The following is a 576,716-nucleotide window of genomic DNA, read 5'->3' on the forward strand; positions in this document are numbered from 1 at the left end:
CTGTGAAGAAGAGCACGATCTTCTGCTGAGTCATGTTATTCATGAAGATCTTTTTCATATTGGCTAAAAAGCAGCCTTTGGAAGGACTGTGTGTTCATTCTACAAGCTCCCAAGCTGCTACCACTGCACTAGCATGCAGATTTCCTGTCAAAGACCTCTGCCAGGCAGCTACATGGGGGTTCCTCCCTACGTTTACAAAGCACTATTGTCTGGACAGTCAGGTTCGCCGAGAAGGACATTTTGCTCGCTTGGTCCTGCAGAACTCTCCGGTTTGAGTCCCTTCACAGACCCACCTCCAAAAACATACTGCTTTGGCATCTATTCTAAAGGTGGGAAATCTACAGTTTGAAGTCTCTATCAGAAGAACAAGTTGCTTACCTTTGGTAATGCTCTTTCTGGTAGAGGCTCTGTCTAGCCACAGATTCCTCACCAACCCTCCCATCTACGCCGTACTGTAATTGGCCTCTGTCCATTAGTAAGCTCCCACGTCTAGGAATCTGAACACTGGTCACACTGATTTGGTTTTGGGGCTCTGATCTGGCGGCACGGAAAGTCTCGAAAGCAACTGATTATAGCACGTGTGAGGGGCGCCTAGCTATGCTCCGCGCATCGTTTCCGGAGTGGAATGGCATCAGTGAAGAGCTGCACTGCTTCATGTACCCCGCATGCAGCATTGCTGCTGAAAGGGTTCTGGATCCAGTCCGATGCCTGGGGAATATTCAAAAGTTGACTTTTCTGTGGCTAGATAGAGTCTCTACCGGACAATGTTACTGAATGTAAGTAACTTGTTCTTTTGTACCGTACGTATGTGTTCCAGAATCCTTTGCTGCCTACATACTTTAAACCGCATTCACATTCCAGAAAGTATACGACAAAATGAGAATCCAGTTATTCTCTTTTTGATGTTAACTGTACTGTTGTGTGGTGTTATTGACAATTTTTCAGGCTTTGCATGTGTTACACTTTGTGTAGCCTGTTCGTGACTTGTAAAGCCAATTTGACATAGGTTTCTCAGAAAAGTGACTCTTAAAGTGACTCCTAACCATTTTATCTTTTAAGGACTGGGCTTTCCTGCAAGCGATAATCTGCCTTGACCCTAGCATATGGCCAATGTCTGGAACTTGGTTAATGATTTTCCAATATTTATTGAATACTTTTTTTATCTCTCTTTTTTCACTGTATGTGAGGATTAATCGTATCTCATCCATGTCTGATCTTTTAGTACTTTTTTGATTGCTGGTTACAAGAGTATCCAATCTGAACTCTTCGGCTCATTCCAAACCTTTCTTGATATCTCTCCAATGGTAACTTCTTCTTTTGAATCCTCATTGCAGTCTTGCAATTCTTTTTCATTAGAACAATTTTGTTTCATGTGTAGTATTTACCCATATGGCGTTCTTCTGATCAGTGCTTTGGGGAGAAAGCTTGTGACATTTTAGATGCTCATAGTGGCAGTTGATTTACTAAATACAGTAGTTTCAATCATGTCATCATTGATGTATAGTGATATGTCCAGAAATGTCACTTGTGCAGTGCTGATTGTTTATTAAGATTCGAGTTCATTAAAATATGTCTTGAACTCTTTGTGTATTCTATTTCCAATAATAAAAATATTGTTCATGTGTCTCAGCCATAGAATGATCTTTTCCAGATGTTTCTCATTTGTCTCACCCACAGACTACTTCTTTCTCCCACCATCACATGGTGAGATTAGCATAGCTTGGAGAAAAGGAAATTCCAATGGTGGTGCCACATTATTGTTGATACAGCTCATGATTGAATATAAACACACTATCGGTGAGGCACGTCTCTAGCATGCCTAAGAGCAGGCGTAAATGTCCCAATTTCCCTATGTTACTTTATTTTTAATAGTATTCACATGCTTGTATTTCTTTGTCATGTCTTATTGATGGACACAATGACAGGACAGCTATAGTAACCATTAGATAACCCTTTTGCCTGATGGTATTGGCCAAAAGCATTGGAAAATCTCCTGTATCACTGATATACAAGATCAAACTTTTCACAGCTGGGGCTAAAAAGTAGTTCACATGTATTGAAAATCCGAATAAAAAGCATTTTTGCATGTGTAAAAGTAAAAGGTGACATTTACATATGCGTAAATGTACCAACAAAAACAAATTCACTTAATTTTTTTGTTTTTTTACACTGTAGAGGATTGTTTTTCCTACAGAGAAACCTAAACCCAACTTCTCCACCGGCTTTGGGGTGAGTTTCCTTACTATTCCTAACCGCAATATAGCTTTACACCTGCCTTTCACATGAGGAAATCTCCAAATATATCTAGGGTAGGAATGTACCTACCAAAATCTTGCGAATACACACAAAGTCACAAATGCATATGTCTGGACCTCCTTAGGCAGGCTCCCTGAAAATGCCCACAAGCCCCCTATGTAGGTAGTTGTTCTAAAATCTGCATATGTCGTGTCCAGTGAAGCTACCAGGGGCCATATTATACAAGCGGCACATTTTCCTTGTTTGCGCCGGGTGCACCTTTTTAAAAAAAATGGTGCGGCTGCTTTGAGGCCGCTCCGTGTTTCACAGTGCAGGCGGCAACCCGAACTCGCCCTGGGATGCAGAGCATTCAGGTGAAAAATAGAGGGGCTTTGAAGCAGCCGCTCAGTATTTCACTGTGCAGCGGCAACCCACCTGAACTTTTGAAGGGGATGTGTGGGGGGTTCATAGGACCCCCTTTCCCCAATGCAGAGGGCTGTTATCAGGGGGTGCACAGACAGTGCACCACCTTTTAGGTGGCGTACTGTCATTGCACCCCTTTACAGCTTCTTTGCCTCTGCACCCGCCCCTATAATATGGTGCAGAGGCAAAGGGATTCCCTCATTTGCATGGGGCCAAGCCTCATGCAAATGAGGGAATGACCTATGATGATAGCTTATGTGCACCAGCGCTATCGGCATTACAGAAGGGGGCTCACAAGCATCCGCTGCCCTTCTGTAATATCAAAGTGCCCCGGGGCGTGCAAAGAGGGCGCAAACACCCCTTGCGCCCCCGGGGCACTTCCGTAATAAGGTCCCCGATGGTATATTTGTTGTGGATATGTAGTATTCATTTTCCTAAACTATTAAAGTGTGTCTAAAGGTTGGTTTGATTCTTTTTTCTATTTAATTTTCGATGCATCTCTCTCACTTTTAATCGCATAAACTCACTGAGGGAAACTGACAGACAAACATGTGCAGAAATGCTCTCCTACAAAATATAAGACCACAAAATGTTAGACTTGTGACATGATCATCGTCTTTAAGGGTATATTACGATTTAGATTAATGCTACCAGTGTGAGGTTTAAATCCAAACATACAGTCGTTTCTTTCATGTTTAAGAGGCAGGCCTCAGGGTTTCAATAAATGCCTGATAACCCTGGTATTTTCATGGTGTTCCTGTTTAGAACAGGGCGAGGGTTAAAGGCCATAATACAATATCAGTATTCAGTATTTTTAATAATAAATTCCTACCCATCATTTATTTTACCTGTGTACATGTTGTGATGCTGTCTGTACACGAATGGCCCTTCATGAGGGCATTTCAATTGTATCTCTAGACAAAAACAAATGCGTTCTTCATCATCTCCAATGGCAAAATATGTCTGGACATCACATTCGCTTGCCATCCTGGATATTGTATACTGGGTGGTAGAACTTTTTCCATGTCACCAATATTTACTACTGGGGAGTATTCTCCCCTAGCGGGGAAATGCAGTACAGTCTCATCCTCTGTTAAGTGTGTGTGCCTGTAACCACCTGCTCTTTCTACATGCTTTTACTTGCAGCTAGTTTCCTTCACTACTGGTATTTACTTGTATTTATTTAGGTTCTTGATATAGCACGTCAAGATCTGTGCACAGGGTGGCCAAGCGCTTTCCAGAGCATGGCACAGAAACAACAGTGAACAGGCAAAGATGCATACCATGAGAGCAGATGAAGATTTTGCGATGAGTATTCAGTTCATGTTAGTTCATATTACTCGCCTTGTAGGTTAGGCATGCCGTCTTAAATGCAGGGCGATGGTCCACGATAAGCCAAGCTAGTGATGAAAGGACCAGTCTGATGCGCTGAGATCTGTTTGTATTTGAGACAAGATGTGCTGCTGAATAGAGAACTTCTTGAGGAGAGCTAGATATAGTTTAGGCAGTCAGTAGTGCGTTTCCATAGTCTATCTATAAAATTACTGGGGCTTGGAGAGCCAATTTAAGATACTATTTTCGGAAGTTTTAGCTGGAATCTGGTATTTTTGACCATATCTTTTACAACTAGATCAAGGCTGAGCAGTTGATCAAGCTTGAAGCCAAAGGATTTTGCAGGGGTGATCCTTTTTAGTGTGAGGGCCATGTCCTTGAGTAAATAATGCAAATGTTCACAAAACATGAATTCTGATGTATAACAATAAAGAAAGATTAAGATAAGTTATTTTGTAGTCCTATTTCTATATCTAATTAGACCTTTATTTATGTTGTCACTTCTTGTACTATGTTGGTTTGACAAAGACTGATTGCATGGAAGGTTCCGGGCCCCTTCGCGAAGCCCTTCCAGGCACCCATCATCGCTCTTGAAGTCGTAAGGTAAGTCATAAACGTCAGAGAAGTCCAAAAAGTTGAAGCACTCTTCAGCTTCACCGCCTGGTCCAAGTCATCGGAGGATGCGCGGTAACCACGCCACCACTCTAGGCCCTGCTTCCATGTGTCAGCCGAGGAGCCTGCCTCCATTGGACTTCTCCCAGCAGGTCTGTCCTTGGCACCAGTCAGGTCACCGAGGCCTCCCAGTCTTGCTCTCCAGTATTTTGGTCCTGTTATCAGGCAGATGGAGGTGGAGCGAAGCCGTCTGGAAGGGATGTGTTTTTTTAAACATATTGAAGATATAAGAGGACCGTGATACTGGATAGAAGGCCTAGTGACACATACACAGGGCCTTAAACCAACATCTCTTATGAACAGGGACCCAATACAGCTGTCCATGTAGGGACTAAATGCTATTAAACAAGTTCATCACAAAAATCAGTCTGGTCACCGCATTCTGGACCAGTTGTAATCTCTTTATAAGGGAAGCCAGCAGTCCATCATAAAGAGCATTATAATAGTCCAGTCTGTTTAAGATCAGTGCTTGCACCGGCAACTGTCTAGTGTTGAGGAATACAAGGTAGGATGTTTTAAAATTGTTTCATTAACAGAAAGCACGTAGACAGCAGCTTATTGATATGATGCTCAAACAAAAGCATGCTGTCAAATAGAATGCCCAAATTAAGGGCACTGGATGCTGGTTCTGGATACTCTCCTAACTATTTGGGCCACCACATAGAGGACCATATAGAAGCATTACCATATATGAGACCCTCCTTTTTATCTGAATTTAACCAGAGAGAATTAGCATTCATCCACTTAGCTACCTTGATTAACCAACCTTTAAATTGCTCCTGGGGTTGAGAAATATTACCCTCCATGCGGATTATTATTTGAGTATCGTCTGCATAGTTGTGAAATTGAAAGCCAAAAGAGGCAATCAGGTCCACCGAAGAAGCATTATGTTGACTTTTGAACCACCTTTCTTTTTTCCAAAAAAGATTCAAACCAGCTGAGCAAATTGCCTCTCCGACCAATTGCATATAAACTTTTCAATAAAATAGCATGAGAGACCGTCTCAAAGGATGCTTATGGATCAAGGAGGATGGGAGCCGCCAAGGTCCCTCCATCCAAGATCATGCAAATGTCATTAGTAGCCGCCATAAGTGCGGTTGCCGTGCTAAAGCGGGATCTGAACCCAGATTGGTGTTTACCCCTTTTTCTTCACTGTACGAAACTGGCTGCCTATTCTCCCAGCTCTCTAAAATGATTCCAGAACAAGGAAGGAGAGAGATGGGTCGATAATTCAAAGAGATGCTATTATCTAATATCTCCTTTATAACAGACACAACATCTCTTGCTAAAGAGTTGTTACACTTAGAAGTTATCAAAGTGGAGGAAACGTTGGCTAGCTCTTTGAAAATCCTGATAGGGCAGGGATCAAGGGGAGCGCCAGAAATGATTATTGAAAGCTTAGATATCAGCTACTCCTCTGTGATAGGTCTAAAGTCTGACCAACAAATAGAGTGCTGAGCAACTTGATACGATCTTTCCACCGCTGCCGCTGTTGAGGTATTTGGTGGCAGGATAACTGAGATCTTAGTCTGGAAAAATCCTGCCATTTCCAAACACAGCATTTGCATGGGAGGGGGAGGGGGGTTGGTGAGTAGTTTGTGCATTTTGTCAAAGAGTTATAGACACCAAAAAGTTCTCTGGGAGAGTAATTTGCATAAATAGTTTTATTGTGATAATAATTACACCTATTGGATTTCACAAGCTATTTATATAATCTGAGTTCTGATTTATAAACGTATTTCCCTGTCGCAGAGAAATCCTGTCTCCAGACCCCCTCTCGCCTTTAACTTTTTCTTTTGGCCAAAGTCAGTTTTAATGGGTAACACCTCATCTAGGGTCCTTACAATACAATCCTGGTATTAAACTGATTAATAACATCCTCAACACAGGTAGGTATTTGGCTTGGAACTTTCTAAACAATCCTCTAGTCGTATCTAGTTTTAACCAGGCACGATAACGTGTTTTCATGGGTGGTTTACTGGGTGGTCTGCTTCCTACCATGTGTAGGCGAAAACAAATCCCTTTATAGTCAGACCACAAAACTTCCTCAAAATCGTCCACAGTGATCAGCCCAACTCTGTTATAAATGTGGTCCAATATATGGCCTGCCTGGTTGGTTGACTGTTGGACAAACTATTGCAGCTCCAGACTGAAATGTTGGCTAAGAGAGAGGTGTTAGTGCTCAGGATATTGTCACAATGAATATTTAGATCGTCCAAAACTACTAGAAAATCATTCTTCAGAAATTCAATAGAAAATGCCTCTCCGAATGAACTAGTTATGTTCTTTGCACGACCTGCTGGTCTATAAATCAACAAAAACTTCACTGATCACTTATGATTTATTGTTAATCATATAGCAAGTGATTCAGTGTCTTGCAAATGTGGTATAGGCCAAGGGGAGCATCTAAATTTCTCTTTGCGAATTAGGACTCCCCTCATAACTCGACCGTCTGTGGTAGTTGGTTATTTGATTGTTTCAACTATCTAACATCTCATTCACCCATTTCATGTATGCTGTCTTAAAAGTTATGCTTGTTATTTTATGCATCCTATGTTATGCTACACTATGCTATTTCTTTTATGTAAAGCTCTCTGATACCCTCGGGTCTAATTAGTGCTATTTAGAACTTATAAAGTGCTACACCCCACCTGTCGTTATTGACTGGTTATCATTATGCGTAACATAGCTCATAGGTACAGCAAAATCTACATAGGGGCAAAAGTCCTCCCTGACCCAGCTTTCTGTTATAAACACACAGTCTAGCTTCTTTTCCTCTAGCAGCATGCGGACATCAGCTATATGCATTACCTTTGATCACTCATTAATTAAGGTGCATTTAATGTTATACATTGAATTGATCTCAGTTCATTCAGTATAGTGTTTACAGGGAGAGGCCGTCGCATGATTCACTAGTTGTTTCCCCTCACTGATGTTTGGCCAGATTTGAAATGTGCTCACACCATCACCAATAACATATGGCTGAAAACATTGTAAGGAGAGATTAAGGTTTCGATGGACCACAGGACAGATGGTGCTTAGCGGTGAGAACCTTACAGATAAAAGTAACTCACAAGTACATTTTCCTTGGTCGCCCTCTGTAGCAAATTGCAGTGGTGGCTGATGAACCACGATTGGATCAGCAGCAGATCCCTCGTCCTAGACTCAACGATTGTAATAATCTCCACGCAGGGTCTTTGAAACCAGTTCTCCACAAACTCCAGTTGGTGCAACATGCAGACCCCAGACTTGTGCTGAAACTCCCCAGATGGAGTTTTGCCTCCATAGCTCTAAAAACTTTATGCTGGTTACCAGTACACAAAAGGATCCTGTTTAAGATCCATATACTGGTCTTTGGAGCATTCAAAGCCATCACACCCAAAATACTTGAATGCAAGTCTTCCGCATCAAAATACTTTGATATACTCTTTAATGATGGTCTAAAGGATATTTTAGACAAGAATCGTTTTTGGTGTTTCGTTTGTTTTTCCTGTAGACGACTCTATCTGAATAGTCAGCTGAATAAAGTCTTGTCACGAAGTTGGTCTAGTTACTCCGCAGGTTGGTCCTTTAGTTTTTCTTTTAGCTTCTTTTGAAATAGGGCAAAGAGGGTGGAGTCCATCAAGCCAGTTTCCCTAGCTAGACTTTTGAATTTGGAAACATTGACTATGAAGGTGAATGGCATCTTGACTGCGAACCAAAATTTCTTCTGGAGCAGTCAACCTAAAGTCTTGATGATCCAACATCTTTTTACATTCTGTGAGAAAAACTAAAAAATTGTCCATAAGTGGACAGACATCCAAAACTAAGGGCGTAGCCAAAGCAGAAGTGTTTCCAGCTGTATTGCTGACAATGAAGCCCGCCTTAGATCTATTGAAGGCATAAATGTGTGGCTTTAACTGTAAAACGAACCTGACAGGTGTCCAAAACGTTTTCAGTTTATTTGGGTTGCCATCAAACTTCAACTCTGCCAAGCCAGCCAGGCGAGGATCCAAAGAGCCTTGTTCTAAGACTGCAAGGTACTGATGTAACGGGGCATTCTCAAATTTTGGACCTGCAGAATTAAGTGGTTTATCATCAGTAAATTTTGGACCAGACCCATTTCTTGGTCCTGATCCATTTCATGTACCTGATCCATTTCTTGAACCTGCGGCATCACAACCAGTCAAAAGCTGGTCTTCTATGCGATGCTTGGAGAGTCTTCTTGGTAGTAGATGCAGCCTTATATTTCCAGAAGTAATTCCAGAGGCCAAGTTGTAATTGGGAGGTTTGCCATACTCCATAAAATAATTCCAGGAGGAAGGAAAAAACTGGAGGCCAGATAAACTTTTCAGCTGACCAGGCCAAGCAGCAAGGTGAAGGGCAGGAGAAAACAACAGGAAAACAACAGGAACTGGAGAAGACCATTAAGTTCAGTGAACGAGCAATGGTACAGAAACAATTGTGATGCAACTGGACTCACTATGGGATCCCTTTATATAGGGCCAATTAGGATGTGAGGTAATTCATGATGTGCTTCCGCCATCTTGAATTGAGATTTACAATTATAGTTAAACTTCATAAAATAAATAATGGTCATAAAGCTATAAGATCAGAGGTTTTTGAAATAATCAATGTGAGCAGCTAATAACCATAATGTGGTCTGGCATTTAAAAAAACTACTGTAAATGTTACAAGTCCTCTTCATGCAGCGTATTTGGGGCCTGCATGCATAGAAGAGAATTGATCCAAAATGCTTAGTAGAGTCTTAAACAAGCTCCAGGCACATTGAACAAGAAGGATGCTGGCTCATCGATGAAGACCAAGGTGCAGGTGGGAGCCTGCCAGGAAGACAAGTTGCCACAGACGCTGTGCCCGAAAGCCGATTGCAAATCCCAAGCAGGAGTCTGAGATGCAGACAGGAGCCCATGAGGGAGAAATGCTGCCATGGACGCTGTGCCCGAAAGATCAGGGTAAAACCCTTAAAATAGGTCTAGCTCTCAAAAAGTATTTATATGCTTTCATTCCTAAGACGTGGCTAAACCTCGTATACAGGAAACTAACATCAATAGTAGTCAATATGAGGAGCCTAGCGCGCAACCAAGATGGCCGCGTAGGTGCGAGGCTCCCGAGGACCTCCGCGACCTCCTACGTTTATCCTGTCTTCATCCTGCATCGGTTGAGGGGACTGTGTCGGTGCGCCTGAGCCGCGGTGGTACCCGTTTCCCGTTCTCGAATCGGACCTCGGGTGCCGGAGTGAGCACCGATTAAAGTTTGCGGCCTCCTTCGCTCCAGACCCCGGACTCGCGTTTGGGGGCGACCCGGTGGCAAAGTGAACAACAACGGCGGGCTGGGCCTGGCGAGTCGCGTACCCCGCACTTTCACTTTCGCGCCCCCTTGCCGTCTTTGCAAGTGGGATCGCGGCGCTCTTGGTGTTGGGGTGGCCTCGCTGGGTGACCCAGCCTGCCTGCCTGCTGTGGCCCGCTCTGCCGTCCTGGGGTGACCCCCCCGGACCCCGTGGCCTAGATTGCTTGCCCTTTACTGCGTGGCTGGTGAGGGGGTGAGACCCGCGACGATGGCCACGAAACAAGATGGCGATCGGTCGAAGGCCAAGTCGACCCGGCGTGGCACCGCACATCAGGCCAACATCATGGACCGCTACACCCTCCCGAAGGGATCTCCCGGTGGACCGCACAAGTCCTCTGAGTGCCCTCCGGATGCCCCGGATTTGCCCACAGAGTTGACTCTGCAAGACGTCATGGGCGCCATTGCTGAGATGAAGGCCTTGGTGGGCCAGCAGTTTGACACCTTAGCCCACAAAATCGACGCGGTCCTAGTGGATGTCAACCTGGTGAGGGCTGATCTCTCCAAAACCAACGACCGGGTCGATTCTTTGGCCCACACCGCGTCGGGCCTTACGACTGAGGTGGCGGCCCTCCAAACGGAGGTGCGCCGACTTCGTCAGGCGAGTGTGCTTATGGATCGGCGCCTGGAAGATTCCGAGAGTCGGGCCCGGAGGAATAACATCCGCATCATCGGAGTACCAGAGGGACGGGAGGAAGCGGCGGCGGATCTTTTTGTGGAGGACCTGATCGTTACCCATCTCCAGCCTAGGGGACTGAGTAAATTCTTTGCAGTGGAGAGGGCCCACAGAGTTCCCGGGGGAAGGCCGAAGGTCGGAGCCCCTCCGCGGCCTCTCATTGCCCGGATTTTTAACTTTCGGGACAGGGACGCGATCTTGCAAGCCTCCAGACTGCAAGGGCCGATGAAGCTGGAAAATATGGAGGTGAACTTTTATCCCGATTTCACTCAAGCGGTCCAGAAACAGAGACTGAGTTTCCTGGGTGTTAAGCGCCGGCTCCGGGATATGAAATTAAAATACGCCATGCTCTTCCCGGCCAAGCTGCGGGTAGAGGTGGATGGTCGCACGCACTTTTTTGATCGTCCCGAGGCGGCCGGGGACTGGCTGGACACTCTGTCTGGGGGTAGTGCTCGGGGCGGTGGGGGGGGCGGCGTAAGGAGACGGCCCACTGGATCGGGACTGAGGGGTGTATATTGGACCTCACTCTGGACGATTATGATGCCACTTTCGACCAAAGCTTCTGTCTTTGTTCTTTCCCCTCTTTTGGAGGTTGTGTGGGGTCTAGAAGGGGTGCTCTTTCCTCCTCTAGGGGGTCTAGTTAGTTTTACTATATAGGGGCGACAGGCACACTGCAAGTTGGGGGGGCTGTCTGGGCTCATGCAGGGGTGCAGGGAGGGGGGAGTTTTGTTGGGGTGGGTGGGTTGGGGTGGGGTGTTGTTCGTTTCTACCACAAGGCAAAAACATAGTTGTATTATTTCTAAAGTGCTCTCTGGGGGACGAGTGATGGCTTCTGTTTATGATGGGGGGTAGGGGACTGAGCTTGTTGTCCTGGAATGTTAATGGATTGGGGGACAGGATAAAACGAGGTGTGGTCCTGCAGTTCTTGAAGCGAATCTCGCCCGATATAGTTTTTCTGCAGGAGACACACCTCATTGGCAACTCCTTTTGTGCCATGAATAGACGGGGCTACCGCCTTGTGGCCCATTCGGGCTTCACGTCTGGTTCAAGGGGTGTGGGCATTATGGTTAAGAACTCGCTCCCGTTGGAGATTGATGAGGTGCACCATGACGACAGGGGACGTTACACGGTTTTGGTGGGTAGAATGGAGGGCAGAGTGGTCGTTTTTGTGTCTGTCTATGTCCCGCCGGGGCTGCAGACGACCACCTTTGCGGATCTGGGGCGCCTTCTCCTTGGCCTTCCGGAGGGGATTCTAGTGGTGGGGGGGGACTTTAATGCTGTGGTTTCCGGAACTGTGGATCGTCACCCCCCTAGGGATCTCCCCCGTGCCCAGGCCTGGTTGTCTGGCCTCTTGGATACCTTGGGGCTGGTGGATTGTTGGCGTTTGAAACATCCCACGCAGCTGCAGTACACCTTCCATTCAGGGGCTCATGGTAGTCTCTCACGGCTAGATTATGTCCTGGTTCCGGCGGCACACGTTGGGAGGATAGGGGAGGTGCGCCATTTGGCACGGGGTATTTCGGACCACTCTCCACTCTTGTTGCACTTTGATATTCTTTCGAGGGGAGAGGGTAGGGTGGTCCCGATTAATCCCTGGTACCTGCGTGACCCCACCATTCGCGCAGAGCTGGTTAAATCCCTTAAGCGTTACTTTGACGAGAATGTGGGGTCTGTGTCATCAGCGATCTCATTGTGGGAGGCGTTCAAGACGGTCCTCAGGGGAGAGGCCTTGTCCCTTATTTCCCATTCCCGGAGGCGCGAGCGGGAGGAGGTGACTCGTATTGAAGCGGAGATAACCGAGTTGGAGGGTGATCTAGAATATGGGGTGACGGATGACAAATTACATGTTCTTCGACTCAAGCAATCGGCTTATAAGGCCCTTGTCACAGAGGCGGCCAGGGGCCTCAGTAGAGAGCAACAGGGGAGATTGTATGATGTGGGTGATAAGGCTGGTAAATTGATTGCATGGTTGGACAAAAAGGAGAGAGCGAGTCGAGTTGTCCCGTTGATTGAGAAACAGAATGGTGTCTGTGTCACTGAACCAGAAGAAATTGTCGCCTGCTTTGCAGACTATTTCCGTGGGGTGTATTCCCCAGTGTCCTCCCGCTCTGAAGAGGATTCCCACGCCCTGCTCAGGGATATCGCGCTGCCTTCCCTTTCGGAGGAGGACAGAGTGTCGTTGGACACTGCTCCAACTTCCGAAGAAATTGCCCTCGCCATACGATCGGTCGCTTCCGGCAAGGCCATGGGCCCTAATGGTCTTCCCATCGAGTTGTATAAGTTGCGACCGGATACGCTGGCGCCACATCTCCGTGCTATGTTCCTCGCGGCCCACTCGGCGGGTTCCCTCCCGCTAGACCAGCGTCTAGCTACTATCGTGGTTATCCATAAGGAGGGGAGGCCACGGGACCGGGTCACATCCTATCGGCCTATTTCGTTATTGAATGCAGAGCCCAAAATCCTTGCCAAGGTGTTGGCTAATCGGCTGGTCGGCGTAGTGTGTGACTTGATTCACCAGGATCAGTCCTGCTTCATCCCTCATCGCAATACAGCGCTTAACCTGCGGCGTTTGCATGGGGTGCTTGCACGTGTCCCGTTCATACGAGAGCCGGCCATCTTGGCGTCCTTGGACGCCACTATGGCGTTTGACACGCTTGAATGGCCCTATATTTGGGCGACGCTCGCGAAGTTTGGGTTTGGCCCAGGATTCATCAGTTGGGTAAAATTGTTGTACTCGGGTCCGCTGGCGCAGGTCGTGGTCAACGGTAGAGTGTCGGCCTCGTTCGAGCTGGGCAGGGGCACGCGGCAGGGCTGCCCGTTATCACTGCTCCTTTTCGCGCTCGCTTTGGAGCCCCTGGCGGAGTGGCTGCGGTGGGAACCTTCTATTCGTGGTCTCCGCTGGACCCCCGAGTATGAGGACCGCGTATCTCTATATGCTGACGATATCCTCCTGTACCTGGCTTCCCCACGTAAATCACTGATAGTGCTGGTTGATGTACTGAATTCATTTGGCCTTAACTCCGGCCTTATCATCAACTGGGCTAAATCGTGCGTCTATGTTCTCTCTGGGGAGGACCCTATCCTTCCGCGGGGCTGTCCTATCCAGATCGCCCCGCAGGGATTTCGGTACCTAGGTGTCTTCATTACCCTGGACGCGGAGGCCCGATATAGTCAGAACTTGCTCCCCCCCCTCCAGCGCCTGAAGGAGGATGTTGCGCGTTGGAGGCGCTTGCCGCTCTCGCCGCTCGGCCGGGCGGCATTGTTTAAGATGATGTCGCTGCCGCGTTTCTTGTACGCTCTGCAGAACACAATGGACGTCGTCCCGGCGCGCTACTTTCGCGAGGTGGAGAGTTTGCAGCGCCGACTGCTCTGGGAGGGTAGACCGCGTATCGCCTTGGCGAAGCTGACGCTCCCGTGGTATGACGGGGGGATCGCCCTCCCGGATATCAAACGGTATTATTGGGCCTCCCAGCTGGCTGCGATTAATCACGGCCTGTATGGGCCCGCTCTAAACCCGGCTTTTGAAATGGATAAGATTTTACTGCCGGGTGGTGATTATAACCGAGCGCTGTACTCCGGCTCGCTTGACGCACGTTTGACGGGCCCCACTCGTGTCATGGTACGAGTGTGGCACGCGGCTAATGTGGCTCTGGGGTGGAAAGGTCGTCTGACCCGGGCGTCGCCACTATACGCATCTGAGCAGTTGGGCTCCCTGTGGACCTCGAAGGGCTTTGAAAAGTGGGACATGATAGGCATCAGCAGGGTGGGTGATCTCTGGACGAGGGGGGATTCAAAACATTCGAGATGCTACGGACAGAATTCCAGTTGCAGGACAGGGAGTACTTTCGGTATATGCAGATCCATCATGCGCTATGCTCTGTATTCCCGGACGTTGCCTCCATCCCGGAGTATTCCCCTCTGGAGGATAGAGTGCTAGATGGAGATGTACCGGACAGCACGATTTCATTGATCTATAAAAAACTTATCAATGACCGCTCGGGACTGCTGACTAACCTTCGTGAGTCATGGGTGGCCGATGGATTGGAGCTGGATGACGAGGACTGGGTATCGGCGGTGGCCTCCCCGAAAGAGGTGGCCATACCGGCCCGCCTTCGCTTCGTCCAGCTCAAGGTACTCCATAGGGTCTATGTCACGGGGCCAAGGCTACTGCGTATGGGATATGCTGTGGACGGGCTGTGTAAGCGTGGGTGTGGTTCTTTGGGGACCTTTTTCCATATTTTGTGGGAATGCCCGGAGGTGGAGCGATTCTGGCGTGGTGTGCATGAGGTCCTGCGGGTGGTTACGCGTGTGTCGCTGCTGCCCGAAGCGAGGAGATGCCTGTTGAACGTGTGGGAGCCAACCGATTATTCGGTACCACAGACGCGGTGGGTGACTCTGGGATATATGGTGGCCAAACGCGACATAGCTCAACTGTGGGGTTCCCAGAGGTCCCCGACTGTCTCGGCATGGAAGGACAACATGGATTGGTGCATGTTTCGGGAAAAAGTTGTGTATGTTGCGAGAGGTAAGCCTGGGACGTGGGTGAACGTATGGGGCCCCTGGAACGCCTACCGCGGGGGAATCTGTACCCCGCCGTTATTGCCCGATCCGTCACCGGCCCCATCCCCTTAACCAGTCTATCTCCCCGGTCCCGGGCACTGAGTCCACCTAATCCCAGTCTTGCCCTTTTTCCCCCCCTTGCTACTCCTATGGATTGGTAGGGTCCCCCCCGCTAGGGGAGCACATGCTGCTGTTTCCGATTGTGGGTTGCCTTGTGGATTTGTTTTTGTGTTGTTATTTATATTAAAATGAAACCGTTATGTGTGCTCGGATGGTGTGGCTACCACCGCTTTTACCTCCTGTGCATTTCCCTTCGCCGCAGCATGGGCGCTATTGTTTGTATCCAATGCTTCTCTTGCTTGCTAGCGGCCGGCCTGAAGGTTGTAGGCCCATCTCTGTATATTTTTTTAATTTTGTAATAAACGGTTTCAAAAAAAAAAAAAAAAAATAGTAGTCAATATCTCAAACGTGACAGATCTCCCACCTGCTGTATTACAAGTGTATTATATCCAATGGCACTTTTAATACATTGGAAGGAATATCCGTCATGTTTGTGATGGGGTATCCTGTCCTCTGAAATATAAATCAGGCCTAAAGTTTAGTAGTTTTGCCTATACTTTCCGATGGGGAGATCAGAAAAAGGTGAAAGGTTATACTAAAAAATTCATTTGTAGGAGGCTCCACCCCCTGACTCCAGGGAAGCAAGGTGTATGTCTCTCAGAATTGATGAACAGCAAAAAAGTGGGTAGATTTACCTAGATGTAGGCGTAGATCTGCATCTGAGTAAATCTACAAATGAATATTTACCTTTGTGAATTAAATCCTTTGAGAGCAAATAGAAGCTCCTGACCATACTCCTAGACACTGTGACCTAGATTTATTAAGCACTTGAGTTATCCTTGCATCACGCAAGGCAACACAATTGCTTAGCTGCCATTTACAAAGCCACGCTAATTGTTATTTGTAGGGCCTTGAGTCACTTTTCACCTACAAATTAATGCAAGGCAGCACCTTGCACTGCCTTGTATTATCCTGTGTCGGGGACGTACTACCCATATATTTGGATGGAAACTCAAATTTACTGAAGTCAGTAAATCTGGGTTTGCTCCAAAATGGTACACCTAATCGAACTTAGCTTAACAATGGAAATGTCTTTAGCTATCCTTGTTACTTTCTCTTTGCATGTGTGCCATGGTGCAAGGATGCTAGCATTGGCGCTAGGCAGCCACCAGTGCGCCGGAGCATGGAGAGCTAAGCAGCACCATATCTTTGTAAATGTGGAACAGTTCATCTCTGTACCATTTACATCCTTCGTTGCATGAAAGATATGTAAATATGGGCCTCAAGGCGTACTGTGTGGAGTAAGAGCAAAATGTATGCACAGGGACATCATTGGGTAAACTGAAGAGGAAATTCCCAAGGCACATCAGCAGCCCTGATGCTGGGCATTTGATAGAGCGCCATGTGGTTCTGAGATTTGTAGGGGTGCACCATATTCACTGTTAGTCGGCACCCGCATATAATCAATGTATATTTAGAAGCGTTATAGAAATGTATTTGCTATAATCATGTAACATAGAAGTGTTAGAATGTAATAACGTTTTGTGAAGTTTAACGTTGCAAGTTATCGTGAATGTATTCATTATAGCGTAGCTGATTAGGTTTCACAATCAATGTAATACGAATTAAATGTGTGTCATGCTAGAATTAAAATGGTAGGTTGCTTATTCACATGATGGAAATGTTGACTTAATGCCTAGAATGTGAGTTTGTAGTGTGTTTAATTTCGTAAGGCCCAACCGCATATGTAGAAGAGAAGGCCTGTTTATTTCTTATTTTATCTATGTTGTAGGCCTGCAGGGTTTTCTTGGTTAAGGTTTGAGTTGCAGGGAAGTGTAAAACTTCAAGATGCGAAGAGTTTTTCTTTTTCGGTCCCATGTTTCTGTTGCAGGTGCAAGGACATTTAGCTCGTTAGTGAGAATAAGTCTTTGTTTTAGGATTTGAGATACGGTGTGGAGCCAACAGGGGAGTGCATTGGAATGTGCAACTGTAACTTTTGGGATGGAAGGTGCCTGGGACCCAAGGACGAGCTAACGGACGATGGAAGATGGACAGCTGTGGATGGAAATTTACCGGAGGAAGACCTGGTTGAAGAGGGGTGTCAAAGGGCGTGTTCTGAATTATTGGGGTTTTGTATTAGGGACAGTGCCCCGTGGGGGGAGCAGATGAGGCTTAGATGGGAAGCTAGAAGGAGCATCGAAGAACGAGCTCTCACTAAGTGAAGACTTCTTAGGGAGTTTCACTTCTGACACCTTTTTCTAGTGATTCTCTTGCATGGGAGGGAATGCTAAGTAGGGATGCCACTTTAGAATAGAGTAGGGACAGAAAGTCTTAGACTGATGATTCCCGGTATTGACATCAGTATTTCAATTTTCTATCTAATGCTTTCAGAATCGGTAATTCTTTTTATTTTTAGTCGAATGCAAATTCTTCGTCGGCTAGCTTTTGTGTTAGTGCCCATTTATCTTTTGTGCCTTGTACTAAGGTGCCTTTATGTTCAGATGTTTTTGCTCATAATAAAAGCTCAAAAATTTTAGATTATGAGTCCTTAGTCTTTTTAATGATGTCAACCTGTGGTAGTTATCTGTTGATAATTGTGTTTATTCCCTCTACGCTATTTGGCAAGTAAAAAGATCCTGGTGAACTGAAAGGGTTCTTGTAGATAATTGGGTAGACAAGAATCCAGCCCTATCACATTCAAGAAGGGACCAGTGCCAGTGTACACAGTTACCCTGCTCTCTAAATCCAAAAGGTATAAACATATACGTCAGGAGACATTTTCAGGTGGGTGAACGTGGGGCTGATCCTGATAAACACCCAGTAGGTGGTCTACACTGCCCTTCTAGGGTAGAGATTTGTTGAGAACTAAGTTGTACAACTTGCCTATAGGATAAACATATACCTATAGATGAGATCAATCTTGTAATATAGATTTCAACCAGTTATATAATATGCATTAGTCATATATATATATACGGATCTTTTTTATGTTGATTGTTAAAGCAGTTGAATAATCAAAAAAGAAAAACAGACAAAAGGTGTGTGAGAAACGAAATTCATTTATATCAGCAAATGGTAATAAGGGTACCTAAAATTGAGACAGTTATATAACAAAAGGGAGGAGGTTCTACATTCAATGATTACTCCACTTCACAATGTATCGAACACTTTTTCAGAGATATTTAAACATTTATCTAGAAAGAAGTGTGACTGTCGACGTTTCGGTCTTTAAATGCAATTTTGTAAGACCATCTTCAGGACTGGTGATAAAACGTTGACCCCTACAAGTTAAAAAATACAATGAATATATAGAATATATAACAAACACACCTAAGCAAATCAACATAGTAGTATCAATTAACAAATTAATTTATCATAAGTTTTTAAAGTACAGACGAAGATTCAATTTATCATTTGAACAATGCTGAATCAGTCATTTGGGCATTCAATGATTGTTGTAAATGCCTCGAACGGTGCATGAATCAAAAATACAATAAAAGAATCATTTCCAATTTCAGTCTAACTGGTGGAATCATTCACCATGGTATTTATAAAGGTCATTCCTGTTATTAATTCCTATCGTTTCTTTTCATATACGGAGACCAATGTGTACTTTTTATGTCTTTTAACCAATAAAGACATTGCTAAACTGAGCATTTGATAGAGGTGATTTAAACAATTTTACCTCGTAATATATAAATCAATTGGAATTGTGACTTCCGTGTTTGCAAGAAGAGCCACAGATATCTTGCTTCCTGATTTAAGCTGTTCTTTTGTATTTGGGTTGGATCACAGCGTCTCGATTGAAAATGGACACTATGGGAAAGCCATAAAGTGAAAGATGAATAATTACAAACAACTTAAAATGTGAGCTGAACCTAGTAATGGAGTATGTCGCATTACCTTTTAATTGAAGACTCATGAACAGTCAATTACATCCGTATTGACAGTACTGTGTAAATACACAACCGGCTTACGGCCTTCGGGCGTTACGAACTACCACTGGAGATTACTGCAAAGGGAGAGTGAGGACAGATTTATTTGTATGACCGATCTGATTAACCGTGGTCTCAATTCAACATCTGAATGGCACACTTTAGCGTGTCTGTAGACTATAGATATAATCTGATGAAACTATAGCATATACAGACCCTTGTACAGAATCTGACATACACCTAGTAATACTAACCTCGAGAGATTTTCAACATGATTTAACTGTATGTATTTCGATTGCCAATGTTAATGCTGTTGATTGAGGTGGTATTGAGTACAATATGTATATACTGTACAGACATGAAGACATATAATTGAAGTGTGTTAAAAATGTATACTGCCTAGTTTTCTGTTAAACAAACTGTGTAATAGTCGAAATGTCTTGTTATAGAAACTAAAGTACCTGTCTATTCATGTTGAACTCTCAACATCTTGTGATGAATGTAATCCATCTTTGACATGCACTGTATGCCACAGTTTCATTCATGTTTCTTTTAGAGGTAACATTTTTGGAATATTTTTGTTTAGCCTCCTTTTGTGTCACATGACTCTACACAGCTTACGTCATTTAGACACAAACAGTAGATCAGACTCGAGTTTGTCGATCTAAAATTGGAGACCAATTTTATCTTTCATCTTTGAATACTCGTTTCAATCGGCAAAGACGTTATGAAGTTGGCTCAGTGTAAATATACTGTATAACGAGACGTTTATAGACCATTCCAATATGGCCGCCTCGTACATATTCGCACACATGCCTTGTGATTGAAGCTACAGTCCCCTTTCTATATTGCCGTAACACGTATATTTAAAACAAACTGAACCTGGTATTCTCAGTGCTACACGCCGCGACTCAACTGAGGAGACTGCTGTACTTATGCCAGGTCAGTTGATATCGTCCGTTCGGTATCTGCCTTCACCGTCGTTTAAGTAGAATATTTATACTAAATATCACAACTTTCCCTTTGCAGCAACTATCGAGGGAAGCAAGTAAAACGCCCTTCGTAACTGCCTTTGACTCACCCGAGTTAACAGATGTATCACTGCTAGGTCAGTTTATATCGTTCATACTCAATTTGCATGCATTTATTAGGAAGTAGGATTAAATAGACTAAATGTCCTCACTCTCCCTTTGCAGTAATCTCCAGTGGTAGTTCGTAACGCCCGAAGGCCGTAAGCCGGTTGTGTATTTACACAGTACTGTCAATACGGATGTAATTGACTGTTCATGAGTCTTCAATTAAAAGATAATGCGACATACTCCATTACTAGGTTCAGCTCACATTTTAAGTTGTTTGTAATTATTCATCTTTCACTTTATGGCTTTCCCATAGTGTCCATTTTCAATCGAGACGCTGTGATCCAACCCAAATACAAAAGAACAGCTTAAATCAGGAAGCAAGATATCTGTGGCTCTTCTTGCAAACACGGAAGTCACAATTCCAATTGATTTATATATTACGAGGTAAAATTGTTTAAATCACCTCTATCAAATGCTCAGTTTAGCAATGTCTTTATTGGTTAAAAGACATAAAAAGTACACATTGGTCTCCGTATATGAAAAGAAACGATAGGAATTAATAACAGGAATGACCTTTATAAATACCATGGTGAATGATTCCACCAGTTAGACTGAAATTGGAAATGATTCTTTTATTGTATTTTTGATTCATGCACCGTTCGAGGCATTTACAACAATCATTGAATGCCCAAATGACTGATTCAGCATTGTTCAAACGATAAATTGAATCTTCGTCTGTACTTTAAAAACTTATGATAAATTAATTTGTTAATTGATACTACTATGTTGATTTGCTTAGGTGTGTTTGTTATATATTCTATATATTCATTGTATTTTTTAACTTGTAGGGGTCAACGTTTTATCACCAGTCCTGAAGATGGTCTTACAAAATTGCATTTAAAGACCGAAACGTCGACAGTCACACTTCTTTCTAGATAAATGTTTAAATATCTCTGAAAAAGTGTTCGATACATTGTGAAGTGGAGTAATCATTGAATGTAGAACCTCCTCCCTTTTGTTATATAACTGTCTCAATTTTAGGTACCCTTATTACCATTTGCTGATATAAATGAATTTCGTTTCTCACACACCTTTTGTCTGTTTTTCTTTTTTGATTATTCAACTGCTTTAACAATCAACATAAAAAAGATCCGTATATATATATATGACTAATGCATATTATATAACTGGTTGAAATCTATATTACAAGATTGATCTCATCTATAGGTATATGTTTATCCTATAGGCAAGTTGTACAACTTAGTTCTCAACAAATCGCTTGAAGGCACAACTTACCCATACATATTATCTGCCCAAGCCCTCAAGGGTATATTGGGTCATCCATTACACAGATCGTCCTTCTAGGGTAGAGGCTGCTTAATGGGCCACAACACTGTCACACAGGATGGTAAACAACACCTTTACGTGTTGAGGCAACTTTTTCCTAGGACAGAGGCTGAAGTGTGTGCAACCGAGCCAGCTTCATGACTCACCAAGCAAGATGGTGCCAGAAGCTTGCAACTGGCTTCGTGGGAGTGGGAGGGAAGAGCAACCCACCCCTCACCCCTCTCTTGCACTGCCCCTGTGTGTAAAACCTGAAGACTTTGAGCTAGATCTGAAGTCCAGTCCAGTGTGTACCGCCTTTGGTTGCATATTTCACTTTTATCTATAAATGGAAGTCTGTTGACACACATCGCAGCCCGGGAAAGTCTTAGGCTCGACGAGTAGCTTAAGCGATTGGGTGTAGAAGACACCCGAGGTAGATTTTGTTGACCACCCTAAGGAGATCGTGAGGCGCCATCGATCACCTGGACCGAGATAGGGGGAGCGAGTGTGTGAGTGCATGACAAGCCGACGCTGGTCGTGGGTTGTTGTATGTGGATTTGAGTATTTGTAACCTATCAGAGGCGATCTGTCTGGCCGGACGGGGACAGACAGTTGCCAACCGAGGTCGACAACTTCGAGAGACTGTGGACATACAGAGAGGAATAACTTGTTTGGGACAAACAGTTATTTCAGCGTATGAATGGGACGAATGCAAGAGTGAGACGTGAGTTGAGAAGGAGGGGAGCTGCTGCGAGTGGAGGAAAAAGTGACGTCAGAGGGTGTCGCGCTGCGAAAGGTCGGTTGGTGTGAGCCGCGTTGTCATTGGTGGATTAATACCAGGAAGTAAACGAAAAAATTGTGTGTATTCAAAATTTGGTCATAATGAAGTGCTTTAAAGTGTTCCGAGAGTTGTGTAGAGGTGACAAACATGTGGTTATTCGTGGGGGAGAAGAAGCCCCTCCCGAGGATACTCCGGCACATTACATGGCAAGAAATGTGGGGTTGCATACTATAATTTGGCTTGAAAATTGGCATAAAGTTACCCAAGGAGAAGGAGAATTAGCTTTCCCGAGATATGGTTCATTCAAGTTGGACGTGTTGTACCAGTTGAAGTCCGTTATGGCGGCTTTACGACCTCTGCTGAGGCCAACACAATTTGAGGCATTGCATGCATGGATTAGAGCAGTGCATGACAGGAAAAGAGATAGAAGCCAGGAAAGGGTGAAAAAGTCAATTAAGGCGTTCCAGGATGCCAGATGGGATGCAGAAGAGAAAAGATGGAGAGTACAGGCAATAGAAGGACACAGATTGTATCCTTAATTGGTAAAGACTGATGGGTTGAAAGTGAAGGCAGCGGACGATGAGGATGACAGCGATACTGATGATAGCCTACTAGAGAGGTTATTGTCTGAGAGACCACCTCCATACAACCCAGATGCCCCGGAAGGGAGGTCAGCCCCGATGGAAGGGACTGGGGGAGTACCAACTCAGTCAGAGGTGAGAGTAGAAGGAAAGATCTCGACAGGAGCTGAGGATACTAGAAATCAGTCTGTAGCTAGCGCGGAGGTTGGGAGAGGTGCAAGGTTGCCTGATGCTCTGAGGGTACCGGTCACTATTGGACCCATCGTTTCTGTTTACGACCCAGATCAAGAGAAGGTTGGAAGCTCAGTACAGTCAGCTGTTGGTGTGAGGAGTGTGACCGAGGGAAGCGGGTCAGTGAGTGGGATGGAGCAGACTCCAAAGCCTATAGAATGGAGTATGCCATTGCCAGCCACAGCAGACTCCTCGAGGGGACAGGGAGAGCCGAGACCAGTGAGACCAAGGTCTTTGGCCGAGTCAAAATCAGATTTGAGAATGTGGACACCATCAGTGAGAAACCAGAGCCAGAGTGTGATAACAGCAGAGAGCGAACGAGGCACAACAGTGAATCGTTCTGGTCCTATGAGTATGTCAGAAGAGAGTAGGTCATCGGAACGGGAATGTAGGTATGACGAAAGGGATGGCGTGGTTTGTCGAGAAGTACTGAAGGGAGCCCTGAAAGGGAGGATGTTAGATGTTGTAAGATTGAAGGCAGAGGTGGACGAGATAATAAGTGGGAATTTACCTCTTGAGAGAATCTTAATGTACGAACAAGATGAATTGCTTTTTTGTAACGAAGGATGTGACTCGCAAAGCACGAACCGCTCATGAGAAATTGTCAGATTTGGCCAAGCGGTATGAGGTGTATTTGTCTAAAGCTAAATCATTGCAGGGAAGCCATAGGTTGCAGTACAGTGATCAGGAACTTGAAGAGAAAAGAATTGTGGGATTGAGAACCCACATCAAGGATCTCATCATAGCAATGCGTGCATGGGTTATGCTTCACAAGTGGAAGGAAAGATGGTCCAAGAAGAAAAGCTCTAAGAGAACAATTGGAGAGACACCACCTCCGGGTGGAGGGGTGACGGAGATAGGGAATTACCCTTTACGGGAGGTGCAGAATGGAGGATACGTCCATGTACCTTGGAGTAGGGGTGATTTGGCTGCCTTCACAAATGACTTTCCCCGACTTAGGGAGAAACCTGTGGAGTGGTATAAGCAAGTTGATCGCTTTGTCAAAATTTCAAAAGTACTGTGGATTGATTTGAACACTTTGTTTGACATTGTAGTTCCGGGTGATTTGTGGTCGGCATGTAAAATTGCTGTTGAGTGGCCGACTTCGGAGCCTGACAGGGATCCGGTTTCGAATGGTCCGTCGCCTATAGTGATGAAAAAGTTTGAGCAGGTGATTACATGGTTGAAGTCGAAGATCTCACCTCAGGACATCGACTGGGTGAAGATAGATAGGACCGTGCAAGAGCCTAAGGAGACTGTGCATGCATTTTATGAGAGACTTTTGCAGGCTTTTAAACAGTACAGTGGTCTAGATGTGTTGGATACGAAAGACATGGGACAGTTTGTCTCTAAGTTTGTGCTGGGACTGAGGCCAGAGGTTAGTCTCATGATACAGCAGCATCTGATTTGTTGGCAGAACAAGCCTGTGGATGAGATTTTACGGTATGCTAGACACTGTAGTGATGAGATAGGATACAAGCACAGGAAGTTGAAGGATTGATGCTTGTGCAGATGCAAACAGCCCAGGCACAGCCTAATGGGGGAACGTTGGGAAGGAGACAGGGAAATAATCAAGGAGGAGGGCAGAATGCCCAAGGTCAGGGAAGGCCAAAGTCCATAGACCCTAAGACAGGAATGGATGTGGCGACATTGAAAAAGACTACCGCATGTCATCTGTGTCACCAGATTGGACACTGGAGACGCGAGTGTTCTCTGAACCCGTTGAACCAGATACAGCAGGAAGGAGAGTTAGACCAGGTTCCGGTGGCGGACGTGGTCCCCACAGTGACTCGACCTAAGATGGTCAAAGGGGGGACGGGTGTTCCACAGATGCAGATTCCCCAACCACCCAAGATACAGAACATGCAACTGGGAGCTCGGACATATTTGCAGATGCCTATGTTTGAGGGGAGTGAGGAAAATGATCTAGACCAATTAGCACGACCCTGCTCAAGAGGGGAAGAGGATTGCGCGCTTGGAGCTGTCCTAGAGGTAGATCAGAGGGGACCCTTTGTGGAAGCAGATATTGACGGTCACCCTACGACCTTTTTGGTTGATACGGGCGCTACACAATCGACTATAAGATCTGCAGCGGTCCCAGACCTACCCCTTTCTGGACAATCTATCCAAGTTGTTGGCGTGGCAAATAAGAGACTGACTAATCCATTGACAGAGCCAATACCAGTCAAGATAGGGAATTTTAGACATCAACACCAGTTTGTGGTATGTGATTCTAGTCCAGTTTGCCTGTTGGGTAGATACCTATTGTGCAAGCTCAACTGCACTATCTACTGTACCCCGAAGGGAGTGGAAGTACAGACGAGGGATGATGATGCGACCTTTAAGGTTGCAAATCAGCGTGTGTGTGTGGAAATGTATCCAGCATTGACGGTGGAGGAACTTCCACTTGATCTGAGGGACTCCGTGTCAATTGATGTATGGGACCTCAGTGGAGAGGAGATTGGATTAGTTAATTGAGTAGACCCAGTGAAAATCCAGATTAAGCCCAATGTAGAGTACCCTAGGACACCTCAGTGCAATTTGTCACCGGAAACAATTGCAGGGATTAAGCCTGTAATTGAGTCTATGATCAGGCAAGGAATTCTGAAGGAAATCATGGGTAGCCCATGTAATTCGCCTATTATGGGACTACAGAAACCGAGTGGGAAGTTCCGGATCATACAAGACCTGCGAAAAGTTAATGAGATAGTTGTTCCATGTTGTCCAGTGGTACCGAATCCGTGATTCTGTTTCAGATCCCATGTGAAGTTGAATGGTTCACAGTGATCAACTTGTGTCAAGCCTTTTTCTCGATTCCTCTACATGAGGAGAGCCAATTTATTTTTGCTTTTCGGCTGGAGAACCGTGTGTTAACGTGGTGTCATATCCCACAGGGGTATACAGAAAGCCCGTCTATCTTTAAACAGATCCTGAAGAAGAATCTCGAAGGTCTTGTGCTGCCACAGAACTCTGTTCTCGTGCAGTATATTGATGACCTGCTTGTTGCGTCAAAAACTGAAGACGCCTGCAGGATAGATACCGTAGCTCTGTTGAATTACCTGGCGGAGAATGGGCACAAAGTATCTCCAAATAAGCTGCAGTACTATTTGAGCGAAGTGCAGTATTTGGGTCACAGAATTGAGAAAGGCAAGAGAAAGGTGTCACCAGATCGCATTGAGGCTATTCTGAAAATGCCTGTTCCTACTACTCAGAGGGCAGTTCGAATGTTTTTGGGAATGGTTGGTTATTGTCGCCAATGGATCCCAAACTTTTCCTTTGAAGCAAAGCCTTTACAGCGGCTGACACATAAAGATGTGAGTGATCCGGTACCATGGGACGAAGACTGTTTAAGGTCATTTTTGAGGCTGAGAGAAGCCTTGTGTGGCGCTCCAGCGTTGGGAATGCCAAACTACAACAAGGCATTTGCCTTATTCTGCTGTGAGAGAGAGGGTTGTGCATTGGCAGTTTTAACCCAGGTTCATGGAAATGTCCGTAGACCAGTGGCCTATTTTTCAGCTACTTTAGATCCAGTAGCTTCTGTGTTGCCCGGATGTCTCAAATCAGTTGCTGCAACAGGTGTCAGTATCGAAAGATGTGAGAGCATTGTAATGGGTCACCCGCTTACTGTTTATGTACCACATTATGTCGAACTGTTGATGACCAGGACTAAAACACAGCACATCACGAATAATAGGTTGACGCGTTATGAATAGGTCATCCTTGCTGCAGAGAATGTGACGCTGAAGAGGTGTTCTGTTTTAAATCCTGATACACTGTTGCATATTCCAAATGTAGATGATGAAGATTGTGAGGACCATGATTGTCTCGATGTGACTCAATTGTGCACCAAACCGAGACCTGACATTGTCGATGAGCCGCTTCCAGTCTCAGATGAGACTTTCTTTGTGGACGGCTCCTGCTTAAGAGATAGTGCTGGGCGACTGAAAGCAGCGTTTGCTGTATGTACCATCACTCGAGTGGTTAAAGCTGCTTGTTTAGAAGGAGTATACTCCGCACAGGTGGCTGAACTTATTGCGTTGACCCGTGCCTGTTTGGCTGCTGACAAAATCCGTATAACGATTTATACTGATAGTCAGTATGGGTTTGGTGTCGTTCACGACTTCGGACAGCTATGGTCACAGAGAGGGTTTATGACATCTTCTGGTTCACCCATTAGAAATGGGGATTATGTGAGGCAGTTGTTAGAAACGTTGCAATGTCCAGAGGAAATCGCAGTTGTTAAGTGTTCAGCACACACAAAGGGAAATGATTTTGTGTCATTGGGTAATAATTATGCAGATGAAGTTGCTCAATTTTGTGCAGAGCAGGGATGCACATTCACTGAAAGGCATATTGAGGAGAGCCAAGAAAGAACCGATTTCAACGTGATGCTAGCCATGGCTGGTACCTGGGAAGAACTGAAACGGTTGCAAGATGAGGTTTCTGACCAAGAACGGGATAGTTGGATGCGAGCTGGATGTGAGAAGGGAGACGTGGATGTGTGGGTTTCGAATGATGGAAGAGCTGTGTTACCGGAATATCTGTTGAACCCAATGGCAAGACTGATACATGGTGCTGTGCATCTTGGCAAAGATGCGATGGTGCGAGTGTTTCGCCAAACATGGTACAATCCAAAGTTTCGTACAGTAGCTGAAGCTGTGTGTCAGAGATGTGTTACGTGTCAACAAATGAATGTAGGGAAAAGGACAGCGGTGACTCTGAGTCATATTGGGAGGTCAGGTGGGCCTTTCAACAGGATGCAGTTGGATTTCATTGAGATGCCTAGATGCAATGGGTTGAGGTACATATTAGTTGTAGTTTGTGTTTTTTCTAGATGGGTGGAGGCTTACCCAACTCGCAGATGTGATACACTCACTGCAGCCAAATTACTACTGAGAGAGCTTATTCCAAGGTTCGGTTTCCCGACCTCTTTTGAATCAGACAGAGGAACGCATTTCCATAGTGAGGTTATGAAATTGCTTTGTGCAGCCTTGAATGTGGACCAAAGGTTGCATTGCAGTTATCGACCAGAGGCTTCTGGAATTGTGGAACAAGTTAATGGGACTTTGAAAGCCCGAATGGCTAAAGTGTGTTCCTCGACCTCTTTGAAATGGCCAGACGCATTACCATTGGTTCTCATGAGTCTCCGTAGTGTGCCTGATAGGAGGACTGGATTGTCGCCCCATGTGATACTCATGGGGAGAGTGATGCGCTTGCCAGCGATACCTGCCACTGCTTTGATTAACATAACTGATGATTCGATTCTCGACTACTGTAAAGGCCTGGCTGACGTAGTCCGTTCTGTGTCTCAGCAGGTGAAAGCAGCAGCTGTTCCAGCCGCAAGTGACCTGTGCCACGACTTGTGCCCAGGGGATTGGGTACTTGTGCGTAAACACGTGAGGAAGAGTTGCCTGGATGCTCGTTGGCGTGGGCCATACCAGATAATCCTGGTAACTAATACAGCAGTGAAGTGTGGGGGATTGCCGAACTGGGTGCATGCCTCCCATACCCATAGAGTTCCAGCATCCTTGGAAGATACAGCCCCTCTCGTGAATGAAAATCCAGCTGAGGGGGCAGAGCCATCTCGGAGGGCAAGTCAAGCTGTAAGGGCTGCTGATGCAGTTGGTTGTGCACTAGACCGAGCTGAAAGGAGAAGTGCAAGTCGAAGCCCCGAATCTGACTCAGACGAAGAAGGTGTTGCTGTGGGTGGAGTAGAGTCAAACTCTGCCGAATAAGATATTAGTGCACAGGGTATTCGAAAAATTGGGACTAAATTTTTTTTTTTGGGTTGGATTTTGTGGTGATAATATATCACCAAAGGGGGGATTGCTGGAGCAGGGTTTTCTATTGAAAATTTATTGAGATTTAAACTCCAGTTTATGTTATATGTCATGATTAAAATTACTGATAATTAATTAATAATTAGTAATTTTGTTAATGTCTCTGACCAATCAACATTACTAATGAGAGAAGTTACACGCGGGAATGCATATATGTTGCTTTATTAATACGTGAACTAAATTGGTGAGCAAATTAATTAAATAAGTGTCATAAAAGTGCTATTTGTTTCGTGTTTGCACTTTTAAATAACGTGCTCTAATGCTTCTTTGTGTTGCAGACGGCTAGATAATTACATACACATAAGGGTATTAGTGGGTATTAACACTGTATAATCATTACGATGTGGTAACGTTGTTTTGTATATCTTTTAATTAAGATGGTCCGTTTTGGCCTAATCCAAGATGGCCGCTATTCACAGCCTGCACTCGAGTGATTGAATTTTGACAAGAGGCCTCGCTGAACATGGTTGGAAGTCACCTGACCACAGCCTCTGTCTGAATTAAAAGTTTCCGTGAGGACAGCAGCTCCAGGCTTGCTGCCAATTGCCCTTGGAAAAGAATAAAGCCACAATGAACTCTGATAAACTTGCGGTGGCTTCACTATGGTTCCAAGGAAAAGCATTCATGAATGTATCGTTTTCCAGCTTGAGTTTCCTTCTTCCGTGTTTTTATTTTTGTGATTTTTCTGAGCGGAGGTTTTTCTAAATGTTGCCAGTCAACATCCTTTCCTGCTCGCTCTGCTCAGCGGCTCAACGGACGTTTAGAGTTTGTTTGTTACTTTTATTTTGTAAGTTCCACTATAAATAATGTTAGACTAGAGAGGGTCTAAGACCACTTCTTCCCGAACCTATGCTCGAGAGGATCGATGCTGATCAAGAGGACGGCGACTCGGGAGACTTTACTGAGAGACCTGTCTTGACCCATTTAGCTAGAATAGGTAACTATGAGAATAATGATTTTGCTATTGATTGACTTTCATTTGAACTAATTTAGATAAAAAAATAACCTTTGTTTGAATTCCAGTGTCGGGTGGTTATTTCTTTGTCAATTATTGAGTTCCGAATGTATTTCCTGTGTTTAAAATCATGAATCAAGACATGTCTTTATGGTCACATTGACCTCGCACTGGATGCAGATTGGTTTAAGCTTCTCTCATATACTCAGTGTGGATAGAGTAATAGTTATGAATGTTAGTATGATGGGCCCTAGCTTGTGATGAGTGTATGTGCGTGCGACTGTGGATTTACTCTGTCCGTGGAAGTAGGGAGAATTTATATGCTCCGATCTGCAGCAGTTTCCTGGTAGCAGTATGATGGTTTTAGATTATTGTCTTGATCTGATAGATTGCTTGTACATAGGCTTTTGATTCATTGATTTATTGGTTGATGTTGATACATGTACTAATACTATATGTTGAGGTCGTCGTATTGAGTTATATGTAGTGTGTACGGCTTCTGGAACGTGGGGAGCTGGTGACAGTTCCGTAGTAGGGCAGAGGGAAGTGAGTGCTGCTCTCGGGAAAGACGGGATTGTTGGCCCTGTACGTATGCGGGGAAAAACGTGTGACAATTGAAGTTGCTCGTCACATTGTCTGGGTTCGGAATCAGTGACATCGTCGTGTGTTACTATTAGGGACATATTTTCAGTATAAAAGGAGTGCGTATGGTAGCGAAGGTGGATGTATGTCGTTACAACGCACACTTTTACAACGCATGCACTTACAATGCATTTTTTACAACGCAACATCCATTACAACGCATTCCATTACATAGCATGACACTACAACGCATTTTTAAAAACTACCTTTACAACGCATTCCATTACATCGCATACTACCTTTACAACGCATACCATTACAACGCATAATATTAAATTGCATTTAAGGTAAGTATTAGATAGTATAGGGGTAAAAATTACTTTTGTAACTCCAGGGGGTGCAACAGTAGGGTAAGTGTTGGATAGTATAGGGGTAAAAATTACTATTCTAACTCCAGAGGGTGCAACAGTAGGGTAAGTGTTGGATAGTATAGGGGTGAAAATTACTATTCTAACTCCAGGGGGTGCAACAGTAGGGTAAGTGTTGGATAGTATAGGGGTAAAAAATGCTATTCTAACTCCAGGGGGTGCAACAGTAGGGTAAGTGTTGGATAGTATAGGGGTAAAAATTACTATTCTAACTCCAGGGGGTGCAACAGTAGGGAAAGTGTTGGATAGTATAGGGGTAAAAATTACTATTCTAACTCCAGGGGGTGCAACAGTAGGGTAAGTGTTGGATAGTATAGGGGTAAAAATTAATATTCTAACTCCAGGGGGTGCAACAGTAGGGTAAGTGTTGGATAGTATAGGGATAAAAATTACTATTCTAACTCCAGGGGGTGCAACAGTAGGGTAAGTGTTGGATAGTATAGGGGTAAAAATTACTATTCTAACTCCAGGGGGTGCAACAGTAGGGTAAGTGTTGGATAGTATAGGGGTAAAAATTACTATTCTAACTCCAGGGGGTGCAACAGTAGGGTAAGTGTTGGATAGTGTAGTGTAATATTATGCGTTGTAATGGTATGCGTTGTAAAGGTAGTATGCGATGTAATGGAATGCGTTGAAAAGGTAGTTTTTAAAAATGCGTTGTAGTGTCATGCTATGTAATGGAATGCGTTGTAGTGGATGTTGCGTTGTAAAAAATGCGTTGTAAGTGTAGTGCGTTGTAAAAGTTGCGTTGTAAATGTTGTTCCCCAGCGAAGGTTATCTGTGAAACTCTGGTCTTAAGTCCCAGGGATCCGTAAGGTTTGCCGTTAAAGCTTACTGCTGGAGAAGTAATATGTATTTTCTGAGCTTGTCTGAAGGACTGGGCAGAGGTAAGCGCTGCTTGGTTAACGTGTGTTATAATTCTGTAGTAGGACAGACTGTTCGCTGTTCTCGGGAAAGGCAGGATTCTGTGTGGTTGTGTTACAATTTTCTGGTGTGAAAGTGCGTGAATGTATGAGCATTTAGTTGATTGTCAGACTCTTTGGAGCAGTCCTAGAGGAAGCAGTTAATGGATGCATGTTAGAAGGGCAGAGTAGAGGGATGTGCTACTGTGTCAACGGGAGTAATTATTCCGTGGTAGAGCAGAGGTAAGCGCTGTTCTAGAGAGAAGCGGGATTCTTGTGAGAAAGGATTTTCTTTACTATTCTGTGGTTAGCGAAACAGACAATGGAGATGTTTATATGTTGTAACTAATAGATTTTGTAGAATTTGAAACGAAGTCTACTGAGAAGGCTTTGTAAAGGAGGGGTAGACGAGTGACAGGAGACAGAGCAGAAGTGACTGCAGCGACTACTGACGTCATACAAACCGCGCTGTGATTGGGCAGTGGATTAGGACAGTGCTCGCGCTGGGATTGGTGCGTTGGTGTGAGCCGCGCAGGGATTGGAAGGAGTACAGGGTGACGTAGACGCTCCAGGATTGGTGCGTTATTGTGAGTCGAGCTGTTATTGGACAAGAGATCGTACAGTTGCGGAAGGAACTAGAGAATAGTGGTAAACGCTAAAATGTATTATCAACCGGAGGAAAAGAAAAAGAAATCCTTGTTCGGTAAAATTAAAAGATGGTTTGACAAGGATAAAAACATAATAACTAGAGAAAGTGAATTGCTACCTCCGACGAGAACCCCTGCATCCTTCATGGTTGCGAAATATGGGTATCATACCTGTATATGGTTAGATAACTGGGCTAAGTACACTAAGGAGGATGGTGTTTTAGCGTTCCCGGAACATGGTTCATTTAATCTGGCTGTGTTGAGAAATTTACGGGAAAAAATGATGTGTCTAGAGCCTAGACCAAGGCCGACACAGTTCGAGGCGTTGGTGGAATGGGAAGATGAGGTGCATGAGCGAGAAAAGCAGAGGAGTGGAGGCAATTATAGGTATATGTTCGGGAGAAAATATGACCGTGAAACTCATCATGATCGAATGAGGAGATGGCGAGATGCTAGTATGTCAGAGGGATTATATCCTATGAGGACAGTTGAAGAGAAGGAAGAGAGGAAGGGTACAGAAAAGGTGCCTGATGCAGAAGTGAGAAGGTATGGGGCTAATGATTATGAGGATGAGGTCTTGGATGACATGATTTACAAGAGACCACCTCCATATAGACCAGAACCAGAAGAAAGAACGCCAGTTGCTACTCCAATAAGAGATACTTTGCGAATTATTAAAACTGAGGTTGTGACACCTGATCTGAAAAGTGGTAGCTCTTTCACGGAAAGGGAGAGAGAGAGAGAGAGCGAGATAGAGAATCGAATCAGTGATGAGAAAACAAGAGAATTAGCTAGAACAACATCTGAGCTGACTGAGAAAATTAGAGAGCTGACGAAAAATCTAGAAGCTGTTACAGTGCCAGTAACCATAGGTCCGGTTGTGCCTATTTTTGATAAACAAAGAATGGGTGAGAATGGTTTGACAGTTCCCTATGTTGGAAATGGTTTGGTTGGTTCTTGTATTTTGGAGGAATCAAGAATGAGGACAGGAGAAAATAATTTGAGACAGCTGAGACATGACACATGTAGTGGAGGATCAGATGTACAGCCTAATTCAGGATTGAATACTGGTTGTTTGGGAGGAACGATTTTGGAACCACAGAGGATGGCAGAACAAGTGGGTGCAGTGAAAAAATCTACTGAAATAACAGCTGAGGATTTGAATGATTGGTTGAAAGTTCTTCAAAAGAAGGATAAAGATTCACAGGCAATTGATGTAGCCAGGTTGCGCATAGAATTGGAGGAGCTTATTGCAGGAACAATTCCTACAGATATACAGAAAAATCATCATGATGGAGAGTTGTTATTTATGTGCAAGAGTATCACCTGGAGGGCTAAGAGTACACATGACAGGTTAAAAGCAATAGCGAGTGAACAAGGAGTTGACATGGATAAGGTGAAAGCTTTGCAGAAGCCTTATAGGGTGGATTTCTCCGACAAGGACATTGAAAATTTAAATGGTGTTGACAGAACAGGGCAAATTAAGGAAATGATTTCCTTATTGCGAAAATGGGGTGATGTGGAAAAATGGAAGGATAGGTGGTACAAGAAAAGGGAAGATTCAGTGGATAGGACTTACTCAGCTTTTCCTATGAGAGAAAAAGAGAAAACAGTGGATGCTTATCCTATGAGAGAGATTCCTGGAGGAGGATATGTACATGTCCCATGGACTAGACAGGATATTTTGTCATTTACGAATGATTTCCCTCGACTGAGAGAAAAGCCCGTCGAGTGGTATAGGCAGGTAGACAGGTTTGTGAAATTGTCAAAAGTGCTGTGGATTGACCTGAATAGTCTGTTTGATATAATTGTTCCAGCAGACTTGTGGGCAGAGTGTAAAATAGTTGTAGATTGGCCTGCTAAGGAGTATCCATGAGATCCGAAAACAGGAGCAGCAGACCCAGAGGTTATGAGGAAGTACGAACAGGTTATTGTGTTCCTGAAAAATAAGGTACCCCCGAAAGAGACAGACTGGGTTAAAATAGATCGAACACATCAAGAAGCGAAAGAATCAGTTCATGCTTTTTATGAAAGGCTGATACTGGCTTTTAAACAGTTCAGTGGAGATGAACACTTGGGTGATAAGGATTTGAGTCATTTTGTATACAGATTTGTATATGGCTGGAGACCTGAAATCAGTGAAAGAATACATGAACACACAGTTGATTGGCAGAGTAAAAAGATTGATGAAATCTTGAGACATGCAAAATACTTCAGTGATGAGATTGAGACAAAACAGAGAAAGTTGAAAGAGAAAGTAATGTGGGCACAGGTGAAGGTTGCTGAAAGAAAAGAAGCACAGTTGGTGGAACAAGCAAATAATCCAGGAAATAGACCCTGATATGCAGGAAAAGGGAAGGGGAATCTAGAAGAAGCAAAGAAAAAGTTCCCTTGTCACAACTGTGGACAATTGGGGCATTGGAGATCCGAGTGTACCAATCCACCATTAGTGAGTAATGAGAATAAATCCTTGAATCAACAGGTGCAGAACGAGGGGTGTAATCATCAGCAACAACAGCAGAAGGTTGTCAGACAGCAGAGCCAAGAGCCAAAACCGCCCTTGCCGCAGAATAGAGGGTCCCAAAGTATAACCAGGACTCAGGATTCTGCAATGATGAGCAGGTAAACAAACCGAGACGTTCAAACCCGGTACAGCAGTACTGGTTAAAGAATGAGGGGAGTGAGTCTGAAGGGGACTATTGACGGTGCCGAAGAGAGGAGGAAGAGTGCATACTTGGTGCAACTCTAGAAATAGACCAGGCAGGACCATTTGTAGATGGGAAAATAAATGGGGAGAGTGTTACTTTTTTGGTAGACACAGGAGCGACAAGATCAACTGTCAGGTCAGCAGATATAAGAAATCTTCCTCTCTCGGACGAAGCAATCCAAGTGGTTGGTGTAGCCAATACACAGATTAAGACTCGTTTTACCGAACCAGTAAGGGTAAGAATAGGGAAATTTTCAGACATGCACAGATTTGTAGTCTGTGACACTAGTCCAGTGAACTTGTTAGGTAGGGACCTATTGTGTAAGATGAACTGCACAATTTTCTGTACTCCGGATGGAATAGCTTTTGAGACACCAGATGAGGATGTTTTGTACAGGATGACTCTAGATAACAGAGAGAGTGAGATTGTTGGTACATATGCTGTGTTTAATCCAGATGAGTTGCCTCAAGAGTTGAGACACACAGTAAAAACAGCGGTTTGGGATTTTACTGGAGAAAATGTGGGATTGATGAATAATGTAGATCCAGTGAAGATTTCAGTGAAAGAGGGGATTGTTTATCCTAATATCCCACAGTACAGATTGACACCAGAAATAATTGAGGGAATAACTCCTATAATTGACAAGATGATTCAACAGGGTGTTTTGAGAGAGTTACTGAGTAGCCCGTGTAATTCACCGATAATGGGGCTGAAGAAACCTAATGGAAAGTTCAGGATTGTACAGGATTTGAGAAAAGTTAACAAAATTGTGGTGGCATGTTGTCCCATTGTGCCAAATCCGTCAGTGATTTTGTACTAGATTCCTCATGATGCTGAGTGGTACACAGTAATTGATTTGTGTCATGCTTTCTTTTCAATTCCATTGCATCATGATAGCCAGCCGATTTTTGCATTTCGGTTTGGACAGCGTATTTTAGCATGGTGTCGTATCCCACAGGGGTATACAGAGAGTCCTTCGATATTTAATCAGTTATTGAAAAAATCATTGGAGAGTTTGATCATGCCTGAAAGCTCAGTACTAGTGCAGTACATCGATGACCTACTTGTGGCATCGAAGACACGTGAAGCTTGTGAAGTAGATACCATAGCTTTACTGAATCATCTGGCAGATGGAGGATTAAAGGTATCTCCAGCCAAATTGCAATTTTGCAAGAAAGAGGTGCATTATCTTGGACACAATATTGAAAAGGGTCTGAGAAAGGTGACTGATGACAGGATCAAAATTATCAGAGGAATGAGAGCCCCGATGACCCAGAGAGAAGTGAGGATGTTTCTGGGGATGGTGGGTTATTGTCGTCAGTGGATAAGTAATTTCTCCCTGATAGCAAAGCCATTGATTAAGTTGACTAAAAGTGAGGTGAGAGACCCATTGGAATTGGATGCAGAACAAATGGCAGCATTTGAAGAATTAAAGAGCAGAATGTGTGAAGCTCCTGCTTTGGGAATGCCAGACTATGAGAAAGAGTTTGAGTTGTACTGTAGTGAAAGAAATGGATGTGCACTCTCAGTGTTAATTCAGAAGCATGGACAACTGAGAAGGCCAATTGCGTACTTCTCATCAACACTTGACCCCGTAGCTGTGGGTTTGACAGGTTGCCTGAAAGCAGTAGCTGCTACATGCAGAAGCTTGGAACAGAGTGAGGGTATAATAATGGGATATCCTGTACGGGTGTTCGTACCTCATGATGTGGCGATTCTTTTGACAAGAAGCAGAACTCAATATATGTCACATAGTCGGCTGACTAAATATGAGAAAATCATTCTGGGAGCATCAAATGTGACTCTTGAGAGATGTGTAAATGTGAATCCAGCAACTTTGTTGCCAGATGCTGAAAATGTGAATGTGGGAGATGATGTTGATCATGATTGTTTGGATGTGCTTGATTACTGCACAAAACCCAGACCAGACATAAGAGATTTGCCATTACCTGAGAGTGATCATGTGCTGTTTGTAGATGGATCATGTTTGAGAACTGATGATGGTGTGCTGAGTGCAGCATATGCGGTGTGCAAGGTTTCAGAAGTTATGGAAGCCTCGTCTTTGAAAGGAGTGAGATCTGCTCAAGTAGCTGAATTGGTGGCATTGACGAAAGCTTGCAAGATTGGTAAAAATCTGAGAGTGACTGTGATGACTGATAGTCAGTATGGATTTGGAGTGGTTCATGATTTTGGCCAGCTTTGGCTACAGAGAGGTTTCTTGACGTCGAGTGGGACTCCAATAAAGAATGCTGAGGTGATTGGAAAGTTGCTTGAGGCGATACAGCTGCCTAAAGAATTAGCAGTTGTGAAGTGTGCTGCTCATGGACAAGGAGATGACTTTGTTACTCTTGGTAATCGTTTTGCAAATTACATAGCACAGTATTGTGCAAAGAACAATCATTCGATTAACAGGGGACGAGAAAGGGAGATGTCTTTTTGTTCTGTGATGTTTACTAATGTCCTGGAAACGTGGGATGAAGTGATACAGTTGCAGGATGAAGCAGGAGATGAGGAAATGAGAGATTGGATTAAGGCAGGTTGTGCCCCAAGAGAGACAGATCATGTTTGGATCTATAGAGATGGAAGACCAGTCATGCCAAATAGCATGTTGTCAACGATGGCAAGAATGTATCATGGCCAGGGACATCTGGGGAGGGACGCTATGATTAGGTCCTTTAAACAAACCTGGTACAATGCAAAGTTCAGGCTGATTGCAGAGAGCATCTGTCAGAGATGTTTGATTTGTCAGCAGTTCAATACTGGAAAGAAAACAGTGGTGAGCCTATTAACAATAGGCAGAGAAGGAGGTCCTTTTACCAGAATGCAAATAGATTTCATTGAAATGCCCCAAGTGAACAGATTGAGGTATGTTCTAGTGGTAGTCTGTTTGTTCTCAAGATGGGTGGAGGCCTATCCGACTAGGAGGAATGATGGAATAACAGTGGCAAAGGTACTGTTAAGAGAGTTGATTCCTAGATACGGGTTCCCAGTGACAATTGAGTCAGACAGAGGTGGACACTTCTACAATGAGCTCATGGGTTTAATTTGTGAAGCATTGAGCATACAGCAGAAGCTACCTTGTGCATACAGACCAGAGGCTTCTGGTGTTGTTGAACAGATGAACGGCACAATCAAAAACCGAATTGGTAAGATGTGTTTAGCCACTGGAATGAAATGGCCTGATGTCTTGCCTCTAGTGCTAATGACTATTAGGTCTACTCCAGATAGAACCACAGGGTTGAGTCCACATGAAATATTGATGGGACGTGCGATGAGACATGCTTTCGTGCCTGTCAACAAGTCGATGACAATAACTGATGACATGATTTTGGATTACTGTAAAGGCCTGGCTGACGCAGTTCATTCTGTGTTTCACCAGGTTGGAGAAGACGCTACAACACTTGAAAAGAAGCAAGCCCATGATCTGAGTCCAGGGGACTGGGTGAGGATTGAAGTACACAGAAGAAGAAATTGCTTGGTTCCAAGGTGGGGAAGGCCAAGACAAGTTATTCTGACTACGACAACTGCAGTGAAGTGTGCTGGTGTGAAGAACTGGGTTCATGCGAGTCATACTCTGAGAGTTCCAAATCCAAAGGATGGGACTGGTAAAGAGTATTTTGAAGAGTCAGATTCCAGTGATGATGCAGACACTGAACCAGTGAGAAGAAAAAAGAATCCTGAAAGGGGGGAAGGAGAAAGAGAGTCAGGTGATTCTTTTTTCTTTCCGAGAGAGGCTTCAAGAGAGACATTGAGGGTCTCAGAGGAGAGATCGGATTCTGTAAGAGTGCCTGAAGTTCCAACAAGCAGTGGAGAAGAAAGAGGAGAAAAGAGCAATTCCACAGAGACTACACCTGAATCAGATGAGGAGGTTGAAAATCCACCAGAAATTACACCTGAAGAAGCAGGGTCAGTAGAAGATAGAGAGGGACAGATTGCGGAAGACCCCCGAGGAGGTGTAGGGAACATTCTTGATAAGCTAGGTGAAGGGACAAGCAGACAGCAAGAAGATTGCGTGTCGGAGACCCGAGGAGGGACAGTAGCAGGGAAATCTCAATCGGTGGGAAAGAAGTTTGTGGAGCAAAAGAGAATTGTTGAAGAACAAGAGGCAAATGAAACAGAATCAGATGAAAGTGAGAATGAGAAATCAGAGGGTCGAGTTCTGAGAAAGAGAACTTGGATCAGAGAAAGAAATAATAAAGAAGTGAGACCAAAAAGGGTTGTAAGAGGAGATCTTTGGCCTAACAGGATAAAGAGACTGAGGTACAGACTGACACGAGCAAATTCATCAAAAGCTGAACAGGTGAACGAGGTGTTGAGTCAGAATCAAGCAAAGGGTGATAAACAAAAGGTCTCAAAAGAACCAGAAGAGATTAAGAGAATCAGAAAACCTAACCAGAAGTATAGGTCACCGGAATGGACCTACGTGGCACCCTCTGAAGGTGAAGAGGCAGAGAGTCAAGGAAATCCAGAGGGGACCGTAAGAGAAGTGGTTGAGGAGGAGAAAACTGTTGGAATCCTGAAAGTTATCCTGACTGACATTGGAGAAGAGTCGGATGCTCAGGATGTTGTTGAAGATCTGATACAATTTGATGTTGCTGAAGAAGAAGTGAAAAGTGATGAAAATCCAAATTGAGTGAACTAAAGGAGTCACTTGGAGAAAAGTGAAAAGAAGAGAGTCTGAAATTAGCTGTTTGAAATAATATAGGGTTCTAGAAATTCAGTAGTGGAGTAGTAGAGGCTAAGTCAAAAGACACTGCCAAAGTAGTAAAATGGCTAACACAGAGAATATTCAAAGTAGATGTGCCTTTTTGAAAAGATGGTGTAGAATGTGCTGCTGCTGTACTGGACTATTAATGCTACTATGGGGTGTACTTGCTTTACTAGTTACTTTTAGAGTTACAATAGATACTTTAGGAATACATACTGAAAATGTGACTAACATAGAGAAGAGTTCACAGAAAGTAGTTCCAACTAGAATTAGTAACATTTACATACATAAGGATAGGTCAATTAATGATTTTTCTAGCAATGTTTTTTCAAAGTTGTTGTACGAATACGTAAAGACAATGGAAGTTAGGGATTGCTACGTTTGTATGCAATTGCCTGCATCCGTTTCAGAGGGTGTTACTTATCACCATCTTCCAGCTACGTATGGGATTTCATGTAGTGTGTTAAGTAGTGTTTTTTATTTGTTAGGGAAAATAGATTATGAGATGTCTAACAGAGATAACATTTTTGGGCAATTACCTATGAATGCGAAGCTGAATCCAGCTAAAGGAGCTAACATTTTTGGTGAGATTTTTATTGAGACAGAAGAATTAACATTAGATTACATTTTTAGAAACAATTCAACTTGCAGTTTGAAAGAAGAATAAAAGGCTTTCCTAGACATGGTAGAGAAAAGGAGAGTGAGCATGCATGAGAAGGCAGGGAAATATAAAATGAGTGAGACAATATGGGATATTGAGATGGGAAAAGAGTTGAGTAATGGGGCCAGTCCAACTTTGGCTTTAGATGCACCACAGAAGGGTAAACTATGCATTACCAGAAGGAAATCCCAATATGATAATTACTTTGTTGGGACTAGTGAGTGTCATGATACATACTTTATTGCAACAGGATGGGGTTTTAAAGGTGGAGAAGATCCAGTTTTCCCGGGAGTGTATTATATTTGTGGGAACAAGGCTTATTACAGGTTGCCTGATCATTGGTATGGCACGTGTTATGTGGGCCTGGTCTTTCCAAAGATTTTCCATATAGATAAGATAGAGGATGTAGAACACATTAATCTATTAACACGTTTTAAGAGAGAAACTTGGTCAGAAATTGTAGGTGATATTTTTGGAGCTTTAATTCCAGCAGTGGGAATTTCTTTAAATGCATATGGAATTCGGAAACTGTCAACAGTGGTGGATCGCTTATCGACAAGTACCGCTGGAGGGTTTCTTTTGGTAAATACGGAGATGATTGCCGTACGTGCCATGTCTATGCAAAATCGACTTGCCCTTGATATTCTATTGGCCAAGGAGGGTGGAGTCTGTGGAATGCTGAAAGTTCAACATTGTTGCACTTACATTCCTGACGAAAGTAAAGATCTAAAGGTCTATATCAAAAATATTACTGATTTGCATGAAGAATTAGTACCACTGGAAGCTGAAAGTATCTGGACTAAAATAGCTAATAAGATAGTTGCTGTTAAGAGTTTTATTGCTAAGATAGGTAGTACCATTGTTGGTAAAATATTATTTCCTTTGACATGCGTGATTGTTGCTTTATTGATACTAAGATTGGTGTGTTTGTGTTGTAAAAACAGGGGAGGGAAAAAGAGAATAATTAGAGGAAATACTGCAAAGAAACAAAAGAGGTCAAAAAGAGATCCACAAGAAATAGAATTAGAAGAATTGAGGGAGAGTGTTTACTTGGAGTCGAAAAGGGATGATGAGAGGGAGTCTGGTGTGTAGTGTTGTAATGAAAAAAGACATTTCAATTTCTCCTAAAAATTGGGACTAAATTTTTTTTTTTGGGTTGGATTTTGTGGTGATAATATATCACCAAAGGGGGGATTGCTGGAGCAGGGTTTTCTATTGAAAATTTATTGAGATTTAAACTCCAGTTTCTGTTATATGTCATGATTAAAATTACTGATAATTAATTAATAATTATTAATTTTGTTAATGTTTCTGACCAATCAACATTACTAATGAGAGAAGTTACACGCGGGAATGCATATATGTTGCTTTATTAATACGTGAACTAAATTGGTGAGCAAATTAATTAAATAAGTGTCATAAAAGTGCTATTTGTTTCGTGTTTGCGCTTTTAAATAACGTGCTCTAATGCTTCTTTGTGTTGCAGACGGCTAGATAATTACATACACATAAGGGTATTAGTGGGTATTAACACTGTATAATCATTACGATGTGGTAACGTTGTTTTGTATTTCTTTTAATTAAGATGGTCCGTTTTGGCCTAATCCAAGATGGCCGCTATTCACAGCCTGCACTCGAGTGATTGAATTTTGACAAGAAGCCTCGCTGAACATGGTTGGAAGTCACCTGACCACAGCCTCTGTCTGAATTAAAAGTTTCCGTGAGGACAGCAGCTCCAGGCTTGCTGCCAATTGCCCTTGGAAAAGAATAAAGCCACAATGAACTCTGATAAACTTGCGGTGGCTTCACTATGGTTCCGAGGAAAAGCATTCATGAATGTATCGTTTTCCAGCTTGAGTTTCCTTCTTCCGTGTTTTTATTTTTGTGATTTTTCTGAGCGGAGGTTTTTCTAAATGTTGCCAGTCAACATCCTTTCCTGCTCGCTCTGCTCAGCGGCTCAACGGACGTTTAGAGTTTGTTTGTTACTTTTATTTTGTAAGTTCCACTATAAATAATGTTAGACTAGAGAGGGTCTAAGGCCACTTCTTCCCGAACCTATGCTCGAGAGGATCGATGCTGATCAAGAGGACGGCGACTCGGGAGACTTTACTGAGAGACCTGTCTTGACCCATTTAGCTAGAATAGGTAACTATGAGAATAATGATTTTGCTATTGATTGACTTTCATTTGAACTAATTTAGATAAAAAAATAACCTTTGTTTGAATTCCAGTGTCGGGTGGTTATTTCTTTGTCAATTATTGAGTTCCGAATGTATTTCCTGTGTTTAAAATCATGAATCAAGACATGTCTTTATGGTCACATTGACCTCGCACTGGATGCAGATTGGTTTAAGCTTCTCTCATATACTCAGTGTGGATAGAGTAATAGTTATGAATGTTAGTATGATGGGCCCTAGCGTGTGATGAGTGTATGTGCGTGCGACTGTGGATTTACTCTGTCCGTGGAAGTAGGGAGAATTTATATGCTCCGATCTGCAGCAGTGTCACAGAAGCCGAAAGAGTTTGGCCCCATGGGTCAGAGACGGGTAAACTTGTGAGTGGCACCGGGAAGAGATCTTGCCCCAGTTTCTGAAACGTCCGAATCGGAGGAGGCTGACGAAGAGCAAGCTCAAGGTGGCCTGAGAAAGTCGAGGAGAGAAAGAGTGCCGTGTAGAAGGTACGCCTCGTCAGAGTGGACATACGTTGTGACTGATGCCAGGCATACCGAGCACGGGGAGGCTGAAATCCTTGACGCTGGTCAGCAGTTCTCCGAATCTGAGGGTAGAAGTGTTGCTGAAAATTCCAGGACTGGAGATCGACGGGATATTGACCCTCAATATTCCGAGTCCACCGCTTCTGAGTAAAATTCGAGAACTGATTTTGGAAACCTTAGCCTTTCCGACTTTTGTGGTCATACCAGCACCTCAGGAGTTGATGACACTTCGAATTGAAATTCTGAAGGGGGTCCTGGAGCTTTTGGGACCGTATATTGTTATGGACTGATGGTGAACTTTTTTGTATATAAGTCTGAAAGAAGATAACCTAGACCCGAGTGGAAGAAGAACAAATTAGGGACTTTCCGTTAGATAAAAAGAGAGAAGGCTAGGGAAGTCTTTTCTCCTGGACTGTGTAAATAAGGAACTGAAAATTGCTAGGGGTCTTCCAGCTTCAGGGTGTGGTGATTGAAATGATCTGACAAGAGACACTCGAATGAGAAAGAGACTTTTATCTGTTGTCATCGAAGTGGATTCTGAGAACTTTTCGAAAATGGCAGAAGCTGGAAATACTCACCGTAGGGCTAAATTAGTGATAGGTACGCTTTTAGGGGTAGTGATAGCTGTTATAGTTGCGGTAGTTGTAGCCTCATATGCAGTGTCACACGAGCAGGAGGGAGAGGTACAGGGGACACCTACACCTACCACTTCCAGCCAAAAAGGGGTTACTGTAGGAGCTCAAAAAGCTTTGACACTTGAAGAAAGTCATAGATTTCATGTAGACTTATCTAGGGGAGATTTCAAACTTAATGCTTATGCGAAGCTGTTGTATGAGTATGTTGATGCGATGGATGCGAAGGATTGCTATGTGTGTATGCAGTTGCCTTCTTCTGTAGATGAGGGTATTAGATACCACCACCTTCCACTAACATATTGGATTTCTTGCAGCTTATTGCTTAGCCTGTTTTATGAAAAGAAACAGTTCGAGTATTTCTTTTCCAATTATGATGCAGTACTTCCTGAAGTTCCGGCATTTAAGCATCTGAATAAGTATGATTATTATAAGTCAGAAGATAGACTTCGGACTTATTTCATACCGACTACGAGTTTAGACACAGCTTATGCTCATAGACATAATTTGACTTGCTTGTTGTCCGAAACTGAAAAGAAGTTTATTGGCCAGATTGAGGATAGATATAGAAAATTAACCCAGACACGAAATGCAGGAGAGAGTCCAGTAGATTGGACGGAGGAGGAGAGATTACATAGATCCAAGGGAAGTTATGGACCTATAGCATTAGATCAAGTGCAGAAGGGAAATTTGTGTGTGGGACGTCCTCAGACCTATTATGATAAGGTTTCAGTGGGACATAGTACGTGTGATCATACCTTTACCATGGAAGATTCCGCTAAGAACTTTTTGCAAGGCCCGGTACAAGTGATTCCAACGGTGTATTTTGTATGCGGAAAGAATGCATATGTGAGACTGCCTGCGAATTGGTATGGTACATGCTACTTGGATATCATTTTCCCGAAGATTTACCATACAGAGGATTTAAACTTGTTGGAGACAGGACATCATTCAATAGTACGAAGGGCTGCAAGTGCAGGTGCAGTGATTGGTGATATCTTTGGAGCAATGATACCAGGTTTGGGTGTGATCTTGAACGATGTGAAGATCAGAAAGTTGGCGACTGTGGTTGATGAATTGTCAATGAACACTGCGAGATCATTGTTGTTGGTTGATGGGGAGATGTTATCGATAAGGACGATGGTTTCGCAAAATCGTCTTGCTTTGGACGTGTTACTGGCAAAAGAGGGCGGAGTCTGTAAATTGTTGAAGGTTCAGGAATGTTGTACGTATATTCCAGACAATAGCAAGGATCTGGAGGGATATATAGATAAAATCACGACCATTCATCAAGAGATTACGGAGTTGACTGAAGAGAATGTGTGGGAGAAGATCGGTAAAGGATTTGGTCGTATTGGAGGTTGGTTTGCAGACTTGGGGAAGTGATTCCTCGGATTTGTACTGAAGCCACTAGTTATTGCTGTGGTTTGTGTGATCTGCTTATGGGGACTCGTAACGGCCTATAAGTGGTACAGGGGAAACAAGGTTGAGAGAGCTCTCAGGGCTAATGAGAGACGCATGGCGAGACTGCAGGACAGTCAATATCAGAACCTTAAGAGGATGGAAGGGTTCCGACAGAGTAGAATGGCTACTACCACTGTTTAGGGTGGTTCTTTCTCCAAATGGAAAGAGGTTGAGATGGTGTGATGACAATTTGTCATCAAAGGGGGGAACTGATAGAGCGCCATGTGGTTCTGAGATTTGTAGGGGTGCACCATATTCACTGTTAGTCGGCACCCGCATATAATCAATGTATATTTAGAAGCGTTATAGAAATGTATTTGCTATAATCATGTAACATAGAAGTGTTAGAATGTAATAACGTTTTGTGAAGTTTAACGTTGCAAGTTATCGTGAATGTATTCATTATAGCGTAGCTGATTAGGTTTCACAATCAATGTAATACGAATTAAATGTGTGTCATGCTAGAATTAAAATGGTAGGTTGCTTATTCACATGATGGAAATGTTGACTTAATGCCTAGAATGTGAGTTTGTAGTGTGTTTAATTTCGTAAGGCCCAACCGCATATGTAGAAGAGAAGGCCTGTTTATTTCTTATTTTATCTATGTTGTAGACCTGCAGGGTTTTCTTGGTTAAGGTTTGAGTTGCAGGGAAGTGTAAAACTTCAAGATGCGAAGAGTTTTTCTTTTACGGTCCCATGTTTCTGTTGCAGGTGCAAGGACATTTAGCTCGTTAGTGAGAATAAGTCTTTGTTTTAGGATTTGAGATACGGTGTGGAGCCAACAGGGGAGTGCATTGGAATGTGCAACTGTAACTTTTGGGATGGAAGGTGCCTGGGACCCAAGGACGAGCTAACGGACGATGGAAGATGGACAGCTGTGGATGGAAATTTACCGGAGGAAGACCTGGTTGAAGAGGGGTGTCAAAGGGCGTGTTCTGAATTATTGGGGTTTTGTATTAGGGACAGTGCCCCGTGGGGGGAGCAGATGAGGCTTAGATGGGAAGCTAGAAGGAGCATCGAAGAACGAGCTCTCACTAAGTGAAGACTTCTTAGGGAGTTTCACTTCTGACACCTTTTTCTAGTGATTCTCTTGCATGGGAGGGAATGCTAAGTAGGGATGCCACTTTAGAATAGAGTAGGGACAGAAAGTCTTAGACTGATGATTCCCGGTATTGACATCAGTATTTCAATTTTCTATCTAATGCTTTCAGAATCGGTAATTCTTTTTATTTTTAGTCGAATGCAAATTCTTCGTCGGCTAGCTTTTGTGTTAGTGCCCATTTATCTTTTGTGCCTTGTACTAAGGTGCCTTTATGTTCAGATGTTTTTGCTCATACTAAAAGCTCGGAAATTTTAGATTTTGAGTCCTTAGTCTTTTTAATGATGTCAACCTGTGGTAGTTATCTGTTGATAATTGTGTTTATTCCCTCTACGCTATTTGGCAAGTAAAAAGATCCTGGCGACCTGAAAGTGTTCTTGTAGATAATTGTGTAGACAAGAATCCGGCCCTATCACATTCAAGAAGGGACCAGTGCCAGTGTACACAGTTACCCTGCTCTCTAAATCCAAAAGGTATAAACATATACGTCAGGAGACATTTTCAGGTGGGTGAACGTGGGGCTGATCCTGATAAACACCCAGTAGGTGGTCTACACTGCTCTTCCAGGGTAGAGGCTGCTTAATGGGCCACAACACTGTCACACAGGATGGTAAACAACACCTTTACGTGTTGCGGCAACTTTTTCCTAGGACAGAGGCTGAAGTGTGTGCAACCGAGCCAGCTTCATGACTCACCAAGCAAGATGGTGTCAGAAGCTTGCAACTGGCTTCGTGGGAGTGGGAGGAAAGAGCGACCCACCCCTCACCCCTCTCTTGCACTGCCCCTGTGTGTAAAACCTGAAGACTTTGAGCTAGATCTGAAGTCCAGTCCAGTGTGTACCGCCTTTGGTTGCATATTTCACTTTTATCTATAAATGGAAGTCTGTTGACACACATCCCCTGTGCTTCTGCTGCAGCACATCTGTTTGAGGTGTCCGAGCAGAGGAACAAGGGGTTCCTTCTCTAAAACCCACAGGAATCCAGCGCCCAGGCTGCGGCATGAGCTGAGCACTTCCTCTGGGCAGCTTCTCAGCTTTCATTCAAGGGAGCTGTGCTGGACAAGCAGAGTAAGCGAAATGTATGAAAAGCTTTACAGTGATTACAGTATATCTAATTCACAGAGACTGCCAGCAAGAGAATTATCGAAAAAGCAGTATCACGAGTATGGTGTCATTTCATTCACAAAAAAATACAAGGAGCAGACTAAATTATTTGCCATAAATATGCTCATTTTGATGCTTAATTCTGATGAATTGCTTTCAAAGGACTGCCCATGTTTATTCGTATCTTATTTCTTAAATATCTGATTATTTTTCTGTGTGTCCTTGCACAGTGCACAGCTAGATAGTCTAATCTGCCACAATTGCTGATGGCATTTCCTCACGCCAGCACGACGCTCCGAAAAAATATCATTTTCCGTGTGATTTAACAGGTGTTGGTTAACGGAAAACCAGACGCCAACTAAATGACCTCCTCTTGGTTGGTGAATTGTTTCCATTTCCTTCAAATAAAAGGTGAGAGAAATGAGTAAGCGGGTCAGAGATGTGCACTACTAATGTAAAGCGAGCAATTGATATTAAAAACATTACATGACATACATTGCGAAAAAACAGATACAAATGTGGATACTAGGACTGCGCATAATTTAATGAACTGCATACAGGAAGCAGGCTTAGATGAATGCAAAGAACAGCTTGCTCATTTATATCATGGTAATGCTTGGCCTTAATTTGTACAAAATGATGATCCCTCACATCAACAATCTGGGAAAGATATTTGACTTTAAGAAGTAGAGCTGATGCGGCTTCAGAGACCACATTTTTACAGAAACATGGCAGTTTCATGTTTTAGCACAATACTGATGAAATCGAGAATTTTTTTCGAGGGGGTGGTTATAGCGACACGTACGAATACTCAACCAATCTTTGCTAAAGTGCAGCTCATCTCCCCTGAGGGTATCCGAGTAATGAGGTTTTGCTTGTCTCAGTCAAAAAGACAGGTCTTGAGTCCCCTTCTGAAATCCGCAAGGCAAGGTGGTGTTCGTAGGTAGAGGGGTAGTTCGTTCCAGGCCTTGGCAGCGAGGTAGGAGAAGGAACGACCTCCGATGCAGCTTTGGCAGATGTGGCTGTATGTGTGAGGGCCAGGCTGGCAGAGCATAGGTGTCTGGTGTGTTGGTGGAATCTCAGACGGTGTTATGCTGGTCCATAGTTGTGTAGGGACTTGTAGGCATGTATCATAATATTGAACTGTCATCTCTTCTGGACGGGGAACCAATGGAGTTTCCTGAAGTGGGGGTGAGGTGGGTCGCTTTGGAGAGGTTGAGGACGAGACATGCTGCTGCGTTCTGTATAGTCTGGAGTCTCTTGAGGAGCTGGGTGTTGATGATTGTGTAGAGCGCATTTCCGTAGTCCAGTCGGCTGGTGATGAGGGCCTGGGTGGAGGTCTGTCTGGTTTTGATGGGTGTCCATCTAAAGATTTTCTGAAGCGTGCGGAGGGTATGGAAGCAGGAGGAGCTGACTGTGTTGACTCGGTGCTTCATGGTAAATTTTCTGTCAAGGATGAAGCCGAAGTTGTGGACGTGGTATGTCGGTGTGGGCCCGAGCTCCTAGGGCCACCAACAGCTGTCCCACTGGATGTGTTGTTCCCGAAGATCAGCAACTCTGTCTTGTTGGTGGTGAGTTTCAGGCAGTAGGTCCGCATCCAGTCGGCAACCATGTTCATAGCGTCGTGGAAGTTTGTTCTGGTGGTGGAAGGGTCTTGGGTGAACGAGAGAATGAGTTGGGTATCTTCAGCGTAGGAAATGATATTGAGCCTGTGGGTTCTGACGATGTCAGCGATGGGTGTCATGAAGGTGTAGAACAGGGTGGGACTGAGGGACGATCCTTGGGGTATGCCGCATATGATGCTTTTGGGTTCCGAAGTGAAGGTTGGTAGATGGATTCTCTGATTTCATCCTGTGAGGAACGATGTGATCCATTTGAGGGAATACTCCCATGACGCCGATGCGGTTGGGTCTGTCAGTGAGGGTGTGGTGTGATACGGCATTGAATGCAGCTGAAAGGTCAAGGAGGATCAGGGCTGCTGTTTCACCTTTGTCGAGTATCTAGCTGATGTCGGTGGCAGCTATCAGGGCGGTCTTAGTGCTGTGGTTGGAGCTGAAGCCGGATTGGGAGGCATCTAGGTGTTCGGTGAGCTGGTGGTTGATGGCCTTCCTGAGAACTTTGGCTGGGAACTGGAGCAGTGAAATGAGGCATTAATTTTTGAATTCACTGGAGTCTGCAGTTGGTTTCTTCGGTAGAAGTCTTTTCATTTGTTGGGGAAGGCCGCAGTGTTGAAGGAGGCATTGAGGATGTCAGTGAGTTCTGCGTTGATCCCGAGGGTGAATAAACGGTGGGGGCAGGGGTCCGAAGGTTCTCTGGAGTGAATGGAGGACATTATAGCTGCAGTGGTCTGTGTGGTGAATGTGGTCTAAGCTGTGATTAGATGGCTGGTGTTAGTTGGAGGGCGGAGGTTGTTGAGGCTGGTGGGTTGAGGGTTGAAGTTGTAGCTGATGGCTATTTTGCTGTGGAAGTAGTCTGACAAGGAGTCGCAGAGTTCTTGGGAAGGGTGGACCGTGTTCTCAGTGGCAGCCGGGCAGGAGAATTCTCTGACGATTTTGAAGGGTTCCTTAGTGTGGTTAGTGCTTCTTTCGATGCGGTCTGTGAGGGAGTCTCGTTTTGTATCTTTGATGCATTGGTGGTACTCATTGAGGGCTGATTTGAAGGCAGTTCAGTCGGCGGGGTCTTTGGTGGTGTGCCATTAATTTTCCAGACATTTGCAGATATGGTTGATGGTTTTGAACTCTGAAGTGTACCAGCTGGCTTGTTTGGAGGGTCTGTTGGTTTTTGTTGGCTTCAAGGGGGTGACTTTGTTGGCCCATTTGGTGATCCAGTCGGAGAAGTTCTGGATGGCCTGTTCCAGGTTTGATGGGTCATCTGGCTGGCTGGTGTTGAGTGCCTCTGTCCACCTGGTCCCGGTCACTTTGTTCCGGCTGCAGTGGGAGGAGCTTGGGGTCATGGTGGTGGCGTGCACGTAGCCTTCAATGGTGAAGTGGACGATGGCATGGTCGGTCCATACTATGTTTTTGTTGTGAAAAGGTATCATTCATTGAAGCAAGAAAAATTCCACAAATAGCTGTTAATACAATTTCCAACTTTTGAATTCATTAAACTTGTATATCATTTGAAGTTTACCTTATTTCCAACTTTACACTTAAATAAATAATGCCGTCTCCTCCACTGATTTTTGGAAATCAATTTGGTTTAACGCTCCTTTATTCTAGGTCACTCCCTGTTGATTCGTCATGAATTGTATGTCATAATTCCGATCAATACAAGACAGTAACTAGCAAGAAATCGTTACTTTAAACCATGCTTCTCCATCTAGTAGCTCGTGGCCTACTGGTAACTCTCCATCTACATATAAATAGCTGTTCTGAGAGTGGCCCAGCCGACTAAATTAGAAGCTTTTGTTGGGATGAAATAAGATATGTATACCCAAATTTAAAAGCACGTATTCAAGAAGAAAATGTGTGTATTTTCAGAACGTATAACCTGATGTTTAGAGAAAATGTCTGAATTTCCAAAATATATTTAAAGCTGATATTTCAGTGGTAAATCGTGCAGCACTTGGGATTCATAGTACTAAATGTATTGCCTTGGAGCAGGGGCAATGCAGCTTATGGCTGTTATGTTTACCCACATAGAGGCATTCCACATTGACCAAGACTTTTTAACATCGCTGCTGGCAATTCTGCCTGATGCAAACAAAAGGAGATGATGGGTGGAGCGCTGAAACTTTTCAGACACGACCCCCAGTCACAGATTTGGGTTGAATCCTCCTTCGTTCTTTATCTCACTTCGCCACCCCATTTCATACCCAGCTATTTGCAAAGCAGTCTTGACCCTGTGCCTCATGGGAACAGTCCAACCCGAACTGCCAAGCCTGGTCTGCCCTGCACTGGAAACAAGCATTCTGGGACCAGTTTTGGGGTAACACCCCTCATCAGCCAAGCTAGCTTGAAGTGACAAAGTGAGCAAGGGACCCACGTCTGGCCATACCCTGCCAACTTAGGGCAAACAAAGCAAACAGAAGAAGATGATGGAAAGAACGCTGAAACTTTTCAGACACTCGCCCCCAGTCGCAGATCTGGGTTGAATCCATCATCATTCTTTAGCTCAGTTCACCACACCAGTTCTGCCTGATGTATCAAGGTGATCTCTGGTGGTAATCTTGTGCACGGTGGCCAGAAATGTAATCTCTGAAGTGGTCACTATTACAACACTAATAATATTAGTAGTTTAGGATGATTTTCATTGAACATAATAAGCTCTTATTACAGAAAATGTTGTAGACCCCTGCTGGAACCCAGCAATTCCACACTGCAACGCATCTCAGGTATTGTGAAAGCATGCCTTGAAGAATGTAGTGGAAAAGGATTGCTTTAAAATCTTGCATTCTCTTTCAGAACCTTTAAAAATGCATACATTGTCTTCAAATCGCCATTATGATACGCATTATTTAATCCTGTTGCTTGTATCCTTCTTGGTCAACATTCTAGTGCACTTAATGGGCGCATACGCCACAAATATCTTGCCAAAAACAAAACCTCAGCCAATTTTGTGGTCATACTTGGATGCACTGCTCTCTTGCTATCAAAACAACCATCCACAAATTGAGCCGAAGTACAAATGGGAAAATCTCCAGGAATGTGATACTGTGCCATCTTTTCTACCACAATTAGGATGACCATTCACCATTCCAGCATAGAATGACACCATTCGAGACCATCACATCCAGCTGTACTTCGCATTGCCATTCTCTGACTTTCTCATCTAGCAACAGATATTTCCTACTGAAATCATCCAGAAAGTTTCTCAAGACCTTCAAATCATCTGTCGTTGACATAGACATTCAAATGCAGTGGTAGATGTTGCTTCATACCACATGTAGTGGCCATCACTAGCCTGATTTGAAAAATTCTAGCCAGTATTAATGCTCTACACACAAATCGGAGGTATCTCAAAAGGTACAGAATTCCCTGAGTTCACATTTTATCACGCTTCTCTTAATAAACAAACACTTTCAACTTTTGAGGTTTGTATGTATACATATGGAATTTTTTATAGCGCTAACCTAGCCAAAAGGCAATGGAGCGCTGTAGAGGGTCAAAGAAAAAGATAAAGTCAATTAATGATAGGAAAGGTAGCTGGGTTTTGAACGCTTATTACATTGTGATGTAGTGTTGGGGCGGTCCTGATGGATACAGGGATGTTGTTCCAGATCATGGGTGCATAGATGGAAAAGGCCTGCTATCTTGTTTATTCATTTTTATACTACTTAGTCTGCAATCTGATGGTGCAGGTGTGCCTAGAACCACCAGAGATAGTGAAGTTATCTGCAAGATAAGCAAGGGTCCTGGTCATGATGACTTTGTAAATTATGCAACTAGGCTTGACGATGGTGCGGGCCAGCAAGAGGAGACAATGGAGTTCCATCGGGATAGGGGTAATATGATCATATTTCTTCTAGCCCTAGATGAGACTTGCTGCGGTGTGTAGGATGCTCTTAAGAAGTTCCAGTGGAGTCTGGGATGCCTTGGAGTAGGGTATTTCCACCATCCAGACTGCAGAGATAAAGGGCATGAACAGAAGTTCTGAAGTCAGTTTTAGAATTAAATTATTTTACTTTCTTTCAACACTACATAATTCCAATTAAAGACAGGACGCCAGCAAAGACAATACAATTATCAATGCAACCACGGGCGGCCAAAAAGTGCAGAATTATCCATAATGGCAGTAGATTCCACAGTACGAGGAGCTGAGCTTACGAGAGTGCGAGAGCACTACACTTCACTAACCATACATGAGCTTGAGGTTCTGAGCAGCATGTTCACACAGAGGCAGGCACAGCTTACTTTGTCTCCACACTGGTTCTAAAACACCCAAATAGATATAGCATCAGAAGTTCATGCAGCGGTGTTGCAGAGAATTTATAATATTTGATAAATATGGATTCACTCTGCTTAGATGCTTTGGTTTCGTTAAAAAAATGTAGGCTCAAGCGCTTGCATTGTTCGAATCCTGCATTGGAGTCATCCACTGTCCAGTCCACCCAACTACTTCCAGGAAGTTCCCCAAGGATGACATAAAGTGTTGTCAGAGGGAACCGAAACTAGACACAGAAGAAGGATGAGGAGACATGCCTTCTGCTGCACTTTAGCACCAATAGACCATTAAAAAAAGCAAGTAACGTGGCAGGACGAGTGACGGATGGGACAGGAGCACCAGGCATAAGGGAGGAGGTGGGAGGAACGAATGCACATTAAAATGCAAGCAGCATTGGTCATCGAGCTGAACACAGGCAAACAGTAACACCAGCAGGAAAGGAGAAAAAATAGTCCCCAAACTACAGATAAACAACCAAAGTGTAATAATACAGTACTTAGTCCCTGCTCCTGAAAGACAAAAAGGAGGGACAAAGAGAAGGTTTGACTACTAGCAAGCAAGGATTTTTAAAGGACACTGAAACAAACAAATTAAAATCAGCTAAGCCCACAAAGAAGTATATACTAAAGTATATACAAGAGGTCTCGAATGCTCAACCTAAAAAATAGACTAAGGACCTGATATAGATCTTGGTGGGACTCCTGTTGTCCCTCAGTGGCGGCAGTTACAAGTACTCCATTGAGCTGACAGATTCCTGCCTGCCGTATTTAGATGCAGACAGTCTGAACCGCCGTCTGTGTCAACAGACTGTTTTCCGTCACATAAGCGGCTCACCGCCTTTGACGCGGCGGACTAATCCGCTGGCTAACATTACTCCGTCGCCATCAGGGTGGCGGGATTGAGCAGAGCCTATTTAGATTTCTCAGTTTTGCTGGCGCTGTCATAGCAGAAGATTCCTGACAGAGTGAGTCTGTCAGGGGACGCATCCTACATTGTACTATTGCTGTGGCTTTTGGATGGATGTTAGCATCACACACATGACGTGTTTGTGCTGATTGTTGTCACCTGCAAACCTCCAGGTATCACCAGGAAGCCCAGAGGACTGTTGGTGGTACTCCCAGCCCCCCTTACCACAATATGCCTGGGAGGAGAAAGCCTTGCTGATCCTACATAATGAAGCCATGACAGGAATCCCTGGTGGAGTGGAGACAGGTAAGTAACAATTTAATATGTCACTAAACATGCTAAACATACAGGTAGTGTTTGTTTTGAATTCGCTGTTGCTAATGTGTTTAGCATTATGTTAACATATAGCATAGCAGCCTCCTCACTCACCTCACCAAAACAAACACACTGTAATGAAAGAGCCACTCTTGTGAATGAGCACCCTGTGATGACCTTCGACTACCACCATTTTAACTGACTTTAGTGTGTTATTTTATCCTAGCCTGGATATATGAGACGGTCCTGCATATGCCTGCTGCTCTTCTTTCTTGTAACCTTGCTGTCTTTCAGTGGGAGCTGTCACTGAGTAGAATAGTCTTGCCAAGAATACAAGGTGTGGGATGTGCATTTGAAAGCGTGAGAGGGAGAGAGAGGTGTGGAATGTACTTTTTGGTCTCAAAGTGCAGTGTTGTGAGTGGTGGTGCACACATGTGCTTGGTGTTGCACATTGGTGAGAATTATGAGCTCTTACTATTGGCTTTGAAATGGCCTCATGTCATCTTGTTTTCTGACTTTGACTATTGGCTTTGACACGGCCTCATGTCTGGCTTTGCCTTGCTACTCGTACGTAGCTTTAAAGTGGGGAGGGCAGGTTTCTGCTCTTCACTTTTTTTTCGCTCCTCACGGACCAGAGTGAACTGGAATATGTTGTGGGAAGTGTCTGTGGAATGTACAACTCTGCCTCAGAGTCAAAATACAGGAGCTTGGCCAGACTCCGTCTTGGCCTTGACGCAAACGGGTACAGCCAGCTCGGTTTTTTCTAATGAAAAGGGGGAGAGGTTTTCTAGAAGCTTTGCCTCTTGTTGAGTAATGGTATTAAAGCTGGGAGCCTTCGGGGGCCAGGTGGAAGTTCACCACAGAATAGACGTATTGCTGTGGAGGTGATGGAACTTGAGTCCTGATTGAAACTCCTTCCTGGGCTTTTGATGGGCTTCCCAAGCTTGAGTTGGCAAGGATGATGCAAATTCAATTGGTGAGGTGTTCCTAACCATTTTGTATATATTTTCTACTCTTTGCTACCTGTACATACTGCATTTTATTCTAATTGTTCATTGTAGTTAATTGATACTTGGGAATCTGCATTTATTGATATATTTGGCCTACCTTTTTAAACATTGCATCAATAAACTTGTGTGTGTTATTTCAAATGCACCAGAATTTATTTTCTTGCCTTACCTAAAGGGAGTGCTGTGTCCTTTCCTCGTCTTTAGGAAGTGCTGCTCAAAGTGTATTATTTAAAGGTGCAGTGGTAAATTTGCATCCCAGGTGGGAGTGCAGGGTTTGGGTGTGTCCTTTTAGAGAAAAGCACACTCATTACATGCTCAAAATGTATATTATTTAAAGGTGCAGTGGTATATTTGTCTCCAAAGTGGGAGTGCAGGGTTTGGGTGTGTCCTTTTAGAGAAAAACACACTCATTGCATGCTCGAAAGTGTATTTTATTTAAAGGTGCAGTGGTATATTTGCCTCCAAAGTGGAAGTGCAGGGTGTGGGTGTGTCGTTTTAGAGAAAATCACACTCATTACATGCTCAAAAGTGTATATTCTTTAAAGGTGCAGTGGTATATTTGCCTCCAGAATGGGAGCGCAGGGTTTGGGTGTGTCCTTTTAGAGAAAAACACACTCATTACATGCTCAAAAGTGTATATAATGGTGCAGTGGTATATTTGCCTCCAAAGTGGGAGTGCAGGGTTTGGGTGTGTCCTTTTAGTGAAAAGCTCATTCATTACAAACACACACTCACCAGATTATCAAACACCAGCCAAAAATACACATGCAAACCTACACAACATACACCAGACCCACATGCAACTGCCAAACATTCAGACACAAGAACATCACCCACTCCAGCTTCCTCTACCTTCAAAAGCCACTACTCTACCACCCCTCCACCCATTACAGACAGAATTATCTCACTTTGTTTTACATATTCTTTACTTTACAATTGCATTTTTTTAAAGTGTTTTTACAGGTGTGTTTATTTTACCTTAATAAGTTGTAAAATAAACACTTATCCATTAAACATAAGAAAAAAATTGCATGTAAAAGCAATGTAAAAATGTACAAGTCCAGGGCAAATGTAAACACACGATTCATAGAAAATCAAGTAAAAAAGAAGCTTACCTTTGTTCCCGGCAATGACAGAGCTGATTTGCTCCATGGTCAAGTAGCAGCAGCAAAGAAAGGACTTCGACAATTGGGTTCAAGATGGAAATGCAAGTGGAAAACAGAAAAAAAGGTACGTCTCTACCTCATATGCATTTGATTCCGCCAACTCAAGTTTTGAGGTTTACCCCCCACAGTTTGCTCGACGTATAGGCACATAGTAATTGGCCCAGCAGTAATATTCGCTGAGGTTCCTCTAACAGCCATTTTTGCCTATGACACCGTCGACGTGGGAGGAACAATCTGGGGGAGATGGCGGCACTCGACAGACTATCGCCCATAGACCCACCAACACCTAAATTGAACGGGCGGACCGCCAAGTAGTCGGGCGCAGAAACCATCGAAAAAGTGATGGCAGGACCAGATCCCCCAAGATCTAAATCAGGCCCTAACTTTTAATGAACAAACCGAGACCAAAACGACAAAAACCTAATTAGTAGAACCAGAGATATGGAATTTTAAAGATTTCAGTGAAAATAGCACCAAAAAGCACCAATCGCCAACTGTGAGTATTTGATCAAACCGGACCGGGACAAAATCACATGTTCAGGCTGACCACAATGGAGCACATGTCGGCTACAGGGACCAAGTTAGGCCCTCTGAACAAAGTACCTTAAATCCTGGTTTGTGGAGCTTTGCAGGGATCCACATTGAAGATGTGTTGTGCAGACGATGCGATACGTCGGTTCTGAGGTGTGGCGAGGCTGTGATGTAAGGTCCTGCATCGCTGTCAAGGATTCCATCGACAAGGGCTTGCAATGCGACGTCTGACATTGAGGATGTGTCATGCAGCTGCAGTTCTAAGGTGGTAGTGGGCTGCAGAGGCGGTGCGGTCCTTGCTTCGGGTTCGATCCATGCATCAGCGGCGATCCATCAGTTCTGCTCAGGGTTGCGCCGCGCAGCAGACATGTGTCAGTTTTGCTGGTCCACAGAGAGAAATAAAGCACCTTAGGACTGCTCCAAAGGGTCCAGGACTGGGGTGGCACCACTTGGCAAGATAGGCGGCAGGATAGACTCACAGAGTCCAGGTTTGTTGGAAGCCTGTTAAACATGTTTTATAAAAGCTTATAGGTACATGACCCGCCCCTGCCCCGGGGATACCGTAGGGGAGGTTTTAGAGGTCCTGCAAAAATAGTGTAGATACTCACTCCACAGTGCACCTAGCATCAAAGTCGATTTTGGGAAGCACTTTGCTACAAGGCAGGAAGTGAAATGTGCAATTTCTCTATCCCCAGGGCATATAAAACCTCTTTTATAAGGGCCCTTCTTATAAGTACATGCCCTCTGGCCCCCTCGGACACCTATGAGAGACCCTGGGGGTACCTGAAATGGCAAAGATTGTCACTTTTTATGTGCCCCTACCACCAAAGTCGAGTTTAGGCACAATTTACATTTAAAAGCAGTGCTGCAACACAGGGCTACTTTTAAAATGAACTCAGGCTCTCAGCAGTACACGCATACAATTGCAGAAAGGGCTGCTGGCCTCTAGACTGCCATGCCCTATTATATACTAGGGACTTATAGGTAGTTTTAATCGCCCTTCATTATTATGTTCTAGGCACTTATAGGGTAGGTCACGCCAATTATAAGTACACCCTACTATATAGTGTACCCTCATGTATGTGTGTGTTTTCACTGTGTTTTCACCATAGCACTGGCCCTGGGCCTGGTCAGGCAGAGCCCAGAGACATTCAGAGTCAGTTACCCCCAGTACCAGTCAGCAAAAAATGGGGATACCCAGGGCACAGGATGACTTTGTAACATGCCTGAATTACTTATTGGTAATTGCATGACTCTGAACCCTAAACCCTTGAGTATTAATTCGTAGACCCTCCTTGCCCTCTCAGACTGGAACAACTGAATTATTTTTCTATGGTATGAGCTTTTGAATCTACAAGAGCTGCAGAGGGTTGGAGGGGCTTTTATCCTATTATGGGTCTCGCGATTGGTGTGGAAAGAGGCAAGGATTGCCCCACTTGTAATGAATTAAGGGCAGGGAGTAGTACTTGGAGTAATACAATTACCGGTAAGTAATTAGTAGTAAATGGCTTTGCTTACATGTAATTTTACAACAATAGGGGGAGGAGCCTAGCGCGCATCCAAGATGGTCGCGTGAGCACAGGGCTCCCCGGACCCTCTCTGCTCCTCGGAATTTATCCTGAGAATATCCTGACGTGGCTTATGGAATCTGGGAGATAAAGACCAGCTGAGCGTATATCTCTTTTCAAAACTCAAATCGGACCTGGGAATCCTGAGTTGTCGTCGTCGGAACTTTTGGGACCCACCCGACGGAGGTGACCGGGGTGAAGGTGACCCGAGGGACCGGGCTGCAATTGAACAACAGCGGCTTCAGCGTGGTGCCAGCTGCCGATCCACCACTTTCGGTTTCGGTTTTGCACTTCAGGAGACCGGCAGGGAGGTGCGCTCGGGGTGGAGAGGTGCTTCCTGGGCCTCTGCATGAGGTTTTCTTTCATCTGCCACTAGAGCGCCTATCGCCTCGGACCCCCTATACCGACATTTTGTGGTCTTCTTGCTGGTGCCTTACACCTCTTGATTGGAGGTCCCCTCGGGTGACCGTGTTCACATGGGGGGCAAAGGGGGTCCCGAGGGCCGCAAGACCAAGGCTTCCCTCCGCGGGGGGGCAGTCCAGAGCAATAACATGGACCGCTACACCCAGGGCAGGGGGCCCTCTGGCGCTGCTAGCCTCCCCTCGGATACTGCGGAAGGAGGCGCGACCGCCACGACGGAACTATCCTTGCAGGACATTATGGGCGCCATTGATGGCATCAGGGAAACCATCGCGACGCAATATGAGGCCCTGGCCCGTAAGATTGACACTGTCGCGATCGATGTCACCCTGATCCGGGCCGACCTCTCCAAAACTAACGAGAAGGTCCAGGCTCTCGACGCACGGACCTCCACCCTCGGTGCGGAGGTGTCGGATCTGCGGGCCGCGCTTGGAGACATCAGGGTGGTTAACGACCATATGGCCCGGCGGCTTGAGGACTTCGAGGGACGGGCCCGACGCAACAACATCCGCGTCATAGGTGTACCGGAGTCCTCTGACGGCCGCCCGGTTGACCTCGTGGTCGAGGAACTTATCCTGAAACAGTTGTCCTCGGCTGGCCTAAGTAAGTTCTTTGCCGTGGAGCGGGCCCATCGAGTTCCGGGCGGTCGGCCACGGCCGGGGGCCCCCCCGAGGCCTATCGTGGCCAAACTGTTCTACTACAGGGACCGCGACGCTATTCTGCAGGCCTCACGGACCCACGGCCCGGTTCGTCATGAGAACTCGACCATCAATTTTTACCCGGACTTCACGCAACTGGTCCAGAAACAACGGATGGGATTCCAAGGGGTGAAGCGTCGTCTCCGTGAGCTGGGCCTAAAGTATTCGATGCTCTACCCTGCAAAACTCCGAGTGGAACATGGGGATCGGACAGCCTTTTTTGACTCTCCTGTGGCTGCAAGTGACTGGCTGGACTCTCTGCCGGACGGAGGTGGCCGTCCCGGACCCTCTGCGGGCACCGCAGGTGATGGGTCCCCTTTAGAATGACTTTTGGTCCTTGATTTTGCCTTTTTGCACTGTACAGTCGGGTCTTATTTCATTTGCATATTGTGTGTTACCAGGACCAGTGAGGGGGGCGGGCGGGGACGGGTCCCTTACCTCCTCTGGGTTCTTTTCGTAGAATGGGGTTAGTGGGGCGACAGGCACACTGCAAGTTGGGGGGGGTTTTTGGCCCGCAGGGGTGCAGGGTGGGGGGAGTTGGTCCTGGGGGGGGGTTGGGGGGGAGGAGGGTTTGTTTTGCTGTGTGTTTTTTGTTTACAGGGCGAGGTACTGATTTTTGTCCACATTTGGGAAATGTGCTGCAGGCTGGGGGACCCTTGATCTATTGGGGGGGATGGGGGGGGACGGGTTGAGGCTTATGTCATGGAACGTCAATGGGTTGGGGGACCGTATCAAACGGGGTGTAGTACTGCAATATTTGCGTCGTTTGACTCCTGATGTGGTGTTTCTCCAGGAGACGCATCTGGTTGGCAATGTTTGTCATGCAATGAACAGGGGGGGATACCGCCTCGTGGCCCATTCTGGTTTCACAACTGGTTCCAGGGGGGTGGGCATTCTGCTGCGAACCTCACTTCCGGTGGAGATCACTAAGATAGTCTCGGACGACAGAGGGCGCTATGTGTGTTTGATTGGGAGGTGGGAGGGGCAGCCCCTTGCCCTGGTTTCAGTTTACGTCCCCCCGGGCCTCCAGAGCTCCACCTTCACTGACTTGGGTCGAATGCTGCTTGACCTTCCGGACAGCCTCCTGCTCATGGGCGGGGACTTTAATTCTGTGGTTTCGGGTGAACTGGATCGTCACCCACCAAGGACCCTCCCCGCTGCCCAGGCATGGCTGGGTGGGATGCTGGAGACCTTCGGCCTGGTGGATAGTTGGAGATTAATGCATCCGACCCAATGTCAATTCACCTTTCACTCGGGGGCGCATGGGAGTCTCTCTAGGTTAGACTACTTCCTTATGCCCGCGGCGCAGACTGGTCGGATTCGAGAGGTCAGGCACCTGGCGCGGGGTATCTCCGACCATTCTCCGCTGTGGCTTGTTTTTGACACCGGGCCGCGGTCTGCAGGGCGGATCGCTCCCATTAACCCATGGTACCTGCGAGACCCTACGACTCGTGACAGCCTGGTTAAGGCTATGGACCAATACTTCCTGGATAACGAGGGGTCGGTGTCTTCTGCAATGTCCCTGTGGGAAGCCTTTAAAACCGTGATCCGCGGACAAGCCCTTTCCCAGATAGTGGTGGCTAAGAGGGTCAAGAGTGAGGCAGTGGTGAGGCTGGAGACTGACATCTTGGGGCTGGAGTCGGCCTTGGAGGCGAATGTTACTCCGGACGGGCTCCATGCCCTCAGCCTGAAACAGTTTGAATATAGGTCCCTCGTCACTGACGCGGCCAAAACTATGTATAGGGAGCAGCAGGGTCGACTGTACGATGCCGGGGACAAGGCGGGAAAGTTGATCGCGTGGCTGGACAGGAAGGAGAGAGTGAATCGTGTGGTCCCGGAGTTGCGTGCTGCGGATGGTGTGTGTGTGACGGAGCCTGACGAGATTGTGGAATGTTTTGCCGACCACCTCCGGGCTGTGTACTCCCCAGTGACTGACAGGGATGAGGACGACTCTCGCCTTCTACTGAGGGATATCGCCTTGCCCTGCCTGTCCGTTGAGGACCGTGAGCGGCTGGACGCCCCCTTGTCGGTGGATGAAATAGCGACCGCGATCCGCTCCCTTCGCTCGGGCAAGGCTATGGGTCCCAACGGTCTGCCCATTGAGCTATATAAATTGCGCCCTGACAAGCTTGCCCCCTTCCTCAGTCGCATGTTCCGTGAGTCTCTGGCGGCGGGTTCCCTCCCGGCCGATCAGCGTTTGGCCACGATAGTCGTTATCCCCAAGGAGGACAAGCCGCGAGATCGCTGTACTTCTTACCGGCCTATTTCACTGCTAAATGCGGAGCCTAAGATCCTGGCGAAAGTCCTTGCTAATCGTCTGTTGAGCGTCGTGTGCGATCTGATTCATCCGGACCAATGCGGATTCATCCCGCATCGTAACACCGCTCTTAACTTGCGGCGTCTTCATGGCGCCCTTGCCAGGGCGGAGCTCCTCTCCGAACCGGCCGTGCTGGTTTCTTTGGATGCCACGATGGCTTTTGACACCATCGAGTGGCCATTCCTCTGGGCTGTCTTGGCTAAATTTGGCTTTGGGGAAGGATTTATTGGCTGGGTGAAGCTTCTGTACACGGGACCCATGGCTCAGGTGGGGGTGAACGGGCGGGTCTCTTGGCCCTTTGCCCTCGGCAGGGGCACGAGGCAGGGATGCCCGTTGTCCCCTTTGCTCTTCGCTCTCGCCCTGGAGCCACTCGCGGCTTGGCTCCGCTGGGAGCCCTCGCTTCGAGGGATCCGGTGGGCCCCGGGCTTTGAAGATCGGGTTTCGCTGTATGCGGACGATATTCTCCTATATCTCACCTCACCGCGGCAGTCGCTCAACGTCCTCTTTGACGTTCTGACTTCCTTTGGGAATAATTCGGGTCTCACGATCAATTGGTCTAAATCCTGCGTCTATCCGATCTCCGGTGGTCCTCCACTCCTACCGCCTCGGCTTCCGATCCAGGTATCACTGAGCGGCTTTAAGTACCTGGGGATATACGTTTCGCTGGACCCGGTGGCTCGCTATGAGCTGAATCTCCTGCGTCCGCTTCGGCGATTGCGAGAGGATACGGCCCGGTGGTGCAGGCTGCCCCTGTCCCCGCTGGGTCGGGCCGCGCTGTTCAAAATGATGTCCCTTCCCAGGTTCCTCTATGCACTCCAGAATTCCTTCGACGTCATCCCAGTGGCCTACTTTCGGGAGGTAGAGAGCCTGCAGAGGAGACTGGTGTGGGACGGGCGGGCGCGCATTGCTCTTGCTAAGCTTACTCTCCCCTGGTATGACGGGGGCATCGCGCTTCCCGACATTCGCAGGTATTATTGGGCCGCGCAGCTTTCGGCCATCAACCATGCCACGTATGCGCCTGGCCTGAACCCGGCGTATGAGATGGACAAGTTCCTGCTTCCCGGCGGGGACTATAACAGGGCGCTGTACTCCCGCTCGGCTGGCCGGACCCTTACGGGTCCTACTAAGATTGCTGTGCGGACCTGGAGGGCCGCCACTGCGGCCACGGGCTGGGGTGAGCGACTGACATGTGCTACTCCTTTGTTTGCCTCCGATCGCCTGGGGAGCCTCTGGACTACGAAGGGGTTTGACCAGTGGGACACGATTGGTATCAGCAAAGTAGGAGACCTGTGGCATAAGGGCGCGGTTAAGACTTTCGCGGCTCTTCAGGCCGAATATGAGCTTACGGACAGGGAGTTCTTCCGCTATGCCCAGGTTCGACACGCCCTGCTCTCGGTCTTTGGAGAGGGGACCACGATCCCGGTTTCCTCGCCCCTCGAGGACCGCATACTTGACGGACATGTCCCGGACAGCACTATTTCTTTAATTTATAAGAAACTGATTAATCATCGGGCTGACCTCTTGGTGCGCCATCGGGAGGCTTGGACGGGGGATGGAGTGGAATTGGACGACGAGGACTGGCAGTCTGCACTGTCGTCCCCCAAAGAGGTAGCCATTCCAGCCCGTCTCCGGTTGGTACAGCTTAAGATTCTTCACCGGGTGTATGTGACGGGTCCTCGCTTGGTCTCGATGGGATATTCCGACGATGGGCTCTGTAGGCGGGGTTGTGGGCTCAGTGCCACCTTTCTCCATATCCTGTGGGAGTGCCGCGAGGTGGCGGACTACTGGCGCCGGGTACATACGGTTATGGGACAGGTCACTGGGGTTGTGCTGCTGCCGGAGGTGCGTCGCTGTGTCCTGAATGTGTGGGAGCCCAATGATTATAGCGCGGCTCAGACTCGGTGGGCGGCCCTGGGGAACATGATTGCCAAGAGAGATATAGCGCAGCTTTGGGGTGCCCAGCGGCCGCCCACCGTGTCAGTATGGAAGGAGAATATGGACTGGTGTATGTTCAGGGAGAAGACTGTGTACGTTGCCCGTGGTAAGCCGGGGGCATGGGGCAGAATCTGGGGGCAATGGAATGCTTATCGCGGGGGTATCTGTACGCCCCCCCTGGTGGACACCGATATCGCCATGTCCCCCTGACCCTTGACGGTTCCGGGCACCTTTTGGAATGACTACATATGGACGTTCAGTTCCCTTGGCCCCCCCCCCCCCGTCCCCAGCCTCCCGGTACTCCTTCCTTTCGTGTGCTGCTTAATGGTCTGACCTGGAGTTCCCCGGAGGAAGCCTGACCTGCGCCGTTTGTCTTTATGCCTCGCCTTTTGTTTTTCTTTTAGTTTTCTGTGTTTGTTTGATCTAAGTCTCCTGTGCCTCTAGAACTATCCGGACTCACTACGGGGCCGACCCCCGGGAACCGACTGCAGCTTTGATAAATGTATATTTCATTCTGTACTTAGCGGCCGGCCCTGGTGGTTGTAGGCCTGTGCTTGTAATCGAATTATTGTTCAATAAAAACTTTTAAAAACAAAAAAAAAAAATAAAAAAAAAAAATAAATTTTACAACAATATGGTCTGATGTTACGTTTTACCATATGGTCTGTAAACAGCGGTCCGTATGTCCCAGTGCAGGAAGCCTTACTGGGTAGGTAAAAGAAAGTTAATATGTGCAAATATGCTAGGGACCATATCATGATGAGTTGTGCTGAAAGAGGGCAAGTTCTGTTCTGCTTTTTGCACCTACAATGTATAGAGTGAATTCATTTAACCTGGTATTACCCTGAGTTAGTGCTTTATTTTCAGATAGTACAGCTGAGAAACAGTGTGCATGGTTTGCCTCTTTCTGTTTTTGGGCTGTGCTGTTTACAAATAAGGCACTAACTCACAGAAATATCAGAGTAAATGAATTCACTGTACGCCACGCAGGTGCATAAAACAGGCACTCGACTCTGTGCTGCGGGAATAGAACCCATCATAATACAGCACTTGCACATTAGATTTACACATGCGCAAATGTACCCCCCTTTTTTGCAGTTTATTTTTCATATAGCGTGAACTTGGACACTGAATCGTTAAATTTACACATGCGCAAATACAACCCCTTCTTTTCATTTGCAGTTTTTTTTATATAGCACAAACTGGACCCAAGGACATTACAGCACTTTACTTGCCAGGGGCCGTATTACACATGTACGGCTGATTTTTGCACCGCTTTCCCCCCAGGGCACTATAGTATTACAGAAGGGGATGCAGATGCGTGTGCGGGCCCTTCCGTAATAGTGATAGCACTGGTGCATGTGAATCATCAGCTCTATCTTCAGAAGGTATTTTCTTATTTGCATAGACATGTGGCCCCATGCAAATGAGGGAATCACTTTGCCCCATGCCGTATTACTGACACAGAGGAAAACATACCCTTAGGTGGCGCAGTTCCAGTCCCCCTCCTGAGGAGAGTCTTGTAGATGGCAGGAAAGGGGGTTTCACGGACCCCAAGACATCTCCCTGTAAATGATTGCAGTCACTCACTGCGTCTGACTACATGGGGGGGTCTCTGCCCCATCTTTAGAGGTGAGTTGCCTCCTCCACAGAGAAACATGGATTAGCTTGGAAGCAGTCACTCCATATTTCACTGAATACACTACCCCTAGGGCATGTGCAGGTTCATGTTTGCCCTGAGGGGCAGCAACCTAATTTTAACAGGACACACTGTCATTGTATGCGCTTATGCTCTTGCTTAAAGGTGCGTTGTGGCACAAACAAGGGCAGGGCGCCCTATATGTAATCGGGCCCAGATTACATTACACAAGATCAGATTCTTTTTTTTTTTTAGGCACAGAGAACAAATGATTTGCCCAGAAACATGGGGGCAGATTTACAAGCCCCCTGCGCCACCACTATGTCACTTTTCGTGAAAGTACTGGTGGCACAGGGGGCTCCTCTATATTTACAAGGAGAGGAAAAGCCACCCTACGTTACTTTTCCTCTCCTCGTAAATATGGCCCCTTCACACGCAGCACTGTGTGTTGAAGGGGCGTTCCATAGGTGTTGCTGTGGGTGTTCCCACGCAACACCCATGGAACAAGACACATCTCCAGATTTACGAGAAATCGTAAATCTGGAGATGCGTGTGAATGCTTCGCCTCCCAGGGGAAGCGTAGAGAGGCGCATCGAGGAGAAATTTTTCATTTCTCCTTGTTTTTTCCTCTTTCAATGCGTGCTGCATTCTACGGCGCTCATTGAAAGAGGAAAAAACCTCTTGTGATTGTTTCTTGTGCAGGAAGGTGTCCCTTCCTGCACAAAAACAATCTCCCGACGATGCAGGCATCCTTGCACCATGGTGCAAGGGTGCCTGCTGCAGTTTGTGCACCAGCGCAGGAGAAGCATGGAGATGCGACATATTCTTGTAAATATGCCGCATCTCTGTGCTTTCCAAACTAACGCAGCGCGGCGCAGCAAAATGACTTGCTGCACCGTGCTGCGTTAATTTGTTGTAAATCTGCCCCATAGGATCTTGGGCCAACGCCAAGACTGGAGCATGGTTCCCCAGTTTCTAAGTCGACCTCTCTGCATGCGAAAATTCTTTCATTGGAAATACAATGAAATTTCCTAAGAATTCCAGAAACACAGTTCAATGTACAACAGTCGGAGCATCCATGGAGTACTGCTGTGAAAATACAAAATTATCGGAAATGTATTCCTAATATAAGTGTAAATCTACAGGAGTGAATTTCAGTTTTTGGGGGGAGTTGGGACCGTTGGGAATTTTTTAAAAGCTCGTTTCCCTGACCTGAGAGCGTACAGTAAAATAAGTAGGCAATAAAAGAAATGTATTGATGGCTTGAGTGGGAAAGTATAAACTGTTAGAAATTTGAAACGTTGTTTAAAGTTCCTAAAGAAAACATCTAGAACTTCTAAGGGATGCGCTGACTTAAAGCAGGCCACCGCGAAGGGTTGCTTTAGGACTTAACAAGGATCTTGGGCGCGCCTCTGTAAATATTTAGTCGATGGCGTATTCTTCAGAACTTTGTTTCAGAGGAACAGTGGTGAGGCAATGCAGAATAGAGAGGCCCTGCTTGAAGCAGTTAAACCAGCTCTCCGACCCACGCTCTCGCAGAGCACGTGGCCTCCAATGTCCCAGGTGTTCCGGTCAGGAAACGCCATGTTATGATGTCACAGACACAACATCCTGCATGCTAGTACTGCCTAGTAAAGGTCAGTGGCTGGCAATGCAGCGGGGTGGCTCCCCGCCATGCTTCCAAGTGTCCAGCCTCTGTTGACTTCAGCACACCCTGACTGACATTGCTGAGAGTTAGATTTTGGCTTCATTGTCAGGACAGGGAGCACTACACCCTCCTGTGGCAACATGTGCCCACTGCTAGCTGCCCATATCTAGCTGTCGCTTGCACCCATCACTTTTGGAGCACTGAAGTGCTGGATTTGTTCTGCTCCTTGTTGTGTTGTGGGCCCTAGGCCCACATGCTACTAATAATGACACAGACACTGTAGGTACGGTTGCTAAACTGGCCACCAGCACGTGCACCTGGGCTCTTTTATTGGCAGGGTAACGTCACTCGTGACGCCTGTGGTGGATGGGTGTGGGGTGCAAGTGTGTCCAGCCCTCGAGGGAGTGTCTGGCAATCCAAGTGCCTGCTGAGACACTAGAACGTGTCTAGCACGATAGTATTGATAGTTGTGGCTTAATGTTGATAGTTGTGGCCTGTGACAAACTGCAAACGCAGCCATGGCCATCGACTCATGCAGCAGTAACCTGCTTTGTCATGCTAAAGGGGCAGGTGAATAAAAAGATGATCACACATTCGGATCAGGAGTCCATAAAGTGTTCCTCAGGCCTCATACGTGACATGGACAAAGAAAGTAACTCACATTTCTCCAAGCATCTGGTGACCATGCCGGTGGATCCCTTGATGGCTCTGCCTTTGTTGCTGCTGACATCAGCTATGGCTCTGCTGTGGAATCTGGGGGTGGCCGGCCTACCAAACTATATTAAGGCCACCAAGGAGACTGACTCGAAGCCCAAACCAGTATATCCTTCCCTCCCCTGATGGTGTGGGGTGCACAAGCTCACCCTGTTGCTACCCAACATGAGGAGAGGTTATTTGGGACGTGGCAGCCGCAGCTTTCGTGCACAGTGTCAGCTCAAGCTCAACAAAGACTACAAGCACTTCCTTTTACAGCATGTAAATCAGGTGGCAAGTAGCTCGATCGACTGGTTGAATGTGCAACTTCAAGAATGGGTGAGGATCCGCACCTTGGCTGTCGAGAAGGTAGTGGTGCAGCTATGTTGCTGCAGTTGTGTCACATAATCTGGTTTGACCATGTCATGTCTTTGAAGGTTATCCTAGACACCATGATGTCCTTTGATCTGTCACATGCAAGGGTGTTGCTGTTGTGTGATGTCTTTGGTGAGAACCAATTTCTGGTTGTGATACACCCAAAAATATGGATAGACACATTATTCATCAAGAGGAATTGTTAAACTGGAAGAGGGTCAAATGTTACAGGCTACAGTTCTCTCTAATAAAAAAAAGGGATCCATTGTATTCCAGTTTTGAGATGAACATTTTAATTTGTATGTACCTGGACATCCATTCAGGGAGGATGTCCGTTCGAGCTGGACCATTCCCATTGGATCAGGGTCAAGACTGATTGTTATATTGCTGGGTCCAAACTGGGGTGGCATTGTGTGCAAAATAATAATGAAATTGGATGTGTCCTGAGTAATTACCAGTGACTGAGATTAATTCAGCCATTCCATCCATCACTTTTTGTATACTTGTGTAGACATCCATTCAATGCAATCACTGATTAAAATCTCTTGTACTGATATTTCAACTGATCCACTACTTAAAAAATATCAATTAGAGGTGGCAAACTAGCTTGGGAAGTATAATTTTGCTGACAGTTAATACAATCCTGACGTGCCACCAGGGTAGAAGGTGGAAGCACTTGCCATGGAGAATCATGCGAGAGTGGTCATCAAATGTTAATGCCGAAAGAGCTTAAATAAGATATCATCACCTAAACCACAGTACACAAATGATACCTCCATATCGTCATGCCATCAGAAAGATAGGACAGAACCCGAACTTCGCAATACTAATATTTGTCAATTGTGTTTTAAGGTGTTTCAATTGTAACATCAGTCAATTCCTTCTAGTCTATTTATCTTTTACAAGTGCAGACCGTGGCCCAGCACAGGAGTGGTCTCAGTTTTTACCTGGTAGTCCACCCTCTCATTTGTGGAGTACCCCACATTTATTATACAGTGTAATCTGTTCCTCAGTATAATACATTTTTTGGGTATCTTCCTACCTGGAACAGTTACTTTACCCATCTCCAGTAGTTTCTCATCTCTTCCCTATCCCACAATAAGAGGGAAGAACACGTCTAATTATGAAACATTACCAAAGACCAAACCTCTTCCTGTCGATGTGGTTCTATGTGAGAGGGAGGATGTGTTTTGCAGCTACTGCGAGTATGAAGCAACAACTTGGTGTAAAGAACATTACCAGTAAGTAATCCGGGCACCTCATCTCTCATTTTTGTTAAGTGCTTATTATAAGGACATAGCAGCATGAAAGATAATTTAATCTTTTGAATCAAGAGGAAAGGAAGGTCCATACAGCCATCGACTTGAAAGACCAGCTGCCCTGAATCTGCATAACTAGACATGATATGCAATCCCAGCGGCACTCGCCACCTGAACCACACAGCAAACCTTGCACAGGTACATAACTTCTCTTCTATAATGAATCATAATGTATCAACATGGCAGGATGAAAATGGAAAGAGAGGTCCTTTCCGGACCACCCATCCAGATAGGCTGTCCATGGAGAGACACATCATTGCAGAGACCACTTCTGCTGACTGCAGATCTGCCTAAGCACACAGGGGAATCAAATAAATGTATTTACAACTAAGAGCCCCAATTGGACCAGGCCTGACCCAGCAAGCTGGTGATCCGTGGAAATAAGAGTATTCTGATTCCACCTACCTCCATAAGATACTGAGACAATTTGGGTTTGGACTTAAGCTCTGCAAATTGGTAACCTTGCTATATAAAAACCCTATGGCAGAAGTGACAGTGAATGGAGTGACATCAGAAAGATTTCAGTTGAAAAGAGGCATGAGTCAGGGGTGACCGCTCTCCCCGCAATTGTTTGTGCTACGCCTGGAACCCCTGGTGAGCAGGATAAGGTGTAGGGCTGATGTAACTGGATTCCAGGAGGTTATGGGTGTGCCAGAGAAAATACAGTTCTGCGTAGATGACGTATGCTTTATCTCACCGATCTAGAGATGGAGGTCCTGGCAGTCCTCTTGATTTTTCCAACAACTGGGAGGAGTCCACCATGTATCAAATGGGAGGCTGGGAGGATTTTAGGGGAGTGACGGGAGAGTTGTGGGTAGTAAAAGAGGGGTTAAAATACTTGAGTATTGAGATTACTTCAGACAAGGAACGATGCCTGGGAAGGAACTTGGGTAGAGAACTAGAGGAGTAGATGCCAATAGGTGGAGTACACTGCAGTTAGCGATATTGGGAAGAGCCTCCCTATATAAAATAATCAACTTGCAGAAATTGCTATATATGCTGCAAAATACCCCATTTGCAATACCCGAAATGTACTTTATTACATTTTATGACATTATGAGAAGGCTCCTCTAGAACAATGCCCCTAGGGTAGCCTTAAGAACCCTATACAGGTCCTTTTATAATGAAGGGATCACCTTGCTAGACCTTAGGACATATTATAGAGCCTCCCAGCTACAGGTTATGTTATCAGCGACTGGGGTTCACCTTCCACACTGTGCTGGTGAGTCTAGTCGAGAGGGAACAACTGGCGCCAGCTACCTATGTCCACTACCTATATGGAAGGAAGGGGAGGAGGTACCTGCCCATGCCAACCATGGCGACCCTGACAGGGTGGGATAAGGCACTCAGGGCCATTGGTTGGCGGGGAAAGGTCACACTGACCACTCCGTTATGGAACGCTATGACCCTAAAAGAGTTCCATAAATTGATGGGTTTCAAGACATGGAAACTAGTGGGTATAGAGACACTAGGAGATATTTTCCACAAGGGGGAAATGAAACCCTTTGAAAACCTGCAGCAAGAGTACCTGCCTCTAGTCAACAATACCAAAACATAAAACTAACACATGCGATCTGGGGGAGCAGGCACTTAGGGCAGAAATTCCGGAACATTCTCTCTTGGAAAACTAGGTACTACAGTAGGAAACACCCCAGAAGGTAGTATCTCAGCTCTATCGCACCCTGATTTATCATGCCACAGACAATCTTCAAAACCTACCGGCCAGATGGAGGCAGACATTGGAGACATGGAAGACATAGACTGGGAGGTGGCCCTCATGCACCCAAGGCAGATGGCAATCAAGTCCTGAATAAGGCTAATACAGCTGAAAATACCGCACCAGATTTATTACAACTGGAGTAAACTGCTTAGAATGGGTAGGGCTCCTAGCCCGAGCTGCCGGAAGTGCATAGCTGAGGAAGGAATCTTTTCTACATAGCATATGGGGATGCGCCAAAATTGGACGATACTGAAGAGAGGTCATACAGGAGATCGAAGAATGGGCCTGGAGATACCGAGAACACCCTTTTAATAATTTCGGGAATCCCAAATAACGTGGATATTCCATGCTGCCTGCCGGGGCTTTGTATGTTGGGGATCACAGTGGCCAAACAAGAATTGGCTAAGTTGTCGGCCAGACACAAGCAGCAACTGTAGTAGTAAAGAGGGAGAGTATGAGTGAGTATGTGCATGTGTGTGAAAGCAGAAAGAGAAGTCTTTGAAAACAGGGGGTGCCCCAAGAAGCCTGAAAAAGTATGGGGAATGTGGAGTACCTACCATGGGCTTTAGGTACGATGCAGCGGTGCAGGGAACGACAATAATTTGGACTGAAGCCGCATCCCTAACCCTGACGGGGAGAAGAGGGGGGAGATCAGAAGGGAAGGTGGGGGAATCCTCTCTTGTACAATCTCACCACCTCCCTATCCGTCTGTAATGTATACTTGATTAAAATCAATAAAAGGAGTCGCCGTTTAAAAAAAAAAAAGAATATTCCACTCCCACAAAGACTAGGTATAACAACCTGGAAGGGGAGATGAACCATTTACCTTTGAAAGGGACCAGCAACACACTTGCACTTTCTCCTGTCTGATCCTTCAGAGAGAAAAGGGAAGGCCTTCTGATGTCTCTAAGCCAATCATAAAATCATAAAATGAGAGATCACCTGCTATTCCTGGGAATCATCTCTGGTGATGGCATATTTGTAACAGCAGGCTTCTCTAATGACCCACGTGCACTGAGCCAGAGCAACTGACCCAAACATTCACTGGAAACTTTTCACACACAGAAAGAACTCTGATAAAAAGCACAACAGGTGTTCATTGTCCTCACCTGGCACTGTAACTAGAATTCCAGCCGGCTCTACATACTCTCGCACTAACATTATCCAGCTCCTGGATCTACTAAAGAATATAGAACGTGATATTACTAAAAACCAGTGGCGGCTCGCATAGGGGGTGCTGCGGGGCGGTGGGGCAAGGGAGGGGTAAGGTGGGGGTAGTAAACTCGGACATACGACAGAACGGAGGAACGTAATAATTACTTTCCTCCGTTCTGTCGTGTGTCCTAGTGTACTACCCCCCATCCTGCCCCTTCCCCGCCCCACCCCGCAGCACACCCTATGCAAGCCGCCTCTGCTAAAAACTGGTGGAAACACACACGCTTCCAGCACTGGTAATCAACGCTGACAAAGATGTCATGAGCCGAAAGTGATGTCCCAGAGCACATACTAAATCAAGGTAAGTGCTCCCTCACAGCACTCCCAAATGGCAGCAAATGTTTGCTCAGACAGCCAACCATCAGGGTTATTGCAGCTTGTTGTTGGTAATCGTAATATGTACATGAAGAGTGGCTATTACTAGCACTGTCCTCCTATCATATTATGATTGGATCTGTACAATGCTTCACACCTATATACCACTTAAACCCATTCATCGTATGCTACTGGAGCATTGTAATTTAGTGCCCCACCCCTTTATATGCAATTTATACACTTAACATGAGTTAACTATATTAATCCGCGCACATTGTTATTTGTAGAGAGTGGCTATATATTCATCTGGATGAGAGACACCCGTATATTTAGCTGAAATATAATAAATGTATTTGCTATAAAAAGGAAATGCATACCTTTCTAAAATGCACTCGATATATTCACCTATGCTAACTGTATTCGCCTAAAACGTATTCTGAATCTAATTTTGGCCTAAGTCATAATTGTTTTTACTCTTCTCTGCAGGTGTCTTATCATGTGCTTCGTTAAGTTAGAATATGCATATTGTTTATTGTATTAGACTAGTACACTATTGAACCTTTTCATTATAAGTTGGCCTTGGATACGAAAACTGAGTCAGCGGGAGAGATCTTTCTGTACCAGGCAGACTAGACTGTTGTTATAATCAAGGTCGTCCAGATTATTGCTCCTTTCTGGAAAGTTAGGAAGTCTACCTGCTCCCAGAGAGCATTTTCTTCAAATTGGTTAACTTAGCGGAAACCGACATGGAAAAGCCTTCTAGAATCTTCTGTCATGCTTTAATTGTGTGACCTTTAGAACAGTTAGGAAGAGCTTGTCCTAACTTCACCAGGAGAAGACTTCTTCTCGACACTGTTGATTTCCCCTGCCCTGTGTGTCGAGCTTCATGCTTGAGCACTTATACTTTCCCATCCAACCTTAAACTGGTTCATCTGATGCTGACACCTTCCTATAGAAATTCCTCTTGCCGCTTTCGATACTTTATTTAGAATAGGGAAATTCTTATATGGAACCTGCTTGCCAATAAAATCCTTAAGGTTTGGACACCATCTTCTCTGTTATTCTTGTGGAGCCAAATTGGTTTCACTGTACTTAAAATATGTTGCCAATGTTAGCTCCTTTCTTACACTTCAAGTCGACAATCAAGGGTCCATGCGACCACTGGGGGATTCTCTTTGATGATTTTACTAAGAGATTAAGGTTCAAGAAACTCTGCTCTATCCCTACTTCTTCTGCCTGACCCTAGGTTTTCTGCTACTTTAATAGATGCCAAGAAACACTTCCAACAATTGAAGCAAAAATGGCATGAGTACTAGGCTTCCCTAGACAAAGCCAGCTATTTCCAAGACCTACACGACTATAAATGATGCATTCACATTGAACACATTCAAGACTATGGTAGCCATATTCATATGTGTATAATAATTCAAAAGAAACTTTAACATTGTCTTTAGCCTCTCTTTCTCAGACATTGGAAAACCATCTTGCTTTTCAAGGACATTGTTCAAAGTCCTCAATTGGGAAAGTTAGACCTTGACATTTCTACTTTTAGTATTTGCCAATCTGCAATTAAATTATTTCTTTGTCCTCCGGCTCCCCCTTTTGACTCCGGCCCAGTCAAAACTTTCACACTTCAGGCCAGGACATCACCCCCTATCTCATAAACCTGTTGAATAGCACTTTTGCTCAAGGAGCTTTAACTCTATGCTGGAAACAAACCCTAGTACCCACTCATTTAAAAAACTACGCTGATTCCACAGTTCTCTCTAATTATTTTGCTGTCTCATTTCTTCCAGCGCTTTCCAAAATGCTTGGGACCTTGGACAACATTCAGCTATTCTCCTGCCCAAAAAAAACTTCAAGCTTCAACCATCAACAATCCTGGTTTAGTTCTCATCTAATAGAATAATGTCAGCTCCAGCAGCAGCCGGTGCCGGTAAGCACGGTGGGGCGGGTGAGGCGGGCAGGGGAGGATGTCGATAGATGGTGGAATAGAGAAAATTAAATAAATCTGATTCTGTCGTCTGTCGGCATCTCCCCGCCCACCATGCTTACCTGCAGCGGCCACTGCTGGTCAGCTCTTAATGACATGCTTATGAAAGAGGATGCTGGGAACACTGTGTCCCTCATCCTACTTCATCTGTCAGCTGCCTTTGACACCGTCTGCCACCCCATACTGATTGATCACTTAATGAACATAAGAGTGGGAGGCAAGGCTCTTGACTGACTCAAATCCTTTCTGACTGAGCCACCCCCTTATCACTCACATTTCAAACCTCCTGCGGGTGGAGTGCCTCAAGGAAACATCACTCAGCCCCACCCCATTAAATCTGTATAGGACCCCTTTGGCTTATTTGATTAGGTCCTTTGTTTTGTTTTACTTTTGCATGTATGATTCACAACACATACCGAAATTAGGAGGCAACACTTTCTTTCTGCAGTGCCAGTTTAAACAGGGCATGGTTGCCATTGCCAACTGTTTGAATTCTAACCAGCTTAATTCTTATAATATGCTCACTTATGGTTCGCCTTCATTTTGGAACTGATCGGTGGCCTGCAGAATAGAGTGAAGACCCCTACGTGCTTCCAGAGCAAGAAACTTTGGGGTCATTTTTTATTCCAATCTCTCATTCGAGCTTCGTGTGTCGAAGCTTACTCCATCTTGTGTCTTCTGCTTGACAGCACTGAAAAGATTCTACCCTGCCTTCTTTTTTGAACATCGGAAAATGGTCGTTCATGAAACCATTATGGAAAGATTTGACTACTGTGGGGGCATATTATCAAGGATGGCGTTACAATTACCACCGCTTTAGCGGCAGAAAAATGCCGCTAAAAGCGTCGATAATGGGCTTGATAATATGCCACAGAGAATTCCTGGTGTCAGCATGGGCTTCTGTTGGAATTCTCTGCGGCATATTATCAAGCCCATTATCGCCGCTTTAGCGATAATTGTAACTCCTTCCTTGATAATATGCCCCTTACTTCCTTACTTATCAGCATCCCTACGTTTCGCCTCAAGTGGCTCTGGATTGTCTATTATACAGCGGCATATCTCATTCTGAACTTTAGAAAAAATTGTAACATCTTACCTTATCTGGCTTCTCTTCACTGGCTCCCCTTAAAAAACACTGTATGTTCATAGCTCTATGTTTGTGTCACAGGGCTATTCATCAATCTGGCCTTGTGTATCTGTGAAATATCTTTGCTAAATATGTCCATGCAAGGGCCTTGCATTGTGCTTCTGCCAATCTCTGAGTCTTACCATGCATCTCATGAGCAAGAAAGGATGGCTGCTCTTTTCAGATCCTCACAGCCAAAATTTGGAATCATCTTTCACCTTCCCTCTGTGCTTCGGACTGGGATGATGCATTCAGAACACATCTTAAGACTCACGTATTAACACTGCAGTCTCTTTCTCTTCCTTCATCGTTTACTTCTGTATTTTGATGTCATTAGCACCGGGACACCCACGGCTGAATAGCACTGCTCTCTACAAATACACAATTCATTCATTCATTCATTCATCATACCTGCTACTGAACAAGACGTTCACCCATTCACCTCCTCTTCTTGCTGCCAATGAGGAAATTACATCCCAAACGTGTGTTACTGTAAGGCTTGTAAAACAGTGCCTAACACTAAAGAGGTGGGTGATTGAAATGAGGACATTCACTCAGGAGAACAGGATTCTTGAAAGGAGTTTATTCTGATAAAACAAGTGCCATGGAGACAGGCGCCTGTGCTTGTGCAGGAGCAACTACCACAGCTCATTTGTAACACAGTCACCATACATAGTGCCCTAATTAACATATAGAAGTATAGCAGGGTAACAGGGAGTTTATGGGATGTTTTTCTCTGAGAGTTTCGGAGTGACATCGACTAGACAATGAGAGAGGAGCTCGAGGCGTCTATGATGTCACTCCAAACCCCGAGGTTGAATCAGAGACGTTTATTGGAATTAACAAGAAGAGAAGACGTAGCCGATGGGCTAGGGTAATAAAGTAAGTTCTTCGTCTGGACTCGAGGGTCAAGGCACCGCGGAACAAGGATGAGGTTCCGGAGTGATTATGATACTGCACCAAACCCACGATGCGGGAGCAGGATTCCGACAATACGGCTGCTCCGTATTGTCGGAATCCTGCTCCAATAAACATCTCTGATTCAACCGCGGCTGCGGTTATTCAGGTTATATCATACAGGCATTACTGTCCTTGTCCTGATGATGATCCTTGCATTTGTTCAGTAGGATCGAAACGCCGTCGACACTTACAAATACCCGATATGTTGAAAAAAACGTGATTTTGACACATAAGGGTGTTGTTTAAAATGTTTGTTTCTCAATTATTTTTGATACTTATAAGCAAACTATGTTTTTATGCCTGAACCTCTTTGTCTCTTTGACCTAATGTATGTACTGGACGCAGGCTTGTGTCCCACTTTATGAATCTTCTTAAATTTTGGTTATTTTTGTATATCAGTAAAATTCATGACCTCTGTCTGGCTGGACAAGTCTTCCTCAATATAAGTACTGATTGGGTCCTTATTTATTACTAACTTTATTCTTCCTTTATTACTGACAACATTTAATACTACGTCAAATGTGTTGGGGACTTTTAAATCTATATTGCTCATTTAAAAAAAAAAAAAAAACAGCAGGGCACATTCAAGACGCCCTGAGATGCCTTTTATGCTGTAGTTATCCTTTGGGGGCCAGGGCTCACAGAACATCTGCCCTTGGCTATTTACCTGTCCCACAGACAGAATGATTCCACTGAATGAGTTCCCTGCCCAGCTCTCCTGACCGCTAGCAGTAGGTACTTCCCCTCTGTAGCATTCTACTCTTTCTGTAAAATGTCCTCAAATGCATTAACCCGCAGTATTTCAAATGTGTCCTCTTAACCCTAGGTTCTGTAAAGAGCAAAAAGAAAACAAAATATGGTGCCACGGATCATAAGAGGAGGCTAGTTGTGCAGTCAAGCTTCAACAGTTATATTTCAAGCTTTCTGGAATGCAATGTAGGATTGAGGACAGAGCAAGTAAAATGCAGAGCATTTCCTTTCCCCAGGCTCATCTGTATGAAATGATTCACAAAGTTGGAAGCATGACCAATGCATTAATAAAGCCAAGAAACACACCCGAAAGACATTAGTGTGTTGGAGCGCACGACCAATTATGGCTTTGTCTATTGCACAAACATGTATGTATGTCTTAAAAATATATAATGATGCAGCAGGCAAGGTATTCAGGGAGAAGCCGCTGCAGATCTCTAAATTTCTGACTCACAGGTTTACAGAAACGAGTAGAGCAGAGTGGAGAAACCTTACATGCCAGATCTATATTCGAGCCCACGTGCGGATATGGCCTGTTATACCATGTATGGTGCAACAGTAATAAAATCAGTCTAGCTGACAGTGGTGCCCGGGGCCCAGGCTTATGCGCTCTATATACAAGTGCATTGGATTTTTTAAATATCCCGCCATCTTGGAGTCGAACAATCGTACAAGCCATTTACAATCAACGACCTATTTCTCAACCCAGCAGTTACCACTGATCGCTTTGTTGCATTCAACGTGAACCTGTATGCTATGTTTCTTCTAAGAAAACCCCTTCTCTGCTCCAATGATACACAGCTTGTAAAATTATCTCTGACAGGATTCCATAAAGGTTGTTCCAAAGAAGATAACATGAAGGTGATATCCCTGCTTGTAAACAAAGTTAAAACTAAACAATTTTCCGGGTTGTGTTTGTAGTACATTGATTATCGCACAGCTCTTGATAGAGTTGACTGGCACAACTGGGTGAACTTATAATGCTGGAGCACAATATCACTTTGCTGTCCCTCATAGCCGAATTACATTCGCAGACGTGGGTCTAGATTCAGGTGGGAAAGGGCAATGGTTATCAACATGAACGTCAATTCACCCAAATGCCTGGGGTAGCGAAAGTGACATCTCACACCATTCGACCTTTATTTTGACTCACACACACATACTAACACATTCACGCACTCTCGTGCACATAAACGCACTCCCCCCGCAAGCATGCATACAGCATACATTTAACAGCATTTTTGCCTACCTTCGCTTTCAGATAGATTCATATTCCAGCTATTGTACTCTATTTTTTATTAGTGAATAATATTATTATATATTTATATAATAGAAAGACAGCCAGAAGCCAGGAGCTCCAACCAGTGTCTATTAGGAAGAGCTGCCGCTGTGTTCCAGGCACTGATTTTGCCACCTCTGAGATCAGGGGTCGCAAAAGCAGTGCCAGGGATAGCAATGGGCAAGCCAGGGGTCACAGATGAGACCCCTGGCGACCACTAAATGACGTCCATGGTTATCAACAAAAAAGCATACAACAGTCTAAAATAAGGGTCCATGCTTGTTATTCTCCCATCATATGGCCGACCTACCAGCTGTCATGATGTCAGTCAAGAGTCTTATTCCTGAGCAGGGACTGACAGAATACCACATCTAGCATACGCAGGTGACTTGCTTATGATGTCTAGAACCCCAATTGGGTTATAAATACCCCTACAGTTTTTTAAATAAATATAATTATTAAAAGTAAATTTACCAAAAACTAAAGCGATGCAGTTTATCCCAAATTAAGGTCAAAATCTACATGGCCGTTTGACCATTTAAAAAATTGAACATGCATAGCAGCACCCATGTTGAGGAGTAATTATTAACAAAAATAAACAGGAATGTTCACATACTACAATGCATCTGTGCCCAGGATGTTGTCAATTAGTGGCAGTGATGCTGGCAAACTCTTGACTGTCAAATACAAAATTAACCCGACACAAATATATGGGTCAGGTCCATTCGGTGTGATCTCAATGTAAGACTTTGCCCCAATTATAAGTGAGCGGAATTTAGGTGTGGGGATAACCTGTGGTTGAAAATAATGATTCTGTCTTGTATCCCTATAGATATTCAGATATTCTCACTTTTTGTCCCCAGAATGGGGAATAACATGCAAACCCAGAATTAATGGGGCCAAATACATATGCAGAATCCCCATGCCAAGAACAAATCCGCTCGCAGTTACCACTTGATGTTGGATTTTCCAGTCATTATAATCAGTCCTGCACCCAGGCACTCGCGCTGCGGGATCGTCATTCCTCAAATGATCAGACAAATCAGCATTCCACCAAACGATAGCGCTCTGCCAACAAGTAATCGGGCCCTTGATAGTATATGTATAAAATGTGTTAATAAATTGTTTAAGGCCCTCAACTTCTCACGTTTGTATACGGTTGGATTTGGGTCTTTATTCTATTTCTTCACTGGTTTACTCGCACTGTATCTAATATTTATTTTCTTGCTGTAGGATATTGAAGTATTAGTTGAGGGAGGTGAGAACCCACCACAAATAATAATCACAATCCTTGTCAGGGTGAACCACAAAAGTCACAAAATAAAACTGTGCTTAACCCTCTGGTAGCTTGGCAAAAAAGCAGTCATCCTCAACTTTGATGAAATATGCTAATTATTTATGCAGAATTAAAACAGCAAGTGAAAACACAACAAAAAATCTCAAATCTATTTAGAAAAATATTATAAAATGACACAAAAACAACAAAAATCCAATCAGTAGAACCAGAGATATGAGTTTTTAACGTTTTAGGTAAAAATAGTGGCAAAAGGCACGAAGTGCAACTGCGGATATCCGGTCACACCAGACCAGGACAAAGGCACAAGTTCAGGCCGGCTATGTTGAAGCGCGGGCCAGTTAGAGGACTAAGTTCGTCCCACTGGAAGTTTTACCTTCTGACTTCGATATGAGTATGGTGCAGCACAGCTCTGCCGGGTTTTGTGTCAGATCTAGTGAAGCATTCATTCGGGAGCTCTGGGTCTCTGCATTGTTAGGTGCTGGATCCCGCGGAGCCTTCAGCGAGGAGTTGTGTCGAATCCTCTCAAACCTTCAGGTAAGCAGGGAAAAGTACACGCTGACTCCAGCCAAGGGACCAGGACCTAGAGGACAGCACTTGTGGGTCAGGACTCACTCCCACAGAGGCCAGGAGAGGGGGATCAAGCCAGGTCCAGTTGTGTCTGGTCAGCTGGGAAGCAGGAAAGGTTGCTAGAACTTGTTGTATCTCTGTAGTTGTGTCCCTGTAATTCATAAATGAGGTCGGCCAACTTACCCTTTGAGTCACTTCTAGGGTCCTGGTTTCAAGGAAAGCAGGTCCAGTCTTCTTTCAGCCTTCAGACAGCAGGCCAGTCCTTCTTCTGAGTCTTCACAGATTCAGGTGTTTTTTTATTTCAGATTCTGGTGATGATACTTTCTATGCCCAGCGCCAGCCTGTGGGTGGGGGACAGCCATTTGTCTTAACACTAAAATGGTTTCTGGTCAGTTTCTACCTTTCCTTTGGTTTTGGCTCCTGCCTGGCTAGTGAAACATAGGCAGGAGCAACCCTTGTCCTGTGTGGGCCAGGGTAGGCCCCTCTAAAGTGAAATCAGGACAGGGGCTAACCAGCTCTCCTGCTCCTTCCAAGCCATGCTGTCAGGAAGACCCTCACCTCTTCATAGCCAGGCCTATTGTCCACTGTCTGGAAGGAATTCACATAACACCACAGAAGAGTCAGTAACAGCCGCCTGACCCTAGCCTCTGGCAGAAAGACGCATTTGGCTTAGGCAGGAAATTGGCAACTATCTAAAAGTGGCTTTCCCAAAATAATCATTTAAGATCCGACTTGACCATTAAGTTGGATTTTAAATTCTATACTCAAGTGAATCCTTGGTTCGTTTTTCTGGCTAGCCCAGAGTGGAAGTTATGCATTTTAATGTAAACCAGTGCATTTCTATTTAAGAGCTGCCCTTGCTGCAGTGAAAAATATCTTTGGAGGTTTTTCACTGCCTGCCAGGACTTGTAAAACTTAAATACACATGTCCTATTTTTTAAATACCATGCACCCTGCTCTATGGGCATTTAGGACCTACTTTAGCTGTGAACTTATCAGTGTTAAAAAACAAGGTTCAAAGTGCTTACATCCTACACACTGCAGCCGTAGGACAACCTGCAACAAATAAAGAAACATCAAACTAATTCTAGTCCACTGTTAGAGAAGGTTCCCTGATTTGGGATCATTTGAACGAGCAAATTATCTGCGCTCTGAATGCACAATAGTTATATACAGTTTTCAAAGGTACTTTGACTTAGACACCAACTTGAATGCGACCACCCAGAAACAATCCTTAGGGTTCCACCGCATCACTTCTTCAGTGTGAAGGGGCAAGGAAGAGCATAGGGAGGGAAGACAGGCGCTGTGGCCTGTGCAAGAGCATCTGGAAGCACTCAGCACACACTGTGGCTCTGCCCAAGCCTGCCACACCTTCCAATAAGATATCCACGTCTATTTTTAGAGCAGCAGGCAACAGACCAGTTGAAACAGAGTCATTTACTCTTTAGAGGGCAGTCGAGTAAAGTCACAGGCCGCACTATGAAGCTAACAAACATGGGCTCTGATTGCTTGCGGCGGAGAGTGATGGGACATTACATGGAGTCGATGCGTCAAGTAGTTGCCTTATGTTGCACTCCAGAGCGGACTAAGTGGTTCGTTCTCATCTATAAAGATGAAACAGGATCAGCATCCTTTTTGGTCATTCGTGACTAACAAATCCTGCCTTTCTGAAGCCAGATAGCATGGGATGTTTGCTACGGGCACAGAAGGCCTGCAGCTACCCCTTCTATCCAGTTATTACCGCTCCATGAAAACATATACACTGAGCTATTTACATGAGGTATTTTCGAGGGCCACCTACCTTCCGGCCAGTCACATGATTCTTTCTTTACCATTAACGGCGTTTGTATCCTCATCTCCAAAAGAGAGCCCGAAGCTCACCCTCAACTAAAGGGCGGAACAAGTGTTGGCTGAACCTCTACAGCCTTTGAAAAAGTGTTTTTATGGACTGTATATGTACAACTTTAAACAACGAGCATCGATTGATTTATACATATAATGCACACTAAATAGAAAATCTATATGTAAAATTGGAGAACAAACAATGCATTTTTGCTTTACTATTCAGATATGAACTTCTTGAGGAACTACATTAACTATTAATTTGTAATATTTGTTATATATCTGTATCTTGCCTGTTTCTAGTTTGCAGATATATCTAGGTTTATGGGCTTTAATCTAGTCAGATGTATTAACAATCAATGGTGAACTGTAATCATTTGACAGGCTATTTTTGGGTTTTCCTATTTTCTTTACTCTAATTTCTTTAATGATACCTGTTGTTGTAATTTGTGTGAAATAATTCTAAATGATTTTTATCAATGCAATAAAAATAGTAAATAGTAAACCAAATGCATCCTGTCTGCAGCGGCTACTCCTCCACTATGTTGGAGGAGCGTCGCCCCACCTGCCAGCAGCCAAAAAAATGAAAAATAATGACAGGCTGGTGGAGGAGTGGTTGCACTGCTAGTCAGTGTGCCTAACAATCTGGCCGGCTGTCTCAGGACGACCAAACGGTCATGCGCACTGGAGCTCCCTCCAACCCGAGCTGCGCTGCCGTGTCGGAGAGAGAAGGCGCAGTCTCCCAGTCTGACTGGGAGCGCAAGTCATGGGCGCTCAGGCCAATCCTGATGCTCTTTTCAGCAGCATGAAAGCCGTGTCTGGATTGGCCACAGTGGACTTTGGGAGTGAGTGCCTGCAGTGCAGAGGGAGAAACAACAACAGCTCTCAACTGGTATCATTCGACCAAGACAAATGATCTGCATGTAAAAAACATTACAAAGGAGATAAGGGAGACTCAAGAGGAGAATGATTTGAGAAAAAACATACTGTATTAAGTTATGAAAAAATTACTTACATAAAAACATGTATAAATTTGAATAGTCCAAAAAAATGAAGCAGTAATAACAGCACTGTACATACAGTTAATATACCATAAAGACAACCCGGACTTGTACTTGGTGCTTAAAGTGTATGTGACACGAAGACGGTGACGCAAGTGACAAGGTGAGATCAGCAAGGGACGGCGCAACGTGAAGTGAAAGTGAATAATGGAACAATAATTACAAGGTTCTGAATTCAATTTTCGACATTACAGAATTATTTATACATCAATTTAAGGAACCATAAAGCCATCAGTTAAGCTGAAAAGGTCGACGGGGTTTCGATCCTGCTTAAATTGGGATCATCGTCAGGACAGGGTTGAATTATTCATCACAGTGCTATGCAAGAAAAAGGAAAACAGTATGATTGAAGGATAAAGAAATATAAATTGTAAAAGGAACGAAGAGCTGGTCTTGCCATATAATCAAGGCGTGCTGAAGTGACGATGAAAAAAGCAAGGTAGGTGATGAAGTGGGGGAGGGGGGGGAAACAAAAGAGCGGGGGAAGGGGAGAGTGGAAAGAAGAAGGAGAAAAGGAATTAATTACCTAAATGGATGAAGGTTCAAGGTTAAGGAACAGTGGAGAGAAAGGGTCCAATGTAATTCTGTGAGGAGAGAGAGATTGGGTATATAAGTAATAAGGGCGATGTCGAGATAGAGGGAAAAGTCCGATGCTTGCCAGAACCAATTACCTGGGATTGGGTGACAGGGGGCGAGGGGCTGAATCCCGAGGGGCAATCAAGGTCAGCAGATTGAACTCGTGGCCGTAAAGGCGTAATGACTTGTCAGGTGTCACCAATTCTGGGGGGAGGAAGGAAGTCAGAATTAACATTACAGACAAACTGATGTGTGGTGCTAAGACTAATGGGCACACAGAAAACGTGATAACTTACAATGAATTTGTATTCGTTTCACATACAACAGCAGGGGGCTTGAAACGGAAAGTTGTAGGTCACGTGGGATCCATGATCAAGATTAACTAGATCGGGAAGGAAGGTGGAGAATCCGAGGGAGGGGGAGGCGGCCAGGACAACCTGATTGGGAAATAAATTAATAATAAAACCACGGAGTTGTCCATTGATGTTATCAATGGGAGGGAAAGGGGCGGGAAAACTGGAGCCAAGAGAGGGCGCTTACCTAATGTATACGGTGTCCGGAGGGAGTTAGAGATTCCGGGGGACGGGGGCGGACAGGACTGCCTGGAATCGGAGAAAAATACATGGACTTAACAATTAACGCCATCAATGGGAAGGAAGGTGCGGGACTGGTGAACCCGGGACGGCACGCTTACCTAATGAATACGACGTCCGGGGGGTGTCTCAGTCACCAGGATTTCAGCAAAAAGTAATTACTTCGCGGGAATACGTAGGGAAGCAATGCTGTACAAATAAGCAAGCTGGGGGTGTGGTTATGACGTAAGAGTACGTCCGGTTGAGAGGTCGATGGCAATGGAGATAGAAGAAAGTGTGCTGGAGAGAGCAAGGAGAGCAGGGAAGGTGGGGGAAAAAATGTCAGAAGGACACATGACAATTTAATATTTTATTACAACTACCACGGAGAACATGTGGTGTAATCAAAAAAGGGCTGTAGATTAAATTGGGGCTGTAAATACCAATTATAGGCTGAAGGGAACAGAGACATATTATAAAGGACGTATATTGTATATCCTAGACGACTAATTATAAAGGGGTCAATGGGAGTCATGAAATTGACAAGGGGCCAGCCGGTGAAGAAGGAGGGAGGAGGGTTAATGACGGGCAGGGTAAAGAGAAGGGGGTGGGGGGAAAAAAGGGAGGGTAGGGGAAGGAAAAAGGCGAAAAACAAAGGAGGAAAAATAACAGTTAGTCAATCGATTCTATGCAAATTAAAGAATCAAGGGTATATTGAAATTAATTTCATGAGGATACACGTATATGAGGGGGGGGGTTGGAAGGGAGGGCAAACATCAAGGAGTTAATAAATTCTATACAGTTTTACGAATCATGGGCGGAGAGAAAATAAATTCCAAGGGAACATATGTGTAGAGAGAGACTTCAGAGCAATATCGTACTGTTCCATTCATCAATGGTATTTAAGCCAGCGTTCACGGAGTCACAAATGGTCATCCATTTGGACTCACTTTTGTTCAACAGTAGTTTAATATTACCCCCTCTGAGGGGTAATGTGGGTTGTTCAATCACTTGCCAAACAAAATCTGTGGAGTTGTGGCCCTTTTCCAGGAAATGGTTCACCAATGGAGCAGTCAATGTTTTACAGTGTATTCGGCTTTTGTGTTGTATGATACGCTGTTTAATCATTTGGGTTGTTTGTCCAATATACGTAAGGTCACAGGGGCATCTGATTGCATACACCACATTAAGAGACCTGCAGTTAGTCATGGTTTTAAGTATGTAGCTTCTGGCGCCTGTTTTGAACTCCTTGGTATTTTGTGTTAAATCACACACTGAACAGTTCTGACATTTATAATGGCCATTGATAGGGGGGAGGCCCCACGCTGCAGTAATGGTATTGGTTTCAGGTGTGTTGGAGGGCCAGGTTATAGCATGGACCAAATGTGTCGCAAGATTTTTACCTCGTTGATATGAAAACAGGGGAGGTTCCTTGAAAGAGTCAAGCTGTCTGAGTACAGACCAGTTACGTTTGATGATTTTGGAGACCAAATTGCTACAAGGGCTAAATTTGGAAACAAAGGGAATTCGTGACATGTTTTGTTTGGGTTGTGGTGTCAAAAGTACTTCCCGTGGACAGTACCAGGCTCTCTTCCGTGCTCTAGACAGAAGGCGTTTAGGATAACCTCTGTCTGATAACTTTTGCATTAGGACATCTGATTCAGAGAAATAATCTTTACGCCACTTACAATTCCTACGGATACGTAGGAATTGGCCATAGGGGAGACCATCTCGCAAAGCTCGGGGGTGATAACTAGAGTAATGGAGAAGGGTGTTTCTCTCCGTCGGTTTTCGAAAGAGGCGAGTACCAATCACACCTTCCTCGGCGTGTATAGTGACATCAAGGAAGGGTAAATCATTGGATTTAGCTTCACATGTGAAATTTAGATGTTGCTGTGACTGGTTGAGCCAAACCATAAACAAATCAAGTGTCTCTGAAGTACCTTTCCAAAGGACCAGGATGTCGTCAATATAGCGACGCCAGAGGGAGATACAATCAAGAAAGGGATTGATGCCCGTGAGGATGTGGGTTTTCTCCAAGTTATGTACGTACAGAATGGCAAAATTTGGGGCAAAACATACACCCATAGATACTCCTTTAACTTGTAGGTAAAAGGAATCACGGTATAGAAAGTAATTGTTCTCTAACGCAACTTGGAATAAATCCATTACAAATTCTGTAGGGATCAAAAAGGGGCGTGGTCTAGAATCTAGGAGATCTCTTATAACTCGAAGTCCATCCGAGTGGGGGATGTTTGTATAAAGAGATTCGATATCTAAGCCTGCCATGATTTCAGAGTTATTATCGAATGGTCTGTTCTCAATTGTCACAATGAGATCCATGGTGTCTTTAATGTAAGTATCCGTGTGGGGTACGAATTCTTTGATAATTCCGTCAATATACTTGCCCAAAGGTTCCAAAATGGAACCACAACCGGACACGATGGGACGGCCCGGAGGATTTGTGGGGTTCTTATGAATTTTGGGAAGTATATACAGTACTGGTGTCCGAGGGAACTGGTTATTTAGAAAATTAAACTCCTTTGCGGATATAATATTGAGGGCTTTTGCTTTTGCAGTCAATGCCAATATTTTATCCCTAAGAGCAGGTAAAGGGTCTTTGGTCAATTGTAAATAGTGTTTTTTATTCGAAAGTTGTCTTCTTATTTCCAAATCATATTTGTGATTGTCCATGAGTACTATACCGCCGCCCTTATCCGCTGGTTTGATGGTCAGTTCTGGATTATTTGCAAGGTTTTTGAGAGCCAGTTTTTCAGATAGCGGTATGTTATAAGGAACATATTCAAAACGTGTTCCTAAGTCAGCTACTTCTTGTAGGACTAGGCGTTCAAATGTTAGAATCTCAGTAGGCATGGCCATGGAAGGGGGGTTGAATCTAGAGGGGGGATGAAAACGGGGAGTCAAAACATTAAGGTCACAGGGTTTGTCAGAGAAAAATTGTTTCAATCTTATACGACGAAAGAATGTCAAAAGGTTAGATTGTAAGTCAAGGAAATTGGTACGTTCCGTAGGTACAAAACTTAGTCCTTTACTGAGTATCTGAGTCTCATGTACAGAGAGAATGTAGTTAGACAAATTAAAAATAGGTATAGTCGATGAATCGTTAACAGGGGTAATTGAGGTCATTGGGGAGGTCCCCATTGGTAATACCTGTTGCGGGTTTGTCTCTCCCCTGGGTATTGGTGTTGGTACTGGCGATTGTTGCGTGGTCTGGATTGTGATCGGCCGCGTCCGCGGCTGGGCCCTAAAAAACCAGGTGGTAAAAGAGGTTGAGGTCTTTGGGCCAATCCACTTGTGCTAGAAGTACTAGCTCCGTCTGAGTCCTCCAGGGAGGTGTTGGAGGAATCTGAGAAAGTAACGCGCTGGTTGTTACGTGATCTACCCCAAGTGTGTGTCCTAAGTGGGGTAAATGGAGTGTTGTAAAACTCTTCTCTAAGATAAGGATAAGTATTATCAACACTATAAAATTTGATATCCTTCTGTATTTTAGTGACTTTTTTATTTTGTTCGAAGGTATTGAAAGTTAGAATAGTTGCACTAATTTTATCAAGAAGGTTTTTGGCCTCTGTACAACTAGTGTCTGCTAGAATCAATTTCTCCAATTCAGCAATTTCTTCTAGTTCAAGTCGACTATGTTCTATTGCGGTATCAATCCCCAACACCATCCAGTGGCGAGAGCAAGTGGTGGCAAGGTGGCTGAAATTTAACCGGAATTTAGGGTCTTGGGTAAAGATGGCCGGTATATTTCTAATTTGTAGGCCTAGTGCAGAGGAGCGCGTTGCGGCAGGTAGTGTTTCTTTACATTTTTTTATTTGTTTCGTCATTCGTCCGGCCATTTCTCCAGCCCCCCACCACCCGCCGCTCTATTGACACACCGGCTGTAACTGCCTGTCTGTAATGTACTTTTGATCACAAATGTGATAGAATGAATAGTTGTCCCAGATGTACAAAATTTTGCACGGGAACTTGTTCGTAATAAAGGAATAAAACGACAGCAGAAACAAAAATTTGCATGCAAAAAGGATTTTTGCCCCGGAAACTGATGTAAGTGCCATGCTGAAACAGCATAATATATTCAAAGTGGACCTAACAGGAAAGGAACAGCGCAAACACCGCTACAGTTTCACGAAAGACCAAACCAAATAATGTCACGCAAAGAAGAGCAACTTGGCTTCCCTTGGAATGCTAACACCAAATGAAAACAGTTATGAACAACGGTCAAAAGGTAGATTACATGATATTTCCATGTGCAATCCATGTTAACTCATGTAAAATTACACATATTATGTGATTTATCCTTGGTGAAGAGATTTTTCCTGTAGAATGTGTCTCGAATATAAAAGTCACACAAAACACTGCTATCGCACTTGGGCATCATGATGCAACAATACATCATGTTTAGCATTGCACAAACAAGGTATTTTAACACATGCATGATGGATCATGACTGGTATAAGCCTTCTGCTCCAACATTCCAATGTTTGTTTTTCAGTTTCTATATTTTTAATTTAGAACATTCTATCCTCAGAAGATGGAAAGTTCTAATAGCCCCATAGCCCTTCTGCCTCGGCTCTACAGGTTGTTAAAGGTCTGCTCCCTCGTTATGGTCCTGAGCCACAGACTCAAGCTGATCACTCGGATTTAGGGCCTTTAACAATTGGTTTAGCGGGCTATAAAGCGATAGCAGAAACTGACTTTAGGGTTCACCGCTAGAGTATCACAATCTTCAGTGTAGCGCTGGCTTAACCATACATCCTTGCCCAAATTAGAGAGAGAGAGATGCACCAGCATGTGTAGAAAAAGAAAATCAAAAACACATTAAAGGTCAGCCACAACCTAGGCCTTCTTGGGTAAGCATCCAAAGAGATGATATGTTTGAGACGACATAGGGTGAGATCTTAGATTGTACCTCTGAACAATCAGGGATTGAGATGGCCATAAGTTTCACATGTCCTATGAGGACTTTCAGAGTCAGGACAATAGGGCCTTTCAGCTGGCAATAATATACATAGGGAACTATATTAGGCATATTCACATCAGGACACTCAGGAAAGAACAATAATGAGGATAGCTTCCGAAGACTCTGGGAGATGTGCCCATTACAAGCATGCTCGGCTTGATAGTTTCTCCATTCAATTCCAATGGGTCCATGGAACCTTTTGAAGAATGGAATGTTACTGGTGACGATGCTCTTACCTCTTTGAGGTGTTACTGGAGTCCATTTGATGTCTGACACTGTTTATGGTTGAGGTTCAAATGGGAGTCTGAGCTTGCTCCCTTGGTGCCTGTTTTTCACAAGTACTTGATTTCCAGGATTAATGTCAGAGACTGTGGCATGACAGCTGATACTGGTGAGGTCATTGTTACTGCAAAGAAGTGCCATGATGGCCTTGTTGTCAGGAGGTGTAGAAACCTAGGTGAGGTGGTGTGGTATGGTATCTGCAATTGTCCTGAAACAGGAGGGTGAACTGTGGTTAAGCGAAGAGTATTTTGGTATTTCCTCGAGAACAAATTCAGAGCCGATTTAGAGTTGTGTATAGATGCATGTGAATGACCTTGTTGAGAGTGCTCATGAATCTTTTGGCTTCATTTTGGCTTTTGGCCATTGATAAGTGATACAGATTTGCAGCATCTTGAATGATCTGAGGTAGTTTTTGAATTCTTGGCTCTGAGTAATAATAGTTCTTTCAACAGCAGGGAATTTCTCAAGATTTTGGATGACTTCTTTTGCAAACATAGGTCATGCTACTTCAACTGCTGGATACTTGGAATAATTGTCAATGCTAACTGGGACATGTCACCCATGTGGAAAACAGACCGAATCTACACTACCTAGGATCGAGATATAAGAGGGGATATTTTCTGTGATGACGGGATCTGGTATGACTGGTGGCCTGGAACACCATGCACTCTCTGACCATGGCAAACCATGCACTCTCTGACGGTGGCACACCATGCATTCTCTGACCGTGGCACACCATGCACTCTCTGACCATGGCACATCATGCATTCTCTGACCATGGTGTCAAGCATGATATCTAGATAAGGAAATTTGATCTTGTTTCTCAATCTTGCTTGATCATTAGTGTGGGATAGCTCAAATAAATTATGGATTTAGGCAACGATCGCTGCACTGGGGGTGAATGTTTGACATTGTTCAACATTCTGTCCATCAATTGTTCTTTTTGAATTTGTTGGGGTAAGTGGGACCGGTATGCCGAGACGTGGGTCCCATGCTCTCTATGCCACTGGAGTCAAGCTAGCCTGGCTGATGAGGGGTCATACCACGAAACCAGTCCCAGGATGCTTGTTTCCAGTCCGGTAGGACGTGGCCTAGCAGTTCGGGCTGGACTGTTCCCATTGGGGGCAGGGTCAAGACTGATATGCATGTGGCTGGGTCCAAACTGGAATGGCATGATGAGCAAAACAATTATGGATTTAGGCCCAGATCTCTGTACTGGGAATTAATGTTTGACATTGTTCAGCATTTCGTCCATCAATTGTTCTTTTGACCATGATGCCAAGCATGATATCTAGATAAGGAAATTTGATCTTGTTTCTCAATCTTGCTTGATCATCAGTGTGGGATAGCTGAAATTCTAGGTCTGAGATACAAGTTTAACAGAATGACAATAAGATTTACCCTCAGGAGTAGCCCATTATGAGTACCTGGTTGTTCATTTCAGACTTGGTGTAAGGGTGTCAATCTCTGCAAAACATTAGCAGTGTGGAATGTTTGGCTGTGGATGAGTGCTTCCCAGGTGACATGATGAGTTTCTTGAACTGTGAGCCCAATGCTGCCATCGGCTGCGATAGCTAATTGGATGGCAGATTATGTTATTGATAGCGATTGCAATGCCTCTTCCATCAAGTGGACTTTTTCCTCTGCTTTTTCAACAGCGAGGATTTGGTGATAGACTGAGGGTGTCGAGATAGTCTGTCACATTTTGCAACACTGGGTGATAGGCAATGGTGATGAAAAACTTAGAGCTGCAGGACCCATTTTGTGACCAAACCTTGGAAGAGGGGTAGTGGTTGGTTGATTCTTGGAAGATGTGTCCTTACAGGTATGGGTGGAAATGAGGAAGTGCCTCTACTACCAGTGGAAAGCAATGGCTTCTCCCTTATTTGTGAGAACCTCTGTTGATTATAAAAGAGTGCCCGGGCTGCCGTAGACTATTGGGGCTCCTTCGCCAGATGCTTGAATTCAAAGGACAACAGACCCTAATCCTGTTGTGCTGCCATCCATGGCCAGTTTGTTAGTACCAAAGTATTGAAGCTTAAAAGGCTTGCTGATGCTCACCCATTTACTCCCAGGCCGTTGTGAGTTTTTGCCCGAATGGTTTGGTACGATACATGAGAATAAGGATAAACAAAGGTATGTGATCATGGCCAGAAATCTGCGTACTTCTAGTACAGAGGATAGTGGCCACAGTACCAGAGGCATTGCACAATGACCCTAAAATAGGAGGTGAGTTCCACAATGGCCTTGTTGTGAATAAGGATGTCTTCACTGACACTGATGACTCTACATAGTCTGAGAGGACCGCTCTGATACAGTTTTGGAAAACTTAAGCAGCACTAAAGATTCAAAGTTTAGTCCCTTGTTCCTTTGAAGTCGAATGTGTGTTAAGAAGGTGATGCATTGTGACTCAGGGTCAACCAGCAATTGATGATGCATTGAGTTGAATTGTTTTTTGATATCCATCAAGCTCTATTTATCTCTGGAACCAAATCATTGACTCTACGTGGCCTTCATGATTTCTGGCCATGGTAGGAAGGCACATTTCCATGCTTGGTTTTAATAGTCACTGTGATTGGAGAGACCACTAGGGTGGGTGCTTCGGCTATTTCTATGGTGCCAGCATGCTTTAATGTTGCCAGTTTGATTCCACTGGAGGTTGCATGTGGAATGTGACGCCTCAATGATGAGATCTTCAGCCAACACCATGTACCCGTAAGACATCCTATGCCCTTGAAAATGTTGTAAAGTCTTAAAAAATGTTGCCCAATTCACAGGTGCTGACACCTGGAGCACATTTATTATGACAAAACTTGTCTGCAGTTCGACAACTCATCAAGGTGCCATACCCAAATTTGTGTTTGAACATTTTGGCATGAACAATGTAATCTGCGTGACCAACATAAATAACAAAGACCCCTCAAAGTGGTGGGAGTGCAGTGTTCTCAAATGCTAAGGTGCTAACTGCTAGTGAATGAAAGGTTAGTGGTGGTTAGAGCAAGGCCTACTTTGATCTCAACATTATATTGATGCCCTGTGTCTCATTGAGGACACTGACAGGCTGTACCAGACGTTTCAGTTCCTCCGATGATCTTTACACATGCCGTTTGCATGCACCACTTATACAATGCCTTCTCTCACCTCGTTCTCTTCCATATCTTTCGGTTCTGGTTGAAAGGGTGTGGATATGACAGATTGGATCTTCTGATTTGGAGAGGAGTCTGTGATCTGGCATTATGATGAATCGTCCAGCAAGCTGAGCAATCTTTACCATGTGTTGGGGAACCTTTCAGATTAAGGGAAGATACTTGTAGCATGGGCACAGGTAGACCTTAAGAAGAAAGTGAAGAAAGTGTCAGATTGGTTGTTCGGTCCTGAGCTTCGTTCACAGATTCAGTCTTTATAGTATAACCCTTTAGATTGGTTTTGATGTGCGAGTCCCTGGTAGTCCAGACTTTACGTTTTAAGTGAGCCGCCAAGATTAAGCATTGTTGGACAGTGACATGCCTTGTTTTTTTAGGATGAGGTGTCTAGGTTTGGCTGATACACACCCTTGAATGATCTGTGCTTAAATCTCTTTGGCTACATCATCTATCATACATGTGCTTACCAAGTCTTTGAGGTATGAATGAACGTTATCAGTTGATTCCAAGATTGATTAGCTTGTCGTACTAGGAAACATTTTTGGTCTGTGTTGTCCAATGGCATAAAGTGAGTGTTCAGAGAGGCATTTACCAAATTGTATATACAAAGTGGGCCATTTCTCAGTAGCGTTTGTGATAGTTTAAAGACATATTTGCCTGCTAGATGAAAGAATATCTAAGTCTTTACGTCATCTTAAAACTTCATGCCTTAAAAGTGCATTTCTAGGCATGCTACCCATAGGCATTATTTCAGAGCTTTAGATGATGGCATACCAGCAATTTCATAGGTTTTGCAGCCTGAATACTAGATATAGATGTGTAGCACTACTTGGTGGTTGAATGAGATGATCAAAATGGCACAAGACTGGCTGATGCATACTGACATTGGCACCTCAAAGCTTCTTGAGTGCACTTCAGCACTCCAGGGGCTACGTCCTCTCTTAGACCTTTGGTTTGATGCAGTACCACTGCTCTAAGCCTTCTTCTGCAAAGAACCTCAAGAGCCCCCACTGGAGGCAAACAGATGAGCAACAGAACATGCCACCTTCCAACTCAAAGAAGACGACGGAAGAAGACCTGGCTGTGGGGCATTGAGGAGCCATGGTGGAGTGGCACCAGTGGATAGGCAGAATGCGGGAGAACAAAGATCTCAGAGAGAAAGCCACACTCAAGAAGGCAGATGTCGATGATGGTGGGCGAGTTACAGGTGTGCCAGAAATATGTCTGTACCTTGTTGGCAGTGCTGTGATCCCCAGCATGGACTTTTGTTACATCACAAATAAATAACTCAGAGGCGCAGTGTTAGTATGGTCTCCATGTGCCAAGTGCTCGGCATGTGGTGGAGTCTTTAATTTCATGAACGTAACATGTTATAGGAGAAATCATCAACAGGGGCCCTGCAGAGTTTTCCACCTTCAGTGTAGCTCATGTGCAACACTGCAGATCACATCAACAGAGTGTTGTGCAACATAAGGGTGCAGGTTTCGTTGCTGCGTTGCATGGCGTGTATCAAAGTAACTCTGGGCCGCTATTGGTTCTTGGATGGGGAGCTATAAGGTTCTTGCATGCGTCCAGCTTGGGATCCACGCCTGGCTTTAAGTATATCGTTGTAGGATGAATGCCTACAGTGATTCTAAATGGAAAGCATTTACATAGCAAGTGGTCAATCTTGAAAATTTGTCTTGTCCGGCTCTTTGTAGAGGAATGCCCGAGACCTCTGTCCTAACCTATGTCGTCTTTGAACTGGCAGAAGCTATACCTGTGACCTAGAAATAGTGGCGCCACCTTCTGATCACATAATGTATATTTCAGGGTAGCCAAGTAAAGAGTACCTCCTTCAGAGGCATGCACACCTTGCCAAATTTCAGTTGTTATGACTTCTATATACACAAATTATGTTTTCAGAAAAGCTTGAATTTTACCGACTTCGAGCAATGAAAGCTTTTATTTATCCAGTTGCCAAGTAAAGTAGATAAGACTCTTTCTCAGTGTTTGGCTGCCTGGCTACCGAGCAAGTAACAGTGAAAACAAATTGCTCATTGTATTTGCACTTGTCACATTTCCCCTTTCCACAGTTTGCTCATGCTTAGCAACGTTGAGAAAAATAAATGTTCAGAAATCACCTAGTTTCCAAAACAGCTTTGAGGACTTACAGCCTGTTGTACACATCAATCTTGTGGTTCTAAAACCTGTGATTCATAAATAACAGGGTATGCAACCACAAAAGGGCATTTTAGCATGTACTCAAGTTTTTCTACCAGTTAGGGAAGTCTTTCAGCCTCGTAAGAGGGCTTGTGACCCGTTCTGATTTGCAAACGTGGGTAAAAGTGGTGTCCAGCACCTATTTGTGATTTGAAAATATATGAATCAATGGTTTTTTACCAGAATTGGAGTTGCGACCCGATAATTGTAAATTGCATTTATATAGCGCTTCCTACCTCTGAAGAAGCATTATAGTGCTTTCCGGCAAGTAGCATGCTACTCCAGAACCCAATATTAGAGTTAAATAGTTAGTAGATAAGTAGTTTGGGGCATATTATCAACGGCCAGCGATAATTATCGCTGGCCGTGCTTAGCGATAAATTTCTTATCGCAGGCTATCTCTGGAATTTATCGCCCTGGTAGCGCGTTATTAACAACGCGTTTCTCCAGGGCGATAAAAATTCCAGAGATAGCGAGGTTATCGCCATTTTGCGGGGAACATCGCTGGCTTTCCAGCAATGTTAGAGTGAAACCCCCTCCTACCGGGAAAGGACGAACTCACTGTAGCACTCTGTGAATAGCGTTGAATACGCGTCAAATGTGTAAATTAAAGTACTCAAAAAATTCAAGCAATTATGTCCATGTGAATTTATATTTGAAAATGTAATAGATAATTTTCATTCTCAATATTATTCCTTCATATGATGCTCCTCATATGGTAAGACACTTCGTCATCATGAAGTAAACAGAATATTTAACCCCTCTGATCGATAAGGTGAAGAGAGACCTGGAGAGGATGAACAATTTACATCTCTCTCTTATGGGGTGTACTAACGTGATTAAAATGTTGATCTTGCCCAAATTTTTATATTTCTTTCGCTCTATCCCTTTGGTTTTTGAAGTTAAGTGGTTTAATCTGCTAGAGAGAGTACTGAACAGGTTTATCTGAGCGCATGGAAAAACCAGGCGGGCCTACAGGTATATGACTCTCCCAAGAGAAAGAGGGGGATGGGGGGCCCCTGATTTTAGGCTATATCAAATGGCTGCAGCATTACAGTATATGCAGGGGCTAATTGGGGGTGGGGGACTTGACACAGGGGTTACGACCATGTCCACGGAAGTCTACTCTATAGTATTGGGGGCAGAGGCAGAAAATAACTTCTTAAACAGAGTTGAGTTTGGATACCATAAAAGGACCAGATTCAAGACTGTAGTGGCAGCATATAGGATTTGGAATGCCTTCCTAAAAAAATGGGACTGGGAAGATATAATAGATATGTCAGGCTTTATAAGAATAAATCCTTCCCTGCAGAAGTATTTGCTGATTCGACAATGGCGAGATGGACTCAAAAAGGGATAGCACAGATTGGAGATTTAATGGACGAGGAGGGGATAGTCTAGTTTGTAGACCTCACCCTCAAGTATGGTATTGAGAGAAAGGACTTCCTTAAATACCTACAGGTAAGGAGTTTTCTTTGTCGTAAGCAGGGTGGTAGCGTGGGGTTTAACAGTAATGAAGTACTGGAGGAAATAAAAATAGGAGGGAACTGTACAATTAGATCCTTCTATGCATGTCTAGCAAAAGGGAAGATAGATGATATGGAAAAAGTTAGTAATAAGTGGGTTGAAAAACTGGGGGTGGAGCCTGGAAGCTTTCAAGAATCCTTGGACATGGGTTGTAATATTTTGTGTTCGGGTCCCCTGCAATCGCAGCACTACAAGACTCTATTTTCATTGTATCACACCCCCGCTAGAATAGCTAAGTGGGGAGGCTCCACTGGCACCACCTGCCCCCGATGTAATGCAGGGGATGCAGATATAATTCATATGTTTGCTACCTGCCCCCAGCTGTATACCTTGATTAAAAATGTAGAAGGTTTTCTCGGTAATACACTTGGTATACGAATAAAATTGTCACCTATGAGGATTCTGTTCGGGAGAGACAATCAGGACGGACCTGAACACAAGGAATTTATGTTTATGGCCACCGCAGTTTTGAGACTGACAATAGCAAGAGCATGGTTAGATAAGATACCCCCGGAAATGCAAATATGGCTGGCAAATTTATTAGCTAGCTACAACCTTGAGAAAGCAATATATGCACGTAAGGGGAAAAGGGGAAGAAGGCTAGGGTTTAAAATTTGTGAACCAATAGCGAAATGGAAAGAGAGTATGGCATTGCAGGATAATGTAATATAATATGAAATATAGGTTCTATCAAATTCCTTTTTTTTCTTTGTGCTTTATGTTATTTTTGTATTGTTTAAATCTCAAACCAGACAATGTAAAATTATGGATGTTAAAAAAATTGATTGGAAAATGTACAAATGGACAAATGTATGATATGTAATACAATGTGTATATTGAGAAAAAGGGGTAAAACAAAAAAAGAATTTAAAAAAAAAAAAAAATGAAGTAAACAGAATACCGAATCACATTGATTCCCCGATGCATTTCGGGTCTAAACCCTTCGTCAGGGGGAATTCCCTAGAAAGAACAAGAACATATATTGTCCCAGGAGCTTAAGGATGCATCACTGCTTACAATAATCAGAAATCGTACGTGAAAAAATCATCAAATCTCATGTGTAAAAAATGTTATGCTACTAGTAAAATAGATAAATTAAGGAATTAGAATTCCTAAGCAATCATACATACTCAATAAACTCAAATTAGTAACAGACTGCGTGTGTATACCCAAAGAAGAAAGTATTCTCAGGCTATATCCTGAATAAAGTAACAATGAAATCTTAAATAGTAAAGTAAATCAACACCCGAAAGCGTGAAGATGTGTAAACGCGATAAAGGTGAATTACAATTGTAAGTAAAGTCGGATTCACATACGCGTTCACATTCATGATACACGCGGTAGGACGGTAACCGAACCAGGTATGCTTTTTCACAAGTTTTAATTTGAACTTTCACGCCTGATTTTTGACCGGCTTCACTCGCATCTCGTGCACACTAAACGCTTGATAATGCGTGACACGGAATGAAGCTTACCGACTTTACTTACAATTGTAATTCACAAGCAGTGCATGGTGGACATACCCCCTTGCGTACGTTTTGGGCACTAGAATGCCTCCTGGCGAGTTTTCTCAACACGGGTGGTCATGGCAGGTCGCAACTGTTCCCTTTGAGAAAGCTGCTGCTTCAGTAGAAAATCTACTCGAGTGGAAGAAAGGAATAGCGCCCTCTGGTGTGCCGCCTGGTGCCATTTGCACAGGTTTGACAGTACGGAACAAGCTCTGGACGCTAAAAGTCCATGTGAGCACTGCAACATGTCAAATTCCCCCTTCTCGTGGAACTCCACGGAATCTCGTAGACTTTTTATGTAACTCCGAGTAAAACTCCACGAGTTCCGGTCACCCCTAGCATTTATTAGTAGTCACTTACAAGAATGTTTTTGGAGGTGGTATGAGTTTGTGCGGGAGGAGAGTGAGTATTGTCCTTTGAAGTTGTAGGTGGTCTGATATTGGTGATGGTTTTTACTGTTGCAGGACAAGGAAAGTGTTGTCTTTGTTTAGTACTATCCCCCTCCGAAAGGCTTTGAAGATATTTTGTTGGGTCTGTTTGTGTGGTTGGTGGTGGGACTGGTTGGAATTGAGAAGATGGCCTTTAGATTTGTGTCTGAAATGTAGGCTTGTTGGGCAATAGAAAAGGCGATGTGAAGTTATAAAGAGTGTTGTGGAGTTGTTTTCTTTTGCGTATGTTGAATGTGGAAGTTGTATGGGTGAGGGTTGGTGGTGTGGCACGAGGATCATGTTTTATGACTGACTTCTGCAATGTATGATAAACGAGCGAATGAGTTTTGTTGTGTGTTTGTTGATTGGACGGTTAGTGTCTTTGTTGCTTGGAAAGTGTGAGGTAGAGATGGGTTTGAATGTGTTCTATTTATGCTGGCTTTCAGAGCAGAGTGGAAGCATGTAGATGTTTGAGGATGGTTGGGTGTTTTTGAATGTGTGAGATTTCTTTCAAATACATTTTGTATATTTGCTTTGGTAGGTTGGTATGATCTGATATTTTGGTAGTGACTTGAGGAGAAGATTTGAATGTGAAGGTCCGATGAGTTGTGGGTGTTGAAGGAGAAGGTTTGTGGCATTGGTTGTGAGAAGAAGAAAGTAAACAGAGGTTTGGAGGGATGGTTGTAGGCCGAGTAAGGGGACGATTTTGCCTTATTGGTGGAGGCAGGTGTTGAAAATATTTATGTCATTGGTTTTGTGTGACACAAAGAAGAGGGTTGTGTGGTGAAGTGGTAAGATAGAGGGTTGAAGAAAGGGTTGAGATGGGAGGTAAGGGCAATTTTAAAAGTAGGTCTAGGGTGCTGGAAGGATTTTGTTTGGCAAGGGTGGGTGTTTGTGAAATTGAAAGTATGTGCTTTGTTTGTTATTGGTATATTAGCAAAATGTGTTTTTATTGTTTTGTAATACAGAGTTATGGTTTGTGTAGGAATGTGTGGATGTGTGGGTAGAAGGGTATGTAAGAGTGTATTATGAGTGGATAGAGTTTGGTGAGAGGAGTGACCTTATTTATTGGGAGAGAGGGGTCTGTGCTTATTTGTCGCTCAAATATGAATTCACCTTGAAAAAATTAAAGACGAGACATTTGGCAAAACAGGAACAGATGGTTTAATTAAACGCAGCGACCAGGAGAGCAGCCAACAGAGTCAGAGTCTGAAGACTGTCTCAAAGTACATTGGTTTTGGCCGTCATTTTATACATTTCACGAAGTGTAATAAAACAATTTGTACATTCTTTTAGAACAGGAATCTTGGGCCTGGTCACTGAGACATAATTCGGGTAATTTGCTAAGAAGCGCATATGGGTCTCAACCCTGTGTGGACACAATGCGGAGCTATTGGGTTTTTTGTCCAGATGTCCGACATGGGGAGCGTGTGATTACTGCATGTAGTGTGCATGCTGTGTTCAGATTGGCTGAGTGTTCCTAACTTAGGGGGTTATTACGATTGCGGAAGGACCGCCACTGCCTGCCATGCGGTGGCGGTCCTTCTGCCATCGGACCGCTAATTTCTCCCCGCCACATTACGATGGCAGGGGGATTTCCAACTGCCACGGAACCGCCCCAGGCAATCAGACCGATTGCCTGGCGGAGCGGTCTGCATGCATAAAATGGTGGCGGTGCCTAGCAGGCACCGTTCACCACATTATGATGCAGGCTGTGAGCCAGCCTTTCCATGACGGCGACACTGTCATGAAAAGGCTGGTGGAGATCCTGTTTGGGGGCCCGTTGCAGGCCCCCAATGGGGGGGTGTATGTTCACTGGGGGTACCCATGGTACCCCCCTACATTTCAGTACACTAAGTGGCAGGCACTGTGTGGTGCCTGCCACGAACTGCACTGTAATGCACAACATACCTTTTCAACATTGCGGCGGGTGCTGCTGTTAGCAGCACCCACCGCAATCTTAAAAAAGCAAGATGCGACCGCCATGGTGGCAGTCGCATCCTAATGTGGTGTGAAGAACCGCAGCATGTGTTGCGGGCGGTCCCGGTCATCACCACGATGGCGGACGGACTCCAGTCCGTCTGCCAACATGATCGGCCCCTTAGTGTGGCATCTGACTTTATGGTGTTTTGGGAACTCGTCCTCTCCGGTCAAATGTGTTTTATTGAGGCCAATCCCCTGAAACCATTGCAGTATCGTCGTCTATCTGTGAGATTGATCTGGGTTTGCCTGTTAGCACGTTTGCCTAAGGGTTACGTGTCCCCACAGCTGTGATCTGTCAATCAGTTGCTGAAGGCCTAGGTTGCAGGGCCTGCTTGACCATGTATTTCTGACTTGGGGTTGAAAGGGAGGTCATATCAGGTGAATTCAACAACGGAGATACAAGTTTGTTATTATACGTACATAAATCATGGTGTATATTGACATCGTATTTATCAATATTAACATGTGCATGGCTGTTTTTATATCCTGGTGAGAATGTGTAGAATGTGAAACAGGCAGCATCTTTGGCCCATAGCCAACCGGCAATTGCCCTTAGCCTTGAAGCCAGGGCTGACATGCTGTAGGGGGAGGGTTTGCAAAGGCTCGTGGTGAGTTCACATGACTCTCTTAGCCTGTTAGGCTCAACTGCAGGTCCAACCAAGTGGCTGCCCAGTAACCACCAAATGAGTGCACCTGAAGGAAGGGTGTGTGTCAGCTTTCCAGATCAGTTAATCAGTTTCCAACACCAGAGTTGACATCTTCCTCTTTTGGGATCATGTCAGACACCCTTGGGAAGATCAGGCAGTGATCTCCTGGACCACTGCCTGCTCCACTGACGTTTTCCCAAATGGGAAACATTTTTTTAAGTAAAAGCAGTTCCTGTACCTAATGGGCATAGGCTACTTTAAATACAGGGATATATATCTCCTAACCTTTGCTAGCCTCACTCGCTGCATTTACAGCCTCTTACACTGGGGCTCAGAAATTGAACCCTCTTACTTAATATGTGTTAGGCTTTGCACCCCTGCCGGTGAATAGACGATTTGCGATGCAATATATTAGTACATTGGGAGCATCTTAAACTGCATCTGTACTCACAAACCAGTCCTTGAACAAACTGTGCTGCCCTAGTTTACAAACAGGGTTTGCACATCAGGCCCATAATATTTTATGAAGTGTGGGTGCACAGTATGTCTATTCATTCACTAATGCATCCATGTTCGAGTGTCCGATTTAGATTTAGGGTTGTTTTTGACATATATCCCATAGTTTTTCGCACTGTAGGATAAAAGAAAACACCATGGCTCTGAGTGCCCTTTTTAACAGAGGATTCTCTGTCAGGAGAATTACAATTGCCATGTTCCACCGAAGGAATTACCACTGCGACGTTGTAGCACACCAATAGTACCTACCCAGAATGAGAATCCTCCAGTGAAAATTCCTCTATGGAGGAAATTACTTTATTACAGTTTTTCAAAGGATTATTTTACCTCCCTTCTGCAAATCTAGCCATCAGTATTTTAGATATCCGGAGATTATACTATCACCAGTCTTCTAAATCTCTTCGTATTTCAAATATTGGTGGACTGCTTTACCATAGTGTTTGGCCGACAGACCATTTAGTTATCAGCTCCTCAGAGAAACATACAGGGCCTCATTTATGAAAAGTGTTGCATCGCTGCGGGGAAACATCGATGCAACACTTTTCATAACGCCATCCTTGTGACATCATGGATGCGCCATATTTACTGTACGGCGCTCCATGTCGCAATGATTTACAGATGTGTCAGTAATCCTGACGTATCTGTAGGCGCAGAAATGGCGCATTGCTGGAGTGTGTCTAAAAATATGGGCAACTCCAGCAATGTGTCATTTCGCATGAGACAAGCCCCGTGTGAAAGGCACTGCATCACCCCATACTCCAGCTTCAAGCATGAGTAAGGATTTGACGCACTGACGCCGTAGAAGTCCCTTCTACGTGGCTCTCCTGCATCAGAACGCCCATCCTGCATACTTTATACCTGTCACAGGTATAATGTAGCTCAGGGGTTTACAAAGTGACACATCTGCATTGATGCATCACTTTGTAAATATAGCGCAGCATGGCACATTTTTTACGCCACCGCAGCATCACAAAAAATGACACAACGGCGGCGTAAGGGCCTCATAAATAAGGCCCACAGTTTGATCCCAAAGAGGCCTATCAAAATTTCCTATTCTCAGCCTGCGCTTGAAGCACTCAAGCCCATGGTACATTGAGACTATTGTAGCCAGATGCTTAATGGCACCACTAAAAAGGCCATAGAGTTTGAGGAAGAAAGGGAGCACCCTAACTGCAAAATCTCACTTTGTCTCGGGTTGTGAAAATCCTTGCAGCAGAATTGGAAGCATAGATCCCAGATGATAACTAGTGCTCCCCCTAAGATGCGCGCCTACGAGGCTCAGAGCGAGCGCACATAAAAATAAATCAGAAGTTGTATTTATTTTTTCGTTTTTTCTCAGGGGAAAGCTCACACTTTGTTGAGTGCAGTTTATAAATTATGACATGCTGCTTCACCTTTTAACCCTGTGATTCTGAGCTGTCTGATTACATGTTCTACTGGTGAGAGTCTGCAGCTGTTGAATTAGGTAGCACAAAGCATCTCATAAATCAATGTGTGATACATGTGGCAAATATGTAGAGAAGCTTTGCTGAAAAAGAACTTCAGAACTGAATGTGCTTATTTATTGATGCAACCCATCTTTGACAAACCACTTTGTAGAAACTGGACAATGTGCAAAGTCTATCTGAAAAGAATGAACAGTTTTTTAAATTTAACTTTTATTTGTTCTTCTGATAAAATGGCTTGGGTAGAAATAAGTGTCCAAGATGCAAGATCTAATATAAATAACTGACACAGAGACAAATAGCACTATGTTTGTGATTTCCCTCCAAACAAAATAAACCTTATAAAATAGTGCTGTGAGAATTGGGTGGTTCCCACTGCGTTAACAGGCTATGCTCCTGCCATTTCAGCTATTTTTTCCAGTTTACATTTTGCGTGTTTTACTTCATCTTGTATCCCATAGGAGTACTTGCTTTTCCAGATGCACTTCTGTACTTTCTTAATGCAGCATGCAGCTCTTGTGTAGTGCATACTGTGCCTATATTGCCTTGGTGAGCTCAACATGTCGAGGAGGCCCATGACTGGGCACAATTGAGAGACCTGTAGTTGAGGCTGAATGATGTGCGAGTTTCTCACAGGGCCTGTCGGTGGGTTGTGGTGCTCACACTACATGATCATCCAATCTTTGGCCTCTTTGTAGAACATATATAAACAAAACAAGAGTGTATCCGTTCGAATTTAACAAGTGCTGAGATGTTCAGAAAAGCACAGGGGTGAATCACTTTGTTTTTAGAAGAACCCTCACTCACCAGCCTAGCTGGTGACATGCTTCATCATTGGGTTCCCACCGGAGAGACCGAATGTCTCCCGGTGTGCTGCGACGCCTGATTTACAGCGGAGCTGGTTTTTTTGTGTGTGTAAGGATAGTGCAATCCGTGATTGTGCTGTTTAAAATGTGTCGCAATTTAAACCAATAAACAACTTTAATAGTGGTCAACTGGACACCGTTAAAAATAATGTGGTGGACGTGAAAACTCTGGTAATAAATGGACCAGCTACGTCCTAAGAAAGGTGCAGTGTGAATAAGATGGTCAACATGTTTCTGCTTCTCACGATATTACATGAAGCATTCTTCAGGACCTAATGGTGGACCACCACGGCGGTATACGCTCGCTAAGGCGTACCCTAACCTGTGGGGTCCAGAACCGCTAGAACTTACGGTTGTAGTAAAATAACCCTTCAGGATTTCTGAGAGCTTTCAGTTCTGTTGGAACAAAGAAGAAGTAAAATAGAAAACAAAACAAACAGTGATTCACAACATACATACATATATTCACAAGGAACAGACCATGGACACTCAAACAGATTTGTGAATGAACATCATGCTCATGAACGGTGAATTTTGAAAGAACCTGAAACACCGGGAGTTGACATTCGTATCAGCCCGAGCCGGTATAGTGAATTTCTCGTGATGCTAAATAGCACTAGACAATTGTGCCAAAGAGTGCTGTGCCCTAGTGATAAGTAATTGCAACAAGGGTAAACTTTCACGTGAAGTGCACTCTAGGTACAAGAGCTTCTTGCCCTCACACTATTAATCAGCGTTAAACTCTGGCTGACTACGGGAGGCAGAAGAAAATAAAAATAAATATAAAAACGCTTGGCTTTATGAATGGAGACGCGAGGTATTGTCAAACTGATTGGTAAACACCCACACGGAGCCACAGAGATGTAGAAATAGCAGCTTACGTGATGTTGGATTCAACGTCACTGCATGAGTCCGGGTGGGGGGCGGGACTTATAGTCACACGCTAAACAAAAAATAATAAATAATAAAAGCGTAAGTAACTTACGAGGTAGAAGTGGAGCGGGATTGAGCAAATCAGGACCTCTACTTACTACGCCAAAGTCGCCAGCCCACGGAGAACCTATTTGGTCCACCTTCGAACTCGAATGTTAGCGTCCGGGCCGGGAGGGGTACTGAAATAGAAGGCGTTCGTCCCGTGGAGGAACGTAGCGTCATCACGCACAGCACGTGATTCTGTTGGTACGAAGATAGAAGACTAGACTGCTGCCCTCAGTAGAGGGACATAGCGTCATCACGCAGATCACGTGATGCGGGAGGGGAGGGTTAGATTGCTGCGCTCGCCTCCTGTGTAAAGAGTAATACGCGGCTACAACGGTTTCCAAGGAAACCAATAAACACCAAGAGGTCCATTTGTGACGTATTTATTTGGGTGAAGTCGGTTATCGGAACGACACGCAGGGGAATGAGCATAGTGATGTTAATGTTCATTTCACTGGTAAATTGTATACAAATAAAGTTATATGATTCAAATAAACCAGTAAACACCAGGAGGTCTGTTGTTGACGTAATCAAGTGGGTAATGTCGATTGTTGGAATGACATGCCGGGGAATGAGCATAGTGGTGTTACTGTTCATTTTACTAATGAATTGTATGATACAAATGATGTAATATAATGTAATGTAATGTTTAACGTTTTAGCACTGTGCCCCAAGGAATATTATCATTGAATCCCATAGTGTGACTTGAAAGGCGATAGATCCAGCGTTGTTCTTTTTCAAAAAGGATATTCGCAGACCTATTCCCTGGTCTAATGTTCAATGATTGTCCATTTCAGGTCGTCAGGAGTATGTTTGACAAGTGCATAGTGTTCTGTCATTTTAGTGATGTTTTTCCCACAGCGGATGTTGCTTCTGTGTTCGACAATACGCTGTTTTATTTTACGTGTGGTCATACCAACGTATCTGATGCCACACAGGCATGTTAGTAAATAGATAACGTTGGATGAGTTGCAATTCGTGTGTTCCCGCTGGGTCCACACTTTGTCCTGTTCAAGATCTAGGGTCTTACTGGCTTTCGTAAGATGGCAAACACTGCACTGACCACAAGGGAAATGGCCTGTCACTTTTGGGAGCCCCCAAGCCTGTAGTACAGAAGGAGTATTGTCAGATGATGTCTGCCTTGGTCTCGTGTGTACAAGGGCATCCTTGATGCTTCTTGCCTTTTTGAATGAAAAAAGAGGTTTCTGCCATTTCAGATTATTACTTACAAGGATGCCCCAATGTTTACGAATGGACTTAGTCACTGCATTGGAAGCCGTGCTGTAAGTCGTCACACATGTCAAGGGGATTTCTTCCGCTGGTTTTTCTGAATCCTCAAGGAGGGCTTGTCTCTGTTGGTTTCTTGCCCTCTTGTAACTGCGATTAAGAATTTTGTCTGGATACCCTTGTCTCTTCAGTTTTGTGTGTAGACTATTAGATTGAGAACGATAGTCTTCCACGCGACTGCAGTTGCGTCTGATACGCAAAAATTGACCGAAAGGAAGATTTTCTCTCAGGGGGCGCGGGTGGAAACTAGAAAAAGCTAAGAGATTATTTTTCGCAGTGGGTTTATAATGGGTTTTAGTTTGCAATTTCCCTTCCCATTTGGTAATGACCAAGTCAAGAAATATCAATTCATTCTGATCATAAGTGTTGGTGAACTTCAGGCTAGGATCGCAGGTGTTGATCCAGTCAAAAAAGTTCACAAGTTGATTTTCAGGTCCTTTCCAGATCATCAAGATATCGTCTATATATCTTTTCCAAAAAGATATATAAGACGAAAAAGGATTGTTCGTAGTCAAAATGTGTTTCCGTTCAAAATTGTGAACATAAAGACCTGCCACACTAGGGGCAAAGGTACTCCCCATCGAAGTACCGGTGGATTGGAGAAAAAGGGTCCCCTTGTATTCGAAAAAATTATTTTCCAAAGCAAGGGTGGCACAGTCTACAACGAACTGTTTTGATGTCTGGAAATCCCAGGGGGTACCTTCCAAAATTTCACTGACAACCCTGATCGTATCTTCCTGGGGTATGCTGGTATATAGACTTTCTATGTCTAGAGAGACCAGGAAGGTCGGATCATCTGTCAGAGTTATATCTTGTAAAAGTACCAGCAAACTTTTGGTATCTTTTAGGTAGGTTGGTGTAGCCTGGATCAAGGGTTTTAAGAAAAAATCACAGTAGATAGAAAGAGGCTCTAACAGAGATCCAATGCCTGCGACAATTGGTCGACCAGGCGGTGGGATCTTGTTTTTATGAGTTTTTGGTAGCGTATAAAAATAGGGAACAATGCCCTCACTCTTAGTAAGAAAATCGGCCTCATGTCTGCTTATGTATCCATCGGATTCGGCTTCTTCCACTAGATCAAGGATCATTGCTCTCAGTGTGAGTGATAGGTCAGTGGTTAGCGGAGTGTAGCTGACCCTGTCAGCAAGGAGGCGTCTACATTCTGTATCATAAGCCAAGGCATCCTGGATTACAAGGCCTCCACCCTTGTCAGCTGGTTTTATGACAATAGAAGAATTTGACTGAAGGGTTTGCAGTGCCAGGAACTCGGAGGCACTCATGTTCTTAAAAGCGCCGGTGTCCTCATACGCCTCGATGTCATTAAACACTGCCTGCTCAAAGGCAATTAGTTCTGCTGGGACAGTGTGGGGCGGAGGTGTAAAAGTGGATTTTAATCGTAGTCCTGTGTCACTTTCTGATGTGGAAGGACTAACAGATTGTTGTTGTTCGAAGAAATGTTTAAGTTTAAGTTTTCTAAAAAAATCCGCTAGTTCACAATGTAGGCGGAAGCGATCAAGGCGAGCTGTAGGTACAAAACCTAGTCCCTTCTCTAAGACTTGTTGCTCAGTGTCTGAGAGTACAAGGGAAGACAGGTTGGTCACTAAGGTCTCTGGTTGCTCGGCCCTGCTTGTTGTGCTCCTGATTTGCTCCTCGTATTGATTCCCATTTCCTCGTCTGGTCCCCAGTGTACCTGACTTCTTCTCTTTCCCCGGCCCCTTCGGCCCCTCTCTAAAAAAGGGGGGCGATACATGTTGGGAGTGTAAGGGGGAATTGGCATAAAAGCTGGATTCCAACCCATCATAGGAAATTGTTGGGGTTGGTGGTATTGGTTGGGGAAGTTTCCACCTTGATTGGGAAAGGTAGGCCAATGTTGTTGATAATGTTGGTACCTACCCCTTCCTCTGCCTCTTTGTCTATTCTTAAAACTACCACCGCTTGAGCCACTGGTGGTAGATGTGTCGTCATCAGACGTGTTGTCAGAATAGCTTGAGTTACGGTGAGGTGGTGTATAGTTAGGTTCAGCGTAGGGGTAAACTTTTGTAAAGGCAAAACGTTTAAGATCTTTCTGAAATTTCTGTGCCTTGGATTGGGTGAGATTTTCCTTGTACTCGTTCATTTCTTTATTTAATTCTTCAAGTTTTTTCTTGTACCCTGTTAAAGTGGTTTTGAAATGGGTCTCGGTTAGTTGGATCTCGACCATTAGGGCTTCAGACAGCCGAAGGGCCATCTTAATGATCAGGACCAACCAATCGCGGGTACAGTGCCATGCTATTTGAGCCCATTCCTTTCTAAAGATTGAATCTTCCAGGAAAATACGCGGGGCATTGGTCACTAATAAGCCTCTTGGTGCTATGTTGTTCCGCAAATACTCAGTCAGAATAGTGCCGTGCAGAATGGTACGAATACGGTCACGTTTTTGCTCAGATAACTTATCCCATTCAGTAGTTTGAGAGATAGTCTGGGCAATGGAAGGATCCGAGAATAGTGAGGGGTCAGCCAAAAGGGCGTCCACCTCCTCATCAGTGTAAGATGAACCAGGGTTCTCCATGGTAAAGCCAAGCGTTGAAATAAACTCCTAAATATGGAGAGAAATTGAAGGAATTGGAATCTAGAAAAAGACTCTCACAGCTGTGCGCTGCCAAAATATAATTTAACAAGAGAGAGAGGGAATTTTATTGGAGCCACTCTTAGTCCCCCGGGGCTAGTATATATAAACAAAAAAAGAGTGTATCAGTTAGGATTTAACAAGTGCTGAGATGTTCAGAATAGCACAGGGGTGAATCACTTTGTTTTTAGAAGAACCCTCACTCACCAGCCTAGCTGGTGACATGCTTCATCATTGGGTTCCCACCGGAGAGACCGAATGTCTCCCCGGTGTGCTGCGACGCCTGATTTACAGCGGAGCTGGGTTTTTTGTGTGTGTAAGGATAGTGCAATCCGTGATTGTGCTGTTTAAAATGTGTCGCAATTTAAACCAATAAACAACTTTAATAGTGGTCAACTGGACACCGTTAAAAATAATGTGGTGGACGTGAAAACTCTGGTAATAAATGGACCAGCTACGTCCTAAGAAAGGTGCAGTGTGAATAAGATGGTCAACATGTTTCTGCTTCTCACGATATTACATGAAGCATTCTTCAGGACCTAATGGTGGACCACCACGGCGGTATAAGCTCGCTAAGGCGTACCCTAACCTGTGGGGTCCAGAACCGCTAGAACTTACGGTTGTAGTAAAATAACCCTTCAGGATTTCTGAGAGCTTTCAGTTCTGTTGAACAAAGGAGAAGTAAAATAGAAAACAAAACAAACAGTGATTCACAACATACATATATATATTCACAAGGAACAGACCATGGACACTCAAGCAGATTTGTGAATGAACTTCATGCTCATGAACGGTGAATTTTGAAAGAACCTGAAACACCGGGAGTTGACATTCGTATCAGCCCGAGCCGGTATAGTGAATTTCTCGTGATGCTAAATAGCACTAGACAATTGTGCCAAAGAGTGCTGTGCCCTAGTGATAAGTAATTGCAACAAGGGTAAACTTTCACGTGAAGTGCACTCTAGGTACAAGAGCTTCTTGCCCTCACACTATTAATCAGCGTTAAACTCTGGCTGACTACGGGAGGCAGAAGAAAATAAAAATAAATATAAAAACGCTTGGCTTTATGAATGGAGACGCGAGGTATTATCAAACTGATTGGTAAACACCCACACGGAGCCACAGAGATGTAGAAATAGCAGCTTACGTGATGTTGGATTCAACGTCACTGCATGAGTCCGGGTGGGGGGCGGGACTTATAGTCACACGCTAAACAAAAAATAATAAATAATAAAGGCGTAAGTAACTTACGAGGTAGAAGTGGAGTGGGATTGAGCAAATCAGGACCTCTACTTACTACGCCAAAGTCGCCAGCCCACGGAGAACCTATTTGGACCACCTTCGAACTCGAATGTTAGCGTCTGGGCCGGGAGGGGTACTGAAATAGAAGGCGTTCGTCCCGTGGAGGAACGTAGCGTCATCACGCACAACACGTGATTCTGTTGGTGCGAAGATAGAAGACTAGACTGCTACACTCAGTAGAGGGACATAGCGTCATCACGCAGATCACGTGATGCGGGAGGGGAGGGTTAGATTGCTGCGCTTGCCTCCTGTGTAAATAGTAATACGCGGCCACAACGGTTTCCAAGGAAACCAATAAACACCAAGAGGTCCATTTGTGACGTATTTATTTGGGTGAAGTCGGTTATCGGAACGACACGCAGGGGAATGAGCATAGTGATTTTAATGTTCATTTCACTGGTAAATTGTATACAAATAAAGTTATATGATTCAAATAAACCAGTAACCACCAGGAGGTCTGTTGTTGACGTAATCAAGTGGGTAATGTCGATTGTTGGAATGACATGCCGGGGAATGAGCATAGTGGTGTTACTGTTCATTTTACTAATGAATTGTATGATACAAATGATGTAATATAATGTAATGTAATGTTTAACGTTTTAGCACTGTGCCCCAAGGAATATTATCATTGAATCCCATAGTGTGACTTGAAAGGCGATAGATCCAGCGTTGTTCTTTTTCAAAAAGGATATTCGCAGACCTATTCCCTGGTCTAATCTGTTCAATGATTGTCCATTTCAGGTCGTCAGGAGTATGTTTGACAAGTGCATAGTGTTCTGTCATTTTAGTGATGTTTTTCCCACAGCGGATGTTGCTTCTGTGTTCGACAATACGCTGTTTTATTCTACGTGTGGTCATACTAACGTATCTGATGCCACACGGGCATGTTAGTAAATAGATAACGTTGGATGAGTTGCAATTCGTGTGTGCCCGCTGGGTCCACACTTTGTCCTGTTCAAGATCTAGGGTCTTACTGGCTTTCGTTAGATGGCAAACACTGCACTGACCACAAGGGAAATGGCCTGTCACTTTTGGGAGCCCCCAAGCCTGTAGTACAGAAGGAGTATTGTCAGATGATGTCTGCCTTGGTCTCGTGTGTACAAGGGCATCCTTGATGCTTCTTGCCTTTTTGGATGAAAAAAGAGGTTTCTACCATTTCAGATTATTACTTACAAGGATGCCCCAATGTTTACAAATGGACTTAGTCACTGCATTGGAAGCCGTGCTGTAAGTCGTCACACATGTCAAGGGGATTTCTTCCGCTGGTTTTTCTGAATCCTCAAGGAGGGCTTGTCTATGTTGGTTTCTTGCCCTCTTGTAACTGCGATTAAGAATTTTGTCTGGATACCCTCGTCTCTTCAGTTTTGTGTGTAGACTATTAGATTGAGAACGATAGTCTTCCACGCGACTGCAGTTGCGTCTGATACGCAAAAATTGACCGAAAGGAAGATTTTCTCTCAGGGGTCGCGGGTGGAAACTAGAAAAAGCTAAGAGATTATTTTTCGCAGTGGGTTTATAATGGGTTTTAGTTTGCAATTTCCCTTCCCATTTGGTAATGACCAAGTCAAGAAATATCAATTCATTCTGATCATAAGTGTTGGTGAACTTCAGGCTAGGATCGCAGGTGTTGATCAAGTCAAAAAAGTTCACAAGTTGATTTTCAGGTCCTTTCCAGATCATCAAGATATCGTCTATATATCTTTTCCAAAAAGATATATAAGACGAAAAAGGATTGTTCGTAGTCAAAATGTGTTTCCGTTCAAAATCGTGAACATAAAGACCTGCCACACTAGGGGCAAAGGTACTCCCCATCGAAGTACCGGTGGATTGGAGAAAAAGGGTCCCCTTGTATTCAAAAAAATTCTTTTCCAAAGCAAGGGTGGCACAGTCTACAACGAACTGTTTTGATGTCTGGAAATCCCAGGGGGTACCTTCCAAAATTTCACTGATAACCCTGATTGTATCTTCCTGGGGTATGCTGGTATATAGACTTTCTATGTCTAGAGAGACCAGGAAGGTCGGATCATCTGTCAGAGTTATATCTTGTAAAAGTACCAGCAAACTTTTGGTATCTTTTAGGTAGGTTGGTGTAGCCTGGATCAAGGGTTTTAAGAAAAAATCACAGTAGATAGAAAGAGGCTCTAACAGAGATCCAATGCCTGAGACAATTGGTCGACCAGGCGGTGGGATCTTGTTTTTATGAGTTTTTGGTAGCGTATAAAAATAGGGAACAATGCCCTCACTCTTAGTAAGAAAATCGGCCTCATGTCTGCTTATGTATCCATCGGATTCGGCTTCTTCCACTAGATCAAGGATCATTGCTCTCAGTGTGAGTGATGGGTCAGTGGTTAGCGGAGTGTAGCTGACCCTGTCAGCAAGGAGGCGTCTACATTCTGTGTCATAAGCCAAGGCATCCTGGATTACAAGGCCTCCACCCTTGTCAGCTGGTTTTATGACAATAGAAGAATTTGACTGAAGGGTTTGCAGTGCCAGGAACTCGGAGGCACTCATGTTCTTAAAAGCGCCGGTGTCCTCATACGCCTCGATGTCATTAAACACTGCCTGCTCAAAGGCAATTAGTTCTGCTGGGACAGTGTGGGGCGGAGGTGTAAAAGTGGATTTTAATCGTAGTCCTGTGTCACTTTCTGATGTGGAAGGACTAACAGATTGTTGTTGATCGAAGAAATGTTTAAGTTTAAGTTTTCTAAAAAAATCCGCTCGTTCACAATGTAGGCGGATACGATCAAGGCGAGCTGTAGGTACAAAACCTAGTCCCTTCTCTAAGACTTGTTGCTCAGTGTCTGAGAGTACAAGGGAAGACAGGTTGGTCACTAAGGTCTCTGGTTGCTCGGCCCTGCTTGTTGTGCTCCTGATTTGCTCCTCGTATTGATTCCCATTTGCTCGTCTGGTCCCCAGTGTACCTGACTTCTTCTCTTTCCCCGGCCCCTTCGGCCCCTCTCTAAAAAAGGGGGGCGATACATGTTGGGAGTGTAAGGGGGAATTGGCATAAAAGCTGGATTCCAACCCATGCTAGGAAATTGTTGGGGTTGGTGGTATTGGTTGGGGAAGTTTCCACCTTGATTGGGAAAGGTAGGCCAATGTTGTTGATAATGTTGGTACCTACCCCTTACTCTGCCTCTTTGTCTATTCTTAAAACTACCACCGCTTGAGCCACTGGTGGTAGATGTGTCGTCATCAGACGTGTTGTCAGAATAGTTTGAGTTACGCTGAGGTGGTGTATAGTTAGGTTCAGCGAAGGGGTAAACTTTACCATGGAGAACCCTGGTTTATCATACACTGATGAGGAGGTGGACGCCCTTTTGGCTGACCCCTCACTATTCTCGGATCCTTCCATTGCCCAGACTATCTCTCAAACTACTGAATGGGATAAGTTATCTGAGCAAAAACGTGACCGTATTCGTACCATTCTGCACGGCACTATTCTGACTGAGTATTTGCGGAACAACATAGCACCAAGAGGCTTATTAGTGACCAATGCCCCGCGTATTTTCCTGGAAGATTCAATCTTTAGAAAGGAATGGGCTCAAATAGCATGGCACTGTACCCGCGATTGGTTGGTCCTGATCATTAAGACGGCCCTTCGGCTGTCTGAAGCCCTAATGGTCGAGATCCAACTAACCGAGACCCATTTCAGAACAACTTTAACAGGGTATAAGAAAAAACTTGAAGAATTAAATAAAGAAATGAACGAGTACAAGGAAAATCTCACCCAATCCAAGGCACAGAAATTTCTGAAAGATCTTAAACGTTTTGCCTTTACAAAAGTTTACCCCTACGCTGAACCTAACTATACACCACCTCAGCGTAACTCAAACTATTCTGACAACACGTCTGATGACGACACATCTACCACCAGTGGCTCAAGCGGTGGTAGTTTTAAGAATAGACAAAGAGGCAGAGGAAGGGGTAGGTACCAACATTATCAACAACATTGGCCTACCTTTCCCAATCAAGGTGGAAACTTCCCCAACCAATACCACCAACCCCAACAATTTCCTATGATGGGTTGGAATCCAGCTTTTATGCCAATTCCCCCTTACACTCCCAACATGTATCGCCCCCCTTTTTTAGAGAGGGGCCGAAGGGGCCGGGGAAAGAGAAGAAGTCAGGTACACTGGGGACCAGACGAGGAAATGGGAAACAATACGAGGAGCAAATCAGGAGCACAACAAGCAGGGCCGAGCAACCAGAGACCTTAGTGACCAACCTGTCTTCCCTTGTACTCTCAGACACTGAGCAACAAGTCTTAGAGAAGGGACTAGGTTTTGTACCTACAGCTCGCCTTGATCGCTTCCGCCTACATTGTGAACTAGCGGATTTTTTTAGAAAACTTAAACTTAAACATTTCTTCGAACAACAACAATCTGTTAGTCCTTCCACATCAGAAAGTGACACAGGACTACGATTAAAATCCACTTTTACACCTCCGCCCCACACTGTCCCAGCAGAACTAATTGCCTTTGAGAAGGCAGTGTTTAATGACATCGAGGCGTGTGAGGACACCGGCGCTTTTAAGAACATGAGTGCCTCCGAGTTCCTGGCACTGCAAACCCTTCAGTCAAATTCTTCTATTGTTATAAAACCAGCTGACAAGGGTGGAGGCCTTGTAATCCAGGATGCCTTGGCTTATGATACAGAATGTAGACGCCTCCTTGCTGACAGGGTCAGCTACACTCCGCTAACCACTGACCCATCACTCACACTGAGAGAAATGATCCTTGATCTAGTGGAAGAAGCCGAATCCGATGGATACATAAACAGACATGAGGCCGATTTTCTTACTAAGAGTGAGGGCATTGTTCCCTATTTTTATACGCTACCAAAAACTCATAAAAACAAGATCCCACCGCCTGGTCGACCAATTGTCTCAGGCATTGGATCTCTGTTAGAGCCTCTTTCTATCTACTGTGATTTTTTCTTAAGACCCTTGATCCAGGCTAGACCAACCTACCTAAAAGATACCAAAAGTTTGCTGGTACTTTTACAAGATATAACTCTGACAGATGATCCGACCTTCCTGGTCTCTCTAGACATAGAAAGTCTATATACCAGCATACCCCAGGAAGATACGATCAGGGTTATCAGTGAAATTTTGGAAGGTACCCCCTGGGATTTCCAGACATCAAAACAGTTCGTTGTAGACTGTGCCACCCTTGCTTTGGAAAATAATTTTTTCGAATACAAGGGGACCCTTTTTCTCCAATCCACCGGTACTTCGATGGGGAGTACCTTTGCCCCTAGTGTGGCAGGTCTTTATGTTCACGATTTTGAACGGAAACACATTTTGACTACGAACAATCCTTTTTCGTCTTATATATCTTTTTGGAAAAGATATATAGACGATATCTTGATGATCTGGAAAGGACCTGAAAATCAACTTGTGAACTTTTTTGACTGGATCAACACCTGCCATCCTAGCCTGAAGTTCACCAACACTTATGATCAGAATGAATTGATATTTCTTGACTTGATCATTACCAAATGGGAAGGGAAATTGCAAACTAAAACCCATTATAAACCCACTGCGAAAAATAATCTCTTAGCTTTTTCTAGTTTCCACCCGCGACCCCTGAGAGAAAATCTTCCTTTCGGTCAATTTTTGCGTATCAGACGCAACTGCAATCGCGTGGAAGACTATCGTACTCAATCTAATAGTCTACACACAAAACTGAAGAGACGAGGGTATCCAGACAAAATTCTTAATCGCAGTTACAAGAGGGCAAGAAACCAACAGAGACAAGCCCTCCTTGAGGATTCAGAAAAACCAGCGGAAGAAATCCCCTTGACATGTGTGACGACTTACAGCACGGCTTCCAATGCAGTGACTAAGTCCATTCGTAAACATTGGGGCATCCTTGTAAGTAATAATCTGAAATGGCAGAAACCTCTTTTTTCATTCAAAAAGGCAAGAAGCATCAAGGATGCCCTTGTACACACGAGACCAAGGCAGACATCATCTGACAATACTCCTTCTGTACTACAGGCTTGGGGGCTCCCAAAAGTGACAGGCCATTTCCCTTGTGGTCAGTGCAGTGTTTGCCATCTTACGAAAGCCAGTAAGACCCTAGATCTTGAACAGGACAAAGTGTGGACCCAGCGGGCACACACGAATTGCAACTCATCCAACGTTATCTATTTACTAACATGCCCGTGTGGCATCAGATACGTTGGTATGACCACACGGAAAATAAAACAGCGTATTGTCGAACACAGAAGCAACATCCGCTGTGGGAAAAACATCACTAAAATGACAGAACACTATGCACTTGTCAAACATACTCCTGATGACCTGAAATGGACAATCATTGAACAGATTAGACCAGGGAATAGGTCTGCGAATATCCTTTTTGAAAAAGAACAACGCTGGATCTATCGCCTTTCAAGTCACACTATGGGATTCAATGATAATATTCCTTGGGGCACAGTGCTAAAACGTTAAACATTACATTACATTATATTACATCATTTGTATCATACAATTCATTAGTAAAATGAACAGTAACACCACTATGCTCATTCCCCGGCATGTCATTCCAACAATCGACATTACCCACTTGATTACGTCAACAACAGACCTCCTGGTGTTTACTGGTTTATTTGAATCATATAACTTTATTTGTATACAATTTACCAGTGAAATGAACATTAACATCACTATGCTCATTCCCCTGCGTGTCGTTCCGATAACCGACTTCACCCAAATAAATACGTCACAAATGGACCTCTTGGTGTTTATTGGTTTCCTTGGAAACCGTTGTGGCCGCGTATTACTCTTTACACAGGAGGCGAGCGCAGCAATCTAACCCTCCCCTCCCGCATCACGTGATCTGCGTGATGACGCTATGTCCCTCTACTGAGTGTAGCAGTCTAGTCTTCTATCTTCGCACCAACAGAATCACGTGTTGTGCGTGATGACGCTACGTTCCTCCACTGGACGGACGCCTTCTATTTCAGTACCCCTCCCGGCCCAGACGCTAACATTCGAGTTTGAAGGTGGACCAAATAGGTTCTCCGTGGGCTGGCGACTTTGGCGTAGTAAGTAGAGGTCCTGATTTGCTCAATCCCGCTCCACTTCTACCTCGTAAGTTACTTACGCCTTTATTATTTATTATTTTTTGTTTAGCGTGTGACTATAAGTCCCGCCCCCCACCCGGACTCATGCAGTGACGTTGAATCCAACATCACGTAAGCTGCTATTTCTACATCTCTGTGGCTCCGTGTGGGTGTTTACCAATCAGTTTGACAATACCTCGCGTCTCGATACATAAAGCCAAGCGTTTTTATATTTATTTTTATTTTCTTCTGCCTCCCGTAGTCAGCCAGAGTTTAACGCTGATTAATAGTGTGAGGGCAAGAAGCTCTTGTACCTAGAGTGCACTTCACGTGAAAGTGTACCCTTGTTGCAATTACTTATCACCAGGGCACAGCACTCTTTGCCACAATTGTCTAGTGCTATTTAGCATCACGAGAAATTCACTATACCGGCTCGGGCTGATACGAATGTCAACTCCCGGTGTTTCAGGTTCTTTCAAAATTCACCGTTCATGAGCATGAAGTTCATTCACAAATCTGTTTGAGTGTCCATGGTCTGTTCCTTGTGAATATATATATGTATGTTGTGAATCACTGTTTGTTTTGTTTTCTATTTTACTTCTTCTTTGTTCCAACAGAACTGAAAGCTCTCAGAAATCCTGAAGGGTTATTTTACTACAACCGTAAGTTGTAGCGGTTCTGGACCCCACAGGTTAGGGTACGCCTTAGCGAGCGTATACCTCCGTGGTGGTCCACCATTAGGTCCTGAAGAATGCTTCATGTAATATCGTGAGAAGCAGAAACATGTTGACCATCTTATTCACACTGCACCTTTCTTAGGACGTAGCTGGTCCATTTATTACCAGAGTTTTCGCGTCCACCACATTATTTTTAACGGTGTCCAGTTGACCACTATTAAAGTTGTTTATTGGTTTAAATTGCGACACATTTTAAACAGCACAATCACGGATTGCACTATCCTTACACACACAAAAAAACCAGCTCCGCTGTAAATCAGGCGTCGCAGCACACCGGGGAGACATTCGGTCTCTCCGGTGGGAACCCAATGTTGAAGCATGTCACCAGCTAGGCTGGTGAGTGAGGGTTCTTCTAAAAACAAAGTGATTCACCCCTGTGCTTTTCTGAACATCTCAGCACTTGTTAAATCCTAATGGATACACTCTTTTTTTGTTTATATATACTAGCCCCGGGGGACTAAGAGTGGCTCCAATAAAATTCCCTCTCTCTCTTCTTGTTAAATTATACTCTTTGTAGAGTACACAGGTCAATGGTCACATAATTGGCTATTGTAATTTCCATTTTATGAGAAAGACTAACAGACATGGAGACTATAGAGGAAAGCAGTGTGGAAGGAAGAACAGGAGTGAACAAGACACTGCGAAGACCACTACCCCCTCCACAGACATGAGTAATGTTTAGTTCAGTCTAAAATCTTCAGAATTGAAATATTTTATTCTAATTATATACACAAAAAATGATTGTTGCTGTTACTCATTTAACAGATGCCGTTAACAAGCATTGGCTATAGTTCTGGCTTGCTCTAGGTGTACGTTGTTGTGTGATAAATCTGGATGCAATAACAGAAGCCTCAGTGGCACCCACATACTGGCACAATGTCCGAAGCACAGGGTTTTACTTTACATGTTTTAGCCCACATCCTTAATTATAGCGGCCATCCATCTTGGAAAGTATTCCTACATATGATGTTTGGTAGCATCCCTTTACAGTCCTCCCCATTACCACACACATTTTATTTCATCCCACTTAAAGCTCTGGTGGTTATGCTGCCTGATGCCTCTGAGCTAAACACATCAAATGGAAATCTTAAAGCCCTGCCCATTGGGAGTAACACTATTCAATGTAAACGAGTCATTCCCTGCAACTGATTTTACTAATATATATCACTGATCTCTTGCCTAATGGGGGGTGACAGTGCAGAAGACATTTGTAAATCTACCTGTTTTTTGGGATTATAGTCCCCATTGCCACTTTTGCCCTTTACTTTGAAACACAGCTCTTAAAGTTTAAAACAAAAAGGTTATAATATCATCACAACCAAAATCAATAATGAATCATCCCAGGCGATTAAAAATCAATGCAAAAATATTTGTATTCCTTCATTTCAATGAAACTTTGTGTGGCCATATTGAAAAGTAGGATTACTATAAAAGGCATGCATACTGTGAAAACGCATTTAAGGTTAGTATTTTTGGGTAAAGCACTATATTTCTGCATTTGGCAAACCACATTAAGAGGTCACCCGCTCCTACCCTGCTTGCATGTCCCCTCTCCCCTGGTGCAGCCTGACTGTCGCTAAAGAATGAGTCACACAAAGGATGGCGGATGTCCTCCTAAAGACTTGCTTACTCCTCCTGCAGTTCTGTCTCTCAACATGACTTCAACAAGGTATCCTGGTACTGTATTTCGGTTTTCACCAAAACTAAACAAAGAGGCACTACAGAATGAACCCTAACTAGATCATGGCTCTTTGATGGGCTTTGAGGCACGTTGCCTGTAAAGGTGAATAAGCTCAGCTCACCTCCTCCACAGTAGACCTGTATAGAGTGGAGATTACATGTGGTGGGACCTCACATGCGTCTGATTAAAAAACACAGATTCTCATTCCATTTAACTTTCTCCATCCAATCTCAGGGGTTCGGAATGACAGCCTAACACATGAACCCAGTCTGAGACTTTTCACACTTTTCTCCTTCATCTACTTATGAGCGTTCCCTGGTAACAGGGCACGGCACGGCATCATCTGCTCACTTGGATTAGCGCTCTTTGCAGGCTTGTGAAATCTAGAATCCTGATGAGATGTGATGCTCCATCTGGGACCCCATTACCTTTAGTTGATTTTAGAAGTTAGTTCCATTAAAGAGGGCTTAACCAATTTCCTGATAATTTGATTGACCCAAGAAATCACTTTTAGGGCCAGATATGTAGCAAACTCTCCAAATTAATCACGTTTTGACATCTATTACTACTTTATCACACTGTGTTAAAGCATAAATAATAATTAATTTCAGTTTATATTGAATTGTTTAAATATGCATTTTCCTTCTTATTATCTCTAAATAACCATTCGCTGGGTGAAAGCATGGCATCATAAATAAAAATCAATTTTAAACCTATTGCGGTAGCTCAGTAAGATAAGCGTGCTGTACCGAAGTCTGAATTTAGTATACAAGCAACAGGGCCAACCCCTGCCAAGGCTCACTCACGCCTTCATTTATTCAAGTTGATAAAATCACCACCACTGAATTGGATCATTTTCTGAGGTGTTATTAATAGATCAACAAAAACGTGAAACAGTGGTAGCAAGTAATAATGCAAAAACACGTTTTTTTAATTGTATCCAGAACTTTCAGCATAACAGCACAGAACAGTATGAATGGATTGTCCCCTCAATGAAACAAGATGCCTCACTCACTACCATTTGACACTTGCCGCTCCTTGCACCCTTTCAATGCCACGTATCTGAGATAAGCGCTCGCTTGCATTATGATCTGGTGCACAAAGCCTTGAATGCAGTGCACAGAGACCCTTCATTGCTGCACACAGAGGAACACAATTAGAGGGGACATTGATGATGCCACTGCAAAACCATTTGCAGTTGTTGCCTCAGCTAACACCTTTGAAACTGTAAAGTTTGATGAATATGGATTTTGAACCAGTTGTATAGCAAACAAGCATTTGCAATGCAATAGGTCTCGCATTACTGACAATTTGAGCTATTGGCGTTGTGTTAAAGGGGAATCTCTTTGTCACTTTCGTAGACCTTAGCTCCGCATTTGACTGCGTCAATCACGAGCTTCTCTGGGAATCCCTTGTCGAGATTGGTATTGAGCCCCCTATCCTTGCTTTTATTAAGGAGCTCTATAGGGGAGCATCAGCACGAGTAAGATATGGCAGACAGGGAGAGTGTTCAGATAGATTTTATATAAAAAGAGGCGTTAGGCAGGGATGTATTTTAGCCCCCTTACTCTTCACTCTCTACATAAACTCTGTAGGATCGTATCTTAACAGTAACTATCACGACTACCCCACTATAAATGGGAAACCCATACCCATTTTACTTTATGCAGATGACGCAGCAATTATGTCACAGACCCGTATGGGCCTTCAAAGAGCAGTAAATGATTTCAATGAGTTCATGTCACAGCGAGGCTTAAAAATCAATGCGTCAAAAACGTTTACCATGTCCTGTGGCCTAGGAATAGGGAAAAGACAATGCTCCATTATTATAAATGGTAATAAGCTTGAAAGTGTCGATAGGTTCCCCTACCTGGGCATTACTTTTGAGAAGAAGGGCTGCTGGCGGGCTGCTGCCCAAAGCTATAGGAGCCCTGATTAATTTCTCAAAAAAACTGGGGGGACGCCCGATCAACCCTCTATCACAGATTTATCGTGCTAAGTGTGTTTCGACTGGAACATACGGATCTGGGATTTGGGGAATTGATCCGGCAGTTCATATACAGCGCTCTGAGAATTAATTTTTGCGCTACCTCCTGGCCACCCCACGTGGTACTTCTGTTTTTGTAATGCACAAGGAACTTGGTTTGACATATATTACTGACACTATAAAATCAGCCCCCATCATTTTATGGCATAAAATATGGACCACCCCTGAAACACACTTTAACAGGGAAATTATCATGGACTGTCTCAGCTTAAGTGAGGCTGACAGCCTCAAATGGTTGAATTACATCAGAAATTTGTCAGTAGACATAGGGCACCCAGAATTTTTTAATGATCCCTCTACCCTAAATAATATCCCTAGAGTAACTTTAAAACGATTAGTCGCTACCCATTTGGCTAATCGTCGTTGGCTCACTGAAAATTCTAAGCATACCGTGTTGGAGTACCAACTCTCCACCACTGTTGAAGGGATGCAACAATATCTATCTTTAATTCCTTCCCCATTTTCCCGTATGCTTGTGACCCGCTTTCGTATGGATACCTTTTTTAGACTGTTGACCTTCCCTGACCAGAATAGCTGGTCAAGAAACTTGGAGAAATGCCCTTGTGATGGTTTGTCAGCGCAATCTAACATCCATTGCATTTTATTTTGTAAGTTCTACCAATGGCAAAGGGTTATTTATTTGAAACCATTGCTTAAATCTTGGGGATTACGCTCCTGCAGGGCAGCTTATTTTAAAATGAAAGCATTAGATAGCCCATTAACTATTGCAGTGGTCTCCCTTTATCTGAAAAAGATTGTAATAACAAGAGCCTCTATGCAGAGATAGACGATGAACGCTCTTTTCTATGTCATGTATCTTTTCCCCCCACTGAATGAATTTCGTAAGGATTGTTTCAACACTAAAATTATGTTTTACATATTATTATCACTTTTAAATTTTTATGTCATTTATGATGTTTTAATATGACTTTACTGTACTTTTATGATAATGTTTTTACATTTCGAATAAAGAATATTGACTTGACTTGCGTTGTGTTATTATTTTCAACGCCAATAGGTCAAACTTACAGTAATGTGAGACCTATTGCATTGAAAATGCTTGTTTCTTTTCTGACAGGAGGAAGGGAGGGATGAGGGGCAAGGTTCAGGTCTCTGTTTGCCGAGTTTAAGTTTGTCTTTTTGCGAGTTTGACTGCCCGTATGTGTAGCTATTTGTAGAATGGCTCTTATTCTGCACGCATTCCCACTTTTCCCTTTTCCTTGCAGCATTTTACATTGTCCATCTGCGCACCTCTCATTGTATTCAGTAGGGTTGCGGCTAATTAGGTTAGTCACAAGTTTTCCTAAAAAAATGTAGCAAATTAGAGCGTGTGATTTCGCAATACGATTATTTTCGTTAGCCTAGCCCATATTTGGGTGCTAGTTCAATCTTGAAAAACGTGCATTAGACTATAAAATGATAGGGAAGATAATAGTTTGCAAAAATGTTGGTATTAAAAAACACGGTGCTTTTCCTCTGGCACAAATGATATATACCGGCGTTGGTTTGAAGAGGTATCTTCTTGTGAATCCTTTCCTGCAGTGCCATTGCAGAGTGTGCATATTATGATTCAACCTTTGAATATATCTCATGCATTTTGGTCTCTCACAAGGGAACAGATCTTGAAAAATATTTTTTAATTAGTAGCAACTTGAAAGCATGTATCATTAAAATATCAACACTGGCACTAATTTGGGCTGGTCATACTGCTATTGGTGGTTATGGGGAGCTCTTCCACCGATGGTGAGCATGATGGGTCTGGGTAGTTAAAGTGACTGGAAGTAGGGCTACTAATGGTGACTGTTGGGGCCCTGGCACTGATGGTGACTGGGCGTACTGGAAGTAATGATGCCTGAAAGCATTGGAACTGATGGTGAATGGAAGGCACAAAGAGTGATGGTGACTGGAGGCAGGACAGCTGATGGTGACTGGGAGGCACAGAGTGATGGTTACTGGGGCACCGGATCTGATGGGGACTGGAGGCAGTGCAGGTGATGGTGAATGGGGTCACTGGAATTGGTGGTGACTGAAGGCAGTGCTGCTGACTGTGACTGACTGGGAGGCACAGAGAGTGAAGGTGACTGGGGGAACCGGAAATTATGATGTCTGAAGGCAGTGGTACTGATGGCGACTGGTGGCAATGGAATTGATGGGAAATGGGAAAGCGGTAGTGATGTTGGGTGTGGACCTTGTAGTGATAGAGACTGTAGAATAGTGGCGTTGTTGTAACTGGGGGCACTTATGAGGATTATGGGGGAAGTGGTACAGAATGTGATTAGATGCACTGACCATGATGGTGACTGGGAGGAGGGGCACTGAGAGTGACTGTAGGCATTGCTGCTGTGAATGGTTAGGGACACTGGCAGTGAGGTAACTGGAGGCACCGATGGTAGTGACGTGGCACTGACAATGACCGAGTATAACTGGTGATGGTGTTGAAGAACTATCACTGATGTTGACTGGTGTCCCTGATAGTGATGGTGAGTAGGGATACAGGTTCTGATAGTGACACCAGTTGCGACGGTGTCTGGGGACCATTGTGATTGTGATGACAGGTGACAGAGGTACTAATGGAGACTGAGGCAGGCACGTCAATGGTGACTTGGGGTAATGGCACTGATAGCGACACTGGTCCTCATCGTGACTGCGGACACTGGAATGAATGGTGACTTGAGGTAATGGCACTGATAGCGACACTGGTCATCATCGTGACTGCGGACACTGGAATGAATGGTGACTTGAGGTAATGGCACTGATAGCGACCCCGGTCATCATCGTGACTGCGGACACTGGAATTAATGGTGACTTGAGGTAATGGCACTGATAGCGACCCCGGTCATCATCGTGACTGCGGGCACTGGAATTAATGGTGGCTGGGGATAGTGGGACTGATAGCGACCCCGGTCATCATCGTGACTGCGGACACTGGAATTAATGGTGACTTGAGGTAATGGCACTGATAGCGACCCCGGTCATCATCGTGACTGCGGACACTGGAATGAATGGTGACTGGGGATAGTGGGACTGAGGAGCACTGCGGGCTGTGGTACTGACGAAGACTAGTGGCCGTGGCACTGATTGAGACTGGGGGCATTAGTACTGATGATAATTATGGGTACTCATATGATAATGACACCGGTACTGATTATGAATGGGGACTCAGGTTGCTGGGGGTACTGGCGAGTTAAAAACATGGACTTCTTCAACTACATTAAGCAAGAGCAATACATTTATTTATGCATTTTTATGTAGTGCAAACTTTACCCAGAGGTGTCAGATCACTTTACAAGAGGGCGAAGTAAGTTATATAAGGAATGAGAGTACATGCAAGTAGGTAAAACTACTGATAGGTACTCGTGGTGAAAGTTACATATTGACTAGTTATGGCCCCTGGTTTTGAGACAAAGACATTCTACTCGTTTTTCCATGGCACTAACTCCAGTGTGCGTTCGTTTTTGGGACATTAAGTTGTTGAATGCCGTCAACTACTCGGAAATGTTTCTGCCATTTGTTTTTGTTCCGGCTGGCTGCACCGCGGCCATAAAGCGGCAGGGACTACGGCAAGGAGTGAGGCAGTGGAAAAGAGAGAAAGAGGGGCAAAGCAGAAAACAAGTCTATAAAACAAACAGTACTGACGTGGGTAACGAGGCACTTTTTCATACAGTGCTAAGAAGGAGCAAGGCTCTGGAATGAAGCGCTGTATAACTGATAAGTTGCACCATAATGAAGTGTTTCTTAAAACTCATTCATCAGTTTTACCTGGCTTGAGCGGTAAGAAACCTGGTGGGTTCCTGTACCTACTGCTGAGCTCTTGACACAACCAGTGAGCTGCAGGTTCGATTAATGGCACGGTGGATTCCGCTTTCAGCTCTTACGATTTCAGGGCGGAAATCAATGGGTACAGATGGATAACCACCATATACACCATTTACTGAGCTTCGAGCCGACACCCTGTGGTTAGTTAGTGATCTCAAATTCTACGTCGGTGCCTGGAATGTTTCAAATGTGGTCATGTTTCTGTGCCCAAGACTGTCTGCACTTTAATGCCTCTGCAGGGGAGGTGACCCTTAGAATGATGAGTGCGTTTAAACAAGGACACTTACTCTCTGTGCTGGCCTAGGCAGGTTGCTCTCGGGTGCTGTTCTCGAAGGTAGTGTCTTGCTGTCACACGAGGATGAGCTACAGAGATGTTTATATTCCCAGTAGAGGCGGGGGGATTGAAGACCAAGGAAGTGGGGTGGCTTCGAGACACTAATTAACTTAATGAGGCCTCGGTATCGGATAATTTACAGTGACTGCAACCTGAGACCCACCCAGAGCCAGTGGCGGCTGGTGACATTTGAAAGTGGTATGGGCGTAAAATTATTGTCCTAATGCAGCGCAACGAGCGAGCGTAGCGAGCGAGCCGGAACAACCTACGCAGAAAAAAGAGTGGACAAATGGTGCATTTTCAAGCAAATTTGAGAAAGCAGGAAGGTTAATAAAGCAATTGTGAAAGTGCAGTTATTACATTAATAAAGAGATGTCATATAACATAGGTGGCTGCTTATTCAGTATATGTGTCTTTGCTCTCCCTGTGCCCTTACATATCACTCATCTGTATCTTTGCTCCCCCTGTGCCCTTACATCTCACTCCTGTGTGTCTTTCCTTTGTCCGCGTCCTTACATATCTCTCATCTGTGCCTTTGCCTCTCCATGTGCCCTTACATATCACTACTGTGTGTTTTTTCTCTCTCTCCCCGTGTCACTACATATCACTCCTCTGTTTGTTTTCCTCTTCTTGTGCCCTTGCATATCACTCCTGTCTGTCTCTGCTCTCCCAGACCCCTTACATATCACTCCTTAGTGTCTTTGCTCTCCCTGTGCTCTTACATATCACTCCTCGGTGTCTTTGCTCTCCCTGTGCTCTTACATATCACTCCTCTGTTTGTTTTCCTCTTCTTGTGCCCTTGCATATCACTCCTGTCTGTCTCTGCTCTCCCAGACCCCTTACATATCACTCCTCAGTGTGTTTGCTCTCCCTGTGCTCTTACATATCACTCCTCGGTGTCTTTGCTCTCCATTTGCCCTTATACATCACACCTCTGTGTCTTTGCCTCTCCACGTGCCCTTACGGATCACTCCTCTGTACATTTTCTCTTCCCTGTGCCCATCCCCCCTAACCCCCTTTGCCTTTATCCACCACTCCTAGATCCTTTGCTCTCTGTGCCCTTTCTGCATCAGTCGCTGTGTCTTTCCTTCTCCTGTTTCACTTTTGCCTTTAACTTTATCTCGTATCCATCGCTCTGTCCCGTGCTCTACTTGGGACCTTATAATAATCTGTTCGTCTCCATCCTCTCCCTGTGCACTCATGCACCTCTCCAGAAAACTTAAATAAAACCATCATACTAAGGGGCTGCTAACCGTATCTACCTGCCAAAAATGCACCCATATCCCACAGCACTCTATCTTCAACCACCTCCTTCATCGCACTCTACGTCCTGCGACGCGTCCTCAGGCCCCTCTGATCTGTCACAAATGACAAAAAAACTCTCCCCCACACAAGATCCCAACAATACACCCTGCCTACCACTCATTCCCCACTGTGCAGCCTGCTACCCGCTATGTGTAGAAAACATGCATCAGTTTCCAAGAGAGATTTCTCTGAGTGAGGGTCGTGCAATACTTTTGATGGGAGAGTGCCAGCACTTCTCAATCACACAAAGACACTCTTGGTCACTGAGTACCTACACACCTTTGTATTTCCCTTTCATTCACTGTCCATTACTGAAGTGTGCTGTTTAATAAAAGACTTTGCCACACGTGCAGTGGACTTGGAGCACGGAGAGTAGACGAGCCAGCCACACATCTCCCCTTGCTGTGATTTACCCGCTACGACAAATGCTCGTGACCAGGGACACAACAAATGGCCTGCGGTGCTCTTGGTATCTGTTAGACTCAGCAAGAACAATTGTCACAGTTGAAATACAATTTACACCAGGGAGTCTAAAATCATACGTAAATGGTATTATTGCTGGTATTAATCTTTTACATCACACATAACAACAAATAGCATTGTATCTCGGTGCTTCATCGTCGTACCTGATATACACACACAATGGTCTAAAACGAAGACGGCAGAGCCAGGGAACCAACGTTCAGCCTTCGTCTCCCCGGGTGACAAGAACTGTGTGATCTTGGACATGCCACCTCGTTTTGCGCCCTTTCTTTAAATTTCCTCCTCACCTGAAAAACTCGACCCGTTAATTAGTAATAGCTTCGCCACTGCTTTAATAACTTTATTAAAGCACAGGTTGTGACTGGAATTTTAAATGAGCAACAGTTGAAAGATCAGGCACTGGAGGGAAGGACCTGGGACATGGGATCCCCTTTTCCCTAGGATTGGCATCTCCGACTGTAAACAAGACAGCGCTTGGAGGACTATGACCACGCTCTAGGCGCTCTAAATATGGCATGAACACACACAGCGTTCAAAACATCATCTTTCGCTACTCAGCCAATTGTCAACTGAAGTGTGTCGAATAATTACGCAACACAAGGGTGGGCAAAAATCAGATGCACAAAATACCTCGTCACCCAACCCCCTTTGAAATGTGTTTCGCCTCTTTGCGTTGCTCCACCTCTCTCCCTCCCTTCCTGCGCCCGAGAGAAGCGCCTGTGAGTCAAATTGCATATCTCTCATTTGTCTCCTCCCTGCCCTCACGAAAATGTATACATTAAACTACTGGTATTCAAACATTAAGTAATTGACATGTAAACATTATATAAACTGAAGATGAAAAATTACGAAATTTAAGTTAATATATATGTATATTATTGCAACGGGTAAGAGCTCAATGCTTCCAAACCCAATCTATTGCTTTTTATGTAAAATGCTCATGTGGCAATGACAACACATCAACCGCACTTCCTCCATCTGTGCATCCGTCAAAGCCCAGGGGTGCTAACATTACAGCACTCCGAAGATACACATGCATGTCTCATGGACCGACATATGTCTGACCCTCTCGTTGACCAATAATGCTTGAAAAATATACTGCGCGCAGTCTATTGATTACATTATCAAGCCTGCCACCGGGGTCGGATCTCGGCTTTTCTACTTGACCAAATTGCGTCACCATTGCCAAGTCACTATTTCCCTTTCACTCGGCAACTTTAGCTACAACATGTTTATAGGTTTAAAATGGTGATCTCGGGGCGGAGCTAGGTGTGCGTATCTTTATGTTTATGAAGATAATCTTAGCTTTGTAGCAACAACCTGACTTTTGTAATTTTATTACACACTTTTAAGGTCTAACTATCCCCTTCTCGTAAAGTAAATTCACTTGTCCTTCTCTCCTGGCTCGCCCAAACCGAACGAAGAAGCTTATCTTTGCAAAGCACCAAGTCTTCCTGAACTAGGGAGACCCCCTTGACCAGTTAACAATATCCGACATACACCCCAAATATTTCTGAAATTAAAACAACCTACATATTATACGTCTGCGGCTACCATTAACGTTGCAGAGACATAATATCTTGCAAAAGATTTACAATTTAACCAGACCGGCGCATCCATAGAGGCTTGAAAGTGTCTGGCTCTGCTGAGAAGTTTGGGGCTAAAACAGACTGTGTGCGGCGGTCTAACAACACCCATCATGATGCCAGTCGCAGCTCGCGGGGGGGGGGGGGGGGGTCGCGCACGGGGGAGAAGGAAATATTTTTTCAAAAACTTACCTCACAGCCGGTCCACGCCACCTCTCAGACCTCTGCTCCCCTGGGCGCCTTCACGAACGGCACTGGAGGGGCCTGCCAACCCCTCTCAGCCAATCCTGGTGCTGCCAGCAGCGCTAGGATTGGCTGAGGGCACAGCTTACGCTACGCCCGCCGCCTGCCCATTAGGAGACCGAGGGGCTCCTAATGGGCATGCGCAAGCCAGTGCAAACACAAGTGCGCATGACTGGGCACGGGTGAAAATTCGCTCACCTTCCCCACTCATGCGCACTTGTGCTGCTGCCTGTTGCCCCATGTCTGACAATCATGTCAGTCAACATGACGCCGGACCGCCCACCCCCTTCAAACTCTGAAGGGGGTGGGCGGTCCGACGTCATGCTGACTGACATGATTGTCAGTTGGTTCTCCCTCGCCGTCTTTGAACTTAAGTAAACTGATTCAGTTTACTTAAGTTTAGAAACGCCGAGGGAGCTACGGAGCTACGGGCGGGGGGGCTACGCCCCAATGCCCCCAATGGACGCACCGCCACTGCCCAGAGCAAGTCAGAGGCACCTCTGATGCACTCTCACAGACCAGCGGTATGCTTGCAGTCAGCCATGGCCACTCCCTGCTCACAGCAACAGAGCGCCTTACAGAGAACATTTCATGGCAGCAACAGAAGTGTCTTGGATGCTAGATAATTAGTTACAATAAGGCAAGAATGTAACAAGCATTTGCAATGCAATAGGTCTCGCATTCATGCGGGTTTGAGCTATTGGCATTGTAAATGACAATGTTTTTTTATATATGTGTTGCTTTTCAAAACCCAAATAAAAGGCATTGTCATTTATAATGCCAATAGCTTACACTCGCGCAAATGCAAGACCTCTTGCATTGCAAATGCTTGTTAAGGCCTGTCATTACACTGACTTTGTGGCATAGGTAGCCTGGGAGGTTCTGCAGCTCTCTTTGAACGTTACACTGTGTGGTAGCTTCATGGTCTCGGACTTAAACACACACCCTGAGAAGGAAGGAGCTGCTATTTAGCAAGAACATTTGCGCTAAATTTAGATGACCTTTTTGGTAGTGGACGCGAATGAATGTGAAATGTTTACTAGCAATAAAGGCATACTAGTTTAGGGCTCTAGCCGTTGAATCAACTTTTAGGGGGGAGTTTGTATAGGGTGACCAGACATCCTTGTAAAATCGAGAAAGCTCTATGTTTACTTGAACTGTGTTGATGGAAAAGTTCCAGAGGCTATATCCTAAAAAATGTTCGGTTTGTGACAGATAGAGACATGTTTTCAGCTCGTTAATCTCTCATCGGTCCTTCCTGCTTGATAGCGCCTCCTACTGGAAGTGTACTTCGGTTTATTTGTTCTGGAACAACAGTTTAAATATAGTGTAATAAAGAACACGACGCTTTACTTTTGGGACTGACTCTAAATGTCAAAACGAAGTGTAATCCATATAATTCGATCTATCCCTCTTTATGAACGTGGTGGAATTACACCAAGCCAGAAGGGTCCTGCTTGTTATGATATTTGTATTGTCTGCAGATGGGTGTGCTGCCTTAGCACACTGGTATTCATGGCTTCATTGGCACCTTGACTTTTCTTTGCCTTCATAGGACATCTGGATGATGATGAACTAAACAAGCGATTTGTGACACACAGTGTTGTCCTTTGGGAGTTCAAGCGACTCTTTGGTGGAAAGCAGGGTTCAGGATCATTGTATTGCATGTTTTATATAGTGCATGACAACAATATTAGCACCACTACAGCACTAATTGCTAAAGCGCCAAATAGACGTGAGGTGAAGAATAGTAGTACTTACCGTAACAATGTGTGTGTAAGTAAGCGATAGTAGAGGCCTCGATTTAGTGACTTACAAACGATTAAAACAAGACAAGCCCTGCTTCTAAAGTGGTCCGGACGCGAGCGAGCGCCCGCCGCGTGAAAGTGAAAGCAAATTTGTCACGGCGAGACGCGGCGGAGCATGGCGCGCGCGCTTGGCGGGGGCGGGGGAGGCATTCCAGGCGGGGGAGCGAACACTTTGAAGTATGATGCCGAGGGCGCCAGTGGGCTGAAGCGCTTCCCCAAACGGATTGCATGGCGGCACGATGCACGTGATTGTGCGCGTGCTCGCCATGCAATCCACTTTTGGGAGCACTTTGAAATGCCCCTCTTACTAGAGTCTCACATAGCGATTGCGTAAACGCAATAGCTAGGCGAGACCTAAAAACTAGAAACAGGAGCGGGGGGGGGGGGGTAGCTGCAGCCCCAGAGGAGTGAAGAGCAGCTGTTCACAATAAAAACAAGCTGGGAGGTGCTGGGGCTGTTGTTCTAGGAAGGCAGAGGAGATTCAGAGAACTGGGAGCAGCAGCGAGGACAGAGCAAAAGACAAAGTAGTGCACTGAAGGAAAACATATGGCCCATAGTGAAAGGATTCATGCAGCAGGATCAGTCTCCAGGGCGAAACAAAACAACCCAAAGGCGGTAGAAATGTATGCAATTGACCAACGAAAACAAGGATATTTTTAAAGGCAGAGGAAAGAACCAATGTAAAGTGCTGGGGGTGTTTAAAAGCCCATAGACAGAATACCACAAGTCTCGAAGAGACTGTGCTGCCTATGCGAGACCTAAAAAGCTGAACAAGCACTGCCCACAATCACCAAAAAACACCTCTGGACTTCTGGCATCATGCGTGGAGATGGAATGGAGGGGGAGATATATTAACAAGTGAGGCACCATTGTGGCATGGAACTTGGATCTTTAAGGTTGCTAAATTTGAGGGCTTCAAGCTTGGGACCCGACTGGGATTTCAAATCACAGGGACATGTGTTATGTTAAGGTTATTTATATTGTGCTTGACTCACTACCAAAAAGGTATCTTGGTGCAGAAGCCTTCCGACAACAGGTAGCAGTCGCCAAAAACAATCCCTAAAGGAGTTCAGTTTTGAGTAATTTCCTAAATTAAGATGATCCATGCAGAATCGTATGTGAAATGGGAGGGCATTCCAATAAAGAGGGGCCAGATAAGAAAACGCTCTACCCCCTGCACGAGACGTTTTTAATCCAAGGGATTGTGAGCAGCCTTTTGTCTGGAGATGGTAGAGCCTTTCCAGGACTGCAAAGGGTGAGCTTTGTGTCTAAATATCAAGGACCCTTCCCCCTTAGGGTTTTATGAGTAATGCAACAAATTTTAAAGACAATCCTCTAGCGAACCTGTGAAAAGCTGGCTTAGTATATGGTGAACACTTATGTAAGTGGACACCCTGCACCAATCCATACAACCCGTATGGTGATTTTAGTGGTCTTAGACAACCTTAGAAAGCTTTCTAAGTGGTAGCTGTGGAGAGCAGCCTTCCGGCTTAGTCCAAAAGGAGTGTAAAGCAGCTTGTTTTACCAGAGCATAATCTTATAGGTATAGATTAAGTTAAAAAGAACCACACAGTGTATTTATAAAAATATGTATTTATTATAAGACAGGGGTTAGGTTCCTGCGGTTCCGACGAGGAATACTGGCCTCAAGCTTGGTGAGAGTACAGGGCAGTCCTCAAGGGATATGAAGAACCACCACCTGTGTTGCTGAGCCTTTCGGAGTCCATGGGAGCCCAGGATCCGCAGACCGGTCAGGTTAGTTGGGGTGCCTGCAGATGCAGGGAAGTGACTCCTTCACTTCAAGGGAGATTCCTTCAGGTGTCTTGGATGTCCACAGGCCTTGGAAGGTTCATGTATGGAGCACAGGCATGGACATTACAGCAGACGAGCAAGGCGACGAGACCAGGAGCAGCAGGAGTCTTCCCAGTTGCAGTCTTGATGCCCAAAACAAAGTCCAGCGAAGTCCAGAGTGTCCAGACGGTCGAAGACGAAGTGGTGTCTTGAAATGAATCTTGTCCCATGACAAATTTGGGGACCCACCCTCTGGTAAGCCCTTAAGTACCCTAAGGAAAGGGTTGGGATGATTCAGGGTTCCTTCCCAGGGGAGGGGTCAGACAGTGGGGAGGATACTCCCAAGTCCTTTGTCCAGTTTCGCACCAGAGTGGGAGCCAACGGCTCCCTGAGCTGGTTTGAACTGGACTATGCAAGGAGGGCTCCAAGTTTGCCCTTCAAGCAGACTGAGTGGTGCTGGCAAGCGCTCTCACCCGGCCCCAGCACACTAAACCCTGTCTAGGAGGTGGTCACACCTCCCTGTGGCAGGATGCCTATTGTTCTGCCTTCCCCTGCTCGAGCTTGGCTCAGCAGCAGGAGGGCTGAATCGTGCCTCTGGTTGGCAGGAGCCATGTTGTGCTGTCTGGGTCTCGAAGACTGGTACCAGGAGCACTGAGGGCCTCCCGGAGGAGCTTTACAGTGCATGGAATCATACCTCCTGCATCATTTATGGTGTGGGGGTATGATTCCAACATGTGTGATACCAAACATGACAGGGTTCATTACAGCCAGTTTAGAGATGGTCATCGCATAATGATGCATGGCCACTCTATGTATCATAATGGCCTATGCACTTACAACCCAGGAGAATGGACTCTGAAGGTTGTAGGGGCATTCTGCTCATGCAGGGGCACCCTCACACTTTGAACCGAGCACCCTGCCTTCAGGATTGAAAGGTCTGCTTTAGGGGTGACTTATAGGCTTTAAGTGCAGTGACCTTAAAAATAGGGAACCTCTATCTTTCGTGAGTGGTGCTAGCACCAGCCTATAGTTACAGTTTGAGTGGTCTCCCATGTGTGGCATAATACATGCTCCAGCCCATGGGGGACTGTTAGTGTACCTATGCCCAGGGTACCATATACTAGGGACTGGTAAGGTCACACCAGTATCCAATCTGGGTTGTACCTAAGTACTTAACCTAACCAATTTAGGGAAGAAAGCACAGAGACTGGGGTCCTGGTTAGCAGGATCCCAGTCAGACTAGTCAGAAACAGCATTGCACCAGGCAAAACGTGCGGGTAACCATAAAAGCAGATCCTACTTTCCTACACAACTGGTAACCAATCTAGCGAGCGTAGAAGAGGAGCAGATGGAGACCTCGCAGGAGCATTACAAATAAGGCAAGCTACCGTATTTTGCACCACCTGTAGTCTTGTCAACAAGGACTTGTTAATGGAGGCAAATAAAGCATTGCCATAATCTAAGCAACTCACCACTAAGGCTTGGACTAGTGTCTTCCTTGTTTACGAAGGAAGAAATGGAAAGGCCTGTCTTAACAGACGTAACATATGGAAACAGAGCCCCACAGTATTACTGACTTGATCTTTCATAGACAGAGGTTGTTCCAGGTACACTCCAAGATTTTTAACCATTTTAGGGGTTGTGGCTATACCAAATTCTTCTGGCCACCAATCAGATGCCCATATGTTAAGGGCCTTTCCGAATAACATAATTTTGGTTTTACCCGCATTCAGTTTAAGAAGATTCTCTGTCATCCAGACTGCTAAGGCTCTCAGACCATCTGCAAAACTTTCTTTTATTATTCTGGACTCACAGTCAAAAGAAATCAAAAGCTGTGTGTCATCCGCATAAGAATACAATTCCAATCCATGACTTCACAATCCTGGCCCGGGGAGCCACATAGATATTAAATAACATAGGGCTCAAACGAGAACCCTGAAGAACACCCTTTTCCAACGGTACCATGCTGGATCGAAAAGAACCCAGAGTAATGGTCTGAGTTCTATTAGTAAGAAAGTCTGTTTACCATCCCAGAGCTGGACAACAAATACCACACTTCCTAAGCCTCTGTAGCAGGCGAGAGTGTGACAACGTGTCGAAAGCGGCAGATAAATCAAGTAATACCATCATAATGGGTTTGTTACAGGCACTGCCGGAACAGTTAAGAGCAGTGGGGTGGGGGGGGGGCGGGAGCAAGATTACAGACGACGGGATAGGTAAAATTAAATAAAAAATTAAGAAAACCACTTAACTTGAGCTCGCTGCACCGCCGAGTCGGCGATGTGGTGAGCGCAAGGGAAGTGGTTTTATTTATTTTGTATTTCATTTTACCTATCCTATCGTCTGTCGACTGTGCTCAAAACTAAATGTACACCTGATGTTGAAACTATCGAAAACCGAATCCTCAGCAGTCCCAGACTTTCCATGTGAAAAGGTCTCATAGATCTTGTTAATTTTTTTCTTCAAAGTGATTAGCTAACGAATTGCATAAGGCATGAGATGCCTGTGTGCTTTGAGTGCAAGCTAAAGGGTTAGTACAAGACTTTAGAACTTTGTAGAGGTCTTTTGAGGAATTGCCAGCAGTAATAATTTCATTAGACATATAAGGCTTTGTCGCTCTTTTTAGATTATGGCGATAGCTGGCCAAAGCCGTCCTATAAAGTTCTTTGGAAGCTGAGTTTTTTTTTTGTTTGACGCAATCCTCTTTCCCGCTGTTTACATAGGGTTTTTTTGGCACACAGTTCCAATGTAAGCCACTGGGCATAAGTGCCATGTGGTTTTTTTTACACAAGATTTAAGGGGTGCTAATTTGCCCATAGCAAGCATTAATGCATTCTCATATTCAGGCAACCCTACCTCTATGTTAGTCATCTTGGCCAAAGAAGGAGGATTATACATCTCTGCAACAGAATTAGGCAAAATCTTCCTCACATAAGGGTGTCCAATCACATAACATTCTTTGGACAACTAACAGCACTTCACATCATAACACGCAAATACTTTCTGTTTACAGCTGTGACACGCACTGGAAAATTAAAAAAAGTGTGTTGGACACTATTCCAGAATATAACCTCCTGGATTCTAAATTAATCACAGAGGAGCGGGCAAAGAATGGCATCTCAGGGCTCTACAGAGCTCTGGGGGCAAGCAGGAACAGGATCTTGGTGAACTGGAGGACAAGGATTGGAAGGAAGCAAAAACAGCAGCCAGACAACTGGTAGTATCATATAGACTCCATGTTATCCAGTTTAAATACTGAAATAGAGTGTAGTATACATCGCAGAGGTTATGGAGGATGGATAGTGGATCAGGCCCTACTTGTCTTAGATGAAAAGCGGCCACAGGCACCTTCTTCCATACCGTATGGAAATGTCCAATTATACCGACCGACCATATACTTTCCAGTCTAGGAACATTATTTGGAATATCAGTTGCCAAAAACCCAAAACAGCAATATTAGGAATAATGGATTGTGAGGCCCAATTGCTGTTAACAACAGGATTAATAACTGCAAAGAGAGACAATGCCCATCACTGGTCTTTAATGGCTCCTCCCATTGGCATTGCTGAATGGTTTACAGGTGTGGATTAATGTGCTAGGACTGAGGAAGCAGTATAAAAAGCAGGGGGATGCCCAAAAAAACATAACATGTTTGGGCAAACGATGGGACCATTGCCACTGCACAACTTCCTGCGATATGAGTATCAAGATCTTGGCAGTGAGAACTAATGACCTGGATGTAATCTGAATCCATCTTTCAGTTTCCTGTAAGCATAGTGAACCTGATATACCAAAGGAAGTTGTGTCCGTCTGCGCTGCATAGGTATTATGCTATGACAATAAGAAAAAATTAATATACAAATAAAAAAGAAATTATTAAGTGTGTAGAACTGGTTCTTAGAGGTGTTATTACTTCAAAAAAGTGCCCCTCATCTCATTCATCAGGGTATGTCTACAGCAGTTCTTCCTTAATCCTAACACATAGGACCATTCATGGCCAGAACACTTGCACCTTCTTTAAAGGACATCTATTGCATGTATTACAGAAGATCTCATGGAAACCACTAGTTGACAATGCTGTCTAACAAATGTGGGGCAGATCAAGGAATGTAAACAATAGCAAGCTGCTGAGTCAAAATAAACATTCTTTCATCCAAGCCGTGGGATGGATTTGGTATAGCAGTAATATCTTCATTGTTCGGGCTCAACTCACAAACTTTTCTGTATGAGTAATTGTATCTTACGTCTGTCTTAAATGTGCATTCTATATCAAGCATCATAGAATATCTGGACATCAACCACACCCTCAAGGAGCACATATCCAAAAATACAGAGACAATCTAGTATAAGCTCTCTCTTCCTAAGAACGTGAACTTGTTTCTTCCCAAAAGGAACTCCAGAATTACTGTTTGAGTTACTGTTCTTGCCCATGTGATCTTGGATCTAGATGGTGGTAACGTCGTGCTTCATGGCCTCCCAGACCTCATAATGTCACTCCTTAAGGGCATCTTATATTTTGCAGCACGTCTCAATCACAGCCTTAAGAAATATGGCCACATCAACCCCCATCCTGATGGAACTCCTTTGGCTTCCCTTACCCGCCCACGCCATTTTCAAAACCAGCTGCTTTATTTACAAAGCCTTTACCACTGATGCTTATCTTGCAGACAAGTTCACCATCTCTGGGGGTTCTTGGCACACTGGCAGCCAGGACACCATCGGACTGCAGACTAGGAAGTGCAAATACAGAAAAACCACGGTAGCAGGCCATTCCCATCTATGAAACTAGGATTTGGAAAAATATACCTGTCTCTATCAGGACCACCTCAACCCTGCTCCAATTTACCAAAGAGGTGAACACCACACCTGTAACCAACACTAAATTAGAATGTATTAACTGAGCACAACCAGCTACCTTTCCTATCCACTCATTGACTTTATGCTTTTCTTTGACCCTGTGCAGTGCTCCACTGCCTTTTGGCTCTGTTAGTGCTATAAAGATACCATATTCATTCATACATACATACATACATATATACATACATACATACATATATACATACATATATACTGATATATACATACAGTATGTCAAAACAATCCATAACATCACTTTCAGTTTGCCTCTCTTCCTCTTTGGTTTGCTGTTCATGGAAGCAATAGATGCACATTTCTTTTTGCTCAGGGTGGTCCTGTTTGTAAAGTTATGTTATGTTAACCGAACTTACTGAAACACATGTTCACCAATGGTTTCTTGGAGCTGGAAAGGCTAAGAAAGCAAGAAGCTAATATGGTAACCTAAGGATCTGACTAACACGAGTAAGTCTGTCCAAAAAGACAGGTTTTTTCTAAAAGTTTCGAAATTCTAAATTTCAAAAATGTTCCTAAACTTTTAAAACTCACTTTCCAATCTCAGATGGTCTGGAAGAAAATTCTAAAGGGCTGTGCCTTGACAGAAAAACGTCACCCGGCATACATTTTTTCCTGGATCTAGGAACCCCAAAAATGTTGGCGCCAGAGGATCTTAACATACGCAGAGGTATATATATTGTGATTTAATTTACTATAAATCGAGGAGCCTGGTCTTTAATAGCTTTAAAAGTTGAGCATCAGATTTTAAACTGTATTCTATGCTTAACACCCAACCAGTGTAGCTGTTTTAGTACAGACGTTGCATGAGAATTACTAGATAGTTTAAGGATGAGACGAGCCACATCATTTTGAACAACCTGAAACCTAAACACCTCATTGTTAGCGAGGCCAATGTACATAGACTTGGCATTGTCCAGCTGTGAGACAGCCGTGGCCATAATTGCCATTTTCAGGTTCCTTGGGGAGGATAGTGGGTACCTGGGACCTGAACTTCCACCTCGAGAACAACAACAACACCAACTCCGCCACCCTGATCGACAACCTCGCCAACCTCGGACTCAGACAGCTCGTGACAACACCCACCCACGCCGCCGGCCACACGCTTGACCCCATCTTCTCCGCAAGCTCCCATGTCTCCTTCAACCACACCACTGAACTCCACTGGACCGACCATCACTGCATCCACTTCGCCTTCAGGAAGCCCACCACGCACCACCGCACCCAACAGATGCCTCGCCGCTGCTGGAGCAAAGTCACCGAAAACCAGCTAACCACCACCCTCGCCCAGAGCCCACCCGCCGACCCCACCAACCCCGACACCGCCGCCCGCAACTTCAGACAGTGGATCGACGACTGCACCAACACCCTCGCCCCGCTCAAAAAACCCTCCAACAGCCACACGAGCAAGAAAGCCACCTGGTTCACCAAAGACCTCCAGGCCTCCAAACGAACATGCCGAAAACTGGAGAAGAACTGGATCCGCGAACGAACACCGGACATCTACGCAGCCCACAAGAACGCCACCCGCAGACACCATCACCTCATCAGATCCTCCAAAAGAGCCTCACCCAAAGACTGCCTAGATAACAACGCACACAACAGCAAAGAGCTCTTCAACATCGTGAAGGAACTCTCCAACCCCAACTCCAACACCAACGACATCCCACCTTCGCAAGACCTGTGCGACTTACTGGCCACCTTCTTCCACCGCAAGATCACCGACATCCACGACAGCTTCAACGCCACGACTGCCCCGACAACCACTGAGACCTCCGCCCCCACGACCACCACCCGCACCAACCGCCTGCTCTCCTGGACCAACATCAACGACGAGGACACCAGCAAGACTATGAACACCATCCACTCCGGATCACCATTAGACCCATGCCCACACCACATCTTCAACAAAGCCAGCACAGCCATCGCACCCCATATCCGGAAAGTAATCAACATCTCCTTCGAGACAGCAACCTTCCCGGAAAGCTGGAAGCACGCCGAGATCATCGCCCTACTCAAGAAACCCAAGGCGGACCCCAAAGACCTCAAGAACTTCCGGCCCATCTCCCTGCTCCCGTTCCCGGCGAAGGTCATCGAGAAGACCGTCAACAAACAACTGACCCGCTACCTCGAGGAGAACAGCATCCTGGACCCGTCCCAGTCTGCCCTCATCGCCGCCACCGATGACATCAGGACCCTGCTAGACAACGGAGAAACAGCGGCCCTCATCCTCCTGGACCTGTCAGCCGCCTTCGACACAGTCTGCCACCGCACACTACGAACACGCCTACACGACTCCGGGATCCAAGAGAAAGCCCTGGACTGGACCACATCCTTCCTCTCCGGCAGAACACAGAGCGTCCGCCTCCCCCCCTTCCGCTCCAATGCCACCGAGATCATCTGTGGCGTATCCCAGGGCTCATCCCTCAGCCCAACGCTGTTCAACATCTACAGGGCACCTCTCGCCCACGTCGCCTGACAGCACGACCTCAACATCATCTCCTACGCCGATGACACCCAGCTGATCCTCTCCCTCACCAAAGACTCTCACACCGCCAAAACCAACCTCCACGAAGGAATGAAGGCCGTTGCCGAATGGATGAGGAACAGCCGACTGAAGTTGAACTCGGACAAGACGGAGGTCCTCATCCTCGGTTCCACCCCTTTGGCCTGGGACGACTCCTGGTGGCCGACCACACTGGGATCAGCTCCTACACCCACCGACCACGCATGCAACCTAGGAGTCATCCTCGACTCCACCCTCTCCATGACTAATCAATCAATCAATCAATACATTTGTAGAGTGCGCTACTCACCCGTAAGGGTGTCAAGGTGTGGGGGGGTGCCGCTACTGCTCGAAGAGCCAGGTCTTGAGGTGTTTCCTGAATGTGAGGTGGTCCTGGGTCAGTTGTAGGTGGGCGGGGAGGGAGTTCCATGTCTTGGCCGCCATGTAGGAGAATGATCTTCCTCCGGCGGTGGTTCTGCGGATCTGTGGGACGGTGGCGAGGGCGAGGCTGGCGGAGCGGAGTTTGCATGTTGGAGTGTAGAATGTGAGGTGGTTGTTGAGGTATTCGGGACCTATGTCGTGGAGTGCTTTGTGTGCGTGGGTGAGGAGCCTGAACGTGATCCTTTTGATGACGGGGAGCCAGTGCAGGTCTCTCAGGTGGGCTGATATGTGGCGGGGGATGTCGAGGATGAGTCGTGCGGATGCGGTCTGTATACGTTGGAGTCTTTCCTGAAGTTTGACTGTGGTTCCTGCGTATAGGGTGTTCCCGTAGTCTAGTCGGCTGGTGACGAGGGCCTGGGTGACTGTCTTTCTAGTTCCGGTAGGGATCCACCGGAAGATCTTACGGAGCATGCGCAGGGTGTAGAAGCATGAGGATGAGATGGCGTTGACTTGCTTGGTCATCGTGAGAGAGGAATCCAGGATGAATCCCAGGTTGCGTGCGTGGTCAGTGGGTGTCGGTGCGGTGCCCAGTGCTGTAGGCCACCAGGAGTCGTCCCAGGCGGATGGGGATGATCCGAGGATGAGGACCTCCATCTTGTCTGAGTTCAGTTTCAGACCGCTGATTTTCATCCATTCTGCGCCGTTTTTCATTCCTTCCTGGAGGTTGAGTTTGGCGGTGGCTGGGTCTTTGGTGAGGGAGAGTATCAGCTGGGTGTCGTCGGCGTATGAGATGATGTTGAGGTTGTGTTTGCATGCGATGGTGGTGAGGGGGCTCATGTAGATATTGAAGAGGGTTGGGCTGAGCGATGAGCCTTGGGGTACGCCGCAGATGATCTTGGTGGCCGCGGAGCGGAAGGGAGGGAGGCGGACTCTCTGGGTTCTGTCGGAGAGGAAGGAGGTGATCCAATCCAGGGCTTTACCTTGGATCCCGGCGTTGTGGAGGCGGGTTATTAGGGTACGATGGCAGACTGTATCAAAGGCGACTGAGAGGTCTAGGAGGATGAGGGCGGTTGTTTCCCCGTTGTCAAGCAGGGTCCTGATGTCGTCGGTGGCTGCGATGAAGGTGGTCTCGGTGCTGTGGTTGGCTCGAAATCCAGACTGGGATGGGTCGAGGGATCCATTGGCCTTGAGGAATGCAGTCAGCTGTTTATTGACGATCTTCTCGGTAACTTTTGCAGGGAAGGGAAGAAGAGAGATGGGGTGGAAGTTTTTGAGGTCTTTAGGGTCCGCTGTGGGTTTCTTCAGTAGGGCGTTGATCTCTGCGTGCTTCCAGCTCTCTAGGAAGGTGGCGGACGCGAGGGAGTTGTTTATGACGTTCCGTAGGTGGGGAGCGATGATGGTGTCGGCTTTGTTGAAGATGTGGTGAGGGCATGGGTCGGAAGGAGAGCCGGAGTGGATGGTGTTCATAGCGTGGGCGTTGTCTTCGGTGCTGATGGGAGTCCAAGCGCTGAGGGTGGTTGTAGGGGGCGTTGGTTCGGTGGCTGGGGGTGGAGTCTGGGTGCCGAAGCTGTCATGGATATCGGCGATCTTGCGGTGAAAGAACGTGGTGAGGGAGTTGCAGAGGTTTTGCGACGGTGTGATGTCGTTGCTGCTGGCGCTGGGATTGGAGAGCTCTTTTACGATGCTGAAGAGTTCCTTGCTGTTGTGTGTGTTGTTGTCCAGCCGTTCTTTGAACGATGTCTTTTTGGTGGTGTGGATCAGCTGGTGGTGTTTGCGGGTGGCGTTCTTGAGGTCTGTCATGTTTTCTGTCATCTGTTCGCGGCGCCTGGTTTTCTCGAGGGTTCGACAGGATTACTTCGATTCTTTGAGGTCGTCGGTGAACCATGTTGTTTTCCTGTTGCCGGGCTTGCCTGGAAGGTTCTTCAGTGGTGCAAGGGCATCGGCGCAGTTGACGATCCACTGTGGGAGTTTGCGGGCTGCGTCAATGGTGTTAGTAGTGTTGATTGGTGGGTTCTGGCTCAGTGATGTGGTTAGCTGGTCTGCGGTGACTCTGCTCCAGCATCTACGGGGGATCTGTTGCGGGCGATGGTGGGATGTGGTCTTCTTAAAGGTGAAGTGGATGCAGCTGTGGTCGGTCCAGTGTAGTCCGATGGAGTGGCTGAAGGCAACGTGGCTGCTGGCAGAGAAGATGGGGTCGAGCGTGTGGCCAGCGTAGTGGGTGGGGGTGTTCACCAGTTGCTTGAGTCCGAGGTTGTCGAGGTTGTCGAGCAGGGTGGTGGTGTTGTTGTCATTGTTGTTCTCCAGGTGGAAGTTCAGGTCCCCTAGGAGGATGTAGTCTGATGAGGCGTGAGCATGTGGGCTGATGAAGTCGGCGATGGCTTCACTGAATTGTGTGTGTGGGCCCGGGGGTCTGTAGATGAGGGTTCCTCTGAGGGTGGCCTTGGGGTCGGTGTGGATCTGGAAGTGTAGGTGTTCGGCAGTGGTGAGGGCATCTTCGGAGTTGGTTGTGACGCCGATGGTGTTCCTGTAGATGATGGCGATTCCTCCTCCGGTTTGGTTGACGCGGTCCTTTCGGGTGATCTTGTAGCCGTCCGGGATGGCTATGGCGATGTCGGGGGCTGAGGAGGCGTTCATCGAAGTTTCTGTGAGGAAGGCGACGTCTGGTGCTGTTGTGTCGAGGAGGTCCCAGAGTTCGACGGCGTGCTTGTGGACGGAGCGGGTGTTGAGCAGGATGCACTTGAGGTGTTTGTTGTTGTTGCCTGGTCCGGGTGGTGGGGTGCAGGTGCGGACGCAGGTGAATTTGCAGATTTGGCATGAGAAGGGTCCGTGGGTGCGCTTCGGAGTGGCTTGGTAGCAGGCAGATGGTTGGCCGGTGTTGAGTGCGTAGAGGGGGGTGGGGTCGTATCTCTGTCGGGTTTCTTGGTTTCGGCGGGGGCAAGGGGTTCTGGCGCTGGGCGCGGTCCAGGCGCGGACGGGCGCAGACGGGCTTGCCTTTGGTGCGCCAGCTGCGCGCCCACTGTGCGGCCTCCATTTGAGGGGCTGTGGGAGGGAGCTGTGGGAGGGAGGAGCAGCTGGGAGGCGGGAGCGGGGCGGCGAATGGGGCACCAGGGGGGCGGGGCCGCAGGGGAGACAGCGGCGGGAAGCGCGAAGGAGGGGAGCGGGAGGGGGGGTGGTACAGAAGGAAAGACAGGGGGCAGGGGGTGATACAGAAGGAAAAACAGGGGGCAGGGGAGGAGAGGGCACAAAGGGCACTAGAGGGTGAAAAGGAAAACAACAGTAACAAAAACAGTCAATCAAACCGTGGATATACAGTACAGGCCGGACTCAGGTAGTAAGCAGATCCTGGTCTCAGCGGGTAGCGGCAGCGGGACAGCGGCACAGGAGGACCGTGTGGCGGCTGAGGGGGGCGACCTACCTGGTGACAGGGTCAAGGGTCGCTCCCTTCACCACCGCGCGGCCTCCATATCAGGGGCAGTGGGAGGGAGGAGCACCTGGGAGGCGGGAGCGGGGCGGCGAATGGGACACCCGGGGGGCCGGCCGCAGGGGAGGCAGCGGTGGGAAGCGCAAGAGAGGGGAGCGGGAGGGGGGTGGTACAGAAGGAAAAACAGGGGGTAGGGGGTGATACAGAAGGAAGAACAGGGGGCAGGGGGGGAGAGGGCACAAAGGGCACTAGAGGGTGAAAAAGAAAACAACAGTAACAAAAACAGTCAATCAAACCGTGGAAATACAGTGCAGGTCGGACTCAGGTAGCAAGCAGATCCTGGTCACAGCGGGTAGCAGCAGCGGGACAGCGGCACAGGAGGACCGTGTGGCGGCTGAGGGTACAACCTACCTAGTGACTGGGTCAAGGGTCGCTAAGCAGGTCAACGCCGTCGCCTCCTCCTGCTTCAACACCCTCCGCATGCTCTGAAGGATCTACAGGTGGATCCCCACCGAAACGAGAAGAACGGTCACCCAGGCCCTCGTCAGCAGCAGGTTGAACTACGGAAACGCCCTCTACGCAGGAACTTCGGCCAAACTCCTGAGACGACAGCAACGCATCCAGAACGCCTCTGCACGTCTGATCCTCGACATCCCCCACCGCAGCCACATCACACCCCACCCGAGAGACCTGCACTGGCTCCCCGTCAACAAGAGGATAACCTTCAAGCTCCTCACCCACGCACACAAAGCACTCCACAACACCGGATCAGCATACCTCAACAACGACTCAGCTTCTACACCCCCACCCGCCAGCTCCGCTCCACCGGCCTCGCCCTTCACCGCAGTCCCCCGCATCAAAAGAACGACTGCCGGCGGCAGATCTTTCTCTCACCTTGCCGCCAAGACTTGGAACACCCTCCCCACCCACCTACGGCAGACCCAAGACCTACTGACCTTCAGAAGACTCCTCAAGACCTTGCTCTTCAAGCAGTAGCAGCACCCCCCCCACCCACAGCGCCTTGAGATCCTCACGGGTAAGTAGTGCGCTTTACAAGTGATATGATTGATTGATTGATTTCCTTATCAGGGTGACAACTGCTTCAATATGAGATGATACAGTCAGTCCACTATCCATCAGTACCCAAAGGCTTTAACCAATGTCTTAGGCCAAAGTTGATCTCCCATCGTAGCTGGCCAATAGTGGCTATTCTATTCTATAACGTTAATGTTTAGAATCACAGTCTTGAGCCTTGTTTCCTTCAATTGGCTGACTAAAATATTTTGGTCGGCCGTATAAAAGGCGTGGATAGGTCCAATAGCAAAAAAGCTGAGGTCTGTCCATTATCCGCATAGAGCATGAGATCATCCATTACGGCCATGATCACAGATTTGGTGCTTCGGCCAGAGCAAAAACCTCTTGCTACAGGACCAAATATTCTGAATTCTGTAAATGGTCACAATGTTCAGGGGCCACATGTGCCTCAGCAATGTTTGCTGAATATGGTAGCAAGGATACGATACAGTAGTTTACAAGTGGAATCACTCTTGCATTTTTAAAGGTTTTCGGAACACAACCTTGCATGATAGATTTATTCACTAAATTTAAAAATTGAAGCTCTGTGGCTTTTACTATATTTCTCATCACACGAGGAGGGCAAAGGTCTGTTAGAGTACCTGACTTTATCTTTCCCATTAATTCATTGAGAGGACTTTCATCCAAAAAATTGAAGGCGGAGTAAAGATGAGGGTTATAATTGGCCTCTTCCTATATGTGCAAATCCATGTTGCTTTTGATAAGGTAAGCTCTAATTAACTCTGTTTTAATTATAAACAAACATTGGCATAGCCAATAGGTCTCGCCTTTGGGACCTTATAAGTGTTTAGCCATGCAACAGTTGCATAACTAAATACTTATAAGATCCCAAAAGCGAGACCTATTGGCTATGCCAAGCTGCCGTGCGGCCGCGAAAATCGCGATCAAACATCAAAGCGGCCGCGAAAGTGAAAGTAATCGCGGTCAAGCGCGGCGCGCGCGCCCGCGCACATGCACTGTAGCTCTAGGCTGGCCTGGTAGCACTTTTTGGAGCCCTCTCAAAAAGTCTCGCCAGACCAGCGCATGCGCTGGGTCAGGCGAGACCTAAAAAAAGTACTCAAAGTGTCACAAAAGTCTTGAGAAGGCTCCATGGAAGGTGTGGCTCTATTTGAGAGGATACTGCGTTCATTATTTTACAAATCTCCTTATGTTTACCCGAGGACTCACATTTTATTAAAATAATAGGCAGACTAAGATGTAAGGAATACACTTCTATTTTCTGCCTTTCCAAGTTTTTCAGATGGTTTTAACTTTTGTAGTCTATACGTCAAAGGCATTTTAGACGATGCAGATAGAGTTTGGCAACCATTAGCCCGGGAGGGAACAAAGGAGCTGGTTTAGAGCGAATTATGGCTCTTCAGCTTAGCATGAAGATTGACAGCCTCTTGTAACCATGCTGGAAATTCAAAATCAGCATCATCAGTCAGCAGACTAAGCTCCGGGTCAGTGGCCTTTAAGGTATTACACACAGCGCCTAAATTAACCCGTTGCCACTTACGGGTGATTTTATGTTCTATGTGGCTCACGCTTTTATTACTTGAGATGGGTACGTTGAATTTAATAAGATTTAATAAGATTATGGCCTGACCATAGACCCAGGGAAACATTGAGATTAATAATCTTAACATTCATGGTCCAAACCAGAGACAGGCTATGCCCTTTGACACGCGTGTGGTCCAGTATACGTTACTGGAGATTATGGGGCATATGTATCAAAAACCGTATTTGCGATTCTCAAATAGCGATTTTTTGAGAATCGCTATTTGAGAATTGCAAAACGGGATGTATTTAAAAATTCGCACATATTTTGCGAATTCTTAATATTCCTTAATTGTGATTAGCAAATTGCGAAATCGCCATTAAGGAATACCTTCCCATTCATTCCTATGGGCGATTCGCTATTTGCTAATCGCAAATTGAGAATAATTTCAAAGGTGCAAGGGTGTCATGATGACACCCTGATGCACCCCTGAAATGAGCATGTGTGCGCATATGGAGCACATACATGCCCTAAGGGCATGTATGTGCGCCACATGGTACTTTGAAAAATGCCAAAAAGTGCATTTTTCAAAGAAATCGCAAATTACCACCAACTTGAAGTTGGTGCTAATTTGCGATTTCTTAAGGAGAAATCGCACAACTTGGGTGCGTGTTACATAACATTTAAGGAATCGCAAATTGCGATTCCTTAAATGCTTACGCAAAAAATTGCAAAATTAGCAATTCCTTAATAATGCGACGCAAAAATGGCTCATACATTTCATTTTGCGATTTTGTATTCGCAAATGCTGTTTTTTTGCGAATCGCAGCGTTTGCGAATACAAAATCGTTTGATACATATGCCCCTTAGTGATAACATGAACTCAAAGAACTCCTGGTCTTTAGAACCAGGTTTAGATTTCTTTATCTAGTAGTTACAACCCCAGTCACCAGCAGTTGGGATTAATTAATCATAAGAGAGCATGTTAGTTCATAGAAACCACTGGGGAATGAAGGAATATATTGGGAAGGGTCAGAAATGATCTAAGTCACAGAAATGCTATTCGCAGCATTTTTTGTGTTAAAATATTGCTTATTAGTTATTTGTATATTCAAACACATGAGGCAGAGTGATAAAACAAAGGAACAGTTTAATAAAGATATATTTGTATTACTTTTTTAATACAGCACAATACACTATACCATACAATAACTGCCAGCGGGCAAGGCATGGAGGAAAGGGAAACATGCTGTTTAAATAGGAAAGGTAAAATAATGGGTTACAACAGTGACAACATGCCAATCAGGAAAGAGGCAGAAAAGTAGGGAGGGCATAGAGGCCCTCAATAACATGATTCTTGTGCAACAGCGGTGGTCCATCGCCGCTACATTCCCATCTTCATAAGCCAACCGGGCACGTCCTCAACAATCACAACACCCACAGCAGGGGAAACGATCAGAGCAAGAATACAGAAAGACCCAGAGGCTTCTAAGGGGAGCTTCTCAAAGTCAGGCTTGTTACCCAAGCCTCTGTGACTGGGGAGGACCCACGTGAAGGGGACTCGCCTAAAATCACAAGGCACCCACGGTATACACGCCAGCATTATAGTATCCCATGCAGGTAAAATCAGCACTTTCTTCACCCCCTAGCCTCCTCCTTGTAAATAGGCTCCCTTTGACAATCCGCCTATTTAACCAACTCTAACCACCATTGGTATACATCAGGCACACAGATGGATTTCCAACTCCTAGTCAGATATCTGTGGGCAAGGATCAAAGCTGAATCCAAAAACCTTTCAGTAGTTTTCCTAGCCAACATACGTTTATGGAGGCCTAGTAGGCATAGCTGGGGACTGAGGGGAAAGTCTCTGTCTGTGGCCCCCGGAAACACATGGAGAATCGTCGTCCAGTAGGGTAGTAAAGGAGGGCAGGACCAGACCATGTGGAAGAAGTCTGTATCCTTAGTAGTACACCGGTGGCATTCCGAGGTCGCAGCCAGAAACATGGCGTATATGCACCGGGGGGGTCGCATGGGCCTGCTGAAGATAAAAGAACTAAATAAGTTTGAAGTGGGTGTTTCTGAACACTTTAGAGTCAGACTCCAGTACCCTCTGCCAGGATGAATCATTTATAGCCACCCCCAGATCCTCCTCCCAATGCAACTGGAGGGCCATGCGAGGCTGACTCGCAGGGGGCGTGGCATGCAGGGGCAACATGGCGGACGCGTTCAAACTTCACTCCACCATCCATCCCCTTAATCCGGCATATTTATCCGGCATCGTCACTGTTTTTAGCCATAGGGCTAAGCCTGAAGACCCTGTGAGCCCCCGGGGGCCCGTAGAGGCGCTGTTCGTGCATCACCAGCGAGTGTGTGGCCATCGAGGCGGAGCGACGGAGAGTGGCCAGAGGGCCGCAGGCAGAATCCAGCAGGCGAGGCACTTGCAACTGGGCCCCGCCAAAGCGGTTCACGGAGCACAACTCCCGTGGACGCCTCGTTCCAGCGAGCAGGTGGGGAGCAGGCCGGGAGCAGAGGTGCTGATCCCCGGGATATCGGAGTCGTCTGGTGATGCTCGCCACGTGGATCCTGGGAACATCGCAGGCGAGTGAGACGCACGGGACAGGTGGGGTCCCGCAGCACAGACAGCAGCGGTTGCTGAAAGGGGCTGACCGGCAGACGGAGGAAGACTGCCAGGTGCGGATGCTCTGGTGGCCAACGGGAGGCCGGAACGGAGTAGAAGGAACTTGGAAGCGGCCTGCTGTGGAGGAAGACTGGTGGATCAATTTGGGGAGCGGACCCCAGCTGAGAAGGCATCAGGCGTCCCGGACCGAGGTCGGGTGAGGTGGTGTGTGACGGCGCTGGCCCAAAATGAAGACAGGGACCGGCTGATGCTGGGTGCAGTCCCTGCGGAGGAAGCGGCAGTGCACTGGCCTGCCATGCCTGGGCACAGGTGAGATAATCAATGGGCTGGGAGAGCTGCGTGGCGCCCCGATGCTCCTTTGGTCATAGGGGAGCGATACAGGCCAGAACTGCTGACTTCAGGGGCGATGAGCGGTGGAAGGCAGAGCACGGCTCACATTTGCGGACACGTGTACAGACAGGCGAAGAGTGAGATCGATGGGGGTCAGTAGGCTCTGGGAGCCGCGTGGAGGCTTCTGACTCGAGGGGTTATCAGCGCTCTCCCCACAGATGGTAGAAGTACGCTTGGGACCTGTGCCACATGATTGACTGGCACCACAGAGACCCTGTGAGCATTTATATGGGACACCGAGGAATATCAGCCGAATATTGGGGTGTTTGGCTTATGCACGTAGCGAGTTGCAGCAAGGCAGAAAGTTTACGCCACAGGTTGTGCGCTGGTTGCACCTCTGCAGACCTGTAGCCAGACGATGGCCGAGACCACTTGTGTCTGCACTCCCGCACATTGTACAAAAGAGACGATTCACACGCTCAAAATAGCCACTGACCTGCCTCGCTTGCTGGTCCAAGACTCTGGTAGCAATTTGGGTGAGGTTGGGGAGAAATATTGGGCTCACCAGAGGAGCTGGATCGAAGGCCTCCTCGCAGGCTGCAGGTACAAATGAGGCAATCAACCGCAGCAGGTGGAGGGGCAGAAGGCCTCTGATGATCACCAGGACGCTATCCTAAATGCAATTGAGCACTCCTGCAAATCCATGGAAGCCAAGATGGATAAAGTGGCCTTGGACCTCAAATTGCTGAACACCGATCATCAGAAATTAAAAAAACGGGTCACTGAAGTAGAACAAGAAGTGGCAGAACTGAAGCCGGCCACAGAATTTCAAGAGAAGCAACAAAATGCTCACGAGGTCAGGATCAGATACCTTGAGGAGCAGGTGAAGGATGCGGAAGGCCGCTCCAGGAGGAATAATGTTCGGCTGATTGGACTGCCGGAAGGAGTGGAAGGACAGGATACAGTCCCCTTTATGGAGCAATGGCATAAGACCATACTGCCACATACGGAGTTCTCCCCGTTCTTCACCATTAAGAGGGCGCATCGTGTCCCGGGCAGGAAGCCAGCCCCGGGTGACAGAGCATGACCCCTCATCTTTAGAATGTTACATTTTAAGGATCGCAATGTGATCCTGCTGCAGACAAGGAGGCTGGACGAGGTCAAATTTGAGAACACTAAGGTGTTGTTTTTCACAGACTACACACAATGAAAGTTCAACGCCAACGTGGGTCTTTCTTGCCTGCTAAGCAAAAGTTCCGGCAGCTGAATATCTCTTACTCTTTTTTTTTTTTTTTTTTAATTGGCAATTATTAAGGTACAAATCCTTAGAACAACATAACAGGCCAGTCCGTTGAAACATCAAGATGGAATATTGCTCGGTTACATATTATATATGTCAAAATGCAAAGCCGTAGTTTATCTCGTCGTGCATGCATCACTAATACACAGAAGTACTAATCTCCGATGCTAAGACCTTCTTTGACAATAATCTGCAAATCTATCTATGCAGTCTACACAGAGCAGTATATGGCCACACAGGTATCATACAATACAACTCAAAACTTACATAGCTTACAGCCTGTACCCAAGGGTGATATAGTATAGGTTTGCACCCAAAACTTTGTGGTCCTTAGTCTGTGCCAGATCTATTGCGCAGCCTGCGCAACCTCAACATGTTCGACACCTGCTAGTTCACTCTGTCCCCTGAGCCACGTCAAAAAGGGTTCCCAAATGTCCCGAGGGCGTGAGGTGGGTGGTACCAGTTCCCAGAATGTACTCAGCTGTGTGTTGCCATAGGTGACGTCAGCAAGCCACCCCTTAATCAATGGCGCCCTCCTCCTCCCCCAATGTGCCGCAATCTGCCGTTTCACATAAAGTAAAAGCAGGGCGTGTAATTTGCGCAGTTTGGGCGGGGTATCTTTGACATAGCCGAGTAAACCCAGAGTGGGCGACGGAGCATCCGGTACCCCAACAATTTGGCCGACCGAGGTGAAAACTTGAGACCAATATTCTGCGATCACCGGGCAGTCCCAAGCCACATGCAAAAACGTGGCAGGGGAGTACTTGCAGCACCAGCAGCTATCATCCTCCCTCAACCCCATGCAATGCAGGCTGATGGGTGTTCTGTAAAATCTGTTTGGATATTTAAAGTGGATCAGTCGGAGCCTGTAATTGGGAGATAGATCTTTCAGTTGCCCACAGCAAAAGTCCCACTGTGCTTCGGTCAGTGGAATTGGAAGATCTTCATTCCAATACTGGAAGGTTTTGGGCTTCACCACCGCTTCTGTATTTTGCATGTGTATATATAGTCGTGTGACTAGCTTGCGGGGGAAGAGGGTTTCAGTAGGTTCTCCAGTGCATGAAGCGTTGGAGTGGCTGCCGGGAAGTCCCCGGACAGGGCACGACACGTGGCGCATATCTCATGATATAGGAATAGTTCAGAGAAAGGTACCTCTTGGCCTTCCTCTGCTGACGGAGGCGGCCTAAATTCATTTCCAGGAAATAAATCTTCAAAGGTACGTAGTTGTAGTTTCTGCACCAGTGATTTACTAATCCCGTCTTCAAGACAAGGTAACATTGGATTTTGTGCTAATGGGATCGAGGGAGCATACAGCAATGGGATATTCGCCCTTTTCCGCAGCTCATCCCAGGCCCACCACAGCGTGCCGGCAGTGTCAATGTCTCCATGTGGGCACCGCGTAGGCTTATAGATAGCTACTTGTAGCGGGACAGGTGCAACAGCGTCAATTTCCACAGCGACATGGGGTTGGAAGGGCGTGGGGTGTACCCAAAAGTGTAGAAACTGGGCCTGGGCGCATAGTGCATACAGCTGCATGTCCGGGGCTCCAAGCCCGCCCAACGTAACAGGAGTGTTAGCATGTCCCAAGATGTCCTCGCTTGCCCACCCGCCCATGCCAGGGAAATTAGGTGCGATTTGCGAGTGTTAAGAAAATGCATTGTGAGCAGGGTTGGAATATTTACAAATAAATACAAAAATTTGGGCAGGATGACCATTTTGGCCAGAGCTATCCTCCCAGCTAAGGATAGTGGCAATTTAGACCAGATCTTAACGTTTTCTTCCAGCCATTCAACAGCCCGACCATAATTGAGGTTCCAAACTGCCTGTGTGTCGCGACTGATCCACATGCCCAAGTATTTGACCTCTTCAGCTTCCCATTTAAGGGGTACTCAGAATTCACCTGTGGCGTGCCCTCTGTTAGAGGAAATATCACTGATTTTGCCCAGTTAATGGAAATCCCAGAGAGGCCACCATATCTTATGAACTCCCAAAACTGGGTCTAAGTTTACCTCCGGGCTCAGTAAATATAGAGTAACAACATCCGCATACAGTGATATCAGTAGGCTCCTGGAGCTAAGCCCTATTTCCCGTGCGGTGTGGTGTTGCCGGATACGGGCGGCCAGGGGCTCCATCGCTATCGCATATAGCAGTGGGGATAGAGGGCATCCCTGCCCTGTGCCTCGTGATATAGAGAAGGGCTCAGATAATAGTCCATTCACCCTAATGTGGGCCTTGGGCAAGGTGTATAATAACCGAATCCAATTAATTAGTGGCGGGCTAAATTCCATCCAGCCCAGTATGGCAAATAAATATGGCCACTCAAGCGTGTCAAAGGCATTTGTGGCATCTAAGAAGACCACTACGGCGTGAACATCAGGGTGTAGATAGTGCAAGATTGTAGATGTAGATCTCCCAGGAATAAATCCTGATTGATCCGGAAGTGCTACCATGGGGAGCAGTGGTTGTAGTCGATTGGCAATCAGTTTGGCTAATATTTTGACATCGACATTTATCAACGACAAAGGCTGATATGAATGTAATTCCGTATCTGGTTTCCCCGGCTTTAATAAAGTGATAATTATGGCTTCCCTCATGGAAGCGGGCAGTACCCCTTCCTCCAGAGCATCCTCATAGACCGCCAGTAATTTAGGTGCTATTTCCCCAATGTACGTCTTATAAAAAGATGTGGTTAGGCCATCGGGGCCGGGGGCTTTGTCAAGTGGCAGACTTTTTATAACCTGTGCAACATCGTCTGTGGTGAATGGGAGGTCCATATATTGTCTGTGGAAATTATTAAACCAGACCAGGGCAATCGAATCCATAAAGGACTGCATCCCCTCAGGACATGTGTCTTGGGTGACATTATAGAGTCCAGAATAAAAATCAAAGAAAACATTTAAAATGTCTGCTTGGCCTCTAATCACTGTGTCTGGTGCAGTGTGTATTTTGTGGATAAAAGTAGTGGACCGTGGCGGCCTAATCATACCAGCTTGCGTGTGCCCCGGCCTATCGCCCTCCCCGTATCTTCTCGCCTCTGCGTATTTTCCAAGGAATTTAACCTCCCGTTGTGCTTCTTCAGAGAAGTCAAGTAACTTAGCCTTCAAAAGACCGACAGTGCACTGGTCCTCAGTGGAAAAGAATCACCCCTCAAGGTCTCTAATTTGGGCCTCTAAGGAGGTGAGCGTTTCCCTAATAGCCTTTATCACTCCCGCTTGCCTGGCAATACATTTACCTCTGATAACAACTTTGAATGCTTCCCAGAGTGAGGCCATAGTGTCTACAGACCCAGTGTTCAAATCAAAGTATTCATTAATATCTGACCTTATCTCCTCTTTAAATGCTTCGTCAAGCAGCGCGTGTGGAGGGAGACGCCAGGTGAAGGCACGCAGGGGCGAGCCAGGAAGTGATAGTTTCAACAAGCATGGGGCGTGATCCGACAGGCTGCGCGGCATGTGCAATACCTCCGATGTCCAAAAGGCAACATCACGAGACACTAGCCAGAAGTCCAAGCGGGACCATGCACTGTGGTGATCAGAAATGCAGGTGCCCTCCCTAAGAAGTGGATGTCTACCACGCCATATATCAACCAGGTCTCCGTCCGAAATTATAGCCTTCAGGGCAGCGCCAGCCATGGGATGCAAAGAGCGTGAGGCACCTCGCCTATCCAGATCCTCATTTAGAATGGCATTGAAATCCCCACCCCACAATATTGTGCTGCATCCCATAGCTCTTACCTTCATCCAAACGTCATTAAAAAATTCAGGGGAGTCCCCATTAGGACCGTATACGGCCACAATGACCATGGAGATCCCACATAGCGTTCCAAGTAGAAGGGTATATCATTCCTCTGGGTCATTTAGCACCCTTCCCTCCCTCCAATCCAGCCCTCGCCTGATCAACACAGCCACACCGCGTGCATAGTTGGAATATACAGAGGAGTAAACACTGCCCCACCGCCCATGTCGGAGTCTATTTGAGGGTGTAATATTTAGGTGTGTCTCCTGCAACAAGCAAATATCTATATTATGTCCAGACAGGTAGGCATGGACTAATCTTGATTTCCTACCATCGTTTAGGCCGCGAATATTCCAAGTAATGCAATTTAGTACATCAGGAAGGTCGCATGTAATATACATCCATAAGCATCAAATGAGCAGCATGGACGGGTACACATCCAGCCATAAATTCCTAGGGTCATCCAATATGCAACATTCGGACCGGCAAGAACCATTAAAACAACACTCACCCTCCCACCCCCTCCCACTCCAACCCCCCAATCAGGTTGCAGAATACCCACCCTAGAACAGCAAAACCACAAGCGTGTGCATTTCAAAACAGGGAAATCTCCCATGGGGGAGCAGTGGCACCGGCAAACTACCTCGTATTTTCAAGGTGGCCAGGAGTACTGCGGATGAAGTTACATGCCCAGCGCACGGCAACAGATTAAAAGAATGGTCGCTTCATAACTGGGAACACCAAATCACATAAAACCTACTTAAACATCATATCTCGGAGTCCATATCGTCATTCTCCAGAGTAAGAATCCAGCCAAACATACAATACCCATATCAGTCATTGTCACTTAGGCGGTCTCCTGAAGCTTGAGCGGTCTTGCGGGCTCCCTTGTTTTTCTTGCTCCCTATGTGTTTGGCAAATTTAAAGCATATTTCGAGTCAGTGAAAAAGTGGGCAGTTCCATCGAAGGACACTTTCAATTTGGCTAGATACAACAGGGAATACGGAATTTGTGCCTGTAAAAGTATACGTTTGGCTGGGAGGAATTCCCGCCGTGCTGCCTGCACCACCGGGGTGAAGTCAGGGTAGAACGAGATGTCGTTGCCTTTGTGTTGTATCTTCCCCTTTTCTATAGCCAACTTGAGGATAAGGTCTCTATTTTGGTAATTTAAGAGTTTTGCTATTATGGGTCTTGGTGGTGCGCCAACCGGGGGCTTCTGCCCCAACGAACGATGAGCCCTTTCCACAATGAAAACAGAGGACAAATTAGGGTCAAATAGTTCATGGAGTAGGTCAGTGATGAAGGTCTCCATCTTGGATTTGGCGGTTGTCTCGGGAATTCCAGTTATTCGAAGGTTATTGCATCGCCTCCAAATCATCGTTCTTGGCCCTGATGACCACTAGTAACTTGTCCATGTGAAGCAACTGTTCTTTTGTCTCCACCTGAAATTCGTGAAATTCAGTTTGCCGATTCTCCAGTACATCAAGGCATGTCTCGTGCGCCGATACCTGTGATTTCATGGAGTCTAGCTGCGCCGTAAGCGTGTCAAGTTCGTGTCGATGTTGCGAAGGCTGGACCTCATCTCCAGCATAGGGGACCGCAGATCTTCTCCCTGATCCTCCGCCTGCGTGTCGTGTTGGCCATCAGTTTGCACCTCATGTTCCAGCTCCGTATGTCTCGTGGAGCGCTGATTTTCAAAATGTATCTACGGCTGCTTGGCATCTGACTTACCCATGGTTAGGGAGGCATAGAGTGCACAGTGAAGAGTCTTCAAATAGGGACACCCCGGTCAGGCACACCCGGCGACTAACTCCACTCCTCTGTGTAGTACCGGGGCAAATCCGCACCACAATGCACCACCTTGTGGTCCGCAAATCACAGATGCCCCACGCAGCTTGTGCAGAGCCCAATCAAACTCGGTCCGGTCCGCGCCGCCAATGTGGACGGCTTCGCTCCAGGCACTGTGCAATGTCGAAGGGTTCACAACAGCTTATAGCATGTGGGCTGGTATTGTTGCATATGGCGAGGCATCAACAGTGAGCGTGATGGTTAATCGACAACAGTCTTAAATTAAGGTCCACTTTCTCACCCGGGTCTTAAATGTGACCGTGGGGGCGCACCAGCACAACAGGCGTCACAGAGCAGATCCTCAGTGGCACTGCACTTACGCAGCTATAGAGTCTGGCCCCAACATTGCCTACTTGTCAATCACGCCGCAGGGGCACACACAGGGCTTCATTCTGTACCTCCAACGCAGTGTCGCAGGGTCTACAATCAATGCCTTCGCAGCAGTGAAGTACCTTCAACCCCCAGAGCAAGCAGGTCTGCACAGAATCACATCTGCAGTATGAGCACCAGAGCAATCAGTTACAGGGGCAAGGTTTGATGGCAGCTATCTTGCTCAGCACTCCGCAGGGGCCCAGGGTACCACTCAACGCCGTCCAACTGGCAGTACCAGCAACGACTCCCCAACAGTAGCGACAGTACTCCCAGCGGTGCTAGCGGTTGCCGCAAAATGGCGGATCAGGAGTGGTGCGCCGATTGCCGTGTCTTCATTCTTCCCCTGCCTGTCCAAACACAATGAGCGATGTAGGAGGCCACCAGCAGGCATCCACGGCTCGCCGCCACCCCAGTGCGCGTCGTACCTTAGCTCCGCCGTTAAAAGGCGATCAGTCAACTCCGGGGAGCAGCAGCGCGGCCCACTTTCGGTCCGGAGCCGCGGGCTCGATTTTCGGGGCGTTCCGCAAGCCCAACAGTCGCGGCGTCAGCAGGCCCCAGCCTCTCTGTCTCCATGCAAATAGAGCAGCCACAGGGGATATGGGGAGCACTGGAACACTCCCCCCGGATCAGCAGGTGTTCAGCGATCCGTTACCAGCCGCAGGGCTGCCCAACTTGCATCCGATGTGCAGGATTTAAAAAATGATTTTGTCCCAGCCGGCGGAGCACGCTTAGAAAGCGGCCATTCCGCTGCGCAGCAGACCACACTCCCTCGAATATCTCTTACTCATTGATGTTTCCGGCTCGACTCTGTGTAGTCTTTAATGGGAAGTCAAGGTTTTTGGCTAAACCTCAGGGTGCTTGGGATTGGCTTGAGACGTCGGGTCAGTACTCGAGCCCATGGCCTACGGGCACCACAACTGCATGGTCGGAGGGAGCAGGTGGAAAGGGGCACCGACGATGACGGCCTAGGGGGCGATTCCCTGCCTTATCGACAGAACCCGGTCCAGACCAGATTCGAAGGGAGCGACAGGCGGTGGTTCGCATTGTGGAACAAAGCTGACACTTCCCTTCCTTCCTCAGGGGGTGGGGTTTCATCTGTGGTGGAATCATCGGACAAGATCTCGCTAAGAATGCCAGATGTCACGCCTCAGATGGCAGATGGTATTGTATGAAAGAGACTGGGCCTGACACTCATTATAAGTACTGCCACTTGAACTGCTATGGGTGAGATAACTGCATATTGTTACCTGCATAAGATACATTTTGAATATGGGGTGGTGCGTTGGTTGCTCCTCCATGTTCCTTGGGGCTGTTCTTCATTACATGTTATGGCGATGTTTAATTAGATGATAGTGGGGGATTCGTAATGGTACATCCTGCATGGTTACAAACCCCTCTGCTTTTCCCGTATATTGGGAACCAGTAGGACACATGGTTGTGCTGCTGTATATCAAGTTTGGGTGACACCTCAAGGTTGTGAGGGTTACTCTTACAGTGTGGTTCCTTCACCTTGTTGGTTTGTCCCTTTTCCCTTTTGTAGCAAGAGTTTCTCTGGGGGATACAGGAGATGTTGCTGTGCATACCTGACTGCTACTCAATTGTGTGTGGGAGGTTCAAGAAAACATTTATTGCTTGCTTAACTTAGCTCCAGAATGGGTCACATGATAATTACCTGGAATGTGAGGGGTCTCCGAACTCCATCCTGCAGAGATGCGGTTTATGCCTATCTTAAACGACATAATGTGCGTATAGCACTCTTACAGGAGACGCATTTAAATGCGGTAGAGACTGCCAAGCTGCAACGTAGATGGAGGGGTAATATATATACCACAGATTACTCTCTATTTGCTAGAGGCCGTCCTTATTTGGATACGTATGGGGACGCCTTTTGCAATGGATGAGATTCTTATTGATAGAGAGGGCAGGTATGTGCTTATAAAGGGCAGATTGGACGGACGACACATACTTTTAGGAAACATGTATGCCCCTAATGTGGATCAAGGTCAGTCCTTCAGTCAGCTGTCCCTTGCAATGCAAAAATTGTGTGAGGTCCCGTGGTTACTGGGCGGGGACTTTAATACCATCCTAGACACTGGAGTAGATAGATCCTTCCCCCACTTCGGGATACGGCTGCCACGACCAACTCTATTGTGCTGAATGGTTGGGCGTATGGATGGGTTTAATTGACGTCTGGAGACATCGTAATCCTACTTTTTAGTACCCTATAATCTACATGTTCGCTTAGATAGGTTTTTCGGATCTCCCTCTTTACTTCTCTACATTTCAGGCTTGAGTATTGGGGACGCACACACTCTGATCACAATCCACACTGTGTCACATGGGCCTGGGAGGGTGGAGTTACCAGGGTTCCTACTTGGAGGTTGCAGCCGGCAATGCTTGAGGACTCAGTATTTCGGGAGGCGGTTGGGGAGGCTATAGGGATATACTTTACGCTTAACTCTGGGACTGCTTTATCTTCTTTAGAGTAATGGGCAGCCATGAAGGTCACTTTGTGAGGGAAGTGTCTGGGACTGTGTTGCGGGCTGCGAAAGCAGGTAGAATCAGATCTACTTGACGTAGAAAGGGAGCTGCTGACGCTAGAATCTCGAGCGATTGAACATGCCGTGGAAATGACCTCCCTGTTAGCAGCACACAACAAGCATGCAGAACTGTTAGACCGACAATGTTGTCTCAACTTTGCGGCGCATTCAGCATCTGTGCATGCTAAAGTGGATCGGTCGGGCCCCTTTTGGCCTGGTTGATTCAACAGGAACAGTCGGTTGGACCCATTACCGCTCTCCGATCTCAAGATGGGAGGCTCAAACTCACACAGCACGAAATACATGATGAGCTGTCCACACATTTTACACAATTATACAGGTCTGCCCAGAAGGTCCCTGAGATAGCGATACAGGAGTTTCTAGACAGTCTCTCTTTTCCGGCCCTAACGCTGGAGCTGTAAACAGAACTGGATGCCCCGCTCACGCTAGAGGAGGTTAGAGATACGATGAGGTCCCTGCCATCTGTAAAAGTGCCGGGACCCAATGGGTTCCCCCACAAATTTTACAAGTCGTACCCTGACCCCTTAAGCCCGCAACTTCTTAAAGTATATGCGGAAGCGCTAGAAATCCTCTCCCTCCCAACCTCAATGACAGAAGTCACTCTGATTACGCTTCCCAAGCCGGGCAGAGGCCCTACTTCTACGGGTGCATACCGCCCCTTGGTGTTACTTAACTGAGACTATAAGATTTTGGCGGGCATACTAGCAAACAGACTTGCGCCTGTTATCCCGCAATTGGTCCATCAGGACCAACATGGGTATGTGCCGGTCCGGAACACATCGCTCAACATCCGCAGGCTGTTCCAGGTAATGCACTGTGCTGCAGTAGACTGGCCTACAGCTGGCTATGTCGTGTTAGACCTGGAGAAGGCGTTCGACACGGTCGAGTGGCTATTTATGTTTGCAGTACTCCATTGCTTTGGGTTTGGGCCATACATACTAAGCCTTATTAAGTTATTATATGGTACTCCGACAGTTCGGGTGCAGTTGGGGACTCTGTTCTCCGAACCTATATTGATAGAAAGGGGACCCTGCCAGAGTTGCTCCCTCTCCCCATTGATTTTTTTCCCTGGCCATAGCATCACTAGCGATGGCGCTATGGAACTCGGCGCCGGAATGGGGCATACACCTTGGGGACGGCCTGCATGCAGTTTTGCTTTATGCGGGCAACATCCTACCTTATGTCAAAGATCTCCAGGCGATCCCGTGGGTCATCCCAGACATGCTAAGATCATTCGCTTCATTTTCTGGACTGGGGGTGCACTGGGGCAAATCTTGTTTATTCCCCTTTACCCCTGGAACGGATGATCCTCATCTGGAGGTGGATGGGACAGTAGTTAATTGGCAACCGGTGGCGTTCTGATACCTAGGTATTCGCATTTATCATAATGACCAGGATCTCATGGATGGCAATATCACTAGAGCAGTAACGGCGCTTAAATCCCAAATCGAATTCTGGAAGACACTCAACCTCTCAGTTAGAGGCGGGGTGGAGCTGATAATGTTGCCCTGTCTTCTTTACTATTTCACTAATCTTCCGCTTTACCTGCCTGCTTCCTTCTTTCGCTCCTTGGAAGGGGCCCTAAGGGATTTTATTTGGGATAACACACGGTGCAGGGTAGCATTGAAGAAGCTGTATCTACCACAGTGGCAGGGTGGGCTGGCTTTACCCAATTTAGAACACTACTTTCTGGTGTCTCAGATGCTATGGGTGGCAAAATGGGTGGAGGAACTACACCTGACAGATTCGGTTGAACGGGAAATCCCGTATTCCCTGGACAGGATTCTCTTCTTATTCCATCCCTGTAACAGATTGCATGAATCACTTTCACTTCTAGTCCAGATTGCGCAGAAATGTTTCCGCAGGGCACTACGCCTTACTAGGCACGTCACACCGTATGCGCCCATTATGCCTTCATTAGGCATGCCGACAGGGAGAGGACGAGTCCAGGTTACAGATCTAACAGAATGGTCGGGGGCAGACATAACTACACATGGAGACCTGTATGGAGAGGGCGCATTGCAGCTGTTCCTCGCCCTAACGGAGGAGGATGGAGTTCCCCCAGGCCAATTCCTGAATCATGCGTCCTGGACAGCCACAATGAGGCGATGGTGGGGCAACATTTCGCAGGAACCCCCAACGCATCTCCTAATTCAATATGTGCACGTAATGGGCACGGGGTGCCATCTTGTGAAATGGTTCGCGGAGTCGATCCAAGAACACACCCTGGTGGACTTAACACCCCTACTAGCCAAATCGGAAGCGGACTGGACATGACCATACTGAGATAAAGAGTAGTCTATAGTTTTGGAGAGCCCCAGACTGATCCCTAGAAATGCATGTTTCAGACTGATTCAATTTGACGTTGTTCACAGGGCATACCTATCTGCAGATAAGATAAACAGGTATTTTATTAAGTTACATGCTTGGTGTCCTCGCTGCCAATTATTGAATGCGGATCTGTTACATATGCTCTGGACCTGCCCCGAATTGCAATCGTACTGGGAGGGGGTGATCCGTGTGCTGGCCGCTAGTACAGATAGGGAGTTGCCGCGGACGTGGGAGGCATGTATAACAGGTATATTTCCAAGAAGTAAAAAGCACAAGACCTCTTCTAGGTTCTTAGATCTGGGCCTCGTTGTGGCCAAGCGGCTCATTACACTCCAGTGGAAAGCAGAAGAACGCCCACCAATGAAAGCATGGTTTCACTCAATGTTAAATTGGGTTAAGGCCGAGGCGGTCTCATTAATAAGGGAAGACACGTTGGGGCTTCGCAAATTTCCCATTTCAATGGCTTGGAATGCAATGTTGTATGCACTGCAAGGGATGCTGACTCTGGATGACCCACCAGACATTCCTACTACTAATTAATATTGTTTAATACATGTATTGTAATGTGGCCCGAACGGTGAGCTGGATAGTAAGGTGTGTTCCATATTTCCCAAACTTACATTTATTAATTCCAAGTAGTCAAAAAAATATGCAAATGTGTGATTATAGAAATGGCACTTTCCTGCACTGATCAATGATAATGTCTTCACCCGCCCTTATGAGAATCCTGCTCTCTTCCCTTACCCCTCTCATTGGTTGTGTTATTGATTTAATGTTATCAATAAGAACGTTTGATTGAAAAACTAATTGACATGACATGGTCGAGTGAAGCCAAATGAGATGTATATATTTACTTAATATGTACACGTAAAGTATGTTTATTCTGTATTGCAATCAGGAAAAACTGTTGCGCTGAAAGATTCCTAATTATATGAGAAGCCTGGGGTAGGACATCTGTGGTTAATAAGGAAGCATCTAAGACGGTTATGTCTTCATGTTACTGTGATGCTCTGTTAAGAATTTTATCTCGTAGATCACCTACTGGTTCTATATGGAAATATGCATGCTTGTCAACTGTACTATTCCATGTATAATATTTAATAAACAAATCAAACAAAAAAATGGGAGCCTGACTCGCTCCTTCTAGCAAAGCCCTATAAAGTAACGTGACCACTTTCATTCGCCCCGTAAGAAGGAAAAAGTGGTGTAAACACACTTGCTGAGGGGGTTCCACAACACCAGAGCCCCACCTCTCACATATTTTGCGAGTCACCATCAAGTATAAAATGGCCCACCGGGAGATCATAGGTTTCCCAGAGGTTCAAAAAAGGACACAATTCCTACCCCCTCCTTACCCCCCAGAAAAAGATCACTCAGGACAGCAATCCCAGTCGCCGGCCTCTCACAGAGTGCCGACCACCCCCCAGCTGACCCCAACGTTGGATCCCCAAAAGAGGAAGATCTCAGGTATATGTGGCGTACTAATCAGGATGTTTGAGGTTCGTGCCCTGGAAGCAGGTGTCGGATTCAGTAGGATACCGAGTAGTGAATCTTTAGATGGAGAGCCACTCTCACTAGTTCCACACCATTCCACAGATAGGACTGCCAGCGAGACACCCACTGGAGTTGGGCTGCTAAATAATAAAGCTCCAGATCGGACGCCACCAGACCTCCCTCGGCCACTATAGACGCCGTTTTCAAAGGGCAACACAACAAAGCAAAGTTATTGTTATTGTTATTGTTAATTTGGATTTGTTGAGCGCTTAATACCAAAAAGGTCTCTAAGCGCTGTAGAAGAAGAGTAGCGTAGACTCTTAGCAGAGCACTGATCGTTATGTTAAGCCCAGGCTTCTATAAACAAGATGGTTTTCAATTGTTTCCTAAAAGGGAGAAGGTGGTCTTCAGCTCGAAGTTGGCTGGGAAGCTTGTTCCAAAGAGTGGGAATAACGGAGGAGAAGGCCCTTCCTCCTTTGGAGACATAGTTGAAACTGGGACAGTAAAGCAGACTTCCTGTGGAGGACCTGAGTACGCGCCCTGGGACGTATTTTGTGAGGCGCTGTTGGATATATGAGGGAGCTTGGCCATAAATGGCTTTATGGGCGATGCATAGGCCCTTGAATTTAGCCCTTTGTTTCACAGGGAGCCAATGAAGGCGTTGGAGAAGAGTCGAGGCTCGAGTGTGTCTTGGTAATTTGAAAATGAGCCTAGCAGCGTCATTCATTGCTATCTGCAGTTTTTTAACCAAGAAGTCAGGAAGTCCAATATACAGGGAGTTGGCATAGTCGAGACGGGCCAAGATAATGGCAGATACAATAGTTCTCATGGTGGAAAATGAGAAAATGGGGGAGAGCCTCCTTAGCAGTCGAAGAAGTCCCACACAGGTGCCAAAGACCGTGGAAACTTGATTGGCCAGGGTGAGTTTGTCATCTATTTTGATGCCCAGGCTTTTAACCACCGCGATCGGGACAGGGGCCTCACCCAGCTCCTGGGGCCAGTACAGGGAGTTCCACGGATTGTGGTCATCTGACATTGTCAGGACTTCAGTTTTGTCAGGGTTAATTTTAAGTGAATTGGCCGTCATCCAATTGACCGTAAAGCTTAAAATCTCTTTTGCCCTGGATTGTGCATGGGGAGAGTTCTCAATGTGGAGAATGAGCTGAGTGGCATCTGCATAGTTAAAAATCTGGCAGTCCATAGCTGACAAAGCCTTGATTAAAGGGCTGAGATAAATATTGAACAGAAGGGGTGAAAGTGCGGATCCTTGCGGGACTCCACAGGTGATAGGGCCTTTCTCCGAGACCCAATCACCCATCTGGATTCTTTGGGTGCGATCTGTCAGAAAAGAGGTGACACATTGTAAGACAGATCCCCCCAATCCCAATGAACGTAATCTTTTCAGAAGAGTAGCGTGGTTGACCGTGTCGAACGCTGCCGACAGGTCAAGAAGGACCAGCACGCAAGGCATCTTATTGTCGACATTTAATCTGATGTCGTCGAGGACCGATAGCATTACCAATTCGGTGCTATGGTGAGCACGAAAGCCTGCTTGCCTGTCCCCCAAAAGATGGTGATCTTCAAGGAACCTGGAGAGATTCTGCAGCACATGCTGATCAAGTATTTTAGCGAGGAAGGGAAGTTGGGAGATGGGGCGGTAATTCTTCATATTGGATATATCCGCACCGGGTTTTTTTAGGAGGGGGATAATTCTAGCTTCCTTGAAGCAGCTAGGAACCTTCCCTAAGCGTAGGGAGGCGTTGAGAAGGGCCAGGATGTCGTGCTCAATTTCTGGAAATGCAAGGTTGAAGATACTAGGCGGGCAGGGGTCGGCTGGGGAGCCAGATTTAGTCTTTTTGGCCAGACCTCGAAGGACATCCATTCCGAGGAGTGAGAAGGAGGAAAGGGAATCGGCCGTAATGACCTGCGAGTCATCCACTATTTTGGGTAAAGGTGTGCAGGGAGAGTTGCCGATCTCCATCAGGATGTCCTGAATTTTCTTTGAAAAGTATGTGAGGAAGTTATTACATTGTTCCTTGCTGGGTGGGGTGGTCTGTGATTGTTTTTGACTAAGTTCCTTCAGGATTCTAAACGTTTCTTTTTGTTTATTGGGGGCAGACAGTATCCTGTTTTCATAGAAGACTGCCTTGCTACGCAGCAGCGCTTTTTTATATGAGGCTAGTTCTCTTCTGTAATCAGCCAAGGCCTGAGGATTGTAGTTTTTTCGCCAAAGTCGTTCATGCTGGCGTAGAACTCGTTTGGAAGTCCTAAGTTCTTCCGTAAACCACGGGGCCCCTTTGCCTTTAATGCAAATTTTTATTTTATTTTCCGGGGCCACTGTATTGATTGCTGCACAGAGTCGATCAGAGAAGGCAACGGCCCCACCTTCTATATCGTCCTCACATTCTATGTCAGCTGACACCCATTTTGTGGAAGGGAGATCGCGGAGGGCGTTTAGCAGCGTCTGGCCTTCTATTTTGGACCAGGTGCGCACGAGTTTCCAGGTCGCGGTGGGTGGCATTGTGTGTTCAGTAAGGGGGAGTATCAAATGAATACAAGAGTGGTCTGACCAGGGACATGGGGTGACTTCTTTAAGTAATAAAGAAGGAATAGTGGACCAAACCAAGTCCAGAGTGTGTCCGTGCACATGAGTGGGAGTGGTAATTAGTTGGGAGAAGCCGAGATCGGTGAGGGTCTCTTCTAGTTGGCGAGCCTGAGCCTCCCTGGGTTGTTGATCCCAATGAAAGTTAAAATCTCCCATTACCAGGAGGTGTTGAAAGCGAGAGCGGAGGTTGGTGATAGATTCGATTAGGAGGTTGGTAGAGTTGGGGGGGCATTTCGGGGGGCGGTAGAGCATGGAGATCGTGATGCTCGAGGAGTGATGACAGAGCTTAATTGTCAGCATGTCAGCCCCTGCCAGAGTTTCACCAGAAACTTTCTCTATCCTTAGATGTTTTTTGAAAAGGAACGCTACCCCTCCTCCTCTTTTACCAACGGGGCGGTTGTGCCAAAATGTGTCATAACCAACTGGGAGCGCCGCCAGTATAGTGGGTCCAGATTCTTCATCCAACCAAGTTTCCGACAAGGCCAGAATATCTGGGGCCTCATTTTGTAGAAACGTGAACATTTCTATAGTGTGCTTTTGGAGGGAAAGTGCCCCAGTATAGCGACAGCAGCAAAACACCCAACTCCCGAAAGAATTTCAATGGCGGCTCCAAAGGGGGGGGGGGTTGACAAACAAATATTGAGATGGGTCAGTATAATCATCTTTGAAGCATCCACACAGCCACTCACAAATGTTATGTAATGTAGTCAAGAAGGCAATCGAGCGTCACAATCCAGCAATCGCCCACCTGAAGTTTCCCTCATACAACGATTCTGTAGACCAGTGATATCGAACTGTATGATGATCCATCATAATGTCAGAGTCGTGGGATCAGGACTGTGCTGAGACACATGATTTTTCCCAATTGACATCCAGTCCTGCATGAACACTGAACTCCGACAATGCTGCCACTGCCTTCTGAGGTCAGTATCCTGTCTGTGTACAGAGAGTGATACGTGCAATCAGGTTTAAGGTACAATCCTTGGTAATGAAGACCCCAGTGGGTCATGCAAGCAAATGGTTCCATGGCTAACGCAAACTACAGCGGTGATAAGGGCCAACTCAGTCAAATGCCTTCCTAATATCCACCGAGATGATCAGCGCCTCTGCGGGCAACTGTTCCCGACGGTCTAATGCCAGGAACAATTGCTGAATATTAGGCATAGTGCTACGCATGGGAATGAAGCCAGTCGGATCAGGATGAACTAGAGGGCCATATGCAGAAGCAAACGAGTCGCCAATATCTTACTCAAGATCTTGTAGTCAGCATTGAGCATGGAAAGGGGGTGGTAAGAATCGAGAAAGAGAGTGTCCTTATCCTTCTTCAGAAGTGATACAATAGCAGCCTCCACCAGCAAGGACGCAAACTCACCCCGTTGCCGAGAATCATTGAACAGTACCACAAATCTAGAGACGAGGTCCGAAGCGAATGCTGCGTAAAATTCAATCGGCAAACCAACAAGGCCAGGCACCTTACCCCTCGCCATATCCTTAATCGCCCCATACCTCCTGCTGGGTAATATCTGCACCCAGTTGATCCGCCACTACCGACTCAAGTGACACTGGGGAAGTATCTGCAATATAATTCAGCATTTTCACCTTACTACTCACTGCCTCCAAGGAGCACAGATCACGATAGTGCTGTAGAAAGACCTCCTTGATCTCCTCTTGCGTAAATACATCTCGGCCCAAGGGGGTCGCCCAGTTGAAGTATAGTGTGATCACCCTCGACGTTCCGCAAAAGAATGCACGTTTTATCTGTCTCAGCATTGGCTCTGGCTACATGCGCCTTATAATCAAAGCGACGAATGAGATCGACCGACTCAACAGCTTCTCCCGCTCCTCCGTCAGGTGCCCCTCCTATCCGGAGTCCCCTCCAGCCCACAAGATAGACCATTCAACACAGCCTCCTGCTGCAGGATATCCAAAAGTAGCTGGATACATACTCCACTCTTCTGGAAGATACAATATTCATGAATCATTACCTTCATGGCCTCCCATTCCACCTTCCACAGTAAAAGCCTTTCCCAATTTCTGGAAACCAACCGGGGACTGGAAGACGTGCAAATTGGTTTTCGACCTGGCCATGGGACAGAGACAGCTCTAGTAGTCGTCTTAGATGAACTTAGAATGCGGGCAGACAATGGCCAGTCGACCGTCCTGATCCTCTTAGATATGTCTGTCGCATTCGACACGGTCAACCATAGAATATTACTGAGATGGCTTGCTGACCTTGGGCTGCAGGGTCTGGCCTTTAACTGGCTTCAGTCTTACCTGGAAAACAGGCAACAAGCTGTGGCCCTCCCCCCTTTTCGTTCTGAATTCTAAACGGTCCAGCATGGGGTTCCTCAAGGCTCGTCTATCAGCCCGATCCTTTTTAATATCTATTTGAGACCATTGATTACCATTAATAAATCATACAACATCAAGGTGGTGAATTATGCAGATGACACGCATCTTATCCTGTCTCTAAAAGGCAGAGAGTTCACATCACTCACTAGCTTTCATGAATGCATGCAGAAGACTGCTAGATGGCTATCGGGCAACTCTCTGCAGTTTCATGGTGGGAAAACAGACATTTTACACTGCACTGTGAAGAAAATCCCTCGTCTGCTTCCAGACAATTTCTGGCCCATTCAGGCAGATACGGCTCCCACACCAGCGGTAGCAATGCGCAACTTGGGGGTAGTTTTTGACGACAAGCTGACCCTGGAGAAACATGTAAATAAGACAGTTGGGACTTGTTTCTCACTCATGAAGGCTCTGCGGAAAATCCTCCCCATGCTCCCTTTGGCTGCTAGGGCTCTAGTAGTTAGAAATGTTATTCTAAGCTGGCTGGACTACTGTAATGCTCTGCTCCTCGGTTCAGCCAACTTCCTTATTCTGAAATTACAAAGAATACAGACAATTGCTGCTAAGTTGGCTTTAAAGAGGACCCGAGGCGATTCTGCATCTGCGGCTCTTAGTGATCTTCACTGGCTCTCTCTAGATCAGAGAATACAGTTTAAATCACTATGTATTGTTTTTAAGGCCCTTTATGGACTTGGACCCCTGCCATTGCAGAAAACGTTTGCCTGACATGCCCCATCACAAAATCTTCGTTCTTTTACTGCCCACCTGGTCTGTTCCGCCAGAATGAGAACCTCTAAGATTTGGGGGAGAGCCTTCAGCTGGGTGGCTGCCCGTCTGTGGAACAATCTTCTGCCTGATATCAGACAAATAGGAGAATACCTTCAGTTTAGGAAAAACTTTAAACATATCTCTTCCCTAGGAGGTAGTGCAGGCTGTACATCCGGTGGGTAAATATGTGCATGTAAAGGAACTGCTGCCATTCAGCGCCAGGATACCCGTGGGGTGATAGTGCGCTTTAGAAATTGTTATTACATTACATTACACCATGACCGACGATGCTGAGCCAGCATTATCACGCAAGTATTGCAAGATGTGCTCCCCTAATAAAACCCCAAAAGCTAGGTCATCCAGTTGTGTTGGATCAGAGTGCCAGGTAGGTATGCTAGGCCTAGTTGAGGACCATTGGAATGTACCCAACACAGGCGCATGATCAGAGTACGTTTTCGCTAAATACTCCACCCCCACTACCCTGCCGTAGAGCACCCTGCATGCATATAGTCTATCAAGCCGAACCTCGAGATCGTGCAGGCCAGAGTGGTATGAGTACACACGAACCTCCGGGTGTCTCAGCCGCGAACAGCCTATCAAATCCCACTGTCCAACTCCCGAGCGGGCAGCCGCTGCCAGCCGGCCTGCAGGTACACCACGTAAGGGCAGGTGTTACCTATCCAGGCTCAAATGCACAGCACAGTTAAAGCTGCCCTCCACTTTCCAGTGAGGGACCATGAGCGATAGCAGGGGTGCCAAGCTGGTGAGGAGCAATTGTTGATCCACGTGCTATGTATGTCCCTGTCATCCAGGCACCACAACCCCAAGACATAGACTACCTCAGGGTCTTTATCTGCCCTGTGCAATCGTGAGGGGACCCCAGGTCTGATCCAAATGAGAGCGCCCCATGAAAAGGCAGAGTAAGAAATAGGTTGGAGCTGGCTGCTGAATGCAAGGATCAACAAACTTTTTCCAAATGTGACTATAATTATTCATGGAGTCACGTCCAAATCATGTATATTTAAACGTGCCAGATTCAGCCTAAGTATTGCAATATAAAACACTCTCTAAAGTTTGACCGGCTCAATACAATGCTATCATTTGTATCTGGCGTCCGCGTGAGCAAACCCGCTTTATAAAGGAATGTGAAGCTTCTCGAGCTGGTCACCAAGTGGCCGCCCTTATGAAGAGTGCCCGAGTCAAAAGTGCGGAAGCATCATGATTGAAAACTACCCACAGAAACTTACCGGCTCCCAACCGTTATGTCTCGTGTTCGAAATGTACTGTGTGTGCCTGTTTGCCACTCAGTCTATGTTCTAATGTTCACGAACAAGGAAAAATATTCTGAACCACTACGTATGGTTGATATTCAAAGCCTGAATAATAGGTCAATTTACTTACCCAATATTTTCCCACCATGGTGGTGGGCATCTCACGCCGTCTTAGAGAGCTGCTTTTGGGCAAGAATCAATGGAGCTTAGCTAGAACCTCCAAGCCTGCCTCCAAGGATTCCTCGTGCTGTGTGCAATGCTTTTCTGCAAGCAATCCTGGCCAATCCAGGTGCTGCTCTCTTGCTGAGAGCAGGGCCAGGATTGGATTGGGCAGGTAAACCCAGCGCTCATTGTTAGTGCAGGGGAGTGCAGCTACCCAAGCCTCCCCCTCACTATGGAGGGGTGATGGGAAGCCTCTAATGTGCATGTCAGGCTGGGCACAGAAAGGCAGAAGGCCAACCTGACATTCACCCCGTGAAGTGTGCTTGTGGACATGACAACCAGAAGGCAAGACTGTATCATATCTCAGCCCTACCCACTCATCACTTAGCAACCCAGCTCGTGTCGTGCCCAATTAAAAACAATTCACAAAAGGCACTGCGCCACAGCCATAAAAACTGTAGATGTATTTATATTAAAATCGGGGGTTTAGGGGGTGACACATATAGGGGGGCAACGCCACGGAGCTCTAATAAAGGAGTTGCCGCTGGGGAAGAAAGAGAGGCCCTGCACATTCCAGGTAAGCAACCTAACTTGTGTGGTCATGAATAACAGGCCAAGAGGAGGAAGGGACACCCGGGTATCCCACCATTGTTTGTTCCTTCTAAACCAAAAGGGCCCTACTGTACCAGACACACAACACCACAATTTCATACGCTTCACGGCCAGCAAACAAAAAAATACACAACAAAACGTAATGCAACAAAAAATCCCCCAACACCCCCGCCAAGGATAGAGACATACAACCATCCTGCCCAAAGAACACACCACACAGGGACCAACTAGGAGCCAACTAAGTGCCAAAAGGCTAACTGGATCCATAACAGAAGACAATACGTGAGGAAGGAGCCACCAGCTAGAGGTGGAGAGGCAACACTCAAGAAATGTAACAGTTAAATAGGATGTTTCCCACAAGCCTCCCCCCCCCCCACTGCCCGAACCCCCTCAGGACCACCAAAACATGAGTTAAGAAATCAAACATAAGCAATCAGCCATATGACCAACCCGCCCTCATAATACAGTAGAAGAACAATACAAAACACCAATCGAATGCCCTGGCAGGCCCCTCATACTAAATCATCCATGGACCCCGGAGTGACCCCGGCAAAGTGTTTTCAAGCTCAGGGGTAATAGAGTCCTCCGAGTTCAAAATGTAGGTGTGGCTTTCCGGGGATGGGTGCCGCAAGGAGTCCCCACTAGCCCTAAGAGAGGCAGCAGTTTCAACCACCCTTGAGTGCTCCAGTGCCACTTGCCTCTTAGTAGGGTAAGTCGCCCCCCGGCATCGAGATTGTAGGCGCTTGGAGCACCAAGGGCATTTCAATCAGGCATCTTAGTCAGCAGGGGCGGCTCCTCCATTAGGGCGGATGAGCGTCAGCGAGAAGCAAAAACATAAAATGGTAAAACTACTATTTTGTTTCTGATTCTCGCACTGCGAGAAAGCAGAAGGGTATGTCTGGTTGAGTGCGGGTGGGTGGGTTGGGTAGGAGTGGCTTGCCCAATGTTGTGGGCCCTGACTGTATTGTCGGCCCTCTGGGGCCGACCAAACCAGTCATGCGCACTCTCCCTTTTCTCCATGTAGGCGGCATGCAGCCTACATGGAGTAAATGGTCTCCCCATAGGCGCCCAGCTGTGCACTGTCCCCACCAATCACAACGCTGACATTGCAGAGTTGTGATTGGCTGTGGGGAGGGGAGGGAGGCAGCCTGCTTCCTGTCCAGCAGGAAAGCAGGAAAACGGAATGTCGCAGGGGCCCTGGAAGGTAAGTTTCTTTTTCAAATATTATTTAAACCCCACCCGCTCCTCTCCCCGTGCAAACCCTCCACCCGCAGTCATGCCGGCCGCGACTGTTAGTCAGTGCTCTTGCAAAGAGTTCAATCCAGTCCCATGCCTCAGACGGATCAGTGAAGAAATACATGCAGACTGGACAAGCACATGAGAAAAAGCAGAGTACAGCAGACCCAAGTTGCGGAGCTTCTTCTTCTCCACCAGGAATGACACCCTCTGTGTTTGTACCTGGAGGGGGAAGTCAGGGTACAGAGATACCTTAGCATTTTCTACTGCAAATGGGCCATGTGCACAGGCCTATTGCAGGAGATGATCCCAGTCCCAGAAATGTAGGAGGCGGGCCACCACGGGACAAGGTGGGACCCCAGAGTGAGACACCGTGCTGGCATCCTGTGCACACGCTCCAATGCATAGAATCTGGAGAGGCCCTCCAGAACCACAACCTTCTGGAATCAAGTCTCCAGGTAAGCCAACTGAGAGTCACCCTAAGCATGCTCGGGCAGCCCCACAATGCGAACGTTATTGCAATGGGCCCACCCCTCCTGATCATCTAAGCGATCAGCCAGGCATTAAGTCTTTTCCTCAAGAGCAATGATGTGATGGTCTGCTGACTGAACAGCTGGCATCAGAGTCTGCACTGTGTTCTCTAGGGTAGCGACCATCTCTGAGGCCTTCCATGAATCCTCTCAAATAAGGTCCAGCTCCACTGAAAGAGAGTCAATCTTGCCCTCCAAGCGTTCCCTGGAAGTGTCAATGACGGCTTAAAGCTTTTCAAACTTGTAATCCATGTACGCCATATCTCCACCGCCAGTGCCCTGCTTGATCCCCTGCTGAGAGACGCTCACGGTTGCATCATTCTTTATGCATTGAGTGCACCCTATGATCACACCAAGAGGGCCCAGGGAGTGTCAGGGCCGCCACACACCACTATCGATCTGCAAGTGCAATCAGATGTGCCCCCGGCGATGACACAACACCCATGGGCTGGCTATCTGATGTCTTTATGGGCTAGGAGTGTGTAAGTGACCGTGCACAGGGCAACAAACCTCACAATGCAGGTCACAGAATGTACAAGTGCGAGCAACTGGCCAAATCACTATGGTGTAAACTTGCATGGGTACTCACAAACTTTCTCTCGGGGGCCAAATTTACAGTGTGGTTTGTGGCTGAGGGCCGCACCGGTGGGGGCGGGGGCAGTGGGGGAGGAGGCGGGGCTAGAGCAAAAAAAAAACTATGACCATGAGGTTGAACACAGGCCCCTGCAGCGGACGCCTTCGTCCACTGAGCCACCAGACCCGGCATTCACACATCTTTATCTATCTATCTATCTATCTATCTATCTATCTATCTATCTATCTATCTATCTATCTCTCGCTCCGTCTCCCTCCCTCTCTCTCTCTCTGTCTTCCTCACTGTGTCTCCCTCTCTGTGTCTCCCTCTCTCTGTCTCCCTCCCTCTCTCTCCGTCTCCCTCCCTGTCACCCTCCCTCTCTCTGTCTCCCTCCCTCTCCCTCTCTCTGTCTCCCTCCCTCTCCCTCCCTCTGTCTGTCTCCCTCCCTCTGTCTCCCTCTTGTCTGTCTCAGTCTGTCTCCCTACCTCTCCCTCCCTCCCTCCCTCCCTCCCTCTCTCCCTCCCCCCCTCTATCTCTCTCTCTCTCTCCCTCCCTCTGTCTCCCTCTCTGTGTGTGTCTCCCTTTCTCTGTCTCCCTCCCTCCCTCTCTCTCTCTGTCTGTCTCCCTCCCTCCCTCTCTCTCTCTCCCTCCCTCTCTCTCTCTCTCTCTCCCTCTCTCTCTCTCTCCCTCTCTCTCTGCCTCCCTCCCTCCCTATCCCTTCCCGTCTCCCTCTGTCTCCGTCTCCCTATGTCTCCCTCCCTATGTGTCCCTGTCTCCTTCTCTATCTCTCTCACCGTCTGTCTCCCTCCCTCTCTCCATCTCCCTCCCTCTGTCTCCCTCTGTCTCACTCCTTCCCTCTGTCTCCCTCTCTCCGTCTCCCTCCATCTGTCTCACTCTGTCTCACTCACTCTGTCTCCCTTTCTCTCTGTCTCCCTCTCTCTCTCCGTCTCCCTCCCTCTCTCTCTCCGTCTCCCTCCCTCTCTCTCTCCGTCTCCCTCCCTCTCTCTATCACTCTCTCTCTCCCCCTCTGTCTCACTCACTCTGTTTGTCTCCCTTTCTCTGTCTCCCTCTCTGTCTCCCTGTCTCCTTCTCTCTCTCTCTCTCTCCGTCTGTCTCCCTCCCTCTCTCCATCTTTCTCCCTCCCTCTGTCTCCCTCCCTCTCCCTCTCTGTTTCCCTCCCTCTCTCTGTCTCCCTCCCTCTGTCTCCCTCTCTCTCTCCGTCTCCCTCCCTCTCTCTCTCTCTCTGAATCACTGTTTGTCTCCCTTTCGCTCTCCCTCCCTCCCCCTCTGTCTCCCTCCCTCTCCCTCTGTCTCCCTGTCTCCCTATCTGTCTCCCTCTGTCTTCCCCCTCTCCCTCTCCGTCTTCCTCCGTCTGCGCACTCTGTCTTCCTCCCCCTGTCACCTCACCTGCTGCTCTCACTCCCTGCTGCCCTCCGTCACCTCACCCTGCTGTCCTCCTCACCCTTTGACACCTCACCCGCGCTGAGACAGCTTCCGAGAACACACACAGCCCCCGCCGCACCCAAGTACTTAACAGGTGTTTTAAAAACCATTCACTTGTTAATGAGGCTTTATTGTATTTCACCTCTTCTTAGGCCCCTGCATCAGGGGCGCTAAGAAGAGGTGAAATTCAACAAAGCCTCATTTACAAGTTAATGGTCTTTAAAAGAAATCGCCCGGGCCCCAGAAGCTCCACGCTGCTGCAACCGGCGATGTAAAAAACACACAGGTATGATGTCTGTAAGGTCCGCGGGCCGCCACGGAAAGCTTGCCGGGCCGCCGCCGGCCCGCGGACCGTACTATGAATACCCGTGGTGTAAAGCATAACAAGAGCTCTGCCTCCCCAGGACCTCTTTGAAAGGCCCCAGCCACCAAGTGTCCAGGGGTCCAGCGTAGTCACCTGCATAATCCCCCACTGTAAAGAGAAGCCAGTAATACTACAAATACTCCCCGAGTGGTGCAAAGGGAGACATGCTAACATAGGACAGGGACCTGTGTGCAAGGTGAAGTAGATGATGAGTCAATAGTGTCAGGCCACTGCGCCAAGAGCAAGGCAATGAGGAGGGCATCTTGAGACAGTCCAGGTGCCTGAACCCACGCCTTGACCCCACATCCAGCCAGCCCCTTTAAGAGCAAGGATGTGAGGCCTCCAGACCACAGACAGAACACAGAAACCACTGCAGCAAGCTCTGCCCCCTCAATAAAAATCCAGCATAGTCCCTCGTCTGTATATCAGCTTCAGGGCTCAAGCGCCCCAAACCCAACTCATCTCCACAGCCAGAGAGGGAGAGGGGGCACTAACAGCATGCCGTCGCACAGGGCCACATGAGTTGCTATTTTAAGGTGGTTTGGGGCAAAGAATAGTAGCATCAAGTGAGTCTCAAATAAGTCTGCTGGGAGAACGCTAAGTGTGAGTTATAAGGAGATATTGTCTGCTCCTCAGAGGAACGTGAGTCAATCTCGCCACATGTGGAAGGACACAATGCTAGTGTTCTTCCAAGTAGAGAGAATCAGTTTACAAGCTATAACATTTTTTTTTTCATAAGTCAACATGAGGGATGGGTTCAAGTGAGATTAGGGAAATGTGAAGATGTTGCCGTACTATAGCAGCAACACCACAGTATCTTCTATCAGAAGGTCACAATATGGTAAGGAGCATGGAGGGGCCCCCTCCGGACTCAATCAGGAGCTCTCCTGCCCGAGTACTTTTCTGAGGAGGCCCCCTGGAGCTTGTCCCACCTCCCCCCCCGCACTGCGAGGGCTGTAGGTGCCTGTGTTACGCCACTGGAGAAAGCATGTTTAAAAGTATGTTACATGGAGTGAGTCTACTGATCTCGGTGTTGTTACACACCCCTCGGGTGTGGGTGTCACACCCAGTGTTATCCCGGGAGCGGAGCCTTTGAGGTGCATTGAGTGATATGAGGAGAATAAAGATCATTATTTCAAAGGATCCTATCAAGTTCAGGGCATGTGCGGGTACTCACCGATCTCCTGACCAGCAATTCTGTCACATGTACGATAAAAGTCCACCATAGTCCCTCCCTCCTGGTCCAGTTTGGATGCAGATGAGCACAGATGCGGCTGCCTTTGCTGTGCCCAGGTGCACCCCAAGCCTCTGTAATTGTTAATTCATTTTCCCAGGTTACTGCTTTCCTTCTCTAACCTACTTCTTATTCCACTGGGACTCAAGGGTCATCTTCAGTTAATGGTCTGGAGGACTTCTGCTAATTACTATCATGTTTGTTCCTTCTGGGATGGCTGCTGTGTGAGAAACCATACTAATCCTGTTTCTGCTTGTCTGGTAGTGAATTTCTAAGTTTCTCCTCTCTGATAGTAAAGCTTATCGGGCAATCAGTACATATAGATCTGACATTTCAGCTGATCGTATATTGGTCAAGGGAGAGCTAGTTGGTTGGCAGATACTGTTGAGGAGAGCTTTGCGTTCAATGCAGCTGAAGGTTCCTCCTATCTTGATGTATTTCCTACTAGTGGGTGCTACAATAGCGTTTAATTTCATTTTGAAATGGGCCTCACAATGAAGATCTTTAGTTGAAACAGTTGTCTGCTAAGTTGACTATGCTTTTATGCTTACTTTTCTTCAGGATAGTATAAAATGTTTACATTTTAGTTCTTCATAATATATCTTTCCCTGTGCAAGGGTTCTTTTTTATATGATCCAAGGTACAAAGTGACCGTCATTTGCTGTTTTATAACCAAGCTTTTCTGCCTGTGCCAAGTTATGTGTTGTTCAATCCCTCAGATGTTATCAAGCACAGACTGCTGTTTTCGGACACGCCTTCTACTTCCCAGCTGTTGATTTATTTCAACATGCCCTTTAATCCTTTTCCGTCTCCTACTGAGATGAGTGAGGCACTTAATGACTGAAGCAGGAATAGATCTTTCTGTTTTGGGGACTCGTTTGGCAAGGGGGGCTATAGCATCTAAACTGTTTTTGGCATCTGGGAGTTTTTAAGATATCATGGCGCGTCAGGCTGATCTTATGAATGTACTTTCTTAATGTTGTATTACAAGGCGCGACTGGTGTCTATGCACTAGTCTTCCACGGTGAAAAGGAGTCAAGAAGGTCTTAGAGAAATCAATAGGCGTCTATGATGTAGGGTTCATAAAGATAAGAGTCTGATTTTTTATTCATTATGAGGGTCCACTGGTGAGATCATTGGTTCTGTCCAAGACTCATACCCTAGTGGTCTGGAGGGTGGGGCTCAGAGCCCTGTCAAGGAGCAGAAGGAGAGGGTAACAGAGGCAGGTAGGTTCGAACATATGAAGGACACGTCTTAGGCTGCAGGGGTGTCATAAGCAGAGGTGACTCTTTCTAAGCACAGACCCAACGGGTCGGCAGCAGTTGGGTAAGGAACAGACAACCAGACATCAGGCTGCCACGTCCGGGGCAGATTAAGTAGAAGCAGCGGGAAGAGACAGATGCTGCCCAACTTTCTATGATTGTATGTTTACCGCTGCTGAAAGTTCTCGTTTACTGTTGGTGTCCCTGCACTTTGTTGTTTTTTGTCTCTTTCCCCTGATTCGCCTTTACCTTCTGTGCCCTGCTGAAGAAACCAACTGCAGGCCCCTCCGACCTCAAGAACTACCGCCCCATCTCGCTCCTCCCGGTTCCTGCCAAAGTCATCGAGAAGACCGTCAACAGACAGCTAGCCGCCTTCCTCGAGACCAACGGATCCCTCGACCACTCGCAATCCGGCTTCCGAGCCAACCACAGCACGGAGACCGCCCTCATCGCAGCCACAGACGACATCAGATCCCTAATGGACAACGGGGAAACTGCGGCCCTCATCCTCCTGGACCTCTCCGCAGCGTTCGACACTGTCTGCCACCGCACCCTGGTACAGCGCCTGAACAACACCGGCATCCAGGAGAAGGCCCTGGAGTGGATCACCTCATTCCTCGCCGGAAGAACCCAGAGAGTCCGCCTCCCCCGTTCCGGTCAGCGGCCACCGAAGTCATCTGCGGCGTTCCACAAGGGTCATCGCTCAGCCCCACCCTCTTCAACGTCTACATGAGCCCCCTCGCAACCATCGCACGTCAACACAACCTCAAGATCATCACCTACGCCGACGACACCCAGCTGATCCTCTCCCTCACCAGCGACCCGGACGCCGCCAGAGCCAGCCTACACGAAGGGATGAAAGACGTCGCCGAATGGATGAAGAACAGCCGCCTGAAACTGAACTCAGACAAGACAGAGGTCCTCATCCTGGGATCATCACCCTCCGCCTGGGACGACTCCTGGTGGCCCCCCGCCCTGGGAGCCACCCCCAAGCCAATGGACCACGCACGCAACCTAGGCTTCATCCTGGACTCCTCCCTCTCGATGACCAGACAAGTCAACGCCGTCTCGTCTTCATGCTTCAACACCCTGTGCATGCTTCAAAAGATCTTCCGGTGGATCCCCACCGAGACCAGGAAGACGGTCACCCAGGCCCTCGTCACCAGTCGGCTGGACTACGGGAACGCCCTCTACGCCGGCACCGCCACCAAACTCCAGAAGAAACTCCAACGGATCCAGAACGCCTCAGCACGACTCATCCTGGACATCCCCCGACACAGCCACATCTCCGGACACCTGAGAGACCTGCACTGGCTCCCCGTCAACAAAAGAATCACGTTCCGACTCCTCACCCACGCACACAAGGCCCTCCACGACCTGGGCCTCAAGTTCCTGAACAGCCGCCTGACCTTCCACAAGCCCACCCGCCAGCTCCGCTCCGCCAGCCTCGCTCTCGCCACCGTCCCCCGCTTCCGCAGAGCCACCGCCGGAGGAAGATCCTTCTCCTACCTGGCAGCCAAGACATGGAACTCCCTCCCCATCCACCTCCGGACAACGCAAGACCATCTCGCCTTCAGGAAGCAACTCAAGACCTGGCTGTTCGAGCAGTAGCGTTCCCCCCCCCCCCCCCCCCAGCGCCTTGAGACCCTCCGGGTGAGCAGTGCGCTATACAAATGCCTATGATTGATTGATTGATTGATTGATTGTGATGCTGCCACCTCCCGTAAAACTTTCTTCTCGATGAGCCATTTCTTCCCTTGTTGGTCAGATGCTGCTGGTTACAACTGGTGCTTCCCGGTCCCAGAGTGGGATTCCTGGTACATTCTGAGTTCCCTCAATAGTCAGTAGACTGGATTATTGGGTGAAAGTATTTCCTAAAACAATTCAGTCCTTTCCTCAGATCCTCCGCTTTTTTCACGTTTCTATATACCTATACTTTTGTTTATGTGCATTACATTTAACGTTATGCAGGCTACATTTACTATCACCATCACCTGGGCCACCCTCTGTGGATCCAGCACACATGAGGCTGAGGATAGACAATACCAACATTCTCCTGCATCATCTGATGGCTCTCCGGAGAGATTAGCTGCACCACTACAGCCTCCTGCACTTACTTCAGTCTTTCTCTCACACCCCTTTCTCCATTTTTCTCTGGTGGAGTTGCACTTTATTTATATGGAAGTCGACATGTTTCGCTACTTGTGATAAGTCCTTGCAAAATCATCAGGACCAAGTATTAAAAACCAAACTCACAGACTATCTCAATGTATAGGCTTCCTGCTCCCAAGTGAGTAATGGTGCTGCAAATTCATCGTTAGTGTTTGTCTCGGAGATGTACAGCCATCATCCAGTGTAGCTATTTCCTGGTCCGCCAATCCCACAGTCCGGGGATTGGTGAATTAGTATCTGGCCTCAACACCGCCCAGTCTGAGAGCCCTGAAAGCAGACTCCTAGAGGCTTCAGGTAATATGGCGTAATGCCACAAGCCCCAGAATCTTAATCTAGGTAAACAAGATATTTGGTTGTTGAAGGGATCTGAGGTTTTGCAAGGGACGTATAGGGGCAGCCCAGGATAGCTGTGAAGAGATTTTGGATGTTTGATGATAATTATGTACCGACTGCAAGCGTACTAGGACCTGGATTCAGGTGGACTTTAGGTTGACTATATAGTAGAAGCTCCTAAGGCAATTGCATAGTAAGTGGTGATCATAAAAAAACATGCACAGCAAAATATTGCATACAATTTTTCTTTATACTAAGGAGTGGTATTTTCTCTGTAGCTTTAACAACATCTATTTGCATGGACAAAAAAACTGCAAATCAAAGATAATGGTATCATGAAAGCAAAGTAAGACAAATAAACATGTGTGGCAATTAGTTCATAAGACTGTTCTTTTTATAACAAGATTAGGAATCCAAACAGCATGAACAAAGCCATAACCCAGTAATTAAAATGTTCTTGGTTCAGCAAAGTAAATACATCAAAGAGCCCACTCTTGCTGGAGTCTAACAATAGGGTTACTTGATTCCCCATCTTCAAAACCTAATGTGAACACAAATGGGACAATGTAATCATCCACAAAGTGCCATGGCCTCAACGGGCAGCCCATCAAAGCAATGGCAAACCATGAAAGCCACATGAAAGACAATGACTGAAGGGGGTTTACACTAATCCCTCTGTCTGTCCTTCGTTATTGTACTTGGCAGTAGGTCATCCATAAAACCTGGTGTGTCTACAGGTAGACCTAACAATCACAACCTTCAACAGAACGTAGTCACACACACACACACACACACACACACACGCAATGCAGATACAGAGAGGCCATATGGTTAAAGCTCACTGAACTCACGCGGGAACTCCACACTTGATCAAACAAAATACCACTCTAAGACAACACCTAATACACCAACACCCATCCAACAACACACAGATCCTCTGGTTTAAAGGGATAAAACAGACCCTTACCAAAGCACTATACTCTCTAACACCACTTACTTCAAGTCAAATAATTCTCATCAATCCTCCCAAATGGCATGTGCATGGTCTGTCAATGACTATAGACCAGACACCCAATCCACTAACTACTGTAACACACAACCTACTAAACATGTACACAAAAATAACATATTAACTACAACTCTAATTATCCAACATAAAGAGCCAGAAATCAGACTCCCGTCTGTGACTTAATCCTCAAGACCAGAATGTGAAGATACCTGTACCCCTAAAGTGCTCTTAGGTCATACTAATGGCGTACAGTGCTATACAAACCTCTGTGACATAACTTTCCTGCGCGCTCGCTAAGATGAAAAGAGGCGCAGTAGTGGATCAAAACCACCTTGCACTATCCTGATGGTTTCCTGGTGCCTGAGATCCAGGGTTGAAAATATCCCTCAAGGGCAGTGTAAATGCCTGATATTAGAAATAGTTAAATTGAACTACGGTGGCCATTTTTGAGGACGGATACAACATTCGATCTACAGGTGGTAATTTCCTGTGGGAGTAGTCCTATCAAAGCTCAGTGTGCCCCAATGATGGGAGAGGCTATAACTGCTGAGAGGATGGGGGTGACCTTGACTAGAGGGGTCTACTGAATATTCTGGTTACCCCCATCCCAAGGCTCTAGAGATTGTTTTGCATATTGGCGGTGTTATGCCTAGCAATTATCACATTCTTCATCCTCTGAAGTACAAGAAAAGAAGTAGAACGTAAAAAATACAGTGATGAGAAGTGCAGGCTTGCGCTTGCTCTGTTGCAAATAAAAGCTACTTTGGACCATACATGCCATAACACCCGGTTCAGGCGGTAGACTCCCGATTTAGTTGAAATAATGGTTTCATGGTGCATTTCTCCCGCCTACAATTACCCCTCCTCTTTCAATGCAAGTCAGTGAGCAAAGTACATCTTTCGTCATGGGCATCTTTTCTGCTTCCAGATGTTGGCATGTATGCTTTGAGAAGACAACCCATTCGTCTTGTCGACTGCATTGTAAAGGAGAGCTGAGCCTGGACCACCAAGCCACCTTTATTGGGCCCCTTCTGAGGGGACGAGGAGGCTGGAAGGACAGCGCGCGCTCCTCTAAGCGCAGGTGTGGGAGGCGCGCGCCCAGCACGCAGTGTGTACCGTTTACTTTCTCTCCAGTCTCACTCAGGCCCAGCCTCGGCGTCCGCGTGCGCACGCAGTGTCTCCGAGCGCGCGCTCTCGGTTTCCCTGGTCTTCCCTGCAGTTCATGGTCGCGCTCAGTGCATCCTCCTCCAGGGCAGCGGCAGCAGCGCTCGAGCGCCAGAGCCCGCTCCCAGACCTGCAGCCTCAGGTAAGACGCTTCTCTTTCTTCTGCAAGCTGGAGGCGCAGACCACCCCCGCCGTCCCCGGGGGCTCTGCAGACTACCTGGAAACTTTGAGGATGATCAGAAAACTTTGGGCTCCTCGTTTCTGGAGCGAGGCTGCTTATTTGCGGTATGTGGGGACACCACACGCTCCTTCCCTGGTACGCGCTGCATTTTTTAGAGCATTTTTGTGATTGGTGAGAGTAACAGCTGTCGCCGCAGGCAGGCTCCTCTGCTGGTTTGCCCTTCAGTTCTAAAGTGAGGGGTTCTGCCTTTCAAGGAGCTATAATTACCATGCTACTACTATTTACAGTAAAAAAAAAAAACACCAACAAATGTGCGTTTCATACTGTGTCCCTTCAAAGAGTTTCTCCTGTCATGGAGGTCAATGTCAGAAGACCCTTTTGTGTGTTTTTAAAAGTAACGTTGAGGGCTTTAGCCCTAATTGCATGTATTTTTTAGTGGAGGGCAGAACGTGTCTGTGCTGGGGACGGGGTTCTGGGACCCTCCTTCGCTTTTCGGAGATGCACATTACAGCTCGTGCCGCAAAGCCGTTGAAGGTTCTTTTCCTCTTTGACTAAAACCGACCACTTTCGAGCCCTCGCTTGCCCCACCTCTCCAGCGCACTGAATACACGCCGAGTTCCCTTAGCAATGGCACACCTTTGTCATTTGATTCTAACTTTATTCAGAGCTGCCGCCTCATTTTCACCCATGATTAAGTCCATCGTGTTAAAAATTAATCGAATTTTCTTCCAGTATTCTGTAGCTCTCAAACACAACAAACATAGCTTGACATTGGTGCCTTCGACAATAAATACGAAAGGGGTGTTCTTGGAAGTCCCTTAAGAGAGAGCTATGCGCTAACAGGTCTCGTGTGAGTGCCTAAGGAACTCTTGCAAACATTGCTGTGCCTAAGTGAGGTATTTCAACCTTTGGAACACACGAGAAAGGAGAACAAAACTCTGCAAGACCAGTTTTTATTTTTATTGATCTCATCATTGCCGCGCTGCGTGTTTGTAAGCTTGAGGCCCGGATTTACTAAGAAATTACGCAGCACAGTCAGCAAGTAAAGTTGCTGCGCTGCGTGAATGGGCGAGAGCAGAACAGTGCCATAGCCACTGCGATGTGGCGCTGCTGTGCCCTCTCCCGGCGCTGATGCATTTTATGCTGCCCTGCGTCAGTGCAGACCCTTACGCCATAGTGCACAAATCTCCGTGCTTGCTGCTGGTGTTATTGGAATAAAGCAGGTGAGTGTTGCACCAGGCCATAGGTCTACACATGCGCGAACCTAGAGCGAGCTAATTTCACATGCCTCTGTCGAATTTACACAACGGGAAAGACTGCTGAAATGCTCATCACTCAACTTTTCAAATGTGAAAGATGCACTTAGGTTAGAGCAAAATTGGTTAGCACTACGCCTTACTATGCATGTAGCAACAATCGTGCAACATCAGTTTGGTATTTTTTTTGTTGCAATAAAGGTTATTTCAAATGTAAAATGACTACTATTTATGTAGCAGGAGCGTGCCATGCCCCTTAATTTGTTCCCTGTAAATTTTGGGCTATATTTACAAAGGGATAGCACCACCAGAACGTATTTTCTGTGAGGTTCTGATGACGCTATGCCCTTCTCTATATTTACAAAGCAGCGTTAAGCCACTTTTTGTGGCTTAATGCTGCCTTGTAAATACAGCCCTTTTACATGCATCACTGCGTGAAAGGGGTGTGCAATGGGTGTTGCTGTGGGCGTTTCACTGCAACACCCATTGTTTTTTTACGCTGCCCCAGAATTACAAGTATGTATAAATCTGAGGCAACGCCAAAAACTAACGCCTTGCAAGAGCAGGTGTTAGAGTGGCGCAATGAGGAGAACTTGGTTTTCCTTTTCTATGTGTACTGCAGCACACATAGAAAGAGGAAAACGCCATTAATGATTGTTTATGTGTAGAAAGGTGTCCCTTCCTGCACATAAACAATTATTTCCTGCCAGTTTCACATTTTAATTAACGCGAACACACTCGGGCGGCCTCAAGATCTGGGAGGTAAACAATGCTAAATCCACAAGCCAAGGAGCCATTTTTACAGTAAGCTAACTAAGGATGGGTCAAACCACGACTCCGTGGTTTGAAAGTTTCGCTGCGTTTCTCAGTAGATGCTTGTAATCAGCTTTCAAGATAGGAGAGCTTTCTTTCACATTCCTGAAGTTGATAGCTTCCTTTTCATTTGCCTATATATCCCTCTCTCTTCTACCCCTCTACCTCTACTCTACCTCTCTTCTACCCCTCTATCTCTCTTCTACCCCTCTACCTCTACCCCACTCTCTCACAGACACTCTCTCACAGACTCTCACAGACACTCTCTCACAGACTCTCACAGACACTCTCTCAGACTCTCACAGAAACTCTCTCACAGACTCTCACAGACACTCTCTCACAGACTCTCTTTCACAGACTCTCTCTCACAGACTCTCTCTCACAGACTCTCTCTCACAGACTCTCTCACAGACACTCTCACAGACTCTCTCTCACAGACTCTCTCACAGACACTCTCTCACACTCTCACAGACACTCTCTCACAGACTCTCTCATACACTCTCTCACAAACTCTCACAGACACGCTCTCAGACTCTCACAGACACTCTCTCACAGACTCACAGTCACTCTCTCACAGACTCTCACAGACACTCTCTCACAGACACTCTCTCACAGACACTCTCTCACAGACACTCTCTCACAGACACTCTCTCACAGACACTTTCTCACAGACTCTCTCACAGACTCTCTCACAGACATTCTCTCACAGACACTCTCTCACAGTCTCTCAAAGACACTCTCTCACAGACACTCTCACACTCTCTCCCCGACTCTCACAGACACTCTCTCCCAGACTCTCACAGACATTCTCTCACAGACTCTCACAGACTCTCACAGACACTCTCTCAGACTCTCACAGAAACTCTCTCACAGACTCTCACAGACACTCTCTCACAGACTCTCTCTCACAGACTCTCTCTCACAGACTCTCTCTCACAGACACTCTCTCACAGACACTCTCACAGACTCTCTCTCACAGACTCTCTCACAGACACTCTCTCACACTCTCACAGACACTCTCTCACAGACTCTCTCATACACTCTCTCACAAACTCTCACAGACACGCTCTCAGACTCTCACAGACACTCTCTCACAGACTCACAGTCACTCTCTCACAGACACTCTCTCACAGACACTCTCTCACAGACACTCTCACAGACACTCTCACAGACACTCTCTCACAGACACTCTCTCACAGACACTCTCTCACAGACACTTTCTCACAGACTCTCTCACAGACTCTCTCACAGACTCTCTCACAGACTCTCTCACAGACATTCTCTCACAGACACTCTCTCACACTCTCTCACAGACACTCTCTCACAGACACTCTCACACTCTCTCCCAGACTCTCACAGACACTCTCTCCCAGACTCTCACAGACACTCTCTCACAGACTCTCACAGACACTCTCTCACAGACACTCTCTCACAGACACTCTCTTACAGACTCTCACAGACACTCTCTTAGAGACTCTCACAGACACTCTCTCACAGACACTCTCAGGCACTCTCTCACAGACACTCTCTCACAGACGCTCTCTCACAGACTCTCTCACAGACTCTCACAGATACTCTATCACATACTCTCACAGACTCTGACACTCTCTCACAGACTCCTCACAGACACTCTCTCACAGACACTCTCTCACAGACACTCTCTCAGACAGACTCTCACAGACACTCATGCACACTCTCTCACCGACTCTCACACGCACTCTCTCACAGACACTCTCTCTCACAGACACTCTCTCACAGACTCTCACAGACACTCTCTCACAGACACTCTCTCACAGACACTCTCTCACAGACACTCTCTCACAGACTCTCTCTCACAGACATTCTCTCACAGACGCTCTCTCACAGACTCTCTCACAGACTCTCTCTCACAGACTCTCACAGACTCTGACACTCTCTCACAGACTCTCACAGACTCTCTCACAGACTCTCTCACAGACACTCTCTCACAGACACTCTCTCACAGACACTTTCTCACAGACTCTCACAGACTCTCTCACAGACTCTCTCACAGACACTCTCTCACAGACACTCTCTCACAGTCTCTCACAGACACTCTCTCACAGACACTCTCACACTCTCTGACAGACTCTCACAGACTCTCTCACAGACTCTCTCACAGACACTCTCTCACAGACACTCTCTCACAGACACTTTCTCACAGACTCTCTCACAGACTCTCTCACAGACTCTCTCACAGACACTCTCTCACAGACACTCTCTCACAGTCTCTCACAGACACTCTCTCACAGACACTCTCACACTCTCTGACAGACTCTCACAAACACTCTCCCAGACTCTCACAGACACTCTCTCACAGACTCTCACAGACACTCTCTCACAGACTCTCACAGACACTCTCTTAGACTCTCACAGACACTCTCTTAGACTCTCACAGACACTCTCTTACAGACTCTCACAGACACTCTCTCACAGACACTCTCAGACACTCTCTCACAGACACTCTCTCACAGACGCTCTCTCACAGACTCTCTCACAGACTCTCTCACAGACACTCTCTCACAGACTCTCACAGAGTCTGACACTCTCTCACAGACTCTCTCTCACAGACTCTCTCTCACAGACACTCTCTCACAGACACTCTCTCACAGACACTCTCTCAGACAGACTCTCACAGACACGCATGCACACTCTCTCACCGACTATCACACACACTCTCTCACAGACACTCTCTCTCACAGACACTCTCTCGCAGACTCTCACAGTCACTCTCTCACAGACACTCTCTCCCAGACACTCTCTCACAGACTCTCTCTCACAGACACTCTCTCACAGACGCTCTCTCACAGACGCTCTCTCACAGACGCTCTCTCACAGACGCTCTCTCACAGACTCTCTCACAGACTCTCTCACAGACACTCTCTCACAGACTCTCTCACAGACACTCTCTCACAGAGTCTGACACTCTCTCACAGACTCTCTCTCACAGACACTCTCTCACAGACACTCTCTCACAGACACTCTCTCAGACAGACTCTCACAGACACGCATGCACACTCTCTCACCGACTATCACACACACTCTCTCACAGACACTCTCTCTCACAGACACTCTCTCGCAGACTCTCACAGTCACTCTCTCACAGTCACTCTCTCACAGTCACTCTCTCACAGACACTCTCTCCCAGACACTCTCTCCCAGACGCTCTCTCACAGACGCTCTCTCACAGACTCTCTCACAGACACTCTCTCACAGACACTCTCTCACAGACACTCTCTCACAGACACTCTCTCACAGACACTCTCTCAGAAAGACTCTCACAGACACTCATGCACACTCTCTCACCGACTCTCACACGCACTCTCTCACAGACACTCTCTCTCACAGACACTCTCTCACAGACTCTCACAGACACTCTCTCACAGACACTCTCTCACAGACTCTCTCTCACAGACACTCTCTCACAGACTCTCTCTCACAGACACTCTCTCACAGACGCTCTCTCACAGACTCTCTCACAGACTCTCTCTCACAGACTCTCACAGACTGACACTCTCTCACAGACTCTCACAGACTCTCTCACAGACACTCTCCCACAGACACTTTCTCACAGACACTTTCTCACAGACTCTCTCACAGACTCTCTCACAGACACTCTCTCACAGACACTCTCTCACAGTCTCTCACAGACACTCTCTCACAGTCTCTCACAGACACTCTCTCACAGACACTCTCACACTCTCTGACAGACTCTCACAAACACTCTCCCAGACTCTCACAGACACTCTCTCACAGACTCTCACAGACACTCTCTCACAGACTCTCACAGACACTCTCTTAGACTCTCACAGACACTCTCTTACAGACTCTCACAGACACTCTCTCACAGACACTCTCAGACACTCTCTCACAGACACTCTCTCACAGACGCTCTCTCACAGACTCTCTCACAGACTCTCTCACAGACACTCTCTCACAGACTCTCACAGAGTCTGACACTCTCTCACAGACACTCTCTCACAGACTCTCTCTCACAGATACTCTCTCACAGACACTCTCTCACAGACACTCTCTCAGACAGACTCTCACAGACACGCATGCACACTCTCTCACCGACTATCACACACACTCTCTCACAGACACTCTCTCTCACAGACACTCTCTCGCAGACTCTCACAGTCACTCTCTCACAGACACTCTCTCCCAGACACTCTCTCACAGACGCTCTCTCACAGACACTCTCTCACAGACGCTCTCTCACAGACTCTCTCACAGACTCTCTCGCAAACACTCTCTCACAGACTCTCACAGACTCTGACACTCTCTCACAGACTCTCTCACAGACTCTCTCACAGACACTCTCTCACAGACACTCTCTCACAGACACTCTCTCAGACAGACTCTCACAGACACTCATGCACACGCTCTCAGTGACTCTCACACACACTCTCTCACAGACACTCTCTCTCACAGACACTCTCTCACAGACTCTCACAGACACTGTCTCACAGACACTCTCTCACAGACTCTCTCTCACAGACACTCCCTCACAGACACTCTCTCACAGACTCTCACAGAAACTCTCTCACTCCCTCTCACAGATTCCCTCTCACAGATTCCCTCTCACAGACTCCCTCCCACAGACTCCCTCTCCCACTCACTCTCACTGACTGACTCACTCTCACTGACTGACTCACTCTCTCTCTCTCTCACTGACTGACTCACTCTCTCTCACTGGTGACTCACTCTCTCTCACTGACTGACTTACTCTCTCTCTCTCACTGACTGACTCACTCTCTCTCTTTCACTGACTGACTCACTCTCTCTCACTGACTGACTCTCTCTCACTGATTCTCTCTCACTGACTCTCTCTCACTGACTCAGCGCCACCACAGCATCACTCAGCAACACCAGAGCATCACTCAGCAACACCAGAGCATCACTCAGCAACACCACAGCATCACTCAACACCAACACAGCATCACTCAGCACCACCACAGCATCACTCAGCACCACCACAGCAGCGTCTCAGCACCAGTCACCACCACCACCACCACCTCAACATCACTCAACACCACCTCTGCCTGCTCTTGGAATCTGCCACCTGTTGATTCTCCCCTAGCATCTGGCCGCTGCTAGTGTTATAATACAGGTACTAGTTCACAACCTTCAACCTCCAATTGTTAATGTCCCCTCAAAAAAAAACTTTAACAAGCATTGCAAGAACAAAAGAAAAATGAGGAAATGTTTTATTGTACATACATTTTTTAATATGGTTGTTCTGTTGGACATAATGCCTGCTTGGTCATATATAAGGTAACAAAAATGCTTCTGGCACTTTTTTATTACAACTTTTCAGCATGCTGCACAGCAGCCACACTTCTCTACAGCAAAGCTTAAACACATTGGCAAAGTCAATAGCTCTGCCTAAACACTTATAAGGCCCCAAAGGCAAGACCTTTTGGCTATGGCAATGCCTGTTAAGCTTGGAACAGGTGCCTCTTGAAGCGCCAGGTCTGATGACCCGGCCCGCTACAACCTCTGACTTACCTGGATGTGACTTAGGAAAATCGTGTTTTCTGTCTTGGTTTCTAGGTCGCCTGGTTTGAAGACCCTGGAAGTACAGCAGCTTTTCAGGCACACCTCCATGCACTGAGCATCTTATGCATACATTGTGCGGCTTTAGTATTAAGAACGCATCCTGTGAAGGCGGCCTTCACAGGATGCGTGTTCAAGGAATTCACGATGGCATTGAATGGCTCAGTGTTTTTTAACAGGGTTCACGACAATGAGCTTGATAGACAAACTAATATGATTTTTTGTATTAATGGAAATAATAAACAAATAGATGGGACTGAAGGGATTCTCAACACTGACCGTTTCAAGTTCGCTTTTGACCTTTTCAAGTTCGCTTTTGACCTTTTCAAGTTCGCTTTTGAGAACAAACTCCTTTCCATATCGTGTATCCTTATTTCCAGATTACGAATCTCGAATGGCCTCTTGTTGCTTCTGTATCTTTGCATGTTAATTGTGGGAACCTAATGTGCTCTTGATGCCGGGGCTGCGCTGTATCTGCAGTGGTGCTGGGCCAGCTTTCAGAGTGGGGTGCTGCCGTCACAGGGGTTGTAAAACTCCAAGTGTTACACAGTGTTGCACATGAGCCAGGCCCGTTCGGCCGAAGAATGGGTAGCGAATACTGTACCATCAGTAGTGCACTTCGGAGCACATTGCTTTAAATAAATGGATAAAACATGGCATGCAAGGTAGGGTCCTGCCTTTTACAAAGAGCACATTTCCATTGAAATTTCCTCTTGAACTGCTCACTAAATTTGCATGTCATGCAGTTTTACTACTAAACCTTTATAGCGTACAAACAATAACATTGTGCATTACACAAATAAAGTATCTTGCTTTTTAAAAGCTTTGTTTCCATCAACTCAGAATGAAAAAATGTGTGCTTCCTTCAAGGTTTATTTTTTACCTCTGATACAGTTTCAAAATGTTGTACATCTCATTTGCCAGGTTTAGCTGCTGTGTGTTAGAAATTCGCTACCCTGCAGCCTTTCCCTTCATACTTCTAAACCCCAGCAAGATTGCTACTTAGTTCAAATTATTAAATCTCCTCACTCTGCAGTCAATGAAAGGAAAAGTAAACACCAATCTTATTAATAAGCAGTAGTTTGTCAGAAGACATTGCATGACATTTGACCTCTGTCTCTGAATTCATAGCAAATGCAACAAGATAAAATCTAAACTTAAAGGTCTCTTTATTGTCCTTTCCTTTACTGAGCGTCTGCAAGGTTATGTTGACACCCCCTCCCCCCCCCCCCCACCCCCGTTTCAAGTGCCTCTCTATATCTGCAGTAAATACATTGCAATACAGTTTGCCTGATCACACCTGGCAATCTGGGACTACTGTAGGCAAATTAAAAGCCTCTGTCCTTGGGTATTGCCGCATGTGACCTCTGCTGTTCCATGGCCATTACTAGGCCACAACGATAGGATCCCAAGCTGCTCTCAGCATTTGCCTTGTCGCAAGTGTGCTATGAGAGCCCTGATGCAAGGAAGTAACAAAGGCACCTCTTCGCCAAAATTGAATAATTCGATCGCCGCAACTGAGATGCAATATTCTGCTCACAGTTCTGTGTCCCAGTGCCACTGCGCTTGCTGCACTACTGACAGCTCCACCTGTGTTAAGCAGTATGCACTAGAATTCAGAAACATTATCCAAAGAACTGCAAGGGCAACACGGGCATACACCTTGCTTTTCTGGACTCCAGCGACCTTTAGAGGTAAACTGTGGATAACAAATCCATCTCTTCAAAGTGTTGCATGAAGTCACAATACTTCATCCTAAAGAAAATGTAAAATATGAAGCCAAAGCAGTCAGCTCTATAGGACATAGATACATTTTAACGATGGCATCTTGGGTGTTCAAAAACTGTTGCCCATAAAGCACGCTGCAGTTCTGCTAAGATGGCCGTCTGTTTGTCCATTAAAAAGAAAGTAGTGTTGGTATCCTGAATCCACAAGTCTATATCAGTCGAATGTTGATTGCCCAGATACCCCCTCACCCCTTTCACTGTTTGCTTTCCCACTACAGAACGCATTTGGACTCCTTGGGCACACAGTTTGAGAGTAAGCCATGCATCTGAAAACGTGCCACCTTCCTCACTGTTATATCATCCCTGCTGGGAGGTGAGAGGGACACCATTATGAAGGACTGTGCTGGTTAACAATAAATTAACCAGTCTTGGGAGGCAGTAAAATAATTAAATACAATAAAATTAGGGATATCAATTGTTATTCAGTTCATTAGCAGGTATCAGGTTGAAACACTGAATCGCGACAACCTATAATGGACCACTTAGATATTTATGTACAATTTCTTTCACAACACATATGGGCAGTTTCTGGAATTCAGTAGCTCTTTACAATTGTTGTGATAGGCCAGTTTATTTAATACAAGTTTTTCTAGAAATTGCTCTTTCTCAGAGGTGCTTGAGTATGTTAACCCAAGTGGATCGCATGAAAAGGAAAAAGGAGAAATGAGAAGACAACAATGGAGTGGTGGATGATCTTGTGTTAATGACCAAATCTTATTTTACTCCGATTTGTTATGAGTCATGTACAAGGGAAATAGTTGTCACTTACTCGCCCTGTTGGCTCTGATAGCTGCCTTGCCATTCATAGTGTTGTCTGCAAGTTTTTGATTTCTGTATAGCAGGTGCCCGCAGAGGGGTTGGGGCTTGCGACCTTACCTAACCCTTGTGTATGACTGGTCAGTGGGCCGAGTCTTTAGTACACATTTGTTTGCTAGTTTTCTGTGTCCTATGGATATAGCCCTGTAGTTGGATTAGGTTTGCAACCTTCACCAACATCAGTAGGCGGTTGGTCAGTGTGTCTAATCTGAGGCTGAGACTGAAGTCTGCTATTTATGGCTTTACTAATGATGGAAATTCCATGAAGTTATTTATCTTCTTACCTCCCAAACACTGGTCTACAGGTGGTCAATTGGCCTTGTCTTCAGTTGTCTTGTCTGTATTCCCAGTAGGGACCCTCAGGGGATTCGATCTTGCAATGTTACCCATCAATTGGACATGTGAGGCTGATGGTTGCGTGGTGGAGGTTATAGGTGCATGGGGGTGATGAGGGCATGAATGATGGGCATGTGTATTGTGTGGCATTAATGTGATAGGTGAAGTGGAGTCCGTGGGCTGGGGTAAGAGTAGTGCTGTGAGTTGGCACGACTGGGGGTTGGTGATTTTCGATGTGGGCATTTTGAGTTTTGCTGCGTAAGCGGTTGTCAGGAATGGGAGAGCTGAGAAAAAAGTGAATGGATGTGAGGGGCTAAGTGTTGATTTGTGTCATTTGTTCTACTTGGATGTGTTAATAGCTCAATAGAGGGCAACAATTCCAGTGATAAAAATAAACCCAAATTTAAAGTGAACCCTTATTGAGGTGAGGTTATGGGTTACTAGATCATTTAATGGTGCACTTTGTCATTGATCATCTTAGGTGGCATGATGGGAAGGGCTGGTCTTGAAACCAAAATGAGCCTTGACAAAATGTTCAACCTAACTCCACACTACTACAACTTGAATGGTACCACAGCGCCATGGTTGGGTCATAGCAACCCATCCTGCTCTGAAAATAGCCCCTGATCCCTGCAGTTCACTGGGAAAATTCCAGAGGAGCAGTATGGCCAGTCCAGTCCTGATGAGAAAGATGTATGTAAGTGTATTCTCACAGGTAGTGGCAAATAGGCACATACGGACATAAAAGAATGTCCAACCATTTAATCACATTACGCCGCTGCAGAGATCCAAGTTTCAAAGTCTGAAACTATTTAGGGCTTATTCCAACAGCACATATTTCATATTCGAAAACTATTGTCATCATTTTCCATCTTTGACTCATATACAACACTTGTGAAAGCTTAGTATTTCACATGTGGTTAGTATAAACTTTTACCAAATAAGGCTTTTAAAATACTCAGCTTTTCCAGCAGAAATTCCACATCGCTCACTTATGAGAGACAGAAAATAAAGAAACAAATAAATGTGACTGCTGCTTTCCAAACCCCACATTCCTAAATCTGATGTCATCTCAAGGCTTTTTAAATGGTTTATATCTTCTTTTCATGATAACCCAGAGCAGTAGCTCTAGTAGGTAAGCGTTAGCAGCAGCTACTGGATGTATGAATGATGATGAGAGGGGAAGGAACGAGAAGTGACTTATGGGCTGTGGGTTGGATGTGCCCGCAGCATGGCCCCATTGCACTCTTCTGCCCCCGTGTGTGGATTCTGAGTCAGCTGTACTTTTTTCATGCCCTCAGGTCACAGTACTAATCCCCCTACGGTTGCTTATATTTTTGTTGAATATTCTTTCTCCAGCATAGACTGTTTAGTGTAGGTTAGGCAAGATAGACAAACTCCATACGGAAACATCTGCAGCAGCCCCTCTTGCCCCCCCCCCCCCCTCCTCTTGACAATGGCCTGGATGAAAGAAGACAGTTTATACACAATACCTTGTCAGTGGGCAAATGGATGTATAGTTTAAATACACACTTGACCAAGTTCTCTCCCGTTGTTTTCATTTGGGAAAAGTCCTGAAACAGATGCATTTCAAAATGCCAAAAGGGTCGCTCTAAGTAAAAGGACCATAGCCTTTAGGATTGGACCAGAAACTCCCCTTCAGCTGTCCTAAACTTTTGATCAACAATTCTGCCTTGGTAATGGCACCATTTTGCTCCAGGGAATATGTCTTGGCACTAACTAGCACCCAGCCAAAAACACCTTTATGTGACCTTGAGTGGAGCATTGGTTTATCCCAATTTCAATGAATATGTTGACTACCACACAGTCATGGCTCACGGGTGGGGGGGTCGCGCGGGGAGTTTTTTTTAAATTTAATAATAAATAATAAAAAAGTACCTTTTTTCTCCAGCCGGGTCCCGTGTTTTCTTGGCTCCTGCTCTCCTCCAGGAGACAGGCAGCCAGGCTCCCTCCCCTAAGCCAATCACAATTGTGATTGGTGGGGATGCCGCCCAGCCAGGTCCTTACGGGGAGGCCATGTTCTCCATGCATGCAGCCTGCATGGAGAAGAGCAATGTGCGCATAACTCGTTTGGGCAGCCCCAGAGGGCCGTCCAAACAGTCTTTGCGCACTCAGGAGTGGGCACACCACTCCTTCCCTGCCCTGCCTGCTCGCAGAGCAGCCCGGCCCATCCACCGGCCCGCAACCAAACACAAAATGTTAATAACAGCAAGTTATTACCATTTTATGTTTATGCTTCTCGCACTGCGAGAAAGCAGTGGGGCGACGCCTCTCCGACCTAGTGGAGGAGCCGCCCCTAACGTTGTCATGGGTTCACTACGCCCTAATATGGAGACGGTCAGTCCTAATATTGCCATGGTGCTCGTTAAGTGTGAATATGGAGTCCACCAGACATAGTTTTGCCATGGGCTCAGTGGGCATGTATGTGGAGGGCACTAGACCTGATATTGCCATGGGCTCACTGAGGACTTATATTGAGACCACCATACCTAAGATTACTCAGGGCTTTCTGAATGCATATATGGAAACCACCAGACCTACAACTGCCATGGATTCACAGAGCATGTATAGAAAACCACAAGATTGCCATGGGCTCACTGAGCACATGCATGGAGACCACCAGGCCTAACATTATCATAGGTGTAGATGGAGACCACCTTGTCTAACGTTGCCATGGGCACACTCATGACATACTTTTTTGTTTTGCAGATTTATATAGCTTGAACTCGACCCAAAGGTATTGGAGCTCTTTACGTGAGCACCAGTTACATTACAGAAGGACACATTCATTTTTGTCAGGCTTGCCCAGAATCTCAAGATGCTGAGCTGATGCCGAGGCTCGAACCTGGTTCCTCAGCTTCAAAGTCGACAGCTCTAGCCGTGAGGCCACATCCTCTCCCCAATATACGGAGAGTATCTCCTCTTGAGATTTTGCCCAACAAAGTGGATTGAGCATGACTCTAGGCTAGGACATGCTCATAGAGGGCTTCTCCCTCCTGTAGGGTAAAGACCTCTGATGAGGAGGAAAAGCATAAAACTTTGGTTAGAGGCAAGTCACTGTCTGCAATGTTCAGAATCTGGTTATACGACGCACCGCTCTCTTTTCACCACTCATATATTAACCCCTCCCCCAGGCATCATGTACACTGATTCTACAAGGGACATAATAACAGAGTTCACCTGGGTGTGTTCCAGGGAACTACTTCCAGTCTAGAAACGTTTTTTTCACCTTCTGCCACCTCAACTTCCTTACAAAACATTAAGCTGCACTCACTCACACAGACTCATATTGAAAAATCCACACACTGCTACTGCAAATACCTGAGTAATCTAAACTATAGGTTACCACGATTTGACCCTAAAACTTTGAAATGGCTAGACTCCTTGACCAGTGCACAAGAATGATAGCCAGGACTTTCTAGACATTGAGTCCTCTATTCTTCACCCAGAAGAGATCTATATCTCTATATATGCGAGGGTGGTACAACGACGAGGCAACTGAGAGATATATACACTTGTAGTGAGCAGCAGCCAATGGTCGAAGTGGGGGGGGATCTGAGGGGCACGACGTCCCATACTTTTCTTAATTTAAGAAAAATAGTTCCCCTACTTTCTGTTAAAAGGCGACCGTAACAAGATGTTTAATTCTGACAGTGAACTGCTTCAGCTGAATTGGAAGGCAGGGAGTCTCCTGTGTTGTCAAACCGAGAGAGGGGCAGACAGCTAAACAAGCCTTCTTGCCAGGGTGCCTGCTTGCCTGAAACAAATGTAATTTTGCACTACCAGTTAATCTGCAAATGTAAAGGGTAATTGGAAGCCAGTATTGAGTTTAATTGATGGAATCACTGGAAGCTTCTTAATGACACAGATTTATTCATTTTGAGTAGTATTGCAAGGGAGTTACCAGCTGAGCAGTGAAATGTGTGCTTTTAAAGGACAGTTATAAAATAAATTGCACTACATACAGACTGGGTATTACTAAAATCTATATTTTGCAATAACTTTTATATCTTAAATATTTTGCAAATTTTTTAGCAGCCTATCTTATACTGTGTGATGCAAATTTAAAATAATGACTTACATAATCACAGTGCTTTCTGCCCAAGACTAGAACCTCATAACACTTAACATACTCAAGTCACTATTCTCCACTGCACCAAAAATAATGACATTCTTTGGCTTTCTGGTTACAGGTACAGACCTCTGCAGTGCGTTAACTAGTAGAGGTTTCATAATGTACAAATGTGCATTTCCCCCTGATTAATAAACTGTGCGTTATTTTTAATGTAGTGACCTGAAGGCGAACCACTGTAAAAAGTTACATTATTTATTGTTTTTTATCCACGCATTTGACCCAGATCCCCAGGCTCCCTCACTCCACCCCGATTGCCCGCAGTATTACAGTTTCTATATTTTTTTTTAATGCACTTTGACTACTGGCAGAAGTACAATAAGACATCATGTAGCCGCTATATGCATCAGTGACGAAGTACAATTAAAAGACACATGTAGCCAGTATTTACTTAAGTAGCAGGGCAACACTAAGGAACATAAAGGAGATATGTATTTTTAGTGTCAGGTTGAACAGTAGTTAGGCATGGAAGGATTTCTTTAAAAGTGGACAATGGAAATAGGGATATGTTAGGGATAAGATATGAAGAAGTGGAAAATATAGAAGGATAAACTGGGTACAGAATTCAGTGTATGACACAGCCATGACACAATTAGCAATATTTGCACGTTCATATTTGTCAGTCTCAACTGTCACTTTGTTTTTAAATTTTATCAATTAGATCCTATTTGCTTTAAGTGCTTGAATCTTTGTTCATTTTGCTCATTTCATCACTGATATACTTTCATTTAAAACTATTGTGTTGATATAGGTAACTCTTCTCGTTTATTTGTCTAACGAGTTGACTCCACTTTGAGAGCCATATAAAATTTGCCTATGTATGGCCGGTTCAGACTTATTAAAGACCAGACATTGGGCGGCCTTGCCAGCAGACTGCCAAAGACTAGCCCATGTTCACCATCCCGCACCCACAATGCCCCCATTTAAGGCAATGTTGTTCAGTCAAGGAAGTAATTAATGGCAAATGCCCCTTTATGTATGGCCCAAATTCATTGCTTTCCCTATTTTTATGATCCTACATACTAGAACCACTAAGTATCAAGGCACCGAAAGCAGGAAAACGCATGTCATTCCATTGCACTCCATAATGTCAAACGCTCTTGTAATGTACCTTCTGTTGGTCATCAACGAACGAAAATCAGACCTCTCCAGTGTTTTATCGCATATGTCCTTGAACATTGTCTCAGCATTAAACAAACTGCAACTCAGGAAGGGACTTAGGGCCAGATCTATAAAGATTTTTTGTGTGCGCAAATGGGTTTTAGAGCCGTTTGCACCCGCAAAAAACCTGTGGCCCATGTACTAATCCTATTTTGTGAGTCGCAAATCAATTTGCGACTCACAAAATAGGATTAGCAACTCGCTATTAGGAAAGGGTGTTCCAAGGGCATCACTTCCTAATAGCGACTCTTTAGCCATGTAAGAATGTTTTGCGACCGCAATTGCGGTCGTAAAACACTTGGTTTACCACCTGTGAGAAGTTGGCCTGATATGTAGTGCTCACTATTCTAGTGATCACTGTGTATCATTCCAAACGACCCTTATTGATGATTGGTTGTAAGTCAACCTTTTTGACCAGCTATCCTAGTAGCGTGGATACGAGCAGTCTTTAGGCTAAACTCTAGAGGGCGTGTTAAGCCAGCTGTTTACCATCACATATACCCCTTGAACACCAAGTGAAAGGACACCACACAAGTTGTTATGAAAATAAAAGGATATTTATTTATAACAAGACTACCCTGGCTCTTTATGAGTCAGGGAGCTAAGCACACTACAAAACTCTTAGGAAAATACTTCAGTTGCACAATTTACACAAATGCCCGAGGGGCACGAGAAACCATCTACACTAACAGTGAAATGCGAATGGTTAGAGTCTGGAGATACTGATTCCGGAGTGATCCGATCAGTGGGACTAAACGAAAAAGGAACTGGACACTTGTAGAGCGAACCTGCGATGGAGCACCGAGATGCTCGAGTTACCTAGCCCGGAGGCTGCGGCTGCGTGAAGTTCGGCAAGATGTCGGGAGTCCTCGTGTAGTCTCAGGAGCCTGAAAGAAGAAGTTGCTGGCAGGCGACCAGTGACGATGTTCAGAGCGATCCAAGCCTGGATCGGTGGTGAAGGAAAACCTGAAAGCAGAGGGGACTCAGTTCTCAACCGCTAGCCAGCGATCGTGTGGGTACCAGGAGGGTACCGGCTGAAGTCACCTCGACCAGGTGAGTGGGTGACGTCGGACTCGGCTGTTCCTCGGACCAGGAGGCGCGGCGGCGACCAGGATGGAGGGCGAGCTGTCCCACGAAGGTGTCTGCTGTCGATGATGCTGGGCCCAGGAAGGGGCAGCGGATCTTGGCAGTGGCCACCCAAGCGGGGAAGTCAAGATGGCGTCGGGAGTGGACCAGGAGGGTCCGTGGTACTCCTCTGTTGAAGGGGAGCAAGAGCCAGTCTGGAGCAACCAGACTAGTGATGAAACAATCTTGGTGCGTCGTGAAGAGGGCCACAAGCCGGTCGGCAAGTGGTCGAACAACGCGGTGAACAACAAGGAGCGGAAGGGCCCCCACGCAGATCTCGGGGATGCTGGGGAGGCAGACTTCGATGCTGGAGCTGCTCAGGGTTAGGGCTTCTCAAACCCTAGGTGTACTCACTCGAGGGTCCCTCGGTGGGCGTGCTAGATAAGCGTCGTGCAGGTTCTGAAGATAGCCGGTCCCGCAGGTCTCGTCACACCTACGACTCTCAGCTGAGCTGATGAGGGAGGTAAAAGGTCAGAGATGGCAGGGAACTCGGGTCTCGTCGAGCTGGGCAGTTGATCCGTAGGAGAGACTTACAGCAAACCGCAAGCGCTTAGATGGTGCCTGCTGGTGCAGGGTGGCTACTCCTTAGCCACAAGGGAGAGTCTTCAGAAATAGTCAAGAGTTCCTTTCGTGGAAAGTAGTTCGTGATTCGGAGTTATCCGATTATCTGATTATCCAATTTGGGAAGGGGACTCGCTCCTACCTTTATTCTAAGAAAAAGGGGCTGGCCCGTGACTAGGTTCTACCTATGGGTGGAGCCAGGAGGGGGGTGGTTACACCCCTATCCTTTGTCCGGCTTCGCGCCAGCTCAGGGGCTGGTGTGCCCCCGAAACTGGTTTGAGCCGGGCTATGCACAGTGAGCACCGGGGTGCCACTGGCAATCACCTTCCTTTCAGCCCTGCCTACCTGGGATACACAAACCCTGTCTGGGATGGTGCTAACACCGCCCTCGACAGGAAACCCTTTGTCCAAGCTCCCTTCGCTGGAAGGTCTCCCAGCAGCAGGAGGTCAGACTTGTGTCTGGTGGCAGCATCCATTTTGTGATGCTGAGGCTTGAGTCAACTTTAACCGGGGTTCAAGGTTACTTCCATGTCGTGTCCCTCTAAAAGGGGGGAATGCTAACCCCGTCACCAGGACTGGCGAGGGGTTCGTATTCCCATTCGTATGACACCCTACTCGACATGTATAGGTGATGCGATGCCAAAGTTAGCAAATAACCGCAAGGATTATAATGCATTAAAAGTAGTTGGCCCGCGTCACCATGGAACGGCTATTAGGACTTGGTTCCGCAAGCCGTCGACGGGCTCAGCTCGCGCCAGAGCACCGTCCCACATGATTCCCTGCACTCTGCCTTCAGGATTGTTAAGGCCTGCTATAGGAGTGACTGATAGGAATCCATGTGTCCATTTTAGGGTTTAGGTGTAGGAATACTACACCTACAGCAACGGGTGATTACACCACGTGGCCCCAGCTGTCGTGCAGCCAGTTGTGTCAGATTTGGGCGGCCATTCCGGGGGTGGCATAATACATGCTTCAGCCCCTGGTAGGCCCTGGGTACACCGATGCCCTGGATACCTGTGGTATGCTGAGACAGGGACTGACAAGGCGGCCCAGTTCCAATTAGTGGATGCACCTAATGTACATGTGTGTTAATTTCGAGAGAGAACAGCTAGGCTGTGGGTCTGATTGGCAGGCCCACAGCCGGAGAAAGTCGTAAACCAATGAAGCAAAAGCAAAAAAATCTGGGTGATCATAGGATTGCAGACCCTACTCTCCTACATGACCCCCCCCCAAACTTTGGGACAATAAGCTAACCTTGACCAGGTGAGTCTTCTTGCTCTAAGTGGAAATACCTGGAGAGCCCATCTGCATTGCCATGATCAGTGCCAGGTCTATGCTCCACTGTGAAGTCCATCCCCTGTAGGGAAATGGACCACCTAAGTAGTTTGGGGTTTTCACCCTTCATTTGATTTAGCCACAAGAGGGGCTTATGGTCGGTCTGAATCTTGAAGTGAGTGCCAAACAAGTATGGCCTCAACTTCTTCAGGGCCCAAACCACAGCAAAGGCCTCCCTCTCAATAGCTGACCAATTCTTCTCTCTGGGGGTCAGCCTCCTGCTAATAAAAGCTATGGGCTGGTCATGACCATCAAAATTCAGTTGCGATAGAACAGCTCCCACACCCAGCTCCGAAGCGTCTGTTTGGACAATGAATGGTTTGGAGTAGTCTGGACTCTTTAGGATAGGTGCTGTGCACATGGCCTGCTTTAGGTCATCGAATGCCTTCTGACAGCTTGCTGTCCACTGAACTTTTTTTGGCATCTTTTTACTTGTCAGGTCGTTTAGCGGGGTCACAATGGATCCATAATTTCTGACAAATTTCCGGTAATAACCAGTCAGGCCCAAGAAAGCTCGAACCTGAGTCTGGGTGGTTGGAGGAGCCCAGTCCTGGATGGCCTGTATTTTGCTCTCCAATGGTTGAACCTGGCCTCCACCTACAAGGTGGCCCAGGTATACAACCTGTGTCTGCCCTATCTGGCACTTGGTGGCCTTGATAGTGAGGCCTGCCTTCTGCAGGGCCTCTAACACTTTCCTCAGGTGGACCAGGTGATCCTCCCAGGTGGAGCTAAAGACAGCGATATCGTCCAGATACGCCGCACAGAAGTCGTCCAACCCAGTGAGAACTCGATTCACCAGCCTTTGGAAGGTGGCAGGTGCATTTTTCAAACCAAAGGGCATTACCACGAACTGATAATGCCCACCCGGGGTAGAAAATGCTGTTTTGGGCTTGGCCTCCTCAGCTAACCTGATTTGCCAATACCCAGCTGTCAGGTCAAACGTACTTAAGTAGTTGGCCGAGGCCAACCGGTCGATAAGTTCGTCTGCTCTTGGTATCGGGTGGGCGTCGGTCTTAGTGACCGCATTGAGACCTCTGTAGTCCACGCAAAACCTCATCTTTCTTACCGCCCTGGGTGTGAGGTTTCGGCACGAGCACTACGGGACTAGCCCAGGGGCTGTCCGAGGGTTCAATGACTCCCAGCTCCAACATTTTCTGCACCTCTGTCTTGATGCAGTCTCTGACATGATCAGGTTGCCGATAGATTTTACTCTTTACGGGCAGACTGTCCCCAGTGTCGACCTCGTGGGTACACCACTTGGTCTGACTGGGTGTCAGAGAGAACATATGTCGAAAGGATTGAAGAACCTGTTTACAATCCTCTTGTTGATGTCCAGAGAGGCTGCCACAAAAGACAACACCATCTACTGATCCATCGTCAGGGTTCTGAGAGAGCAGGTCTGGGAGAGGGTCACTCTCCTCCTCCTGTCCCTCATCTGTGGCCATGAGCAAGCCCATGCCCTCCCTGTCGATATATGCCTTGAGCCTGTTTACATGGAGCACCCTGTGGGGGCTCCGGGGAGTTCCCAGGTCTACCAAGTAGGTGACCTCTCCCTTTTGCTCAATGATCGTGTGGGGCCCAGACCATTTGTCTTTGAGTGCTGCTGGGGCCACTGGCTCCAGCACCCACACCTTCTGTCCAGGCTGATACACAGTTAGGACAGCCTTTTGGTCGTGCCAAGCTTTCTGTAATTCTTGGCTCGCCTCAAGGTTTTTAGACGCCTTCTCCATGTACTCCGCCATCCGCGAGCGGAGACCGAGCACATAGTCCACAATGTTTGATGCCGGCTTTCTGAGAGGTCTCTCCCATCCTTCCTTTACCAAACAAAGGGGTCCCCTTACAGGATGTCCGAACAGAAGCTCAAAAGGGCTGTAGCCAACCCCCTTCTGCGGGACCTCTCTGTAGGCGAACAAGAGGCAGGGTATCAGGACATCCCATCTCCGCCGAAGCTTTTCAGGTAGTCCGTGAATCATCCCTTTTAGGGTCCGGTTGAATCGCTCAACCAGCCCATTGCATTGTGGGTGATAGGGTGTGGTGAACTTGTAGTTGACACCACATTCCTTCCACATAGCAGTCAGATATCCCGACATGAAGTTTGCACCTCTGTCTGAGACGACCTCCTTAGGGAAGCCCACTCTGGAGAACACTCCAAGTAGGGCCCGTGCCACCACAGGTGCTGTAGTGGTCCTAAGGGGAATAGCTTCAGGATACCTGGTGGCGTGGTCCACCACCACCAGTATAAACTTGTGCCCTGATGCTGTCTGGGGTTCCATTGGTCCGACAATGTCGATCCCCACTCGTTCAAAGGGTACCCCCACCACTGGTAGTGGTATGAGGGGGGCCTTTGTCGTGCCACCTGACTTACCACTGGCTTGGCAAGTGACACAGGAGCGGCAAAACTCCTTCGTATCTTCGGACATGTGGGGCCAGTGAAAGTGTGGAACAATTCTGTCCCAAGTCTTATTCTGGCCTAAGTGACCTGCAAGGGGAATCTCGTGGGCCAAGGTGAGAAGGAAACCTCTCAGAGACAAGGGGATGACCAGCCTCCTGGTCGCACCAGGTTTGGGGTCTCTTGCCTCAGAGTACAGGAGTCCATCGTCCCAGTACACTTTGTGGGTACCTGTGGCGTTCCCTGCAGCCTCAGCAGCGGCCTGCTGTCTGAGGGGTTCAAGTGAGGGGCAGTCTAACTGTGCCTTCCCCAGGTCTTCCCTGGAGGGTCCCCCTGAGCCCAGAAACTCAACCTGACCAGGTTCAAGCTCTTGCGGCTCAGTTTCCCTCAGTTCTTTAAGGTCAGCCTCCTCGGAGACTTGATCCACGACCTGGGGCAAGGGGGAAGGCGAAGCCTTACCCTCACTGCTCCTTTTCTTGGAAGGTGTCTGGTCCGTTCTTCCAGGATCCAGCACCTGTTCAGTGGGGCATCTTTTGGCCTGTGACCTGGTCACAGCAAGGACATGTGCTGGCAAACCTAACATTTCCATGTGAGTCCTCTGCTCCACTTCTGACCATTGTGACGTTTCCAAATCATTGCCCAACAGACATTCTACGGGGAGGTCTGAACTAACCACAACCTTTTTCGGGCCACTTACCCCTCCCCAGGAGAAATCAACAACTGCCATACTGTGATTGGTAGTGACGTTGCTGGCATTGGTCACTAGGTAACTGGTACCTAGCATGATCTGTCCAGGGTCCACGAAGTTAGGCGTCACCATGGTGACACTGGCACACGTGTCCCTGTAGGCCTGAGCCACTTTTCCATTTATCAAAGGTGTCTGCCTGTATTTGCCCAAAGTATTGGGACTGGCATCAGGGGACATATCCATATCCCCTGTACAGACAAGGACGGCCTGAGTGAGCGTGCCGACTAAGTCGTCACTCCCCTCGGTTCCCAAAGTTAACCCAACTAATGCCTTGGGAGGCGCACTACCACTGCTGACTGTACTAGGGGGCGCAGGTGCCTTAGGGGCTGCAGTGGTAGGAGTTTGCCCTCCTTTCTTGGTGCACTCACTAAACCAGTGAGTCTTACTTTTACAGTATTGGCACCACCTTTTTGACTGGCCTTCTTGAGTCTTCTTCTTCTGTGAAGCCTGACCCCCACCCTCTTTGGTTTGTTGGGGACCTGTCGAAGACTTCTGGTCATTTTGTTCGTTCTTGTTACCCTTTTGGTCTGCTTTCTTCTGACCACCCTGGTTCTGATTCTGGTTCTGCTTGACCCTTGTTCTGACCCATCTGTCTGCCTTCTTTCCCAATTCTTGGGGAGAGGTCAGATCCGAGTCGACAAGGTGCTGATGCAACAATTGGTTCTGACAGTTGTTTAAAATCTGTTCTCGCATGATAAGATTGTACAATCCTGTGTAATCAGTAACCTTGCTACCCAGCAACCAGCCTTCCAAAGCCTTAGTGGCACAATCGACAAAGTCAGCCCAATCCTGAGACTGAATTTTCTGGGTGTCCCGGAACAGCACCCGGTACTGTTCCGTGGTTAAGCCGAACCCATCAATCAGTGTGTTCTTCAGGACTTGGTAGTTGTTAGCATCCTCAGCTCTTGTAGTGAGGAGCTTGTCCCTTCCTTTACCTTCAAAGGAAAGCCACAGTATAGCTGCCCACTGACTTGGGGGGACGCACTGGACAGTGCAGGCCCTCTCCAAGGCAGTTATCCACTTGTGGATGTCGTCCCCTTGTTTAAAGGGGGGCACGATTTTACTCAGGTGTCTAGTGTCTATACCCCTGTCTTTCTCTCTATTGAGAATGCTGCCACCAGTGGGATCTAACCCACTTAATTTCTGCTCTCGGGCTAAGGCAAGTCTTTCTTTGGCGAGGGCAAGTTCTTCCCACTCGATCCTCAGATTGACCTCCCGCATCTTCGCTTCATGCTCCCTCCTCTGAGGGGAAGTCATTCCTCTCTGAGAAGGTGCCTGAGAGACATGTGTATGAACCGATCTGCCAGAGCCTCTGGAGAGAGACCTAGCTCGTCCGTTCCCAAGGTTAAGCCTGCTTGAGCGTGGGCCCGGGGCTCCCCCAGTTCCATTCTCATGCCTGCTTAAGTTGGTCCTTGTAAGCCTGCCGACTACCACTGGACCTTTGTCTGCCTCGTCTCCCGATAACTCGTCCTCGTCCTCCTCCTCTGTGTGGAGGTCGAGGTCTGGGTCACCGAGGGTTCCCTCTAAGGGAGGCATGTTCCCATCTGCACTGGGGGGACCTGGGTTAGAGGACCTCCTAGCATCGTACGCCTCTAAGAGACCTATCAGTATTGCGATGGTAGGGTTAGAACCCTGGTTTAGCTTCCTGGAGGCACACAGTTGTCGCATCTCCTTGAAGCTAAGAGTTGCATATCGTGACACGACCTGTGGAGGGTCACTGACCACTAAGGGAGTCCCTGCAGACTCTCCGTGGACCGACATGCTTTTCTAGTGAGGTGTAAGTGTTGCACCTACCTACACTATGGGTTTACCTACTGATCCCTTGCTAAGAGTTGTAGTCAGGGTGTGCTAAGCCCTGTTACACTACAACAGCCGGTTCAGTAGAACTCGGAGTATTCTAAGTTAAGTTATATGTACCTGGGTACTTATGTGATCTTTCACTGCGATATTCTTAGGATACGTGTGTGGTAAAACAACAGCAAGCTCAAATCCCAACCGCTGCTCACCAATGTGAGAAGTTGGCCTGATATGTAGTGCTCACTATTCTAGTGATCACTGTGTATCATTCCAAACGACCCTTATTGATGATTGGTTGTAAGTCAACCTTTTTGACCAGCTATCCTAGTAGCGTGGATACGAGCAGTCTTTAGGCTAAACTCTAGAGGGCGTGTTAAGCCAGCTGTTTACCATCACATATACCCCTTGAACACCAAGTGAAAGGACACCACACAAGTTTTTATGAAAATAAAAGGATATTTATTTATAACAAGACTACCCTGGCTCTTTATGAGTCAGGGAGCTAAGCACACTACAAAACTCTTAGGAAAATACTTCAGTTGCACAATTTACACAAATGCCCGAGGGGCACGAGAAACCATCTACACTAACAGTGAAATGCGAATGGTTAGAGTCTGGAGATACTGATTCCGGAGTGATCCGATCAGTGGGACTAAACGAAAAAGGAACTGGACACTTGTAGAGCGAACCTGCGATGGAGCACCGAGATGCTCGAGTTACCTAGCCCGGAGGCTGCGGCTGCGTGAAGTTCGGCAAGATGTCGGGAGTCCTCGTGTAGTCTCAGGAGCCTGAAAGAAGAAGTTGCTGGCAGGCGACCAGTGACGATGTTCAGAGCGATCCAAGCCTGGATCGGTGGTGAAGGAAAACCTGAAAGCAGAGGGGACTCAGTTCTCAACCGCTAGCCAGCGATCGTGTGGGTACCAGGAGGGTACCGGCTGAAGTCACCTCGACCAGGTGAGTGGGTGACGTCGGACTCGGCTGTTCCTCGGACCAGGAGGCGCGGCGGCGACCAGGATGGAGGGCGAGCTGTCCCACGAAGGTGTCTGCTGTCGATGATGCTGGGCCCAGGAAGGGGCAGCGGATCTTGGCAGTGGCCACCCAAGCGGGGGAGTCAAGATGGCGTCGGGAGTGGACCAGGAGGGTCCGTGGTACTCCTCTGTTGAAGGGGAGCAAGAGCCAGTCTGGAGCAACCAGACTAGTGATGAAACAATCTTGGTGCGTCGTGAAGAGGGCCACAAGCCGGTCGGCAAGTGGTCGAACAACGCGGTGAACAACAAGGAGTGGAAGGGCCCCCACGCAGATCTCGGGGATGCTGGGGAGGCAGACTTCGATGCTGGAGCTGCTCAGGGTTAGGGCTTCTCAAACCCTAGGTGTACTCACTCGAGGGTCCCTCGGTGGGCGTGCTAGATAAGCGTCGTGCAGGTTCTGAAGATAGCCGGTCCCGCAGGTCTCGTCACACCTACGACTCTCAGCTGAGCTGATGAGGGAGGTAAAAGGTCAGAGATGGCAGGGAACTCGGGTCTCGTCGAGCTGGGCAGTCTTGATCCGTAGGAGAGACTTACAGCAAACCGCAAGCGCTTAGATGGTGCCTGCTGGTGCAGGGTGGCTACTCCTTAGCCACAAGGGAGAGTCTTCAGAAATAGTCAAGAGTTCCTTTCGTGGAAAGTAGTTCGTGATTCGGAGTTATCCGATTATCTGATTATCCAATTTGGGAAGGGGACTCGCTCCTACCTTTATTCTAAGAAAAAGGGGCTGGCCCGTGACTAGGTTCTACCTATGGGTGGAGCCAGGAGGGGGGTGGTTACACCCCTATCCTTTGTCCGGCTTCGCGCCAGCTCAGGGGCTGGTGTGCCCCCGAAACTGGTTTGAGCCGGGCTATGCACAGTGAGCACCGGGGTGCCACTGGCAATCACCTTCCTTTCAGCCCTGCCTACCTGGGATACACAAACCCTGTCTGGGATGGTGCTAACACCGCCCTCGACAGGAAACCCTTTGTCCAAGCTCCCTTCGCTGGAAGGTCTCCCAGCAGCAGGAGGTCAGACTTGTGTCTGGTGGCAGCATCCATTTTGTGATGCTGAGGCTTGAGTCAACTTTAACCGGGGTTCAAGGTTACTTCCATGTCGTGTCCCTCTAAAAGGGGGGAATGCTAACCCCGTCACCAGGACTGGCGAGGGGTTCGTATTCCCATTCGTATGACACCCTACTCGACATGTATAGGTGATGCGATGCCAAAGTTAGCAAATAACCGCAAGGATTATAATGCATTAAAAGTAGTTGGCCCGCGTCACCATGGAACGGCTATTAGGACTTGGTTCCGCAAGCCGTCGACGGGCTCAGCTCGCGCCAGAGCACCGTCCCACATGATTCCCTGCACTCTGCCTTCAGGATTGTTAAGGCCTGCTATAGGAGTGACTGATAGGAATCCATGTGTCCATTTTAGGGTTTAGGTGTAGGAATACTACACCTACAGCAACGGGTGATTACACCACGTGGCCCCAGCTGTCGTGCAGCCAGTTGTGTCAGATTTGGGCGGCCATTCCGGGGGTGGCATAATACATGCTTCAGCCCCTGGTAGGCCCTGGGTACACCGATGCCCTGGATACCTGTGGTATGCTGAGACAGGGACTGACAAGGCGGCCCAGTTCCAATTAGTGGATGCACCTAATGTACATGTGTGTTAATTTCGAGAGAGAACAGCTAGGCTGTGGGTCTGATTGGCAGGCCCACAGCCGGAGAAAGTCGTAAACCAATGAAGCAAAAGCAAAAAAATCTGGGTGATCATAGGATTGCAGACCCTACTCTCCTACACCACCCTTCTCAGAATGCTGAAAAAATGACAGAAACAGCCGACACGTGTTTCGCACCGCAGAGACTTACAGACGTACGGGATACGCTCCATGTTATTACTTTTGTTTCAAATTAATTATAAATACTTCCATCCAACTAAGAACACCTTGCCTTGAAAAAGCCCTGGCCTGCTGGCCCCTGGGCGAAACATGTGTCGGCTGTTTCTGTCATTTCTTCAGCATGTCTATGCATGATCACAATTAAATATAAAAGAACAACTACCTCAATCTCTTAAACACATTCAGGAATAAGAGGTTACATACCTCCACTCACTATCCACTTTTTTTAAAAGCTGTCCCAGACATGGAGGTCTGCTGACCCCAGCAGGCCACTATCCCTGGGAGTGCCAGCCATTCCCAATGGGGTTGCAAATTGCGACAGCCTCATTAATATGCATGAGGCATGAAATTTGCAACCCCATTGGGAATTGCAAACAGTGTCTCAGACACTGTTGTGCATCTCAATTAGCGAGTCGCAAATTGCGAGTCACAAATGCGACACAATTTGCGACTCACTAATTGGCGGGTCGTACATCTGTCCCTTAATTTCTTGATATGGTCTTGATATACATTGTCTTAGTGAGACAAGACTAAGAGAAGATTGTGGCCTAGCATTAAGGTTTCTTGTTTCAAATAATTGTGAGGGCTTTAATGGACATTGCCCTGGCAGCGGAATATCATGTGAAAACCATAATCACTGGCTCTAAACAGCATAAATCTCAGGAGACATTATCTGTTGAAATAACAGCGTCATCTTCGTGTTCATGGAGCTAGGTTATCGCCCCCACAATTCACATCTATAGTGTTGATTTGTTAACCAACCATCTATACATGTCTGTGCTTGAAATCTTGCTTACTGTAATAATGTGTGACTTAAATATTCACTTTGATAAACCTAAATTATTAATGCCATTGGTATTTCTTGAAATGTTTGCAATAAGTTGTTGGTTCAAACTCTACTACCTTCTCCACAAATTTCCTGTGGCTTTCCTGTGGACTGATTATAGTGATAATCCATCTGAATGGCATTGCGATTCTTCAGCTGCTCGGAGTGCTGCTGGCGGTGCCTTAAAAGCCATTGGAACTGGAAGAATATTTCAATAGAGGCTTTATCTTCTGCTCCATAGAGTCAATTTGTTTCCCCGATCAATCTTGCTCCTCAAGTAGAGATCCGCACTTATTGTTAAAGGACTGTACTGGGTGTTTGAAGGAGATGCTTGATTCAATTGCTTCTCTAAAACAAGCTTGATTCAGTGCGAAAAAAGAGGGACAATCTGTGATATATGCAAGATCCTAGTGAGATGAAGAAACAGTGTGGCCTCCTTCAACATCATTGGTGCAAGGATTACAGTTCATCTCTCAAAATACCATGGCAGCCACAAAGCCAGAATTTCAAGTTTAAGATTAGATTCACCAAATCTTCGTAATGCACTCAAAAAATGTTCACTACCCCGAACAATTACAATTCCGACAGAATATGTTCACCATGAAAAGAGATTAGAGAGCCTAAGAAATCATTGACTATAAGCGGTTGGATGGAAAAACGCAATCCATTTGCTGACTGGTTCCTGGAAAAAATCCTTGTCTACTCTCTAACCCCAATTTTGCCGCCTGTCCTGGGAAATGCAGCGATAGTGCCAGGTAGAGGTGGTGCATAAGACAAACAGCTATTCTATATCATATCTAGGCCATTCAGTTCAGGTTCTCCAGTAGGGATTAGAACAATTCCACCTTGGTTCACAATCAGTAAATAAACAGGTGTGTTCAGGGTGCTGGAGGAAAATGGTTGCTTGTGCGTCTGACTCAAATTGTGTCTGGTCATGCCCCCTTTAATTCTGTGCCACTCAGCCGAGATTTGCATGACCGAGGATATTAGTTGGCGTAATTGTCATTTTTTAATTGTTCTGTGGTGCAAATGCCTCTAACAAATTGCCCACTAAAGGGGAAAATCGACAGGAATCTGTGCAAAATTACTGTGCTTCGATATGTAACCTAGCCCTCGTTCTTCTCCGCAGCATGCTACAGCCTTCAAGGTCCTTGAGAATCTGTTGCACACTTCATGGCGCTTCGCCCCAGTGAGGCAGAATGTTAGGCGGCAGAAACCTCTTTCAGAAACAGAAAACCAAGACTGGCTCTGGATTTTCCTTGTAAGGGCACTGAATCAAAAGCGAGGATATATTCTGCCAAAATTAAAGAACCCACGAAATCTTATTCCTCAGAGCTTGCCAGTTTCATGACTCACTTTAATTGTCAGTGCCTGAAATGTAGCCCTCAATACTCCCAAAGAGAAACATTGAGCAGTAAAACTGCCTTTTCCTGTAAAAGGTTACTTCAGGCATCTCTTATTTCAGAACCCAGCAGCAGTGATCCTCTCGCCCTCTGATTCAGACAGCTCCGAGGGTGCTCTGTATTCTGAAGGGTCTCTGCGCCTTAAATGCTGCAAATGGTGATGGCTAATAGTGCAGATGTTTGTATACCTGAGCACTGATGATGACTCCATCAGTTGGATACCATGGAGTCTGCATACATTTATAATTCTCAGTACAATTTACTTGCTGTCCCCTGTATCTTCAAGTTTCTTAAAAGTAGTCAACATAGGCTTCTGAAGATAATTGCTGCCATGAGGCCTCATGTAGTCACAATTCAGAATCCACAGTGAGCTCCACCTAGGGAGAGTAGCCGGGCCACCCTTTGACAACTTCGTAATCTCCCCTCTGGGTGTGGTACCCAAGAAGGAGGACGGGAAGTATCTCCCCATCCACCATTTGTCATACCCACCGGGCGAGTCGGTAAAAAAATGGACTGGAATCAGACAGTTCTGTATCCTACGCGTCCTTAGATGAGGCGGTGGATCTGATCAAAGTGGTAGGTAAAGGGGCACTGTTAGCGAAGACAGACATATAGTTTGCCTTTCTCCTCCTGCCGGTTCATCTGGATAACTACCCCTGAAGGGTTTTCAGCTGGGCAGCGCCTATTACTATGGAAAATGCCTGGCCAAGGGCTTCACAATCTCCTTCACTTATTTTGAGATCTTCAGCAGCTTTCTGGAGTGGGATTTAGGTGCGCGGCACCCAGAGGGAGGACGGATACGCTACCTCAATAACTTCCTATTTATTGGCAAACCAGGCACCACAGAGTGCGCAGACATGCTGTGCCACTGTGTGGAATTGGTGGAAGAGGTAGGGGTACTGCTGGTGAGCAGAAAGACAGAAGGCCCGGTCCCAAAGTTGTCTTTCCTAGGGATTGAAGTAGACACTTTGGTGGGAGTATGCAGGCTATCTGGAGCCAAAGTGGCTGAGCTGCAACTCATAATGGAGTGGCTGTTCGCAAAAACGAAGACTACCCTGGGCGAGCTTCAGCAGCTGCTGGGTAAGCTCAATTTTGCCTACCGCATGATCCCAGCAGGAAGGCCATTTGCCAAATGCCTTGCCTGGTTGATAAAAGGCCTCACAAAGAAACATCAGAGTGCAGCTCCCACAGGGGATGGGGGAGGACCTAGAGCAAAGGGTAGGCTTCTTAGCCAACTTCAATGGGACACTCATATGGTGGGAACTATGGGTGCCTGCCAGCCAGCTGGAACTATTGGCGGACGCTGCCGGAAGCAAAGGATTAGAGGTCATCCTGGGCACAGCATGGACGGGTTCCCACTGGCCGAACGCTTGGCACACGTAGGGGAATCACCAAAAACATTGCGCTGCTGGAGCTCTTCCCCATCATTGCAGCATTCAACATATGGGTATGCCGGCTCAGCAACAGGCAGATCACGCAATGGGCCAACGACCAAGCAGTGGAGCAAGCATTAAGTTTAGGAATAGCGCGGTGCCCAGCAGTGGTGCGATTACTACGCCACCTAGCCAGCTGACAGCCAACATAGTGATTAGAGCCAGACACATTTCAGGCTGCGATAACTCAGTAGCTGATAAGTTATGTCCTTTTCAGTGGCAGAGATTCAGAAAGCTGCCTCACATGCAGAGCAGGCCATGATGCCGGTTCCCGAGTGCCTGTGGGCCCTGGCAGACCCATCCTATCGATGTTGGTGGCCAGTGCGCTGGCACCCAAGACAGTAGACAAATACCATAAGTGCTGGGAATTATTTCGCTGCATGACTGGTGCAGCAAGTCCAGGTGAGATCACAACTGAGGATACAGCAGGCATTATTTTATTGAATTTTGTTGAATACAGATTACAGTCAATATGCAGCAATACATTCTATAGAATAATTTTTCTTGGTTGGCATATCATTACAGCTGAATATCATAGATATAGTGAATAATCCTTAATTCAAAAAGGACTGCAAACTAAAACAAAAATTCGGACAATGCAGAACTAATACAGTGCAGTGCAACTATACAAATTACATCCAAAATTACCAGCTGTCGTGTATGACATATTAATAAAGCAATATGCTCAGTGCAGAGTTGCCAGCCCTTAATCTAGAAAATTATACCAAATCTGGGTTTTCCAACAAGTAGCATTTAAGCGGGGCCCAAAAATCTTGTGGCCTGGAAGCCTCAGGAAGATCTTCTGCATATGTGGCAAATCGTTCCTTGCAGTAGACAAGTTCTTTCAATCACTGTCTCACCTTTGGCACCATTTTTCCAGCCCAGTATTTAGCAACCATACGCTTCGCCAATAATCTGGTAACAGCAACTATTCGCCTGTTGCTGGGCTTTAATTTCTTTTACCAAACCTAATAAACATATCTCAGGCAAGCATTCTACCATTTCCTGTATAATCAACGTGAGTGTATGGGTCGCCACCCCCAGGAAAATCATAGTTCTCTGGTGCGTGAGATTATACGGTTTGGTGGCTACTTAGGCATACAGGTCAACTGGAACAAGTCAATCCTCTTTCGTCTAACGGACGCCACCACTTCCTTCACCTCGGACTACCCTTTCGTGTGGGGGTCGGGCCCCACTCGCTATTTAGGAGTCTGGCTGAGCAGGGACGTGGACGAACTTTGGAGGGCCAATTTCGATCGCGCGGTGGACTGGCTTGAATCGAAAGTTCTGCCCTGGAGCCAGCTGCCCCTGTCTATAGCCGGTCGAATAGCAATCTCCAAGATAGTAGTCCTCCCCAAATTCCTATATTTGTTCCTGAATATACCTGTTCCCCACACCGCCCATTTTTTTCGCCGGGTCTGCTCGTTGATCATCTCTCTTATCTGGGCAGGCAGGCAACCCAGATTCGCATACGACATTCTCACTCTTCCGATGGTGTGCGGTGGCCTCAGTGCCCCAGACTTCAAACTTCACGCAATGTGTGTTCTGGCAAGTTTCTTGCACTTTTGGTTTCACCCAACTCCTTTTCAGCCACACGTGGCGGTTGAGGCGGATCTTGCTGCCCCATGGCCGCTCACCACTGCCCTGTTTGCCCCAGCTAAACTCCCACGTACTGAACTAGACACGGTCGAGACCTTGCGATGGGCCTGGGAGGGACTTCGCTGCTTCTCAGGTGCCCCTATGCTCTCAGCCAATTCAATGCCGATAGTTCGCCACCCGGCTTTTCCTCCTCTCCAACCCTCCGGTATGGTTAAACCAGTGCTTAATTTGTAAAATATTAAGTGCAGGTGCTCAATTTTATTTAGGAGACCACACCCACTTCCTATAATGGCCCCACCCACTTCCCCAACTGGCCCCACCCACTGAGCCTAACAAAACACACAGACAGCCTCAACTAAAGCAAAATGGAGATCACCCAAAAATGTGAGTGAGCTGGAATCTGCTCTAAGAGATCCACCCAACGCCATCATTTGGCAGCTGTGTTTACTGTTTAAGCAGACACCTTGCACTTTGATTGGATCTGGCATATCCCCTGTGCCTAGAGCCCACATTCTCATCACCTTACAGAATTTGGGTAAGCAGGAAATGTTTTTCACCTTCTGTACAACGAAGGAAAGGTGCATACAAAGCTAGGCTGTAGTACCTGCAAGTAAACTCCTTCAGAATATGGCCCAAAGCAGGTGATCCCCAAATATCCCTGAATACATTTTCATGTCTACCAAGCAGCAGACACAAAACCGGGCCTCCCTGAAGCTGCTGCCTCTAGAGGAGATGTGACCCAGAGCACATGGACCTAAGTTGGACATCCCTGGCTTACAGACCTGCAGAATGACTAGCCCCTTTCCTCTTCTAGATGCTGTCATGACCCCAGCATGGACCCAGGGCACATAGACCTAAGTTGGACACCCTTGGCTTACAGACCTGCAGAATGACTAGCCCAATTCTTCTCCTTGCTGCTGTCATAGGCCTAGCATGGAGACAGTGCACATGGACCTAAGTTGGACACCCCTGGATTACAGACCCGCAGACTGACTAGCCCCTTACATCTACATTCTGTTGCCATAGGCACTTGGAAGAAGCTGTCCTGCAATGGTACACCAAAAACAAGGGTGGTTTTGAGAAACAGATTTCGCACATGCCAGTCCCTTTGATCACCTGGTCTCTAGGGCTATAAAATGAGATGTAATTGTCTAAAACGGCATGGCCAGACCCCTGAAGGCATACCTCCTCATTACCATATGAGTGAACACCTTCAGTCTCTTCACTGTTTCCCAGTGCAAAAGCACTCAGTGCATAGAGCTCTCTGTATGAGTCACCAGTCACTTTTAGGGAAAGGACCTGCAGACATCAGGTCTCACTTCATTCCTGACAGTCCGGCACGGAAAAAGATTATGACTTGGTTATTCTAGTACAGTTGTCTCTCCCTTCTTACCTTTACGGTATAGAGCGACAGGACGGCCTTTCAGGGTAGCTGTGGCACTATACAAGTACATTGTGATCATTCTTGGGTGCTTTGTTTGGGTTTCATAGCACTTTCTCTCCCATGTTTGGGAGTCTCTCTACCAGGGGCGGCTGGTGACATTTGAAATTAGTGGGGCGTAAAGGTTTGGGATGAGTGGCTGTTGGTTTGATCGCACGGCGAGCAAGCCCGACCGTCATAAGGTAGAACCCCCCCCAATTTTGGGGGGTAAAAATAGTGTGCAAATGGTGCATTGTCGAGGATATTTACTATGGATTTTTTAATTGGCACTGCCAGGGTACTGTCATGATGACTGTGTTTGCACAAATGCACACAATAGTGCGAATATGATTGACAGCACAGGGCCTGAATGGACCCTGCTCTGTCAAACACAGCGTGATGGTGAGTATGCAGACATTATTCAAATACTACACAGAGTCTAAGAAATTGGGCAGTTCTTGAAATTAGATTGTTATGGTGTAGATTGAGGGGATGGAGAGTGTAAAGAATAAATGCCTAAAACAAGGAAAGGGAACCGTGGCCAGCAGGGGAATGAAGCAGACCTGAGAATCGACTGCTCTGCTCCATCCCTTTCAATGTCACCTTGCATGGGTGCAGCAGGTGCAGTCGCACTAGGGAATTGAAAGGGCCATTAAACCCTAGTAATTGCTGGATTTAATCGCTCCAACAGCAAAGGGGCCATTTCCCCTGCTTACACTTGAGCCTATGGCATCCTTGCTACTCTACTGCTTGCTCAACACCCCACTGTAGTCCCTGGGTAGGAACAGTATGAGTACTTCCCTAGAACTCCATCAAGGTACAAAAAAACAGGGATATTGTTCAGGACAGGTGATTGAAATCCAGGTAACGGAGCACTGGAAGAGTCACGAGGTACACACTAGCCAGCTTAGTTTGCAAAAACTAGAGGAGCACGGAATGCCCAATTGCCAGAAGGGACTGGAGCACTGTCTCCATTGAAGGTGTGCCGGCTAAAAAAACATGAAGCGGTAGGAGCCCAGGAGTAAACCAATTACCAAAGACATCCAAGGCGACATTGATAAGTGAAGAAACACCGGAGAGCTATTGCAGCCCAAGAGGCAAAAGGCCCTCTGCCAAGATCGAACTTAGGCCCTGGCAGCAATGCAGAGCAAAGGCAGTCTTAAAAATGGAGGCCGACATTACTAGTACCAGCAAAACTGCAAGCAAGCCCACCACTGCCGAGGCGCCAACCCGGCCAGAATATCCAGCCAAACCTGACCAACCCCAACCCAGCCAAACCACCCTAAAATTAAAAAACACTTACCTGACCGGTGACTGCCTCTTCTCCTGGCCCGCGTTGGCGCCTCTCTGCCCCTTCAAACGGTCCGGAACACCACGTCCACGTGACGCAAGTGACTGGCAACCCGGCCCTCAGCCAATCCTGGCACTGCAGCAGCGCCAGGATTGGCTGACGGCACAGCCTACTCCTCGCCCGCCGCCTGCCCATTAGGAGACCGAGGGGCTCCTAATGGGCATCCGCAAGGCAGCAAAAACACAAGTACGCATGACTGGGCACGGAGTAAAAAATTAAGCTCCATGCCCACTCATGCGCACTTGTGCTGCCTTTCCCAAAGGCGTCTGACAATGATGTCAGTCAACATGACGCCGGACCGCCCACGGTCTGACGTCATGCTGACTGACATTCACAGAGGAGGGAGCTGCAGACATTCACAGAGGAGGGAGCTGCGGGCGCGGGCGGGGGGGCTACGCCCCCACGCCCCAATGGACGCACCGTGCCTGCTCTCTACCCTCTGTATTTTAAGTGAAGGAAAAAAAAGGGTTAACAAAAGGTGGGGGTCGCTTGCTGTTGCCATCTCTCCTGCGCACAGAAGAATCTAAAAAACGAAGGATCAGTTTAATACAAAAACAATGCATCTACCACTGCACTGCCAACTACTGCCCTTTATAAAAACAATGGGCAATGCAGTTTTACATCTTTTACACTCTTACGGTTCAAGAAGCAATCAAACAGGAACGTTGAATAGACCATATGCCCTCCACTAACTCTCTTCAACGAGACTGTGAGAATGGCTGATTTGCAAGCAACTGACACCGTCAGTCATATCACTTTAGACAACTCTTTTCAAAGAGTGCTGCAGCTAGGTTATAAAACTGTACAAATTTGAGTGCATTTGGAAATCGAAGGGTGTCTTTTCTAAACTGCGGCTGCCCTCACCTTTTCATTAAAGCAGGCGCGGTGTGTCCATTGGGGTGTGGGGGCGTAGCCCCCCCGCCCACGCCCGCAGCTCCCTCCTCTGTGAATGTCAGTCAGCATGACCGCGGACCGTGGGCGGTCCGGCGTCATGTTGACTGACATCATTGTCAGACGCCTTTGGGAAAGGCAGCACAAGTGCGCATGAGTGGGCATGGAGCTTAATTTTTTACTCCGTGCCCAGTCATGCGTACTTGTGTTTTTGCTGCCTTGCGCATGCCCATTAAGAGCCCCTCGGTCTCCTAATGGGCAGGCGGCGGGCGAGGAGTAGGCTGTGCCGTCAGCCAATCCTGGCGCTGCTGCAGCACCAGGATTGGCTGAGGGTCGGGTTGCCAGTCACTTGCGTCACGTGGACGTGGTGTTCCGGACCGTTTGAAGGGGCAGAGAGGCGCCAACGCGGGCCAGGAGAAGAGGCGGTCACCGGTCAGGTAAGTGTTTTTTAATTTTAGGGTGGTTTGGCTGGGTTGGGGTTGGTCAGGTTTGGCTGGATAATCTGGCCGGGTTGGCGCCTCGGCAGTGCTGGGCTTGCTTGCAGTTTTGCTGGTACTAGTAATGTCGGCCTCCATGTTTAAGACTGTCTTTGCTCTGCATTGCTGCCAGGGCCTAAGTTCGATCTTGGCAGAGGGCCTTTTGCCTCTTGGGCTGCAATAGCTCTCCGGTGTTTCTTCACTTATCAATGTCGCCTTGGATGTCTTTGGTAATTGGTTTACTCCTGGGCTCCTACCGCTTCATGTTTTTTTAGCCGGCACACCTTCAATGGAGACAGTGCTCCAGTCCCTTCTGGCAATTGGGCATTCCGTGCTCCTCTAGTTTTTGCAAACTAAGCTGGCTAGTGTGTACCTCGTGACTCTTCCAGTGCTCCGTTACCTGGATTTCAATCACCTGTCCTGAACAATATCCCTGTTTTTTTGTACCTTGATGGAGTTCTAGGGAAGTACTCATACTGTTCCTACCCAGGGACTACAGTGGGGTGTTGAGCAAGCAGTAGAGTAGCAAGGATGCCATAGGCTCAAGTGTAAGCAGGGGAAATGGCCCCTTTGCTGTTGGAGCGATTAAATCCAGCAATTACTAGGGTTTAATGGCCCTTTCAATTCCCTAGTGCGACTGCACCTGCTGCACCCATGCAAGGTGACATTGAAAGGGATGGAGCAGAGCAGTCGATTCTCAGGTCTGCTTCATTCCCCTGCTGGCCACGGTTCCCTTTCCTTGTTTTAGGCATTTATTCTTTACACTCTCCATCCCCTCAATCTACACCATAACAATCTAATTTCAAGAACTGCCCAATTTCTTAGACTCTGTGTAGTATTTGAATAATGTCTGCATACTCACCATCACGCTGTGTTTGACAGAGCAGGGTCCATTCAGGCCCTGTGCTGTCAATCATATTCGCACTATTGTGTGCATTTGTGCAAACACAGTCATCATGACAGTACCCTGGCAGTGCCAATTAAAAAATCCATGGTAAATATCCTCAACAATGCACCATTTGCACACTATTTTTACCCCCCAAAATTGGGGGGGTTCTACCTTATGACGGTCGGGCTTGCTCGCCGTGCGAGCACACCAACAGCCACTCATCCCAAACCTTTACGCCCCACTAATTTCAAATGTCACCAGCCGCCCCTGCATTAAAGCATATTTGAGATGAAAAGCAGGAGGCGCCTGTTGCGAGCTCTTGGAGTAAGCAGCGCTAGGTTTTTTATTTGACAGTTGGTATCTTTTCTGGGAGTACATGATGGGCTAAAAATAACTAACTGCTGATTTTACTAAAGGAGGCTGCGATCAGCTGGGCAAAGGTGCCAGTATGCACGTTTTCTGGGAAAGTCAGCGAAGCAAGGCTTGGATATACAGGAAAAGTGTATGAGTACAGAAATTCGTTTTGGTGCGCTCATATTTATGAATCTTCATGCTCTCACCTCACCAGTTCTTGCATGTTCGTCCGACTTCCATAATCATTCGCATTAAAACTTTAGTTTTTGGGAACTGCATCAAACTCACCTTTTGTGCCTGCAGCTGCTTGAATTCAATTCCTGGATAGGGAATTATTAATCCCCTGGCATTGTTTTTGCTGCTATCGCTGTTAAAAGGCTCTAACAGCAGCAAAGCATTACATTCCTCCTCAGTGCGAGCCTGCTATCTGCTAACAGGTTACAAGCGCCCCGGAGAGTTCATTGAAAAACTGAAAACGCGGTTTGTTACGTGCAGCCTCAGCTGGGCCTCTGGACAGTTGCATGGCCAAAAGTAATCTAACAGGCCTCAGCGGTACGTCCTGAACTTTCCGAGCTTGCCTTGCCCCCACATCACCATCAGCCCGCCCTCAGCTACAATAATCCAAACGGAAGGAGCATGACGACGCTCTGTGGTGAAAGGCATGTGTGACTGCTGACATCACTAACGTGATGCAGTCATCATGCCTGGACCTGGGTGGGCCGTTCTCTGCTGACATACCAGGCCTGCATCCAAACAGAATTGGAAACAGGACAGGTACGTGCATTTAAAAAAAAAAATTCTGGGCCAGGGGGGGATAAAAATTCAATAGACCCGGCCCTGAAATATAAGTGCCGGTGCTAAGCACCGGAAAGCACCAGCACAAATTAAGCACTGGTGTCGCCGCCGCAGCAGTTGTGGTCGCATCGCTGAAGAAGCGTGCCATCGCATCGCTGGTGAAGCGTGTCACATCACCGGAGAAGCATGCCGCCGCTGCAGAAGTCGCTGTCGCATCACCGGAGAAGCGTGTTGCAGGGCCTGTAGCGGCTCCAAAGTTCATCGATTTCGCCGCATGGCTGTCGGGGGTGCACACATCGCATCCACGTTGTAGCATCACATTACATCAAAGACGCCATTTTGTCGCATCGCACTGGATCGTCGCATTGCATCGAGGCGCCATCTTGTCGCATCGCACCGGATCACAGTAAGAAACCGATGCATCACCTCCTCTCCGGTAAGGAACCGACGCATCACCTCCCCTGCGCTGCAGTAAGGAACCGACGCATCACCTCCCACGAAACAAGGAACCGACGCATCACCTACCCTGCAACCCTTTTGTTTGTTTTGTGTACAAGGTACTTTGAAAGTAAAGTGTTGCATTTACCATCTACATTGAACAAAGCTATTTCTACCATTTTAAAGACATATTTTTATTACAGTATTGTGCATTTTTGTCGTTTGGTCTTGTGTTAAGTCTAGTAAAGATTACTTATTTTTCTAAACTGGTGTGGTGTCCATTTGTAGTGTTGTCACTGTATTACTGTATGTGTTAACAAATGCTTTACACACTGCCTCTGAGATAAGCCTGTCTGCTCGTGCCAAGCTACCAAGGGGGTGAGCAGGGGTTATTCAGGAGTGTATCCCGTTTTCCATGACTAGAAGCAAGGGTCCCTATTCAGACAAAGGTGTATACCATTGCCAACTACAGACCCCCAGTTCTAACATATAGCATGCACGATCTAACCTGTACCATGTGCCCCGTCGCACCGCTTCCCAGGCATCGTGTGCAGTCAGTGGAGTCTGGAAAATGTGCAGACTTACGCACAGACCATCCCACTCGGCACAAGCACTGCACACCCAGCAGAGATCAGGCGGCCGCCCCACACGGGGGCATGCAGATGACGGGAGATAAGGCCTATCTTCATCACCAATTGTTGTGTTGGGACCTCAGATTGCCAGCGGGCTAGTGGGGCTCTGGGGGGCCCAGTGATAGGCTATCAGCATGTGGCAGGCCCTAGAACAAATGATGCTGAGGCAGTATCTATAATGTTATTTGTCCTGGCTTATGTGGTCTTGGGGGCCGAGCCCACCTGGCCACACCTTTTTTTAACTGAGCCCCACGTAACACGGGGCTCTACCATTTACAACCGCTAGCGGGCTACAAAATTGCAACACCCCCACGGTCGCACTCCGCAGGCTATTAACTAGCGCACCAGTTTCGTCACTGGGCGCGACACTACACCCTCTTACCTCCATCCCTGCTTCCTTCACTTCTCATCTTGAAAACCCTGTAGTTCCAGATGAGACATTCACTCAGTTGTGGCCGCGGAGCACTGCTACGAGACGTGAATACAAATATAGCCTGCACTTTAATCCAGCACTACATGGCTTCTTGCAGTTCAAATACTCTCCCAATGCACCTCGATCCCGGCATGGAGTGAACTGAGCACTTGAACTCAGGCACAGCTCTTGCAGTGCTCTTTAAAAACAGAGTTTCCGCACTTGCTTTTCTAAGCCTGTGCTCTAGTCACTGCTCGGACACGTCAACTCATTCTTGAGGCAGAGATTGCCTTACTATTCTGGCACTGGGACCCGTGAACATGTAGTTTGATGCACCTGAATCCTGACCTACGGCTTTAATGTGCATAACATTTCCTGCCAATCCAGTGCTAGGATTCACGTACAGCTCTGCCTATCTACCTCTGACCTAACCTGAAGCCACCTGCAGTATTGTACCATATTGACACCCATGTACAGCTCTGCCAATTTCCGCTGCTCTAACCTGAAGCTTTTTGCAGTGCTGTACCATACTGAAACCCAAGTACAGCTCTGCCAATCTACCTCGGCCCTAACCTGAAGCTTTCTGCAGTGCTGTACCATACTGACACCCATGTACAGCTCTGCCGATCTTCTTCTCTGCCGACCTGACTGACAACCATATACAGCTCTGCTGAACTACCTCTGCCCTGACCTGACTGACACCCATGTGCAGCTCAGCCGATCTACCTCTGTCCTAACCTGAAGCCTCCCGCAGTGCTGTACCATACTGACTGCCAAATATATCTCTGCTGACCTACCTCTGCCCTGACCTGCCTGACACCCATGTGCTGCTCTGTCGATCTACCTCTGTACTGACCTGCCTGACACCCAAAGCATTACATTCCTCCTGAGTGCGAGCCTGCTATTTGCTAACAGGTTACAAGCGCCCCGGAGAGTTCATTGAAAACTGGAAACACGGTTTGTTCCGTGCAGCCTAAGCTGGGCCTCTGGACAGTTGCATGGCCAAAAGTAATCTAACAGGCCTCAGCGGCACGTCCTGAACTTTCCCAGCTTGCCTTGCCCCCAGATCACTATCAGCCCGCCCTCAGCTACAATCATCCAAACGGAAGGAGCATGACGACGCTCTGTGGTGAAAGGCATGTGTGACTGCTGACATCACTAACGTGATGCAGTCATCATGCCTGGACCTGGGTGAGCCGTTCTCTGCTGACATACCAGGCCGGCATCCAAACGGAATTGGAAACAGGACAGGTACGTACATTTTTTAAAAATAATTACTGTGCCCAGGGAAGAAAAATTCAATAGATCCGGCCCTGAAATATAAGTGCCGGTGCTAAGCACCGGAAAGCACCGGCACAAATTAAGCACTGGGTTAAACATGCCACCCACCTGGGGCAGAACACGGTAGCATATCTCTATCCGGGAAACACATTCTACTCCCTTGCTGATGACTCCGGCCCCATGGACACTTTGCTCTTTTATCAGCTACGGGCTATTTGCAGGGAACTACATTCTACGTTCCCTCTGCCTCCTCCCTCGATGACCACTCTTGAGTTCCTATATTCGTCTTCCTCTCCTCGGAAATTAGTAACCAAACGTTACGCCCTCACGCTGGCTGCCACCTCTCTCTCCACTGATCGCACCCGCGTGGCGTGGGGCGTGGATTTGGTATAGAGATCTACCAAGCAGATTGGCTTTATTGCTTCAAACAGACTAGGCGATTGTCCGCTAACTATCGCCTGTGCCTTATTCATTTTAAGTATCGCCATAGGCTCTATCCCACTCCCATTCAGTTGCACAAGCTGGGACTTATTCCCGGTGACAGATGCCTGCGCTGTTCTGCTCCTGCAGCGGACTTCTCTCATCTTGCCTGGTTGTGCCCCAAGGTCTCCGCTTACTGGTGCGAGGTCTGTTCTGCTATTTCAGAGATCACTTCCTCGCCGGTTCAACCCGATCGCCCGCTCTGCCTCTTCGGCTTTGTTAAATTCTGCCTGGACGCTTCCCGCCGCCTAATTGCCATGCCGCTTGTCCTCACACGGCCCAGGGTCTCCATGTGTTGGGGTCGCAAACCTGCACCTAAATTCGCTCAATGGCCCAAGGATGCCAGACCCTATTGTCTGAATTCTGGGACCTTATGCCAGCTAGATCTCACCCACACGACATATGGGGGCCCCTTGTGTCATACCTCCTTGCTCGTTCCCCCCAGCGCCTGGCTTCCTCTCCCGTGCTCCCTGCCTGCGGCGGCCGCCGGTGTGGGATAGTAATTGGCCTCCCCTCCTGTCCCTTCTCCTTCTCGGCAGGGCTCACCCCTCCCTCCGTGACTCATACCAATGACTGCTTATTGTCCAAATGTGCCTGTATAACATCTGCTATTATGTCACTATATGATGTTTTGAGCTAATGGTTCTTTGCGATTTCAAATTATACTCATGTGCATGGTGCTTTGACTCAGTACAAGAATGTAAATTGATTATACAACTTTGTCAATAAAGGTTTTTTGAAAAAAAAAAAGTGAGTGTATGGGTAACATTTACGCAGAATTCTTTGATGGGGCTGCATTTCCAGGCCAGGTGCACAAAATCTGCCCCATCAACACCTCATCTCACACACTTCGCATCTTCATGCAAGCCGTATCGCTTCAATCTCATTGATGTATAATGCATTTGATGCAGAAACTTGAAGTGGATGATACGGAGATTGCAATTTGCAGTTAGGCGATCAGTGAGTGCACAGCACCCCACCCAATCCTCCCAGACCATCGGCACATCCCGCAACTCATTCCATTTATCAAGAGATGTAGAACTTCGCACCTCTCTCTTCCCTTGGGAGGCATTAAATAGCCGAGTGATGAGCCCTGTCGAGTCCCCCACTTTTAATGCAATTTGTAGTGCTTTTAATGTTTTTGGCTCTTCCGAGAATCCTAGATCAAGCACCCTAACAGCCATGCGCAATCTGGTATAAACAAAACTCTGCATTGCGTTGCATTGGGTCCCTGTCGTAAAGTCAGTTAGGGATAAGAACCTACCATTGGGATACAGGTCCCCAATTTTAGTAATACCCGCACCCGTCAGTATGCTCATTGCCCCCTTCTCATGCCTGACTGAGATATTCGGGTGCGCAGCAATTGGCATAGCTAGCGCATAAAGGTTTTCATGTCCTGCACGCTTATCCAGGGCCCTCCACTCTCCAACAGAGCACCCAACTGTGTTGAATTCTTTCTTAATTCTTAGTGTTTTGTGTTGCAGTACTATGGCCGTCAGTGGAGTTGGATACGCATAATCAGCCTCTACTGCAAGATGAGGAAGATAGCGTTGGGGAAAATAACAGTAATGCACAAATTTTGCTTGTGCACAAAGGTAGTATAGACGCAAATCTGGGGCCTCAAATCCCCTCTTTTCAAATGGACACCGCTAGTGTTTCCCAACTACATCTTGGTGTTTTTCCTGCCCATACCAGCCCCAGTAGGCATGACTGCATGGCCTGAAAAGTGGCTCTTTTAAGTGACAGGGGAATATTCACGAATAAATACAACAATTTAGGGAGAATTGTCATTTTGGTGACTGCAATCCTGTCGACAAGGGAAGGCAGGTCCATCCAGCGACAGGTTCTCCTAACTTAGCAATCACACGGCCATAGTTCATACTGATTACAATTTTAGGGTCTCTGTGCATCCAGACTCCGAAATAGCGCACGGTTTCTTGCAACCATCCCAGCTGAAACTCCACTTCCACCTCCTTGGTGCATTCTGTAAAGGGAAACACTGTAGACTTACTCCAATTTATGCCAAGGCCTGAGAGTCGCTCAAAACAAACATATCCCCTCAGCAGGGTCGCCAAGTGCAACGCAGGGTCCCTAACATACAGCATCATGTCATCTGCATATATTGATATTGCTAGCGAACGCTGCCTGAAGTCCAGTGCCGCATCAGCATGCCCCTGCCTTATCCTACATGCCAAGGGCTCCAATGCCAAAGAGAAAATATCGGGGACAGGGGGCATCCTTGCCTAGTACCTCTACAGATGGCTATTGGATCGGAGACCACCCCGTTAATGCGCACCCTGGCTACAGGGCCATTATACAATAGGCGTATCCATTTCAGGAAGAACGGCGGCATCCCCATACGCTGTAAAACCACAAACATATAATCCCATCGCAGGGAGTCAAAGGGTTTAGCCGCGTCTAGAAGCTCGGCCACCGCATGAAACTCAGGATTCAGTTGATACAAAACAGCAAATATCGGAGGGGGTGTGGCTTGCTTCCATCGGAAATGGACGCAGCCTAGAGGAGCTCCGTGCTAAAAGGGCTCGCCCCAAAAATCCTGACCTTCATCCGGCGATCGATGTCACCTACACCGGGTAAACTACCTCCGGATCACCGGCGCTACAGTTACTGAAGCTTTGGCCCCTGAGAGTGAAGCGGAACCGGTAAAGGCGGCTGAGGCCGCGGTGGCAGCCGTGAAGCCGGGGCCTCGCGTGATCCTGAGGCCGGCCGCAATGGGGATCGGACCACCTCCCCGGACTGGCTACATTATCCTGCGAGTGCAGTTTCATCACCGGAGATGTCCCATGGCGAGAGGACGTACCGTTGTGACATATCAGACGGCAGCGTTTTGAATCCGCTTGCAACATCGGGCCGAGAGAACGAGAGATTGGCTCGCCGGCGGAGGTGATCTTAGGCACTGAGCCGACAGAGCTTCCCGAGCACCAGTAGCGGCAGTTAGTACCACCCGCGGTGAACATAGCGGGGGATTCTGTCCGCTAGATGCTTCTGGGACGGTGGCGAGGGGCTGCCCCCCACCCCAGAAAATGACACTAACAGTGCACACTGCATATGAGCCTATGCATTAACCCGCAGTATACATTGCTGGGCCCGCTGCTTTGCAACACTGCACATGGCTGACAGCGCATGTACCCCGGCCCACAGACAGACTGCAAGTGCCCATATAAATACCAACCACTGACAGGCCCGCGCTGCTCTGTTTCCTTAATTCAGACTCAGTCTAAGGAGATACTCTGAGGCATGGGCGGTGACGTCCTTGGAGGAAAACTGTAAGAATCAGCCGCTCTCCACACCAGTGAAGTACTACAGGGAGCAGAAAAGCCAAAAGGCCGAGCGTGGGCGGTGTCCCAGCGGCAGGCAGCAGTGATTACTGACTCCATCCATCCTCCCCCTCCTGGAGTGACCCGCTGGACCTAGGGCATCATGGTGGGCCGAGGACAACACACGACACTTGGATCCAAACTAGAGAAATATGCCTACCAAAAGGACCAGGCAAAAACACAACTGCCCGCACAAAGTGACAAAGACCGCCACAGTGAACAGACGAAGGAGGCCACTCTTCAAGATGTAATGGCTGCTTTGCTCCAAATGCAAACGTCAATAGGAACGATCTCCACTGATATTACACAACTACGTGCAGACATCTCAAAAATAAGCACGCGGCTCACTGAAGTTGAAACCACTACAAAGAAACTCTCTACAGACACGGTGGCACTACAAAAACAAATTCAAAAGCTAGAACTGGCGCAGAAACAGATGGCAGATAAACTGGATGACCAAGAAGGGCGCTCTCAGAGGAACAACATATGCCTGGTCGGAGTTCAGGAAAGCATAAAAGGACCGGCCCTGGACCTCTTTGTTGAGGACCTCATGAAAACCCGAATCCAGCCACGTGGTCTCTCCAGCTTTTTCTAGGTGGAACGGGCTCACCAAATGCCAGGAGGTAGACCTAGGCCTGGGGCATGTCTATCTTCCGGGACCGGGACCCCATTTTACAAGCAGCACGCATAGCACCCCCTCTCCAGGTGGATAACTGCACGGTGTCCATATTCCCTGATTACACGGCGACCGTGACTAAGCAGCACCACAGCTTTCTGGACATTAAAAAAAGAACTGAGAAACAGAGAACTCAAATATGCAATGCTATACCCTGCACAATTAAGAGTAGAGGCGGAGGGTAAAGTGTGGTTCTTTGAAACACCGACTGAAGCGACTGACTGGCTGGAGGGTTGGTGGCTTGCCGGAGGCCCGAGAAAGCAGGTACCTAAGCAACGACAACAGCTACCAAATGCAGAACACCTGGAAAACTCAGACTGACCCTGGAGGCCCTAATATATTAGACTTGCCACAATCCACGCTACAGATCCTGTTTGGTGCCAGTATAGACTTTCGACATATGGACCCGGACACTGAATGAGGCACTATGATCGCAGTAAACTATGCCTACTAGGGGACCCGATGGAGGGAGCTGAGCAACTTCCCCCCCCTTACGCAAGTACAAGTTAATGGGAAGAAAGCACTCTGCTAAGTTGGGGTGGCGGGTAGTTCTAAGTCTGCATTGCAGGGAGGCAGGGAGGGGGGTGGAGGGATGGGTAAATTTTATGAGTTCCTTCTAAGTTTGGTATTGAACTATCACACACTGTATACGTGCCAGCATGGTATTTCGCTCCTATAAGCGCCACACACAGTTTCTTACCCCGACATAGATGGAGTCCACAGCTAACAGCACTGACATGACATCTGACGCCTTAGAGGTACAGACAAAGACTGCCCAGTTGTCCAATCCTCCCTTTAAGGTGTTATCCTGGAATGTGAATGGTTTTGGAGACAAAATAAAACGAGGACTGGTTCTCCAATACCTTAAACGTAAGGGTCCCGCTGTTGTGTTACTGCGGGAATCACACCTGATGGGCTCAGCCTGTAAGGCCCTAGATAGGTGGGGTTTTAAAATGATTGTACACTCTGCCTTTACATCAGGATCTCGCGGAGTGGGGATTTTAATCAATAAGCGCTTCCCACTAATAGTGACCGGGTCCTGGACAGATGACCACGGACGGTTTGCTGCGATAGCATGCCAATGGGAGGGGCGGCCTTATGTTCTAGTGACAGTCTACATTCCTCCAACACTACACCAGATGACCTTTCCGGCTTTGGGACAGTTCCTATTGATGCTCCCACAAGGTGACTTAATCATAGGGGGAGATTTCAACGCGACAATGGACCCATCCATGGACAGAAAACCGCCTAGAGACCCCAATAGCGCACACCTCAGATTAGTGGAAATTATTGAGGCCCTCGGCCTCGTGGATGTATGGCGGACCAGGTACCCAACGGACCAACAGTTCACGTTCCATTCAGGAGTCCATAATAGTCTCTCAAGATTAGACTACATATTTACACTAGCTGACTGTTTAGAACGAGTCTCAGAGATCACACACTTACCCAGAGGCTACTCGGATCATTCACCGGTGATCCTTCCGTACACGCCCACCTCTCCGGTTAGACGCCGACTTTTTCCGATTTATCCTGGTTACTTCAAAAAACAGAAGGTTGGAAGGGAACTCCTGCAGGCGACAGAGCACTATTTAGTTGACAACCAATACTCAGTCTCGTCCCCTGCGACGCTATGGCAGGCGTATAAAACGGTGCTCCGTGGGCAGGCCGTTTCCTTAATCACGGGGCACAAGCAAGCTTAGCGACAGCAGATTGACAGCTTAGAACAGGGAGTATCCCAGGCGGAGGCCAATCATGCCACAGACAAGAGTGAGGAATCACAACATAAGGTACACTTGGCGCAACAAGAGTACAAGACTTACACATGGCAGGAAGCTACAACTAGACTCACAAAAACGCAGCACACGATTTATGAGCTAGGGGATAAGGCAGGCAAGCTTTTAGCATGGCTTGACAAGCGAGAACGCGCAAGTAAATGGGTTGCAGAGATACAACTTGAGGATGGTACTGCTACGTCAGAGCCTCATCAGATTGCAGAGGCGTTTGCAGCCCACTACGAAAGGGTATACACGCCCACGGCTACCAACACTGTCTTGGAGAAGCTCGACTTTCTCAGAGACATAAGGATGCCTGCATTGTCCCCGACTGTGTCTGAAGCTCTTGGCGGCGACTTGTCCGCCGATGAAATTTCCCTAGCGATCGGCGCACTACACACAGGTAGGGCTTTGGGACCGATGGGATTCCGGTGGAATTTTTCAAGAAAGCCTCGTCTCAACTTGTGCCACATTTACTTAATATGTACACTGATAGTTTAGAGAAAGGGATCCTGCCCCGGGACCAACGCCTCGCAACAATAGTAACAATCCATAAACCAGGTAAACCGCCGCAGAACTGCATGTCCTATAGGCCGATCTCCCTCATTAACGCAGAACCCAAAATACTTGCGAAGGTGTTAGCTATGAGACTGCGACTGTATCTCACCACACTTATTCACCCGGATCAATCCGGCTTTATGCCCAACCGTAACACCGCACTTAATTTGAGGAGACTGCATAGTGTCATTGCGCGTAGGTCCATGGTTGAGGAAGATGCAGTTATCCTGTCACTAGACGCACGTATGGCGTTCAACCTTGGCGAATGGCCTTTCCTCTTCGCGGTCCTCCAACAGATGGGTTTCGGACCCAAATTCTGCGCTTGGATACAGTTACTATACACACAGCCCTTAGCACATGTTGCTGTAAATGGTCATATTTCAACTGACTTCCCGCAGGGCAGAGGGACAAGCCAAGGCTGCCCCCTGTCCCCACTCCTCTGCGCTAGTGCTGGAGCCCTTGGCGGCGTGGATACGCCAGGACCAGGTTATTTGTGGCATGAAATGGACACATGGATGGGAAGACAGCATTTCCCTCTATGAGGATGATGTGTTGAACTTGTTATATCTCACATCTCCAGCGCGCTCCATTAATTGCTTGCTGGATATTTTTGCCTCCAATGGGCGGCTCTCTGGGTACACTATAAATTGGGGGAAGTCACTCCTCTATTTGCTACACGGTCCACCACCACGACTCCCAAGAGGTTGCAAACTTCAAATTACAAGCAAAGGCTTCAAATATTTTGGAATCTACGTAACGCACGATAACACGCAGTTCATGACCGAGAATCTCACACAGCCATTAATGCGGTTTAGGCGTGATGTCAAGCACCGGCGCTCCCTGCCGCTCACGCTACTGGGAAGGGCAGTCCTCTTTAAAATTATGGCACTCCCCAGATTTTTGTATGCTCTCCAGAATACGCCATTTCCAGTCCCCTCGTCATATTTCACGGCAATAAACGCTGAAGTGACCGCCCTACTGTGGGACGGAAGGACGACCCGTATCGCTACGAATAAATTAATACAGAGTTAGTATGATGGAGGCATTGCCCTCCCCCATATAAAAATCTACTACTGGGCCTCACAGCTAACCGTCATTAATCAATGGCTTCATGCACCTCAAGAAGACCCTGCATACCACATGGATAGATACATGCTGGAGCCGGATGGGATTATGGGAACACTCTATAATAAGGTCAAACGGACCGTCCTCACGGGCCCCACGGTGCACACCATACAGGTATGGTTCGAGGCGCGGCTAGCGCTGGGCTGGGAGGGGGTCATAACGCAAGCCACACCACTATGGGACACAAAGAAACTAGCCCTGCTGCGGAACACTAAGGGCTTTAAACAATGGGATCTGATAGGCATCTCGAAGGTGGGAGACATGTGGAGGAAAGTGAAGTAATCTCATTTGCCCAACTACAACAAACTTACAGTCTAGCACAAACGGAAATGTTCCGTTATATACAGATCAGACATGCGCTCACTGCGCAAATCACACCAGGCACTCAACTCAAGAAGGCATTACCGTTGGAGGATAGACTCCTGATGGACCATCTGGCAAAAAAGGACATCTCCCACACATATCGGAAAATAATAAATAACCTACCGGGTACTGTAACAGCCCTGCGGGCAAAGTGGGAAACAGAGCTAGGCGATTTAGATGACTCGGACTGGCAGGATGCGCTTGCATCCCCCAAGGAGGTGACGATACCTGCTAAATTCAAATTGGTGCAACCAAAAATTCTGCATCGTACATATTACACGCGCACACTTCTACATAAAATTGGTAGATCTGACTCACCATTCTGCCTCCGTCAATATGGTGAATGGGGCACATTCTTACATACGCTCTGGCAATGTCCCAAAATAGTAAGGTATTGGGGGGCGGTTATGCGTACAATCTCACAAGTCACAGACACCTTGGTTCTACCAGAACCAAAGAGATGCATTCTTAACATTTGGGAACCTACAGATCTCAACCACATGACGCAGGAATGGGTGACACTCGGTATGACAGTGGCGAAGCGCAATGTGGCTCAACGCTGGGGATCCAGACAGGCCCCTGCCCTTTCCCAGTGGTGTTGCGACATGGATAGTATAATGGTAGTTGAAAAATCGGTATATGTCCACAGAGGATGCCCCAAGAAATGGACTTGAATATGGGGCAAGTGGAATGCTTATCATGGGCATATCTGTGAACCCCCGTGAACAGATTTGCAACCAGAGACAAGTGATTGAAGTAATTAGTACGAAATGTTATGTACGGAATTGAACCCTTCTGTTATTGTCCGAGATTGGGCACCAAGTAACCTATCTTGTAAACCAACTGTCCTATGATTGATAAGTACTGTACAGAGACAGCATGTATGCACAACTGCAAAATCTTTTATTAATACCATGTTTTGTTATTTACAAAATACCAATAAACATAATTAACCCCTTGTGTGCTCATGACGAGCCCAGCTCGTCATGAGGCACAGTGGAGCTGTGCTCATGACGGGCTGAGCTTGTCATAACGGTCGCGCCACTCCCACGCGTAATTGATTCCCCGTCTGTGCAGGAGAATCAATTAGTGGGTGGAGTCGTGACGAACCCAGCTCGTCATGAGCATAGCTCCACTGTGCCTCATAACGAGCTGGGCTCGTCACGAGCACAGCGCTGCCGCCGCCGCCGCCCACGCGCCGCGGGGAAATTACCCCCGCGGCGAAGGGGTTAAAAAAAAGAAAAACAGCAAATATTGTGCGTAAATGATGTGTTGTGGATCTCTTGGGTGCCCTGATTGATCCGGCAGAACCAATTTGAGGATCAGGGATTGTAGTCTATTGGCAATGATTTTGGCGAATATTTTAGAGTCTATATTGATCATAGATAGGGGTCTATATGACTCGCATCGGTTAGGCTCATTATCTGGTTTTAGTAGCGTAACTATTAGGGCTTCCCAGGGAGAGGGGGGAGTATACCCGCCTCGTAGGCCAGCAGGTCCACATAAGCCTTGTAATATTCACTTGGCAGGTCACCAAGCCCGGCAGCCTCACCATTGGAAAGTGATATTATGGCTTCTTTAACGTCCTCAAATGTCAAGGGCTGCGTTAGGTACTCCCGCTGTCCAAGAGACAGCCAGCCCAGCGCTACATCATCTAGGTATCGGATGAAGTCAGATTCCTCCAACGGAGACACCAGCCCATATAGTTCAGAAAAGAACCTCATAAACACTTGACTGATGTCTGAGGTGGTATAGTGAGTCTCCAAATTGTTAGTGAACATTTCTACATTGTGATCTTGACTTGCCGGCGGTCGCAATTTATTAGCCAGAGAACTGCTAGGCCTACCTCCCTCATCATATCGCTGTGCAACCCATCTCCTGGATCTTTGCTGCTCTTCTTGTGCGGCCGTCTCGTCGTAATCGGATATTAAATCCTTAATTTGGGCCAACAGAGTGGGATTGGGGACCTGCACATATGCACATTCTAACTCATGTATTTTATCTTCTAGCGTATGCAGCCTAGTTCGCAGCGACTTTAAAACACCTGCTTGGGCTCCTATGCATTCCCCATGGATTGTGACTTTGAAGGCATCCCATAGAGTCCCAGATCCCTCAACTGTGCCCTCGTTTTCAGAGAAGTAATTAGCTATAGCTGTCCCAATTGTGACCCGCAACACCTGGTCCAGCAGCGCTGTCGGCTGTAGGAGACATTGAAAAGCCAGTTTAGAGAAAGTCAGTACAGTCAGCTCCAAAAGTACAGGGGAGTGGTCGGAGAGTGTCCTGGGCAGGTGTCGGACAGACGTAGTCCATGCACTAACCTCCTTAGATACCAGCCAATAATCAAGTCTGGACCACAAGCCATACACAGTGGTGACAAATGTACCCTCCCTGCCAGTTGGGTTACGGCTACTCCACACATCCACAAGCCCCTCGGCCCCCATTATCTCGCTAATCATCTGTTCGGCATGCTTGCCATGCCATGCAGTGTTGGCAGATCTATCTAATTGTGAATCAAGGTACACATGTGGGTCCCCGCTCCAGATTACCGCCGCAGAGGGCAACACCGCCATCCGTCTCCAAATGTCATTGTAAAATGCGGGGTCGTCCACATTAGGGCCATATGAGTTTACAAACAATAGCCCCGTACCACCTAAGCAGCCCTGAAAAAGAGGTACCCTCCCCTGATCATCTTTCTCAGAGGAGTGGGTGAATGTAAATGGAGTTCCCCTCCGTATCAGAATTAATACCCTGCTCGAATATGCTGAATAGGACGATGCAACCTTGATCACAGCCTAGCGTGTTTCCACATTTTGTTCTGTATGCTTAGTGAGGTGTGTTTCCTGTAGAAATGCTACCTGGATATCATGTCGGTCTAAGTAAGCTAGCACCTTACAAATCTTTTGGGGATTATTGAGGCCTCGCACATTCCAAGTCAACAATTTAATGGACCCACCGGTACTGTATCTTACCTATTCTTAGCCAGCTATTGCAGTAATTACATAAAGTTCTGACAGTCTGTAGGGGAAATGCCTGGGGGTTTGTGATGCACGGGCTGATCAATCTCAAGACGCAGGGATATTTTGCGGAGGGCGGAGGACACTTAACCGAGGTGACATGCTCCTACTAAACATATGGGATACTGGAGCAACTAGGCTTCTCATTGGCAGGCAGGAAAGTGGGAGCTGCCAGCGGTTGCGGACCCACCAAGAGCATAGCAAAGACAGCATGCACACTTAGCCAAGGAAAACACAATAGCCTAGGAAGAAGAGCCACTCATTCAGGGTCCTTGGGATGCCTTACGGCAGGGGCCCTGCAAGCGGGCGATGGGCCAGCAAGGCTCAGCTCCAAGCGGACACTGCACCTGCAGTCCGAGAGAGGCGGGATGACCGCCCACATAGGTCTCGGTAACAAGGGAAGCCGCTAACGCTAGACACCTGCAAAGGAGCAGTCATGCAGGGTCTGTGCTGGAAAAACTGTCAGCAATTAAATGTGGACCAACAAGACCAGAACTGCTGTAGTAAACTTGAAAGATATGACAAATGTGTTGAAGTATTTGAATCCATGGAATGCTAATTACCATTAAGTTGTGATGTATCATGGCCATGTGCTATGTTGAGTAAACTGCTGCTGTTAGGCACCAACTATGGCTCTCCTTGTCTGTTCACTAAAGGATGCAGTTGGATGGCCGGGAGGGAACTGGTGGCCACTCGCACCTTTGGCAAGGGTTAGCGGGTTTTCATGACCATACCACATTTCTCAAGGGACTGCTTGTAATCCCGTACCTGGCACCCATGCACCTAGGGTGACCAGGTGTCCCGGATTTGCCCGGACTGTCCCGGATTTTCGGCAGCTGTCTCGGCAGATTTCAGGAAATTAAGCTCCAGTCTCGGTTTTTGAGAGGGTCAGCTGAAAAGGGTGGGAGGTTTTTTTTTTATGGTTCGCAAAGCAGGGATAGTTAGCAGCTGTTATAGGAAAGCAATTTAATTAATAGGCATGCAACTTCAACAAGCATTGGCATAGCCAATAGGTCTCGCCTTTGGGACCTTATAAGTGTTTAGCCATGCAACAGTTGCGTAACTCAATACTTATAAGGTCCCAAAAGCGAGACCTATTGGCCGTGCAAAGCGGTGGGGCCGCGAAAGTGAAAGTGAGCGCGATCTAATCGCGATCAAACATCAAAGCGGCCGTAAGTGAAAGTAATCGCGGTAAAACGAGGCGCGCGCACGCCCGCGCACATGCACTGTAGCTCTAGGCTGGCCTGGTAGCACTCATTGGAGCCCTCTCAATAAGTCTCGCCAGACCAGCGCATGCGCTGGGTCAGGCGAGACCTAAAAATGGCATTTTATGTAGTTTCTTACTGCCTTTTCTGTAATTTTCAGCTAACCAGCACTTTCATTCTGTGCACTGTGTTACGTATACCTGTAGTCCTTCTTCTATTTTTGGGAAATGTCCCAGTTTTTTGCTTTAAAATTCTGGTCACCCTACATGCACCCAAACTTCAGATCCACACAGAATGGTTAATTCCGGGTGTGGGATAAGCGAGGAGCTCCCCCACATGGGTAAGAATGAGGACCCAGGTGGCTGGTGTTCCTCTGAACCCACCATGCTGCACTGGGTTTATAAACGCCACTCCCAGCCAGCAGCACAGACGCCTGGGACAGCACTCAGCAGCCTGCTTTTTGTCTCAGGGATGCTTGTATACAGATTCTGCTGCCCTTGAATGTCTCCAGCGGCCATGAAGTGCCAGCTGTAGGATGTGTGCAAGCTGCTCTGCACAGAAAGTAAGGGAAGACATCACTTCAGGGTGGCTGGGTGGGTGTTTTTGCACACTCACCGGCTGGGCAAACAAGAAAGCAGCGATTTTCTTGACTCTGACTCGGTGCTGTGCCATGCATTCCAGTAATGTGCACTTCCTGTAACAAATTACGTTTTTTGTGTTACTACCCAACTCTAAACCAGACTGTTTGGGGGTAGTCGGACCCAGGGCACTACCCTTTACTTGCCCTTTGGTAGTGGTACTCCTTGCACTAATCTACTACCCTCTCTCCCCCCACACCACCGGTCTCAGGAGTCCATGGAGGCAGCTTTAGGAAAATAACCTTTCTGTGGTTTACACTCGTAGCTTTCCACCCTCCTTGGGTCAAGAGATAATAATCTTCGAATAAAGGTGGCAAGGGGTCCCTGTCTCCTCGGTGATGGAATCGGTTGTCAAAGGGTGCGTGGTGTAATTTCTGCTACCCTAGACTGTCTAAAATTCTTGAATAAGGAAATCGGCACCGAGCATCCTGAATTCGGGCTCCCTGACCCCCAAAGTCTCCAGAGGCCGCGGCAACATGTGCTTGGCGGCGGCCCAGCCAGACGCCGCAGCAGTGCCAGCCAGAGCCGCAGTGTCGAGGCCCGGCTCCCGAGGGAGTCTGAGCTCTGCCGGAGTGGTCGATGTTGTTATTTTGGTCTCCATTGTACTGAAGGGCAGAGAGAAAATGCCAAAGGGAGCGGCGGGCACACCGAGAAGCTGTAACTAGGGGTAAGGATCCAGCAGAAATGCCTGCCTCTAATACAATTTAAGTAAGTGAGACAGGCGTTTTTAGGGTAGTGAAGAATGGTTCGCTCCCTGATAAAAGTTTGAAAAACAGCACATATGGTACATTTTCCAACACAATTTCCCCATAAATGAACTAAAGCTTGGTTGGTTCTTTAGTGTCATTGATGAATCCCATATAGACAGAATCAGTGAGAAAAAATATTGTATAACTAATGGCTCTGACATATGGCAGGAATTGCTCTCCGTCTCACTCAGCAGATGGGAGTCTCTCTAGGCGGTGGGGTGAGCCTTCTGCAGCTCTCCACTCACACAAACGTGTTCAGTGGCCAGAATGTTATATACCCAGTAGATTCCCTACATTCAGTGCCTACGACCCCCTACAGGTGTTGGATGGATCTGACAGACTGCAGTACATGCATCGAATCTCATACTGTACTGATGAGGCTGACACACTGAATGCAATACCGGAAGCGCTTGCGGCTGTCGGATCTCACACAAAGCAGTGCATGCCTAGAGTCGCAACATCTCACTGGCATGACACATGGTAGACGGGCTCTGGGGCCAAGCATGTCATATAACTATATGATATAGCTAATACCACTCACACACACTGCAGTCTAGCCCTAGATACGAATACTGATGAGGGCTCTCTCACCCACTGATTCTTGCACAGTTCATGGATGTGACACACTTCAGTCAGTGAGAAAACCACTCACCTTGTGCGCCTTACCAAGTGAACTTGGTGTTGGACTCTCACACAGGTGATGAGTCTCACACTGTAGTCTGGGCTGGAAATCCCAAACAATTGTTGAGTATCATTCACGTTGACGGCAGTGCCTAGGATCTACAGATTATCTCCTTTGCGTTCTCTAATCAGCGCTAGAATTGCATGTAGATAGAGAAACTTGTACTCTTTAGTCACTGTGTTCAATTTTAAAACCTTTGTGTCTCAAAATGACTGAAGTTAGTGCAGAGTGTGATATAGCTGCCAAGTCTCACGCACCACTCAGTACATATATTACGCAAGAGTAGAAAGATCTCGCCCAAAGCAGCCCGTGCCTCTAATCTCTTACAGCAGATGAGTCTCACACTCTAGAGAGCACCGGTTATCTCTTACGGCTAGTGGATGTCACACAATGGAGTGAGTGCCCACAGTCTCATACAACGCATGGCTCTCACGCGGTTGAGTAGTGCTCATTATCTCCTTTAGCAGATGGTTTTTAAACTTCAGTTAGTGGACATAATCTCTTCCAGGTGATGGGTTTGGCGAACTGCAGTCAGTCTTTAATCTCATGCAGCCTTTCGTTTTCACACATACCCAGCAGGCAGGGATCCACCCTCGGTGCTTCTGTGCCAGTCCGGCCTCATCATTTTACTGGAGCAGTACAGCTGGCGGCGAGAGGAGGTGGATGCTGGTGGCAGGTACGGAGACTGGAGCTTTGGTCACAAATTGGGAGAAGTGAGTGCGCTCCACTGCGGCCAATGGGAGGAGGGACCTGCTGGCCCGGGACCTCACACCTATGTGATGGTAGACCCCAGGGGTCAGGAGACTGGGGCTGCTGGCTGCTGGTCTCTGCTTCCCAAGCCCTGAAGAGACAGAGACCTGCCATTTAGTAGACCAGGGCTCTGGGAGGAAAGGCCCCGCAGTGGGCTGTAGGTCAGGCTGGGCTCAGTGGTAGGAAGAACACCGGAGCAATGTGGGCAGGAACTCCATGCCGTCAGAAATGGTGTCTTTGTGAGCTGTGTTCATGCCAGACTCACTCCTTCATGTCAGGGCTTTTGGTGAGCCAGTAGCCCACCCAGAGTCCTGGATAAGCTGCTGCTTTTCGCAGATCCTCCCTGCCTTCATCACTGCCTCTCAGGCACCCACTGAACTTGCTTGATTGGAGCGACATTCAAGGTGCCCATCTTTGCACGCTCAGTGCGTATTTGTACACACACTCACTACTCTGTTGGGCTTCTGCTTCCAGCTCGGAAATAAGAATGAGGAAGACCAGTTTGTTAATCTCTTCCCTGCTCCTTCCCTAGGACTGGTGCGGAACTGACCCAAAGGTCTCTGAGGGCCAATTGCCTCTGGTGCCTACTTGATGATAGGATTACGTGCAAAGCAAATTTGTTGCCGGGAGACATTATATAAGGGAGTGATTTTGGTAGTGTAGGTTTTGGAGCCTTTGTTTTTGCTAAATATGTTTTTATATACTATATTTTCACGTGGTACTAAACGACAGGGCACACATTTCAATGTCACTGTCACAGATGTGCATTTAAGATGGTGCCCAATGTGGCCTTCATGAATTGAAAGTGTGCCCAAGGGGTTAAATAGTGAGGGTGTTCATCACTAATTCGGATGCACTTTTGGCCACGCCCCAAACATTCTACAGACAACTATATTAGGACCAATGGCTTTGAAATGACACAATAAGCAACAATGTTTTGCTTCAATTGTGCTCATACTTTATTTTTAATTTTTATAGTGTCTGGATAGCACTGTGTCTATTTACAATTGTTTTTTTTTTTGTTTCAGTCCTACGGTTGTTGGCATTGGCTTTCATTTGACGTCACAAATGTGGGTCAGTATGTGTTAGGGCAGAAAAGGTCTGGCTCTAGAGAGCTGATTTTATCATTTTCACCTCAGCACACTCGAAAATCATGGGTGTGCATTGAAGGTTTGTTGTGACGTGGATTAGAATCTAGAGCTGGGCTGTGTAGTCTGGTGGGGCACCCCAGGTGCATCATCTTTCCGAGCGTGCCTACGGTCAGCTCGCGGCTGTAGAAGAGTGAGAGCGGTGGCAGCAGCGGGGTCTGATGACAGGACAGGCCTTTTTACCTGTTATCTGCCTTGGGGAGATGCCTACTGGCCTCTTTCCTCTATTAAATATCTGTCAGTGCCCTGCAACCGGGTCCTTCACTCCATCCACGTGGAACTTGAATGACGTGGCTGTAGTATCCAGGCACAGCAGAATGTGCAGGGGGCAACATGTTGCATGTGCCTGTGGCAACCGAGCAATCCATTTAGACTTCCTGAACCAGAGTGGTAAATAAGATGGAGGTTGGAGAGAGCCCCAGACCGGATGTCAATTGCCGTGCTTCTCCGAAGGTTACCTGAGCACCAGACCTGACTCCAAGGTGTGGAGGAGAGAAGAGGGAAGGTCCTTTTGAATGTTAGGGAAATTCCCCTGCCCTTTCCTGCTCCATTGATTCCTAACAGTGTTACGGCCAACAGGCTTGGTGGTGGATAAGTGGAGAAATCGACCTCTTTTGTACCTTTATTTTGGATCTCCCCTGAGAGGAGACTCCCACTGGGGGCCGGCTCTAGGGCGGTGCAACCGGTGCCACCGCACCGGGTGCTGGATTCCAGCGGGCGCCGTGTTTGCAAGTTTATTGTTATTTTAAAGCACCTGCTACGCTCGTTTCCTCCAATTTCTGGGCAACAAAAATATGTCAGGATAAATCTAATGATTAATGTTCTTCCTGAAGAGAGGTCGGAGTTTTGTTTAATTTTGGTTTTGACCCACTATAAAGTAGTGCAGAGGGTTAATGTGCCTGTTGCATGAAACAAGTACCCAGCAGATTACAAAGTGCGCACAAGGTAAATAGGCCAGTCGGTTACTCGTTTTAAAAGAGACATCATTTTGTTACTTGCAATTTATAGGTTAAAATCCTAATATAGGATTTGAATTTATAAATTGCAAGAAACAAAATGATGTCTCTTTTAAAAGCAGTCAGCCATTGACCTATTTACATTCTGTGCACTTTGTAATTGTACTGAACTATCACTTTTTATCAAAAAACTGCATACTCCCTGCAAAGTATAGATTTGAGCAAAGATTAATTTTGCAAAAAGGATTACTTTAGGCAGAAATCTATTCTCATTATTAAAGAGAACCCCCAACTATGGTGTTCCTTTTTATATTCTGAGTTTGTGATTCTCCAGACCAACACTATTAAACTATTCTGCTTACCAGTATGGATGACCTGTGGCTCCTACACCTTGTAGTCCTCTGTCTTACATTTCTATACGCTGAGTTACACATGTCTGATTGATTGTCTTTGTGTAATGTGTGTGTGATGCAAAGTGCTCTGACACCCTACACTAGTATGAGTGGCGCTATATATGTATCTGAGAGAGTGTGCTTTATATGCATCTGAGAGAGAGTGGTTATGGAGACTTGGGCACTGTTAAAGGGTAATGCTGAGGGAATCCATGGTGGAGGTGATCATTGAGGGGCACCAACAAACATTGTCGCACCGGGCGCCACCAGCTCTAAAGCCGGCCCTGCTCCCACTTCCACATTACCATCCCCCTTTCACTGTAAAACAAAGACTCTGCTGGACCATTCTGGGATGAATATTTGGATGTCAGGAACTGCCTTAGTGAACATGTGGAATACGCAAACTTTGTCTGCAATGTTAACAGAGAAACTCTCTTGTGCTCCACAGATAGAGTATTGACTACCAACTTGCCCGGCCAAGCTTGAGACCAGAAACCTGAGGAGTTCAATAAGCTACTTTGAGAAACTGACTTAGGCTTGCCTTTAAGGATGGAGCTGACTAAATGCATCAGAGGAGCATTGAATGTGCAATTAGAAGAAGGGGACTGTCAGAATTTGAGGCAGGATGAACTGAAGCTGCCACCTATGGCACAATAGAAGGACTGGCATCTCTATGCCACAGGGTGGTGTCCTGAGACCTGAGTCTCTTTAGAGGGTGCTCCAAAGCCAAAGCTCCTAAGGAAACCAGAAAAGTAACTCATAGGTTTTCCACCAAAAGAATACCTAGTGCCTGTAACTCCATGTCGCTGAAAAACCATGACCACATTTGACATTCTCACCTATGTACTGAAGCACCAGGAAGTGTATTGCACCAGGTCAAGATCATTCCACACAGTAGGTGTTTGCAGCGATATACACTTCTTCGTCACTGCTTGGACAGAGGTAGATTCTTCACTTTGTCTGGGTGGTGGGATTGTATTTGGGCCCTATGAAGATTCCCCAGAGGGTGGGCAGTGCGACCCACGCGCAGCTTTTTCTTTACCAGTGTTGTTACTGCCCACATTCATCCTGTCAAGCATACAGATGCGCACTATACACAGCAGAGACCGCACAGTCATATTGGGTGGGCTCAGTGAGAAGACACAGTACGCAGAGTGGCACTTTCCTGCCTTCTATCGGCACTTGTAGACCCAACCTGCAGATAAAGACAACCAAGGACATAAGGGTACTTTGAAAGAAGGAGACACCCGGCTGAGTTGGGAAAGATTGTACTAGGGCTTAGTTGACCTAAACTCTGAAAAAGGGTCAGCAGAACCCATAATAGCAACTCTTGAGTATTAGTCACTAAATTCTCCAGGACACCAAAAGCCTAACTTGCAGTGTGCAGCCAGTCAGTACTTGTACTAGCAGCCTAGGCTGCCTCCAAACCAAGATTATCTGTTAACTATAGCAACTGAAGTACCCACTGATGATTATACACAGTATTGTGTTGTGTGCTGAAGTAAAGTATTGTTTCGTTTCTAAGAAAAGGTACTGGCTGGACCTTGATTTACCGTTAGAGAATATTTCATTGAGTTCTGAGTTTCCAACCCCAAACCACCTCCCGGAGCCTCCTTGAACTGCTCGAATTTGCCACCATGAGGGTTAGCTCTTAAGGTGTTTACTTGCAGCTCCGCTTTGGGTTTACTAGTAGGTTTAAACTCTAGGACACGTGTGGTAAAGGCTTTGATGTTTACAGTCTGAGCCAGTAACTGCTCTTTGCCCTGGGATCCCCGAAACAATTGCCACGATATGCCTCCTGCTCGTTGGATGTTTAGTTTACTGTTTCAGTGCCAGTTCTATAGCAAAGCTGCTGACTATGCAGGGTGCTCGATTGTTCTTAGAACATTTTTAAAAAGCCCATTTTTCAGAGAAGATGCAAGGAAATGTCACGTTGCCCAGCGTACCTGAAATCCTTGCACCGGCCCTGACTGTATTAAGTTCTGCAGTCTGATGACCTTCTATAGTCAGAGAACCGCATGGCCTCATGGTCGTATCCTCGCCTACCAACCACGCTGTGTGCTTGCTCCACTTTTGAGGCGCACAGATATCTCTCCCTCTCGCGCTGCTCTACCACCGCTTCATCCTCCAGTCTATGTGTATCATTGTTTCATTTGTTTCTTACAAAAATCAATAGTGTTCAGGTTTCCATGGCAGCTTTTAGAGCATGTACCTTACACTGCAATCCACATTCCTTGTAGTTTGTCTTCTGGGTTCCGCCAGGATGGTGCATTATGTCCATTAATAAGTCTACCAGCTGAATGTTATCCTTGACTTTCGCCATTTCACTTTTTTTTGTGCTGCGGACTACGGGACATCGCGGGAGCTCTATTTAGGCCCCTCTTGTAAGTTGCATGGAATCTGACCAAAGAGAAAATCTGTTGTCCTATTAGTCCTTGAATGTGGGTACCAGGAGCATGAGATATTTTGGGAGGCATTTGGGGAAATGTGATGATGCCAACCCCACTCTATTATAGGACGAGCATCAAACATGTGTAGATAGTTTCCAACTAAATACGTGTGCTCGGGAAGCCGGGAGTGGAAGGTGACATCAAAGGGCATACAGGGAGTACGTACAGTACAAGAGGCAGGCATCTTGGAGTGAGGTTGCTATTACAAAATTTGAGGTCACGACGCAGGATTTTAGTATATCATCAGCACACAATTTGCTTGAATTGCTTCTGTGTGCTTATTGGATTGCCTGCATTATGCATTCAGGGCTGGTTATCTTCTGGAGACAGTAGGCTTTCTCTCGTTGTAACACAGAGGTTAACATCCTGAGAAAAATCAGTACAGGGTTTATTTTCGGTTCTTATCTCGGTAAACCAACAATGACTGTCGTGGAACAGATTGCAAATACATACAATGGTGCTGATGCTATTTAGGCCAACAGCTCCGTAGGAGGGCAGCACGCCACACACAAGTAGTGGTTGTCCTGTGAGCCGTACGTGTTATTTTTTGCAATTGATTTGCGGTAACCAGGATCTGTCACAAGTATATTGTTGAGGTTCAAAATAGCTGTGGATGCCTTAATCAATAGGACAAGAGAACTCCGTGCATCGAGCTCATTTCTATTTTGTACAGTTGTGGAAATCAGATAAATGTCATCTTTTGTGAGTGTGCGTTTATTGAAACATTTTCTTTTAACATGACCGCACTTTTTCCACGTTTGAGAGAAGATACAAAGGAAAACGTGCGACAGTCACACATTACAACTCATCATACACATTTCGCTATACAGCATTCCCATATCGCTCATCATACCACCTGTCACCACATGCACACCACACATGATAGCTGACTACAAGAATCCCATAATGCAACAGCCCAACTGTGCCATGCTCCCTCTAGCCACATCCTTCAAAACACCACACCACATTATACTTTACCACACCATCCTCATCTTTCTCTCCACTCTCCTCACATACCACTGAGTATCATCAGCAACAGGTAGTACCAGACACAAGACCAAGGGAACAGCAGACAAGTCTTCTGTATGGGATTAGTCCAGGCCATGATCAAGAATATGGAATTCTCTACCATTTCAACTGGGTCAAATATGCCCTTACTCATGAAGTGTTGCAGATAATATACAAAGAACAGCTTCAAATAATTCACCACACATTCTCCTAAGATGCACCCACTTGGATCACATGGAAGGCCAACAGACCAGGTGATTTTACTGAGGTCTGATCAGGCTCATATATCAATGGGCTATACTATCCTAGCTGCTTGGGTTAGACGGAAGGTGCAATGTCCACAATCCCCACCGTGAAACAAGCCCCAGTGGCAAAGCAGGATGGATATCAGCCAGACTCAGGTTGGGTAGGAAGATGTCAAGGTTTCGAAAGTACCACCTTGACGACAACCTATACCCCCCGAACGATATCTCAGCACAGCCTCAGACGTGGGAGAGCTCACAAGGACCATAAACAGAGAACTTCACATAGGTAAACTGACAACTTCAGACACATGGCAGCATATAAAGCACTAAGACCTCATGTAAATGGTGGATACTGTGCTACATAAAAAGCACAACATAGCATAACTGGTCCTGTGGTTAAAATGTCGGAGTAAAAATGCACTGCATCAATGCAAATGTGTTTAAGCTGGCCTACATTTTGGAGGATTTTCTCTGCATGTTTCTGAATAATCTTTCAGTCAGTTATTTAGCTTTCAAATAAACAGCGAACATTTCTTTGCTTGCTTTGGCATTACTTTGGATAATATTTCAGCTCTACGTGTAATTGAATCAAGTCATTACAATGCATTCATTAAAGTCTGTTTAAAATAACCCAAAACAAAACGTCTGGAATTCAAGTATTGTTTTGATGGGCGCAGTAGAATGATTCTGGCTGGAAGGAAACCCACATGTTTCTTCTTGATTGCCCTCATCTGGAAAGGCATTTTAGGTAGCTGCTTCTCAGAAGGCAGATAAGGGCTTTATATATTGAGGAAACACATTTTTATGGTTGATGCACTTCCTTCAATGACGGCGCCAGAGAAATAGCTGGATGAATGCCACAAAACCCATTTCATTTTTCAGATCAGGACATTTTTGCCATCAGCTTCTGCAATAGTTAACCAGGCGTTAGCGCATTCAGGGCCTCATGTAGGTAAATAAATTTTACCGGTTCTTAAATACCGAGCCGTACCGATAAATTAGAATCGGTAAGTTATATGTAGGTAAAAATTCGGTAACAGTTACCGATTCGGTAACATTCGGTAAATACGAATCGGAATTCACCGATTCGGTAAATACCGAGGTGATAATTACCGAATCGGAAAATACCGAGGTGGTATCTACCGATTCGGAAAATACCGAGGTGGTATCTACCGAATCGGAAAATACCGAATCGGTATGTACGGATTCGGTAAATAACATCACATGACTTGACGAAACAGCTAATCCTGTGCAACGACAGCCCACCCAACCAGGAACTGCCCACACCCAGGCAGGTGTACACAATTAGCCGACGTGGCCACACCCAGGCAGGTGTACATAATTAGCCGACCCTGGAGAGGCTTGGAGTGCAGAGGAGAGGCAGGGAGCAGTTGCATGTGCGAGCGGGAAACGAACAGCATGTCCAGCCAGAGAACACAGAAAGACGGAGGGGAAAGGAGGAGGAAGCTCAAATTCAGCCCCAAGGAACTCCAGGTGCTGGTGGAGGAGGTGGTGAAGCAGCACCAGAAGCTGTTTGGGAGGCAATCCCTGCAAGTGCCTGAGGCCGAAAAGCGCAACATATGGCTGGCCATCCAGGCGCAGGTCAATGCTGTGGGAGTGACCCACAGGGACATTGAGGTCCTCAAAAAGCGCTGGTATGACCTGTGGATTGTGACCAAGAGGAAGATGGGCGACATCCAGAAGGAGGCCAGCCAGACCGGAGGTGGAACCAACAGGGCACCTGCCCTCACCGAACTGGAGGAGCTGGTGGCGGCCACAATCGAGCAAGAGAGCGTCGTGGGTCTTGGGGACGCCGACAGCTCTGCCAGAGCCGCAACACACCAAGGTAAGACGAAAGCACAGCAATGTAGCCTCCCCTACCCCTATCCCACATCCCCCATTGTGAAACGAGAATCACACTGCAGTCCACACGTGTCAGTGCAGACAGGCAATGCATTCCGGGAGATGTAGTCAGGGCAACACTAACCATGACGTAAATGTCACAGGGCAACAAGGCATGTCACGCACTCGAGGCACAAGGAGACAGAGGACAGATTGGAATGTGAAATGATTTATTGTGACGCTTGCAATGCAGCCCTTCGGGGACACTGAGCCAATGTTGTTTTTCTGTCCACAGATGTGACATCATGCAGTACAGGGCATGCTGCAGGGGAGACGGCACACCGGCCACAAAAATCACCTCTAGCCAGCACGAGTTCAGACCAGGGAGCAGGCCCACTGGCAGCCGCACCACCAACACAGCCAGCCTCGCCGCACACAGAGCCAGCATCACCTCACCGAGAGCCAGCATCACCACAACCACAGCCAGCATCGCCACTCATGTTCGAATCACCGGCCACATCTCCGCTTGCAGGTGTGAGAATGAGGAGGCGTCCAGCAGCCAGGCTACGAGCCTTCGACACCTCGTCAGACGACAGCATGGGCCCAGAAGACCGCACCGGGCACCAGGAAGGGAGCCATCCCACTGTGCCCCACACCTCACAGGCAGCACAGACGGGAGCAAGAGGGCGCCGCAGGTCGCGTGTCCAGAGTCCACCAGCACCCACTGACGGCCATGGTGTCTTCTTGGGGCTCGAGGGCCAAATGTTGAAGCAACAGCGCCTGCAATCAAAGGCAGTTATGTCAGTCCAGAGGCACATGCGGGTGATGAAGACAAGCTTAGTCAACATGGACACAAACATTGGCGGCATGGCTGCGGGCATTCGGGACATGTCCCAGTCAATCCAGCAGTTGTGCAGCAAATTAGATGCTGACATCGAAGCACGGCGCCGGGAACGCCAGAGAAGGGACACTACCAGCAGGGCACTCAACCGTCTGGCAACTGCGACTTCCCTACTTTGCCGGCGCTCTGTGACGATGCAGGAGGGCCTGACACAGTGCTGCAGCGACCTGTCTCGGGGGATGGTGCAGGTGACAAGTGCACTAGGGGTGCTATTGACTAGTCAGGCGTCGACAACTGCTGCAGGGGATGCTGCGGAGAGCATCGACACCAGCAGCAGCATCACACCCCCCGTCCCCGAAGCACGCAGGGGCAGCAGGCGGCTTGGGGTTGGCTCTAGTGAGGATGCACAGGCCGTGCAATCCACCACTGCAGCGCGTATGCGCAAACATTGATGTGGCCCTGCTTAGCCACTTCCCATTGGGTGACGTAACCCTGGACATACTCCTTGTATAGATGGTATATTGCCAGATTGGCCTGTTCATGTGTTCATGGCGTGGTGCCACATTAAACTACGTCATGACTTCTCACAACTCGCTGTGTCCCCTCACTTACTCAGAAATAGTTGCATGTGATCTCTGCCCGTCTCTCTCTCCCATCGATTGCAGTTGGCACTCTAGCTGCGCTGCCCTCTGGCTGGCCTGACTCATCCTCGTTGTCCTCAAAATATGTTAGTTCCACATCTGTACCTTTTTTCGTGGCAAGGTTGTGCAGCATTGCACAAGTGGCAATAATCTTGCAGCAGGTGATGGGTTTGTACTGGCGTGCGCCTCCGCTCTTGTGGAGGCAGCGGAACCTGCTCTTCAGTAGTCCAAACGTGCGCTCCACCACATTGCGTGTTGTTTTGTGGGCCACGTTGTATCGTCTCTCACTCTGGGTTGCTGGGTGTAGGTAGGGAGTGAGGATGAATGAACGGCATGCATATGCACTGTCGCCTGGATGAGTAAAAGGGAACCATCAGTTACATGCCTCTATACACTCTGATTTGCAGGTTTCAAGGGGCGTCACTGTTACTTACCCAGCAGGTATCCCTCTCCGAATTCGCCGGCACTCAGTCGTGTGTAGATCCCACTATTCTGGAAGATGTAAGAGTCGTGGGTGCTCCCAGGAAACTTTGCAACAATATCTGTGATGATGTTCCCTGCATCACAGATCACCTGCACATTGATGGAGTGGGTGGACTTCCTGTTCCTGTAGATGTGCTCTGTATCAGCTGGTGGACAAATTGGGATGTGTGTACCATCAATACAGCCGATGACATGGGGGAACTGTGCCATGTGATAAAAGTCAGTTTTTGTTTTCTGCAGTGCAGCCTGTGTGTTTGGGAAGCTTATGTAGTGGTGCATTCTCTGCATCATGGCATCCAGGAACTTCCTGAAGAAACGGGACAGGCAACTCTGGGATACACCACCCACCGCAGCTATCACCACCTGATAACTGCCGGATGCCAGTAGATGTAGGCTGCAGAGCACCTGCACATGTGGTGGTATGGCGTGCGCCCTTCTTGTTGGCTGGTCCAGGAGTGGGTGCAGGTCCCTTATCAGGTCCATGATGGTTTCGGGGTGTAGCCTGTACCTCTCATGTATCTCTGCATCAGTCAGCTGTAATAGTGTGATGCGCTGTCTGTAGATTTGTTCCTCCCGTCGCCACACCCTCAGTCCTGCTGCCTGTAGACGTAGGCGCCTTGCAATGACGTACATGGCGGCCATGTTGTCCACGCTGTTGCATTTTGGGATTGCTTATGTGCATTGTTGATGGTTACCACCTGCTTTCAATCCGTGTTAATTACCGACTCTTATTTACCGATTTTCCTGGATTTCTTAATTACCGACTGCTCCTACATGTCATTTTAAATTTTTACCACTTCATATTTACCACTTCATATTTACCGATTCGTTAATTATGTATTCGGTAAATATGAATCGGTATTTTGGAATTCGGTAACTATGAATCGGTATTTACCGCCTCATATTTACCGAAAAGTGGTTTTTGGACTCCTACATCTCACTTGTCTGAATACCGGTCGGTAACGGCATATTTACCGAAAATCGGCCGTTACCGACCGGTATTTCGCTACCTACATGAGGCCCTCAATGTGCAAAAAACACAACTTTTCCAGAGTTCTTTTCTTTAAATTTGCTGCACAGAAGTGCCTTTGCGAAAGTGGGATTGCTACATTGGAATATCAGCTTGTTTCCCGAGACATCGTCAACCAGAGGGTCACCCACGGAGAGGGCGTGGTCTTGTATGATCTCACTTAGACTTCTTGGGCCTGAGCCTGCGGGAAAGGCTTTTTCGGTGTCTGGAGAGCAAGAGCTGCTGAGCCAGAGAGACCCACATTCTCAAACATGCCCTGCAGCAAGCACGAATCTGCAGCTTGAAGAGTCACCTGGTCAGCCAGCCTGGGAGATCTGAGTCCTTCTGTACAGGATGGGAAACGAAGATTCTTCTGTGTGAATATGCAGAGGGGGCGGAAGGGGCGGGTCTTCTGGCGCCAGGAGAAGGCCCTTTATCATGTATATGATCACATTCCACTTCATCACAAGTTTTTCTTTTCACCACGGGCCTCATTTTCTCACGTTAACACACATGAAAGATACAGTTTATTCAGACATTTCATGTTTTGTACTGTCCAGAGCTCGCTCAAGGATTTATTTGTATGTTTGACATGTTTTTAGCTTGTCCAGATCTATTACTTAGTGAGCATTGCGACACAGGAAGGGCAGACTTTACCTGAAATTGTCACACTAGCATGCAATAGTTTTGAAAGACATGGAATATCATCTTGAGTAATGCTAGCTAATGTAACAGGCTACATTTCACATGAAATAGAAAATTGTTTTATTTTGAGCAGAGAGAATAGAAAGTTCAGGTAGTACTTAATCTGTAAAACAAATAGTGCTGGGCCCCAAAGTTGTTCTTAGAATCAGCTACATGCACAGCCGAATGCTAGAGTTGCTAGATGCCAAGGATGCCTGGTTTCGGTTCCATATCACCCCTCTTTATTTCAGTACCCCACACTTCCTGTCTCTTTATCTCTCTCCTGCAGGTTGTTTTTCTTCCCTGCTTTCTCTCTTTGTCATTGGTTTCCTCTTTTTGTCTTCCTCCTTCTTTCTCCATTTCCTGCCTTTTTTTCTCTTGTTCTAAGTCAAAGACATGATGAAAAATAATTCCCGTTCCCCAAAAGTTAGAGCTGGTCTCCTGCACTGGGTGAGGTAAGAGTTATGTTCAATGTCCAGTGTTACAAAGAGTGAGGAAAGCTGATTGCCACATTCCAAGTGGCATGCAGGTTTCTGTCCATGATTCAGCTGCTCCTAACAAAAGTGGAAATGGATGGGAACACTGCTGATTGTAGTTCTGAGAGTGAATAAAAATGGGTCATATCAAGGTAATGGGTCCTATGTAAGTAAACATGTTCAAGACAATGCAGAACATGCGTCCCACCATGATGCACACGCACACACATCCAAACACGCACGCAGACACACATCCAAACAACTCACCTGTAAGAGTTTGGGTTATTAGTTGAGAAGGATGTGCATCCTTCATATGTAATAAGTCTACAATTGTCTTTTTACTGGGAACTAAGTACCTTATCGTAGCCTTTGACTCTCTCAGGGTAGTGAAGCACAGCACCCAAGGCCTACTAATTGGCAGTGGTGTGGCTGGGAAATCCAACTCACTGGTACACAACAAGAATTCTCAATACATCATTGTCCAGTCTGTGCTTTTTCTTTTGAAAAGGAAAAATATTTTGTATTACACACACTACTAATTACTTTTCATTACATTACAAGTATGTACATCTGATAGATGTGAATATTTATGGTGACACCCTCCTATCACATTACCCCCCCATGGGCCCTGAATCCTATAGCCACAATACCCTTTACATCAGGCTGAAGATTTAAACAGTATTCACCACAGTGACCTGATGCTAAAAGTGCTCTCCTATCGATCCTGGGCGGTTTGGGGGGAACTAGAGGAGAGCTAGCTTTGATAGGCTAAGCCACGTTAATTACAAAGAGAGACATTGCACAGTTATGGAAGTCTCCACATCCCCCACAATAGCACAGTGGTACAGGGTGATAGACTGGTGTGCTAAACAGGAAGAACCTATATATACTGCTAGAGGTTGTCCATATAAACATCAAAGAGTTTGAGACAAATTGTGGGAATATCATGGGCTGGCGGATGTTTGAGAAGATGTGTATTAGTGGGATGTCAGGGGGGGGGGGTCCAGCACAGTATCTTCTGTAAGATTGGCAAAAGGCGTCTTTGTTGAGATGCTATCTATACTTGGTTTGGACAAAATCAATAAAATTGTTTTCTAAAAAATAAATCAAAACGTGTCTTTGAGTCTTTCTTTTACTTTAATCTGAGAGCTACTATGTCATAGGACCCACCACAAGTGGTCCTGATACTCCAGCTCAAAGTCCAGGAGTGTGTTGATCTGTAGGCAAACATCTCTCGGTATCAGGGATTCAATCCACTAGGACAGGTAGGGTGAGTTTCCTAAAAACATTCCAATGGGGCTTCTTCACCTCAAGCAGCCCCCTAAAACACATTAGAAAAAGGTTGGTGGTGCCCCCATCCCTTCTTTTGGCGAACCACTAGCAACAATATTTAAATTCTAGCATCCTTGCAGGCCATTGTGGGGTGGTCCAGACCTGGAGCAATGCATATTTTATAAGCAGCCTTTTCTGCTCTGTGATCGGAGGCCTTCCGAGAAATGAGACTTTGGGGTACTTGGGGGTTGCAAGGAGAGCCCCAAGACCTCTGTGTCCCCAGTCCACTCCCCCTTATGTGCACCTCCTTAGTTATGCTATGTTTTAGAGTTTATGAAGTGCATAGCTGCTCCAACATTGAAGCTTCCCAGCGCTAGACCTAGAGGATAGTTGTACAATATTTACCGGCTGACAGAGGGGAATAGAGAAGAAGGAATGCTAGCTGGAAAAGAGCCACGTCTTCAGGGTTTTCCTGGAGTGCAGGTGATTCACAATGTTACTGATGGAAAGAGGTAGCGCATTCCAGAGAGCCGGGGCCTTGGCACGAAAAGAGTGGCCTCCCATTCTTGCTCTTCTAACTCTAGGGACAATGGCGAAATTAGAATCTGATGTAAGTGATGTACTTTAGCCCGCATCTTTCTTTCTCAAGCTCTTCTGCTCCTCCGGTGGGAACTGCACTCTCTCCTGCCCGCATTAAAGGCCAGAGTGCCTCATCCCCCCATACACAGGGGGCAGGCAATGGACCTGGGCAGTAGCTTCTTGAGGTATGGTGTACCTAGGACCTTGATGATATACGCGGGCCTCTGGGGAGATGCGGTCTCCAAGAGTGCACTAAATATGCGCAGAGGATCCCGGGCACTCTCATTCTCCAAGGAAGTAAAAGGAATATAGGTGCACTGACTCCCTGGAGCTTGGTCCTACCAGTGGAAAATTATTGGAGATGTGGCACAGCACCGTGCTTTGTGATCTCCATTCGGTCTCTCTGGACCAAGCTTTAAGTGGTGATATATTGACCCCTGTAGAGCATATGTTAACAAATGTGAGCTTGTTTTGCTCCTGGTGGTAAGCCATAGCCACCAGTAGCTTTTTTGTGAGGTCTTATGGCCTCTAAATGGGCACTTTTTGCTGGAAGTTGGGTTTTCTGACTTCATGTGCCAGACCTGTCCTCTGCCTGACTTCTGCAGCTCTCTCCTGCTTGTGGAAGCATCTTGCCGAGCCCCTCCTCAGTCAGCCACCAAACACCCTCCCCACCATATTCCCCAGCTTCCAGAGCACCCTGACTTCCTAAATGGCATTTGTGAGTCAGGTACTAGTCCTTAGAGATCCCAGCAGGACAATTTCCCCAATTGTTCCTCAGGTGGCATAAGGAGCCAGCACCACTGTCCTCAACGAGACCCATCCCAGTCCTGGGGGTCAGCTGGAGGCAAAGTTCTAAAGTTCGTGTTTATCCTTTCAGCTGGGTATTCTTTCTCCTTTGTCACTTCCTGTATCAGTGTCTTCCCATGTCCCTTTTCGTTGTGCAGAGACATAAATGGGGCTAAAAAGTTCTAGAAGCCAGGCACCCATGGCCAGTCATAAGGTGCTGCATCACCACTCCAACCCTCCTGCACAGCATTCTGGGACAATCCAATATGATGGCTTCAAGTTGGCTGTGGAAAGAGTTTCTTTTAGAGTCTCAGCTGTGCCCCTATATGACACACCTGCCTGATCCCTTACCACTAAAATTCAAGAGCAAGCTTCTCCTGTGTTGGCTCCAGAGGTCTGGCCCTTCTCCTTTGTTCCAGTGGATTTGGGCTGTTCCATTCCAGGTGCAGTGTGACAAGCTAATTAATAGATGCAGATTACCTCCCTACCCCTTCCCTTATCAGGAGTTGGTTCTAACACGGTTAATTTCTCTATTGTGTGCGGAGGCCTTTGATCTCTCCACTGGGGAGCAGATTAATTACCTTGGCCCAGGGGGACAAAGGCTTGGAATCCGATTCTGAGCTGAGCCAGGCAAATATTACAAATCTTAATGTGTCATAGGTGTTTATGTGGGCTGTTAGGGACTGTAAATTTACATTTGGGATACATGTTTATCTTCAGACTGATATCTCACTGGACCCTGTAGGCCTAAATTGACAGACACTATACTTTAGGGCATATTTCGCCTATGTGTGACACCAGGACTACTCCCTGAAGATTCCCTTCTGTGACAGGCTACCTGGGCACTAATACCAAGCTGCCAAGACAGGAGTCTCACAGAAGCTGCCTGTACACATGTTCACACACGTGTCCACGTGTGTGTTCACATACTATCAGCCCAGAGCCTGTTACTCTAGCTGTGCAGCAGTGACCTTATCTTAAAAGGCAGACACTGGAGGATGGCACTCTCAGTCCAGTTACCATGCATTTATGGTGAGTGAGACTCAGGTGGTGAGACTCACTCACTGAAAAAGTAAAAAAACGGTTAGTCCAATGAAAAGAATCCAGAGGAACTAAATGGGCGGAACCCAATTGCGATGTTACCCATGCTCAGAGGAGGAAAGTAGAAGCCACAGTATATAAGAACGGGAAACCCAGGTCCAAATTCAGGAGGATGTTGTACAAATACATCTCTAACTATCATTTGAATACAAACTCAAGACCTACCCATACTCTCACTACATCACCACACCTGAATGGTGCCATTCTGCAAACAATTCTCACTTGCTTAAGGGCAGCTGGACACAGTGCATTGTGCACAAACATATGGTATAGTGATGGACACATACATTTCCCCTAGGAGAAAGCACACACCAAGCGGAAAATATCCTTCTACTTATGTAGGAGAGCACAAGCACCATTGAAGGAAGATCCAGAGAAGCTTAACAGTTGAAACCACATCTGACCCAATCCCTGCATGAATATGGCATATTCCATAAACTTTATGACACCACATCTAAATTCCAGCCACATCCCAGTGCCATGGGGAGATCTAGCAAAAAGTGAAAGCCAGACACCTAAGGAAACCGTGAAGCTCCAGTGCCGAAATATACTTATACATAGTGTTGGACTTGGCACTTTTTGGCTAAAATTCCTTAAACTTTTTGTCTTCCTCCTAGACCTTTTTCTGACATAATGTTGTTGACTTAGATCCTTTGGGCACTTTGCCACTGCTGATCAGTGTCAAAGTGCAAGTGTTCCCTGTTGAAAGTGTTATGGTAATTGGTTGTCCATAATTGATATGTTGGACTTACTAGTAAAGTCCCTAGTAAAGTGCACGATGTGTGCCAGGGCTGGTAATGCAAATGCTACTAGTGGGCATGCAGCACTAATGGTGCCACCCACACCAGTAGCCCTAAACGGAGATCTCAGGCCTGCCACTGCAGTGCCTGCGCGCAGTTTGTTAACAGCCTTGTTGTCCTGACAAGTGCACCCACTTGCCAGGCCTTACCTTCCCCTTTTATTCACATCAGACACCCCTATAGTAGGCCCAGCGTACCCCCCTGGGCAGGGTGCAGTGTATGTGAAAGGTAGGACATGTACTGAGGTGTGTACCATGTCCTGACAGTGAAATACTGCTAAATTAGTTTCACTGTTGCAAGGCCATCTTGCCCGTAGGACAGAATAGGGAATGCTGTGTCCCATGTTTCCAGCATATCTTCCCATAGGCATAAGATGGAGAGATGGGGTTTAGTGTGCCTGAACTCAGAATGTAATAACACATCTTTTTGTGAAGATGGTTTTTAAATTGTGTGCTTTGAAACCACGTTTTTAAAAGTGGCTGGTTTTTTGTCCTAAACCATCCTGTGTGCCTCTGCCTGTTTGTGTATTGACCATCTGGGTTTGGATGTGACAGGGTCTGGGAAGTGTCCTGACCCCAGGGAGGTGAAGGTGAGACCGCAACAGGCTGGCCTGCATGTGATGGGGTGGGGGGAGTAGCCCCCTGGATGTGAAGAGGGCTGTGTTGCTGCCACAAAAGGATGGCTCCACCTCCTGCAGAGCGTCTGGGCCCCAGACCCTGACTATCAAAGGAAGAGGGTGTGCACTGGCAGTAAGACACCCAGGTCTGGTTTGGACCAGGATCAGAGCCCCCTGAACACAAAGACTTCAAAGGCATTTAGGGGTATAAGTGTGAGAGCTGAAATCCCTGGACTCAAGACTGAAATCCAGACTGAAAAAGGATTGAACCTACTTGGTGAACAAGAGGAACCTCTGCCAATGAAGAACAGCTGAAGAGATTGAAGAGAAGAACTTCCCTTGTTGTGTGTTCTGGGACTGGCCTGCAGTTTTCTGATTTGACTAAGGAGAGGACAAGGGAATTTGCTATGTGCTGTGTCCCCCTGCTTGTGCTGTGTCCTGAAGTAGCGAATCTCCAAGGGCCCAAGGAGAGCTGGTCCCCTGTTGTGGAAACTGAGGAACACAAAAGATTCCAACCGTGTCTCAGCGACGCTTGGGGCGTGGTGCTTTTGCACGCCTGAGACTGCCGTGTGGTCCGAGGTACTGTTTATGAGGTACCCCGTGATCGCATTGCCCCCGCAGCGTGAAACATCATCCACGCTGCTGTTTTGCTGTTTGTGGCCCGAGCCGTCATCGTAACTGAGGCTGTGAGTAAGAATCACCACCACCGGCCTGAGCCGCAACGTGCTACAGGATTTCTGGAAGCTGAGAAAGCTGCAAGGTGAAAGGGATCGTGATTGTTGTTCACCGAGAGGAATCTGCCCAAGATCGTCAACGAAGAAGGCATCACCGTAACCCGTCCAGCTACAGCGTCGCCTAACAACGGAGCTGGAACGTCATCGGGCCGCCCAGCAGGACGTCCGACGAATGGGGAGAGAGAGAGTGAGGCAGCGCATCCCCCCAGGTAAGCCTTGGACTCCCGTCGGGAGCAGCAAGCGTGTGTGGCCTGGGGAGGCGTGCAGGAGGAGTACAGGAGTGCTCCCAGCTCTCTCCCGCTGCACCGCGTTAGATGCGCTGAGTCGCCGAGCGGCCCGTACCTGCCCAGCAGTACCGGGGCCGCCCCTTGTAAGCTTATGACCGTTGTCTATGGTGTTGGGGCCTAATGGGGGCCCGAGTTGACCGCGCAGATTACAAATTGCATTATTCCTTGTATTACGAACTGCCTGATTCTTGCATTACGAATCGCATTATTCCTTGCATTACGAACTGCCTGATTCTTGCATTATGAATTGCATTATTCCTTGCATTACGAACTGCCTGATTCTTGCATTACGAACTGCATTATTCTTGCATTATGAACTTCCTGATTCTTGCATTATGAATCGCATTATTCTTGCATTACGAATCGCATTATTCTTGCATTACAACCTCCATTATTCCTGCATTACGAACTGCATTAGTACGTGCATTAAGGACTGTGTTATTACTACATTATGAACTGCATTACGAACTGCATAGCATTGCATTACGACTGCACTAGATCATTGTGAACTGCTCATTAATACCGCAAGAACCTATAAGTTATTGCTGGTCTTAATAACCGGCAAAGTGAAAGATTACGAATACGCATATGTTGGGTTTCTATTGTTTGGTCTCATCGTATTCCTTTTGATAAAGATACCGCTATTTTTATAAAAACCAGTGTGGTGTCCATTTGTGGTGTTATCACTGTGTTACTGGGAGTGTGGTTGCAAATACTTTACACATTGCCTTGGAGATAAGGCTGGCTGCTCGTGCCAAGCTACCGGGGGGTGAGCAGGGGTTATCTAAGAGGGTGTCCCTCCTTTCCCTGACTCGAAGCTAGGGTCCCTATTTGGACTAAGGTACTTACCTCATCCAACTAGAGACGTCCAGTTTTAACACATTGTTTGCAGGATGTAACCTCCACCCACCAGAACACTTGCAGTGTGGCTCACTGCCAAACTCTACACAGTGGTAGCTATGAGTCCCTACCACAAAGCCCATGAAAAAGCTACTGTAAGCCTCCTTTACTAGAGAAGGGGCCAACAAGTCATTGCACCCACAAAGCACAATAGAATGGGACCGGTGAGAGCTAGCAAAATGCTAGGCATCACCAAAGAAGAGATGTTATCCTTGCTCTGGATATGTAGCCACATATGGAGGTGCTATACTATTCTGAAAGTAGCAGTTGCTGATATTGAAGCGCGAAGATGCTAGTTTGCTGTACTATGGTCAGAATGTTATTGCTTCCTCTGAGTCTTGCTTTATATGTTTTCCTCAGTTTTGGGGTGAGTCTGGTGTAACATATTTTCCTTTGAGATCTCAGTGCATGTTTCCTTTGCTGCACTAAGGTCGCTCTTGCTGAAGCCAATTGCTTTCAGTCTTGTACCTGTTTGTGCTGTATTGTGCCTGAGTTTACTGGTGGCATGCAGAATGGAATGAATGGCTGTAGGCTTTCTGAAACATTTAAATTCAAGTTTATCTCCTTCATCTCTAGAATTCAGTATCCAAAAACGTTATTGTTTCTTTACTCCATGCCCACACAGATTCAGTTTTAACTTAATGAGAGACCAACCACAGTATGTAGTTTTATCAGTCTTTTTCAGAGCCGCACTAGTTCATAAGAACATTGTCTACAATCTTCTCCAAAAAGCAGCGTAGACGACATAGAGACAGACACCACCAACACACTGTTTGAGTATCATATATTGGTGCATTTTGGGTTGTGTGTGTGTCCGGCTCTATTAGCAGGACATACATGTTTTATGTGGGTCTATGCATTGTTGTAGAGACTCTACTGGTGTCCAGAATAAGTGCATCATGCCATGTACCCAAGTGTGCAAAGTAAGCGTTGAAAAGTTGTTTCGAATCACAAACCAAATCAATGCTGAAGGCATTATATTCTTTGTATTTTGAATTAGAAAAATGTGTGCCCGTCTAGCTATGTCATAACTAAGGTTGTGTTCCATCGATGCCCCTCCATGGTGAGAGTAAACCGCTGATTCCGTAAAAGCCCCCCCTGTGCTTATTGTATCTGCTGTGGTGTGTGAAGGAAGGCAAAAGATGTGCCTCATGGACATGAGTGCTTTTAGTGAGTTGCAATAATGCCTTGCAGACAATTGTGAATTGCCACTTGTGTTTCTGATGAGTATCAGTGGAGAATCAGATGCATAGTTCTTATGACAACTAGCTGTGTGTGATGAAGCATAGGACGTCTCTGAGGACATCATAGCTGATTCAGAATCATTGAATGCATTGCTAGTCAGTGTAGGGTATGCATCCAAGATTTGTGGTGCATTTCTGTGCAATAGAGTTTTTATTGCAGCTTCTCTTCTTAGACCTAGTTCTTGATGCATAGCTTTGTCTGTGTACTGGGGGAGCTGGGAGAAATGGTGTCGGCTCTGCTTTTTTACTTGCTTTAGATATGTATCCCAAGGTGTACACCATCCTGTGATAATTTGTGCATTGGTCGTGATGTGCAAATGCTGGAAATTGCGGGTTTGCTCTCCTTTGTCCTACGCTATATATATATTTCTAACATATTTTAGATTTTCCTGGTAGGTTTGCTCAGATTAAAGCATGTTTTTATATCTTTACTGCTCTGTGTGTTGCAAGAGTTTCTTTGTAAATTGCTCTGTCGCAAGAGTTTCTTTGTAAATTGCTCTGTCGCAAGAGTTTCTTTGTAAATTGCTCTGTCGCAAGAGTTTCTTTGTAAATGACACTGTGGGTGCTTGGCTTTTTGGGGTGCCTTAGATTTTAGAGAACCTGCGAGTCTGGTTATGTTATTCCATTGTTAGAACATTTTTGAAACAGTAATTGCATTGGTCAGGTGCAGTGTTAGCCTTTGTGTGTAGTGGGGTCATGCAAACATCACAGCAAATGCAGGGCTTGGGGCCTTATGTACTATTAATGTGGCTGCAAAAAACATTCGCAATTTGTTTACCAATGTCTTGCAACCACTACATTATATTGCGACCCGACCTGTGTATGAATAGCTCATTTCACAAAATGAGGAAAAGGAGAGGGTCGCAATCTGACCTACTGCATGAATATTAATAAAGTGGGTCTCACATTGCTGCTCACTCCGATTGGAGGCCATCACAGAGATGTTGGTATGAAGGTGTCAGCAGACATCCATGGCTGTGATCGCTTTTAAATAAAGCAAACTTTTTTTTTTATGCAGCCCGTTTTCGTTAAAGGAAACGGAGCTGTGTTTAGAATGAAAACTTTGCTTTTTTCTGTCCATTTGAAAGTTTGCAGTGGTCTCCTGTACCACTGGCTGCTACCCAATCAACTTTTGTTTAGCAGTCACAAGGGGGAAGGGGTCCCGAGTTTCATTCTCAGAGCATTCATACAAAGCATACCGAATCGGTATTTGGAAGGGTGGTATGGTATGCCTCTCTTCCAAATACCGAATCGGTATCCATTGCTAAGCACAATTATTTAGTACTTCGGAAACACTTTTCGGAATCACTAAAAGTGTTTTATGATTCTCAAGCTCTCTGATTGGCCGATTTGGAGGGCTTACGAATGCTAAAACCCTTCATACATGAGGCTGTTGGTCTTGCTTTTAGATGAGATAGTGTAATCAACAGCTACTCGGCTGTCTGCTGTGTGTGCACCTTTCTGCTGCCTAGGGCGAAGTATTTCATGGCTGCGTTTGGCACGAGAACTTAATCATCACAGTTTTGGTAACTCAGCGTTTTCTGAGTCAGACTTTCCTACTCAGAGTTATGTTGTTTACTTGCAGAGCTCTTTTGCTGCTGCCTTTTCACTCGTGTACAGCCTTTCTCAGAGTTGCATCCCAGCTCCGTTTCTAGCTCTTCTTCCAACAAGTATGAATGTTATACCAATGAAAGCGATTCACTAGGTTCTTGTGATGGCAGATAATGTAACATTCAGCCAAGTGATGGTTTTAGCGTCAAGGGCCTCCTTAATGTTTAAGTCATTAGAGCAGCAGCCTGCGTACCTCGAGCTGGAATAGGAATCAGCAAGTTTCCAGTTTTCTTTGATATAAGGCATAGCACATTCTCGGATAAGATAATCAATGTTTTCCTTAAAGTATGAATTGCACACTGTGTGAGTCATAGGACTGCTTTGGATGAGATAGCACATACATTTGTTTTGTATCAAGCATTTTATAGCAGATTTTCTCCTGCAGTGTCTTCAAGTATTCGTAACCTCAAAGTCTCTTGTGTAACACAGATGCGAGGAATTCATTTGTTTTGAGATGTCAGTGTTTTAAGATAACACTTCTGGTTCATTGTGAAGGTGTTATACAGCATAGGACATATTGCAGAAATGGGCTATGGGTAAAAGATACTGTGAAATATTCTAGAAATATGAACGAGAGAGAGTTGGTTGAGGGGAGATTTAGGCCTAAATTGTTTTTCTGACCTGTTGCTGGCCTTGAGTCTGCATAAATGTAAACAATTCCTCAAGCTGTGCCTGAGAAAAAAGACACTGTTTTCTGAGACACACGTTTCAAGAAAGTGAGGGATAATCAGGGGGTTTGTTATCTGCAGATTGTTGAGCTTGACTTATCTGGCAATATTGGAACACCTTCTAGACTACATAATGTGTCTAAAATTGGATTCACCATGCTGCTGAACATCAGAAGAAAGCCAAAGGGGGAGAGAGAGACCTGCTTCCTCCTGCTGGTTACCAGAGTAAATATTGTGATGGATTTTAAGATCCTTAGAACCTTTGATGCTCTTTAGAGAAATTTAGAGAAGAATTTTAGGGAAAGCGAGACTTCCCATAATGTAGCATGCTGAATAAACCAGTGGTGACTACATGTACTATCCAGGTGGACCAGAAACAAGCCCAGGAGGAGGATGATTCTACGAAGGACATTCTGATAGAAAAAGCATTTTCTCACAACTAAGTTGACATAAGGACTCAAGGACCAAACCTCTGTCTGCAGAGGTGCACAATGAAGACGTAGGCTTTATGCCTGATTCCGATTCTGAGGACCAGAAATCTGCTGTTGGTTTTGTGGATGGGTCAAACAGTTTTCTCAATCTGGTTCTAGTTTATCTTAGGTCAGTTGCTATTTACCCATTGACCTGAAGGCAATGGAAGACACACAGTGAGTATGAATGAGGGAAGATCAAATGAGAATGAACAATGAAGGAAGCGTGTTGCCATTCCGAAGGCTGCTGAGTATTTTCTCCATGTATATATAGAAAATAACTCAAAAAGTGTGAATTAAAGATAAATGTCTGTGTATGAAAAAGTTGACAATAAATCTCACACTTACATTCTTTACTTCCACAGCTGCTCTCCTGCGGTTTATTCATTCCTGAAGTCCCCAAATCTCTCAAGATTGTCAACAGAATGGATAGTTCTATAATTAATAGAATTAAAGGCAATTGAAGGTTCTAATAGGACTAAAAGAGATGTTTTCTCCTCCCACTGCATGCAGAGGCCATCATCAGTGTTCTACAGGATTGCCGTCTCCATGCTGGGCCGGCCAAACACACAGGGTAGAAGGCCTCTAAAGTGGATTGCTCTTTATAGCTTCTGAAATTTTAGCAGCCATACCAAATTTCATTATCTTCCCTAAAACATGCAAGCCAAAAAATGGCTGGAAATTTGATGAAACAGAAGGGCGCAGACATTGTTTTATAATAAGGGGTTGACAAGGCATCTCAGAATATCCTTATAGCTGTGAATACAAGTATAATTTGCAACAGTACAGCAGCCACACCTAAAGAGATCTTCATGGACTGAGTGGAGTTAGATTCACTTCAGTTTAAGGTTTCGTTTCTGGGACTATCTTATTTAGTTACTCTGAGGATAAAGCTGTAAAATCGAACCAATTCATTTGGCATTTCTGCAATACTATGCTATTGAGCAAAGAAAGGAGGAAACTTGATATAATATTCCCTTGAATTAATATCTTTCACATATGACTTTGACTGGTTTGAGGAATATATTTGAATACAGCACCACCTCACAATTTCTAGCTTATACGCTGTAGAGCAAGACATTAGAGACCTGATTCACAAACCTAACTTGCACTTTTAAGTAAGTTTACTCCTTTGAGTAAATTTACTTCTGTTTGTTATTCTTAAACTCCGAGTGCAAAATACTACTAAAAATAATCATATTACGTCCAGCACTACACATGGCCTAACGGAGTCTGCAAAATCTGCCCATAAAAAATAATGGACGTAGGGACGTAAAATAAAACCCTAATGGACATAATTTGAAATTAAATTATGTAAATAGTCAAACAATATATATGCATTTAAAATAATGTTAAAAAAATATAAAAAATTGTACATATTTATTCTTTAATTATAAAATATTTACGTAACCTATTTTGACTTAAAAAAATAATGTAACAATACATTGTAGTTAAAATTAATGAAATTAATTTTAATGAATTTTGGACATCAATTTTAATATTTATTAAAGCACCTTAAAAATTATTAGTTTTTCTTCAGGTGAGAATTTATTTTATGATTTGGACTTAAGAAAAATATTTTTTACGTAATTTACTTTATTTCCATTAATTAAAGTTTTAATTGAAAATTAATTTTATGTGCTGTAGCATTTTTTATTTTGTTTACATTTAATTTGAATATAAAATGAATTTACATTAATATTTAACAAAAAGTCGTTTTAATATTTCTTTTTGCATTAAATACAGAATTCCTATACTTTAACATGGGGAGTCTCTGGAGGTTTATCGGGAAAATTAAATAAAAATTAAAACCTTTCTGCCAATACTTTTACGATGACATAAACATTTCTAAAACAGTTGATTCCTCAGTGCATAAATTATTGTCTGACAGGTTAAATTACAGAATTGCATATACATTTAACGGTTCAAGCTGATAGTTTCCGACATTAATTTTGGTAAACACATGAATTTTAGTGAACACAACTAGGGGTATTGAATTGCAGAATCAAGTAAGTCAATAGTACTGGTTATAGTAGCCCATTGCAAGTATATTAACCATGTAATTCACACTGCTGCTGCATTGACAGTGCCTTTTCTTACATCTGCATTGCTCACTGAGAGATGTGCACAAGCAGTTTAACCAATTGCTACAAAAGGATGATTACAGTCTGACGCATTATTTATCTGATGCTTTCCCATCAAAATGCCAATTGCTCATAATCCAATAAAAATCTTTCTTACCAGTGGTGCAAATCAGAAGCTGAGTGGTTACAATGATTGCTATTTAAATGTTTCTGAATAGCAGGTGGTATGGCTATTCTTTTAAGGCAAGCATGAGACTCACTACTCAGAGCGCTCTGGCTCCTTCCTCCTTTAACATAAGCACCATTGATAAATTATGTTTATAATGTTTGATTGGCGGTTTTGTTTAGTACGTAATAGAGGCCACCATCTGCAGACATCTTGTGCCCTAGTCCGGGTAAATGCACACCGCACAGATGACTGTGCATTGAATTCTGAACTCCATCAAGAGTCAATGAAGAACTGTCGAAGCTTTTGCATGCTCATGCCTATTTTGTGTTAATGCCCTATCTGGCAGCCTAGTTTGGTATTCAGTTGTGGTTATGGATGAGAGAGTAAGGCATGCTAGTGGTCTTATGTGGGCTGTCTTCTATATGTGCTTAAATAATTGATTTTACTTTTATTTTTATTTTCATTAAAAGAAATGGTGCATGGAATGTGCTTATTGCATAGGTATGTTTTCATGTGCAGCTATAGAGGAGTTTGGCTCTGGTTCACCTACCAAGCCGGACATCGGACATCGTTTTCCTCGCCTCCCCATTGTGTTTTCCTACCTGCATTCCCTACCCCCGTTTACCATCCCCCCTCCACCCCTTCACTTCCCATAAAACGGGTTTACCCGCTAATAATCTCACATTATTGTGTAATCTCATATTTTTTTCTTTTCTCCTATGTCTATACCTGTCTATGTAATTTTGGAACCTGTAACTTACTGATCCTCATGTAAAGCGCTCTGATACCTCCGGGTCTAGCCAGCGCTATATAAAACTTTGCAAATAAATAAATGTCAGACAGGTCAGGGGTAGTAAGCCAGTGGTCCATCAAAAACTGAACTCCAATATTTGATGGTGTGTGTGAGACAGAAAACTGATTGACTGTATGGTTGCCTGCTTCCCTATGCTTAGTTGATACTTGTTTGCTGCCAGTGAACTCCAGACACTTTAGTAGACTGTTCCTCATCTGTTCTTGGGGCTATAAATCCATGGTGGGTTGATGCATCCTGGTAAAAAGATCTGAGCCACAGTTCCTATGTATAACAGTAGCTTAACCTCTTGAGTGCCCATGACGAGCTGGTCTCGTCATGGGCCGCGGTTGCGCTGTGCCCATGACGAGACCAGCTCGTCATAAACCCCGCCCGCTAATGAAACGCCCGGCACAGGGCGGGGAAAGGGGCGGGCACTCAAGGGGTTAAGCACTGCATCCAAATAATATAAACATGATTTGTATCTTGTCTTGTGGTTTTGTAAATCCCTGCTATGATGATGAGAATATTTTGGTTGACTGATTGTGCAGCGGGTGACTACATACTCTAAATATGGGTAAGGCTGTAGTGTATTGGGTTTAGGTAATTCAACTGTTTGGCACATGCTTTTGACATTGGCTTTTCTCACAGTCGTGTTTTTATTGATATGAATGGTGTCCAAGTAGAAGCAAGTTATGAAGTCTAGTAACCAAGTCATCAGTGTACCTGGTTCCCATCATGCTCAGAGTGCGCCTGCCATTTTCTGCCTCTATGCTGTGACAGCCACGTGTGTATTTTGAAGCTTAATGATTATTGCCAGATCTTACCTTTAGAGCAAGTTCAAACATAGGGAACATTCCAGCTTTGAGGAAAGTTATTGATGATGTAGAAAAAGAGTCCAAGTAAAATATATGTTGAAAAAATAGTACTGTTGATAGCAGATTATCAGGTCAACATTTGCTTCTGTGTCAAATCCCTAAAATTGATATATAGCTTTTTAATTGATAATTTAGATTGTGTGTTAACAGCAGTCATTGATCCTCATTTTTTTTTAAATAAACTTTCAAGCTACGTCATTATGATGATTTACTGTACACTCTTTAGGTTCTGATATCTGTATTTACACCACATACACGTGAAAAGGTAGTGTTGAATGTGGATTTGTGGATGTCAGAAACAACCCCCTTGACATATTGGAAAGTGGCATCCAAAGAGTTCTGTGCGCGTGATCTGACTGAGCAACCTCCTGCCTCTCCTTTTCAACTCCCATTCGTTTAGCCACATTTGTGCAGTAGTAACGTTAGCACGCAGTAAATCCCCATTGCGCAACATCAGGTCGCAGCCTGGAATCATACATGACAAATTACCGGAGTCTTGTCGGTGTAATTCAGACAGTGTAATCATCCCCTTTAAGGAACGGGCTTTCCATGGACCACTGCCATAGCCACAGGCAAAACCTGCCAACATAAACACCAAAGCAACATCCATCCACGAAGAAGCTAAAACTGCAAGGGGGATAAAGGAACTAAAACCAAGCGCCGTTTTATTGTTGGTGTATAAGGATTCTGTCTTTGTTTCCAGATACATTTTTACTTAAGACATTAAAAGATCACATCACAACACACTGAGAAAGCAGCCAGCCCTTTGCAAGCAACAGCAGCCGATCATAATACTATGGCAACTAAAATTCATAACAGAAAATCATATGCAAGCGAAATATTATACTCTATACTTATACTGAAAAATGAATTGGGAGGGGCTCTCTCTCTTGTGCTCATATATAAGATTATGAAACACTACCCCCTCAGCAGAGATGCATAAACCGTGGACGCCTTTTCATGTATACTTTTTTATTTTTTTACAAAGATTTGTTGTCTGTGATGGCACTGCAAATATTGAGGAGGATAATGGGATTTTAATTTATGGATTAAAAGTGTCTGGAATTATGCACTCTACGGGTCTCAACTGGTTATATTCTTACTTCAGAATTTCCCCTCTTTGGCCCTGTATCAGGACATCACGTGTATGATGGAATACCTGGCCCAGTAAAGGTGGAAGAGAGAGTAACCAGTGCAAAATTATACGGCCGGGTAGCAAAAATCGTGGAGAAGGCGGGATATCTCTATGCTAATTTCCTATAAGCAAACCACCTAGAATGATGCAGCAACGGGGGACCAAAGTATGCAGTAAGGTTCACTGAATTACACAAAAAGGAGAGAAAAATTGTAAACCATAAATTGTAAGGCATGTTATGTAGTTGACAGCAAATTATGTTGTCTTACTATCTAGCCATTATGACCATTTAACACACACAGTTAATGATGCAGAGTCGATGCCAATGGTTTAGAAAATAAAGAGGTGCCTGAATAAAGTCTGTACTTTGTAATCCTGTTCCCTCGTTTTAATACATGCTAATTCATTGTGCTAAGCACGGGTGGTTTCGGATCTCATCCCATCGCCAATCCTAAAACGAGGAGGGCTCGGCGCATGATCACAAGTATAGACTTTATTTATGCCACACATGAGCAGCGTCCAGCAAGACACACTGCTAGTCAACATTTAACAAGGAAATTCAAATCTAGTTTGAGAAGTGCTTAATTTTGGCCGGAGCTTTCCGGTGCTGAGCACCGGCACTTAATTTGTTTCCGATGCTCGGCACCGGCACCTAATTGTCAAGACCACACGTAGGGCAGTCTACCACAAGGTGGCACTGCTTATGTAATTTAGAGATTAGCAGTATAACAGTGTTTAGGAAAACAATATACATTAAACAATTACTAATACCTGCCTCCCCAGCCATTCCTTTAGCTTTGGGGACCTGGAATAATCTGAACTGTCGCATTCACATGCGAGAGAGATGGTCAGTAGTTGTTTTGGCAGAGATGGCAGGGGTGATGGGTGGTGCAAGCTGCAGTGGCCTAGTCCTGGCACTTCATATTTTAAAAATTAAGGACTGTTGAGAATGCGTTCTAAACATAAAGGTGCCAATTCCGATCCGGTAAAAAAATTCCCCGTCCGACTCGTATCCGGATTTTTTTCCGTCCGAATCGTCAAAGTAGCGTACAAACTGCCAAGTACGATTCGAACGGAAAAAGGTCCATACGAATCGCATTGGGAAGATTTCCCCACACGTCCTCGGGTCGGGAAAAGTCACCGACACGTCCCCGGTCGAAAAACCCACCGTGCGGAAAAATAAAGTCCGACTGCGCAAGTACGATCCCTCCCGTCCTCCCCATTTCACAACCGTACGCAAAAAACACCGTCCGAACCGAACTCCCATAGCAACCATGGAGACATGTGCCCGCATACGCGCCGAACACCCCACCACCCCCCCGCCCGTGTATGTACGCACCGAACCCCCACCCGTGTATGTACGCCCCCGAACCCCCACCCGTGTATGTACGCACCGAACCCCCACCTGTGTATGTACGCCCCCGAACCCCCCCCCCAGCCGTGTATGTACGCACCGAACCACCACCCGTGTATGTACGCCCCCGAACCCCCACCCGTGTATGTACGCACCAAACCCCCACCCGTGTATGAACGGACCGAACCCCCCCCAGCCGTGTATGTACGCACCGAACCCCCACCCGTGTATGTACGCCCCCGAACCCCCACCCGTGTATGTACGCACCGAACCCCCACCTGTGTATGTACGCCCCCGAACCCTTCCCCAGCCGTGTATGTACGCACCGAACCACCACCCGTGTATGTACGCCCCCGAACCCCCACCCGTGTATGTACGCACCAAACCCCCACCCGTGTATGAACGGACCGAACCCCCCCAGCCGTGTATGTACGCACCGAACCACCACCCGTGTATGTACGCCCCCGAACGCCCCCGAACCCCCCCCAGCCGTGTATGTACGCACCAAACCCCCCCCAGCCGTGTATGTACGCACCGAACCCCCACCCGTGTATGTACGCCCCCGAACCCCCCCCAGCCGTGTATGTACGCACCGAACCACCACCCGTGTATGTACGCACCAAACCCCCCCAGCCGTGTATGTACGCACCGAACCACCACCCGTGTATGTACGCCCCCGAACCCCCACCCGTGTATGTACGCACCAAACCCCCACCCGTGTATGAACGGACCGAACCCCCCCCAGCCGTGTATGTACGCACCGAACCACCACCCGTGTATGTACGCCCCCGAACCCCCACCCGTGTATGTACGCACCAAACCCCCACCCGTGTATGAACGGACCGAACCCCCCCAGCCGTGTATGTACGCACCGAACCACCACCCGTGTATGTACGCACCAAACCCCCCCAGCCGTGTATGTACGCACCGAACCCCCACCCGTGTATGTACGCCCCCGAACCCCCACCCATGTATGTACGCACCAAACCCCCCCCAGCCGTGTATGTACGCACCAAACCCCCCCCCAGCCGTGTATGTACGCACCAAACCCCCACCCGTGCATGTACGCCCCCGAACCCCCACCCGTGTATGTACGCACCAAACCCCCACCCGTGTATGAATGGACCGAACCCCCCCCAGCCGTGTATGTACGCACCGAACCACCACCCGTGTATGTACGCCCCCGAACGCCCCCGAACCCCCCCCAGCCGTGTATGTACGCACCAAACCCCCCCCAGCCGTGTATGAACGGACCGAACCCCCCCCAGCCGTGTATGTACGCACCGAACCACCACCCGTGTATGTACGCCCCCGAACGCCCCCGAACCCCCCCCCAGCCGTGTATGTACGCACCAAACCCCCCCCAGCCGTGTATGAACGGACCGAACCCCCCCCAGCCGTGTATGTACGCACCGAACCACCACCCGTGTATGTACGCCCCCGAACGCCCCCGAACCCCCCCCCAGCCGTGTATGTACGCACCAAACCCCCCCCAGCCGTGTATGAACGGACCGAACCCCCCCCAGCCGTGTATGTACGCACCGAACCACCACCCGTGTATGTACGCCCCCGAACGCCCCCGAACCCCCCCCAGCCGTGTATGTACGCACCAAACCCCCCCCAGCCGTGTATGAACGGACCGAACCCCCCCCAGCCGTGTATGTACGCACCGAACCACCACCCGTGTATGTACGCCCCCGAACGCCCCCAAACCCCCCCCCAGCCGTGTATGTACGCACCGAACCACCACCCGTGTATGTACGCCCCCGAACCCCCACCCGTGTATGTACGCACCAAACCCCCACCCGTGTATGAACGGACCGAACCCCCCCCAGCCGTGTATGTACGCACCGAACCACCACCCGTGTATGTACGCCCCCGAACCCCCACCCGTGTATGTACGCACCAAACCCCCACCCGTGTATGAACGGACCGAACCCCCCCCAGCCGTGTATGTACGCACCGAACCACCACCCGTGTATGTACGCCCCCGAACGCCCCCGAACCCCCCCCCAGCCGTGTATGTACGCACCGCACCCCCACCAGTGCATGTACGGACCGTACTGACGCCAAAAAAACATGTACTGAACCAGGACAAACCATACTTATACAAGGAGAGTCAAGTAGAGTTTCCCCACACCACCAAACATGCCCAACAACCCCACAAACATCACATACACTCACCTGCAACTGCCAAACTGCCAAACAGAGGCCCAAAACTCAATCACTCCTCATAACACACCCACACAAATTTCAAACACAGCCACACCCACAAATGGACCAATAAAAATGGACCACACACACAAACCATGAGCCTTTGCAACAGACCCACTGCTGCCAGAGCCCACAGACGACCCACACCACCATACTTGAACCTCACACTTGCATACCTTCACACAACCACCTACACAAACACCCCCTCATCACATTCACACACACACCTCCACTACCACACCCACACACCCACAACCATCCACACCCACACCCCCACAACCATCCACACCCACACCCCCACAACCATCCACACCCACACCCCACGCCATGTCCACCACCAAGAATCCAAAGTTCACAAAGGAGGAGCTGGAGATCCTTGTCGACGAAATCCTCAGAGTCGAGCCACAGCTCTTTGGGACATTGGTCAGACAGACCAGCATATCCGAAAAAACGGCCATGTGGCAGAGGATTGTCGATTCTGTGAATGCTGTTGGGACCACCAGAAGGACCAGGCACGAGTGCCAATCCAGGTGGTACGATCTGCGGAGGACGGTCAAGAGGAAGATGACTGACAATCACAACCAGGGGAACATCACTGGAGGAGGGCCGCCCCCCAGACCGGTACAATACCATCCCTGGGAGGAGAAGGTGATGTCCACGCTGGCGGTGGAGGGACTACACGGACTGCCAGGACTCCCAGACCCTGGTGAGTACACAAACAACTCACCGCACATGGGGGGGATGCCATACACAATCAATCATGCATGCCACCCCCCCCAAGCCACCACCGGACACAACAACACTCCACAAACACACACATGCCACTAGCGCCTCCATGCCCCATGCATCAATCAGGGCCATGCCAAGTCACAGGCCACACAAAACACCAACACAACACAGGATGTGGTCGATGCTGGGAGTGGGGGCATCAAAACTAACATTGAGCAACTCACAAGCACACAACAATGCCCTCAGCCCATATGGCCCAGGGCACAGCCATACAAACTGTGTGTACCCACACAGTACTGTCTTGCCTGCAAATGGTGGCTGCCATGCAGGATGACATGGGTCTGAAGGCACAATTTGCACATAACAGCAGACAATGAAGATGCATCGCTCTGATAGAGTCTCAGCACACACCGCCACAGCAGCAGCCTACACTCAGACACACTGCCCAATGGGTGCCCGGAGAACAGGGACTAACTCACATGAACAAGCCAATGGCCATTCAAAGACCGGCTAACTGTGTGTGCCCAGGAAGCTGGCCTGAGGTGACAGAGAGTGACAAAGAGAGGGAGGGAGAGGGGGAATGAGAGGGAAGGAGACAGAGGGGGAGACAGGGAGACAGACAGAGGGAGGGAGTAGGGTGACAGAGGGAGACCGACAGAGGGAGGGAGGAGGGTGACAGAGGGAGGGAGGAAGGGAGACACAGGGAGACTAAATCACCCTTGGGTGGTGTGGCCATGTCCACTCGTCAGCCGGTGGACTGTGTGCATGCAGACCAGGTCTGGCAGTGCCTCAACCCCCCCTTCCGTAGATGAAGACCGGTCCATGTGTCAATCTGTGCACGAGTCCATCCGTGCTTCAGGCACAGACCTAACCACACACCCAGTATACCCACCCACTGTGTCGGTAAGAACCCTGTCACAAATGCTTCAGTCCCCTACCTGCAACATCAAATTGCCTTGGCAAAACACCATTTGGCCACGTACAGTGCAACACGTAAGGCACCTCTGCATGGCTCGCTACGCCCGCACACCACACTGCTGACTGTGTACCCAAATAGATGCATCAACTAAGATTGTGTCTCACACATGCGTAAAGCCCTGACAGCTGTGGCCAAGGGACATAGCCATGCACAAGTGCACTGTGAGAGGAATGCAGGACAGATCCAACTACCCAGAGGAAGAGTGCCAAATCAGAAATGCATGCAACATGGATGCCACATCTGACACTGTTAACATTGTCTCTCTCACACACAGGTCAACGTCGACGAACACCCCCCAACACTGGGGGGGAAGTCTCACAGGACCAGGCTCCGCGGGATGAGGACCCCACCGCCAGTGATGACTCTCACCACTCCGTGGATGACCCAGACCAACCTGGCCCCTCTGGTGTCCAACCACCTGCAGCACCTGCGTCAGGTACAACTGTGCCAACCACCACCCCCATTCCTGCCACATCCCAGGAGACGTCCAGGAGCCCTGCCCGCACACGACCACCCAGCCAGTCTGCCCAGGAGGGACACGGTCCTCCGGGCACCCAGGAGGAGGCAGGCGGCAACGCAGATGCCATCCCTCAGGGGTCCCGGAGACCCGATGCACCCACAACGGCAGGCCAGGTGCACGTGGGCAGGGGTGGCGGGAGTGGAGGACGGCGGAGGCGCGAACCTGACCAGGCAGCTCAGGACCCGGTAGTGTCCCAGGTCAGCAACATCCTGGATACATACCGGCGTGACACCAGGGGCATGGACCAGATTGCGTCCAACCTCAATGACATCAAGGGGACCCTCCAGGAGATGAAGACCCTGCAGTCCCAGCAACATGCCTGTCAACTGCAACACCAAGGAAGGATGGAGGATAGACAGGCTGAGCTCGTGGCGGTGCAAACCCAAATGACCGGTGTACTCCGTCGGATTGCCGACAACATGGGCAACCCTCCCTGTGGCACCAGGCGAAGGCCATTACCAGACACAGGGAGGGATCAGGAGGAGGAGGATTCATCCGACGGAGCGTCACAGACATCGTCACGGACTGCTTCCGAGGGTCCCCGCAGGAAGGCGGGTCGTCCACGAAAAAGACTGTGAGAGTCAGCAGAACATCACCATCTCCCAGGTCACCTGGCCTGGCACCTGGCCCTCTGGCCCAATAGCAGCACATGACATTCTCTGCCACATGGACTTGCTGGTCACTGTCTGACCTATGTTGACGAAGACTGTGGCATGGACTCTGACATTTTGCTACGGCAAGGATACCAACTCCCCCAGTGAACTTTGGATTCTACACTCCCGCTGTGCACCTCTTGTCATCCCCACAAACCCGTACCCCACCACAAATAAATTAATCACACTTACAAGATGATGCCGTGATTCTGCATTATTACAATACATGTGTGTGTCGTGAAGTCAAAGCATGCCTGATCTCAGAATTAACTCCAACCATCCAAACCGTGGGGTCGCAGTCTTGCCCAGGACTCACGGGTCCCAATGTATCATCTGATACAGACATGGAGTACCATACTCACCTGTGCTGGGCCCAACCAGCTGAGTGGTTCCCGCACAACTGTGGCTACAGACACATTCAGGGGAGCAACAGTCATGCGCAGAGGTCAGGGATCATGTGGAGTGACCTGGCTTGCCGCTCCCAGGTATGTCTAGACATGTGTCCCTACAATGTGCAGCATGCTTGCGTCAGGCGGATGTTGAGAATGGTGGCTAGGCCAAGGTTGGATGCATGGAGATGCCAGAATGCAGTTTAGGATCACAGTGCCACATGGTTGTGTTGGGGTTGTGGGCTGCATCATGAGTGTGGGCGTGGATCGAGAAGGTCATCCTGCAGCTGGCTGTGAAACATTCCCCCCATCCCGTTTGGACGTTGATGTGGCCTGGTTGCCCGACGCAGTAGCAGAGCTGTGCAGATGCACTCCGGATATGGACAAGTACCATGGGAGTCGTAAGGCACATGTCCGTAGACTGCAGGGTAGGATTCGACACGGATGTTGTAGTTGCCCTGGGGGATGGTCTCTCTTGCCTTGAGGTGGATGGAACTGTGCATCTTGTGCATAATACAGTTCCCACTCCCTGACAAACCCCTAGCATCTTGTCACTCTACACATAGACACATATGCACCACCTATGAAAACTATGCCAGACATGCCGCACGCACAGTGGCAACAGGCCACCATTGACAGGGAAGAGGCACCTTGGAGACAGAGGGACAAATTTATTAGTCATGTGTGTTGGAATGACAATGATACTCTGTCAACACATACACAGGTCATGTGGATGAACATGTGGGAGCAACACTGGCACCCCCCATTGCAACACAGATGCTGGTATCCCATTGACCTGGCACACAAGTGACGGATAACAGCTAAACACCCCCTGCTGCCACGGAGAGGCCGCTATACACCATTGAGGCCCTGATGGGGCAATCACACACCATGTCAACCCGGTGCAACCTGTATGTTTCCGAGGCCAGTGTTACACACAATGATGGCCTCATCACAATCCCCAATCCCCTGCCACATGACAGTCACCAAGTCTGACCATGGCTCCAGGTGAAGCCTGCCCCATGTCATGTTCCCCATGTAGGATCACCATGTATGCAAATGGAACACACATGAACCGGAGAAGTGCACACAGACTACAAACAATTCACACACCAAAAACGACGTGAGGCATCCCTTACCCTAAGGAGATTTCAACACTTGCCCGTGCATGTGACGCTGAATCAGCACATGTTGCTGTGTTCATGAGGAGTAGCAGGAGCACAACAATGCCACCAGCAGACAGCATGCACATGGACCTGTGGAAGAGAGACACACAAGGAGTCAGCACAAAGGAGCACATCCGCAAGCATGTACTCAACACGTATCATGTTGTCAACATGACAGGTGACAATGATGACCCTCAGACAACATCCTTCCATTGCGCCATCACTTGAGTGACACTTCAATACACACCACTGACTCACTTGGCAGACATGCAGATGGACACACACATTGCAACACATGCCACACACGGCCCAATGCGTGCACACTCAGACACGGGAACTCACCACTAAGCAAAGAAGTTGCGTATGAGCCGACTCCGCATGTCCTCCACAGCCTCCTCCTCCTCCACATCACTTGCCCCGTCACCAAGGCCTTCATCCTCCACGGGTGGATGGTCCTGGTCATCTTGATCCAGTATGAGTGGAACAGCTTCCTCCACTGCCATGTTGTGCAGCATGCAGCAGACGATGATGATCTTGCACACCTTCACCGGGGCATATGGGAGTGCTCCGCCGGTCTTGTGGAGGCACCGGAATCGGCTCTTCAGAAGGCCAAACGTCCTCTCAATGACTCTCCTGGTCCGCCCATGTGCGTTGTTGTAGCGGTGCTCGGCAGCCGTGCTGGGGTTGCGGACAGGCGTCATCAGCCATGGCATGTTGGGATAGCCAGCGTCCCCTACAAGGAAACATCATGGACAGAAGTGTGTCAGCACAGGCAGTGAGATTGGAAGATGACGCCAAACACTGAACTGCCAGAGTCTACCCACCAACAATACATGCTCGCTCGTTCCGCAGCTGCAGCATCATTTCAGGCAGCCTGCTACGCCTCATGATGAAGGCATCGTGTGCTGATCCTGGAAAGCGAACACAGACATGTGAAATCACCATGTTGGACAGACACACCACAAGGGCATTAATGGAGTGATAATGTTTGCGATTCCTATACACCACCTCCTGTGCCTGTGGTGGTACCAACGCAACATGTGTCCCATCTATGGACCCAATGACATGGGGCATCCCTCCCAGGGCATAGAACTCACGCTTGACATCTGTCAACTGCTCACGAATTGGGAATTTTATGTACTCATCCAGGTGAACCAACATGGCCTCTAAGAAATCATGCAGAACACGGCTGAACATCGTCTGGGACATGCCCCCGACATCAGCAATGGTATGTTGGAACGTACCCGTGGCAAGGAAATGTAGGGCTGCCATCACCTTCAACTTGGGTGTCAGTGCACTGGGATACCTGTGGCGCGGGAGGAGTTGTGCTTCCAGCCGGCCAGTCAACTCATCAATCAACCGTTGGCTGAATCTGTAGCGGCGTATACAGTCCCGTTCATGCAGGGCAGCCATGTCTGGCATACGTCGAGGGAGAGGCGGAGCCCTGCAGTGAAATGGAAGGAACACCGAAGAGTGAGCACTGTACAACGACATCGTCAATGCACTGAGCACATGTTACACAGCCAATACACATATGCCACGTTGTGAGTCAGGTCTGTGCCACATTTCCTGGACACGTACGCCAGTCAGGTGACACTCCTACCAAGGGACAGCCACTAACGGAGGGGGGCAAGATCACGATGACATGGCATGAGACTAGCTGTGGGCCAGTGTGAGTGAACATGCACACGCATCACAGGATTCACAGACATCCACACATGTGCAGAAGTAGTATGCGTATGGTACAGACAGGTAGTTGGATGCGATATGCACTGGTCACATGTCATAGGAATAGGACAGGCCACACACATTGCCTTTGAGGAGTACATGTCGAGACAGAACATACATAGGGAGCATGTGGATATGTACTTGTGTTGATACTCCGTGTAGTTGCATACATACACACCTCATGGCAAATCACATATGTGGGCTGGTGTGCGGAACAGTGTGCCATGCCCATCGACACACAGACACATGTTGGCAGCAGCAACTGCTGATGCATTGAACCACACACCTACAGCAAAATCATGGAAAGACATGCCACACACATGACATGGTTGCAGCGTGCAACGCAGCCATACACATGTCATGTGTAATATTCCGTGTACCTGGCATCAGGGGACAGGTGCGGGTGTCCGTGACTGGGACATGCAAGTGACTCATGGCTCCACTAGTGTGTACGACATGCACACATGTCAAAGGAGTGCAGGGGATGTGTTGTACAATGCGCACCATCACACCCGACATGTGTACACAGCTCATCGTACATGTGCTTTGCCCACACCTCAGGGGTAAAGTGCCACATCACATCCTGACACACCTGTGTCACACACATGTGGTATTGCACAGACAATGCATTGGTGTCCACCCTTGGCAATACCTGTCCGCTCCATTCCTGTCTGTGTGCCGCCTGTCACCACTGACAGTTGTGAAACGCACCGTACATACGCTCGGAGTGCGTGTATAGGGTCCCTGGGCCAATATTGCCGCTGGCGTATGCGTACGCCACAGTAGTACGGCCCGTACAAGCGCTTGTACGGTCCGGATCACAATATGGGCGCTGGCGTATGCGTACGCCACAGTAGTACGGACTGTACAAGCGCTTGTACGGTCCGGATCACAATATGGGCGCTGGCGTATGCGTACGCCACAGTAGTACGGACCGTACAAGCGCTTGTACGGTCCGGATCACAATATGGGCGCTGGCGTATGCGTACGCCACAGTAGTACGGACCGTACAAGCGCTTGTACGGTCCGGATCACAATATGGGCGCTGGCGTATGCGTACGCCACAGTAGTACGGCCCGTACAAGCGCTTGTGCGGTCCGGATCACAATATGGGCGCTGGCGTATGCGTACGCCACAGTAGTACGGACTGTACAAGCGCTTGTATGGTCCGGATCACAATATGGGCGCTGGCGTATGCGTACGCCACAGTAGTACGGACCGTACAAGCGCTTGTACGGTCCGGATCACAATATGGGCGCTGGCGTATGCGTACGCCACAGTAGTACGGACCGTACAAGCGCTTGTACGGTCCGGATCACAATATGGGCGCTGGCGTATGCGTACGCCACAGTAGTACGGACCGTACAAGCGCTTGTACGGTCCGTACTACTGTGGCGTACGCATACGCCAGCGCCCATATTGTGATCCGGACCGTACAAGCGCTTGCACAGTCCGTACTACTGTGGCGTACGCATACGCCAGCGCCCATATTGTGATCCGGACCGTACAAGCGCTTGTACAGTCCGTACTACTGTGGCGTACGCATACGCCAGCGCCCATATTGTGATCCGGACCGTACAAGCGCTTGTACAGTCCGTACTACTGTGGCGTACGCATACGCCAGCGCCCATATTGTGATCCGGACCGTACAAGCGCTTGTACAGTCCGTACTACTGTGGCGTACGCATACGCCAGCGCCCATTTTGTGATCCGGACCGTACAAGCGCTTGTACGGTCGGTATCACTGCTTGTGGGGTGCCCTAGGGCGTGGAACGCACCGTACCTGTGTGTAAATGTATGAAAACACATAGGGGACACATGAGGGACAAGTATAAGGGCCTAAATGCATGATGGTTGCCATGGAGTTAAATTTTTGCATTTGAGCACCAGGTGCACAGCAGAAGTCAGTTTGAAAGAATCTACATTGTTGCAATGTGGATGTTGACTTGACATCATTATCAAAACTGAAACCATGCAAAGCCACACACTGGGGTAGGTTTGAAGGGATTGGATGAAACGTAGGATGCTAATGTGACTGACCAATCAATCTGTACTCCTATACATGAACAGGCCAGCCAGGCATATATAAGGCAGCCAGGTCCCATGAGAGAGCACTTGCCTGCACATCCATTCATCCATGACCACTGCTGCTGATAGTGATTCCTCTGGCACCATGTCCAGGACTGTGGAGAGGTCACAGCCATTCACCCAGGAGGAGAACCTTGCCCTGATAGATGTGATCCTCCCACAGTTCCAGAGCCTGTATGGTCGACCAGGGGTTCAGGTGAGTGCAGACTCCACTAGCTTACACTGTGCCCCTTTTGTGTGACAGTGACTTCTGGCATTGTGTCCATGTGTGACAGACATGCACTGTTGTTTGGAGTGGGTCCCAGGGTGTGGAAGGCCTCATGTCACCCATGCAGAGCATGCTGTGTTTCCTGTGTGCACTCCTCACTTGCATAGTGCCTACTGTGACAATGAATGCAAGGTGCATGCCACATTCTGCCTGCATACTCCTCCTGGGGATGTTGTTTCCACAGTCCTGATGTGATCCTGTGTTCCCCCCAGTGTGACAGGTGTCAGTACCCATGGATGTGTGTTTGTTCAGTGTACCTGTGCTGTGAGTGTCCAAAGGCCGTGTTCGTCCCCTGCACATTGGTGTGTGTTAGTCCCCTGTCATGTGGGTGAGTGCATATGGGGAGTGTTGCACACAAGCAGCATGAGGGATGGATATGGCCTGGCCATCCGATGTGAGCAGGGAGCAGTGCTGTGTGCATGCCGTGCTGAGCCAGCCCCACACCTGTGACACCCCCGTCTACTGGCACATGGGCAGAGTGAGGTGTGTACCCGCAGTTGGCAATGCCATGTGATTGTCCTGTACCTGTGTGTGTCTGTGTACTCTGCTGAGGTAGCATCAGTGTGCTGGGGCAGGTGACTGCTGTGAGGTGCTGTACATAATCCTGGTGTAGCCTGTGAGGCACAGTGTGATCCCTGGTCATTGAGTGTGTGGTACCCCTCATGCCACCCGTGTGCTTTCACTGGCACGTAGTGCATTTGGCCTTCCACAGTGGATAATGTCCCTATGACAAAGGTGCAATTAGTTGCATGCATACCATGGCCTGTTCATAATGAGGATTGTTCTATATGTGTGTCTCTGTGTCTTTGCTCATGTGGATTAATGTATTCTCTCTTTTGCATCCTCACAGGTAGGCGCCATTGCCAAGGGGGAGATCTGGAGGGAAGCCGTCAGTGCCGTGAGGGGTACAGAGGGTCGGAGGCGGAGCCTGTCTCAGGTGAGGAAACGCTGGCAGGACATCCGGTGCTGGACGAGGAGGATTGCACGGCTCCTGCTGGGGGACTCACCTGTGAGCCGTAAGAACCGTGGGCGCCGTCGTCTGACCCACATCCAGAAGCGTGTGCTGGCGGTGGTCTTCCCCGATATGGACAGGCGCCTACAGGAGAGGCAGCAGCAGGAAGGGGGTAGGTACATGTGTGTCAGTTGTGTGTCCCCAGCCAATGTAAGTGTGCAGTTGCATGGATACACTGCCAGGGTTTGATTGTGCAGTGCGTCAACTTCTCCACAAAGTAGCACAGTGCTGTTCTCACTCCCTCCCTTCCCCTCCTTGCAATGTGTTCCCTGGTCTGTCTGTAGCCACTCTTGCACAAGGTTATTTAGGCAGGCAGTTCATGCAGGTGCCCTATGCTATCAGCATCATATGTGGGGGTGATGTGCCACAGGTATGGGGACCTTGCGTGTGCCATGGCCAATTTCAGTCATTGTGGTGTCCATGTCACTTGGCACTGATTGTGAATCACGACATAGGGGTGTGTCTCCAAAATGTACAGCCTTCCAGCATGCATGTCCAATTGTGTGCCCTCTGACATGATGTGCCTGAGTGGGAGGCCTGCTAAGTGCAGGGACGGTTGCTTAATTTGCAGTCATGTCCATCCTGGACCATGGAGGAGTGTGGGCACTACTGTGCCCTGGGGCACCTCTTCCTAGGTATCATGTGCGTCATCCAACAATATGGCCATTCACTGTGTCTTCACCATGGGTTGGGTAGGGTGGCATTGTACCCTGGGCTCAACTGTTAGGACCTACAGGTTGCTACATGTGTCCACTGTACAGGGGGACCCATTTTGCTTGTGCATACTCACAGTGGGCATTACCTGTGTGTGTTGTTGAGACAATCTGATGATGTTTGCCTGTCAATGATGTGTGGACATGGCCACCAGGGGCTGTGTGTGTACAGTCATGAATTAGTGGAGGCCATGTGTTTCCATCCCAGAGTAAGAGGTGTACATACTTTCTCCGTCTCAATGAGATTGTCTCAGGTGTGGGTGGTTTGTGCGTACAAGGCCTACATGTCAGAAGCTTCATCCTCCTTGCTGGGTTTAGCCTGTGTGTGATGTTTGACTGGACATACGCTCAAGGTGCAGTGACCCTGTCATGTGTGGCCTGGTTTCATGTATTGCCTTTGCAGCATGCGGCAAGAGTAAATGGATATGATTCATGCTCATCCCTTTTTGACGACGCAGTGTGGTGCAGGTGCTGTGCACATTTGTCCCCAGAGGCTGGCTCCTCTCTAAAATTTCAGGTGCAGTGATTTGCTGTTGTGTCATGATCTCCATTGTGTCTCAGTGGCATGGTGGGTCGAAAAACTGTGTGTTCCATGGCCTACATGTGTACATTGTTTTGTAGGTGTTACTCCTGTTGCTTTTCAGGCTATGCAATGTGACCTATGTATATTTGACTCATGTGACATATGTGTACAGGTGTCTGATTTTCTCCTGTCTCTTCACCTTGCCCACAGCATCGCCGGGGGACACGGAAGGAGACACTAGCACGGACCGGGAGGAGGGATTGAGCACCAGTGCCAGCAGTGCTGTCCTGTCTGGCACATGGAGTGGCACGGAGGCCGAAGGGAGTGAGGCAGAGGACCTGTTGACTGCCAACACAGACTATGACGCAGACGGGTCCGAGGCTGAGCTCCCAGAGGTGGCGGAGTCTGCCCCCCCAGCTGATGGCAGCCCTCCACATCCCCCCGCCACCTCAGTTTCCATCACCGGCCTCCCACATGCTCGTGGCCCTTCCCTCCGTGCTCGGTCCCCACATGTCTCCTTCCTGCCAGGCACCGCACCCCCTGCCCCTGTCACCACTGCTGCGGTGAGTGCGGAGTCTGTGGACATCCTGAGGCAGTTGCAGGTTGGTCAGACTGCGATGCTAAATGTCCTCCATGCCCACACCCAGGTGCTGACCCAGATGGAGGCATACATGGAGGGCATGTCGGCTGCGCAGTCTGACCAACGGCAGTTGCTGAGGTCCATAGACTCCACACTGACTGCAGCACTGGATCTCCTGCAGCGCTGCGTAACACCCCCTACCCCTGCCCCATCCACAATTCCCACTCCCGTGCCTGTCCCACGCACATCCAGACGTCAGCGTGCACGCACCCCAACAGACACAGGCACCACACCACCAGGGAAGTCGAAGCGCACACCTCCTGTCACGCACACACAGGGTGAGGAAGGCACACCCACTGGGTCGGGGGGGAAACGTAGAACACGCAGCCACAGTGGGAGTCCGCATTCCACACAACCCACTCCCTCCAAATCCACTCCCCTTAGCTCTCCTGGCCAACAGTCAGTGACAGCATCATCCACTGCGAGTGTGCCCCCCAGCCCCAGGATGACACCACCCCGCAAGCGGTGGAGGCGGGACCCGGCCAGGGGAGTTGAGTCCCCCACCCTGTCCACACCCTCCCCCAGTGGCGCTGCGACCCATCCCTTTGCCCCCCCCCCTCCTTGGGGCCTGTGGTTGGATTGGGTGCGGGGGAGTCGCTGGGGGAATTTGCCGACGTGTGCAGCGCCATTCTGTCCTCCACCTTTGGCGCTGGCACCCCCCCTGTGGCAGAATCATCCCTCCCTGCACCCACAACACCTACCCTTTCCCCTCCTGTCCCTGCGGTGCCTGTTTCCACCCTCCCCCCTGATGCCCCCTCTTCTGTGGATGAAATGGACTTGTGAACTGTGCAGGCAAGCTAGGGGACACACGTCCCGATGTGTACCCCCCCCCCGGACTTTGCTGCTGGGCTGGCCCATGGCCCTTGTACATAGTGGACATTTTCTCAGATATATTTTCCTGCTGAATAAAGCCTTTTATTTTGGTTTTGCACACTGATGCTTTCCTGGACTTGCTGTTGGTGCTGGTGCTCCCTGCGTTGGGGTGGTGATAATGTGTTAGGGGTCTGTGAAATGTTGGAGTGTGCTGCTCATGGGGTGTACCCTGCCATCTGCGTGCCATCACAAAGGTCTCTGCCAATGGTATTTGGTCATGTTTGCTCTCACTGTATGGTGACATTGTCCCAAGGTGTGTTCCATCCTCTGTGGAGCAGGCCATTTTCCCTGCAGGGTGTCTCCCAAATGCTGTGCTGTGCTGTGTCTACATTTCCTGGATGTGTGAGGGTTGCCGTTCAATATAGCCATGCTGGCTCAGCGATGGCTCCGCCTGCATCTGGGGTATCACCCTTGTAGGTCACTGAACTTGTTGATGGGGTATATTGTCCTATGTCTGGGCACTGCTGGGAGGACTCTGCACACACCCCTCCTGTGTCTGGGCACTGCTGGGAGGACCCTGCACCCACCCCTCCTGTGTCTGGGCACTGCTGGGGGACTCTGCACCCACCCCTCCTGTGTCTGGGCACTGCTGGGAGGACTCTGCACCCACCCCTCCTGTGTCTGGGCACTGCTGGGAGGACCCTGCACCCACCCCTCCTGTGTCTGGGCACTGCTGGGGGTGTTTGGCACACCCCATTCTTATTGCAGGTTCGGTGCGTACATACACGGGTGGGGGTTTGGTGCGTACATACACGGGTGGGGGTTCGGTGCGTACATACACGGGTGAGGTTTCGTTGCGTACATACACGGGTGGCCGGGTGGCGCTTGGGTGCGTACATACACGGGTGAGGTTTCGTTGCGTACATACACGGGTGGCCGGGTGGCGCTTGGGTGCGTACATACACGGGTGAAGTTTCGGTGCGTACATACACGGGTGGCGCTTGGGTGCGTACATACACGGGTGGGGGTTCGGTGCGTACATACACGGGTGAGGTTTCGGTGCGTACATACACGGGTGGGGGTTCGGTGCGTACATACACGGGTGGGGGTTCGGTGCGTACATACACGGGTGAGGTTTTGGTGCGTACATACACGGGTGGGGGTTCGGGGCGTACATACACGGGTGGGGGTTCGGGGCGTACATACACGGGTGAGGTTTCGGTGCGTACATACACGGGTGGGGGTTCGGGGCGTACATACACGGGTGAGGTTTCGGTGCGTACATACACGGGTGAGGTTTCGGTGCGTACATACACGGGTGAGGTTTCGGTGCGTACATACACGGGTGGGGGTTCGGGGCGTACATACACGGGTGAGGTTTCGGTGCGTACATACACGGGTGAGGTTTCGGTGCGTACATACACGGGTGGCGCTTGGGTGCGTACATACACGGGTGGGGGTTCGGGGCGTACATACACGGGTGAGGTTTCGGTGCGTACATACACGGGTGGCGCTTGGGTGCGTACATACACGGGTGGGGGTTCGGGGCGTACATACACGGGTGAGGTTTCGGTGCGTACATACACGGGTGGGGGTTCGGTGCGTACATACACGGGTGGGGGTTCGGGGCGTACATACACGGGTGGGGGTTCGGTGCGTACATACACGGGTGAGGTTTTGGTGCGTACATACACGGGTGGGGGTTCGGGGCGTACATACACGGGTGGGGGTTCGGGGCGTACATACACGGGTGAGGTTTCGGTGCGTACATACACGGGTGAGGTTTCGGTGCGTACATACACGGGTGGCGCTTGGGTGCGTACATACACGGGTGGGGGTTCGGGGCGTACATACACGGGTGAGGTTTCGGTGCGTACATACACGGGTGGGGGTTCGGTGCGTACATACACGGGTGGGGGTTCGGGGCGTACATACACGGGTGGGGGTTCGGTGCGTACATACACGGGTGAGGTTTTGGTGCGTACATACACGGGTGGGGGTTCGGGGCGTACATACACGGGTGGGGGTTCGGGGCGTACATACACGGGTGAGGTTTCGGTGCGTACATACACGGGTGGGGGTTCGGGGCGTACATACACGGGTGAGGTTTCGGTGCGTACATACACGGGTGAGGTTTCGGTGCGTACATACACGGGTGAGGTTTCGGTGCGTACATACACGGGTGGGGGTTCGGGGCGTACATACACGGGTGAGGTTTCGGTGCGTACATACACGGGTGAGGTTTCGGTGCGTACATACACGGGTGGCGCTTGGGTGCGTACATACACGGGTGGGGGTTCGGGGCGTACATACACGGGTGGGGGTTCGGGGCGTATATACACGGGTGGTGCTTGGGTGCGTACATACACGGGTGGGGGTTCGGGGCGTACATGCATGGGTGGGGGTACGGGCCGTACTTCTACGGGTGGGGGTACGGTCCGTACATACCCCTGCCCACGCTCTGCGTGCCTGGGTACGGGCCGTACCCATGCCTTTGGTGGGTGGGTACGGTGCGTCCCCCCATTGTTGCGGTGCCGTGGGGTCCGCACCGTACACAGGCCTTGGGGGCGTGGCTACGGGTCATACCACGCGTACCCCTACATGACCCCAGCAATGCTGGTACGAGCTGTACCAAGGCCTTTCTGACGTGGGTACGGGCCGTACCGCCATTGTTGGAGTGACGTAGGGGGACGCGTGGTACGTTCCGTACCCACGCTCTTGCGGCCTGGGTAGGGTACGTACCGGTTCGCGTGACCATCCACTTCCGTTGTGGCGGACGCTTGCGTTGCTGGCCTCGCCCCCACACCCTGGCAGTGTCCAGGCCCTGATGGTCAGGTATGTTCAGGCCATGTGTGATTTGGTACCATGTGTTGGTGTTGTGTGTCCTGCCCCTGCCCCCCCCTTTGCCCCTGGTTGTTGTGCTGACCTTCTGCGGCGTCTGCGTCGGTTCCTGTACGCCAGGTGGACTGCTAGGAGGGCAGGGATGGCACGTAGGTTCGGGTCCATGTCTGTTCGTCGCGTCCAGCTGCTCCTTGCGTGTCTCGTCCTGATTTCCCGGCAGTTTTTGGCAGCCGGTAAATATTTACCGTGCGGGATGACGTCGGTTCGATTCGTACTTCCTGGTTCGTGAAACGTAGGCTGGATGCGTACCGACGTCACGTCGGCGCCTTTCAGGATCGGAATTGTGTTTAGTTTCTGTTCGGTCGGTGTTTTGTTCGATTCGTACGGAAATGGTGTTTCCGTATGAATCGTACTTGCATTTTCGGATGGATTTCGCACCGGGTACGAGTCGGACGGAGAAAAGGCTCCGTCCGACGGTTCGTACCCGGTTTTTACCGGATCGGAATTGGCACCAAAGAGTTCTACATTATAAAAGAATTTAGACTATGTCATTGTTAGAAGGTGGTTCTGACACTATGGGCTGCCCGGATTTTTCGCTTTTTGAGCACCTAATTGTGGAGCTTTTACTGTGGGGGAGCCTCATAAATTGGGACTCACCCACAGTGAACTAAGGATGGAAGAGACTGCATGGGGATTTTACTGGTGTTCCCCTGGCTTGACCAGGCCACTGTTCAGCAGCTGGAGTAAGGGACACCGGGCTGGTTACATGCAGACACATGTGTACATGCGTGTGCACACGTGTACGGGCTGCGCAGGGGAGATTCCTAGCGTGCTCAGTCCAGGAGCAGCTACAAAGTGAATGGTGTGGCAGGACTTATGCAGTATTGGGTGGTGACATGGAATAGGCTTTATACACTGGGATGAAACATGCCAGGGAAAGTCAGAGTGCCTTACTGTTTTTTCATTTCATTATTCCCCTATGGGAATGTGGAGCCATGGGCTAGATTAGCTTCCATTAGGCCTCCAGATTTCGGACACGCACTTAAGTCCAGTGTAGCAAATGTGAAAAGAAGTATTCTGCAGAGTCCAAAGTCATATTTGTACTGCTTTTGGGTCATCCAGAACTGTCATATTTCTCTGAACCAGCCAGGACCAGACCCAGGCTGAGGGCTGACCTCAGCTGGATGGATTGATAACCTTTCTTCCACAAGCTAGGGCCTCCTCTCCACGAAGAAAAGATGGGAGGGGCTACAGGCTCATCAATTAGCAGCTGTCACTGGGTGCCAGGGACCAGGCTGCACCAAGGAGGGAAGGCCGCGTGGGGGATGAGGCTTCAGACATGTTGCCAGAAACCCTGGACGACAACATTTTGAACAAGCTCAGAGGCTGGACAAGAAGGAGGGAGCAGGGGCAGGGACGTGATGTGTCGCTGTTTGAGAGGACCAACAGAGACTTCCTGCCAGCCCCCTACTCAATTTTTAAAAAGTGCTTGCACAGGAAGAGAAGGTCTCTCTGGGGTGTGGTCTGCTGAGGGTGAAGATGCTGGAGCCTGGCGCAATGGGCAGTTGGAAGGAGAGGCCCCCTGACTGCCCCCAGGACCCTATCAGCACCAGAAGAAGAGCCCAGGACTGGTGCACAGAAGCAGGGGCAGGGAGAAGAGAGGCGCAGGGAGCCAGTGAAGACAGCACCCTGCTGAATCAGAGACCCTGAGGGCGGAGGAGAGTGTTCCCAGTGGCTGGTAAAGAGGAGCATGAAGCGCCCCAGAATGCGTCGCCAGGCATTTGGAAATCTGCCGTTTTGGTGCTTTGTGGCCCCCAGAGGAGGGGGGTCACCCTCACTTGTGAAAAGGTGCTGGGGGAGCTGCTGGAGGAGTGCAGTCTCCCCCCCCGCCCCCCCCCCAGCACGAAGAAATCTGCTATTTTGGTTCTACAGCTGAGGATGTACTATGAAGTGCATCATGGAGTGAAGGGCTGAGTTGGGGATGTCTGGAGAAGGGCATGCCCTGGAGGTGAAGTAGTGTAATTGCACCGAAATGCATTTACTATTGGTTATTTCTTTTTAGGTGGACTGAAAGTCACATGTGTAAAGTGAAGTACCTGTGTAAGGTGATGTTAAGCTAAATGGGGTTATGTTGCTGGACCTTCCTGCTAGGGGGTCTGGCTGTATTTACGTAATCCCCTGCTTTTACCTGTGATTCCTTTTAAAGTGAAGAGGCGCACTGCAGGAGAAGTGTAGTTGCCAGGAGTACTTCTTTTGAAGGGACTGTAAGTCACATGTGTAAGGAGATGTCATAAGCCAAGTGGGGCTATGTTGCCAGACAGTCCTGCTAGGGTGTCTGGCTGTATATGCGCAATCCTGTGATTTCATCTGTGATGCCCTTAGGGGCTGTAATTGCAATGCATTCAAATTATCAACCAAGGTGATGAGTACTGTCATTCTAAAGTGTGCGTAAACATGGATTCTTGCTGCTGCGCTTAGGTGAAGACCCCAGACTGCTAGCCCTTAAGATATAGAGGTGCATACTTTATGGTCAGTAGGAGATGCTCAGTCAGGGTCATGTGTCACCAAGGCAGATTTACCCCTTTTTAATGCTTGTTGAGGTAATGGGGTGAGTCGCCACTGGGATGGTGCCAGTGCGCAGGGCCCTCGCTCCAGGTTATGTTCAACTAACTGCATTGGGGGCAAGTTGATGTGCATACATGGGAGTGGTGGTACTAGACCCCACCACCCCCCCTGCGGGAGGGGTGGAGATGTTATGCAATGTCACAAAGTAATTCCAACAGCTTAAGTATATTTGTAAATTGGTGCATAGTATTGAGTGGTGTGTGTGTTTAATAAATGTACTCTTACTTTTATAAAGCAAAGTACAGACTGGACAATCAATTATTGAGTGTTATTTTTGTGCACCTGCAAATGGCGATTACTAGCCCACACCACCTCCCTTGAGTAAGCCTCAGACTGCTCTGCAACGCTACCCTCTGAGAGTCAGGCGCTACAATTGAGTGTTTGGTTCCCAGTGAAGGACAAATGTAGGCATGTTATTTGTGCAGGCCTCACAGATGCTGCCTCGTTTTCCAACAGTCATCATCCACCTTATACAATACACAGACAAATAGGACTTTACATCTTGTTTCTTAACAGTAGGATTTGTAGTTCCAGGTAACACTAACACATAAAAATCCAACCAGAAGCAAGGCATCCTTCCTAACAAGCCACTGCTTTCTAATTTCCTAAATGTCAACGACTACTCCTCACTGATGCATACAGGGGCACGTTCTTACCCTATTGTGTACTCGGACAAATCACTACACCCCTCTTTCCTTTCAAGGTAAAGGCAAAGACTTGCTTGTCTCATCCATACCTCCATACGCCGATCACCATGCACCTGCCATCAATAACCAGCTTAAACATGCACAGCGCATCATGCCTCCTCTCTCTACAAAACAAAAAGCTGTAGACCATGCCTGTTGAATAACAAAATAAAACCTCTGACACCTCGCGATTCAGCATCACAGCACAAGGAAAACTGCAAGTATTCAAAGTAAAAATAAACAGGAAGTTTAGACAAACGTCACTACAAGAGCAAGAAATACCACCACATCGCTAAATAGAAGTGTGCAAACCTAAAAATAAATCTATTTCTTACTCCAAATCAATCGTTCGTAAGGCAGGGAAATACCCAAACACAGACAACCCAACACATGTGAGTTGGAATGCACAACTCCCCACCAATATGGTCCATGAACAAATACAACATCAATTCTAGAAAAGCATTTGCACATCCACCCTCTAGGATGCAACATAACTAAGCAAGTACTTGCAAACAATATATCCTTGAAAATTCTCGACTTGACTACCTTCCAGGTTACAAAGCAGACAACACAATTCAAGTGCAAATCACAAATCAAAATGTTCATGAAAATCTCCTGCATAACCACCCTTCTAAAATGTTACATTGTCCACTCCATGAGGTTAGATCTAATATACACCGGCGTGCAGCACAAAATGCCCGCCACAATAATATCAAAATGTTGAACATTTTGCTCTGACACATACCTCACACATTATTAAACATCATGTATTTCATCAACAACTTGTCGTTTACCACAATGCAGACATGCTTTCTTAGAACACCTGCGCAATGGGTAGCACTTACTCTCTTGCCCATCATCAGTCATTTTGTAAAAGCATCTTACAATTTTTCCTCTGCCACTTAAAATGTAAACCTTAGAAAACTAAATATAACTGAATCAGAGCACATTTGAAAACTTAGTATTACTAACGCCTAACCAACTCAACATTAGCTAGGGTAGATTTAAGAACTTTAAAATGAAACAATTAAAAAACTAGAACATTCCATCACCAAACTGGCACCCAGTACCAGCCATGCACCCAGACTTGAATGAATGCACGGAATTACTGTGTTGCAGAAAAGTAGTGCACACAAATGCGGATTTTCACTCTTCCTGGCAGCCATATAAGCAACCGGTACTCCCGGCCCACGGCACGGCAGCCTGTGGATATTTCACACCCAGTCAAGAGACACGACTTCCCTCTTTCAGACCGAGTACATCGATCCACTGACAATGCGATCACGTGTGAAGTACAAACGCGTTTATTATGAACCATTATTATTGGCATTTGAGGAAAAAAGAGATAAAAATCCAAAAGAATAAACAGCATTGTAGTAGTCAACGACTGCATAAACGCAGACTTGAGAGGCACATAGTAATCAAGGGCAGATAGCAGTTATTTAGCAGCTCTTAAATTGTACAGCAGTTCAGCTATAAAAATGATACCACAGCCAGTCTGCCTTTGTGTCTCACATTATAGATGCATTACAGCACCACCCACAAGCATTAATCTAAAGTTCAGATTTTTCACCAGCCAGCTTGTTAGGTCGAGCCTAGGCAGCACACATGCACTGTCTGCAAGGTAATCACTCTATGAGCTTTCATCGCTCTTAGTGGCTTTGTATTGGTTACTTGCACTGTCCTTTAGAAAGCTCTGCTTTCTATTGGATAATGTTTTGTTTTAATCCTGCCTTTGGGTGCTTGGTTCCCACCCAGGCGATTTCACTCATTGTTTGTTCTGGTTGGCCAGCGTTCACTGTTCCTCGTGGTCGGCCATTGCTACGCTGGGTCGGGATATTTTTGTATTTTTCAGCATTCCAATTTTTTGCTGGGCATTCCTCATCCTCATTTTGTTTCATTGTGTTGTTTTAGTAACATTTTTTTTTTTTTGAAGGCACAATTACCGACGCTGAGACACGAACCCAGTTACCCAGCTCCGAGGTCGGCAGCTCTGAAAGTTACGTCACAGCCTCTAACTGACAAATATATCCCAAAATATTGTATTTCCGAAGGTTCGGGTGTGCCTGCTTGATTTTGTACACTGTGCACTCCATAAAGGAGTTACTTGGAGAGTCCGGTTTAGATGATATTTCGGCAATAGTAGTGCACCTTCAGCATTGTTCTAGTCAGCAGTACTAGGTGGTCACTTTGTAGGAGTGACATTATGTTCTGGAATTTCTAAATGTATAGAGCAAGTTCCACAGCGCATCAAAGTCAGCTCTAGAAATGGATTTCAGTGTCCCGGGCTAAATTATATTTTGCTACATGGGCACTCCATTTTTCCATGCAAACAGGTAATTTCGAGACATTTGTTGCAACCTGGCACCCTCTTCAGTTTATTTTTGGTGGCATCGAAAGTCGGCTACATATGGTGGCTTTAAGATATACCAACCCTGACTAAGGTTAATTGGGCACTTTTACATAAGGCATTCCAGTTGTGCGCTGCTGTTATGCTGTGTGTGTCAAACACCAGATTTGTTAGCATGAAACGTATTTCTTAAGGGCTCCTGATGTTTAACGTGAAAGTGAAATTAGGTCGATCTAGATAAGAATCGCAGTAATGTGATGCATGGATGGATGGATGTGCCAAATGAAACGGCTGTTTTTCGTTGTAGTGCATGGTAGATTGTCCATGCCAGCTTGTGTGGTTTGTTTTCAAGAGACTGCCATTGCTAGATAAGAGTATACGTATGATGGGTGATGCATCTAGTTGGAATCTTTTAGCTTACTTAATTTGAATGGCTCGATGATCCATATTGGTCAGGTGAGTGACAGACCGTGGAGTCTCTGATGCTGTTATCCAGATGTGAGGCAGGGAGAGTTCGTTTCTGAGGTCTTACATTAGTAAGGAGAGTGCTGTGATCGTGTGCACTGCCTGCACCCCTGCCCACTCTGTGGGTCATTCAGCTGCTTCCTCTTCCCCGTTCAAAAGAGAGCTGGGAAGAGGAAGCACATCTTACTATAGCTGACCGCGCAGCTTAGCGGGTTCAAGCCCCTTCTGCAGAGCTCCATGTATAGCGCGATAGCTGCGTCATTACGTTTGACTGCATCAGCCTGTTATTTTTCCAAAGTAAAAAAAAAAACATGAGACCCACTGGGACAGTTGTTTCACGAATCTGCAAGGCTTCTAAAAAAGCTATATAAAATACAGGGGCGCATTAATGTCCTTGAACCTCCCATCCCCCACACCTCCAAGAGCAGAGAATTTGGCACGGCAAGGCTCCCCTGCTCATGAGATTGGCCCTCAGACAGGGCACCATTACCCAACGCCTTGTATAATGTAACTGGGGCTAATGTTATGTGCTCCAAAACCTTCAAGTCTAGTTCACGCTATATAAAACTGCAAAAAAAAGAAAAAAGTCCATGGTAAAAAACACTAGATGTTGTAGCATCCAGCATAATGTGCTGCATAGCTAAACACGTATTATAAGGTCCCAAAGGCAAGGCCTATTGCATTTCAAATGCTTGTTTTCCATTTGCCCCCACCACAGCAGTCTTGTGCAATGAGCACAACTGGTTGAATTGATTCATGAGCAGCATTGGTCAAGCCAACTGATCTCACAATGTAGACATATTGCTATGCTAGTGCTATTGGCAAAAAAGTGAAAAAGTCACAACATTGTTGTGTGCGCACCCATCACACAAATTGGAAAATAAAAAATAAATGTATTTTATGTGTCCAAAAGCTTTTTTGGATAGCAGAGTGCCAAGCAAGAAATGGCACCTGCTAGGTCCTCCCAAAAATGTAAGTTATTTTTTTTTTTAAATCTCAGCGAGGAGTGAGGGAACAACAGAGGAGGATGTATGTGTGGGGGGTAAACAAAATAGAGCCATTGGGGGTGGGGGATGATGAAAAGGAAATCAACACACGAGGGAGAGAGCAACACGAAGCGCAGTGGGGGTTTAGCAGTGGAGAGGCACACAAGTAAGAGAGAAGCGCACAAGGAAGAGAGCAACATGAAGCTTGGTTGAGAAACACATAAAGAAGAGAGCTAGAAAACACATGCTCTCTTATGGAATCCTGAACAAGAGGAACACACAAGGATGAGAATGGAAAATGCATGCTCTTTTATGGAGTGGCTAACCAAGTTAAAAATTAGTTCCCTTAAGGTAAGCAGTGGAAGAATACGCCAGCCACGCAAAAGGAAGATAAAGATGCTATGGTCTGGGGGAGTACAAACACAAGAAGAGGAAGGCAAGCCATCAAATTGGAAGGAAGCAAATGAGAGTGACAATATATCCAACCAATGGCAAACTATGGGTGGGCTCTAAACCCATTGTAATGTTTTAGTAAGCCCACAAAACGTCTTTTGCAAACAGAACACTGATGCTCTCTGGTAAGAAACAACACAGAATAAACAATGTGGTCTCTTGATCTTCTGTGCACTGATGGGGCTGGTAGTTTCCCAGAGATCTCCTCTCCTGTGTTTCTATGCAGTCATGAAAGGACCACAGCCGTTGCTCACACAAAGTAAGATGGACCTTGTCAGGGCCTTCTTTATCAATCGTCTGTAGTTACAGGTAACTCATGGAGCAGCAGGGCCTCGTTCCTGGTCAGCTTGTCCCTCTACTTGTCACCCACTGCACTCCACTCTACACGGAGACTTGAGCACCATCATACCATATCTACAAGGCACCTGTAGTCACACCGACACACACAAAGACACAGACTAACCTTGTCATATACCCAGATTAACACAAACTACATTTCACTTACCTTGTGTTCTTCCTATCATGAAAAAGTCCTGCCCAGCAGGTCAATCTCTAGCCGCCCAGCCACTGCTTTACTTAAGAACGCCCTAGATTGGATATCCCTGGTCTGGACTCTGCTGGTAGCACCGTTAGTCACCACATTGTTAAGACATGAACTCAGGACACGGAGCCCTCCCTGGGTCTGTTACCTCCAGAAATACCTACACATAGGTCAGAAGAGTGGTGCCTACCTTCAACAGTGTGTACCCTCGCTAAGGCACCTCGGACTCCCCTTTCAGTCAGATGTCTGAGCTCAAACCTTAACCCTGCAAGAGCTGACATGGGATGCAATGAAGAGCGTGCACACTCCACAACAATTTCAGTAGATACTGGAGCCTCTACCTTTGCCTCTAGTTATCTAAAAAAAATGCCATTAAGCGTTCACATGATACACTGCAATGGTACAATGATGCAGGGACGAGACTGTACGCATTGTGCACCAGAGCCAAAACCAGAGATCGCATAGGAGCAGCACATCTTGCAGACTGTGAAGTTAAGGCCAGGCAAACAGAAAGGGTGATGAAGTTATGTTTTTTTAAATTTACTTTATTTTTGTTGTTGTCCCTTGACCCTCCCATCCGCCTGCCCCGCCACTCCTCCACAACACAGGCTGCTACTGGGTGCAAGCTCGCCGCTGCCTCCACGCCTGCGGAATCCAGTCGCTTGGGGTAGTTATCACCAAACTTGGTTTTCGATTTAATAAAGGTTAATGGTTTTTAAGAACCTTTATTTATTTGTCATTTTATAAACACATGACAACAAATAAAAAAGCAACAACTTAACAAGGCGACGTACACATGCAGCTGGGCCACTCAGGGCCCTATAAATTGCCAGATTACAACAATAAGATACTTTAAGGGAAACAAAACACATTTCAACATCATGATTAACATCACAGGGCATAGCCATCTAGTTCTGGACATCCCGACCCAGCCTTATCCCACACTGCCATGTTCACCCATCACTACCCAAGGAGTCCCCTCCCTCACTCCCTTCTAGTCCAAAAACTTTTGACATAGTAAACCCCAAGCTTTTTAATCAACTGTAAGTTTAGCATCGGTTTTAACTCGACGCACTTGCGTCTCCTCAGCCACAGCCCATTCTAAAATATATCTAGCCCAAAGTTCCTTCGACGGGGCCCAAACCCCCATCCAAGGGATGGCGACTCACCTAAAAAGGTAATGTTAACCTGCGTCTGTGGGCTTTTATGATGGTAAAAAAATAGATGCAATGCTGTGTGAAACTTTGTGCCATACAAGCACCCTTGATGAGTAGAAAATATGTTTACATTAATCCCGAGTGAGAGGGTATCATTCACTGGGAGAAATGTGTGCAACAAAGTAAACCATTATCAGAGGATGATGTTTACTTCTGTTAACCAGAGTGTGAAACCTCAGCCAAAGATGGAGCGATTTAACTGCACCTTCATTCTCCACACAGTAAAACAATACAAGCCGGAGCAGTTGCTTGTTCAAGCTGGGAACAGGCTACACTTTTATTTTCCATCTCACTAGACATTGCAAACCTTTAGTGAAGGTCACATGAGAGGGTAGGAAAGGTACTTTGGAATTAAAACAGTGCTGACGAATGCCTCAGACCTAACAAAGAATTAAATAAGGACAGAAACCTGTAGATGATGTTCACCATTACACACACACAGGGTCCTATTAGCCCAGTGTTTTTAATCTTGAGTTAGGAAGGCAGCAAATAAAATATTTTGCCAACCGCTCTTCAATTTTAACTTCGAGTCTGCAATCGGGGGTAGATGAGCATCGCAGTGTTTCTTCACTTTATCTATTTGAACTAGACAAAATTGATTTGCAAGTGAGGAGCGACTCCGATGATGGAGCATGTCACTTAGTATGGGTGAGGGGTCTGCCCCCTTCTAAAGAAATGCTTAGAACGCTTAATTCCCCACTGCAGCACTAGTTAATCTTATGAACCCAAGCAGACGAGGCGGAATCATAGTACTCTTCTGTTGATTTTGAAGGAATAGGGCCCTAGAAAAATTGTTTTTTCTTATAGCACTTTGAAGTCTGTGAAAGAAGCAAAAGGTTCAAGAAATTATTTCCATGTTGACATCTAAATTTTCATCGGAATGCAGCCAAGCCAGGCGTGGTGGGTTTCTGAGAAGCATGCAGTAGAGACTGGGCCTGGTAAAGATACCTTTTTATTTGATGGTTGCTCATGGATACTCGGAGATAATAATTTTTGACGTAAAAAAAATGCTCCAGGAAGGAGCAGGTTCTATCAGATGCCAAAGAAGGATGCAAAGTGATCAGATATACAGGGTTGTTCCTCTGCCACTTTTAATGTGCACCAAAGTCACAGGTGTGTTTGAAGGTGTAGGATATATCGTCATCTAGGGTTGCCAAGATGCTCTTAGTACATGCTCATAGTTCTTACGGAATTGTTCCTTCGTGCTCAGATTTCTTTGCAGATGCTTGTTTCGCTTCCTTGAAATGGTGGGATAGCATCACTCCCTCCATCCGCATGGGATGGATGATATAGAGTCTAGAATCAATGCTCACTTGGTCCTTGGAAGCAAAGACTTAGTCACCGGAAGCAAAGTCCGTAATGGAGTTAACTAGTTTTAAGGATGGTTTATGCCGTCTCTCTTTCCTAACGATTATTAATGACTAGCTTGGAGAAATCATCTTACCTGCTTGAACAGAGGTGTAAGATTCCACACAGGTGCCAGGTACTTCTTCCACAGCCAGAGCACAGATACTCTAGTGAACTATTTCATCCAGGGATCCACAGCCATTGCAAGTAGGGCACACTGTTGACCAGTTCTGGGGACAAGTCACTCTTGCAATTGGCACTTCTTACAGAGACCCTGGGCATGCTCATGTCCTATTGCGTTTAATGTGCCCCAAGTGATTGAAGTTAGAGATTTACAGCTGACACATCCATAGGCAGCACTAATTAATAGATTGGTGCTAGCATGAGATCACTTAGCTCACCAAACAAGCATCCTAAAAAGCAGGTTACGAGTCGGGGGTACAGAGCATCCACCCACTATTTTCACAGGGTGGACGCCGTCCCCCCTGCCAAGAAGTTGAGCCCCACAAAAATATGCTAATCTTGTCCCTGTGTAATTTCAGACACCGGGACACGTTCAGCAGCGTTGTCTGATTTCCATTTCCACCAGCAACGTGCAGGCAGCGAGAGAGCTTTTCTTTTCACCTCCAGCTGTGCCGAAGTTTAAGGGCCATCAGGCCTCCTTTTGTTTGAATATCCTGACTGGAGGCGGCCTGAAACCTTGCACCTAAATGTAAATGCCACGACGGGGAAACAAAGGCACACAGCTTGCTATCTCTTCACAGGTACTTAAAAGAGGCATGCTTTTGCCTTTGTTCAGTCCCTTTATAGAAGAGATGCATGCACTGTAAGAATGTCAGATGTGTTGGTCTGTGCTAGTATTTACACAAATAACAATTTCAATAGCACTATTTCATTTATTTTATTGTGCTACCCACCCCAATGCAGGGTGTCAGAGCTCTTCACGTAACATACACATATACATTGACAATAAATCATGTACATGTATAAATCAATGTACAAGATTAGTTACATGAGGCAGGGTTAGAAGTTGTAGGAGTCACATGTCCTTCATAGCTTACTGTGTTATATTACAAGGCTTAACTTTTATGAACTGCAAGTAACAAAAGGATCTCTGTGTTAAAAGCAGTAACCCACATTACTATCTGCATAAAATAAAAATTTGTCATCTGCATGTTACGTGATGTGCTTTGCAGGAGACACATTAACCTTATACTACTTTGATTCAAATCTGAGACTATACAGATCTCTTCAACAAATGTGTTAAACTCCAGAGTTAGCTCACCATAATTACTATTTCCTGAGATTTATTGGGCATCTTTACAGCAGATGCCTTAACCCCACCAAATATTTTAAAATGTTGAGTTTGCAACCAATTAAGCAGAACTGATCTACTGCCATGCTTCTCCTTATTGCCAATTTCTTGATTTGAGCCACTTTTTTGGCACAACCCCGACTGCAAATCTCATTTGTTAAATCTCATAATGCGCTTAACTGTACTCATGATATACCCGATCAACATGTGTGAGGTCTCAATTTCTGATGTCACTTCTCGTGAGGTCACTTCCAGTGAGGTCACTTCCTGTGATGTCACGTGCAATGTCACGCGTCATAACATCATGTGCTGTGATGGCACGCGTCATGATTTCACTTGCATACTGCCTAACCTGGTTAGTCCCCCCCACTTCTTTTTTAGGACTTGTGCTCTGCTAAAAAGACACTTCACTGCAAGAGATCTGGTACAGGCTAGCATATTTATTTCATGAAGTACCTCTCATGAAACGGTCAGTTTCTCCTTTCACATGTTGGCGGAGCAACTTGGGAGCTGGTGGAAGTACACTGGGCTTCCTAAAAAAATTACAGGTGATGGTGCATGACGGGCAGAGACAGACTATAAGCCAGGCACCTCCCTTCCCCTTTTCCCTCTTGTCCTTTCCTATCAGCCTCTGAGCCCCTCGGTTTCACTTTGGGCTGCAGTTGTTAGTTGTGAGCACCGCTTTATTTGTGCAGTGGATTGCAGGTCATGGGCACCAGCACTCATTTTTCAGTCTGCGTCTTATTTTTTATCATAACACTTCGATTCAGGGAGAGAAGGGCAGAAAAGGGACGAGGAAGAGAAAGATGGGGCAGGAGTGACAAAAGGAGAACACAGGGCGACACGGAACATACATGAGTCTGAAAAAGTGACAGGTGGTGCAGATTGGTGGAGGAAGTCAAAGACTTGAGTTGTAATCAAGCAAAGAAATCACTGGTATTTGGTCTTGGCCGAATTCACCCGCGGCGGCTCCTAAGGAAACCTTTGGGGCAGTGCACATGTACTGTTTACAAGGTAAGAAGTGGGTGTGAGCCGATGAAGAGTTCTGCCTTATGTATGTGGGTCTTATCTCAACTTGCACTGATGGGGCCAGTGACATGGTTGGCGGGATGCAGCCTTCAGGTAGTGGTGCCTGCCCAGAACAACGACAGCTTTACTTTTGCCCAGAGAAAGACAGACAAGTGTTCAAATTATGTGAAACCACACTACTGTAGAAAGACGTAGGACGTCACTGCAGACGGATAGATAAGAAAGCCCACCTGCACTTGCAAGAACCTGGGCTCTCGTCAGACGCATATTTACTACATTTAAGAGGATTTCAAAAGCAGCCACGCGGATGTTTTTGTCAAATAACAAATTTAAGTAAACCTTATCACCACCTGAAAACAGCAATACTTTTAACAATGTTCCTGTTTGCTTTGGTAATGGGCAGCCCAAACCAAAGCATGGAAAGATGTGTGGTTTAGTCCTTCCAGATTTTCTGTTGCATTTCTCAGACTGTTGAGCATTTGAAACTGGCTTGTGTCGAGCAGTGCTCCACTGCAGATGTAGGTTCGATAGTGAACTGGGCTTGCAAACGCCTGCCGCACACAATTTAGGAAATTAAGAAAATATTCGCGGACCAGCCTCCCACGGAGATTCTTACATTCAAGGATAGCTTTCAGAACTGTTGCATAAACAAAACAATGGAAAGATGTTAGACAACAATTCCCACCTGGGCCGTCACAGGAAAACATGTATCTCTAATAAAAAAAGCTAGCAATGAACAAGTAGCTAATAGTGGGACACAGATTTAAACGTACTCCAAGCAATCAGATAGGGTCAACCTAAGACAACAGCCCTCTGAAACTCCCACTTAATAGAACAAGGTCTTACAAGGACAATAACTCCGCAAATAAACAGTAGGCATGTGGAAACCCTCGAACACAGCAGCCAGCAGGGGGCGACACTGCAACAAACTGAACGTTCCCTGTTATTTGTCGCTGAACCATTTTGACTGCGTTATTCCGGGACCAAGTGTTCCTCATCACAGATGTGAGTACTCTAGTCTAGTCTAGTGTTTTTGTTTAGCGCATGGCCACCCTGAAGGACTCCCATCACTGCAACAGACCCCGTAAGAGGATAGGACTGCAAGGGACTCAGTCATGAAAGAGCCATGCCTTCAGTGCCTTACGAAAGGGGAGTTTGGGCGTCAAAGAGCGCAGCTCCAGAGGCAGAGCGTTCCAGAGTTTAGGAGCTAAAAACGAGGTGGAGCGAATGCCCCATCGGCATCTTTTGATCCCAGGAACCCTCAAGGTTTGAGCGGAGGAGGATCTAAGAGTTCTCCCAGGCACGTAAGGAGAGGCTAACGGTCTCACCAGAGAGGGCCCTTTGCTATTGAAAGCCCTGTGCAGAATGCAAAGTGTCTTGAATTGCACGCGGCGTTCCACCGGTGGCGGTGGAGATCCATGAGGATTCACCAAAAGTAAAGACTCACTGACGCGGAAGACTGGTGAGCGGTGATATCCCTTTTGCCAGGTGGCAATAATCCTAGCACTGGCACTGCAATCAGCCCACAAGCAATGAATGTTCGCAAAATGAGAGCCATTGTCGCTGTCTACCCTGCAATCATGTTGTCCTTCCGTCACACCCTTTGCATATGTGACCATCAGCAGCATCGCCTGTTGAATCAGACCTGCAAGATGCTTTTTGGGCTGGTCAGATCAAACCCTAGGTCTTCGTTTACTCAAGGTCCCTTACTGCAGAGAGATAGCCAACACCTAATCCGAGTAAATGACGCCAAACAAGTGACCCAGTCTCAAGTACAGCCAAGAGTTGATTCTGGCAGCTCCCTTGTGTGTGGAATTCCAGAAACCCACCTCATTCCTCTATGCACCTCTTTATGTAGCGGCTAGAGCTCTAGCCTTCAAGAAAGAAAAAAACATGAAACAATCCTTTTTAAGTAGTGATCACAGGGTCTGGAACTCCATACCACCATCAAGTAGAACTCTGCCCTTTTTCAGAACTTCACAATGAAGATAACGAACCTAATGCTCTTTCACCACTTCCCCATTTTAGGGACCCTCATGAACTTCTTAAAATAAAAAAGCTTCTTCATTGATTTGGGGTTTTGCATGTGTGGTTGAGCAGTGCGTCATCGGCGTAATAGCTTAAAAGGTGAATAATCTCCAGGATGGCTTTGAACGGGAATGACTGTGTTTTTGACTCAGTGGATTAGTCTCTGATCCACTTGGTGAAGCGGCATGTACATATGTGTGGCTATTTGTACTGTCTGAACCGAGCTAATGAGCAACAGAAAACATATTGGCATATGTAGAAATTTCCTTTTTTAATGCAGATCATATAAAGGTCAATCCATTTTGGTCGTTTCCAGATCAAACCAGATGTGTCAGGTGCAGTTGGAGGGCTCAGTAACGAAGTTACTTCTAACAAAAAGAAAAAACATTTTTATGCCAATTAAGAACCTTGTTTTAGTCTATGTGCAATGTTAAGTAGCATTATTGGTATTAGTTCCACCCATTTTGAAGAAAAATGAAAATACATCATCCTTTAAGAAATTTACCACTGGAATATTTCTACTTTTCCTCAAGCCAGATTTTTATGCTGCTGTGATACACATTTTCTCTCTGCAGACTGACATATCAGGCATATTTTAACAAACGTTTAATTTGTTAAAAAAAAGGCAGAGGCCTAAAGTTTTTCTTAGGAATTCCCTGCTGGTGGTGTGGAATACAGGGGTGCTAAATTTCACCGAAACTCTAAATCTCCTTGCTTATACATTTACGTTAAGCCCTTTATTTAGAGAGATCCATAAATTTATAGTTGGCATGCATGTTTTTTGTCAGATATGCAGTTTATACTTGTTATTGTGTTAGAGCTTCTTCTAGTTGTTCATGAGATTAAATCATGTTTTTGACGATGTTGTTTTCATACTGTTTTATGTAGTTCTTATTGCTATATGCATGGTATTGTTTCGTTCTGAAAATACAAAATCTTTTGGGTGCGCATAGTTCTAATTGAGTTTGTCGTTTACACTGTAGAAGTGAACAAAATAGGAGCAAGTCAAAGAGATATTAATTTTTACTGTTGGATAATTGGGCACAGTCATGAGTTCAACAAGGATAAGGAATGCCCAGTGACATAGGGACAATTATTGGAGTAAATTTAGATTAGCCGTGTTTCTGGCCCAGACTAAGGGAAGTGCTTGGTAACTGGCCACAGCCCACCACGTCCTTCTGCTCCCGCTATCCAATGGAGATCTTCTGCCCGCCCTCCCAAGTTTCAAGAGCCAATGGATGAGAGGCAGGCATGTGGCATGGGATTAACTGCCCTTGTTGCTAAAGAGGCAACACGCTCTCCTGGAGTTTTAAAAGAACTACACAAAAGTCTAATCTGAAGCTTTTTTATGTTGCAAATAACAATGGCATCCAAGCAGTGTGCTTGATTAAAGGTAACTCAAGCATGAGATCACTTGCGATCAACTACCAACCGTATGGCACACCTAGAAACGGTGCAATACATATCGCAGCAAAACACAAAAATTTAATAAATTGATATTTGACTACCAATTTTGTTCAAGGCGTTCTAGATGCAGCAACATACTATAGATATTAATAAGTACATAAAAAATAACAAGGCCTGGAGTAGGACCAGATTCCGGATGAAGAGATATTTTACCGAGCTCCACTAACTGTGGCCGGTTCGGTCTGGCCATGCCTGTGCACATTCCCATTGGCTCTTCCTGCTGATGGCTTTGCTGTCTCTTGGCTCTTCCTGCAGAGGGCTGTGTTGTCTGTCCCTTAGCTCTTCCTACAGAGTGCTGCACTTTCCCTTTTGCTCTTCCTGCAGAAGGCTGTGCACATTCCCATGGCCCTTCCTGCAGAAGGCTGCCTGTCCCTTGCCTCTTCCTGCAGAGGGCTGTGCTGTCCCTTGGCTCTCTGCAGATGGCTGTGCTGTCCCTTGGCTCTCCGTGCAGATGGCTGTGCTGTCACTTGGTGCTTCCTGCAGAGGGCTGTGCTGTCCCTTGGCTCTTCCTGCAGATCGCTCAGCAGTCCCTTGGCTCTTCCTGCAGAGGGCTGTGCTGTCTGTCCCTTGCCTCTTCCTGCAGATGTGTGTGCTTTCCCTTGCCTCTTCCTGCAGAGGGCTGTGCTGTCCCTTGGCTCTTCCTGTAAATGGCTGTCTGTCCCTTTGTTCTTCTTGGACATGGCTGCGCTGTCCCTTAGCTTTCCCTGCATATGGCTGTGCTGTCCCTTGACTCTTCCTGCTGAGAGCTGTGCTTCCCCTTGGCACTATCTGCAGTTGGCTGTGCTGTCCCTCGACTCCTCCTGTAGATGGCTGTGCTGTTCCTTGGCTCTTCCTGCAGATGGCTGTTCCTGCAGATGGCTGTGCTGACCCTTGGCTCCTCCTGCAGAGGGCTGTGCTGTCCCTTGGCTCTTCCTGCAGATAGCTGTGCTGTCCCTTGGCTCTTCCTGCAGATAGCTGTGCTGTCCCTTGGCTCTTCCTGCATAGGGCTGTGCTGTCCCTTGGCTGTCCCTTCAGATGGCTGTGCTGTCTCTTGGCTCTTCCTGCTGAGAGCTGTGCTTCCCCTTGGCGCTTCCTGCAGTTGGCTGTGCTGTCCCTCGGCTCTTCCTACAGAGGGCTGTGCTGTCCCTAGGATCTCCCTGCAGATGGCTGTGCTGTCCCTTGGCTCCTCCTGCAGATAGCTGTGCTGTCCCTTGGCTCTTCCTGCATAGGGCTGTGCTGTCCCTTGGCTGTCCCTTCAGATGGCTGTGCTGTCTCTTGGCTCTTCCTGCTGAGAGCTGTGCTTCCCCTTGGCGCTTCCTGCAGTTGGCTGTGCTGTCCCTCGGCTCTTCCTACAGAGGGCTGTGCTGTCCCTAGGATCTCCCTGCAGATGGCTGTGCTGTCCCTTGGCTCCTCCTGCAGATGGCTGTGCTGTCCCTTGGCTCTTTCTGCAGATGGCTGTGCTGACCCTTGGCTCCTCCTGCAGAGGGCTGTGCCGTCCCTTGGCTCTTCCTTCAGATAGATGTGCTGTCCCGTTGGCTCTTCCTTCATAGGGCTGTGCTGTCCCTTGGCTCTTCCTCCAGATGGCTGTGCTGTCCCTTGGCTCTTCCTGCAGAGGGCTGTGCGGTCCCTTGGCTCTCCCTGCCGATGGCTGTGCTGTCCCTTGGCTCTTCCTGCATAGGGCTGTGCTGTCCCTTGGCTCTTCCTGCAAAAAGCTGTGTGGTACCTTGGCTCTTCCTGCAGAGGGCTGCCTGTCCCTTGGCTCTCCCTGCAGATGGCTGTGCTGTTCCTTGGCTCTCCCTGCAGAGGGCTCTGCTGTCCCTTGGCTCTTCCTGCAGATGGCTGTGCTGTCCCTTGGCTCTTCCTGCAGAGGGCTGTGTTGTCTGTCCCTTAGCTCTTCCTACAGAGTGCTGCGCTTTCCCTTTTGCTCTTCCTGCAGAAGGCTGTGCACATTCCCTTGGCTGACCCTTGGCTCCTCCTGCAGAGGGCTGTTCTGTCCCTTGGCTCTTCCTGCATAGGGCTGTGCTGTCCCTGGGCTCTTCCTGCAGATGACGGTGCTGTCCCTTGGCTCTTCCTGCAGAGGGCTGTGCGGGCCCTTGGCTCTCCCTGCAGATGGCTGTGCTGTTCCTTGGCTCTCCCTGCAGAGGGCTCTGCTGTCCCTTGGCTCTTCCTGCAGATGGCTGTGCTGTCCCTTGGCTCTTCCTGCAGAGGGCTGTGTTGTCTGTCCCTTAGCTCTTCCTACAGAGTGCTGCGCTTTCCCTTTTGCTCTTCCTGCAGAAGGCTTTGCACATTCCCTTGGCTCTTCCTGCAGAAGGCTGCCTGTCCCTTGCCTCTTCCTGCAGAGGGCTGTGCTGTCCCTTGGCTCTCTGCAGATGGCTGTGCTGTCCCTTGGCTCTCCCTGCAGATGGCTGTGCTGTCACTTGGTGCTTCCTGCAGAGGGCTGTGCTGTCCCTTGGCTCTTCCTGCAGAGGGCTGTGCTGTCAGCCCCTTGCCTCTTCCTGCAGATGTGTGTGCTTTCCCTTGCCTCTTCCTGCAGAGGGATGTGCTGTCCCTCGGCTCTTCCTGTAGATGGCTGTCTGTCCTTTGGCTCCTCCTGTAGATGGCTGTCTGTCCCTTGGCTCTTTCTGCACATGGCTGCGCTGTCCATTAGCTTTCCCTGCATATGGCTGTGCTGTCCCTTGACTCTTCCTGCAGAGAGCTGTGCTTCCCCTTGGCGCTTCCTGCAGTTGGCTGTGCTGTCCCTCGGCTCTTCCTGCAGAGGGCTGTGCTGTCCCTAGGATCTCCCTGCAGATAGCTGTGCTGTCCCTTGGCTTCTCCTGCAGATGGCTGTGCTGTCCCTTGGCTCTTCCTGCAGATGGCTGTGCTGACCCTTGGCTCCTCCTGCAGAGGGCTGTGCTGTCCCTTGGCTCTTCCTGCAGAGGGCTGCCTGTCCCTTGGCTCTTCCTGCAGAGGGCTGCCTGTCCCTTGGCTCTCCCTGCAGATGGCTGTGCTGTCTCTTGGTTCTTCTTGCAGAGGGCTGTGCTGTCCCTTGGCTCTTCCTGCAGATGGCTGTGCTGTCCCTTGGCTCTTCCTGCATAGGGCTGTGCTGTCCCTGGGCTCTTCCTGCAGATGACGGTGCTGTCCCTTGGCTCTTCCTGCAGAGGGCTGTGCGGTCCCTTGGCTCTCCCTGCAGATTGCTATGCTGTCCCTTGGCTCTTCCTGCATAGGGTTGTGCTGTCCCTTGGCTCTTCCTGCAGATGGCAGTGCTGTTCCTTGGCTCTTACTGCAGAGGGCTGTGTGGTACCTTGGCTCTTCCTGCAGAGGGCTGCCTGTCCCTTGGCTCTCCCTGCAGATGGCGGTGCTGTCCCTTGTCTCTCCCTGCAGAGGGCTCTGCTGTCCCTTGGCTCTTCCTGCAGATGGCTGTGCTGTCCCTTAGCTCTTCCTACAGAGTGCTGCGCTTTCCCTTTTGCTCTTCCTGCAGATGGCTGTGCTGTCACTTGGTGCTTCCTGCAGAGGGCTGTGCTGTCCCTTGGTCTTCCTGCAGAGGGCTGTGCTGTCTGTCCCTTGCCTCTTTCTACAGATGTGTCTGCTTTCCCTTGCCTCTTCCTGCAGAGGGCTGTGTGGTCCCTTGGTGCTTCCTGCAGAGGGCTGTGCTGTCCCTTGGTCTTCCTGCAGAGGGCTGTGCTGTCTGTCCCTTGCCTCTTTCTGCAGATGTGTCTGCTTTCCCTTGCCTCTTCCTGCAGAGGGCTGTGTGGTCCCTTGGCTCTTCCTGCACATGGCTGCGCTATCCTTTAGCCTCCCCTGCATATGGCTGTACTGTCCCTTGACTCTTCCGGCAGAGAGCTGTGCTTCCCCTTGGCGCTTCCTGCAGTTGGCTGTGCTGTCCCTCTGCTCTTCCTGCAGAGGGCTGTGCTGTCCCTAGGATCTCCTTGCAGATAGCTGTGCTGTCCCTTGGCTCCTCCTGCAGATGGCTGTGCTGTCCCTTGGCTCTTCCTGCAGATGGCTGTGCTGTCCCTTGGCTCTTCCTGCAGAGGGCTGCCTGTCCCTTGGCTCTTCCTGCAGAGGGCTGTGCGGTCCCTTGGCTCTCCCTGCAGAGGGCTGCCTGTCCCTTGGCTCTCACTGCAGAGGTGTTTGCTGTCCCTTGGCTCTTCCTGCAGAGGGCTGCCTGTCCCTTGGCTCTCCCTGCAGATGGCTGTGCTGTCCCTTGACTCTCCCTGCAGAGGGCTATGCTGTCCCTTGGCTCTTCCTGCAGAGGGCTGCCTGTCCCTTGGCTCTCCCTGCAGATGGCTGTGCTGTCCCTTGGCTCTCCCTGCCAAGGGCTCTGCTGTCCATTGGCTCTCCCTGCAGAGGGCTCTGCTGTCCCTTGGCTCTCAATGGTTTTGCTGTCCCTTGCCTCTCAATGGTTTTGCTGTCCCTTGCCTCTCCCTGCAGATGGCTGTGCTGTCCCTTGGCTCTTCCTGCAGATAGCTATGCTGTCCCCTGGCTCTTCCTGCATAGGGTTGTGCTGTCCCTTGGCTCTTCCTGCAGATGACTATGCTGTTCCTTGGCTCTTCCTGCAGAGGGCTGTGTGGTACCTTGTCTCTTCCTGCAGAGGGCTGCCTGTCCCTTGAGTCTCCCTGCAGATGGCGGTGCTGTCCCTTGTCTCTCCCTGCAGGGGGCTCTGCTGTCCCTTGGCTCTTCCTGCAGAGGGCTGTGTTGTCTGTCCGTTACCTCTTCCTTCAGAGTGCTGCGCTTTCCCTTTTGCTCTTCCTGCAGAAAGCTGCGCACATTCCCTTGGCTCTTCCTGCAGAAGGCTGCCTGTCCCTTGCCTCTTCCTGCAGAGGGCTGTGCTGTCCCTTGGCTCTCTGCAAATGGCTGTGCTGTCCCTTGGCTCTCCCTGCAGATGGCTGTGCTGTCACTTGGTGCTTCCTGCAGAGGTCTGTGCTGTCCCTTGGCTCTTCCTGCAGAGGGTTGTGCTGTCTGTCCCTTGCCTCTTCCTGCAGATGTGTGTGCTTTCCCTTGCCTCTTCCTGCAGATGTGTGTGCTTTCCCTTGCCTCTTCCTGTAGAGGGCTGTGCTGTCCCTTGGCTCTTCCTGTAGATGGCTGTCTGTCCCTTGGCTTTTCCTGCACATGGCTGTGCTGTCCCTTAGCTTTCCCTGCATATGGCTGTGCTGTCCCTTGACTCTTCCTGCAGAGAGCTGTCCTTCCCCTTGGCGCTTCCTGCAGTTGGCTGTGCTGTCCCTCTGCTCTTCCTGCAGATAGCTGTGCTGTCCCTTGGCTCCTCCTGCAGATGGCTGTGCTGACCCTTGGCTCCTCCTGCAGAGGGCTGTGCTGTCCCTTGGCTCTTCCTGCAGAGGGCTGCCTGTCCCTTGGCTCTTCCTGCAGAGGGTTGTGCGGTCCCTTGGCTCTTCCTGCAGAGGGTTGTGCGGTCCCTTGGCTCTCCCTGCAGAGGGCTGTGTGGTACCTTGGCTCTTCCTGCAGAGGGCTGCTTGTCCCTTGGCTCTCCCTGCAGATGGATGTACTGTCCCTTGGCTCTCCCTGCAGAGGGGTCTGCGGTCCCTTGGCTCTTCCTGCAGATGGCTGCCTGTCCCTTGGCTCTCCCTGCAGATGGCTCTGCTGTCCCTTGGCTCTTCCTGCAGATGGCTGTGCTTGTGCTGTCTCTTGGCTCTCCGTGCAGATGGTTGTGCAGTCCCTTGGCTCTCCCTGCAGAGGGCTCTGCTGTCCCTTGGCTCTTCCTGCAGATGGCTGTGCTTCCCCTTGGCGCTTCCTGCAGTTGGCTGTGCTGTCCCTCGGCTCTTCCTGCAGAGGGTCTACTGTCACCGTGCCCGGGTGCATGGAATGCTCCACAGGCTCTCGCAGGAATTTAAATGAATCACCAACGATGTCAATCTGAACCAATAAGCCTTTTGTTTTGGTTACTGTGGTTAGTGTTGGGGCTTCGGCCAGTGACAGTCCGGGTCCAAAAATAGCCCGTGAGCTCAGAGCTCGAACAATGCAGAGCTCCTGGTCCTGGCCCAAAGCAGCCTCATACAAAGAAGGGCGGCCTGTTCCCAGGAGAGGTGTTTACACAAACCGAGATAAGAAGAAGAATGCACTGTGTTTCCAATTTACTTTGTTAGAACACTTTATAGAGCTTTTAAAGTGAATGCATCCAAGGACCACGAGTTGTGCAATAGCTGTGTTTAAACCTTTACCCGCAAATGTGAACTGAGTTGTGCTTTCCTTGTTTTGTCCAGGGATTCCTGAAGACTGACCCAGGACAGTGCAGGTGACATCCACGTCCACACGTACAGCGCACTGCCAATCAATCCTAGAGGTGAGTGCATCGCATCCTCACAGATTCTACACGGCTCTTTAAATCAGTATTTTTGAGTGATATGGGTTTTCCCGGCACTAAACACACCAAGGCAGCACGCCCTCTAATAAAAAAAATGTATGTACTTGCAGAATAATTCTAGTGAATTCCATGGACTTCTTATTTTTGCCAATTTGACTCCGCAAAACAAGACCTGGAGATTGCAGTGCGTAGGAAATGGCCGCAGCTGGCTTTGGTAGGCGGGGTTCAGAAAGCAAGAAGAAAACGAGGGGACAGTAAGGGAGTGTGGCAGGGCAGGAGAGAGGACAGGAATAGAGAGAGCATAAAACGAGGGGCAATTCGAAGAGAGCGGACAACGTTGTGACATTTACAAACAAATGCTGTTAGAGAGGAATGCAGAAAAATGTTATCATAAAAGTTTTTAGATTGGTTAATAGTGGTCATTTATAATCAAATGATTACTCAAAGTCTGGCCCGTAAAGGCTCCAATCTGCGGTCAGAGCCTTCAGGGGCTGCACGGTTTAATTTCCAACTGCCTCATTATGATGGAGGCGGTCGGAAAGTAAACTGGCCATTCATTCCGGCTAGCTTCCGACAGGCTCATAGAGCACGTCAGCCAATCGGAAGCCGGCCAGTAATCTTAAGGACGGGCCTTTCCACCCTTGAGATTATGATGCACGGTTTCCGGCATGGCTTCCATGCCGGCCTCTCCGACATGGAAACCATGTTGGAAAGAGTGTTTTGGGGCCGGCAGCAGGGACCCCTTGGCTGCACGGCCTCTGGTTGGAGGGCGAGGGTGCCCCCCTGTTGATCCCTACACCTGTGGTGCCTGCCACGATATTTGCAATTCCTCCTGGAAGAAAATGAGAAATCCTGACGATTTGAGCTCTTAGCAACCCAGAGCAGACTCATTCACACCAAAGTCTTGCCCCCCCCAACTTGAAGCTCTGGTGAACCTGACTGTTCTCACAACAGCAATGGCCAGTGATGTCTGGCGATACGAGATCTGTACTTCATGCTACAGCATCGACCATCCCGCCAACTTGAAGCTCTATCAATGACCATCCGCAACACCCAACAGGATCTTCGTACTACTGCCACGACCGTTTGCGATGCCGGGCTCCTCCTCATGACCTTTTCCATCACAAACTGGATTCTTCGTGCCTGACTTTGTTAAAGTAACTTTTTCGGCAGGACTAACCTGGTCCCTGTATCCGGCCCACTCTCTGTAGCGGTTGACCTGAAATTGTGACTTTCATCCGGTTTTGTATGACCAAATAACCACAGTTGGCGCTTTGTGCTTTTAGACACTATACTTATATACTTTTATCTTTCTGGTGTCAATTTATTACAATTTACTAAACTGGTGTGTGATTTTTCTTGTGTTGTGTTTTCACTTTATTACTGCTGGAGTGCTGCATAAATACTTTACACATTGCCTTTAAGTTATTCCTGAGTGCTTCTGTGCCAAGCTACCAGAGGGTTAAGCACAGGTTAAATGTAGTGACTGTTGTGGTTCACCCTGATAAGGATTGTGTCTGTTGCTTTACATGGACTCACATCCCCCCTCAACTAACAACTCAATTCCTCGCAACTGTAGTACATTTTCTACTTCACTTGTTGTATCTCTCTTGGTCGCCATTCTTCAGTGTCGCTGGCTGTATGTGTCACTGTGGTACTTATGCATTTTGTTGGTTATCTATGCCAATGACAAGGCTTTCTTAATCTGTACAACCAATATTGAAACCATCTTCCTCAACATATCAAGGAAGAAGACCTTCACTTAGAATTTAGAAAGTGTTTGAAACCTTGGTTATTTGGTCAACTCTTTTTAATTCTTGTTCTGTTTCTTGTAATGACCTCTTGGAGGTTGGGGTTCTTTCTCCTTTGCCTCTACTGTGTCATCAGTGCCAGGATGCCCCTCAGGTTCGCTGTTGCGCTAAGTAAAATCATACTCGTACTCAGTGTGGTCCTTCATCAATGATGCTGGCTGCACGTGCCGCTGCAGTCATTCTTCCGTGCTTCTGCTAGTAAGTGCTATTGCATTCCTCCTCAAATGCAATACTTCTCATTAAACAATCAACTCTCAGTAATGTAAACACTTCCTCATTGATTAAATACTTTCAAAATACTTTCGCAGATACTTTACAGTGTTATTGTAATACATTACACACAGTCTTTTATACTCTCGGGACATCTAGTAGCAGCCTGTGGTAAGTCAGACCTATGCTACTCACTCTTGCGACACCAAGTAACATCCTGTTGTACTGCAGACTTGTGCTGCTCACTGTTAGGACACCCAGCATTGGCAAAACCACAGCTCTGGCTTTAAAGTGCTATGCATGCATGCAAACAGCATTTGTGCATGCTTGTGTCTGCATGCGTTAGCACATTAATGCCAGACTAATGACTTAGCCACTGCTTGTTAACTCTGTTACTATTTAGAAGATAGAAAGGGCAAGGTACTTACTGCAGTCACTGTCTGAAAGACTACTGCATGCCAATTGCAGCAGGCTCAAAGTGTAGGGGGGCCACAGTGACCAGTTACACAGAAGATGAATGCAGCAGTAACATCCACTGCTCTTGACGCACATTGCAGTGGTCACCCATGCGGACAGATACCAGACTAGCCAGGCCTACCAGGTCACCAGAAACATTCCCTCTGTCTACAGCCACAGGCTAACAACTCCTTTAAATAAAATACAACGTATGCAATTTTCACCAGTTCCAATTAAATAAAAGCTCTGAGGGCCCATCGGTGTAGAGAAGATAGGGACTGGGTTCTCACTCTTGTGTTGCCAATCAACTATGAAATGGTAAACATGCTTTCTGCGCCATCTGAAGCTACCTGCCTGACCAAGTGACTGGGAATAAAATGAAGAACATTGTTGAAATGGGCACTGAGGGAGGACCACCAGATGGCATTGTGAGTACATTGTGAGTACTGTAGGGCGTAGGCTTTAGCACTTACCTCTGTCCTGTAGGTCTCATGTTTCGGACCTAGAGGATATACTAGTGGTCCTTCTTGTACCTGGAATAATGGCACTTCGCGCAAGGCACGTTGAAGCATTTATTTCATGTACAATGGTAGCGCACCCATCCCTCAGCCAGCACGACAAAGCAGCTGACCACTGGAACGCCCACAAGAAAACCAGAACCTGGAATGTAGACTAGTCCTTCACTCAAAGTTTTTACAATACATATTCCACCTAACAGCACTAAAAGTACAACACATCTTCCCCCCTCCCCACAATGAACTAATATTTACGATGAACATAAAAATAAAATACCAAGTAATGCAAGAAACAAAATGAAAATAATTCTTCAAATATGCAGGTAGTCTGTAAATCCTCACATCTCTCTACTACTAATCTGGATTTTATGGATAATCTCATAGACATCTGAACTGAGGCAAATTCCCAGGAGGATATTCTCTCAGCTGTCACTGTGCGCCTAACATAATACGCATGATAATAATTTTTATCTTTTGTACTATATATGTAAGTTTTACACTCTTGTATTTTATGAAATCACCGCAACTTTTATGGGAAAATAAGTGTTGTTTTACTTTATATAAGTGTTTTATTATGCAGCTGTTTGCTAAGATTTTTATTAATCAAGCAATAAAGATTTACTTACTTACCTCACATCTCTCTGAACCACTCTCTCCTCACTTGTCCACCCCAGCATCACCCGCATCCCACAATAAAACATTATAAGGTCTCACAGAGGATTAAGATCTATTAATCTCCCTATCTAACATTAACATGAGTGCACTGTTGCTCTGCTTTTCACCAGCCACACCTTGAGCACCTCTTTAGTATAATGCCACTCGTCTGTTGTTCCATCTATCACCGTTGTCCTAAACCACAGAGAACCAACGAACATGTCAAACTCTAGATGGTCTTCTAAATTTCTACAATCCTCCTCCTTTCTGAACACAACGTATCTTTACCCAATCACCCACCTGAATGCGTAAACCATGACCGGAATCCTGACTAATAGATAATTAAGGGCTATCGGTGGCAGAATGGCCTATTTCCTAGTTATGGCTATCCTCCTGCTTGGAGATGAGTGACTGGATGATCCTTTAGGTCTCTGAGGGAATCCAGAGAATCACTGACAATCTGTTCAGGGAATTTGACAGTGGACCAGAGATATTTGAGAGTGGGCTGGGGTGTGGCAAAGCAAACAGATTTCCATGGTCTGGCTGAGGGTCTCCGAGGGCATGCTGTTGGTGCTCAAAGGCATGATAATATACTTCGAGGACCATCATGGACTGTTGCAGGACCAGCTAGGTGTGTCTAATAGAAGGTTGCGGCCATCCAGGGTGAGATGACACTCTTGGTGGTCTATCTGCTTTTGCCCAAAAGTCATTCAGGGTTATACAGGCAAAGGGTAGCTGAGGGCCAATTGAGTGGGTGTAAGGACAAGCTGGGATCATCTAAATAGAGGCTTAGGGGTTTAAGGCTCCTTTAAGAGTCTCTATAGGTCTGATGAGAGTGTCTAGAGGCAGACCCACAGTCTGAGTAGTCTGAGTAGGCTCTAAAGACTATCTGAGGGTAGTGGTAGTTGAAGGTAGGCAGTGGGCCAACTAGGAATATGCGTTGATCTGGGTTACTATTATGCAGGCTGAGGTTCTCTAAAGGCCTGCTGGCAGTGTCTGAAAGAATGCCAAAAGCCATCTGGGGACGTTTGGTGGTATTTAATGATTTGTTGGGGGTGTTTTAATGTGGATTGAGGTATGTATTTATTACCTGGATTGTTGGAATGCTGGTTGGTGGTGTTTGAGACCCATTGGCAGTATCTGAAGGTTCTTTGGTTGCTTGTGTTCTTGTTCATAGAAGATCGGACTACGCTGTTCGGGCTGGACTGTTCCTTTCGGAGTAGGGTCAATGCTGATTTGCATATGGCTGGCTCTAATCTGAGGTGGCATACTGGCAAAAGAATGATGGGTTGGAATGCTATCCCAAGCGATTGTCAGTGGTTAGACTTATTGCAAGCATACCTCCATTACATTTTGTGTATTCGATGTTTGAAGGCAGCCTGAGCCTTTAGGTCTCTGAGGGCAGTCTAAGGGTTTCTCAGAGCTCATCCAGCATGTCTGGGTGTAGGCCAGGAATGTTTGAGAGTGGTCCAGGGGTGTGTGAAAGCAGATAAAGGGTCTCTCTGGTACGAATGAGGGACCTCTGAAAGCCTTCCGGGAGCCTCAGTGTGCGTTTCAAGGCTCTCTGTTGAAAGTGCCATAGAATGTGGAAGGACTAGCTAGATGTGTCTAATAGACAACTAAGGCCTATCAGTGGCAGGGTGACCTATTTCTTAGTTCTGGCTTTCCTCCTGTCTGGAGATGAGTAACATCCAGATGGGAGTCTTTACATAGCCATAAGAGGAGGCGAGCAATGGTTATGGACCAGATAAGGGTGTCTGAAGCAGATCTTTTATAAGGGGGTGGGGTGGAGCAGCTCCTTTGTTGACAATGTTAAAAGTAAAAGAAAAGCCCTGTAATGCACATGTTAACTGATATGGTACTTGATGAGTCTTTGCAGGATCTTCTCTGCAGACTTCTCTCACACCTGAGGATATGTCAGTTTGTTTTTTGTTTTCTGTGCTTCGCCTTACTTGTGGGATTTTATCCGCCAGCTACCATGTTTATATTGGGTGAAATAGATCTACTTGTACAGTGGCTACAGTAGTGTTTGTGGCATCAGGAGAGCCATCCTACATGCCACTATGTGGCTGTTTTTTCTGCAGCTGTTACTCTTTTGTTATTTCTTGTGATTGGATAAAGTTGTAATGCTACATAATGTCACCCGATTTGAATGTGAATGCATTTAATCTTGATTGTGAAATACCATAAATTACCAAAGTGGAACGCAGTACCTTAAAAGGCAGCTGCTATCTAGAAAAATGTAAGTAATATAAGAAAAACATCTGAATTGCTGAATAATTAAAATGCCAGGTTCAGGTCTAGCACATTCACAAACCTTATCAAGGCTTCTGATTTATGACGCCCACTATGTGGCACCAAATTACAAGAAATCAACAAACAAACATTGTGCTCTTAATGGGTGGACAGCACTCCGGCAAGTATCGACCACCCTTGCACTGTTCCTGGTGAGGTAAACAGATTAGTGATTATAATCAATCTCTGCACTTATGACAGACTCAGAGAGTTGCAGCCCTACAGAATGGACTTTGGAAGTAGAAGGCTACATTATTTTAGGAAGTAGATGGCCAGCCATGTGAGGTGTTTGCTAATGATACTTGTCAGTTTATTAAGATAATACCGGTTCCCTTAGTGCTATTACCGACTCTATTTTCCAAACAGCTGTCTGTAGATTGCTTTTCTTTTTCTTACTGAAGCTTTTCAATTTGCACATATGAATGGCTCTAGCAGAGACTTCCCAGGCTGTAACTGGTGGTTGGTAGGGGTGGAAGGGTCTCAAAACAGATTCAGATGAGCAAAAGAATATATATTTTGAAAAGCATTTATTGCGCTCAAGCGGCATTTGTTTCATCTGCCTTAGTCATCAATGCTGGTAGGCCAGACTATAGGTAGGGATGTTGCCAGCATTGCCAGAATGGGGTGGGAGGCAAATTATTTTGCATATCCTGGTGCTGTGGGGTAGTCGGGTGTCTGGTGGACGTAATCCAGCTTGTGTTCTTGTTCGCTTTATCTACTTGAACTCTTGCACATTGGGTTGTGTTTGTGCCTCAAAGGTTCATGGGCTTGAATGAGCTTTTTAGCATTTATCAAGGCGTCATGCATCACACTTTTAAGGAGAACAATGCAATTATGTCACAAAAATACAAAACTCAAATATCTTATTTGGCTAAGACCCCAACTCAATGTAAGACTTGGTAGATGCTCTTTAAAAAGCACTTACAGCTGCAAGTCTGCTGGGATTATCACTACCAAATTTGCAAACCTAGATTTGACAGAATACGACATTTCTTCTTTACAAAACTGTGATCTTCAGGTCTTGTCACAGATATTTGATACAATAGGTTCTTAGTGAGGCAAACAAAGCCCCTTGTGTTTTTAACCCCTCCAGTGTAGCTTTGGTTGTGTGCTTTATATCTTTAGTGTGAAGAAAAGTGAACTTCCGTTATAGCTTCTACTTGTCGAGGACAGAAGGATTTCTGTAAATTACCCTACTGTGCTTTCGTTCATTTGTCTGTCATTCCATTCTGATAAAAGCCCCCTCCCTACCATTGACAAACATCCAAATAGTATGCTGCGGCCACCACTTGACTCCGCAATAGGAGTGGGTTTAATTGTGTTGTCTCCTATGTTGGGTTAACCCAAATGTAAGAGTTTATGTTTAGGCTAAAAAGTTACATTTTAGTTTTGTGAAACCTAAAAATATACTCCACATGGCATATAAGCAGGGCCACTGGAATGATGGGATTCTGCGGCCACGTAGTTTTTGTCGTACTATATATCTGGCCCATTTGCCCCTCAGTCCATCATCTGCCCTATAATTTGAAGATTTAAAAACAAAATGGTTTCTCCCTCAGACGGATCAAAAGTTAAGAAAACGCAGTGGAATATGTTGCCGCACACTGGAAGGTCCAACTAAAAGTTGACTACTCAACTTTGTCGCTTATTGCTGTATTTTCGTCTTAAAATGGTACTAACGAGGTGTAACCTTTGCCTAGATAGTGGTAAGTATGTAAAAATAATGAAGTACTAGTATGACAAAATGTGTCCCATTGTGGACCATCATTTGCATTTTTTGTTGCACAATTTACATCAACCCTGACACGTAATTCGATCCTTCCCAGCTGCATGATTCCAGTGTCCCCGCATATAAGCAATATTGATGCCAGATGAACACTTTGAACAGTCTTGGCCTAAAATTCTATAGCTCAGAAGATATGCAGAATGTTACAAATGTTTTATACTCATTGCCCAATCTGTGCCTTTCCACAAACCTTGTTCCAAAGTTGGTTTGGAAGATTCTTGGAGCTCATGGTTGACCCTTTGCTTCAGAACTGCTGATTGTATCCTGAAATCACGTGAAGATCTACAGTCTGGCAAAAGTGGGAGTCCAATGTCGGTCTCAGTTTCATGAATATTTAGCCACTCAGACACAAACTAATTCAGCTATTGATTGTTTCAGCAGATCTCTAATTATGATATTAATATTATTCCCAAAATATCTAGGCCATGGTGCAACTGCAAGCTTCAGTTAATCTTTCCGTGTGGTGTCATACTGCTACAAAAAGGAATACTGCAAAATCATAATCACAAGTCAGTAGTGTATGCATGTTTAGGTCTCTACAAATTCATGATGGCCGCACAGCATTACTATTCTTGGGAAGACACAAGACTGACAGCTTGACAGATTGAGCATTAAACAGGACCCACTCCTGTCCGTCCTATTTGTTGCTTCTGCATACATGCGAGTACACCAGGCAGGGGAATCAATGAGGAAAATAAATTCCTCCTTTTATTTTTTTTCAGAATTTCCACCTTTGCTGCTTTCAAATGTTGGCAGGTATGTGGCTTGGCGAGGGGAGGGGCCCCTGTTGTAACTTTGTTTCTTTCTGACACTTCACAGGCAGAAAAGTGAAAAAAGCCTGCATGCTGTTGGCGGTGGCACCAGAAACACGCTGACCCAGAATCATGTGCTAGTAGCGCTAGTACAGTGTGACTTCTTTGAGCAAAATATGGGCAGCCAGAGGCAACATTGGCCGCGGTTTTATTTTTAAATGTAAATGTGTATGGTATATGCATGTATATGTATAACTGTAACCTAGGCGGAAGCACCATGTCACTGGACACCAGAGAGAGCCCAGCGTTGATAGTATCTTTATGGGGCAGGCAGGTATGTTCTAGTGAATCATGATGTGAGGCTCCTTGAATGGATGCGTCTTCAAACAAACAAACAAACTGGATTTATATAGCGCTGCTAATCACCCAATAGGGTTTCCATGCGCTTGCCGGTCTCCGTGGCTCATTCGAACAGCCAGATTTTGAGTGCTCTACGGGAGTCTAGGAGAGACGTGATGGTACAGAACTGTGCGGGGAGGCTATTCCAGGACTTTGCTGAGAGAAAGAGCACCCTCCGCTTCTGCTTCTGTGGATACGAGGAGTGTGGACATGTGCAAGGGAGGCAGAGCGTAGACTTCTTGATATTTGTTGCCATAGATCAGTTTCTTCCTGAACAGGAGGGTAGGAGCAGTTACTAGGTTAGTAGGGGTACTGATCCAGATCCTGGGTGCATAGATCAAGAAGCCTGCCTTCTGCTTTCGTATTCATGACATCTTTTGGTCTCCATTCTGGCAATGGTATGTTGGGGATGTTGTTTCTGATGATCTTGCAGGTGATGCCGCTGGTCTTGAGGATGATACAGTCCTGACAGGGAGCCAGTGTATTCCTTCATAGCTGATGTGATGTAGTCAAACTTCCACATTCCTGGATGAGATGCGCCTCGGTGTGAAGGATGCCTTTCCGAGGTGCAAGGGTGGTGTCTGGGAGCTTGTTGAGTAGAGACTTGTCTCGAACCGGGTGTGATAGGACCAGGACTCGCACTGTCAGCCTAAAATCTGTTTCTGAGAGAAAGGGTTCGGCTTTTTCCAGGAGGAAGAATTAATACCAAAGTGTCGTGGTCTTTGTGCTGATGCGTTCTTTGAAAGCGAGGTCTGTGTCAATGGTAAACCCAGGGAGTTTTGTTTTATCAATCAGCCTGTGATGAACCCAAGTAGGTTCATGTTGGAGAGCCAAGCTTGAATCTGTGAATATTGGGAGAATAAAGGAATTTTGTCCTTGGCGGGAGGAGTTTCATGTAGGTGCTTCACATCCACTTATGGATTAGTTTAAGGTAGGATTGAGTCACAGAATGCCTTTGAGAGTAAACTTTGCAAAGTAGCCATTTGCATCTTTACGAGTGACTTGACTAGCAGAGACCCCAGGGTTTTACCCACCTAGGGCACTGAACGTTGGTTACTGATATTAATTCCAGTAATTGGGACACCATTTTCTATTCTAGGTGCAGACGTTAGCAGCTTATTGGCTAGCATCTTAAAATGGGATAGACAGACATACAGGCTGAGAGTGTCCTCAATTCCAGTTTATTAAGTTGAGAGGAATGATGATGAAAAATTGACTTTGTTCACTTTCTGGGGTCATTTTTGCAATAATGATCTCAGGTCAGGGACTGTTTTATATTCATTACTTGCTCTTCGGGATTTGGGTACCTTACAGCTAACATTCTCTTTTACCTCCGAGCTATAACTACCAGAATATGCTTTCCAAATCTGCCATGGTTCAGATCCAAATACATTTTTGGCAAATTAAAAAGGATTTTAGATGTAATGCTACTTGCGGAGCAAGCCTTATATTTATCAAAGAGGTGAGCATTAAACCTGTGAACATTTAGCCCTAAAGCCAAGCATGATGTTCATGTGGAACGTTTTTTTTCGAGGAAAGACTAAAGTTAAGGTTGGGTCGAAAATGCATATTTAATTATATTGTGGCTGGGAACGTGCACTGCAGAACATAGTACGTATGCTGTCGGTAAGAAAGGTAGCACAGCTGCGCCCTCTTCTGGTGTATCTACCACACAGGATGGTACCTGTCTAATTTGTCTCCAAGCGTATTTCAGTCATTAAGTACAAGGGATTTATATATCTACGCTGCAGGAGGGTATTAATGTACATTACATGTATGCTTGCTGGCATGATTTGTTACATTTTGTTTCTTGCAAAGCGCTGTAAATCTTCCGTATGGTGCAGCTATTTCAAAAAAATAATTTGGACAGATGTGTAAAATGCCCATATACAAGCAGAGTTCTTTTAAATTCCCAGCATCCTAATTGAATACATACAACAAAGAAGCAGGTGATTTTAACAGCTATGCTCAGGGTGTATGGTAATGTGTTAAATTCCTGTCCCTTTAGGACATTTTACACCAGTGACAGAACATTACATACACATACACCAAGGCACTACCATATAGTTTAGTATCACTCTACTCTCAACCACACGGTTGATCATCACATGCCACACACTACTTTACAGCAGAGCGCAGAGCACATTAGAGCACACACGTCTTACCCCAAATGTCCACCACAAAACATGCCTGCCAAGCACATGGCCTTGAGCATCGATTGAGAAGACATATAAACTTGTTGAGACTGGCCTCTGGCCTCACCTACATAACTTAGAACCAATGAAAGCTGGCCAATTCACCTACCAGAAATGCATTCCCACCCAGCGACTGACCATACACCTTCACCGGAAGGATCAGGGTTTCATCTGAAATGGACCTGTTGGTGACGTCATCCCAGGATTACCGGAAGCACTGAGAAGCCATACCCATGGGAGGCAGTGCGCAATTTAACAATAGCAACGACAATAGGATCTGCAACACTTTTGCACACATTTGATTTTACTAGGGGCAAATTCCCACATCTGAGGAAATAAAAGCGGTGTGTAAGGGGAGGGAGGGCCAGTTGTTCTGCCTTTGACTGCACAAAACGGTACTGCATCGCCAAAGGTCTCCCTTGTAAACATGGGCCGTGTGTGCTGCTTGGCGAGGGGAGGGGCCCGAGTTGTAACTTTGCTTCTTACTGCCGGCTCACAGGGCATGCTGTTGGTGGCGGCGCTGAAGCATGCTGACGCAGAATCGTGTGCTAGCACAGTGTGACTTCTTTGAGCAAAATATGGGGAGCCAGAGGCGACAGTGGTAGTGGGGTTTGTCTTTTAAAGTAAATGTGGGTACTTGTATATGTATTGTTTAAACCTTGGCGGAAAGAACCATAGCACTGAAAACCAAGGAGGGCCCGGCAGATGACAATATCTTAATGAGGCGGGCAGGTGAGTGCGTGTATATTATGATGCGATGCTCCTTGAGTGGCTGCATCTTCAGTTTCTTCCTGAATTGTTGGAAAGTAGGAGCACTTCTTAGGTTGACAGCGCATTCAGTGAAAGACGGAGCGGCTGCTTACAACCCGCTCCATATTTAACAGTGTGCAGGTGGCCCCCTCCTGCACCTTAAAGAGGGGACAGAGATCTCCCTGCTGGTGGTTATAGTCAGTGGTCGAAGTGGGGAAAAAAAAGTAGGGGAACTGTGGGCGGAGACTCAGGGGGGCGGGACTAACCCAAGGTTTGGATTAGTGGGCGGAGTCGGAGGTGTGGCTAGAAATAGCAAAACATACCAATTTTTTAACGTTTGGCATTTCACTGACCAGTTACAGCTTATAACGTTATTTAATTCAAAGAATCAATGAACATGTTTATTTGAGGTTTAATATATAAGTTGTTTATATTTAATTCATTTACAATGTGGGACATGTTTCCAATCACAGAATATTCCAAATACGCTTATAAGTGGAATCATAAGCCATTTGTCTCCGAGCCATGCAGTTTCTTTCATCTGTACTTCTCCTCCCTTTTTCTAACCATTTCTGAACATAAAATTCAGGTTTAAATTTTATGACAGGTGGCCCCACGATATTTATGAACATTGTAGAAGACAGACGATTGATTGATATTCTGTTCCGCAGTGGTGTGAGCACATCATTCATTACACTAAAGCCCCGTTCACATTAAGCAGTTGAGGTACAAAAGGTGTTTATAATGTGCATTAATGGTTTCAGGCTTTCAGAGATGCAATTTTTATTTTGTTTGTACTCTCTGAAACCAAGGATGTACTGCCTGGTCTCAAATACATGCAACCTGCTACAAAGGTTTTGTAATTCTCCCTCACCGTATAAGATGTCTACTGGATCTGGCCAATAAACTGGTTGTAGGAGTTTCATTCTATGTACTAACTCTTTGTATTCGATTTCATCATTGTTTGTGGTTGTGCATCTAGAAACATTTGATGCATTAGACATTGTCATCCTTTTTCGCAGGTTATTTGCTAAGCTCCTAAAGAACTGTGCCCTATTGATGCTAACACAGCCTTTGTTCTGTTGCAGTCCTACACCAGCAAACTGCATCCGTTCAGCAGCATCTAATGCAGTTGTAGCAAACAAAGGACCCAGGTGCATCAGCCATTGATTCAAACACTAAAATCTGCATCTGTATTGAACGATCGGCCTCATATATGGTCATATCACGCCGCTGCAGCCTTCTGGATAGGTCACCCAATTCTATGAGAGCATCATATAAAATGCCCATATTTTCAACAAACACCAGGGAGGTTAATAAACGGTTTAAACCAGCATATTTCCTCTGCTCAATGTCACTCCTCGTTGAGTCTTCGGAAGATTCCATGAAATGTTTAATAAGTCCTTTGTAGTTATTCCAAACAGCTCTCACAGATCTTTCACTTGAGGACACCCAACGTACATCTAGCACCTTTCCAATTGCCAGAACTCTTACTTCTACCTCCAGAGCACATTCCCCAAGCTCTCTCTGATTTTTCGGAGCGGCATGGTAGGTGGTATATAGTTTATCAAAAAACAATTTGAGCTGATTAATGCCTGCGACTTCTTTACAAACATCACCCACAGCAAGCTCCAGCTTGTGGTTAGCACAGTGCCATACACTCAACTGTGGATATTTCAGTTTCAGAAGAGTTGCCACACCAGATTTCCTACCTATCATATTGGAAGCACAAGCTGAACCAAATGACTTTTTAAATACTCATCAGTAAAACTGTGTCTCTCTAAGCATGCAAGTAAGGCATCTAAGATTAGATCTGCTGCTGTGCTTGGCAACTCAACAAGGTCCAAGAAAAAGGTCAGTGGCTTATTGTGTTTATCAATACATGCTCTTACACAGATAATTAGTGTGGTCAATTTACTATTTGTGAGCTTAGGGACATATTTATGAGAATGGTGGCGCAGGGCAGCACAGCAAGTTACTTTGCTGCGCTGCCCTGCGTCACAGGGAAAGGGCGGGAATGTGCCGTATTTATCCAATATGGTGCATTCCGGTCTTTTCCCCCTGCACTGGCGCCATTTCGACAGCCTAGCTTCAACGCAGGCACACTTGCCCCATGGTGCAAGGGTGCAAGGGTGCCTCCTTTGCATGCAGGATTGTTTTTGTGCAGGAAGGGGCACCTTCCTGTACAAAAACAATCTTGAGAGGCTTTTTCATCTTTCTATGTGGGCTGCAGAATAAAGCACAGTTTGAAAGAGGAAAAAGCAAGGAGAAATAAAGATATTTCTCCTAGTTATGCCTCCTCTGGGGTAGCGCAAGATTTTGCCGCTTTCCCAGGATTACAAGTCCTTGTCAATCTATGAATGCGTCAAAAACCGTGGGGGTTGTGTGGGAGACTTTTATTATTGCAGGAAAACTACTGCGTGACAAAGCCACTGCTGCTCTAGGGTGTGCTGCTTTGTAGACCTGCCCGCAAGACTGGTGGTGAACCTGGGTATGAATTGTGGTGGACAGGGCTTCAAGTTTACCCAACTGGCCACCGGTAGGGTTCACCTGCTGGTGCTAAGAGACCAGGGCTTCTAAGGTCTAGTGGGGCCTTCTAAAGTCTATCATGGGTTCTCCCTCAGGAGTAGTCTGATGGACAAGGCATGAAGGCTGAACCAGGTTCCCCAGTTCCAAATTTAGTAGCTCTGGCCATAATGCCACATCCTATCCCCACCGAACACCCTTCTGCCCCACTGAGTGAAACTCGCACTGTCTTCACCTACAACCCAATTCTGCCCCATTATAAGCACCTGGATGTAACTCATTTCAAATTATGCAGTGCCTGAAAAAAAGTAACAACATTCTGGGAAAAGCAGATACTCATAGGGAATGCAGGATTATGTAAAGCATGCAAAATATAAGCAGGAACGACATGTTACCTTAACGCTTTTACTCTCGTTCAGAAATCAATGAGTATTTTTTGTCTCAAACATTGAGGACATGAATATAGGGCTCCTCCTGTACACGTGTTAAGCAGGGCTCAGAGACAAAGGAACTCTTGAAGAGAATCTGATCTGACTCACGGAAACCCACAAGGGCTCCTTCTTATCCACAAATTGTGCACTCTTGATTGTCAGCGCCAGAATGCCTGTTAGGTGAGAGTGCGCTTTACAAGTGAAATAAATAAATAATTCTTATTCATGTCAGCCAGCTAGCTGCTCAAACATAGTATAGCACATATGTATTCAAGTGTCCTGCAAAGAAGAATGAGTGCGAGTAAGTAAATGTGGGTGTGAATGATTGAGTGCCTGAATGTAACTGAGCATGAGTGAAAGAGTGTATGTCGATGAAAGTGAGAGAAAGTGAGTGAGAATGAGTCATGTAGAGTAAGTGAAACGGTAAGTTAGATTGAGGTAATCCGAGTAGGAAAAAGTGGTGAGACTGAGTGAGAGTGAGAATGTGATACCGAATGTTGAAGAGTGAGTGCAAGTGAGCAATTTTCAGTAAAAGGGAAAGTGAATGAGAATGAATAATGGGGGTAGTGAGCCTGAGTGAGATAACATGTGAGCAAGCAGGACAAAACACAGGCCTTGGCAAAGTGGAGGTAAATATTTACTTATGGGAGGAACATATTGTGCATCTTGAAAAAAAATGTGGTCAACTCCTGGGGATGTTGTCTTGGCACAGTAATGGCTTTGGAGAGAATTTGTGTAAAAATGGGGTGTTGAAAATAAAATGCAGTATTTGACCCTATAGTTTTTTTTTCAAAATTATCTTGGGAGTAGCAACACCCAGACTGCAAATCCTCCGGGCCCTCCTTTATCTCTTCTTAGTCTTACAAGGCCCAGTAAATCGCACTCTTTTCCAAATCTATGTAATTTTCCTTTGATGGGAAGAGGAGGTTTCTGAGGTGGTAGTTAATCAGGCAAGTGACACTACTTGGGCTCCCTCTGTTCGAGCCTTCATGGAGGATCCCTCTTCATTGCTACCTCCACCTGACCCCAGACTCCGCAACGCACTCCCTTGCAGGCTTGATTATCCACTACTCCTCTCCAGTGCACCTTATCTCACAGCTGACCTTGGGCCCCAGCCCCATATCAGGCACCATCGGGCTCCACTTTCATTTTTCCCGGTAAAAACATTAGTAAAATCACCTTCAAACTTAAAACATTGAATATAGCAGTAAATATAATTAGCACACACTTTAAAGTATGTTCCACAGTAGCCCTTATGACCCGACTGCTAATTAAATAAACAAAAACAGAAAGGCCATGACAAGGCCGGCTTTAGCGCTGATGCGAAAGTCTTTTTTGGCGCCACACCAATAATCACTGCCATACGCCACAAGTGCTCCTCATCTCCCCATAGCCCCTCCCCCTCATGACCTCCTCCTCGGATTCCCTCACTGCCACCCTCCACCAGTGCCCCTCATTTCGCTGTAGCCCCTCCCCCCTCATGACCTTCTCCTCAGAATCCCTCACTACCATCCTCCAGCAGTGCCCCTCATCTCTCCCTAGCTCCCCCCTCCCCCCATGACCTCTTCCTCGGATTCCCTCACTGCCACCCTCCAACAGTGCCCCTCATCGCTCCATAGCCACTCCCACTACCTCCTCCTCGGATTCCCTCACTTCCACCCTCCAACAGTGCCCCTCATCTTTATGTAGCCCCTCTCTCATATGCATTTCATTTTTTGTGTAGCGCTACTCATATCAGTGTAGTGTGTGTCAGTATTTTACACCACGCACACATTATACAGAGACAACGAATCATACAAGTATGTAAATCAGCCTACAGGGAATGTCACATAAGCCAATGAGGATTACAAGGTGTATGAATCACATGTCATCCATACTGGTGGGCAGTTATTTTAAGAGGGTTTGGTCTGGAGAAGCACAAACTCAGGATTTAAAGAGTACTCCAGTGGTTAGGGGTTGGCTTTACTGATAAAAATGTATATCTGCCCAAAGATACTCATTTTAGCAACATTAGAATAATGAAAGACTGGGGAAGTTCTAACTATATCACAAAACAAAAAACGCGAAGTTCTAACTATATCATTCAGGTTTGCATGCAGCTCTTTGATGACAGTTCATTGGTCACTGTCCTATGTTAGGATTGTAACTTCTGAACTGCAAGTAACACAAGGATCTCTGTGACAACGGCAGTAACCCACTGAGCTACCCACATAAAATACAGTTCATCTGCACTTAACTACTAACAGAGAAATGATTGCTCTCCAGCAGGATCATTAATACCCAGAGTTATCTGGGCATTTTTTTATTGTCCTATTGTTGTCCTGCATCGGCCATGATAATGGTAAAAACGGATTAAATGAAGCGCACACAAAGTACATGTCCTGCTGCGCCTGTGCAGAATTTAAAAAGAAAAACAAATAGTGACGAATTCTCCTACCTACTCCATTAGTCAATCTTAGTGTCGCAGCCTGAAGTGATAAGCAGCTGCAGGGGTTGGGAAAGGTGAATCAAAATAAACAAACTTCTTTTCTCCTGCGCTGCACAGGAAAAGAAATATCCACGCAGCAGGACAGTAGGCAAAGGTTAACGCGGCCAAAGAAAGGATTTGTCGCCTTTCGCCATGCCCCTGTTGGAGATGAAGGGGTGAAAAAATAAACAAAGCCTCGTTAACATGTAAATGGTCTTTTAAAGACCTGTGAAGTACTCAGGTACGGCTGCGTTAATCTCTGAAACTGTCTGTGTGTACGCGCCCGGGCTTTGAAGCACTTTGAGCCCCATGGCGTTTCGCGCCTGACTTCAAGCCTTACTAGAACCGGGCCTGAATTAGGGCAGTCCCGGGACGCTTTTTTCAAATCAAGAAGTAGGGGAACGGACTAGCATAATTTTTAAAAGTAGGGGCACGCCGTGCCCTTCCGTTCCCCCCCACTTCTAACACTGGTTATAGTGAGTATGTCTGGGGTGTCTCCCTTTCCCCTCTCCCGAGGGTGCCTTCGCGGGGCCACTGACTTGTATGATACCTCTTTCTGGCACATGGTCCGTGTGCCTCCTAAGGACCTGTGTGCCTCAGCGCCCGCGTCCGTAATAGGGCACGAGCGCAGAGGCAAACTGATTCCCTCATTTGCATGTGGCCAATGAGGAAATGCCTTCACAAATAGCGATGGCCCTACACGTGAGCCAGCACTGTTAGTATTACAGAAGGGGCCACATAAGCAACTGCTGGCCCTTCTGAAATACCGTAGTGCCCTGGGCGGAAGAATGCGGCACACATTCCCGGTGCGCCCCTGGGGCACTATGCATAATACAGCCCCTGGTGTACTCCTGGGACTCTTAGTGAATCTGTAAACCATTGGAAATATATATTAAGTAGAAATATTCACAAGGAGCAGAGTTATAGCTTTTTCTAAAACGAGACCTGAGAGTGTGAGGGAGCGCCTCTTGGCATCTGATGCACTTACATGTAAAGTATGTGAGGAAGGCACTGTTATCATATCCTGTGCTCTTATACCTTACAAGAACCCCATTGAGTAATCTGGCCTGTTGTGCCTTGGCCATCATGGACCATTGCAAGTTCAAAAAGAAAATCAAGTGGTGGGGTTTCCAATTCGCTTGCCCCTCAAGGTGCTCTTACTGGAAATTATGGATGAAATAGGGGGAACAAGCATCCAACGTACATTTGCGGGGTTTGGGTATCTAATAGCCAAACAAAACATAGCTCGGTATTTGAAGGACCCAAACCCTCATCAGTGCGTGAGTGGCAAGCAGGTATGGACGACTGCTGCATGCTGAAAGAAAGAGCATACACAGCCAGGGCACCCAAAGGAGAACATGATGGAGTATGGAGACAAAGGATGACACTGATGTAGAGGCTAAGTCCAGAAACCTAGATGGTGACACCCTATCACACACGCCAGGACTAAAATCCCTGACTGACTCCCTGTTGATTCAGCTCACATCCCTTTCTCCCAACGACCTACCAGTCAAACTTTTCTCTTCATGATATTGTTATGTGGAAAAGGTTGTGATTATACTTTTAGTCTGATTTTCTTTTCCAGAGCACCAACATGATGTTACATGTGTGAGATGTGCAATGCCGCTGTTATTTAAACCAAAATACAATTAAAATATTTGGAAAAAAAGGAAAGAAGCTTAAAGCCCTTCTCTTTATTTTATAGCTCTGCAGCTGTATCAATATTTGGTTACATGAATAGCCAGGTGTCTGCTCTTAAAGTCAATTTTTGCTAAACCTTGCACATTCCAAGTTATACCTAATATACATAACTTCCGTAAACTTTCTTTTAACTCCGATGTAACTTGTGAATCGCTCACTGTCAGAACCCCTTTCAGAGGAGCACAGGGAAAGCAGGCGTTATTAGGCCTAGTCGTAGGGGCTGAGGCCTTTTACTGCTGATGTCCTGGTGACCATGGATTCTGAGCAACTGGGCCAAGTACCCCTTCAGCACTTGACTCTCAGTAGTAGCGTGGTTCGAGCAATCCAAGGCTCCCTCAGGGGGGAGGTAGGTACAAAAGGTTGATACAGGGGGTGAACATAGGCTCACAACTCGAAATATATGCAGCAGAAATAAATTATTTGCCAGCCAAATACTCAGTTTTATGAAAAAAGAGAAGTACTTTATATTTTTACTACTAAGACAAAGGGAAATATAACATTCATAAACAATTACACAGTCCTCCTGAGGTTGGGTTCAAGTGTTTTGTATGTGGCACCCTGTGTCCCACTCCCTCTTCACTCTAGTGATAGTGGTTATTCCCCATTCACTATAGGAAACATCCAGGGTAAGTCTCACTAGTGGACCGAGTCTCAAAAGTCCACTCCGACTTTGTTTAAAGTCAATAGTGTTCCAGATCCAAAGTGCTATCTAGCAAGCAAGTTACTCCTGGGTTGACTGGCCTGAAATCAGTCTTACCCGCACCTGCAAGGTTGGACCAATGGAGTACCTGAGCGTGCCCAGTCTCTGGGCACTGGAGCAGCTGGTTCCGGTGAATTCATTGCAAGTGTCCCAGGCAGGCTGTGCTCGGCAGTCCTCGAGTTCCTCACATAAGGTCATGCAACCGCAGTGACCAGTGGTTCTTTGGGACTCCTTGTACCAGGGTAAATCTTTGGTCTGTCCCATTTTGGGAGAAAGTAGTGCGAAGGCCCTGATGCTAATCCTTTGTCCCAGGGTAGGTGCATAGAGGTCCCCACAGAGGTCTCATTCTTCCGATGACATTCCCTTTCAGGTCACACTTCTTGCTAGTCCTTGTGAGCCTCTCCGCAATACGGCACCTAAACTCGGCCCGATCAGCACAGCAGATTCCTTAACAGCGGCCTCTCTTGTCATGCGGGGTCGACCGCTCTCCACCACCCAATGGCTATGGCCCACGCCATATGGCAATCTGTCCACGGCAGCCCCTCCTGGCACACGCTGTCACTGATCTTTCTCTGCACTCAGCAATGTTCACTGCTCACTTCAAAGCAGCCCCCCTCAGGCATACTAAGGTCACCAACATTTTCTTGCATACGAGCAATGACCCGATTGGTGCAGCATCTGTCTCCTCAAACCTTGCAAAGGAAGTTCACTCAACAGAATTCCCCACTGGACCTCACACCTCAAGCTCCTCTCCTCATGTTTCACCATGCAGCCCTGGGTATCCCAAAATGAAGCCCAGAATATTCCATGTATTGCACATTTATTCAACATACACAAACTAAGCAGCACTGTATCCTCCTTGTATTGTACCACTCACAGGCTCACAAACACCCAGGACATGCATTTAACATGCATGCCCTGCACAGCACTACTTTGCTCGGGTATTATGCAGCTTGCAGGCATACATACATCCAGCGTATGTACTCCACGCAACCACTGCGCAGCACTATTCACCAAACGGATGGAGGCCAAAGGCTGAGTTAAGTACACAGCAGAAAAATTTTAAATGAATGAGCCTGTAGGCCTCACTCCAAGGACACATGTAAAAAGGACCTGTTCAATCCTACCGATCACTAAACGGTATGCTGCCACCACCATGTTCATGCTGCTTAACTCCTGTTAAAGGCAGTAGCCGTTCACCACTATGAGGGAAGGGCTACGGGTGCTTCTCCCAGTCCAACAACACCGCAATGCATGAGACAGACCTATATAACGGTGCACATGCATGCTCTGTGTTTGCCTGTGACATCAAAAATCAGCATTAGGGATGTAGACATGAGTACAGTTGGGGCACTCAGGGCAGAAGTGCACATTCTTTATAATGCAGAGTACTTTTTCGTAACACACACTTTCAGATGTCTGGGAGTATGCATGTACTATTTTGACGAAGACATAAAGGTGGGAAGTAGGAGGCCTGTAATTCATTCTTTTAAGGGGGAGCTAGCATTCTAGGAAACATTACCACTGTCGGCAATGGGTGGGATTTCTCTGTCCAATATGATAATACTGCCCGTGTGGCTCCCAGCCCTCTTTTTAAGGAATTATACTCTATGTAAACTGGCTAAATATGGGGCCAGGTTAGGCGCAGAGCAGCACTAGAGAAACGAAAACTCCCAATATCAGAAAATGACTCATCTAGCAGCCCATTCTAATGGATTGTCCGGAGGCTGGATGGAGTAGGTTTGCAAGAGGGAGAAGAAATGATACACAGGTCCGACACTGATACTCCGGTTGCCGTGACAAATCAAAAGGAACCAAAGTACAAGGACATTTTGAAGTGGGTTTTTGACTGTGGTGACTGTCACGTGAAGTACAGTCATTGTTAGACAGAATCATACGGCCTCTGGCCAGGCCAGTTTTTGACATATGGATCCATCAAAGGTTCATAACAAAGATTTTGGAACAGTACTGATGTAGAGCCTGAAAAATAGGATGCAATGTCATTTCTATTTACATTACAGGGAGGGCCTATGTTTTTGAAATGCTTTTTCTGAGCATATGAGCAGAATGAGATGATATGCCACAGAAGGAAATGGGGACACATGCTAGAAAAATAACCAAGGGACACAGATTAGCAGAAAGCACTGAAATACAACCAAGCAGTCTCTTTAAATATATTCAATTCAACTACTTACATCAGACATATTTAACTCTCAAGAAAATCAACAGAATATATAATATAGCAACAGAACACTGTCCTAAATGCCTAAAATATAATACAGGTTTTCAACACAATAGATGGAAAGGCCCCATAATCTCATAATTCTGGAGAGAAGCGTTTACCCACCTGGCCGAAACCTTGGACAGAATAAATTTTTATTCATGATTCTTGGTTGTTGGGCTCACATAACCGCCTGGGACCACCAAACGTTTAGACCTGGGGTTGATAATCGCAAAAGGATCTATTCCATTGCGTGGAAGCCTTCTCAGGCTCTACCTATGTAAGATCTGCATTAAGAAACGAGTAACATGACTGAGGCGGTATCAATACTAGACATGATGATTCAAGTCTACTTAGGAAACGGATGCTACACAGATATTTCGGATTCCACCCTCATACATGCACGCACTAACCTAAACATAAGCTTACTCGACTTAAAAAGATACAACTACCAGATACCATATGAACATACGAATACAACTTATTGAAGTGGAAAAAAGACCACGAAATACATGTTGATTCAATATTGAAAATAGTACTGTATAAATAACGGTAAAATCCTTTGATAACAGAAAATATGTTGTAAAGGTATGCATTAGAATACTTGAGTGTATAATTGCTATCATTAAACCGAATAAAGTCTTTAAAAAAATATTCGGTTGTATTGCTTAATTTCGGGACAATGGGTCACCTTGGTATTAATCTCAGAGTAATTAATTGTTTTTGTATCAGCATTGGATTGATAACATTGTTTATTTCCCAGTGTTAGTTTTTTTTTTTTTCTTGTGCTTCATGGGGTGCTCCCATCTCCCCTTTTTTAGGTCTCGCTAGAGCCAGCACATGCGCTGCTCTGCGAGACATTTAGTAGGGGCTTTAAAAAGTGCTACCACAAGCTGCTTTGGCTGGCCTAGCTCTGTGTTCACGTGCGCGTTAACGTACGCAACCACCAGCTTTCAGCGCTGCTTTCACTTGATTGCTTTCACTCTCCTCCGCCCCCTCCTCCCCCGCCACGTCCCCCCTCCGCGTCGCGCTGCTTTCACTTTCGCGCGCGGCCAATGCTTGTTTTGTTTATATTTAGTTGCCTTTTCTTTAATTGAGCTCATACATGGTACAATGTGTATTAGAGACATTTCCTGTATAATGATCATTACCTTGGGTACACAGACACATTTTATGAAACAATGGATCATTAGATATGTATATATGACTCTTGCAGAATTAGACACGCAGCGGCCAGCTTTCAGCGCGTATGTCTCTCCCCTTGCGGCATTGCTCTGTTGCTCTTATGCTTTGCGTGTGTCTTTGAGCCCCCTCCCTTGCGTATGTCTCTCCCCTTGCGGCGTTGCTCTGTTGCCCTTTGTGCCTTTCCAGAATGCTTCCCCCACCTGCTCGCTCTGTTGCTTTCCCCCAAACCCTATGTTGCTTTAACTTCTACCCTCCACCCCGCTGTTTTGGTGTCCCCTCCAGTCCCCTCCCATTGCATTCACATCTTTCCTAAATTCCTATGTGTTGCTTCTCCTCCCCTACTCTCCTGTTTTAAATAGGTGGGGTGGATAAACTTTGGTGCATTTTAGTTTATTTTTTAGTTACCTGTCCAACTAGGATTGCTAACTAAACAAGCATTTGCAATGCAACAGGTCTCGCATTAACGCGAGTTTGAGCTATCGACATTGCAAATAACAATGCCTTTTATTTTTGTTTTCTTTTTAAAAACATAAAAAGGCATTGTTATTTACAATGTCAATAGCTCAAACTCGCGTAACTGCGAGACCTATTGCATTGCAAATGCTTGTTATTCATTAGTAAATCTAGCGTGTGAATTCCACAAAGAGCACCCACCTGTGGGTGACAGGGGTTTGTTTTGACTCCTGCTCTATTCACAATTGTAAAGTCATTCAGAAAGAATCACTAATGTTCTGCTGCTTCCGTCAACTGTTATATCAGTCACAGCTCCCGCTTTCCGCTTCGATTTTCCACTGTGATATCTTTAGCAGGTTGTATTTGGCCTGATTCATAGTGCTCCGTACCAAGCCCAGGCAGTGTGAGCCGGAGGTCTGAATCAGCGGAGCCACAGCAGAGGGCTCGCAGACCGCACCAACTGGCAGCTCCTCGGCCACGCGTGCCGCTGCTCTCTGTTTACGTATGTAATGAGCTGTAGCCAGGGGGTGGGGCGGGAGCCGCGCGCACACGCAGCAGATTCCCGGCAGCGCCTCGGTGCGTGTAGGGCTCACATCCACACCGAGGCGAGACTTCCGAAAGCGGAGCGGAGCGGGCAGTCACATGCCGCGGAGCCCCGGCGAGAAGCGACTCAGATGAGGCGCGCCCATCTCTGAGGGAATGGGTAAATAATTGTTCTTTTGATTTTACTAGAACAAGTTTTCTGATGTTTAATGGATGCTCCGGCGATCATTGTGGCAAAAACTTTAAGGACAGCAGTTTAGAATTGTGATACGGTTTTGATACTCCACTTTCTTGAAAGGGGTCGACTTTGAGTACGTTTTGAAGGGAGTGCTTTTAAAATGTGTTTTGTCTAGACATGATAATCAGAACTTGCACTCTAAGAAATGTATGGAGCAAGTTATTGTGAACGTGTGTTTCTGGACGGATGGCGGTGTGAGTGAGCCCTGTCGTACTCTAGTAGGTCAGAGAATGTACAGACAGTGGGACTTTCCTATTTACTGTTACTGCAGATGGATGAGTGGTGTGTGCCCCGAGTGTTTTGGAAGCGTGTCCCGCACAGTACCCCTTGGCAGTGATGGCAGCCTCGGTGCTGAGAGAGGTGTGTGTAGAGCGTTTTCCCAGCTTTCGGACCCTTCTGGTTGACGAGTCGAGAACCCTCTGTGTGCGCGCGCGTTAGGCAGCCGGGGATGCGGTGAGGGGGGGTCGGCAGCGGCGGGATGTGTGCGCGCGTGTCTGTGTGTGTGCATCTGCGCAAGCGCGTCTCAGACGCGCGTCCACAGACCCCGATCGCTACGCGTGCCCCGGTCTGTCTCCCTTGAGAGGCATCACGGCAACAATAGTTCTCGTTGGCGCAGCGCTTTGCGCTGCAACGCCAGCGAGACCTAAAAACCGGCTGACCTCGGGTCCGTTGCTGTCTGCTGGAAAGACGGAAAAGTATTCAGGAAGCTCCTGGCCCTTCTCCCGTCAAACACCGGCTTCCGCACACTGCTCTGCTCGATTCCTGGTGGCAGCTCGCCTTACACGGCTCCAAATGAAAGCGGCAAGATGCAGGGGCCTTTCGGGCACTGCAGGCATGCAAAGGAGCACATGGTAAGTAATTGTTTATATGGTGCATAAAAATAAGAAGCGACCACAAGGTGCGCGTTATGTACAGCAATTTGAAATGGATAAATATATAAAATATAAATAATAATTAGGATGACCTGGAAATGCATTTGAGGGGAAACAGCCTTTGCCACGAAGCATTTTCTACGCATTACGTTTACAACGGTACACTTACCTCGTAAACGTCTTAACAATGCGTAATGCTTCTACGACCATCTTTACCACGCAAGCAACGTCATCACGGAACAACGTCTTCCAAATCCGAAAAAATGCGTCAGTCCGTTTTCAGTGTCGACGGAGACCTGCGAAAAAGGCGAAAAAAAGAAGAAAGGGGGCTTGGGGGGGTCTCCCCCCCCAAAAAGAAAAAGCGGGGTAAAGGAAAAAGCGAGGTAAAGGCAAAGAGTAGAAAAAACATTCCGTTGTAACGCATGCGTGGTAAAGGCATGCGTTGCAACGGAGTGCGTAGTAACAACATTAATTCGCATATGAGTAGTAGAGCTTCTTATAACATGTCAACTACGGAACTATTGTTTCTTTTGATTTACTACGTGCTTTCAGTGAACGTTCCGGCCCTCCTATGTGATTCTTCTCTATAAGCCTTTTTATTTACTTTTTTGGCTTGGAACAGTGGGGTGAATGAATGTCCTGCACAACCCAGAGCAGCCAGTACATCAGGATAACAAATCGGCATTCCCCCTGCCCACGAAGTGTCTTTTGTAAAGCCAGACAGATAGGCTTATTTACTACTCTAAATATGTGTGTGAATGTTTTCTAGAAGAGGGAGACATTTGCCAACAAATTAATGCCCGTTCCCTTCCCCCCCCCAACTTGTTTCCGTATCGAACGCCACATTGAATGGCACTTCCCTTTCACGGTTTCGTTTGATGTTAACCAACAATGTGCCCCTTATCATCTGCTATGAAGCCCTAAGCAGTAGACTGGACAAGGTTATTTCAAGCACGGAAGAGCACGTCGGGCCGGTGCCCAGGAGACTAATTCACCACTGTTGGAAAACCACTCCCACACTAGAAGGGGTGGTGGTGGTCTTCCGGACACACTGTGGTAGCTTGGCTCGAGTGGTCAGGAAACAGGCGCAGTGCTAAGCATACAATATACCCATACAATAACCATGCGTGCATCCGTTCCAAAAACGACTCTACACCGTAAAAATTATGAAAATATTCTTTCTTTATCTTTTTCTCTTAGTTGCTGATTGGAAAAATAAATAGGTCAATCACAATATACAAATTTTAAATAGTGCAGGTCAAATAAATATTGGCTGTTTGATGAAATAAATAGGGGTGATCTTAAATAACAGGGCATAAATACAAGTGCAATATATACAGACAATTAAATACTTTGAGGCAATAAATACTGTACCAATAAATATTGTACACCAACAAGTCCTGTGGACCTATAAATATAGTGCAGCAATAAATAGGTAAAAAATTCAATAAATATAGTACCCCCAATAAATAATTAAAAGTATACAGCAACACTCATGTAATCAGATGACACTTCAATTCTTAAGGGCTGATTTGGCCCAGGCACAGCTTGTAGGGTTGTGGAAGGCTTGAGGGGGGCTACTCCCTGGCTGAGACAAGGCTGAGGCCTAAACTGAGGTAGATCAAAGGGGGGGAATACCAGTGCCCTGGCTTTCTCTCTCCACACAACCTCTCTAGGTTAGTCCCAGTTCACCCCAGGCACAGTCAGGTGGGTTTCAGCACCTCCCTAGCCCCTTAGAGCAGTCTCTCAGGTCTCCACAGGGCCTTAGGCGCCCTCTACTCCACTTACTGCCCTTTTTCTGATGTTCCGACGCCGCTGGAGTCGTGTCGACACCGTGAGGCGGTTCCGGTTCGGTCTCGGCGGCCTCGGCACAATGTCAGTTCTTTGACGACGCCGGCAGGCGGTTCCGGTCCGATGTCGGTGGCCTCGGTTCGATCTCGACCTCCGATTCGACGGCGTCGGGCAGTCTCTTCACGATGTCGACTTCGGGCGGCTCCGGTCCGATGGCGCTCTCGGCTCCGATGACGTCGGCCGGCCTGGCCTCGATGTCGACTTCCGGCGACTCCGGGGTGCGATCCTCACCCCCGACCTCCGGTGCTCCTCCTCACAGGTTCCGGGCGACTCCGGAGCGCGATCCTCACTCCCGACCTCCGGTGCTCCTCTACCTCGGTCTCCGACGACTCCGGAGGGCGGACTTCACTCCTCCGATGACGCCGCTCGCTCGACCTCGGTTCACTTCCTCCTCGACCTCTGGTATTCCTCACGACCTCCGTCGGCGCCCTCTCACGACCTCAGGCGGCTCCGGGTACGACGTCTGCTACTTCAGTCAGCGCCGCTTCTCCACCTCGGGCTCCAGGTCTCAGGCTACTCGACGCCGGACTCCAGGGAAACCAGTTTCCAGGTCAGGATCTTGCTGCTTTCTTGGTTCTAAGGCCTGTTCCTGCTGTCCAGGTCCTTAGGATAAGTTTCTTCTGTCTTCTTCCCACACAGGGCTATAGGCTGGGATCCATCAGTAGGGACAAGTATCAAGGGTGGGTTTATGGACCCCACTCCAGGCACAAGTTTCCACCCCTGCTGCTTCACTCCTTCCTCCTTCACTGTTGTGCTCCTCTCTCTTCACCAGTCAGGTGCCAACTGCCAGCTCCAACTGCCAACTGCCTCTCTTATCCTCCCAACATTCTAAACGGTCTCCAACTGTCACAGAGTTCTGGAATCTCCTGGAATGTTCTGGAAGGTGCTGGTAGGTTCCAGTGGATGCTGGTGATGTCACAGGTGGCCACCATTTTGTGCTCCAGGCCCTCAGACAGAAGTTTCAGGGGTAGCTAAAATGGCTCCCTGAATCTGCAGCAACACTAAAAAGTCTGGTGGTTCCCAAAAAGGAAAAATTCAAACTGGGTTGAGGCAAAAGTGGGACAAAATAAATAATGATGAGGAGGGACCACCCAAAGGGCTGACAGGTCTAACACGCGTCCCCCCCAGCTGAAAGTGGGGAGAGCTACCCAACCCCTTGGGAGTTCTCATCACTAAGGCGGAAATACCTTGAGAGACCGTCTGCATTGGCGTGGTCCACTCCAGGCCGATGTTCCACCTGAAAGTCCATCCCCTGTAGGGAAATAGACCACCTCAACAACTTGGGATTCTCCCCCTTCATTTGCATCAGCCAACGAAGGGGTCTGTGGTCGGTCTGAACTAGGAAGTGCGAGCCAAACAGGTATGGCCGCAACTTCTTCAGAGCCCATACCACTGCAAAGGCTTCACGCTCTATTGCACTCCACTTCTGTTCCCTGGGAAGTAGTCTCCTGGATAGGAAGACCACGGGTTGATCCAGACCCTCTTCGTTGAGTTGCGATAACACTGCCCCAATGCCATGTTCTGATGCATCTGTCTGGACAATGAACTTCTTGGAAAAGTCTGGGGCCCTTAAGACCGGGGCCTCGCACATGGCTTTCTTCAATTTCTCAAAGGCTTGCTGACAAGCCTCCGTCCAGACTACCCGTCGAGGTTGTTTCTTGGACGTGAGCTCCGTGAGAGGGGCTACGATGGTACCGTACCCCTTCACGAAGCGGCGATAGTATCCCGTGAGGCCCAAAAATGCTCGGACCTCAGTCTGTGTCTTGGGGGGTTCCCAGGCCATGATGGCCTCGATCTTCGCCTGGAGGGGTTGCACCGTTCCCCTACCCACCAAGTGTCCAAGGTACACTACCGACCCCTGCCCGATCTGGCACTTGCTGGCCTTGATCGTCAATCCAGCTTGTCTCAGGGCCTGGAGAACAGCTTGCAGGTGACGCAAGTGATCCTCCCAGCTGTTACTGAAGACGGCTATGTCATCCAGATAAGCAGCAGAGAAACTCTCCATTCCGGTGAGGATCTGGTTTACCAGGCGCTGAAACGTGGCAGGTGCGTTCTTGAGCCCAAAGGGCATCACACAGAACTGGTAGTGGCCATTGGGCGTGGAGAAGGCTGACCTTTCCCTTGCTCCATCAGTCAAAGAGATCTGCCAGTACCCCGAAGTAAGGTCAAAGGTACTTAGATATTGGGCAGCTCCCAGCCGGTCAATTAATTCATCCGCCCTAGGGATCGGATGTGCATCAGTCTTTGTCACTGAATTCAGTCCCCGGTAGTCCACACAGAACCTCAGTTCTGGTTGGGCACCCGGTGGTGCAGCTTTCGGTACTAACACCACCGGACTGGACCAGGGGCTGCTAGAAGGTTCAATCACTCCTAGCTCCAGCATCTTAGTGACCTCACTATGAATGCTGGCCTTCACCTTGTCTGACATCCGGTAGATCTTGGACTTCACAGGTGGGCTGTCTCCTGTGTCCACGTCATGGACGCACAGGTGAGTCCTACCCGGGACAAGGGAGAACAACGCAGAGTACTGCCCCAGGGCCTGGCGACAGTCCTCCTGCTGTTCAGGAGTTAGAGATGGGGAGAGAATCACTCCCTCCACCGACCCATCCTTTTCCTGAGACGCAAACAGATCAGGGAGAGGCTCGCTTTCCACGTCCTCTCCTCCGTCAGTCACCATCATCAAGATGACTTCGGGCCTCTCGTGGTGGGGTTTGAGGCGGTTGGCATGCAGCACCCGCAGGGGCTGACGAGGGGTCTTCAGGTCCACCAAGTAGGTAGCCTTACCCTTCTTCTCCAACACCTCAAAGGGTCCTGACCAGCGATCCTGGAGGGCACTAAGCTCTCCTGGTTCGATCACCCACACCTTCTGGCCAGGCTCCAACTCCACCGGGTGAGCGTTGTGGTCATACCACGCCTTCATCACTGCTTGGCTGGCTTCCAAGTTGTCAGAAGCTTGCTTCCACAACTTAGCCATTTGGCTCCGGAAGGCCAGCATGTAGCTCACCACATCCTGGGGGAGCTTTCTGGGAGTTCTTTCCCATCCGTCTCTCACCAGGTTAAGAGGTCCACGTACAGGGTGCCCATACAGAAGCTCGAAGGGGCTGAAGCCCACTCCCTTCTGTGGCACTTCCCTGTATGAAAAAAGTAAACAGGGTAGGAGGACGTCCCATTTCCTCCGCAGGCTTTCAGGCAGACTTCTGATCATGCCTTTTAAGGTTTTGTTAAACCTTTCCACCAGACCATTGGTCTGGGGGTGGTAAGGAGTCGTGAACCGGTAGGTCACTCCACACTCCTTCCACATTGCCCGCATATACGCTGACATGAAGTTGGTCCCCCTGTCGGACACAACTTCCTTGGGAAAACCCACTCGGGTAAAGATTCCCATCAGGGCCCTAGCCACAACAGGTGCTGTTATGGTCCTCAGAGGTATTGCCTCTGGGTACCGTGTGGCATGATCCACCAGAACCAGGATAAACCTGTGACCAGCTGTAGTTGGTGGATCTAATGGACCCACAATGTCGATGCCCACCCTTTCAAAGGGGGTGCTAACGACAGGAAGTGGTTCCAGGGGAGCTTTCAGCTTCACCCCTGTTTTCCCACTGGCTTGGCAAGACACACATGTCCGGCAGTAGGTATCGGACGACACTTTCATCTGAGGCCAATAAAAGTGTGGGACAAGACGGGCGAAGGTCTTGTCTTGCCCCAGGTGTCCTGCCAATGGTATCTCGTGAGCCAACTCCAGAAGGAAGGCTCGATAACGTTGAGGAACTACCAAGGCTCGTGACGATCCATGTAGGGGTGCCTTGGGTTCACTGTAGAGGAGGCCATCCTCCCAGTAAACACTGTAGTTCCCCTCAACGTTCCCTGCTGCCTGGGCTTCGGCCTGTCGCCTCAGCCCCTCAAGGGTAGGGCACTCCCTCTGGCCCTGGCAGAATTCCTCCCTGGACGGGCCTCCCTCCACGTGCCACTCGGCCGGGATGGGTAGGTCCTCCAGGTTGGTAACGTCCCCCTCCGCAGACTCCTGGTCCACCACCTCCGGTGGCCTATCCGTCCTACGGGGTGGAGACGCCGAGGCAGGCTCCTCCTGTCCTCGGTTCTTCCCTTGACTGGCAGCTGGCTGGGCCTTTGTTCCAGGCTCCAGCCGGAATGAACTCCCTCTTCGGGTAGTCGCGGACCTTGTGCTAACACAGGCCCAGTCAGGTGTACCCAGCATCTCGGTGTGAGTCCGGTATTCCACCTCCTTCCAAGCGTTGTGCTCCATGTCATTGCCCAGCAGACAATCGACTGGCACGGCAGGGCTTACGGCAACTCGAAGTGAACCTGCAACCCCCCCCCATTCAAAGGGAACCTCAGCCACGGGATAGTGGCCTGTTCTGCCGTCAGCCATCGCGGCTGGGTGGAGTACATCGGGAATTACCTGCTCTGGAGACACCAGCTGGCTACGCACCATAGTCATACTGGCTCCTGTGTCTCTCAGAGCCTCCCCTCTTTGGCCGTTGATGGTGATCCACTGCCCATACTTTGCGGTATTTGCGGGCACCTGGATCTTAGGAACCATCTCCCGTTCTCCCAGGGACACTAGAGTGACACCCGCCCACTCCCTTCCCTTAGTTAAGGGCATCTCCTCCCCGAGCACTACACTAGCTACTCCGGGGGGCTTTCCTCCAGTGGGAGGGGGTGATCGTTTCTGACACTTCGGATCTCCTTTATAGTGTCCAACGCCACCGCACTCGTAGCAATGGACAACCCTTGGCTGCTGACTCTGGCCAGGATTAGGGTTTCTGGGTGGGTTAGCCTTAGAGGTGAATCCTGTTCCCTTCCCTTGGAAGTTATTTTGGGGGCCTTTGGAGAACTCCTTTTTCTTTTCCCCTCCCTCTTTCTTCTGGGGGGCGCCCTGTCCGGCCTTTTGAGTATCCCCTCCAGTCCCCCTTGTGGACACCCGGGTACTAGCCCAAATGTCCGCCTCCTCAGCAAGCTTCCGGGGACTGGTCAGCTTGCTATCCACCAGGTGTTGCCGCAGTTCAGGGAAACATTTCTCGAGTAGGTGTTCCTTCAGTACTAGGTCAAACAGCTCCTCGTAGTTCCTTACTTCACTGCCCTGAATCCAACCTTCCAGTGCCTTCTTCGCATAGTCCAGGAAGTCCACCCAATTCTGCGTGCCCAGCTTGTGACTACCCCTGAACTTCTGTCTGTACTTTTCAGGTGTTAGTCCAAACTTTCTGATGAGCGCCAGTTTCATGGTGGGGTAGTGGGTCTGCTCATCCTCCTCGAGGGCCAATAAAGCATCCCTACCAGCTGGAGGCATGTACTTATACAATCCTCCTCCCCAATACTTCACTGGAACCCCATGGGCCCTCAACGAGACCTCATAGGCTGCTAGCCACTTGGCGATGTCATCACCCACCCCATAGCTAGCTACTATGTCCTTTGGCAGGTAAGGTTTGGGTTCCCTGGTGGACTCTTGGATTTGGCTGCCACCATTAGGAACAGTTGGTGCCCCAATTCTTAGGATCTGAAGCTCTATCTCTTTCAGTCTTATCTCATGAGCCATCCTCTCTTTCTCCGTCTCATGAGCCAACCTCTGTTCCTCCTTCTCCTTCTCCAGCTTTGCTAAATCCCATGTGAGCTGTCTTTTCTCTCTCCGATCTGCTAACTCCACGCTGGATAAGCCCCCGCTAGAGACAGTGCTGCCCTTCCTAGAAAGTGTCCTGGGCCCTGCTGACAGGTTCCCCACCTCAGGTTGGTACATCTCAGCCCCCTCGGGGTCAGGCTCTCCATCCCTGTCTTCCTCCTCAGCCTTGCTTTCTCGGCGTGCCTCCCCCCAAGCCCTTAAGCTGGTTTGGAGTGCACCCTTCTTTGCTCCTGGGGGACAGTACACCCCCTCCCGCTGGCAAAACTCCCTGAGTTGGGCCACAGTGTACGTTTCTAGATTCTCTAGTACAAACTCCATCTTGCCCACTCAGGTTAGAGGACAGGTTTTGTGCAGTAGCAATGTAGGGGGGTACCTTTAGTAATACCTCCTCCCACCACCAGAGTAAATTTGGAAAAAACAAAAACCCACAATTAGGAAGGCCGCTCTGAGAAAACTCCCGGTGTAGGCCTATGGACTACCCACAGTTATTGTTGAGTATATGTAGGCACAGCTCTATCCCACCGCTGAACACCAATTTATGTTGGAAAACCACTCCCACACTAGAAGGGGTGGTGGTGGTCTTCCGGACACACTGTGGTAGCTTGGCTCGAGTGGTCAGGAAACAGGCGCAGTGCTAAGCATACAATATACCCATACAATAACCATGCGTGCATCCGTTCCAAAAACGACTCTACACCGTAAAAATTATGAAAATATTCTTTCTTTATCTTTTTCTCTTAGTTGCTGATTGGAAAAATAAATAGGTCAATCACAATATACAAATTTTAAATAGTGCAGGTCAAATAAATATTGGCTGTTTGATGAAATAAATAGGGGTGATCTTAAATAACAGGGCATAAATACAAGTGCAATATATACAGACAATTAAATACTTTGAGGCAATAAATACTGTACCAATAAATATTGTACACCAACAAGTCCTGTGGACCTATAAATATAGTGCAGCAATAAATAGGTAAAAAATTCAATAAATACAGTACCCCCAATAAATAATTAAAAGTATACAGCAACACTCATGTAATCAGATGACACTTCAATTCTTAAGGGCTGATTTGGCCCAGGCACAGCTTGTAGGGTTGTGGAAGGCTTGAGGGGGGCTACTCCCTGGCTGAGACAAGGCTGAGGCCTAAACTGAGGTAGATCAAAGGGGGGGAATACCAGTGCCCTGGCTTTCTCTCTCCACACAACCTCTCTAGGTTAGTCCCAGTTCACCCCAGGCACAGTCAGGTGGGTTTCAGCACCTCCCTAGCCCCTTAGAGCAGTCTCTCAGGTCTCCACAGGGCCTTAGGCGCCCTCTACTCCACTTACTGCCCTTTTTCTGATGTTCCGACGCCGCTGGAGTCGTGTCGACGCCGTGAGGCGGTTCCGGTTCGGTCTCGGCGGCCTCGGCACAATGTCAGTTCTTTGACGACGCCGGCAGGCGGTTCCGGTCCGATGTCGGTGGCCTCGGTTCGATCTCGACCTCCGATTCGACGGCGTCGGGCAGTCTCTTCACGATGTCGACTTCGGGCGGCTCCGGTCCGATGGCGCTCTCGGCTCCGATGACGTCGGCCGGCCTGGCCTCGATGTCGACTTCCGGCGACTCCGGGGTGCGATCCTCACCCCCGACCTCCGGTGCTCCTCCTCACAGGTTCCGGGCGACTCCGGAGTGCGATCCTCACTCCCGACCTCCGGTGCTCCTCTACCTCGGTCTCCGACGACTCCGGAGGGCGGACTTCACTCCTCCGATGACGCCGCTCGCTCGACCTCGGTTCACTTCCTCCTCGACCTCTGGTATTCCTCACGACCTCCGTCGGCGCCCTCTCACGACCTCAGGCGGCTCCGGGTACGACGTCTGCTACTTCAGTCAGCGCCGCTTCTCCACCTCGGGCTCCAGGTCTCAGGCTACTCGACGCCGGACTCCAGGGAAACCAGTTTCCAGGTCAGGATCTTGCTGCTTTCTTGGTTCTAAGGCCTGTTCCTGCTGTCCAGGTCCTTAGGATAAGTTTCTTCTGTCTTCTTCCCACACAGGGCTATAGGCTGGGATCCATCAGTAGGGACAAGTATCAAGGGTGGGTTTATGGACCCCACTCCAGGCACAAGTTTCCACCCCTGCTGCTTCACTCCTTCCTCCTTCACTGTTGTGCTCCTCTCTCTTCACCAGTCAGGTGCCAACTGCCAGCTCCAACTGCCAACTGCCTCTCTTATCCTCCCAACATTCTAAACGGTCTCCAACTGTCACAGAGTTCTGGAATCTCCTGGAATGTTCTGGAAGGTGCTGGTAGGTTCCAGTGGATGCTGGTGATGTCACAGGTGGCCACCATTTTGTGCTCCAGGCCCTCAGACAGAAGTTTCAGGGGTAGCTAAAATGGCTCCCTGAATCTGCAGCAACACTAAAAAGTCTGGTGGTTCCCAAAAAGGAAAAATTCAAACTGGGTTGAGGCAAAAGTGGGACAAAATAAATAATGATGAGGAGGGACCACCCAAAGGGCTGACAGGTCTAACAACCACAGTTAAACTGGTGCGTCAAGGTGATTAGGAACTGGCTTAAAAAAACATATAAGATGTTTATTTATACTTTGTCTTGTTGTGGAAAGATGAGGAGGTCAATTGTGTTTACAGTTACTTGTAAACCATGCTCCATGCACATTATGACACCCAGGCTATTTGTTCTGCCCCGAAATTACACTTTTACACCCATTAGATCTGACAATAATGTTACACTCTGCGCATTGAGCAGGTTCAGACAAATTTTAATCGTTTGCAAAGTATCATAGCACTAATAGTCCAACAGCCTGCTGTGATGCTAATGAAATTACTTTGTTATGATGTATTTGGTAAATTGAGTGTTGACTGTTGCAATTAAGCACAATAAGGTGAAGTAAATGATTCTAGCACCATCTGGAACACAAACTCAATGAAGTAATCAAATGTGTCAGTCTTTGTGAAAGTATTCAGAGGGGTCACAAAGAATATGGCCTTGGCGTACACATGTGCTGCCGTAACGTACCCAAGCTCGAAGATTCCTCTTCTGCTCCCGTCCCTTACGCTAGGGCTGCCCACTAGGGCTGCCTGCCCCTTCACTGTATCCCCGCCTCCCCTCTTACCTCTTCCTCTCTATCCTATCCTTCCCACTCTCTCCTCCCCCTTCCCTCTTGAAAACCCATAAAATGCTGCAGTTTACTTTGTCTGGGTTACTGCAGTGCAATGTCTTTTCTTTACTTATTCTGGTGATGTGTGCCTGTGATATTTTCATGGTGGTGACTTATGCATGTGATAGTTACGTGTCAGTGTGACGTGTTTGTGATGACATTTGTGGCAATATTTTTTATGTGCTATGCTATGTTCGGCCGTGACTTGTGCATGTAATGATGTACATCTTGGTCACGTGCATTTTAAAGTGTGCGTTTATTTGTATGTAATTGAGTGTGTGGCTCGTGACTGTGAATTATGTATTTGGTGATGTATGTGGCAATAGTGTGTGTATATGATGACGTACATTGAAGGAGGCAAGAGTCAGCATAGCATTTCTGCTCAGCACTTATTATTCTAAACACAAGCCTTTAAGGGCATACGGTACTCAATATTTGGTGTACATTTATGGTTTCAGTACATTGAAATCTAGCCCACTACTAACCACATACTTCCAATAACCCAATAAGTGTGGACAGGCCTTCGGAATTATGCAGGATAATGCAGCACATTTTATAATAGTATTACCTCATTATTTAGTCAGGTGAAAAGCTAAAATTAAAGAACGCTGAATTAAATTTGTTAATGCTTAAACAGCACCTTTAAATACAGGTAAGGACATAGCCTAAACAATCTCTTATAAGGACCCAAAGTGAGACCTATTGGCTATGCCAATGCTTGTTATTATCTTTACTGTGAACCCTCCATTAACCTTATTTATTTCCCTTCTTTTTTGTTTGCAACCTAACCCTTTCTCATACCTCTATTTTTCTTAACTCTCTGTCTTATTTACTTTTCCCTTCCGCTGTTTATGCCCCACTGTTTTTATTTACCGATGTATTCCCCGATTTATATGACCATCGACGTTTTTGTTCTGAAATTATCATGTCACTGTACATTCGAGACCTCTGTAACTCAACACTGAAGCCATTTCGAAGCTGGACTTTTGCCCTTTCTAAGTGTCCCTTCGTACTAATGTTGACATCCCAGCGGGTGGAGATGTTTTGATCCCTCTTGGCATTTCTGGTAATGACTTGTAGTCTGAGCCGGATGCTGACAGACAACACAAGTCCATCCATTCCAGATGTAGGGAAAACCCCGTTTTAAGGGCCAAGCAGGCCTTTTATTCCACCGGGCATTTTCCTGGCGGCCTGGAGCGCCACGGAGGACGCTTTTTAAAGGCAGGGGGCGCTCCGGGTGCCCTTGTCGCTCTCCCCAGCGCCCCGAGATTCATTGCAGCAGGCACGGGGAGGCTTCGAGGGGAAGAGATGACAGAGTCGCGCGAGTCGCTCTTTATTTGGAGACCCCATACAAAGCAAGGTGTTACTATAGTCCGGATTCCATTGTGGGACACGGAGTCCTTCTGACCTGACCTGGTGGCTTTTGCCAGACTTAACAGTGCGTTGGGCTGAAGAAGACACAGGGCAATTTTTCGGGCCAAGGCATTCCAGTGCTGTAGTTATTGCCATTCAAACGAAATCCAGCATCACAGAGTGACGTGAACGATTTGTTGCTTTGATAGTTGCTAAGTGGTGAGAATTAGGTCCATATTACAAGATACTGCAGCTTGCATACTTCCTGGAACCGCTAAAGCTAAATGCATGTGTAGAGGCGAGCAAGAATAGTGGGAAAAATAAAAAGAAGGAAGTGTGGGCACAGGGGATCCATAGAGGGAGCGTTGGTGCCAAGTGAGAGGTTCATGCTCGGGCGGGGCAGTGCCAGGCCTGTCACACCTGCTCCTTCATTCCAGAGACTGGAAGTGGAAAGCAGTGGTGCCCGATAACAGAATCAAAACATACGCCTCAGCGAGATGGAATGTGGTAGTCACCCACTGCATGCTTCCTGCCCTTTAATATGCGGCTATAACGGGAGGAACATAAAGGCACACTGCTGTTTAAAAGTGGAACAGGGCTCTGAGCAGGCTGGCACCTGTTGGGCTACTTAAAAATGGTGTTTGCACCACTAATGGGCTCTTCTTGCGATTGTAGCAAGGAGAACGCGATGGAGGAGAGACTAGGGACATTGGCTCCAGCCAGTGGTCGAAGTGGGGGGATCGGAGTGGCAACAGCAGGAACAGGAAGTATAAAGTACTTTCATAGCTCTATTTACATCCTGTAGTTTCTACACCTTGTCAACAGCAGTAGGGGACTGTTGAAGGTCTACTGGTGGGGGCAAGCCCTGTTGTTGGGTGGCAAAGGGTTAGTGATGCCATGTAAATTACTTTGAGCATCTTGATGAATTGATGTCACTGAAGAGGAACGGAGAAGCTAAATTATCATCAGTGATATGGAGAGTTGATTCCGATTTTCTGAACTTCACTCCACTGGAGCAACAAGTTGAACTTCTGGAACCTACCAGGAGAGTAATGAGTAATAGTCAAATTCTACATACTGCAGGGGTAGAAAAAGTCCTCTAACATACTTGTTTCTCCCTCACATTCTATAGAGAAGGCAGTATTCTAGTCAGGGTGCACCATTTCCCTGCTAATCTGACTCAAGTCACCTACTAATTCCAGGTGGCACAAGGGGGACTCCCCTTCTTTTACCACTCTTGTTCCACAAAACTCAGGGTGGTATGTGGATACAGAAACATCTATTACTCCAGTTGGGAGCAGCATCACACAGCGAGTGCCTGGTGTTGCAGCAACTCCGCGGGTTGTCCCTGTGGTCAGGTTGGCGGGACTGGGGCTGCTGCTGTGCACCCCGACAAGCTCCTAACACAGTTACACAGGTGGAGGGTGGGACTAGCTCTTGCTTAGCCCCAGTCTCGTGAGGCGGGTCTGCAAGCTTGGGTAAAGCCATGCACTACACAGGGGGATTGGGTTCAATAATCATGCCCTCCCATGACATTTCTTCTGCCCTAGCAGCACCGTCTGGTCCCCTACTTGTCTCTTGTCTCTGGACAATAGGATAGGTCAGGTGTGTTTCACAGGCCATCACTGCAACAGAACAATGCTAGCTAGAACTGATTTTGCTTGTGGGATGTTTAGTAGATGTCTTTTACCATTGGTGGCTTGTGTTACGTTCCCTAACCTTAATCACCAGGCGAGCAAACCTTGATTTTTGACCTCCATGACATGCTGGGAGAGTGACTATCTTTTGGCTAAGGACAGTGCTTACTACTGCATACCTGTGAGAGGTAGTAGGTGTTTTCTCTCGCTCTGGACCAGGCAGGTGGAGACAGTACTTGGAACCCAGCCCTGTCACAATTTGTCACCTCCCTAGCACAGGTGAAGGCAGGTTAGTATTGCTGGTGAGCTTCGGTGGCCTAATGAAGGTTATGTTTGCTGGTGAGATTTGGTGTAACGACTTGTGTTGTCAAAACCACAATGTAACCATGCCGCGTTGTAATGGTTGCGTGGTAAAGGATGTTTCCCGATTTGGTACCCTTAGGGCAGCAGGGGTTACGAATGCCCACCTGAGGGTGCTCCCTAGCAGACGATGAAACCAATGCACTTTATTACCTTGAGTTAGAGAAAGCCCAGTTTCAAAACTGGAAAACGGTGACAGCGGGTAAAATCGAAATGGCCTCTGAGCCATCATTGTTTCCCTTAGTCAGGTTGTTTAACTAACATTAAAATGAAGATGACGGGTGCTCCTTTGATTAGTGCCTCTCAAAATCGAGCTTTAGGCCCTTATTATGAGTGGTCTTTAAATTCCAGTGATCCGAAAGCAGACTAAATCTGTCTGTAAACAATGGGGAAACAAGCAGGAATTGGAACAGAAATATGTTAGTCTCCAAAAACTTCTAATCCATGTTATTTTCCCTTCACCAAATTTGTCGCGGGAAGGCAAATTATGTGAATTAATCTGGGCACTCGTAATTGAGGCCTTAATTGTAACTCTCTGATTTCGCAAATATATGTTATGGGGTCTATGATCTTTTAATACTTACTCTAGATAACTGGAGTAGTCTTCCTTGTTCTTTGTGGTCCACCCCTAATCTGTTTTGCTATCCAAACACTACATACATGGGTTTCTTCCAAAGCAATTACAATGGGCTTGATCACGAGTGGGTAAGTTAATTTTGATTCATGAATTAATACCTGTTTATGCATGGATCGGAATTATGAATTTGACGGTATTTACCGCCTCCGATAATTATCGGGTTTGTTAAAAAATTCAACCTTCATTAAATTCTAGCAAGTCAAATCTGTCAAAATTTAACAGGGGAAAAGCATACAGTATTTACTGATCATGCGGATCTTGCTGTGTTAAACACCAAAATCTGCATGCTACTCCCCACTAACTCATTATAAGTGTTCATTATTGCACCTGATAAATAACATATCCCATGGTATCGCTATTTGACAGGTGTGTTATTATCAGGCCCTAGATAGCTTGAGTCTGCCGCTATTGCTTACGGTCCCCATTCTGCTTATGGTGTTAACACCAAGAAACGTCTTCGTCAACCTCAAACTGTAGAGATATTGCACATCACATAACATTGTCAAAAACATACACTCTTCCTTTGCAATCTGTGTGTTACATTTCTAAATAGATTTCATGGAATTATTTATTTTGTAAGTAAAAGGTCAGTTGACCTGTCTTTAGGTTTAAATTTGAATTAAGTGATCAACTCCATGACAACAAAAGAGGTTCTAGGTGTGCTAAATATTACTATTTTAATTTCAAATACCTAAATGCACGTGGAAGTTCATTCAATTTATAGGTAGTGGTGCAAACTGCCACCTCTTGACACTGTTCAATGAGCAGGAGCCAAGGAGAAGAACAATCACATGGAAATGTGTGCTTAAAGGATTTCTAAAGGGGAGTGTTTTTTTAGCAAGGTTGTTGTTGTGGCTCTGCATAGATGCATGCGCTGTAAGACTTTAGGTTTCCTCCAAGTGTCTTATTGTCTTCATTACACTGATTTCCAAGCATGCATATAAATATGAAACACTTGGGCACTATAACAGGGTTAAGTAGCAGTGTCTGCTGATCATCTTTGAAACTCTCATGGTATAATTTTGAAAAAGCGGCCAAATGGTTCATATTACAGCACCATTTTCATATACATTTGCTAAAAAGGCACATGTGTAGTCCGTATTGATAGAGTTTTTTCTTGAGCAGGGAAGGAAGATGGCGGGCTGAGTCTGCCACGGTGAATACTCTCCCGGTATTTCCCGTGCTGCCTTACCTGAATCGGGCTGATTTCGACCCGGCAATAGTGGTGGTGAAGAGGTACATCAGGAGGCCAGGAAAGCAGTGGAATCTTGGGTCGGGCAGCCCATAATTAAATTGTTGCAGTCTAGTAATGCTGGGGAAGCTGAAAGACAGACTCCACCCTTGTGGAAGTGCTTATAGAGGCAATTCATAGTAACAAAGGAATCAATGAAAATGACCTGTCAACAGAGTTAGCAACTGATACTGCTCCAGAGATATAGGTGGATGTATGCAATAAGGATGGCACTTTAAATACTACAGACAACATTATATGAACATCACCCCAGGAGGAGACATCATTCAATGCTGACTCTGGTATTACAAAGTCCTCAGACCCACTGCCAACGATGCGGAGCATGACCCTATGAACAGCAATGGTAAAGGTAATGGTAATGCTGTAATATACTCTCTAGAAAGAGGTCAAGTGGCTGAGAGAGCTGAAGTTGGTTATGAGGATCCAGAAATTTCTTCCTTAAGTACTGCCATTTTAATGGATAAGAGTACAAACCTGGAGATGTTGAATGATAATTTAGCTGAGCAGTCTGAAAATAAGGATAAAGACCATGATGTGAGATCAGAAGGGTGGGTAAATAACAAGCCACCTGTGGGCAATGGAATATCAGACAGTAACCTCCTAAATAAGAGGCAAGCTTGAGCCAAAGGTATAAAAGAAGCCAAAAAGAAAGGATATGGCCAACGCAACGATAACCAATTTGATCACAAATTTCAACCCGATCTAAGACAGGGTGTAAAGATAGTCCTCTGCGTAAGTGGGTCACCTCTAAGGGGAAGGTTAAAGTTATGATAACAAGACTATCAAATATTAGCTCTACTGCACAAACTCAAGCAGTACCTTCCAGGGATATGGGTCACACACTGCGCGGAAGCAGCTCTAACTCTGCTCAACTATTTCTCCTGGATCTGGCAAGAGGACAGACCTCCCCGGAAGGACCTCTCTGGATGTAATGGAATCCAGTGATCTCCCATTGACACCGGTGTTGGAGTGTTGGGCACTAATGAACCTACTTTGGCGACAATCCTTCAGTTTTTGCAAACCCAGAAGACTGAGGTTCTGGAACACTATGCGCAGGTTAAGGCGGACAGTGCAGCGATACATCAGGCTCTGTCAGATGTCTCTAGCAAAGTGCCAGTACTGTCGGCCGATATGATGGAACTACAGCAAAGAGTTGCAAGTGTGGAATAAGTTGGGTCAGTAACTGTAAAAACAGTTCAGGAACAAGGAGGTTTCATCTCGACTCATCAAAGCAAACTGGAGGATTTAGAGAATAGGCAGTGGTGCAATAATCTAATGGTGCTTGGCATACTCGAGGGGAGAGAAGGCAGCGACTCTAGAACATTTGTGGTGAACGTATTGCTGAAGGCTCTTCCAGACCTGTCAGATTGGGCCATGGACTCCCACATCCAAGGGGCTCACAGCATTCTCATTGTTGTTGCCAACTTTTTGCTGAGACAAGCCATTTACTTTAAAGCACAGCCGGCTACGCCCTTAAAGGTAGAGTCAATGTCCATTCTGGCTTGATCGTATCTATGTAAGGCTACAATGGACCAACGCTGGAAGATGTGCCAGCTAATTGATCCATTTCAGGCAGTAGGTGCACAGGTTTTCCTGCAAGAGCCTACACGTCTTAAAATCATCAAAGATGGACATCAGAAAATATTTCATTCCAAACTGGAAGTATCCAAAGCTTTAAGTCAATGGCGCCAGGCTTATGATTTGGTAGATAAGATACCAAACTAGTAACTAAAGGGGACATATCATATATGGTATTCTTGTGGTAGCTTGTGGGTCACTAATGTCCTTTCTTTGGTGGGCAGATTAGGGATGTGGGGGGTTCAGTGGGGGGTATTCCCAGAGGACTGCCAATCCAGCTGGCAGGCAAGGGAATGGGTGATTCCTTTTCTAGGTACAGGTGGGTGGAAGGCTCCTCGAAGTGGGGTGTTAAGTTTTGTGGAGAAATAGAGGTTATAACAAATGCACCTCTAGGGAGGGTGGGGTTTAAAAGTCAGATCGATATGAAAGCATATACAAAAGACAATGCAATGTTTGGGAGATTGCTAGATGGTTTGATTTTGAAGGCAGGGGAAGAAATGTATGGTAGGCGCTTCAAAATTATACAATGTCTAGGTTGGAATTGATGTGTTGGAATGTTGCTGGGCTAAATCAAACTCGTAAAAAGCAGCTAGCGCAAGAGAAGTTGGCAGTTTATAAACCTCATATCTTGGGCATAACAGAAACCCATCTAGAACATAAAGATGGGCAGGCACTGAGTCAATAGGGGTACGATAGTGTTACCTGTACTTGTCCGACAATGTCTATATCGGGGTGGCTGTTTTGAAATGTAAGGGTTTAGTAGCTAAAACTATTAAACCTCTAAAGATAGCAGGGGGAGATGGGCCATTGCTCGGCTGCTGATTAATACTCAAAGATAGACTATCCGTGTGGTTTATGGCCCATATTTGGATGAATTTAATATGTTTGATTACCTTAGCTTAGAACTGCTTGATTGGGAAGGGGAGTTGGTAGTAATGGGTGATTTTAATTGTGTTATGGATTATAATATCAACTCTACTAATAGAAAACCTAATATTCGTATGATTAAAACCAGGGCTTCAATTATGGAATTAAAGAGATTACATAGGCTAGATAATGTGTGGAGAATTTTATGTCCTCAAATACCTGGCTATACTTATTACTCCTCTTCTCATAGGCAATACTCATGTATCTATATGATACTTGTAAAAGAGCAGATGCTAGAGGGGGAAAAGATTAAGAAATGCCCTAAGATCATGTCTGATCATAACACTATATTACTAACGCTGAGGCCCCCACTTGTAGGATCTAGAATTCAATCTTTTTCGTTCCCTCTGCACTTGCTCAATAGTGTGGAATATCGTTAATATCTAAAAACTCTACTAGTTGAATTTACTCAGATCAACAAGGACACTATATAGGACTGTATGACGGCATATATTAGGGGGTTACACTTCTATTTATTTTAAAACAGAATAGGCGCATGCAACTGGAACTGGCTGAATCACGGAAGGAATATTTAGATTTATAGCTGCAACAAGCGCAGGCAGTTCCTACAAACAACCCCCTCGAACAGGTCATACACCTTAAGTTAAAGGAGAGGCGGCAAATGGTGAATCAGGGGATAATTGAGAAGGTGGCTGGAAGTAATCAAAAAAATAAAATGTATCAGTATGAGTATAGGGAAAAAGTAGGGCGCATCTTGGCCCATCAGTTAGCTGATAAAAAAGCATGTAGAACTATCCAAAGTATTATAAAAGAAGACGGAGGTGGCCACAACTGCCCACACTCAATTGCTGATCAATTTTCCGCTTTTTATGAAAAAGTTTATAGTAAACTGGACAGAAATTATCAGCAGGTGATAGTAAACAAAATATATACATTGCTCCAATAATAGGAGCCATTGTTTTCTGGCCAGCGATAACTAGATAATTCAAGCAGGAATAGAGAGAAGATTTCAGACAATACTGTATAAACTTCGACTGAAAGACCTCTGAGCTTGCAGTCTTTACTTTTTTTCACTTCATATTTTGGATTCTATATTTTCTAATGGTATATCTGTATTCAGCCAAGCCAGCTTTGTCCGACCTCCTTTTGGTAAACACATCTTCTTTAGCTATTGATCTATTTCTTTCTTTTTATCTCTGTTACTTCTTGATAAAAGTCTGGCATGTCTTTATTTTCTTTGCTAATGCATTAATTTCCACTCCATCATCTTTGAAATCCATCTATGTGATGGCCTCCTCCAATAATGCTAAATCCAAAGGCATCAATATAAATTCTAGTCTTAAAATCGGGTTCAGTCTTCAGCTAATTTTCTTCACTGTTACAGCTTTCTTCCAGAAAAGTGCAGTTATCACACTTCTTGATAGTTCCATACAAGCTTTAAGGAATCAGAACCTTTATTAATAAAAATAAAAAAACTCTGTAGAGCTAACCTGACGTTTGCATAGCCTCGCCGATCTACCAACAGATACCCATGTGATATTCAAGTTTCCCCAGCATTCCTATGTTCTACATTCATAATTATCTCCGAGTCATTTGTAAAAATGCTTTGTAATAGCTCAATATGTAATAATTTGCTTGACCAAACATTTTTTACAAAAATAAGCAGGAAAGATGGCCCTATTTCCTTGGATAGAACTTGTAGAGCCTCTGTTCCTAAAGGTAATTCTGCCACACACCACTAAGCCTACAATCTTGTACAAGACAATTCATTACTTTTCTTCGGCCAATTAAAAGGCAATCTTTGACAAATGTTTCTATCCACGTGTGTAATAATAAACACCCCTTCCAGGATATGTGGAGCAACAAATCTTCAAAACATTTACTTTTATACACGTTTCCATGCAGGGAGATTAAAGTGAAAATTTGCCACCCTACATAACTTTAGTGACAAGCCACCTTTTTCCAGGGCCCATAATGGAATTGAAATGTGTCCACGTTTTTATTTGTTAGAATAGCTAATTGGTGTAGGACTGATATGGAAACTCTTCATACAGAATCAGCCTAAATGTTAGAAAATTCTCTATTTACAAAATAGATAGAAGTCTAATGCTGGAGGATGAGATCATAAGCCCTTAACTCCAAATGCACCAAAATGTATTTTTCTTCCTTTTTTTTGTGTGGCCCACTGATATGCAAAGTGAGACTCTTCTATATAATTCTAGCTTCTGATCCCATGTTGCAGGAACACTGTATCATCTTTAATTTATTCTGTATCAACATTCTGACGATTAACTTGATTTATCCCACTGTCAACTCTCCCATGGCCCTCCACCTCAGCTCATTAGGAAACCCCATACATAGCTGGTGTAGTAAGGCACCACTTGAGCTCTGTGTCCCAGTTCTCTTTTCCACCTTAGCAAACCAAATGATACACCTTAAGGGCAGCCTAAAACTATATTCATACTAAATATTATCTTTGACTATTATTAGTAAGTGTATATCATTTAGGCTCTTCATGATTTGCTGTTCGTGGATGCTGTCATTGTGATTTTTATATGTGGCCATGGTGAGAGGAAAGCACCATCTATATGTTGGAAATAATTTTAGGAATTGATTGAAAAAAATTGTTAACCTTACCTCCAGCTCTTTAACATTCACTAGTTGCACCCTAAATCTGAAACTTTGTATTTAATTCTACAATCTCCCTTACTCGGATTCAGCCTTCATTGTCTGATTTTTTACTACATACACCGTGACCACATGTCGACCAACCTCCCCAAAACCTTCCGATATTTTCAACCTAGAATGTGTGGGAGAGGGGTCCATAAGGGCTAGGATGAGAATGACGAATCGGAGTAATGGAGAGAACCAGTAAACAATCAGAGCATCACCTCCTCATCACCTTCCAGGTTCCAATCCTTACTCTAACAAGGATCGCATGATTTCATCTCTGCCCCGGGCATCAGATGTTTCCATTTCAATCTTAATGATCACATTCTTTCATCTCGATCACAATGATGGTCAACCATACAACTCTTTTCTGTACAACCTCCACAAATAACAGGGATTGTGAAATTCCAAGCTGATTCATGGATGACATCCGCTTGCACCAGCAGATGTATATAAATTCCAACCAAAGGGACTAGGCACACATAGAGCAGTTTCGTAAACAAACTGGCTGAATGCTATCCCTCCTGCACGGGGAAAGAGGAACCGATATAAGTGGACAGTATCCTGGAAAACATTGACAACTATCCTGCCCCAGAACTTTCTCACAATTGGGAGCACTTTTCACACACTTAAACCCTACCCCTGATTTCATATGCTGGACAGGCAATGGGGAGCCCGTCTTAAATGAAAAAAATGATTAACAAAATTCCCTGAAGCAACAGGCAACCACCGCAAAGGCCCAAGCATCAAAATTCCTTTTACTGACAACTCTACTGCTTCCTAATAACAGACCTCACTGCCCAGGGCATCAGGAGACCTAGGGAAAAGATGAATAGAATGGGATTGAATGTCCAAGATAAGCAACATGGCAGACACTTAGGACAGGGGCTTACAGCTCCAGTCCTGCATTCCATTTCCATCCTTCAGAAGCGGGTAACCCTGCCTGCAAACCCAGAGCATGGAGAGCTGGTGGCTCCATAGGAGGGCCTAGTTGTTGAGGAAGACCCTCTCTGCAAGGAGAAAACCTTGCACTGCCCCATGCAAGTGCTGGTGTCCGAGGGGCATGACACGCTCCAGACTTTGGCATTCTACCAGGGACCCAGGACAGTGAGTGGCACAGGACGGAGTTCCCACAGACACCAGGTGGAGGAAGGACAGCTGGCAACATGGCCAAGCCGTGAAGCTGCAATGAGACATGCTGGGCCTCAGCACCTAGGGGCAGACAGCCCGGACGTCGGCAAAGGGAGAGCCGGGAGTCCGTCCCGCTGAGGGGCCTCCCCCTTGGGACTGCCACTTAGCCAGTGTTCCACTTCAGGCCCATGGAACCAACTAGAAGAGGAACCGGACAGGCCACCATGGTATAGGAGCACCAGTGAAGGCACCAGACACCCATAACTTGTCTCTACCCGCCCCCCTCGGGCATCCACAGAGCTGCTCATGCAACCCCTCCCCAAAGGGCCACACCATTGACAAGGTAAGCAGGCCCTGCTACGCCAGGGAGGACAGCCCCCCTCCTCTGTGAGGAGCATCAACTTGGCCTCACAGGGATGCAGGTAAGAGGTGGGAGGGCTCCTGTGGCAGAGATAGACACTGACCTTAACTTCCCACACCCGGACAACACCCACATGGAACTACTAGCGGTGCACGTGCTGCCTCGTCCCATGGGAAAGCCCCAGTAGTTAGGTAAGCGGGTCCTGCAATGTGGGAGGACACCTTTTCCCCCTCAGATGATTTAGCTCCAACCCCAGATGATATGCTCAGGTGGCTCAGGAGTGGATATTTCCCCACAGTTTTTTTCTTGGGAGGCCCCTGAAACTTCTGCAGAACCAGTTCTTTGTGCTGCCTCCTCCCCTGGGCCCAGATAGCAGCATGACAGATGAGCCCCACAGGGGCCTTCCCACAGTCGAACACTATGAGATGGGGTGCACAACAACTGCTAAGACAATTGAACAATCCACAAAGTACCCAGTGTGAGCCCTGGAGGCAATGTAGGACCTACCATACCAAGATAAACTGAACGCCATATTAGCAGCAATTGAGACCTCCCAGGTGCGCCTCGATAAGAAGGTAGATGTGGTGGCAGAAGATATCAGTCTACTCCATCAGGACCATAGGAAGCTGTCAGAAAGAGTTACTCTCACTGAGAGGTCATTACCTGACCTCCAACCTCAGGCGTCCGATCTTGAAAAGCAGGTGTGGAACCTGAAGGAGTGGGTACAATTCCTGTAGTCGCAAGCTGAGGAAGTAGAGGGGAGAGCCCAACATACCAATAGCTGCATAATCGGCCTCCTGGAGGGTAGCAAGGGCTCCAACATGGTGGACTTCTTGTAGAAGTGATTTAAAGACATGATACCAGCAGACGATCTTACCCCGTTTTTCTCCATCGAGAGGGCCCACGAGTCCCCGTGAAGTGCCCTCCATTTCCCCCAGGGGCTTCCCCACACCCGATTGTTGCCAAGCGCATACACTTTAAAGACCACAGCGAAATCCATAGCAGGGCCCACCAACCGAGCCTGGTTCTATTGGACATTCATCGACTTCTTCTTTTCCCAGACTACACCCTGGCAGTCCAACACCAATGGGCCTCCTTCCTTGGGGTCAAACGCAAACTTAGAGACCTAGGTCTCAAATATGCTCTCCTTTTACCTCCAAATCGAAAGTCATCTGAGAGAACAAATAATTATTATTCGAGGAGCCATCCGAGGTATGGAACTGGTTGGATGCCGAACTTAACGGAGAAAATGAACTGACAGGGACCAACCAAGCAATGAGATGGATGCTGCCAACATACACGATGGGGCTGTCTCGGACAATCCCCAGTCCCGGGGATACCTTCACCTGAGCAAGCTCGGGATAGTTGCCACTCAGATTTAGAGGCGGTGGCGGCCATCTCAGAACCCCAGGGGGACCACTCCGATTCCTTATCGGTCTTATTGGAAAGTGGGAGAAAGACTCATTCCTGCAGGTGACCCCCCAAATGGCAAAATAGGTCCTATAGATATGATAGTCCGTACCATACATACAGCCATCCCTAGTGTGTCAACTGCGCCACTGCTACTGCCACGAACACTTCTAGGCACAAGGCAGGGGTCGCCCCTTGCATTCAGTTACACAATCAGGAATCTGGCCACGAGACACACCTGGATTCATCCTTTTCTTCCTTTTTCATCTTTCCCCTCACTCAAGATGAATAATCCACTTGGTTTGGGTGAGAGGCTGTTGCCATGCTGCCCATAGTATTAATGTTCTTTGTTGTTGTTTTTTTTAACTGTTGACCCAAAGATATTCATGATCATGCTATCACTCTATGTATTGGGTCCATTTCTATTTCCTGACCAGACTTTATGAGTCAAGTAGAGTAGTTTGAACAGTGCTCTTTTCTTTATGGGAAGCCAGTGACATGCTCTGAACAATGGGACTGAAGGTGTGCTAGGTGGCAGTTTTTTAACCAAACTAGCTGCAGTGTTTTGGACCACCTGCATTTTGGATAGAAGGGACTCATTGGACACTACAACAAGAGCATTTCCATAATCAAGCCAGCTGAGTATCAATGCTTGGAGAAGGGTTTTTCGAGAGCTCAGCAGAAGCCACTGAAAAATCCTCCTGAGAAGGAGCATTGCATGCGGGAGTCCGCCTCCAGAAACTGGGGCGAGATCAGGTTTACACTACTAACTACTCCGCATATGCCAGAGGCGCACTCATCTGGGTGAGAGCCGTAATCCCCGTCAAGATCCTATTGCATGAGACGTACTTGAAAGGCTGATTTGTCCTCTTCCGGACATGTTTGAATGGCAACCCCATCCTTATTGGCAGCATATATGCCCGGAATACAGACCAGGCTGGGTTTCTACAGTGACTATGCCTTAGCTTAGCCAAAAGGCACATATCCCATAGATGCTGGGGAGAGTGGGACTTTATCTTTGTTCTAGACCCTGTTATGGATCGCTTTCACCCGCCACTTCCAGTCTCCCCCACAGTTACCAATGCCAAGAATGGGCCTTGACAGATTCCTGGCGACATCACCATCCAGTCACTAGACTTTACTCCTTTTACTCCCCAGTGCACACGGTCAATGCATCCCGGTCCCCACTTCCTTCATTCAATAACACACCTACCCTGCGCCGAGATCCAACCTGGACCCACGCACTCCAATTGGCTCCTAGTCCATCACAAGGGTATCAAGCTACTTTACTTCCCTGGCGCCACCATTAATCAGCCCCAATCTACTCTTAGAGGCCATGAAGAGCACCAACAGAAACTGCTCTGAGCACCAAAAATCTTCAAACCGGGAGCAGCTGCTGGACATTACATTTCTTACTTCATTGTTTGCTTACATAAACCTCCTCCCACTCCCATGTGTGGAGCCTAGAAGGTGGATTGGGCCTCCCTGCTATCACGGGTGCCTCGGCAACCTCTCGCGATGGACCCTCCTCACGCTACCTTCCTTTTTCCACCTTAACCTATAACAACATTTGGGGTTTTACTTTCTTTTCTTTAATTTTTGTGACTCCTTTCCCTGGAAAATAATAATTAGACGAGAAGGAATGGATACATTGTAAAATTATAGTTGTCTTGTCGTTGTTCCGTGTATGTATACTCTGTACACATATTGGAAAATTCAATAAAGAAATAAATAGATAAAAAGAATGAGATGTTCTAGGCTGAGGTCTGGTTCATTTGTGCCCTTTTTTGGTAGTGTCAACCACTGAAAACCGATATCCCCAGGGGCTAGGATCTCATATCACGGACTCTCCGAGACCATGCTTGTCTACAGAAGAAATAACAAAAGAAAAAGTGGAAAGAGTGTGGCAAGTTCTCAAATGGTCAATCTACATACTTCCCCTCTCAAGCCGAAGGTCAAGAAATCCAAGAATGAGTACCCTCCTGGGCTGTTAGAAAGCTCCTATTCAAGAAGCCTTCAGCTAACTTGACCACCACCCAAAAGGGGAAGGCATCAGAACGTAAAAAATCTAAAATGTCACTAAACCTAGAACCGTTCATATTATGTGCTCATAAAAACTAGGCTATGTTGTACACCATTCAGAACACTTGTCTGGGCTTTGTTCAGGTCTCTCCAGAGCTTGAAAGATCATTGCCAGCATCCTGAAAATCGAAAAACGTACATGTCTTGCAGTTGGGCAGTTTAAGAGAGGCCAGAGGCCACGATCACGTACCCATAAATGCTGCCATCCACAGCCATGTTTACAAGTACATGATGATGCCAAGAAGACATCCCTGTTGGGTCATGGCCTCATAGCTTCAAGAGCAAAAACTATCTAGAAGAAGACACACAATGACGTATTAAGGAAACTTGGAAGACGGCCGACCTTCCATGATCACTACTGCATAAACGACTCCTAGGATAAGGAAATAATGTTCCATATTCCTTTTGCTGTGCCACAGAATCCAGAGTACATTGGGTCAGGTGGAGGGTCCTGTGCCCTGTAAATGCATGACAATCCGACCCACTACTTAAGCATCAGTAGTTGTTCTGATGTAGAATCCTGAACTATATTTTGGTGCAATTTGCATTGCTGCTCCTTTCTTTAAATGTATTATTTGTAACCTCCTATTAATACGAAGGTCTAGATACCTGGAACGCTGTGATTCCTTCTTGCTCAATTTATGATCTGTCAACATGCTATATTGCACTATATGCACTGTCTTTTTACGAGTCTGCTATAGATAATTCATGATTAAGTGACGTAGTAGCAAGTGTGTATCTTAATAATTTCTGCATCGCCTTGTTAGTTGGTAGTTAATAGCACATGACTTTACTTCTGTATGTCCGTTATAACGTAGCACTAGCAGTGCCAATATAGAATGTGCTTTGTAAATTGCATGAATACATAATTTAAAAAAAATTAAAAAGAAGTTGTTCTGATGTAAAAAAAAATAATCATCAACCCTTAAGTAGGGGGCGCTAGGTGGCGCGCTGGCAAGATGGTCGCAAGAGCGTGAGGCTCCTGCCACCCGGTGCCATCATCCTGAGAATTCTCCTGTCCGCAGTGCAAGCTGAAGTTGCTGACACCGCCAGCCGCAGAATATACGCTTCCCGCGGCCCTACGGAGAAATTCAGGGCCGCTGACAGCCCGCTGCTTCTGATATGACCCGCTGTATCTGGAGCCGGTGAGGAGAGCGGAGCGGGCTGTGGGCCGCGGCCGGCCGCGAGGGGCACTCCAGCCCACGACTTCCCACGAGGTGACTGGGCCGCACAGGCCGCGACTCCCGCAGCGGGGGCGGGCCAGCAGCTAGCTTCTGTGACACGGAGGCCGGCAACAGTGAAGGCGAGGAGAGGCGGAGCCGGTGGCCGGCCGGTATGAGGCGCTGAGCGGGTGAAGCGATGTGTGCGTAACCGGCGCTGAGGTGACCGCTGTCTGCAGGTGGTGCTGCGGACTACGTGTCGGCGTGGCAATGCTGTGAAGAGAGCCTGCGGCGACCTCTCCGGGGAGTGGCAGGATACTTTGGTCCGGATTGGCCCCCAGCGAGGCCTGGTCGACTGCCCATCGGAACTGCCTGGGTGAGTCGTGTGGGGCCGGCCTGGGAAGTGAGGCGGGCCTCTTCGTGTGCTGCGGTGAAGCGGTGGGCCCTGCGGAGATCGCTACAGACCGCTGGAGTGTGAAGGGCCGCCCCAACGCTGACTAGCGCGAACTTGTGACCCAGGAACTGTGTGCTGTGTGACCGATGGCCCGATAAACGGACATAGACATTGAGGCGGGCGGCTGCAGAGGAGAGGGGAGCTGCCTTCGCCCCGCAGTGGGGAGAGCACCTGGAGCTGGCGAGTGACCCTGGGGTTCCGACTGGGTGTGGTGGGGCTCCCGTCTCCGTATACTTGGCACGAACCGGAGGAGGTGAGAGAACTGAGTGTTAGACGGTGGGAGATGGCAGCGACGGGTCGGTGGGAGCTCCATGCACAGGGGGAATCCCAGCTGGTGGTGACAGAATGGTGGGCCCGGGCATAGCCGAGACTGTGGAGTCGCTCGGGCTGCGCTGCGGTCGCTGCCAAGCGGGTGGTGGCGGAGGGGTGACCGCACTTGCCAGTGGCCCAGGAGCAGTGAATGCAGGTAGCAGAGGTGGATCATTGTTGGACATGGTTGATGCGAGGCACAAGTGTCAGGGCGGAGGAGAGATGCCTGGCGGGGGGCACTGACATAATGTGAGAACAATACGGGGCGGTCTTGGTGGCCTCTGGCGCCTGGAGGTATCGGACAGAAGACATTTCTTAGACGGTGGCCGCGGCCGCTATCGGGAGGATTCTGTGGCCCCCTCCCTCTTCCCTCCCTCTCCCCCGCACCGGTGGAGGGAAGGTGGTGTTGATTCTCTTATACCCCGGCGAGACGGGGCCGGGGGTTGAGATTGCCTGACAGGTGCCGGGGTGGTCAGCGAATGCCGTCAGCACAACAGTTGGCTATGGGCCGGCTGCGGAACAAACCGAAAGTCGGTCGCAGGCGGAGGGTCCCGGTTCTGCGCCACCAGCACTTGAGGCAAAAATGGACACCGTACTGGCGGCAGTGGAACGGCTGGGCACCACCTTGGAGCAGACTAGGGCTTCCCTGGAATCTCGAATCGATAAAGTTACGGTGGATTTCACCCTCCTCCACGCGGACCACCACAAGTTAGTGGACTCCGTCACTCAACAACGCCAAACGCTCCAGGACGTCCAGCCTGTGGTGCGCAACCACACTATAGCCTTACAGGACCTGATCGACCGTGTCCATACCTTGGAGGATCGGGCGGTGGACGTGGAAGGCCACTCTCGGCGCCACAATGTTCGAGTGGTGGGCCTCCCGGAAGGCGAGGAGGGGCGGAACCCGGAACAGTTTGTCGAGGGATGGCTGCGGGACATTCTTCCTCCGGAGGTGCTCTCTCCACAGTTTGTAGTGGAGCGGGCGCACAGGGTCCCGGCGCGGAGGCCTAGGCCCGGGGCTCGGCCGCGACCCTTCCTTTTCAGACTCCTCAACTATCGATATAGGGACGTGGTGCTTCGTGAGGCCAGGAAGCTGGACATCATCACGGTGGGCAGTGGTCAAGTGATGATTTTTCCGGACTACACGGCGGCAGTCCAGAAGCGGAGGATCAACTATCTGGCAGTGAAGCGCCAGCTGCGCGAGCTGAAGATCCCATATTCACTGCTGTTCCCGTCGCGCCTCAGGGTGGTCACAAAGGAGGGGACCCGATTCATCAACGCCCGTCAGATGTTTGGGACTGGCTGGAGGAAACGGGGCTGCACAGAGGCCAGAGGCCCCCGGACCCCGGAGCTGGCGGACAACAGGAGAGGAGGCGGCGGATGGAGACCCGCAGGGATGTGGGGTTGGGCCCCGCTGTGGCACCCAGTCCGGAGAAGATGTGACTGGAGTGTAAGGGAGCCCTGGAGGCGGTGGCAACCCTGAGGTCCGCGTGCAGCCAGGGGGACGTGGCAGTTCGCGAGCATAGCGAACCTGAGACTAGTAGATCATCTTCTCCATCCACCATGCTCTCAGACGATCAAGTACTGCCAGTGGTGACACCCCAGACTACCGACCACATTGTGTGAGCTCAGTGCGTTGGGGTGGCGGCGCATGCTGGCGCGTGGGGTGACATGAGCTGGACTGTGTGCCGTGGTGTCTGTTGGTCTTCTTATTCCTCTGTTTGAAGTGGTATAGTGCCGCGTGTTGGCACACACAAGCCCGTTGGGGTGCCTTGGGTCAATGGGGTGGTGGGAAGCGCTGCTCAGGGGGGGCTCACACGTTACTCGAGGTCAGTGGCGGGCGATGTAGGTAGGCACAGTTCGACCACTCGCACATGCTCAGCACTATCCGCATCATAGAAGGCACATATGGCGAATGTAGGGGTAACGCAGTGAAACAGCAGTTTGCGTTAGTTACAGCTGCACCGCGCACCCGTTAGCCATCACCTGGCTTAGTTTTATTCCATAAGCGTTTGGCTTGTAGTTTGGACGAATGCCCATTTGGGGGTTTGCCCTGGTAGTTACACAGTTCTTGATTTTCATTATGTGCACCCATCAGCACACCAAAGTTCTTTTGTTAGACTTTTCGTTGCAACATACTGGCATGACACTCAGAACCTGGGTTCTCCCCCTTGACCGATCCGGCCCGAGGCCCATACAGTCCTTACTTGCTCTAGATGGCTGATAGTGACGTAATTACATGGAACATATGGGGTATGCACACACCAGCGCGTCATTATTCTATTTTTGCCTATCTGCAGCGGCATAAGGCAGCCATAGCCCTCCTTCAAGAGACCCATATGACACAGCCTGAGCTCGATCGGCTGCGCAATCGTTGGAGGGGCCAGCTCTTTGGGACCACATACTCCGCACACGCCCGCGGCTTACTTATTTGGGTGAGGCCGGGCACACCGTTTACATGCACAGATGTAGTAGTTGATCCCGCAGGGCGATACACCTTGGCCCGTGGGAGGCTTAATGGCCAGCACATACTACTAGGCTCTTTGTACGCCCCAAACGTCGAGCAGCCGTCGTTTTGGATCATCTGTCCACGGTACTGGCACCATATGTGGGCCTTCCCTGGCTACTGGGTGGGGACTTTAACTCAGTCCTTGATACACGCCTAGATAGGTCCTTCCCGCCCCTCCGAAACACGCAGGCGGTCTCGAATGCGAGGAGCCTTACCGACCGGCTGTCGCGCTGGGCATTGTTTGATATATGGCGCAGCCTGCATCCCGGCGACCGCATCTACTCGTACTATTCGGTGGTGCATGACCTTCACGTCCGTCTTGACAGGGTGGTGGGCTCCCACTCTCTGATTTCCCTGTTAGAGCAGGCAGAATATCTGGGCCGGACCCACTCTGATCATAACCCTCTTAGACTGCGTCTTCGATGGGACCCCGGTCGCCCCCCCATCCCTACGTGGCGACTCCAGTCGACAGCCTTGGAGGATGCTGAATTTCGCGCTTCCCTAGGCACGGCGATCGAGCATCTTTGAACTGAATGAGGAGACGACGAGCAGCGAGCTGACGGAGTGGGACGCACATAAGTCCACCATTAGGGGGCATTGTCTGGGCGCGTCGTGGAACATCCGTAGACGGCTTGCACTGTCGCTCGCTGGCCTGGAGTCTCGCCTCCTCTCGTGCGAACGCCATGGCGAGGGCGGGGATCGGGACACGGTCCGACTGGTGCGGCTCCGGGCACGCCATGCTGAGTTACTAGAATGCTTGCGATGTCACAATTATGCGGCTCATTCGGCCCGGGTTCATGCCACGTCCGACAGGGCAGGGCGGTTACTGGCCTGGCTGCTCAGGCAGGAGGCTGCACATGCCCCGATAGACACTATTCGTGGGCCCGACGGGGTGCTCGTGTACACGCAGTGGGAGATTCATCAGGTACTGACGGCACATTATACGGCCCTGTACCGTTCGACGGGGCGCCAGCAGGCGCACGACCTGGATCGGTTTCTGGTGGCTGCCCTTCTACCCACAGTCCCAGATGAGCACCAGGAGTCACTTGAGTGCCCCCTCACCGTGGAGGAGATCGGAGACGCGGTGACCTCTCTGGCTTCTGGGAAGGCGCCGGACGGGCTTCCGGCGGAGTACTATAAGGCCTATCGGGAGTCACTAGTGCCCAAGCTGCATGCTCTCTATCTTGCAGCCCTCGAAGAGTGCACCTTGCCCGCTTCCATGCGAGAGGCCTATTTGGTATCCCTGCTTAAGCCTGGACGAGACCCTACCAATTTAGGGTCATACCGCCCCCTTGCCCTGCTTAATGCGGACTTTAAAATCCTGGCCAAGGTGTTGGCGGAACGGCTGGCTCCAACGGTGTCGGTGTTGGTGCATGGAGACCAAAACGGTTTTGTACCTAAGCGTAGCACCTCTCTTCATTTGCGGCGGTTTTTCCGGGTGGCCACTGACAATGTGCAGCACTGGCCTAGAGCGGACTGTCTGGTCCTAGATCTTGAAAAGGCCTTTGACTGCCTAGAGTGGGGGTACCTGGTGGTGAAGCTGTCACACTACGGGTTGGGCCTCGGGTTCCTTCAGATGGCGGCCCTCTATAAGAATCCCGTGGTGAGGGTGAGAACCGGGCCATACATCTCCGACGCCATCCCGATCGGCCGTGGTACCAGGCAGGGGTGCCCGCTCTCGCCCATCCTGTTCGCGCTTGCAATAGAGCCTCTAGCTGCCACGCTCCACAGGGTACTGACGGATGGCATCCCCCTGGGTGATGCGACACATCAGGTATCGCTTTATGCAGACGACCTTCTGGTCTTTGTCAGAGATGTGACGCACATCCCGATTGAACTGGAGCGCACCTTGTCCGACTTTGCCGTTCTTTCAGGTCTCCGTGTAAATGCTGCTAAGTCCTGCCTCTATGCGTTCCGAGCCGAAACCCGGGACCCGCACTTCCATCTTGGGGGCGTGCCAGTACAATGGCAGCCGGATACCTTCCGTTATCTGGGTATCCAGATATATCGGCAACCGGCGGATCTCGTGGAGGGCAATCTGGGCAAATCAGTGACAGCGGTCAGGACTCAGATGCGGTTTTGGGGCACCCTTTCCCTCACGGTCACGGAGCAAATCGCCTTAACCAAAATGGTGATTTTACCCCGGCTTTTGTACTCCTTCGCTAATTTGCCCATTTATATACTGCCATCCTTCTTCGCAGCCCTTGACCGATCACTTCGGGACTTTATATGGGGTAATGCGCGCCCAAGCTATACCTCCCTACTGACCAGGGGGGACTTGCGATGCCGTGCTTTGCACAATATTACCTAGCTGCGCAGTTACAGTGGGTAGCCCGGTGGTTAGCGGATAGAGGGCGGGATGATACGGCGACTACAGCACCCCCCTCCCCCTTGGCTGATATCATCAAACTATTCCACCCGGCCGCGAAAGTGGCGAGGCCTGTGCCCCTCCTCGTGGTCGTGGCTTACAAATGCTACCGCCGTACTCTCTATCTCACTCGGGCCCGAACCCCTTATGCCCCGGCTATACCAATAGAGGGTTCTCCTAGTGGGCAGAGGGTGCTAGGTGCCTCTGAACTTGCGGATTGGCATACGGCAGACATACAAACACTGGGGGATCTTTACCGGGACGGTGTCCTCCTCCCGTTTGGCTCTTTGACGGAGGAGACGGGGCTGCCGCCCGGCCACTTTTTTCGTCACCGGTCACTGATAGCGACGCTGACGAGTCGATGGGGTGATCTTAGTGAGGAACCAGAACAACATCTCAAGATGCAATACCTCCATGTAATGGGACGCGGGAGACACATGATTCGGTGGTTCGCAGCCTCCCTGCGTACACATGCAGCGATTCGTTTGGCCCCGCTGCGTCGTAAGTGGGAGGCGGACTTGGCCCGGCCCATGGCCGACAAGGAGTGGGACAGAGTACTGCAGGGCCCGAAGAAGATTCCCCGGAATATGCGGTTTCGCCAAATACAATTCTTTATTCTACACAGAGCGTACCTCACGCCCGATTCCATCAACAGAAATTTCCATTGTACGGATGGGGGCTGCCCCCGCTGTGGGAAGCTGGATGCCGGGCTGGTCCACATGCTGTGGAGCTGTCCCGCACTGGGTTCGTACTGGCGAATGGTGCAGGGGGCGCTCCACGCATGTACAGGCCGTCAGATCCCGTTTGAATGGCAGGACTATCTGTTACACCTCTTTCACAGAACTCCCCCCACGAAAGTCACCTCTCGGTTTATCGACCTGTGGCTAGTGGTGGCAAAGCGGCTGCTCATTAAGCGCTGGAAGGCAGCTGATTTGCCCCACACGCGGGCATGGCGGGGTTCACTTCTAGTGTGGGCAAAGGCGGAGGGCACGGCCCTCTTGAGGGAAGAAACACTAGGCCTCAGGAAGACGCTAATGGCGAATCAGTGGGAGGCACTCTTGCAGGCCCTGGTGCGACTAGACGGGGATCCCGCGGTGATCTGTCAGGAGCGCGATGTGGGCGCCCCCCGAGAGGGGCCAGACACCAGCCAGCCTAGGGGTGAGGCATGAAGTATTGTACTGAGGGCCTAGCTGTCCAGGTGGGACGCAAAGTAAATGTGACAATGTCGATCAAACAGTCTGCACAAGGGACACCGGGATGGGGGGTCGGAACAGGGGACAGAATCAGTGGTTACTAGATCATAAGCCGGACTTTGCTGTTGTTGTTCTAACTGGGCATTTGATGTTCTGCCCCATTAGTCCATGGTTTGCTAACTGTTTATGGAACCACGCTTGGAGAGTGGGTGGAATACTAGCGCCTTTCCACGGGGAGGTCTATCAGTGACATGATATCGAAGGGGACTTTGTGGTCACAGTTTCAGTTGAGAGACCCTCAATGTTGATAAGATATTAGGTGATATACCCGCTCCTATTAATTAATGTACACCTGGCTAGATACATACCAATGATTCTATTACTTATGTAAGTTGCTCTGGTTTCAAAGTGTACTGTGCATTTTGTTAAAAGAAATACCAATAAACAGATTTTATAAATCATCAACTCTTAAGTAGACCTCCTAAAGTAACAGAAACCTTACCCCAGAACCTAAAGCAAACTTGCGATAGTTGTCAGGAGTCTGAGGCAGTCTGGCCAAGTGCATGAATCTGCAAATGTTCATCCACATCCCTGAGCACAACCTGTAGAAGAATGGTAATATGGTATATATGGTGGCAAGGATGCCCTTAGCTAAACATTGGCAAATCAAAAGCTGCCTCACATGAGAGGTGACCGTCCTGCTCTCATCTATCCACCTCCAGGTCAGTGCACAGGCGGAAGTGAGCTCAGGGCCCCTGCGGAGGAGAGCCTCCAGTTGTAAAACCCTGAGCCTCCTCTCAGGAACTATGGCTTGCTTTCTAATACTCCAACAAGACAATTTAGGAGGTGGAATCAGCTCATAGAGTAAGGACTCTACTTTTTACACTATCACCACACTATATATAAGTGGGAAATTTCAGCAAGTTGTTAAAGAATGAGGTTAAGTGATCCCTCCGTCCCTCCTCTGCCTTTTATATCATCAGAACTCTACACGTAGAAGTAAAGTTGTGGTTTGACAACCCCCGAAACTGTAATGATGAAGTAACAGATGCTTGTTCTGTTACATAAAATTCCTACCGTTTGTTTCAAGCGTGAGAACGGATGATGCATGTGTCCTTTGAGCGTCTGTAATGAATGCATTACAGAGAGTGCTTGGATAGTTATCATTTTAGAGCCGACTGACATTTGATCTTGATATCTTGTGTGCACCAAGTTACCATCATAACACTATGAAAATAAACTCTTGCCTGGCTGTGTGACAAAGGGTTAGTCATGTATCCAAGTTGATATTAAGAACGAGTCACTCTGCCAGAACAAAAAAAGCGCCGCTTCGCACGGAAGCAAATATTCACAGTCTTAACCCCTTGTGTGCCACGCCCTTTCCCCGCCCTGTGCCGGCCGTTGCATTAGCGGGCGGGGTTCATGACGAGCTGGACTCGTCATGGGCACAGCGCAACCGCGGCCCATGACGAGTCCAGCTCGTCATGGGCACAGAAGGGGTTAAGCATATGAACAGTAAAACTAATGGAGGGATTTCTAGAGTAAACCCAGTAGTTAATGTAGGCATATTAGTAACTTCAATGCAATGGTATTTACTAGACGAATATGTTACTGCAATGTTGTGTCAAGTGCAGTTACAACAGCCTCAGACACACTGACAACCTACAATTCACTCTTTTGTGTGTTAATGCATAATAAGGAAGCTATTTAGGCCCTTACAAAAAAAGTTAGAATCAAATTTGGTTCCCTATGCAAACAGGAGTTCCCACAGCAATCCGAATTACACCTTGTGTGATAATTATCACACATTCCCAGTTTTCCCTTGGTCTATTCCAGTTAGTTATACCTGCGGAAAATTCTTGGGGGGAAAGGCCTGGACAAAGGGCAACACATGCAGGATTTGGGCTCTCAGAATGAGCAGCCCATGGCATTCTGGTATGTGCGGTAATGGTATTTACAGCTGTGGTAAATTCCCATCCCTATTCCCCCAACTTATAATGAGAGCCTAAATGTAAAGCACGTCAACTCATTTGTTATAAATGATGGATCTGAGACACAGAGCCCTTTTCCATCTGAGTGCAACTTGAATGCAGAAAAAGAGGAAGCTACACACCTGGGCCTCCTCACACAGGGGCACAAAATTCAGATCATTGTGCAAACCCTTGTTTGCAAAGGGATTAGAATTCCAAGTAATTCGGAGCTTACTGGACATGGCAATTGTCAGGTGCATAAACATACCACCCCTGCACTTTTCCCCAGTTCAGTTTCAGCAGTTGAAACCTGCTGAAATTTACCAGGGAAAAACTGCCTGGTAATTACCAGGACATTTCGAATTTGGCGCGGTAGGCACCGACATTTGCATGTTTTGCCTTATTTTGAACTCTGAGTAGAACAGAGGTCTCCAAACTTTTTCTCTTTGAGCCCCACTAAGCAAAATGTTTTGAAGGCGGATCCCCTCCAAATATTAATGGTAAGTTTTTGGGGAGTGGGAGGGTCATGGGTGAGTACAGGGGGCGTAGCTTATGAGATCATTTTAGGGGTACTTTTTCTGTAGCTCATAATCCACGCTAAATGTGAGATTTATACAAGAGCAAATACATCAAACGAAAACAGTAATTATCCCAAACATAATGCCCCCAATAATTAGTCTGCTGTGCGCCCCTCACACTCTTGGGTCCCAATGCAACTGCAACTGCTGCACTAATGATAGTGCAACTGATTACTTATCAGTTAATAATGATAACTGTTGTCCTGAGTAGCAGGTTATCTCCTCTGCTTCCTTCTTCCTTTCCCCATCAAGCCTGAGCATCACTTCAATCTTAAAACAGGCTCTCTGTCCATTTCAGTAAACAATTAGCTTCCATATGTTGTGTCCCTTTTTGGAGCAAGGATGCATTCTGCCTTAATGCTAGAAAGGAAAAACGCCCCATGATCCTTTTTTAAAGAAAGAAAGTCATAATTGTGATGCAGTGGGCCCCTCAGCCTTCTCGTCCCTAGTGCCACTGCACCTGCTTCACTTTTGATAGCTTCTGCCTTGCAAAGCGGGCTGCCTTCTTTGCCTTTTGTTAAAAACATGGGCTACCATCTTGGCACATCCCCATCTCTCAAAAGGCCAAACTAACTCTGCTTCAGTTTTCCCCTCTCTCGGACCATTGCTGTGAGGCCTAAAGCAACACTGGCACAGCAAGTGTGAATTGTTCCATAATGCAAGCAAAGGTTGAGGTTTAGTTGGCCCCTCATAACACTGGGCCCAGGTGCCAATGAACCTGCAGCAGCAATTAGAACTACAGCCCTGCGAAGCATGCTGTCTACTCTGTCCACTCCACTGGGCTATACTGTCTATGCTTCAGGCCCAAAGCAGACTTTCTGTCCCTTCGAGTTAATAAAGGGTAACCTGAACTCGCGCTAGCAAGGAAAATGGGCCCCCCACATTACCTTTTTGTATTCAGACACCCATGATTGGGGTGCAATGGCCACTCACACCCCTAGCCCCAGTACTTGCTGCACAAATGGAAGTGATGACTCCTTAAACTAGCCCCGTAAGTTGTCCCATTCTCTTGGGGTTATCTCTCCGAGGAAGCTGTCTCTGTCTATTTTTAAAGAAAACAAATGAGCCCCAACATACCGCCCCGTCTTTTGGATCATCTCTTTGACTCCCACTCCTTTACTCTTTCTCTTGGGCTATTACTATGAGGCCCCAAGTGTCCGGAGAATCGGGGCTTAGCCTCTGACTGCAACCCTGCTGACTTCCTTCCTGCTATCCCCTTGGAGAGATAGAGCTAAAGAAGAAACAAGCCATCTCACCAGGCTTTAATTCATGGAGTCACGTAAAGCTTCATGTGACAAAGATTTATTCTTTTTGAGAGCCAATAGAAGGTAGTTAGTTATATGCTGAGTTTCTGGAATGCATCCGTTTAATGGACACAGATGTTTGCACTTGGTACAGTCTTATTACTCATTGCTAATATATATATGTTATGTAGAAAGCATGTTTTTTTATCTTAAGCACTCCTTCATTTTGTGGTAGGTAGCGTAGCTTCAACTGCACGCAACACTATTTAAAAATAATGACACACACACACCCCTGCAGTGATCGCATTAGCCAACTGAAGTTTCATAACGTAAAAGAGTACATTTTCAACCAATTAGTTTATCTATGAAGTTATTTGAAGGTGAAAATACCCCAAAATACTTTACAGAATATTTTGTTCTTTTTGGCCACTCTTTGACCTCACCACCACACTCACTGACCCTGCCCCAAGGCACTCAGGATTAACGATCCCACACTTTTTTCTGCATTTCTAGACCTGCATGTAAATGAAGGCAGCCTGTAATTGCGACAAATAAACAGCAGATCTTCACATGTATGGATGTCACTTAAGACTGAGCAAATTCCATAAGATGTGAAGATCCATAAATCATGGAAAATCATATTTATTGCTGCCAGAAATCCTTTCAGAGGGCCACGGGCAAGCAAGAGCTAATGGGCCCAACCGTGGGGGTTGAGGTCTTTTACTCCCGATGTCCCAGGGGGGCTCAGCCTACTATGGATTCTGAGCAACTGGGTCAAGTATCCCTTTTGCACTTGACTCTGTGGTACAAGTTGAGCAGTCCAAGGCTCCATCAGGATGGAAGTGTCGATACAGATTTGTGAGCACAGACTCACAACTCAAAATGCATGCAGGCACAGTAATAAATCTTTGTCGAGCCAAATATACACTTTTATGTTTTCTATTAAGTACTTCTTTTTATTTCAACGGCCTGCCAACACAAAAATATGACATTCACAAACAACATCGCAATTCCCCTTGAGGTTGAGGCTCTAGAGTTTCAATGTCAATTCCCTGTCCCACTCCGTCCTCGTGTTACAGATGGTGGTTATTCCCCCATTCACTGTTGGCAGCATCCAGGGAATGCTCTACAAGCAGTCCATGTCTCAAGAGTCCTAGCGCAGCAGGGAGTTCCCCCAAACGATGGGCCCCAAACAATTTTTACCTGCTCTGTTAGTAGTGAAGCGTGCAGAGTCCTGTAGTCCTACTCGTTCATGGGCACTTGCAGCGGTTCACGTCCCAGTCAGCTGAGGAGGCTGCACAAGGACTTAGTGGCTGCACTCACCAGATACAAGCTCTCTCTACCTTCTGGTGGTGCTCTAGCAGCAATCGGAGGCTTCCTGCACTCCTCCTGTGGGATACGTTTCTCCATGCTCCTGATGGAGGGTGTGATTCCAACGCTCTAATCCTCAATCAAGAACCTGGTTGACAATGTTCCCACGGCATCCTCACTTGCTCAACAGGGTCATACCAATCCTCATTGCTCCTGGTGACCCATGGGTCACCAACGCTCGCAGTCTACGGACTTGAGCCCGACCAACGTGGCACAACATGGCATACAGGGTTTTTACACAGCTTTCACACAAGGCTTGGGCCCTTACCGCACAGAAGTCTTTACTATGCGGTTCCTCATGGCATACGGGGACACCTCAATGTTGCAGTGCAAGGCTTCTACCCTTACCGCACAGCAGTCTTTTCATGGGCTATCTTCTCCGCATACCTCTCCTTGCATAGGGGGGCCCACAATTCAGTCCTGCATACGGGCAGCGACCCGACTGGTGCAGTAGATGTTTCTTCATAGCTCGCACAGAAGTCCACTCAACAGGGCTCCCCACTGGTCCTTGCTCCCTCCAACACTCTCATCTTCCTCACAGGGCACACTGGTTTTGGCACATAGGTCTGCTAGTGCTCCAGGATTTAGACCAGGTGGTCTTGGATTCCCTGGGTGACGTCCCCTCACCCAGCACAGAGACTAGTAGGCCTTAGCCTCCAGTCCTGGTCACAGGCCAAAGTCTTGCAGATCTTCCCCTCCTCACTCAGCCAGTCTGGCTGCTTAATGATGACAATTTATGGGTCCTCAAACTCCCCCTCTTATAGTCCATTTCCAGACACCAAATGTGAGTTAGGGTCTGAGTCCTTGAGGTTTTATGCTGGGGTTCTGGTTCTTTTTTTTTTCATAACACATTTTATTGCATTTAAACACCCAATGGCCAGAAGGCTGTATATATTTATCATGTCACATATTACTACACAAAAGAACAAGGCAGAGATGCCACCTTCCAAATGCACATCTACCCACTTTGTCCGTCGGTACGTTCTTTTTCCAAGATTGAGTATTTTGTAGTGCTCTCAAAGCTTAGGACCTACCTCCGCCTGAGGAGACAAAGTCGACACTCCTGGGAGAAGCCTGTCTCCCTTGAGGTCTACACACAAACTACGCAAAAGCCGAGGCACATAAAGAAATATTCAAAGTCTGTGAGATTGGTTTTAGTCACCAAAATATGAAACAGGAAGTCCATAAAATGATCTTTGCTTTTCCTCCGTATATCCTTTATTTCATATCAACAAAGCGTTCATAACATCCAAGACAGGCAGCCGACACGTGTTTCGTCGAAAAAGGACTTCGACGAATTAGTAAAGCGGTTCATTTTGCAGAATTCATTAACGTAAAAGAAACACAATCCATAGTAGACGTATGAAGCCTGTGGCGATGGGATCCGGTTACATCTGCTCCTGTTCTCTCCGTGTATAAACAGTCAGGCCATGATAAGCCTGTGGCAATGACGAATCCGACCGCGTACAATCCAGACAGCTACTATTTATCATGTCACATATTAACTGGTCAAACAAAACATTTAAACCCAGGCCAAGTTCATTGTATTTGTATGAGTCAATCCTCAGGTAGCCTTCAAGTCCATCAGGAGCGACTAAGCACAAGTCACATCATCGAGTTCCTTGTTTAAGGCCCAGAGTCTATGATATCTGAAATTGAAGGGTGATCTGGAAGTAATAGTCCACTATACTCAGCTCATCGGTTCAAAATGTTTGAGTGCTTCTGGGGGCATCCCCTACTTCGAAACACCGGCAACTCCAACCCCATACAAAAGTCCATACCTTTTTTCCATGCCCGGATAGCCGGAGGTTTATTTGATTTCCATAATTGTGCAATATCACTTTTGGCTAGAGTGATACCCACCCAGAGTAGATGGCGTTTGTATCTATTACCCCCAATCTTGTCTGTTATGTGAAGCAGGGTAAGCCTTGGAGATCTGGGGAGGACCCACCCACAACACATTGGACAAACATGCTCTAACGCCGAACCAGAATCTCGCAAGCAGTGGATATGACCATATTGTGTGTATTAATGTGCCTTCATCTTTCCGACATCTCAAACATGTAGAGGATTCTATCAGGCTGGCACGACACAATCTATATCCAGTATAGTAGGCTCTATGGAGGAATTTGAATTGAATTAATCTCAATCTCATGGAAATGGTGGCTCTGCGTGGAAACTCTAGGGCCTGGGTTCTGTTTCTTTTGAACTATCTACTACTCTGCTCTCTCTTCCTCTTGAAAAGCAGTCTGTCACTCCAGGAGTGTCTCCAAAGCGGATATTCCCACAACAGGCCATGTTCACTTCTACTGATCACTACACAGTATGCTGCCACCACTGCCCTTGTGCTGCTTAACTCCTGGCAAAGGAAGTAACGTTTACTACTATGAGGGTAGTGCTTTTGGCATCCCTCCTGGTCCAACAAGGCCACAATCCGTGAGACAGGCATATGTCATGGCAAACACTCAAGATCCCTGTTTTCCCATGACAACACAAATCAGCATTAGAGATCCAAATATCAGAACAGTTTGGCACTTGGGGCAGGGGTGCATGTCCATTACCATGAAGAGGACTTTATCGCCCTAACAACCTCCTTTATGGGTGCAGAGTTTTGAAATCTGAATTCTGATTTGTGTTCACGCAATTGATTTCCTCCCATCAACATTGTGTATAAGACACAAGTGCGCATGCAAAAATGCCTTTCCAAAAATACAGCTGTACTTTTGTTTTTTTCATTTATCCCCCTGAGTCAATCCCTTTTTCTACACTCCTACCAAATGTTTATGCATGAGAATGGTTCTTAAGCAAGTTTGTGAATACCCACAAAGTTGTGAATTTGTAGGTGCCCCCAACTCTTTAGACCATCCCTGCCCTTAAACACCCACTCTTCGCTCCAGGAGTAGGACTTATATCTTCATAACTTTAAACCATTGTAGGGTAATATTCTGCATGTGTAAATTCCTTTAATTTTATCAATATCATATCGGAATATACACTCATAAAGTAAGCTATTTGTGCTAGAGTGTAGGACTAACACCCACAAAAGGCTTTAACGAGCCACCTTGTCTTGCACCACTAACAATCCCCAACAACAGGCAATAGTCCATATTTGTTAGGCGTGGGCAATTCAATCTATTTCATGACCCCATTTATCCCGCTGGATGGCATCGGTGATCCTACTGACCAGTGCTAAAGCTAACACTGGGTTCTAGCGTTGGATTGCTTGTCCCATTCACTCCTCACAAGCTGTGCCAACCGATCAGAACTACACTGGTAGATTTTTGGTGGAGTCAGTTTCAGCTATTTCACCTGATTTGATGCCAAAGATAGTTAAACTTTGGGTCGTTTCTTCAAACCTATATGCCGTGGTCTCAAGACAAAAGGCAAACTTACACTTCTCTAAGAAATACCAGAGTTGTTTCTGTTTTATTCATTTAACACGGATTTGTGATGAACTATATAAAAATCAAAGTTTGTATTAATCTATTTACAGAATAGCCAATTTGAGCAGAGTCTGCTCAAAGCAGTTCATTCAGTCGCTCAAATCTCATAGCCAGTCAACTTTGGTTTCAAGAGGACTATGAAGTCAGTCATCCGATTTAGCAATCTCTCTTGCTCTCCCTTCTCTAGTTCTACTACCTTGGCCTGGAAGAAAGCCCTCCTTAATCTTTGATCCAAGTCCTCTCTAGCCCTGCTTAAGAAACACAGAACCCATGCCTCTTCCTCACTTACCAGAATTAACCCGCCTTTTCTGTACCAAAATGTAGTGACTCATCTACATCTCAGATGCCTGTCATTGCTTGTGGACTTGCCTTAGAAGAACTACTACTACTGCGAAATTTAAAGACTGTTCTACAGTCCCACAATTGCTCGTTGTAAATTGCGGGGTTATGGTGCAGGTGCTGTGCATAAAACGGTAAAATATATAAATAAATACAAGCCAGATGCAGCTCATGAACTTTGAAAGTGGGAGGGTGTCTTTTGAAGTAGCTGAGTGGTTATGTTCTTAAGCGGTTGCCCTGCAAAATGTTGAACAGACATAAAATCATACATTTGTGAACAGTTACAAACATTTTGCTGGCCATTTCCCAAACTAGGGATAGAAGTGAGAGCCCTTCAGTAGGACACAAGGAAAGTGCCTTTCCAAAATGGGGAAGGAAATGATGCTGCCCTGAATATTGACTGTTGGTGAAAGAGTTTCTAAGTAAGAAATATCTTCTGGTGAAAAAATATTAAGAATAAAGTGTTTCTCTACATTTCTGCCTCTTGTACTTTTGTAGATATTCCACTAGGTGGGAAATCTACTTCAGGAGAAGCAATATGCCTGGAAATCTGTGACTTTCTTAGTCTTCCCTATTCCCTGCTTCTGGATTTTATAAATCATTGAAAATATGTAAACATAAACAAATTGTAGCTGGTGTGGGCTGGTGGATTTGCGTCCCTCTTGCAAAGCAAGAAAGCATGTATGCATGTGTGTTGTATGTGTATAGTATGAACGTAGCCTAAAGGCACCGAGTGATGTGAAGGGTCAAAGTCAATGTGTGATTGAAGGGGTAGCTGGTTTCTGAGAGCGGGCGTGGACTATTATTGCATTGTGATGTAGTGTTCTTTGAGGAGGCCATGTTTTCAAACAGCATTATTTATCAGTTTTATATGTCACAATAAGCTGCTAGGAATCTGACAGATATTGCAGTTATTCAAGGACATAGCGATCAAAGCAGTCGATCAACATGGCGGACAGGACTGGATTATCTGAATACTGTGAGTTCATGCAATTTGAAGTATGTTACATCAAGTAGTACAGATCTAATTCTGAGAGTCCAAGTGTCACTCTTTGTATACTGCGCATACTCAGTCACTTACAGTTGGATAAAAAAATAGTTTTGTCAAAGTCTGTGAAAATGAAAAACTGACATTTGGGCACTGAAGTCATTCGTGCAGATTTTGACCAACTGGATATACTTGTGGCCTTTGGGGCTGATTTATTAATTTTTCATGCAACAGAACGCAGCAACAAAGCTTGCTGCATTGCATTGCACGGGAGAGAGCAGGAATGTGCTATATCGCTTAAGATACGGTGCACTTCTGCTCACCTAGTCTCTCCCAGTGCTGACTCCTTCTGTGCTGCCTGGCGCTAGTGCAGGCACCCTTGCGCGATGCTGTAAGGGTGCCTGCTTTACAGACTGGACTGTTTTGTGGTGCAAGGAACAAAGGCAATCCAAAGAGTCAATTCCCGCTTTTTATGCATGATGCAGAATGCATCTTGCATAGAAATAGGAAATAAATAGGAGAAATATAAATAATTCTCCTTGTTATGTCTCTTTGTGGTAGGCACACACTTTTTGAGCAATCCCGGGTTTATTTCCTTTAGTAAATCTAGGATTGCGTCACATTTCATGGGTGTATGCACAGAAATGCCCATACTCCACCCATGCAATGCAAGCCTCTGTGTTGCGTTAAATTTCTTTCCAAAGTCATGTATAGTGCCGCAAAAAGTCACTTGCGCGACTTTGTAAATCCCATTTAAGGACTTGCTTTGCCTTGCGATGACTTGTGTCACTCAAGGAAAATGCAAGTGCTTAGTAAATCTGCCCCCTAATCTCTAAAGCCAACAGTTGCCACAGCTTTGCAAAAAATAACTGGAGCCCCAGGAAAAGGTTCACTTCCAATTGTTATTATCATAGTCCCACCTGAATAGTCCAGAGAAGAGCTAGGAGAGGAGGATACACATCTAAAGGTGGTTTTATCCTTTACGTTCCGACAGTCCGGCATATTGTTGAAAGACGCCATAACTTCCACATAGTTGTGATAAGTCAACAAGGGGAATTTTAGCAATTAACTTCTGAAAAATATGTGACTCTAGCGTACAATGTCTCTACCTCTGGTGTATTACTGACCCTTTTCTACATCTCAAATGTGCCCAAAACCTAAATGTCGACGAGACCAGAGAGTATACTTATAAAGTGAAAGAAGTGCAACAGATTCAATCATGTACACATGAGGGGAAAGTGGCAAAGGGAAACGGAGTGCATCTTGTGTTTATATATTCCATTGCAGCTGAAAGGATTACAGCATAAAAGGAACATTTCTAAACCATTTTAATAAAAGAGGTATAATTATATTATATGTGTCTCAACTAGGTGTAAGTGAGAAAGTTGCAGTTATATAATGAGAGGTTTAGTAACTAGAGGATCTTCAAGTGGCACTGTCATATATCAAAATGAAGTCTTAATGTAAAAATATCAAAGCTGCTAATCCCCAGAGTGTCTGGAATTAGATACTGGTGTACATATCAAGCATAGGCTTTCCCAAGACACATTTGCTGGACAGCTGGCCACTTGAACAATATGTATGTATATGTGTATGTACAGATGTATATTATAGAGCGGCATTCACGACAGCGTAGATAATGTTTCAACCTGCAACCCATGTAACATTTATTTATATGTTTATAAATACATTTTGGGCAGATGTACAAAGGGTTTTAGCGTTCGCAAACCATTCGATTCAATAAATCAGTGGTTTTGCGAAGGATAAAAACCCTTTTCTGATGTACTGAGCCCATTAATTGATTCTGAAAAGTTTTTCTGAATCTTTAAATTGAGTTCGAAATCAAACCAAATCGCAATAGGACAGGGCGTGTGTAGGGCATCCCTTCCAAATTTCAGTTTCTTTTCCTGTGTATCATTGATGTGCAACTGGAATTCTGCCACCCTCAAGACACGTGTACGGGGGCGGAAGAGGATCAAGCAGCACTTCTGGGGATCTGGCCACGTTGGGGCAGAATAAAGGGTGCAACAGTGCTCCAGCAGTGGGCCTTCTTTCTTCTGGGGGATAGAGTCCTCATGCCGGGACAGGGGATGGGGTCCTCAGTTTGAATGTGAGTCTGGGGAGGGGTCTGATTTAGTTGATCGTTGGCTTGGTTTGTTCCTGGTGGTGAGCTCTAGCCACCTGGAGCATTTTCAACATGCAGCCTGGGCTCTAAAGGTTGCACTTTGCAGTGAGATGGATTTACTTGCTCCCTAGTTCCAGTCTTCTCTCCTGGCTCCTGGTGCTCCTCTCCTGTTGGTGGGGGCATCTTGCGCAACCCTCTGCTGCCAGCCAGTAGAGGCCTCCTGCTTGCACTCCCATGGTCCAGAGCCTCTGGGCTGTCTTGCAGGGCTAAAGAGTGAAAGTGGAGTTTAGGTTTTCCACCAGCTGCTCTTCAGGGACATAAGGGGCCCGTACCATTGTCTCTAAAGAGACCCATCTAATCCTGGGGTCATTGGAGACAAAATACTTAGTCCATCTTTGCAGGGCATCAGGTAACTTTCCAGCTGTCAATTACTCCGCTATAGTTGCCTCCCAGGTCCAGGATAATTCTTTTTGTCTCTCTCTTGTGCAGGGGTTTATAAGTGGGGGCAGTGAAATGTTCTACATACTAGGCACACCTAGTTAATCTTAGGATGCCTCTTCGTCTATCCACTCTTGTCCCAACCCCTCCTGCGAAGCATTCTTCCACAATCCAAAAATGGTACCTTCAAGCTTTCTCAGGGAAGATCTCCTCTGTGGACCTTAGCTCCACCATTAGCTGACATCACTGTCAGATCCTTTCCCACCAAACCTTCAAAGAGGAGTCCCTGATATATTGGCTCCAGGTGTCTGTGCTTCCTCCTTTGTTCAGTAGGCTTAGGCTGACCCAGATCAGGTGCAGTGTGACAACTAATTATCAGATCCATATTTTCCCCTTGCCCCGTTCCTCTTCCAGGAACTAGATCAATCACTGATAATTGCTCCCTTTGTGTGGTGAGGCCTTTGTTCGCTGGGGAGCAGAGAAATTAATTTAGCCTAGCAGGTCGGACAAAGGCTTGAAATCTGATTATGAGCTCAGCCAGAGAAATATGACAATTCATGACGTCCCATAAAAAGTAGTTGTATGCTACTGAAACCTGCAAAATCAAACTCTGTGTGCATATTTCACTACAGTTTGACATGTTGCTGGACCGTACCCTCAAAGGCAGATTACACCTATATGTATAATGCAGTGAAAACACTACAGGTTTTCCAGTTAACCCCACTGACCTATCTATGAATCGTCACTAGTTCTATGAGGCCTACCTCAGTAAGCACCTATCCTTGTAGAGTCCCTTCTGTTCCAGGTTACCTGTGTCGAATGACCAGGCTGTGCACAACAGTAGTCTAACATGCGCAGCCCACACATGTGTTCATGTGTAGCCAGCCAAGTGCCCCTTACCCTAATTGTGCTACAACTGCCTTCTCTTAAAAGGTGGACATTGGCAGTAAACATTCCCAGTCCAATTATTGTGAAATTACAGTGAGTGAGATTCAGGTAGTGAGACTCAATCATAGTAGCGGTCCAAAAAACTGGTGATCATAGCGAAAACTCCTGGTGGACTAAAAGGGTAAAACACATTTCCAACATCAGGTTTTTAGTATTTTTTTTAATGTATATATTATTTTCTGAACTGTGCTTGAAAGGTAGTTTATTCTAGGCTGGTGAGCCCCTAAAATAATTATTTTTCTTCCAAAATACTTTCTTAAGAAGATACAATTTGTAGGCAGATATAGAAAGCAGAGCCCATGTTGATTGACAGAATGGGGTAAAGAAAGCCAGCATCGCGTAAACGTATACAAATGAGTCATAAAACCATAAATGAATATCTTCACCCGTTGACAATAAAGAGAACTGTCTAAACTAGGTTAACACACTATGAGTGCTTGGAGTGTTGTGGCCGTCTAGAGTGATAAGTAATAAATGTGGGAAGTATTTTTTGTGTGTAAGCTACAAGAGTTTTTTTTATTTTCTTAATTTATCAGTTAAATTGCACCTCGACAAATGTTTTCAAAGTTTGTCCCTAGTTGCCTGTAATCTGCCAGCACTTGTTTCGCAGAGCAATCGCTTCTTCAGTACTTGAATGTCAACGAAAGACACAGACAGCACAAACATAGATTACTAGCACATCGTACGTTGTGAAAGATCAACATATACATATTCAACAATTTTAAATGTGATATTCTCTTGATGGGTATTCATTTATTTCAGTAACAACCTTAATAAATAAATTCTATACCACAAACGAAAATTATTGTTACTTCTTCTCATTTCTCCTCATTTTGGCTCTCGCTTGAAAACCATTGAACATGCGTATATATGTGATTGGTTTCATTATAATTAATATGGGTGTGGTGACAGAATGTTACAGTCAGAATACCGTCTGGGATAAATATTGTGTCGTAAATATCGTATACAAAAATATCGGCCCATTGAAGTCATTAGTAGAAAATCCACACCCAGTGAGATACTTTTGGTAACGATAATTAGTACACAATTTGTATGTCAAGACAAATATTCTGACATACAACCTCAGTGTATTCTCATCTGGCTAAATCTGATTAAGAGCGAATGGGCAATCTTGTGTAAAACCTGATCACATTGCTTACTGATGTTACCTCTCAAGTTTCTTTCATAAGCAACTCCTGTGTGACTTTATTCTTGTTAATGGCAACTCAAATTACCAGTTTCTCTGAGTATGTTGAGAGGAACATACATATCCCCTTGAGACCAGGCTGCATGATTTATTTATTTTATTTATTTTTAGAGTTTTATAGAGGGCGAACAAGACCCTTGCGGGTATCAGAGCGCTTTACAGGGAAGTGTCATAGTTACTTAGTACATGCACATGACATGGGTTCTATGCAAGTCAATGATAGAATATATATAATCTCGTAGGTACATAGTTATATGGTATATAGCAGAACGATCACAGCATAACAAGCATCATGTAGTTACAATATCTGGGATATCTGGATGGCCAGTAAGGATTCTAAAGTTCCATATCGAAGATATGTTGGGTCGTATATTAATAGTGATTTAGGCTCAGGTGCATTTCGCCATGAGAAGCAATTTCACCTCTTTTTTTAAAGATGCAGTAGAGGGAATAAGTCTAGTTTCTGGGGGTAATGCATTCCAGATTCTGGGTGCCATCCCTGAAAAGGTTTGTTTGTATGTTTTTTTTTTTTTATTGAAAGTTTTTCTGGTGTACACGGTAATCCAATCAATCGATACAAATAACCAATAATAGAATATATACACATTCTTCTACAACCAAACTAAATGAGAAAATTACATAATACAAGATCAGAGAATAACCCCTGCATAAATCATCAGTTTGATCTTCTCCAACTGTCAAGAGGAGCCCACATATTTCTGCCCATATCCCTTATCCTTTCCCCTTTTTGGTCATATAGGCAAGACTCAATATTATGTATTGCAAGGAGCCTTGCCATCCACATTTGAAAGGTGGGTGGGGAAGGGTCTTTCCTTCCTGTTGAAATAAGAATGCGCAACACAGCAGCCGAAACAAATACCAATGCTTCAGCAGAGTTAGACAATTCAGTTTTGCTATCTACACCTACCACCACCTGTGTAGAAGATAGAACAATTCTGCATTTTAACAATCCAGCCAGAAAATCTGAAATTTCTCGAAGTATCGAGGATAACTTATCGCATTCAAAAAACATATGTAATAGATCTGCAGGGCCAGTCTGACACCTAGGGCACTTATCGTTCTCCACCAATCCCCACGAAAACAATTTGGCTGGAGTAAAGTACAGATTAAACAGTGTTTTAAAATGCTGTGCCCTTAAATTAGATGAACGTAGCAATTTTTTGTTTAATATAAGCGCTAGATCAAGATCCACATCCGGATCGTCTAACTTAATGGATAATGCATGTTCGGTTTTTTCCATATCATCCTGTATACCTACCATAAAATGATTATAGATATGTTTAATTTTATTTCCCCCATTCCCTAAGTAGTCCAATACCGGACAGCGTGTAGTTGCCGTGATTTTCGGTCTAATTGCCCTTAATGACTGAAATAGCTGACTATAGAGAAGCCAGTGAGTTGGTGGTACCCCGTATTTGGACTGAATTACATCAAACCCAATAACCGCTCCACTTTCCCACACATCCCCGATGGTCCAGATTCCCTGCTCTTTCCAAAATTGACGGTGCATACCTGTATCCAGATATGGAAACAGATTAGAATTCCATAAAGACAAATATGTATTGATTTTGGGAATCTCCAACAGCTTTTGAAAAGCTTTCCACATCCCCCATACCCCGCTCACAATCTTGAGCCTAACCTTTGTATAATATCTGCGGTCGACTTCCCTCAAAAGTAGCCCTGCAGCCTTCCTCCCCAATAAAAGCTCGAATATAGTTGGGGGGTCCTGACTGTCTCCCTGAATCCCTGGTAAATTATCATTTAATTGAAATAAGATTGACATTTGGGCTAACTGGGAAGAGTAATGGTATAGTCGAAGGTTTGGGAGGGCCATTCCACCTCTATCATACGGGAGTGACATGAGCATCATAGGTCGTCTTGTTTTCCCATATTGCCATATAAACCTATTGAAAACCGATTCCAGCTTCTTCAATAATTTTTCCTCCAACAGGAGGGGGATAGCACGAACAGATAAAGAATCTTGGGGAACATTGCCATTTTGAAAACATTCACCCTCCCCACCAAGGATAGGTGTAAAACGTCTAGTCTTTTTAACTCCGCTTCTATTGAGCCTATAAGCGGACAATAATTTTCTGTATTGATCTTGTCTACTGCTGCATTAATCCTCACCCCTAAATAAACTGCAGAATCAACATATCTATCATCTGTCTTAACGATATTCTTAGTGCCGATGATCTGGGTCTTCCCCTCATTTAGCAAGTACCCAGATCTTTTACCAAATTCTTTTGCCAACTCTACGAGTGCCGTCATCGCCTGCTGTGGATGGGTCGTAAGAATCGCCAGATCATCGGCGTAAGCCAGCAGCTTATTACTATACCCATTGACAATCACTGGGCGGATCAATGGACAATTCAAGATTCTGTAGATCAGAGGATCTATATATAGCGCAAAGAGTATCGGGGAGCAGGGACAGCCCTGACGAGTGCCTCTCCTAATCATAATTTTCTCGGAACTCTCACCCATTACTGATACCCTGGCTACCGGGTCTTTATACATGGCTCTAATAGCGTTAACTGCTTTTAAACCAAATCCCCTGTCTTCAAGAATACCCCAAAGATAATCCCAGGTTACACGATCAAAAGCCTTCTCTGCGTCGAGGAGGATCATGGCCATCTCGCCCCCCCTGGCAGCATGAGTGTCAAACAGAGCGATTGCTCTCCGTATATGATCTGTAGTGCCCCGCCCAGGCACAAACCCATGCTGCCAGGGGGAAACAAGACCGCCTATAACCCCCCCCAACCTTTTGGCTCAAATTTTGGAATACAGTTTAGTGTCTGCATTAATAAGTGATATAGGCCTATACGAGCCTGGGTTTTCTTTAGGTTTGCCTTTTTTGTGGAAGATGATTACATTTGTCTCTTTCCATGAATCAGGGATAATGCCTGTGCACAGGATACCGTTAAACAAATCCAACAAAATAGGAACAATCTCAGATTCGATACTCTTATAGACTTCTAAGGGAATTCCATCGGGCCTGCAGCCTTCCCGGCAGCAAGCTCATGCAGGGCATCCTTAATTTCACTTTCAGTGATATCTCTATCCAGTTTTTCCCTAATTATATGGTATATAGCAGAACGATCACAGCATAACAAGCATCATGTAGTTACAATATCTGGGATATCTGGATGGCCAGTAAGGATTCTAAAGTTCCATATCGAAGATATGTTGGGTCGTATATTAATAGTGATTTAGGCTCAGGTGCATTTCGCCATGAGAAGCAATTTCACCTCTTTTTTTAAAGATGCAGTAGAGGGAATAAGTCTAGTTTCTGGGGGTAATGCATTCCAGATTCTGGGTGCCATCCCTGAAAAGGTTCGTTTGTATGTTTTCTTCTTGTTGAATCTTTGCGGTTTCAGTAGCAGGTTTTTGGCACTTCTTGAAGATCTGACACCACATGAGGGCGCCAGTTTCTGAGCCAGATATTGGGGTGCATTGTGATGAATGGCTTTATGTGTCATACATGCTATTTTCAGATGAATTCTGGCTTCAAAGGGTAGCCAATTGAGGGATTTTAGGTCAGGGAAGATGTGGGAGCTTTTTTTCGAGCCAGTGATAAGTCTCACTGTGGCGCTGATTGATGCTCTTAGTGGGGTTGTTGTGACTTTGGGTAGGCCGCAGAGAGAAACACTCCCATAATCCACTCTTGGGAGGACTAGGGCTTGTACTGCCAGCTTGAAGTCCTTTTCCGGCAGGAAAGGTTTCAGCTTTCTCAACGTATTTATCTGAAAGTTATCTCCTTTTATTGCGGTGCTGATGTGTTTTTGCATATTGAGGTTTCTGTCCAGTGTTAATCCCAACGATTTCACTGAGTCCACGATGATAGGTTGGCAGTTGAGGACAGTGAGATGCTTGATCCAGTCTTGCATTATGGGTACTTGGGCGGGAGGGGCGATTAGGAGGAATTCGGTTTTAAGGGCATTCAATTTTAGATGGATTTATGCTAGCCATGTCTGGGTTTTTCCAAGAGTTGTGTTGAGCGATTTAATGTCTTCTAGGATGTGTATCTTAACCCCTTCGGTGCTCATGACGGAAGGGTTCCGTCATGAGCCACGGTTGAGCTGTGCTCATGACGGAACCGTTCCGTCATGACCACGCCCGCGCAAGATTCCGTCAGCACAGCGGCGGAATCTGCGCAGCATGGAAGGGGTTAAGGTATAGTTGTGTGTCATCAGCGTACATATGATATTGCACGTAAGACGCGTGGAGAATTTCGGTGAGAGGTTCCATGAACAGATTGAACAATGTCGGAGATAGTGAAGACCCTTGTGGGACTCCTAAAGTGACTGGGACGGGTTTGGACAGGGATTGGTTGACCTTGAATCGTTGTGATCTGTTTTGGAGAAACGAGGCGAACCAATTTAGAACTGATCCCGAAAATCCCATTCTGAGTTTCAGAAGGTCTATCAGGTTATCGTGTTAGACGGCATCAAAGGCCGAGGAAAGGTCTAGCAAGATGAGTAAGCAGGCTTCATTTTGATCTAGGATTTGTAGAGCATCGTCAAATATATGGGTCATGGCTGATTCTGTATTTGAGTAGGTTAAATTGATCAATATGTCTTATCAGCTGGTGATGAACACATGTTTCTAATAGCTTGGCCAGGGTGGTAATGTTGGATATAGGGTGGTAGTTGTTTAAAATGTGTTGTGTATTTATTTATTTGCATATATGTTATGTTGGAGGGGTGGGAAAGGATGCCATTGGTGATGCTATGTGGCCGGCCGAGGCCCCCGCAGGGGGCCACTAGAGAGGTCAGTACTCTAGTGTCTGCTTGCACCATAGAGCTTCCCATCATAGGCCATCATCTCATGCTGCTTGGGAAGAGCTTTCCCAGCAGTCTGAGGCTTTTTTGTTTTGTGACTGACAATCAGCAAGCATATTGTACTGAAGTCATCACCAGGGAGTTTTGTAAGGGATGAATGCCGATTAGGGTTTTTATCCCAATCTTCCCACTCCCTGTGAGGTAAAGAGGATTGTGGGGGGCGTGGAGGGGAGCACACTAGATGAATGAGGGGGACAGCCCATCTTGTCATTAAGCTTTCTTCGACTCTGCGCCTAGACAGTCTCTTTCTGTCCCTTTGGGGCAGGTTGGAGGTTTACCCCCAGCCTTCTCATCCTGTGGGGCCAGTTTGCCCACTAGATTCCAGGGAAAATATTTTTTAAACAAAAAGGTATGAGTTGGAGCGTAGCTCATCCTGGCATTGGGCCACACCCCATAGAGATGGTTTACCCCCCAGTCAGCCCACCTAGATGGTTAGAAAGTCCACTAGATTAGATGCTAGGGAAAATCATTAAAAAACACAGTAGGTGGGAGGTGGTCCATTCTGGCATTGGACCATTTTCTCCACACCGGCACCTCGCCAGTCTTGCCGCCCCTTTTGGGTAATAGATTTAGGCAGAAAGGCCACTAGACACCAGGGATTGTGATCAGAAAACGTAATGGGATAGGAGACAAGCACGTCCTGGATGACCCCCCACAACCAAGGCACAAGACAGTCTGTCTGCGCATCTGGAGGGTATATTGAGGGTTTACCACTAACCTGTCCTCCCCAGGGAACAAAAAGTCTTTTGGACACCTGAAAAGCAGTTTAAAAAGTGATTTGGTGTGGGGGTGCTGCATTGCCTAGCACCATGCTGCTCCCACTTTATGGCCCAAGACAGTCTTTCTGCTTCCTTGGAGCCCAAGGCCTGAATACTGCAGCCATTTCTCATGAATGAGGACATTTGGATTTCTTTACGTATAGCTTTGACCTATGGGCCAGGAGGAGGCATAGTTTGAACTAAGAGGTAAGTCGGGGTAAGAAAAAGTGAAGGGATCCAGATAAGTCACACCATTCTGGACTCCCCTGTGTATCTTATTTTCAGACTGTCTCATTTTGGTAGGTTTCACTGGGTACCGACTGTCCATTTTGGTAGCTTTAACTGGGTACTGACTGACACAAAGCCCAATAATGAAGCAAGCCAACCCCCATTGAGAGTGTGAGGAAATTAGATTTTTTTAAACATTGTTACAAAATATGCAGGGCATTGTGGGCAATAAATCTTAATGGGATCAATGCAAGCCACACCACCATGGATTCCCCTTGGTCCCTGGTTTTCAGAATAGCCCTTGGATGTTAGGGGTCCATATATGTTGGCTGACCCCGGACGCCAATACTGCATGGCCAGTGAGAGAAACGTGGGTGTTCTAGTCATAGTTATACGGTTTACAAGGCATTCTGGTTAAGAAATCATAGTAGGATCCATGCAAGCTACAGCACCATGAACTCCCTGAGTATCTACATTTCAGACATATTGTGCCTTGATAGGTTTTTTCTGGGCTCCACAGCTACCAACATCCTTAGAATGACTGAAAATCAAAGGAACAATCTTGATATTTTCATGTTGCATATGAGGATTTCCAATCACGAACAAAAGGCCTACCAAGACAATCTGTGTACTATTTTGATCAGAAGTAGTGTAGGAATGCTGGCCAGTAGGAATTCTGTTGACTCCCACAGATGCAGAAGCTTTTCCTAACAGAAATGTGGGGGAAATCTGTGATTGTAGCCAAAGTTTGAAATGTGCAGGGCCTACTGGGTAAGAAAAATCAGTGAGATCCTTGCAAACCATACCACCCTGGACTCCCCACGTTTTCTAGTCTTCAGGAATGTCTGAGGTTGGTAGGTGTCCCAAGGTTCTGACTGACCCCAGACCCCAATAACCCAACTACCCACCATCCCAGAATGATTGAAATTCAAAGGAGAAATCTTGATGTTTCCGTGTTGCAATTTGGGGTCTTTATTGTCTCAAGCAATAGGCCCATCAACACAAATGAGGTATCTTTTTATGGAGATCTGGAACCTGGGGCTTTTATGAATCCCAGAAGAAGCCAGAGCTTTCCCCTCATATAAATGTGAGTAAATCCTTTAGTCTTAGGTTATTTATTACATTTGCAGGGCATTCAATTGAGAAAAAGTCATGGGATCCAGGCAAGCCATACTAACCTGAACTCAAGGGTGTCTGCTTTTCAAAAATGTCTTGGTTTTGTAGGTTCCAATGGGTCCTCTCAGCCTCATGCCAAGATCTCCAGCTACCATCTCCAAAAAAGTGATGTAAGTTTGAAGCAAAATCATAGAAATTTCTATGGAGTGTTTTTGAGCATTGTTAAGTTATCTTGGATGCCCGCCAACACAAAACCCAATTACTGCAGATATTACCATCACTACAATGTATGAAATTCAAATCAAAATGTTGACTGGTTGCATGGTGCATTTTTGAACATTCCTTCATTTCCATACAATAGGCTCACCCAAGCATGTGGAGAACGTACATGACCCCGCTGGCCAACATCGTCAGCATATACGACCGCGCTGGTCAACATCATCAGATCTCACGGTCTCAACAGTATATCCTATGCCGATTACCCTACCACCACCAGGACCAACTTCCACAGATGCATGACAAGTGTCGCCTACTGGATGAAGAGCAACTGCCTGCAGCTGAGTACGTACAAGATGGAAGTACTGATCTTCGGTAACAACAGCAACCCTTGGAACGACTCCTGCTGGCCATCAGACCTGACCTAGGAACCTCTCCCACACACTCCGGCCATGCCAGAAATCTCAGAATCATCTTTAACAACAAACTCACCATGAAATCACAGATCAACGCAGTCTCCTCTGACTCCTTCTTCACTCTGCCCATGCTACGTAAGATCTTCAAATGGCTTCCCCTTCTCACAAGACGCACCGTGACACAGGCCCTCATCACCAGCTGACTAAAGTACAGCAACTCTTTCTATGTAGGATTCACAGCACATCTCCTACAGAGACACCAAACCATACTGAAGGCTGCAGTCAGACTCATCCTCGACCTTCCCCGATGAACCCACATCACACGCCACCTCAGGCAACTTCACTGGCTCCCCGTATACAGAAGAGATGCGAATTCAAGCTGCTGACTGGTGCACACAAGGCTCTTCAAACCAAGGACCCGCCTACATCAACCACCACTTGAACTTCCATCAACCGTCAAGAAGATTATGCTCTGCCTCCCTATCACTGGCCCACACTCCCTGCATCTACCGAAGCAGACGTGGAGGATGCTCCTTCTCCTACATTGCAGCAAGGACCTGGAATAGCCTCCCCTTGCAGATCCAGACCATCACGTCACTTTCGGAATTCCGAAGGCCCCTCAAGACCTGGCTGTTCGAATGATTGATTGATACTATTTTTATCAGGAGAAGTATGGGAATACATGACAGTAGGACATTTGTTATGTACTGAATTTCTCTACCTTTTTGGCTTGCAAGTATGTCGGTATGAACAAAAGAATACATGATCTAAAATGCCCTCATATGCACCCATATAATCAGTAACCCCAAATTTTGAGTCATGCACATAAGGCTTATTCCTAAACTAAAGATTCTGGGAGATATTTGAATACTGCAAAGCTTCCCTTCATACCCATTATTAGTCATTAGATTTTCCCTTATGAATTGATGCATGGTCACAACAAAAAATCATTATAAGGCACATATTGATCGACTGCGCTGGATATTGCGTGTTTTGGGCAATCAACAAACACTTTACACCTCTGTGATGAGAGTCTGACAGACATAAATATAATGTGTTTTCATGCCAATAATGTGATACTATATTCTCAGACTTTTAATTTGCCATGACTCAATATGTATAATATTGTTTTTCTTTTACTGATTTCCCCATTACTTATGTTGTAAAGCGCTCCGATACCCTCGGGTCTGGCTAGCGCTATATAAAACTCCTAAATAAACATAACAATACGTTACTTTTGTAAATCAGCCTTCTGTGCAAAAAATTGCAGATGAAACCACTACACAGTCTTCTTTTTCTATCTTTCCTTCTTTTCTTTCTTTTGCAATTTTTTAATTTCATGGATTAGTTTCTTTGATAAAACCATGAGCAATCTACACAAATGACCCCTTGCTGAATTCAGAATGTTGTCTTCTTAATAGAAATTTCTGGATTTCTGGATTTGCCCATGGGTTTCAGACCTCTTTCCCACTCAAACCACAACAATAGGAACTATTGACCTCCACTTACAAAATTTTAGAAACAGCGGTAAAAAAATGATTAGTTGGTTCCTGGAAGATGGGAAGAGGGTCATCTTAGCACAAGCAATATTTTGATAATGCTATTAAAAACACACACACACTTTGTTCCACAGCATTTGTAAACTTACATTTTGTCTATTTTCTCAGTTCCCTTCTGGAAGAAAAGTCCTTGGAAACTTTTTGAATACCAAACAGGTCGTGAAAGAAGTAAGCACATTTGGCTGAACATCTTTAGTGGGGGAAAGGATCAAATTACCCCAAATATTTCAAAAAGCTTTCTGAACTGTGGGGGATGGGGTAGACTTGGAAATTGGGAAAGCCCTGGTAGTTAAAGGGATAAAATGCTTTATGTCTTAAAACATTTATAACAGGAATACTATATGACTTTTACCTTCAACAACACGTAATGAATGGGGAGGTATCCCTTAATTGCGACTCGCAATTTACGAGTCTCAATTCAAAATGTTTAGAAATCGCTATTTTTTAAGCGATTTCTACATGCATAGCCTTTTGCTATTCCTTATTAGCGAATCCTTATTTCTCGCTAATAAGGAATCACAAATGGCATTGTTGATGCATGTGCCAGTATATTCTTAACTGTTCATAAACTCTGCCAAATGGATCACATTGTTTCTATGTTGTTCGTCCCGGAGCCAGAAATTCTCCATAAGCGCACACCAAAGACTGGTTGGCATTTGAGTTGATTTTAATTCATGCAGATATGGGATTACCCAAAACTACTTACACATCAGATGTCAATCAAAAAAAAATCAACATATTTTGTTGCATTTCATCCGAATTAGTGTATGCTTAATTACATTTGTGTTAAGATAGTTATTACATAACTAAAATCTAAAAAGAATAATTTCGTTGAAAATCAGCAGGGTAGAGAGACCAAACCTTCCAACTCTGAAATTAGTTTCACCATGTGAGAGGATGAGGCGGACCTTGAAGACCAATGTGATCCTCCAGACACACACTACCAGCAGGACGCAGAGAGCCAGACAGAATTCTTGGTGATCAGAATTCTTGATGAGGCACCCGTCTTTAGATCCTCGGTAAAATCCAAGAAGGTCCAGATAGTGTGACGTCAGAGCAGGTAGCTTCACTGAGATTATTAAATATGGGGCTGCAGGGTGACCAGAGCTCCCAGTGCTTAGCTTGTGCTGGTAATTGTATGTGGTGGGCACCGGCACTATTTTGATTTGGATCTGGACATCAGATTTTAACCCAATTGTACAGAAAGAAAGGCAGAAAAAGAGAAATGGGGGAGGATGAGAAAGATGGGAAAATAATGGCAAATGAGAAATTAGGGGGAAAAAAGAATCTACAAGAGTGAGATAAAGAGGCAGGAAGTGTAGAGTGTGGTAAGAGACGTGGGCTGGAATGAAAACTAGGCAGCCTTTGGTATTCAGCAACCCTGCAATTCAGCAGGGCAGTGGCAATTTTACTTGAGAAAAAACTTTTGGCCCTGCAGTTCCCTGTTTACAAATTCAGCACTGACTGGATAAGTGCAGAGTTTAAAGAGCAGATCCGTCTATGACAGGGAGGTCTCTGGGTGGAACTCAAGAAACGAGGGAGATGCTCTGCATCAGAGTTTAATGCAACGAAAGGTCACAATGCACATCTGGGAGATCGGAGGGCGTGTCTAGATGCTTCCAGGAAGTCATTTTCCTGGGCAGAGCACAAGATAGGTTGCTGCTGGAGAAACGCCAATGTGGAGATTGGGGAATTGTTGGGAGGCCAAAACATAGCACCTGGATTGGTTGATAGGACAAATGGCAGGAGCTCAGAGACAAATTATAAGGACAAGAGGATAAATTCCATATACATTTATGTATGGAGGGGAAGTTATATAGACAACCAAAGCAGGACAGCGTGAGGGAAAAAAATGATCTGAAGATTACCATGGCCCTGGAGGTGCGTTCACTCATGATCTGTGTGCCTCATTCCGCATCTTTCCGACTGTCTTGCAGCCTCGATTGCTGGGTCTCACTCTTTCGTCCTACTGACAGTGTCTCACCTTGACATCCATCTGTCACTCTTCTTCTTGCTCAATGGGTCTCTTTATGCCTTCCTGACTGTCTCACATTGCTCTCCTTCCTGCTAGCTCTGTTCCTTACTGAGTCAACCATGGGTCTCTGGCACTGCCGACACTTTAACTTCTTCCTTCATCATTCACCGTCAGCTTCTGCTAAGTTCACAACTATCACCTCATGCCAGAGGTCCCTAGTACACACTCCACGAGTACCAGGGCATTTCTTACCATCATACCTATACTATCTCTGACCCACCACCTGGTCATCTCTATGTGATATATTCTGCCTCTTTCACCTCACCCAGTGTGACAACTGCATAACTTGGTCTAGCCCCCACCACATGCTATCAGCTAACCCAAGGCCCATCTGCCCCACACCGATGTGTCACAGAGCCTCATGCTCCCCACCTGTCCCAGGGTACCTCCCTTGCCTGAACATCTATCTACTCCGCAACTAAGGTAATCTATCTCGCTACATTTGTGATTTTCAATCCAGATAAAAACAAGAGTTCTCCATTTTAACCATTATAGTTGGGCTAGGTTTTAGGCACACCGTGTTTGTTCCATTTTCTATTACACAGATTGCAAAGGTTTATTTGAATGAGTGAATATTCCTAACTTGGATTAACGCCGCCTTGCAAATAAGGCCCCCTTTCACGCTACATTTTAGCGTGAAAGGGGCGGGCAATGGGTGTTGCGGTGGGTGTTCTGCCACAACACCCATTGATTTTGACGCTGCCCCCTATTTACATGGGTGGCAGGGACAACATCCTCCACATAAACAATCATTCCCCCCAGTGCAGGACCCTTTGCACTATGGTGCAAGGGTGCTGCAATGGCGCTAGGCAGGTTAATTTAGTGCCAAAGCTAGGGGAAACTCAGGGTTGCGCCGTATCATTGTAAATACGACGCATCCCCATGTTTTTGAACTGACGGAGCACGACGTTAGCAATTTTGGAGCTAACCCGCGCTCCTCCAATTTATTGTACATATGCCCCTGTGTGTTTCCAAAGTAATTCTCCATGTGCTCACTGTTGGCTAGTTATAGATTGACCCCATGGATGTTTCTATACTGAATCCTGTCTTGTGACTCCACACAAAATCATGCTAGCATGATTGATGTGTTGTGTTTTGTGCACAGTGGTGTGCATGTACCTTTGGATAGGTTGCAGTGTCAATCAGAGAGCCAGTATGGGTCTTGGCAGGGTGGCCAGTTTTTGGTCCTTGAATGGAGCCTCCCTTTTCTTGGCACATCTGATCAGACACATTGTCAGGTGATGTGGAGCCTGAAATTACCTGTGGCTTCCCTTGATTACCTAGTGGATTACCTGCATGACTGTACCGTGCCTTTCATGTGTCATATGTGCAATCTGCAGTAATCTGAAATTAGATAGAGAAGGATACATTTCGGGGGGGCTGATTCTTCAAGCAAAAGGCAGAGTGGAACTGCAGGGGCTCTAAGAAGGGGTGAAAAACATCAAAGCCTCATTAACATGCAAAAGGTCTTTTAAAGACCTGTGAAGTACTCTGGTGCAGCTGTGTGTGTGCCCGGGAAGCTGTCTCAGCCTGGGCTGCCACACACGAGGGGGGGAAAGGGGGGTGGCTGAAGCCCTTTGAGTCCAATGGGCGTTGCACGCCTGGTACATGGAAAGACAACAGGAATGCTATAAAGATAGCAAAAATGACTATCTTCACACACACCGAGAGAGTGTGGCTAGGAGTGGGGCTGGCATGCCACCACTCAGTTGGTGAGTATCTGCACTGTAATGCTCACCGGCGGGTTAGCGGTTCAGTCTACCCACGGCCGGAACCTAAGCGTTAGCGCTGGTGTATGACGTCACGCGCATCTATAAAATAAAGAGGCGTGGCTCCGTGGAGTTAGTCGGGACCGCGCCATAGAAACTAACACCCGAGCAGCGTATTTTGTCAGCAGCTGCAGCGCGCCCCTAATATCACGCTCTGCGGCCTTATTACACTGGTGATGAAGGCGGTCCTGAACTCACGCCGCACAACTCCACAGCGCTCTGCACAAGTTAGCAGCCTGCTGCCCCCAGAGAGGGCCCTTCAGCCCCGGTAAGAGCCAGCTTGCTGCCACGTGAGAGGGCCTTGCAGTCCCAACCAGAGTCAGAGTTCACAGGCATGATCAGCCCTCGGCACCCTGGCCTGTGACCATGTGCAAAGCTGATTCCCCAGCGCCCCTGGTGGATGTCGTTGGCTGAGGCAGCCTGACATACCACGGTGCACAGGATCCAAGTTCGACCTTGGCTAGGCGGCTGCCCTCCGGCCTGACAAAGAGGCAGTGCGCGTGCCACGAGGTACGCCCATGTCTACGTCCAGATGGCGACGATCCCTGCCATTGAGCCCTTCGTAGTCGACGGTGCCCCCTCTTCCCTCGCCCCAAAATGGAGGGACTGGACAGAACATCTCCATTTTTATGTTGAAGGGGCAGGAATAGCCCGCAAAAGGAGCAGAGCACTGCTCCTCCACCTAGGGGGCAAGGAAATGTATCGCATCTACAAAACGCTGATAGAGGCTACCCCCAAAACGTACATGACACTGCTAAATGCTCTTAATGTGCATTTTGAGCTGATGGCGAACAGAGACTATGAAAGATTCATATTTCGCCAGGCCAAACAGGAAGCGGAAGAATCGTTAGACACATTCCATGGGCGTTTGAAAGAGCTAGCCAGCACGTGCGGTTTCCAGGATGAACAAGAGGAGATCAGGGCCCAGATAATAAAAGGCTGCTACTCATCAAAGCTCAGAGAGAACATCCTCCAGGAATCCGGCAAATCCTTGGCTGATATCCTCACCATGGTACGGTCAAAAGAACTAGCAAAGGCCAGAGCATCCCACATGGAGGCCGGCCTCCACCGCCCCATCAATACGGAGCAGGTGAACGTGGTGAAAGCCAAGTCACGCCAAAGCCCGGGAAAGCGTCCGCAAGACAGAAAGAAGGAATGTGGCTACTGTGGGGGCACGCCCCACCGTATGCAGGACTGCCCAGCGAAAGGGAAGAGGTGCACGGGCAGCGGATGGATGAACCATTTTGTGGCAGTGTGCAGGTCGTCGAAGCCCCGGAAAGAAACGGCCCAGACCGTAGCTGAAACGCAAGACAGCAAAGACATGGACGACGACACAGGAGATTACCCCGTCCATTATGTGTTCGCAGTGGATCAACCGCCACGGAAAAGACGCTGACTCCCAAAGTGTCGAATCCAGATTCACCACCTAGACGTGCAGGTCACCATAGACACAGGGGCCTCAATCGAACCGATGGTTGCCAACGTATATAACCAATTGAGTCCACGCCCACCCTTGCGCGATGCAAGGATTTAGGTATTTGCCTACGGACAGAAGACACCCATACCACTCTTGGGATGCTTCAAAACTGAACTTAGACATCAGTATCTCAATTTCCCCACCACAGTGTACATGACCAAAGAAGGAAGCGGAATGCTGGTAAGCGGCCAGACAACAGAAGAGCTGAGGCTGATCTCTTTTGCTCTCGCTGTCCAAGAAGAGGAACTAGCGGCCATCATGGAGGAATTCGACGGCATCTCTCCACATTGACCAGTCAGTTCAACCGGTAGCGCTGAGGCATAGGCACATAGCGTTCCACCTACGACAAAAAGTGGAAGACGAGCTGGAGGCGCTGGAGCGGCAAAGGATCATAGAGAAGGTCAGTGGGCCTATTCCGTGGGTGTCCCCGATCGTGGTGGCGAGAAAACCAAAACAACCAGGGCAGGTCCGCATCTGTGTTGACATGCGCCTCCCAAACGCAGCCATAAAAAGAGAACGTCACATAACATCCACCATCGATGACATTCTGGGCGTGCTAAAGGGCGCTGTGTGGTTTTCAAAGATGGACCTGCGGTCAGGGTATCACCAACTGCCCCTACATCCGGACTCCCGATATATTACCATATTCTCTACCCATGTCGGCCTCAGACGATACAAGTGCTTCAACTTTGGGATCTCGAGTGCCACTGAGGTGTTCCAGAACACCATTAGAGAAGTCCTCAGCGGACTCCCAGGAGTCTTGAATGTGAGTGATGACCTGTTGGTATCCGCCTCGTCAGTGGAGGATCACCACCCAAGGCTCCGCAGCGTTCTCCAGCGGATCAAAGAGTCCGACCTCACCCTGCACAAAGAAAAGTGCCAGTTCTTGAAAAACAAAATCAGCTTCTTTGGCTACGTGTTCTGGGACAAAGGAGTGGCCCCAGACCCCAACAAGGTGCGAGACATTCAGGAAGCCCCGGCACCCTCCAACATCTCGGAAGTACGGAGTTTCCTAGGGATGGTAAATTTCTGTGGACGTTTCATCCCTGATCTAACCAACATCACGAAGCACCTCAGGGAGCTGACGAAGTCCCCCGCCATGTGGCAGTGGGGCCCCGACCAAGAACAATCTTTCAAAGACACTAAAGCGTCACTCTCGGCAGACACCACGCTGTCATACTTTGACCCGGCCCAGCCTACCAACGTTGCCGTTGATGTGAGCCCCTATGGGCTAGGGGCAGTGCTCACGCAACAACAACGCAATGAAGAATGGGCTCCGATTGCCTACGCAAGCCACTCCCTGACAGGAACTGAGCAGCGCTACTCTCAGATTGAGAGGGAGGTGATTGCCATCCACTGGACCTTTCAGCATTTCCACATTTACGTGTATGGACACCCATTTACAGTTTCCACCGACCACAAGCCCCTCAAACCCCTGTTTCAAGGATCCGCGTCAAAGCCCCCTGCCCCAGAGGATAGAAAAATGGATCCTTCAACTGCAAGGATATGACTACCGGGTAAAGTACAAACCAGGCTCATCCAACCCAGCAGACTACCTCTCGAGACACCCGAGGGCTGCGACCAAAGCAGAGGAAGAGGATGCCGAAGACACCGAGGAATACGTCCGTTTCTTAGCGGAAAGGTCCCGACCGCTTCCGATAAGCCTGGAAGCAATAGTGGAAGCCACTCAGAAGGATGAGTGTCTGCAATTAGCCATCATAGCAGTTTGGACGAATGACTGGCGCCCCATTCAGAACACGATGACCCAACGAACATCACAAGCGAAGACCACGCTTGAGTCGATCATGAGAATCAAAGACGAACTCTCTGTCGACGGCAGTGGGTGTTTGCTCAGAGGTCCGCGGCTAGTGAAACTGTCAAGCCTTGCTCAACAGGCGGTAGATCTTGCACATCGAGAGCACCAGGGCGTGGTGAAGACAAAAGGTCAGCTGAGAGCGTAAGTGTGGTTCCCGGGGATGGACCCGATGGTCGAGCACACGGTCAGAACATGCAAATGGTGCCAGGTGTCAGGCCAACCTGATCGTCCTCACCCCTGTCATCACTGAAGACAACCCCCAACGACTGTGGGAGTGCGTCAATATAGACTTTGGTCATCTTCCAGATGGGCGCTATGCCCTCGTGGTCATAGATGACTGCACAAAGTACCCTGAAATAGAAATCGTTGCAGGCCAACCGGCCACGGAGGTGATCACTAAAGTGGAGAAGATCATCGCTACCCATGGGATCTTCGAGGTGGTGAAGACCGACAACGGCCCACCCTTTCAGGGACAAAAATTTGCCGACTACCTAAAATCCTGGGGCATCCACCATTGGAACGTAATGCCGTGCTGGCCCCAAGCAAATGGGGAAGTAGAGAGGTTCATGCGCACTCTCAACAGTCAGTCGCATCGCGCATGCCGAGGAAGCGCCCATTGAAAGGGCCAGCTACAGCTTCCTGAGAGAGAACAGGTTGACGCCACATCTCACGACGGAAGGAGCACCGGGACCTGCAAGCATGGGTTGAGTGGTGCAAGACACCATTCCCCATCACCCGAACTGGGCCCCATCCTTGATTGACAGTGTGAGGGTTCTAGCCAAAAGGACCAGCACCAACGACCAATCTAGTGTCAACAGGAGAGCGAGAGCGTCGACCATCCAGGAGAAGGACCTGGTCTACATCAAAGACAGACATCCAGAGAGCAAGTTCCGTCTCCCGTTCCAGCAACACCCATGGACAGTTACTCGCCGGACAGGCACGATGGTAACAGCCCAAAGAGGGACGGAAGAACTCACACAGAATATATAATTCTTCAAAAAAGTCCACGCTGGAACTCCCCATATTCCATCCCTGGACAACGAGAAGGCTGGCCCAAGTCAGAGAGTGGCTGAGGAGGAGGAAGCCAGCCAGGGGGCTATCCCCATGGATGCGTCGGACGTAGCTGACAGAGAGTTGCCATCACAGCTCAGGTCCCCTGAAGGAGGACCGTCCATCTCCCCACTACGGTCTCAGGAATACAGGGTCTCGGGGAAATTGCCCCCTCCCTATCGTCATCCCGGGGGGATCATTCCAGGTACTGTCTGCGGAACAAATCCGGCCCCCTTCTCTCGTCTTGCAGGGTTCATGGTGTGAAGAAAGAAGGACCCGCGGAGGACTGCGACCTGTACCAGTGTTGGTGAGCTGGAAGCAGATGCCCAGGCCAGAGTCGGAAACATACTTAACATTGATGTTTTGTTTTCTGTTTAATAAAGGTTAGAAGGAATGTAATGTTCACCAGCGGGGTAGGGTTCAGTCTACCCATGGCCGGAACCTACGCGTTAGCGCTGGCGTATGACGCCACACGCATCTATAAAATAAAGAGGCGTGGCCCCGTGGAGTTAGTCGGGACCGCGCCATAGAAACTAACACCCGAGTAGCGTGTTTTGTCAGCCGCTGCTGCCCGCCTCACGCGGCCTTATTACATGCACTTATTTATTCCCATTTAAAGCATGGGTGGAACACAAGGTGAGTGGGTTTCTGGTTCGTGTTTGAATGATCTGTTGGCAGACTGAGAAGATTTTTTTTTTTTAGGAAGGGTAGGGTAAAAGAACCTTGCAGCCCAAAGCCCAGGACCCTCCAAGGTCACGCCCCCTGCTCAGACTGTGAAAATAAATAGAAGTTGGCGGGTTTAGAAATTATATCCGATAATTGTGTGTTTTTCCACAGCTTGTTCCTCGTGTCCGAGCCCTGAGTCAGAGCCCCACTCTAGGACCTGACATTTAGTAACGAGAGGCGGCTGGCAGCGGCTTCACTGTCACTGCACGGTCCTCGCTGCCAGACGAAAGAGCGGGGATTATCCGGGCCTATTTATACGTTGTTGTGTCAGATGGTAAAGCAGCCTCCTTGGATCTGCTTCCAGGAGTTGACAGATCGCCCGTTTGAATATTGGAGTTGAACATCCTCGTCCCACTGACAATGCCCGTGCTCTGGGTTTTGTTCTTGCAGGCATCTTGATGTTTCATATTCTTACACACTGACTACATAGCAGGTTGGTAAACCCTACAGCCCTTCTTTTATTTGGCAGTGGCTTTGCTTGATCCAATTCGCTGTCCAGCAATCAGGGCCCTTACATTCGAACCCTTCCGCGTGGCAGCTGGAGGGCAAAAGTTAATTAGAGGTCTTGGTTTGATCAGTAAATCCTGCCGGTCATTCCTTCACTGGGCAGGTTCTGGCTTGTTCTTCTATGGGCGTAGATATTAATGCAGCAGGTGCAGTGACACCGGGGCCCAGGAGTGTAAAAGGCGTACTTACACCCCATTTATGGCTGTCATACTTCCCAACTGGGCCACAAGATGCACATTTTCCTTGTTTGTACTAGGGCCCATGGAATCTTTGCTAAGCCACCATGGGTCTGATGTAGTAAACACGGGTCGCGTCACAGATGCGAATTTTTGCATCATCTACCAAGCGACTTGAATATATTTTTGCAGTAGAAGGTGGTCCACAACCGGGGCGGGGGGCGCGGGGAAATGACGGCACTTGTGAAAAACTCGCACCCTCTTGGTGCTCCTGTGAGGTGTCTTCTCTAGTTGATGGTGCACATTTTAGATGGAGGTACGAGGGGTGCTTTAGGAAAGTACTCTGCTAGAGCAAGGACTGACCCATGTCCTAAGAACTAGAACTGTAGTAGTGTTTATGAAAAATAACCTTCAATAAAGCATCTTCTCGGGGTCCTGTTCCATTTCATGTGTTTAGATGAGGGAGAACCTGGTTGATTCTGCCTCGTACTCCTCCATAATTATATGATAATTCAGTGGATATGTTCCCTGACGTGCGCTGAATTCTACACGAAGCAATCTGTGTGAGGTCGCATGCTTCGTTCTCCATGAAGTGCACTGTGTCCTGCTACACTAGGCATGGATTGGCGTGTGGGTTGCTTGCTACATGCTTCCTTTGACCTGCACTGACCTATGCCGCATCCTTGTCTCCGCTCTGTATCTCGTGCCCTGTGCCTTGTTACATGCTACATTCTACCTGCCGTGATCCGTGCCCTGCTACATGCAATGATCTGTGCCCTTCTACGTGTTCCATTCTACGTCTGCTTGCGCCTTGCTACTATATGCTGCATTCCATATGCCTTGCAGCATACAAGGTCTGCACCCACGCCACGTGTAGAGTATTTGCGTTTTACATAGCCCGTTATAATGGGGTACAGGACATTAAGTGGGATGAAAAAATGGGGGGGGGGGTCTCTCAAAGGGGCGTGGTCAATGTAATTAAGGGAGTGGCTTAAAAACACCTACAAATATGTATGCCGCCCGACTTGTATTTAGCTGTTTCTATCATTGCATCCACATATATGATAGAAGAAACATCATACCTACATCATAAATAGGTAGCAACTATGGCTTGTATGTAATATTGAAAAAGCTTCCAATTAAAGCCCTGGTGACACCACGACAATGTTGCTGCTCCTGAGTTTCAAAAAGAGAAGGGGAAATCCAGAGAGAAAATGACTCTCTTTAGAGGATTTTCCTTCCCCTACAACGCTCACCTGGCATGACGTCATGCCATAACTTCTCCACTAGTGAGAAGTGAGCAGTGTGAGCACACGCACATTGATGTGCCTGCTGTCTCGAAACAGGTCTCTATCGGCTCTATTTCGTGCCCTGGCACTTTTTGCCGGACTGCAGTGACAGCAGACTGCGTCCTGCCCATCCCAGGGCACAAAACAGAGCCCGATAGAGACCCGTTTCGAGGTCTCCTTTAAAAAACTGCCGGTGCTCAGACCCGGAGAGACCCGGCCCACTGTTTGCACTCGACACAGACTGGTTTTAGATCTCGTCAGGGCACTGAAACCGCCCTGATTGCCGTAGTGGAGGAGGCAAGGAAAATTATGGACTCAGGAGGATCAGCTGCAATAATCCTCCTTGATCTCAGTGCGGCTTTTGATACCGTCAACCATCAAATTCTCATTGCAAGATGTCACGAGATGGGGATGAATGGTACCGCACTGAGATGCATAGCCTCCTTTCTGGAAGGCCGCACATTCCAGCTCTTCGAGGAGAATGTGACTTCCAGGAATGTGCCTTTGAAGAGTGGAGTGCCTCAGGGCTCATCACTTAGCCCCACTCTTTTTAATATTTACATGTGTCCTTTAGCCAAAATTGTGGAGGCATTTGGCATACAAATTGTTACGTATGCCGATGACACCCAGCTGATTGTCTCCCTTAAATACCCAGGACAGCCAGGAAGTAATCTTTCCAGATGCCTTGAGGAAATATCCGTCTGGATGAAAGAGTCCTGCCTCCAGCTTAATGGAGCAAAAACAGACCTTATGCTGCTGGGAAAACCTTTGCCTCCAGACATGCCGTTGGCATGGCCTAGTTGTATGGGAAACCCGCCTACTCCTAAAAACCACATCAAGAGCTTAGGAGTCTGGCTGGATGCAAGACTAGACATGAAGACACAGGCTAACAAGGTAGCTGGGTGCTGCTTCGGGATTTTGAAGTCAGCACGAAAGATCCTGCCTCTTCTCCCGTTTCATGCAAGAAGATTACTCCTCCAGGCACTGATTCTGTCACGTCTGGATTACGCTAATGCCCTATATTTAGGAGCCCCCCAGTCCACAATAGGCATACTACAGAAGGTCCAGAACTGTGCGGCAAGAATTCTCTTGCAAATTTCGCGGAGAGAATCAGCGAAAAGAGCAATTAGACAATTGCACTGGCTTCCTGTCTTAGAAAGGATTACATTCAAGGCCCTCTGTGTCATGCACAAGATCATGGCCGCGAATGGCCCTCTAATCCTTCAAAGGATAGTTTCTCCATACCATCCCAGAAGGCACCTTCGCTCTGGAAATAAGCGCCTTGCTATGGTACCAAGAATTGTCAGGACCAGATGTGGAGGTCGCTGTTTCTCTTATGTCGCTTCTAAGACATGGAACACCCTCCCAGACTCCATCCGTCTGGAGGAGGAATACCTGCCCTTTCGACGGCTTCTGAAGACGCATCTTTTTCCTACGGTATAATTTAATCTGCCTCTGGTCGTCTGGTTCTTAGCGCTGGGAGGCCTTAGGGTAGCCATGCGCTCTATAAATGCCTCTTTCATTTCATTTCATTTCATTTCACTTAAAGCCCTGGTGGGGTGTTGGGCTGTTTCTAAGCCATCCTCTTCCTTGGAACGTACGGAAACTGGTTCACCAAAAATTAAACCAAATTGGCCATTGTTACCTAGACGGGGTTAATATTGGCACTGCACTACATCTCCTGCAACATCACCTTAGTGAACTCTTGGGCTCAGACCAAGCAGACTTTTAGTACTGTAACAGTTGTTATATAGCGCAAGTAAGGTCATCTCTAACCAGCCTTGGCAAAGCCAATATAGGTCCAATCTAGACATGCTGGTGCTGTGGTGATTTTTGTGTTTATTTTTGATATGCTAGTTGATGGCACAAAAATAAAAATAAAACACGTCACAACCTACACGAGCTACCCTATGCCTGCAGTACATTTGTTTTTATAAATTAACAGTTGCATACAATTTTCATAGAACTGATTCCTATCAGAGTATTTAGAACATGTATAGAAACCATTTTTTTCTTTTAATGCACAGTAAAATAGAATTGATTAATTTCTGAGCAATGTAGTGGTATTATTGACTTTGAATTACCGTAATAGGAGGACTAGTTGAAATATACGAGGATGTTGAAAATCATAAACAAGCATTGGCAAAGGCAATAGATGTTGCTAATGCGAGGTCTATTTACTTTGTCAATTTTTTTACATAATGCACAGCAGTGGGAGCTGCAGTGCAACAAGGCTTAATGTAAAAAAAAGCACTATGACTCAGCCAGCATTTTCTTTTTCTTTAAGCCATGTTGCACCACAGCCAGAGCTGCTGTGTAATATGTCTTAAAACAGTGCAGGGTGATTGAGTGGGCAAACAGCAAGAGGGAGGTGGGGAGCAAAGAACAGACAGCTGGAAAGCGGGGTAGTAAACAGAATGGACGGAAGGAGGAGGGCGGGCAGATGAGGAAACCGAATTGACAACAGGAGGAGGACAGGGTGGGGAAACAGATCAGACAGCAAGAGGAGTGTGAGGAAACAGAACACACAGCAGGAGCTGGGCGCTGGGGTGAAGAAACACATTGAATAACGGAGAAGGGCATACTAATAGGTCTTGCCTTTGGGACCTTATAAGTGTTTAGTTATCCAGCACAATGTCCTTGGTGCAACAACATCAAGTGTTGCATGGCTAAACACTTATAAGGTCCCAAAGGTGAGACCTATTGGCTATGCCAATGCTTGTTTTGAGTGAGTGGCTTGTGCAGGTATGCTACTGTGAGGTAGAGATGCTGTGAGTGCTTTTACAGGAGCCCCTGTGACATTGCGCCTCTTCAAAATGTATCTTGGGACTGGTGTAATACTTCTAGCCCCTATTCCCGTCTTCTCGCACCTAATGCATCCTTAAATGTCCCATGACACTCCTATTACCCCTGCCCTCCAGTGACACTTTACCTGTTATGGGTGGTGGTGGATGTGGTGGTGGTGGTGGTGGATGTGGTGGTGGTGGATGTGGTGGTGGTGGATGTGGTGGTGGTGGACGTGGTGGTGCATGTGGTGGCGGTGGACATGGTGGTGGTGGACGTGGTGGTGGTGGACGTGGGAGTGGTGGAGAACGGGGTAGTGGAGGATGTGGTAGTGGTGGATGTGGTGGTGGTGGATGTGGTGGTGGTGGTGGACGTGGTGGTGGTGGACATGGTGTTGGTGGATGTGGTGGTGGTGGACGTGGTGTTGGTGGGCGTGGTGGTGGTGGTGGTGGACGTGGTGGTGGTGGACGTGGTGGTGGTGGACGTGGTGGTGGATGTGGTGGACATGGTGGTGGATGGTGGTGGTGGTGGATGTGGTGGATGTGGTGGTGGACGTGGTGGTGGTGGATGTGGTGGTGGTGGATGGTGGTGGTGGATGTGGTGGACATGGTGGTGGTGAATGTGGTGGTGGTGGATGGTGGTGGTGGTGGATGTGGTGGTGGTGGATGTGGTGGTGGATGTGGTGGTGGTGGATGTGGTGGAGGATGTGGTGGTGGTGGAGGATATGGTGGAAGATATGGTGGTAGTGGACGTGGTGGTGGTGGACGTGGTGGACGTGGTGGTTGATATGGTGGTGGTGGACATGGTGGTGGACATGGTGGTGGATGTGGTGGTGAATGTGGTGGTGGACGTGGTGGTGGACGTGGTGGTGGTGGATGTGGTGGTGGTAGATGTGGTGGTGGTGGTGCTGCTGGTGGTGGACGTGGTGGTGGTGGTGGACGTGGTAGTAGACTTGGTGGTAGGCGTGGTGGATGTGGTGGATGTGGTGGTGGTGGACGTGGTGGTGGTGCTGGTGGTGGTGGACATGGTGGTAGTGGTGGGCATGCTGGTGGACGTGGTGGTGGATGTGGTGGTGGTGGACGCGGTGGTGTTGGATGTGGTGGTGCATGTGGTGGACGTGGTGGTGGACGTGGTGGTGGTGGATGTGGTGGTGGACGTGGTGGTGGTGGTGGACGTGGTGGTGGTGGACGTGGTGGTGGACGTGGTGGACGTGGTGGTGGTGTTGGCGGTGGATGTGGTGGTGGTGGACATAGTGGTGGTGGAGGACGTGGTGGTGGACGACTATTGGGTAGGAGGGTGCTGGCAGAATGCGGAAGGAGAGGAGGATCTCGAAGGGGGCACATGGAAGAGCAGAAAGAGGCCGAATATTAGAAACAAAAAACGGTGAGTAGATAGAACACGAAACAGATTTAACGGGGTGGTCTCTTCTTATAGCGCATGTGAATGTTCCTTAGCACCCCGTTTTTGGTAAACAGGGGGACCATGGGGAGATTAATTGGTGGACGTGGTGGTGGTGGTGGATGTGGTGGTGGTGGACTTGGTGGTGCTGGACGTGGTGGTCCCTGGTATAGACAATTGGCTGGGTAGACTCATGGAGGATCTTTCATCCCGCAGACACCAGTTACACGTATTTTTTAACGGTGCATGGGTCATTTTCCAGACTGGACTACATTTTCATTACCAGAACCCACATTCCCAGAGTGGCTGCGATAGAGATTCTGCCCAGAGGTCTGTCGGACCATTCCCCGGTCCAAATTCAGTTACCAATCGGCCTGGGTGCTCAGCATTTCACTGGCATATGTCGCCTTGGCGCTTACATTACCCAGCTTATAAAATGAATCTCAACAGTGCCTTGCTAGAATACTTCTCATTAAACGCAGAATTGGCACCCTCTGCCTCTATCCTATGGGAGGCCATGAAACCCACCATCCGTGGGTTTGATATTAGTCAATGCACAGCCACCAGACGCCAGAAAAAAATCGACCCTAATACAACTTGAAGCCCAGATCCTCATATCTGAGAGAGGCACACAAGAGCCGGACAGCAATAGCACTCGCAGACAACAGCGGCTCTGCAGAAACGATACCAAAGCCTCCTTCTCAACAAAGCTAAAAACGCTTGGCAAGCCACTCAAAGCAGGATCTACCAATGGGGGGACAAGCCTGGGAAACTATTACACAGACTTTGCCAGTATGCTCTCAAACCGATAGATATACCCGCGATTACATCATCCACTGGGGAGACGTTATCTAACTCCACATCTATTGCTAAGACCTTTGCTGAATTCTACCGCTCCCTTTACACCAAGCATGAGGTCATATCCGAATCCCACATAGAGGATTTTTTTCAAGACATCCCGCCCAGGGTATTGTCTGACACCGCACATGACTCCCTTGATGAACCTATCAAGCTTGAAGAATTAATCTCAGCGGCGTCAGAGATCGCGTCCGGCAAATCACCGGGACCAAATGGGTTACCCAGTGAGTTTTTCAAGGATTTTGCATCTATACTGGGGCCACATTACCTTGTGACCCTAAACGAAGCCATCCAGAAAAAATCCTGCCAACAGACTAGAGACACGCCAAAATCATTGTCTTCCCCTTAAACCAGGACGCCCCCCGGACCTCTGTTCATCCTATAGGCCAATATCTCTGCTAAAAATTGAAGCAAAGCTTTTAGCCAAAGTACTGGCAAACAGACTGATCCCACACCTCACGGACTTGATCCATCCCGACCAGGCCGGCTTCATGCCACAAAGATCGACCCGACACAACATCCGTAGACTCCATAACACCATTGCGGCTATTGATCATCTAAACAGACCCTGCTCTTGGTTGACATGGACAAGACATTTGAGTCAGTGAGTTGGACGTATATGTTCATCTTATTGAGGCACTTAAACATGGGTCCCCTCCTCATTGCATTGATTAGATTGTTATATACAGACCTTACGGCATCTGTGTGGGTGGCCGAAACTACATCAGTCCATTTTCCTATTAACCGTGGCACCCGTCAGGGGTGCCTACTTTCGCCTCTAGTATTTGCCCTTGCCATCGAGCCGCTAGCAGCCCGGGTAAGACGCGATGCACTCTATTGTGGGTTTGAGTGGACTTCTGACATATCGGATTGGATCGTTTTATACGCAGACGATACCCTATTCTTCTTGCCCGATCCCCACCGGACAGGGCTCCTAGTACTCCAGGTCATGCACATATTTTGCGAGATGTTGGGCCTACACATGAACTCTAGTAAGTCTCAAATATGGCCACTTAGAGGGTCGCTGGGGAGCGGTAGATGGGCCGATGGTCTGAAGCTTGTAACACAAGGCTTTACCTACTTGGGCATCTTTGTATCAGATAGTCAAATACTCTCCTGGAGGGAAAATCTGAAGTAACTACAACCAAAGTCAAAGCTGAGATGAAAACTTGGGCCTCACTCCCCCTCTCACTCTATGGTAGGTCGGCTATCTTCAAGACGGTCTCTTTGCCAAAATTACTATATCAATTACAATCTCATCCTTATCTGATTCCTATGACCTGGTTTCGGCAAATGAATGCTGCACTGCGTCAATTTATTGGGGGGGGGGGGGTAGCATGGCTAGAGTCGCCCTGAGTACATGTATGCAATCTACTTACTTCAGCGGCATCGCCACTGCAGACTTACATTCCTACTATGCAGCATCACAACTACAGGTCTTGAATGAATGGTGGTACGGGCCCAGGGATGAACCTGCATATAAGAGCGAACTGTGGATATGGGAGAACTATCCCTATACCCACTCCAGAACAGCAGATTGGCCCCTAAGGGCCTCCCCCTGCAACAGAGGTGGTAATCATGTCCTGGTGACAGACGTTGCGCCGCATGGGTTGGTAGGGGCGCCTTATGTGGGAGACCCCGCTGTGGCGAAACCGCCTTCTCCCTCAGGTAGCAGACCTACAGGGGTTTGGCGGCTGGGATCGCATTGGAGTATCAACTCTTGGGGATGTCATGAGGGGCCAGACCCTTAGGTCCTTTCAGGACCTCCAGGGGGAGTTCTCCATGCCCCACTCTCAATTCTACAAGTACCTACAATTACATCATGCCTTGCAATCTTACATTAAGGATCTGACAGCCTTACCCGAGTTTAATTGATTAGAGGGCAAGCTCCTGGTGGGGGACCTGGAGGACTATAAAATCTCCAAAATCTACCAAACCCTAGTGACGAACAGTCCCACAACCCTTGCTACCCTATGGGCCTCATGGGACACAGGACCTATAGACAATGACGACTGGTTTGAGGCACTTCAATCACCGCATGGAACTGCAAACTCCACCCGCCTATGCTATATTCAATTTAAATACCTGCATAAGGTGTTCTACACCCGACATAGATTATGGTGGGTTGGACTGATCGCCTCTCCTCAGTGCCTCCGCTGTCACTCTGAGGACGGCACCTTCCTACAGACAGTTTGGACATGCTCCACTCTCGATCGTTTTTGGCTGGTGGTGCTTCAAAACCTGTCTGCAGTATTAGCATGGGACATTCCCCAGTCTCCCAAACTCACGCTCTTGCATTGCACAGACGAAATTGGGGGTAATCATTACAAAAGACATTTATTATTTTTGGGCCCGACCCTTGCAAAACGGGATATTGCCAAACATTGGTAGGCTGATACCCCCCCCTCCCCCTCCCTCGTGTATCGACATGGAAGGGAGCCATGGATTATGCTATGGAGTTAGAACGACCTATATTCATAGCCCGAGGATACCCACAGAAGCACACCAAAATATGGAAACGGTGGGCCACATATAGAAACATTCCCTTGGAGACGCATAACACAGAGGATTGTCAATTAATGAAAGAAGTAATAGCATTCAGATAAAGATGGAATATTTATACCAATACCACACACCTGAGTCAGAGATATGAGTAACCAAGAATAGAATGCACGAGACTAGGTGCAGAGTTAGGACCTGTTTGATGCAATTGTTTTTGTTATATGAATGTAATCATACGCTACATGATAATATGTGAACTGTAATTTTCCTCCTATATGCTTACTTGATGATTTATATGTCTATCATCGTATGGAAACCCTGTGTTGACTTTCACAAACTCAATAAAATATGTTTTAAAAAAAAAGATCAGATTGTAAACGGAAAAAAACAAATCTCAGATAAAAATCGAACCAAAATGCATACCCCTCTATCTGCTCTAAAATCTCAAGGGCTCTTATTCTAAAGATGTACAAATAGCTCAGCATCTATGTTCAAACCCCATGGTACTCCAGTCCCCATTGTTATAATCCATCTGGACTCTACTACTCTTCTTAAAGCTAGTTTATGATTCCCTCCTTGCGGCTTCTTCAGGATGTGTTGAATGCCATAATAATTAAATCTATTCAAATCCTTGCCATGTTCTTCCCAGATGTGTTTAGCTATGACATCATTTCCCTCATATGCTGTAGAATCCGTAGCTTCAGTTTATTAACTCTGCTGCCGATGTATTTCTTGCTGCAGCTACATTCTAGGGCGTAGATGACAAGTGAAGTTTCACAGAGTATGAGCTCTTTGATTTGCTTGGTTGTTCCATCTGCAGTTTTAAAATCTGTTTTATTTTGTCTATATTTACATGCTTCGCATTTCTGACACTTGAAAAAGCCATTTTTTTTGCCACATCCTTCCATCTGTTTCTCGAGGCGTTAAATAGCTTTGAATTAACATATCACCAAGGGAAGAGGTTTTCCTATACGTTATATTAAGATGTTCACTTGTTAGTTCTTTTAGATCTTGATCTTTTCTCTTATACTCCAATTCCTTCTCAATTCTCTTTTTAATGCACTTTCTGTGAGATTATAGTCCATAATATAACTCAAATTCTTATCATTTGTCTTTTCCTTTCCATCTTGGGAACTAATAAATTCTCTCTGTTACAAGCTTCCACTCTACCTTTGGCATTTTCTAAAACAGACATCAGATACCCTCTTCTTTGAAACCAAGTGAACATGTTTCTGATATGTTTAAAAAAAAAATCTCTTTGCTCTTAGAAATTCTCTGTAAGGAACATTCCATTTTAGCGACTTCGGATGAGCACTATTAGCAAATAAAATGCTGTTGCAAATGGTTAGTTTGCGGTAGAGTTTTGTACAAATCTTGTTGTTCTGAATATAAACTCTGATATCCAAAAAGTCTATTGTGGCTATACTCATTTGCTATGTAAACTTCAGTTTTTGGGGGTTACTGTTAAGAGATTGTAAAAATAATTGTAATTCATCCTTGGCACCTTCCCATATTAAAAACAGATCATCAATAAAACATATCCATAAAATTACCTTTTTCATGATTTCACTGTTTTTTTCTGTCCAACATGTTCAGCCTCCCAATGCCCCATAGTTAGATTGGCATAAGTTAGTGTGAATGATGTGCCCATCGCTGTTCCTTTGCTTTGTCTATAACATTTTCCATCAAATAGAAACACATTGGGCAGGGTGGGAGCCGCGAGGCTCCCGCCCTGCCATTGCAAACAGCAGTGTCCCAGGGCTGGGCACCCCGGGACACTGCAGGAGCCGGTCCTGGGGTTGGCGGTCCCCAGGGCCTGTACAAGACTCCAGGAGGGGGGCCGCGCGGCCCCCCTCCCACATTTTAAAGTTGCCCTGGGGGTGGCGGTCCCCGGGGCTGGGGGGGCCTGAGAGCCCCCCACACCAAATTTTTTCAAGCCCTGGGGGGTGGCGGTCCCCGGGGCAGTGTGGGGGGTTTCGGTCGAAATTCACGCTGGGTGCTTGTTTTGGCCCTGGGGGTCCTTGTGGGAACCCTAAACAGGCCTAGGGGGTCAGGGTGTTTCTACCATGCCCCCTTTTTTGCGTTTTTCGTGTTTGTTTTTTAGGTTTCTTGTGCCTCGGTTCTACCGAGGCACAAGATGGCTGCCAACACTTCCTGATTTGGAGTGTTGACAGCCAATTAGAATATAGCTCATGCACGGCAGGGTGCACGCTGGGTGCACAGACCCTCTGAGGCCATAGATATATATGTACTTTTAAATGTCATTTTCTCATGAACTACTGAACGGATTTACACCATTTAAGCAAAAGGCACGAGTCTGAACTAAGGACTACCTCTTTGCCAAATTTGGTGTAATTCTGTTCAGCAGTTCGGGCTGTAGCTGCGGCTAAAGGTCCTATGGAAAATTGCATGGGGAAAACGTGTTTTGGGACCCCCCTTTTTTCTCGGCCCCCGCTTGACAAATCACCGTGAAACTTTCAGGATAGAAGCGGACTGGAGCTGGCCAAAAGTTTGGAAAATTTCGCGAAGATTCGTCAATTGGCGCCAAAGTTATTCCAAATAGAATGTTGCGGATTTCCTATGGAAAATAGGTCCTCACTATATCTACCTACTGGCGATCGGCAATAGGTAATATATATATATTATATATATAGTAGGTAATATATATATATTATATTATATATATAGGTTTTGAGCGGGAAGTAGTGTTTGTGGGATCCTGAACACTGCAACAATTGCGCCTTTGAGAAAGGAGAAAGCTCTCTGAAACGCGTCAGGCAAGCAGAATGTAAGCAGTATGGGAAAAGTGTCTGACTAAAATGCTCGCTTTGAATTGGATTAACAAGTTGATGTTTCAACAATATATATATATATATATATATATATATAATTATAGGTAGTTATAGTTAGGACCAAGTTTCCATAGGAAGAGCATTTTTTGTTTTGCTTATAACTTTGGCGTCGTTTGATGAATCTTCATGAAATTTTTCAAACTAATTCTTTGTTCATATCAGCTCCTATGTGGGAAGTATGGGGGTGATTCGTCAAGGGGGGGCCGAGAAAAAAGGGGGTCCCAAAACGTGTTTTCTCCATGTTAATTTCCATAGGAAACTTTAGACAAGGCTACAGGTCGAACGGGTGAACAGAATTGCCCCACATTTGGCAGGGAGAAGGGTATTGGTCTAGAAAGCACGCTTTTGTTTATTTGGTGCAAATCCGTTCAGTAGTTTTGGAGAAATATCGAAATTTACAGATATCGATATATGGGAATTCTGCCATCTGATTAGCTGAGTACAATATAGCAGTGGTCGTGGTAGTAATTTTTCAAAAACAATAGTTAGAAAGGCGCAATCCACACTGTACAGTTGTTAGATGACTTAATCAAATGTAATAGTATCTCAAACAAATGGCATTCAAATGCGATTCAATTTCAAAGCATTTCATGTGTGGCAACACAGTTGCTCCAATACGTTGTGATGCAAAAGTATTTACAGTGCTCTAAGAAAGAGGGAAAAGAGGTGGGTAGCGGGTGGTGGATAAGTGAGTGAGGGACAGGGAAAGGATGTTGTGACATATATACATCATTTGTACATGGTATAGGACCTTTCCAGCCTAACATAGGTCATCTGTTCCTGGATAAACACATAGCTCTAATGAACATAGGTATTTTAAAGATTTTGGTGTTAGAGTTTGTGTGGAAGTTTGGGGTGTCTACATTTCGACCCCTGTGGTGGAGGGTAAGTGAATCCTCACGTCGGGGTCTTCATCATGACAAGGTCATAGAGCGTACCTGTGAATAATCGAGATGTATGTGTAAGAAAGAGAACTGTGAATATAAGGATTGGCGCTTAAGAAAGAAATTTGTTAGGGTAAACATCACCTACTTGGGACAACAGCAGTGTGACTGTGCTGTGTGTTCAAGGACATGAATAGCTCGTACGTAGCTGTTGGTGTCAGAGGGAAAATGTATGAGAGTATATTCAAAGTTCATGAATTACAAGTTTCTTAGAAAATGGAGGAAGACGCTCAAGCTGAGGCGTTACGAGCACAAGCTTGCTGCTTTTTGGTTGTGAGCGCTGCGAGCGGTTGCAACTAGGAAGTGTTGGCTGCCATTTTGTGATTCCATTGAAGCGAGTAAGGGGGGAAAAAGGGCGATAAGAGTAGGAAACAGGAGGATAGGAGCACTGTAACCTCTGTGGGGAGTGCGAAGCGAAGTAGTCACACCTACCGGTCTGTAAGTGCGGTTGTTACTCAGAGTGACATGGTGCTGAGATGAGTTGCTGCTACAGTCGGGTATGAAACCTAGAGCCTAAATCGGGAGGTCATTGCTGTAAAGTGATGTGCTGTGGTGTTTGTAGGATTCCTGTGTAAGTAGTGTTAGTAGGCGTTCATACCATACAGGGAGTGGGAAGCGAACTACTGAGCTCTACCGTGCGTTTATACTATACCGGAAGTGGGAAGTGAAGTACTATGCCTACCGGTGTGAAGACTCGGGGATCAAACCGAGCTGATTGTTGTAATGTTATGGGCTGTGGGTGCTGTAGCATACTGGCAGCTGTAGTATAACTGTTAGTAGTGTTAGTATGCATTTATACTATACAGGGAGTGGGAAGCTAACTACTCACCCCTACTGGTCTGAAGACTCGGGGATTAAACCGTGAGCTCATTGCTGTAAAGTGATGTGCTCTGTGTACTATTTCAATGTAAGTCATAGTACAATGTTAGTATGTAATGATACTATAATGTAAGTATGTAATGTTAGAATGTAGGGCTGTCATGAGGGGAATCTTGGGGAGTTTGTACACGGTGCTGGAGAAGACGGATGCCTTGGTGTCTGGTCCTGTTGGTGGCTGTCTACGCTGTCTTCTTTTCCTGCAATAAATCTACTTATCGGATCCACTGCTGTCTTCCTGTTCACTACATAAATTTGGCGACTAGTGGGGAAAGGGGAAAAGAAGGCAGCACTCACCAAGATTTTGCACTTGATTGCGTTATGCTGAAGACCCGTTTTCTTGGTGAGTTTGTTTCTACTCATCCCAGGGTCGTCGGCTGATCGAACTATGTGATCCTACCTCTGGTAGGATTTATATTTTTTGGTTTTGGGCTTCCTCTGCCTCTTCACTACACTCTGATTGCTGTACCACACGTGTGCAAGTAGTGTTAGTATGCGTTTATAGTAATTCTGTAGTTATGCATTAAACAAAGCATCCTGGTCACATGGAGCGCCACCTCCCAGGCGCAGGTCATACAGTGTCCCGGGGTGTGCAAGCGCGGGACATTTATGTTTGCTATTACAGGGCGGGAGCATTGCTTGCACCCTGTGATAGTAAATTCTTGTTTGCCTCGTTGAAGCGAGAGGAGGAGAACCTCGTATCGTTTCAATAAAGCGGAACCGGATGGTAAAAAAGGAGAAAAAAAAATGAAGCGGGGTCTCACCCGTTCATTTAAATTAGCCCACTGGTGGGTAATGTTCCGGGGCCAATCCTATTATTATATTGCGGGGTCTCTGCAGCACTGGGGATCTTAATGTCACATGTAAATTAGGCGCGGGAGTGCACAGAGACGTTTCGCAGACTAGGGGATCGACACCTCCCCGGATATTGTTTACGAATTTTTCGTAGGGCTTCGAGGCCAACTCAAGATCGGGGATTGACAATCTCCGGGGTTTTATTTAAATATGCAGGGTGGGCCTCGCCAGTCCTTGAATCCTCGGTGGCCCTAGGCAGTGCCTTATTGGTTCTGAAATCACACGGGCAGTACTCATGGTATTATATAGTGATACACTCATAGAACTCTTGCCATTGTACAATTACCCAGGCTTCATTTATGTAATAGTCTGTTGGTTTATATTTGGTAGGTGCACCGGAAAATTAAACAAAATTTCCCTTATAACCTACTATGAACCGCCGATTTTCACAATAAACTACAGACGAGTATTGTCAGAAAAAGAAGACCCATACACTCCGTTATTTATTGGTAAAAAAAAAAAAAAACTTTTATTAACACAACACAAATAAATGAAAATGTAACTTTATTCGAAACAACAGTAAAACATGAAAGTGGGTGGGACTCCTCCAGAAGCAGCATACAAAACCTGTAAGACAAAAAAGAAACATAAGTATGTGTGCCATGTCTAAGAGAAAAAGGAAGGTAGTGAGAATGAACGGAGGAAAGTGAGAATGGGACAGAGGGCGAGTGGGTGGAAGAGAGAAGGGGAGGGAGAGTGAAAAGAACAGAGGGAGGAGGAGACAGAGCGCCGGCCTACTGCACCCAGCCCTCACTGTTCACCTCCCGTCACCCGTGTGTCTGGGACGCAAGTCCTTAAAATGAAACAGAGATATGAATGAGGCCAGAGATTACATTATTATCTATGGCAACATCGCTTGCCTGCACCTGTGCACCCAGGCTGCTGCACTCCAGCCCCTTTCTCCGCTCTTTGCTCAATTGCAGCTCCTGCGTGCCGAGGCTTGACTGCTCACCTGCTACAACCGGTGTATCCAAAGACACGCCGAGCTCCAACTCCGGGGTGCCACTATCAGGGTGGCCCAGCAGGTCTCCGGTCAGAGACGGTGTCTTGATACCACGGTGGAAGGCGTCAGAATGCCCAGGGCATCATCACAGGGTGAGCACCCGCTCCACCCATTTTGGCTCCACTAACCCAGTGTCTGAAAACGGAGAAAAAATATAATGTTAGAAACATCTTAAGGTAAAGGAAGGTTTCTTTCAACGTTAATAGAGAACACCATTTGAGTGCATCCTTCCTTCTTGAAGTACGATCTTCGAACTGTTAGTGGTAATCGTGGTTCAAAGAGGAGTTGGAGTGCACAAGAATACACAAGGTTAAATAATAATATGTTATGCCAACGTTCACATACAAAGGAACAGAGCGCATGGTAGAACCATAATGTGCGGGTGGCGCAAGCCTGTGTGTATGTACACTTAGTAATCAGCTCACTACAGTGTCCCAAAAGGCAACGCCATGTGTCTGTAGGGCACCGCTGCCCGCTGGCTCAGGCCTACAGTACGGTCCAGCAGGTCCTTAAAATGAGACAGAGATGTGACTGAATGAGGTCAGAGATCACATCGGTACGCAGAGTAACATCAGTTGTTCGCACCTTTGCACACAGGCTGATGCACCCCACCCCTCCCGCAGCACTGCTCTCAACACGTGTCTGTAGGGCAGCACTGCCCGCTGGCTCAGGCCTAAAGTACGGTCCAGCAGGTCCTTAAAATGAGACAGACATCTGACTGAATGAGGTCAGAGAACACATTATTAAGCAGGGCAATATCGCTTGTTTGTACCTGCGCACCCAGGCCGATGCACCCCACCCCTCCCACAGCATCGCGCTCAATTGCAGCCCCTGTGCACCCAGGCCCCACTGCTCACCTGCTGTCATTGTTGTGTGTCCAAACATGACGGGCAGCAGTGTTCACAATTCAGGTGCAGTGTTGATTGCGACAATGGTGTACGCCTTATGGATCCCTTTTTGTATTGCGCATTGTGATATGCGAGGTGGATGCGGCCATATCACCTGAGGCAGTGTAGAAGAACTGGGACATGTGGCGTCGTCGTTATCCTATTTATACATACGCAAAGTGGGCTGGGCTTGCATACGTCAGGCGAGCGTAGGGGTGTGAATAATAGTTTCAGGGACCTGGGCCAGGAGTATACTTATGTGTGTTTCTGTTGCAGTTTTGACGTCGCAGAATGCGCAATTTACATTAATGTAGCATGTTCCGGGAGGGCGGCAACTATCGCTAATGAGATGCTGTTCGAAAACAATGAATGACCAACATCACATGTCGTTGTCAAGGTTGTGGATATGCGCAGACACTCATGTCAATGGTGTGCGGTATTATTGAAAGTGTTGCTATCACGAAGCGCACACATGTGAATGTGCTCAGATGGAGGGGGGATCAGCAGTGAGGCTACGTCATAAATAGTGATAACGTTCATTATTGTCAAGCACTGCATGCCAAACGTGAATCTGAAAGTCTCACATATGACACACTACTATACTGGTAAAGCCTGACAAAAGAAAATACAGCAATACAAAAGTACTCATTACTGTTTGTCACATGTGATCTAGGATGTGCACTCTGCCCGTGGCTGATGATACCCCTTCAGGCCAGCAATACCCAGGCCGAAAGGCAGCACAATAATGTGCACACACACACACACCAGGGGCACTGATGTCATTTGAGATGTCATCAGTGAGGTCATCAGTGATGTCACTGACCATGTCATGAGTGACATCATCAGCAGTGCATTGCGGGCACGCAAGTTATAGTTAGCTCAACTAACTATAACAGGCGAATGTCTCTGGTTTTATATGAGTCAAATTGTCCAACTAACTATAACGTCCCTGAAACCTATGTTTTTTTTAGTGAATTTCAAAGGTTTTTTTAAATTCTAATTCCTAACTATAACGTCTGTAAAACCTATGGTTTTTTCAGTGAATATATATATATGATCAAGCCCGGTTGAACCCGGGCGAAACGCGTCATGTTGCTGTGAAGGGGTAATAAAAAGCACCTTGAAGAAACCTTATCTGCGTGGTGGTCCGTTCCTGGTTGTGTTTTGCACAACTTCTGAGAAATTAAGGATTGTGGTTGTAATATATATATATATATTACCTACTGGCGGTCGCCAGTAGGTAGTTATAGTTAGGACCACGTTTCCATAGGAAAACCTCAACATTCTATTTTGAATAACTTTGGCGCCGGTCGACGAATCCTCGCGAATTTCTCAAAATAGGTGGGGCGCTACGCTCCGCTCCTACCCTGAAAGTCTCGGGGGGATTCGTCAAGCGGGGGCTGAGATAAAAGGGGGGTCCCAAAACGCGTTTTTCCCATGCATTTTTCCATAGGACCTTTAGAACGAGCTACAGCCCGAACGGCTGAACAGAATTACTAGAAATTTGGCAGAGAGGTAGTCCCTAGGTCAAGGAAGTGCCTTTTGTAGGTTTGGTGTAAATCTGTTCAGTAGATTCTGAGAAAATAGCCTTTAAATCAATATATATATCTGAGCCCGCTTACGGTACGCTTACCGTACGCTTACCGTACGCTTACCGTAAGCTTACGGTGGCGTGCGCGAGCGCGATTCTGATTGGCTCTTAGAGCTTAGTAAACATTCGAATCGGCCGAAACCAGGAAGCGGCGTCCGCCATTTTGTCTCTCGCACTGAGTGTTGTTTATCAAACATGATGGCCAAAAACATGTTACGGGGCTGTTTTGACAACTCCCTCCCACATAGTCATGTTGAGGGAGTCCCCAAACATCCCCCAAGAGCAAAAACGGTTTTATTTTTTTTTCGGCAATTTCGCGGGGTACGCTTACCGTACGCTTACCGTACGCTTACCGTAAGCTTACCGTACGCTTACGGTAAAAAAATAAAAATAAAAAAAACACTATCCACACTTACCCCACCCCCTGTGCTTTTGGTGGCCGCAGGCCACCAAATGTGCAGGGCTTATTAATAGAGAAAAAAAACGTAATTTTGGCAACATGAAATTATAAAATCGAAATAAAAAAAACACTATCCACATTGACCTCACCCCCTGTGCTTTTGGTGGCCGAAGGCCACCAAATGTACAGGGCTTATTAAAGTTGATAAAAACCGTGCACGGAACGAACTGCGTTAAGTGGGCGCGCACGCCACAAATGGCGTAAAGTAACTTAGCATTTAAAAAACCGTACAAATTCACTGAAAAAACCATAGGTCTCACACACGTTATAGTTAGGAAATAGCATTTAAAAAACCTTGCTAATTCACTGAAAAAACCATAGGTTTCACACATGTTATAGTTAGCTGGACATTTTACTGATAAAAAACCAATGAAATTCCCCCGTTATAGTTACTGTAGGCAACTATAACTCACGCGACCGTAATCCTCTGCTGATGACATATGTGTCTTTATGAAAAAAAAATATTTGTAATATATGTATAGCTAAAATTTAATGGAAGAAGATATGGGCAAATAAGTGTCTAAATACAGTATTAGCATCAGCAGAGGATTGCGGTCGCGTGAGTTATAGTTGCCTACAGTAACTATAACGGGGGAATTTCATTGGTTTTTTATCAGTAAAATGTCCAGCTAACTATAACATGTGTGAAACCTATGGTTTTTTCAGTGAATATATATATATATATATATATATTAAGGCTTGGGCATATGAGCCGAAACGCGTTGAGTTTGTGATATCCCTTAATAATGGTTTGAAATAAAAGCACTAGTTACACCAATATCTAGCCTGCAATTAAAACTCTTGCTTCATGTCGGAACAGAGTGGATGGAGTGTTTCATATAGCTGCCCTGGAGCGTCCAGGTTCTGAGGTGCTGTACGGGTTGGTAGCCTTGCGCGCTACACTGTAGGAAAGAGGGGGCCACCTAGAAACAGGCTGCAGAGGTGGACTTGGGGACAAAGGAGGGCTTAGTTTGTGCGGGTCCTGGGAGCAGGGGAGCACAGTCAGTTGTAGTGGACCCAGGCGAAGGAGCTCGGGTGCAGAAGTCAAGTCAGTAGCCAGAAAAGTAAAATACCCCCTACTTTGACCCATATATAGCAATAAATGCATGAGTAAAGTGAGCAATCCCAAACCTTCCTATGAAGTGTCATAAAAAACTGTACACCTGTGGAAATTTGCAGAAACTTATGCAAAATTATGACTATTATAGCATGATTTTAAAGGAATTTGGCCAAAAACGACACATTTACCAGTATTGACCTATTTCTCTCATTCACCCATTCAGTTTTCTTTCTTTCTGTTTATGCTTCGCTATTTCCTTCTTTCCATCATATTTTTTTTGTTTTTATGTGTATTTCATTCTTTCTTTCCATCTTTCTTTCTTTCTGTCTATTCTTCCCTCATTCAATCAGTCCTTTTTTTTCTAGCTTTCTGTCCTTCTTTATATCTGTTTATTGTTATGTTGGTCCTGGTATTCTTTCACACCGCCTTTGCATCTTTTCTTGTTGTATTCCTTCAATTCTTTAATTCTTTCTTTCACTTCTTTCCTTCAATCTCCCATCCTTTCATCTCGCATTTCTTCTTTATTCTTTCATTATATTCTTTTGCTTTCCTTTTTGTCTTTTTCATATCATTGATCTTTCCTTTTCTTCTTTCCACCCTTCATTCTTTTTTTGTCCTTTTCTTCTTTTACATATTTTTACTTGTTTCCTGTGTCCATTTGTACCCTCTTTACTTCATGCTTCCTTTTTCTTTCCTTCATTATTTGTATTTTACTCGCTTTCTTTTGAGCTTTCTCACGCCATTGGCCGCCAAAAAATTTTCTTTCTCATTTTAATAAACCCAAAACTCGTGCCACCTGGGGAAGAACCCCCCCCCCCCCCCCTTGCTACGCGACTGATGAATGTACAAAAAGGAGACTGTCATTCAGCCCTTTTTACACATTCAAATGCCATCAGTCGTCTATAAATGCCAAAGCTTCTGGCTTTGAGACTGCTGGTTATTTCTCTCACAACATCCTTTGCAGGATAAATCATCGGATATGTGCACACTCCGGTCATCATGAGTCTCGTAGCCTTTCAGTGTTCTAAAATTGTCCCTTTTCTAAACCAAGATGCAAATCCTACATACACTTCTACAGAATATCATGGGTGATCTAGAAATCTTCCATTCCAGAATCTCAAAAACAAAAATTACCTCAAGGAACTGTTTAAAGTCGTCCATCAAACTAAGCAGCCTTCCATCTTTGACGCTCCATTGAGCAAACCTCTGGTACCTTATAACAAACTGTCAAGCAAATCTACCTGTAATATTTCCATATTCTGTAATGATATCCAAAAACCCTCGCAATCGTTTCCTCTGATCAGGCCAATCCATCATTAACTACCAACCACCAGTCCTAGGTGTCTGCCTCACACTCTTCTCCTTCCCCACCACTACTCTAGCTTTCCTCAAAGTATCAATGATTGTACTTCATCTACAAATCTCACCCCCTAGAAACTGCTGAAAGAACACAGACACCTCCATCCCTTCCATCACACACTTCATAAACATCGAGTTAACTCCCTCTCCAACAAACCATCATCCCTCTCCTTCTCACATTCAACCCCATAGCCCTCGGCAAATACAGATCTTTTGCAAATGTGTCTGCAGTACTGCAAACCTGATATACATGCTCACCCAACTGCAAACACACACCACGCCCACACAATCTCTTTTAAGCTCTTCAATATGGCTTCAGCTACAGAAAGATGCATAAAACATGGACAGGCCTTCAAAGTTGTTGGTAAAGGAAACACATGCCTTTTCTCAATGCTCCTTCAAAGTGCTTTCTTTAATCCCATAGATAATACACTGCTATATTGCCTTTCTGTACAGATTATTGTATTACCCTCTCTTGTGATTGGGCCTCTTTCTCTGCCTAGTGGACCGCTACCAAAAGCCCAAACTTGGGTCTTCTTTGTGTGATCCGTAATGTGTGCAATCAACCTGATGTAATTTTGAACATCTAGCACCCCCGCCAAAAATACTTCAGGCAGACATATTGGCCTCTACCATTCTTACACCTATGACATTCTGTTGTACCTTTGCATCGTCAATAAGGGCAACTAGAACCGAACTGGCTGACCTCTGTTGAAGCATGATTGGCGTCCATAAGGCCTTTGACTCAGAATGGTCTTTCACCTGCCTCTGTCCACCCCTGAGTTATCTTATCAAGCCTCATTATCACTTGCATGCTCTAACCCTAACCATGGTATATAGTTATACTGAATGGCATGGGCCAGTGATGGCCTCACTCTAGTTCTTGATGGACACGGGTGAACCCGGGCTGATTGTCTCATTACAAAAGCCTACAGCAGAATGTGCATGGCTACTAGAACATCTCCTTCCTGAGCTGGGCGAGAGTTGTGTACCGGGCGCTGCTTGTGCTGCTGTGCAGGAGTGTGGTTTTAATTTATTTGAGGTTTTATGTACCACAAACCGTGTTGTGTCAATGTCAGAGCACTCACAATTCACAAATTAAACATGCCCAGATACAGCTCCTTCACACACGCAAAGTCCCGTTCACGCTCTCATATCCTCGTGATATACTGGGATGAGTACAACATGCTCTCTGTTCTCCCCTCCTTATGGGCCTCTCAAAGGATTCCATCTTCCGACCATATAATTTTCGATTATAGTTGAGCCCTTTGTAGAATGCATTGTCGTCCTGCTGCTTTCAAATGATTTTTTTTTAATTGATGACTTTGATCTTGTAGGACATACTGTACCTATTAATGTGCAGCTGACCTTTGTTTTAACTAAATATAGCGGGAGTGGCTGAAGCTGCATTCATGCAGACTAAATTAGCTTGTTCATAAACCAAGGGTGTGCCACAGAACCAACATGGCATCCGTGACCTGCCCTAATCAACTTAATCCTTCCTATATGATCGTCAGTCATTGGAGGAGGCGTTGCTGTCAGCAACTTGCCCATAACCTAAAGGCGGGAACAAGCCAGCAGCCTTAAAATTATCTGAATCTGGGAGGAACTTAGGAGTGGGAAGCAATGCTTTTTTGTTGGTTCCTATCTCACACTGGCTATTGTGTTCTTTCCATTTATCTTTGGAAATTCGTCTAATTGTCTGTTTGGGAGAACGTTCATTGGGTAGAGAGGTATTATCAGAATAGGCTGGTAACCTTAAAGGAGTCTGCAGAGACCTCGGTCGGGCAAGAAATGGGTCAGTCTAGGGCCCTCAGTTGGAAGCTATTTTGGGCGATGTCCACGGCAACCCAAAAACTATATTTTAAAAATATTTTTGCAATTTAAAAGCATAATGTGTCTCTCTTCTGCTTGGAGCATATTGTATGTTTCTGTTTCCTTTCAAAGCCCCAAAGAGACGTATATTTAAACATGGTTTCGCATTAGTGAAAATGTAGTGGGCCAGCATGTGAGCTCGAGAGACTGACCTCCTTGACAGCCACAAACATGCATAGTTATGCCTCTCTCACCTGAGCCTTTTTACATATCAAGGTGCAAGTGTTCTCACCAAAGAAGCAAGCTGAAAGTACGGTCACACATGATTGACACTGAATACACTACAGGTAACCACACATTCATGTGTCATGGGCCCATTGGAATGTTGAAATATGCATCTACCTTCTTTTATGCCATTCAGGCTTTACATCTATCAATTGTCCGATTGTTCCGCTCTAGAGGCCCTCTTGTGTTATTGCAGCACACACTTGCCCTTTTTGTTCACACTTGTGAGCTCCCCATTGTGGAGTTTCAGTCTCGTCAGATTGACTGGAGTGACCACTAGTGTCTTTGAAGACCAGTTCCTAAAACAGTGCGAAGGATACGGAGGCAGCATTACTGAGCAGGCTTCCTAAACTCCCTGCCTGCTTCTGGTCACCTCCATTCAAGGAGGCAGCATTACTGAGCAGGCTTCCTAAACTTCCTGCCTGCTTCTGGTCACCTCCCTTCAAGGAGGCAGCATTACTGAGCAGGCTTCCTAAACTCCCTGCCTGCTTCTGGTCACCTCCATTCAAGGAGGCAGAATTACTGAGCAGGCTTCCTAAACTCCCTGCCTGCTTCTGGTCACCTCCCTTCAAGGAGGCAGCATTACTGAGCAGGCTTCCTAAACTCCAGCCTGCTTCTGGTCACCTCCCTTCAAGGAGGCAGCATTACTGAGCAGGCTTCCTAAACTCCAGCCTGCTTCTGGTCACCTCCCTTCAAGGAGGCAGCATTACTGAGCAGGCTTCCTAAACTCCCTGCCTGCTTCTGGTCACCTCTCTTCAAGGAGGCAGCATTACTGAGCAGGCTTCCTAAACTCCAGCCTGCTTCTGGTCACCTCCCTTCAAGGAGGCAGCATTACTGAGCAGGCTTCCTAAACTCCAGCCTGCTTCTGGTCACCTCACTTCAAAGACCTGCACCGTCTGCTCCTTGACACCCTTTCCATGGTCTTAGTCGGCTGTTCTCAGCTAAAGAAACAATGTATTGGGCATGTGCGATTAGTTTAGGCTTATTAGTAGCAAGTGTGCATTGAGGAGGTGAATATGCGCCTCCATGGTTTAGTGTGTTTGGTAACTCTGTTTACTAGTTCGCCTAATTAGTCTCTCTCACGTTAGCATCGCATCCTAACATGTGAATGGATTCTTCAGGCAGGGACCGATCTCTCTTTTCACAAAACAAAACGTAAAGAAAGTAGCCTAGTTAGTACAATAATAAAGATGAGTTGAGATAACTATACTACAAAGGCCACATACATACACACACACAGCCACACACATCCACGCCCACACTCTCTCTCTCTCCCTCTGTCTCTCTCTCTCCCTCCTCCTCCTCCTACTCCTCCACTTCAGGGGACAAACCCTCACTTGGAAAGGTTTTCACAGTTTATACACTGAATGTCTCCACTAGAATGTTTATTTTGCTTTATTCTAAGGCTACATTTCAGGTATTCCTAAAATTTTCATCCAGCATTGCACTATAATGCCATGTTATGCTTTTGGATTCTTGTAGTGAGTATGAGAGCAGAGTGGCACATAACAGGTTTTTAGCTAGCATTAAAATAATAACCACAAAGCATTAAGTCATGACCTTGGCCAGTAATCTGAGGTGCAGAAGGTAATGGCTATTAAGGGGCTTGAAACTCAGGTGTCAATGGCTCATTTTGTTTGTGATAATCAAATATATTGATTTTTAGGAAACAAGGAAGATTAGCACTGAGAGCACAAGCACAGATTTGCATAGAAGACATAATGGGTGTCAATAATAATGTACAAATATAGGCAGAGCGAGTATACACTCTACATGACCGGAATAAACAATTTACCGAAGGTAAGAGTCCCTCCTACAGGGTCCCCATTAGCCCCTCTGATCTGTCCATTTACCCCACACTCTTTGGTCGGGCATCCCCTGGCCTCGAACAAGGGTTTTTCTTGAGCGGCGCACCAGTCCACCCCACGGCGCCATTTAGCTATTGTGGGGGGGGGGGGGGGGGGGTCGGGCTGTGACCAGGTCATGGCAATATCCCGCTTGGCCACCCTGATGGCCGTCCCCAGGAACAGTTTATCAGCTCGGGACCCATCCAGACCATCCATAATGCCCATGAGGAGGCGCATAGGCTCGTGGGGTACATGTCAGCCCAAAATGTGTGTGAGTTCGGTGTCTATCTTGTCCCAGTATTTTGTGAGGCGGGGGCAAGACCAGACTACATGGTAGAAGTCTGCAGGTTGATGTTAGCAGTGTGTGCATTCGGGCGAGGCGTGCAGCCCTGCTCTCTATGCAGGCGCTCTGGGGTAAGGTATGCAGTGTGGAGGTAATAGATTTGGATGAGTCGGAGTCTGGCAGAGATAGTAAAAGTTTTGGGGGCCATTACGGCATCTTGCCAATCCTCATCTTCAAGGGGACCTAACCAGCCCTCCCGGCGAGTGCTAAGCAAGTCCAGAGACACAGGGCTGTTGTTTGTGAGGGTGCGGTATATGCGAGAGATGCCTCCCTTCCAAAGACTTCCCATCATGACTTGTGCTTTAGGTGGACTGAAGTAGGGAAGCATGGTACCGGTCAAGATGTGGGCGTATAGGGCGTGGCGTATCTGCCAGTATCTGTAGAATTGCGAGGCATGCTGGTTGAAAAGGCTCTTTAAATCCTGAAAAGTCTGTATATGGTCTCCCACCCACATGTCTATCAGTTGGGAAATGCCTATGTAGTCCCATTGCCTAAACCCTTGTAACGCTGCCACTTCACCAAGCCATGTGCCTTGCCAGAGTTGCGTCTGCTGGGTCAGTTTGGATTCCCATTGCATATGACGCAGAGCTGAGCACCAGGCCAGGAACACTGTTCGGGTCACCATTGGGAGCGTCTTGGTAATAGGGGATCCATACACGAGTGCCTGAATTTGTGGGAAATCCAGGTCTCGAAGTTCAGTTCTGTAAGCTTGATCTGACCATCCTCTGGTGAACCAATCATGGAGAAAAAGCAGCCTCGTGGCCAAATAGTATAGGTAGAGAACTGTCATGCCCATGCCGCTGTCAAAGGACGGGATGCTGCATCGGTCAAGAGCCATCTGCGGTCTTCCATCCCCCCCCCCCCCCCCCCCCAGAAACCGTGTGATCATGGCATCGATCTCTCGAAACCAACTTCGGGGATAGTGGAAGGGAGTATTTTGGATAACATACAGGAACCGGGGGAGGATCATCATCTTAAATAATGCCACCCTTCCGAGTGGATTAAGTGGCAAGGTTTGCCAGCGACTAAGGTCCCCCCTAGCCTTTCTAATAAGTGGAGTAATCGTCAGTGCCCATTCCAGCTCCGGGAGCAGAGCAACCCATATGCCTAGGTATTTAAATGGCTGACGCCTAATGGGTATGTTAGTCTGCCTGTCGAAACATTCCCTGGAGGGATGAAGAGGTACGAGGGTTGATTTGGCTGGGTTCAGCCGGAGACCTGAAACTTTTTTGAAGGCTTGAAGTGATTGGAGGCATCTAGGGCCGGAGCGGGCCGTATCTGCTAGGAAAAGCAGGACGTCGTCTGCATATAGTGCAATTTTGTCCTCGTGATGGCGTCCCACCTCCAGCCTTGAATCAATTCATCCGCATGGATGAGGCACGCCAGGGGCTCCATTGCCAAGGCGAAAAGGAGCTTGGGCAGCCCTGCCTGGTGCCTCTTCGGATTGAGAATATCTCCAATAGGGTTCCATTAGTCAGCACTCTAGTCTTTGGGCCAGAGTATAAGACTCGGACAAAGCGTCAAAATTGCTGGCCCATACCCATTAGCTTGAGCACCTCATCAAGATAGTGCCAGTCCACCGTATCATAGGCCTTCTCAAAATCTTCGAGAAGGAGCGTCAGATAGGGGGTGAGTTCCTGGCGATTTGCCAGCGCTAGGTGGAGGCGCCTTAGGCAATGTCTGGTGCTACGAGCTGGCATAAAACCGCATTGGTCCAGATGAATCCGTTTGTTTAGGAGCCGGTGCAGGCATTGGGCCAATATGGTAGCCTAGACTTTGATTTCCGTGTTAATTAGGGAGATCGGCCGGTACTCCGCACAGGTAGACGAAGGCGTTGAGTTTTAGGGATGACCATGATGGTGGCCACATTCATCTCCGGGGAAATGTCCCGACCTCTGTCACATGTTGGAACAGAGTCAAAAGGTGGGAACCAGGAGCTCCTGCTAGGAAGTGTAGTATTCTTGAGGGAAGCCATCAGGGCCTGGGGTCTTACAGGACGCCAGATGAGAGATCGCCGCACCTATCTCCTCCGGAGTGAAGGGAAGGTCCAGACTAACTGCTTCAGGATGCGTAAAGCAGGGTATGTGGACCTGCAGGGGGTCGAGAAAGTTTGCTAGAGTACCCTCCAGGATGTGTGCTGAGTATAAGCAAGTATAATACCCTGTGAAAGCCTGTCCAACGTAAGGTGAGGTACGGCAAATGGCACCTGAGGGTTCATGGATCTCAGGCACAATCCGATTAGCCAGGTGATATGAGGCCAGCCTGTGGAGGAGTATCCCATTTTTATCCCCCCAGACGTATACATCGGCGACCGATGAGCGTCACAACAATTTTGGCGACTCTAGCGAGGTCTGTTTGATTTCTTCACGTACGGCTGCTAATTGCCTGTCATGAGTTTCAGACTGGGTCGTGGCGAGATCAGTCTCTAGTCTCGAGAAGGGTTAGATGGCTATCTTGGGCACGTCGTTGTGTCCGAAGGTGACTTTTAGCCTCTGCCCGGAAGGTAGCCTTACTTGCTTCCCAGAGGGTGCCTGGTGAAGACACTGAACCCAGGTTAGCAAGGAAGAACTGTTGAAGCTCCTCCTCTACAGCCTTGTGGAACTTTTTGTTTTGGAGGAACCATGCATTCCATCACCAGATAGGGCATAGCCCGTCAGGGGTATCGCCTAGGTGAATGAGCAGTACTGCGTGATCTGAGATACCTCTGGGAAGGAGGGACATATAGGTCACATGTTGACAGTCTGGGGTTGGCATGAAAACCATGTCAATACATGCATGAGAATGGTGCGCCGCCAAAGTATGTGTGTATTGGGAGACTCGGGGGTTCCAGATCCTCCATATGCCGCAAAGGCCCAGAGTGGCCACCCACTCTGTCAATTTCTTAGCATGGGTCAGCCTGGAGAGGAAGAGGATGCCTGCACTGTCGAGGTTGGGCTGCGTGACTGAGATGAAGTCTCCCCCCAGAATCATCTGACCCCAGGGCAGGGTGGAGATAGTGTGAGTGAGGTGCTGTAGCGTTGAGGCAAGAGTCGTAGGGGGGACGTATATGGATAGGAGATTGAGGGTGTTCTCAGCCAGCGTCCCTGAGAGAGTTACAAATCACCCTTGTGAGTTCCTAATAACGTGAGAGGGAAGAAATGGGAGGAACTTTTTGAGTAGAATGGCCACTCCTTGGGAGCCCCTGCTGAAGCCTGAGTGCCACACCCTATCAAAACCATAACGTGCCAGAAAGGCACATTGGGCTGCCATGAGGTGAGTCTCCTGGAGCAGTAGGATATCGGGGGAGTGACGTTGGGCGTGTTTCAAAACTGCTGTGCGTTTGATGCGATCAAGCAGGCCATTGACATTCCAGACATGACCCGGAGAGAGTTATATCTTTGATTTGTATGCGTCATGAGGGGCAAATGGTGCATGGGGTATGTCAATGGCGCATTTAATGTTCTTTTCTGCCAATTAATCTGAGGACTCTAACTTTAAGCATTGTAAGTTATAAGAATTTTAATAATGTTTTACTGTAAAATGCAGATTTCCCCCAGGGCATGGGGAAATGTCTGAATTTTACTTAAGCAATCATGAAAATAAAATAGGACACCAATGGAAATTCACACATTACAAACCACTTACTGGGCCTGGGAGAGACTTTGTCAATATTTACAGGCTGATCACCTGTGCTCCCCGCATTTGCCATTATCAAACAACCCGTGGGTATCCCCAACCACCAAAAGCCTAAAACAACACGCACTTTCACGCTGCCAAATTCGAGTGGTTGGAGATGCGTTTAAGGAGGGTCAGGTTCGATCGGTCGCGAACATGGTGGAGAATTGCAACTTATCCATTTTGGACAAATTTCTGATACACAGGACTAGGGCCTCTCTAATTGCTGCAATACGCCCCTCAGTGCTAGACCCACAGGACTTCCCTCCCTTATCCACAATAGTTATATCGCCCGATAGCACACACTTGGGGACATATTAACAAGCAGGCGATAAAAAATTATCGCCGCTTTTGCGGCCGTTTTCGGCCGAAAAGCGGCGATAATTTTATCGCCTAATTAGCAAGGTCACGCTAACGTGTGAAACCTTGCTTTAGCGTCAGGATTCGTAACGCCCAGCTTTGCATCTCTAATGAGATGCAAAGTGGGCGTTCCTGACCTGGCATGACAGGAGAAATGTCGCTAAGCGACATTTCTCCTATCAGCAAGCCTAACGCTATGAAGTATGGCGTCAGGAAAAGTAGCGATAACCCCTGTTATCGCTACTTTCCTTACGCCTGCTTCAGGACTGACTTAGCCATGATATCCTATGGAAAGTGGATATCATGGCTAAGTTTGTGAGTCCCTATCAACTAGCTAACGTGAGATTATCACTGGGTTTCCAGCGATAATCTCACGTTAGCCAGTTAGCGCTAGGATTTTTATCGCTGATGAGATAAACGTTGCTAATAGCACGCTATCTCAGCGATAAAAATCGGCGCTAGCCGGCGATAATTATCCTAGCGCTAAGTGCGCTCAGCGATAATTATCGCCGGTTGTTGTTGATATGCCCCATAGTCTCCCGGCTGTCCCACCTTACTCAGTCTCTTCGCCCTATGGTGGGCGGGGGGGCGCGGGGGGCTTGGGAGGTGGATTTGGGGCATCCACTCACAGACAAAGTGTGGACATTCTGCTGCGAGCAAACTCGCTATGTCTCCAACAACCACAGGCATAAGCTTCTTCACTTTAAATATGCACATAGGGCCTATGTCACCCCAAGCTTCTTGCTAAAATGGACTCTACAAGGTCTGACAACTGTCGGAAATGTGCCGCACCGCACGTTGACTTCATCCATCTGGCGTGGAACTGTCTCCCCGTCCTGGCATTCTGGGAGGCAGTCTTTGGGCATCTAACGCTGATGGTGAACTCAGAGTTATTACCCTCTCCACTGCTGGCATTGCTGGGATATGTATACCCGCTGGGGACTGGAATACGCCACTTTACGGCTATCGCCTTGTTGCTGGCTAAGAGACAGGCATCCTTGCACGGGGGGTGGTTGAGAGACCTGATGTATTGCTATACCACCAGTGATGTTTATGCAACACTGATACCCCTTGCCTCATGACCCAAATACATTTGGCAACCACTCCGTGCCTATCTACTGTCACACCCTGAACTCACAGATTGAAAGGCTTTAGCGCTCTTCCAATGAAATGCACCAGCTGGCATATATAGTAACCCACAACATTTGGATTTTACGCATATGTATCCCTGCATTGTTGTTGTTTGTTTTTCTTTAGAGATTAGTTGTACATTTGCCGTCGATATATCACATTCTATCTGCTCAAATGGACATGATATGTATTATCTTTTTGTACAGGACATGTGCTTTTTACTGTTGTACTCAAGATATGCCAATAAAACAATATTTTTTAAAAAACATGTGTGTTGTTTTATTATCTTGCACAGTTTTGATCCCTCCTTCTACATAAAACAAATATGACTTCACTTCAGTCTTTGTGAAACCATAGCCTAAGTCATTCTTTATTTTTTCAATAAAGATAATATCCTTCCAAGAAGGTATGGTACCAGAATGTCTTATTCAAAATATTGCCTGACAAAAATATTGTGTCCTAAATATTGATTAAAAACTACCACCCTATTGGAGTCAATAGGAAAAAGCCTACACCCAATAAAATAGTATTTTTGTAAACAATATTTAAGGCACAAATATTGCCAGACTTCATTTCTGTAGCCAATACTCTAGACGTCCAACCTCCATGATATCTCGATCCATAATGTGGATCAAGACAGTCTCTTTTGCATCCATCTTGTTCACTAACCAAGACTGTAAATTAGAAAAAAAATCAAAATGGCATGCCAAAATACTTGAAACAGGGACTTTGTCTATGCCTTCATTTCTCAGTTAATGCAAAGTATTTTGAATATGGTCGAACACAGGTTCACATCACTGATTCATGTGAGGGAGTCGCGGAAGGCATATCTCATCTTTATGACCAGACAATATATTTCTAATCCTTAGCATTCCTTTTTTTCAGACTAGTAGGGAAAGGAGCCTCCTCGCCCTCTTATTAGACTCTTAAATATTTTGGACCTCTTGCACAAGTGCAAGGAACAATTCTTGTCCCAAGGCCCGGACTGGTCATTGTGCTTTTGTGGCATTTTCCTGGTGGGCTGCCAGCTAATGCTCTGGTTTCAGAGTAGAACGTTCCCATGGCCCCCAACCACGCACTATGTACACAGTACAGTCACAGCCTCCTTTGATGTGGGGCTGGTGTGAACATTTTTACCAGAGCTGATTTTGGTTTCTAGTCTGGCTCTGTTCCCCTCTTCATAAGCAACCGGATCTGTTATCCCAAGAACAGGGAAAGTTGTTTTAGCCTTACCCAAAATCCTTAATATTTGCAGCAAATTGCATTAATTTTTAATATGTAAATACGCTCAGCAGCTTTCCTTAGAGTCGTGCCTGTTCACAGTAATTACTTTGCCATTAATTAGCATAATAGCTAATAAGTAGTCTCTATTGCTGATGGTATTTGGTAAGAATGTCTTTCATCTTTGCCGGCATTTGGTCATAAAAGATCAACTTTGTATACCAATGTTTGTATTTATTCTGGGGATACAAACTTCACTTGGTCTCTAAATTTGCCCTATTTCCCTCAGTAGTATTATTCTCCTGTGTCTATTTTATGGATTGTTAGTATTTTTTATTGTACATAGCTGGTCTTAGAATTCATGTTGACTCTTGTGTGAGTGATGTAGGAAAGTGGGTTATTAGTATGTAGAGGTGTGTACCTTCAGCTAGTAATAATACCACAATCACTAATGGGGTACAGTCAAGTCCCAATAAATTACCTTGATCAACCCTTGGTAGCTTGTCAGACAAGCAGTCAGGCTCAACTTGGAGACAGGTGTGTAAAGCATTTAATATCACCAAAAGAGTAAATAAGTAAAAGACTCAACACAATAAAAATCCAACACCTAGTTGTTAAACAAGAGAATATTTTTTTCTTTAAAAATCCAAGGTAGGGAACTGGAGATGTGAATTTTTGAAGTTTAAATTAAAAAATGGGCATTCTAGTGCCAAAAAGTTTAAAGCGGCACTCGCAGCTATCTGCTTGTGCCTTCAGTATGAAGTCAAAGTTTTAGGCTGACCGCAATGGAACGCAGGTCGGATAGGTTAAGCTCTAGGTCCCGGTCAAGATTTTACCTTCTCACTTAGTCACAGTTTTGGAACATTTCTCTCATAGACAGGCTAGTCAGGAGGTCCTTTCGGATCCAAAGTTCTATTAGACGAAAATGACCTGCTGCAGCGCGATGCCTCTGTGTGTCTCTGAAGGTCTTTGTCCATGACGTTAATGACCGAGAGCTCCGGAGCTTTCAGCGAGACAAACCAGTGCAGTTAGGTTGGCTTCTTGAGTCGACAGCGCCAGCTTGACTTAACGTCGAGCCGGTCTTCTTCTGGAGCATTTTACCAAAACTTTGGAAAAAGCTCCCAAACTTTCTGAACTTTTTCTGAGTGGTTTCTTTGTGCTGAAAAGTGTCCAGCAGCACCAGCCAAGGGCTCAGAAGCTCTGCACTGCCTCTTGGGACCTGGGACTCAATTTCCCACAATGCATCTGATCAGTCCTGGAAAATCCAGTTGTAACCAGTCAGCTGGAGTAGTCCTTTCTTTGGATGTTGTTTGTGGCTTCTTCCAGCACTTTTCTACCTGATGCTGTTCAAAGAGTCCACTGCTTTTCCTTGAATCAGGCACAGTCCTTCTTTTGTGGAGCCATGAGATTGCAGCAGGTGCAGTCCTTCTGAGTGCAAGCATTCTGTGATGCAGTCCAAGGGTCCAGCAGGGCAGTCCTTCTTCTCCAGATGTTTCAGTCCGGGATCTGAGAGGCTCCTGCAGATCTCAAATATGTATTCCCCATTTTGGGCTAACAAGAGGGGGGCCTCCCCAACCAATAGGGTTCATTCAAGTTGCCACCTTGTGCTATGACCACGTCCTGTGAAGTGTGGCATATTTTTGAACCAGAATGCACTGTTCTCCAAAAATTAAAATGGAGAAATTCTCTCCTTGAAGTGTGTGTCTGGCTAACCCAACCAACAGGTGTGGCTACCAATACACTACACGCCCCTTCCAGACCCTCTCCTAATCTAATTAGGAGGGGTCCCATCTGGCTGGGGATTAAGGAAGTGGGGGTTGACCTGGGTCCTGTGACATCTCTCCTCCTGCCTTTAAAGTCCAGATTATCTCCCCAGCACCCTTCCTCTCCCTGGCTTCTCCAGGAAGCAAATCTCCTCCCGTCAAATGGCTGTAATGTTTCAAGCCCAGGCCTCTTCACCCTTACTCAGGGAGCAGCTTGGTTCAGGCTGTCAAAGGCTGGCCAATCAGAAGAGGCTGCTACAGGAGTATTTTAGGTAACTTCAGGATAGAAAGTCCTTAAACTACTTTCTTTTAGTAGTTATAATAAATCTGACTTTAGCAAGTTGTTGGATTTATTGTAACCATTATTTTTATAACTTTGAATCATATTGCTAGCTAACCACAACCAAGAGTTAGACTTTATTAAAGTGTACTAACACCTTCCCAGGTTAGCCTATGGGGCTAGCAGCTTTACAATGAGGAAAATTACTTTGACTGTTTTTCCCTACCAGGTCATATAAAACATATTTTATAATGTCCCTGCTAATAATAACAACGCACCCTACCCTTAGGGCACCTATGGCAGACCTTAAGGGTGACTAATATGTAAAAAAAAGGAAGAATTGAACTTAGGAAGTACTTTTAACTCCAAAGTTGAATTTGGGTATAGTTTTATTTTACAGCCAGCCTGCATGGCAGGTCTCACTTTAAAATGACACTTGACACCACAGCAGTGCACTTTAGGAAAACAGGTTACATTTCAACAGCAGAAAAAACTTTATCCAAAGGCAATCACAAACATAGTGGTCTGCTGACCTCAGCAGGCCTCCATCTCTGTGATGGCGGTGATTCCTAATAGATCGCAAACTGCAACCTACCTCATTAATATTCATGAGGTTGGTCGATTTACCACTAGGAATTGCAAGTATGAAATATAAAGTATCATTCATAAGAAATATCAATTTCCAAATAGCGATTCTGATAAAATTGGTATTTGGAAACCGCAATTCCTCTTCTTTGTACATATGACACGTAGTGAGTTTTTGGAGGACAGAGACCGCGTTTCATGAAACTGATGAGTTAGGTGTAGGGAAGAAATCAGACACCAATCCACAAGAGGCAGATCTGTATGGAATTCAGTCTTTTTAGGTCTCGCCTGACCCAGCGCATGCGCTGGTCTTGCGAGACTTATTGAGAGGGCTCCAAAAAGTGCTACCAGGCCAGCCTAGAGCTACAGTTCATGTGCGCGGGCGCGCGTGCAGCGCTTTACCGCGATTACTTTCACTTTCGCGGCCGCAGGGCCGCTTGGGCATAGCCAATAGGTCTCGCTTTTGGGACCTTATAAGTATTTAGTTATGCAACTGTTGCATAGCTAAACACTTATACGGTCCCAAAGGCGAGACCTATTGGCTATGCCAATGCTTGTTTACTTTTGGCACATTGAGAAGATAGCATTTCCTTGATGGTTCAAGAGAGTGGCCTCCAGACATGAGAGGGGGTACAGGTACATCAAGGTAATAGGATGGCCCCACCTCTCCTTACGCTATAACTTATAGTGCATTCTTCCTGCAGGAACACTGGAATTGAAAGTCAGTTTTTAGTCGGGCGTGCCCTTAGGCTTGTAGAATCTGGCACGCTCTTGTACAGTGGCCTGTACGGAAGCCCTATACATATACCCTTGTCATGAGACAGGGTGGTGATTTATTATCCGTAGAGCATACCTCTCACCACACAAAATTAATAAATATTATCATTTAACCCCAGCAGCGTGCCCCAGCTGTGATCAGATAGGAGCGGGTCTTCTGCATGTGCTATGGGCCGGCCCTCTTCTATATGATTACTGGCAAGAGGTTGGGACCTGTTTATCGGAGTGCACAGACCGCCCTCGTCTGCACACATGGGAGGAATGCATATTAGGATTATTTCATAGACCCAAAAAACATAAAGCAACATCCAGATTCATAGACCTAGGCCTCATAGCGGCCAGAACACAAGTCACCCGTAGATGGAAAAGTAAACACGCTTCCCCTCCAGAATGTTGGAAGAGGCCATTCTTGGTGTGGGCACAAGCGGAAATGTTGCTTTGCATAAAGAGGAAACAGCTGGTTTGTACAAATATCCAAAAGCGCAGTACTGGGACACCATGTTAATGGCAATGCAGCAGAAGGGATCAGAGCAAAATGGGGGTACACCATGGGTCAGAGGGATCAGAGACGCCAGGAGCTACCCGAACACGGGTTGTGCTGCAGGGAGCTATCCAGAGCAGGGTCAACTCGACCCGGCTCGCTAGAATGCGTCGGGGTGTCTTGAGGCCTGGATGACATACCAGACTACCTGGGCCTAGCAAGGCCTGCGACTGGCGCCAGGCGGAGGGTTAACTTCACACGGTGTCTATACACTGCTTAGCATGCAAGGCTGTTTTATAGTAAATAGTTTTTGTTTGTTTTAATTTTAAGATGTTTGCACCCCACAAGCAACTTTAACTGAGATGCAGGAGCACCTACACCCTGCTTAGAGTATTCAATTGTGCTGATAATATTCCACTGGAAATGGAAAATGCATTTCAAATGTATGGGTATGCTGCTAACATTAATCAGCTACAGAAACCAAAGCATCCACTGTACATAATGTTACAACATTTGTATCACCTGCTGTATTTTGTGACTGTCGTGCGTACATACCTTTATGCTCCGCGTGTATCAAAAATAAAAGAAATAAAAAACATGAGACAAGATGGCCATTTCTGATTGGCCCTCTCTAACCCACAGCAGGTGATGCAAACCTGTCATAGGCAACAGAATGCGCCGCGAGGGAAAGGGCATCTTTGTGCTCCTGCTAATGTTTGATCTTCACAGCCACCATACCTGTGCCTTACATCGTGCACATTGACCAGATCAGCCAATCAGAATGCACGGTTCTGATACTGCATGAGGAGCCATATTACTGTTTGAAGTAAAAGCAGATGTGATTGGTCTATGACTGCTAGTGCAATCATTTGTTCTAGGAGAAATCTCAGAAATACACCTGATGCCCACTCTACTGAACATGACAATAAACCAATCGTGCAGTAACAGTCACCATTAGTGGCCCGGTGTGTGCGAAGGTGATGCAGGGTGCCTTGGAGTGGCATGGGTATGATAGTGCTTTTCAAAAGGTGGAAGGTGCCATCGTGGGTTGAGAGGGACTAAATAAACTCAAGCAAGCAAGGGGGGGCAGGTGAACCTGGTGACACTATAGACAGCTTTTCAGTTTATTTTTCAAAAGAGGCGCCATGTGAACGCTTAGGGGTACTCTCGCTCTTCCACCCCGGCGCGTCTGCGTGTGGTGTGAATGGGACCGGTGACTCCAGAGGTCCGCCTGCCCTGCCTCGGTGTGAGTCACGCATCGCAGGATGGATGCGCCATCGGGGCGTGGGCGCTTGGGCCGGCTCTGGCCTAATTCTGCTGTTGAAGTAGTGGAAAGGGCATGTCCGCGCGGGCCCGGGGTAGCCTGCTGGGTCCCATTCTTCCACTGCTGGATCTCCAAACATGGTCTGGCTCTCCAAGAGGGATTACAGGAGTGATCCCCAGGGAGGGAGGGGTGCGGACGGCCGCCTCTATCTCTCTATTTATAACTCACGTAAATGTGTGTGACCCGAGGCTGCCTGTTATTGTCAGCGGACAGAGGGTGGGACCGGCTGCGCGTGCCTTCGCTCCTCACCAGCCATGGCCTACCAGAGACATACAGGTAACTTATTACCAAATAAAATACTTTTTATTAACATTATGCAGCCTGCTCTTAGAAAAGGTTTCTGTTTTGAGTACAGCGCAACAACTAATAAGAATTGTTCCTAGGAAACTATGCAGAGAGTTTACTAGATGGTGGAAGCGTAGGGTACTCACATTCAAGACATTCTTCTAGCACTGCACACCAAGCTTGGAACAGGATGTCACTTTATGAGGCATTTGGTAAAAAGTGCCTGCACTTCGCTGCGTTTCGGGACATTCATCCTTTCCTCTGAATAAGAGAATCACGTGATACTGGAAGAAACACCTAACATGACAGCCGAGTTTGTGAGTCCAGGGGCAGGGAGCAGGCCTTTAAATGGAAACATAAGGAAAACATATTCTTTTGTGTATTTTAGGAAAACATATTTTTATCGATTAAAAGTATGCAATAGATTTAACATGAAGCCTTTGATTTTTCTTCAATCAATTTTAGTTGTTAGCAACCTGGGCCAGATTAACTGCTACAAAACAATCTCTGCGCCCATTGGTGAGTGCAAATCTATGTGAAACTCTTTTGCTTATGCAAAGTGTATATAATCTTGCGCCATCCTAACCGGTGTGAGGTAGTATTTTACATGTTACATGATGGAGAGTGGGGACAGCCACTTGGATCCATTTGGAAATGAAACATATTTCATAGTGGCCCGCTTTGTCAGTCGTCCTTCAGAGATCGTCTCCCCGGAAGGCGAGAAGGTGTAACTTCAATTCATCACTGGGTCCTGTGGAGACCTGCCTCAAGCCATGTACAAACTTACGCCCTTGGTTTCGCGTTCGCTCCCTCTACAATCACTGCTGATTTACAGAATGCAGTGTTGGACGATTGCAGTGTCTTTACCACCGCACTTCTGCACTCAGGAGGACCACTGCTTGATAGTACTCAAGCTGTGAGGAGCAGCACTCCTGCTGGCACAATGCCAAGGTGCACAAAGAAGCAGCGCGTGCAGCCACATCCAGAGTGGAAGGAGCACACCTGTGCTCGACGAAGGGTCTGTGGCGAGGCGCTGAGCATGTTAGGACTGTTCTTAACAACAGTAGTATGATGCAAGCAAAGGGAGATAGGATGCTACCAAGACAGCACTTCTGACGAGTCTGTGCGCAGTTCACTGAAGCTCCCCTCCACCTTTGCTCTGATTAGCCTCTTTTTTCAAGCTCCAAAGTACTTTGTAGGAGCCAGAATTAGGGTACACGCAAGTATACACCAGTATTTCTTGAAAACGCGCAAGAATACTGTATTCGTTGTAGAGTGACGGGAAGGAACATCTCACTAACTCCTAATGCGCCTCTTGATGGATATTGCAAAAACCTCCAAGCGACAGAACCCTCTTATCCGAAATCTGATTATGTCGGTTCTGCTCCGGGTAATTGCAGCCTTTAATAATCAAATTAGAAGACTCTGGCGTCACCCCTCGAGGCTCAGTCAATATCCGCAAGACATTGTCACTGCTGTTTGAGTCTTCTGTGGTGGGGCGACGCCAGGGGCTATGTGTCGGGCTCTAAATCGTATTTTTTATCACGTGAATCTATACAGCAAAAGATTCCATTAAAAGGGCATGCCGATAAACGGTCCGCATGAAGGGGCCATGCATGGCACTCGGTAGGATACTTGACGCAGGCCAGTAAGGCCCGGGGCACTGAACACACCCACATTTGGAGTGTTCGTTTCTTGTTCCTGCACTTGACTTGGAGGTGTGAACCTTGCTGAAAATGATGCAGAAGTGCTGTGCAAACATGATCAAGGGAAATCATACTTTAGAAATGACATTTTCCACATAGGAAGTCCGGTTTCCTCTGCAAGGAAGTGTTTGCAGAAACTCCCTGTGGTGAGAGTTGATATCCTGTGCCAAGCGCGCCAAATATCACTCGATATCAAAAAAAACCTTCCGTCCTTGTGAGCAAGTGTGACTCCGCTAGATAACGTCATGAGTAAAAATCAAATTCCACAGTGCAGGGGTGGGCGCTGCGCACACCGCAGGCGACAGACAGTCTGTCTGGGGACTGCTGAGAATAATTTAGAGACAACCCTCGGCAATGCCAATAGGTCTGGGATGCAATTTGAGTCCTGGCTAAACTTAAAGGAAAAACTGCTACAATGAGAAAAAAAAGAAAAACGATTGTTCTTAGGAGATAAATAATGTAGTGTTTGGTGGTTCGGCGTACTTTCCAAATGTACAATAGTCCCTCGTGTATGGCAATGCAAGTACTCCACAGGAGGCGGAATGATACACCCAAGAGCAAATAACAAGAACCGCGCGATTGATACGCTTCTGGGCGGAGCCATGAACCACTCGGTGTATAAAGTGTAAGGAACTGGTAACAACATTCAGGCGGACAGCTGCACTGGTAAGCCAGACCTAAAATGAGGCATCACAGGCCCTCATCGGGATTCCTCTTATAACTTAAGTCTGATATCAATGCTTCCAATCACACATTACTCATTGAGGGGCGTTAGTGTGAAGTCCTCCATCCTTAGCACAGAGGGTTGAGCACGGATTGGCCGGGTGCATTGCTGGACTAGAAACGGAGCATCTCGTTTCTCAATTTACACTTAAAAATCGACACTTTGATCCACTTTTTCTTGACCTGCAGCGAAAATTCAATCAAATTCAGAGCAGTGACGAACGTCCGAGTTACTCCAAATGGCGGATGCCAGAGTCTGCGTCGGAGGGCAGGCCCGGACAGTTCCTTGACATGTGAAGCGTGACTCGCACGTTCCACAGAATGAACATCAGTAACCCGACTTGCATGGCACGAGGCCAGCGCAGAAAGCGCCATCATCAATGCAGCACAATGCTTTCGGGTCCAGCGGATATTTCATGATGCTGTACAGCCTGCTGGGACCACAGTCTACTTACTGGCTGCCATCTCACGCCATAACCAGCTGTGACCACAGATGAACACAATAACGCGATTTGCAAGGGGCGGGGCCATTGCACATAGGGCCAATGACAATGTTGCACAATTCTGTAGAATTCAGGTAGGGCTGTTGCGATGCTGCATGGTCTGGCCACATTCCCATTCTGGTGCCAGTCTTCATCCCCATGTATGTGCCACTGATAGCAGTTTGCTACCACATACCAGTAAACACACGTGACAGTTAGATGCAATAAAGTGATTTGCAATGGGCGTGGCCCTTGCCTACTATGCTAATACCAATGCAACCCAATGCTGTCGAGTCCAGGTGGGATGGTTATGATGCTTTATGGTTTGACAATATTCTCTTTCTGGTGCCGTAATCTTGATCCCCAAATCGGACCGCTAGATAAAGGCAGTATGTGATTTGCATGGTTTGGGGCCCATTCAGACAATTCTATTATCAATGCAGTACAATCACACCGGACAGACATGGCTTGAGTGTCGAATGTGCTGCAGGCCTTACAGATCAGAGGTGGCCACACGGACTCATCAGTTCACATGGGGAAGGAACTAAAGGCCCTGGTAGACTTCGAATTTAAAGTAGGACTTATGGGCTCCAGGGGACACACTTGAACGGGGGACCATGGGTATGGTTAGGAGCAGCGTTGCACTCTTCGTGGTAGCGAGTGAGGTTCTAGGAACAGAAATGCATTTTTACTGCATTGCACTTTGGGCTCTTTAAAGAGGTTTGTTTCAAGAGAGTCCCTAAATTGGAGGAGAGTTGGGGAGAATGGGAGAACGTCCTTTACAACGCGGTCGTTACACCGCGGTATCTTTACATCGCGGGCATTACAACGCAAGTCGTTACAACAACTTGCGCTGGATGGCGCTCTAAACTAAGGAATAGTATGATTTACTATTCCAACACCTTCCCTACTGATACGTAGACTGGAGTTTGAATAGTAAATCATACTATTCCTAAGTCCAGCGCCCTCCAGCGCAAGTCGTTGTAACAACTTGCATTGTAATGAACGCGATGTAAAATACTGCGTTGTGAATGTGTGCGATGTAACGTCATACATTCGGGAGAATGTGATGGATTCTGGATCTGTCCAGACCCTGAGCATAGATGCATGCCTAGTTTTCTTCATTTCTTTGCCTTCAGTCCAATGGTGTCCTGGCTGTGGGTGTGCCAAGAGTCATCAGAGACTGAGAGCTTGCCAAGCAGATAAGCAGGGGTGCCGGTCGCGATAGCTTTGTAAAGGATGCAGCTACTTATGAAGATGGAAGGGGTCGACAAGGGGAGCCAGTGGATTCCCATCTGCATGGAGCTGATGTGAACACATTTCTTCAGGTTCTAGATGAGACTTGCTGACTCATGTAGGATATCCCTAGGGCGGGCCCGTGTAGATTTTGGTACGCCATGGAGGAGGGAATTGTCCCAAAACTACCTGTGCTATGCTAATTTGCACCAAAATGCTATTTAGCTTCATAACACATCCTGCAACTGTGTGTTATTTTGCTAACTTTCTTGTAATGCTGATTGGTACTATTTTTACAGGACCAAAAGCCTACATAGAAAATATATGCATATTAATGTATATTTACCGCCCACATAAATATGTCAAATTGTGCAAAATAGCATACCAACCCGGTGAAATTTAGCACTGCCCTGGCAGCTAATGTATTCCAGCCCACCAAGCCCCTCAGTGTACTGTTTTGCTTCTGATTGCATGAATGTGTGCGATATAGCAGGCTTGTCAATATTTGATAACATAATTCAGGATAAGTATTTTAGTAATCGAAGTGTTGTGCAGTCGCGCTGGTTATTATCTGGGTAGCTGTAAAGGTGGTTGAAATAATGGCATGGCTTCATAGCAATAACACCATCTGTCTAGTTTTATACTGGGGTTCCTACATTCACAGAGAAGTTTACTTTAATACATAGGAAGCTGCTGAAACAACTTTAGTCAGCAAGAGGAGGCTGAAAAGTTGTAAATACGATTCCTCACATCCCTGTGGGTAAGCTGCACACCGTACTGGGATGCCCCACACATTCTAGGCAGGAGGTGGGACCTGAGTGCACAAAGGTAGATGATTGACAGGGGCGTGTCTTAATCATTTTGACTGGGGGGTGAGTCTTAGAGTTGCTGGTAATCGGTACATTGTTCTGAACTACATAACATGGCGCGCGACAGGCAAAGGGCTGAAGCAGGCCTGCTGTGGAGATGTGTACTAAAGCGTTGTGGGATATTAGGGCTGCCAATGTGTGAGGAGATACACTGAAAAGCACACAACATTCTTCAATGTCCTCGACATCCTTTCAGGCGCTGAGGTCTCCGTGTGTTCTACGGTAAGTATTTGATGACAACTTTGATTTAAATGGGCGAGTTGGGCACATGCTGTGGCAATTGGGACACTTGTAGGTTAAAGACTCCAGTCCTCACGGGATAACTTAAAAGGCGGAATGTCTTCTGAAATAGTCTGTGCATCACCTACGGGTGACAGGGCACGTTGTCAAAAATAGCTTGGTTGGCCAATGAACGTGCTGCAGAAGAATAGAAGAAAGTTGAAGTGAGAGAGAGAGAGAGAGCAGCTGTGTGTGTGCGTAAGAAAGAGACCACAACCTGTGTTTTAATTTATGCTCAGTATTTGTATAGTGTGAAATTCACAAAGAATATTTTTATGTCAGAAGGGAGATTTCAACTTTGAGGGGCTGTACAGAGAACAGTAATATGTGCTTGTGCTGAAAATGTGGAGGATACCAACTCAAATCCCACCTCCTGCCTAAAATGTGTGGGTGTGCTGTTAACGTTCAGGGATGTCAGGAATCTTATTTAAAACTTTTCAGCCTCTTGTTCACTAAAGCTGTTTATAGCACCTTCCAGTTTATTAGCACAAACATTCCTGTGTATACAAGAACACCGGCAAAAAAGCTCGACAAATAGTGTTAATGCTATCACACTACACCATGATTCTTATCACGTTTAGAACTACCTAGATCACAACCAGTGAGGCCCTGCTGGAGACTACACTGTACACATAGATTTTACACTGAATATTTTTCACAACACACACATTTAAATCTAAGGTACAGGGAAGTACACTGATTTTCCCACAATCATCCACAATCATAATGTTTGTGTTGAAATCAGGATAAAGCCCCGGTCTGCAGACTCCAAAGGCAACAACATGATTTTACAGTAGAATTTGATTATAACACAAGTTGCTCTTTTATTTGGGAGGGAGGATGCAAGAACTTGTGTGCGAGTAACATTCATCTGATACCTTGTTCCAGTCCCTAGCAGTGCAAAAAGTGCCTTCCAACACTGGCAGAATGAATTTGTAGGACGAAAAGGGCATAAAATGACACATTTTCAAAACATAAATTAGGGTTGTCTTGATAGCAAGGTAGAACTGGGAAGTAAGAACAGATAAATAGAGGACTCGAAGCACATTCCCTGCTTACCCTTATAAAAACATTGACAGACATGGAGGTGGTGCCATGTACTTCACTCATTCACTCTAACCCAACTGCTGTCTCCCTCCCAAAAACAGACGAGCTAGAGCTGGTGAACATTTGGTGTTTCCCTGCCTTGCCCCCTTCCTGTCATAGCAAAGATATTTTGAATTTGTCCAAATTTCCACCAAGTAGACAACAAGATAAGTCCGTCGTGGCAGTTGAGGAGCAGAGTTTTACACTTCAAAAGGTTCCTGCGGCAGGTCCTTACATAGTCATCGTATGTACGTGTGTGCCATTCACTGTCCTTGTCTGCCCTTAAGGGTGGACCTAGGGGATGGGTCAACCTAGATGAACACTTCAAAGGTTTGGGGGAATAGATGTGACTGCCATTGATCCCAGGTGAAATTCGACACACACCGCCACACCCAACAGGGAATTGCATGAACCCAACTAATCACCTGATACAGCACATATTCAGTGGGCGTGACACCAGAACCACCCCCCTTAAGATGCAAATGTGACGACTGACCACAAACTGCTCGCAGGTAACCAGTGAAGATGTAGTCGCCAAATTACTATTCAGAGCCCTAAATGGGTGTCAGCCTGCCTACACAGCACTGGTGCAAGTAGGGAAGAGGTGTGGCACCGCGGCCAGGGCGACTGACTCCGGAACGTGGGGATCACGGTTCGATCCCTGGCGCCGGCGGCAGATTAGCCCAGCACCATGTGACTCTGGGCAATAGCTTGCTTAATCTTCCTGACGGCCCCCACCGCCTAGAGACCCTTACGGGTGATTGTTCGCGCTTTTCTAATGTGGATTATTATTATTATCACCCCAAACTGACCAGCAACAGAACACACCTAAATAGAACTGCTGAAACTTCAGCCGTCTGCCCTGATAAGCCAGGAGGCAGATATCACAGCTCCCCAAATCACCCAATACCCGTAGCTAATAAAGACTCGTACAAACTTGGAGGTCAGTTCAGAAGCGAGATAGCCCGGTTAGTACATACTCATCTTGGTTAGACCTTCGACCACACCCAGCAAAACGACATTCCTAATTATCAACAACAAAACATCGTTTTTTTCACACCGTCTCCTACAGATTACCCCTCAAAAAGAGTACCAAGCTCCTGTCTGCAATGGAATTCTAAAAATCAGGACGAGACTGTACTGAACACCATTGGTCCTGCCAGGCCACTCCAGTGGCAGATTGCAGGGTATATCCATACCTATGAAACAACACAACATATACAACGTGTGTATAATAATGTACAGTGATCTACACCTGCAACTTACTGTGGATGTCACTCATTACATATGGAATATATGTGACATGTGGAAATAGTGACCCCTGCTAGGGCGATGTCCAGAAGACCTCGGGTACATCCAAGCTACGGCAGCATCCTGGCTGATCCAAGACAAGGAATACAATCCGAAATCGGCAGCGACGCGATTCTCCTTGGTGTTTTTGTTTGAATCGCATTTGTACACAGCTTTCAATCAAATATCAAGTTGTATTTATAGAGCGCAGCTTGACACCCGCGAGGGTATCCAGGCGCTTTGTGGTATGTAGGTGCAAGCCAGTGCGCCAGGATGCGCCCCGCTTTAGCTGTAGGAGCCCTGTGAATGTCAGGGTCCGGGGAGAGTGCCAGCGCCGTGGCACGGAGCTTCATAGGACGAGGTACCTCTGCCCACTCTGATATCTGAGATTTGCACTGGCATTGCTTTGGGTACATTCCTGGCAAGCCACAAAAGACAGCGTTTAAAAGTCAGATGTTTGTGCTAATCCCTTACATCACTCGATACTCCAGAGGTAATCCTGTGACCTGTAGCTACCAGCCCACCTACACTAGGTACATGCTTCATGGGTTTCTCCACTTTGTCTGCCCAATGGTTGATCTTCGTTTTGTGTGCTCGGCTCTCTTGCCCCTTCTGCAGTGGGGGCGAGAGTAGGGGAGGGGGGCTCCCCTGCACTTCAGGAGGGTCGCGCGATGGACAGCAGTAACCCCGAGCTCATGCTGCCCCAGCTGCAGTCCGAGGGTTCATGCAGTGAAGTCAAGCGGCAGTGACGAGTGAATGGAAAGAGGGGGGGTCCCTAACTCCACTCTATAACAGGCGTGTGCGGCTGCCTGTTGTGTGTATGAGTAGTAGCAGTAGTGTCTCTCACATCTATCTACACGTAGCAACCAAGCCAGCAAAGGGATAAAATAAATCATAACAATAACTGTGATAATGCCACAAATACAAGAAGAGAGAGCAGACATTGTATATCCTGCCTTTGTTAGAGGCAAGGACCATTCATGGATGTTCAGTACTGTTATCTGTATCTCATATGCCAAAGTGCAGGGCTACACACCCTCAGTTACTCTTTGCACAGTGCGCAAAACAAAGTGAATTATTTTTTGCACTTCATAATGTGGCTCTTAAAACTCCAAGGCATTCATTTTGTAAATGTCATAAGAACTAACTATGCTAAGGTGTTCACAGGCACATCATTGCAGTTGCGCATGTCTCATTTGAAATCTATTCAGGATCTTAACGTGTAACCTGCAGGATACCCAGGGACATCTGCAACTAAGATTTGAACCTACAACCCGCAGCGTTACACATAGCGCTGTGCAGAAGACATAGTAATAGTGCTACCAAACTGTAAAACTGTGATAAGTCGCACATGCAAAAAAAACAGCATCTATTTGTGCATGCCCATATATGTGTATGAATCGTGACATCAGATTTGTACTGTTTTTTACATGGAACTTGTTACCACAGCCTTGATGCTAACATCACTGTGTCTTCTGCACAGTGACGCAAAATGCTCTCACTTTCCTGAGGACAGGGCTTGAAGTCGTGGTTTTGCTCGAAGCAAAGGTGGCCCCAGGGGGTGCGTAGACCCCACTACCACTGCAGTTCAACCTGCCATCTGCAGTGGGTATGCTCATGGCCTTGTATATGTGTTTTGCAGCCTGCAGGGGGGCACAGGTTGTTGGCCACTGAGAAACTGAGGGCTTGAAGAGTTGCTTTGCGGCTATCTGAGGATGATCAGAGGTGGACAAGCTGGAGGGATTTACAGGGTTGTGAATCGAGGCATCTCAGGAGCCCTGGAGACTGGTAGGGCGGTGCTTGCTGTATGTGAGGACTGGCTGAGGGTCAGTTGGAGACAGCTGAGGAAATGTGAGGGCGAACCAAGGGCTTCTGAGAATCATGTAAGTGACGCTCTGGGCTGTCTAATATCCTCTTGCGTCCTCCAAAGGTCAGGAGAGGGCCACATATGCTGGACTGCAAGCAGGTCACTGGTGTCTGTCAGGGTGCTGAGGCCCACTAGAGCAGAGTTTCAGACTGAGTCCAGGCAGTGTGTCTGAGCATTTTTTGAGGATGGTTGAGCATGAGTGGAGTATCTGTGTGCCAGCTGGGGTCTCCTGATGGTCGAGTGTTGGTTCTGAAGAGCTGCCTGATGGTGTCTTCAGACTGGCAGGGAGCCTCTTAGGGTGGTTTGAGGACTGGTTTTTGTTTGGCTCATGTAGAGCTTGGAATCTGAGCTGCTTGAGTGTCTCTGAGAGTCAGGAGATGGGTTACAAGGACAGTGTAATGTGAGGACAGCTGAAGGCTCCTGAGGGCCAGTGGATGATCTGTGATGGCAAGATAAGGGCGCCCTTGCCAACTTGCATAGGGCCCCTTAGCAGCAGGCCCATAACCACCACAGCGCTCCATTATCACCACACTTGGGTTTCTGCTGCTCATTTTATACCCGGTCTGTCTGTTACGTAAGCTTACACTGCTCCTGTTTGTGCTTTGCCTGTTCTATGTGTGTGTGTGTGTGTGTGTGTGTGAACCTTGAACTGTTGCGGCTTCCTGTGACATATATACTGTTTGAGACACTTCAAATTAATGTGTAAAGGGGAGAGGTGGTACATGTTATTTTTGCTTTGTTCACTTTAGCTTCAGTTTCTAGAGACGTATGCCATCAGGCCCGGACATACTTTTTATTTTTTTATTATGTTTACTCAAAGGTAGCTTGGCACAAAGAAATTTGAAGACCACTGGCCTAAAGTCTGCCATTTTCATTATGGACTGCCCCTTGATGAAAATTATGAGAGCCAACGCTGACCTCAAAAAGTAAATCATATGTTTAGCAGCTGTACACACTACTACCGCCCTTACACATTAAACAAGCACTAGCAAAGCCAATATGTCTAGGTCTGGCATCCACCTTTTGGCTTTCTCAATGTTTTTTGTTTGTTATGGTTTTTGCAAACCTTTATTGTATCTTTTTAGTGTCAAAACACACACATTGCTATAGTAGTCCCTAGCAATTGAGTGACTACTTTGTGTGCAGATGTGCGCCTTGTGAAAGAACAGAATGCTGTCGCTCACAGTGAAGTTAGTGCATCGCCAAAGTGGGCTGACCCACTGCCACATGCAGTATACTGTAGTGGGTGGAAGAAAAATGTGAATGGCACAACAACAGACCAATGGATGCAGAGGACTGAATGGAAGCTCCTGTAAGTAAGTATATTATACAAATATAATTTTAGTCAAATCGAAATACCCAGCTAATGCTAGACTTAAAAGAGACCCCTCCTCAGCACTTACAATAATGAATTTTGAGCTGCTTCTAAAACCAAAGCCAACATTCTGTGACACAGAACAGTCTGAGCCCAAGGGGGAGAGGGGGTGATGAGACTAGAAGCAGCATAACACTACTTGCAGGACACAAGTGAGGGTCTGAAAACATGAGTTGAATTAGTGTTATTTAGATTAGATTAACTGTATAAGAAAGAAACAAAAAGCACAGTGCACACACACAAGCACACAGACTGACTGATGGTATGTAGGTCATGTAACACACACACTCACTCATGCACTGACTGACAGTATAGATGTATGTGTGTGCGCTAGAGCGAAAGGTCAAGGTTAACATAACTGGAGGGTCTGTTGGGGGGGGGCCTTGGCGGCGAATAATCATATTTCATCCCTCACAGCTGCATGCTGGGCGAGATGAGAGCCAGAGGAATGCGAGTCTATAAAAGAAGCGGAGCTCCGCTCAGCAGGTGTTCAAACACAGACTGTGGGATTAAAAGTGACGCCTTTTATGTCTAGGAGAACTCCGTTGATCAGGAGGAACACAGCCAGGGGCGTGGCTTCCATTGGTGCAGCAGGTGCAGTGGCACTGGGGCCCGCTAAACGCTGATTATTGATAGAATAATGTTCCTCAACAATGAAGCACCCACTTATTACCACTTCTGCTCCCTGTACTGCCTAATCTGCGACCAAGCATTTCACTGGATTTGGTAAATGATGTATCCTCGCTGCAAGAATTTACCATCTTATGGTAGATGGTGGAGCTACTCACAAAATTGGTCATCTTATTGCGCTTCATACCTAGCCCACAGCAATTCAGGTTTGTGGAGCTTATGTGAACCACACCATGGCAGCTTGAGTAGGGCCAACTTGTTTCATGCTCAAAAGTGCCCAAAAGGTCTAGGCATGTGATGAAATGAAATGCCTAGACCATTTGGGCACATTTGGGCATGAAACATGTTGACCTACTGAACATAACCAAAGACTCATTACTAAGACTGTTTGGTTCAGTCCTGTTTTTAATCTTGGCACAGTCACTCGCTTGGAATAAAAACTGCTAAGGGAGCACCTGTTCTCAATATTAACCACTCCGTTATTCCTTCTACCGCATACTCTCACATACACCCAACTAGGGCAGCGACATGAGCTCTGGATAATACAGGGCCAGGGGGAGAGAAAAAAAGGTCTCTGGCAAAGAGCCCCAATTTCTGGGAGCACTGTGGGCATTGCAGCACCCACCCAGCGAGGAGCTAGCCCAATGATGAAGCATGCCACCTAGGCGGGTGAGGGCTATTGCATCCTTAAAACAAGGACCCCCCTAGATCTGTGGATGTCGGTGGACCGAAGGTCAAGTTAACCTTCTGGTCAAACAGCAGAAAGGCACCCCAATTAGTTGTGTGATTTATCTGTGCAGGGAGGTTGTGTGCTGGACCAGCGTTAAATCTTTTTTCTCCATTACACTCAATTGTGGTCCATACAAGCTTCTGGGAATCACACATCCCACCTTATGGTTTAAATATGGAAAGGGGTGTTTGTTACTATTTTTGGAAATCTTTTCATGGTCAACCTTTTATGGGTCTGCATTTGTGGACCAGACAGCATTAACAAAGTGATGTTCAGAAGCAATATACAACCCAATGTTTGTGGGTTTGATAATCGTAACATTAAAATGACTGAATACATGTTCTGCCCCTAACTGAATTTCCCTTTAGCATTACTTGGCATTCGCTTATAAAGGTGTCTCTGGCTTTTGGCCATACATGCTAACAAACAGGTTTCTTTCCCATTACAATGTCAGAACCAACCGGTGTTCCAATGATCTGTTCGCAGAGGAGTACCTATGACAATTGTTTACTGCACCTTCGTTCAACCTTGCTCAAAGCCTTGGGAAATATGAAGCATTTTGTGAAAAAGCACCAGAGGCCATTGTCTTTGGATTCTTTGGCCAATATTGTTTGGTTTTCTATGCAGTATATTTTGTGTTGAAGCATGTCTAAGTTATATTTAAGTGGTCTATATCGAGTACTAAACATGGTTTATCCAGGAGTGAAGCTTATGTTGCCATGCCATTTTAAGATTTATACAGTCATTTCAAAAGCACTGCTATTCCGAAAATGGAATTGCCTTGTTTCTAAGATGACACCAGTTCAAGTGAAACTGATGAGGAACTTGAAAGCATGAGCCCTTGGATTCCAGATGAAGGTGTCTGCAGTTGTGCCATTTGGTTAACTACAAAATAATAGTTGAGGGGATCGTACTTGGTAACCTCCTGCCGCAATCATGCTTCATAGTTATTAAGGGGGACACTCTCAGAAACCTATTCCCGGAAGGAATCCTTAAAGTTGGATCATACTGAAAACTCTGACAATACTTGCTAGAACTTTTACCCGGAAAGTGAGGTTTCTGACAAGCAAGTAGAGTCCCAGACATTTAGTGAGGTTATGATTGGGAAGATACACCAGACAGAAAGCCAGGTTATTCCTTGGAAGTGATTGGCCCTGTGGGTATTTGAACATTGGCGGGTGATGGCTCCTCCATGGAGACACAGAGATAGTGAATCACCACCGTAGGAGGTGTTCCTTCTGTGACAAGCATGCTTTCTTTCTGTGTACTCTCCATCTTTCAGCAACAGCAGGTACAGACAAGAAAAATATAGGAAGGATACCAATCCAATATGGCAGATCCGACTGTCATATGCCAGCCAGAAAAGAAGTGAACCTCTACAGAGCATGCAAATAAAGATTGTCTCTCTAACTTTACTTACACTTAGATACTCTGTGGAACCTCTGTTGTCTCTTGCCTTGATGTTCGGTTTGTTTAACCTCTTTGGTTTATCCTTTTTGTTAGCAGGTTTATTTTGAGAAAGGTTTGATTGGCTGTCACACTTATGCAGCTGTTCACAATGCGGGTGTTAGTGTTCTCATCACTGGAATCTGAATGGGTACTGCCTTTTCATGGGTTCAGGACAGAGACATATACACTCCTCCCTTTTATAATGCAGCAGTGAAAATTACCAGATTCGAGCAGAGCTGTGGCTCTAGAACAAAGTATAATGAGATAATACTTGTTATGGAGGAAACTAAAAGTAATGTAAATATACTGTTTACAAAGATGGTGGTAAGTGCATAGAACCACCTCCCAGCTAGAGGAGCAGGTAAACAAATTTAGGAAGACACAGGAGACACATTGGTAAGTATAAGTAAAAAATAGAATGATGCCAGTACTTTGGACTAAGTAGAGACTGCCGTGTTTACAGATGCAGGATAGTAAGGAGGATAAATGGGCCCAGCAGTACTGATCTTGCAGTATGTGTATGCCCGAGTGCTGGGAGACTAGAATATAATGATGTCCTTGTACTCAACATAATCTCAGTGAATGGTGTCTTGAGCTTTCTTGGACTAAGCTATTCCCAGGAGAGTGAAGGAGCCGGATTCCACGTTTTAGATCTGCTCTGGAACTCCAGGTCGATGACTCTTTTTATCAGCATGAAAAAGTGAAAGGGAGAGAAATTGTTATCCCATCAATCATTGAAGTTCCAATGAACTATGTTTCAGAAGAATCACAGACTCCCAATTAAGTTTAGTTAGTTTATTACAAGGCCAAGAACAGCTGGACATACATACACCTCAGAATGAGGGAGTAGAAATACATTGGAACTAATACAAAGCCAAAACTACGGGTGAAGTTAAGGCGGTGCAGCATGCACAGAGTAATCAGTTTGAGTACAAGAATACTGAAGATGACAGCGCAGACATCGAGATTCCCCTCATTGGAAGTTCGGGGTATAAAGCATTAGTCTATCCCTACTCTACAACTAGCGTGACATACCTACCTAGCTTTCCTCAAGGCAAGATCCATTAAGGTTCCAGCGTGTGAAGTCTTCCTAAGAAGTCTCTTCTCGTTAGATTGGTCAAGTAGCATATAGCTACAGAGCTGGTTCTAAGATGCTCTCTCTCTCTCAGGGCAAGGCAGAAGACCCCTGGACACTGTCCCTAACTTCGATACATCAGACTTACAGGTAGTATCCCAAGATGCATTGCAGCATCACACCATCCAGTCAAGCCACCTCCTCGTAGGTGATTTTCCACTAGGCAACAATGCTCCCAGGCCTTGGCGAGATGACCTTGATTCCCTGGCTTGCTCCGATGAGAAAGTACAACAGTTCTATATTGTCATTATCAACGCTCAATGTATCCTCATCTCCCTAAGCCAAATTCCTAAAACAAAGACATTATTCTAGCTAACGGGGATAAATTCTCCACCTGCAACAGAAACGTGAAAAAAAGAAATCCCACATGATCATGAAATTCACTATGAAATTTAATGTGCGAGCTTCCAGGGGATATATACAATTCAGGGCTACAAAATCAGCCAACATAAAAAATGACACAAAGGCCTCACGAACTTACACATAAAGTTAAAGTTATTTACTAAGCACATCTAAATTAGCACATTACATAAGCACATCAAATACATGAATAATTGTCAACGGCATGTATGAATTCTGAACGTTAATGTTTTCAGCGAAACACACGTGGTTGCAACGTTAATTTCTTCACGTTTACATTGAAAATATCCCTAACACGTCACCTTTCATGTTATTACAGTTCACATTCTAATTTCCTAAATTAATACAACAAAGGATTATCTGTAGGTGCCGACTACCCATGATTATAATGCACCCCTACAAATGAAAGAGCAACATTTGCGCTACAACAAGAGGCAAGTAATAAAAATCCCTGGACGATCTCTCTACCCAGCAAACTTATGGAATGATACCGCTTCCTCTAGGAAGGTCAAACGTGATAACCTAGAAGTAAAATCTAGGGTTTGAGACTCTCCGGGTATTAGCCCAGTAAATTTGTTGTGAATTTAGTCTAACTCCCCCGTCCTCCTTCCTCTTGGTGTCTTTAAAACAAGACTATACAATTGTATCCATAATAACGAGGGGTCTCAGGCATCAAATACAGAAAAGGATGGTTCACAGAAAGGGCAGAAAACAGGCTTGATGGACATCTCCAATACCCTTTGGCAAACGGCATCACAAAGAAATTTGGGGGAATATTATCAAGAAACGGCGTTAAAATTATCGCCGCTTTAGCGGCAGAAAACTGCAGCTAAAGCGGCGATAATGGGCTTGATAATATGCCCTTGAGAATTCCCATAGAAGACCATGTTCTGGTGTCAACATGGGCTTCTGTTGGAACTCTCTGCGGCATATTATCAAGCCCATTATCGCTGCTTTAGCGACAGTTTTCTACCGCTAAAGCGGCGATCATTTTAACGCCGTGCTTGATAATATGCCCCTAGAGTGTATGTTGCTGTGTTTTATTCGGCGGGAGCAAGTCTTAGGTCGAATGTTTAAGCATAATATTTAGTCTTCACTCTTAGATAGCTTGGTCTGATTTCTTCTCTTTTAAGCAGTTGTGGTTATTTTTCATGCCAAGAGATAAAAGTCTAACACAAACATGTGTTTGGCCATCTCTTTTTGTTGCAATATTTAATGTTTCCTTTTTATGTTATCCATGGCTTTTGTCTGTCATCAATTGCTAAAAGGTCGAAATAAAAATGTTTTGTTTGGCTGCTCCATAAACGAAACCAAGGATGTGGTATTCCGGAGGAATCCTCACATCTGTATTTGTAAGTAAAACATGCGCAGTATATACATAGCTTCTTAACAGTGAATTAAGCAATCTTGGATCTATCAACTCACATTGTGCCACCTTGTGTCTCACGATATTGGCACTCTTCACACATCATCCGGCGAACTGAAACATTATGTTGGGAAACCATAAGCAGAGGTCGTGTGTGCTGTGACTCTTTGAAGTCTAGCTGAAGACCTGGCTTTTCTAGTAGTCCCATTAGGCCCTAGGTGTGTTTAGACTTACCCCGGTTCAGCGCCTGGATGCCCTCCTGGGGCATAATGTGCTTTACACATTTGCATAACATAACATCAGGGCTTTTAAAGCACCCTTTTCCCGAATGTAGGAGGTTGCTTAGGACACCACAGGGCATTTGAGGCGGGTGGGAGCCACTGCTAAACCCCTAATGAACTCTAAGTCCCACATGGGCTGGACTGTCCATCTATTCTGTCAGGCATTTCCCCAAGTAAATTAAGCAATTGAAGGCCAGTTTTGGCAGTTGAAAGTCGCTGCCTCTGTCTCTTACTCCCCAGGGTTTATGGCAACAGGCACAGCAGACAACAAGTATTGGCAAAGCCAATAGGTCTTACATCTGTGGGCTATTGGCTTTGCCAATGGTTTTTAGCCTCGCTGCACAACATCCACGTTGCTGTGCAACATGGCCCAAGGGTAAACAAATTAAAAGACTTAGACGGCCTCCAGTGTCACTGGAAAGTGCTTGCCTGCAAAATGACTCTGCCACTTGTTTTTCATTTTAGTTTTCCTATCTGAGTTGGATAAGTAACTAAAAGGAAAATAAAATGAGCAAGAGTTTTTTTTTTTGTAAGCAAGCATTGGGGGGGTGGGAGTGGAAGAATGGGTGGAGCAACACGGGAGAACAGGGGAACGTGGAAGCAACACAGAGGAGAGTGGGGGCAGGGCCGGACTGGGAACACAAACCAGTCCTGGCAACTCTGCTGGACCGGCCGCGAGGGGGAAATTTTGGGGGGGTAGTGAGGCTTTTTCTCTTGTCTTGAATTCGGCAAGAAGTTGAAGACCTTGCTTTTTAATTAACCAACCAAGCCTAGATAGGGCTAGGCACACACATCTACTCAGTGCCACAATACCCTCATCTTTTTCCCCAGGGTATCACAGGGCAGGTGAAGACATTACTGAAAAAAGTACGTGAAAAAAACCGTTCTATTCAGAGTGATGAAATTATTATTCTTACGCTCAGGGTGACTTGCCAAACAGTATGTCAAGGTTGAAGCGAGATATAAAGGAGACAGAGGTCAAGGTATGGTGGATACTCTTGGATTTTCATGAAAGGTCTCATAAAACGAGCTTTAGACTGGTTTATATAAATGTCCTTCACAGGGTAGAATACAGAACATGTTTTTATACATTTGGATAGGAAAGGGGTGATCTCTGGCTAAGGAGCTTTGGGTAAAGTGGCGCTTTCCCAAACCTGTTGTGCAGATGCATTGCTATAAAGGATATTGGTGAGAAATCTGTGGCAAACGGAAGATGACAATGTTATGTGTATTTCTAAAGTGCACTATCAACCATGAGGGTATTGTGGCATTGAGTAGGTGTGTGTGTGCCTAGCCTTATCTACGGTTGGTTGGTCAATTGAAAAGCCAGGTCTTCAACTTCTTGTGGAATTCAAGACAAGAGAAAAAGGCTCTGATGCTGGGAGGCAGGTCGTTCCATGCTTTACGAGCACTGTAAGAGAATGCTGGTCCTCTTGATCTGGTTCTGGGTATGCATGGGATGTTGGCAAGTAGGAGGCCTGTGGAGCCGAGGTGTCTGGATGGTTGGTGGAAGGAGATGTGACTGTTCAGGTAGGTAGGGCCTGGTTTGTGGAGTGCTTTGGATGTGTGTCTGAGGAGCTTGAATTCATTGAGCATGCTTGTGTATTGGGAGCCAATGAGGTGTTGTAAAATGTTAGTTCTGTTTGGGAGGTTGAGGATGAGCCTAGCTGCTGAGTTCTGGATAGTCTGTAGTCTTTTAGTGAGTTGCTTAGAGATCCAGGCGTAAACTGGTTTCCATAGTCCAACTTACTGGTGGCTAGGGCGTGAGTGACAGTTTTTCTTGTGTTGCTTGGGAGCCATTTGAGAATCTTCCTCAGCATCTTCAGCCTGTGAAAGCAGGATGCAGTGATGACGTTGTCTTGCGCAGCCTTGCAGAGTTTGCTTTTGATGATTATTTGGAGGTTCCTGATGTGGTTCTGGACGATGGAGTAGAACATTGAGGCAACAGCAAAAAACATACTCCCAAACATACGCCTGGGGGCTTGGGAGACAACGAACCTATCCAGACATCAACGGATATTGGTAAACCATAGTCTCATAGTTGCTAAGAGAGACATTGAAAGATGGTGGGGAAACACCATATTGACAATGATAGCCTAATAAAAAACACAGAATGGATTGGTGCATGGCAGCCAACAATTGTGTGTATGAAGGAACGGGCTGCACACAAAAACTGAAAAAAATGTGTGACAGATGGGCTGAAAGAATAGATATTGAGTAAATGTGTGATAATGTCTATATCATAAGGTGTGGATACTGACTGAAGCATGGAAATAAGATCAATGGATAACTCTGACGCTGTATCAGAAGGAGGGAGGCATGATAGATGATGGGTCTAACATCTGCTTGGAGTGATACATCCTGCCAAATGGGGTGTTCGATGAGGTGTTAAAGTCATTGAATTGCTGCCAAGTTCTGGTCTCTATTGGTATATAGAAAATGATTACTGACTCATAGCGCCTTACTAAATTATGGAAACGTGTTTTGTCTCTAACATTTGTAGCTCATATTAAGCAAATTTTGGTCCAGTCTGCGGAATGACCACAGCCACCCAAATGATGATGGAGGACGCTCTCTCCCAAATAGGCAACAGTGACCCCCATCTGTTATTCTGTTGCATCTCACCGCAGCGTTGGATGTAATTTACTGTAGCTAAGCATACGCTTCTTACAAATGCACCTGGGTTTTTTGGGCAGGACTTTCAACTGGAATAGAAGAAATACTACACTTTTAACAGTGATCTCTGGGGTCTGTGAAGCATCCATTCTATCACTTCATGCTCCACCTGGTCACGTATCTATAGGCAATCATATTACAATGCGTGAACATCTTGATCCACAGGAATGCAGATGGAACTGTGATGTCCTAATGTTCACACCAAAAGTCTGTCATTTACTAATCCATTATTGAATGGGGAGTTGCCAACAAAAGTCTTTCCTCCCAACTTGATAGCTCTCAAATGACCTTGTATCGCTGTAGTAGCACCCAAGCTGTCGGTGATGTGGGAGGCATTGCAGCCACTGTTACAGTTTTGCTTGACGTGTGTTTGGGTGTCTAGTGTCTGCGAAGCTAAACACGCCAGTTAAAGAAGAGATGGAGTCAAAAAGAAGCGGTGTCTTTTACAATTGGCCAAAATGCCACACCTGTTTTAGAAGCAAATAGGTAGAAGCGTTATTATCGATACAGTGACTGAGATGAAAGGAAAGTGGATGCGATTTTTGTTTATTAATTCATTAAGAGGCTCAATCAGCAGTGATCACTCTGAGTGATTGTTGAGTTACTCCATGAGTTCTAACGACTTCCTTCCTCTCTCTCTCCAGGGCCCCGTAGGTACACTACAGGCACAATGACTGAAAAATTCAACTGCCACTACTGCAGAGACCCGCTGCACGGCAAGAAGTACGTGGAGAAGGAGGGCCACCACTGCTGTGTCAAGTGTTTCGAAAAAATCTGTGCTAACACCTGTGCCGAGTGCAGAAAGCCCATTGGCGCTGACGCTAAGGTAAGACTGAATGAGGCACCTTCTTTCAGATACAACTCTTAAATAGAACAAGACAGCCCGAGAAGGAAACACATAGGACAACGTTCTACCCCGTTTAGAGAATTTCTGCAATGTCAACATTTCTTCATCTTCAATGAAGAAAGTGCAATTTATGTTCGTCGTGAGCACCAAATGACATCTGCATTCAGACAGAGCGATCAATGCTCTGTCGGCAGAATATTAACTTCTGAATTGTATACAACTAGTATACTGTGTGTGTATGTTTTAGAACATTGGAATGTTGAGCACTCCATTGAAAACAATGGAGTGCTCCTGGCTTCTAATGGCCCGCGTAGAAGGCCGGAGCATCAACATTCCAATGTTTAACAAAGGCCTCGCGAACCAGAGAGTATTTCAAACCCCCCCAGCTCCATAAGGCTTACAAATTAGAACATTCTGCCCTCTGGGGGTGGACTGTTCTAATAGCCTTAGAGCCCTCCGTAGCGGGCTTTATCGGCCATTAAAGGTCTACTCCCTTGTTAAAGGCCTGAGCCGAAGGAGTGAGCCTTTAATGGCCAGTAGAGCCCGGGCTCTAAGGCTATAGAAGTATCATCATACTCATAATATACTGCAAAGAGTTTTCAAAAACCAAAAGAAAAAGAATCGAGAATACTGAATATTATTATTCTTTTTCCTATAGGAACTGCATTACAAGAATCGCTACTGGCACGATGACTGCTTCCGGTGCTCAAAGTGTTATCACCCTCTGGCCTCAGAGCAGTTCATTATGAAGGAGAATAAGATTCTGTGTACAAAATGTTCCACCCGCGAGGACTCTCCCAGGTGCAGCGGATGTCAGAAGCACATCTTACCAGGTAATAAAGTGCAGAGTATTTCAGCATAGAATTTATCTTTACATCATGGTCGCAGACAGATTTTTTTTGAATTTCTGGACAATTATATTTTTAATATGTTAGCTTAAAAATCGTATGGTACGTGTTATGTGTACCTTTAGACAATCATATCATCACGTGGACAGAGCGCGCAGCATCGGGCTTAGTGAATGCGAACAAACTATCCTGGAAAACACCAGTGGCGCCGGCTTCTCTAATCTTCCTACTCTGTAAAGTGGGTTTACTGCCTCTAATCTGGATAGATTTCCCTCGTCCCTGAGAGGTGGCATCATCAGTAATTGCTTGCTGTACACTGTTTGGCCGATTCACAATAGCAGTTATAAGGACGGAAATGTGTACTGCAGGAGAACTCTTTTAAGTACTCTTACTTTTTGTGAAAGGCCCAAAATCTCCAATTCCCTATATACACAAACTGTATACTGCCATTTTATTTCATTGTTAGATGGTTTAGGGCAAATTTACAAATGTATGCAAGCGTATGTAAAAAGTACTACAGAAGTACTACTATCCAAACTTCTTTTTAAATAAGCCCGATATCTCTTTTTTAGTTCCAGAGTTCGTTGTAGAGTACCATGTCTGTCAAACTCTAAATAGCCCCCTTAGGGCATGATTACGAGTGGGTCGTTATTCTTGACCACTGCGTAAACCCCTGTTTACGCAGGGATTGGAATTCTGAGATGAGTGTTATTTAATTAATCTGATAATTATCGGATGCATTAAATACCTCAACCTTCATTACATTTTGGCAGGTCAAACGTGCCAAAATTTAACAGGAGAAAAGCATACTGTGTTTACCGCATCATGCTGATTTTGGTGTATTAAACACCAAAACCCATATGTTAGTCCCCAGAAACCTGTAATCGGTGCTATTTATCACACCCGATAAATAACATACCCTGTGGTATCGTTATTTATCAGGTGCAATAGCACCTAAACTCGTAACCAGACCGTAGTGTTTTTACTGAAAAATGTAAACTAAAATATTGGGTCGAATCAGCTGTATGACGGAAGCCCGCATGCCTTCACAACACAGTCACTACCCCGACTACAACGTTACCATGTGTTACTTTACCACGCACGTCATTACAACAACTTGCTTTAGGGGGATCTGGACTTTGGAATAGTATAAATTCCTATTCCAACTCTGGTCTACGCAACAGTGGGAAGGTGTTGGACTTGAAAATCCAACACCAGTCCAACAACACGCCCCTTAAAGCAAGTATTTATAACGACTTGCATGGTAAAGCAACACGTGTTAACGTCTCAGTCAGGGTAGTGACTGCGTTGTAAAGGCAGGTCTTTTTTGTGACTGCGGCGTAAAGGATATTTCCAGTCAAACCCACTGTATTTCTTCTATGTTTCAGGATGAAAAATGAGTGACAATTGTTGTTTAGAGAGCGTATTGTGCTGACTTTGTGGCATCATTTGTTTGGTCACATAGGGCACTTGCTACCTCGATCACTCTTTCATAACTTATGTGGAGGCGTTTCATGATCTATCTTGCAAGCTCATCTTCGCTATACACACCCTTGCTGAGGCCGGAGCCTGTATGATTGGGGTAATACTGGTGTCATTCTGAGTTGGCTAAATCTCTCTAACCAGAGGTATAGCTCTGCTACCCAAGGTCTGAGTTTTGGAGATGTGTGATTTTTCATGTTCCCAATCTTTTCTTTCCAATGTAGTATCTCAATCATATTATGTCAGATAACCTACTTAGAAGGGACAGCATGGGAAGCTAAAAGAAAGCGGAAGATAAAAGTGAAGGGGTATACTGTGCACTCTCTGAAAAAGAATTGACGTTCCTATTAAATTGCATATCCAGAATATTTAAATTCCATGTAAAACCAATGGTTTTTAGGCATCTGTCAGAAATTGAAATATTCGTTTTGTGGGGAGAGACCACCTTCACAAAACCACTGCACACAATAAGGCCTGTACCGCAAGCCATGAACTATTGTAACACTTCATTAATAATCCCTTAGAATTGAATTGGAAACCTGTGGCTCTAACAAATATCTTTGAAATGCTGCATTAAAATGAAATAGCAGGCCATATGTTTTTCAAATGTACTTTCTGCTGGAGGACTCCTTTGGACGCTTTACACTTCGTACTGGGTCATTTTCCATCTATTTCAAAGCTCCCATCTATTTCAAAGTTCACCAGCCATCGCAGACACATCAATTCATTGCCCAACACTTGTACAAAATACACCATGAAACATACAAAGCCCCACGGACAACAGCACATTCCAAGGTAAATATAAATCCACTCACCACATATTCTCCTGTCTATACATTAAACTACATACACTAAAAAGCAGACCTGTTGGCTTTATTGAAGCGTAGGGTTTGGCTCAGGGGTATAAGTTCATGTCTGTATGTATTTGGTTCCTGTTCAGAATATGGCGAAAGCCACACATGCTCTTTCAAATATTCAGTAATTTGGGCATCACTATCAAAGGTCTTTTGGTGATACTGCTAGTCATTTTTGGTTACAGTCACTAGGAGTCTCACCCTCCCCGCTCCCCTCGTTCAGTGGTGTTCCAGTGGTTCTGGTGTTCGAGGATGGCCTTCTCTTTAGGTTTTAGAATTTATTGGACAACAGCAGCTAATGTGCAGCAGTGGTGTTTGTAAAGGAGAAATTAAAAGAAGTAGTACTGAAGTGAAATCCCGCTTCACTAAATCTACTTCCTGATACTGGTGCTGACCAGGCACTGTACCTGGCATTAGGCCTATTGGTACAAACATGATCTGATTATTGCCATGACATTTCAGATTTTTTCGTCGAAAGCTGAAACTATCTGCCAGTCCATCTTGCTCTCAATATTATATATTTTCAGATTTTCAGATTTTCTGTGCTGCCACCACCTCAGTTTATGTGGCTTCCCTTTGCCCTTCTCCTTGGCCTGGCATTTTCTATTCCTTTTATCACCTGTCTCCTGTCCCTCTACCCTTCGACTGTGCCTTATGCTCACACTGCTGGCACTTGCTGCAGGTGCCAGGTCTGTGCCAGGCTCTGTGGTCTCTGGCTCCTCCTATCTCAGCGTGGTCAGCCGGTGGATTCTCTTCTGCTGGACTGGGCTCGTGAGACTCTGGTGGGGCAATGAATGGGAAGGCATTTAGCTCTGCCCTCCTCCCCCACCCTGTAAATGTTCCCTTGTGCTCTTCCTTATGCGCCTCGGTTCTCAGCTCTATACGCTGCCATTCTCCACCTCCTCCTCACATTTGTCTCCGCTTGGAGGCGGTTAGTGAAAATAATATGTCCAGCCTTTGATGTCCCCCCAGCTCCCTCCCGAGGCAGGGCAGTATGTAGATAGGTATGTGCCCTGTCACAGAAGTTTCCCGTATGGTTCACGTGGTTACATTCATACACACAGCTGCATAGATGAGTTTGTGACGGTGCTCATGGGCGACCTTCACAAAGTATCATCCATGTAAATTCTTTTGGGTAAGCAAGCTAGATTTTAGAAATTCACACCTGGGAGGACAAGTCTCAACGTGTGTCGTTCCAGAGAAGATTGAATCCGTTATGCAGAGTTTGCATGACCAAGAAAACATGGCGGTTACAGTCGGCAATAGACATTACATTTTAGAGGTATGCATGAACGATGCCTTTATTCTTTGTGCATAAGAAGCATCTCTTTCACCAAATTTTGTGTGGAAATCTTGCACTGCTGCACCCTCTGCTGTATGTATCTTGTGTGTATTCAAGGATGAGTGCTTTGTTGTTGCCTGTTGTATACTTCTTCTGTATGGGAGGTAAGCTTACCGTGCCGTTGCCCATGGTGTACGCGTGTGTGCATTAGGAAGCTTCCACGGAGGTTGATCATGCTCTACATGTTCTCTCTCTATGAGGGACATCTACCTTGATTCTGTAAATGATGTACTTGTACCTGTGATGTGTGCATTAGTAACGCTTGTGAACACATTTTTAGTATTGCAAAGTCAGACAGATTGGCTGTGTCCCTGGTCGTTTCTTTCCCTGTCCGTATAAGTGGCAAGTATCTCCCGTTACCCTCAAACAAACTTTGAGACCCACAGAAACCTGACAGCAAAACTATTAGTGAATAACAAGCCTGACATTTCCAAAGATCAACAGTGCAAAGTAAATCCCTCTGGCTTCTTCATTTTGTCGAGTAAGGCAGCTAATCGCCCTTTACAGCGGGGTCTGATGGGAGGCGGTCACTCAATGCTCTTGGATGGCAAGGCTCGGAGACTGCTCTTTCCGTGGGCCAATCCTTGGAGAGTAACCATATCATCATCTATCCATAAATATACTAGTAATATAAATAAACCATCGCCAAGTGTGAGTTAGGTCTTGAAGGCAGTACTTCATCCCAAAAAATAACATTTAAAGAATAAGGAGAGGGAACTTTTTCAGGATCCCCTGGGCAGTCAAGGCTGACTCGGCTCAGAATGAAATCAATCCGCTCTATTTACCACTGGCGCCTAGGCTCTAACCTCACCTTTAGGCTCAAAGCTGATCACCAAGTTTACCGCTTTAGCACCTGAATCTCACAGTAGGGAAGTTGAGCAGTCCAAGGAAGGTCGTATGGGGTGAGACTCAGCACTCACCAGAAATCAGGCAAGAAGTAATATTTTTTTTAACTTTCTTTTTCAATTTCGTAAATGGTGTTGTGTCTACAAAGCCAATGTCATACACATGAAATACAAAGATTATGAATACATCCATGCATCACACATGGTCTGCACAGTGGTCTATACAACTTGCAGAAATTGCAGGGGGGTCTAGGAAGGAGCATGGCTCATCATAGGGGTGATATCCCATTATGGTGTTCCCGTCTCCTGGAGTAATGGCTCCTGCTGTGTGTGCACATCAGTGAAGGGTTCGAGGGTGAGGTGATGGGATCTAAGTGGCTGTCAAATGTCACTGGGTCTAGATGTGGGAGGTTGCAAAGCAGCATGCAGCTCGCTATTAGTGTCGCAGTAAATCATGCTGTTAATCCACGTGTGTTTAGTGGGCGGGTGTACACTGCCCCAGTGTATGGCTAGTTCCCTTTTAGCTAGAAGTAGCACAATTGCTACATATCTGTACAATGTTTTGGGGATAGTCTGTACGTAGCCCAAGAGTGCCAGTAGCGGGGAGGGTTCAATAGTGAGTTGTGTCATAAGGGAGGGTTCCGTGAAGATGTCCCGCCAGTACGATGCTATTTTGCTGCATGTCCATGTCATGTGGGCAAAGTCCGCCCTTGGCGCTTTGCATCTGGGACAGTCAGCCGGCAAGAAGTAACAGTTCATTATCAAGTCAATACTTTGGTTTTTATAAAACGAAAAATACTCTAATACTGTAACACACAATAAAAGTATCACTGTTCACAGTCTAACAGAGGGTGGTTATTTGGGTATTAATGGAAGCAGTACGGTAGCATATTAGGAGGCAGTTTTCTTTGGTAAGGTGCACTGGCCCTTGGTCCTGTCGGGAGGAATCTCACGGTGTTGTGATCAGGTGTTGCCTGTTGCTCTGGTCACTTGTAGTGGCAATCAATGAATCTAAAGGTCCCTAGTCTAGTACACTTGTTACCTTCCTTTGGGGATCAATAGTACATTACTTTTTTCTGTTCCGGTGGTGGAGTTCGCAATGTCCGTCCACAGGCACCCGTGTGCGCATCGCTATCAGCGAAGCCCACACGGCTCCAATGGTGCGCACCCAACCCGGTACACCAATCGGGGATTCTGGGATCTTGGTCTTGGCCCAGTTGACGGATTTCAAGCTTAATACTAGTGTGCTGCCTATCACCTCAAGTAACTCTTGCCCCCACACATCAGTCAGAGGTATGCAGGTGGTCACAGGGATCTTCCTGCTTGGGTCTTTCTCAGGGCCAATCTCAAATCCCCCCCCAAAACAAGCTGGTGTGCACCCTGAAACAATCATCAAACACCCTTAGGCTTCTTTAGGCAATTGGAGGTTTTTGAAAATCAGCCTGTGCCGGCAGCCACGGTTGTCACAGTGCTTCTGTATCTTTTGGTGTTAGATCACCTAGATCACTGATGGGAATTCTCTTGTGGATGAATTCTGAGACACCCTTCGTCACAGGTGTCGATGCCATGGCTACAAGGGTACACATCAGGCCTCTGGACTTTGCTGGACTCGATATGGGTCGTGCCTCATGCTCTGGTGGTGTTGATTCACCTCACCAAGCTCCTTTTCAGCCTTGGCTTCCTCCGAGTAGCGTCTTCTTCATGCACATGAACATGAACATGCACCTCCACTGCCCCGTCTGTACAGTCAGTTAGCATTATCCTTTGAAATTAGTTGCAAGCAGCTCATCCTGACAGGTTAGTCGGCTCCTCCCAACCACTTGCCCTGAACCGGGCAAAGGGAGTTGACAGTGCCCCAACCCACGAGATCAGAGGAATGCCCCGGTCACCACTGTTGTGGGACTCCAGGCCTTAGGTCAGGAAATCTTGTCACATTGACTAAAGGTTTCTGCTTCATCTTTCTACCCAAGTTGCAGACAGATCATGAGTGTTCCAGCAGTTCAGTTCTGGGACCAGTTCTTGGCAGTTCTGCACTTATGTAAATTCTATGCAGATTGGTTCATCTAAAGACTTTGTGATAATTGTAAGCAGGAAGGCAGGGGGGAGCTGGTCATATCCTCTTGGGAGCAACACATAACAAGAGCACAAAGGCAAGTGAGGTTGCACCACTTATATTATGCGTTAACCTAATTGGGTGGGCCTCTCACACAAAACAATGAGCCGCGAAGGGGTACGGGGTAACTCTCTAGCTTCAAAGCAGCCCTCTGTCTCCTTTCCTAATTTCAGCAATACCTCACTGTCTGACTAACTGATAGACATCACAGGAATGCTTTTTTGGGTGGGGTAATTGCAATGCACATCGGCAGTCTGGGTTCCCTCTCCTAGGTCCCATGCTAGGTACCATCAAAATGTGCTTAATACAAAATGGCACCCATGGTGGCTGTCGCACAATGCTCCTACTTGTTCTCCACAGATACCCTTCATCTATGAGTAATGTACAGACATGCAATATACACACATCCGGAGTGCACATGCACACAACATCCAAATACCTTATGCATGGGCATAAAACACAGTTATAGGGGACTGGTATAACACTTAAAAAATATGGGAGAAGCCAGTAAGCTTCTGTGCCATGCAGAGGAAAAGGCCTGCACTGTACTATAATATCTTCTCTTCCACCAAGGCCATTCCTCTACAGCTAGGTGAGATGACAGCAGTTGTCCTAGGAAAGGGATGCACGCTTAGTGTGCCCTCCCGACTACAGGGCCTGGCTCTGAGCCTCACTCCATGTCATGGAAAGGCCTCAGCACACAGGCATGACTGTTATGCAAGCTGAGATGTGGCCATAACATGCTGCAGCTTGCTATGGGGACTTTGAGTATGGGGCACACACTCTCTACAGAGCCATGCATAGGATCTATCTGTGTACCAACACATGGTAATAAAATATGCGGCTCGATCAACTTCACATATACCATACACAATCTGCATCCAGTCCTTGGCTCAATAGCCCTATACTCTATTCCCAAATCATTATAATCATTGCAGTTTTTGTGTGGATGTGCTAATACATTTCCTCACACTTTGCGTCCGTGCCACTCTTTATTTTCATAGGGATTTGTTATGTTGTTATTCAACTGCTGCTACATTATTTTCTTCCAGAAGGAGTAGCAGTGCAGACTGAAAGCAGCCTAATTAGCACAATATGATGACGTCATACATATTCAGCCAGAGTCTTTTCTACAAGGAATGGTCTTGCCCAGTGCAATGTAACTTGCCCCTACAGTCACGACTCAAATCTAACACATATAATGTGGTTGTGCTCTATCAAGCCTGCCTTATGAACTTTCAGGGGTTCTGTTGATTTTAATATCCATTCTACTCTTCTGATTGGGGGGGGAGTGGGGGCTGTTGAAGAAAAGAAACACCTGATATTGACAGAGTGCAGTGGCAGGATGGGCCCAAAACACAAAGTCATTTTGGCCACAAATCTAAATTTATGAACACAAATTACAACATTTTTGCCTGTCAAAAATTCACAAAAAGAATCCTAGCAGATGTGAACGGTTTTACTACTGTGGATTTCTCTGATATGTGTGCAGGGAAATTTGCAGTGGTACATCGCAAGTAAGGGGTGAGAAGTGGGAGTAACCTAGTATGATCAGCCTTGCAAGTTTGTGAGCACTCACAAAATGTGCATTTTCAGGCATGCGCAAACTAAAGTTCGACCTTGGAAATAGTTCAAAATGTACTTGAGACAAGAATTTGAGTAATTCCTCTTCCAGGACTGGAAGAGGAAGGTGTTACTCCCAGATCTGTTAGGGGTAACGTGAACACGTTTATTTCCACAAAGAAAAATGTTTTCCCCACACTGAAAAGAAAAAGAATGTCCCTGTGCCCGTCTGGCTGCCTTTTCCCACTGTCTAGAATTGTAAGTTATGTTAAAATTCTGCATAGGGAGAAAAGGCACCAAAAAAAGTCCATGTGACAGGTCATTAGAAACCCACGCTTGGTGGGCTTTTTAGGCCAGATGTACTATTACAGTTTTGTGAATGACAAAACATTGTAGACGTTCATTCAGGCAGAGTTGTAGAACTCTGCCCATACTTTTACACTTATCTTTATGGATCGTTTCTATGTGCTTCTCAATAACACACAATCTGCCTATGGCAGATAAGGGATCATCTAGAAGTTCAATGCATAATATTATTCAAGAAGTGACTTTGTTTACTAAAATGAAGGTTAAGGCTGAGGAGAGCCCACAGGTCCTACTCCTGGTGTTAATAACAATTATTATCAGACCATATACTAATACTCTGTCTACGGTTAGTGTTCAGATGGCGTGGCAACAATTCAGCTCATTTACTCTATTTTGGGTGTGTAACAAGGCTGGGTGCTCCCCCAAACTTTTAAAAATCTTTTTCACCAGTGGCATAGACTGAGTTCGGTGTGCCACTGGGCATAAGGTCTCGAGGTCAGCAAACAAGCTAATTTAGTTTTTTGTTTCCCGTTGAGGCCTTATTTTCTGTCCATACCCCGATGCTTTTTATAGACTATTTACCAGATTCAAGGAGTGATGTCTAAATAAGGATTGGGTTGTGAATGTTCATAACAACAAATCATGATTGGTCGACAAAAATGATACCTCTAAAAAAATTATATATGCAAGGAATTCTAGTTTTAATATTTTGAGGGTACATTTGTCAAAAACTGGATTCTGCTAAGGTAGGTAAAAAAAAGGCAACCTATCCTTGTGCAGCAGATAGTCAGCAGTAATAGTTGGCTTTTTGTCAAAAAAAAGTGGTCCGGATAAAACTACAAAAGTCATAAAAATCTACAGTGTGAAGACGAAATCATCTGTATTGTGCGGGACAGAACACTGGAGTGTGGCAAAGATCTTTGCTATTATTCAGAATGAGAACAGTTTCTAATTGGCCAGGATCACTTCGACCATATCGCCGAGGCATGAACTGGTTATTAGAGGTTAACAAATTGTCTGTGATTATATCTGTACATAACAGACCGTCGGTGAACCGTGCCCAAATCAGCTTTATTTCAGAGTGAATCTTTGAGATGTTCTTGCTCTACAGGAAATCAGACTCAAGTTCTTAAATGAACAAATTAGTGTGACCTGTCAAATGATGGCCAAATTCCACTTGAAATGTGACCCAGGAGGATTATTTAAGGATTATGGAGCCTATTCAGTAACTGTATTTCGAAGTATGCTTAGTAGCGCTACAATAGTACTACTAATGTACTAAAAATGTTGTTCACAAACTTATGTCTAGATGGTCCGCCACTCCTATATTTTTTTTGAGTGGAAATCTTCTCCGACTGCAGAGTCTCTGAACACATAAGTATATGTTTTATTAGTAAATGTGGGGGGGACAGAAGGGAGTGGTTGCAAACTGGAAAATACTTATGACTAATTGGGTATTAGGGAAGAGTAAAGAGAGTGTTAGTGTGAGGTTGATAGAGGAAGGGACGTGCACCCACCCACAAAAGAGTAAGCCCACTGCTATTCCCAAACTGCAGTTCTAAAATAATTAAAGCTGAAAAGGGACCCAAAACAGTAGTACATTTCACTAGCCCAGAGCTGGAGGAAGTCCAGGACCACAGATAGTGAAACACTGGTACTGCAACACTCATATAGGAAAAAATGGAGGTAGGGAATAAAAATATAAGCCTACATTAAATAATAATTAATTACATAAAATACATTGTTTAAAATAGTTACAGTTGTAAATAAAATAACTAAATTTTTAAACTCTAAAAAATAATACATATTTAAGTATATCTTATTTTAATAACACTTTAATATAAAAACGAATGTAACATTATCTGTAATTAAATGTATTCAACTTACTTTTACTTAATTCTATACATTACTTTTAAAAATCATTAATGGATATTTTTACTTTAGGTGGGAGTTTATTTTTAAATTTAAACTTCAGCAAATTAATTGTAATTAAATTGAATATATATAAATTGATGAAAGATGTGATTTAATTTAAGTTAATAGTGCTGCAGCATTTCTTCTTTTGTTAACAATTTGAAAAATATGATTAAAATTAACCTACGTTAATATTTAACATAAAGTATTTGTACCATTTGATTCAAATTAAATAAACTGTTTTACTACCATAGGGAGAGTCTGCAGTTGAGGTGGGGATCTCCATATGGTAAAGTATAGGGAAAGGTAAAGAAGTTTATTAAACTTGAAAATAATTTTATGTTTAATAATAATGTCAATCAATTGTATATATTTATTTTAAATGTGGAACAAAAGACAAAACTGCTACAGCATTAATAATTACATTTTAAATTAAATTTTTAATGAATTTAAATATATTAAATTACAATTATTCTCCTGAAGTTTTAGAATTAGAAGTAATTTAATTATATTTTATTTAAATGTAATGTTACATTAATTTTTAAATTCAAAATAGGTTAACAATTTAACATTATTTCCTATGGGACAGTGGTGCAATGTCAGTGGTTGGCCATGTGTGGTGTTGGACTTACTACAGTTTCTTTATGACAGTAGCAACTTACACTTGTAAATTTGGCTCCACCCCTGTTTCAGAGGGTAGATACGTGTAAGTCTACACTTTTAAGTAACTTTATACTCAGATTTTGTGACTAGCCAAAAGTAATAAGGTTACTTAAAAGTGTAAGAGTAAACTTACACATTTAAATTACTCACTAGTTACCTTTCTGAATAGCCTCGAAAATTCCCAATTTATATTTACAATTTGTATCGAAGAGTTAAATGGGGTTTTAAGTTCTGGCATCCACGATTGTTTATTAGACAGAAAGACCGTCAATGAGTGCATTTGTCCCAAATAGATCTCTAGCCAATTGGTGGTTATTCTGTCCCTTATTTGTCAGATCAATGCAAAATACACTTTGACAAATGTTGTGATCTGTTTACTTATCCAGTCAACTATTCACGTTCAGTTGGCCAGGGCTACATTTTAATAGAACCAGGGAGATAACAAATTGACTGCATTCCCAGTGGTAGAGATGATTTCTGAAGCTTCTTAATAATCTGTAATGATTATGTGAAAATCAATTATTAATATGAGAATAAACATCCTGGACCATGCTATTACTCCTTTGCCTCTCCCTCTAGTTGATTTGTAATTTGATATTCCTGTAATTATTACTTGATTGAGAACAAATTACGTTTTTGGTTACTTTCAAACAGGTGTTGAGTAAGGGTTCAAATTATCAATCGGTACAATGGTTTAGTTTTCAATGACAACCATTTCTTCTACATATGGTGTTTTTGATAAGAATAGTTTTGAAATGCTTATATTGCTATTTGGGTGTCATGTGAAGTTCTTATTGAATCGATTTGCTATTTGTAGTACAATACTAATATATTGTATAATGCATGTTTTATGGAATCGTGTTACGCTATTTCTTTGACGTCTTTCACATCTAAAATAATGTAATTTCTTTTCATACTTTAGTGTAATGTTTTGGTGATGAATGGCATTTACTTGAGAACGATGATGCAAACAATGGGAAGAGAGTGATTCTGATTTTATTACACAATGCTTTATGCCATTTCAGGAAGCAAAAATGTTGAGTACAAGAAAAGTGTCTGGCATGAGGAATGCTTCACCTGCAGCCAGTGCAAGCAAGCAATAGGATCGGGGAGTTTCTTCCCAAAAGGAGAAGAGATTTACTGTGTCTCCTGCCATGAGCACAAATTTGCCAAGCTATGTGTCAAGTGCAAGAATGTGAGTAGTACTGTGCAATTATTATTTATATAGGTTTTTGAACAGCCATGCCACATTCTACTTAGAAGGCATGTTGAAAATACAAAACAGGAAGCCTGATTTTCATCAAGGAGATACTGATGTGGAAGTGGCTTGTACAACTATTTTTATTTGACTTGAGTAGTTTTTTTTAACTTGATTTTATTTTGGATGTTTCTTACGGTAATATCTTATGTCACTGAAGGCCACATTCGAAGTCTGTCTACTGCGATGGCTTTATAAATATCTAGGAATAGTTCTGATTGATATAAATGTTTTTGATGGTGCCCCTGAAGCATATCATGTCATTGGGCCTGATTTAGATCTTGGCGGACGGGGACTCCGTCACAAAGGTGACGGATATCCCATCCACCGAAATATAAATCCCATTATATTCTATGGGATTTATATTTCGGCGGGTGGGATATCCGTCACTTTTGTGATGGGGTAACTTGTCTAAATCAAGTCCAAAGTCCAGATGACGGCAGCTATTAGTTGATCCCAATATCAAGATTCCAAAATGTGATCACAGAGTTAATTGATATTACAGCTCAAAAGGATAATGGATTAGGTTTGTGAAACAAATGTGTATTTACCAACTGCTCTAGGTTATCCAAGAGGTAAGCACCCTTTGGCCACGTTTTCAAATCTTCAAGGTTTCTATAACCTCTATGAGAATATTCCCAAACATAATTTCCAATGAAAGAGTAACACACATGCACCAGATTCACACCAAAATGTAAAGGAAATTATTAGACTTAAATTAGCAACATTAAGATTGTTCAGATACAAAGACCAAAGCACTTCCGACGTGTGTGTGCAGTAAAAAGGTTGTTCCCACTGGATAACCATTGATGAGTTTTTACACAGTTGTCTGTGGTGGCTCGTTCTACTGTGTAGTGATAGTTAAACACTGTGTTACCATAAAGGTAACAGTCTAGTGACTCAGGTGATGATATCCCCTGTTAAAGCAGCGTCTGCTGCAGACAGAGTAATTGAGAATGTGTTCGTTTGTTGTTACTAAGGTATGTTTAATTTCAGCTTCTCAGTGGCATTGGTAATCCCAATGGCCTAATTATTTTTGACTCAATTTCATTCCAGTTATATTGATAATAAAATAAATCATTAATTCCTGAAGAGTGTACAGTAATCGTATAGATGAGTGAAAGATATGTTGTAAATTGTACATTACGTTAATGTCAGTTACTTTGTCAATAGGCGATAACATCTGGAGGGATCAATTACCAGGATAGACCATGGCACTCGGAGTGCTTCGTGTGTGCCACTTGCCAAAAGAAGCTTGCTGGACAGCGCTTCACTGCTGTGGAAGACCTGTTCTACTGTGTGGATTGCTACAAAACCTGTGTAGCCAAGAAGTGTTCTGGATGCAACAACCCTATCACAGGTAGCCCAGTCATTCATATTTTCTCTACAACTAGATGCAGTCTTGTCGAGCATTACTCGTTCCACATCAAGAGTTTACTAAAAATCTGGCAAAAGGTTAGTGTGAGTTATTGATATGAAGCAATATTAGAGTATGGGTAGAGTTTGCTGCTTCTGCAGAATAGCTTGCCCAGGGAAAGCTTAGCAAAACTTAGCAAAACCTATTGGCTTTGCTAATGCTTGTTATGCTCTAAATTGATAGAGAGCATGCCTATCTCTCCATTGAGGCATAGATTGGAATGGGAATCTGAGTTAGCCTTACCAGTTGTCAGGAAAATGATGGTCCTACTGCTGTACACAGGTCAAGGATGCTCCACTCACGTATATGCAAAAATTAATACAATTTAAGTTTGTACATCACTTTTACCTTACATTTCAACACATAGTAAAGGTTAGCCAGGACAATAAATTGGAATGCAAAAAATGCAGTTTGCCAAACATTAGGTTCCTTCTTGTAGCATGATCCTGGCCTAAGACCCTTAAGTACTGTGCCAAAGTGTTTGAGTTGTTGAGCGTCATGATAGAGACCCCATTGAAACCGCTTGCTGTCTATGGTTCTGCTTGGTGCCATCATGGATCTGCCTAAAACGACATGACGAGTCACATGTATACCACTGTTGCTGACTAAAAGGAGAGATGCTATGTCGTGGATGCAGAGTAGTATACCTAAGCATGATGAGTGGATACAAGACATGATCTATTGTTGAGACCAAGCTGAGACTTATGCTGCAGACCTACCCCAAGGGCATGCCCTAGAGATTACTTAGGCCTTCTCTGGAAAAATACAACATTAATTATGGTTGCTACTGTTCATTAGTCATTTTAGACTTGTGCACATGTCCCTTTTTTAATCTATTGTTGGCTAGTTTTACTCCTTTTTAATATCCAATTTGTAAAAAATTGTATGAACTTCGGTATAAAATGTACAGTTTCTGCATCACACTTGCGTACCTCATCTCCCTGTTGGAGCTCCCTTCCAACTCCTTCATTTTACTCAGCAACTTCACCTTTCACTAAGAGTTCACACCAGCCCCAACACTACCAACCTCATGTATGACCTAAGCATAATATGACTCACCCACTTAGTGAATAACCCCACCCATGCAGCTGGCCCCTCCTCGACCCTGTATTCACCAACTTCCCCGATATCCTGGTGGGCAATCCAACTCCTCCCACCAGGACTGACCACCACCTCGTCCGCTTCAGCCATCACCTACCGGACTCACACAGCAAGGCCACACAGTGAAATTGGACCAATATCCTTGAAGGAATCTGGACCACAGAATTTCAATCTTGACACCAGCCATGCCGTGGCGATCTATCACACACCATCAGGAACACTTCAGCACATGCATCACCTCCTGCACTAACTTCCTAGCATCACTAAAAATCACCTCCATGTCTAGTCAAAGCCACTTGAAAGCTGGTACACAGAAGATCTCTAACTCACCAAGTGCCACTACAAACAGCTGAAATGATAATGGTGCTGCACCCACGACCACAATGTCAGAGACACCTACAAATCAGCCTTACAAATCTGCCACCAGCAACTCAGAGCCACCAAGTGCTCAGCACTTACTGAATGAATTCAAAACAGTTCCAACTCCTCAAAAGAAATCTTCGCCATAGGGAAGGAATTCACATCCACTGCTCCCAGCTCCATGACCATAACCCCATTGCAGGAACTCTGCACCTAGCACTCCCACTACTTCACCAACAAAATCACCACAATCTACACAACTTCACACCCTACCTGACCTCTCCACCTTTCCTATCCTCCAGTCCGATAACAAGAACACCCTGGAAAGTGCCATGACCTGCTGGCCACCCATCATCCTGCTGGAAACTGCCTACACCATGCGATCCATCTAATTGGGATCACCTTCGAATTCCTGCCCTGACCTCATTTGCACCAAACAACTTGACTTCAATCCTCATTGACTCTCTCTCCACCGCCACCTTCATGGACCCCTAGAAACACACCACCATCTTACCGCTCCTGAAGAAGCTCTCGATGGACACAAAGACAATGACTAACTCCAGACCCATCGCCTTCCGCCCGAGCCAAAGTATTAGAAAAGTTGATCAACAACCGACTTGCCGACCACCTGAAGGAACTCCAATTGCTCCCAATTCACAAACGCACCCTATTAAAACTCCTCACACACATTTACAAGGCACTACACAAGCAAGACCCAGCATACCTCAAGAGCTGCATCCATTTCCACACAGCAGCCAGACATTGCCTTGAACGACCTCTCCTACCACATCAGAACTGCCAGCTCCATCACATTAATAATTACACAAGAAAATGAAAAACCTGGCTTATCTAATGTCTCCAGTTAGGACAGCACCTCCCTTCTTAGGTGCTAGGATACCCCCCGGTGATATATGCGCCATACAAATTACCATAACTTAACATATAATATATAACATAATATAACATGTAAAATAACTTCAGCCCTCCAAAGAACCTCATCACTGCTGCCACTAAATGTATTCCAATATATACATAAAGGCTACACATTGACCAAAATATTTGGTATCTTCCAATATGATCCAGAGCTGAGCTTACTTAAGCACTCGCACATTGTACTTTCTGAATAATGAATCTGCACTGACCAACAATCAAACTGTTAAACTTTATATGATCTGTGATGTTCTTTTAAATTTAGAATGTTATCTTTAATAAAATATTTTACCAGCTAACTTATTAGTAAGTTACAGATCTATCAACCCCCCCAAGGCTGTTATTACCAATAATAACCAAAACAGTCCACCAGGATAGTGTTCCAAGCCACTTTAGGGACAACTGGGCATGCTTATTTGTAGGAAATAAATGTATGAATAGTCAGTGGCATTATGAACAAGTGACAATCCCTGTGCTCTTGGAAATAACTGTTGGGGCCAGCGCCCCTTCAATGCCTCGCAGGACTGTCCCTTAATACTGAACAAAAAGAGACAATATTTATCAACACGATCACACCCATTGTCCTCAGTCAAGTATTACCCCCTATGTAATGCACAGATGCAGGCCTACCCATCCAACATGGCACCCACACCCATTTTGCCTGACAACCTTCTCAATGCCTTATCCTTTTTGCTGTGCATCATTACTCTCCCGCCACTCCATTTCCCTCAGTAGAATACCCTCCTCCAAGGCCCTCCGGCCCTCCCCCTCTAAGAGGACAACAACACTTTGGTATCTTCATGGTCCCATAATATATTTTCCATCACGTATTTACCAACTCTTAATTTGCCAAGAGTAGCGAGCTCGCTGTCACCCCTTTCTGTTGAAGTGCTACTCGCAACCCCTCAATCTTCTCACACTTTTGTTTCATCTGTTGGGTGACATCAGGAAACAGATGAATTATAGGTGGTGCAAAGTGCAACAGGCTCTTTTTCCAATTTGCTTTCGTAATTGTCTCTCTCCTCATGGTTTCACAGGTGTATTATGACTTGACCAGCCCATTTCCTCTAACCTTACTTCCAGCCCTTTAGTCTGTCACATCTTAAAATCCCCAGTGGAACTCTACATCTAAATATGGTGCCAAGGTTCAAGAAAATCGCTAGTGCTGAGATCAGTCAAATCATATCATCTTACATCGGTGAGGAGGCTAACATTCCTCAAAATAAGGGCTCACCTAATATTCCAAGGTCCCAACTTATATTTCTAAATTACATTTCTGCACCAGGGGAGTCCATACCAATCACCTAATATGTCTAAGTGGGACTGGATCTGTAGGGAGCTAAACTCTTTTTCCACCAGCCAATGCTAGAATCACGTTTATGAAAGGTTCAACTGATTTTGTCCACTTCTGTCTTTAATGTAGTTCTTACGATTTTATGGAAAGAGGGATCTGGAAGGGACTTCATAGGAAGGGGTCCCTGATTGCTCCTGACTGTTTAGGTGCTAAGGTATCTCCCCTACTAGGACCCTGCTATGCTTCTTTGGAGCAAGGCCATTGCTGTGTGTCTTGTAATTGCCGCATCCAATTTCCCTATTCTGTCCATCCCAGGACAAAACAAAAAACTGCCTTCTTGGGCACACAGCATCAGGCCTAGAGGCCACTCCACCAACCAGACTCCACTAGTGGTGTAAAAAGAAGTAGTGTAACTCCATAAATGTAATGTGTGCTGGAAAGCCTATCTCTGCAACAGGCTTGTTGCTTGCAAGCAGTGGTTGTCATCACACTAGGGTGCTGGCCTTCGGCTACGGCCCAGAACCAAAACTGTGGTCACAGCGTAGGAAACCAGAGATTAGCTTCAGGTGGTAGGAAATAGCATGCAGGACACAGCGCCGTGATATCCTTCCAGGTGAATGTTGTGCTCTATAAATAAATAAAAAAATACATAAATAAACAAGGCACAGAGTGTAAATGTGACCGCATCCACCAAACAAACAAAACAGGCTCTGAACTACAATCAGATTATACCAGGGGTGGTTTAAAGCTTCCTCTGCATCTGGGGACCTCTCAGTCCAGGTAAGCCACCATCTTGACCTCTTCTCAGGCCACAGCCTCATTGTGGCTTTTTCATTATATGTAGCTGTAAACGTTGTATATGGAGAATTCTAAACTAAAGATAAGCAAAATGGCTTTGACTAATTAGTAACCAACTAATGTTGTTAAATCCATAGCCGCCATTCTTTATCATTGGTAAATACCATGGTATATGCCTTATAGTGTATTGGTAAGCACACAAGCCTGATCAACAATAGTTTGTGCACACCAAAGGGTTACCAAGATATGCGTAAAAGGCAAATTTTAATTCTTTATGAATTACTGTATTGTCGTCACCTCTACAACAAACTCCAAAGTGGGCCAAATTACTGCAACTTGATTGCATAGTAGGATTCTCACAGATTTGTGTTCTATTTTCACATTTGTCTTTCTCGCTCTCTAATTACTTCTGGTTGCTACTCCATACATCATTGACTCAGATGTTTGCATATTTCTATCGGTTGCACCTCTACTACTTTTGGTTTAACTCCACAGATCTTTTACTGAGGGGTTTTTGGTGTTTCTTGGTATTCCTACCTTCATTACACAAGGATAGATTTAATATCTTACATACACCCCCTACTATATGACCTGTGGCATTCCTTGGCACTCCATTACTTCTTTTAATACCCCCAGGCTTTAGACCTCTGCCACTAATGATAACTTTATATAGCATCTCCACTGATTGTGCTACAGTGCCATTAGGAGCTGATCTCCTTCACTGCTGGAGGACCCTTCCACTTCTCCCTTACCACTTAAGATTTCACCAGAGGTTAGGCCTTTATTCCATTCAGTATGCCTAGGAATTGCTTAACATAGCTTCCAGGACTTGGCCTGCTGTTGCTCCCTGGTGACTCTATATAGTTTTTCTTCTGGTTGCATGTTGGACTTAGCCATCTCTACAGGATCACCCCCAAACTTTGCTCCTCCTGTTTTATTAATTCATGTTTTAGGCTTCAGGACTCTGCACTTTACCACTATTAACCTGTGCAAAAGTGCTTGTGCCCTCTCCCTAAACATGGTACAACTGGTTTACACCTTATTGGCATATTTAATTTACTTGAAAGTCCCTAGTAAATGGTACCACATGTACCCATGGCCTGGAAGTTAAATGCTACTAACGGACCTGCAGCAGTCATTGTGCCACCCACTTAAGTAGCCTTTTAAAACATGTCTCAGGCCTGCCACTGCAACCTGTTGTGAAGTTTTAAACTGCCATTTTGACATGCCAAAATTAAACCTTTTGTCAGGCCCAAACCTTCCTTTTAATACATATACACCACCCCTAAAGTAGACCATAAACAGCCAATTGGGTAGGGGCATTGTATCTAAAACGTAGGTCATTTGTTTTTGAGTTTTTCATTTCCTGGTAGTGAAAAACTCCTAAATCCATTTTTTAACTACTGCAAGGCCTGCCTTGTTCCTCAGAGGACTACCCTACTGCTTGAGGCCTGCCTGTTCTATGACCGGGCCTTCTCCCTTCATCACAGGCTAACCTGAGTGACTCCAAGTGTCAGTTGGCTGACTTTGTGTTTTGAGATACAGGGACACAAAACAAGCTCAAAAAGCCTCCCTGCAACTGCCCAGCTGACCTCCCTGAGCACTGCTGGCGTCTGCTGGAGTGAGTTCCTGATCCACAAGAGGTGCCTCCCCATGTCCTGGATCCTCGGCTGGAATCGGTTGAGCTCCTCCTGTGAAATCCTGAAATTATTAACTCTGTGTGCTGGATTTTGAGAAGGTAACTTTTTCAGTGGGAATAACCGAGTTCCTGTATCGGATCCTTACTCCATCATGGTCGACCTGAAGCTGTGACTTTCCACTGGTGTAGCACAACCAGATGACTGCAAGTGGCGCTTTGTGCTTTTGGACGCTATACCTACCGAAAACTTTAAATCTGCATATCTTCGGTTCAACTGATTGGATTTATGTTGTTTTGGTCCATTTTATTCATGAGATATTTCTCTATTTTTCTAAATTGGTTTGAGATTTTGCGTTGTGTTTTCACTTTGTTACTGTTTGTGTGCTACATAAATACTTGACCCAGTGTCTCTGAGTTAAGCCTGACTGGATTTGTGCCAATCTAGCAGAGGGTTAAACACAGGTTAATATAATGACTTTTGTGGTTCACCCTGACTAGGATTGTGGTTGTTGCTTAAGAAGGGTTTACCTCCCCACCCCCTTCAATCAGTAACCCACTTTCTTACATTGCCTAATATTGTTCTTAGGGTCTGTACTTCTATCACTGTTTTGTGATTTCGAAATAGTATTCATGGTTGCTTAACGGTCTCCAAGGGAATGAACCTCTTTTGCTCACAATTCCACTGGTGGCATAAAACAGTCTGCAGGCACTGGGCTATCATCACTCAAAGGTGACTCTACATAATTCTCACTAGTTACTTAACAGTTCTATCTGAAGGTGGCCTTCTGTTGGTGGCGAGATGCTCTACATTTTATTCACTGGTTGCATAACAGTGCTTCCAGGAAATGGTCTGCTATCACTCCAGATTGGCTCCATATTGTATTCACTGAATACTATACCGTGTTTCTAGAGGTTGGGCTTTTTCTCACTCATGTGCGACTCCGTATGGTATTCACTGGTTGCTTAACAGTGCCTCCAGCAGCTGGGCACCTACCTGTCACCCTTGGATGGCTCGATATTGTCTAGCCACTGCTTGCTTAATACTCCTAAATATGATGTCAACGTGTGCAACCGTGCCAGTAGTCACACTACATGCTTATAGGAAACAGTGCCACTATTTCATGTTTAGAGCATGTATCCAAACCTTATTCACCTGACACAACATCTCCCACACAGATTCAACAGAACCATCATCCTTTTTATCCATGTACTCTGAAGGAGACCCAAGGAACAGATGTAAATTGGAATTCTTTCTAACCTCATTAGGGGTATGAAGCACCATACAAATCCTACAATAGATTGCAAACCGTGGTAAATTCCTTATCCTAACTCACAGAATCATAATTTGTGGAAATTCATGATTTTCAACTGCACTTACGGATAAGGCTCATTTTCTAAAGATCTAAATTCAGGATCAGCGATGAGGCAAGTTGCATTCCACAGTACAGGGCCTACAAAAAGCACGAACACCCACACACGTATAAGCTTGTGGGAAGCCACAACCATTTTGTAGATAGTTTCTCACTATGGGAAGACATACATATTTACTCCAGTCACCTTTGGGAAGTCTACATAATTTCATTTAAGAATTTGAATAAGTAGAAATGTACGACCATCATAGATTTTGTGGTATTTTTGTGACTTACAAAAAAAAGTATAAAAACCTACTTCAAACGTAGGAAGAAATCAATTTAAATAGATTTCTGACATTTCAAATCTGAACTTTGTATCTCCTTTAATATATGTTTTTTTTTGTTGCTGTATTTCCAAACAGGGTTCGGAAGAGGAGCTAACGTCGTTACCTATGAAGAAAAGTCTTGGCATGACTACTGTTTCAACTGTAAAAGATGCTCCCTTACTCTGGCTAACAAGCGCTTTGTGTGCGTCCAGGATCACATTTACTGCCCTGACTGTGCCAAGAAGATCTAAAGAGGAGGCAGACTGTGCACTGTCTATTGGAGTTGTGTGCATCTTACTTCTATGACTGCACCATCGCACCTTATGCTGCATGTCAGTGCACACACCTGCACACGCTCCTGCCTTTCATTACACCACAGCTCAGAAGGAAACTGCATGACAAGTTACTTTCAAAATACAGTAGTATTAAAGCTTTGCCATTTCCTTTGCTTTTCCAACCTGAAATTAACTAAAGAAAATGTCACTCTTATGTAAGCATTAATGACAAAGTATCAAAGTCGGAATTAATCGAATGCACTTCATTTAAAACATCTAACTATATAGTGTATTTTCTGCATGATGAATACAAACTTAAGCTTTATGATAAATAATTAGCTTTCCTATCTTCATTAATCAGTACATGTATAAAAACAGCTATCACATTCTCAACTTGCAGAAAAAATATGTACATCACACAGTTTCTAACGCATTTAAAGGGCAGATTATATTATTTGTCTAACATACGTGTATTTTGTTTTAGGACCCGAAAACAGCTTTATTTACTCAATCTGTCAACATAAATTAAACATATGCACAATAGTGTTGGGTAAGGCTACTTGCATAAGATTGTCTTCGCTGAGGGATATTGACAAGGATATGAACCATTTTCTGTTTCTGAGTTACTGGCACTGAAACGAGTAATTGGCCATAATACCAATATCACTGTCTGTCGTCTTTTTTAACTTGTCTTTCCAATAGTAAAATATTCAGTTTAAGGAACATGTTTTTATCCAAATGTCATTTTTCATCACAGAATGAACTTTAATTCAACATACATATACTTTATTGTAAGAGGAGGGTTTGTCCTTAAGATGAGTCGAGCTGTTAAAGGTGTGGTATACAAGTATGTGTGTGTGTATTTATGCCATGCCTGTGAAAATAAATGTGGCTATTATTGGAAAGACGTGTACTAATAAATACACATTCGTAAATTTATTATTAGAATGGATAGGTCAAATTCTATGTTTCAACATACCTTTTAACTTACTTTATAAATCTCCTTTTATTCCTCACGGATAACCTGTTACAATCAAGCTACTGCGAAGACAACTGGGGCCATACTCAAACACCTAATTTATGTGTTTTTTATTTTTCTCACTGCCCATATTTAATCCTTTCTGTCCTTATTTTTGGTTTTAAATACTATCTGTATATATCTTCTGCACATTAAAAAAACAGCATGGCATAAATCATAAGTGGAGATCTGCAGAGAATATTATGCCATTTATCACGGTAGTTGCAGATGGAGTATTGTAATTTAGCTTCTTTTGAGTGGAGGCCCGTACCCTCACTCGGGGATGGTAATACAACATACCGCACATCTGCATACACTTTAAACGTGTGTGAGGCAGCTCATTTAGAGGTATAACGTGATTGGCTACTGTTATTTGACAAAAAGCAGTGTTTTCAAACCCACATGTTATGTAGATTTTACAGTGCATTACTTTTTATAACTTGCTGAAATGGTATCAATTTAGAAAACTATGGATTATATCCTGGGACATTAGTTGGTACTCTCATCCTTCTCACCAACTCACTACTTTCTAAGCATACTAACTCATTCAGATTATGAAAACTTCAAAACATTCTTCCCTATTACAAAATGTCAAAAAAGTGACGTTTCAGCAACGTAAAAGTGCCGGAATGTTTTATTAAAATCAATCAGTGCCCATTTTTAGCTGAACAACGGAGTCCGTGACTGCCCAGGTCTTCATCTCTACAGACAAACGTGGTTGTTAATAGAGCAAATAATACATTAGCAAATATTCCACCCCCTGAATTTCCATAAACAAACATTCTCTATTCTTTTTAGTACAGCCAAATAAACCTTCTTGAAGCAAGAATATTTTATTCTTGATAACTATATGAAATGTACTTGTACTATGAACATTGCAGAATGGATAATGTGTGTGTTATGAACCAAGAAAGCTATCCTAGGCTTCTTGTCACTTTTACAAACCACTCGACCTTGGGTCCCATAGTTTATTTTGTCACTTGAACCTCTCCATGGCATTACATCACAGTGCAGTTATCTGTAGGTATCTCCCACCCTTACTACATATGGCTATATTTGGGAATCAGTGAAAGCAAATGTCTAGTTAAAGTTCAGTCCTTATATAGTTCAGTATATATGTGTAAAACGGATGTGCTTTTCTAAACATGTTTGCATCTTCTGTTTCTTTTTTCTCTCTACAAAAATGTATGTAACACAGTTGGAGCTTTGCAAGACTTGTGCCTTTAAAATCATATCTAATAAAAATTTAACCCAAACGGCTTTTATTCATATTTTCAAATGTAGAACTGATATTTTCTCTTTTTCTAAAAAAAACAAATTTATGTTTGACAGTCACTTTGCACAGATGATACATTACGCCTAGCAGCACAGGCAGGTCACATGCATTGTAGTGCACTTTTAGACCAAATGGCACTGATAGTATAACCTTTGTTTTACTATGGCAGAGTACTATTTATCGACCGTAAAGGATTTTTATAGTTTTTTTTTAGATGATTATAGGTATCACTGAAGGGAGATTTTACAGGGTTTTTGGCAACCAGTCATTGAGAGCAGAGCCCTAGCCAGAACTGCAGCCCAAAAACTGGTCACGTCTGGTTTAAATGACTTCAGAACGCCTATACTATTTAGTATTTAGGACAGACCTTTCAATGCCATGTCTGCTATTCAGGTCAAGCCTAGAGGCAACGCGCATGTGCTGCTCTGTGAGGCATGCTGTAATGTCTCTGTGAAGTTAGAAGACAGCTACCACACGCCCACCGCATGTGATTGGTTACTTAGTCCGCCTTTATAAATTCCATAGTTTTGGGTTGTGGATAGAGTACATGTGTCCCGTCTTGTGGGTGTTTTGTTTCCATCCTGGCGTTTGCCCCTGCTGCATGGATCCTTTCGATACAGGCCATATGTTCTGGTACCCGCATTACTTTTTCTTTTGCCTCGGCTTCTTAGTAATTTCCTGTCGGCTTTTACTTTCCTCCTGCCCCCCATTGTCCTTGTTCACTTCGCTCCCGGCCCCCTCCCACTGTCGGTATTCCCTTTGCTCCTGTGCCCCTCCCTTGTTGTCCATGTTGTCTTTTTTTCCCACCCCTCCTCCCGTTGTCTGTATTCCCTTTGTTCCCGCCCCCTCCCCGTTGTCCGTGTTGTCTATTTTTCTGCCCCCTCCCATTGTCCACATTCCCTTTGCTCCTGCCCCCTGCCTGTTGTCCTTGTTGTATTTCTTCCCGCTCCCTCCTATTGTCAGTATTCCCTTTGTTCCCCACCCTCCTCCCCCGTTGTCCATGTTGTCTTCTTTCCTCCCCCCTCTTGATGTCTGCATTACTTTTGCCCCGACCCCTCCCCTTTTGTCTGTGTTGTCTTTCTTCCCGCTCCGCTCCCATGCACACCCAAGACCCGCACAGCCGTAACTGGCTAGGGAAGAGGTGCGGCATCTGCACTGGACAGGTAAGTGAGGTTTGTTTTCCCCCACAGCTGGGGGGTGTGGTTGAGGAGGGAGGTGGTGATTCCCGCAGTACTGCCGATGGTTGCTCTTGACCTGGGCAGAAGAACACACAATTGTGTGCCTCTGTTCCTAAAAAGTTCTCCTGGCTTTGGTTTGCTTTTTTTGGCATTCCAGAATCCCGATGCTTTTAATTTACCAATCCAACTGAGATCGGTATATAATTTTTTTGAAAAGCCGAAAAGTCAACAAACAGTATGAACAACATGCAGGTACCGAACAGACAAAATGCCCCCTTCAGGAGAAGAGTAATTCTAGAGGGCCAGGGGCATTGAGTTTTATGCTACAAAAACAAGGCCAGGTCGATAAGATCTTTCCAAGCTTAGTCTTACTCACTTTTAGCTCATTTCATGATCCCAATAATATTCAAACTAGGTGAAGTCAAACTAGTATCTGCAAGTCAGAATACAGTCAGTAAGGCTTAGGGAAAGATAAGGTAAGAGATGCCATCACAAGCCCAGTTAACAATCTGTGTAGAAGTACATATGTTTTACACATTATTCATTTAGACATGTTTATACACAAGCACTCATCACTAGCAGGCTGGTCTACGGAACACTCTCTATGCCAGAATCTCCAAACAACTCCTATACAGACTCCAGACCAGCCAGAACACCGCTGTAAGACTCATTCTCGACCTCATACTCTGCAACCACATCACACTGCACCTCAGGAAGCTTCACTGGCTCCCCACTCTCAAGCTCAGCCAATTCAAACTTCTCACACACATACAAAGCCCTACAGAACATCAGGACCAGAATACCTGAACAGCCGCATATACTTTCACCAACCCACCAGACACCTATGCTCTGCCTCGCACACATGCCCGCATCTGCAAAAGCAAAACTGGAGGTCTCTCATTCTCCTATATCATACCCAAGATATGGCACGACCTCTCTCAACTCATCAGAGCCTCCTCCTTATTGAGTTCAGCAAGAAGCTGAAGACCTGGCTCTTCTTATAAGCACCTTGGGACCACACACCTACACAACTTGCCCAAGTGCATAGATACCCCCTTGGGTGATTAGTGTGCTATACAAATCAACATGACACAACATTTTTAAAGTGGTCTTTGTGTCTTGTGCGATAATCTAGTAGCAGTCTTCTCTTGTATTTAAGCCTCCACTGGCAGAATCCAGTCTCTCCCCTTCTTCATTCATGCCTCATCCTCCACTTTATGGGAACTCACATTAGAAACTAGTTCTTGATCACTAATAAGGTTTGAGGGTTCAGAGGGAGTGCTGGTCCCAGCATCACTGGGGTGGATTCACCATTAATAGATTTGACTGAAGGTTTCGTTTTCGACCCTAGAAATCAATTTAAAATAACATTTGAACATTTTTTTAAGTTTGAAAAGAGTAAAGTTTATTGAAGTAAACTGGAAAGGGTAAAAGAAGGGGAAATATAATACAGATATGTTTAAAGAAAATCAATAAATATCCAGAGATAAGTGGTTATCTTAACAATAAAGAGAAAATATGTAAAAATATAATACAAATCTGGTCAATTACCTAAAACGTAACAACATAATTCAGATAAAACCTATACAAACAATGTTAAAAATAGAGAAAGATCAGAATGTCAAGCAGGTTTTGACACCTCTTGTTCCGAGATTTTGCGTGTACATGAAATTTTAGTAGGGCAATCAATACATCTTGTAACTGGGAACCATATATGCAAACGTTTTACAGCCAGAGATATTGGGTATACATAAACAATATCCAATCTGTGATTATAGCATACAGCATACCACCAAGCCTGGAAAGAGAGGTCAGACAAATGTTTCCAATGTTTGGTAATCTGCTGAAATGCTACGGCCAAAAGTAAATCTAAAAACATGCAACTGTAAAGGACACTGCGACCAGTCATCAGAAAGAGAACCCCAAAAAATATTAACAAAAGAGAAATGCTCCGCAAGCAGAAAAATCTGGGTGATTTGTTTCCAGACATTCTTCCAAAAGTCCTGAAAAAATGAACAGGAAAAAAGTAAGTGCTTTAAACAGCGTTCGTGGATGAAGATGACCAGCAAGTGTAGGGTAGTTCAGTGTCTATCTTATGGAGAAATGAGAGGGAAAGGAGTAGCCTATTGTAGATGAAGAAAAGCGTCTGCGTAGTGTTAGCTGCTCTAGAAGATTTCCTCATTTTAAGCCACATTTTATTCCAGAATTGAACATTTAGATGAGATGACATAAAAAGTTAGAGCAAATTATATTTTAAAGGTAATGTTGATACAAAAATAATCATTCTACTCTAGAAAACGGTGCTGTTGAAATCTTTATTAGGTCGAGCGTATTGTCAGCGCACAAGCGCTGCTCTGCAAAGATCTGGGGTAGCTCAGTACGGGAGTGAAGCCCCGCCCACTACCTCACCCATATTTGTCATTGGCTTGTGTCTTTGTCCTTCGTAAATGCTACCTTTGGATTCGTTTATAGGCTCGTTTGTCCCTCCTTAGTACGGCTGTGTCGTCATTTGATTCCTTCCATGGCTACTGGCCCCTTTAGTTCGGTTCTTACACCGTAAGCACTAATTCTTTATTGAGTTTGTCCTTCTTGAGGCAGGACGTCTGTTTTGTTACTTTCAGTGCGCTGTGTGCTTTCACTTTGCGAGCTGCGGGACAATCTCGACGGCTTGTTAAGGTAATCTGAAGAGAGACTGTTTGTTTACGTTGTGCTAGTTTAATATGTTGAAACAGCAACCCCAGTGCCGACGAACTGCACAAAAATCGAAGAAATGAGAAACAGGAAGTTTATGGAGAATCAGAAGGCAGCAACATATTTATTTTATTTATTTATAAAGTTTTATATAGCGCGAACTTGACCCAAGAGGGTATCAGAGCGCTTTACATTTAGGATTGTTGCGTTAAAAGTTACATCAGATACAGGAGCATAGTAAGGTACAGTACACATAAACAATGTTTCAAGAATTCGTAGGAGGGAGGGGAAGAAGGAGTAATAGCGGGGAGACGAGGAGGAACTGTGCCCATTGTCCGGCTGGGTAGGTGACGTCAAGGGGGAAACCAGGGCCAATCTCCCCATTAGCTGTCTAGCAGCTCCACCGGGCATCAGCCATGTTGCTCAGGTCTCAACGTTCAGGAAACACAATTTTTTAGTTTATTTGATTTGAGAAGGTTATATAGCGCTGTCTAGACCCGGAGGTATCAGAGTGCTTAACCAGGGGATAGTTGCATTACAAGGTACATCAAAAAGGATTATGTAGCACTGGCTAGACCCGGAGGTATCAGAGCGCTATGACAGAGGAACATTGCGTTACAAATTACATCAGTTACAATAGCGTAATAAGGTACAGTAAACAAACAACAAGGTTGAGAGAATGTGTAGGAAAGGAGGGGAGGAAGGAGCCATAGCAGGGAGACGAGAAAGAACTGTGTCCAATGTCCGGCTGGGTAGGTGACGGTCGAGGGGGAAACCAGGGCCAATCTCCTCATTAGTTGTCTAGCAACTCCACCGGGCATCAGCTATGTTGCTCAGGTCTCAACGTTTGGGTAAACAGTTTTGAATAGATACATAGGCTATGAAGATAGAGGTAAAAGAAGGAGGTGGGGGGAGGGAGTAAGAAACAAGCCAGAGAAGAAGCTATGGCTACCATATAGGCCGATAGGGATGAGATCAAGGTCTGTTCGGAGACCGGTGGTAGGGAAAACTGTGGCAGCCATCTTGGGGTCAGGGGGGGAGCTATGGTCCGAAAGAATTCCAGACGTCCTCTTGAGGTCAGGCACAGTCCTGGAAGGGTTGAGTAAGTAAAAGTTCAGCAAGGGGTAAAAAGTCATCATTGTCGGCCATGTTGGGGTCAGGCATCCTTGGACCCTTTTTTCATACCGAGTGTGCACTGTGCGACAGGGCTTTACAGGGAGGGAAGAGTCGGACTCCCCTTAGTTCTTAAAAACCACAAAGGCCACAAGACCACCTCCGGCGTCCCTAGGCGCTTGGGACGTAGCGCAGACCCTGTAGGCGCGTGGGACACATCTCCCATTATGGTGGGCAGCACGATGGAAGCCGCCATTTTGCCTCGTGCAGGGTGGGAGGGGGTACCTCTCACCTCGAACTTCGGCAACATCAGAGAACTTCGGCAACATCATATGATTCGCATTTTGCATCCACAGCAGCCAGTGTTTAGGCGCTGCTTTTGAAGCTCACACGAGGCAGGCAGCCAAGCTGGTCTCCTTGACTACAAAAGCTGGAGAATAAAATCGAAGAAGGAATGTATATATCAGTCATTAAATGTGCTTTTAAAGCTCTGGTAGAGGTGTAACAGCATGGGTGGACAGGTTGTGTTACATATGAGGAACAGAAACAACATGGTCTCGCTTTGGTGTTTATGTATGGCAGATATTGATTAACTGCTCCATGATGTCTATGCGTTTAAAAATATATATATTGATCCGAGCAAATAGACTGTGCGCCGGCATTCTTAGCTGACAGCCCTGAGCCCTTGTTATCACAACAAACACATGGTGCAATCAAAAGGGAGAGTTTTAAGTGAGTAGGAAGTAGTGGCGCTCAGCTATATTTGCGTAAGTGGTAAGAAAAAAACTCAAGTGATTACAGTGCTAGCCAGGTAGGGGAGACCCCTATAAACCCTATATGTGTGTAGGAGAACTCCTACAACAAAGTAATACATCCAAATCCTGGACACACGTGCGTGTGTATACATATCAGATCACATTAACATAAAGTCCATTAGAGAATCAATCTCATTAAAGTTCGCAGATGAGTTGTTTCTTGTTTCTTTTATTCATATCACGTAGAAAAGCAACCAGCAAAAATAACAAACATAGACAGGAGGCTTGACTACAGGGCATTACTGCACTGAATCCCTCCTAGATCCCTTCTTTTTTTAAAAAGTTTATTGAATAAACAATTATAGTATACAAAGGAAGTAACATCATATAGGAGAAATCACAATATAATGAATACTATAAATCTAAAACACCTCCTAGATCCCTTCTAACTAAAGGGGATCTAAGGATTACGGCATCAAACGCCGAGCACGGCACACTCCTCTCCTGTGCCTGGCCTCGATGCTAGCTGCAGGGAGAGGGGCAGTTAGGACGTTTTATTTCCCCCCACCCCCAACCCTCCCCCGGTCCAGATGAATGAAATTAAAAACATAAGCACCACCTTATGCTTCTTAACCGAAAGAGTGCTTGTGTGTTGCTGCTGTCAACCTTCTAGGAAGGAATCGGTGCACCAGAAAGATCCGTGCAACCGAAACATTTACTGTCTAGCGAATCCAATATAACAGTCAATAAATAAAGCAAATTCTTATGCTCTTCTCGAGCATTTTTGCAGGTTGCCTTGTGTTCTCTTTTTCTGCATTTGTGACATATTCTGCCATCTTTTCTTAATATATGCAGTATTTGAGGAGTTGGTGGGTGATAAAAGGAGGGAGATTTTAATTCAATACATGCCACTCTCCTAATTAAAACAACTTTTTCTCTTGCAGTCGTCCTTCCATTTGTGATCCTATTTTAAATGGGTACTTTGCGTTTATCATTTCGATTTGATACCCCAATTGTCTTGTGTGCGCGCGCGCGCACGAGGGAAAGAAGGTGCTTTGAATAACACTTAGCAGTGTAAATGTTCACCTCAGTATGTATATAACTGATTTCTGTGACACCATATAGTTCCATGTACTCCTTACTAACTGATATGCTTAAAATTGTTATCTACAAGTGGCTCCTAAAGAATTGCAGGTATCGGAGGTTTTGGAGGTTTTGGGTGCAAAACGTTAATCTCAATTCTTATTTTGATTAGTAAAGGGGCCAAGATTGGTATCAGTAGGCTGGTGCATAAGAGCTGTGTTTATTTTTTTATATCTACCAATCATTCAACATACTTTCAAGAAATACTCGTGTAATTCAATACGTGGGCGGCCCAGAGTGCTGCAGATTTTCTTTTCTTTCTAAAGTGATTTTATGATATGCACTTACTGTATCGTGAGTTTCACCAGTAGGCCAATATTAAGTGTTTGTAATTATTTATTTGACAAGATTATTTATAAACTTGTTTTGTGTTGGCCAGTGCCAAATACTTACACAAGCTAAACATAATAAAATATAAATAACGTATTCCCCAGCTATTGCCTACTAAAGTACTGTGATGCAGAGATATATTATTTTATAGTTTCGGCACGTTATGTCATCACCTGTAAAGGATTGTTAAAGTGCTTGGGTTTAACACTTCTATGTGAGATCATAATTTATAACACAACTCCATTCAGGCGTTTACATTGAAGGATGTTTTGAGCTCAAGGCCTGACACTGGAAGTGCTAGATCATAAATCGAGTCCCGAATAGAACAGTGACATCATCATCCCAGTTTTAATGAGTACAGAACAAGGAAATGCCAGTTAGTTAGGAGTCTTTAGTGCCTCAGTGCAGTATCTGATATGATTTATTGCTCAGACATAGAAAACAGTATTCTGTTGTGAAAGTATGTGCTGCTGGCAAGCTCCACCTCAGACATTAGTGACTCTGTTGCTGGGCAAACTTCTGCAGTTCAATGGGACACCATGTCTCTTAATTGAGGAACTGGGAAACTTTCGAATTATTGCAAATGCTTCTGGTTGTGAACTCCTAGTGCCCACGAGGTGAAGGCAGAAGCTTTCAAAATTGATGTAGTGATTGCAAGGAGACACGAAAAGCATTGATTAATGAAGGATTCCATCACTACATTGGCAAGGGAAGGGGAGCCTCCGCAGCCTTGTTGGTTATGATTCCTTACATTTATTTTTGTGTGTTTTTTTGAGTCATGGTTCTATGTACGCTGCAGACAAGAAACATTTTGTTGGTCCTGCCGAACAATGAGCTGGTGAAAGCAGAGGAAGGGGCGAAGTCATGCTGACTTGATCAGAAGCACAAATATTGGATGGAACAGCCAGTGGAGGCAATGCAAATAATCCGGATTAGAGGGCTTGTATGATAAGTGGAATTGAAATACTATTCCCATGGCACCTGTAGAGCAGGAGAAGGAGCAGGGTATTGTAGAAACATATAGCTAGAGTTTTGAGGAAAGGAATAGGGCGTAGGTAGATTATTGGGAAGCTGTAACACGGGCGGCTCCATTGCGTAGGAATCTGAAGCAGTGGCGTAAATGGAACTCACATGCATTGTAGGAAGTGTAGCCGTGGTGGTCTTTTAATTTATTAAACAGTATGTAGTTAGTAGGGTTTTGGAAGTCACAAGTAGCACAGCACACTAATACAAGTTTAATAAAAAAAAATAACAGACTAGTGAGTTTGTCATGGTAGCATCTGCTAATGACTGACTGTTCCATTGCAATCTCATTGTGATTGTTAATGAGATGTGAAGGGTACAAGAAGTTCACAATATGTATTTTGTTAGCCAGGGTACTTACATAATGAGTTGGAAGTTCATGGCCGCCTTGGCTCTTATCAGTAGAGCTTCTTAGCAAAATTGTAAATTACTTTCTAAGAGTTGGCATGCAAAACGGTGTTGTTTCCACCAGAATTGATCCCCAAAAGTTGTGTCTTTGCCAAACAGAAATACCTCAGTTTTGTTTGAAATTAGGATGAGTGTTATTGTTCGTCCTTTCTGCGACTGTATCCATGCAGTTGTTAAAGTGGTGTACAGCCACGTAATATCATTCGAGATGACACGACAATTTGTGTATCATCAGCGTAGGCCACCGGGGCAAGACCAAAAAACGGATCAACCTTGTCAGCGGGGCCACATATATATTAAAAAGTGTAGAGCTCAATGGTGATCCATGAGCAATTCCACATAGCAGTGAGAACGGTTTAGATACAAAGTCCCCCAGGCCGGCTGACTGCTCTCTATATGCGAGAAATGACTGCAGTAGATTAAGAGCCGGGCCTTCAATTCTGATTTTCTTCAAACGTTCCTACATAATTGCATGGTTCATGGTGTTGAAGGCCTCCGATAGATCCAACAGGATCATTGCCACCATCCCACCATTATCTAAAATACTTCTCAGCTCTTCTGTGCCTACTACCAACACTGACTGAGTGATATGGTTTGGTCTATTCCCAAAACCACCAATACCAATACTGCCACCGTTACCACCATCACCAATACCACCAATGCCACCACCACCAATGCCACCACCACCAATACCACCACCACCAATACCATTAATACCACCACCACCAATACCACCACCTCCACCACCAATACTACCAATGCCACCACCATCACCAATACCACCACCACCAATACCACTACCACCAATATCACCACCAATACCACCAATGCCACTACCATCACCAATATCAATGTCACCACCATCACCAATGCCACCACCACCAATACCACCACCTCAGCACCTCTCGCTCACTAGTAATAGCAGAGGCACTGTACGAGACCGAAGCTGCAGCCGAGACCATCCCTCCCTACCTCTATGCCTGCCATTAAGCCTAGCCCGCCCTGCATCAGGAGGTGAAGCCAGAGCCCTACTACAGCTGGAGCATTTTTATTAGGCCAAAGATAGCAATGACATTACGCAATGCCACACTGCACACTGCACACTTAAATCATGAGAAGGCAGGAAATAGCCCCCACCCTCATCCCGCTCTTCCTCCTGAGCCGCGACAGTGTAATCACAGAGCGAAAGGTGTTGGAGCGCTTTGTTCTTGTTTATAGCTCCGATCATATGTAACTCTCACTTCACACTTTGTGTCTGTGTAATTTACAACACTTACACACCTTCTTAACGGTATTTATCACTACTTTGAAGATGTCGCAGGCCGGTCTCTTCATCTGATATTTACAATCTAGCAAGCAGTTGAGAAGGCCCTTTATTACAATGCAATAGGTCTCGCATTTGCGAGAGTTTAAGCTATTAGTATTGTAAATGACAATGCCTTTTATTTATGTTTTAAAACCCAAAATATAAATAAAAGGCATTGTCATTTACAATGCCAATAGCTCAAACTCGCTGAATGCGAGACCTATTGCATTGCAAATGCTTGTTTTTCAAGTTGTACTGGGCTCTATACATCAAATCTTCTTTACCCATCTCTCAGGACTAATCTGTAGATTCAACTGAGGATGGAGGATACAGTGATTATTTTGGTAGACATTCGTTCACCCAATCACCCCACCCTTAAAACAGTATATGCAGTGAGTGATTTTTGTTGTTACGTAGGGGCGACTGGGCAAATGCAGCTGAGACTCCACATGAATCATTTATTTAAATATGTGGAGAAGATGACCGGGAATAAAGTGCTTTTTTAAAAACAATAGGTTCTGTTTTTTCAAATTGAAGTACATAAAAAAAACGTTGGTTTTGGGGGGGTGGGGGGCCCAGCTACAGAGCTTCCCCTCAGCATCTACTCACATTTTATCGTTCTTTAGAGTCCTATGTGGTCTCTGGACTCATGTACGCAATGGCGGCTGATTCTTCGTCCGGCATTTGAGGCGGTGGTGTGACCTTGCCCGGTAGCCTTATTAGGTCTCCTTTGGCATTCCACCAGCCTCTCCTGTGTGGGGTCCCTGGTAAGCAGATCGTTCCCCGGGGACTACCACTCTTCTGCACAGTAAGGACCAGTCTCCTAGCTTGGGGTGCTCGGCTGGGTGCACATCTGGGGCCTTCGGTCAGGGCTGGTCCAGGCCTTAAGCTGCCATTGGCAGCTGATCGTGCACACCCCAGGCGGGGAGCCTGACATGAACGCTTTGGGCCCGTCCTGATATTGCATCTGAAATTCAACAGTTGGGAGCAGTTGAGCCTGGTGAGTCGCGCATCCACCCCCTGTAAGCAGGTGACGCACTCTGTAGCGCTGCGTGGAAGCTGTGAGCCGGTGCCTCCTAATGCTGTCAAGCAGCCAGCCTCGCCTCAGCCCCTTCACTGGCCCCCACGCACTTATAATATTTTAAAGCGGCTGGATCCTGCCCTTCCATTTGGCCCTCTGCTCTGCTCACTACTCCTGCCTGATACTCTATGGGCTTATCTTATGTTAATGGGGTACCTACCCAGACAAGCTGCGTTGCATGAAGATTAGAGTGCTGTGAAGTTTTGAGAACAAGCCCCTCTACTCAGTCTCTTTTGTGGCACTGGCTCACCTTACTATCCATTTCCAATGCCTCAATGTATGTCGTCCATGCCTTCTAGCTACCTGTCATCTATGCCCAGTTGCCTCTCCGTGTTGGGGACTTGCCTCTCTCCTTACCATTGCTACCCTCTCCTATTTCATCTGAAACTAATGAAACTCTCTGTTGTCCATGGTGAGTCCTTAGGTCCCCCTAACAATACAATATCTCTGACAACAATGGGCATGCTAGATAATAAGCAAGCCCAACTTCAGTTTGGTAAAAGACACACATTCATGCAGGCCGAGGATCATGATGCTGCTCCGCCAGAAACGCCTGACTCCAATATCGCTGTATTGTTGAAAGACATAAAGGATAGTCTTAGATCCATCAACAGTAAAATAGACACTTTCACCTCTAGAATGGAGAGGATTCCATAGGGAGTGGATCACCAGGACACCAGACTCATGCAAGCTGAGGCCCGCAACTCTGACATTGAGGACACGCAACATTACTCGGATCTTGCTCTTTCCTCAATCATGTGCGAGTTGAGAGGAAGATCCTGCCAAAATAATGTTCGCATTAAAGGCATTCCTGAATCCTCAATGACTAGCAACATTTTGTAGAGGGCTTAGTTGATAAAATATTTGGACGCAACAAGTTCTCTAAGGTTCTCATCATGGAACGGCACATCGTTCCCTCACTCCCAAACCTAAGTCTACCAAAATCCTAGACCAATCATTGCTAGACTCCCAGGACCCGAGTTACCAGATTGTCACACAACGCAGCAACCACAAATGCTGCCCTGCGCTGTATGAGGAGGAGAGAGCAGGAAAGCACCATATTTACACAAATATGGCCCTCTCCTCCCCTCTCCCTAGCGCCGGTGCAGAAATGTGCTGCCGTGCACCACGGACACACCTTTGCACCATAGTGCCTGGGTGTCTCTGTGAGTTTAGCATAGGTTTTGTACTGAAAGGTTAGCCTTCCAGTACAAAACATCATGCTGAGACTCATTTTAAACCTTTTCCCATTCTTGTATGTGTGCTGTACAGTGCAGCACACATTCAAAGTCAGAAAAGAAAGGAGAAATGAAAGCATTTCTCCACGATAGCGCCTGGTTAAAGTGTGCGCTATTTTCTGATTCTAAACCTGGTCTACTCTTTTAAGAAAAGAGGGCTCAGCGTCAGAAACCTTGGGTGGTTGCATGGGAACGCCCATGCACCACCCATGGTACACCCCTTTACTGCTAAGTTACGCAAAGTATGCGTTGCTTTGCGTTACTTTCAAGGTTATTCCAGCGTAAAACAGATTTTACACTGGAAAGTAAATAGGCGAAAAAAGATTTAGCGTCAATTTGTGTCACTTTTGTAACACAATCACAACATTAAATCTTAGTTAATTCTGGACACGTGCCCGGCCCGACATTGCCCAAATGCATGCGCCGGTGTGTGCACTGTGATTTATGTATTCCACTGCATACATCAAACGCCGTGTAGAATACTTGGTTTGGTTTTGCAGAACCCTGAACCCAAAACCGTGCCGCCGTCTGACATTCGTTCTCAATCCACGCTTTAGCATAACAAACTTCATGTTTTTAAAAGAGCACGCCATCTCGGTTCTTCGGTGCAAGCAGGGGATTTTATAGACATTTTAGAAATGTAGAAGTCGGAAAGGAGAAACATTGAGAGAACCGTGTGTGTGGAGGTGGACTGGGGGCAAAGTGAGAGACCGAGATGGATGAATGGGCGGAGGGCTCTGTAGGGTGAGGTGGTGTGGATGGACGGCTGTAAGGTTCAGTGGGGTGAGTGATAGATGGCCCTGATGGATGTACTGGATGGATGAATTAATGGTGTGGACGGATGCATGGGAGGACTGATTGGATGGATCAGGTGTGTCGGGTGGATGCATTAATGGGTGGATGGCAGAGTGGATGGAGGGATGGCTGGACAGATTGATATATTCCGAGAGCAGTAGAGGGGAACCTAAACGGCGTATGCCCCTATAACTAGCTAGAGAATGCAGACACTTCCAAAAGAAAGGAACTCGCCGTTTCTTTTAATCACAACTTACCCCGGAGACGGTCCGAGGAGTGCTGAAATCCTTGCCACTCACCATTGTAAAGCCTCAAGGCGAGGGGCTGTTTATAGCGACCGTCCGCACCATGTATTTTTCTAAAGTTAGCTGCTTATCCTGATGAGCTGGCATTGCGAACAGCATGTGACGAGGCTGGAACTCCGCACACTGCTGCCCTGCTCCTGCCCAGGTGAGGTCCAGCACTGGAGTGGAGGCAGCCTCCCTCGTCTTGTTACTGTAAACCACAAGCGGCACAGTAACAGATTCAAAACGTGAAAGTTTGAGGTTTGTTTAGACCATCGTTGCCCGTGTGCGGTGGCCATTTTAGAATGGGATGTCAATTAGAGGCAACTATTTTAGGGTGGCTGTGCATGGCATGGTAAGTTGGAAGCAAGCAGCGCCAGCGGGCATCCTGCGTTTACAGAATTGGAACTTCGATTTTCCAGGGAAAACAAACACACAACAATTTCTAGGGTTGCCACTTTCCCAGAGATCAATACAGGACACCTATGAACAGGTCACATGTCCTAAACTACAGGAGAAAAAAATCAGCAGTCATAACCCTGCAAAACACTCATAGTACAACAAACATGGTGGTCTCTGCAGCCCCATGCCTAGCCTTTTAGTGGCAAAAGACTCCCTATTGTGCTTTTATTTCAACGGTCGGTGTAAGAAACCCGTTTTGTGTTGCAGTACTCCCCCCCCCCCCCCCCCCACCCCACCCCCACACACACACTTTTTGCCTGGTTTTTGATGCAACTTTGACTGAAGTGTACTAGGTCCCTGCTAACCAGGTTCCTGGCAGTACCAGTGTTCTTTCCCTAAAAACTGTACCTTTTGTCTCTCAATTGTCACAACTTAAGTGGCCCTTGCAAGTTTGTAGTAGATGGTACTCCTGGTACCTAGGGCATTGGCACTGAAGAGGGACCCCAAGGGCTGCAGCACAAATTGTGCCACCCTAAGGCCCCCTCACCATGGCCATGCATTCTGCCATTAGACTGCGTGCCTTGGTGCAGCCCAAACTGAAGAGTGAACATGGCACACTGTGTGCCATGCCCACAGACACTGCATGGGATATGGGTAAGTCACCCCTACAGCAGGCAGGTGCACTATATCTCCTGTGAGGGCATATCTGCATGAGCAGATAGGCCCCTGCAATATCCATGTTGAATCCTGGATATTGTAAGTAAACAGGGAAGCCATAGTGAGTACATGAGCTGGACACTCGTCATTATGTGCACCCCAGCTCTAAGATGGCTTCACTGAATTATGGGATGTTTAGTAACAAACATCTCGTTGTAATAAACCTGCACTGTTTCCAGTGGCAGATTTATTAAAAACTGCACATAGAGGACCCCTTAGAGGGGTCCCATGAAACCTATCAACCCACTAGTGCGGCGGGCCCGCGGGTTTTCCCTTGCGGTCCGCATTTGCCGAGAAAAGGTCAAAGGGGCATGTGCAGACAAATAGTGTCTCACATGCTCACCCCAGCGCTGGGAGAAGCAGTGTGTGCCCAGCTGAAACGGAGCCGAGATTCACAGGCCCCTCGCACCAATTGCCTCGTCATCCTCACCTCCGAAAGCAGTAAGTGTATGCGAACGCCATCATTGTTATTGCTGGTCCCCTGTGATGTCGTGTGAAGGAGAGTAGGGTCTGCTTTCTATGTTCACCCCCACTTTTTGCTTTTGCTTCACTGGTTTTCGAATTAGATGTGGCTGTGGGCCTGCCAATCAGACCCACAGCCCAGCTGTTCTCTCTCAAAATTTATACTATGTACTTTAGGTGCATAACCCAATTGGTTAGGATCACTTTTTTTGGCCCCTGTACAGTGTACCTTAGGTACCCAGGGCATAGGTGTACCCTAGGCCTACCAGGGGCTGCAGCATGTATTGTGCCACCCCTGGCCTGGCCTTCCATTATGACACAACTGGCTGATCACTCAGCTGGGGCAAGGTCGTGTAATCACTCCTTGCTTAGGTGTAGTATTCCTATACCTACCTTATATATAGACACATGTGTACCTATCAGCCACTCCTATGGCAGGCCTTAACAATCCTGGAGGCAGAGTGCTTGGTAACAAGTGAGATGGTGCTCTAGCATGAGCTGAGCCTGTCTGCAGCTTTCGGAACCATGTCCTTATAGCTGTTCTATGATACAGCCTACCATATACTCTTAAAGTACCTTATAATCTTAAACGGTTATGGTAACTATGGTTTGACTTTATCAAAACATGTTGTGTAAGGTGTCTAACACTTTGAAATAATACCCCCATACCATTTCTGGCAATGAGGATATTATTCCTCCCTTCTAGAGGGAGAAGACATGTTGAATCCTACTTAACCGGTTAAAGTTAACCAGAGCCCCAGCATCACAAAATGGATGCTGCTGCCACAGACACAAGTCTGACCTCCTGCTGCTGGGAGTCCTTCCAGCGAGGGAGGCTTGGACAATAGGTTTCCTGCCTTGGGAGGTGCGACCACCACCCCAGACAGGAGTTAGTGTATTGGGGCAGGGAGGGATGAAAGAAACTAGACACTGCCTGGGGCACACAAGGTGTCCCATGCATAGTCCAGTTCAAACCGGCGCTGGGGCACTCCAGCCCCAGCTCTGGCGCGAAACTGGACAAAGGAAAGGGGGTGTAACCACTCCCCTTCCTGGTCCCACCCATAGGAGGGACCTTGCAGGTAGCCCAGCCCACTAGCCCAGTATATCAGTAGGTAGCTGAGCCCTACTAAATTAGATTAACCTGAATCTGCAACTTGAACAGAAACTCTGGACCTTCGACATTCGACCTCAGGAAGAAGACTGAAGAAATCTCCCTTGTGGCCAAGGAGTGACCACCCTGGGCAACCAGGCACCATCCAGCGACCGCTGCTTGCTTTGCGACTGATCCTACGAGGGACGACTGCAGAGACTGACCAGCGCCGAGACTTCCAGACACCTCTGACCCAGATCCACATTTGCAGCGAAGCTGAGACCCGTGGGGGCGACGAGGGACGTGGGACCGGCGACTTGGGAAAAGTGGCTAGTAACTGACTAGCGCGACTTCTGAGGCTTCCTCGAGGCTGTGCTTGGGGAATTGAGAAGCCCCCATCCCGAGCACCATCTGCAAAGAAGATCAGCTCCCCACACTTCACGTGTTCTGCGTGGGGCCCTTCTGCACCTGAGTTGCTCGACGTGTTGTCCGGTTGCTGGCCCTTTGGCTAGTGACCTCTGCGACGACGAACCTTTGTTTTCATCTTGCTGGTCCGGCTCCTCCAGACTGGCACCCGCTCCTCTGTGAAAGAGAAGTACCCCAGACCTTCCTGGTCTGCACCAGAAGCAAGTCCTCCATCCTGCGTGGGTTCCGCTTGCCAAGGCTTGTTGGGTCCTGACTCGACTTCGACGCCGCCGACAGCAAGAGCCTTCGTGGGACAGCTCACCTCCTGGTCCTGGGCGTCCTCGACGCCTTCTGGTACCCGTGGCTGCTGCGACAAGCTTCACCTCTTCACCTGCATCTTCACGACATCGCCTGGTTCCTTCCCGGCTCCTGGCTGGTGACCTAGACTCTGTCCCTTCTGCTTGCAGGTATCCTCCTTCTTGAATCCATCCTTGGGATCCACCGGACACTCTTCACTGACTGCCTGTCAGCAACTTTCCTTCAGGCATCCATAGGAGTCAACGACGAAACCCGACGCAAGTTCAGACCTATGCACCCACAGCCCGTGGGCTAGGTAACTTGAGTACTTCGGTGCTCACAAGGGTATTGACTATCCTAGGGTCTAGTTTCCAAGTCTCGACTTCCTAGCTATTCCAGCAGTGTCCCAAAACTGTTAAATTCTAATAACTTCTATTTCTATCGACTTTTACGCATTACGCGTGTATGTTTCCACTCTGTACCTGAATCCCGTGGGCCTCCCACTTCCTAACCTTTGGTAGTATAGTGTAGCCCCAGCGATTCCCTAGGCCTATCCTGTGTTTGTGACAGTGGTTCTTATACCACTTACTTAGTATATGGTTTGCGTGGCCCCTAGGGCCTAACTGTATTACTTACCTGTGTGACTTAATGTATGCTTAAATAAGACTGTGTTGTACTTACCTCGAATCTCATAAAGAGTGCTGAGGGTTTGACTAGAATAAATACATTCTATTTTTATATATATCTGTTGTGGTGTCCTTTCATTTGGTATTCAAGGGATTATATATGGTATCACAGCTGGCTTCACATGCCATACAGAGTTTAGCCTAAGACTGCTCTTGTCCATGCTACCACTAGGATAGCTGGTCTATAAGGTTGACTTTACAACCAATCACCATAAGGGTTGTTTGGACTGATACAAGGTGTACACTAGAATTAGTGACATCATATATCAGGCCAACTTCTCACATTGGTGAGCAGCGGTTGGGATCTGAGCTTGCTGTTGTAATACCATTGTAATCTTGAGATACTAAATTGAAAGATCACATAAGATATTGTTAGGTACATAGATTATAAATACTTAAGTCCTACTGGACTTAGTTGTTGAAGGGCCTAGCACACCCTGACTACAACTACTAGAGAGGTTTAGTAGATACAACTAGTGTAGGTAGGTGCACACACCACACCCTCACTAGATCATGTCTCTGAGAGGAGATCAAGTTGATTCTCTCCCAGGAGGGGTAGATCCTAGAAAGATCCCCTCTAGATATGATACCCTAACTTTTCAGGAGATGAGACAATTGTGTACCTCCAGAAAGTTAAAACAGGGTTCAAACCCTACCCTCATTCAGCTAGTAGAGATCCTAGAAGAGTATGATGCTCGTAGGGCCTCCCAGGCTAGTACCCTAGGTACAGGTGAGGGTCTACCCACTACAGATGAGTCAGATGGGACTTCAGAAGATGAGGCAGACAGCCAGGTCAAAGTTGGGAGACTTAGCCAGGCTAACTTAAGCCTACACGGGAGTCTGACTGGGGTCCCCCTATTCAGACCCTCAAGTGGACTTAACCAGAGAAGCAGGAGAGACAGATCCCCTTCAAGGGAATCTATCCACTCCCATGTCTCTAACAGCTCAAATGCCTCTTCTCACAGGGGAATGACTTCTCCACAGAGAAAAGAGCATCAGGCCAGAATGAGGGAAGCCAATCTGAGGATTGAGAGGGAAGAACTTGCCCTTGCCAAGGGGAAGCTTGCTCTGGCCAGAGAGCAGAAATTAAGTGGGTTAGATCCCACTGGTGGCAGCAATATCCCGAAGGATAGAGACAGGACCTATGATAATAGAAACCTGAGCAAGATTGTCCCTCCCTACAAGTGTGGGGATTACATCCACAAATGGATAACTGCTTTGGAGAGGGCTTGCAAAGTACGGCAGGTACCCCAAAGTCAGTGGGCAGCTATCTTGTGGCTCTCCTTCTCTGAGAAAGGTAGAGACAAGCTCCTCACAGTTAGTGATGAGGAGATTGTCCCTTCCTACAAGTGTGGGGATGACATCCACAAATGGATAACTGCTTTGGAGAGGGCTTGCAAAGTACGGCAGGTACCCCAAAGTCAGTGGGCAGCTATCTTGTGGCTCTCCTTCTCTGAGAAAGGTAGAGACAAGCTCCTCACAGTTAGTGATGAGGATGCTGACAATTACACTGTCCTGAAGAGTGCTCTGATTGATGGGTTTGGCCTACCCACTGAACAATACAGGTTGTTGTTCAGGGATACCCAGAAGACACAGACTCAGGACTGGACTGACTTTGTAGATTGTGCCACTAAGGCTCTAGAAGGCTGGTTATTGGGTAGTAAGGTTAAGGACTATACAGGATTGTATAATTTGATCATGAGAGGACAAATCCTTAATAACTGTCAAAACCAGCTGTTGCATCAACACTTGATTGACTCTGACCTAACTTCTCCCCAGGAATTGGGAAAGAAGGCAGATAGGTGGGTCAGGACTAGAGTTAAGCAGGAAAACCAGAACCAGGGCGGTGATCAGAAAAAGGTAGACCAGAAGGGTAATGATCAGAAACAAAAAGACCAGAAGTCTTCACCAGGCCCCCAAAAGGCTCAGGGGGAGGGTGGTTCCAAAAGGGATAAGAAGAAAGATGGCCAAAAGAAACCCTGGTCGAACTATTCTAAGTCAAACTCACATTGGTTTAGTGAGTGCACCAAAAAGGATAAGCCCCCAGCCACCATTGCCCCTAAGGCAACTGTACCCCCTAGTCCAGCTGTAAGTGGTGGTTCCCGGCAAAAGGGTGTAGTAGGGTTAACCCTGGGAACTGAGGAGGATTCTGGCCTAGTCAGGATACCTACTCAGGCTGTTCTGATCTGTGATGGGGACATAGCTTTGTCCTCTGCTGTAGGTCCCAGTAACCTGGGCAAGTACAGACAGACTCTTTTTATCAAGCATAGAATGGCTCAGGCCTACAGGGACACTGGGGCTAGTGTCACAATGGTGATACCTGCCTTTGTGGACCCTGGACAGATCATGCTAGGTGAGAATTACCTAGTGACCAACGCTAGCAATGCCACTACTTCCCATAGTGTGCCAATTGTTAACTTCTCCTGGGGAGGGGTAACTGGCATCAAGAAAGTTGTGGTAATTTCAGACCTTCCTGTGGAGTGTCTGTTGGGAAATGACCGTGAAACTTCAGTTTGGTCTGAAGTGGAGTATAGGACCCATGCACAAATGCTTGGGATAGATGCACATGTCCTTGCTGTGACCAGGTCACAGGCCAAAAAGTGTAACACTGAACAAGTGCTGGATCCTGGGACAATGGACCAGACACAACCCAAGAGAAAGAGCAGTAGGGTCAAGGCTGTGCCTTCCCCCCTGCCTCAGGTGGTGGATCAGCCCTCACAGGAGGATGATTCTGAGAGCCCTGAAGGAACTGTTCTAGAAGAACTTGAACCTGATCAGGTTGAGTTTCTTGGGACAGGGGGACCTTCAAGGGCAGATCTGAGGCAGGCACAATTAGACTGTCCTTCTCTTGAACCCCTCAGACAGCAGGCTGCTGCTGAGGCTGCAGGGAATGCTGAAGGTACCCATAGAGTGTATTGGGATGAAGGGCTACTGTACTCAGAGGCTAGAGACCCCAAGCCTGGTGCGTCCAGGAGGTTGGTCATACCATTGAGTTTCAGAGGCTTCCTTCTTACCTTGGCCCATGATATTCCCCTTGCAGGACACTTAGGCCAGAACAAGACTTGGGACAGGCTTGTCCCTCACTTTCACTGGCCTCATATGTCAGAAGATACCAAGGAGTTTTGTCGCTCCTGTGTCACCTGCCAAGCCAGTGGCAAATCAGGTGGCACCACAAAGGCCCCCCTCATACCACTACCTGTGGTGGGGGTTCCCTTTGAGAGAGTGGGGATAGACATTGTAGGACCAATGGACCCCCAAACAGCATCTGGGCACAGATTCATACTGGTGATAGTGGACCATGCCACCAGGTATCCAGAAGCTATTCCACGAAGGACCACAACAGCTCCTGTTGTGGCAAGGGCCCTACTTGGAGTGTTCTCCAGAGTGGGCTTTCCAAAGGAGGTTATTTCTGACAGAGGTGCCAACTTCATGTCAGGATATTTGACTGCAATGTGGAAGGAGTGTGGTGTGAACTACAAGTTCACCACACCCTATCACCCACAGTGCAATGGGCTTGTGGAGAGATTCAACAAGACCCTAAAAGGGATGATAAAAGGTTTACCAGACAAGCTTAGGCGAAGATGGGACATCCTTTTACCCTGCCTTCTGTTTGCTTACAGAGAGGTCCCACAAAAGGGGGTTGGCTACAGCCCTTTTGAGCTTTTGTTTGGGCATCCTGTAAGGGGACCCCTGTGTTTAGTAAGGGAAGGATGGGAAAGACCTCTCAGACAACCCAAACTGGACATAGTGGATTATGTACTTGGCCTCCGCTCCAGGATGGCAGAGTATATGAAGAAGGCTTCTAAAAACCTTGAGGCAAGCCAAGAACTCCAAAAAGCTTGGCATGACCAAAAGGCTGTGCTGACTGTGTACCAGCCAGGGCAGAAGGTGTGGGTGTTGGAGCCAGTGGCCCCAGCAGCACTCCAAGACAAATGGTCTGGACCCCACACTATTGTTGAGAAAAAGGGAGAAGTCACCTACTTGGTGGACCTTGGGACTCCCAGAAGCCCCCACAGGGTGCTTCATGTCAACAGATTGAAGGCATATGTTGACAGGGCAGACATGGGCTTACTCATGGCTACAGACGAGGGGCAGGAGGAAGAGAGAGACCCTCTCCCAGACCTGTTGACTCAGAACCCTGATGATGGCTCAGTTGATGGTGTGGTCTTTTCTGACAGCCTCACTGATCATCAGCAACAGGACTGCAGGCAAGTTCTGCAATCCTACAGACATATGTTCTCTCTGACCCCAAGTCAGACAAACTGGTGCACCCATGAGGTGGACACTGGTGACAGTCTGCCTGTGAAGAGTAAAATCTACAGGCAACCTGACCATGTCAGGGACTGCATAAAAGTTGAGGTACAAAATATGTTGGAGCTGTGAGTCATTGAACCTTCAGAGAGCCCTTGGGCTAGTCCTGTAGTTCTTGTGCCAAAACCTCACACCCAAGATGGTAAGAGAGAGATGAGGTTTTGCGTGGATTACAGAGGTCTCAATGCTGTCACTAGGACAGATGCCCACCCAATACCTAGGGCAGATGAGCTCATTGACAGATTGGCAGCTGCCAAGTTTTTGAGTACATTTGACCTGACAGCAGGCTACTGGCAAATCAGACTAGCTGAGAATGCAAAGGCCAAAACTGCTTTCTCGACCCCAGGAGGACATTAACAATTTGTGGTAATGCCCTTTGGTTTGAAGAATGCACCTGCCACTTTCCAAAGGTTGGTGAATCAAGTCCTTACAGGTCTGGATGACTACTGTGCAGCTTATCTTGATGATATTGCTGTCTTTAGCTCCACCTGGGAGGATCACCTGGTCCACCTGAGGAATGTTTTAGAGGCCCTGCAAAAGGCAGGCCTCACTATCAAGGCCACTAAGTGCCAGATAGGGCAGAGCAAGGTTGTATACCTGGGCCACCTAGTTGGTGGGGGTCAGGTTCAACCACTGGAGAGCAAGATCCAGACCATAAAGGACTGGACTCCTCCAACTACCCAGACTCAGGTCAGAGCTTTCTTGGGCCTGACTGGGTACTGCAGAAAGTTTGTTAAGAACTATGGGTCCATTGTGACACCACTTAATGACTTGACCTCTAAGAAGATGCCAAAGAAAGTTCAGTGGACAGTAAGCTGTCAAAAAGCATTTGATGACCTGAAGCAGGCCATGTGCAGTGCACCTATTCTGAAAAGTCCAGACTACTCCAAAGAGTTCATAGTCCAGACAGATGCTTCTGAGTTGGGTGTGGGAGCTGTTCTTTCACAACTGGATGTAGATGGTCAAGACCAGCCCATTGTTTTTATTAGTAGAAGGCTGACCCCTAGAGAGAAACGTTGGTCAGCTATTGAGAGGGAGGCCTTTGCTGTGGTTTGGGCCCTGAAGAAGCTGAGGCCATACTTGTTTGGCACTCACTTCAAGATTCAGACAGACCATAAGCCCCTCTTGTGGCTAAATCAGATGAAGGGTGAAAATCCCAAACTTCTTAGGTGGTCCATTTCCCTACAGGGGATGGACTTCACAGTGGAACATAGACCTGGGACTGACCATGCCAACGCAGATGGACTCTCCAGATACTTCCACTTAAAACATGAAGACTCAACTGGTCAAGGTTAGTTTAATGTCCCTAAGTTTGGGGGGGGGGGTTGTTTAGGAGAGTAGGGTCTGCTTTCTATGTTCACCCCCACTTTTTGCTTTTGCTTCACTGGTTTTCGACTTAGATGTGGCTGTGGGCCTGCCAATCAGACCCACAGCCCAGCTGTTCTCTCTCTAAATTCATACTATGTACTTTAGGTGCATAACCCAATTGGTAAGGATCACCTTATTGGCCCCTGTATAGTGTACCTTAGGTTCCCAGGGCATAGGTGTACCCTAGGCCTGCGCGGACCTGCAGCATGTATTATGCCACCCCTGGCCTGGCCTTCCATTATGACACAACTGGCTGATCACTCAGCTGGGGCAAGGTCGTGTAATCACCCCTTGTTTAGGTGTAGTATTCCTATACCTACCTTATATATAGACACATGTGTACCTATCAGCCACTCCTATGGCAGGCCTTAACAATCCTGGAGGCAGAGTGCTACTCTCCTTCACCTAGGATCAACGATGCACCTTGGACGCATTCTGAATGAACATGAGACTAGAGGAACTGGTAGGGATGGATACTAAATAGGAAAAATGGATGCTGGTAAATGACTGCTGGTTGAAGATGGCAAACAGTTCTCCTCAGAACCCAGCCACCTCCGTCCACCTGTAGGGTAACCTGGACACTGGCGACCCCCCCGTGAGGGAGCACCCCAGATGAGTCCGGCACATGGTGCTGCAATTTACTGAATCTAGAATTGTTATTGTTGAGTTTATGTAGGAGTGTTATTAAGTGGGGATGTCTTTGGCTAGTTGGGGTTGCTGAAGTGGGAGGGGGGAAGATATTGGGTTATCTAGATATAAATTACCCTCACATTACCTATACAGTTCCTGGGTTGTACGCCTTGTATGATATGAAATACGCATGCGGCAAAATGAGAATACACCGTAGCGCCAGTGGGCGACAGCATACATTTCCTCACATGGAATGTGTGTGGCCTCAACAACCCCCGTAGGGTGAGGATGGTGCTTCAGTTCTTAGACTGACACAAAATACACGTGGCCCTACTGCAAGAGACGCAACCTGGATTAGCGTCTGGAGTGTACTGTGGTCACTCGCTATGCGGCATGCCGTCTGGCTTCTTCTAACTCCACATACACACGGGGGATTCTGTTACTAGTGAAACATGGGATCCCCTTTGCACTCATAACACAGGGAGATGATGAGGGCAGACTCCTGGTTGTGCGAGTGAAACGGGGGGGGGGGGCACGGAATTCACGCTAACGACTTGGAAGCACATACACACAATCCCATATCATTTGGGGAAGTGAACTAAATAAGAATCAAAACCCCGTGGAAGATCACTCAGAAGACACAGATTGGCATGGCAAACAGGCAGCTAAGTATTGTGGGTGGAATGGAAGATTATGGCTTGGTAGATGCCTGGCGGATGAGGCACCCGACAAAAAGGGAGGGTACGTTTGTCTCTATGGTTCATGGTACATGGTGCAGACTAGACTACTGGCTCATCTCGGCTGAGATGTGCCAGTGGACACACGAAGTAAGACACCTCCCGAAGACATTATCTGACCATGCACTGGTCCTAAGGGTGAAGATACCGAAAATAACCCACATACCATTTACTTGCCAGTTTCGCCCGGCAGCCCTCTTAGACATGGTCCTTAAAGAAGAAGTGCGTAACGCGATAGTCGAGTACTTTACATTAAATATGCGCTCCATTGATAGCCGACTCACATTGTGGGAAGCCTTCAAAGTAACATTACGAGGGTAATGTATAAGTATTCAAGCGGGGGTTCTAAAAAGTATTAGGACACAATTAACACAGACTGAAGATAAATTACACTCCCCAGATAGAGAATATGAACAGCAGTCTACAGGGGCTCTCTTGGCATCAATTAGATAAAAATTGACAGAATTTGAGTCACTTGCAGACCATGAGTCAAGGTTCCTGTCAAAGCGTCATATAGCCCGCGCGCATGGTGAGGGCGGGATACCTGGACACAGTCTTGCACAAAAATAGAATGCGTGGACAGGCTCGGACCCGGTAGTTCAATTGATGGATGAGGCAGGCACTGTGTGCTACTCAAACTTAGAGATACTGAAGACCTTCCGGGGATTTTATGTCCGACTATACGGTCCAAGAAACACTGCCTCACTAACTGAACGGAGCCGCTATCTCGAGGATTTGGCATTGGTGTGGTCGTCGCCAGGACAGTGTGTAATTGGTGCAACCAGTGACAGTTGATGACGTTTAAGAGGCGATCCGTGCACTGGAAAAGCGCCCGGCATTGATGGGTTTACTGGTGAATTACTTGCCCCACAGCTTCACGCGGTATATTAGGAGGTGTATGATGGTGGTGTACTACTGCCGTCGCTGAGGGAGGCGCTCATAATAACATTGGTAAAGCCAGACAAAGCACCAGAGAGGTGCGAGTCCTACCGACCGCTCTCTGTTATAAACATAGACGCCAACATTTTAGACAAGGTGAAAGCAATGCGATTGCAGTCCCTGATATCCCGGCTGATCTTACCGGATCAGTCGGGCTTTATAACTGCCCAGTCAACCACACATAATCTGCGGACCATAATCGCACTACTACATCAAATAGAGCCCTCCTTGCATGCGGTGGCAGTGCTGTTGGACACAGCTAAGGCTTTCGATTAGATTGCGTGGCCCTACATGTTTACAGTTCTGGCCCGTATGGGTTTGCCAGAAGCATTTTTAAGATGAATTAGGCTTCTATACGAATGCCCAGTGGCACAGGTGTGCATCTATGGTCATACCTCGGACTCCTTTAGAGTCTACAGAGGGACAAGACAGGGTTGCCCCGTCCCCTCTTCTGTTTGCACTCACTATGGAGCCATTGGCTTGCATTATTAGGAAATAAAACGCCGCTGCGGCTCTTCGCTTTTCACTGCGTCTGTTGATTATTTCATTATACGCGGATGACATGGCATTATATATAGGAGAGCTAGATACCCACCTAGCCCAGGTAATCGGAGAACATATAAAATTTGAGTATTACTCTGGCCTGTGTATAAACTGGAGAAAATCGATTAATCCTCCTGCTCACACTGACAACGCAGAAATGAGTGGTGGACTTTCCGTTGGAGTGGGCGACCAGCTCAGTTAAATTCGTGGGGGTGCGGGTGCACAGGGATCCAAACGTCCAAGTTACTTACCTTCGGTAATGATGTATCTGGTAGAGACGATTCTAGCCACAGATTCCTTAGCGTAGAATTATCCCCAGGCATGAGACTGGACCTGGAAAACTTTCTTGCCCAGCATCTCTGCGTGCCGGGGGCGGTACCAGCCGACTCCGCCCGACGTCCTCCGCGGGCGTGACGTCAGCCAGGTCACATAAGCCCCACCCCAGCGCGCTGACGTCAGTTTGCTTCTGAAAACTTTTCCGCGCCACAACGTGGAGCCATCACAACAAAACTGAGGAGAGCATGGGAACAGTGTGCAAAAAAACAGAGAAACAAAATAGAGAGAAACAAAAGGTGAGGAACATCACCAGGTGGCACCAAGGCACCAGAAGGATACAACAGCAGGCCAGAGGAGGAAAACAGCAGAGCACCACTCTGAGGAACAACTGCGCAAACCAAGTCAAAAGCACCAGGTGGCAGTAAAGCACCAGAAGGCCAGAGCAGCGAAGCCATAGCAAGAAAAGTGCAAAACACCACTCCGTGGAACCACTGTAGAGGCCAAGGCAAGAGACCTCCTGGAAGCACAAGCATGTGAAAGCACCGTGACAGACAGAAAGAAAGAGAGAGAGAGAGGGAGGGAGAGGGAGAGAGAAGGAGAGAGAGGGAGAGAGAGAGAGAGAGAGAGACTGCAACCACCAGCACTCCCCAGACTACACTGCCAAGGATGGCCATACCCCCTGAAAGGAGTAGGAGGCCAAAGGACAGGTAAGCCATCCGCAGACGACAGTGCCAAGGAGAGCCATAACCTCTGAAAAGAGCGGGAAGTCAAAGGAAGGGTAAAAGAACCCCTATTGAGGAAGACCGGTTGGGGATCAGAAATTCTAACAACAGAGGAAAGGAGCAAAAGTAGGCCCGCACGCTGGAGAGAGACCAGCTGGAAGGATGCCTGAACAGAAGAAAACAAAGAGGACACCCACAGAAGACAAGTCACCCAGAGGGAGGCGACTTCAGAAACCCAAGCAGAGGGTCCTCACAGAACGGGGAGGAAGGGCGGGTCGTAAAGGAATCTGCGGCTAGAATTGTCTCTATCAGATATATTGTTACCGAAGGTAAGTAACTTGTACATCTGATAGACTACTAGCCGCAGATTCCTTACCGTAGAATAGATACCCTAGCCATACCCAGAAGGGAGGAGGGCCTGCGAGAGAGTTCCCCCACCAGAAGAGACACAGGGCCCCAGCAGGAGACATGTCACAGGGACAAGAAGGGAAAGGTCAGGGAATCCTAAGCCCAACCGTAGGGGTAGACAGCGCCCGAAAGCCTCAAGGAACACAAGGACCACCTCAACCCCTAGGGAGAAGAGGTAGAACCGGAGGCAGGGCCCACCTGAAGAAACACAGACACAGCGACAGAAGAGCAGCACACATCCCCAGCTGCAAACAGCGGACAAGGCCGGGACAGCTGCACCGCCAAAAGTGCAGACGGAAGAAGAAAGGTACAAGAGAATATAGCAACGGCCACAACGGCGTAGCAGAACAAACAGGCCAGCACTGGGGCATGCACAGCCAGCAGCAGGCCACACCATGGAACGGTGCACACAGGACAAGCTAGACGCCGGCCGAAGGCAGAGGTTAGGAAGGGCCAAGAAGGGTCCGGACACGACCCAAGGGAGGGGCCGGCACACACTGACCCATGAACGAAGAGGAACCAGGCAGAAAGAAAGAAAGACGGGGGATGGACCAAGCCGTCCACCCGAACACAAAAAACGGGGAAACCAGCCCCCCCCCCCACCCGGAACACCAGAGGACCAAGGCGGACAGGAGCGCAAAACCACTACAACGCAAGACCGCAGACATCAGGCCAGACTAGGCCAGCGCCACAGCGATCCAGAAGGACGGACTGGGGCGCAACGCAAGCCACTCCAAAACCATCAGCAAGAGGATCGTGCCAGTGACATACCGTGACGCCACAGAGAGTAGAATCCCGAAGGACGACCACACCTCCCCAGCACATGATAAAGCTATATAATAGCTACCATTACCCCACATAGGGCATGTTACGACCCAGAAATGTGAACCCTCTTAGGAATAAGTTACCGCAGCAGAGGACAAACAGAAAGGCCTGCGGAGAAAAACGCAGACGGCTTGCCAATCAGCCAATAAAGAATACACAGAAGGCCTAATCTCAAGGCCTACACGGCTTTCCAACAGCCAAAACCACAAGCCAAAAAAGGGCTGGACCAGCAGCCAACAGCACCAAAGTCCTAACAAAAGGACCTGAAGGCACAACAACTACACCGAACACACAACCGGGGCTACTCGCTACAAGGCCCCAGGAAAACAACGGAAGAACACCTTCCAAAACACAGACTGACTTACAGGTCACTGAGGGGGAGCAGGAGGGGGGAGGACGAAGCCCCGCAAGAAACCTCTATATGGCAGAATCCGCAGGAGCGTGGAACAAAAGAGTGCCATCAAAGGGAAGGTCCACCAGCCGTTCCCTAACGTTCTCCGGGAACACACTATCCCAGAGCCAGGCATGTCGACGAAGGGCCACGGAAGAAGCCATGGTACGACCAAGCACCTCCAAAATGTCCAGAGCCGAGCGAAGAATAAACGCCGCCAGCTGCGAAGCGGCAGATATAAGGGACTCCGCCGAATCCCACAAGCAAGAAGTGGCCCTAGCCAATACACAAAGTGTGTTAAGGGCCCGCAAAGCCGCACTGGTGGAAGCAAAGATATTGCGCCCCCCAGGAATCTGACCAGCGGGCCTCCCGCGACGGGAGAGACAACACAGATGGCAGGGAGGGAAAGGCAGTCTGCAAAAGAGGGCCCCTGCTAGAGGGGTGGAGGGAAAGACAGACAGGATCATGCGGCGCAGGACGGTGGCAGTGCAGAAGTTGCTGGGGCACCGGGTCCTCCGTGGCAGGTCGCCCCCAAGCGAGAAGTGTGGAGCGAAGCCTCGAAGGGAAGAAGCAGCTCCCGACCACCAGAATCCTGATGGAGGACCTCCAGAAGATGATCCGTGGGGAAATGGGCAGCTGGATCACCCATGCGTAAGATACCCGTAGCCGTGGAAACAGCCCGGGCGAAGGCAGCAATCGTCTCCGTAGGGCCCCGCGGCGGGGAAAGCAGTTCCTCTGTGGGCAACGGCTGCAGGCTAAGGCGGCCGTCCCCCAGCTCAACCGGAGGAAGGAAAGGCCAAGCCCGGAAAGGGGGGATGGGGACCGAGGAATGGGGAACCTGAAGCTCTTCCGGCGAAGACTGCGGGCACGGCGACGGCGAAGAGCCGTCCTTAGAAGACGCTGGGGGAAAAGCCACGACGCAGCGACCCGTCTCTGGTGGAGATGAAACCAACAACCGCCGAACCTCTAGAGAAGAGGGGGTGTCCGAAGACGAATCAACGACCCGACGTCAGCCTAGCGCCGTAGAGTCCGCGATGGGTGTCAGGTCAACGTCGACCGGCGCCGAAGGAGACGCCGGAATTACCTCTACCACAACGCGCGGCGCAGGGGACCGTGTCTGGGCCGGAGCTGGGGCAGCTAAGGAACGGCGCCGAAAAAACGTCGACTCGACCTCCGACGAGGCAGCCGTCCGCGTGGAGGGATGAGGGGGCCCGGGGACACGCCCCGACCCCTGCAGCGCCGCCAGGGCCAGCAGCCGCCGGCGCCTGAGTGGCGTCACCTCGGCCTCGGACAAGGTCACCGCCTGCCGTGAGGACCGAGGGGGACTCAAGGACACGCCCCGGCACCCTCCCGCAACACCACAGGGCCCCCCGCGGGGGTTTGCAGCGAGGCAGAGGCGCCGTGGTCCGAATAAGGGAACCCGGAAGGGCCGCACCCTGATGGCACCACATCCTCCGAACCTGTTGGAGCCAGAGCTGCCGGCGACGCCACAAGTCCCCACACACTGCAAGGTCCCCGCACACGGCAAGGGATCCGCAGACGTCCCAGGAAGAGAAGGAGGAGAAGGAAGAGCCAACGAGGCCTGCAAGGCCGCTGCATAGGCCTCCATCTGGGCTCTAGTCGCCCCCGCGCCAGGGAACGGCGGATAGGGTGGCACCACCCACGGAGAACCCATACCCCCCCCCCAACAGGCCGGGGACCAGGCCTCGGGGTCAAACTGCGACACTTACCAACAGGTGAGCAACGCCCTTGCGGCCTGGGAGAAGGACGATGTCCGAGACGGCGGTTCTTGAAGCCGTCCGCGGAGGATAGACGCGACGCCGACCTGGACATGCGTGCCGAAAGGAGTTTCATCCGGCGCTCCCGCCGGGACTTCGCCTTCATTTGCTGACACGCCTCACAGTCTGTAGAGCCGTGGTGCTCCCCCAAACGAACAAGTTACTTACCTTTGGTAACGCTTTTTCTGGTGGATACAGTATCTGCCTGTGGATTCCTCACCTTGTGAATATCCCCTGCGCCAGCATTCCACAGAACTTTTTTCCCCAGCTCTCTACACCGACGTGGACAACGTCATAATGCATCGGCTCCGCTCGCGACTCCGTATGACGTCACCGGAGCCATAAGAGAGCCACGTCGGCGTGATGACGTCAGTTCCACCCATTTTTTCCGTGCCCCCGAGGCGCACAGGTGGACCAACGACAGATTCAAAGTATACACAGTATACAATCAAATATACATAGTACATAAACAAAAGGAAAGCTAAATAAAACAAGCATTTCCTACCAATGTACCAGAAAGCATAACAACATCTCAAGCAAGACATCTTTTAAGGTATACAAAGGTGGACAACGGGGAGGCGGGTGTGCCAGTGAGGAATCCACAGGCAGATACTGTATCCACCAGAAAAAGCGCTACCGAAGGTAAGTAACTTGTTCTTCTGATGGATACATCTGCCAGTGGATTCCTCACCTTGTGAATAGATTCCCACAGCAGTCCCCACTCCCGGAGGAGGGTGTCCACCTTCCTATACCAGAAAGTCTTGCAAGACAGAGCGCGCGAAATGGCCCTCCCTCCTCATCTCAGAGTCCAAGCAATAATGCTTTGCGAAAGTATGGAGGGAGGCCCAAGTTGCGGCTTTACAAATATCTGCCACAGGAACACCCCTGGCCAAAGCAGATGTAGATGATTTAGCTCTAGTTGAATGAGCCCTAATACCCTCAGGAGGAACCTTACCAGCCAGGGAATAGCAGATCTTGATGGCAAGGATGATCCATCTCGATAAAGTGCGCTTGTGCACCGCTCTTCCTTTAGAACGACCAACATAACCCACGAAGAGCTGATCGTCCAGACGAAAGTCCTTCGTTCTGTCCAAGTAAAAGCTCACAGCTCTCTTTGGGTCCAGGCGATGAAGTCTTCCCTCCTCTTTGGAGGGATGAGGAGGTGGATAAAAAACAGGGAGAGTAATAGACTGCCCCAAATGAAACGGAGTAACTACCTTAGGTAGGAAAGCAGCCCTGGTCCTGAGTACCATCCTTTCAGCATGTAATGTTAGAAAAGGGGGTTTAGAACTAAGAGCTTGAAGCTCACTCACCCTCCTTGCCGAGGTTATGGCTACAGGAAAGACCGTCTTAAAGAATAACAGCCTCAGAGGACAACTATGAAGAGGCTCAAACGGGGACCCCATCAGAAAAGTTAAGACAAGATTAAGGTCCCACTGTGGCATTACAAAAGGAGTAGGAGGAAACTTGTTTGTAAGGCCTTTGATAAACCTTAGTACAATCGGAGATTTAAATAAGCTAGCCCTTGACCGTGGCCACAGCACATCCCTGCTGAGCCAAGAAAAGAGCAAACTGAAGCACATCAGAAAGATGGGCTTTTAAAGGGTCAATGGATCTCTCTCCACACCATTTAACAAACTTAGACCACCTATATGAGTAAATGGACTTGGTGGAGTGTCGCCTGGCCGATAAAATAACATCCACCACATCAGGCGGGAGAGAGAAAGAACCCAGGTTGCCCCTTTCAATCTCCAGGCATGAAGGTGTAAGCTCTGGAGGTGGGGGTGTAGAACCTGCCCCTCCGACTGTGAGAGGAGGTCTGCCCTCAGAGGGAGACGGAGCGGAGGGCACAAGGAGAGGTGGAGAAGATCTGTATACCACACCCTTCTTGGCCAATCTGGGGCGACCAAAATAACTTGGGCCCAGTCTTGGCGAATCTTCCTCAGAACCCGAGGAATCAAGGGTATGGGGGAAACGCGTAAAGGAGTTGCGAGCCCCAACTCAACTGAAACGTGTCCCCCAACGCCCCCTGCATCGGAAACTGGAGACTGCAGAATGACGGGCAGTGCGCGTTCTCGCGGGTGGCGAACAGGTCCACCCGAGGGGTTCCCCACATCCGAAAGACGTAACGAACCACCTCCGGATGGAGCCTCCACCCGTGTTCGGCGGAGAACTGCCGACTGAGACTGTCCGCACGTAGGTTCAGCACCCCGGCCAGATTTGCCAAGTCAAATCTGATGGTCCTGAGCCCAGGACCAGACGCAGGGCCTCTCTGCAGAGACAATGCGACCCCACTCCTCCCTGCTTGTTGACATACCACATCGCGCTAGTGTTGTCCGTCAGGACTTAAACAGACTGACCGCGAAGGGAAGGGAGGAAGGCCTTGAGTGCCAAACGAATCGCCCGCAATTCCAGAAGGTTGATGTGAAGCAACCTTTCCTCTGGAGGCCAAAGTCCTTTGATCTCCAGATCCCCCAGATGCGCACCCCACCCTAAAGTGGATGCATCCGTTATCACTGTGGCCACCGATGGAGGTAGATGGAAGGGCTTTCCTTGGGACAGATTGCCCTCCATGCTCCACCAAGACAGATCCGCTGCAGCTTCTCTGGAGATCGTGATCGACTCCCTGAGATCTCCGTTGTTCTGATACCACTGCCTGTGGAGGCACCACTGGAGCGCCCTCATATGCCAGCGTGCATGGTTGACCAACAGAATGCAGGAGGCGAACAGACCAAGCAGGCAAAGGACCTTCAGAACTGGAACAACCGCTCCATTGTGGAATAAAGGGACCATCTCCTGAATGTCGAGAATTCTTTGAGGTGGAGGAAATGCTCGACACACAGTAGTGTCCAGTACCGCCCCTATGAACAGGTTGCGCTGAGAGGGCACCAGGTGAGATTTGGGCACATTTATCGAAAAACCCAAGTCGAATAACAGCTGAGATGTTACCTGCAGATGATGCTGCACCATCTCTGGGGACTCTGCCCTCAGAAGCCAGTCGTCCAGGCAGGGGAAGACCGGAATCCCCGACCTCCTGAGATGGGCAGCCACCACTGCCATCACCTTGGTGAAGACTCGAGGTGAACGGGAGGACCGCAAACTGGTAGTGTTGCGACCCAACCGTAAAACGGAGATACTTCCTGTGTGACTTCAGGATAGGGATGTGGAAATACGCATCCTGCAAGTTGATCGACACAATCCAGTCTTCTTGCTGCAATACTTGAAGAACCTGTGCAAGGGTTAGCATCTTGAATTTCTCCTGTTTCAGGTAAAAATTTAAAACTCTGAGGTCCAGGATTGGACGCAATCTGCCGTCCTTTTTGGGAATCAGGAAATACCGGGAGTAGCATCCCTGACCCCTTTCTTGCTCTGGAACCACCTCTATCACACCTTTTTGTAACAATGCATGAACCTCCTTCTGCAGAAGAAGTAGATGGTCCTCTGTGCAAAAACCTTGGCAAGGAGGGAAAGGGGGAGGAAACTCCCGAAAGGGAAGGGCGTACCAAGTCTCCACGAGGTTTAAATCCCAAAGGTAGGTTGTAACAGATTTCCAACCTCTCAGAAAGTGGGACACCCGACCCCCCCACAGGTCTTACATGATCCAGGATGGGGGATCTAGGGCTGCTTCCCTGAAGCTTCATTGGGAGCAGAGGAGGCAGAAGATGAAGAGGGGTTGCGGCCAGAACCTCTCCGACCTCTTTATCTCCCTCTATAGGACCTATAGAGGGGATTCTGCTGATGCTGTTGCTGCCGGAAGGAGCGAAATGAAGACCTCCCAAAACCTCTGAATGTCTTAAGCCCAAATCCTTTAGCAGGAGCCTGCAGACCTAAAGATTTTGCCGTCACCCTGCTCTCTTTAAATCTCCGCAAGGCGGAATCAGCCTTTTCACCAAAAAGTCTCTGTCCGTCAAAAGGCAAATCCACCAATGTGGCCTGAACGGCCGTAGAGAAGCCAGACGAACGAAGCCACGCTTGCCTCCTAGTGGCTATAGATGACCCCATTATCCTTGCCACCGAATCAGCCGTATCAAGCCCCGACTGAATCACCTGCCTTGCAGCAGCCTGAGTGTCCGTGACCACTTCCATAAAGGACGCCTTATAACCTTCTGGCAACTTAAGGGCTAAAGATTTCATAGAGTCCATAATAGCATGAACATAGCGCCCTAGCAAGCAGGTGGCATTAGTGGACTTAAGCGCCATGCTCCCAGAAGAAAAGGTCTTTTTAGACGCCTGATCTGCCTTCTTAGACTCCCTATCCGCAGGAGTCTGAGGAAAAGCTCCTGAAGCATGCTTCGAGCATGACGCCTGTACCACCAGACTTTCTGGAGAAGGGTGGGAAGATAGAAAACCAGGATCCCCAGGTGCCACCCTATATCTTCTCGCCACCTGCCTGGAGACTGCCGGCGAAGAGAGTGGCTTACGCCAGACGTCCATAACTGGCTCAAAAATAGCCTCATTAAAAGGCAGCAAAGGCTCATTGGTCGAGGTAGGCGAATGTAACACCTCCGCCAGAAAGTTAGGTTTATACTCCGCAGAGGGCAACTGCAAGTCCAGCAACTCTGCGGCCTTCTTTATTACAAGATGGTAAGGAGCCAGTTCCTGCGGTGGAGAGGACCTAGAGGAAGAATACTCCCACTCCGGAGTCATATCAAGGCCACTGGCCTCTTGAATCCCTTCAAATTCGTCGGAAGATGTATCCACCACACCTTCTTCCACCTCCACTCTATAACGCTCCTCTTCCAAGACCCTCTGGGCCTCTCTCCTTGAACGGATCCGAGGAGCCGGCGTCGGTGGCGCCGTACGCGGAGTCGGAACCAAACGTGGAGCCGGAGGTGTCGGGGTCGGTGGCACCGGACGCGGAACAGAAGGAGTAGACAACGGCGGCGAGGAAGGCTCCGAAGAAGGTCGATCAAATCGAAGCCGAGATGGATCCCCAGACGGCACTGGAAACTGCCACGAAGGCGCCATCGGCAGAAAGGGCATAAACGGGGCCTGAGCATAAAGCTGCAGCACTCCCAGAGTGTATGCCATAGCACCCACGGGACCAGTAGGTGCGCCGGATGGGAAGGCAGCCCATTGGAAAATACCATACATCGCATTTAAAAAATGCGTCGAATCTGCACCCGGAGTCGGGAACTGCGGATAAGGGAATAATCCCGGATCCGGCTGAGGAGTACCTGGTACCGGAGCCGCAGTGTCCACAACAGGCGCCGCAGGATCATCCGGCTCTGGAGAAGGCTCTTTATCCTGATCTTGCTCGGCCTCAGAAGCCGAAGGCACCACTGAAACCGGTGACTGCGCCGGAGTCCGCTTCGGCGAAGGAGATCCCTCTGGAGACTTAGATGGAGAAGGAGACACATCCTTACTTCGACAATGAGGCGAAGTCTATCTCGACGCCTTGCTCTTCAAAGACCGGCGGCGAGAGGAATGCTTCCTCTTCTTATGATGTTTCTTCGACTTCGAAGAATGCGAAGTCGACGACTCCGGTCTCGATCTCTCCTTCTTCCTACCTCTCTTCTCCTTCTTAGCCTTGGCCATGAAGAGCTTCGCCTCCCTTTCTTTCAAGGCCTTGGGATTCATCCTTCTGCAGCTGGAACAATCTTCAACGTCGTGGACAGAAGAAAGGCACCACAAACAATCTTCATGGGGGTCTGTCATTGACATGTGGCCCCCACATTCCCTACAAGGTTTAAAACCAGACTTCCTAGTTGAAGACATGACAATTTTCTCCAACAGTAACACACTACATGACTACAAAGTAGCAGGAGAGTGCTGGAAAACCGTTGCGCGTCGACGGCGTGGAAATAAGGGAACTGACGTCATCACACCGACGTGGCTCTCTTATGGCTCCGGTGACGTCATACGGAGTCGCGAGCGGAGCCGATGCATTATGACGTCGTCGGCGTAGAGAGCTGGGGAAAAAAGTTCCGTGGAATGCTGGCGCAGGGGATATTCACAAGGTGAGGAATCCACTGGCAGATGTATCCATCAGAAACCACATGCAGCTGGGGTGAGGATCCGTCACCTGGCGCGAGCAAGACGAGCATGTCTTGAAGCCCTAAGGCAATCGCACACTGTACCCCAGAAAAACGCTCAAAAGCGGAAAAAGAAGGCCTGAAACAGGCCAGGACACGATCCGGATCCGCGTTGCACGCGGAAAAGAAGAAAACTGACGTCAGCGCGCCGGGGTGGGGCTTATGTGACCTCGCTGACGTCGTGCCCGCGGAGGACGTCTGACGGAGTCGCGTGGTACCGTCCCCCAGCGTGCAGAGATGCTGGGCAAGAATGTTTTCTGGGTCCCGTCTCACGCCTGGGGATAATTCTACGTTAAGGAATCTGCGGCTAGTAGTCTCTATCAGATGTGGTACTACAGGAAAATTATGGCAGGGCTATATCCAAGTTAGAAGACGGGATAGCACACTGGATTGCGCTTCCACTCTCTCTGGCAGATAGCTATTATCAAAATGATAATATTGCCACAATTTTTACCCGTATGTTAATGTCCCAATGCTACTTACTGAGGTTTTTTTAAACAACTGCGATCACATTTAATCACATTAACGTGGGCTGGCAGGAATTCGAGAATTAGCTGGGAGGTGCCGACTCGCTCATACACAGACGAGGGGGGTAGTGCCCCACATTTCAAGTTATACCATCTGTGCACGCAAGCTCACTTTGCGCACTTTTGGTACATGCCCCATGACTTTATACCACATGTGGCAATCGAACATGACGACGCTGCCCCAGTACCCTTGAAGGATATCCTTCCAAATATGCAAAATTTGACTCTCCGCACTGAGGTAAACACACCACACACCACATTGATGGCCTGGCATGCACTGGCCAAATGGGCTGGGAGGGTAGTGATATATGCACCGGGGAAGCCCTTACTGCACCACCCACATATGACAGTGACACAGGAAGATAAATCACTTCAGATGATACAGGAGACAGGCTTGAAAACTATGGGGGATTTATATATATATAGTTCTTGACACTGTAAGATGCTGTGGCAAAAAGGGACATCTCCCCACTATTCATATTCCTTTATTACTGACTTACAGCAGCGGAGAGGGCGCACAACCTGCATTTCCCCAGTGAACCCCCCACTCTCACGGCGCTACAGACTTTACTGACTAGCACGACTAGACAGCACCTTATCACTAAACTATATGTTGCGGCACAAAAGGATGAGCATCTGGGAGGTGGGAAATCGTTGTTAAAATGGAACTCACTACTGGAGCACCCACTGGTAGAGGATGAATGCAGGGTTTGTTGTGCGCAATTAAGCATGCGGACATCAAATTGCAATTTAAGGATCATCCAGTTTAAATTTATACACCACTTGTACCATACCCTGATGCAGTTATAGAAGTATGGCCTAAAAGAAGACTCAAACTGTCCTCGTTGTGGGGCAGAGGGGGCTGATTTCATACACCTGGCATGGTGCTGTCCTAGAGTGCAACATTTCTGGATACAGGTACACAGATGTGTTATCTGAAGCGATTGGGGCTCTGTCTGTTGGGGCTGCCAGGAGAGTTTAGATCGCTTAATAAGAAACTACTGCTGGTGTGCTTATTGGTGGCAAAGAGCTGAGTAGCATTGCACTGGGGTGGGAGGGGTAGGGGGGTGGGCAAATCCAGCCCCACAAAGGACGCATAGCTAATTGAAATAGCGTATTGTGAAACCCAATTGGAATTGTATGCTGAAGAACAACCATTGACATCGAGGCCAAAAGACTGTTGGGGTCCCTTGATGGCATACCTGCAATCAAACTCTGGGAATGGAGGAAAGGGTGAAATATGATCATACTAGATAGAGACAGGATAAGTGGGATGTATGCTGGTCACGACAATATTAGATATGTATTAGATGATGTGCGACAAACTGTGGTACACGACAACCGTACGGAATATATATCCACAACATCCTTTCAGATAATTGAAAACGCACTCTCAGAAGGATTAAGTTTCCCAGTATTTTTTTTCCAAAAGTCTCCAGGTTGAAAGAACAACCGACGCGTTTTGTTATCACAGATAACTTGATCATGGTTAGGATGACAGTATTCAATTCAGCCAATTAAATCACTTTCATCATTGTATGGGACTCATGGTAGAGAGATCAGGACCTGTGTGGTGTATTCTGGGAATCGTAGTTTGTTCCTATATTACATCCTTTTTATTTGTGTTCTTTCTGTTGCATATGTTTATTTTAATCTACATATATTATTGTTGAACTTGCAAAAATAATTTTAATTATGTGTTCCTGAAACAACTCAGGACGGAAACTTTCTTTAGCACTTTTTGCATACGCTTAACTGTGTGTTTGTTCAATCCTTTGCACGTTTCTTTCTGTGCCTTTTTAAATCCTTACTTCGAGGTATTTGAAGGAGAAAAGGGGAGGCGGAGAGATTTACTTTGTAATTCTACTTAAAATTCTGTCACCCTGATTCCGCTATGATTTGGTTATGTTTGTTTCATTTTCTCTTTACTTTTGCGAGAGTCCCATGATTTCTCTCTTTCAATCGGGACTTTATCCCGCGAAACACCAAAATCGTGCCCTCTAGAGGGCCTTCTCATAGCTTTGTCATTTTAATTCCCAAGATTTGTATGTTTATATTTCACCCTTTCCTCACATTTTATGCAGTGTTTTTCATTTCGTTATTACTAAAAGATTATGTGCCTGAGTTGCACAACAAATATAAAAGAGTGTATTGTGTATGTGTGTCATTAATGAATTGTGTATGGTGATGTGATTATAAAAACTGTTGATTTAGCAAAAATTTAATACAATACAGTTTACAAGTGGACATACAGCTCCTCACTCTGATTCAACCCGAACGGAGTTAAAGTTCTGAAATTCAGTATTTGTCTTGATTCCCCTAGCCTCAGTTTCTTTTCACGATTTCCACCTCTTTCACTGTGAGGTATCGTTTCAAGTGCATAGAAGTTTAAAACCTTCCAATCTCCCTCGTGATCTGTCTCCATATGTTTGGCTATGGCATGACTTCGGTCTTTGTTGACTGTTGCACGTATATGCTCAAGTATCCTCTTCTTTAATTTGCATATTGTGCTCCTGATGTATTTTAAGGAGCACGGGCATTCTATAACATAGACAACATATTGGCTTTTGCAGGTTATTAATTCTCTTATTTGCCACGTTTTGTTGTTTGGTAATTTTACTTCTGTCATGTTCTTAGCTATCTGACAGGCTTTACAGTTATGGCATTTCATAAATCCCTTTGTTTTCAACCATTGGGTGCTTTTAGATTTTCAGTATGTTGGTGATAACTATGGATTAGTTTGTCTTTAAGATTTTGCGCCCGAAGAACGTTATGATAGGATGAGTGTCCATTATTTTTCCTGCCGTTGGATCCAGTTGGAGTAATTTCCAATTGTTTCGCAAGATCTTGGCGATTTGTTTAGATTCACAGGAATAATCTATAATCAGTCTCACCAGGTCGCCAATTGGTTGTGTAGGTGTTACGTTTATTTTGGGTTTTATTTTTAATGTGTCCTGCCTTGTTCTTTGGTTTGCTTTAGTCCAGCATTTCTTGATATTATGCTCTTTGTATCCACGTAGTTTGAATCTTAAAGCTGTCTTTGTGCTTTGTTTTTCCCACTCAGTTTCTTCTGAACATATTCGCCGAATTCTCAGAAATTCCCCGTAGGGGATATTTTCAATTACTGATGTCTTGTGAAAGCTCTCTGCATGTAGAGTGGTGTTTGTAGATGTCTCCTTGCGATGTAAGGTTGTCTATAATTTATTATCGCGGACATATCGCGCCATGGGTCTAAGCGATCTTTCGTGCCAGGAGATGTGTGTATATATATATTCACTGAAAAAACCATAGGTTTCACACATGTTATAGTTAGCGGAAATTTTACTGATAAAAAACCAGTGAAATTGCCCCGTTATAGTTCGTGCTGGCAACTATAACTCACGCGACCGCAATCCTCTGCTGATGCTAATACTGTATTTAGACACTTATTTGCCCATGTCTTCTTCCATACATTTTTAGCTATACATATATTACAAATATTTTTTTTTCATAAAGACACATATGTCATCAGCAGAAGATTGCGGTCGCGTGAGTTATAGTTGCCAGCACTAACTATAACGGGGCAATTTCACTGGTTTTTTATCAGTAAAATTTCCGCTAACTATAACGTGTGTGAAACCTATGGTTTTTTTCAGTGAATTTGTACGTTTTTTTAAATGCTAAGTTACTTTACGCCATTCGAGGCGTGCGCGCCCACTTAACGCAGTTCGTTCCGTGCACGGTTTTTATCAACTTTAATAAGCCCTGTACATTTGGTGGCCTTCGGCCACCAAAAGCACAGGGGGTGGGGTCAATGTGGATAGTGTTTTTTTTATTTCGATTTTATAATTTCATGTTGCCAAAATTTAGTTTTTTTTACCTATTAATAAGCCCTGTACATTTGGTGGCCTACGGCCACCAAAAGCACAGGGGGTGGGGTAAGTGTGGATAGTGTTTTTTTTTTTTTGTTTTTTTTACCGTACGCTTACGGTAAGCGTACGGTAAGCGTACTCGGCGAAATTGCCGAAAAAAAAATAAAACCGTTTTTGCTCTTGGGGGATGTTTGGGGACTCCCTCAACATGACTATGTGGGAGGGAGTTGTCAAAACAGCCCCGAAACATGTTTTTGGCCATCTTGTTTGATAAACAACACTCAGTGCGAGAGACAAAATGGCGGCCGCCGCTTCCTGGTTTCGGCCGATTCGAATGTTTACTAAGATCTAAGAGCCAATCAGAATCGCGTACGGTAAGCGTACTGTAAGCGGGCTCAGATATATATATTGATTTAAAGGCTATTTTCTCAGAATCTACTGAACAGATTTACACCAAACCTACAAAAGGCACTTCCTTGACCTAGGGACTACCTCTCTGCCAAATTTCTAGTAATTCTGTTCAGCCGTTCGGGCTGTAGCTCGTTCTAAAGGTCCTATGGAAAAATGCATGGGAAAAACGCGTTTTGGGACCCCCCTTTTATCTCAGCCCCCGCTTGACGAATCCCCCCGAGACTTTCAGGGTAGGAGCGGAGCGTAGCGCCCCACCTATTTTGAGAAATTCGCGAGGATTCATCGACCGGCGCCAAAGTTATTCAAAATAGAATGTTGAGGTTTTCCTATGGAAAAGGGGTCCTAACTATAACTACCTACTGGCGACCGCCAGTAGGTAATATATTATATATATATATATATGCAAAATACAGTCTCCCTCCATCCAGTTAGACAAGGGGGCACAGCGGGGTTTGAAAGTTCATTTATTTAAAGGAATGGCATGACGCGTTTCAGCTTTCGCCTTCATCAGATGCAGTTCCTTTCCAAATGCCACTGACGCTGCAATCCTGAGTGTGATTTATATGCTGGCCCATCTAAAGTAGAATGTTGCACACCTGAGCTTCGTTCAGCAGGAATCACTCTGGTAAAAAGACTGCAACTCCCAGCATGCAGTTTGTTCGTATCGCCAAGTCGCGGTGAGTGATCCTGATAGCCAGATTCTTGCAGTACATCCAGTTGGAGGCTGGCTGAGAACGTAGTCAGGGTAAGGATTGCGGCGTATTACTGGGCAAAAAAGAGTCTTTCAAAGAGAGAGAGAGAGATTTGCACACAGTAACAAATTGTGGGGTACTGTTGATAATTGTTATGTGTTGATACTGTGTTATGTGCAACAAGTTAAAATGGCAAAAAAAAAAAAGAATCTACTGGCTATTTTAGAGTACTGAGATAGGCTCGACCCCCTCCCCCTTGGCAGGATGCAGCCAACACTGAGTCGCATGACACCACTTCAAGGTGCAAGGGAGCACTGCTACAAAATTCTGCAGATCCAGCCTGTCGTTTGGGTAATATTCTAGAGTGAGCAATCTGCAGTCGAAGGTATCCCTCAGAAAGTGGTCATCGACAATGTCTACCCAAATGTCTTACTCAAAAGCCTCTACTCACGCATGGATATCAGACATTCTAAAAACAAATGCGTCACTTCATTCCTACCTAGCCAAAAATAAGTTGTACAAAAGGAATTCTTAACATCTCCACAAATTCCTGTCTACTGCAGGGTTCTAAAGGTATCTATATTCGATCCCATGAAGTTCAATGTGTGGAGCTTCTGGGGCTTCTACTTTGCCACCAAGGCACTGCTATCCAACAAGATGCTGATTACAGCCATATAAACTTTTAAAAATCATCGTCTAAGAACATCCTTAGACTCAGAAGATGCAGCAATATCATTTAAGCATGGCTGTTTACAACATATTTTGGAACTCAGTTTAACAAACACCAAGTTCATTTTCATAAATAGAATCCCAGAGCACCTCACCCAGGCATGGATTAACACTATAAACCTAGATGGCTGCTCCCTCCTCCTTGGACTTCTCAATGACTCTTTGAACTATTTCAAAAACCATCTGAGGACAACAAACAAAAAAAATCAGTCCCAGCTTACACTGCTGCAGAAAATCAAGTCCTCTTACCTTTCTATTAACTTCTGGTTCGAAGTTTATGCCTTTGCCTTTCTACACATTGATGGCGGCAAAGCATTACTAACTGGTCTCTCAGAGCCCTCGTTCACACTAGTTAATGTCGTCGTTTGCACAGCAGCTTGTGAGAAGTTGGCCTGATATATGATAACACTAATTCTAGTGTACACCTTGTATCAGTCCAAACAACCCTTATGGTGATTGGTTGTAAAGTCAACCTTATAGACCAGCTATCCTAGTGGTAGCATGGACAAGAGCAGTCTTAGGCTAAACTCTGAATGGCATGTGAAGCCAGCTGTTCTACCATATGTAATCCCTTGAATACCAAATGAAAGGACACCACAACAGATATATAAAAAAATAGAATGTATTTATTCTAGTCAAACCCTCAGCACTCTTTATGAGATTTGAGGTAAGTACAACACAGTCTTATTTAAGCATACATTAAGTCACACAGGTAAGTAATACAGTTAGGCCCTAGGGGCCATGCAAACCATATACTAAGTAAGTGGTATAAGAACCACTGTCACGAACACAGGATAGGCCTAGGCCTAGGGAATCGCTGGGGCTACACTATACTACCAAAGGTTAGGAAGTGGGAGGCCCACGGGATTCAGGTGCAGAGTGGAAACACTCACGCGTAATGCGTAAAAGTCAATAGAAATAGAAGTTGTTAGAAATTAACAGTTTTAGGACACTTCTGGTATAGCTAGGAAGTCGAGACTCGGGAACTAGACCCTTGGATAGTCAATACCCTTGTGAGCACCGAAGTACTTAAGTTACCTAGCCCACGGGCTGCGGGTGCATAGGTGTGAACTTGCGTCGGGTTTCGTCGTTGACTCCTATGGATGCCTGAAGGAAAGTTGCTGATAGGCAGTCAGTGAAGAGTGTCCGGTGGATCCCAAGGATGGAATCAAGAAGGAAGGATACCTGCAAGCAGAAGGGACAGAGTCTAGGTCACCAGCCTGGAAGGAACCAGGAAGGAACCAGGCGATGTTGTGAAGATGCAGGTGAAGAGGTGAAGCTTGTCGCAGCAGTCACGGGTACCAGGAGGCGTCGAGGGCGACCAGGAGGTGAGCTGTCCCACGAAGGCTCTTGCTGTCGGCGGCGTCGAAGTCGAGTCAGGACCCAACAAGCCTTGGCAAGCGGAACCCACGCAGGATGGAGGACTTGCTTCTGGTGAAGACAAGGAAGGTCTGGGGTGCTTCTCTTTCACAGAGGAGCGGGTGCCAGTCTGGAGGAGCCGGACCAGCAAGATGAAAACAAAGGTTCGTCGTCGCAGAGGTCACTAGCCAACGAGCCAGCAACCGGACAACACGTCGAGCAACTCAGGTGCAGAAGGGTCCCACGCAGAACACGTGAAGTGTGGGGAGCTGATCTTCTTTGCAGATGGTGCTCGGGATGGGGGCTTCTCAATTTCCCAAGCACAGTCTCGAGGGAGCCTCGGAAGTCGCGCTAGTCAGGTACTAGCCACTTTTCCCAAGTCGCCGGTCCCGCGTCCCTCGTCGCCTCCACGGGTCTCAGCTTCGCTGTAGATGTGGATCTGGTTCAGAGGTGTCTGGAAGTCTCGGCGCTGGTCAGTCTCTGCAGTCGTCCCTCGTAGGATCAGTTGCAAAGCAAGCAGTGGTCGCTGGATGGTGCCTGGTTGCCCAGGGTGGTCACTCCTTGGCCACAAGGGAGATTTCTTCAGTCTTCTTCCTGATGTCGAATGTCCAGAGTTTCTGTTCAAGTTGCAGATTCAGGTTAATCTAATTTAGCAGGGCTCAACTACCTACTGATATACTGGGCTAGTGGGCTGGGCTACCTGCAAGGTCCCTCCTATGGGAGGGACCAGGAAGGGGAGTGGTTACACCCCCTTTCCTTTGTCCAGTTTCGCGCCAGAGCTGGGGCTGGAGTACCCCAGCGCCGGTTTGAACTGGACTATGCATGGGACACCTTGTGCGCCCCAGGCAGTGTCTAGTTTCTTTCATCCCTCCCTGCCCCAATACACTAACTCCTGTCTGGGGTGGTGCTCGGACCTCCCAAGGCAGGAAACCTACTGTCCAAGCCTCCCTCGCTGGAAGGACTCCCAGCAGCAGGAGGTCAGACTTGTGTCTGTGGCAGCAGCATCCATTTTGTGATGCTGTGGCTCTGGTTAACTTTAACCGGGTAAGTACGTTTCAACATGTCTTCTCCCTCTAGAAGGGAGGAATAATATCCTCATTGCCAGAAATGGTATGGGGGTATTATTCCAAAGTGTTAGACACCTTATGTTTTGATAAAGCCAAACCATAGTTACCATAACTGTTTAAGATTATAAGGCACTTTAAGAGTATATGTTAGGCTATATCATAGAACAGCTATAAGGACATGGTTCCGAAAGCTGCAGACAGGCTCAGCTCATCCTAGAGCACCATCTCACATGTTACCAAGCACTCTGCCTCCAGAATTGCTAAGGCCTGCCATAGGAGTGGCTGATAGGTACACATGTGTCTATATATAAGGTAGGTATAGGAATACTACACCTAAGCAAGGAGTGATTACATGACCTTGCCCCAGCTGAGTGATCAGCCAGTTGTGTCATAATGGAAGGCCAGGCCAGGGGTGGCACAATACATGCTGCAGCCCCTGCTAGGCCTAGGGTACACCTATGCCCTGGGTACCTAAGGTACACTGTACAGGGGCCAATAAGGTGATCCTAACCAATTGGGTTATGCACCTAAAGTACATAGTATAAATTTAGAGAGAGAACAGCTGGGCTGTTGGTCTGGTTGGCAGGCCCACAGCCACATCCAAGTCAAAAACCAGTGAAGCAAAAGCAAAAAGTGGGGGTGAACATAGAAAGCAGACCCTACTCTCCTACACAGCTCAACTCATCCCTATTCAAAGAAATTTGTAGCACATCTTTCCGACCTTGAATGAAAAGGCATTTCTAAAGCGCATGGCTACCCGGGGGCATCCCAGCGCTAGTAGCGGTGCAGCTTCAGCTCCGGACAGTATTCGGGAAACAGATAAGTTTTTTATTGCTTTCGAAAGGTCAGGTAGTTTGGCTCAAGGCAGATACGAAGGGGCAAAAGATTCCACAATTTAGCAGCATTGTACGAGGAGCGACACCCTCCACTTCGTGTTTTTCTTATTTTTGGGACTACGCCAATTGTTTATTATCTGACCTTAAAGACCTATTATAGCGATAGGGTTGAATAATGGAGCTGATAATAGGCGGGCCCTTACCTGAGAGTGCTTTATGTGTAATACACAGAGCCTTAAACTGGATTCTCTCCTGGATAGGGAGCCAATGAAGCGAGGCAAGCGCAGGCTTAGCTGAGAGGCGTTTGGAAGTATTCGTGAGCAGACGTGCTGCGCAGTTTTGCACTATCCGCAGTTTTTTTATGGTGGCGAGTGTGGCTCCCAAATATAGGGCGTTAGCATAGTCAAGGCGTGACAGGATCAATGCTTGGACCAGCAATCTTCTGGCAGAGAAAGGTAGCAAGGGGAGGATCTTTCTTAACATTCTTAAAATCCCATAACAGGCTGCAACCTTAAGTGCTTGCTCCTTTAAATCAAGATTGCGGTCCAGCCATACACCCAGGCTCTTGATTTGTTCTTTTGGGGAGGGTGGTAGCCTCAGACAGCTAGGCCAAAATGAGCCTATGCTCAATGTAGTGGAATTAACCAGGAGCATCAACTCTGTCTTACCTCCATTAAGTTTTCAACATGAGCTGTCCATCCAACTCGACTTGAAAGAAATGCACTGGCTCCTTCACCCCTTCAGAATATACCTTAAAGTCTGTGTTGTAATCTATATGCAAATCCAACTGAATGAACTCATCTACCTTGCATCTAAACTAAACATGTCTGGTAGTGTGCGTCATTCCTAGGTAGACTAGAAATGAAAAAGGACTCTAAAAAAATACACATGCTAGCAGCCTTTTTTTCTACATATGGATCAAGACTCCAGAACATTTTCTTTATTAAACTCACATTTGCTCCATCACTGGTGCATTTCAGCTCTTCACAATCATTCCACCAAACAGGTTTCCCCACCTCACCACAGGGTGATACATGTGGTGATATATATGTATGCAAGTACTGTGCACAATTAACATTGTAAACGTAGGTCCATTTCTCTACATTCTCATCTGCGGTGTACGCATTCTGTTGCTATGAAAATACCCTCAAAATAATGTAAAGAAATAGACAAATTATGATACAGCTCTGTTGCATAAGCCAATTTAGACAAACGTTTATGATGGAATCCTCGAAAGGTTAAGAGGCATCAGAACTCATTCTGAGCTACAAGGCAAGCTGAATGGCAAAATGCAAGAGATATAAATTACTAGCATAACAATGTATGGTAAAACAATGTATATCAGTTTTGATCATTAAACGTTTACTCATTTACAGGAGTTATTTTCGGTCATACACTTTGGGAAATTTACAAATGGACACAATTCCAGGCAAAATAGGAGTGTTTAGTTAACTATTAATCTTCTGATACAATAAATAAACACGTTTTAGTTGCAAAGTTTATTTAACAGTGCAGACGTATTTACATAAACAGACGTCAACCAAGCATTCAACAATAACATTTGCACAGAAAAACGTAGCATTTCTTTGTTAGAATGATTGTCTTTGCCAGAATTAAACTGCTTTTATAAAAAAAACATTTTATCTAAGGCACTGCATTAGCCTAAAACAATGATGCCACTTTTAGAGTGGCGAGGTTTCAATAACTAGAAAAAAATGGGCTTTGTAACAGACATGTCAAGAGATCGACAGGTTTAGTTTCATTCTAATGGTTGCATCAAGTATGGCAAATTCATCAGCTATTCATGTCACCGGAGGGAGAGGCCAGTTGAGTATCAGAAAGGGTTTTTAGAAACTATATTTTGTATGAAATGGTCTCTTAAATACAATTCTAACAATATTAGAGCAATCATAACAATTTGCTAGTATCAGCGTCCATTTTAATGATATGGAGTTAGTCTCTTCATGCTATAATAAGCAAGTTTATGTATTTCTAAATGTGTCACTTAATAAAGACTTGCAGTTTATTTCAGCAGGCACACGAATACAGTACAGATGCAGAACTGCAGTCACTAAAATCCTCGATTAGGAGAGCAAAGAAGTAGACAGTGGCCTAATACTGTTTACACACATTAAAATAATACTTACATGTGGGTAACTTAAATACATGAAAGCCAAAAGAACATTTCACAAAAGGCATTGGATAACAGCATCATGACAAACACATAAAAAGAGCATAATTCCCTCCGTATATTAGTGCATATGTACTGGCATATATTGTAAAACGATTTAATGGATGTGGTCGTAAACACTTATAAACACATATTTACAAACAGTCATGGTAAATAACATGAAATATGAAACTGCCAATATCCTCGAATTAGGCATATGGCTCACAATGTAAAATGTAACATATCAAAAATGAGTCCTTGAAAAGGGTTTGCTACAAATGTTGCAGTTAAGCATCTATAGACTCTTGTTTGTCATGGAACAGAACGAACAATGGCCTTGTTGGCCGTTTTTCAACAGCTTAAGTCTCCTACTGCCTACTTGCACATTGCCCCAATAAGAAAATAAATGATCTTACGTTTTATTGGAAACCAACAGATATGGTGAAAGTGAAAATTAAATAGAAAATGTTGTCAAACAGCACTTAAAGAAAAGAAATGCTAAAACTGACAATTTCCTCTTGATCAGATTGCAAAAGCAGTCATAGACCTCTTTCTTCCCATGTTTTTCTTGTAAGGTTGAATTCTGGTCAAAGTTAAGCAGCTTCTCACAACACGGCGTGTAGCACTTGTTTGGAGCACTAGTAAGCAAAGTGCAATCACAGATTTGCAGCACCTCTTTTTCGTCAAATATCTGTTAAAAGAGTGGATACTGTTAGAAAAATGCAATCGTAACGTCATGTTTGTGAAGTGAAATATTTTATGAAAATATTCTTCGAGGATAGCATTTATTAACGCAACTGGACACAGCAAGCTAAATGAACGACCATCTTCAATTTCCAAGTCTTCAACATGGAAATGCCAAGGAGCTCTTACTCGTGAAAGTTTTCCAGCACGGATAAAGTGCCTTGTCATGATCCTGTTTAGAGCATAGCTGCTTTTTGAGAACCAAGAGGCTATGATCTAATGGTGTGAGGCTGTTCAGGCCACCTACGTCTTTCATTCTAATTGGTCACATACAGCTGCTACACAGTTCAACCCATGGAGGCGTTTTCTGTTACATTTTGTAAGTTCAAACAGTTTTCTCCATACATCATTCTGTTATCGACAGCTGGCTTGTCACACAACCACTGGAGAGCAAGCACTAGTGATATAACGGATAACGTGCCGTACATTATAAGGATGTTGCAAGTTACCGAGGAGCTCCATAACTATATAGCGGCAGACAGCCCAGTTCCTTAATAAGGTTATGGAACTCCGAGAGGACTTGTAGCGCAAGTTACTTACCTTTGGTAACGATATATATCTGTAAGAAACATTACTAGAGATAGATTCCTTACCTTAGAATTACCCCCAGGCGTCGGACTGGATCCGGAAAGTTTTCGTCAGCAGTACCCCTGTGCGTCGGAAGGCGGTGTCGTGCCGCTCCGCATCCGTCGTTGGCGCCGAGATGTCACGGCAGCTACTTAAGACGCCGCCCTCGCGCTCTGACGTTAGTTCTGTACACAACTTTACACGCCAGGAACGCAGAGCCGTGCAAGATACTGACCACTGGTGCCTGAAACTAGGGCCCTAAAAAGGATGACCGTAAGCCTATAAATCAGTTGGCAGAATGGGGAGGACGGGTGGGGAGGATGGGTGGGGCGGTAAGGAATCTCTCACTACTAATGTTTCTTACAGATATATCGTTATCGAAGGTAAGTAACTTGCGCATCTGAAAGAAACACGTAGTGATAGATTCCTTACCTTAGAATAGATACCCCAGCAATACCAACCCCGGTGGTGGGTCTGCGAACCAAGATCACACCAGAAAGTCCTGGAGAACAGAACAGCCAAAGAAGCCGTCTCTCTGGACTTGGCTGTCCAGGCTGTAATGCTTGGTAAACGTGTGCAGCGAGGCCCACGTAGCTGCCTGACAGCTGTCCTGCAAGGGAACTCCCCGTCCCAAAGCAGAAATGGCTGCCGTTGCCCTGGTAGAATGGGCGCGTAGCCCCACCGGAGGCTCCTTTTTAGCCGAAGAATAACAAGCCTTTATGCACAGAACAGCCCACCGACAGATGGTCTGCTTGTGCACAGCCCGACCTTTCTTGGCGCCCACGTAGCCAACAAAGAGCTGGTCATCCACCCGGAACTGTTGAGTGTGGTTCAGGTACAATGAGAGCGCACGTTTTGGGTCCAGACGGTGGAGCCTCTCTTCCTCTTTCGAGGGATGCAGAGGCGGAAAGACTGTGGGCAAAGTGATGGTCTGCCCGATGAGAAAAGGCAGTGACAACCTTTGGCAGAAAAGATGGACGAATCCTTAGAACAACCTTATCCAGATGAACAGAGAGAAAAGTGGGCTTAGAAGAAAGAGCCTGGAGCTCACTCACTCTTCTGGCAGAGGTGATGGCAACCAGGAAAGCAGTCTTTAGAGTGAGAAGACGAAGAGGACAGTTGTGAAGTGGCTCAAAGGGAGCACACATTAGATATGTCAGAACCAGGTTCAAGTCCCATTGAGGCATTATGAAAGGACCAGGAGGGAAAAGATGAGTAATGCCTTTTAAGAATCTATTTACAACAGGGGACTTGAAAAGGGAAGGCTGATCTGGAACCTGTAAAAGGCTGAACTGGCCGAGAGGTAGCCCTTGATAGTGCCCAGAGCAGAGCCCTGCTGTGCCAAATAAAGTAGTAATAGAAGGACCTCTGAAAGAGGGGCAGAAAGGGCATCCACAGACTTTGCTGTGCACCATGCCACAAACTTATACCACCTGCAGGCGTATACCGTCTTAGTGGAGGGCCGCCTGGCCGCCAAGATTACATTACAAACTCTGGGAGGCAGGTCAAAAGACGTCAACTGCCGCCGCTCAATCTCCACGCAAGGTGGTGGAGGCTGGACAGGTTCGGGTGGAGGACCGTCCCCTGGTGCTGCGACAGAAGATCCTCCCGAAGAGGCAGTCGGATCAGGGGATCGATGGCCATGCTGAGTAGTGGGGGAGATGATGGTGAATCCTGAGGCCCACTGGTGTCTGATGGGCCTGAAAGAACGGACTAGGAAGGCTTGTAAGTGGATGCTGCGGGAGTGGAGGTGGACTGACCCACCCGCTGGCCCCCAGAATCGCCTTGGCGGTTCCCACGTCCTCGGCCGCGCTGAGGTTGATGTTGCGCGGGCCTATGGCTCGAAAGGAACGTGCTGGGGCAGCCCTTCCGCGGCTGCGAAAGGCAGAATGCGGAAGTCGGAAGGCGGAGGAGGCAGAGTGGCCGACAGGCCTAAGGACTTGGCCGTAGCCCGTGAGTCCTTAAAGCGCTCCAACGCACTATCAGCCTTATGGCCAAAAAGGTGAATGCCATCAAAGGGCACGTCCAGAGTGTTCTGGACATCCCCCGAGAAGCCAGTTGTCCTCAGCCAGGCGTGGCGCCGAAGCGCCACCGTCGTAGAAATCGCCCTGCCCAGCGAATGGTGAACTTAGCTGCGTCTCACCCAGTTGCTATAGTTTGGGAGAGTACTGTCCGGGCCTCCTCCGGACAGTGAGGTAGCACCTGCGCAACCGTATCCTACACCAAGTGGGAATAACAGCCCAAGAGGCATGCAGTGTTCACCGACCGCAGCCCTAAGCTGGCAGATGAAATCAGCTTCTTGCCAAGCTGCTCCAGCTTCTTGGATTCCCTATCCGGAGGTGCGGAGGGGAACGCGCTCTGGGAAGCAGAGGCTTGGACAACCAAGTTCTCAGGAGTGGGGTGTTGGGAGATGAAGAGGGGGTCGTCCGGAGCCGGACGATGGCGTTGGGCCACGTTCCTGTCCACAGGAGCCCGTGTTGGACCTGGACCAAGTGCCCAAAAGAACGTCCGTAAGCGCGTCATTAAAAGGCAGCAAGGGCTCCGAAGAGGTTGCCGCCAGCTGAAGTCTTTCTGTTAGGCGGTTAGTCCTGATGGCCACTGTAGGGAGGCCGAGGTGGAGGGCCTCAGCCGCCCTACACAACACCACTGCGTAACTTGCTCCCTCCTCCGTAGCCATGGAAGGAGGAGACAGCATGCCAAGGTCAGGTGAGGTGTCGAGACCGCTGGCATACCCCAAGTCCTCTGCCCAGTCCGGATCATAGTCTCACACTTATGTGAGAGGGTCCTCAGACCCCTCCCAGTCCTCCCCTTTCTCCGAAGTCAGGTAGAAAATAAGGAGGATGGACGTAGGGGTAGAAAGGACCCATCAGCGTCGGAATCGGTGTCGAGTGACATCGATCTAGCACCGGACGACATCGGAGGTGGTGCCAGAGGGCGGTCAACACTGGTGAAGGTGTTATGCGGTCAACCTGTGTCGCCCGGGATCCGATCCTGGATCCAGGGTGGTCCTGCGGCGCCGGGGCCGAAGCCACCGGTGACAGAAGGGCAGGAACTTCAGTCGGGCCTGTGGGGCCAGAGGGCGCACCCGCGGGGCAAGACGGCCCAAAGAGTCAGGCCATGGCGGCAAGAAACTCTTGCACCTAAGCAGGCGTTGCCGACGGACCTGGAAAAGGTGGGTAGGCCAGCGCCGTCGCAGGCTCCGCCGGAGCCGCGGGCGTGGCACCACCCGCTCGCTCAGCCACGTCGCAAGACGGGCGAGGGGAAGTCTAAGAGCGACGACTCTTCTGCGCCTTCTTTTTGGAATGCTTAGACTTACGTGACCCCGAGTGCGAAGACTTGGATCCAGACGAACGATGGTGACGGCTCTGCGACCGGTCCCGACTTCCAGCAACTTTCAGGACCGCTCCTGCAAAGTTTCCGGTGCCATGGCCCGGTAGTTGGGGCACGACTTGGAGTCGTGGTCGTGCCCCAGGCAGTAGAGACACACGAGGTGTGGGTCCGTCACCGACATCATGCGGTGACAGTCCCCACAGTTCTTAAAACCGGACATCCCTACGACACCAGGAGTCGATCGACTCAGAAGAAGTGAGGTAAAATGCCTCGAAAAAACGTAAGTCAAAAAGTGACTGGGGGTACTTGCTCTTCAATGATCTGCGCTTGCTGGCACGGAAAAAGAAAGAACTGACGTCAGCGTGCGAGGGTGGAATCTAAGTAGCTGCCGCGACGTTATCTCGGCGACCACGACGCCAACAACAGATGCAGAGCCGAACGATGCCACCTTCCAACGCACAAGGGTACTGCTGACGAAAACTTTCCGGATCCAGTCTGACGCCTGGAGGTAATTCTAAGGAAAGGAATTTATCACTACGTGTTTCTTTCAGATATATCCTTATAATGTATGGCAGGGTACTTTATTTCATATAATACATGGCACACCATCACCTTTCCCACAAAAAACTTAAAACCTTGGTGCGCAGTTCTTTCATATGAAAGAGAGCAAATTTATAAACACAAAGAATAAAAATAGAACCTCTAGTGCAAAATTACACACATCAAAACCTATTATATATTCGTTCCAAAAAGATATTCAAAACTGCTCAATACAAGTAGGTTTAAAAAAAAAAATAGCTGCAGTAGCTCAGAATCTGTCGGAACATGCAGAAAGATTCTAACTTTTTTATAATTATCTAAGAAGTGTAAAAAAATAAACATGTTCTTTCTGCATTTCACTGTAAGCTAGAAAAATAGTGCTGAAGAAAAGCAACATTTAATTTTTAGTACTTTAAACAGCTGCTCCATGACCAGACCTGCCTTTCACCTTGGCTGCTGGCAGTAGGCCCTGTTGTCAGAACTCTACCATAATAACTTATTATGGTAGAGTTCTGACTTCTTTTCTTTATAATCGACGACTGGGTGCGTAACAAGTTGCAGATTATAAAGAAATTGGAGACAGGAGTATATACAGGGATTGCAGAATCCCATATGTTATAAAATGAATAACGTGCCAAAAACTTTTAGGAATGACAGTAGGTAATACTAATGTTACATGACATTTTCTGGAAAGTTTAGAAAAATTAAGAGAGGTGAAATAAAAACAAGCATTGGCAAAGGTAATAGGTCGTGGGTGGGGGAACCAAGCCAGAAAGCGTGGACAGGGAAGCCAACAGAGAGCGAGGAACTTGAAGCTTGGGGTGGGTAGGAGCACATGAAGGTGAGCACATTACAGGAATGGGGAGAAATTACTTACCTTCGGTAATGCCTTATCTGGTAGGCTATCTAGCCATAGATTTCTTACCTTCAAATTTTCCTCAGGCATCAGAATGGATCCGGAAAGTTTCAAGCAGTATCTCTGTGAGCCAGTAGGTGGTATTGTTCGGCTCGGCATCTGTGCCATCCACACCAAAAGTTTATTTTCTGAGACAGAAGCGCGGAGCAGTGAAGTATACTGATGTACTGGCACTAAGGGCCTCAGAAGGGGTACCCGGCGCAGAAAAATCCACTCACAGAACGGAGTGGATGGAAGTCAGTAAGGGATATGAGGTTAGATAAAGTCTCTACCAGATAAGGCGCTACCAAAGGTAAGTACCTTGTTCATCTGATAAGAGACTTCAAGCCGCAGATACCTTAACCTAGAAAAGATACCCAAGCAATGCCTCCCCGGAGGTGGGTCTACGAACAGACTAGACCAAGAAGTCCTACAGGACAGAGCAGGCAAAGTGACTGTCATGACGGACTTGACTGTCCAGGCAGTAGTGCTTAGTAAATGTGTGCAGAGACGCCCACATTACAGCCTGTCTCATGTTCAGGACCAGAACTCCATGAGCTAACTTAGTGGTCGCAGCCTTGACTTTGGTGGAATGAGCAAGCAAGCCCTCAGGGGGTTGCTCTTTGGCCTATGCAGATTCCATCGTGAGAAAGTCCATTTCTGTACAGCCTTTACTTTTTGCACCCCGATGTACCCAATGAAGAGCTGATAGCCAAATCTGAACTGTCTAGGATAACCCATGTAGGCCCACAATTCTCTTTTTTAGGTCCAGACAGTGGAGTCAGTCTTCTTTGGAAGGGTGAGACATGGCAAAGAAGGCAGGCAAGGAGATATTTTGGTCCACGTGATCAATACCAGTTTGTCTGAGTAGAATGTCATGTCATGTAGGAAGGGTGCACCGAAATTGCTTGCAGCTCACCGACCCTCCTCGATGATGTTAAGGTCACCACAAATGATGGGACAGTTGTGTGAGGCTCGAAGGGTGCACACATCAGAAAGGTCAGTACTAGATTGAGGTCCCACTGGGGCATGATGAATGGTCATGGAGGGTACAGGTGTTAAAGTCCCTTTATAAAACAAGTCACAACAGGTGACTTAAATAGAGAAGGTTGGTTTGGCAACCGGAAGAAAGCCGAAATGGCTGAAAGGTAATCTTTTACAGTGCCCAAAGCAAAGCCTTGCTAGCCAGGAAAAGAACCAACAACAAAACCTGGGACAAGAGTGTGGAAAGGGATCATTATTTTTGGAAGCAAACCAAGCCACAAATTTCCCCAAGTGGCAAGCATATACTGTATTAGTTGCGGGAAAGCTGACTGCCAGAATAACATCACAATCTTTGGGAGGAAAGTCGAAAACTGTCAACTGCCGCTGCTCAATCTCCAAGCATTAAGGCGTAGCATGCGCAGATTCGGGTGCAGGACCCTGCCCTGTTGCTATAATTGTAGATTCCTGCCGAAGGGGCAACATGATCGGAAGGCTGATGCTCAAGAGTTCCGGATACCATACTCTCTGTGCCTAATCCGGTGCAACAAGAAAGTCTTGTGCCCGGTCATTCCTGATCTTCTTGGAAACTCTTGGCAGGAGTGGTATTGGCAGAAAGGCATACAGGATGCCGGAACTCCACTCAAGACGAAAAGCATCTCCGAGCGAGTCGCCTTGGAAACTCTAGCATTCAGAAGTGCCGACATCGCGGGTACTCAGTGGTCACGAATATATCTAACCAAGGGTCTCCCCAGTCTCTGAAGAGACTTTGCACCACATCCGGATGGAGATGCCATTTGTAAACTGCTAGACATTGACAGCTGAGATCGTCTGCCCTGGATGTTCAGAGAGCCTGTCAGATCCTGAAGTACTAGGGAAATGCCCTGATGCTCAAGCCATGTCTAGAAATACAGGGCTTCTTGACACAGGCAGCTCCGCGACTCCATCCCGCCATGTTTGTTGCAGTACCACATGTCGGTGGTGGTGTCAGTGAAAACCTGCACTAACCTTCTCATGATCAAAGGAAGAAAGGCTTTCAATGTCAGTTGGATCGTCCGGATCTTCATCAGTTTGATGTAAAGCCCAGACTCTGCCAGCGACAAGGGTTCTCTGATCTTCTCCTCTCCCATATAGCCGCCCAAGCCCAGGAGTGACGCCGCTGCGGTTTGGGTAGGGAGAGACGTCTGATGCAGACCCAATCGCAGTTCGTTAGCCACCACTGGTCTTTTACAGGTCCCTCCGCTATCTGGAACAGGTCAGAGAGATTCCCCTGATGCTGCGCCCACTGGGACTTCATGTCCCACTGCAGAGATTGCATATGTCAACGTGCTTGCGCTGCCAGCAGGATGCAGGAGCTCACGAGACCCAGCAGCCTCAGAATCATTCTCATCAAAATCCAGGATAGAGGCTGAAACATCAGAATCATTGCTTGAATATCCTAGACTCGCCGTTCCAGAGGACAGACCCAAAACTGCACTGTGTTTAGAAAATTTCCAATGAAAGGGAGCGTCTGGGAGGAAGTCTGGTGTAACTTTGGCATGCTTTAGTGAACCCCAGCGAATGCAGGAGGTCCATCGCAGTCTGGAGGTGGGAGACGGCAGCCTGTAGCGAGCCCGCCTTCAACATTGAGTCGTCGAGGTAGGGGAATATTGGAACATCTGACCTCTGCAGATATGCAGCAACCACCTGGGGGCGCTGGTAAGGGACAAGGGTAACAGCGAACTGATAATGCTTGTGGCCTACCATGAACCACAGTAAACACCTATAGGCAGACAGGACAGGGATACGAAAGTAGGCATCCTGCAAGTCCAGCGCTAGCATCAAGTCTCCATGGTCAAAGTAAGCCAGAAAATGAGCATCTTGATGTTCTCCCTTTTAAGGAAGACGTTGTGAGGGTGCAGGTCTAGAATAGGGCAGAGGCCTACATCCTTTTTAGTACCAGAAACTAGCGGGAATAGCAACCACAACCTACTTCTGATGCCGGCACCCTCTTGACTGCTCTTTTGGCCAAAAGATCCTGTACTTCCTGTTGGAGCAGGAAGAGGCTGTCCTCCGTCAGCCGCTTGTGAGAAGGTGGCATGGCCGACGGGGTTTCTAAAAAGGGAAGGAGCAGCCCCGCTAAATGATCTGGAGTACACACTTTGTTATGGACTGCCAGTGGGGCAGGTGATGGCGGATCCTTCCTCCTACTGGGTGCTCGTCATGGTATGAGGGCAAATTAAAGGGGTTTGAAGGTTGTGGCTGCCAGGGGTGGTTGCAGACTGGGTTGTTCTCTAGCTGGTTGTCCCACGTTGTCTGTGGGAAGTGTGTCCGGGGTTGTAGCACCTACCATAGCCACGGAAAGGGCAAAAAGCAGACTGGGATTGGTGGGGGGTCATAGAGAGGTCCCAGGACTTGGCAGTAGCCCGGCTGTCCTTAAAGCGTGCTGGAGCGGAAACTGTCTTTTTGCCCTAGAGGCAGGGGTTATCAAAGGGCATGTCCATAAGGGAAGCTTTGGCATCCCCCAAAAGCCAACAGTTCTGCAGCACCTAAATGCCACCAACGATGCAATTGCTTTGCCTCGCAACTCGGTCATGTCCAGTCCGCAGTGAATAGTAAACTTACCTGCGTCTCTGTCATATGCAATCACTCGTGACAGTACGGCTCGGGCCTCCTCCAAGAGCATGAGCAGCACTTGCGCAACCGAATCACAAACTGTGAGGGTGTATCGGACCAAAAGGCAAGAGGTGTTTACTGACCGCAGTGCTAGGCTGGCAGAAGAGAACATCCTCTTCCCAAAGGAGGCCAGCCTTTTGGATTCCCCACCTAGTGTAGTGATTGGGAACACGCCAGGGCTGACTCTGAAGGTGGAGGCTTGGACCACCTAGCTCTCCGGGTGGGGGTGCTGCGTAAGGAAGCTGTGGTCCCCAGGAGTGGGCGATAGCAGCGGGTAATTATTCTATGCACAGAAGCCCCAGTGCAGGGCTTGGACCAGACACTAAGTTGGATGTCCATAAGGGCTTCATTAAATGGATGGAGAGGTTCGGGGGGGAGAGTGTGGTTGGGGGACTTCTGGGAATTCCCAGCTGAAGCATCTCTGTCAATACGTTTGTCTTGACTGCCACCAAGGGTAACTGAAGGTGCAGAACAATCCAGCTCCGTATCAGAGTTGGGAATGAAGATGGTGTTGGGCCTCCAAGGGGGTCGACAGAGCCAGAAACAACAGAACTGGAGTGGCTTCAAGAAGGTCATGGTCTTGCAGGTGGAGCCGCTTCGGATCCAGGGAGCCCAACTAGTGTTGAGGGCGAACCAGCTGGTGGGAACCTGGTAGGGCCCACTTCCAAATCCATGGGGCCTGAAGGCTCCTGAGCGGTCGGGCTGAACAAATATGAGGTGCATGGCCTCATAAAACTCCTTAAGCTGGAAAGGGGTCACTCCGGCTCCGGAAAACTCTGGGAGGCACGGTGCAGAGCTAGGCACAGGCTCTGCGGTGGACACATGGGACTGAGGTCTTGATTTGTGTCAGTATTTCTGCACCTGATCTGAAAACTTGGACAGTCAAGGTTAAGTCGAAAAATGATTAGACTTATTGGACTTTTTCATCCTGTGCGACTTACCCAAAAATTTGGAGATGGGACTGAGGTGACGAACATCGAGAGCAGCTCTGCAAGCGGACCCGGGATCTTCCATGCGACTGGGATCTGGATCGTTGTGGGGTCGTCCAATGCCAGGCGGCGAGGTGCTTCAGAGACTACTCCTGCAATGCCTTTTTGTGAATGGTGCCGCAGTCAGCACAGGTCTTGGGAGTCTCTGTCCCGCTCCAAAGATAAAAGACAACCCAGGTGTGGGTCTGTCATAGGCATCCTGTAAAACCTGCTGGCTTTGTAGGGGATATCCCTTTCAAAGTCTCAAAAAAGATTTGACAAAACGTTGAAAAATATCAGTCAAAAAATTAATAGAGGTAGCTCTCTCCGGATCTGCGCTGGCTGGCATGGAACTGATGTCAGTGCGCCGGGATGGCACCTATGTGGGCACCGCACACATGACTTCCGAAGCGGATGACCTAGATGTGGAACTGAACAACGCCACCCACTGGTGCACAAAGATACTGCTCGAAAAGTTTTCATATTCAGTCTGATTCCTGGGGAAAATAGAGCAACACAAGTATGGCTTAAAGGAACTACATAAGGGAGACAGCTGGAAAACGAGTGCACTCTTGCAGAGTGCTTAAAAAAAAAAGTGAGCAGTGGAAGGATACAAATATGTCCATTCTCCAGAGGAGGGACAAAAGCAAAAAGAGGAAGTAAAGCCCACACAAGCTAAGGAATAAGAAGCAAGCAAATGAGTGTGACAATGAAGTCAACCAATGGTAAGTAATGAGCAAGTTCTAAGCCCACTGTAAGCTGACAATGCGTCTCACAACAGACAGTGCATATGCTGCCTAGTAGGCAAGACTGAGAAATACTTCCAGTATAACCTTGCCTTAAATGGGACTATCATCCCGAGCACAATAAGGAACCAGCATGTTGAGCCCAGCTGGTCGGATAGAAGATATAGAATAGTTCCATGAATAGCCGTAATTCTGGAGGAGGCAACACACTTCATATTTGGGAATATTTCAATATAAGAACCAATAAGCCAGGAGCCGGAGGACTCCATTTCATGTTCAATTACATGCCTAGGTCTAGCTGCAATTAGATCCCATGTGAAAGAGATTGAGGGCAAATAGACTAGGCAGCATTCACCAGTCAGTCATCTTCAGAGGGATGTATATGTCCACCCTAAAGTCTCCATAATGCAACATCCTGTGGTTTCACCTTGGTGACCCCGTATGAAAACCTCAGGGCAAAAGGCAGCATATTTTAACACAAATATATATGCATGTCCTATGCAAATGCATGTCACTTGCCAAAAACAGAAGAAAGCTGTGCAGAGGGAACAAAATATGAATTTGGAAATAAGCGTTCTAAGAACCACTGTGTCAGTGGAGTCTCTAAAGGGCCAGATGAGCCCAGGCAACATCTCTATTTGGCCTTGTGCCAAACCACCCTCAAACCCCCAAAATTGTAATATAAATGCCAGGGCCTGGTCCTACCCGGGGGTGATCTAATTACAAAAGGGTATACCAGCAGTTTTGTTATTTTCCCAAAAACCACTGAAAAGATTTACACCAAATCACAAAAGCACACTTTTATGGTAATGAAGAACAAGTTACTTACCTTCGGTAACGATGTATCTGTAAGAAACATTAGTTAGTTAGATTCCTCACCTTAGAATATCCCCAGGCGTCAGACTGGATCCGGAAGATTTTTCGTCAGCAATACCCCTTGCGCGTCGCTAGGCGTCGTCTGCGGCTCCGCGTCCGTCGTCGGCGTCGTGCGCCGGGATGACGTCGTCGGAGTACTTAGACGCCGCCCTCGCGCGCTGACGTCAGTTCTTGTACATAGCCTTCCGCGCCAGGAACGCAGAGCCATGCAAAGACCGACACTGGTGCCAAAAATAAAATCTAGGGGCCTGAAAGGACAACCTTAACCCTAGATGTCAGTTCGCAGAACGGGGAGGATGGGAGGGTCGGTGAGGAATCTAACTAACTAATGTTTCTTACAGATACATCGTTACCGAAGGTAAGTAACTTGTTCATCTGAAAGAAACACGTTAGTTAGATTCCTCACCTTAGAATAGATACCCAAGCAATACCATCCCCGGTGGTGGGTCTGCGAACCAAGATCACACCAGAAAGTCCTGGAGGACAGAACGGCCAAAGAAGCCATCCCTCCGGACTTGGCTGTCAAGGCAATAATGCCTGGCAAACGTGTGTAGCGAAGCCCACGTCGCCGCCTGACAGATGTCCTGCAAAGGGACTCCCCGTCCCAAGGCAGTAGTAGCCGCCGTGGCCCGAGTAGAATGGGCGCGCAGCCCAACAGGAGGGTCCTTTTTAGCCAAGGAATAGCAAATTTTTATACACAAAACGACCCACCGAGAGATGGTTCGTTTGTGCACAGCTTTCCCCTTCTTAGCGCCCACGTACCCAACAAAAAGCTGGTCGTCCACCCGGAACTGTTTTGTGCGGTCCAGATAAAAGGAGAGCGCACGTTTTGGGTCCAGACGGTGGAGCCTCTCTTCCTCTTTGGAAGGATGCGGAGGCGGAAAGAAGGTGGGCAAGGTGACAGACTGCCCAAGGTGAAATGGAGTCACCACTTTAGGAAGAAAGGAGGGACGAGGCCGAAGGACAACCTTGTCCGGATGAACAGATAGAAAAGGAGGCTTTGAAGATAAAGCCTGGAGCTCACTCACCCGTCTAGCCGAGGTGATGGCTACCAGAAAAGCAGTCTTTAGAGTTAGAAGACGAAGAGGGCAATTGTGAAGAGGCTCGAAGGGAGCGCACATCAGGAATGTCAATACCAGATTCAAGTCCCACTGAGGCATTACAAAAGGGACAGGAGGGAACGTGTGTGTAATGCCTTTGAGAAAGCGTGTAACCACAGGGGACTTGAAAAGAGAAGGCTGATCAGGAAGCCGCAAGAAGGCGGAGATGGCAGCAAGATAACCTTTCAGGGTGCCCAGGGCAGAGCCCTGCCGGGCCAGAGAAAGAAGGAAGAGGAGAACCTCAGAAAGAGGGGCGGAAAGGGGATCCACAGCCTTTGCTGTGCACCATGCCACAAATTTGTTCCACCGGCAGGCGTATACCGACTTTGTGGAGGGACGCCTGGCTGCCAGAATGATATCACAGACTTCAGGAGGCAAGTCAAATGGCATCAACTGCCGCCGCTCAATCTCCACGCATGGAGGTGGAGGCTGGACAGGTTCGGGTGGAGGACCGTCCCCTGCTGCTGCGACAGAAGATCCTCCCGAAGGGGCAGACGTATCAGGGGATCGGTCAACAGACTGAGTAGCTCGGGATACCAGTATCTTCGTGCCCAATCCGGAGCCACCAAGATGACTTGGGCCCGGTCGTGCCTGATCTTCAGCACTCTGGGCAGAAGTGGTATAGGCGGAAAGGCGTACAACAGACCGCAACTCCACTCGTGACGAAAAGCGTCGCCGAGCGAGTGCCGCCTTGGAAATTCCAACGCGCAGAACTGCTGACATTGCGCGTTCTCTTCGGTGGCGAATAGATCTAACCAAGGCTCTCCCCACTGCTGAAAGAGGCCTTGCGCCACTTCGGAGTTCAGACGCCATTCGTGATCCATCATGCACCGGCGGCTGAGTTCGTCTGCTTTGGCGTTCAGAGAGCCCGCCAGATGTTGAACCACCAGGGTGACGCCCTGGTGTTCCAGCCATGTCCAGAGGCGCAGAGCCTCCTGACAAAGGGTCCACGACCCCACCCCGCCCTGTTTGTTGCAATACCACATGGCGGTGGTGTTGTCCGTGAACACCTGCACGACACTTCCCCCGACAGAGGGAAGGAAGGCTTTCAGTGCAAGCCGGATCGCTCTCAACTCCAACAGGTTGATGTGGAGACGAGACTCCGCCGGAGACCAGAGGCCTCTGATCTCCGCCTCTCCCATATGGCCACCCCATCCCAGGAGGGACGCATCCGTCACTACGACATGCTCTGGTTGGGGAAGGGAGAGGCTCTTGCCCTTGACCCACTCGCGGTCCGTGAGCCACCACTGCAACTGTTGTGCAGTGCCCTCCGAGATCAAGACATGGTCGGACAGGTTGCCGTGATGCTGGGCCCACTGAAACTTCAGGTCCCACTGCAGAGCCCGCATGCGCCGCCTGGCGTGATGCACTAGTAGGATGCAGGAGGCCATCAGCCCCAGAAGCCGCAACACTAGCCTGACCGAAACCCGGGATAGAGGCCGAAAGATGGGAATCAGGGCCCGTATATCCCGGACCCGCTGTTCCGGTGGATGGACCCGGAACTGCGCCGAATCGAGAACCGCTCCGGTGAAGAGGAGCTTCTGAGAGGGACTCAGGTGTGACTTCGGCACGTTGATGGAAAACCCCAGCAAATGCAGGAGATCCGCCGTAGTCTGGAGGTGGGAGACGACTGCCTGGGGCGAGCCCGCCTTCAACAACCAGTCGTCGAGATAGGGGAAGACTGGAACCCCTGATCTGCGCAGATGAGCTGCGACCACCGCCATCACTTTCGTGAACACCCGAGGGGCACTGGTGAGGCCGAAGGGGAGCACGGTAAACTGAAAGTGCTCTTGGCCCACCGTGAATCGCAGGTAACGCCGGTGGGCCGGCAGGACGGGGATGTGGAAATAAGCGTCCTGCAAGTCCAACGCTACCATCCAGTCTCCAGGGTCTAGGGCAGCTAAAACCTGAGCCAACGTTAGCATCTTGAACCTTTCCTTTCGGAGGAAGGCATTGACGTTCCGGAGGTCCAAGATAGGGCGTAGGCCCCCCTTGCCCTTCTTGGGAACCAGAAAGTAGTGGGAATAACAACCACGACCTACTTCTGGACTCGGAACGCGCTCGACGGCCCCCTTGGCCAAGAGAGCCGAAACTTCCTCGCGGAGAAGATTCAAATGATCCCCCGAGATACGGTGGTGCTGCGGTGGCATGGCTGGAGGGGTCGTCTCGAAGGGGAGGGAGTAGCCCCTTCGGACGATTTGCAGCACCCACCTGTCCGATGTTATGGACCGCCAGTGGAGCAGGTGATGGCGAACTCTGCCGCCCACTGGCGTGGTATGGGCCTGAAAGCTCGGACTAGGAGGGCTTTGAGGCGGATGCTGCAGGGGTGGAAGTGGGCTGACCACGTCGGCCTCCATTTCCGCCACGGCGGAAGCCACGACCGCGCGCAGGTTGGTTCTGCGGCTGGTGGCTTTGCGGACGTGAGACGGCGCCCCTTCCTTGGCCACGAAAGGGGCGAAAAGCGGAGGTGTGCGCCCGCGGAGCCGCGAGGCCCAAGGACTTGGCCGTAGCCCGGGAGTCCTTAAAGCGGTTCAGCGCACTGTCCGCCTTCTCACCAAACAGGCGAGTGCCATCAAAGGGCATGTCCATGAGGGTGGTCTGGACATCCCCGGAAAATGACGTGGACCGCATCCAGGCGTGGCGGCGGAGCGCCACCGTGGTTGAAATCGCCCGACCCAGCGAGTCCGTGGTGTCAAGCCCACATCGTATGGCGTGCCGTGCTGCATCCCTCCCATCGGCCAAAGCCTGGGTAAGACGCGTCCGGACCTCCTCCGGACACAGGGGCAGCACGTCCTCCACCGTATCCCACAGGGAATGGGAATAACGGTCCAAGAGACAGGCGGTATTTAAGGACCGCAGGCCCAAACTAAGGGACGAAAACAGTTTCTTGCCAAACTGCTCGAGTCTCTTGGAATCCCGGTCCGGCGGAGCGGTCGGGAAGGAGGATTGGGAGGTAGAGGCCTGGATAACCAGACTCTCGGGGGTGGGGTGTTGGGACAGGAAACTGGGGTCGCCCGGAGCAGGGCGGTGGCGCCTGGCAACGTTCCTATCCACAGGAGGAACTGTGGAGGGCTTGGACCAGGTGCCCTGCAGAACGTCAGTGAGGGCCTCGTTGAACGGCAGCAGAGGCTCAGTGGAGCTTGCTGAGGTTTGAAGCACCTCAGTGAGGATGTTAGTCCTCACAGCCACGGCAGGCAACTCGAGCCCAAGGGCCTCGGCCGCCTTGCGCAGCACCACAGAAAATGCTGCACCCTCCTCCGAAGCCACGGTCGGAGGAGAAGTGAATCCAGTGTCTGGCGAGGTGTCCAGCCCACTGGCCTCCCCCAGTCCATCTGCCCAGTCCTGAGAAAGCTGTGACTGAACAGCCAGAGGGTCCTCGAACCCCTCCCAGTCGCCCCCTTCTTCCGATTCCTGATAAACAGGAGGAATGATCGGAACCGGACTGTAGAGATGGTAGGACTCAAGCGGCGTCGGATGCGGCGTCGGTCGACGCCGTGCCGGCGCCGGGTCCGGATGAGGGCTAAACTGGGGTGTCGGCGTCAAAGGCGTCGGCGGCGCCGGTGACGGCGTCGGTGGTTCAGGCGTCGGCGCCGGTGGAGGAGTGACTAGGTCAACCGGCGTCGACTGGGGCCCAGGCATGGGCCCCGCGGGGACCTGCGGCGTCGAGACCGGAGTCGTCGACGGCGCCGGGGCCGGAGCCGTCGGCACGCGAGGTCGCCCAGTCGAGTCCGCGGGGCCCGAAGGCGCGCCAGCGGGCGTCGACGGCGGGGCCAGGCTCCTCATGGCCGAGAGGAAGGCACTGATCTCCGCCGGCGCCGCGTCAGCCCCAGGGACCGGAAGGTATGGGGGCGGACGCGGCACCTGCGGCTCCGCCGGAGCCGCGGGGGTGGAACCACCCTGACCCTCGGCCGAGTCGCGCGACCGGCGAGGGGAGTCCGAAGAGCGATGTCGCCTCTTGGACTTCTTGGAGCATTTGGACTTACCCGACGACTTGGAGCCGGACGATCGATGGCGTCGGCTAGGGCTCCGCGAGCGATCCTTGGACCTCCTCCGGGACCGGGATCGCGCACGACGCGGAGCCGAGTGGCGAAGCTCGAGAAGCTTGCGGGACCGCTCCCGCCTAGCCTTCGAAGTCAGGGCCTGACAGTCGTTGCACGACTCCGCGTCGTGGTCGGGGCCTAAGCAGTAGAGGCACCGGCGGTGGTGATCGGTCACCGACATCAGTCGATGACAATCCTCGCAAGCCTTGAACCCAGGCATCCTACCGGCACCAGATGTCGACAGACAAGGATCAAAAATGATCAAAAAAGATTTAGTCAAAAAAGACTAAAAGGGGTAGCTCTCCCGGATCTGCGCTTACTGGCGCGGAAAAAAGAAGAACTGACGTCAGCGCGCGAGGGCGGCGTCTAAGTACTCCGACGACGTCATCCCGGCGCACGACGCCGACGACGGACGCGGAGCCGCAGACGACGCCTAGCGACGCGCAAGGGGTATTGCTGACGAAAAATCTTCCGGATCCAGTCTGACGCCTGGGGATATTCTAAGGTGAGGAATCTAACTAACGTGTTTCTTTCAGATCTAGCTTTATGCCATATTTGGTGAAATTCTGTTTGGTTGTTTTGGATGTAGCACTGTTCAACATTCCTATGGGAAACGTGTTTTTGGGCCCCCATTTTTTTCAGTCCCCTCTTGAAAGACCACCCCAAAACCTCACACTAAGGAGTTGAGTATATGTGTACTGATATATACATATATATATATATAAATACACACACACACCCCAGGGCCAGTATTCTTTCTCTAGAAACAAGACAAATGCCCAATTGTAACCCAATTAGCAAGGATATTAGCACGCCCGTCAGTCTCTGGTAAATGGTACCCCGGGTACTCAGGGCATGGGTACTAAAGAGGCTCCCCAAGGACTACAGCATGTATTAAATTATGCCACCCTAAGGGACCCACACACAAACTGCATGCTGACTGCCATTGCAAGATGCATGAAATGGTGCAAGTCATTCAGAAAACAGGACATTGCCAACTCCGTGTGTGCAATTCCCAAGTACACTGTATGTTCTACATGTAAGTGACCCCTACAGTAAGCCTTAGAACACTAGTACATGTGAGGGCACATCTGCATGTGCAGATGTGCCACTGTGATGTCTTGTTCCATTGCTAAGACATTGCAAGTGATCAGGAAGCCAGTTTAAATATATGTAACTGGGCACTGGTCATTATGAGTTACCCAGACACATAATGGCTATAGGAAAGTAGGATACTGTCTTAAAACATTGATGCATCTTATGCTGACTCACAATTTAGAAGGGATACCCACCTCATACCCCTTCCAAATTGCGAATCAATGTCCAAATGCAATTCTGACTACTAAAATGAGATTAGTACATAGAAAAAACCTAGGTTGCGGTCTCGCATGCACCTATTTTGCAAATCACAGCATTTGAAACTGCAAAATAGGTTAGTACATCAGGTCCTATGTAAGGTCAAGTGAGTGATCTCAGTATTTGAGTGCCGGAGCAGAAGAAATATTGAGTTCAAGGAGTCTCCCTCTTGAAGTCAAAGCACTCAATATAAAAGTATTAACGGTTGAGGCACGTGTGGAAGAATATGACGTCAAGCCTCTCATCTTGGAATGATGCAGCATTAAAGTTTGATGTTGAGCTGATCACCAGTTTTTACCAGATGATGCTGCCAAAAAAGATACTTTCAGAAGTAGAGAAGGGTTCCACAATCGTTAGTGGAAAACCCTGTTAAAGATTAATGTTACACTTCCTCTCCAGGAACCAAAGAGAAACAGATGCACACCGATGCTACCATAGGAAAAGAAAAGATCTTTAGCAATTGTGCGCAAATGCACTCTTGATAAGTATAAACGGGACACATATTCAAAGAAACTTAAGGTATCTTGAGCATGCCGCTGCGAAGGGCGTCAGTTGGGTGGATGGGGAGTCCTTTTAGCGTCGGGACACTCTTGTTGAGAAGCTGTGCACCCTATAAATGCCTTCATTCATCTTTCTGACATAGACACTTTTTGCCTGGTGTCAGTGTGTTTTGACTGTAGTTCACCGAGATCCTGCTAACCAGGACCCCAGTGACAGTGTTCTTGCCTCTAAATTCTCTGGTAAATGATTTGTACATCCCACAATTGTAATTTGTTAAGAAGGCAATGCAGCACACCACAAAAGTAACATACACCCCTAAATCAATCTTTTCTCCGGGTATAGTCCATTAATTGTGAATTTCATACAAAGAAAACAATCGATATCCGTTCTTGATATGACTGGATATGTTGTGTTTATTCATTGGTAATCATACAGATGTCCAATTTTCACAGCGCAGCCGATGCGCGTTTCGCCCAACGGGCTTTCTCAAGGCTTGTGAAATTCGATGTTTCGTTTGTTTTCAATGTATATGGCTTAATTAGAAAAGCCTAATCTCAACAGATTGGTCAAGCGTGTCACACGCCCAGAAACTGTGGGAAAGCACGTAATGATAGCAAGAGAGGACGGATTCTGGTCCTACTCGTCGCTCCAAGCACTACAGCAACGGAAACGCCGATAGTTCTAACTTGAGGCACTTCGTAATAAACACACTTGACCAATCTGTTGAGATTAGGCTTTTCTAATTAAGCCATATACATTGAAAACGAACGAAACATCGAATTTCACAAGCCTTGAGAAAGCCCGTTGGGCGAAACGCGCGTCGGCTGCGCTGTGAAAATTGGACATCTGTATGATTACCAATGAATAAACACAACATATCCAGTCATATCAAGAACGGATATCGATTGTTTTCTTTGTATGAAATTCACAATTAATGGACTATACCCGGAGAAAAGATTGATTTAGGGGTGTATGTTACTTTTGTGGTGTGCTGCATTGCCTTCTTAACAAATTTAAATCTTTGGAATCTTGTATTCTCTGAGATGACTATTACTCTTAGTGGATGAGTATGTGGCTATATGCTAGCACCCAATACAATTGCTTTGAATAATTCATTTCGTTACAGCTTATACTTTACGATGTGCATGTCCTTACAGCATATCCACTGAATAGTATATTTGTACATCCCACAATTGTAATACTTGGGTACCAATAGAAGTCCCAAGCATATGGTTCTGAGGTAGTACCCAGTGCATTGGTACACCAGGGGTCTCCTATTGGTTGTAGCTTGTATTAACCACCCATAGGAGACCATGCAAACTGTCTGTAGAACTGCCATTGCAGTCTGCGTGAAATGGTGCCTACACCTTTCACTCTGGATATAAGATTTCCCTTATATCCCGGTCACAGCACTTTTTTCCTATAAGTCACCCCTAAGGTAGGCCCAACAGTCCAAGGGCAGGGTGCAGGATTCTAAGTGTATGGGTACCCCAGCACAAAAAGAGGTACCCCTACAAACCCCAGACTCCATTTTCTGGACTGTTGTAAGACTTTGTGGACTTTGTAGCGCAAGCCATTATAAGGTATGTAGTGAACACTGGCAAGTCGAGAAGTCTAGCTACATGATGGCTGCCCCAAATCTGGTTATGTTTGGTATCAAGAAGGGGGGGGGGGTGGGGGGAAAGCGCACACCTGCTGTGATGAGTAAACCTGAAGGTATATTTTGAAAAAATGGTGCAGCAGTGCGACACCCGCTTGTCTCGGAGAGTGTCACAGTATCAAAATGGGGGAATACTAACCGACATGGTAGTATGCACTGCGCACTGGGTTTCTAAGGAACCCTTTAACTAATTTGACATTTCAATCGAACACAGATTGTACTAAAACCAGATATTGTTGCGTGGATTCCTAACTGGTTATATTTAGTTGTATATCATAGTCATAACAAAAGATTTTTTCTAATAATTGTCACGTTCAACATTGAACAATTTCAGAAATCAAAATGTGTATCATTACATCATGAACAACACATGTAACAGAAATACACAACGTGGTTGAAAACAAGCCCGATGCATTTCGGGACTGGAGCACCCCTTCTTCAGGGGAAACCTGTAGACAAGAACATCTTTATTAACATGACAGATAAGTTTACTGGTTGATTTATCAAGACTGCATGAGGGTGCCATTACGTAAAATGATTCAAAAGTGCAAAATCATGCATGGAAAAAAGACTGGTGTTTGATATATTTCGACAAAGTCTCCCAAGGGTGGTGAGTAAATGAGAAGAAAATGTATGAAAAAAGCCAGAAAGCCAGCTGAAAGATTGGTTGGTATAACAAGAATGTTATCTGTGAGATCTAATGGTGGGCAGAAGCACAACAATAAATATCAGAAAGCTATGGTAAAAAGAAAAAAGAAACAAAAAGAAGAGACCCCGACTGGACCATATGTATGAAAATGCGTATGGGGAAACGAAAAACATACCTACACGGTGTGCAAATGAAGAGAGTACCTTGGCAGTATTGTGGGGATAAGAAAAAGAAAGGTGGAAATTAAAGTAGAGGAGATGGACTAGAGACGGTAAAGCAGGAAAGCGCATGCCAATATGAGTTACCTGGTGATGTATAATGAGGAACAAAAATAGAGTGCGAAGAACGAGTGTCCGGATTGGTAACAATTGCAATAGAACCAACAATAGTAAGTGCACCGTCAGCAAAAAGCGCGGTGGAACGAAAGTCAAACAATGTGAAAAAAACACATCTCTTTTTTGTCACAGGCTCCAGATCAAGGTCTTCCACCATCTCCACTACAATCAACTGTAACACCACTATACGAAAAACCAGGCGAGGAAAAGGAAAAAAGCGGCAAGTCCCTACGCAGTGGCAAAACAGTGACTTAGTTATGAACATATCATCAAAGCAGCTAAACTCACAACAAATTGCTGTTTTGAGTCGAGGGAAGTCATTTGTGCCAACTATTACGACTACACCTTTACAAGTACAAGCAGAAGTGTTTAGATTTATGAGAGTACTTCGACTAAGACACTTCTTCACCAATATAATGCCACATGATTCACAAACTCAGGATCCCACTGAAACTATCTTTAAACCCAAAACCTCATTTATACCTCCCGTGTCACACAAGACGTTAGACACTGTTGAAACTTTGGTGAATAAAGATATTGAGAAACTATCATTTCACACCGCTAAGTATGAACCTCACCAAATACGAGCGGAACATCATAAAATCATTAGCTAATGACTCTACCATAACTATGCAACCTGCGGACAAAGGTGGAGCAATTGTGGTTATGGACACTCAGTATTACCAATGTAAGGTCGATGCACATGTTGAAGATACCAACACATATATGCAACTGACATATGATCCAACTGCGCAACTTCAGGATATGCTTAACCAATTATTGACTGAAGCACTTGCAAATAATTGGATTAATGATCAAACCAAGTCATTTCTTACCACTAAAAATCCGCGTAGGCCTAAATTTTACATGATCCAGAAAATGCACAAAAATGCACAAGATCCTCCGTTCTGGCCTATCGGTTCAGGATGTGGCTCCATCTTTGATCCAGTTGGGAAATTTCTGAATTTTTATTTACAACATTTTGTTCAGAATTGGAGTACATACCTTAAAGATACTACGCACTTTTTGCAAAAACTCTCAGCATTAGTGGTTGATCCTCATTCCACATTTTTACTTTGCACTAACGATGTTACTGCTCTGTACACATCCATACCACACGCAGGTCTGGAAGCTGTCGAATGGGCTCTTCTTCAGTTACAGACCATATATATGGACAAAGTTTTTATTCTACAACTGCTCAAATTTTGTCTCCATAACAGCTACTTTGAATAGCAACACCACTTCTACATACAACTGACAGGCACTTCCATGGGTTTTTCGGGGGCCCCCTCGTACGCAAATATTTACATGTCTCAATATGAACATGACAACATCATGTCTCATCCGACCTGGTGGCAAAAAATCTCTCTATATTGCCGATATAGTGACGACATTTTTCTACTTTGGAATGATCCAGAACAGTCCCTTATTGCCATGATCAACACTCTTAATGAAATAAATCCGCATTTTCGGCTGACGTACAATATACAACAAGAAACAATACATTTTTTGGATGTTCAGATACATAAATCCTTCTGCAACCAGTTTGTTACAGCAGTTTACAACAAACCAACAGATCGGAATAGCACTTTGGCTTACACCAGCTTTCACCCAAAGAGCTTGCTCAAAAATTTGCCATATTCTCAATTCATAAGAATTCGTAGAATCTGTTCAGATCCTGATGTGAGCGTCCATAAACTCTAGGAGTACAAACAACGTTTTCACACTCGTGGTTACCCAGAAGCTATCCTTCAAGAGTGCATGAATAAGGCTCTCTCTAAGCAACGCAATGAACTACTTCAAAAACAACCACGTCAGGACGATAAAAAATTTGTATTTGTGTCTAAATTTTCCACAGCGTCACAAACTGTTAAGAATATCATCATTAATCGGTGGGAATTATTACAGATTGAAGAAGATTTCAATGGCTTATTTGCGTCACAACCACTTTTTGCGTATACCAAAGGGAAAAATATACGTACTTTGTTAGCTTCCCCTCAAATAATCACAAACCATGATCAATATCGTGGTACCAATAAATGCAGTAATTGCGTCCATTGCAACAATGTCATTGCGGGTAACATCTTAACTCATCCTCTGTCTGGAAAAAAATTTGGCTTACACATACGAGTGATTGCAACACCCCCAATGTAGTCTACTGCATAAAATGTCCATGTGGGAGAGCCTACGTGGGCAAAACTGAACGCCAACTCAAAATCCGCATCACGGAGCATAAAAGTAAAATTAGAACTGCAAGCACCACATCGAGTATAGCTACTCATTGGCATGAGGCTAAACATACCATCTCTCAACTGAGATTCCAAATCATTGAACAAGTGCGCACTCGACCAGGCATGGACACTAATCAAATCTTACTCCAAAGAGAACTTTTTTGGAGCAAAACATTAGGTACGATGGTCCCTGTTGGCCTTAATGACCGGTTTGACATGAGTTGTTTCCTATAAATCATCTTGATGCATATTGTCCCTCAATCAGAGTTGGTAAAAGATTACGTTCATGCACTAATGGTGGAGGTTGCATGCGACTTACTTAGCTATTTAATCACCAAACATTTTCTCATATTTCAACTCACACTTTTTCTTTGGACTTTTTCTGGACTTGTGCATTCACATTAAGTATCTTTTGGTAATTTACATGTTCTATCTATTTTCTACACTTATCCCATCCTTTACCAATCCGTTTCATTCACTTCAAGATGGCTCCCTCTGGTTTGTGCAACCTAGTCCTCTTTTGCTTTTTATGCGTCCATTAGTATAGAGACTTCCATCTATGTTTTACCTCACATTTTCCCTTCTGTAGTTCTCCTTTATTCCTTCATTTCTTTATTTATTTATTCACATTAAGTATTTCTCGGTTATTTACATGTTTCATACATTCTCTCTTATTCCCCCATTCACTGATCCGTTTCACCTACTCTAAGATGGCTCTTCTCGGTCTTCTCTACCCAGTCCTCTTTCATTTTCTACGCGTGCATTAGTATAGAGACAGCACACGTTTCCGTATGTTCCAGCTAGCAGTTCATGTTCCGGTTCTCCGTCGGGTCGCACCTGTGAAATCACCAGGTTAGCACTTTCTCCAGTACTTTTTCCTCTCGATATTGCTCCCTCACGTTGCCCCGTTTGACATTCTGGTTCTACATATTCCAGATATCGCCATTTGAACATTTTCAGTCCTTCCTTAATTCTCGTCCCTGACCATAAGTGTTTTCTACATTTGAGTGAGGGTTTTTTTCACATTGTTTGACTTTCGTTCCACTGCGCTTTTTGCTGACGGTGCACTTACTATTGTTGGTTCTATTGCAGTTGTACCCACAATTACCACCAATCCGGAAACTCGTTCTTCGCACTCTATTTTTGTTCCTCATTACACATTACTAGGTAACTCATATCGGCATGCGCTTTCCTGCTTTACCGTCTCTAGTCCATCTCCTCTACTTTAATTTCCACCTTTCTTTTTCTTATCCCCACAGTACTGCCAAGGTACTCTCTTCATTTGCACACCGTGTAGGTATGTTTTTCGTTTCCCCATACGCATTTTCATATATATGGTCCAGTCGGGGTCTCTTCTTTTTGTTTCTTTCTTCTTTTTACCACAGCTTTCTGATATTTATTGTTGTGCTTCTGCCCACCATTAGATCTCACAGATAACATTCTTGTTATACCAACCAATCTTACAGCTGGCTTTCTGGCTTTTTTCATACATTTCCTTCTCATTTACTCACCACCCTTGGGAGACTGTCGAAATATATCAAACACCAGTCTTTTTTCCATGCATGATTTTGCACTTTTGAATCATTTTACGTAATGGCACCCTCATTCAGTCTTGATAAATCAACCAGTAAACTTATCTGTCATGTTAATAAAGATGTTCTTGTCTACAGGTTGCCCCTGAAGAAGGGACGCTCCAGTCCCGAAATGCATCGGGCTTGTTTTCAACCACGTTGTGTATTTCTGTTACATGTGTTGTTCATGATGTAATGATACACATTTTGATTTCTGAAATTGTGCAATGTTGAACGTGACAATTATTAGAAAAAATCTTTTGTTATGACTATGATGTGCAACTAAATATAACAAGTTAAGAATCCACGCAACAATATCTGTTTTAAATTCTGGTTTTAGTACAATCTGTGTTCGATTGAAATGTCAAATTAGTGAAAGGGTTCCTTAGAAACCCAGTGCACAGTGCGCAGTGCATACTACCATGTCGGTTAGTATTACCCCATGTTTGGTATCAAACATGTTAGAATCATGCAACTACACCGATTGCAGTGTTGGTTGCATGATACCATGTACTGGGTGCTCCTTAGAGGACCCCCCAATCCTACCTGTGTAGCCTTACAGAGTCTGCCTGCCAGCCCGCGCTGCTGCCGACCCTAGACAGTGTTCTGCCCCCCTATTGATGAGCTTAACCCGGGCATGGGAAGCTGAACAAAGGATTTCCTACAAAGGTGAGACCACCACTCCTTTAGAATTAGTTAGGGTGGGTGCGCTTCCGAGCACCACCAGACTACATTGAAGGGCACATTTGTTGCCCTCCATGCATAACCCAATTTTTCCCAGTTCAGTTGTGACACAAAACAACAAAAAGGACAGACAGGGGAGTGTCCAACCCCCGTCCAGCTCCTCTCTAGGGAGGTGCTCAGAGTTCCTCCAGGAGGCCACTTGATTCTGCCATGTTGAATCTTGGCCCCTGGGAGCATCCGACAGGCTAGGACAGCTGAGTAGCGTTCCTGACCCCATCTGATAAGTGGGTCACCAGAGAAGAGGTCCATCCCCTTTTTAGGGTTACTTAAGGGCTCCCCCGAGAGTGGTCCTTCGATTTGTTCCGACAACTTCTAGATCCAACTGTCATCTGAAGACTGTCCCAAGACTCTTCTGTTGGTGGACATTGGAACTCTGCTGTTCTTCAAGCTTGGTGGTCCTATCAGCCACTGACCTTCTTTCACTTGTCGACCGGCGCAGGACAGCTCGTGAACAGCTCCTGTGCTCTTGCATCATCACGTGGGCTCCACAACTGCGGCTTCATCCTCACCGTGCTACAGAAAGTGCCTCCAACCAGGGCTGGCATTGTGCTCCTGATGTACCAAGTTAGTGTGTACTAATAATTACAAAGTGCTTTTAAACTCACCTGGTGTGGCTCTTTCTTGTGTGAAAAGCTTACTGACTGACTATAATGGGAACATGCACTTGCTTTACACCCCTCCTGAAAAAGCCTTAGCTGCTCTCCACAGCTACCCATTGAGGGCTCTGGTTTTCAGGGACCTAAACACTATCACTAAGGACTGCCTGGACTTAGTGCACAGTGCCTTACCATAGGTGGACACTACATACTGAGCAAGGCTCCTACAATGGCTTCACTGAAAATACTGATGTTTGCTATCAAACATTTTGTCTTAATAAATCCGTATTGATGCCAGTATCATATTTATGAAGAAATGCACCCAGAAGGCACCTTAGGGGTGTCCCCTGTATCCTTAATAGTTTCTTAGTATGCTGGTGACTGGTATCGCCCAACCACAGATGAGTTTCTGAACCACTGCAGGTGAAAGTTCATGCTCTCAGTGGCCAGGGGCAATGACTGGCAGGAGGAAGGTCAACACACCTCCTCCAGTAGGATGGCTAGTGAATTTAGCATATCAAGGCCAGAGGCTTCAAAGCCTCTGCTGCCTTTGATATGTGACCACGGCTCCCCCAGACCTGGGAAACACCACCCCATGCGATGGGGCTCATTTGGCATCAGAGTAGGCGGAAAATTAGAAATTCAGGAGGCGTGTTCCACTTACAGGCTAGTCACATCCTAAGGTGGGCTACCTGAAGTGGACAGCCATGGCAGGTTTCACCATCTTGGTTTTGGTGAAAATAGAGAATTCTGGCTCAGGGTTATGCCCACTCCCCACAGAAAGTGGTCATATAGGGGATGTAGACACCCCAGTGGTAAGTAGCCCATTGGCTACTACCATATATTCATTTAAACGCCCCTAAATTGAGCATTCAGGGGACTACCTGACACCAGAGTGACAAATTTGACTACTTGGGAACAGACGGAGGACAAATAAGAGACAACACTGCAAGAACAGAGGACCTGCACTGAACTTGGCGCCAAACCCTGCCTGGCTGCTGGTACCTTGACAATTACAAAGACCCGACTCGTCCAAAAGCTGTGCATCCTTCCTAACACTTGGACGGCTGCCCAGCATGTCACCAACCATCTAGCTTCTCTCTTGGTGTCACTCCTCTGCATCTGTATGCACAGACCGTAACTGCCTGGTATACCGTGTTGTTGCCCATCGGGTCCATTGAGGAAGCAGCAGGTCAGGAGGAAGGTCTCTAGAAGGTCAACCCTATCGCTCCCCCGAGTTTCAAGAAGCTAGACTCTCCAGGAGCCCCCCTGCACCAATACCCTGGATACTGGAGTAACTGCAACAGCCAAAGCTTGTTTGTGTCCAGTCAAGACACTACCGCTGAAGAAAACCAACCTGCATGACTCACACTTCAAGAATGATGACATCCACACCAAGAGTGGCCCTGTGTCTTGTATTTCGAACCTCTTTAGAAACCGACTGAGAACTGTGGGAGCCTCCAACCCAAGTGTCCATCCGGCCAAACACCTCTGCACCTTAGACCCCTAGCCTAGGCTCACAATAAACAACTGCGCCCCGTTACTCCATAGACTCTCAAACTGAGCCCCCCCCTTTGGGTTCTGCCAGACTTGTCCCCAAGTCCCCCCTTGCTCCCTTTCCTTTCAGGGGCCCATTGCTTTCAAAGGTGTAGAGCTCGAGGCTACCAACCTAACCAGCACTTCTGCACCCAGACACGCCAAGGGAGGTAAACTAAAGCTGGTGGTGGTTCTTTGGACCTTGGCCCCCTAGCACCTCAAGTTCCAAAGGGCACCCCCGAACTTCGACCACAAGTGTATGTTTGCAGTATATTTCTTTCCTCCTATAGGATAACATTCCTGCGTTCAAGGCTAATACCTCAAAAAACGTTATTTGTGTATTTTACCATTATTTTGTAAAATACATAACTCAGAAAGTACTTACCTGATTCTGATGATCTTGGTGTCTAAAACTACATAAAAATCTGTGTTATTTTTCTAAATTGGTCTCGGATTTGATGCACTATGTATAATGTTTTTTTCTACAACTTACATTGTTCATTGCGTTACGTGCGAGTGTTTCCACTCTGCACCTGAATCGCGTGGGCCTCCCACTTCCTAACCTTTGGTAGAATAGTGTAGCCCCAGCGATTCCCTAGGCCTAGGCCTATCCTGTGTTCGTGACAGTGGTTCTTCTACCACTTAGTATATGGTTTGTGTGGCCCCTAGGGCCTAACTGTATTACTTACCTGTGTGACTTAATGTATGCTTAAATAAGACTGTGTTGTACTTACCTCGAATCTCATAAAGAGTGCTGAGGGTATTTTGACTAGAATAAATACATTCTATTTTTATATATATCTGTTGTGGTGTCCTTTCATTTGGTATTCAAGGGATTACAAATGGTATAACAGCTGGCTTCACATGCCTTACAGAGTTTAGCCTAAGACTGCTCTTGTCCATGCTACCACTAGGATAGCTGGTCTATAAGGTTGACTTTACAACCAATCACCATAATGGTTGTTTGGACGGATACAAGGTGTACACTAGAATTAGTGACATCATATATCAGAACAACTTCTCACAAATGGTACCCTGGTACCTTAGTCATTGGCACTGAAGAGGGACCTCAAGGGTAGCAGCATGAATTGTGTTACCCTAGGGTCCCCTCACCAGAGACATGCACACTGACATTGCGGACTGCGTGCCTTAATGTAGACAAAAACCGAATGGCGCAAATCCCTGTTTGCCATGCCCGCTGGCACTGCATGGAATATAGGTAAGACACCCCTATAGTAGGCATTCTAGTACTAAGGCAGGACGTACTATATCTCCTGTGAGGACATATCTAGATGAGCAGATATGCCCCTGAAATATCCATGTTGAGTCTTGGTATTGTAAGTGAACAGAGATGCCACAGGGAGTACATGGGCTGGACACTCATTATTACAAGTTCCCCAGCTCCATGATAGTTTCACTGTGTTATGGGGTATTTGGTACGAAACATGATTCTGGGACTGATTCCAGTGTTAGATTCATTAATAACTGCACAGAGAGGACCCCTTAGAGGGTTTCCCTGAAACCTGTCAACCCTTAGTGTGGTCAGCGAGTGGCCTAAGCCAGCCTGTCACCCCCAGACAGGGTTCTGCCCTCATGGGGTAAGCAGTGGAAATTATAGCGGGTATAGAGACCCCGGAAACGGGGCACATTGGCCACTACTTGTCACTCCCTTGTAAACCCCCCTAAAATGTAGTATTTACGAGGCATCCCCAGACCCTGAAAGCAGTATCCACGGACACAAGAAGATAAACTAAGAAACGCTGTTGGACCGAGAACTGCAGACCTTATGGTATACTTTGGTTACAAACTTCTGCCTGATTCCACAGAACTTGACAAACAACATAATCCAGCTCGTCTCGTCGCTGTGTGGGCTCCACAAACTCTGGATGATCTTCAGTCCTTCGCCAATCTCCAAGGAACTCCCTTGAGATAGAGGAGCTATCTCCCTGCAGATGCAAGGACCAAAAACAGTGAAGTCCGGTCCAGGGTCTTCCAGTTCCTCAGCAGGACAGATGTCTCCGAGTGCCAGGCAGAGGCACTCTAGCACTGGAGGGTCAGCTCTGCCTCTGCACCAAGTCTTGAGGCCCATTTGAGCTAAAAGGCATGAATACCCGAGGTACTGGAGCCCTTGCTACAAAAACCTATGAAACCGAGTCCCAGTGGACTCCAACTTTACAGCGAGCCAGCACCTGACGAGGGACATCAGGGCTCTGGAAATACAACTCAGCAGTGGTCCAGCAGCTCCATTTGTCGGTCCAAGGTACCAGCCCCTTATCGAAGGTGTGTCTTTGTGCGCCTTTGCCCAGCTGCACATCTTTACTGATCGACCGGGGCATCTTCGAACCAGCTGTGCTCCAGTGGCCCCAGAGCACTTGCGACCTCTACTCTTCCTTGAAAGCTCACAGACTTGCTACAAGTCCCTCTTTGCTTTTGCAGGTGGCCCTTTTCTTCGTATTACGCCAGCTACAAAGTCCCCTAGGCTCCTTGTGAAATCCCGGAAGCTCCTGAGAACTTAGCATTGGAACTTTGGACCTTGGCTCCCGAACCTTCATATTGCCAAAAGAAGAACCACAAAAGTAACTGCATTGCACTGATGTCCGGATTGCCTTTTTCTTTTATAGGGAATGTATTTTGCATATTTGCGCACAACTGTGAATCTTGCATGGACTGTGTTAGAACTAGGGGTCTCTAGTTGGCAGAGGTAGGTACCTTTGACCAAATAGGGACCCTTGCTTCTAAGTCAGGGAAAGGGGATTACACTACTGGATAACCCCTGCTCACCCCCTTGGTAGCTTGGCATGAGCAGACAGGCTCATCTCAGAGGCAGTGTGTTAAGCATTTGTGAACACATACAGTAATACAGTGAAAACACTACAGATGGATCCCAAACAGGTTTTACAAAAGTAAGTAATCTTTATATAGACTTAACACAAGACCACAAACGACAAAAATCCACAATACTGTACTCAAAATTGACTTAAAGATGGTAGGATTAACTTAGTTCAAGTTGTTGGTAAATGCAACAGTTCTCACAAAAGTACCTGGATGCGTAACGCAAAATAAACAAAAGGCTCACAGCGTTGAAGATGCGTCGGTTCCTTGCTTCGGGGGAGAAGATGCGTTGCGCAACAATCCTTACCGGAGAGGAGGTGATGCGTAGATTCTCGTGCTGCAGGCCGGTTGCGATGCGGCAAGATGGCGCCTCGATGCGATAATCCGGTGCGATGCGATAAAATGGCGCCGTTGATGCGATGACGTTGAGACTATGCAACACGCCCTGGCAGCCATGCGGCGACTCTGTACTTTGGAGCTGCGACACGCTTCTCCGATGATGCGATGGCGACCCTCACGGTTGCGACACGCTTCTCCGGTGATGCGACAGCAGATAGCTGCGACGAAGGCACGCTTCTGGGAGATGCGGCGGCACGTTTCTCCGGTGATGCGATGACTACAGCTGCAGCGGCGAACGCTTCTTCTCGTTGCGTCGCGCTTCCAGCGACACGCAGGCTTCTGCAGATAGAATTCCCAGCAAGGAAATTCAGAGGGGAGCTGGTGGTGAAGTCGGTTGTCCCTGAGACTTCAGCAGGAGGCAAGCACAAGTTCAAGCCCTTGGAGAAATATTCTGCAAGATGATGTAAGTTCTGTAAAAGTTCCTTCTCCTCGGCAATGAAGACACCACTGCAGGCCTACCCAACAACACAGCACACTGGCAGGGGGGCAGTCCAACTCCTACAGCTTCCTTTGGTTCTTCTCCTAGGCAGAGGTTTCTTCTAGTTGTTCCAGAAGTGATCTAAAGTCTTGGGGTTTGGGTCATTTTCTCTTTGTTCTCTGAAGGCAGAGAGGCCTTTGCCTAGTCCAAACCAGTTCTGGTCAGTCCTGGAGCACTTTGTTTACCTGACTCCTCCTTTCCTTTCAGAGTATAGGGCATAGCCATCAGACACACCACAGGAGGTGGAGCCAGCATTGTGGAGGGAAGGCACAGCCCTATTGAGGTCCCTCCCAGGTGCACCTCCTCCCACCCATCTACATGCAGATCTTCTTATTCAGCCCTATGCTGACTCACCCTCTCCCCTGGAATACCCAGCCCCTGTCACTCACAGAACCAGACACACAATACACAACCTAGCAGAGGCAGGCTTGGACAGTTGGGCAAGAAAATACCTACTTTCTAAAAGTGGTATTTTCAAACACAGAATGTTAAAATCAACTTCACTAAAAGATGTGTATCATTCTGAGTTCAGGCATACTAAATTCGATTTTCTACCATGTTCCCTGAGTCAGTTAGGATTATAAGATTAATAATCAAACTGCCCATTCTGGCCTATGGGGAACAGTTAGCCTTGCAATAGTGAAAAACGAAAATGGCTTTAATTCACTATTAGGTCATGCCACACACACCAGGGCATGTCCTACCTGTATTATACTTACAATACACCCTGCCCTTGGGCCTACCATAGGGGTGTCTGATAGGAAGGTAAGGGAAGGTTTAGGGACTGGCAAGTGGGTGCACTTGGTCAGTCAGCATGGCAGTACCAGACTGCACATAGGCTCTGCAATGGCAGACCTGAGACACACTTTACAAGCTGCATTTGTGGGTGGCACAACCAGTGCTGCAAGCCCACAAGCATCATTTGATTTACAAGCCCTGGGCACACATGGTGCACTGTACTAGGGTCTGACAAGTAAATCAAATAACCCAATCATGGAGTCACTAATCAATACATCAATTTAACAAATGGGGCACTTGCACTGTGGCACTGAATAGCAGTGGCACAGTGCCCAAAGCATCTAAACCATCAAAACATATAAAAAACAGAGGAGGCAATCAGAAAACATGGAAGGGAGACTCACACCAATGGTACCAGGTCTAACACGTGTCCGCTCCAGCTGAAATGTGGAGAGAACTACCCTTCCCCTTGGGAGTTCTCTTCACTAAGGCGGAAAATCTGGACAGATCATCAGCATTGGCGTGTTCTGTACCAGGGCGGTGTTCCACCGTGAAGTCTATCCCCTGTAGGGAAATAGACCACCTCAATAACTTTGGGTTCTCACCCCTCATCTGCATCAACCATCTGAGGTGTCTGTGTACTGTCTGAACCCGGAAGTGAGTCCCAAACAGGTATGGTCTCAACTTCTTCAGTGCCCAGACCACAGCAAATGCCTCACGCTCAATTGCACTCCTGTGGAAGTAACCTCCTACTGATGACGGCTACAGGCTGGCCTAGGCCCTCTTCATTAATCTGTGATAGAACAGCCCCCACACCATGGTCTGAAGCGTCTGTTTGAACAATGAATTCTTTTGAGAAGTTGGGTGCCTGAAGCACAGGTGCTGTGCACATGGCAGGCTTCAGGGCGTCAAAGCCTTCTATATCCAAAACGGGGTACAGAGTTCCTCAAGTACCGGAGAGTAGAGATGAAGTGATCAGTGGACGGCCAGGGAAATTTCCCTTGGTGGAACTAATGCTCTCACACACCCAGCAAGCTAGGTGTCATGCTTCATCATATGAGCATTGCCCCTCGTCAAGTCGGCGCTGCAATCCTTGACGGGCTCCCGAAACCGGGGCTCTTTGTCGGGGATCTTTTGTTCCTGCCGAAATGTGCTTGGGTGTGAGGGGCCTAGTGGAATAAATGTAGCAGAATGTGAAAGTAAAAAGGGTTGGTCAGTCCTATTAGTCACGTTCCTTAAACATCCAATGATATTGAATTTGCCATCGCTGTGAAGTAACACACCCCCATACTATCCAGCGCTCCTACCCGTCTCCTTAGTAACCAGAATCGTCAGCACGCAATGCGACGACACGTGACCTGTTCCCATAGCAACCAACACACGTCAGTACGCAACGCGACGACACGTGACAGCAGGCTTACTTTCGGTTTGGGTATATCTAGCTGCGGCGGCTGAAGGTCCACACCACCCCGAACTCTGACGGCTTGGGTAGGTCAAAAGAAAAGCGTTCGTTGACGCTGGTGAGTACATCTAACTACTACGCACCTGATACTTTGTTACTCACCTTTTACCTTATTTTCGACGGACCTTTGTCCCTCGTTATTGCCGCGAGTAACGGCGTACTGTGGGTCCTTTCTTTAATTTGGTGGGCAATTTCAACCTGGCAATATTAGATGTCCTATAGGAATGAAATTGATTTGATGCGTGCACAACCTGAAATTCAGTGGTGGTTTGTGATTTGTATCGTGCTCCGGGGTACGTCCTCCGAACTAGGGCGTGAATAAATGTAGAAAAGCACCCCCCAACAACATGGGGTGTGTCCCCCAGGCGCGTCACTGTCCTCAGAACTGGGTTTCAAAAGATTGTACTGGATTCTTCAATGTTCAATGTTGAAAAACTTTATTTGTTATTCAAAATTCATCATGAACGTTTTTTTTCAATTCAAACGCATTGCAAAAATAATAGCGTTGGTTGTACATTCCCAATGCATTTCGGCATAAGCCTTCCTCAGGGGAACTCTAGAAAAACAATAAAGATGACGATAAGCGCTATGTCTGAAGTATATTAGTTACTCATGTGTTAAAAAGACGGGTGAAAGTGAAATAAGTGATAAAAAACCGGTCGGATATGAACATGCATAGCTGTGGTGAAAATAAAAGGAGTTTTTGAGCGCAAATGTTTCCATGCTCATGATGATTATAGAGAGCTGTTTCGGTAACCGAAAGTGAATAATAGTGGTTAAATCAACGTGTTGTTACAACTATAGATTAATGCAAACGTGGTTTCAAATGAAAGACGGTAACGAACAATGTGGTTACTATCAAAGTTTGCTTCCAGTGATAAAGTTAGTAAGAAGCGTAAAAGCGTTCTGAAATGGTGACGGAGGTCGTTCTTACCCGGTGTTGAAAAACGAAGGTGCGTGCTCCCGCGTTTGATCACGAACGTGCTGGTAGTTGTGAATCAAAGTCTAAAGCGGAAGTAAAAAAGGCTAACGGCGTGTGACGTGATAAAAAATGGTGTACATAGAAATGGGACTGCTGTTAGATTATAAACAACCTAAGAGGACTGATATAACTAACGGAAGATTAATACTAGTGGTGATGAATTGTTAAGCGCACGTCGGGTGGACATGTTAAAGTGTTTCGACACAATTTCACATGTTAACATAAAAGAACAGAAGCGTCAATGTGGATGTTGATGGCGATGTTAATGCTATATACAAGAATATGAAAAACTGCGTATTAGAACTAAGGCAATTGGTGACCATACAAGAAATATGAGAAATATAAACCACATTAAAGATCCACAGTATTTAGAGCAATTACAGATAACATAAAAATTCTGTGCGGTCATTTAAACCGTCAGGTTTCATCGAATTCAACAAATATATCCAATGATTCTCTCTTTTGAGAAGAAAGTTATGATTGTCTCTTCCTTGAGTTTTAGTAACAGTCTCTAGAATACAGAATTTCAATTGGCTGATGTTATGCCCGGCTTCCAAAAAATGTTGTGCAACCGATGATTTCTGTTGTTTTGTTCTGATGTTAGACTTATGTTCATTCAGTCTAATCTTGATCTTCCTTTCGGTTTGTCCGACGTATACTTTGCCACAAGGGCATTTAAGCATATATACAACATTAGAGGTGTCGCAGGTAGCCGTAGTTTTAATTCTGATTTTGTGCCCTTTCATTGGATGTGTAATGTATTCACCTTTCATGACATTGTTGCAGCTGTTACAGTTTAAACAAGGGATGGTTCCTTTAAATGATAAATTTGAAAAAGGTTGGTTGGGTTGATTGAGTATTTCACCTATGTTTTTGTTCCTTGTATAAGCGAAAATTGGTTCTTGGTCAAAAATGTGGTTGAATTCCTGCTCCAGTTTGAGCAATTGCCAATGCTTTTTTATGATGCGTCTAAACTTGACGCTGACGGTAGAATATTTAGATACTACCGTAATTTGATTTTTGATGGGTTTGGGTTGGATGGCTAGTAGTTCATCACGGTTTTTGCTGGATGATCTTTCTTGAGCCGTTTGTAGTACTTGATCAGGATAGCCACGGGATTTAAATCTTTTTACAAGTTGGTTGAGTTGATGAATGGATTCGTCTGGGTTAGATACTATTCTCTTTATTCGGAGCATTTGTGAATAAGGAAGATGTTGCTTGAGAGGTGGAGGATGAAAGCTTTGGAAATGAAGAGTATTATTTCTGTCGGTACTTTTCCTATAGAGATTTGTTGCGAATCCTGTTGATGTTTTGGTGATGGTAACATCCAAGAAGTTAATGGTATCTGTGTGGATGTTAAAGGTAAATTGTAAACGTTGATCTATTTGATTGAGGTTATTGAGTTGATCTTTGAGAATGTGAATGGGGCCGTTCCATATCATGATGATGTCATCTATGAATCTGAGGTATAGTTTTAAGTGATTGGTCCATGCGGGTGTGTTGAGGATATGATCTTCCTCAAATTGATTCATGAAGATGTTGGCATATGCTGGGGCGGCACAATTACCCATAGATGTACCAGTTAACTGTTGGTACCACTCATTGCAATGTTGAAAATAGCTATGCATCAAAGTAAACTCCATTAATTCCATCAAAAAAACTTGCAGATTTTGTGTGTACTGAGAATGCAATAACGCTTGTTCAATGGCTTCCAAGCCCATTTGATGGGGGATGGATGTATATAACGAGTTGACATCTACTGTACATAGGGTAATATTTTCATTTTCAGTGATGGTGATTTGATTGAGTTTGATCAAAAAGTCAGTAGTGTCTTTGAGAAAGGATCTCATGGAGTTGACGCTGGGTTGTAAATGACGGTCCAGATATTTACCGACCGGTTCATGAATGCTCCCCCGGGTTGATACGATAGGGCGGCATGGAGGTTTGGTAGGATGCTTATGAATTTTGGGCACCAAAAAAATTGTTGGACTCTTGGGGTTAGGTTGGATGTCCCCCTGTTTTAGATTAAGCCTTTTAACGCGATCAACGGTACACCAGGGTTAACTAGCGATACACTGAACCCCGACCGTACTTACCCGGCATTGTATCAACATTATTCAAAGGCCAGTCAGTATCTTTGCATGATAAATGCATGAGTACTTTACATTACCAATATCACAATTGCTTTTGATTGGTCTCGATTTTCAGTGTTTGGTTGTTTGTTTGTTTTTATAAACCCCCCCCTTTTTACTCCAGGACCCAATCGGTGTCCTTTTAAGCCGCCAGCTCCGTTGCTAGCTCTTCTAGTTAACGCATTAGGTGAGTGAATCATTGCTGTCCTGTAGAACTTCACCAGTGTATTAGTAGATCTAATACCACCCACCCCTATTCACGATCACGGAATCCTTTGAATATTGTGCACCTTGAAATTATTGTGCCACACTCACATTTGTGCACGGTGATTCTGGAAACACCATTGTTGAAAGATTATGTACTCGTTGAAGAGATGTTGTTGATTTTATCCTTGATGTGATTATTTTATCTTCACAGGCCAGCAGCCTAGGACGTGGTATGTAGAATACACATTACCACTTTTTATGTAGACAGTTCCCGATCCTGATGAATTGCCCTGATCCTCCTGACACATATGGCAAGAAACATGTCGATCATTCTAGAGTAGAGCTTCACGTCTAGACATTTATATTCTAGGACTTAGCCTCTCTGCATCATTTTAAATAGGGTAGTCTACCTGTTGAATAAAATAAGTTTAGGACTGACCAACCCTTTTTACTTTCACATTCTGCTACATTTATTCCACTAGGCCCCTCACACCCAAGCACATTTCGGCAGGAACAAAAGATCCCCGACAAAGAGCCCCGGTTTCGGGAGCCCGTCAAGGATTGCAGCGCCGACTTGACGAGGGGCAATGCTCATATGATGAAGCATGACACCTAGCTTGCTGGGTGTGTGAGAGCATTAGTTCCACCAAGGGAAATTTCCCTGGCCGTCCACTGATCACTTCATCTCTACTCTCCGGTACTTGAGGAACTCTGTACCCCGTTTTGGATATAGACTTGTGGGGCACGTACATTGGACCTCCTTAAATATAGCCCCCTGTCCCCTCTTTTGGATTACCGTCAAAGCCTTCTGACAGGTGTCAGTCCAGTTCACTTTCTTGGGCTTCTTCCTGGAAGTCAGCTCAGTCAAGGGTGCAACAATGTTGTCATACCCCTTTGCAAACCTCCTGTAGTGCCCCATGAGTCCTAAAAAGGCTCTCACCTGTGTCTGAGTCTTTGGGGGTTCCCATGCCAGGATGGTATCAATCTTGGGTTGCAGGGCGCCACCTGGCCGCTCCCTACCTGGTGCCCCAAGTACACCACGGAACCCTGCCCGATCTGGCACTTACTCACCTTGATCGTGAGGCCTGCCTTGTGCAGTGCCATCAACACTTCCCAGAGGTGGCGCAGATGTTTTTCCCAACTGGCGCTGAACACTGCAATGTCATCCAGGTAGGCGGCACTGAAATCTTCCAGTCCAGCCAACACCTGGTTGACCAACCTCTGAAAGGTGGCAGGGGCAGTCTTCATCCCAAAGGGCATAACCCGGAATTGGTAGTACCCATCTGGTGTGGAGAATGCTGACCTCTCTTTGGCCCCATCAGTTAAGGCGATCTGCCAGTACCCAGACGTCAAATCAAACGTGCTGATGTACCGCGCAGCCCTAACCAATCAATGAGCTCATCAGCTCTGGGGATGGGGTGCGCGTCAGTCCTGGTGACTGAATTGAGTCCTCGGTAGTCCACACAGAACCGGAGTTCAGGTGTGGCAGCCTTTGGGACCAAGACCACTGGGCTGGCCCAAGGACTGTTGGAGGACTCAATCACCCCTAAGGCAAACATCTTGGAGACCTCCTCCTTGATGTAAGTCCTGACCTTGTCAGTCACTCTGTAAGCCTTGTGCTTCACAGGAGGACTGTCCCCAGTGTACACATCATGGACGCACCACTCAGTGACACCAGGAACCAAGGAAAACAAATCAGAGAATTGTCCCAACAGTTGGCGACAATCTTGCTGCTGATCAGGGGTCAGTGGGACAGAGAGGCTGACACCATCCACTGACCCATCTTGCTCTGTTGCAGACAGGAGGTCAGGAAGAGGCTCTGTCTCCTCCTTCATTCCATCATCCGTTGCTAGGAGCATGCCCACTTCGGACCTTTCTAAGTGGGGCTTCAGGCGGTTAACATGTAGGACCCGCAAAGGGTTCCTTGGAGACCGCAAGTTCACCAGGTAGGTGACATCACTCTTGCGCTCCACCACCTCAAATGGACCGGTCCACCTGTCCTGGAGCGCACAAGGCTCTACAGGGGCCATGACCCAAACTTTCTGTCCAGGTTGAAGCTCAGAGTGGCATTCTGATCATACCACCGCTTCATCTCTTCCTGGCTGGCTTCCAGATTCGCCTGAGTGAGCTCTCTGAATCGCCGAGTCTGGTTCCTGAGGGTCAGCATGTAACTGTATACATCCTGGGGAGGTTTCCTGGGAGATTGCTCCCAGCCTTCCTTGACCAGACTCAAAGGTCCTCTTACCGGGTGTCCATACAAAAGCTCAAAGGGACTGAACCCTAGGGACTTTTGTGGCACCTCACGGTAAGCAAACAGAAGGCATGGCAAGAGGACGTCCCACTTACGCCTCATGATCATGCCTTTAAGGGTCCGGTTGAATCTTTCAACCAGCCCATCACCTTGGGGGTGGTAAGGAGTGGTGAACTTGTAGGTAACACCACACTCCTTCCACAGGGATTTCATATAACTGGATATGAAATTGGTACCACGGTCTGACACTACCTCTCTGGGGAACCCCACACGGGAGAAAATCCCCATCAGTGCATGTCCCACCACGAGGGCCGTCACTGTCCTGAGCGGGATGGCTTCCGAGTGCCGGGTAGCATGGTCCACCTGTTGCCCATGGCTGTCTTGGGGTCCAGTAGCTCCACAATGTCAATTCCCACCCGTTCAAAGGGGGTACTGACTACAGGGAAAGGTTGGAGAGGAGCCTTTTGCTTCCTTCCACTTTTCCCACTTGCCTGGCAAGTTTGACAGGTCCTACAATGAGTATCTGAACTCTTCCGCATCTGGGGCCAATAAAAGTGGGTGACAAGCCTCTCAAAGGTCTTGTCCTGCCCCAGATGTCCAGCTAAAGGTACATTATGAGCCAACCCCAGTAGGAAGGCTCTGAAGCGCTGGGGTACCAACAGCACACAGGCTGACCCAGGCTCAGCAACCTTAGGCTCTATATACAGGAGGTTGTTCTCCCAGTAGATCCAATGTGATCTAGACTGATCACCTGCTGCCTGGTTTGTGGCCTGTTGCCACAAACCCACAAGAGAAGGGCACTTCCTCTGTTCTGCACAAAATTCCTCCCTGGAGGGTCCTCCTTCTTGCTGCGAATGGGTCAGCTCAGGCAGGCCCCCCAGTTCAGCAACCTGTTCCCCTGTAGGTTCCAGGGCATCCCCTCAAGGTCTGCCTCCTCCTGGACCGTGGGTACAATGAGGGCTGGTTTCCCCTCACCCCCTACCTCTTCTCTTTAAGGCAGGGTCCTGGGCCATACTTTCAGGCTCCAGGACCTCTTCAACACCCTTACTGGCTGCCATAGACCGAGTGGTAACACACACCCACTCAGGCAGACCCAACATCTCCAAATAAGCCTTCTTCTCCACCTTAGCCCAAGGGGAGCTCTCCAAATCATTGCCCAACAGACAATCCACAGGCATGGCTTGCCTCACAGCTACCTGAAGAGTACCAGGGACCCCACCCCGCTCATAGGGAACCTGAGCCCCCTTGCAGTGGCTCTCGGTGTGGTCAGCAGCAACAACTGGGTAAAAGGCATTGGGGACAACCTGCTGTTGAGACACCAGGTGACACTTGACAGCTGTCACACTGGCTCCTGTGTCTCTAAGAGCCTCCACTCTATGGCCATTGATGGTCACCCACTGCCTGTATTTATTGGTGTTATCAGGCAGCTGAGTTTGAGGGACCATCTCAAAGTCTCCTAATGAGACAAGGGACATTTCTGCGGGACCCCACCCACCTTGGGCACCCTTCTCCTCCACTCCCAGGGCTACACTGGCTATCTGACGGGGGGACGGGGGTGCAGGGGGTGGCACATACTGACCCTTTTGGGGGACACTGGGGATCATACCAACGATGTCCCACCTGTTTACACTGAGAGCAGGTAACTGACCCTCTTTGAACAGGTTTACCTGTCGAGGGCTCGGACTTCTTCTCAGGGGGAGGCTGGGAATCCTTCCCTTGGGAATTACTTTGGTGCCCTTTCTTAAACTCCCTCTGTTTACCCTTGTCCCCCCCACTCTTCTGCTGGGGACCCTGCCCACCCTTGGCGGAATCTCCCTCATGACCCTTGTGGACCCTGCTACTGACCCAGCAGTCCGCCTCCTTAGCAAGCTTCCTAGGGTTAGTTAACTTGCTATCAATAAGGTGCTGGCATAGCTCTGGAAAACAATTAGCAGATAAGTGCTCCCAGGCAAATAAATCATAGAGCGCTTCAAAAGTATCCAATTTGCTACCCCTCACCCAACCATCCATAGCTCTGCAAAAGAAAGACACATATTCTACCCAAGTGGTTCCCTCCAGTTTCTTACGATTCCTGAATCTCTGTCTATAGAGTTCTGGGGTCAAACCATACCTTGTCATCAGGGCTTCCTTCATGTGAGCATAAGACATCCTTTGTTCACTGGACAGGTCTAACAAAGTATCCCTCCCTCACTCACTCACTCACAAAGCGGCCCCACAACCCAGCTCCCCAATCCTTCTCAGGGACCCGGTGGGCCAACATTGCTATCTCATAGGCTGCAAACCACTGCCCAATTTCCTCATGCTTGTGGAAATCTTTGATGACATCCTTGGGAATTTACACTCTGCTTTCCAATGGCACAGATGGTGCGCTGCCACCAGAGGGACTGATCTCTAAGCCCTTTGCCTTGATCTCTAACTCCCTCAACATCCTCTCATGCTCCATACTCATTCTCTCTCTCTCCAAGAACAACTTGTTATTCCTCATTTCCCTCTGACCCTCCATCTTAAGCTTAGCCATCTCCAGCTTGTATGCTCTATATCTCTCTCCCTGTCTTCCAAATCTCTGGGGGACAGGTGTTTGGAAGAGACACTACTACCAGGTGGGGACGGCACCCCTCCCCTGGCTGGAAACACTGGCCTATCCAGTTGCCCATCTGCATAACAAGCTGGCTCCACCACTGACTCAGGGGCATTTCTTGCTTCTACCCAGGCCCTCAGCGCCTTTTGGTAGTCATACTTTTAGAAATGCCTGGTGTAGCAACTTTCAATGTCTTGCAGAGATGCTTGAGCTGTTTCAAAGTGTAGGTTTCCAATCTATCTTCCTCAAAATCTAGATCCATAGATGCAACAGATGCTGGTCTACTCATGGCAGTAAGAATTGGCAGTTCTCAGGAAAAAAGTAACACTCCAAGGAAGAAAAAAATTCTACCAAAAAAGTATGTGGTCGCATTTGGTCTGCACTCACTAGTGGTGTGCACCAATCACTGTATATGAGTCACAAATGCAGGTTCGAATCCTCACCGCTGACCACCAATGTTAGAACTGGGGGTATCTAGTTGGCAGAGGTAGGTACCTTTGACCAAATAGGGACCCTTGCTTCTAAGTCAGGGAAAGGGGATTACACTACTGGATAACCCCTGCTCACCCCCTTGGTAGCTTGGCACGAGCAGACAGGCTTATCTCAGAGGCAGTGTGTTAAGCATTTATGAACACATACAGTAATACAGTGAAAACACTACAGATGGACACCACACAGCTTTTATAAAAGTTGTGATGCGGCAAGATGGCGCCTCGATGCGATGCGACAATCCGGTGCAATGCGATAAGATGACGCCCTTGATGCAACGATGTTGAGACGATGCGACATGCCCTGGCAACCTTGCGGCGACTCTGTACTTTGGAGCCGTGACAGGCCCTGCGACACGCTTCTCCGATGATGCAATGGCGACCCTCACGGTTGCAACGCGCTACTCTGGTGATGCGACAGCAGACAGCTGCGACGAAGGCATGCTTCTCGGTGATGAGGCAGCGGCACGCTTCTCCGGCGATGTGATGACTACAGCTGCGGCGGCAACAAGGTTTTTCTCGTTGCGTCGCGCTTCCAGCTCCCAGCGACACGCAGGCTTCTGCAGATAGAATTCCCAGCAAGGAAATTCAGAGGGGAGCAGGTGGTGAAGTCTGTTGTCCCTGAGACTTCAGCAGGAGGCAAGCACAAGTTCAAGCCCTTGGAGAAATATTCTGCAAGATGATGAAAGTTCTGTAAAAGTTCCTTCTCCTCTCCTTGGCAATGAAGACACCACTGCAGGCCAAACCAACAACACATCACACTGGCAGGGGGGCAGTCCAACTCCTACAGCTTCCTTTGGTTCTTCTCCTTGGCAGAGATTTCTTCTTCTTGTTCCAGAAGTGATCTAAAATCTTGGGGTTTGGGTCCCCATATTTACACTACTTTTCACTTTGTTCTCTGAAGGCAGAGAGGCCTTTGCCTAGTCCAAACCAGTTCTGGTCAGTCCTGGAGCACTTTGTTTACCTGACTCCTCCTTTCCTTTCAGAGTGCATGGGCAGGGACAACAGACTCCACAGGAGGTGGAGCCAGCATTGTGGAGGGAAGGCACAGCCCTATTCAGGTCCCGGGTACAACTCCTCCTACCCATCTACATGCAGATATTCTTATTCAGCCCTGTGCTGACTCACCCTCTCCCCTGGAATCCCCAGCCCCTGTCACTCACAGAACCAGA

At 46.8% G+C, this 576,716-nt stretch overlaps 2 protein-coding genes across 23 annotated transcripts in view; one reads left to right on the forward strand and one right to left on the reverse strand.

Annotated features, from left to right (window-relative positions):
- The first annotated feature begins 183,283 nt into the window (after positions 1 to 183,283).
- On the forward strand, positions 183,284 to 484,347 carry FHL1 (four and a half LIM domains 1). Of its 2 annotated transcripts, XM_085607926.1 has the most exons (7): positions 183,284 to 183,570; positions 309,528 to 309,607; positions 459,191 to 459,372; positions 460,052 to 460,226; positions 472,349 to 472,518; positions 473,755 to 473,941; positions 481,895 to 484,347. In XM_085607926.1, exons 3-7 carry the CDS (start codon positions 459,217 to 459,219, stop codon positions 482,047 to 482,049), a joined length of 843 nt encoding a protein of 280 aa, XP_085464052.1. In that variant the 5' UTR covers positions 183,284 to 183,570; positions 309,528 to 309,607; positions 459,191 to 459,216; the 3' UTR covers positions 482,050 to 484,347. The 2 variants fall into 2 exon arrangements, with proteins under 2 accessions (XP_085464052.1, XP_085464051.1); XM_085607925.1 differs by lacking the exons at positions 183,284 to 183,570; positions 309,528 to 309,607 and adding an exon at positions 438,907 to 438,997.
- A 47,343-nt stretch (positions 484,348 to 531,690) lies between these two features.
- MAP7D3 (MAP7 domain containing 3) overlaps positions 531,691 to 576,716 on the reverse strand; it is a 1,121,308-nt gene continuing 1,076,282 nt past the window's right edge. For all 21 annotated transcript variants that reach the window (XM_085607948.1, XM_085607945.1, XM_085607942.1 and 18 more), the window contains one exon: positions 531,691 to 533,067. In XM_085607948.1, the coding sequence (XP_085464074.1) occupies positions 533,060 to 533,067 (8 nt within the window). In that variant the 3' untranslated portion in view covers positions 531,691 to 533,059. The remainder of the gene's footprint in view (positions 533,068 to 576,716) is intronic.

Source organism: Triturus cristatus, chromosome 5_2, assembly GCF_964204655.1.
Source record: "Triturus cristatus chromosome 5_2, aTriCri1.1, whole genome shotgun sequence".
Lineage (NCBI taxonomy): Eukaryota > Metazoa > Chordata > Amphibia > Caudata > Salamandridae > Triturus > Triturus cristatus.

Coding starts and splice junctions, on each gene's coding strand:
- FHL1 (XM_085607925.1), top strand. CDS start 438,976: ATGGCCTACCAGAGACATACAG. Junction 438,998..459,190: donor GGCCTACCAGAGACATACAG/GTAACTTATTAC, acceptor CTCTCTCTCCAG/GGCCCCGTAGGTACACTACA. Junction 472,519..473,754: donor TATGTGTCAAGTGCAAGAAT/GTGAGTAGTACT, acceptor CTTTGTCAATAG/GCGATAACATCTGGAGGGAT.